General features: G+C 46.8%; 1 protein-coding gene and 1 non-coding gene across 12 annotated transcripts; both read left to right on the top strand.

Moving 5' to 3' along the window:
• Nucleotides 1-77397: 77397 nt before the first annotated feature.
• Nucleotides 77398-524187, top strand: PTPRU (protein tyrosine phosphatase receptor type U). Of its 11 annotated transcripts, none has more exons than XM_077337165.1 (32): nt 77398-77757; nt 250711-250839; nt 286798-287069; nt 291667-291748; nt 294912-295027; nt 298569-298743; nt 300628-300921; nt 326546-326854; nt 364257-364366; nt 368934-369135; nt 375303-375405; nt 377078-377351; nt 382912-382948; nt 394646-394784; nt 416179-416208; nt 428443-428600; nt 440350-440537; nt 444654-444726; nt 450047-450123; nt 454565-454582; nt 459706-459742; nt 461755-461852; nt 461939-462055; nt 468273-468427; nt 477073-477208; nt 479459-479608; nt 483808-483984; nt 495579-495719; nt 503409-503534; nt 508638-508795; nt 510750-510885; nt 515950-524187. In XM_077337165.1, exons 1-32 carry the CDS (start codon nt 77685-77687, stop codon nt 516010-516012), a joined length of 4353 nt encoding a protein of 1450 aa, XP_077193280.1. In that variant the 5' UTR covers nt 77398-77684; the 3' UTR covers nt 516013-524187. The 11 variants fall into 11 exon arrangements, with proteins under 11 accessions (XP_077193280.1, XP_077193279.1, XP_077193281.1 ...); XM_077337164.1 differs by having other exon boundaries at nt 440347-440537; nt 483811-483984; XM_077337166.1 differs by having other exon boundaries at nt 440347-440537; nt 508644-508795.
• Nucleotides 417404-417521, top strand: LOC143839190 (U5 spliceosomal RNA). The gene has a single exon (XR_013231646.1). It is a non-coding gene; the product is annotated as a U5 spliceosomal RNA (small nuclear RNA).
• Nucleotides 524188-527104: the final 2917 nt, after the last annotated feature.

Genomic DNA, 527104 nt, shown 5'->3' with positions numbered 1-527104 from the left:
TTTTTAAAAAAAAATATTTATTCTTCAGAATCAATACTGAAGATGACTTAGAATCATGGAAGGGATCTCTAGAGTAATCTAGTCCAACCCTCTGCAGGATGCAGGAAACAAAGTAGTTGGCTTGGATGAAGCAGGGGACATCTGGCTACTTCACAGACTACCTCAAGGGTATTAGTTCAGGGGCCCCCAACCTTATTGAGCCCATGGGTATCAACTAAGCTTCTGCAAGTGCAGCTGCAAAGTCCTTTATCAGTTCTCCAACATGACAACTACCAGGACTTGGGCATTTCACTAAAAGTGAATTTACTGAATAAAAGACATACAGGCGATCACCTTGCCAAGGTGACACGTGGAACAGAAGAATTGACTGCGATAAAGCCCTGAGATCAGACCTGGGTTTTATAGACACACGAGTAGGCTCCCCTCCCGCTTTCCAGAAACACGGGAAAACCCTTTCCCATGGGGGAACATTTGATCCTAGCCAGGTGCCAACAATAGAGACAAGGAGGCTGGGAGAGCCTCACTAGATGGCTAGATCAGAGCTACACCAATCTATTCGTTTACCATTTCAAAGGGGCAGGAAGAGAGCACACAGATTCCCATATCCAAGAAGAGGGAGGAGGGAGTTGAAAGGGTGACAGCAGCGACGACCTGAGGAGATCAGAGGGAACGGAAGAAGTACCTGACAGTGGGCACATTTGGAACACAGGGGGGTGGCTGCAATCATAAAATAGCTGCCAGAGGAGGCAGAGTCAACCAGACAGAGGAAGCCCAATTGCAGGGGAGAAGAGGGGTAATTGGAAGAAGAAAAATGGGAAAGAGGCATGAGAGAGAACAGAACTAACACTAGGGAGCAACCTGCTGCTGGAACATTGTTTTATCTGCACAGTGGTCAGATCTTTAGTGGCCAATCAGAACCCAGCTGGGTAAGAGCTCCCCCTAGCCCCGCCCATTACCTAAAAACACTTGGTGGGCACTTTGGCACCCATGGACACCACGTTGTGTATTTTAACAGTTTTAATAGTGTTATCGCTTTCATGTCTCTTGTAAAATAGTCAGTGGTATTTAATGCTTTTTAAATGTTGACTTTTATGGTTGAGAAGTTTTTAAGTTTTACTGTTGATGCATTTTTAACCTTTTTAAATGTATTACCTTCCCTTTTTATAAACAGCTATTGTATAGTAGTGCATATAAAATTTTGGTCTAAATGACTGTAAAATGGAGATTGATTGATTGATTGACTGATTGATTGATTGACACCACATTGTGGACCCCTGCATGAGCTGGTACAACTAAACATCCTCCTGCTCATGGATCTCTCTTGGTGGATCGTGGCCTATGCTTCTAACTGTGTGTCCTTGTCTACCACTCCTTCATTAAGTACAGATAATAATTAAAATAAACTCCAGAGAGGACACTGAGTGATGCACTTAATATTCATAAAAATGCTTTGATCTAGACAGACTTCCTGCCCATTTATCAATCCACTCGTAGTGCACGGCGAATGGCAGATAATAATAAATATTGAGCGGATTAAATCTGTATTCAGATCATATTACATAAAGTATTTTAAAAGGAAAATCGATAGCTACATATTGCCTCTTGACAGTTCTGATTAATCTCCCCCCTTATGGTGTTGTCCATGCCATAGAAATGTCTGCGGCCGGGACCTCATCTTATGGTGAGGTATAACCTGCCAAAGAAGGAGCAGCCGTCTCACTGGGTATAATGTCACACACTGCATTAAGTCTCTTCACTCTGAGCACGGTTCGGTTGACACAAAGCCGATACAAACCATGATATGGACTTGATGACATAAAAAAAAATGAATCATGAAACATGATCAACAAACGGCTCAGGCACCTAGTAGGCTCCAGGAAAAGTGTGCATCCAACCTTTGCTTGAAGACTGCCAGTGAGGGGGAGCTCACCACCTCCTTAGGCAGCCTGTTCCACTGCTGAACTACTCTGACTGTGAAAAATTACTAGTACTAATTACTAGTACTAATTGGATTATACATGGCAAACTTGATACAAACATGATACATGCATCAAGTATGTGCTAGGAACACTTGAGTCATCATATGAACAATGATACACAGTTGGTATAAACAGGCCACATATTGAAAATATGACATACAATGATGTGACGACGTGATGTTAATGCAACTTTCTTTTTGCTGTTGAGAAAGTCCTGAAATGTTCTTCGGGCCTCAAGAAGCCCCAGAAGTGGTGCAATCATGCAAAATATGGTTGGGAATCATCTGTGTGGAGCACCTCCCTTGCATCTCCCCTCTAGGCTTATCATTGGCCATTTGGGGAGGGTTTTTTTGTTTGACGATTGCCATATATGGTCATATCACCCAATAAATTTCTTACAAGCACACACAAAACCTTGTTTGAGAAAGTCTATGTTAATGTGTAAGAGCCTCTTGTGGCGCAGAGTGGTTAGGCAGCAGAAATGCTAGCTGAAGCTGTCTGCCCATGAGGCTGGGAGTTTGATCCCAGCAGCCGGCTCAAGGTTGACTCAGCCTTCCATCCTTCCGAGGTCAGTAAAATGAGTACCCAGCTTGCTGGGGGGCAAACGGTAATGACTGGGGAAGGCACTGACAAACCACCCCGTATTGAGTCTGCCATGAAAACGCTAGAGGGCGTCACCCCAAGGGTCAGACATGACTCAGTGCTTGCACAGGGGATACCTTTACCTTTACCTTTATGTTAATGTGTAAATTATGATATGGGCTGTGATGCAGGAGTTTTTTTGCTTCCAGCGTGGGTCACTGCCTACAAAGCCGATATAAGCCATGAGATGTATCTAATAGGATATGGATTGTGATACAAACACTTCCTATGAACCCAGTTATACATGATACACAAAAACAGTACATTATATAAAGACATTTATTCCCTAGGACCCACATATGTAAACAACCATCTGTAGTGGAACCAGTTTAATTTTGCTGCTTCTAAATTTGGTCTAGGTGAGTGGGATGCTATGATGGGCCCCCTTGACACTTCCCCATTCTGAGATTAAAATGTTTCCCTCCAGAAATAAAATGCTGTTCCCTCACTGACTGAACAGCCCAAGTAGCATGGTTTCTTTGTTGTAATTATTAAAGCTGGCTGTTGTACCCTGTAACTGTCAGAAGATTTGGTTTTACTGAGCCTGGGAACTTTATTGGATGGTGTAAGAACTCACTTTACTTAAATTCATCTTCAAAATGGCACTGAGACAATTTTAACATCCAACAAACCAAAGATTGCATTTTATATAGAGAGGCGAGTTAGGTCAAGCTTTGATATCAAGTAAGTTATTATATAGTTAGTAGATCTTGGTTACAGGTTTTAGAGAGATATAAATGTTTTCCCTTCGGTTTTGAGTTTTCTTTACTCTGAAAAGCTTTTGTTTCTGTGTTTCTCAAAACATGCATCTTTTTAATCAGTATTTTCTTTGATCTTTTGAATTCTACTGAATGACTCCGGTCTTCTACAACAGGGATAGTCAACCTGTGGTCCTCCAGATGTCCATGGACGACAATTCCCATGAGCCCCTGCCAGCATTTGCTGGCAGGGGCTCATGGGAATTGTAGTCCACAGACATCTGGAGGACCACAGGTTGACTACCCCTGTTCTACAAGACAGGTACCCTCTGCTAGCACCTCACTTTCCCCTTCCTAGACACATCAGCTTCCCTCTGACTTCTGAGAAGTCTGAAGCAAGTTTCCTTCTACAACATCCAAAGAAATCCTCAACTGATTGCCCCTTTTTAACTGGCAGGGATCTTCTCTTCCTAGATTTCTCCCCCTTTCCCTTTTGGCCTGATTTGGAAGTATCATGCCACTCTCTAAAATCCTTCTGCCAAATATCTATCCCAGTTCCCCCAACTTTGTAGAGATCTACTGTCACAGCTTTTTAATAAAGATTCTGTTTTCTGACTAAAATTCTTCTCAGAGTAGATCTTATACAGCTAAGGCACAGACAGGTCTTCTCTAGGTGCAGGTTCAGTCAGAATTTCAACCAGAGTAAGAATACTCTGGTCGCCTTTCGGTCGCCTTCCGGATCAGGTTCAAGGTTTTGGTTTTGACCTTCAAGGCCATCCGTGGTCTAGGCCCAGCATATATGAGGGACCGCCTTTCGCCCTATATCCCACGCAGGGCTTTACGCTCTGCGGGGGCTAACCTATTGGTCATTCCCAGCCCCAAGGAAGCCCGCCTGGCCTCGACCAGGGCCAGGGCCTTTTCGGTCCTGGCCCCAACCTGGTGGAATGAGCTCCCGGAACAGCTGAGGCATTCCGCAGGGCCTGTAAGACGGAGCTCTTCCGCCAGGCTTATAACTGAGGCCGGGCAGAAAGAAGATCAGCCCCCCCCCCTCACAAACTGGCGGTAGAGAGTGTCACCCCCCTCCTGTAGTTGAGGATGCGGAGACCAAATGAGCAGATTACGCCATCGCTGTTGCCATTACTGTAAATTATTGGATCTTATTGTTATTTTATGGTTTTAGGGGACGGGGTTATGTAAGCCGCCTCAAGCCTTCGGGGGGAGGCGGGGTATAAATATAAATATAATAATAATAATAATAATCTCTGTCCAGCACACAGCTGTAATATCAATGTCCTTAAAGTTGTTCACCAATCAGAGTGCTTGGAACAGTCTATTACCCAAATTCTCTGCTTCAGTGAAGAATTTAACCCTTCTATCATTGGTTCTCTGTCCCTTCAGTACTTAGTAGCTTGCTTTCAAAGTGCTGTCTGTCACTGATACCGTCTTCATGTTGGAATATGCAAGATCTGTAGTGTGTATGATTCAACAGCATACAGAGAATATTCTGTAGTGAAGCACTGGGAAAAATGCATAGTTAGCACATTTAGATTAGGAACTTCCTGATGTTTTCCAAATAATTTCCTCCTGTGTCTTGATTGGAGACTTCCTCTTCCTTTGAGCACACTTATTCCCTGATTGCAGAATAACAACTAGTCAGTTTAAACTACCTCTCTCCTCTCTCTTTACAGAATTGTTTCTCTTCTCAATAAAGCTATGTATTCTTTAAGCAGCTGGTACCCCACCCCTTTGCATATTTAAACTCTGCCAAAATTTAGAGGTTTTTAAAACCTCTACATGCGAGGAATTTTCCTGGGGTTTAAGATGAACGCATAGTCTTGGGGTTTGGTATACAGTTTATAGCACACATGGCTTGGCCCAAGAAAGTAACATTTATGTCGGATCTGGACCTTGTAATAAATGAGTTCAACAACTCTGCTACACAGTATGAACCATGTTGGCTCAGATACAAAACCCATTGTTTTCTTTGAGATTCACTTGAAGGAGACTTGAAGGCCTCCAAGAGGGAGAAGATTTGTGGCTTGATGGTGGAAATCATCTCAGAAAGTCCTAGGCTTAACTCCCCACCACCATTTCTAGCTACAAGAATCTCAGGTTTTAGAGAAGACCTGGAGAGCTTCTGAGACATGGCCACGCTGTTGAGGCTTTTTACTCAGTAGTTGAGTCCCTGAGGGTCCAGCCCTATAGGTTGGAGACTAGTGGGGCAGATGGACCATTTGTCTGATCTGTCAGGTATCTTTTAATATTCTTGCTTCTCTCAACATGTATCGAATGAGTTCATCTCCTAGCCAGCTCTATAAAGCATTGACTTAACAGCCCACAGTTAAAAAAAAATCAATGAAGTATCCCTGGCATCATCTGAAACGCAGGCTTTTTAACACAATTAAAATGCGATTGTTTTATTACTGCAATTCGATTAAAACATGGATTCAAAACTAATAATTTAACAGCAAGATGCTTAAATTATTAATCCCCCAGCCATGCCAGGTCTCTGGACAAGGATAATTCCTTCTGGTGTCATTATTAAAATATGCTGGGTAAGCCCTGTGTGATAAATTAGGCAGCCATTACTCAGCTATCGGTGGCAAATCCAGACACCTTCCATTATAAGGAAGTGGCTACTATTACAGGGAAATTGTACTTCATGCACATGATTCCCAGCATTACTAACACAATATTTTGTCACTGAGAAAATAATGCAATCCATCCTCCTGTGAATGCAGCTGTTTCAATAGTTAGTGCATTTTCAGTTGTAGTTGCCAAGATCCCAGAGGGTAAGGCCCATACTGGCTAGTGTCTGTGACGTTTGTACTGCTTTGGTACTGCTTTTATGCCCCACAAGCATTGCCATGGGGACTCAGGGACTTGGCAAGCTTTCTGAGTTTGAAGGAACCTTTGTCATTCTGACATGGGACGGTGGCCACAATCACAAAATGGCTGCCGCAGAAGGCAGAGCTGACCACAAAATGTAATTCTAATCGTGCCCTTTCAAATTTTTAGGCTAAAGATGTGTTAGTCGGATGCCTGTTAGCTGTTGCTGTTGTTCTTGTTAGTTGTGAAGTCGTGTCACCTTGGACAATGATCCTCCAGGCCTTCCTGTCCTCTATCATTCCCCGGAGTTCATTTAAGCTCGCACCGACTACTTCAGTGACTCCATCCAGCCACCTCATTCTCTGTCGTCCCCTTCTTCTTTAGTTAGGGTTGACAATTCCAGGTTGGGAAGTTCCTGGAGATTTGGAGTGTGTAACCTCAGCAGTATATAATGCCAGACTCCCCTCTCCAGCCATTTTGTCCAGGGGACTGACTTCCATAATTTGGAGATCCACTGAAATTCCAGGAGAACTCATAGGCCCAGCTGGAGGTTGGCAACCCTGCTTTTAATCTACACAGCCCATTAGAAGTCCAGCTGAGCAAAAGCCCTACACAGCCCCATCCACTTTCTAAACACCTTTGATGAGCACCAGGAAAGGTGTCTGCAGGTGCCATGGGTTCCTGACTTAATTCATGCAACCACCATAAATTCCATAAATGCCATTACTCAATTTGGTAGAGCCACCAAAGAAAAAAGAACTGCTTAAAAGATAGGATTGGCCCGTCTTAAGGTTTTAAAGTCCCTTTAGACTAAGCATTAAAAAAGTGTGCCATCCAACTATCTAGCTTCAATCTTTTGCAAGTCATGGATGCAACAGATATATTTTAAACAAAGCTCTTCTTAAAACAGAGGTTATTAGCAGTCAAAAATCATTTAAAATAGTTAACGTGTATGTTTCTTTAGGCAGTTGACTTACAGCATAAATTGCTGGCATGGAAATTCCAAGCAGGGTCTAAGACTTATGTGTATGCCATAAGAGTCTGTTTGTACTCCATGCTATTTCATATTGGGAGGGAAGGCAGCATGGTATACCAGATCTTGTCAGGTCTCAGAAGCTGAGGGTCAGTATTTGGAAGGGAGACCACCAAGGAAGGCTTTGCAAAGGAAGGCAATAGCAAACCATCACTGTTTCTCACTTGCCTTGAAAGCCCCTTGCTGGGGTCACCATAAATTGGCTGCAACTTGATGGTCCTTTACCCACACATTTTCTATTGGCATTGGCCATGTGTCCTCTCTCCAGGGTCCTGAAGAAGCCCCAGCTGAACTATAAAATGTTGCAGAATGAAACCTAGTATTCATGCTTCTTTATATTGTATTCCTGTCTCTTTATAGGGTATTGCTCTGTGCTATCAAATAGCCTCTTGTAGTGCAGAGTGGTAAGGCAGCAGACATGCAGTCTGAAAGCTCTGCCCATGATCCTGGGAGTTCAATCCCAGCAGCCGGCTCAAGGTTGACTCAGCCTTCCATCCTTCTGAGGTTGGCAAACTGAGTACCCAGTTTGCTGTGGGGTAAACGGTAATGACTGGGGAAGGCACTGGCAAACCACCCCGTATTGAGTCTGCCATGAAACCGCTAGAGGGCATCACCCCAAGGGTCAGACATGACCCAGTGCTTGCACAGGGGATACCTTTACCTTTATTCATGTTTCTTTATATTGTATTCCTCTCTCTTTATATTGTATTGCTGTCTCTTTATATGGTATTGCTGTGTGCTATCAAGTCATAGCTGATATATGGCAAGAGACAAGCCAATGTGTCCTGCCCCTTCATAGTGACCCTGGACTTCCTTGGAGGTCTCCCATCCAAGTACCAACCAGGGATTATCCTGCTTAGCTTCCAAGATCTGACCCAGCCTTTTTCAACCTTTTGACTGTGGAGAAGCCCCTGAAATAAATTTTCAGGCTTTGAGGACCCATGGAAGTTATGTCAGCTAGCTACACCTCCATGCCATGCCCCCAGAAGTGACATAACCACCCACACCCTTTGCCCTCCTCTAGCTCCCTCCCTCTGACTTTACTACTGCTATGGTGACTCCATCTCATGTAGGCTGGAAATAATGGCAAGAGCTGAGAAGACAGCCCAGGCCCTCCATACCACGCCACAACCAACTCCCCCCCCTTGATTTCTACACTCACTGCCTATCCACTGAGCCCTCTGGGCAGAGGTGGTCAGTTTCCTAACGTGAAAAAGTCCATTACGGTGGGAGGGGAAAGGCTGTGAACCCCCTCTGGAGCTCCTGCACACCCTCAGGGGTCCGTGGGCCCTGGTTGGGAATCCCATTCAGGTCAGGATGTGATATTCTTAGTCTTGTTGAATTTATTTTGTACTCCTGGTCTTATTGTATTGATCATTTGATGCCCCATACTGCATGGCAGGCTATCTCAATCAGGGTTTTCTTGATGACCTTGGAAGGGTTTCCTCAATGAGTGGGAGTTAATTAAGTTTGTACATATTTTTAACATTTGTTAAACATTTATCAGGTGATATGACCGTATACGATCATGTTGACCGGGGGGGGGGGGGGTGGAATGGCCAATGATGAGCTTGGAGGGGCTGGAAAAGGGAGAACCCTGGGTGGGTATGTACACAACTATGCGTCTCAACCATATTTTGCACAATTGCACCACTTTTTCTCAAAGCTTGCATAATTTTTCGGGGGTTTCTCAAAGGTAAAAAAGTTGAGAAAGGCTGCTTGCTGTATGCTTACATTTTTGCTTTTTAATTTGCTTTGAGTCTCAGTGAAAATGGAGGGCTATAAACTAAGCCAAACAAACAAATTAAATTAAAGAATAGTTTGTACAACACATTGGCTTGATGCTTGATTCCTTTAATGTGGAGTCTTCCTCCTTCCCTTTTTTATGTTAAGCATTTAAGGAATGTGAGAGAGGCTTGGCCATGCTAACAATCAACAATTTATTTATTGAAAACATTCACTAGTTACCTTTCTCCCTTGTGGAACTCAAGGTGGTTTGCAATATAAATAAAATACAATAAAACCACTGTTATAAAACAGTGGCCTTTTTGTCACCTTTACTGCCATAACATGAGCATTCATAAGTGTCTTATAAGATGTTCTCGAAGTTTCGTCATGAGTTTTCCAAACTTGCCTTAGCTGTCTCAGTTCCTATTTCTGATTGTGTAACTCCAGTATATATCATGGAGATAGCTTGGGATGGGAGTGGAGAGGGCATTGGGAAGATTGCTCAGGAAGCAATCTTCTTGATGGCTTCAGAAATCTATGTCAGTTTTCCACTAGCTCATCTACCAAGTTGCTGGGGGCGGAGGGTGGATTAGATCCCACAGAGCATTCTGGAGTTCTAGTGGGTCCATAAATCTCCTTGGGTGTGCATAAATCTGCTCTCTGCCTAGACAGGGAGGGAGTGGGATATTGATCCAAGTCTTCAGGACACAGTGGTCCAACCATGGTACCCACTTGCAGGACCAATATGTATCCCTGCCCCAAAGATCAAATCCAGGGAGTGGCCTGCTTGATGTGTTGTACCAATGACAAATTGGGAGGGTCCTAGTGTTGCCATGGCTGGCACTAAGACCAAAACCTGCTGTGAGTCATTTATTTCCAAAGGACAATCATCCTAGGAAACTGCCAGGCCCACTCAGCCACCAGCTCCTAGAGCAGGGGTAGTCAAACTGCAGCCCTCCAGATGTCCATGGACTATAATTCCCATGAGCTCATGGGAATTGTAGTCCATGGACATCTGGAGGGCCGCAGTTTGACTACCCCTGTCCTAGACGTTCAGCAAGGCATCTGCTGGTGCGTTAGGCAGTTGGTACACCAACTAGATGGCCAAACTCTCCTCCATATCCCACACCAGATCCCCATATTCAATGCCTGGGATCAATGGAGCAGGGAGTGCCCTGAAGGAGAAAGACTCCCAGATCAATATTGCAGTTCCCTTTCTGTCCTTTTGTTTGGGATTGGTGAAGGACCGAGTAGCTGGGTGGGGTAAATTCTTTCAGGGTGACCATTTGCCCTCCCACACTCAGGTCTTGGTCTTACATGTCAGGTCCATATTGAGCTCTGCTAAAAAAAAATCTGCAGAACAGAGCTTATATTTTTATGGACCTGGCATTGCACAACACCAGTGAAGGGGAAAGTCTATTATTGCTAGCCCCACCACTATCCCATTGTGGGATGGGATGGAGATTGGAAAGGGTGCAAGCATTCTTATATCTCCCACCCCTTTGTTTAAACCATCTTCTCCCGCTGCAGCACCTCTTTCTGAACATGGTGTAAAGGGCGAGAGAGCTAATTATGCCAGCCAAATGAGATTCCCCCGCATATCGGTCAAAACGTATGCCTTTGGAAATTGGGCCTGACAGACAATTTATGATTATTTTGTTAATGTTTCTGTTTTTAACAAGCCCAATTTCCCATGATTAAGAGCTTCTTCATCTCTAGAAGCTACAGTCATTCGGAGAAGTGGGGGGAAGGACATGCAAATCTTGTTCGGGCTCTTGTCAGATGAATTTATTTATTTATTTATCTGTCTCTGAGCTGGGCAGAGGACAGAAAAGTTGCCAGGGTTTTTCATGGCTTCATTATTCTCCCCCGTCCCTCCCCCCCCCCCACCAGCTGAATGGTCGGGATGGGAGGATAAATGAGCCAGTTTGTGCCTTTCCGCCTTGCTTGGCTAATAACCATTATTGTTAATGATGAACTGATGATTTATCATGGCCACTGACAGATTAAAGCCATTCCTGCTCATTCATGTCCTGAAAGCAAAACGGGTTGCCAATAGGACGGGGAATTAATTTAAAAAATTATCTGAAACAATATTCATGCTGAAAAGAAAGGCTAAGGATCACAACAGAAAAAATGTAGTGGACCTATTCATCCATCACAGGTGGCGGGTTGTCATGCTGGTCTGTGTAGCTGCAATTAGTGCTGCTAACTCTAGTTTGGAAAATTTCTGGATATTTGGGGACATTGCTTGGGGAATGCAGAGTTGGGTGAGGGAGGGAATTCAGTTATTCCATAAATCAGGGGTAATCAACCTGGGGTCCTCCAGATGTTCATGGACTACAATTCCCATGAGCCCCTGCCAGCAAATAATAAACAGACTTCTAAGGAGTCTTCAAAATTTAGCTGGTTCTTAACTGTCCAGAACATTAAACAGATCCCAACGCATTTTGCCGTGCAGCTTTTTCAAGGGACACCAATTCCAGTGTTTTTGATCTATTACCCTGTTACTCGCTTTGTGTCTGGTCCTTCACGGGGTCCTACCCCTCCTGTTTCATTTTTGCTCTGTTGCAAAAGCATGCCTTTGCCCTCTCATCCGGCCCTGGAAAGATCAGAGTGCATCTCCTTTTCTCTTCCTCTCATGCAGCAAGGCAATCAAAAAAGCTTCCCAACAGCACTGGGGGTGGCACCACGACTCCTTGTTTCTTCTTCTAGATGGCAGCCATGAGCCAGAGCCCACCTGTCCGTCTCTCTGCCCAAATAATGGGATTAGCTGCCCTGGGCGAGGAAGCTTTCAAACCTCTTAAGCTTTCCTGCTCAACCCCTCCTGCTGCTGCCGCCTTGGCACTTTCCCTTTTCTTTCTTGCTACCCTTAATGGCAAGATGGCAGAAAGGCAGTTGTGGGCAGGCTGGCGGAGACACACCCTGCAGAGCAGCTGCAGAGTTGTTCAGATGTAAAAGCAAGGCTGCCCAGCAGGTAAGCGGCCTCGGAAGGACCCATTATGCACGGGGGTTTTAGCGCACATTCGGGGTGGAATGGCGGCGACTAAAATCACCGATAACGCACGGAGCCGGCTGCAACTGGCCGCAGCTTCGGTGCATGCCGCCGAAAAAGCCGCGTCAGTGAAACGCGGAAGAAAGCGCAGCTTCCGGGTGACCGGGGTGCAACCAGAAGCGGCGCCCGGATCGCCGCGTGCATAATCGGTTACTCTGGGTTTTGCCGCCGTCGCGCCCCGCCCCGTACATAACCGGTATGCGTCGCGTCTTCCCCCTCCGCGTTTTCCATGTGACCCGAAATCGCCGTTTCGGCGGCCGTGCATAATGGGCCAAGGTCGGGCTCTAATCCGGTTATATCTCGAGAAGTGATCTGACCCCGGGCTATTCAGAGCCACTGTAGGGTACATTCGTTATGTACATTTCAATGTACATTCATAGTACATTGCAAGCAGCATGTAGGGAAAGTACATTTGAATCCCACTCTACTACTCTTGGTATATGCAGAGATACCTTCATAATATGCAGTTAAAATTTTTTTGGGGGGGGGGCTGGATTGGTCTGAAGCAGCAAAGCTTGAGTCCAGTGCAGTGACCTCTTTAAGAGCAAAAGAAGTGCCACTGGACTCAAACTGCCCCAAGCAGTGCTGGTGGTTCCTCTTATATTATTATTATTATTATTATTATTATTATTATTATTATTATTATTATTATTATTATTAATTAGATTTATTTCCCGCCACTCCCTGTAGGCTCGTGGCGGGTCACAACAGTCCTCTCCCCATTAAAATACCCATTAAAAGACTTATAGTTGGACTAGCTTTAAGTGAAGGATATGCAAGCGAGGGTTTTAAAACAAAGATTGCCTCTCCCCACTTTCTGTCAGTTAGGTAGGTGCGTTCTGTATTTCTGCACAGAGGCGGCCATTGCAATGGCTCTACTGCCACCAGCCGTGTGCCGCCGCCCACTACCGCTGCCTGCCACCGCTGCTGGTCACCACCACTTGCCGCTGCCACCGCCACCAACCTGGGGATCCCAAAAAAGGGACCAGGCGACCCCAAATGGGGTCGCGACCCCTAGGTTGAGAACCACTGGGAGAGTGGGACTACTCATTAAATTTGCAGATGTCACCAAATTGGGAAGGGTAATGAACACCCCAGAAGATAGAAAGCTCAATGAGGTCTGAACATGCTGGGAAAAGGGGGCAAATGATAACAAGATGAAATTTAATAAGGAGACGTGCAGAGTTCTATATATCTGGGTCACCAAAGTGAGGTGCATGCATATTGGATGGGAGATGCACTTCTGGGTAGCAGTGTGTATAAATGAGATCTTTGAGTACTTGTGGACTGTAAGCTAAATATGAGCAGATAGGGGTAAAAAAAATTGAATGCAGTCTTGGGCTGTATCAACTGAGTCTTCATGTCAAAATCACAAGATGCCATAGTCTCACTGTATACCGCACTGGTCAGACCTCACCTGAGCTGTTTCTGTACTGGATGGCTTATATGACCCCTTCCAATTCTATGATTCAGCTTCCTTGAAGAAATACATCTTTCTGTAGAGGTTTGAAATGAGGAAGACCTTCACTCTGAGTTTTAATTGTTCCCCCTCCAGGAAGAGAACAGGCAGAAAGAGGAAAAGTTAGTTCAATTGTTTTCCAACTCAACTCATTTTCAGACAAATGTTAATCGATCTAGACAATGGAATGGTCGAGCTCCCTCCCCTGCTTCTACTTCAAGCAGGGAACAAGAGACTTGGAGGAATTAAATACTAGAGAGACCTCAGGAAGGATGTTTCTGGAGACGTCGGAAGAAGCATCTCTGACCATGCCTGACCATTTATAATTTATGAATAAGTTAAACAGTATGGAGGCCTGGAGGATCATTGTCCATGGGGTCACGATGGGTTGGATCCGACTTCGCACCTAACAACAACAAATAAACAGTATGGGCCCCAATACTATCCTCGTGGAACCCCATTGATTCCTTCCCTCCATTGTGAGAACCGTCCTTTGCTTAATGTCATTTCAGGAGTTTTAATCCATAAGAGACCCTGTCCTCTTACCCCATGACTGCTAAGTTTACTCAGGAGTATGTGAGGGAGTACCTTGTCAAAAGCCTATTAAATGTCCAGTTATATGTCTATACTGGGTCACCATTGTTTACATACGTGTTCACTTTCTCAAATAAAAAGGTTTGTGAGATAGGACTTCCCTTTGCAGAAGCCATGCTGATTTTCTTTCAGCAGGCTTTGCCTATGTCCCTAACAATTCTAAGCTAGATTCAAACCCACACATGTCTTGGAAGCTAGCTGGGTGACCTTGGCCCAGTCACATTTTCTCAAATTATGCTACATCACAGGGTTGTTGTGAGGATAAAACAGAACAGAGGGGAATGATGAAAGCTGCTTCGGGATCCCATTGAGGAGAAAGGCAGAATATTACATAAATAAAACCATACAGCTCAGACACAGGTTTCCTACCTTAATGAAAACTAGGCCACAGTTAAAGATTTGTTGCTCCCAACCATACCCTAATAGTCAAATCAACGTATTAATTTCTCTGCCCTCAACACAGCTTGCAAAAAAAAGGGTAAACGAAAGCAAGATTTGGACTCTGGAAATTAAAAACGAAATAAATCCATGACAGAAATAGTTACAGTAATCTGTGATGTAAATCCATTTAACGGCACTGGGTTATGCTCGGATGACTAAAGCACAAAATGCTGATGGTGGAAATGTACTTGAATCCAGAGTTTTTACTCAAAAGCCTTTCTTTGGCTTAGCACCGCTTACGGTGCAGTCCTACGACAGGGCTACATTTTTCTCAACACATTGACTCCCATAGATTTTGAAAGGGAGAATTCCGCATAGGTAAAGGTAAAAGTATCCCCTGTGCAAGCACCGAGTCATGTCTGACCCTTGGGGTGATGCCCTCTAGCGTTTTCATGGCAGACTCAGTACGGGGTGGTTTGCCAGTGCCTTCCCCAGTCATGACCGTTTACCCCCCAGCAAGCTGGGTACTCATTTTACCAACCTCGGAAGGATGGAAGGCTGAGTCAACCTTGAGCCGGCTGCTGGGATTGAACTCCCAACCTCATGGGCAAAGCTTTCAAACAGCTGCCTTACCACTCTGCGCCACAAGAGGCTCATTGAATTCCGCATAGAACTGCTCTATTCATGAAGCTAATAAGTGATTATTCAATAAATGGGTGGCCAATTGGTAGCTTTCAGCTGTAGAGGTCACATAGTATGAACAGGTGAGAAGAACTGCCCACCCATTTTCTAATTGTTCCCTGAGGCACATGGCTCCCTTAGTGGCAGGCTGTTGAGCAGGATTTGGGGGGCGGGGGGAATAATTTTTTTACTTGTTTTATTGGGATTTTATTGTGGGGTTTTATGATGTTACCCACAATAAGCCAGAGCCTTGGGAGTGGTGGGCTATAAGTGTAAACAAACAAATAAATAAAACTATTATGAGAGCCACTTTTTCTCAAGAGCCCTGGGCGCTTCCAGTCACAAAATGGTGGCCTGATGAGAGGAGCCAAATCACAAAATGGTGGCTTATACAGAAGTTGGGTTGCCAACTCAGGAGATTTGGATTTGGAGTCTGGGGAAGTTGGGATTTGGGGAGGGAAGGGACCCCAGCAGGGTATAACACCATGAAGTCCACCCTTTGTCTTCAGGGGAATAAATCTTCGTCATCTGGGAGATCTTCAGGAACTACCTGGAGGGTGGCTAGAAAAAGAAGAAGAAGACTACCAGAAGGAGTCTCAAGAGGCATACAATTGCCTTCCCTTTCTTCTCCCCACAACAGACACCCTGTGAGGGAGGTGAGACTGAGAAAGCCATGATATTACTGCTCATTCAGAACAGCTTGATCAGTGCTGTGGTGCGCCCAAGATCACCCAGTTGGCTGCATGTGGAGGACGAACAGGGAATCAAACCTGGCTCGCCAGAGTAGAAGTCCGCTCTCCTAATTACTACCTCAAGCTGGCTCTCCTAGTGCACAGGGTTGCAATGTCTTTTGCTGTAGTAGGAGGCTTACTGGAGGCATCCTCTGATTCCCAGTGCCACTCACTAACGTGGTGGTGGTGATGGTGGTGATGGTGGTGAAAATGTGGGAAAAACACTATGGCTCTGATGGTGTGATATCATTTCCAGTGCAAACTCAGAAGTGATGTCACTGTGTTGATGCTACGCTATAGAATTTAGTGGTAGCCTTGTGATAAAACCATAGTTGACACAATGATATCATTTCCACGTTCACCCCATAAACAATATCATGCCGTCAGAGTGATGGTGCTCCCATGTTCCAGTACCCACCACCCAGTTTCTGATAGGGTGCCAGCCTCCTGCCAGCAATCCCACTTGTAGAAGAAGAAGAGTTGGTTCTTATATGCCACTTTTCTCTACCCGAAGGAGGCTCAAAGCAGCTTACAGTCACCTTCCCTTTCCTCTCCCCACAACAGACACCCTGTGAGGTGGGTGAGGCTGAGAGAGCCCTGACATTACTGCTCGGTCAGAACAGTTTTATCAGTGCCGTGGCGAGCCCAAGGTCACCCAGCTGGTTGCATGTGGGGGAGTGCAGAATCAAACCTGGCATGCCAGATTAGAAGTCCGCACTCCTAACCACTACAACAAACTGGCTCTCTGTATTGAAATTAATAGAGTTTCAGAGCAGGTCTGCTGTCCTTGGGAGATGAAACCTTTCTTCTCCTTTTTTGCAAAGTGCTCCCTCCCAAATGATCACTTCCTTGTACAAAATAAATATATATGCTTTCTCTACAGACATTCATTTTGCCACGAAAGAAATGAAGGATTAAAATGTATTGGACAGAAGGCTGTTGTGCTAACTATTCACTCCTCCTCACCCAAATGGGTTCAAATGAGTCCTCCTCTTGAAGATAAACAGGCTGGTCCATTATTAAACTGAAAAAGAAGCATGCACACTGAATAACATTTTGTTGATCTTAAGACAGTCAGCTTGGTGTAGTGGTTTAGAGCAGTGGCCTCTAATTTGGAGAGCTGGGTTTGATTCCCCGCTCCTCCTCCACATGCAGTCAACTGGGTAACCCTGGCCTACTTACTGTCCTGTCAGAGCTATCAGAGCTCTCTCAGACCTATCTACCTCACAGGGTGTCTGTTGCGGGGAGAGAAAGGGAAGGCTCTTCTTCTTCTTCTTCTTCTTCTTCTTCTTCTTCTTCTTCTTCTTCTTCTTCTTCTTCTTCTTCTTCTTCTTCTTCTTCTTCTTCTTCTTCTTCTTCTTCCTTCTTCTTCTTCCTTCTTCTTCTTCCTTCTTCTTCTTCTTCTTCTTCTTCTTCTTCTTCTTCTTCCCACTGAACTCAAACATTCAGCCATTTAAAAACTGCTAATTCCTTTTGGCCTGAGTGGATTGCTAACCGGTTCCCTTCCCTTCTTCAGTTTCAAAATCCTTATTCATGAGTTTGACCAACAGTCCCTCATTCTGCAGGGCTGTGCCCAATTTCCCTCCTCTCTGGCCAACGGAGAGGGTGGTTTGTAGTCCTCATAGTGCTTCAGATGGGGTGAACATCTTTTCCCCCCTTTTGAAATTGTTTAATTGCTTCCTATGTCTGTGACTTTATTATTTACGTGCTGCCTATTCTGGGTGTTGCTCAAAATAGCTACAAGTAAATACAATATCATAAAACAATAAAAGAGCATAAATTATCAACATATAAAACAGTATTTCAAAACTGTGTTGCAGAGGGTAGGAGAGGAGTAGTGAAAGGAGGGAGTGGCTTTGCAGCTATGCACCTGACAGATGGGTTGCCCAACCACAATACTTAACCTATGTTCACACTGTTCCTAATCATCATTTCACTGCACAGTATTTTTCTCAGTCACTGTGAATAGGGGCGCTGCCTTTTGCCTCTGCCCTAGGCAAAATGTATTTTTCACCCCTCTGCTACAATCTGGGCCCTCATTTATCCCCTCTCCCACAGCTTATAAAAAAGGTTGATATTCTGGGAAAGTGACTATGTTTAAAATCCCACAAGTACTATGCCTTGGGGGCCTTGCCCAAAGCCTCAAAATTAAGTATTACTCAGCTAAAGTTAGCTGGCTTTCTGAATTTCTCATCTTAGGGTCTTTCTTTTCTCTCCCTTTTGATTAGCGTTGCACTGTACTGAGAAGCTTTGTGCTGACAAAGCTCTGAAGTTGGAAGGCATGCAGTTTTTTGAAATGAGCAAAAATAAAAGTAGCACTATACTTAACGCTGTGGTGATAAATACGCCATTTGAATAAGGTGCTCTCAGCGTCAATCACTGAGCAAAGAGAAGAGCTGATGCCAGGGACTTTCCATTTATTTTCTTCATTCATGCTGGTTTTCTAGCATATGCCTTGTTGAAGTGTAAAGGATGAGATGCTGTTTAGTAACAGAGTTGAATCCACTGCTGGTTCTCCTCTGCCAGATCCCAGAAACGAGGACAGACATCCTATGCTCAGATTGCCCCCTCTTTATGGCAGGATGTACATTTGGAATATAACTAATTAAAATCCAACCCATGGTTAACCTCAGAAGAGTAACTAATTCAAATGGAGTTATTTTTGACTTTCACATCCAAATTGACTACGCCAGATCTGGCAGTATACTGGTATTCAGATGCCTGTGGCTGCACTCTGTTTTCAGTTTTCATTCCCCTGTGTAAATTTGGCAGAGGGTAGAAGAGGAGAAACAAAAGGAAGGAGTGGTTTGACAGCTATGTACTTGACAGGCACATTAACCAGCCACAGCACTAAGCCCATGTTCACACCAATCACCATCATTCCTGATTATCATTTCAGTGAACAATGTTTTTTTCAATCACAGGCTTGAAATGTGCTCTCACTCTATATAAGCAGAAGGGCCTGCATAGTGTCCACAAGCCTCCCATTTAGTTCATGTTTTCCCCCCATCATCTTGACTCTGAAATCAGTTCCTTTCTGCATATCACACGAGGTCAGTGAACAGGGTTCTTGATCGTGAAGTGAAATGAGAATATGGAAAGGCCCTAGGTCTTGAAGCTCCTTCCAGGAATTTCCTCTCTGTCACAGAATGTTTTGGTTTGTCCAACAAAACTGGTTGAATTGAAATGGCCCTGAAATCTTGGCTCCAGAACAGCAGAACAGAACTGATCTTTAGTTTTATAGACCTACAGGGAACATCTGGATAATCCTCTTTCTCATCTTTATTTTTCTACCCTGCCCTTCCCATGAGGCTCAGGGCAGCTCACTGAGTGGGTACTATTTCTGTTTAGATTATTTGTTCTGTTATCATGCATGTACAATTAAACAAGTAATTATCTGTAAAAGTAATTGCTGGTGGCAAGTGTTGTCAGATGGCATCTGATTTACAGTGACTTCATAGAGTTTTCAGGTCAAGAGACAAGCAGGTGCCATTACTTGCCATTGGGTGCTCCAGAAAGTATATTGCTGAACTATGCTGTCGATTCAAAAATGATGGGGACAAAACTGAGGGGGTGCAAGGGACTGTGATGAGAATGATCCAGGGCCTGTAGACCAAGCCCTATGAGGAAAGGCTGAGGGACTTGGGAATGTTCAGCCTAGAGGAGGTTGAGAGGGGACACGATTGCTGTCTTCAAGCATCTGAAAGGTTGTCACATGGAAGAGGGCAGGGAACATTTCCTGTTTGCAGCAGAGGATAGAACCCACAATAATGGCTTTAAACTACATGTAGGAAGGTAGTGGCTAGTTATCGGGGGGGGGGGAATCACAGTTCGAGTAATTCAGCAGTGAAATAGGTTGCCTAAGGAGAGGATGAGGTCCCTTCATTAGGGCTTCAAACAGTGGCTGGATAGAAACCTATCAGGGATGCTTTAGGCTTATCCTGCATTGAGGTTGGACTAGATGGCCTCTATGGTCCCTTCAAACTCCATGATTCTATGGTCCCTAAGTGATTATAGATCCTGGTTTTAAATTTCCTTATGTCTGCTAGAATGGCATTCCGCTTTGTTCAGTCTTGTCAGAGCTTGAGAGCTAAGCAGGGTCAGCCATGCTTCACTTTGATGAGAGACAACCAAGGAAGGCTGGGGTTGTTCTGCAGAGGAAGGCAATGGCAAACCACCTCTGTTTATCTCTTGCCTTGAAAACCCCGTGGTCCTGCCTCGAAAACCCCACTAGTCAGTTGATGGCGCAGGATTACTATTAGACACTGGGATTATTAGACACAGGAATCATTCTTTTATGTCCCAGAATTATTATTAGAGACTGGGAGTCAAATTCTCTTCCCAATAACGAAGACTGGTTAAAGATTGGTACAAATTAATCAAATGGACGGTGTGCCAATGATTAAAACATGTCAGAAAGATAGGCATATTTGGAAACCTTTAATTATGAAAATGCACTCTACTGTGATTGTGCTCTAACTAGTCAGATTAGGTTTCAGCCAAGGGAAGATAAGTCATTTAAGTATTAATGGGTATTGTATTTAATTTGTGATTGATTAATGGATGCACGTGTTACAAACGATTTATTGGTGCTTGTGGATATGAATACTGTGTGAGTGTATTGCGACTTGAAAAAAAGAGAAGATGGCAGCTCTTCGATAATTGTGAACTCTCATTGGTTATCCCAATGTGTGATATCCCAAACTGCTTTAAGTTATTTAGAAAAGAGGAGGGGAGGGTTAAAGGAAGAGGGCTGTTCTCCTTCCTATTTTCTAAGGACGAGGGGCATTTATCCTGTTCAGTTCTTGAGTATATAATTTTTTTAAAAGCCCTTTAACATTTCTTGATTACTTCAAGGGAGCTGCTACAGGCTGCCTCCTGCTCAGAGGAAGGCAAGATCAGCCGTTTGGCTTCTCAGGTCTGATTTGAAACGCTGTTATTACGGCTTCCAGAGTCCCATTCAGAGGCAAACAATGGAGCTGGGGAAACGTCGCCATTCAGAAAAAAAAATGAAATACGGCTTCGAGATCAATCAGTTTCCTTTCTTATTAGGCATGCATGAATTTTGCTGTGAAAAGATACATTGTACTTAAAGAAGCACTTCCCCATAATCCACCGTTTATCCCCGAATCCTCATTTAATACCTCTTAAGGTGTTGGACAATCACAGAATGTCTTGTGCTTTTAAGCTCATTGAGCTAAAGCCCTCCCACCCATCCATGGTCCTCCTGGAATCAAGTGTGCTGAGCACAAGCATGCCATTATTGTCAGAGGGGGCCTTTTATGAAATCCACAAGCCTGCACCCTATCCCTGAAGAGAAGTCTGGAGACTGGGTCTTGGCCCTTCACATGGCAGCTTTCTAATAACAGCTGATGGGGCTGTCAACAAAGGGGGACTGATCATTTGCACACACATGATAGGTTTGTCATAGCATTGCCACAGGGACTGGAAATGTTTGGCTTTATTTTTGTGACTGGTACTGTTCACACTTTGAGTCAAGACAGCACCTGCCCAGGATTCCCCCCATTTCATTCATTCATTCATTCATTCATTCATTCATTCATTCATTCATTCATTCGATTTTTATACCACCCTTCCATACAGCTCAGGGCAGTTTACATCCGACATGTACGACACAAGCCCAAAAAACTTGGACCGCACATGTTTCAACCTATAAGTTCTTCATTTTTTATCCCAAAGATGGCATGTAGAGTTCCATTCTCTCTACTTTTCATAGGCTTCCCATTTCCCCACCTGCAGCAGGTAATCCCACGACCTCCACCCCAATCCTCCCCCATTGAGAAAGTGAGGAGGCAATAGGACCTGCCTAATGACACTCCAGGAATCTGACCATGTCTCTGTGGTTTTTCTCATATTCCTAGAGCATCACCGGGAAGTGGCCTCCCCCTCCCCCAGCATGACTCTTCCCAGGCATTGCCCTCAAAATCTCCTAGCATTGTCCAAGGCAGTGCCAGAAGTACTCTTTTATCCTCATAATGCTCTTCTGAGGGAGAAAGATATTCTAGCCCAGAGTCAAAGAAGGATTTTAATAATAATAATAATCTGTAGGCTCATAATTCCTGATTTGTATGTGGATGATGCATCTCATAAAACCTATCCCAATTGCCTTCAGTAGAGGACAAACATATGATCAAACATAAAGAGTCAACCAAAACGGGATCCTAGGTTAAGTAACCCGCTTTCTGTTCTATCTTCGTCAGTGGTTGCTCTTCCAATATACTGTCATAATAGTAATCGTAGTATCACGAATCATAGTATCACATTGGTAAAATGCTCATAATCGTCTGGGGATTTCATAAAGTCCTTCACTGAGGGCCAATTGTGGGTCTTTCTTGCCCTTGCCCCTGTTCTCCTCTTCTTCCCCATGCTGCTTCCGGGCATGTGGCAGGGAGGAGGACGAGCCAGTAGAAAGGTAAGCCTGGGAGAGGGGGAAGAAAGCTGGCCAGTACTGGCGTTGGTGGCCCAGCTCACCTGGCTGGGACATTGTGTTCCTTAGCCTCCTCCCTGCCAGAGAGCAGGGGAGGCTGACCAGCCTGCCTGGGCTTCTGCACTAGCACCCCTTTGCATTAAGCGTGTCATATAAGAGCCAAAGTTCTGGATAATCTGATTTGACCGTCCCCCCCCCCCCCCCACTTTGTTTGCTTTAATTATTTGTTTTGTTCTTTTTCTTTTTAGGTTCCAGCAACTATTTGATTTACAGTTTAGGCATTGCATGGGATCTCCATGTGCAATGTCCATAGCAAAAATTGTCATGATTGATTTTGAGAACAAGTTATTTTTGAATAAACAAGTTAATCTGATGAAGAAGAGTTGGTTTTTATATGCCACTTTTCTCTACCCAAAGGAGTCTCAAGGGAGCTTACAGTCGCCTTCCCTTTCCTCTCCCTAAAACAGATACCCTGTGAGGTAGGTGGAGCTGAGAGAGCCCTGATATCACTGCTCGGTCAGAACAGCTTTCTCAGTGCTGTGCTGAGCCCAAGGTCACCCAGCTGGCTGCATGTGGGGGAGTGCAGAATTGAACCCAGCTCACCAGATTAGAAGTCCGCGCTCCTAACCAGGGATCAGGGGAGGCTGACCAGCCGGCCTGCCTGCCTGGGCTTCTGCACTAGCACCCCTTTGCATTAAGTGTGTTAATGCACTAGCACCCCTTTGCATTAAGTGCCAAGGTTCTGGATACTCAATCTGATTTGACCCCCCCCCTCTTTGTTTGCTTTAATTATTTGATTTTTTTTTTTTTTTAGGTTCCAGCAACTATTTGATTTACAGTTTAGGCATTGCATGGGATCTCCATGTGCCCTGTCCATAGCAAAAATTGTCATGATTGATTTTGAGAACAAGTTATTTTTGAATAATCAAGTTAATCTGATGAAGAAGCGTTGGTTCTTATATGCCACTTTTCTCTACCCAAAGGAGTCTCAAGGAAGCTTACAGTCGCCTTCCCTTTCTTCTCCCCACAACAGACACCCTGTGAGGGAGGTGAGGCTGAGAGAGCCCTGATATTACTGAAGAAGAAGAAGGGCCATTTCGCACGGCTTCAAAATAGCACAATGGTTGCTAATTGGAAACGCTACTAATTTGCCATAACCCACGACGTCGTAGACAATCTGCAACAATCCTGAAACCGACCCGCCAAAAGCGCTTCGTTGTGGCGCTTTCAGGGGAATCCAGAAAAGTGGATTCACCCTCCGGATAGCGATACACTCCTGCAACCAATCTGCAACACTAGCGCTAAAGACCTGTGCATTACCATTGTTGCGGGTTCTTCAAAGTCCCTCCCCCTGGCTCTCTCCTCCAAACTTCCGGCGAAGCGATCGCCATTTTTTTTTCTCGGAGCGAGCGGGGATAAACGCACCGGCGAGCCTCTTTCTGTTTAGAGGCTTCCCTGGCTTCAGTCCTTCACCTTTAGTCACTAAGCACAAACCACTTAAAAGCCCGTTTGCTGAAATAAAGTCCCTTTATTTTTTACACATAAATTCAGCCGAAAATCGAGCCCGTGAGAAGGGGGGGGGGATTTTTTTTTATCACTCGAGGCAGCGTGCAAACGATCATACAATCAAACAACAGCTCACATTAGGCAGCTGGATGGGTCTCTCCGTAGCAACGAATCTACCTAGATTCGTTGCTATGGGTCTGTTTTTTTTTTAAAAAACCTTTCTTAAAGGGAAAGCGGCTGTTTGGGAGCATGCTAGCGGCTGCCCATTGGCTGCTTGACGGCCAGGGGCGGGACGAGCTTGGCAATAGCGCTTCCTTTCTAGCGATTTCTGCCGAGACCGGAAGCCTGTGGGAAACGCTAAAAAACGCAACTGATTCCACTACAAAGCCAGGTGTGCAAAACGACGAATTCCACTATTTTAAATGGCGATTTTTCATTCCGAAAACAATTTGCAACAAAGATCCCCGTGCGAAATGGCCCGAAGAGTTGGTTCTTATATGCCACTTTTCTCTGCCCAAAGGAGTCTCAAGGGACCTTCCCTTTCCTCTCCCTAAAACTGATACCCTGTGAGGTGAGTGAGGCTGAGAGAGCCCTGATATTCCGGCTTGGTCAGAACAGCTTCATCAGTGCCAGAATAAGAGCAAATTCTGCAGCAAGGCAGGACTTCTTTAGGGACAGGGTGAAAAAGGGACAGAATGCAATTACTTGTTCTTTTATGTTTGATCTCTTATCTCAGGTGGTGAAATGCAGCATCTTGTGGCACTGACACCTGTTGGCTAAGATTCTCAGGTGTGAGTCTCCCCTTTAGTTGGGTTTAAAAGAATCAAGGCTCTGATAAATTATTTAACTAGATAAGATTTGGTCTCTTATGTACCATCTATCTATGACAAATGCGGGATGTTATAGATGCCTTCCATGTTCCCTCTGCAGATTTTACCTCTGACATTCAAGTTTTGGATATTCCAGAATGCCACTTTAAATCTGAGAGGAATTACTTCAGTAACTGTCGTAACAAACAATTTATATATCTGACAGAATGCCCTCGTCAGCTCAGATATATAGAGGCAAGAGAAAAATCTATTCATACTGAAATCTGTGAACATAGATCTCACATTCAGAACAAGATGCTCCCTTTCATAGATACAGGGCATTCTGAAGAGGATTTAAAATTCTATGTCATTTATGTTTTCAAACCTTGTTTTTATAATAAGACAGATGTTAAAAGAGTACTCCTGTAAAAAGAAGCTTTTTTAATTTGCAGTTTGGGGACCCTCTTTCTGGTGGGGGGGGGCTCAGTTCCATGTGGGATATGGCTAGTTTTTTAAAAAAATAAGTTCTCTGAATTTATATCCCTGCATAATACACTCATGACTCTACCCTTTTAAGTAACTCTGTTGAGTCATTTAGTTTAGAACATGTCCCTTTAACTCTGTAGTATGCAATTTCTCACTGTAAGAATGCTTCAGCAATATAATCAGAGGGTTAGCTGTGGTTTTCTCAGACGTTTCCCCAGGTATGTTCTTGAAAAGCTCAGAGGACCATTGTTCAGTTGTTGAACTCTTGTAAGCATGACAGGTGGGTTATAAACTCTTTGCATATGATTGCGGTTTCATTTTGTTGTTGTTGTAAAAAAACAGACCTGTTTACTTTGTTTTATTAAAATAAAATAAAGATTCATTGTAGTTAATTGTCACTGAGGAAGCATTTATGCAGCCTTTCTCAACATTTTAACCATTTAGAACCCCATGAAACATTCTTCAGGCTTCAAGAAACCCCACACAGAGTATGGTTGGGAAGCAAAGCTGTGTACATGCCCACCCCAGGCCCTTCCGCTTCCCACCCCCTTCAGGCCTATCATTGGTCATTTGGGGAGGGGAGGCAGGTTGACGTGACCATGTATGGTCATATCACCCAATAAACGTTTAACAATTAAAAAATAATAATTTACTCCCACCCATTCAGGAAACCCTTCCAGGGCCGTCAAGAAACACCAGAGTTTTACGAACCGTGGTTGAGAAAGCCTACCTCAGCCTGTAACTGAGGCAAACTTGACTTCTATTTTTGAAGAAGCTTTTTCTTTTCTTTCTTTTTTTTGAGGAGTGGGATTATTAGCATTAAAGCTACTTGTGTTCACTCATCTGCTTTGAAGATTTATGCTCTTGCTTTGTGACTTTTCTTTGTGACCTTCACTTTTGACTGTGATTTACTGTGTACTTCCTTTTTTGAGTTTAGTGAAGGTGGCAACCGTGAGGTGTAGCAGAGGGAGAGGACTATTGTCTGGTGGAGAGGAGTGCTGTGAGACACTAGATTGGAGGTTGTGAGCTGGCGGGGCAGAGGCTGCTGGCTGATAGAAATGGAGGCTACAACAGACAAGTCGAGGGGGAAGTGATGCAACAGACTGCCAATGTTGGAAGACTGTGACCCAGAGAGGGCAGTGGCGGCAAGCTGGTCAGGCACAGGCCCTGGGTTGGGAAACACAAATCACAGGTCAGTAACATCAGGGGCTGCGGGCAGCAGAACCTAGGCACAGGGGTTATTAGGTCACGGAGGCAAATGCCACCTGTCTCCAACTCATGGAGGCTGCAAACCCTACTAGCCGATCACTGCAAACTTGCAAAAGCGAGGTCACAGTCCATCTTGTACCTCAGCCCCCAAATGACAGAGCACACTGACGACCACAGTCTCAAGGGCTCAGGGAGTGCCGCTGGCAGCAAACTCATGGTGGTAAAGACAGGATACAGTTGTCGTTTTCCTACTCCTTTCCTTCTCCTCTTTCTCTCCTCTTTCATCAGAAATGGAACCAAAATCTTCCGATTTTGTCTGACCACTAAACAATACTAGCTTTAGTAGCAAACTTGGGCATGGCTTCAAGGAAGCAAATGTTATTTTGGTATTAAAAGGGTCTCCAGTAACAGGCACTGGCAAAGAACTTTCTGTTCAAGAGTCAGAGTAGAGAGCACTGAGCAAGATGGTGCCCCTCAGTATTAGATAGTTCCTTACATTCATACTAAATTTAGAGTTCTGTTTGACTGAGTTATATTCAAGTTGGATCTAGAGACATTAATTATACTCTTTCTGCATGCAAGAAATACTATGTTTGAGTAATAATGTAGCTGATGTGTGTATATGCAAATATTTTTGAGCCTGCAGGCACATTTGGAATTCTGACAGAGCATGGTGGGTGTAGCCACAAAATGGCTGCCTCAGGAGGTGAAGCCAGGCCAAGATGGCTGCTGCAGGAGATGGAGCCAGCCACAAAATGGCAGCCAGGTCTTACTTTTGGTCACAAGGAAGAACTTTGTGCTGTGGTGGAAGCTGCTGCCAAAGCAATGTTTTTAAAAATCTGAACAGCCAGTTGGAAGCTTTGGTGGGCAAAAACCTCACGTGGCACCAGCAGCTTTCTATAAACACTTGGCAGGAACTGGGAAAGGTGTGGGCTGGTGCCATGCTTCCCGCAAGCTCTACATTGAGAATCCCTGTGCAAATGCAAAAGCTTGTGAAGTCTCAGGAAGTAGCCATGAGATTTTGAGGCTCATTTTAAGGGTCAGAATAGCCTGTAAAATTGATTCCAGTGTGCTATGCCTCTATTTTAATGGCTAGAAAGACACACAAAATGGACTTGCTGGGGCAAGCAGTTTCATCCTGGTACCACGTAGTCACAAGGCTATCCCCCCCCCCAAATATCTGCACTAATGGGCCATCAAGACAGGGCATTAATCATTCCTTCTTTTCAGCTAGTTATTGTTTACCCCCTTTCCCCAAATGGCCTTGGCTCTATTAGTATACACAAACACTTAGCTACACCATTCAGATAGTTATCAGATATTTCCTCCTCTTGAGAAACTTCCAGATCTTGGGAGCTTACCCATCAGCCTACTGTTTAGGCTTACCGCACGTAGCACATGACTAGAGGCTACGTTTTAGCTATAAAAATTAGCTTTCAGCCTCACTTGTTTGTGTTCAGTAATTAGTCCATGTTGGGTCAAGTCTTTTGTACTGGTAAATATACTCTAAACGTCCCCATTTTCCTCCTTTTTATTTCACAGGACCTTGCATGTTTTGCTCTTGTGTGTGTGTTTTGAATGTACCTCAATATTTCCCCTAAACAAATCTCCCTTATAAGCTGACATCTTCACTTTAAAAGGGTTTCTCCCTTGGAAAAGGACCCCATGAACCTTCGTAAAAAGATCCTGCAGTTGCCCAGCTTCTTGTTAATATATTCAAATTCCCCTCAAGGGATCCATTTCAGGTAACAAAATGGCCCAACAATGAGCCTACATGCGTCATGGTTTCTTCTAAGAATTCCATGCATCCTTGCTTGTCATAACTACTGGACATATAAATTGGAGATGGGAGACATTTATCCTGAATTAACTAAATATATTTTTTATTTTTAGCACATAGCTAAAGTGCATATTTAAAAAGCTGTTGTGTGTAGTAAACACTCTATTTCGTCACAGCCACTTGCTTGGTGCGTTGAAGACATTATTAGGAACTACCCCATGACATCATTAGATTCCATCCCATAACATCAGGCCCATGAATCACAAGGTATGGGTGGTGGGGACTTAGTAAGAGAGCCAGTTTGGTGTAGTGGTTAGGAGTGCGGACTTCTAATCTGGCATGCCGGGTTCGATTCTGCACTCCCCCACATGCAGCCAGCTGGGTGACTTTGGGCTCACCACAGCACTGATAAAACTGTTCAGACCGGGCAGTGATATCAGCGCTCTCTCAGCCTCACCCACCCCACAGGGTGTCTGTTGTGGGGAGAGGAATGGGAAGGTGACTGTAAACCGCTTTGAGCCTCCTTTGGGTAGGGAAAAGCAGCATATAAGAACCAATTCTTCTTCTTCTTCTTCTTCTTCTCCTATTTCAATAATGATAACATTAATCCCTAGCTACAGTTTTACTCTTAAGTGCGAAACTGTCAAGAGGTTCTTTGCACTAAAAAAAAATACTCAGATGTGGTATGGTATGTCCATAATTGACCAGAATATGGGGAATGCCCTGCAGGGGGTATCAGAGATGTATAGTTAGCATATTTAGATCAGGAACTTTCTGATATTTTTCAAATAATCTCTTTTGTGTTCTGATTGGCTCAGTTGGAGACTGCCTGCTCATTTGAACATACTTCCTCCCCTGGAACACAACAGACAGAATTGATGAACAGACAGACAGTTAGGTATCTCTCTCTTTCTCCTCTCTAAACAAAGTTGTTTCTCTCCTAAATAAAACTATTTGTTATTCTTTTAAGCAGCTTGGCACTCTGCTCCTATTTGGAAATTTAAACTCTGCCAACAAAGGGAATCTTTCCCCAACGCTACAGTTTTAACACTGGGATGAATCTTTCCCAAGCCCTCTCTTGACTGCCCATTTTGGCCGCTTCTAAATGTTTCCAAGCCAGCATGAAGTGATTTTGACAGTGAGCGGCAGATGGATGAAGATGATGGATGGGTTGTCGATGAGCTGAAGAACAGAAACCTTGTTGAGCAGTTAATAGAAGCGCCCGTTGTTATGTAAGAAGGCATTTGAGTGATTGGCCTTGGAGCCAAGCGAGCTGTTATCTATTCTGGGCAACCCAGTTAATCACCACGGTGCCAAAGAACCTGCAAGACATTAATGATTTTATTGCTGCAACAATTCTGATAGGTAAAGGAAATATCAATTCCAACAACCAGAGAGGTTGGGTAGCTAATCTTTAAAACTTAGAATCGTTATGGCAAATAACTTCTCTTACTTTGGAACTGGGCAGACGAGAATATCTGTATATCTAATTGTGTCAGGAGGGACTGAACCTGGAACCCTCTGTATGCGAAGCAGATGCTCTACCACTAGGGCAGGATGCTGTTTCTGCTGGCTGCAGAGGAGAGGACACGCAGTAATGGGTTTAAACTACAACGATATAGGCTAGATATCAGGAAAAAAATTTTTCACAGTCAGAGTAGTTCAGCGGTGGAATAGGCTGCCTAAGGAGGTGGTGAGCTCCCCCTCACTGGCAGTCTTCAAGCAAAGGTTGGATACACACTTTTCTTGGATGCTTAGGATGCTCTGGGCTGATCCTGCGTTGAGCAGGGGGTTGGACTAGATGGCCTGTATGGCCCCTTCCAACTCTATAATTCTATGAGATCCCACCCTTAAAAGGAAACTCAAGTGATAATGGTGAAACCGAGTTGGATGTAGTGGTTAAGAGCAGTGGCCTCTCATCTGCAGAACCAGGTTTGATTCCCTGCTCTTGCACCTGCAGCCAACTGGGTGACCTTGGGCCAGTCCCAGTTCTCTCAGAGTTTTCTCAATCCCATCTACCTCACAGGGCTTCTGTTGTGGGGAGGGGAAGGTAAGGTGATTGCAAGCCACTTTGAGATTCCTTCACGTAGTAAAAAGCAAGGGATCAAATTCCAGTTATCATCTTCTTCTTTTCCACTTTCAGTGACAGGAAAGTCTTTGTATATTCTACCACTGACCAATGAAAAAGAGGTTAGAATGTTGGCCTAGACACCAGCGAAATATATGTTCAAATCCACCCTTAACCATGCCATAGTGGTTAAGAACAATGAATGCTAATCTGGAGAACTGGGTTTGCTTCCCACGCTTCCACATGAAGCCTCCTGGGTGACAGTTGGCCAGTCACAGTTCTCTCCAAACTCAGCCCCACGTACCTCACAAAGTAACTGTTGCAGGGAGAGCAAGGGGAGTTTCTTTGAGACTCCTTAGGATATGAGCCTCTTGTGGCACAGACATGCTGTCTGAAGCTGTGCCCATGAGGCTGGGAGTTTGATCCCAGCAGCTGGCTCAAGGTTGACTCATGCATGCGTGAAACTGCCACGCATGCGCGTTTGTGCCGGCGGCTGTGCTTCCCTCTCCCCCCTCCCCCCCCGCAAAAAGAAGCTTGCCGGGCCACAAGCTAATCGGCCGCTTTGCTTGCATCCTGGGAAGTTTCTCACTGGGGGGGGGGGGGGGAGCCGCGGCCTGGTGCCAGGGCCTTCGCGGCACGGCACCAGGCTGTGGCCCGGTGGTTGGGAACCACTGTTATAGATTATCTATAATGTTGCTAACCCTATTGGGCTGGATCTTCCCTTCTACCAAGTTTTCCTCCATCTGAGAATGATATTCTGGTATGGGAGGGTCTTTCTTTACTGGGAAAATTCTTTCTCTATTGGAAGGTGAGTTTTCCATAAAATAAAGGCTTGGCAGATCCAGCCAGAATGCATTGAAGCGTATCTTATATTGAAAAAACAACAACATTGGAAATGCTTGTATTTTATATCTATGTGTTTTGAAGGCTTAGAAACTCTTTATGTTTGCCAAAGTCTTTAATGTCTAATGATATCTGACAGGATTGTGCTACTGACTTTGATTTCTGGTTGTGGTGTTGAATAATTGCTGATTTCAAAACGGAATCACATTGTTATAACATTAAAAAACCATACCCTGTTCTTGCCTTTGAGGACTACCATTGGAAAGCAATTCAAACATATTTTATTTTTACTTTTGTAAGTGCCCTGTGGAACCTTGAAAACTAACAAGTATATTGCAAAATAAGCTTTTGTGCTCTTCTGCTTGCTTTGTTAGATGAAATAAAGTGAAAATCAGATGCTTGATGTAGTGGTTAGGAATGCAGACTTTTAATCTGGGAGCTAGGTTTGATTCCCTGCTCCTCCCCAACATGCAGCCAGCTGGGTGACCTTGGGCTTGCTACAGCACTGAGAAAGCTGTTCTGACTGAGCAGTAATATCAGGGCTCTCTCAGCCTCACAGGGTGTCTGTTATGGGGAGAGGAAAGGGAGGGCAACTGTAAGCTGCTTTGAGACTCCTTCGGGTAGAGAAAAGCGGCATATAAGTATCAACTCTTCTTCAGTAATATCAGGGCTCTCTCAGCCTCACCTTCCTCACAGGGTGTCTGTTGTGGGGAGAGGAAAGGGAAGGCGACTGTAAACTGCTTTGAGACTCCTTCGGGTAGAGAAAAGCGGCATATAAGTACCACTTCTTCTTCAGTAATATCAGGGCTCTCTCAGCCTCACCTCCCTCACAGGGTGTCTGTTGTGGGGAAAGGAAAGGCGATTGTAAGCCACTTTGAGACTACTTCTGGTAGAGAAAAGCAGCATATAAGAACCAATTCTTCTTCCTCTTCTTCTATAAATTGAACACAGCTCTTGATTTTTAAAAAATAGCCAATATAATGTGGCTGCCCAACTAGAAGATGTATGTAAAGAAACAAGATGGGCCAGATGACCCAAGCACTTTGTCCGAACCAATTAGGAAGCCAACTAATTGACTGTCCAACTCTGGGACCTCCAGTAAAGTGGCAGGACTGTGAAAGGAGCTCTGCCTGATTTCCTGGAGAGCTGTTGTAGACAGAATCGATAAGAGATTCCCAACATGATGTTATGACAGATATGTCTCCACACTGAGGTAAATTTTCCCTCCAAAATGAAGCTCCCTGTCTCACCCTCTCACTCATTTTGTTCAGCTTTGGGTACGTTGGAGAAGGAGTAGAGCCAACTTTTTCCTCAAAACCCCTTCTTATTTTAACAAAGAGGCTTGTTTTTTGCTGTGTTTATTCCAAAACATGTTTGATCTTGGTAAGTTCTACTGAACTACCCTCTTGTTCCTAGAAATTGACCTTGTGACACAGCTTTCTCCCTTCTGAGGTAAATAGAGCTTTACCACACACACACACACACATCTTGGGAAATACACCCCTGATTTCCCCTTTCAACTAGGCAGGGTTTCATTTTTTTTTCCTTAGAAGGTTTCACCTGATAGTTTGGCTTAATTTGAGAGCAAACACCTGTCTACTCAAATTCTCTCTCTGCCAAATGACTGTCCTAGTCAACCAGACTGGGCATGTGCCCTTCACATGGTTTCAGCCCAAAATAGCCTGAATCAGGTTGAATCAAGCCTGATTCAGGGACAAAACAGAGACTGCCATGATTTTAAATGGCTGAAACGGCTAGCCAAAAAGCTGAGAACTGTGGAATGTTTTGGCTGTTTCAGGCAGGTGGCCATTTAAAATTTAAAGGGAGAGCAGAGAACTGCTTGTAGCTTTCCCACTCTCTGTTTCCTGCCTTAGCCCTGGTTCCCAGGGCAAAGGGGAGAGGGGATGGAGGCAGACCAATGGCTAGACTCCCTAGAGGAGCCCAGCCAGTAACTGCAATGCATTGCAATTTTGCGAATTTTGCTAATGCATTGCAACGAGGTCTTGCTGCATGGCAAATGAGGGGGGAGGAAGCTGGGTGGGGGAGGGTTTAGACTATAGGGTGGCAGGTTTGGGGGGGGGAATGGTTCTAGGCCAATCATAGAAGGTTTTCCCTTTTTGAAAATCTTCTGTGCATGGCCCAGAGAGGTATAAAATTAAGGGTTTTTTACCTGACTCTCCATTGCTCCTGCTGCCGCCTCTGTGAACTGGTGCTGACTGTTCTGGTGTCTTCTGACTTCCAGAGAGTGGGTGGCCTGCCTGCTGCTGCTGCTGTGCTGATCCCTTGAGGATCATCTCATCACTGGAGAAGACTTCAACGGTTTGCCTGACTCTCCTTTTTCCTCTTCTTTATTTTCTTCCTCTGAACTATTTATTTTTAAACTCACAATGGCTGGGTGGGGTGGGGGTGCTTCTGCCAGGGGGCTTGGGGTTCTATGTTTTGTTTTGTTTTGTTTTTATTTTCTTTTTTGATTTGGGGGGGTGGGTGAGTTCTGCCTATTTAATCTGTTTTGTCCTGTTGTTGGCTTCTTCTTGGGGAGCTGTTACTGTTTAAAGTGTAATCTGTGGTTGCTTTCTTTTGCTGGTGCGGGACCTGCTGTTTGGTTTATTGGGGTTTACTTCTGGTTGTGATATGCCTTCGGATTTTGGAGGGTGAATGTTTTCAAGGGTTGGATTTCTGACTGCTAAAAATCTGATTTTTTTTGGGGGGGGGTGTTGTTTGTAGTGTAGTTGCTACCTGATGGCCTGTTGTTTGGTTTTGTGGTCTATTGCTGGTTGCAGGTGGGGCCTTTTGGACTTGTGTGTTTGTAGGTTAGGTTTGTGTTCCTGTCTTGCATTATCTGAATGTGTTGGTTTTTGCTTGTGAGTGAGAACCGAAATTTACCCAATTAGGTTTTCCCATCTAAACAGGTTTTAAGTAGAAGAAGGACTATTTCAGAAGATAATTTAAAGTCCTACTAATACCGTTGGATAGGGTTTCAGTTCCTTCCCTAATTAGGCAGTTTAAGATTTATAACAGAAAAGGCAAGCTGCACTTCTACATTACAGTTAAATAAACAGTCAAAGACTACCAGGGGCCGTGCATCTTCTCCACTGAAGGCTGGCTTTTCTGTTAGAGAGGGGGATTCAAGCCCACCAGTTTCTTGGATTCTTAGGGGCAGGGGGGGGCACTGTGCATCTTACTGCAGCCCTCCTCCTAGACCTTGGTAGTTAGGTGTTAGAGCACTGCCTCATTGGAGACCGAAAGAAGTTGTCCATATCTGGCTTCATTGTATCCAATGGAGATGGACTACAACATGGAACATTTTCCCCATCATAAGTATACAATGGGGAAGGATGGGGGCTCCATCTTTGAGTCTAATCATGAAACTTGGAGGGCCTTTAGAGAAGAGGGTCCTGAAGCTACACCAGAAGTTTGGAGCCTCTAACTCAAACTGCACCCCTCCATGCCATAGAGAAGATAGAACAATCAAAATGACCATTGACTTTAATGCTGCCATTGAATTTAATGGCCTAATCGCCACCCACAAATCCGAAACAGTTGTTGCAGATGGGTATTAAATGGTACGAATTGGGTCCCTCTGAACCTGCAATAGTCCAATTTTTTTGTCTGAGTGCACATGCCTAGACCAGACACTGTGGATTAACTATATCAATTGAAAACCCACTGAGTTTCTCCTCAGAGCAGTTTTTCAGCTAAGGTTTTGAACCAGACCTCTCTGACCAATCTCAGACAGAACTGAATACCCTGCAGCCCACAGCCAGTATAGGGAGCCAGTTTGGTGTACTGGTTAGGAGTGCGGACTTCTAATCTGGTATGCCAGGTTTGATTCCCCGCTCCTCCACATGCAGCCAGCTGGGTGACCTTGGGCTCGCCACGGCACTGATAAGATTTAGTCCCAAGGTTCCCTTCCATGCTCAGAAGACCATTTGACCATGTCCAGGCTCAAGGTCTCCCAACAAGCTTCCATGGCATAAATGAGCATTTAAACCCAGATTCCCCGGGTCCTAGTCCAGCACTCTAAAACGCTATGCCACATTGGCTCTCTGTTTAAGCAAAGGGTCTAAAAGGGTATTGGCATGTTTTCTTATTACATGTATGTTTCTATTTAATGAACTCTTGTTTTATTTCTTATTCTTCAGGGATCCCCTCCCTCCCATGATAGTAGATTTACTATTTAGACAGTAGAAACAGAATGGGAAGCTACTATGCTTGGTGAGAGCTGTTTTCTGAATTAGCAGCACTCTTATTGTTCTGAATGAAAAATGGCGGCAGAATTCATTAGTATGCTCCCAGAAGTCTTAATTTTTGAGCAAGGGTGAGTGAAAAGAGCCTGTCCTCATAGGAACTTAACCATGGACACCATGTTAGTGACTGGGCCTGTTAACGGAAAGCTGAAAGCAGCCACTCATGGTGAAAGCAGCCACAATGTATCTGTGAATGGATAATTTAGCCATCTCTTTCTGTCTCTCTTTGACTGGGGGTGATTGAATGGTGTAATCCTACTGAAGGGAGACAATTACCCATATTCTGTCGAGATTGATTCGAAGGAGGCAATGCCGGAGTCAGAATGTGCAGTGTCTCTTTTTCTGTGATTTTATATGGGATAGTGGATTTGCACCTATGTGCCTCACCTGTACTGTCTCTGTGCCTTAGCAGATAAAAAAAAGTTACAACAAAATACAATGAAACGTTCATGCTCTGTTCTGCAATCGTCAAACACTACCCCATGGGGCTTCTTGTTACTTAGAAGTAGGGCAGGTGTGTAAAAATTGTATTTATTTGCTTTGTTTATTGCCCATACCTTTCAACACAATGGGGACCCGAAGTATCTATCTCCTCCATTTTATTCTCACAACAACCCAGTGAGGTAGGTTTGCAGGTTGGTGGGGGACTTCCCATGAGATGTTGCACTTTGAATATACTTTGCTGGAGTTCACAGATGAGGTCTATAGTGAGGAGGGTTATTGGTCAAAACAACGTACGTGATAGAGCTGGTAGAATTCTAGCAAACTGGCTAAGAGAACAATATAGAGATAATCAAAATAATAATAAAAAATAAAGGACTGGCTATTTGCATCATCAGCTCTGCTCTTGCGAAGATGCAGCTGTTGAACGTGGATGGATGATCATTATTCAGCAAGTTGAGAAATGAATAAAGAAGTTAATAGAGATTTTTTTAAAAAATGTGCCTAAAGATCAATCTTTCATGCTCTCAAGAGTACGCCAAAAACACTCTTCTGTGTTCCCACTTTCCTTTCCTGATGTATAGCCATAGTTTGTTCCTTTACATTCTTAAAGAATTTAAAGGGGAAAAAATGGGGTAGACAAATTAGTTGCTCCTTGTACCAATTTGCAGTTCAAATTGATCACAATTGTACTATATGAATAGGTAGTACTTTGGGGTAATCACTCTTTTTCCATAGGATTCTTAATCTAAGGCACAAAACAGAAGGCAATTAGTGTATTATTTATCAAAATCGTTCTCTCCCATTTTTCCTCCTGTACGCAAGGGAGGGCAGTATATGAATGAATGAATACATAAATAAGCAAGCTTTTAAACAATGTGAATTCTGAAACATAGGCCAGAAATCCAAAAGCAACTAGCCCCTCTGCAAAAGTGAGTGTGTCTGGAATTAAAACCGTGCCAAAACCGTAAGGCTAGTGGTTAAGGAAGACCCAAGAGGAAGCCAGCTGGGTCTCAGGAAACCAGACATGTATTGCAATGGACAAGAAGGCTAGGTGAGGCTATGGCTTGGCGGGAGAGCATCTGTGTTGCATACAGATAGACCTAGCTTCAATCCCTGACACCTCAGTTAAAAAAGGATCAGGTTGAAGGTGATATGAAAGACCTCAATCTTAGAGCTTTGAAGGCAGCTGCCTGTCAGAGTAGACTCCTTTGACAGACCCAAGGTCTGACTCAGTAGAAGGCAGCTTCATGCCACCTGGAAATATAGCAGAATAGCCTTGAAGCCTATGGAAAAATGAACAGGAATCTTGTGGCATGCTATAGATGATGGTTTCCTGTAAGACTTACAATGATGTTGTGCTTTTTACCAAGGCAGAGTCAAAGCTTCTGGGACGCGGAACAAGAAACAAGGGGTCAGTCTCCTAGGGTTGCCAGACTGGGGAGTAGCCTAGAGATAAGTTGCAATAGTGTGAGATCTCCAGTCACCACATGGAAGTTGGCTACCCTACACATGTCTTTTGAGGCTACTACATCTGTGAATCAGATCCTTCATCTGGTGCTAATCAAAAGACATAGAACACAGAAGCAAAATGTAGTTGTCCTTTGTTTAACACAAAGGTTGCAATTGATGGTAACTGGAGCCGTTGCTTAGTATGCACTCTGCTCAAAACCAATATTAGCTGCTTTATTTAATTTTCAGTTCAACTAATCACCACTAATTTTCCAAGAACAACAATCTGTTTGCCAGAGGGAAAGAAAAGATAAAAGAGCGAGAGAAGAGAGAGAGACAGGGAGAGATGCTAGATGGGAAGATGTTGACCTGCTAAAATTCTGATCCGCGAACTGTGATCTTACCACCTGCTGCTGCTGCTAGGAGAGTAGGAAATGAGGAGGGAAGCCATGTTTGTACCTGACTGTCCCACAGCTGTGCTGTTGCCTTGTCATGGTTGGTTTCTGCTTTTCCCAACTTGGTGGCTAGGGTCCAGGAGCATCTGCAGACCCTGCTTGGAGGTTCAGTGGTTGCTTTGGATACTCCTGGCCCCTGCTCTCCATCCCCAGCTCAATGTCTGGCCCAGTTTTTGGCTCTCCGGGATTCTCCAGGGCATCCTGCCAGCTAGCTTGGCTGGTCTGGCTTGGCTTGGCAGCCCACCAGACCTGGTGGCCTCAGACTCTTCTTCATTGGCCTGGTTCCCAGCCCCCTTGGCACCTTGTTGGCTGAGCTGTTCTGTGGCCCCATGGTTTCCACGGCCCTGAATGCTATGGCTGGCCTAGTTTCCAGTCTTTGTGCTTTGTACTGCTAACTGTCCGGTCATTTGCAAGGCTTTGGACCTTTCCATGTGGCTCCTGCCATTTTGCAGCTCCTTCCAACCGGTGGTTCTCTAGTTGCCCACAACGCTGGAAGCGTTGTGGGCACTGCCTCAGCCACAGGCTGAACCTGATCTCCATGGCCCTCAGCTGGTTACATTTGGTCATCATGCTCATGGAGACCAGTTACTATGCCAGCTATTCTACCACCCAGTTTTACCAGCAGATCTTCAGGTCTGCACTGGCTGCAACTGTGGATTAGGTCTGGACTTTCCTGGTTTCCAACGGAGAACAGTTCATCGTGACTATTGTCCAGCATCTGGCCTCTGGAGATATCTGAGGATGTTTATCCCTATCTGCCCCAAACCACCCCGACTGAAATTTGAACTTTTATAGGGTTATCAGCTAGAAAGACAGCCATTTAATCTTTTAAGTTGTATTAGGATGTTAGAGTATTTATTATTTTATTAGTGTTGGGGAGTGGAAGGAGGGTACTGTTTAACTATGTGTTTTTTTAAAAATAATTTTATTGATCTTGCAATGGCCTGTGGCCTAGTGCAATAAAGTTTGACTTTGTTTAATTGGAATTGTTGGGGAGAGAGAATGGAGGGGTAGACAAGCAATAGGGAAGACAGTCAGGGGCTAGGGGTTCCTGTAATTGGGGGACAGGGAAGGTACTGCTGCAAGAAAATGTGTTTGGAACAAAGAGGCAGAATATATCGCAACACTTGCACCCCTTTAACTTTTTTCCTATCCCGAGATGTGAAGGTGGTGGGGCTGGTGTTGTGTAGCACCAGGTCCATAAGTAATAAAATTGCTGCTCTATAGAATTTTTTCTTGGAGCAGAATGTAACCTTGGCATGTATGACTGAGACCTGGTGCAGGACAATGAGACTGTCACCTTGAGAGAGCTAGCCCTGTCCTCCACCAATCCTGGACAAAAGGTGGGTTGGATTGGGGGTGGAGTTGTGATACAGGTCAAAGAATCTCTTTCCCTCTTGGCCCATCCAAACATCTCTGCTCCTCCTCCTCCTCTTCCTCCTCCTCTTCTTAATCTGCTTCTAGTCTAGTCTATAAGGTTGTGATGTTGTTTTATGTAGGGATTTTAATAGTTTGGTCTTCTGCTTTTTATTATTTTATCCTTATGGGTAGACCACCAGAGGAAGGCTACCAACTTCACTGTTTGTTTTGAAGCATTCGGAGGTAAGGGGACTAGAAACAGGATATTGGATTGGCTGGCTCTTGGGTCTGATTCAGCAAAGTTCTTCCTTTGTTATAATCAGAGCTCTCTGTCTCACCTCCCTCACTGTGTGTCTGTTGTGGGGGGGGGGGGGAGAGGAAGGAAAGGTGACTGAAAACCGAGTCTCCTCAGGTAGTAACCCCCCCCCCATAAAATCAGCTGTTCTCTCCTTCCAATAGCCACCTAATATCCTTTTAATGCTATATAAATTAATAACTGGAATTGTTATCACTGCTTACTGAAAACACAGTTACTATTGTGTTTCACTTGACGTCACTGAATTATACTGTACTTATCTCTATGTTCCATGTAAACCACCGTGAACTGCAAGGGCAGATGGCATACAAATAAATAAATAACCGTCACTATATCTTTTCCAGTGTAAAAATTGAGAGCTTACAGCTGACACAACACTCTCCAGCCACCAGTTGCCCCCTTAGCTTTAAGAATTCCCACAGAACTCCCAGGTGTTGTCCCTATATCCTTTTCTTTTATCCATCCCAAATGGTCATTCTTCAGGATTCTTCACCCACCCCTAATTTTGCCCTCATAACAACCCTCACTTGTGAAAAAGTGGGTGATGACACTTCTGTTTAGGATCCGAGAAATGCAGTCTCCTTGGAAATATTTTAAAACCTCCTTTTATAAAGTTGGCATCTTTTTCATCCATTCTTAATTTACAGGTTTGTCTAAATTAGGTCTCCCTGCTTTGAGAAAGAGCATTAAGGTGGGGAGGGGGGAAAACCCTCATTGCAAGCAGCGCAGAATCGAATATAATCATCTCCTGCATCTGAGATGTCAAAAGTAATAGCTTTTCTTTCAACCCACACAAGCTTCATTAAAGCAGGTGAAGTGCAGCAAACTTCCAACCTTGGGGGAGAAATTGAAATGTTCGGCGTAGTTCATTTCTGTTTCACAAGATTGGAGAGTGAAGGCAGACATACTTCTGGGAAGAAGTAAGAACTGGTGTTTAGTAGCTGATTTCCCTGACTTGGATGGCCCAGCCCAGTCTCAACAAATTTCAGAAGCTAAGTGGGGGTCAACTTTGGTTAGCACTTGTATGGGAGACTACCATGGAAGTCCATGCCATGGTAATGGCCAACCACTCCTGTTCACCTCTTGCCTTGAAAACCTTTTGGTTTCACCATAGGTTGACTGCTAGTTGATGGCATGTTCCACTACAGCTGATTCATTTTTCAGCTGATTAATCCATGTTTACTTTTAAAAACTATTTGTGCTCCAACTTTTAGCAGGTTGCTCCCGAGAGAGCTTCGATAACCTATGGTTGGGCAGCCTGGTCCCTGTTCATAAATATTTGATGCCCATCAATCATGTTCTCTCAGAAATGAATGGAATAAAGAGCTAGATTACCCTGTTTTGCCAGAGCAATAGGATACGAACAACAGCTACCACCTAATCAGCAACATTATGTTTAGGATGTGCTGGATACCACAAGACTTTTAAAGTAAAGGGCTAAGTATAAAGTATATAATTGTTGGCCTGGTGTTGTAACTCACATGCCCAAGTCTTTTAAACATGTACTTTGGGCCTGTCCATTATCTGGCCATTTGGAGAGGAAGTAATGATTCGTATCAATTTTGTATTCATTGAGATTTGAAGATGCTTATGTAACTTTAAACTATCTGTTTGGCTCCTGGAGGTTAAGGGATGGCCAACAAAAATGAATCTTCCATGCCCTACCTGTTGCTAAAGGTCTTACAGGGCAATTCTAAGAATACTTTCCTGGGAGTAAGTCCCACTGAACAGACTTTAGCAGAATTCTGAGTAGACCTATTTAGGATTGTCTTGTCAGATTACAACACTGGAAAGATAAAGGCCAACATGTAGTAATTCTATGAACTAAGGACCTTGCAACCATATTGATTTTTAAATTGATTGTATTTAACAGCTGCCCATAGGCATACTTTTAGATATGTGGAAACCTTTTATAGAGGCTTATATGTAGATCTGCCACAATTGTCATTATCTTTTGTTATCTTTATCTTTTGTTATCTTTTAAAATTTATATATTCTTGGGGGGGTTGATTTATAATCAAATGTTTAAAAGATTTAGAAGGATTGCTTTCCATTTCCATTCTTAAATCAAGGACCCTGAGTATGTTGGGTATCAGGCAGGTGGTAAATTGAGGCTGGTAAATTCATGGTGGCACCCATTGAATTTTCCCCTCTGAGTGCTTGTGTGTGTGTAAAATTCACAATCAGGCAGCACCTTGAAGAACAACAACATTTTTTAGTGTGTAAAGTTTTGTGAGTCCAAGCTCGCTTTGTCAGTTATCTTATACCCTGTGAAATGTCATTGGTCTTTAAAATGATGCTGAACCAAGAGTTTATTCTTCTTGGGATCTTGGGCTGCCAACCTCAAGGTGGTTAAGGAAAAAACGGATGTTCAATGTTGCATGTAGCAAATATGAAGAAAAATGCTGAACTGTTAGCTACACCAAATATTGACGGCACAGTCCCTTTAAGTGATTCTTTCATCCTTGTTTCCTAGGGCCCCGGGGAAACAAGGATGAACAAATTCATTACTAACTTTGGAATTAGAAGATTTGAACAATAGAGCCTTGCCACTGATGAAACCTGTGAGAAAGTGCTTAAACTGTGCATATTTTGGGAAGTCTTCTGTTTGACTTTTCAAACTGAAACAGTAAAAGAAAAATTATTAAATTATTATTATTAAATAGTAATCATCAGTATTTGGTGTAGTTAAGAGTTCAGCATTAACCTCCAGGTGGTGGCTGAGATTTACAGAGATTACAACTAACTTCCTGGTGGGAGAGATCGGTCCAGTTGGAGAAAAAATCAGCTTTGGAAGGTAGACTCTGTGGCATTATACACCACTGAAATCCCTCTGCTCTCCAAACCCTGTCCTCCTCAGGCTCCACCCCTCAAATCTCAAGGAATTTCCCAGTATGGACCTGGAATCCCTAGACTGCACTGTCAGAGTGTTCACCTGGACATGACACCAAACTGGGGTTTGCTCAAACCAGAGTTTATCAACAACTAGTAATAAAACCTGTTGCAGAAAAAATACAGGACTCTAGGCCCCAGTCTCTTTGAACACTCTGCTGCCTCCCCACCTGCCAAGGCAGGGCGGGGGAGCATTTCCAGGCAGTGGGACTGCCCTCATTAGAGCTGATGCTGACAGCCCCAAGGAGGGAGGACAGACTGTTTAAATGCACAGACCCCACATGTGCATTACAGTTAATTCTGACAGCTGGACTGAAAGGCACAAGTTGCTAGTTCATAGGCCTTTGTGAGTTTTGTGGAGCAGGGTCTAGAGCTTGGAATGGGCAATGGTATAGGGATGCCAGTCTTCAGTTGGGACCTGAGGATCACCTGTAATTATAGGTAATCTCTATCCTGAAGAGATCAGTCCCCCTGGGGAAAAGGACTGCTTCAGAGAGGGGACTGCATGGCATTACACCTTGAAACTCTAGCTTCTAAGTGGGACCTGGGGATTTTTTGGTTGTGCAATTGTCTGCTTTGGAGGGGGTAGTGGATATCACCATACAATATACACCAAGTTCCAGTCACCCAAAGATCAGTGGCAAAAGTCTGTAGGTATTTTCCAATCCAGAGCTGGCATCCCTCCCTCCTGAAGCTTTTTGGTCATGGATGGAGAGACGAAGGCCTGAGACATGGCAAGGAGGCAAAGTACATTAAAAAAAGCCCTGTCCACCACTCCCCACCCTTGAGATCAGGCCTGAAGGGGCATTGTGTATGGTGTTCTATTGAAGCATTGGCTGTTTTGATTTGGAATAAAAGGTTAAGTTGACTTGATGTATGTTTTTTTATTTTAGTTGTCTACTATTTTAGTTACAGGTTGATGCTGTTGAATGGGTTGCTTGCTGCATTGTATGTTGTGATCTATGTTCGTAATGGATGTTGGCGTTTGGTATCATTGTAGTGCTATTTTTAGTGTATTTCCTATATATGGGAAAGGGATGAGTGTTGAGTTATATTCATGTGTTGTCTTTGAAGGTGCTGTGAGTAGCATGGCCACAGGGCCTCTTTGCACTGAATGGTGTATCCTCCTCCCCATGTGTCGTGATTCTTGTGTGTGTGTGTGTTGTCTGGTTTATGTCCCCTTGGAGGGCTTGGAACATTCAGCACATTGTCATGGTGGTGCAGTCATGATTTTATAGGTTACGATGTGGTCTCTGAATGCAAGCTGGGAGAGGAAGCCACAATTCCTCTATTCTTTCTTTCTGGAACTGATATACGGCCTTGTCTTCTCTGAGCTGCGCAGTAACTTTCTCCAATCACAATAAGATCTTTATAAAGCTGTGCGAAAATCACCCTGCTAAGTATCATATTGTAGCTTCCATCGCTTTAGAGGAATTTAAGCAATTTTAGACCCATAATCTTTATCTCATGCGGGGACTTTTCCTTCCTTTTTATTCCAGGCTCTTTATCTTTTCCCTCTCTATATTTTTATACTCCATTATGTTGCCATCCAGATGGTTATCTCTAATCGGACTTGGCTTTCTTCTTCCAAATCACCTGCCTCTTGATCGTGCCCAAAAGCCCCTTTCTTCCAAAGTGACGGGAGGGAGTTCCCGTATCTGGCCACACTTTCCCCGACTGTCTGCGGATATGTCACTCTGCGCCTATTTCAAGTCTGACTCTGCCACAGCAATTAAGGCTATTATAACCTCCAAGTATGGAATTACCTACATGCCTTTATCAAAATGAAATCCTTTCTAAGCCCCACTGCATGGCCTAGAACGTCAATGAGAGTGAGAGGCCAGGAACCACCCCAAGAAAATAACTGAAACCTTCTTTGCGTGTTTTAGCTGGCAGACAATATGCTCTAACAGTAACCCCAAGCAGAACCAAAGAGTTTGCATCCTTTCTCAGCCATACAGCTATAGGGGTGACTTTGGGCTGGTCCCTTTCTGTCAGTTTGTGGTGTTGCAGAGCAACAACAACAACAACAAGCCTTTAATAGCATATAAAAGTACAATATAAGAAAGGAAAGTGCAAAAGGATCCACTGCTAGTGAGAACAAAGGCAAACATAATACATTCACGATTTCTCATGGCAAGATATAAAAACTTTGCAACTGGTTGAATTATATCAGGGTTCTGGGATGTCAAAAGAAGCTGAATCTTACGTTCATCCGAATGCAGTTCTCTTTTACACAGCAATGAGTTAAGAAATTTAGCTCGGATCGAGGAATAAAATGGACAATGGAAGAAAATGTGTGTGATTCTATACAGCATTGTCCACATGGGCACAACCTAGCTGAATACGGGATCTGTTGAAATCTCCCATATAGAACAGCAGAAGGTAGAGCATTAGTTCTAGCTAACACGAATGCTCTACGCTGTTGTGGGATACTCTGGTTTCTCTTCAGATTGCATAAATCTTTCGCCCCTTTCTGTCAATCTAGTCTACCTTATGGGGCTGTTGTAAGGATGAAATAGAGGAGGGAAGACTCAAATATGCTCCCCTGGACTCCTTGAAGAAAGAGAGGGATAAAAATATGATAGACAGGTCCTTTCATGTCAGTGCATATCAGCATTTTCTTATCCCCAAATCATGGATTGGGGGTACAATCAGAAAAACTTGCGGGGGTACGACAGCTAAGCCCCTTCTCTCCATCTGCTACCCTTGTGGTTTGCCTGGGAAGTTCTAATCACAAATCTTCCAGCATCTCATCTGTTATGGTCCTGAGTCGTTTCACTACACTGGCTCTCCGTTGATTATTCTGCTGTAATGGTTTTGTCATGAGCTGTCATGTTATTTTTAATAGTTTTTGATCTGCTTTAAACGTGGCGTGTGGGCACTGGTGCTGCTGCGGGCTGATACAAAGGGATGGAAATGTGGAATGAGAAATGTTTTTATGTAAGCAAATAGGCTCTTAGACTGGCTTTGCATGGATATCCCCCAAGAGGGTGGTTTTTTTAACCTCTGTGCCCCAGTCCCATACATACTGGCTATTCAGGAAGTGATTATGGGGCAAGTGTAATGAGAGAGGATTGCAGGACCCAAAACTGCCAGGAGTTTTCTGGAAGACCATAAGAAAAGTCTTACTTACTAGGCAGACTTACTAGATAGACCTACTAGGTGGACCTTACTTAGAGGATAGGGTTGTCAGGCTGCTGCTGAAGGTGGGAGATCACCCATCCTCAGGCTCTGTCCCCCTGCAACTGCAGCTGGCTGACCAGGTGTTAGAATTGTAATCAGCAAGTAAATTGGTGAAGTCAGCTCTGAAGTGCCATTGTTAAACTGTTTAAGCAGCTAAGCTGCACCTGTGTGCTCATTAGTGGTGCCAGGTCGTTAGGGCTGGGATTGCAACCATAAGCAGTAGAAAAACCCCAGCACATGGTCAGAGTGCTGACCATTTATTTGACCTGGCCACAGCCCACTTCCTCCTCTTTCAGTAAGAGTAGCTCTGTGTGCCTTTTGCTGCTTGCAAGGAGCATGTCCTCCATTAGGCTTAGCTGTCTCCATCTGCTGATGTGTGGCATGTAGTTTGCGTACAGCCCAGCCATGAAGGATTTCAGTGTGCTGCTTTTGTAACTATTCCTTAAGCTTGTGGATAAAGGTGTTTGGTGCCAATTTGGTGTAGTGGTTAGGAGTGTGGACTTCTAATCTGGCATGCCAGGTTCGATTCTGCGCTCCCCCACATGCAACCAGCTGGGTGACCTTGGGCTCGCCACGGCACTGATAAAACTGTTCAGACCGGGCAGTGATATCAGCGCTCTCTCAGGCTCACCCACCCCACAGGGTGTCTGTTGTGGGGAGAGGAATGGGAGGGCGACTGTAAGCCGCTTTGAGCCTCCTTCAGGTAGGGAAAAGTGGCATATAAGAACCAACTCTTCTTCTTCTTTTGCACTTTGCTTCAGTAAGGCAACTGAATCAGATGAATAAGATATATATTTGTAAATAATCTTTCCTGGTAAAGATTCTCTCTTTTAAACCTCAAAGCGTTGTGAATCTGGATCTGCACCTCATCCACCAAGGTAACTAATAACTGCCTCCTTTCTATTACTCTGCTGCTCTATCTCTTTTTTTTACTTTATTTTTTATAAATGGTAAGAAAGAATAGATTTCCCCAACAGGACCAGAGATTGTTGATCACCAATCTTGCTCTGTTTACCAAGAAAGTCTAAATAATAATGCCATGGTTCTATTTCTATGGAGAGACTCAGGACCAAGCCAAGTCCAAAAAGTCACTATACCATAGGACTTAGTAGGAGCAGGAGAGAGGCCCAGGCTATGTCACTGGCAATGTGACGGTGTTACTTCCAATGTGTACTGGAAGGGACGTGTCACTGGGCTGTTCAGGTGATGCTCTGGTATTTGGACAAAAGCTCAATGATAGAAGATATTTTTACTGTAGAAATTTTGCCCAAATACCAGAGCATGGCTGGAACGTTACTTCAAGTGTTGCCTTGTCCTGGTGATATAACTTGGGTCTCTCCCATGCCCCTCCCTCCGTCCCCAGCCTGTTTTCGTGTTGTAACTGGTAATCATATATGTAGGTAGGCAGATTTATAAACTGCCCTCTCCACCAAAACAAACTCAGGGTGGTGAACAACACATAACCAACAATACATTAAAATCACAGTTTAAAAAAAAAATCCCAGAATCATTCTAAAAATTCTGCCTATGTGTAAAACTAGAACCCAGGGTTGGGGTGTAAAATAGGAGGGAGGCTGACAAGATGTTGATATTTTGATATTTTTCTGGCCTCAACTGTAGGTGTAGTGGAAGAGCTCTGTTTAATAGGCCCTGCATAATGCATTGAGCTCCGACAAGGTCCTGATGTTTTTCGGGAGCTCGTTCCACCAGTCAGGAGCCAAGACAATCCGAATTTCTTTGGGGCTAGGAAACAGTAATGACTGGGGAAGGCACTGGCAAACCACCCCATATTGACACTGCCATGAAAATGCTAGAGGGCGTCACCCCAAGGGTCAGACATGACTTGGTGCTTGCACAGGGGATACCTTTACCTATGGACCACTAGCCTGTTTATATTGGCTGAGGGCAAGGCAACCCTACTAGGTGGACATTTAGTCTGATCATCTACTCCATACTGCTTTCTACCCAGGGCTATTAGATGCTTCTTGGGACCCCCCCCCCCGAGAGTATCAATGCAGCTTCTCCTTAGCATCTGGCATTCAGAACCAGTTCATGGTTAAACCTCTCTTCCATAAATTTGTCTGATCGCTTCTTAAATTCATCCACACTAGTGGTGATCACTGCATTCCATGGCCATGAGTTGCTGAATTTAATTATGCAGAGTCCAAAGAAATACTTCCTTTTGTCTACCCAGAATTTACTGCTAAGCGATCTCATTGGTTTTGTACTGTCATGTACTGAATAATAATTTTTGAAAAGATGGTTACTGAGCTCCGCCTTCTGGTAGGGCGCACTGTGTGTAGGCTTTGTCTGTAGGGTTTCTGAGATTGTTTGTAGGATTGTAGGTTTACTAGAATTGCTATAGCATGTTTAGTAGCCCAAAAGGGGATCAGCAGGTGCTCTGGCGTCATCTTGGGAAGAGTTGGGGAGCTGGTTGCTTGAGTCTAGGACAGGCTTTCTCTGCTAGTGTTTTCTGAAACCCTGGAGTTTTGCAAGGGTCCCCAAAGGGGTTCACCGATTGGGACTTCCTTAATTTATCAATTGTTCCTATTTATATATATTTGTGAAACTGCCTGGAGGGTGGAACGTGTCCAGCTGTCCAAGTTGGAATAGGGCCAATCAGCTGGCCTTGATTGGCCCTGCCCCTGCAGCTCCTCCCCTGCGTCCCTGGACTCTAGCCTCTTTGCTCTCAGACGTGCCTGGAGCCAGCAGCAGGTAAGGGGAGAGGGCCCTGGACAAAGGGTTGTGGTGGAAAGCTTTCTAAGGAGGGCCTATTGGCCTGTTAGACAGGGCCTGCTAATGAGGGCCTGCTGACTGCCTGCTAAGGAGCTCTGTCCCGGCCCTGCTAATGAGCTGGCCAGCCCCTGCCCGCCCCACTTGATCCAGCTGCAAGCTGTGGCCCAAAGCCATCTTAAGCTGCCTGGCCAGGGGAGGGGATCTTTCAAAGCTCATTCTTAGGAACGGGCTTTGAGGCTAGTGTGTGTGTATATAATATATTAATTTTAACATTATTGGGTGATATGACCATATATGGTTTTGTTGACCCCCCTTCCCAAAATAGCCAATGATGGGCGTGCAAGGGGTGGGAATGGGAGGAGCCCTGGCCCTTCAGATCCTTGCTGGCTGAGGCTGTTTGCATGTGGTAGTGACTGGAGTCCAGAGAGGTAAGAAGGCTCATTTTAACTTAACTGCAGGGACGGGGGGTGGTGGGGGTGGAGCATAACCCTGCTCTGGCCCTCTCTGCAGGTGCCCACTGCAAGTTCCCTTTGGTGAAGAAGAGCAAACTGGTAGGCAGCCCAGAGTACAGGTATGGTTCTGTTTACAAGTCATCTGTGGGAGTGGCCTGGTGACATCACATTCAGTGGGAGTGTCTGTGTGATGGCACTTCTGATGACATGTGACTTCCTGGGGCGTGGCAGGAAGGTGTGGCCTGCTGACATCACTTCTGGGGTTTCTGGAAGCCTGAAGACTGTTTTGGGGTTTCTCAGTGGTAAAAAGGGTTGAGGAAAGCTGGTCTAGGAGATCTGTTTTTCCTTTCAGAACCAAATTTCTGCCCAAACAGTACGTGCATAAAGCTAACACCCAAGCCGAGCTGGAGATCCTTGCTTAACTGAATGTGGGAATGGATGCGTTCCTGTTTTGCCATTCCTCATACGATAAAAGAACTATATATATATATATATATATATATATATATATATATATATATATATATATATATATATATATATATATATATATATATATATATATATATATATATATATATATATATATATATATATATATATATATATATATATATATATATATATATATTGACGCAAATACTACTGATAAAAAAGACAGGCAGGGATCCGGCAGAAGGGTAGCTCATCCTCAGACTCCGTGACAAGATGCATAGGAAGCCTTTAGCCTAGATGCCATCTGAGATTGGAATGGCAATTCGGTGATGCACAGCTTGTGTCTCATCAATCCCGATAGCCGTCACGGCTCCGAAATTGACAAGAAAATCCTCCCAGGCAGCAGCCTAATATTTCAAATTAAAGAGCTATGTAACTTCACATTCTCAAATGTGGCTAAGGCAAGCCATATATTTTCTGGATGTTTTTAAAGGGGACAGGGAGAGCGTTGGGCATAAATCAGTGCAAACCCTATGCTGAGTTCCTTGCAGCAGAGAGGGAGGGACTCGGCTCTAAGACCATTTGCTCTGCGTCAAGCCTGAACAAGATTAAAATGTGGAAAGCAAGAGAGAAGGAATTTGGGGTTTTGTACTCTGCTGTTTACTAACCAAAGGAGTCTTAAAGTGGCTTACAATCGCTTTTCCTTCCTCTTCCTACACTGGACACTCTGTGAGGTACGTGGGACTGAGAGAGATCTGACAGAACTGCCCAAGGCCACCCAGCTGGCTGCCTATGGAGGAGTGGGGGAACTGAACCCAGCTCTCCAGGTTAGAGGCTGCCACTCTTAAGCACTACACCAAGCAAGCTTTCGGGTTGCAACAGAATGTTTCTCCAGGATGAGAGAAAGAAATAGATGACACTGTTAATACTTGCCAAGCTGAGGCTGAAATCCTAAGCACATTTACTAGGGAGCAAGTGCCATTGAACTTAGTAGGATTTCCTTCTGAGTTCATGTTCTGACTTGGATGATCCAGGCTAGACTAATCTTGGAAGCTATGTAGAAGAAGAAGAAGAGTTGGTTCTTATATGCCACTTTTCTGTAACCGAAGAAGTCTCAAGGGGGTTACAGTCGCCTTCCCTTTCCTCTCCCCACAACAGACACCCTGTGAGGGAGGGGAGGTTGAGGGAGCCCTGATATTACTTAAGAAGAGTTGGTCCTTATATGCCGCTTTTCTCTACTTGAAGGAGTCACAAAGCGGCTTACAATCGCCTTCCCTTTCCTCTCCCCACAACAGACGCCCTGTGAGGTGGGTGAGGCTGAGAGAGCCCTGTCAGAGAGCTCTGTCAGAACAGCTTTCTCAGTGCTGTGGCAAACCCAGCTGGCTGCATGTGGGGGAGCGTGGAATCAAATCCAGCTCGCCAGATTAGAAGTCTGCACTCATAACTACTACACCAAACTGTAGGGTTGATCCTGGTTTGCACTTGGATGGGAGGCCACCAAGGAAGTCCAGCGTTGCTTCACAGAGGCAAGCAATGGCCTTGAAAGCGTTGCAGGGTTGCCATATGTCTGAGACTTTGTGACAGAAAAAAATACAACATGCTGAGGACCCCCCCAAGAAATGCATTCTCCCTCCCTTTATTCTGGATCCAAAGTGTGACTCTTTTCTCACAGTGGACAAACTGCTAGCAAGGCATCCCTCAAGGGCAAGAACGAGGACACAACCATGACAGTGATTAACCAGGGGTGAAGACCTCAAAGAAGGCATGGCCCTTGGCAAATGGGGGCTGTTGTGTTGTGTGATTCTGTGGTTGCAGTATGATGGCAGTACGGTCGACCGGTCCAAGATGGGGCAGCGTTGCAAGCAATCGCCAAAACTGTCATTGCAGCAGGATCAGTCGCTAAGATACAGTTGTCCTCCTGTTTTAGGGGGTGGGGGGCTATAAAAAAATACTTTGCCTTTGCAAACATTTATCCTTGGAAGGAGAGTGACAGTTTCAGAGTCCGGTGCATCTGCAATCACCGAGAAGCCAATATTTCCCCTCCAAATGACTATACTTGGAAAGAGATTACTTCATTTTGAGTGGAGTGCTTTTCTCATGGCAGGAACCTGGAGTTCTGTTCATGGCAAAGGAGATAAGGACAGGGGCGATGCATTCCTCGGTCCTGATTTGCCATACCCAATAAAGGTTGTTGAGAGCGGCTGAGTTTCCTTGGGGATTGAGCAAAATTAAACATGCTCAGTTAAAATGGGGGTGCAAAAGCAAAGGCATCCATTGTTTGCAAATAGCTGTGTCGGTCCATTGAAAAACAGATCAAAGAATAATGGTAAGTGTATTATCTTTCTTAGGACGAATGAAAGGCATTACCTAATAACTGTTTTGGATGTTATTGGTAAAGGTAAAGGTATCCCCTGTGCAAGCACCGGGTCATGTCTGACCCTTGGGGTGACGCCCTCTAGCGTTTTCATGGCAGATTCAATACGGGGTGGTTTGCCAGTGCCTTCCCCAGTCATTACCGTTTACCCCCCAGCAAGCTGGGTACTCATTTTACCGACCTCAGAAGGATGGAAGGCTGAGTCGACCTTGAGCCGGCTGCTGGGATTGAACTCCCAGCCTCATGGGCAGAGTTTTCAGACTGCATGTCTGCTGCCTTACCACTCTGCGCCACAAGAGGCTCTTATTTGGATGTTATACTAACTGGAATCCATTTTGTTAGCCTCTAAGTTTGCTTTGTTTTATCTAATAAAGTTTCAATTCTAGTACAAATAGGTTTGGCGATCCTAGAGGGGTCTACTCAGAAGCTTTCGCAGGGCCACTGAAAGGGGCTTACTCTCAGAAAAGGAGAAGTGCGCTGAAAATATTATAACAGTAGGTTACTTACGTTATCCGTCCATCTGCCCATCCCTACCTCCATCTGTCCATCCATCCATCAGTCATAAGGAGCTCCCTGGCGTACGCAGTTTTAACTTCTCTATTTTATCCTCATAACACCATGAGGTGTATTAGGCCAAAACAAAGCGACTCTCTCAAGATCACTCAGAGCGCTTCATGTTAGACGAAGACCCTACTTGTGCAAGTGGGATAATGTGGTTGGTGTCATTTACAATAAACACAATATTTCTCTATGAATAAGAGGCCTTCTTACACTAAAGCAGTGGTCCCCAACCTTTTTATCACCACTCAACGCCTTTTACTGAGGCCCGGTGGGGGGGGGAGGTAGTTTACTTCTCTACTCTCAACCACTGCCCTAACGCTCTCTGATCGCTATGGTAATGTTTAAACATTCCTTCAAAATAAGATACAGACACGCCCCAACTATGAACATAAGGAACATTTTATTTTCATGGAAATTTTAACTCATGACAATGACAAATCAATGGGAACCCTGAGCTTGTTTCTCTGCAACGAGGTAGTCCCATCTGGGAGTGATGGGAGACAATGACACCCGAAGTGTGTTGTAAAGGGCCGGGGGGGGGGAGGCGTCCTTCGGGGCCCACCTCCAATTAGTCGACGGACCACCTGTGGTCTGCGGCCCACAGGTTGGGGATCGCTACACTGAAGGACGGCGGCCTTTGTGAGACAGCATGCCACAGATCTAAAATTACGTTGCATTCAATAAAAACAAATTAACTCATTGGCAGTCTTTTGAAGCCGATGCCCCTTCAGCTTATCCCTGCAACGTCACGTGCTCTGACTTTGCAGGGATGAAAACAGGCTTTTGCTTGTAGGTCTGCCCTGAGGCCGTCCTGCGTGGGGCTACTTGGCATGCAGGACCTTGTGCGTGGACCACAGAGGCCCTTCCTCAAATTGATCAGTAATCACACAGGGGCTCAACAGGCCATCGGTTTCCCAACCTCCTTCATTACAGTTCAGGTTAATTAAAATGTTCATCTCGGTAAGCCCACCGAGGGAAGAAAGCACGGTTTTTTGAAAAACGCAGCACTTCATGAAATTGCATCCCAGCAGGGATTGCAGGAGAAATATGACACGTGCTATCCTTCCCTGCCTCTGCCTCCCGCATCTTTATAAATGGGCCGCAGATACGAAGCCCTTCTCAATGCCTCCCCCCAGCCACCTAACTTATGGGCTGCAGCCCAGCAAAGGTGAAGACATGATGCTCGCAGTGTGACTGTCAGAACATCCCAAATGTGGCTGTTCTTCTTGGCTCAATGAGCAGCATAAGTGGTTTCCAAAGCTTGCATCTAGTTGTGCAGTCCCAGCAGAGGCAAATTTCCTGTAAGAATCTAAGCTTGCTGTTTGGAGGCCCACAGTAGATAGACCCCACCCCTCAATGCCAATCCCCTGCCCTTGAGAAATTAAGGACTGGGAGAAAAAAAAGTATCTGCGGCGATTCTGCAGGAATTTCCCCATGTCTGTGAACTTTACCACTGAGCTTAGGGGAAATTCCTAGAGTGTCACCTGGAAGTGAGGTCACATCATTTCCCAGACAAACACAGCTATCCTTCTGGAACCAGCATCCACTCCTTTCTTGTAATCCCCCTCTCCATCTAGGGAAGAGGGGAGGGATAATTTTGAGACACCACAAAGTATGACGAAGTTAAACCAGTGTCCTGCCCCCTACCCCCGAATCATGGCCCCAGTGTGAACTGTGCCCTTTGCAGCAGCTGTTGTGCTTTTTTCTAAATAAGTGGGGAATCTACTCATGGACACCTTGCTGTCCTCTAGCGCTTGACCAGCATGCTGAAGATGTTAAGTCAGATGGTGAAGGAATTGGGAGGCTTTTAAAACCTGTGTACTTATTCTGGGAAGGGCTACAATGTTTAGTCAAGGCATCCCCAATCTTCAGCTTACAGGCACCTTTGGAATTCTGATACGGGGTGATGACTGAAACTATAAAATGGCTGCCACAAGAGAAGAAGAAGAAGAAAAGTTGGTTCTTATATGCCGCTTTTCCCTACCCAAAGGAGGCTCAAAGCGGCTTACAGTCGCCTTCCCTTTCCTCTCCCCACAACAGACACCCTGTGGGGTGGGTGAGGCTGAGAGAGCTCTGATATCACTGCCCGGTCAGAACAGTTTTATCAGTGCCGTAGCGAGCCCAAGGTCACCCAGCTGGTTGCATGTGGGGGAGCACAGAATCGAACCTGGCATGCCAGATTAGAAGTCCGCACTCCTAACCACTACACCAAACTGGCACTGTAAAAGAGGTGAAGCCCACACACATAGAGGAAAGCCAAATGCAGGGATGAAGAGGGGCCATTAAACAATGCACTGTGAACAAGAGGTGCGATAGAGTAAAACACATTCTGTAACAGCAGCTGCCACCATGCTGTTTCAATCAGCATAGCCAATCAGATTTTCAGCCCTCACTTGTATTTGGAGGGGAGACCTCCAAGAAGTCAGAATGAGATTCACACAAAGCTGTAAGAGACCATCCAGTCCAGCCTCCCCACACCTCCTCATGGACTTAAATAGTACACCCTTCTGACAGGTGCTCATCCAAAAACTCCCAATGAAGGAGACTCCATCACTGTCTGAGGCAGCATAAAGCCAAGGTCACTACATGCCAGCAGGCAATGGCAGAGACTACCACTGAAGGTCTCTTGCCTTGGAAACCCCCATAACGGGTCACCAAAAGACAGCTGTGATTTGATGGACACTTTTTAGCCATGTTATTGGCAAGCAAGGGGGAGGGGAAGAAGATGCTGGAGGGATACTGGAGTGGGAAATGGCCAGAACAGAAAGGGTTAATCAGCTCTCCCCATTGTTATTCATTTAAATTGTCCCCTCGCCAAGCTGCTTTTGCTTTTAAAGACATGTCCTGGTGGCGGCTTCTTGAACGTCCTTTTACACACGAGGCGTCCTTTCCTGGCACGTATCCTTCCTGCTGAACGCGAAGCGCTGCCAACCTGCCAGCTGTGTATTCATCATTCCCCTGCCCCTGCTTTGTATTCAGGCGCTAACTTTATTACTTCTGCCTGAAATGACTTTACATTCAGGGGCTTCCAAGGCTTTCTCTTTTGCCAGCCTGAGTTGATCCAATAAAATGTGTATCCGTCTTAAGGCCTGTGTGTCTTTCATTCTTTTTGACCAACCGGAGCGGGGGCTACATCCTAAACAATACCCGGGACATGTCTCAGCAGCAATTTTCATTTAGGCTGCCATTGTAAAGAGACTTTTGTAGGAATTAAGCCTGGCTGGAGTGGCTAGGATTTACTTCTAAAATAAACACAGGCTGAATTGGGGGGAGTTAATGAAGGAGGGCTCTGCCAAAACCATTTGACTGCAGGGACTCAAGTGGCTGCATGAAGGCCAATTTTATACATACCACTGTAAAAAAATGCTTTTGAAAACCTCTCTCCACCTGTTGTGACTACATAGAAGAAATGTAGTTTTAAGATCTCTTTACATCAGGGCTTTGAACCAATCGATGGTCACATCGGAAGGCAGATTTCCACATGAAGAGCTTTGCTTGTGATTGAAGATTTGCTGAGATGGGGTTAGCAAGGGCTCTCCAGATCAGGGTATCTCACTTCAGTAAATGCACATTATTATAATACGTTTCAGACAGAATGCCTGGATGGATTTTTTTTTTTTGCGGGGGGGGGGGGGCGGGGCGGGGCAATGCCTACACAGGGCAGAGATTGAGATGTCTTTTTTTGGTGATGCTCTAGGCTGCCCCTGCCCCCACTCTCTATGGTCTTTATCAGAGAGCACAGGAGAAATTCCTATGGCATCACTATGTCAAGGGCATTTTCCCTCCTGCTCCTCAATTCCTTGTTGAAAGGAAATTGGGGTGTGGGGCTGGAAATTCACCTCCCCAGGTGGGTAAGTGGGAGGCTGCTTAAAAACATAAGAACAAGATTTTTTCCTGAAATTTTTGTATCACCTGCAATCAGATTTTATTCTGCCATAACCTCTGGTGGACAGACGCCAGCCTTCTTTATAGAAGTGCAGATGATCTCTCTTTAAATGCAAGTTTGTGGTCTGTTGGTTTGTGCGTTGCATAAAAATTTGACTGACAGTATACATTGGCTTCTGCCTGACTCCCTTGATTCTAAACCTTGTCTCTGAAGCGTGGTTCTAGCCCAGGGGTAGTCATCCTGTGGTCCTCCAGATGTTCATGGTCTACAATTCCCATGAGCCCCTGCCAGCGTTTGCTGGCAGGGGCTCATGGGAATTGTAGTCCATGAACATCTGGAGGACCACAGGATGACTACCCCTGTTCTAAAGGTAAAAGGTTAAGGTATCCCCTGGGCAAGCACCGAGTCACGTCTGACCCTTGGGGTGATGCCCTCTAGCGTTTTCATGGCAGACTCAATACGGGGTGCCAGTGCCTTCCCCAGTCATTACCATTTACCCCCGAGCAAGCTGGGTACTCATTTTACCGACCTCGGAAGGCTGGAAGACTGAGTCAACCTTGAGCCGGCTGCTGGGATCGAACTCCCAACCTCATGGGCAGACAGCTTCAGACAGCATTTCTGCTACCTTACCACTCTGCGCCACAAGAGGCTCTTGTGTTCTAGCCCATGGAAATTGATGCTACTATAGGACTGCCAACTGCAGGTTGGGGAATACTTGGAGATTTTGGTGGCAAACCCTGGGGAGGGGGGGCACTCAGCAGGCTATGTTACCATGCAGGCCACCATCCAAAACAGGCATTTTCTCCAGGGGAATGGATTTCTATAGTCTGGACATCAGTTGTGATTCTGGGAGGTCTGCAATATCCACTTGCAGGTTGGCAACCCTAGAATAAAACCACCTTTGGAAATGGAAAGTGTTGTCAATTTATGGTGACACTATACATACACTATATATACATAGATAGATACATTTAGGAAGCTATACAAGATATACATAATGCTATAGTTATGATAAAACAGTGTTACCTGGTTTCATTAAGAACTTGGAAGTAATTCTAAAAATATCACCTAAAAATGCTGCAACACAAGAGGGTAATGAAATTGGACGTGAAATTGGGGTCACTGTGGGTGGGCAGGTAGTTGTGAATTTCCTGCATTCTGCGGGGGTTGGTCTAGATGACCCTGGAGGTCCCTTCCAACTCTGATTCTATGCTTGTATGTTTTAGTTTAGCTTCTGAGATCAGATGACATTGGACTAGCCTGGGCCTCTGTTAGCCTTTAGGGTACAAGGAAACTCCTATTGATCTCCCCAGTTTGTAGCAGCTGCTCTGCTGGAGACCTCAAAAGAGCTGCTTCCAGATGGAAAAGACAAGACACAGCTAGATGGGCTAGTGGGCTGAGGGGCTTTAAGGCAGCTTCCTACCTGCACATTGTAGTCAGCTTAGATCCTGATCATGGGCTCCGGCTAGCCTTCCTGACAAAAAAGAGAATGGTGTCACTTCTTAATGATCAGAGATAAATTGTGATATACCCTCAGTGAGCCATGAGACCTGGAAGATGAGTGTTTCCTTTCTACCTGGAGGGAGAGGACAGGTGGGTGTCTGTAGGATAAAAGAAGCACAGCAGCAGCATGCTAGGGGAAACAGAGAAAGAATCAGATACACTGTGCTGTGAGTTGGCTGGAGAAGGTGCCCAGCTCTAATTTAGGAATTTCCTGGGGATTTGGCGGTGGAGTCTGGCGAGGGCAGGGTTTGAGGAAGGGAGGAACCAGAGAGGAGATGGTTAGCTCCTGTTGTTTCATTTTTACATCATTTAATGTGTCATGTTAAGACTTATGTTTTGCTTTGGTTCTGTTTTTTTACATTTCTGATTAGTCATAAAACCCTATTCCTATTGCATTGCTTGTTGAATATCCATCCTGTTGATTGTATTGACCCACTCTGGATAATACACCTTGAGTCCAAATGAGAAAGGTGGACTATCAATGATGTAACCAAATCAATAATAAACAATGCCATAATATCTATGTTCAATCAAAGTGGTGGATGCAGCCGTGAAATCAAAGGGCGAATAACACTGGGCCAGAACGCAATCTTAGGCATGAACTGAATAATGGAAAAATAAGGATATCGGCCTTAATACAAAGTGCTGGCTAGTCAACGCCATTGTCTTCCCCATAACCACCTATGGATGCGAAAGCTGGACCCTGGAGAAGGAAGACAGGAGGAGAATAGATGCTTTTGAATTATGGTGCTGGAGACGAATGCTGCGAATACCACGGACAGCCAGAGTTACCAACAGGACAGGTTTAGAGAGGAGCAAACCAACTATGTCATTAGAAGGCAAGATATTACGGCTAAACCTCACTTACTTTGGAAACATCATGCGATCAGACTTGCTAGAAAAATCATTAATACTCGGCATGGTCAGCGGCAAAAGAAAACGTTGTCACCAAAGGATCCGCTGGCTCGACACGATCAAAGCCAATACAGGGATGACCATGAACCAATTAAAAGAAGCAGTCAGAGACAGGGTCGCATGGCGAAGACTTTCCTATAGAATCACCGAGGGACAGACACGACTGAACGGATAACATCATCATAGTATCCAACCTCCAAAGAAGACATTTTCCCTAGGAAAACCAATTTCAGTAGTTTGGAGATCCATTTTGATTCTGGGAGATTGTCAGGCCCCAACTGGAAGCTGGCAACCCTGTGGTGGAGCTCCTCGGTGTGTGTGTGTGTGTGTGTGTGTGTGTGTGTGTGTGTGGGTGTAGGTGTAGGCTTTTTCCTCTGAGGCTCTGATGTGGAAGCAGTGAATCTGCATCCCAGCAGAAAGATCTCTATGCTGTCCCTTGCGTATTTGTAAACATAAGAAGAAGAGTTGGTTCTTATATGCCGCTTTTCCCTACCAGAAGGAGGCTCAAAGCGGCTTACAGTCGCCTTCCCATTCCTCTCCCACAACAGACACCCTGTGGGGTGGGTGAGGCTGAGAGAGCCCTGATATCACTGCTCGATCAGAACAGCTTTATCAGTGCCATGGTGAGCCCAAGGTCACCCAGCTGGTTGCATGTGGGGGAACGCAGAATCGAACCCGGCATGCCAGATTAGAAGTCCGCACTCCTAACCACTACACCAAACTGGCTCTCCACACACTCCACACACTCCTCTCTGCCCTCCAAAGGGAATCCCTGGAACGTCCAACCACTTGACTTGGAGGCACATGTAACCAACGTATTTGTACACCTCCTCCAGCTCGTCAAAGGCCAATACACTCAAGTGCCAGAATGCCGGCAAACACAACCTGGCTCATCCAAGCACACTTCATGTCACCAGTGGAAATGTTTCCCAGCCTTGGAACAGGAAGCAGCTGCCAAGAATTGTCAGCCGCAGGTGTCTGCCCTTTCTCTTTCCTCTGGAATGTGTTCATACCTGATTTTTCTCTCCTTGCATCTCTGCACAGCAAGGCCCAGCATTTGCCTCCTCTCCTTGATGCCCGTCAAGAGTGCTGCTCGGATGGCAATTAACAAGGTTTGCCACCACAGTTTTCCCCTCCGCTGAGTGATATAATAACCTGTCTTAGCGGCAGGGATTTTGTCCCCCCCCCCCCTTTGATGCATCTTGGTGGCTTCCTCCTGCCCTGCGACTCCTCGGTTCTGTAAAAGGGAATAATTCAACGGAGGAACAACATTGCAGTCACCCGGATCATCCTTCAGATTTTGTCAAGCCAGCCTGGAAATATACTCGTACAGATCACATCTTTCTGTTAGATGGCCTTGGGGAGGGAAAAGCACCAAACCTACAGAATGGGTTGGAAAATACTGCACAGGGGTCAGGATCGGGAGGGCAGAATCCAATTTGGCCCAGGGAAGACTGATTACTTCCTTCCTTCAGTTCCTCTGTAACAGCCCATTTTATTAATGCCTCTAACAAAAATGCATCTGGTTAGAGAGAGAGAAGAATGTAGGTAGGAGAGAACCCCATAAGACAGGCTGGACAAATATTGCATTACTATCTTTCTCTTCTGTTGAAAGAATTAGTTTTGCTTTGGGCAATTCATTGCCAGATAGAAGGCTTTGGTGGACAGGCTTAGTCTTCACGTGCATTACAGTCAAGGGTAGAATCCTAGGAGTGACATGATGCATTGTACCATGTCAGAGTGGATGCGTGAGACGGGTGACTGGCTGTTACACCCAGTTGGGAAAAAATCCCTGCAATTTAATGGGAAAAAAATGTCTCAAGGAGAAAAGGTGCTGCTCAGGCAATTCCCTGCAGAGCATGGTTTCTACCTGCAAGGAGTATTTAAAAAAAAATGACCTCATTGAAACGTATGTCCTCCACCAGCAGTTGCAAGTGGTACAATCCATTCTACCACCTCATTGCCCCCAGATAAGGGGATCATTCAAAAACATGTCCCTCATCTATAGATCTGCCCCCAACCTGGATGCTTCAGGTTAGCTCGATCACGGTAGCTAAGCAGGATGGAAGTATTTGAAGAAGAAGAAGAGTTGGTTCTTATATGCTGCTTTTCTCTACCCAGAGGAGTCTCAAAGCAGCTTATATTCGCCTTCCCTTTCCTCTCCCCACAACAGGCACCCTGTGAGGTGGGTGAGGATGAGAGAGTCCTGATATTACTGCTCAGTCAGAACAGCTTTATCAGTGCCATGGCGAGCCCAAGGTCACCCAGCTGGCTGCATGTTGCAGAGCACAGATTCAAACCCGGCTCGCCAGATTAGAAGACCGCACCCCTAACCACTACACCAAGCTGGCTCTCCTGATTGGATGGGAGCTCACCAAGGAAGTTCAGGATTTTGTGACACAGAGGCAGGCAATAGCAAACCACCTCTGAACATCTCTTTGTCTTGAAAACCCTGGAAAAGCCTTTTCCATCCTTTTGACCATGGAGGAGCCTCTGAAATAATTTTTCAGGCTTCAAGGAACCCCAGAAGTGATATCAGCTGGCCATGCCTCCCTGCCACACCCCCAGGAAGTGACATATCACTGGAAGTGACATCACCTCCCACGTTAACTGGTGGTCTTGAGAACTTGAGGCGAACTCTGTCCTTCTCCCTTCTGAGCATGAATGAGATCTCTCATGGTTTCTGTGCCTGGGACGGGGCTGAAGGCTGCATGCCTACTTCCATCTTAGCCCATCTCCCCCCACCCCGGCCCAGTCCTTCTCAAGCCTGCCTGAGGTGACTTCCAATGACATGTCACTTCCTGGGATGTGTCAGGGAGGCGTGGCCAGTTGTCATAACTTCTGTGGTTCCTTAAAGCCTGAACAATTATATTAGGGGTTGTTCCTCCACGGTCAAAAGGTTGAAAAAGGCTGCTCTGAAAAGATGCACTCGTATTTTCGTTAGAGGTATTAATGAAAAAGATTAGGGACATCTTTCCCTTTGCATCCAGATCCAGGCCCTCTCAAGGCAGCCGACGGTTCCTTTTGTGTCATTTCAAAAGGAATACAGGAAAAGTCAGTAAATAATTAAAACACATACAGAGCATGACAAAAGCGCTAAATATACCATCGTTATAAAACCAGACACTGGTGTTTCGATTCCTTGAGACATCTGCTTCTTAAGCAGAGGAAGGGAAGAGTGTGAGGTTTTTTTTTAAAATTTTATTTCCAGCCCGAGATATTTCCTTCTGATCTGTGGCTCGGATGCGTCAGGTTTCTGCTTGCTTTTTTGGAAAGAAACCTCATTTCAAATGTTTGAAAGAAACTACGGACAGGATGTGTTACAAAGAATGAGTGGACGGCGGTAGGGAAAATGAGTCAAAACTGAAATCATAGACAAAACGCTGTCGTCTATCATATTTCATATTGGTGACAGAGATGCGAATTCTTAGTGAATTCTTAGATAAGCTCATCCAAAAGCACAATAAGTATGATTTGTTACTGCAATTGTATCAGGGGTGGTTTAAGGATTTGTGGGGCCCGTAGCGCCAGAACCAGTTTAAGGATTTGCCAGGTACCTAGAAGAGTACAATTGCAGTGGGAGCGCCAGACTGGGGGTGGGGGAGACCCCACAGTAGAAACAGGTGTCACCCTGAGTGTACTTAAGAAGGGTAAAGAGAGCCAGTTTGGTGTAGTGGTTAGGAGTGTGGACTTTTAATCTGGCATGCCGGGTTCGATTCTGTGCTCCCCCACATGCAGCCAGCTGGGTGACCTTGGGCTCGCCATGGCACTGATAAAACTGTTCTGACCAAGCAGTGATATCAGGGCTCTCTCAGCCTCACCCACCCCACAGGGTGTCTGTTGTGGGAAGAGGAAAGGGAAGGCCACTTTGAGACTCCTTCGGTTAGAGAAAAGCAGCATATAAGAACCAACATCTTCTTCCTCTTCCTCTTCCTCTTCCGGGGTGAGGAGATGAGCTACAGCCCTGATCCATGGCGGGAAAGCACCACTTGGGACTCCTGGAAGCATGGGGCCCATAGCACTTACTGCATGGATAAACCGGCCCTGCAGTGTATGTGTGTATGTTAGATGCCATCAAGCTGCTCCCATCTCATGGTTGCCCTATGAATGAATGACCTCAAAGATGTACTGTCATTAACGGTCTTGCAAACTGAGGGCTGTGGCTTTCCTCAGTAAGTCAATCCACCTCCCATTTTCCTGTTGCCTTCTACTTTTCCTAGCATTATTATCTTTTCCAGTGACTCTACTAGTCATAATGCTATCGCAGCACAATTGCTCAGGTTAGCCATTTAGCTTCTCTAGGGAGAGTTCAGGCTTGATTTGATCCCATTCAAAATCATGAGATATCATAGTCCCGCTGTATACCGCAATGGTCAGACTGTACCTGGAGTACGATGTGCAGTTCTGGAGGCCTCTCTTCATAAACAATGTGGACAAAATTGAGAGTGTGTGGAGGAGAGCAATGAGGATGATCCAAGGCCTGGGGACCAAGTCCTAGGAAGAAAGGTTGAGGGACCTGGGAACATTCAGCCTGGAGAAGAGGAGGTTGAGAGGAGATGTGACTGCTCTCTTTAAGTTTTTGGAGGAGGGCAGGGAATGGTTCCTATTGGCAGTGGAGGATAGAACCCACAACAATTGGTTTAAACTATGTGTCGAATGGTACTGGCTAGATAACCCCCCCTCCCCATTTCACTGGTTGAAAAGTTCAGCAGTGGAATTGGCTACCCAAGGAGGTGGTGAGCTCCCCATCACTGGTGGTCTTCAAGCAGTGGCTGGACAGATATTTCTCATGGAAGTTTTAGGTTGATCCTGCATGGAGCAAGGGGTTGGATTAGATGGCCTGTATGCCCCCTTTCCAATTCTGTGATTTTACCCTCTAGAATCTACTCATTTGTCTTTTGGCAGTCCATGGTATTCATAAAATTCTCCTCCAACACTATATTACTTACTTATTTCTGTTATCATTCATTAAACCAACGTCACATGTCAAATTAATCAACCTTCTTCCTGTCTGGTTTCTTCATTGCCTAACTTTCACGGCCATACATTGTAGTGGGAAATATGACGGCATGAATTATCTTGCATCTTGGGTGCTAGCAGCACTTCCTTACGATTAAGAATCTTTTCATGTTCCTTTATGGCTTCCTTCCCAGTCTCAGTCTCCTTCTGATTTCTGGGTTGCAATCTTCCTTTTGGTTGATGAGTTACTGTCATTAACGAAAGCCGAAAGGAAAAATGACATTACTGGTTAATGATCATTCACACTGATTAGACTGGTGTGGCTTTCTGATTTAGTGAGCGCAAGTAAAACATATAAGGAAGAATGTGTGACTCAAAATAATTTCACGTGGGTAGCCGTGTTGGTCTGAAGCAGCAGGGGAAAGGTTGAGTTCGGTGGCGCCTTTAAGACCAACAAAGTTTTATTCAAGGTATAAGCTCTCAGGTGCACACCTCTGAAGCATGTGAAGAAGTGTGCAACTGTGCATGCACATGAAAGCTTATACCTTGACTCAAACTTTGTTGCCACAGAGCTTCAACAAAACTGACAGGGAATATTTCCAACCAGCAAAATCAAATAGATTGTGCAGCAGAAAGCATAGCGACAGCCATTAACCAGCAGCTGCCATTGCTTGGGTGGGGGAGGACAGTGCAGGAGGAGAGTGTCTCCTTCCCATGGGGGCTCTGCCTGGTGGGAACAAATCATGTGAGATTTCCTATGTGTGCTAGGTGGGTCACGGGGCCTGGGCTGGCTTTAAAAGGATGACAGAACTGGGTGGACAGCCTGTCACTACTCCTACATACCATACCACTGGGTTGCTTTCCCACCATCACTCCCTCCAATTGAGCTCAGTTTCTGCAGTTTGTTTTGTTTGCAATGTTCATGTGCTTTTGCTCTTGACACCTTGTCACAGCTGGTGGTTATGTGTGGGCCAGATCCTTTTGGGGGAGGAGTCCATGGTAAGGTGACCAGAATTTAGGGACTGTAAGGCGGGACATGCCGCCTCCGCCTCCGTGGTGGTGGTGGCTCCTCTCTCCTTCCGACTGGCCTCACCTTGCCTCCTGCGCACCTCTCTCTCTAGCCTCCCGCATGCCTCTCTCACACGTGCACCTCTCTCTTTTGCCTCCCGCATGCCGCTTCCTCAAGCCTCCAGCGCATGGACAAAGTCTATGAATGCGGGAGTGTCCCGAGGTTTTGGGGGCAGATGGGCAGCTTAGTCCATGCCTCTGTACCAGGCTCTCGAAGAAGAAGAAGAAGAAGAGTTGGTTCTTATATGCCGCTTTTCCCTACCCAAAGGAGGCTCAAAGCGGCATACAGTCGCCTTCCCATTCCGCTCCCCACAACAGACACCCTGTGAGGTGGGTGAGGCTGAGAGAGCCCTGATATCACTGCCCGGCCAGAACAGTTTTATCAGTGCCGTGGCGAGCCCAAGGTCACCCAGCTGGTTGCATGTGGGGGAGCGCAGAATCGAACTTGGCATGCCAGATTAGAAGTCCGCACTCCTAACCACTACACCAAACTGGCTACTAGGATCAGGGCCTCCTTGAGAGGCTGGGCACATGCCTGGCAGTCACATCTTCCTTGGGAGGTAGGGGAATGGGTGCCCTGCATGGTGGGTGGCTGGGAGGAGGCTTTCACTATGATTTTAGCAGGCCTGATGGGCAGGGGAATTTGATTGGCATGTCGCTGAGACCCTGCGGATGGGCCTGCTGGTGGTTTCCCTCCTGCACCGTCCTGAAGATGGCCAGATTTGGGTGCAGGAATGGTCATCGATCCGCCCTGGTGTTGCCTACACTCATTTACATGGCATTAAAATCTCTGTGGCCCTTATGCCCAATAAGATATTTCTGTGTCCGTATTCTCTGTACACCCGGTCCCTCTCCCCTTGCCCTACAAAGAATTTTCTTCATTGGTCTTCCTTTTTTTCAACAGTGTTTCATGCAATCACTGCAGGTTTTGAGAGTGACCATATCACACTTCCTCACATAGAGTCCAAACTTTGGTGTATCAAGATTCGTATTGCCTATTCAGACGGCATTGGCCCTCTGGAGTGTCAGGTAGAGGTCTTGTACATCACCTTTCACTGGAGACACTGGGGACTGGATCTGGACCATTTTTTGTGTACAAAGCTGGTGCCGACCCACTGAGCCCTGGCAAGTCATTCATCCGCACTCTCTCTGCTCACTGTTCTTGATTGCCAGATGCCTCCCTTTGCCTACTGTGCAAATGAGAATTTGGATCTTTCTTTGTCTGAGTCAGACCCTTCGTTTATCATGGTCAGTATTGTCTGACAGCTGTTTTATAGGGCAGTGATATTTCACATCCCTGGCGATGCTGGGGACTGAATCCGGTACCTTCTGCATGCCAGGCAGATGTTCTACCACGAAACCGCAGCCTCATTTGCAATCTGCCTATGAAACTAGTAGCTTAGCTCTCTGAAATTTGACAGGGATGGTCCATAAAGCTTATGTTCCTCCACCGCACCACCATCTTCCTGATACCGTAAGTTTTGCTATCAAACGATGGTGCAGCATTTCAATTTCGAATTGCAAAGCACAGATTTACGGGAGCAAATGAAAACCTTCTGTTAATTCCAAACAGTCACCAGACTAATTTATTATGAAGCCATGGGATGAAACGAGCTAACGATCACAATAAAGTATTTGTTTAAGCAACAAGTTTGTGCATATATAAATTATGCAAATAATAGGCAAGAGATGGTAGGTTTTTTTCCCCCTCGGTTTTTACTCTGGAGCTCCAGAGAGCACAGTGAGAAAGTTACAATAAAGTGAAGCAAACACATGCATCCAGGATTGCCCTAGACCAGGGTTAGTCAACCTGTGGTCCTCCAGATGTTCATGGACTACAATCCCCATGAGCCCCTGCCAGCAAATGCAGGGCTCTGATTTCACTTGGGAGCACATTCCAGCAAGCCAGGGCCGAAATGTCCCTGGCTCTGGTTGAGGCCAGTTAAATTTCCGTGGGACTGGGGACCCTGAGCATAGAATCATAGAATCATAGAATCATAGAATCATAGAATCATAGAATCATAGAATCATAGAATCATAGAATCATAGAATCATAGAATCATAGAATCATAGAATCATAGAATCATAGAGTTGGAAGGGGCCATACAGGCCATCTAGTCCAACCCCCTGCTCAACGCATGATCAGCCCAAAGCATCCTAAAGCATCCAAGAAAAGTGTGTATCCAGCCTTTGCTTGAAGACTTCCAGTGAGGGGGAGCTCACCACCTCCTTAGGCAGCCTATTCCACTGCTGAACTACTCTGACTGTGAAAAACTTTTTCCTGATATCTAGCCTATATCGTTGTACTTGTAGTTTAAACCCATTACTGCGTGTCCTCTCCTCTGCAGCCAACAGAAACAGCCTCCTGCCCTCCTCCAAGTGACAACCTTTCAAATACTTAAAGAGGGCTATCATGTCCCCTCTCAACCTCCTTTTCTCCAGGCTGAACATTCCCAAGTCCCTCAACCTATCTTCATAGGGCTTGGTCCCTATGAAGATTCTGCTGGCTTGATCTTAATGCCCTCTGGGGGTTATATGGGAAGAGATATTATATGTTGTTACAAACATTACATGTTTAGAACAGCATTTAATTGATGATAATATTAGGCTAACCATTTCTGTTTGGGGGCTACGGCCATTCTTTCCATTTCCCCTCAGCATAAAAATTACATCAGGGTTGACTAATGGCTTCCTCAGTTTGCTAACTAATGACCTAGTTATTAAGGTTAATTCTTGACTTTAAAGCTTTGACATACCTATTGTTCTACTGAGCAAGGTAAGCTTTTCTTTTGCTTCTTGGTAAAACATACTTGCTTGGTATCTTGTTAGCTCAGCCAGAGCAGGTGATCTGTGGACATAACAGTGGCCCTGCTTGCTTTATATAACTAGTAACTAACATTAACACAATTTTCCAACAAGGGACTCAGGGTGGTGTCTGTGATCTTCCCTTCCCATTTTATCTTCACATGAAGTTGCCTTACACTGGTCCTTGATCCTTCAAGAAGAAGTAGTGTTGGTTTTTATACCCCACTTTTTACTACTCACAGGAGTCTCAAAGCAGCTTACAATCGCCTACCCTTCCTTTCCCCCAACAGACACCCTAAGAGGTAGGTGGGGCTGATACTCTGAAAGAACTGGAGCTAACCCAAAGTCATCCAGCTGGCTTCATGTGGAGGAGTGGGGAATCAAACCTGGTTCTCAAGATTAGAGTCTACCATTCAAGGTCAGTATTATCAACCCAGACTAGTAGTGGCTCTCCAGGTTCTCCAGTTGACGTCTTTTACAATATTGATCTTTTTAGCTGGAGATTGAAACTGGGACCTTCTGCATGTAGACAAGATGGTCTACCATTGAGCCATGGCCCCTCCCCTTCACAAGAACCCTATTTAATAGGCTAGGGTGAAAGAGTGACTGGCCTGAAGACACACTATGAGTTTCCTACCTGAGTAGGGGCTTCTGCTGGATCTCCCAGATACTAGTTTGGTGCTCTAACCACTGCACAACCCTGGTATCTGGGTAGTTGCTCCACAAGCCCCCCTTGAAACTCTACTGTGCCCTGCCCAAATTCTGGACTTGCTGTAGACCTTTCTGAAATGATTACTGAGCTGCAAGCCCAGTTGTGTCCTGACTGCTAAGGCAAAACGAGGGAATAAATGTGCGTGCACACTAGCTAGCATATTATTTGTGTATATATAAGCTCTGAGCCTTACAGATTGAGGAAGCAAAGGGCATTCACTGCAGCTTCTCTTAGCATAGGACACCAATAAAAAAGATTGGCTGCCACTTACATAAGGGCAGTGTTGACTTCATGGAACATTTGACAGTCTTTAGCTACTGGCTAATTATAGGCTGACAATTAATAATGTTTCTTTGGTCCATTGACCTTTGGGTCAACCTCATTTAAATCCCCTTCAGCCACAAACTTGCCGCAGGCCTCTTTGAGAGACTTTTGTTTGTGCATGCTGGTGACTCTCTGGTTGCAAGCGATTCAGCTACTGGCAAGACGAACCTTTTTCTAGATGCTTTACAGGCAAAGATGAGAGGGTGCTGTGTTGGCGAGCTGCAACACTGAGTTGCTCCCACCTCATTGGGGCAGGAGATGCTTCAAAGGAACCCGGCTGACATCATGGTTGCATCTGTGGTAAATACCCATTTGGGTCAGCATTGTCAGCGGAAGATACTCGGCTTGCGACCTCCCAGCATTGCGTGAATGGCTTCAGCCCACTGTGTGATGAACTTGGTGGCACTTTCAAAATTCCAAAAGTGTTCACAGACCCAACAAGATTGGGGACCCCAGAGATCTAGGATTAAATCCCAAGATTTCAGGTAAAGGATGCTGGTGTTGAAAGACTGTGTCATGGGTCTGCCTGCTAACACCTCCTTGCATGAGCAAGACAGAGAGAGAGAGAGAGAGAGAGAGAGAGAGAGAGAGACAGCTGGACCCAGTCCTTGGATGCAATAGAAAGGCCTACCAGACATGGGGAAGACTTGGTCAAATTCAAAGGGTAGTCTCAGGCTGAAGCCCTCAGTCCTGCAGCGCAGGAGCCCTGCAGCTGCTAGCCTTACTTCCTGGGTCACCAGAGTATGGCAGGGAAGGCTGTCCCAAAGGGAGGTCCGGAAGTGCTGTGTTGCATGGTTGGCAATTGGTCTCACCTTCTCATCTGTTAGATGATGAACTCCTTTGGCCCTTGCTTGCCTTCTGTTTCATCTTAGATGAGACCTCTCTTTTCTCCCTTACCTGGGCTTGGAGCTGTAGCAAGTTAACTTTTTTGAAGTTAACCTGTTCACAAGAAGTTACATGAAGAAGTCATGTAAAGGATGCTTCTATTTTGGTAGGTAAAATTTCATTTTCTTGTTACCATTGGAGTCAGATCATCTTTGTAAATTGTTTGAGTAGCACTTTTTTCCTTAACTGGGAAATGTGGAGGACTGGGGGCACTGTGTAAAGCTTCTGTGCTTCCAAGACAAATTATTTTTTTTAATGTTTAATCTAATGCCCTTTTCCTGCCCTGAAAACCCCAGGGGGCAGTATTTCACCACTGCCCCCCCCACGTGCTCTAAATACTGCAAGCATAGCTCATAAATGCTGAGAAGAGGATAAGGAAAAGACTCCTCCGCTAGAGATGGAACAACCAGACACTAAAAGGTTTGCTCTGCTTCTGAGGATGAGCAGAATTGCCTGGGAGATTGCACAGTTAGATGCCTTGCCTGGGTCACCCTAAGATGGCACAGTGGTTTGTAACAAAAATGATGCTTCTTTAAGTATGCAGGCCCCATGTGACTTGAAAGGAACCGACCTTATGTTGGACAAGAGATGAATGGACAGCTTGGTTCTGCAGAACAAGGAATGAGAACCAGTTTCCTTCCAGCAGTTTAGGTGAGCGTTGGAAGATGGATAACTCCTTTTCTTTCATCTCTGACCCTGATGTGCAACTCAGTGAGAGAGAGAGAGGAAAAGAAGAAGACGATGGCAAAGAAGATGACGATGAAGAGGAAAACATAGTTCTTGTAAGGATGATGATAACTTTGATGAACACACCTAGGATTCTAGAACCAAAACTCTGTCAACGATCTTTTATCCCTCTTCTTCTAAAGATGGAATTCTGCCGGTGGGTGATGGCAACAGAAATCCTCAGGAATCAAGAAACACACACCCAGGTTGAGCAAACACTTAGGAGGAGCTCAACAGGTATACATCTTCATGGAGCCTTGGCCTACACAACTGAACACACACAGGCTTCTCTTCCTCTGTTTGACAACTTTGCTTTCCCAAGAGTTGCTGATCATGCCGATAGAGCCTGACAGACATGCTGAAACCCTGCATATGGTCGTTCTCTTCTCGACCAGCATAGGATGGGGAAGCAAATCAGTACATTGGCCCCACCATCTTGCTATGTGCATTCTCCAGAATGTGGTCACAATATTCCTGTCTACGTACTGTACATCTTCAAGTACTTGAAGGGCTGTCACATAGAGGATGGAGCAGAGTTGTTTTCTTTGGGGGAAGGGTAGATGGAATCACTGCCTTCCAACGCATAGAGACCTACATGGAGGATATGTCAAGAAACAAAAACTTAACCTATTGATAATTTGGTTTCATAAAGGTTTCTATGATTTTGTAGCAATACTTTATGACCCTCGCAGCTACCCTTGTAGCATTGTGTGCTGCTGAACGACAGCAACTTCCTTTGACTACTGCCCAAGGTCATCTTTTCAAGGTCACCTAACAGTATGCTCTCCAGGACATAGCTCTAACCCTGAGTCCACAGCAAGCTGGCTTTGGGGGGTACTATTGTGGTGGCTTTGTGGTGAAATGCCCCCCATCCTTCTTGGCTATGTCAAAAGACACAGTTTTCCCCCTCTGTGCTGTAGAGAGGAGGCAGGGGTGGCTGATCACTTGCTCACCGTCTTTCAAATGCTAATTAGCCAAGCCAGGTAGGAGACACATGGAGGTGGGGGGAGATGTCTTCCCAAAATTCCCTTGGAGAAAAGAGCTTCCTGTGGAAGTGGACAGGGAGGTATATTTGCTGCTGACCATAGGAAATGGTCTTTTCACCTGACCATGGACATAGGAGCTTGCGTGAGCAGCCATCTTGGACCATGTGGCTTCCAGGGGAGCTTACAATGCCATGAGAACTGGGGAACTCTTGTACATAAATCTTTTATAAATGTGAAGCTGGCAGAGGTTCTCCTATCGCATCAAGCTCCTCCATCTAAAAAAAAAACACTAGTTCAGTGCAAGGGGAAAAGCGAGGGGAGAGAATTTGGCAAGCAGCTACTCCTTTTTTTTTTGGTGGGGGTTGCATCCTACAGTAAATTGTCCCCAAGCTAATAATATGCTGGGCCTGTAGGAGACAGAGGCAAGGCCTCAGGAGTGAAAGGGGCAGCTGTGAGTTCTGGTCCTCCCAACTGGAGGCCTGGCCCCTGTACTATGACTATGTGGTGGCAGTGTGTTACCCAGAGAGACCCCTTTTGCCAGTTTCCTGGAGTTGCCTTCCTGGAGTTGGCAGCCAGCCGTAAAGGGGGGTGGGCAAGGTGGGACAGGGCTTGCAAAGCAAAAGCAGGCCTGTTCCATCACAGACTTGAAGAGTGGGGTTACCATCTCCTGATTGCAGCATTCCTGGGGATTTGGGGGAGGGAGGAAGATGGAAGTTTCAGGCCAGGAGGGAGCTGAATGGGGGCCTGAGGTTTCAGCTCCCTCCTGGCCTGAAACGTCCATCTTCCCAAGGTCTCTCCCCAAAATCCCCAGGAATGCTGCAATCTGTCCTCCAAAGCCAGGGGTAGTCAAACTGCGGTCCTCCAGATGTCCATGGACTACAATTCCCAGAAGCCCCTGCCAGCATTTGCTGGCAGGGGCTCGTGGGAACTGTAGTCCATGGACATCTGGAGTTCCGCAGTTTGACTACCCCTGTCCAAAGCTATCACTTTCTCCAAGGGGAGCTGATCTTTGCAGTGGTAAATCGGGGAGGTCTCCAGGCCTCCCCTGAAGGTTGGCAACCCTCCTGAAGAGGTTGCTTGCACTTTAACACCTTTGCCCTTCCAAGGTTGACTTAGCTTAATAACTCAAGTGTTTTATCCCTCTGCCAGCTGAACTCAGTTTTGGAAAACAGCAGAAACGAAGGGGCAAAACGCAAGCGCACCCTCTCCTCTATCTGTCCGCTGATTGAGTTCCGCACAATGCAGAAGGATTCACAGCTGGGCGATGTCTCCGTTTGGAATTACACTCCTGCATTAGCTGCTTGACACCAGAATCCATCACAGGCGCTTGAGAGGCAGTCTCAGGAGAAACGCAAGAGTGGTATTTCTTTACCGGGTCTTGTCATTCCCCCGTGCTGGCTGTCGAGAAGGGTTTTTGAATACCCATTTCTTTTTCAGCCGTTCGCACGAACAGCTATATGTTGCATGTGCTGGAACGTGCATCCTGCCTTTGTTTTCTCTTGAGGCACAATGTGTGAAGGACCCCTTCTCCCTGGATGCCCCTAGCCTGATCCAAACCCAGCCATGCGCTCTCAAGAACTGAGATCTTTTCTCACTGTAAGGCCCCGTGGAGTTCACGTCTCAAAGGTGTAGCATGGGCCTGGTCAGTTGCTAAACCAGAAGCATGGAAACTGGGGCATTTGATGCTTGCTGCACATGTTTTGTGTTCCACAGACTTCATGCATGGAGACCTGTGATTAAAGAAGATGACTTAGTTTTGCATTGGGCAGTGGCTGTTTTATCTGTCCATTAGTCCAGGGGTAGTCAACCTGTGGTCCTCCAGATGTCCATGTACTACATTTCCCATGAGCCCCTGCCAGCGTTTGCTGGCAAGGGCCCATTGGAATTGTAGTCCATGAACCACAGGTTGACTACTCCTGCATTAGTCCATTGTTTGTGGTAGCTTCTCTGGGAAGTGATGAGTGACGTACAGGAGACGGGCAATGTCTGTAGAAAAAAAATTCTGAGGAAGAACTGATAAATCTAAACACACAAAACAAAACATACAAGCAAACAGAACAGCCTCAAAGAATCAAAACTGGAGCATCTTTAATAAGCACCTTAAAAGCCAGAAGAGCAGAATGACTGGGCAATCTCTGCAGTTACTCCAAGCTCAGTGGGTTTAATTTATTTATTATTGCATTTATATACCACCCTCCCAACAATAACTCTGCAATGGACTGCACGGCCAAAGTTGGCCAAAACACGCACCAGTAAGGAATTGCTCTATGAAATAAATCAGACAATCATAGCATAATTAAATTAATTGTAGTTAGTGTGATACTAGAGTTTCTGGGGAATGCTAGACATTGAGTCAGTGATGACTTCCATGTGCTATTTATTTTTGCATTTGTATGCAAAATAAATCAATACATAAATAAGTAAATAAAGCAAAACATGGGCTGTAAATCCAGGTGATTCCTACGTCTTACCTGGGGACTGGCAGCCCTAGGCCTGCCAGAACAGCTCCATCTTACAGGCCTTGCAGAACTATCTGAGGTCCTGTAGGTCCCTCACTGGGTAGATCATACTTCCAGGCCAGTTTAACCCCTTTGGGGCTGTGGATCTTGAGCTGGCTCCTTATTCCAGAGTCGGGTGAGGATCAATGAGAGAAGAGCAAAATGACTGAAGCTGCTTGGGGTTCCCATTGGAGAGAGGCAGTGAACCCATGATGCAAAAAACAATGGACACCATGTCCGTATGCGCAAAGCTCCCACTGCTCCTCCCCCCTCTTAATAAGCCATCTTTCCACCTGCCTTCACAGTTTAATCTGTTTAATTAGATCATTTTCCATCCCATTACTCAGCAGAGCCATTGATGTGAAGATCAAGCTGAAAATGGGGCAGGGAAAAAATTGTCAAAAGAAAATAGCGTTGTGTGTGAGAATGGAATTTCGTTGCTGAAGAATCTCCTCCTCGTTCTCCTCCTTTTCTGTCCATCAGTGAACCAGTCCTGACTTTGCGTCCATATTTCTCTGTTGAGCACATCATGTGCTCCCCATGGTGGTGGTGGAGGGCAGCACCTGACTGGCTGCTGCTTCCTTCTCTCTCTCTTTATTTCGAGACAACAGAGATTTCCCCGCTTGTTGGCTCCATCCTCTTCCTCTTCCTGTTACCCAGCCAGGAGTGCGGACTTTTAATCTGGCGAGCTGTGTTGGATTCTGCCTTCCCCAGTCATTACCGTTTACCCCCCAGCAAGCTGGGTACTCATTTTACCGACCTCGGAAGGCTGAGTCAACCTTGAGCCGGCTGCTGGGATTGAACTCCCAGCCTCATGGGCAGAACTTTCAGACTGCATGTCTGCTGCCTTACCACTCTGCGCCACAAGAGGCTCTCAAGAAAGGCTACTAGTGCCCTATTTGGCCCCAGAACACCTCGCTACAGTGATCCATGCAACAGTCATATTAAGGCTAGACTTCTGTAACTCGCTCTACATAGACCTGCCCTTGAGCCTGACCTGGAAGTCACAGCTGGTACCGAATGCAGCTGCTAGGCTCCTCACAAGATCACCTTGGAGGGCCCCCATTCAGCATATGCTGAGCCAGCTGCATTAATTGCTGGTTGTGTTCCAGATAAAGTTCAAGGTTTTGGTATAGACCTTCAAGGCCCTCCACGGTCTGGGCCTATTCCCCCCACAGAGCAGTCTGCTACGTGGGTACTAAAAAGCTGGTGATCCCTGGTCCCCGTGAAGTATGCCTGGCCTCAACCAGGGCGAGGGCCTTTTCAGTCCTGATGAGCTGAAGGTCCTGCTGGAGCTATCACAGGGCCTGCAAGATGGAGCTCTTCCACCAGGCATTTGCTCGGGGCTAGGGCTTGACGATCTCTGGGTCCCTCCTCCCTTTTAAAGGATGCTCCATCATAGATATTGTGCCCTGCCTTATTCAGTCCTTCGACCCCTCCCATGCTATAAACGGCCAAGTGGCCTACTCCACTGGGTCAGGAACAGGGCTGGGGCAGGTATCTGCTGTTCTCTTGCCCCCTGCCACTCCCACAATACCTAATCGGTGAAACCCTTCTAGGTCCATTGAGAAACCCCAACCTGTCTTAGGGATGTTGTGTACTCCTTGGATGAAAGGTGGGATAAAAATACATTGGTGGTAGAAAGTCACAGCCAACTTATGACAACCCAGTCGAGTTTTCAAATTGGATTGAAGTGACAAGAGGACTGATGGGCAAGTTAAAGATTGCCAGATCAGCAGGCCTAGATGGCATAGGCCCAAGAGTTCTGAAAGAATTCAAATGTCAACTTGTGGATCCCTTGACAAAAATATGCCATCTACCGCTAAAATCTGCCTCCATTCCTGAGGACTGGAAAGCAGCTAATGTAAGCTAATTTAAAAATGATTCCAGAGGAGATCTGGGAACACAAGTTGGTCAGTCTAACATTGATACTGGAGAAGTTGGTGGAATCCATTATTAAAGACAGAATAAGTTGGTATATTGATGAACAAAAGCTATTGAGGAAGTAGCAGCATGGATTCCGTAAGGGAGGATCTTGTCTCACTAATCTTTTAGAGGAGGGGTAGTCAACCTGTGGTCCTCCAGATGCCCATGGACTACAATCCCCATGAGCCCCTGCCAGTGTTTGCTGGCAGGGGTTCATGGGAATTGTAGTCCATGGACATCTGGAGGACCACAGGTTGACTACCCCTGTTTTAGAGTTCTTTGATGGGGTGAACAGACTATGAACAAAGGTGACCTAGAAGAAGTTGTTTACCTAGACTTCCAGAACGTTTTTGATGAAGCTCCTATGTAAACTCACCAGTCCTCTTGTGGATTAGATACTGATGACAACACAGCCCAAAACTTCAGATCAGCTGGTCAGGGGAGTGCTCATTAAATAACATCAGGGAGAGGATAGCTGACTGCAGAATCCTGCATATCAGGGCATGTCACTGGGAGACCTTCTTCCCAGGTATCATCCTCTGTCCCTGACCTTGGACTAAAGACTGCAGCCATATCAAGGCTGTGCCTTGGATCTCCACATTAGGTAAGTGCTGGGCTAAAAGCTTGTGATTGACAGTGTCAAACGCTGCTGTCAGATCTAATAGAAGCAGCAGAGCCAACCCAATTAGATCCAGGTGTCTTTGGAGATCGTCCAGGAGGGCGACCAGAGCTATCTCAACCTCAGGGCCAGGTCAGGAACCGGACTGGAACGGATCAAGAACCGATGTTTCTTCCAGGTTGCTCTGCAGCTGTCCTGGGACCGCTCACTCAACCACCTTACCCAGGAACAGTGAGAAACTGGCTAGTAGTTGGTGGGGTCTGAATGGTCCAGTCCCTTTTTTTTCAGCAGTGGTTTCACCACTGCCTCCGTCAAACTCTCTGGGAAAGTCCCTGTAGTCAGGGACAAGTCAGTCATCTCCGGGAATGAGCCAGCTGGGTGACCTGGCCTAGTAACAGCGCGGTTAGTGCCCTTGCCACAGAGCAGTTCTGCCAGAGCACTCTCAGCCCCACCTACCTCATACCTACCTGTTGTGAGGAAAGGAAGGGAAGAGAATTGTAAACCACTTGGAGACTCCTTCGGGTAGTGAAAAACAGGACATAAAAACAGAATCTTCATAAAGTATATATTTTCCATAATAACAAAAAGCTAATGGAGGATAGCAAATTGGAATACTCCAAGGGATGTCGGCTCTGGGTTGGGAAACACCTGGAGGTTTTGGGGGTGGCACCTTAGGGAGGGCAGGGTGTAGGGAAGGGAGGGGAAGACCTCATTCCGGTAGAAATCTGCAGGAATTCACCTTCCAAATCAGCCATTTTCTTCAGTGGAGCTGATCTCTGGACATCTGTTCCAGGAGCAGGAAATCTCTCCTGCACAGACGCCTTGCAAATAGAAAACCAGCACAGACAACGAAGGCGGGGGATAGAATCTTTTCTCCTTGCTGAACTAGTCTTCTACTGCAAGGAGATTTTTTTTTCTTGAAGCAAAAGAATATCCCACTCCCACAGTGTCCATCCTGTCGCATTTCCACTACTAATCCCCCCCTTTCCCCTGACATGGATCAGGCCTTAGGGTCTGCAGTAAAACAGGTTGCAAAGTGAAGCAAAAGGATTATAAACCCGGTGCAAGGAAACGAGGCCAGGGAATTACTCCAGCCTTGCAGTGCACAATGCAAAAGGCAGAGGGACTCCAGTCTAAACCCATTGAAAGCGACGGATCCAGACGGGGGGATGACATTTGCACCGGAACCGAGGCCGGAGTAATCGCCTAGAATCATGCCGCGCAATCCGGCCGTGCAGAGTTTAAACCCACTCATTGCCTTGCGGCAATGGGCGTGTGGTTGTCAGCAGGCCTGCAGAAATCCACACACAGACAAACACACCCCGGCTAAATGTATGGAAGAGGGGGAGCGGAATCTTCCCCACGGCGCCCCAGGCTTGTAACGTCACCTGGGAAATAGCCTGAAGCTACAGTTCACGGGCCAGGCCGCTTTCCTCCAGGTTGCCCGTCGCGGGCAACCTTTTCCCTGCCTCGCCATTGATCTTGCAGAAACTCTGCGCAAGGCCAAGGCCAAACTGAAGCCGCCGCGCAGCCTGGGCCCGTTGCTTCCGACGGGAGCCCCCCCTCCGCTTTCGCTCTGCGGCCTCTCCTGCTCGCTCTTCCCCGCTTCCACCGGCAGGAGGCAGCCTCCGCCTTCCCAATCTCTTCTCCACCCTCCTCCGCCGCCTCCTCCTCCGTGTGCTCGGCCGGCGCCCGTGTTACCCCCTTCCTCTCGCTCTCGCCTTCGCTGGCAGCCTGACGTCAGTTCGGTGCCGCTTTCCTCGCCGAGGGTGTCAGTCCCGACCGGGCTCGGGGCGCTGGAGGCTGGAACCGCCGCGGTCGCCGGGGAAGAGGACGCGCCTTCATCCATGGCTTGGCCGGGCAACTTTCCTCGGCGCCTGTGAGCTTTCCTGCGGCGCGATCGCCGGCCGAGACGGGAGGAAGCGGCGGCGGCGACCAACCTCCCCCTCCAAGCCCGAGCGAACTTTCTCTGCTCTTTCCCCCTTTCGGCTGGCCTCGCCGCGCAACATGCCCAGCGCCCGGGCTTTGATCTTCATGCTCACCTTCCAGATCTGCTCGCTGGAAACCGAGACGCCGACAGGTCAGGAGACTCGGAACCCACCGGACCCCCCCCTTCCCCCTCCTCCTTGCCTCCTTTCCCAAACCGAAACCGTGCGGATCGGGTCGGCGAGCTCGCTGGAGGGTGACCGCGGGCGCCTTCTCCTCCTCCTCGCTCTCTCGCTTTCCCCGTTCTTTTCCACGCAACTCGCCGCCGTTTCCTCTTTGCCGCTCGGTTTCCTCGCCTGGAACTTGGTGGGGAAAAGGATCCGGGCTCGGGAGGCGCAACCGACGTTGTGGGCATTGCAGGCGCCGGCGTTATTATTATTATTTTTTGGTGGTGCTTGTTTTGGGGCGTCGGGGGAGGGGAAGGTGTTTTGCTCCCTCCCCTGCTGTCGATGCAGCAGCAGCTCCGGGGGGGGGGGGAGAAAAAAAGGTGGACCCAAACAAAAGTTTGCGGGAGGCTTGGAAAAAGTAGAGAAGCGCTGGATTAGATGGGGACGGGGACGAAGGGATGGAGTGGCGGGCAATGTCTCCGTAGCAATCCTATTCCTTGGCCCCGCTCGCCGGGCTCCTTAAAGAGGGCTGCAGATCTCGCTTCCAGGCGGTCGAGATTGGGTCGGCTTCTGTGTTTTGGCTTTGGGGAAGATGCAGTGGGGGGGGGACGGGGACGTGAGATTTGTGCTTTTTTAGTTCCCAAAGGAGGACTGGGAGACCTGGCTGGACCAAGGAGGCTTGGAGCCAGCAGATGTTCTGACCCTGATGCCGCCTCCCTCACCGCTCCGGGTCGTGGTCCAGGGATGCACTTCGTGGTGGTTCTGGAGTCTGTTACCACGCTGTATTGAGACAACACACAGGCCCTACTGGGGCACCTATTGCAAGAGAGCCTGGGAGGCAATTCTCAGATTGTGTGCTGTTTTTTTGCTGGCCCCCTTCCTTACCTCTGCTCATCCTAAGGTTTCCCCTGGGCTGTCTGTATAGTCAGCCATCCCAGAGGGGTCCTGCAGTTGGGCGACCTCTGAACAGCCTGCCGGATTCCTATTTTCCCTTTGCATTTGGCAGCTGGAGAGAGGGGAGTTCTCCAAATTGGGGTGGCCGCGGGGAAGCTCGATCGGCTTGTTGAATTCTCCCCAGGAGATAATAGTTCCCTCCAGCGTGAATGCTACCAACTTTCTGCTTTCCTCAGCCCAAAGGGAAGAAGCAAACTGCCTGGGAGGCTAAAGGAAGTGAGGAAGGGTGGACCTTGAGGCTCTCAAAAACAGCCACTCAGTTTTATTTCCCTGTTGATGATGATTTGGGGTGGGGCGGGGTGGGGGGAACAAAGGTCTTTGAAATGTCATATTTGTGTTGCATCCTCTCACTAGGGACCAGGTTGCATTCCCTACGATTGTGTTGATCTTCATTGCTGGAGCCCCATTTAGTGTTTTCCTAGATCCAGGGCATGTTCTCGTTTGCGACCCAAAAACATCACCCAAAGAACAAGGAGGCCAAAAGAGAGGTCTTTTTTTTTTTAAATACTGGAAAGATAATATTTTGAACGGCGCTCCGGTTTAATGGTCTCCCGTTGCAATAGTGTCCTGTAGTCCAAAAGCAACATGGTTTTTTCCGTGGGGTCTTGAAAATAGATTTCTTGCAAACACGTATAGGGGAAATATGGGCATCTCCCCCCCCCCTTCTGCCAAATTCGCTGCATTTTTAAAAGGCCATGTACTTTGCAAGGTTTCCTAGCTGGAGTTCTCCAAAGAGTGGTTTTCTTTTTCTTTCTTTCTGGCTTACAAACTATTGCGTTTGTAAAAGGTGGCTAGAGGGGAGTAGTATTTGGGCCCTCCCCAAGTGGTTTTCTCTGGGGGGGGGACGGGGGACCTACTGCTGTATTCCGGAGAGGTTTGTTTTTGGCTGTTCCCGTTGGCTCAGTGGCTGATACGTTACCTTCCCTCTCCTCTGCCTGACAGCGCAAGGAGAGGGAGGAAGCGGAATGCCGGCAGGATCAGCCCCTTAGTGGAAAACTGCTGACCTGTTGGCACGACCACCCATCCTGCAAGGCAGGGGTAGTCAACCTGTGGTCCTCCAGATGTTCATGGACTACAATTCCCATGAGCCCCTGCCAGCGTTTGCTGGCAGGGGCTCATGGGAATTGTAGTCCATGAACATCTGGAGGACCACAGGTCGACTACCCCTGCTGTAAGGCATCAGGCTCTGGGGAGGATTGGGATCCTGTTCTGCTTCTCATTCCTGGCTGTGGCAGGGAGAGTTGATCCAGATGGAGTGCGTGACTTGGGCATGCTGTGGGGACGGGCAGGCTTAGATGTGCCTTTTCCTGGCAGGGACATCTGGCTGAAGGAGCCCGGAGGTTTTGCAGTCGAGGTGGGATCTGGCTGAAAGGAAAACTAACAATCCTCCCTATATATCTTCTATATATTTATTTGCTATGTTCGTCTTGCTAGTTGAAAACAGAGTGTTGTTTCAGTTTCTCTCCACTGTATTTTCCTTTAAAAAAAAAAAGTTCTCCTAGGCTGGAGACAGACTCTAGTTTTTACGAGGGTTGAATGCAGTTTGAGAAAGGTTTTTCTTTCTTAGGTTGGATACATGCACACTTCTTTTTCTGTCCTGCTGCCACTTACATAAGATGAACCCTGCTGAATCAGACTAGTGGTCCATCTGGTCCAGCATCCTGCTTCGTACAGAGGCCAACTCCTTTGCCCTGGAGGGCTAGCAAACAGAGCACAGGGCCAAGGCCTTCTCCCCATGTGAACCTCCAAGCCCTGGTATTCAGAGGTTTACTGCCTCTAGACATGGAGGTTCCCTTTAGTCATCGTGGCTGATAACCACCGATGGACCTCTGTAAGATTGATCAAATCCCCTTTGAAATCCATCTTCTGGTCAGAAAGTTTTGGAATGGTCCCTATATTTGCCTTCCAGGTATACAAGGAAGTATCTGCTCTGTAAGACACAGATCTGTCTTTCAAATTATCCTAGGTGAAAAAGCACTTTGTCTCTTTCCAGTAGAAGGTTGTCCTTTGGGAACAGTGCATCAGCCTCTGCACAATGAGATGACACTATTGTCCCCACCCTGGCAGGCCTCTAAGGAGTGCCATTAAGAAACAAAATGCCTCTTTTCTCAAAAGGAAGTCAGCCTAGACCCAAATCTCTTCCTGTTTTCCTGCTGTGTATTGTTGACACAAGCATGTGCACCAAGTTACAGTCTTTGGGGGTCTTGGGTCTTCTCTGCAGCCTTAGATTCTTCTCGTTCTTGTGTGCCATTGGCAATTGGTTTTGGCCATCGCGGTTTTAGGGAGGGATTTTCTTTTTCGTACCCTATCTTTCTATTTTTACCTGCTGCGAATGGGCTGTGTGATTAGCACGTGAAGAACGTTTAAGAGAGGGTTAACATTTTTCAAGAGTGCACTGCGGTAAGGGGCTGTTTTTTGCCTCCTCTTGGTGTGTGGAGTGATGCGTCTTCATGCACAAGTCCCTTTTATGAACCGAAGCCTTTCGAGTGATGTTTGAGGCTGTATCGTTCCCGTTCTATGACTCTTATGGGGGAGCATCTGTTCTATTATATTCCCCACGTGCTGCTTACATCCGTCTTCTTAACCGTACAGGTTGAGTGTCTCCTTTTCTGCTCAGCCACGAAGCATCCTGGGCCAATTGTTATTTCTTTGTTTTGCCTTCCTTACAAGGCTGCTGTGAAGACAGAAGAAGAATGAAAGACATGAGTTTGTTTGTTTGTTTATTGGATTTCTAGACCGCCACTCTCGGGCAGGCTGTCTCGTAGCTGTTTACAATAATAAAAATGTTTAAAAACCATTAAAACCCCCAATGCAATTGGGGGCAGTACAAATTGGTACAGTCCACACAGTCAGTGGCAGCAATAAAACAATACCTTGTTCTCTCCCATAGAGCTTCCAGTCTTCTGCTCTCAGTGTATGTCCTCAATAGATGACCCCAGGTGATGTTGGCCTAGGGGGTGCTGATCGCGAAAAGGGACCCAGAGTGGTGGGGACCCAGAGTGGTTTAAATTGTTCTCCTCTCATGTATTTTATCTTCACAACAACCCTGTGAGGTAGGTTAGGCTTAGAGTATGTGAATGGCCCAAGATTATTCAGAATGCTTCCATGGTAGAACGGGGATTCGAACCTGGGTCTCGCACTTCCTGGTCACTTTAAGCCAGGGATTCCTGACCTGGGGTCCACAGCCTTTCCCCTCCTGCCTTAACAGACTTGGCCACGAGCTAGGGAACTGGCACCCTCTGCCCAGAGGGCTTGCCTGGTATGCCATTGATGCAAAAATCAAAGTCAGGGAGTCAGTTGTGGTGTGGTAGGGGGGAATCCAGGCTGTCTTCTGAGCCCTTCTTTCTGACCTACATGCAGCGGAGTTGCTGTGGTAGTAGTAAAGGCAGGGGAGGAGCAAAAGGAGGGCGAAAGGTCCGGGTGGTGATGTCACTTCTGGCGACATGTCACGTCTGGTGGCGTGGCAGGGAGGTGTGGCCAGCTGACATCACTTCTGGGGGTCCTTGAAGCCTGAAAATGTATTTTGGGGGCTCCTCCATGGTCAAAAGGTTGAAAAGGGCTGCTTTAAGCTGAGTTACATCCTTGTAGATCCATTGAAATCAATGGACTTAGAAGGGTATAACTCAGGCGACTAGTTTTTAAACCTTGCTCTTCCTGCAAACGGTTCAGAGCTGTGTATGGGTTCTCCTTTGCTGTTTTTCTCTTCACAACACCTGTATGACTGGCTAGATTGAGAGAGTGGCTGACTAGTCCGTGGTTGTCCGCAGTGCCCCCCTATGGCTGAGGCCTACATACCGTATATACTCGCATATAAGCCAAGGGACCTAATTTTACTACAAAATCTGGGCAAACTTATTGACTCACCTATAAACCGAGGGTGGGAAATGCTCCATCATCACAGGCTCCCCCATCCAGCCTCCCCTCAAACAAATACAGAAAAGTCAAGAGGATGAATAGCTGCTGGTTTTTGTACCCTGCTTTTCACCCATAGAATAGTTTGGAAGAAGTGATTAAGAAGAAGTGAAGGCAAAAGGGGAAAAAAAGATCAGAGTCCCTCAGTCAAACCATTGATGTCCTACCAAGCAGCCAGAGCAATGATTGGCTGGCTGGAGCAGGTTTTTATTTCCATTACCGTATATACCCATGTATAAGCCGAGGAGGGCTTTTTCAGTGTGGAAAAAGGTGCTGAAAAACTAGGCTTATGCGCAAGTTTATAGGGGATATACCATCCACGAGCTGGCCTTCCTACTTAAACGAAGAATGCCTGGACACAGTGGAAACAGCTGAATATGCACTGTACTTCCACAGCCCTTTCCCCCCCTTCCTCTCTGATAGAGAAATCCTAGAGAATTTGGAAGTTTTAAATGTAAATCATTAGCTTTAAAAGTCTTACTGTTATATCCTACTGTAAATTCATAGTGAGCCGTCCTGAGCCTTTGAGGAAGGGTGGCATATCACTTTGAGAAATAAATAAATAATAAAACGAGTAGAGTGACTCAATTTGAAGTCCATAGGATGTAAGTCTGCATACTATTGCCCTGCTGGGGCGTTTCCTAGCAGAGCCGAGACCTGAACACGGATCTTTCCAGCACAGTAGCCTCTCTGCTCTCCTAAAACACACCCTCGTTTGTGGTGTAACAATTGCCCGTTCTGTACTTTGAGCCCTTCGGTGGGAAGGGCAGGTTGAAAACATAACCCATTAAAAATCCTAGCTGTGTATCTTTTATTGCAGGGGTAGTCAAATTGCGGCCCTCCAGATGTCCATGGACTACAATTCCCATGAGCCCCTGCCAGCGTTCGCTTGCAGGGGCTCATGGGAATTGTAGTCCATGGACATCTGGAGGGCCACAGTTTGACTAACTGTTGTACTGTGTGGCACCGGTGTGTGTAGCTGTCCCTGTGAGCGTCTCTTTTCTTGTGGACAGTTCCCACAGTCCGAACAGGAAATGAAGCGCTGTTTCCATGGGACGTGTTTCATGCTTCCAAGAGAGGCAGTGGGGAAACCAGCCAAGTTCAGAAGGCTCCAGGAGATGATGGATCTGCCAAAATAAACACCCCCCCCCCCAATTTCTGCAATGGTGTCCTTGAGGCTGGAGTTGGGCCTTTAGATGGAGGTGCATTATTAGGATGTGGGTCAGGGGTTCAGATGAGTTGTGTGTGTGCATGTGAGGAGGTTACTTTGGCTTGGGGTCAGGATTTAAAAAATGTTGTGTCCTGCAGATCATGAAGCATGAGATGGCTGATAACCTAATCTTTCTGCCCAAGCAGTATACATTCTTCTCTCTTCTATTTCTGCCCTCACAACAACCCTGCATGGCAGGCCAGGATGAGAGTGTGCGATGGGCCTAAGGTTACCCATTAAACTTCCACAGTAATGCAGGGGTTTGTAGCTGGGTCTCCCTCGCCCAGATACCCCAATCTCGTCAGATTTCAGAAGCTACACAGGGTCAGCCCTGCTTAATACTTGCTCGAGGGACTGCCAAGGTTGCCCAGAATTGCTGTGCGGAGTTAGGCAGTGGCCAACCACCTCTGAAATCTCTTGCCTTTAAAACCCTACGGGGTCACCATAAGTCAGCAGGCTTTTTCGGGACAGGGAGGAAGCAGGGAGGAAGCAGTGGTGGGGAGTCCACTCCCACCCGCCACCTCCAAAAGGCTCGCCAAGGCCCCTGCAGGTCTTGGCGGGCCTTTTCAGTGCGGGGGGGGGGAGTGCTGGTGGGGACTCCGCTTCCCCTTCTGCTGTCCCCAGAAGGCCTGCCAAGGCCTATGCAGGCCTCGGTGAGTCTTTTTTAGGGGGGAAGCACTGGTGGAGATTCCATTCCTCCCTGCACTGCCCCGGGCAGCACTGCCAAGCCTGCAAGGCCATGGCCAGAGCTGGTTGGGGTGGCAGAAGTGCCTGTGGAGGCTCCCTCCCTCCACCCCATCCCCACCCCCACTGCCCCCTGGCCACAGTCCCTGACCCTCCACCCTCCTTCCCAGCTCCAGTTGCCTGCCTACCTTACTGGGGGTTGGCGCCTCTTCCATCTGGAAGAAGTTGGAGGGGGATGTGGCAAGGGGCGGTACATTCCTCCCGATTGGCTGTTCATTGGATGGACAGCCAATCAGGAATGGGACAGCTCGGAGAGTCTCTGTGATTGGTGATTAGGCGATGTGTCCCAGCTCCTCCCAGCACCCTCTTACGGTTTTATTAAGAGGAACAGATATGGTTTGGAGCTTCACATTTTATGATTCCTATGCCACTAACTAGGTCTTGTTGTAATATTGTATCATCATGTACATGCAGATATTTTATTAGACCACTGGTTTGGCCTATAGTCATGCCATGTGCGACCATCGGAACTGTACTTGCAATGTTGCACATATGCTGATTCTTTGGATTTAATGCTGTTTTTAATCTTCTTAATGTGCACTTCGTAACAAATATTTGTATTTTTACTTCAATCTGTTTTGTTGCTCAGTCTTCAGATTCCTGTATGTTTGCTGCAAACAACTGAGTCTGGCTTCAACTCTCAAAAAACTCACATCCTGAAGTTCTTGTTGACCTCAAAGGGGCTACTGGGTTTGAATCTGATGGTTCTGTTGCAGACCAACATGGCTTCCCTCTGGAAAGCATGTTTCAGATTTATTTTTTTTAAAGAATCCTTATTATAAACATGACAGGCTAACGATTCTTCCAGAACATTTCTCTGAACCTTCAAAGCTAACAGCAAGCCTCCTTTTCCCTTGTGGTCTATAGCAGAATTTCCCATCCTGGCATGCTTCACTTCGAATGAGTTATCATCTTTACGAACTTTCCAGGACAGCTTGGTCTCAAATGGAGTATCATTGAAAACGGCTCTGTCCTCCCACCCCTCAAGTTTCCTTAAATAAAATTAGCAAGCTCAGGCGGCCTGGCCCTTTGCTAGGCAGATTGGTAGGGAAGGATTCCAAACCACGGCCCCATGCAAAGAGGGCCGCAACCTTGCCAGGGAGATGGAGAGGAAAAGGAAAGGAAGAGAGGTGAGAGACTGTTTTGGTGGGTTTCAGCTCCCGCTTCCTATAACACTAGAAGCGGAGGGTTTGGTTTGAATATTAATAGGGTCAGCCACCTTTCCAGATGTAGCCGGAACGGTGAGTGCTGTAATTAGGAGACCTGCTGAGATTTCATTCATGTATTAATGAGGATCGTCTGTGTGAATAACGACTCCGGCTCGCCTTAAAAAGATTCTTTTTGTGTGTGTTGTGCTTTTAAAGCAGTTTTTGAAAAGTGAGCTGAAAATGCGTAAAGGCTCTCATTTGAGACCTAGGAGGCGACCGAAGGTATACTGAGGGCATTTCCGCACATCAGAAAAAAATAGCATTACGCCAGCTGAATGGCGTAGCGCTAAATATTATTGTGCCTCCAAGCCCCTCCTCACCTTTTTGCTGTCTCGCTTTCGTCTGCCGCCTTTTCGTGCTTCTCACCCTCCACAAGTGTTGCTGGAAATGGCAGAAGAGAACAACGCGCTTTACACGTGACTTCTCCCTGTCAATCATAGTTCTCCATTTAAACGCCTACGCATATAAGTTTTAAAAATTAATCTTGTTCCTGATTGGTGGGGGGGACTTTAGAGAGGCATGCTTTGTGTAACAACTTTGGGGGGAAATTTATTTCTGGCATCACCTGCAAACTTGTCCACCTATTTGTTGCTCCAGCATGTTAGACCTTTTAAAAAAGAAATCCCCGTCCCTGGGAATAAGGGAGAGGGAGGCAGGTGCCTTTAGTGCATTTTAGCCTCCATACCTTCCCTCTGCTGGCTGCCTGTTACTCTCCCTTAGGTAGCACTAAATAGGTTGGGGAATCTACTTTATGCAATTCCCCAACTAGTGCTAAAATGGAGGATGTAGCCAGCCGGTTGCTGCCCAGATGCTGGTTGTTGGTGACATCATACGGAGTGGCCGGAATATAATGACTACATAAGGGTAAGCATTTCGCTACATTTATAGGGTGCGGAAATGCCTTGAGGCCAGAATGAGTTACCTACCTCTGTCCAGGACTAAATATCTGAGAGTTATTTCTGCCTCCCTATCCCAAACAGGACTCATTGGAGGATTAACACACCGGCCAAAGAAGAAATGGCTTTCAAGTAACATAATAGTGAATTAGATGCTGTCTTGTAGCGCAAAATGGAGTCACCCGGTGGTGGTCTTGTTTATGATCCTTGTGCAGTCTTGCAGAAACAGACATGGAATGTTCTCGAGCTCAAGGCAGTGAACTGCCCCCAAAGCCTTGTACCCTCCAAGGTGTCCCATAGCAGGCCACATGTACCTCATAGCGATATCCTAATGCCTTCCTTCCCTGAGTTCTCTAGAGATTGCCATCTTGGCAGCTCTCTGATAACATTCTCTTCAGCTCCCTGGAGGCTTAATGTCCTTATCTCAGTCCTGATTCTATTTTAATCTGTCGGTGTAGTTTTAAGTTAGGAACACCTCGGCTTGCTAAGCTTCATGTAGGACCTGGAGATCTCAAGCTATTACAATTCATCTCCAGCCATCAGAGATCTGTTGCTCTGGAAAATAGGGCTGCTCTGGAGAGTAGACATTGGCGTTGTTCTATGCTGAGGTTCCTCCCCTTCCCAACACCATCTTCCACCCATAAAATTTCCAGTTATTTCCCAATCTAGAGCTGACGAGCTGGGTTTACCTCACTTTTTGGAGGTGGTTGTGGGTTCTCTGTGCTCTTCCACATCTGCTGAAGAAGAACCTTCTAGGAGTGCCAGCTCTGGGTTGGAATACTTGGAGAATTGAGGGGAGGAGCCAGAGGGTGGCGGACTTCATCAGTGGGGTATAACGTCATAGAGGCTACATTCCAAAGCAGCCATCTTCTCCAGGGGAACTGATCTCGGTTCCCTAAGGGCGTACAAACCCCTCCATGGTATTTTTCAGGTTTGGGTATATTGAACCCCACAAATACCGGTATTTTCTGATATTCCTGAATCCCAATACCAGTATGGTATTTGGATTGTTAAATATTCAGGAAACCCAAGTATTTTTTTACTCCATTATATCCTACAGGGGTATTTGGGGCTTGTGGGGGTGTTTTTTAAGGTAGAGGCATCAGATTTACAGCATAGCAGCTGATGCCTGTTCTCAACCTGTCCAGTTTCAAAAAGATTGGACTGGGGGGGGGGTCCAATTCTATTGCCCTGTCCTCTATTATTTCCGATAGAGGGGTGGAAAAGTTCAATTTAAATGCCTTCTCCAAACAGCGACTTTGGTTTAGAGTGAACTCTGCAATCCCTTTAGCACCTTTTAACAATTCCTTAAACGCCTTTAACCTACCCAGCGGTCCCAAAAAATCCCAAATATTTTTGGGATTTTTTTCTGGCAGGGTCATTGTGGTTAGCAGAGTCAGCCTGATCTATATCCATCTGAATTATTGGGGGGGGGGGCTTGAATTAGCTGAATGCACACCCCTTCTGTTGCCTTGAGATCGGTTGTAATCCCAGGAGATCTCCAGCTTCCACCTGAAGTGGCAGCCCTATGTATAGCCCCCTGCCACTCTACTTGAGGTGCCCCTGGGACTCTCTCGGAGCTGGGTGACGTTTGCAGGCCAAAGAGGCTATAACAGGCCCACCCGTCCACAAGCCCCAGCAGTGTGTGAGTTCTGTGCTTTTGACCGCTGCCCCAGACGGCCCTTAGGGCCGTGCAGAGCACAGCTTTGCTTCTCAGACCCGCTTCCGAGTTTCTGCTTACCCGGTCCGTCCTGAGCCCTTGAGCTCACAGCGCTCATGCAAAGCTCCGGTTGCAAAGTTAAACGGATTTTTTTGCAAAGCAGCGCGCCGCTCGTCTTAATCCCTGCAAGCCTCCAGTTTCCTTCTGGGTTAGAAAGCGCTGGCAGGGGGAACGTGGAGGAATCCTGTTAGGCTTGCAAGCTTCGGTAGTGCCAAATCAGAAGACCACTTCTGCCTAAGAAGGCACACAATGCTGTCGTACCGTACCCTCCGCTCTTTTCCCAGGGGGGAACAAGGACATTCTTGCCTAGGCTTGAGATCTCTAGTTGCATACCATGGACCTCTGCCTCGCTTCCCCTGCCTTGGCTGCACCTAGCCAAAAACTCTGCTCTGCCTGCTGTGAGCCAGCTGAATTTACTTTGCAATAGTATCCGTACTGGCTTCCGAAGCAGGGCGTGTCGGTAAATGGATCAGAACATTATTTAAGAATGTTGAATAGCGCACTTAATCTCACAATGGATCTGATTGTACTTGAAAGGGAATAATTGCACTCCAGCATGTTCAGTAGCGTTTTATTATCTGGATAGGTTGCTAAGAAGGGGATGGGGGGGGGGGGAAACAGCATGCTGCCGTTCAAAGAGGGCAGATTTATGTCTGTGTACCTAAGAATTAGGATGTGTATCTCCCTGCTCAGAGATCTGACTTCTAGAAGCCAGCAGGAGAGACCAAAGCCGATGGCTCCAGAGCTGAGGCTCAGTATAGAACCAACATGAGGGTCTTAAGAAAGGAAATGGAAGCAAATGAAACCTGTTAGGAACAATCGGAGAGGTAGGTGGGATGCTTGCAAAGGGGATAACAAGCAAGGATTTCTGTGGGGTGTAAAGAGCTTCTTAGAAGAAGAGTTGGTTCTTATATGCCACTTTTCTCTACCCAAAGGAGTCTCAGAGCGGCTTACAGTTGCCTTCCCTTTCCTCTCCCCACAACAGACACCCTGTGAGGGAGGTGAGGCTGAGAGAACCCTGATATTCCTGCTCAGCTTTATCAGTGCTGTGGCGAGCCCAAGATCACTCAGCTGGCTGCATGTGGAGGAGTGCAGAATCGAACCCGGCATGCCAGATTAGAAGTCCAGACTCCTAACCACTACACCAAACGGGCTCTGTCTAGAGATGCTTTAGAGTAGGGATCTCCAACCAGGGTTCCAGGGAACCCTGTGATTATGCTAGAGGTCCCCAGGGGTTACGTACACACTTTCCCAGAAGTTCGGATGGCCATAGACATCACTGGAGCCCACTTCCCTTCATGCTCTCCAGGCCTACTCACTTTCTCCCCAATAGAAAAATGGTAATGATGGGTCGATCAGCTAGCTGGCTCCTGCATCTTATTTCTGTGCCCACTTTTCTGAAGGGGCAATCACCACTTTGGGGGTTCTGTGAAGCCTGAAAAATATTCCAGGAGGTCCTCCATGGTCAGAAGGCTGGAAAAGGCTGAAAGGGAAAGGGAAAGCCTCGCCTGCAATCTAAGTGTGACCCACCCCCAGTTTATATATCTGTAACTTTTATTGTGAGATCTTATGAATGTTATCTGCTAATAAAAGATTCTCAAAGGCCAGTGCCTGGGCCGTGCAAACTTTTATGGGCATGGCATGTTTTAATTTGTATATTTTCCATTCTGCAAATGAACTTCCTTATACTGGCTCTCCGTCGACATCTGGCTCTGAATTTGGATGTAGGTTGTCCCTTTAATTATCAAAGGCTGCTGAGCTCTGAGCCAGGACCTGAGGAAATCTTGCATATATACTAAGGAAGTTGGGGTTTCTCGCCCCATTGAATATTGTTTCAGTCCTACACACCCTAGATCAGGGGTAGTAAAACTGCGGTCCTCCCGATGTCCATGGACTACAATTCCCATGAGCCCCTGCCAGCATTTGCTGGCAGGGGCTCATGGGAATTGTAGTCCACGGACATCGGGAGAGCCGTAGTTTGACTACCCCTGCCCTAGATGTTCTTATCTGGATGATAAATTGTGCTACTGTAATCAGGCTGCTTACCTCAGTCCCAAGAACCTGTGATTCTGATGGGCCCATTCTACCAATTGGATCTGAGCCTTCCATGGTCTCAGCCACAGGCCTGTTGGAAGAGAGCTGCTTGTGGTCTCTGTGGAACTTTGATCGGTCTGTCAGGGCCTGGACCTCAACTGTAAACTCATTCCATCAGGCTGGGACCTGGACCAGAAAGGCCCTGGCCTTGGATGAAACCAGGCCAACCTCTCTAGGGTCAGGGACCAGCAACATGTTGGTATGTGCTGAGTGTAATACTCTCTGGGGAACACAATGGGAGGGGGGGGGTCCCTCAGATCTGCAGGGCCCAGACTGTGTATGGCTTTGAAAGTTAGTACCAAGACCTTGAACCTGACCCGGAACTTGACTGGAAGCCAGTTCAGCTGCTGGAAGGCAGGTCAAATCTGGGCCCCTCTAAACCTAAGCAGCTGCATTCTGTACTAGCTGTAATATCTGGGTCAGGGTCAAGGGTAGCCCTGTGTAGAGTGAGTTGCAGCCACCCAGTCTGGAGGTGACCATTGCATGGTTTGCTGTTTTGCACGGTAAAATCCAGTTGCAGGGTGCATCAAAAGTGTGTGATTGAGTGTGTGGGAGAACACCCGGACGCAGTCTTACTTTGCTGCTTGAGCAGACCAGGTTGTACAAGCTGCAGAGAGAGGGGCAGACCAACCACCAGAAGCCTACCTTACTCATTCTAATGAATGAAACCCGCCTTGGGGGGTGTGTGCGTGTGTACATTCAAAATGTGTGATTGTGTGAATTGTTTGTTTTGCCTTTAGACAAAGCACCCACTGTCTCCCCTCCCGTCCTTCGGGGCCCACCTCCTGCTATCTTCATGCACTTCTTCCGCATCCTACTTAATTGATTTCAGCAGTGGCTCCTGCCTGTAAAATTTATGAATGGAAGCCCAGCAGCAAAATAATAAATAAAGGGCACCGTAATATCGAAGAGCGCTGCTGGGGAATGATGAATCGCTGGAAGATGAAGTCACCAGGCTTCCCTATCAAAGGTCCTTGGCTGTTTAAGTTGCCATTGATCTAGGTTGGGCAAAGAAAAGCAAGCATAATGCAGCCAATACGGTGGTTAGAGCAGACTTTCTCAACCAGGTTCTCGTGATGGCCCCAGAAGGGTTTCGCCAATTGGTTGGGAGTTAATTTTATATATTTGGGAGTTAATATATATATTTTAATTTGGGTGATATGACCGTATCACCTCATGTTAGGTGATCCTTTGGCCAGTTGACCTCTCTCTCAGCCTAACCTACCTCATAGGGATGTTGTGAAGTTAAAAAGAGGAAGAGCAACATATGTATGAGCTCCTTAGTGGAAGGCTGTGGATAAAGGTCATAGATAGCCCCCAAAATGGACACCCAGTTCCAACGTGTACAAGGGGTTTAAAAGGGGAACTTTGGATCCGGGTAGTAAGTAATGCTGTTTGTGGATTGGGTGTAACTGGAGAATTGTGTGTGTGGACAGTGCCCTCTCCATTTTTCTTCTTGGGTTCATGCCTCTTAATTGTCTCGCCACTGACAGAAGCTCGCTCAGTGGCTCCCCTTAATGGGACCTTTTGGGTGGTGGTCCCAAGATTTATGGTATTTTCTTTTTAGGCTAGCCTTTGCAACATTGTCTTTCTGGGCTTGTTCTGGTGGACTTTAGCTATTTGGCTGGAATCTGATTCCACCCCCCTCTCTGTTACTTATTTTGATTTTTTCTGAACATCAGAAGCTGGTGTATTGTTGGTCTGTCTAATTCAGTGTTGTCTGCTCTGGCTGGCAAGCAGGGGAAGGTGTTTCCCACTCACTGTTACCTGCGATCACTCATGAAGCTACCTTGCACTGAATAAGACCATTGGGCTCTCAAGATGCATTCAGTCTCCTCTGTCTGGCAGTGGCTCTCTAAACAGAGGCGGAAATCTTTCACATTCAGGATTCTCAAACGGTGTGTTGGGTCACACTGGTGTGCTGTTGGTACCCAAGCTAGGCCACAGTTTTCTGGGAATTAAAATTTTTATTATTTTAATTAAAAAAAAACTCCCTTATATGGGCTGGTCAGTCCACCCTTTCCCAAAGTAGCCAATGACGGGCTTGGAGGGGATGGGAAGGCGAGGGGCCTTGGCCATTCAAAACTTTGCTGGCTGAGGCTCATAGCTCTTAGTCGACCTGTGTTTTTTTATGGTGGCTGGGGTTGAGTTTGGCGGGTCTCTTGTGGGGGTTGTTATAACTTGGGGGTTGCAGAGGGGCCTTCTGCAAACTCCAGGCCTTGGGTGGCAAGGGGGAGAGACCTTTTAGAACTTCCCAAAAGCCTGTCTTGACAGTGAAAGCTATTTCTCGAGTTTCATGTGAATGGATGATCTCAGGTGTCTCATGTGTGGCAGAAAACTTGCTAATGGAGCAATAGTTGCTAATGGAGCAATCTGGGTGACGTGTCACTTCTGGGGGTCTTGGCATGGAGCTGTAGCCAGCTGGAAGCACTTCCAATATGCCTCAAAGCCTGAAAAAGTTTTGGGGTGTACCTCCACAGTCAAAAGTTTGAGAAAGGCTGGTCTAGAGAAAGGTTTGAGAAAGGCTGGTCTAGAGCTTGGTCCTTTTACTGGCTGGTCTAAAGCTTAGTCCTTTTACTGCCTGGTCTAGAGCTTGGTCCTTTTACTGGAGATGATGCAAGGGATTGGAGCTGGGACATTCTACATGCAAAGGAAATGTTCTACCTCTGAAGCAGACCTCCTCCTCATTGATAGTTTAAGTGGAGATGTCAGGGACTGAACCTTGGGCATCCTGCCCCCCAAACATTCCTCAAAGCATGCGTTGTACCCCCGATCCTCTCTGCAATTTTGTTTTGCTTGTTTGATGGTGTGAAGAAGGCTAGGTTTCTTCTTTACATTGCAGCTTTAATTGGCTGCAAACTGTTTTTCAGCCCAGTCTGGATTGAAATGCTGGATGGAAAATGTTGGATGCAAGTAAAGAAAATAAAGAAGATGCAAGGTCGAATCTGACTGGGGGTCAGTTGTGCGGGCTTGAGGGATAATATTGGGAGGAGCACCTGCTAGAGGAAAGTCAAAAACTCAGGAAGGGGTGCGCTTCTCAGCAAGACCATCTGCAAAATGAGAAGGGAGTTAAAGAGAACTTCAACGGCAGAGCTTAGCTTCAGCCGGCAGCAGTGGGTCTCTGTGGGCCAGGAGATGTCCACAATACATCTCAGATGCGCAGAGTTATATGCCGGGCTTCTCACAGTGCAATTCCATCCGCTACTAGAAAGCATGACACGAACAAGAGCATACGTGACCCACGGTCAATGGCAGAGGATTCCTTGCAGTTGGCAAATTAATTGCCAAGACGTGCTGCTCTGTCACCCACACTTCCCCATCGATTGTGTTGTGGCTGACAGGCACATGGAACGCGTTGGCCCCGGCCGGATGTGTTGTCTCTTCCCTGGTGTGCCCGCCTTGGAGTTTATGTCTCTGAATAGATATTGACGTGATTTCTTTGCTTCCCGGATTACTGAACTCTGATAATCGCATCTGTAATCCACTATTGTCACTAATGGGTTTGCAAAGAGACGGTAATGGAAGGATTTGCATCCTTGCTATTGTTCAGCCCTGGGCTGAGCTGTCAGCAAGTGTCTGCGGCCGGCCGAGAGGGTTTAAAAAAAAAAAACTGGGCCCTATTCAGGTAATGGAAGTGAAGGGATTCTCTCTCCTGTCCTGATTTGGACCTTAATGGAGATTTGTGTAAATGCAGGGTGCATGCTGATAATGTGGATGAGGGAGGGGCTACGAGTGCCTGTGGGCACGTGTGCTGGAAGAATGACCTCACGAAACGAAGGATAGGATCAGGGCCGTCTCAACAGCATTATAGCCCCACACACACCCCTGGCAAAGCACCACTCTGGGGCCCTACCTACGCAACCACATTCACAGGAATGCAAATGTAAATGATCACTACCAATGAAATATATTTATCTGTATCTCCAGCAAAACCGGTGTGTAAATATTATAAAACATACTATGCAGCCAAGATTAATCAACACGAATGTCTGGGCAATAGAACACGAGCCTTGAATTTGAAAAAACAACCATTTCAACATATTAATGGCACTCAGTTGGTAAATCGCGCAGGCAGAGATGGCCCGGTGTGAAATTACTATGAATTATTTGTTATTAATCAAGTGTTCAACACAAACCTTTGTGATGTTTCTGTGCAGAGAACTGCTTCATAAGATCATCTTATATTAGGAGCTTGTCCACATATCATAAAGCAGTGGTCCCCAACCTTTTTATCACCGGGGACCAGTCAACGCTTGAGAATTTTACTGAGGCCCGGACAGGGGGTAGTCTTTTGCTGAGGGACGTCACCGCCGCCTGAGTCCCTGCTCCACTTGCTTTCCCGCTGCCCGCTGGGGGGTGCTGCCAGCAGCAGCTGCGCACTGCCATGCCGAGGGGGAGCCCCAGCCATGGTGGCCGCCGGAAAGCACCAAAGGTAAGCCGGCGGCAGAATGGCAGGACAGCCTCTGAGGCAGCAGCCAGGAAGGAGGACGAGGAGGAGTCGCGGACCGGTACCAAGTGATCTGCGGACCGGCACCGTTCCCCGGACCGGGGGTTGGGGACCACTGTCATAAACTATCACTACGTACATAGATTAGTATAGGGGCCCTATGCTCATGGGGCCCCTGGGCAGCTGCCCAATGTGCCCATGCATTAAGGCAGCTCTGGATAGAATCATGCAACAGATCTCTTGGGCTTCTGTTCTCCATTGCTGTGACCTTGGCTGAAAAAATGAGGGTGAGCCTCACTTGTTGTGAAAGAAACAAAATGCCTGTCCTGCCTTTTCTTAGGACCACCCACAACGATGTCAAATGTCCTTTGAGCTTTTGAACTCATCAGAAATTTCCATCAGACGTGGTGTGGGGTTAAAAGAATGGGCTAGGATCCAGGAATCCCAGGTTTGAATCCCGGTTCTGCCGTGGAAGCTTGCTGGTGACCTTGGGCCAGTTATACACTTTCAGACGAACCTACCTTGAAGGGTTGTTGGAGGGTAAAATGGAAGAGAGGAAAGTGATGGAGGCAACTTTGGGTCTCCGTTGGGAAACGCCATAAGTGTACGTTCAAAATGTGTGATTGTGTGAATTGTTCGTTTTGCCTTTAGATAAAGCACCCGCTATCTTCCCCCCCCAAGCAGTCAAAGCTATCCTCATGCACTTCTTCCGCATCCTACTTAATTGATTTCAGCAGTGGCTCAGTAAACGCCATAAGTGACAATTCTCCACATGGTATTTGAGGCTTAAATATGCCAGATTCTTCTCAGGCTGTTCAAACAATCTGACCAAAGCCAATCTCAGAAGAGCCTTAACTAGTGTAGGGTTCCAGACCTTTCCTTCAGCATATTTTTAGGGCAGGTTTAATCGGGTCACACCGGCTAGTCTGCTTTGCCCTTTTGAGCTTAGCCAAGTAGAAGACCTCATTCATTATGCCTTGTGTTGCCCCTTGTACGATGTCATCCGATTCAAGTTGAATACAGCATTGAAACCCTGTCTCTGGCTCTGATTAATATAAAATAATATTCCTTTAGGCACACACACATCTTCCTCTCTTGTCCACTTAATGGTTGCTAATTTCATTCCCGCATCCATAATTATTAGGAAAAGATTTGTTTCTTCATTGCTTGAATCCTCATTGTAGCCTACGCATCATTTTTCTTTTCTTCCGTTTACCTTGTGATAGTAACCTTTTCGCTACGTTTCATGACTTTTACCTGATTCCATTCTTCCTATGTATTGTGGATAAAATTAGACTGTGGTTATTGGCTCCCTAGTGTGATACATCTTGTTATGCTTTTGTTTCTTTGGTGGCTACGGCGTTGGCTGCAACAATAAACTATTGATTCAGTGCATGTTTTTTTTTTTAAATAAAGCAACATAAAGTGAATGTTACATTTTTTTTTAAAAAAAGAGGATAAACAAGCACAGTTTCCCCCCAGGTCCGAATCTTCACACCCTTTCTTGCCAGCCTCTGGTGTCAGATGCTTTCAAGTTCACAGACTTGAGTTTACTAGTTACACTTGGGTCCAGGAGCACTTTAAAGACCAGAAGTGTTTCCAGGGTATAAGCTTTGAACATCTGACAAAGGGAGCTCTGGCTCTTGAAAGCAGATACTTGGAAAACCTTGATGGAATTTTAGGGGGCTCCTGCACTCAGATTTTGCTCATCTGCAGACCCCACCTGGAGCCGGATTAATCGTTGCAGGTGTCGGATTATGCCACTGGCATTCCGTGAAGAAGCAAAACAATGGAAGAAAATAAGAGTCAAGGAAAGCAGGAAGGGGGAGCAGGGAAGCAGGAAGAGATATGCCTTAGCTGGGGTCTTGGGGCTCTTTCTTATACGCCCAGGGTAATGACGATCGCCACGCGGGGGTCAGGAAGGAATTTTCCACCAGGCCAGGTTGGCCCAGGGATACTGGATGTTTTTGGCCATCCTCTGGGCATAGAAGCAGGGTTCACTGAGAGCGTAAGGGGTTGGGAGAGTAGTCGTGAACTTCCTGCAATGTGCAGGGGGTTGGACTGAATGACCCTTGGGGATCCCTTCCAGCTCTGAGGTTCAATTGTCACCCAAAAGGCCTTGGAAGCTTCCCTTGCAAGGTGCTCTCTTTATGGGGGAGAGCGAGGAAGCCTTCCATCACCCATTGAAGCTTCAGGCCAAAGCCTTTTGCCTGTGGGACAGTCTTGGGCCTCTTTATCCCTAATGTGGCTGAGCCAGATTTCCTCCCCCTCCTCTCCAAGGAGATCAGAATGTCTTGGGGCTGTCAAAGAGGATTTGCGGAAGCGGCTTGCCCTGAGTAGGGAACGGCTGTTCGTAGAAACCAGTGCGTGCTGCGAACCAGCCTGCCCTCCTTTCTCGGTAGACTCAGGACAGTTTACCAGGAGATGGCCGAGGTCCTCTGCCTCGTGCCTTCCCCCGTGTCATTTCCCCTTGCCGGCATCTGGCTACTTTCTCTTATGGGGGCCATTTCTGACCGGAGGAAGGGTGTGGGGAAAGAGTTAACCCACGGCATTCCTCTGTCTCTCTTATTTTGGTGAATTACACCTGTTTGGTTGTTACCCCTTGAACAGAGGAAGAAACAGTTTTTGTTTTTTTTATGTCTGCAAGCAGGGAGCAAAAGTACCCGCTTGTTGCTTCTCTCCGGCAGCTGATATTCAAAGATAAACATCCTCTGATCGCGATTGATACTCATTGAAGAGCCTCTCCACTTTGTCTAATCCCCTTCGAAAGCTATTGAGGCCAGTGGCCTCACTTCTAACACAAATGCCTCCATTTTGGGCTGAATCTGCACTTACTTTGTTTATTCCATTGTCAATCCTGTTGAATTCAGATTGATTTGAACCCAGGTCTTCCTCGTTACTTTCCCCTCGACTTGAAACATGAAGTGTTCTGCACTTGATTCTGGGAGCTGAGAGGGTGGAGGGTAGAGGAAGTCCTGCTGGCATGTTTTATTTCTCCTCTTTTGACTTGCGGTGGAGAAGCAGGATGAGGCTCTTTCTCTAACAGGGGAGGCCAGGGGGGGGGGGGGAGCCGAGCAGCCAGCCAGCAGCAGCAGCAGCAGCTCCTCTGCCTCTCAGAGGAGGTGGCAAATCTCTGCTGGTTCTGGAGCACAGTCACTTTAAAACAGATTCCAGAGGGAAACAAAGAGAAAAAAGAAATCTTGGGAGGAAAGTTTTGTAACCAGGAAGCCTTTGAACTGACGCCCTGGCCAATCAGGGCTTTTGTACAACGTTGGAGGCTCAGCAGCAAGTTAATTCGGGGGAAAAGCAGAGAGCTGCACCTTTACTCATTCCAATTTTTCAAATATCGTGGGTTAAAACTACTCCAGGATATCATGGGAAAAGGTAGGGTCACACTCTGGATCAGTCCTGATTGTTGCAGATGAAAAGTGTAAATCACTCAAAATCAAAATGGAAATCGCATTCTGTGTGGACGGCAGGGACTGAATCGACCTGGGATTGCAATAAAAGCTCCGTGCAGGTTCAGCCCTAGTTGGGATCGAAGTTTCAAAGAATCAGCAATGAGAGGGGCTCCTATTTCAGGGAGGCATGACAGAATCTGCAATTTGACTTGGAGAGCTTTCCCACAAATCCAGATGCGCTGCCAAACTCTCAGCCGGAGGATTGCTGCCTGACCCTGATGCCTTCCCTTGCACGCCTTGTGGGACTGTGGTCCCCTGTGGTGTTTGTTTCCTTTGCCGCACTCTCTTCCTGGCTGATTTAAAAGCCAAAGTGGGTGTTTGTTCATATGTTTAAAGGTATACTTTCAGACATAATTGCCTGTCATTATTGGCGGTTCGGAGCATACCTCTGCAGCTGCACTGTGTGGAGAGGCAAGCTGTGCATTGTGTGGCTCTTTTGTGTCGACGTGCGGGTCTTTGCATGCATGTGTGCTAGAGGAGAGACGCTACTTGCATCTATTCTCTTCTCCCCCGCTTTATCCTGACAACACCCCTGTGAGGTGGGATAGGCTGAGATTGTGCGACTAGCCCAGGGTCACCTAGGGCAGGGGTAGTCAACCAGATGTCCATGGAATACAATTCCCATGAGCCCTTTCCAGTGTTTTCTGGCAGGGGCTCATGGGAATTGTAGTCCATGAACATCTGGAGGACCACAGGTTGACTACCCCTGACTTAGGGGAGGTTCCATGGGAGAGTTTGGATTTGAACTGAGGTCTCCCAGATCTTAATCTGGTGCTCTAGCCATTGTGCCATGCTGTCTGTCTGCCTTTGCAGGAGTAGTAAAAGAAGAGTTGGTTTTTTTATACCCCTCTTTTCACTACCCAAAGGAGTCTCAAAGCAGCTTACATTCACCTTCCCTTTCCTCTCCCCACAACAGACACCCCGTGGGGATCAGAGAGTTCTGATAGAACTGGTCTTCAAGAACAGTTTTAACAGGACTGTGACTAGCTGATGATCATTCAGCTGGCTGTATGTGGAGGAGGCGTTGGGAATCAAACCCGGCTCTCCAGATTAGAAGCCGCCACTGTTAACCACGACATCAAGCAGCAAAAGTTCGTGAGAATTGTCCTTATGTGGAAGCATCCAGCCTTGTGGCAAATTCATGGTTGGCGTCTCCCTCAAAGTGACAAAGATAAATTGGTCCTTCTGCATTGGATACTAATCCCTTGATTAGTTGCAATGTGTCATTGTTTGCGGTGGTTGCAAGGAAAATTCGAGCCAAGCGTACACCGTCAGAGTTAATATTTTTAACCTTTTAGTGTTTGGTTTTTATTGGGCTGTGATTTATTTCCACGCCTCTGTTTATTCTGAGGTTGTTTTTTTTTTATAAATCAGATATTGATTTTAACTGAATATGTTGTACAAAAATTGCAATGGCCTTTGGCTATAAGCAATAAAACTTATATGATATGATATATCTCCAAACAGGTACCTTTTCTTTTGCATTTGGGGGTGGCTGCATTAGCATGCGTTATGGAAATACACTAAGACATGAAGCTGGTAGCGAATCAGACCACTGGTCGATCGAAGTCCATACTGTCTACTCAAAGGGGCAGCAGCTGTATCTGAGGTCTGTCCCATCGCCTACTGCAGGGGTAATCAAACTGCGGCCCTCCAGATGTCCATGGACTACAATTCCCAGGAGCCCCCTGCCAACATTCGCTGGCATGGCGCTCCTGGGAATTGTAGTCCATGGACATCTGGAGGGCCGCAGTTTGACTACCCCTGGCCTACTGCCTGGTCATTTTCATTTATTAACTAGGGATCGCTCCTCTCTCCTGTTGTTGTGTTGCCATATTGAGATTGTCGATTAACCCCTGTTATCTTTGACTAAGTCAGTGGTTCTCAACCAGGGGGTCGGGAACCCTTTGGGGGGGGGTCGAACGACCCTTTCACAGAGGTTGGGGCAGGGCAAGCAGCTTGGCGGTGGGGGGGGGCACCATTCACACAACAGCCTTGCGGGGCAGATCGAGATAGAGCCTTTGTCTGTCTGGAGCAGTGGAAAAGAGCGAGATCAACATGGTGGGACAAGAATCAGAACTGAACTGAGAAACCCCGGGAAAACAACAATTATTTATATACTATCATGAACAATTGATCTTCATGCCATTGGTCAGTTTTGGTTTAATTTCTGCGGAAGAACCCTTGCATAATTTTATGGCTGGGGGTCACCACAACATGAGGAACTGTATTAAAGGGTTGTGGCATTAGGAAGGTTGAGAATCACTGGACTAAGTAGCTGTTCCTGTTAGGGAAAAATCTCTCTTGTGCAGTGGGTGAGAAGAAGTCCTATGCAGTGGTTAGAGAGGTCCTGGATGCTTTTCCAGTGCAGACGGAAGTGTTTGCGGGTGTGTTTTGCAGGTTGGATTTTCAACCTTTTGACCATGGAGGAACCCCTGAAATATCTTTCAGACTTTGAGGCGCCCCAGAAGTGGTGCCACGCCCCTTCTGAAAAGTGGGCGCAAAAGTGAGAGATGGGAACCATCTAGCCAGTCAACAGATCATGGGCCATTTCCATCATTGTGAAAGAGAGGAGGCCTGTGGAGCAACAGGGGAAGTGGGCTCCAGTGCCGTTTGTTAAATTCAGCAGCCATCCACACCTGTGGAATAGGCCGTGGAAGCCCTGGGGAGCGCTTGTGTAACCACAGCATTCCTTGGAACCTTGGCTGGAAATTCCTGGTTTAATGTTTATATCCCGCTGTAAATGTTTCTCCAAGCTTGGGAAAGGGGTTGCCTGTGTATTTCAGGATCATCTCTTGCCTGCAGAACCTGCTTTGCCCAATGCTGCCCTCACTTTTAATCATCTTCCTGCAAGACTGATGCGGGAGCATGTTAGCTTGTTAAGAAAAAATCAACAAAATTCAGCGGCAGAGCTGTTAATTTGTCAGTATTGTGCGTGGCCTGGAGAGCTGACAAGCTTGTTAGGACTTAAAAGGAATAACAGTTTTTGATAGTTTAAATCAGGGGTAGTCAAACCGCTGGCAGGAGGTTCATGGGAATTGTAGTCCATGGACATCTGGAGGGCCGCAGTTTGACTACCCCTGGTTTAAATAGTTACTTTATTCAACAAGTTTGCAATCGGTATTCGGAGCATGGTCGCAATCCGCTGCCAGCATACCTCGACAGAAGGATGCAGGTTGCGGTTCGCCTGTGTAGTTCTTTCCTTAGGGCTCTGGGAGAGTTTCATTGAGTCACCAGTGTGACTCGGTGGCTAGAAAGGCAAATGGGATTTTGGGCTGTATCGTGTCCAGATCACGGGAGGTGATGGTACTGCTTTACTCTGCTCTGGTTCGGCCTCACTTGGAGTTCTGTGTTAAGTTTTCGGCACCCCAGTTGAAGAGGGATGTTGACAAATTGGAACGTGTCCAGAGGAGGGCAACAAAGATGGTGAGGGGTCTGGAGACCAAAACATATGAAGAAAGATTGGGGGAGGTTGGTCTTTTTAGCCTGGAGAGGAGACGACTGACAGGGGATCTGATAACCAACTTCATGTATTTAAAAGGATGGAGGATGAAGCAGAGTTGTTCTCTCTTGCCCCGGAGGGACGGACTAGAACCAATGGGATGAAATTAATGCAAAAAAAAAAATTCCATCTAAACATCCAGAAGTTCCTAACAGAGTGGTTTCTCATTGGAACAGGCTTCCTCAGGAGGTGGTGGGTTCTCCATCTTTGGAGATTTTTAAACAGGGGCTGGATAGCCATCTGATGGAGAGGCTGATTCTGTGAAGGTTCAAGGGGGTGGCAGGTTACAGAGGATGAGCGATAGGGTTGTGAGTATCCTGCGTTCTGCAGAGGGTTGGACTAGATGACCCAGGAGGTCCCTTCCAACTCTATGATTCTATGAACCAAGAAGAAATCTTATCTTTTTATTTGCGTGTTTTCCTTGCTTTGCCACAGCTGTGCTGTCAGACCCTGGTCCTATTGCTTCTGTTCTGTGTTCTGGTTGTGGTAAATAGACAGCCATAGCTCACATTCGCTGCAATCACTGCAGTGGAATTGTTAGAACGTTGGCCCAGAATCTGGGAGGGCCCAGGTTCGAACCCCCAATCTGCCATGGAAGCTCACCAGGTGACTTTGGGCCACTCACACTATCTCAACCTGACCTACCTCACAGTGTTGTTGTGAGGATAAAATGGAAGAGGGGCAAACGACGTAAGCCGCTTTGAGTCCCCATTGGGAAGAGAGGTGAGACATGAATGAAGTAAATAAATAAAGACATCGTTGGATGGGAAGAACGGATCTGGTGGCTGAGCTTTCCTCCCTTCGGAGTGTTCTACAGCTTTGAGGGAATGAAAATTTGACATCGTTTTCCACCCCCATTGTGGGATTCTGTGGTTAATTCACCCTCGGTCTTGGCCTCATCTCTCCCCCTCGCCCCTCCAATTGCTCCATTGTGTGGAATATTGAACAAGCCCATTCTTATCTTTCGCATGTTGGCTTGGGAATCGGGGTCAAGGCTCGGAACGAATTGCGTGGCTTCCATCCGTCCGAGGCATCCGATGCGTCGCGTCCCACTGTTCCGTTATTTGCGTCTTCGTCAGGGCAGTGGAGCATGAAGGTATTGTCCAGGACAGGATTGGAGGGGGGGGGAAGAGGGTGGAAGGATCTGCTTCTTTTAAGAAGTGGTGGCTGAGGATGGTAGGCCAGTGTGGATCTTGCTCTACTTTGGGGGCGCCGTGTCCCTTTGAAGGCGGTTCATTGTATGTTTTCAGGCAGGGTGGGGCGCCAGGGCAGGTGTCCTGGGCTAATTCTGCATGGGGAGGATAATGCACTTTCATTGTGCTTTTGCAGCTGGATTTTCCTGTGCAGAACGGGAAAATCTGCTTCAAAGGTGCATTGAAGGTGCATTAACCCCTGGGTGCAGAGTGGGTCTTGGTTGCCAGCTGATGGGGGCGCAGTGGCAGGACCTGCTCAGAGCTCAGAAAGGGTGGCTACCTGAGGCCACCCTTGGACATTTTGAATTGCACCCCCCCCCCAAGCCACCATGGGACGGTGAAGGATCTGGAGACACAGTACGCTTCTGGGTTGGGTGACTCTTTATCTCTTCCTTAGGTCTTGCTGGCTCTGGTTTCCAGAAGCCGATTAGCATTTAAATGGGATTATTTTGTAAAACACGGAGTGGTGGAGGAGCAGGAGTAAAGTGGCGATGGAGCCTCTTCCAATCCAGGCGGGGAGCGTGGCTAGTCTCTCCCGAGTGCGCCCCCACCTTTCCCAATCCCCCCCAGCCCTGGATGCAAACTGCTTTCCGCCTACATCCCTTCAAACTCTCCTGTTCCCGAGCCGATTGGCCTGCCTCCCCTCCCGCCTTTGCCTTCTTTTCTATCCAAACTCATAATTAATCGCTAAAGGCAAAAGTAATGAATGTTAATTGGTCATCTGTACAAAGACTAATTAAAATCTACCATGCCGGGGATTAAAACATACCTATGGGAAGCGACTGGATGGAAGCTGACCGGCAGGGACAAGGGGGGAAGAGCGCGAAACAGAGGCATGGCCGAGGGCCAGAGCAGCCGCCACACTGCCTACGGGATCTGAGCAAGATGCCCCGCGGGGTGGGAGAGAAGGAAAGAGGAGCCGGATCTTGCCCAGGAAAGGCAAATGTCTCAAAGATGGGAAAGGAAGCTGCAGGAGCTGGGAGTGAGCGAGCAGGCAGGGAAGGGACCCAGCTGCCTCAGCCAGACAGGCAATCACTCTTTCTGCCATGCTGACCCCCACCCCATCCCGCAAAGCATCCTCAGCATACCTGTGCCTGGAAAGAGCCCAGGAGATGGCAGCTCCTACAAAGCGAAGCCTCCCTTCCCTACCCAGCTCCCCATTCTTAGGCTGCCATTATGAACGCATGGCCCGCATTTGGCATATTTCAAGCACAATTCTGCCACGGTGGCTGCCCAAAATTTTCTAGCAGAGGTTGGGCTTTCACCTGTTCTCATGACCAGTGGTACAGGCCATTCCTAAGCAGAGTTACTCCTTTCTACACCCATAGAAGTTGATAGCCTTGCTATAACTCTGTTTAGGATTGCAGCGTAATGTGCTGATCTGGTCTGGTGGTGGCTCTCCGAGAGAGAGAGAGAGAGAGAGAGAGAGAGAGAGAGAGAGAGAGAGAGAGAGAGAGAGAGAGAGAGAGAGAGAGATGCATACTTCCAATGTGAAAGCGTAGTGTAAACATTCAACAACCGTGTCTTGTCTCATCCCATGGTTTCTGCAGATAAACACAGATGGTATAACCAGATTCCAGGCAGATGAGATATATCCCTAAAATATATGCCTGAGATTCTGCTGAGTCAGTCTTGCCAGCTACAGCCTGCTTTGGGGTCCCTTGATTTGAACCCGCAAGGTGCGATCCCCCCTTGGCCTATTAACGTCTTCCCTTCTGTGTGTGACTTCCTGGGCCTTGGGAATTTGTATGGAGTGAGTGGGAAGAAACAAAGAGGAGACAAAGAGGAGAGGGGCGCGGCTTCCTTTTGGAAGTTACTGCAACTTCTTTCTGGCCCACCAAAGCCTCACTAATGCCCATTGAGTGGGGATCATGAAATCTTTTCCCCTCGACTGCCTCTTGTAAGGTGACCAGATTTCAACATTGGTCAAGCGGGACACCATTGACCGGGGGGGGGGGGGTTCTTGATTAAAATTGGGTCTATATGGAGCAACAAAAAGTTTGATAGAACGCATAGAACGCAAAAATAGTATTGTAATATATATTTTTAAATTTCGACACAAGTACAATTTGCCAGGTGCCCCCAGATGTCCCTCCAAAAGTGGGACAATCTGGTCACCTCTTGGCCCATAGGAAAGAAATCTGCCACATGGGGTTCGACCCCTCCCAGAGGTCACGTGACCAGTCTAGAATGACCAATGGAATGGAGGGTCTGCCCAGGGAGGCTAAGTTCTTTCTGGCAGAACGCTTAAGGGTGTGTATGTGGCAGTTACTTGTGGACAAGGCTGCCACTGGTGACCTACAAAATTCTGTTCACACTGCTCGTTTTAATGCAGATCTGGACTTGTGAGCCTTCCACAAAAGCAGGTGACAGCGGCGGAAACTGAAATCTGAAATGTAAAGAGCTTATGCCCGACCCTTTCCTCTCAGTTTTGTTGTCATTGCGAGGCTTTTGATGCCATGTTCCTTATTAGCTTGTCTTTCAAACTTTTAAAAATAGGACCCACTTCTAAACTTATGGCTGGGCCAGGGCTGCCAAGCCCATGATTGGTTCGGGGGATGAATTAAAAATAAAATAAAAATTTAAAAACCCTCACTGGTATCATGAGCATAATAAAATCAATTCCATAATGGTCCATTTCTAGAAGCAAGAGATTCTGCCCTAGGAAACCACAGTGGTTCTGGAGATAACTAGGGCTATCCATTGTCATTTCTGGAAACAACCAGTTTGGGCCCCATCCCATAGAACTGCAGGAGACCAGTGGTGAGAGTCCAGGAGATAATGGATGCCAGGCGTAGAATCATAGAACCATAGAGTTGGGCCATACAGGCCATCCAGTCCAACCCCCTGCTCAACGCAGGATCAGCCTCAAGCATCCATGAGAAATGTCCAGCTGTATGACCATCACCCCCTGAATGACTGGAGGTTCAAAACAATCTAGAATAAGCGGAGGTGCAGGATGAAGGAGGAGGAAGAGGAGGATACCTGCCTGCTCCTTGTCTCATAACTCAGCCTCATCTTCCCACTCTGGAGTTTGAGTCTCACAACCTTCCCGCGAGAGAAATTTGAGCAACCTTGCACCATTTAATTTGCCAGAGTAAAATGCAAAAAACGGCATCAGTGTGATGGGAAAAGGGGACCCGAGGAAGGCCAAACGGTGCATGAACATAAAAAGCTGTGAGTTCCATTTGCATGGGGGAGAAATACAACATCGCAGCTGGGATTAGTGAACTGAAACGGCTGCTGCGCTGTGCTATCCTGCTTATATAAGCAGAACTTTTAAAGCAGACAGAAGTTCACTGAGATAACAAAAAGGACCAATTCTTAAAGCAGTAAACACATGCCGTGAACAAATTCCAAACAGCATGCATGCCCCTGTGGTTTTTCAAATATTCCCCCTGTCGTAGAAATCTTTTGCCAGATATTAGACAGCATTACCCCAGATCTCCCCAGAAGACACAAACTTGTGGTAAAGCTTAGCCGTTCTACAATTTAATACTATAACGAGTGCGGCGTTGTGATGTGTAAAAGTCGCCACCGTGAGTTGTCTGCTCTTTATAAGAATGATCCTGTTCTTGGCATCCCCCTTGCTGTGCGTTGAGATTATAGCCGGTACTCAGAGTCTGCCTGACCTCTGACTGGCTGGCCGCACGGTGACCCAGAAAGCCTCGCCACAAGTCTGTCAGGAACAGCCGTGTCCAGGATGCTGAAAGGGGACTTTTCTGCCTGGCACGCAAGCGCCTGTTGTTTGCGCAATCTGAGTTTACTCCAGCCAAGAACGCCGCGTGCTCCGCTGTGATCATCCGAGCTGCTCTCACGGTTGTGAAAACGACAGAGGCACTTGTGTGGTGCTCTGTACCACTAGCAGATCTCTCATGGGTTGGAGCCTGCTTTGTTTCCTGTGTGGACCGAGACTCTCCAATCGTCCTTGTTTACTAGAAGGCAGACGACGGTCTTTAGGTTAGCTTCCATGCAGGATTTCTGCAGAGGGAAGGGGTTTCCATTTGTGGAATGGGATGTCTTGCTACCCTTGCCTGCAGGTACCAGAAATACCAGAGACCCACTGGAATGGCCTATAGAGAGAGTTGAAGGTCTCCTCAGAAGGCAGCGGGTTGGGGGTGGAGTTTGATTAAAATTGCTTCCTTCTGTCCATGGCTCCTACCTTGTGATCTAATGCAGGGATTCCCAACCAGGGTTCTGGGGAACCCCGGGGTTACACAAGAGGTGTTACAGGAGTTCAGATGGCCACTGATGTCACTAGATGTCCCTGGAGCCCACTTCCCTTGTTGTTCTACAGGCCTAGTCTTGTTCTCCACAATGGAAGCTGTTAATGATTTATGGATTGACTTGCTGACTCCCACCTTGTACGTCCGCTCCCACTTCTCTGAAGGGACACCTCATCACTTCTGGGGTTGCTCAAAGCCTGAAAAATATTTCAGGGCTTCCTCCAGTCAAAAGGTTGAAAATAATTGATCTAATGGCTCCTGCACCTGCTGCGTCACCATCCCTGTTTGTTTTTTTTGAAGTAAGCCATGAAGATGTTAAGGTTGACTCAGCCTTCCGAGGTTGGTAAAATGAGTACCCAGCTTGCTGGGGGGTAAACGGTAATGACTGGGAAAGGCACTGGCAAACCACCCCATATTGAGTCTGCCAAGAAAATGCTAGAGGGCGACACCCCAAGGGTCAGACATGACTCGGTGCTTGCACAGGGGATACCTTTACCTTTACCTTTACCTTTATGAAGATGTTATGAATGCGATTTGCTAGAACAGGCCTTGTTTTATGTCCAGCTTCCTCCCCTCCAGAAGCTGCAATCTCTTAAGTGGGGACTAGGTGCTGTTCTGATCTCACCTGTGTGGTGCAGACGCCCCACTGTCTTGCCTTCCCTTTTCCCCCACCACCCACCATGGTAAAACCCAGCCCCTCTCTTTCTCGTGGGTCCTCCAAAGCCTGCACCACAGGGGTGTATTACTACAGCAGGCCAAGTAGCCAAGGCAAGTGGGTAAGGAATGTGCAGCTTCTCGAACTGAGCAGCTTTATTGCTACAGCGCACAAACTTGGCGGTACTACAAGAACAGATCTATATATTTTATTTTATTGCATTTATATACTGCCCTCCCCAAGAACCTCTTGTGGCGCAGAGTGGTAAGCGGCAGAAATGCTCTCTGAAGCTGTCTGCCCATGAGGCTGGGAGTTCAATCCTAGCAGCTGGCTCAAGGTTGACTCAGTCTTCCATCCTTCCGAGGTCGGTAAAATGAGTACCCAGCTTGCTGGGGGGTAAACGGTAATGACTGGGGAAGGCACTGGCAAACCACCCCATATTGAGTCTGCCATGAAAACGCTGGAGGGCGTCACCCCAAGGGTCAGACATGACTCGGTGCTTGCACAGGGGATACTTTTACCTTTACTGCCCTCCCCTGCGGTTCAGGGTGGTTTACATTGAAATTCATGGGGCAATGCAGGGAACGTCATCATTGGGAACATACAAGAACTGAGAACATATCTCTGACAGTAGAGCTCATAGCAATAGCATGTGCAACATTCAGCTGGTGGAAGGAGCTCAACTCGGTGGCCAAAGCAAAATAAACAAAAGGGCAGTTCCTAATTAAGTTCTTACAATCCATGATATACCCTCGTATTTGCTAATCGCATCTGCAACCCTCTTTACTGTCAGGTGGGGACTGGCTTGTGCCATGATTGGCTTGACCAGAGTCCCAGAACTCTCCACAGGGACTTGTCCTGAAGTTGTCTTGCTCAATCCCCCCTCCCTTTTGTTCCCATACTTTGGGGCCATCTGGCTCCCTGTCCTGTGCTCAGTTGTTGTGGCTGTTTCTTCCTGCCTGGAGGTGTCAACTGTACTACCCTTTGGGGATAAGAACCATTCTGTGCGAAACTGAATTGTGTTCAGAAGGGTGTGGGGGGAATTCTGCTTCTATAGTTGCTCTTCATTTTTGCTTGCTTTTGTCTTCGGCAACACCGCCGTTTGTACTCTCCCGAATAAGCTGCTGACGTTTCTAGCCAGGACTTTGAATGTGCCTCCTTTGGGGAGATTTGGCATGATACTTGGCATCATCCCCCTCTGTGATCCTTCATGACAAAAGACACAAGAGAGACAGCTCCCTTAACAAATGCCAGATGCATGCACCAAAACAGACCACCCCAGACAAGCTTCCCTTGTTAGATCCTGCCTCACATGTTCTCCAAGACCCGGAGCTAGTCTGGTTGCCAGATCCTGGGGTTTAACCCTAATGGAAAGTGAACCCTCCAATATTCATTCATTCATTCATTCATTCATTCATTCATTCATTCATTCATTCATTCATTCATTCATTCTTGGATTTATATCCCGCCTCTCACAACTTTTGTCTCCTCGAGGCAGCTAACCATTAAAACCATAAACAATTACCCCATTAAAACAGTAGCAATACATATAGTGACCCACAGGATGGCAGAAACAAACAACCCCAATACAAGCTGCTAAGTCCAGCCAACGAAATCAGCACGGGCTGTTATCATATTACAGGGATGCTCAGCTAGGGTTGGAACCCTGACCGAACTCCGGTCAAAACCCTCCTCCCCCCCTGGCCTCAACCAAATGCCTGATGGAAGAGTTCTGTCTTGCAGGCCCTGCGGAACTTAAGACAGTGCCCTCAGGGCCCTAAAGGTGGACCATCCATAGCTGTCCTCCCTGTCCGTAGTAAAGGCTGCTCTATCTGGAGAAGAGCATCTTTCCCAGTCACAGAGATGTCAGTGTCCCATTCCCTCACCGTGACTTTCATAGCATCTCTTGCTTACCCCCCCCCCCCCCCAGCTCTCATCCATCTCAGGTGCATTTTACCTGTTGAGATAATCCAGGTCATTGGTCACATATGAATCCAAAAGCCACCAGGCGATGTCTGTGTAGCCATTTTGCAAGGCTGGTGAATTACACTTGCAGCGCAGTCCTAAGAAGATTCATGCTATTGTATGGAGTGGGTTTAGAAGGGTGTAACTTGGTTTAGGACTGGGGTGCTGTTGTATCCTAACCTTTCATGGGCTTGTTGGGGGGTCTGTGAGTTTTTAAAGCATCGCAGGAATGCTATGGCAGCAGTAGCAGCAGCACTGAGATCTTGCTAAGGGCGCCGATGGCTTAGTACTGTTGCTGTTGTTGTTAGCTACGTGCTGGAGTTAAAGATGTAAGCTGGCCAGGACCCATTTTCTAGTTCAAGAGCATGCCTGGTTGTTTTGCCTGACCATTGTCTGCTGAGTTAATGATTTCCTGCATGCTCAGCCACGGGTCCTTTGAAAAGAGACCCTGAGAGCTGACACATGTATTCCATTCCAGGACACAGAGCGTTGCTGGAGATACGGAAAGTTCTGCATTGTCTTTCTCTGCAGCGTAATGCTTTGGAGACAGCTGACAAAACTAGATCTGAGAAGGCAGGGAAAATGTTAGCAACACAGCAAACTAATTAGCCTATGTAACAAATCCCAGTTAGTGCAAAGCACCTTGCTTTGTTTGTTTTTTTGACCCTCTCCCATCTTCTGGTGTGGAGTATGTCTTCCATTTCCTGCTGTCTCAGTGGCTGAGTGGCCATAAGCAGGGGGAGGGGGCAAACTGTGTCTCCCCAGATGTTCATGGACTACCCTTCCCATGAGCCCTTGCCATTTTGCCTTGCTAGTGGGGGCTCATGGGAAGTGTGGTCCATGAACATCTGGAGAGACGCAGTTTGGCCACCCCTGCAGGGTATGATGCTAGTCAGGAAATGGTGTGTTTGTGGATTCAGGTCTTTCAACCAACCCCAATTGGCAGATACTTCAACCTGAGCTCGAAGTCCTTCTTTGTTGCCATCATATAAACTCTTGGTTCAAAGTGAGATCAATTGACTCCGTAAAGACAATTTTTAAATAAAGCCTATCACTTTGGTCCTTTGGAGTCCCTTGGACTGCAAGGCGAACAAACCGGTCAGTCCTAGAGAAGATCATCCTGGACTGCTCCTTAGAAGGACAGATCCTGAAGATGAAACTCAAATACTCCAGGAAGGACTCCCTGGAGAAGAGCCTAATGCTGGGAGCGATCGAGGGCAAACAAAGAAGGGGATGACAGAGAATGAGGTGGCTGGATGGAATCACTGAAGCAGTTGGTGCAAACTTGAATGGACTCCGGGGAATGGTAGAGGACAGGAAGGCCTGGAGGATCATTGTCCATGGGGTAGCGATGGGTCGGACACGACTTCACAACTAACAACAATCGCTTCAGTCTGAGGGGCTAGACTCTTCTTTTAAAAAAACAACGCTCAGAAAGTAGTATTTGGTCCTCAACCCCAATTGCTTTTATTATACAGAATCCTATCTGTAAGGGACTCTGAAAAAGCTCTGGGATCATGCTAATTAGAGCTTCGCTGTAGATGTAGAACAACAAAAGGAATGAAGTCTCAGATCACGGGGAATGGGCATGCCATCCAAGAAGCCCGGTGTCATGGCCCCGTCTCCAGAGGGTGCCTCTGCACCACTGCCTGAGCTCATTCTGCCAGCTCCCTCGGAGGAAGAAGTGGAGGAGCTGGAGCAAAGCAGCAGGGTGCTGCTTAGAGAGGCAAGTCCCGATAGGGAGCCACAACCAGGTCCCAGCCAGACAAGCACCATGCCCTCTGCACCAGCATTACCTCAGCCTGCAGCAACACCCCTGAACAGCCCAGACTCATCTCCAGACCGCAGGAGGGAATGCAGGAGGACAACGTTGGCAACAGGCAGGCAAAGTGCTCAGCTTAGAATACAGCAACAGGCTAGGTTGGGCTCAGGTGGGGCTCATTCATCGGAGGAAGGCTGAGTGCCAGGTGCAGCCACTTGGTATGACAGCTCAGCTTGTTCTTAAGCACAGCCGAAGTGCTTCCCAGTGTGGCTGCAACTTTGTGCACATGTCCACCTGTTGCCTTGACTGGTTTCCTGCTCCCCGGCGCTTCAGCGAAGCTCTGTTTGACTGATTCCCGGCTTGACCTTGGTAAAGATAAACGACAACCCTTTCGGTTCTCCTTTGGACTTTGTCAGCTAACAATTCCTGATAAGACCCGGACTGGACTTTTGACTACTCTCTGGTAGGTGCTTTGAACTTGCTTGACTCGGTAACTGTGCTTGCCCTTGCACTACCCCTGCATGTGCCCGGCTAGGGCAGCACACCCTGAGAAGAAACGTGTTGATTTGAGATGGGGAAATAATGTAGGCACAGTACTAACTAGAGTCCTGGCTGGTGAATGGGCGGATGTTTACGTGGGTGCTGATTCTGGAGAACCACCCTTGTCCTGGCGCCGGATTTTGGGGGGGTTGATTGTCCAAGTGTTCAGTCAGACATGGAGTTCAGCCAGTGATGGCTGGTCAGATCAGAGGCGCTTGGTTCACTTACCTTTCTCCTGAGAGAAGTGCTCTGTGTAAACAACGGCAGGATGATTACTTTTAGCGGGTAGAGTTCATAGTTCCACAGGGCGATATGAAACCCTTTTAAGCAGGGATGCTGGGAAGATCACTTTCAACCTGCCTATTTTCTTTGGCAAACTTCCCGTTTTTGTTTCCTTTATAGTTCTTCCCCCCCACACACACACATACCTCACTTGATGCAAATTTGGGCATTGGTTTGAATGGCTGTATTACTCTCAAATAGGGAAAAGGAAGGGGGAGAGGGGGACTACAGTTTCATCCCAATTGTGGAAAACCTATAAGGGAATTTTCACCTTTTGAACCAATCCAGAAATCTGACAACATGGTTTTGCTTGACAAATCTCTGTAGCCTCAGGGCATAGAAGACCCAGCTCACGTTTGCTGTTGTTGAACATAACATAGATCTAATATCTGGAAAATATTCAGGGTACTGAAGGCTGCCATCCATGATTGCCAACCCTCAGGTTGGTGCCTGGAGATCTTCCAGAATTACTACTGATTACAGAGATCAGTAGAGGATGGCTGCTTTGGAATTATACCCTTTATGGCAGCACCACTGAGGTATCTCCCTTCACAAGCCTTGCTTTCTCCAAGATCCACTTCTAAGTCATCACACATTTGCCAACCTCCAAGGAGGGGCTAGGGTGGCCAGCTCCAGGTTTGGAAATACATGGAGATTTGAGGATGGACTTTAGAGGGAGGAGAGGCCTCAGTATTTTTAGGGCCATACAGGCCACCTTCCAAAGCGACCATGTTCTCCAGGAGAAGTGGAATAAATATTTGAAATAGATCAATAATCAATAAGCTATCCCTGTCGTCAGTTATAATTCCAGGGGATCTCCAGCCTCAATGTGGAGGTTGGAAACCTTATTTGGAGTTGAAGCACAGCTGATAGACTGTGGACACTCTGGGGTTGCATTTCCTTACTTCCTCAGACTTTACCCTCCTTAGGCTGTACCCCCAACATATCCGGGAATTTTCCAGCTGAAAGTTGCCAGTTGGCACAAATAGCATCTTTTTGTGGCCCGAGGGTTGCAAATATGCTTGCTGTGGATAACACAGATAGGGCAATCTAAGCTCTTGAAAAAATGTCGTCAGATTTGGCCATTTTCAAACTGCCTTTGTATTCATTATTAGAAACTGGTTGCTAATAGAATTTCTTTGTCATTTCAGACAGACCCATTTTAGTAATCAGCTGCTAGTGGAATTTATTTACCTGCTTGTGTCGAGTTAGCAAAGCGTGGTTGAGCCACTTTTGAGCGAAATGGCTTTCTTCCATCTTCTACCCCTTCAGTGAGCTTCTTAATCGCTGTGGTGTGCTGTTTGAAATTTCCACAATGCTTCTGCAGTGCTATTTCCCCTTGCCCTTTTTTCACCATGCTATCTTCCCCTGAGTTTTTTTTAATGCTCTAAATTAAGTGCTGTGGCGCTATACCAGTATAGCACGTGAAAAAACAACAACAAAACTCCGAGGAAGATCACGTGGTGAAAACGGGCAGGGGAAAAAAAAAGAGACTTTGTTTGACATGACCAGAGCGCTCATTAATGGAAGGAAATTCACTGTATGAAGCCCCCATCCCTGTATCAGTTCACCCGAAATTGGGCCAACAATGAATAACATCTGGTTTAGAATGCTAATGTGAAAATCTTCATCCTATGCATGCCCACCTTCTGGTCCTACTGGGTCTGTTCCAAAGGCTTGATGGGGACTGAGGGTGGATCCAGTGTGCACAATCCTGTACAGACCTGCGAATTCTTCTCAGGGCTCAGAATTCCCTTTGATGGCTCTATGCAGCTTTCACATGCAACACTCCCTGCTCTACATAATGGATGCTCATATTAGGCAGGTGAGCAGAAGGCAGGAACCTTTAAACATGGAGTGGGTTAACCACTGTGTTGTTCATTTAATGTTGGGTTGCCTGCTATAGCTTGGGAAATATCTGGGGGTTTTGGGGGTGGAGCCTGAGGAGGGCAGTGTTTGGGGAGAGAAGGGACTTCGATGGGGTCTAATCCATTTTCTCCAGGAGAACTTTCTTGCCTGGCGATCAGTTTTAATAGTGGGAGATCTCCATCATAATGTAGAGGCTGCCTTGCTACCACATTGGCTGTTAACCCCCACTTAAGCAAAAAAAAAAGTGCGCCTTTATTAGCACGTACAACATAATTGTCTTGTTAGATGTGGCTGGCAACCTCTCGCCCTCCTTTGGTAAAATGTCAGCTTCTCAATCATTCTTTTCAGCGCAAGCTTCGGCTGTTTGCTTTGTATTTTTGCTGCGGCGGATGCTTTTTAATTTCCTCTCTGTTTCCCGTGCTGCTGGATCGGGTGGGAAGGCGTTCCTCGTGTTCTCGGGGTCTCACTTCAGTCTGAACGTCTTGCTGGCATCATTGTATTTGAGGTTTGCGTATCCTACCCAGCACTGGTGTGGGCGGTCCTTGCTCTCGTTTTGGGAAAGTGCTGGTACAGTTTGCCCAAGTCAATTTGGGCTGGAGCTGGTGCTGCATGGGACTTAATCAATAATCTTACCCTGCTAGTTACCATAGGCAATTATGTCCTTCTTTTAAGTAATTAAGTAATTGGCATTAATTCAGCAACGGCAGGTTTCTCTGTGTTGTCACTGGCAAATGCGAACAATTAAAAATAGGCTTAGACATTTGTATGTTGGAGTTATGAAGTCCAACTGAGACAAGCCCTCATTGGATGGCATGCTTTTTTGTGGCCCCAGTCTTTGCTATCTGTAAAGTGGGAATAGGTACCTTACCCAGAAATGGGTTAAGGAATCTCTATTTTATTGATCCATTTATACTCCCCCTTTCTCCCAAAGTGGACCCAAAACAGAGGTTTACATGATTCTTTCTTTTTTCCTCCTAACGACTCGGCTAGGCAGAGAGCCAGTTTGGTGTAGTGGTTAGGAGTGAGGACTTCTAATCTGGCAAGCCAGGTTCGGTTCTGCACTCCCCCACATGCAGCCAGCTGGGTGACCTTGGACTCGCCACGGCACTGATAAAACTGTTCTGACCGAGCAGGAATATCAGGGCTCTCTCAGCCTCACCCACCTCACAGGGTGTCTGTTGTGGAGAGAGGAAAGGGAAGGTGACTGTAAACCGCTTTGAGCCTCCTTTGGATAGAGAAAAGTGGCATATAAGAACCAACTCTTCTTCTTCTCATGGTGAGTGCTGTTTTTATTTTTTTTAATCCTGTCTGTCCTCCAAGGAGCTTCAGAAAACACACACACTTCTCCCTTCCCCAAATTTATTCTCATTGCCACCCTGTGAAGATATCTGGCGAAGGGAGCTTTGGCACACAAAAGCTGATACCCTGGGACCCTTGCTGGTCTTTCAGATGCCACCTAGACTTGAATCTTGATCTTCTACTGCAGACCAACATGACTTCCACCTGAAAATACCTGCAAAGATGGGCTAGGTTGCCGAAGGTTGCCCACCTGCATGGCAGGGTGAGGATTTGAACCCCAGCACTCTAATGGCTCATGTAATGAAAATGGTAAGAAAACCTTGTTGTTCTCCTCCTCTCCCTGAAGCCTTAAGGGGGTGGCAGGTTACTGTGGATGAGCGATAGGGTTGTGAGTGTCTTGCATAATGCAGGGGGTTGGACTAGATGGCCCATGAGGTCCCTTCTAACTCTGTTATTTTATGATTCTATACCTAGGGATAGGACAGCAACAGATGACCATACGGTGCTCATCCCCACAGTGCCCTTGAATCTGCATTGCAGAGAAACCAAGGACTGGTGCATACGATGGCAACATAGTGCCCAGTATGTGTCCAAGCGACTGTGTGGCATGAATTAGAACTAGAATAGGGAGGGACCAAGGGACCCCAGCTCAGTGTCAGATCATAGGTTTTGTTTGAAGAAGGTTTTGGATTCAATCCTGAGTTCCAGAGGATTGCAGGCTTGTCGGAAACACTCTTCCCTGCCTGAGACCCCAGAGCTGCCCCATGTCTTAAGGCAGGGGTAGTCAACCTGTGGTCCTCCAGATGCCCATGGAGTACAATGAACATGAACATCTGGAGGACCACAGGTTGACTACCCCTGTCTTAAGGGAAAGCTTCTGAGGTAGATGAGCCAGTTATCTGACTGGTTTAAGGGAGCTTAATCTGTTCAGTTTTGCCAGTGGTTGTACTCTTGTGCAGGGGTAGTCAACCTGTGGTCCTCCAGATGTCCATGGACTACAATTCCCATGAGCCCCTGCCAGCATTTGCTCATGGGAATTGTAGTCCATGGACATCTGGAGGACCACAGGTTGACTACCCCTGCTCTAGTGGTGATGTGGGCTGGTCAGCTGCGTATCCAATGCTTTGCACATGTGTTGGTTGGGTTGGGTCCGGATGGTTCTGAAAATGCACTCGGGCTTCAGAGACACCTTGGAGAGCAGAAAAGGTACAGATGAGATTACTGCTTTTGGCCTTGCTTTCCCTGCTATACCTGGCCCTGGGGGGGCAATATCATTGCATTGAATTCAGAACAGGATCAGACCATTGGTCCATCAAAGTCAGCATTGAGTTCTCAGATTGGCAGAAGTTCTCCAGGGTGTCAGGCAGAGATCTTTCACAATACATCCTACCAGGTCCTTTTATCTGGAGATGCTGGGGATTGAACATGGGACCTTTTGCATTAAGGTTGCCAACTTCCAGGTGGGGCCTGGGATCTCCAGCTCATTTTCAGACTTAAGAGATCAGCTCATCTGGAGAAAATTGATTATTAGGAGGGAGGACTCTATGACCTTGTCCTCCCCAGGCTTCATACCCAAATCTCCAGGAGTTTTCCAAGTTGGATCTGGCAACCATATCCGCCACCCCCCACTGGAGGCTGGGAGGAAGCTGGCACCACTATTCTGCATGCATAGCAGAGGCTCTACCACTGAACCTGTGCCCTGTACTGTGGCTGTTGGCAAGTAACAAATGTTACATTTTTTGCATGCATACTACAGATAACTTATTAAGAATGCAACACAGGAAGCAGCCTCGACTGAACAGCTGTTCAGTTTCTTTACTCTGTGCACTGGGAAAAGAGCAAGTTCATACATGGTTGTAGTCTTTGCCTGTGCTTCCAGGATCAGTCTGAACTGGTTTCCAACTCTTAACATCCAGTGGAAAGCTTTTCCCTTACAACAGTTCTTCTTCCTGAACTTCAGGCTGTGTATACCACTCACAATCTCTCTCTCTCTCTCTTGTGTAGTTTGGTGTAGTGGTTAGGAGTGCGGACTTCCAATCTGGCACGCCAGGTTCGATTCTGCACTCCCCCACATGCAGCCAGCTGGGTGACCTTGGGCTCGCCACAGCACTGATAAAACTGTTCTGACTGAGCAGGAATATCAGGGCTCTCTCAGCCTCACCCACCTCACAGGGTGTCTGTTGTGGGGAGAGGAAAGGGAAGGCGAATGTAAGCCGCTTTGAGCTCCTTCGGGTAGAGAAAAGTGGAATTTAAGAACCAACTCCTCCTTCTTCCTCCTCCTCCTCCTCCGCCGCCGCCGCGAAATGCTGGAAGATTTTAAGGGCAGTGCCTGGGAGCAGTGGAGGATGTGATGTTAATTTTGGGTGACACTGTAGGAATTTCCTCTAACTTCTGTGGTAGAGACCATAGAGATGGGGAAGTTCCTTGCATATCAGTTATTTTTTCCCCTCCTGCTTCTCAGTTTCCCAAAGGTGGGGTGTTGGAGTGGAGTGTGGGGTTTTATACACTATGGGCAGGATGATGACAAGCTCAAGTCTTTGTGATTTTTCCCCCAGAACTGCAAAGGGAAGTAAAGAAGGTTGGTTGGTCCGTGAATACACAAATAAGAAAATAACCAACTTCGACTGTGTTTCAAATAAAATTAATCTGTCTCTTGTATATTTCTCATGCCATTTTATTAGTATATAGTTCATTCAAAGAGGGACCAAGATATATACTGGGACATGCCACTGAAGAAAGGTTGATTTGGAAAACGGATTAATTATCTGGATACTGTTTTGGCCTGGGCTATCTTTGAATGAGCTATAATAATAAAATAAGGACATAAGAAATATAGAAGAGACAGGTTTATTTTATTTGGAACACTGTCCAAGATGGTCATTTTCTTCTGTGAGAGCTGCAAGGGGAACATGACGTTTACAGATTCCAAACAATTCTCTGGGATGTTTTTTGCCTTGTGTGTGTTGGAAGCCATCACCTGGTGTAGTGGCTAACAGCAGCGGTCTCTAATGTGGTGGGCTGTGTTTGATTCCCCGCTCATCCACATGTAGCCCGCTGGGTGACCTTGGGTTCGTCCTAGTCCTGTTAGATCTGGTCTCACAGAGCAGTCCTGTCAGAGTTCTGTCAGCCGCACCCACCTCACAGGGTACCTGTTATGGGGAGAGGAAAGGAAGGCGATTGCAAACCTCTTTGCCTCTGTTTTCCTATAGGATTTTTCACTTTGGACCTTATTTGGTTGATTTGTCTTCAAAGCAGCCCTGCTTCAGAGATTTTCAACTGGAGAGGTCCAGAGCGCACATGCCTATGTCAGTTGTGATGATAAAGAAGAAACAGAGGCATTGCTTTTTATATCCCACTTTTCACTGCCTGAAGGGGTCTCAAAGCAGCTTACAATGGCTTTCCCTGCTCTCAGTTGCTCCTCTAAAGCAGGGGTAGTCAACCTGTGGTCCTCCAGATGTTCATGGACTACAATTCCCAAAGGCTGGCAGGGGATCATGGGAATTGTAGTCCATGAACATCTGGAGGACCACAGGTTGACTACCCCTGCTCTAAAGGGATTGGATGCTGGTAAACCTCAAACGGAGAGATGGAAACGAAAACAGGATTGCCAAAGCCTTAAAGACGAACCATTGATTTCCTTGCACTATTATCCTCCAGTGCCGCCACACTGTGATGCCATAAACAAGGCTGATCGACACATGGCCTGTGTGTGAAGTGAGGAGATTTGAGTCTTCAGGGACGGCCAGCTCTGGTAATTAAGGACACTTAAGGAGATGCAGCAGGCCTGACTTCCATGCAGAATTAAGAATTGACAGGACTTTCCTGTTTAATATTTAAGGGGAGTTTGAGTGTTTATAAAAATGGCTCCTTTTCCTGACACTAGAAATCTGCTTCTCAGAGGCTCCGTTGCAGAAGGAGCTTTGAATTTATTGACTTTTCTAGCGGGGACATTGAAGTTCTGCAGATCTATATGGCTGTGACCCGGCTGGAAAATGCTTTATTTCCCCAAGGCAGCTTGCAAAAGAACATTGTTGGAACTAGGAAAAGATTGTAGGTAGCTGTATTGGTCTCTAAGGTAATATCTGTTATTAGTATCAACCCAAATATGATAAAAATAGCAAGCTTTTGAGCTATGCAGGGCTCTTCATCCAGGCCAAAAAAAAAAAAAGGAAGAAGAAAGAGAAAATATTTTTGGAGCCCTGGTGCAGAAATTATTAGTCTGCAGTAGGCATGTGCAAATTGTTTCCGATAGTATGAAAAGTACCCGAATAAATATTGATTTGTACACTTTTTGAACAAATCCGGTTTGAATTGCATTTACTCTTGAGTTAAACTGCCTGAACCGCCCTTGGCCAAATTGCCATGGTGCAGTTCAGCTATACAGTAATCAGGCCATTTAGTTTAAAAGGACTAACATTTCCCTTTTCTGTCTATTCTGTGGTCTGGGTGGGGGCAGGGGTTTGGGGTAGAGGCACCAACATGGAGCATAGCTACGGAGAGCCTCTTCTCAAAAGAACCCCCAAGTTTCAAAAAGATTGGATCTGGGGGGTCCCAATCTGTGAGCACCCAAAGAGTACTGGTCAATATTTTTGTAACTCGGGGGTTCTATTGAGGAGACACTATCACAACTACATTCTAAATTGGGTGCCTCTACCTCAAACCCCCTCAGATCATGGAATAGACGGAAAGGGAAAATTTCCCATTGACTTTAATGGCGACATAGGTTATTACGGTGCTGAATCGATTCGGATTCAGCTGAATCGATTCGGTCAAGTCTGAGCTAAGGAAGGGTGCTTCGGTGCTTCAGCCTAAATTGATTCAGGCTGAATCCAAAATAGTCTGCATTTTTTTCGGAATATGCCTAGTCTGCCGTTTGTAGTCTGAAACTGGATTAGAGGATGGATTATTTCGGAGAGCAGCCATATTGGTCTGCATTAGAAGAGTGAGATTCTCTAATAGCACCTTAGGGACCAACAAGATTTTGTGGGTATAAGCTTTTGAAAATCAACATTATCTTAATCAGATATGAGAATGGGTTGCGTTAGTTGAAAGACAAGACTTGTTATGCACCCATTGTCTGTTGGAACAGAGAAGAAGTTGTGGTGTGTCTGTGTTTCCTTATGCAGAAGACGAAGAAGAAAAGTTGGTTCTTATATGCTGCTTTTCTCTACCCAAAGGAGTCTCAAAGCAGCTTACAGTCGCCTTCCCTTTCCTCTCCCCACAACAGACACCCTGTGAGGTGGGTGAGGCTGAGAGAGCCCTGATATCACTGCTCAGTCAGAACAGTTTTATCAGTGCCGTGGCGAGCCGAAGGTCACCCAGCTGGATGCATGTGGGGGAGTGCAGAATCAAACCCGACATGCCAGATTAGAAGTCCGCACTCCTAACCACTACACCAAGCTGGCTCTCTTCAGTAGGGTCGCCAACTCTAGCTGGGGATATTCCTGTTGATTTGGAGGAAATACCTGGGGACGGGCCTCCGTTTCTTCTCAACTTTATGCTACACCCATAGAGTTTCCCCTCCAAAACTGCCATTTTCTTCAGGGGGACTGATCCCTGTAGCCTGGAGATCATTTGTAATTCCAGGAGATCTCCAGTCCTTGCCTGAGAGTTGGCATCCTTATCCTCGTCATTCACAGATCTCTTGTAAACAAGGCAATCGGAGCAAAACATGGCAATCTTTTTAATATGAACTGGGCTGGGATCTAGAAGAGCACTTGCCCACCGCTGGCTTTAGAGGGCTTAAGTTTCTGAGCTTGGAGAAAAGGCAGCAGCTGTTCGACGGCTGTCATTTTGGTGGCTCCAGTAATTGCACAGCAATGAAGGAAGCGTCTCCCTTAACAGCTGGTGATTGGCTTATGCCCGAAGGCACCGGAGGAGGAGGAGGGACAGATTGATGGCCTCTGTAATCTTGATCTTTGTTGTTATAACTACAGATGTTCTTTGTCGGGAGTCAAAATGTCTGATCCTTCTTGTGATATTTACCGTGGTGCTTTTTTTCTCCTGGGACCTCCCGTTTCACAAGTGGTGGCGTATTGCAGCCTGTAGAACTGGGGAGGTCGCAGCTGTCTTGAGCTTTCTGGTTGCTTCTGATCTAGGCAGGGCTGTAAGGAAGAGAAGGGAGAGCTGCGTTCTTGCTAGTGGCTCAGCTGCTGTGGGGGAACGACACAGTGATCCTGAGAGGCAGGAAGCCAAATGATGCTCATATATGATTACAGAGCAAAAAAAAAAAAGGGTGTGTGTGTGTATTGAGTTTTGACACAGGTGCTGGAGAACAAGTGGTATTGAATCGAGATCAGACCATGGGTCCTTCTGTCTCAGTACTGTTGATGGGGTGAGGAAGCTTGGTGTAGTGGTTAGGAGTGTGGACTTCTAATCTGGCAAGCTGGGTTTGATTCCCCGGTCCCCCACCAAGCTTGGGTGACTTTGGCTTCTCCCCAGCCTTGATAAAGCTGTTCTGACCCAGAACGTCTCTGTGCATATGCAGAGGATTTCTTCTTCCCTGTCCGAACCAGCAGGAAGTTAGCAGGATGAGGTTTCAAAGCGAAGCCTGTGCTGTTTTGGCAGAGGGCAGTATTTAGTTTCACACCAGAGTTGCTTTTCGGTTTGTACCTCTGTTTTTCAAAATTAAGTGCTTTCCTGAGAGGAAAGCACTTACAAATAATAATTCCATTATTATAACAATCCACTCTACACAAAAGGATGACCTTTCTGGGCTGAATGTGGAGCTATAAGCATTGGGGTGCCCTCTAACGATTATTAACTTGAAGGGCCATATGGCTGTCTCATTGGAACTGCAGCCCGATTCACACATTACGAAGGACACAGGTCATGATCCAAATCAGGCGCTGCATGCAGGGGAGTTATGCACCTCTTACCCTCTGAGCGGGGTAAAAAGACTCTGAGATCTATTATTTCTGCTTGTATCTGACCAAGTACGTTTCTGCTTGTTTCTGACTCTCAAAAGCTCATATAAAACAGGGGTACTCAACCTGTGGTCCTCCAGATGTTCATGAACTACAATTCCCATGAGCCCCTGCCAGCAAATGCTGGCAGGGGCTCATGGGAATTGTAGTCCATGAACATCTGGAGGACCACAGGTTAACTACCCCTGCTCTAAAACTCTTGACAGTCTCTAAGGTGGTGCTGGATTCAAATTTTGCTCTGCACTGGTTTGGCCTCACTTGGAGTCCTGTGTTCAGTTTTGGTAACCCCAGTAGTTGAAGAAGGATGGAGACAAACTGGAGTGTGTCCAGAGGAGGGCAACAAAGAGGGTGAGGGGTTTGGAGACCAAGACATATGAGGAAAGGTTGGGGGAGCTTGGTCTGTTTAACCTGGAGAGGAGATGACTGAGAGGGGATCTGAAAGTATTTAAAAGTATTTAAAAGGGTGCCATAGAGAGGATGGAGCAGAGTTGTTCTCTCCTTTCCCAGAGGGACGGACCAGAACCAATGGGATGAAATTAATTCAAAAGAAATTCCTTCTAAACATCTGGAAGAAGTTCCTGTCAGTTAGAGCGGTTTCTCAGTGGAACAGGCTTCCTCGGGAGGTGGTGGGTTCTCCATCTTTAGACATTTTTAACAGAGGCTGGGTAGCCATTTGACAGAGAGGCTGATTCTGTGAAGGCTCAAGGGGGTGGCAGGTTACAGTGGATGAACGTGAGGGTTGTGAGTGTCCTGCATAGTGCAGGGGCTGGACTAGATGACCCAGGAGTTCTCTTCCAACTCTATGATTCTATGAATCTAGCTGTTTTACTGCAGACCAACATAGCTACCCTTTGAAACTAGCACCTGTGGCAGGTAATTAGGACAGAAGGTTAGGGCTTCCATGTCTTCCCAGACTGCCAGGGTTAACAGATGCAGGCTGGGAAATTCCTGAAAGTTTGGGGGTGCAGCCTGGGGATCTCAGGATGGGGATCTCAGTGGGGGGTACCGTGCCATAGAGTCCATCCTCCGAAGCATTTGGAACTGATCTCCATCATCTGGAAATGGGCTGTAATTCTGGGGGATCTCCATGTCCCAGTTTGAGGGTGGGAACCTTTAGTCCAACCTGGGTTCTCTGTAATGTCTGGATTTGGCTGATCCTAGCTCCTAGTGAATTTATTTCATGTGTGGATGAAACTCGTGCAAAAGTAGGATGAAAGCACCACCGTGAAACCTTTGTTTCTGAAGCATCCTGACCTCCTGCCTGTAATCCAGATCTGTTTCCTTGCTTTAACTATGGCTTCTTGTGAAAAGAGGCAGCTTGTTTACCTATGATGCATGATGCAGAGAGATATTCCTCCCCCCCCAAAAAAAAGATTATTTCTTTCCCTCCTGCACTTAATGCAATAGAAAGCCAGTCTTAGCCATCTCCCTGCTCATGCTTTGAGGGTGTTTCATTATCCCCCTGATCCTTTATCTCTCCCCCGCCCCAATTCAGGCAATTTCTGATGGGCAAGTTCCTTTTCAAAGTCCCCCATGTAGAGAAGAACCTTCTTTGGCGACCTTTCGGAGCGCATTCAGAACGAGAAAACAAACACAGCTCTGGCGGTGACTGACAGTTCCAATTAGGGGAGAGGCGGGGGGAGTGGTGGATCGGCACCCAGGCGGGCTCACCTGATGCATCTGCCCGCGATGACTGGCAGGTGTCCCCGGCCTTGGTACGGAACTGGGGCAACCCACCTGCCAGGCAAACAGCCGGTGGGATTTTGTTCTTATTAGATTCTCCGTGGGGCGGAGAGAGGGGGAACAGCTGTTGCTGGGGAGAATGCTTGTGTGTGATGTTGGGTGTTCTTGGGTTTTCTTCTTCACCCCCCCTACCCTCCCCAAGAGAGTCTGTGATCTACTTCTGCTTACAGCGGGCAGGAAGGCTTTTGATCTTTGTGAGTTCAGAGACTAATAATTCCAATCAATGACAAACTGAGTGGAGGAGAAATATTGTTTGTAGGCAGTGGAGTGTGTGTGTGTGTGGGAAGGCTGCAGAGTCTCCTTGAGATATAAAGTGACATGAAGCTGCCCTATATGAATTAGGCCAATGGGTCAGCTGACTCAGTGCTCTGACTGGTCACCTTGGCCCTTCAGGACCTCCAAATTCTGCTCCGCACATCTCATAAACATTGGCATAGACACGTGAAGCTGCCTTACAATGAATCAGATCACCAACCTGTCAAGTTCAGTATGGTCTACTCAGACCAGTAGTGGTCCATCAGGATCAGAGGCAGAGGTCTTTCCTGTCACCTGGTACTTGGCCCTTTTAGCTGGAGATGCCAGAGATTGAACCTGGGATCTTCTGCATGCCAAGAAGATGGTCTGCTGGTGAACCACAGCCTGTGATAGATTTGCTTCTTGAACTGGAGGTGCCAGTTGTACCTGGAAGTCAGGGCTTGGTCAACTACCCGATGTTGTAGCCAGTCCCCAAGAGGGCTCCTTTCATGTCAGACTCTTGGCTTACCAAGCACCATCTTGTCTGTGCTTAGAATCATAGACTCATAGAGTTAGAAGGGACCTCCTGGGTCATCCAGTCCAACCCTCTGCACTATGCAGGACACTCACAACCCTATTGCTCATCTACTGTAACCTGCCACCCCCTTGAACCTTCACAGAGTCAGCCTCTCTGTCAGATGTCTATCCAGCTTCTGTTTAAAAATCTCCAAAGATGCAAAGCCCACCACCTCCCGAGGAAGCTTGTTCCACTGAGAAGCCGCTCTAACTGCCAGGAACTTCTTCCGGATGTTTAGATGGAATTTCTGTTGCACTGATTTCATCCCATTGGTTCTGGTCCGTCCTTTCCTCACAGGATTGTTGTGATGAGGGCAGAGAGGAAGAGAGAGCCGTTGTCAAAATTTAAAACATCTTCCAATTAAAACTTCCCACCTAAACCTCTTCCCATCCCATCTTACCCAACCCTTGATGTGTATATAATTCCTTCGATAACACGCGGTCGCCATTTTGTCTGAAAACGTGCAATAGGTGTATATTCCAGCTTCAGTATGAGCAACCCCATCGTGAAAAATCAGACCTTCTAATTGCATGCGATGAAATTAGAGTATGCGCATGTTAATAGTTGTACTTTACTTCAGTTCTGTCTTTGGACTTCTGGTTGGTGCTATAACCCGCATCCCGTTGCATTCTTTAATGAATGTCCCATCCGTTGATCGTATTGACTCAGTCCGTGTAAACGGCATTGAGTCAAAGTGAAAAAGGCGGACTATGAATAACGTGAATAAAAGGAAATTAAAATAAACGATGCCCTTTTCTGTGTGCAGTGGTGACCATGTAGGGCAGAAGGGCTGGAAATGTCTCAGATGTTTTGATCCTGTGTGTGTTGTGATTGGAGAACAGTGGGCCTGCACATTCTCTAGGGTCAGGGCAGAGTTATTTGCTTGTTGAATCCGTTTTGTTTCATCCTGCCCTTCATGGTGGCCTGCCTGGTTCTTCCACCCTTTTCCCTTACGCCATTCCTGTGAGGAAGGCTAGGCTGAATTTCATGATAGGCAGAGCTTTGAGCCTGGGTCTCCCTGGCATGCTCTGACCAAGGGCTCCCTAATGTGGTGCCCGTGTGCCCTGTAGCACCCCTTGAATCCTTTCCTGGTGCCAGCCAAGTGTTTTTTGAAAGTGGGAGGGGCCAGCTGAGGCTTTTGCCAGCAAGACTTCTGAGGGCTACTGGAAATTTGATTAGCTGTGCGAAATTTAAAAACATTGCTTTGGCAGTAGCTGCCAGCACAGCACAAGGAATTTCACTGTGCGACTGAAGGTAAGCTGTGGCAGCCATTTTGTATCTGGCCCCGCCTCCACTGGCAGCCATTTTTTTGGCCGCATCCACCGCACCGTGTCAGAATCCCAAAGGTGCCTGTGGGCTCAGGAAGGTTGGGGGCCCTTTCTGTAACCGCAGCACTAGTTCTGTCTTTGCACTATGAAGTGAAACCATGTGCCTTGACAAATTGTTTCTGTGTTTGTAAGACTTGGCACCACCTCCCACATTCTCTTCCGACTTGACTCTTTCTTGGCTGGGTGAGGCCTGGGCTCTGTACAGCCTGGGTCTGTTTTGCTTGGGAAATGTGGTCTGCGGCTTATCTGGGCACAGACAGATGCATTCAGCAACGCACATGGCCAAGCGCAGGGAATCCAAACCAGGATCTAGGAAACCAGATCAGAGTAGCCTGTTGCCTGGCATGAGTGCCAGAAGGGAGGCCGTCCCACATGTTTTAACACAGGGGTAGTCAAACTGCGGCCCTCCAGATGTCCATGGACTACAATTCCCAGGAGCCCCCTGCCAGCGTTTGCTGGCAGGGGGCTCCTGGGAATTGTAGTCCATGGACATCTGGAGGGCCGCAGTTTGACTACCCCTGTTTTAACAGATTCTTCACTGAAGAGGCCCGTGTGAAAAATGCTGTGACAAGAAGGATTTGTCTCTTCCCAAATGGGAATGCCTTCTAAAAACAGTCACGTGGATCCTTCTTCCTTACCTTCCCTCTTCTTCTCTCTCGTCACTTATGTATAATTATATAATTGGTGTTTGGGTTCTCGTGGGCTGCCTCAGGGTTCTCCAGATGTGGGAAGCTTGGAGCACTCTCTGTAACAGGAGGACACATCTGGAAGGAGCTGATTCTCAATGCTGCTGCATTAATAGCGTTTTTCTGGCCTGGCCCTCGGGGTATGTGTATGTGTGTGAACTGTGATCCATGCTGTTTCAACTGGGAAACAGAGAAAACTAGCCCAAGGCCCATCTGTTTTTTGCTGCTTTCCCAAGGTGTGCAGTTGTCGTAATCTCTGCCTAAATCTGTTGCCAGCCCACACTTTGCTTGCACATTGAGCAGTTGACTTGCGCATTCAGGCCTGCACGGAACTTTGCCACAGGTGTATGTTGTTTGCCCAATCATTGTGTTGGGTCTTGGGCTGTTTCTGGCTTGTTGCGACTCATGAGCTTGTTGGGAACAGTATGTGGGCCACGGGAGTGTGCTTATTGGCTTTGTTCAGATTGGTGCAGTGCTTAAGAGCAGCAGCTTCTAAACTGGAGAGCCAGGTTTGATGTGACTTGCGGCTAGTCATTGTCTTGTTAGAGCTGTTCTCACAGAGCATTTCTGTCAGGGCATTCTCAGTCACCTCACAGGGTGTCTTATGGGGGGAGAAGAAGGGAATGTGATTGTAAGCTGCTTTGAGACTCCTTCTGGTAGTGAAAAGTGGGGTATAAAACCTACCTTTTCCTCCTCCACCTTCCTTATTACTGTCTTGAGAGCCCATGAGGAATCTCAAGTGGAGCCTGGAGCACCATTTTGGAATATCCTCCCCACCTCTGACTCTCTCTGTGCAGATTTCTATAGGACTTGGAACAGGCTAATGTTCACTGTTCCCTCTTTTCCCTTCCTAGGGCTGCAGCTCCTGAAAATTTGAGAGAGGACCTAGAATGGGGGGGGGGAGGCTTGGGAAGGACTTCTGCAGTATACAATGCCATCGGGATCACCCTCCAAAGCAGCCATTTTTCTACAGGGGAACGGATCTCTGTCTTCTGTAATGTTGATGTTATGGTGCTAATTTGCTTAATAGGTGATTTTAGGGGTTTTTACTGTTTTATGGATTTTGTAACCTGCCCTGAGACTTTTGAGAGCAGCGGTATATAAGTCTAAGTCTAACATAATGTTGGAAAATGCCGAGGCTGTCAACCCTGTCCATTCCCCTTTAACTGATGCTCAACTGTTTTCAGCATTTCATGCCTCCTCAATCCTCATTAGGATGGTTTTTGTATTCCCCTCCAGCCCCCCCCCCCCCCGATTACTTTGCAAGGTCACTCTTTTGTGTCTGCCACTGGGAAGTCCCTCTGTTGTAAAGAAGGCTCGGCTTTGTGGATGCTCTGCTTTTGCCACTTTCATGGTTGGCACAAAGCAATTAGTTTATTTTCGAGGGATTGATATTTCTGCACTGGGATGGTCCAGGCAGCAGAAGTGCCAACATGTGACAGGTCGCAGAGGAATGTGGAGAAATAGTGATACAGAGACATCCACAGACTGCGAGGGGCCATGGCTCAGTGGTAGAACATCTGCTTGGCATGCAGAAGGTCCCAGGTTCAATCCCCAGCATCTCTGGTGACGGGAAAGGTCTCAGCCTGAGATTCTGAAGAGGGCATATAACTAACCCCATTAAAACATATAGGATGTGAGGCAGGGAGGCTGATTGGCTCCTTTATTATCTATTTTTTGCCTGAACCATATGACAGACCCTCTGAGCTGTTTCTGTTCTCCCAAACTGGCAAATCGCCAAATAGCGGATTTCCTCTATGCTCTCTAGAACCCCTACTCCAGGGGTAGTCAAGCTGCGGCCCTCCAGATGTCCATGGATTAAAATTCCTATGGCTCGTGGGAATTGTAGTCCATGGACATCTGGAGGGGCTGCAGTTTGACTACCTCTGCCCTACTCCACTGTGGAGAATAATGAAAAGGGTGGCTTTGTATTGGGGCTCCAAACCACTCACAATTAACGAGCACAAAATGAAGATGATGGCCTTTGGGAAGAATCCTAAAACTAGATGGTGGGAACTGCAGGGAAATAAGCCAGAACAAGTTTTAGATTTCGAATACCTTGGAGTAGTGTTGCAGACCACAGGCGCGAAAACCATCCATCATAACACTGCTGCTCTGTCTGGTGAAAGGTCAGTGAACAGTATACTAAAATTTGATAGCTCACAAAGGGGGGTGGCATTTTGTTTCTGCAGTCCTTAAAGGTAAAGGTATCCCCTGTGCAAGCACTGGGTCACGTCTGACCCTTGGGGTGACACCCTCTAGCGTTTTCATGGCAGACTCAATACGGGGTGGTTTGCCAGTGCCTTCCCCAGTCATTACCGTTTACCCCCAAGAAGCTGGGTACTCATTTAACCGACCTCGGAAGGATGGAAGGCTGAGTCAACCTTGAGCCGGCTGCTGGGATTGAACTCCCAGCCTCATGGGCAGAGCTTTCAGACTGCATGTCTGCTGCCTTACCACTCTGCCCCACAAGAGGCTCTTCTGCAGTCCTTAGACCAGCCTTTTTCAAACCTTTGACTGTGGAGGAACCCCTGAAAAACCTTTCAGGCTTTGAGGAACCCTGGAAGTGTTGCCATGCCTCTTCAGAGAACTGGGTGCGGAAGTAAATTGTGGGAGCCAGCCAACCATTCAGTCGGAATTGTCAGCTTTCCGCAGGGCATGCAAGACAGAGCTCTTCTGCCAGGTCTTGGTGTTGTCATCAGAGGTTCTCTTAATGAGACTAGCTTAGGATCCTCGCCCCCAGAGAGAGAGCTACTGACCCCCATGCTGAACTGGGGTAAAATAGGGGATTGGTATTTTATTGTTCCCCATCCTGGTTATGTATTAAGGGGCATATTTAGGGTTTTTTATTGTGTTTTTACTGACTTTTGTAAACCGCCGCGAGATATTTGAGAGCAGCGGTATATAAGTATAAGAATAAATAAATAAATATAAACCGATCGATCACTTACCGTTTCCATTGTGGAGAAAGAGACTGGGTCTGTAGAGCCGCAGGGGAAGTGGGCTTCAGGGATGTCTAGTGATGTCAGCAGTCAGCCTGGGGGGCTCTCACATAACCTCAGGGAACCCTGGTTGGGAATCCCTGCCTTAGGCTTTTTAAGACTTAGTCACTGGGCCAGTTATTGTATGGTTCTACCATGGGGCCGTCACCCTCCTCCTTTAATCCTTTGAAGAGAGTGCAGTCCAAGTTTCTTAGATCATTATTACAGCTCCCCAAATGCGTGCCAAATTCCTGGCATAGATTGGAAGCTGGCATGCCAAGAGTGGATGCCAGGATATGTATCTCATTGATATTCAAGCAGTTATCGAGCCATAGTAACCCGCAGGGTTTATTCCTTTTAACCAGCCTTCCTCAAAATTTTTCCATTAAGAAACTCCCGAAATATTCTTCTGGCTTTGAGAAACCCCAGAAGTGATCGTGTGGAATATGGTCGGGAAGCTGCCCACCTTGTGGGCATGCTCCTCTTCCCACCCCCCTCCAGGCCATTTTGGGAAGGGTGGGTGGGTTGACATGACCATATAGGGCAGTGGTTCTCAACCTTCCTAATGCTATGACCCTTTAATACAGTTCCTCATGTGGTGGTGGCCCCCAACCATAAAATTATACAAGTGTTCTTTCACAGAAATTAAACCGAAACTGACCAATGGCATGAAGTTCCATTGTTCATGATTGTAGATAAATTGTTTTCCCCCCGGGGTTTCTCAGTTCATTTCTGCCTCTTGTCCCACCATGCTGATCTTGCTCTTTTCTGCTGCTCCAGACAGACGAATGCTCTATCTCGATCTACTGTGCAAGGCTGTTGTGTGGATGGCACCCGCCTGGCCAAGCTGCTTGCCCTGCCGCGACCCCTGTGAAAGGGTTGTTTGACCCCCCCCCTAAAGGAGTCCCGACCGCTAGGTTGAGAACCACTGATATAGGGTCATATTACCCAATAAATGTTTAACAAATTAAAAAAAAATATATATATATATTAAAAATTAATTCACGCCCACCCATTCTGGAAACCCTTCCGGGGCTGTCAAGAAACCCCAGGGTTTTAGGAAACCCTGGCTGAGAAAGCCTGCCTTTAGCTCTGCAAGGCAGTTTCCATCTACTTGGCAACTGGCTGTCATAAATTCTGTACAAAAGCTAGGCCTATTTCCCCAAGCCATTCCATTCCACAGGCTGGAATGGGCAAAACAAGAAGTCAAGCAGAGAGTAATGGCTGTGGAGACACAATTGGATATATCTGCCTTCCAGATTTCATTGTTCCTGTAAAGGTGAGGTACATAGCTGCTCTGGCAGCCTATCTCTCCCCCCCCTCCCCTTGAATCTAAAAATTCCAGAAGAGCATGTACTTTGGCAAGGAGTAAGGCTCTGCCCTCTGCAATACCGGAAGGGAAATAGAAGACAATACTAGATGCACAGAGATTCTGTGCGTGCCCAGAAAAGAGAAGTAGAATCAATTGAGCGCATGTTCTTTAAATGAGTTTTTTATAGTAAGATCTGTAAAGAAACCATTGACCTGGAAGGTTCCCTTGGTCGATCAAATGAAATCAGACTTGAATATCGCTTGTCTGATAAAAATCATCAAACAACTGCACACCGGGTGGCTAGATTTTGTGCCCAGGTCTGCAGATTCAAGAAAAATGGGGACTTATGTAAGTCAGAGAAGGTCATTTGACGCACTTCACACTGGGATCGGTAAGAATTTTAATTTTAAAAAATGAATACCTTTTATCTTTATATTGATTCTGATTTAATTATCCAAACAGATTGTCAGTCAGAGCTTTTGTATATATTTACTTTGACCAAGATTTTCCTTGAACATACAAGGTTTTTCTCTCTCTCCCCCCCCTCCCCTATTGTGATGAGTGTTGGTTGAAGACCGCAATAAATATTTGATTGATAGCTCCTGTCCCACACTGGCCCTATGGGAACTGTCTATGAATCTATCCTGAGTTTAGTTTCTAAAACATGTGCTTGCTTTATGAGAAATGTCTTTCTTAAACAAATAACTTCCTTAAGGCACAGGCTCCCCTCCCCCCCCCCCCCATCAGCACCTGGCTTTGTTCACCATCCCTGTAAGCTAAAGGGAGTCCTCATAGAATCAGAAACGATAAAGGCAAAAAAGCCAGCAGGTAATGGACAGGCAAGTCTGGTGGGTGGAATGTGGAAGGCTGTTTTTGAATACCATTGGCCTCTACTCCTTTGACAACAAACAGAAGAGGTCCCAAAGAGACCTCGTTATGGCTCTTCCTTCCTGATTTGGTACTGCTTTCCACCCTCATTAGAAAACTGCCTTCCAGTGAGTCAGACAAGTGCTTTGTCAAAGTCAATGTTGTAAACTTCAACTAGCAGAGCTTCTCCAGGGTCCCCTGCTTTGGGGTTCTTTTTCTGGAGATTGTGGGGAGTGAACCTTCTACGTACCAAGCAGGTGCTCTGCCACTGGGCATTGGGTCCTCAACCTATCGGCAACAAAGCTTAGTGCCTCAAAGTACAGGGACCACTTGCAGGTGACCTGTCCACTTCTGGTCCTACAGGGTGCAGTTCCCAGGATTTCTTGGCTTTCCATAAGTTCTCCTGTCACCTTATCGAAGCACCTCCAATGTCTTAAGTTAGAACTTGGGGAGTTTCCACCAACCTTCCTACTGTCACTGTTAGTTATCTGCTATCTTTACACCGCTCCACATCTTTACACTGCTCCGCAGTATAAATAAAAGGCTAAGGACTCTGTGGGAGGAGTCGGTCCGTGATGGGGGGGCAACGATTGGCCCCCTTCCGCCAAACTGACAAGCGGAGGGCCCAATTGGCTTGTGCAAAGCGCCAGCCGATTGGGCCCTCCGCTTGTCAACCCGCCTCACGAACTGCCCACCCCCCAACGTAGCCCGCCTTTGGCTTCTGCCCGCCATCTCAAGCCTCACAGCCACCGAGGCAGGTAGGCACTCACCTGACCTACCCTGCCATACGGCCCAGGGAGCGTCGGGCCTGCCGCGCCCCGACCAATGGACCCCTCGCCTCCCCCTCAACTCCTTACCACCCCTCCCCAACACACTCAGACCAGTGGGGTTGCCAGCTCTGGGTTGGGAAATAGCTGTAGGTTTTGTGGGTGGAGCCTGGGGAAGGGCGGGGTTTAGAGAGGGGCTTCAGCTGGGTATAATGCCATAGAGTCCACCTTCCAATACCGCTGGCCAGGGGAACTGTTCTTGGCCATCTGGAGATCTAGCAGGAGATCTCCAGGTGTCAGCTGGAGGTTGGCAGCCCTAGAGGCTGTTGCAGCCCTTTGGCACTTGCATCTGTTGTGGGATCCCTGAAAATATATATATGTATATTGATCATGTCTGCCTCCTTCAGGCATTTGGCTGCCTCCCTTTTTGACCTCTCCCCATTTTAAGAAATGATGGTTTTCTTCTTTGAATGAAGATACCCACTTTTATTTACTTAAAACATATCTATGCTGCGTTTCCATCCACCATGCAAAGACAACCCAACCTGGGAAGAGGGCCAATAAGAGTGAAGCTACCTTCTGTTGAGTCAGTTCATTGGTCTGTCACAGTCAGCCTCGTTTACTCTGATTGGCTCGAAAGCCAGACTGCTGTGAAGCTCGCAACCAACTATAGTGGGCCAAGGAGTACGTCCAAGGCAGGATTGCCAGTCTCCCTCCTCCCCAAAAATCCATGCTCTGCAGGCTGCCCCTTCCCGCCCCAATTCCCCAAGAATGTCCCAAGGCAGAGCTGGCAGTCCCAATGCAAGGGGCTGCCTGGTAGCTGAAGGAAGGCTACAGCGGTGGTCCCCAACCACCGGGCTGCGGCCTGGTGCTGGGCCACAAAGGCCCTGGCACCGGGCTGCGGCTCCCTCTCCCCGCCCCCCCCCCCCAGTAAGAAACTTCCCAGGCTACAAGCAAAGCGGCCGATTAGCTTGTGGCCCGGCAAGCTTCTTTTTGTGGGGGGGGGGAGAGGGAAGCAGGGCCGTGCATGCGCGTTTGTGCCACGTGCGGTCGCAAATGCGCATGCGCGGCAATTTTGCGCATGCGAATTTGCAGCCGCGCATGGCGCAAACGCGCATGCACGGCTGGGTGATTGTCCTCCCCACCGCCACTGGTCTGCAGCCTTAAAAAGGTTGCAGACCACTGGCTTACAGTTTTGCTCCGAAAGTGCGTGTGAGCATGTGCAGCGGCATCCATTGCAAAGTGCGAGGGGTGGTGTTTGTTCAGTTGCTGAGCGAGGGGCTGCCATCCCAGCCTGTTGTGCCTCAGCATCCCTGGCAGTGGGAGGGACGGGGAGGGAGGGAGGGAGGATCGGGCCGCGTCTCAGTTCCCCGAAGAAGTTGTAACTTCCTGTGTAATTAGCTGAATAAATGCGCTTGACATAATAACTAGGTGCTGCTCACAAAGCCTTTGAGATAATTGAATTAGTCTACGTGGGCGGCTCTGCGATGATTCTGACGTGCCGAAGCAGACTGTGTATCTCTCAGTTTCTTAGGATCTGTCTCGAAACCAGCCCCGGTAATCGGCAACACTTGGGTTTCCTAACTAATGGGATCAGGGCTGCTCGTGGAAGAGGAAATTAGTTTACCGGCAGGCCTGTCTGCTGGGCTGCCCATTAAAAAAACACCAAACAAAGCAAAAATCAGTCATTTATTGCAATCTTTGACAATTACTACAGAAAAAAGAGCAATAACAAACAATTAAACTCCTTGAAATTTCAGAAAAGCAAAGGCGTAATTTCTCTTTGAGTGACACGGAATTATCCAGGAAGAAGCTCTTAACGCTTGTTTTTTCGGTGCCTTTGGGTTTAAAAAAAAATTGTAAGAGACAAGGCAAAAAAAAGAAAAAGAAAACCCTTGAAAGGATTGTTATGGCAAGGTTGAGAAAGTCTGTACTTGCCATTGAAAAGGGCTGAATTAACCCATTTCATTTCCTTGCGCCGAAATTCTTCCGTCTGACTACCAGTGTTTGCCATTGTGTTTGGGATGCCACATGGACTGTGACAAATAGCAACAAGATGAAGGAGATGGAGAAGAAGGAGAAGAAGAAGAAGGAGAGGAAGAGTGGATCTTATATGCCGCCATTCTCTCCCCAAAGGAGTCTCAGAGCGGCTTACAGTCGCCTTCCCTTTCCTCTCCCCACAACAGACACCCTGTGAGGGAGGTGAGGCTGAGAGAGCCCTGATATTACTGAAGAAGAAGAAGAGTTGGTTCTTATATGCCGCTTTTTTCTACCCGAAAGACTCTCAAAATGGCTTACATTTGCCTTCCCTTTCCTCTCCCTACAACAGACACCCTGTGAGGGAGGCGAGGCTGAGAGAGCCCTGATATTACTGCTTGGTCAGAACAGCTTTCTCAGTGCTGTGACTGCTGGCCCAAGGTCACCCAGCTGGCTGCATGTGGGGGAGCGCAGAATCAAATCCGGCTCACCATATTAGAAGTCCGCACTCCTAACCACCACACCAAGCTGACGTAGTGCCGTCCTAAGCAGATCTAATCTGTTATCGGTCTGTGTGTAGAATGCTTTCAGGTCACAGCTGACTTATGGCAACTCTGTGGAGTTTTCAAGGCAAAAGATGCTCAGAGGTGGTGTCCTACGGTCAGCCTCTGTGTCACGGTCCTGCCATTTCATGGCGGTCTGTCATCCAAATACTAGCCAAGGCTGACCTTGCTTAGCTTTCAAGGTCAGATAAGATCGGGCCAGCCTGTATTATAAAGCTCAAGGCTCTCAACAACGTACTCAATTCTGTTTAGTGGGGCTTACTCCCAGGAAAGTGTTTCTCAGGTCTGCACTGTGGTTGTGTTGTGTTGCAAGATTCTTTTTCATGCTATGGCCAGACTCCGCCCAGGTTAGAGCCTCCTCTGTGGTCTAATACTCAGGTATACTTCCTCTGAACATGGAGGATCCATTTAGCAATCACTGTAAATAGCCCTGGATGGGCCAGTGCTCTGAAAATGAGGCTTTAGATCTGGTAAACGGCTATGGCAAGTTCACTATTTTTCTGCAAGAACTTCCTTTTGTTTATCCTGAAGGTTTTTATACCTTGCTTTTCACTACCCAAAGGATTCTCAAAGCTGCTTAGAATCACCTACCTTTCCTTTCCCCACAACAGACACCCTGTGAAGTTGGTGGGGCTGAGAGAGCTCTGACAGGCCTGCTCTGTGAGAACAGCCCAAAGAGGACTGCGACTAGCCCAAGGTCACCCAGCTGGCTACCTGTGGAGGAACGGGGAATCAAACCCGATTGTCCAGATTAGAGGCCGCCCCTCTTCACCACTACATCAGGATGAATAAGGGCAGGGGTAGTCAAACTGCGGCCCTCCAGATGTCCATGGACTACCATTCCCAGAAGCCCCTGCCAGCATTCGCTGGCAGGGGCTTCTGGGAATGGTAGTCCATGGACATCTGGAGGGCCACAGTTTGACTACCCCTGAATAAGGGCGTCACAATGGGTTCTTTCCACTCAGGGTTGCAAATCACATGTAAACCAATCTTGAGAATTCCCCCACCTCCCCGCTTTAAAAAGGGCAGCTTTAATAGACTGCTTTAATCTCACAGGGGGTCCAGTTGTCTTTACTATTTACTCTGACACATTAAGCATCATTTTAGTAGCTCTGTAGGCAGTTAGGCAGAAGGGGAACGTGGAGCTCTGGCATCCTGTGCTTAGACAACCTAGGAAGAATTAATGGAGGTATGGCCTGGATTTGTTGCATGATTTAAAAAAAAATTAAAAATGAAAGGAGTTTCAGGAAGCAAACGGAATGCTCTTGTAATACGGCTTAACAGGACCAGGATGAATTTCCCTTGCTGCAGCATGTGAGAGGGCAGGCTGCATGCCAGGTGGCACTGTGGTTCTCATGCACAGTTGCTCTGATGAACGTGCATAGGGGGCCATATGGGTCTGTTCCCCCTCTCTAACTTCTCAAGACTCTGGTGTGGCTTTCACATGCAGTAGAGGTAAGGGGCAATGTAGGGGGCAGGACTCCAATGCGGTCGGATGGCTGCCCCTCTTTAGGGGATTTCATTGTTATGTCTTGCTATTCCACTGGGTGTTCTTGGGCTAGTCGTAGTCCTGTAAGAGCTGTTCTCACAGAGCAGTTCTGTTTGAGCTCTCTCAGCCCCTCCACCCACACAGGGTAACTGTTGTGAGGAGAGGAAGGGAATGCAATTGTAAGCTATTTTGAGACTCCTCTGGGCATCAAAAAGCGGCGCATAAAAAGCAGCTCTTCATCATCTGTGAAGCTTTCATTACTTCTAGAATTAGGGGCGTCCCCAAGGGGTCATAGAATGCCCCTCTTCTCTAATATGTTGTCAGATAAGAATAAGGGATTAACTTTTAAAGTGGCTATGTTTGGATGACTGGCTTCTAGATTTAGACGCTTGTGGACTAATTGAGGAAATAAATTCCCCTTGAGTCAGCTGAGACAGGGCAGAATAGAAGTCCAAAGGAATAATTTTTTAAAATAATTTTATTGTAATTTCTGATGTATTTTATCGGTTTTATCAATGTATTTTACCTATACGTCTATTTATGTTACACTTATTGATTATTGATTGCACCGCAATGGGATATTTTATTGTGGAATCCATTTTTACTTGCTGATCATTCAGTCAGTCAGTCAGTCAATCAATCAGTCAGGTTGATTTATAAAACTGCCACTCACACACAGTGGCTCTTGGTGGGTAACAACATACATACCCACAATAAAACCTCCATAAAATTGTAAAACCAATTAAAACCCACCCATAATGGCAACTAATAATCCACCCTCTAAGCTTCAAGCCAGAACCTCAGGGGACACTACAGGGTTTGCCAATGATCTGGCTATTTCAGACAGGAGCCCCTGATCTCATCCCTCCCTCCCTCCCTCCATACATACATACATCGGTTGAATCCCATGGAAGATTTCTGCTTCTTGAAGAAGGGTCATGCTTAGTCGAAGAGCCCTCTGCTTGGCATGCAGAAGGCCCCAGGTTCAGTCCCTGGCATCTCCTGCTGAAAGGACCAGGCAGCAGGTGAAAGGAAAGCCCTCTGCCTGAGGCTCCAGAGCGCTGAACTGATAGTCCTGCTCCTTGGTGAACTGATGATCTGACTCAGTATAAGGCAGCTTCATGTGTAGGGGGAGGGGCTTTGGCTCAGCAGAAGAGTCCTTCTGTTGCATGTAGAAAGTCCCAGGTCGAATCCCTGCGTCTCCAGTTAAAAGGTTCAAGGTAACAGGGAAAGACTCTGCTGAGAATCTGTAGTCAGAGTAGACAATCCTGACCTCATTGGTCTGATTCATTAGAAGGCAATTTCACGTGTGCAGCCCTTGAACAGGCGGAAGTGCTAAAATTACTCCTCTGCCTTCATGCTTTAAGTGAAAGCAATGGCATCTTGACTGCCTTTTTCACATGAGCAAGACAGAGCCCAAGGTATTTCTTCTGATCCTCTTTCAGAAACAAATGAAATGAAATCATGCGAGCCGTCTGTTCCATTCTTCTGCTCCGTGGGCATATTATTTCATTAACCATTATATTGAAGCGCCCGGTGTCACTACAACCCTCGTGCGAGCAAACCTGTGTGCTATATGGCTTATTATTGCTATTTTTAATTTATGTCTGGCTTCTCTGCAAAGCAGCTTGTCACGCTGTTTCCCTCTCCTCCACCCTATCCCACAGCAACAACCTTTTGAGGTAGGTTAGGCTGTGACAGGCCCCAGGGCATCTACCGAGCTTCCATGCCAGAGGGGGATTTGAACCCAGTTGACACTGTGACCACAGCACCCTGCTGGCTCTCAAAAAATGTACACATCCTTTTCTGCTTGTGCCTTGCTGTGTCCCAGCCTGGTGTCTAGATACTGTTTCTGAACACGCAAAGTCAGTCCTGCCTACTCTGCTTTCAACCAGCTGGGTGACCTTGGGCTACTCACAGCCCTGATAGAGCAGTTCTGACCGAGCACTCCTGTCAGAGCTCTCTCAGCCACCACCCCATCTCACAGGGTGTCTGTTGTGAGGAGAGAAAGGGAAAAGGCTTGCAATCTGCTTTGGGACACCTTTGGGTGTCTCTTCCAGCTCTGCTTCAGCCTCACCTCCCTCACAGGGTGTCTGTTGTGGGGAGAGGAAGGGCACGTGATTATAAGACACTTTGAGACTCCTTCGGGTTGTAAATGAAAACGAATACTTAAAAAAACTGTCGGGGCCAGAGGCAATCTCGGAGAATGACCCGTTCTGGAATCAGCTGCTTTCTTTTAGCTTTAATACCCCAAGGAACAGGTGAGGCACTTATGCGTTTACTCAATAACCATATGCCATCTGTATCTTTTCCTGTTTGCTGTAAACCGCCCTGAGCCCTCGGGGAGGGCGGTGTATAAATATAATAAATAAATAAATAAAATAAAATAAAAAGAGGGGTACAATATCCCAGTTCTTCTGCCCTGCTCAGTCAGGCAGTGATCTCCAGGGTCTCATGTCTTTTATAACGATCCTTAACTGGAGATGCTGGAGATTGAACCTGGAGCCTTCTGCATGCCAAACAAATGCTCTACCGCTGAGCCACAGCACTACTTTATCAACATCAATAACATCAATAATATCAATATCAATATCAATATCATTTGGATTTATTACCCGCCACTCTCGGCAAGCCGGCTCGTGGTGGGTTACAAGGTAAAAACAGCACAATTCCCTAAAAAAATCCCCCCAAAGCCCTATAAACCCCTAAAACCAATAATTAGAATACAAACTACCAGCAACCAACCCCCCCACCTACCCCCCACTGGGAGTCAGGGAACAGCTGAACACCACAGGTGACACGTGGTGGGATACTTTTCCTTTGGGAGGGGAGCCATCGATCTTCTCTTTGTACGGGAAGGCCACGCTCCTTTGCTTGCCACAGTCTCTTCTGCTTGTGAGCCTGCCTGCTGCCTTCCGCACAGCCTCCCAGGCTTAAAACAATTTTTTTTCTTCTGAAAAGCTCTTTGGAACTCAGCTGGTTCGACCCGCCTTTGACGAACAACTTCACCCACCCTGGTTTTGCTCCTGGCTCCCATTGATGTTGCCCGGTCGTCCTGCGACACAGTACAGCTGCCTGCCTTGTCTCGCGTTTCACGCCTGCGGCTTAGCCCCGGGGTTTAAACAGGTGCCGGGAGCCGCCGAAGGAGATCGATGCCGGCTCGGAAAGACGGCAGCATCTGCTGGCGTTAACTTCCTAGACGCCGGAAAGGAAACGTTGCCGAGGGCGGTTTCTCCTCCTCTCCGCAAGCGTGGCGGGGATTGTGGAGAGAAGGGATGGGCCTTAACGTGCGTGGGGTGAGACAGAACGCCAGGCTGTGCCAGGGAGAAGGGAATTTCACTTCCAAAGGGCACGGGAAGCGAAGAGAGGGACAGCAGCTGTGGATGCGTCGGGAGAGGGAGAAGTCCAGAAGCAGGGCATATGCTTCCTCCTCAGATGCCTAGTCCTCCAAGATCTGAGCATTTGGCTGCGGCAGAGATGTTCTGTATCGAAAGGGCACCAAATGTGGCCGGGGTGGAGCAGGAGGGGACGTGTTGTAGGGACAAGCTGGCCAGTTCCAGCAGTAGCTTCTGCGTTCAGCCAGGTTCATCTTTTTGGGGAGGCCTGGTTTGATTTCAGCGAGGGATGTTCCGTCCCACAGTTGCTGGCATTTGGGGTCACTGTACTAACCAAAAATGCCATGGGGAAATGGTGGCGAGCTGGCAGTGAGGAGGAGAGGGACCTGGGGTTGGTTGCGCAAAAGTGGGACGTGAAGGAGTCCACGTTTTGACCATCCCAAGGCCCGATGGATCCAGGGTCTTGTCTCCAACAGCGGCCAGCTAGCTTTGCCCTCGGAGGACTGCCAACCTTCTCCCACTGTTGCTGCCCCTTGATTTGCGCAGTCAAGTTGCGCTTGTCTCGACTTTTGGCGAGGCTGTGAATGAATGGGCTGCCCGAGGACGGCGGGAGGCCTCCCACTCTTCTAGCTCTCTGCAAATTATGCACAGTCAAACTATTCAAGAGGGCTTTTCTGTGTAGGCGATAGGGTAGCGCAGAACGAAAATGAACCACAGGGTTGCTTAGGCAAATTATTAGGAACGGTGTAGGGCTTGCTCTAAGTCGGATCCTGCTACGTAATTTTGCATCGTTGAATGATGTCATATCAATTCTCACCCTTGGCTTCAGTTCTGTGTTTTAGAATTCCGGTTGGTTCTTCAGCCCAAATCCTCTTTTAGTGTTTGTTTAATTCCCCACCCTGTTGACTGTATTGCCTTCATGTCATCCTCCTTGAGTCCCAGTGAGAAAGGCCGACGAGAAAGAATGTAGATATATAACAACCTCCCAGATGTCCTCTAATTCATTGGCCCCCAACCCCTGGGCCGGGACCGGTACGTATATCAGTCGGTACCGGGCCACGGCTCCTCCTCGTCCTCCTCCCCAGCTGCTGCCTCGGGGGCTGCCCTGCCACTCTGCTGCCGGCTCACCTTAGGTGATCTTCGGTGGCTGCCATGGCTGGGGCTCGGCAAAAGACTACCCCCCCCAGGCCTCAAATGTTGACCGGTCCCCAGTGATAAAAAGGTTGGGGACCACTGCTCTAATTAACAGGCCTGCTCAGGTCTTGCAAATTGAGGACTAAGCTTACTTTATAGCAGGGGTGGCCAAACTGTGGCTCTTCAGATGTCTGTTGCTTACAATTACCTGCTGGCAGGGACTCATGATGACTGTAGTCCATGGACACCTGGAGAGCCAGTTTCAGTACCCCTGTATTGGATCAAGCCATCTCAAACTGGGTTTTCCTCTTTTTGTGCTGCCTTCAACTTTTCCTAGTGTTATGGCCTTTTCCATTGATGCTTCTCATAATGTGGCCAAAGTACCAGATAACAGATGAATCATAGCCCTCAATAGGTCTCTCCTCCATGACGTTGTCTGATCCCATTTTAAAGGAATCTGATTCAATGCCTTTCTCGTGGCGGCAGATTCTATACCTTGTGTGTAGGTATACTTCCTTTCATCTTGAGTCCAGTAGCACCTTTATGACCAACAAAGATTTATTCAGGGCGTGAGCTTTCGAGTGCAAGCACTCTTCGTCAGTTTGACGAAGAGTGCTTGCACTCGAAAGCTCACACCCTGAATAAATCTTTGTTGGTCTTAAAGGCGCTACTGGACTCTGATTTTATTGTGCTACTTCAGACCAACACGGATACCCATTTGAATCTTACCTTTCATCTGTTGCTGGTCAGTTTTGTCGGGCGCTAAGTATCTCTTTAAGAAAAAAATTCTCCCCACTTTCCCCACACTGTGCAGAATTTGCAAACCTTCTGGTGTCTCCTTTTCATCGTCTTTATCCTCCACTAAAATCCCCAGACCCTTCAGCCTTTCCTCATAAGGAAAGATGCTCCGACCCCTTGAACGCTTTGGCTGCCCAGTTCCGTGCTTCTTCTCCTTCGCCAGGATCAATCTCAGGATTCAAAAAGACAGGCTTGCTTGATGTAGGAACTATCCGCATTCCTTGATCCGCTTGTCAACCAGACATCTGGATGACTTGTAACCCTGACGTGCCGGCTTAGGGTTTCCTGCCTTTATAGTTGGCACATCAAGCAAGCTCAGCCTGCTGAATTCCGGGTTTGATCTTAGAAAGTTCTGTTTTGCAAAAACACCTGCGACGTGGCACCGAACGGCCATTCCCCAAGGCCCGTCTTTGAAAAGGAGGCCCATCCGTCTTTCATTCTTCTAGTCTTTCATCTCTGCGTTGGTCAGCATGGTGATGGACTGGAAATTCATGCGACGGGTTTGACAGCGCCATTGCCCAATAACGTTGCTCACATGCTTTTCCCCCCAGAGTGGTAGGGATGCTTTCGGAATGTGTTCAGCCTGCTGTAGAAGATCCTGGGTAGCTGAGTGATGCCTGCCTTCTATTTTTGCCGGCTGAGGTAGAGGCTTGTAGCGGAGCTGTGTCTCAGTGAGCAGAGCAGGTGCTTTCAATGTGGGAAAGTCCCATGTTCCAATCCCAGCATATTTCAACAGCTGAAAAGTTATGAGTGTTGGACAAGGACTTGGATTCCTACTTGTGCCATGGAAGCTTGCTGGGTGACTTTGAGCCAGTCTATCTCTCTCCCTCTCTCAGCCTAACTTGCCTCACAGGGTTGTTGTAAGGATAAAAATAGGAGATGGAAACAACCTAAGCGGATTTGACTTCTGTTTGAGGAGAAAGGGCATGATATAAACAATTATAAATTAATAAAATAACAATCGAGGAAGTGAAAAATCCCTGCTTGGGACCCTGGAGAACCACTGACAGAGTAGATAACTTATTAAACCAAGGGCAAGCTTGGAGTCCAGCAGCACCTGAAAGCCCATTAAGGTTTCCAGGGATTAAGCTTTCCAGAGTCAAGACTCTCTTCGTCAAAAGCTCTGCTGCTGTCAGAAACCCCCATGTATTTCTGCCATGGTTATATCTCTGCTGTGATTTTGTGTATCTATCTAGCCTGACCTGTATGCCCTGATGTAACCCAGATGCTTTTGCTTGACACCCCAAGGTTGATTTCCTGATGTTGTATTTTATGCATGCCAACCTCCCCAAACATTCTTCACCTCCTCTCCCTTATTGCCTTCTATTTCCATCCTGGTTTGGTGCCCTTAGTTCCCACGTCTTCCTGCCCCTTGATGCTTGGATAGTTATCTCCATAACAGAACAACTCTATCTTGCAGGCCCTGCAGAACTCTTTTAAGCCTCCAGGGTCCTGATCTCACCTGGGAGACTGTTCCACCAGGTCAGAGCCAGGACCAAGAAGGCCCTGCCTTCTGGTTGAGGCCAGCTATACTTCTCTGTGGCCAGAGTTCTTCAGCAGATTTGGAATGCTGGAGGGGCATAGGGGCAGTCCTGTAGACCAGGGGTAGTCAGCCTGTGGTCCTCCAGATGTTCATGGGCTACAATTCCCATGAGCCCCTGCCAGCAGACGCTGGCAGGGGCTCAAGGGAATTGTAGTCCATGAACATCTGGAGGACCACAGGTTGACTACCCCTGCTGTAGATACAAAGGTCCCAGACCGTTTTGGGCTTTAAAGGTAAGGCTTAGCATAATTTCCCAAAGGGTTTCAATCTAGAGATTCCTGTGCAGAGCACTGAATTGAATCACCTTGAGGTACATTACAGCCTTTCAAGTATAATCATAATAAAACCGAATCCTGTTGGGTGTGCGATACAGGAAAAGCCTGAACCAGTAAAAGAGCAGGGGGTGACCGAAGATCCCCTTGGAACAATTTTCATCCCTCTTCTCTCTTTGAAAGATCCTGGTGTTTGACTGAAACAGGTCCCGGCAAGGCCTCTTTCCTGCTTTACCACCCCCTTTTCCGACTGCTACTTAACTCCCCTTGTAATTTCCTGGCTTTGGGTTGTCAGCAGTATTTAGCAAACACGCAGCCTGCAGGGTCAATTGGTGGATTAGCGCTCCAAGTGCAATCCTGCCTTTTGGTCCAGTGCAGAGAGGAAAAGAATTTCTTTACAGGGGGGAAGGGGAAAAAAATCCCCAAAAGTGTTGCACCCAGTGGCTGAGAGTCTGGGCTGGAGGCTTTGTCAGTGAGGTTATTTGAGAGGCCGCTTCCATATCTGGAGGCCTGCATGGGGTATTTTTTGACTGTAGATGGTGTCTGAATAATTCCTCAGGTGGAGCAGCTTGGTGGGAGTAGTGACCGTTAGTGTATTACAGTGTAATTAGCAAAATGCCAATCCTTAGAGTACACAGAGAGAATGTTTGCTTACATCAGGGGTCCCTGAGGGAGCACAGGGCACCTGTGCATGGCCAGAGTGCAGACAAAAGTTTCATCTCTTCCCCTTGGAAGGTCCTGGTCTACAAAGGCAGGCAGCAGTGTTGGAGTGTCAGCTGGTGAATAAGGTGCTTAAGACACCTTCATTGGTCTCTTGAGAGGCTGGCTCAAGGCTTGCCAACCTCCAGGTGGGGCCTGGAGATCTGGAATCGCAACTGATTCCCTAGACCAGGGGTAGTCAACCTGTGGTCCTCCAGATGTTCATGAACTACAATTCCCATGAGCCCCTGCCAGCAAACGCTGGCAGGGGCTCATGGGAATTGCAGTTCATGAACATCTGGAGGACCACAGGTTGACTACCCCTGCCCTAGACTACGGAGATCAGTTCCCCTGGAGAAAATGGCTGCTTTGGGGGGCGGAGTCTCTGGCATTACGCCTTTTCCTAAGACCCTTTCCTAAGTGCTCACTTAAGGAATGCCTGGATCTTTGAGTGAAGGAGTAGTAGTAGTAAACTGTACACAAAGTTAGGCTCTTAATTGTGTTCCAGTGCAGCTAATGGTTAGAATGTTAGCTGGAGTGGAAGAGGCTGGTGTTCACAACCTCAGTGGGCCAGTCACTCTCTTCCTGCCTAACTCAGGCTTTCTCAACCAGTGTTTCGTGAAACCCTGGGGTTTCTTGGCAGCTCTTTAAGGGTTTCCCAAGTGGGTGGGATTTAATTAATTTTTAATATTTAAAAAAAAATGTATTAAACATGATATGGCTATATATGATCATGTTGCCTCTCCTCTCCTTGCAAAATGGGCAATGATGACCCTAGAGGGGGGTGGGAAGGGGAGGGAACCTGGGTGAGTGTGTCCACAGCTATGCTCCCCAGCTATATCTCTCATGATTGCACAACTTCTGGGGTTTCTTGATGCCTGTAGAATGTTTCAGGGGTTTCTCAGTGGTAAGAAATTTGAGAAAGTCTGGCCTAACCTATCTCATAGGCTATTCTGCATAAAGTGGGAAAACGTATACAGTTTTGCGCTGCTTAGCATAAGGAAAGGAAAGGAAAAACTAGCTTTTCTTTGTGTCTTGAAACTTAGGAGGATCAATTCTGCGCACAAGTTTCCCATTATTTACACCCCTTTGTTATCTAAATGTCAGATTGCTGCCTTGTTCCACCCTTCCAAGGACAGCTTTGACCAAGCATAAATTGAATGAGAAAAGTCACCGTGTCCTTGAAATGTTAAAGGTGTGGTAGTACATACAGACCCTCAGCTTGGCTGTTTTCCAAACACAAAGGAAGAAATAGCTTCAAACACAAAATAACTGACCTATAGTAGCAAAGGTCTTGGCTGCCTTTGCTCAATTCTACACACACTTTTGGTTCAGGTGAGGGGACTATGGAGCAGCCATAATTGTGGTTTCTCTCTTTCCTTTGCATGGCTTTTTTGACCCTTGGTAGCTCCTCCCGAGCTGCCATTTGACCCCCAAAATAGGGAGACATATATGTCATCCTAAATACTTTGGCCACCTCATGAGAAGGAAGGACTCCCTGGAGAAGAGCCTAATGCTGGGAGCGATCGAGGGCAAAAGAAGAAGGGAACGACAGAGACTGAGGTGGCTGGATGGAGTCGGTGCAAACTTAAATGGACTCCGGGGAATGGTAGAGGACAGGAAGGCCTGGAGGATCATTGTCCATGGGGTCGTGATGGGTCGGACACGACTTCGCAACTAACAACAACAAATAAGTCATCCTGTAGTGTACATTACTTATAAGTTTCAAGACCATGTTGTTTCCCCCCCACACACATACAGCTTATGGTCCAGGAGGGCAGGCTTTCCCCAGAGAGACGATTGGTTGGTAGATCTTGCCTCATCCTTCCCTGTTTAATCCTTAATTCAGTTTCAGTTTGTTTATCGTAATTATTGCATAAATTCCACTATACAGTAACAATATTAAGGGGGAAGAAGAAAAAAAGATATTGAGTGTTTCACAGTAGTTTGTAAGAAATTCATCTATGACTTCTTTGTTCAAATACATAATAAAAAATTGCCCACCGTTTACAAAACTTATTTGCTCATCATGAATGATTTATTTGCATCCTTTGGTGGTATGTGAATGTAGTGATTAAAGCTAGATTCCAGATATGATTAAACCAATCTTTTATAGATGGAAGTTATGTTCCCCCCCCCAAAAATATGCCATATTGTAAGTTGTAAGGAGAGTTAAGGCTAACTGAATATCTGAAGCAGCTAATGATCCTTTTAAGAGCATCATTCCAAATAAAAAGATGACCATCCTTCTGATGACATGGTGAGCCTCGGGATTGGCCCATATTGGGGGACATTCCCTCAATAGGGCGATAGCGGTCCTTGAATGAGGGCCAATCAGAGGCTCTTTCCCGCCCCCTGCTCCTCCTCTGAGCTACTTCCCAGCACTTGGCCTGAGGAGGAAGAGCCAGCCCAAGGTGAGCTGGGGAGAGCTGCCTAGCCACACTCTGCTGTGCTTTGCAGTCTCCTGGCTTCCAGGAGGTAGGGAGGGTCATCTTGGCTGTGTTTGTGGCAGCTGTGCGCACAAGCTTCCTGGCTATGGGTAGAGCTTGGGGGGCCATGTGGCCCTGCTCACTGCTTGGATGTCCCTGCTCTACAGAAGCAAGGGTGGAAGGGCAAATGGTGACAGGACTCCTGCAGAGCACAACAGCCCAGTTGGTGATCTCAGCCACCCTGCCTGATACTAGTAAGAAGATAAGAAGAGCCATGCTGGATTAGACCAAGGCCTATTCTCTTCACACAATTGCCAACGAACTATGTCTAGGAAGATCCCCATTAGGAAGACAGCAACAGTTTTATCCCACCTGTGACTCCAGCTTTGCTACCTCTAGTACTGGAGGAAGTAGATACCCATCATAATTAGAAGCCATTGATAGCCCAGTCCTCCATGAATTTGTCCTCTTAATATGCCCTACCCAAGCTTCAAACAAGGAACTATCCTCCTTGAGAGTAGGCAGGCAGCCCTGGAGCACACTTGAAAACTTCTGGCCAAGGACAGCTCTACGCCTTTCGCTTGAATGTGGTCTTGGAGCAGGTTGGCCCAGTTGGGGAGATGAGGTTGCTTTGGAGAAAGCTAGATGGCAGATGAAGCCCAGCTGGCAGGTGGACCTGGCACTAAGTTGGTGGGACATGATCACGCTGATGTTGAACCCAAGGTAAGGATAGGTGGGAAAGGGCAGAAACCTGCCCAAGCTGGATGGATTTGTAGACGTTTTGCAATGACTCTGTGGCCTGTCCATGTACCACAGGTTGGGAACCACTGTGCTAGTACAACAAGGATTCCCAACCAGGGTCTGGGGAATCCTGGGGCTATGCCAGAGCTCCCCAAGGGTTATGTGGCCTTTCCTGGAAGTTTGGATGACCACTGACATCACTAGACATCACTGGAACTCACTTCTCCTGTTGCTCAGCAGGCTTAGTCTTACTCTACTGTGGAAATGGTAGATGACCGAACAATTGATTGGTTGGCTCCCGCATCTTAGTTCCATGCCCATTTGTCTGAAGGGTTATGTCACCACGTCCGGGGTTCCTTGAAAACTGAAAAATACTTCAGGGTTTCCCCTGTGGTCAAAAGGTTGACAAAGGCTGTAGCAGAGCATTAGCTATGGCTGTTTCCCAGGTTTCATCCCATAATTGCTTTCATGACCTCTGTCAATCTAGTGGGCCATGTTGGTTTTATTGGCCAAGGTTGGTCCCGCCATGGCCAGAACAGCACCATCAAATAGGGTAACTGGCTGCCCCCCCACTGACTCAGCTGTAGCCCTAGTGGGAATTAGTGATACCACCAACCCTCAGCCACTATTGACTTCAAGCACGACAAAGCGTTTGAAAGGGATACGGGGTAATTTAATCCGGCCAGTCATTGGGCCAGAGTCACTCTGTAAATTTGACGTCTGAGCAGGGATTTGAGCCTTTCTCTCCCACCTTCACCACTGTACTACATCTCTTGTTTTCTAGTCTGCCCCCATGCCTGCCTGCATATCTGTAGTGGGCACTTCGAAAACTAAATGTTTCTTGGGGAAAGTGTGAAGACGCAGAGAAGCCCCACCTGACATCCTCCTGCTGTGATCTCGGCAGCTTCAAAGAGCTGCTTGTGTGTGTTTGATCCTCTGATGTGATTTGCTTGTCGTCTGGGGGTTGGGGGGTGGCGGAAGAGAGGCAGAGTTGCCAGTTTCCTGCCCTCTCTGTATTTACTCCCAATAGTGGAGCGGGAGAATGGAAATAATATTTTTCCTGGCCTCGCTAATGAATATTTTTTTTCAGAATAATCATTTTCTGACTGCTTTGCCCCACTGACCCATGCCCAGGAGGTGAACTACACAAAGCACAATGGATTCCAGCTGAAAAATCTGGGGGTTGGAAACATGGGGGATCAAAATCAGCGAAAATTTGATCGGAGGCATCTTGCAGACAATACTGGCATTAATGGATGCTAATTAGCATTCTTGGCAGCCTCGCTGGAGTGGCACAATCCCTTCCTCTGTGACGCTTCCACTGGGCGGCATGTGAGATGCCAGCGAGCAAAGCATGGCTGGTTGCCACTCGGGAGGGTTCAGGCTGGCAGTCTGACTTCTGTTAGGCAGACCTGGCCCTGGGCTTCTGGCTCACACAGCTCTAGATGTCCATTCAGCGTTTTCCTGGAATGCTCTGACCCACTGGGTGCAAGGGAGAAGAGGGAGGCATCTTCAGAGGGGTTGATGGAGACATGGTACCTCTCCTGCTCCAGTGTGGGGGTTTGACCTTTGGCCATGTAGCCCCGCCTCCCCACTTCACAGGGTTCCTTCTGCACCCTAGAATCATAGAATCATAGAGATGGAAGGGATATCCTGTCATCTAGTCCAACCCCCTGCACTGTGCAAGACACAACCCTATTGCTCATCCACTGTAACCTGCCACCCCCTTAAGCCTTCCTGCCCTGTTCGATGCATTTCACAGTCTCTCTTGTTCTCTGTCTGCTGGCCAATACCCTCTTCCCTGGTTTACTTCATGGGCCCCACCTTCTTGAGGACTTCAAAATCACACACTCCTGACAGGTGCTCATTCAGTCACCACCTAAAAATCTTCCAACTAAGGAGACTCCACTGCCCTCGGAGGCAGATTCCACCATCAGAAAGTGCTTTCTCATATTTAAGTGGAATCTTACCTGTTGCCCCTAGTCCTTGTTTCTAAAGCTGTAGTAAACAAGCTGCCCATTCCAACATGTCTCCTTTCCCCATAATTAAACAAAGCTATCCTATCACGCCTTGCCCTCCTCTTCTCCAAGTTACACATACCCAACTTTTTCAACCTCATAAGGCATGGATTCCAACCCCCTAGCCATCCTAGCTGCCCTTCTCGGAATACGTTCCAACTTCTCAATATCCTTCTTGAGCTATGGTGCCTCAGAAATGGACATGATATTCCAAATGAACTGGGCAGATCTGACAGAGCTACCATTTGCTTCTGTTTTGATCACCAGGGATCACCAAGGCACCTTCCAGCAACCCTAATAGCTGGAGGAACTGGTCAGGGCTCTTAAAAAAACAAACACAAGATGGATGAATTTACAGAGGCTATTAAAAGAATGAACAGGGAAGTGGGCTGGGCCGGAGGGGCAAAGCTGGACGGCTGAATCAAGTTTTTGACTTAGAATCATAGAGTTGAAAGGGGCCATACAGGTCATCTCATCCAACTTCCTACTCAGTGCAGGATCAGCCTGAAGCATCCATCATATGTATCTGTCTAACTGCTGCTTGAAGTCTGTGAGAGGGAGCTCACCACTTCCTTAGGCAATTGATTCCACGGCTGAAATACTCTGACAGTGAAATATTTCTTCCCGATATCTAGCCGATATTGTTCTACTTGTAGTTTAAACCCATTACTGCGGGTCCGATCCTCTGCTGCCAACAGGACTCTCTCACTGCCCTCCTCTAAGTGACAACTTTTCAGATACCTGAAGACAGCAATCGTGTCCCCTCTCAACCTCCTCTTATCCAGGCTGAACATTCCCAAATCCCTCAGCCTTTCCCCACAGGGCATGGTCCCCAGGCCTGGATCATTCTCATCGCTCCTCTCTGAACCCTCTCCATTTTGCCCACGTCCTTTTTGAAGTGAGGCCTCCAGAACTGCACGCAGGACTCCAGGTGGGGGTCTGACCAATGCGGAACACAGCAAGACTATGACATCTTGTGATTTTGATGTGCTGCCTCTGTCGATACAGCCCAAGACTTCACTTGCCCTCTTTACCGCCACATCACACTGCCTGCTCATATCTAGCCTACGGTCCACAAGAACCCCAAGATCACGTTCACGCACGCTGCAACCCAGAAGCGTATCTCCCATCCAGTATGCATGCTTCTCATTTTTGTGACTTGCCGCTACGCGCGTGGGTTTTGTGCAAAGACCAGCTGAAGTGACTCTCTTGATGTTGAGTGAAGATCCTGCTGTGACCTGAGCTCAAATGTTGTGTCTCCGTCTTTTTGCGCAGGCCTTGCAGGACGCTTGGAGGAATGTTCTATTTCTATAAATGCTGCTGTTCCTTGAAGGTGACGGTGTGTGTGTGTGTATTAGCATATTGTGATATTAATTATACATATTTTTACAGCGAGATCTGCGGATAGCACTTGTAAAAAACAGACAGTGCTAATTCCTTGCTGGAAGGCGTGAAAGAATCTTGCAGCTTCCCCCTGATTTTGGAATAAAAATAACAGTGGCTAGTCCTTTTGGAGACCTACAGCCGAATGTTCGCTTTATTCTCCGCTCCCTCCCAGGGTCTCTCCCTCTCTGGTTTGATTCTCCCTGTATTTCCAAGCCCTTTGTAAGTGGACAGCTTTCTGGCTCAGCAATAATATCCTATTGATTTTTATGGCGGATGATAATCCTGGCTTACTTTTTGTTATGACAATATCTAGCAAGGTTGGCTTGAGTTGAGACTTGCCCTGATGTGTCAGGAAATCTATTATATTCTTATTACACTAAACTTAAGGGAAGTTTAATAACATGGCGTGGGAACAGCATATCTCTGTCCCTGCTGACGGTGACCTTTTTTGCCCTGCTGGAACCGAGTCTGTACAAAGAACGGAGTGGAAACTTGCAAATAAAGCCGCTTGTAATGGCCTTTCAAGGTTCGCTTTGACGCCCCTTGGTAGGTGGTACAGTTCACTAGGTGGATGAAGGAGTCAGTGGTTTGCATGAGTGGTGGAAGGGGAAAATTCCTCCATGAAATAAATTAAAGAGCAGAGAGGTCCATTGGGAAAGGAAGCGCCGTCTTCATTAACTGCTTTATTCTAATTACCACTGAAATGTGGCCTCAGGAGAAGAGATGAGTGAGGAGTGCAGGGTGCACGGCCAGGCTGAGTCACTCCCCATCGTGTTTGGTTCTCGAGATTCGGTTGTCACTTGACGTGTGGCTGATGTTCGTTTTGTCTGCTCGGCTGTGCGATCTGCTGATTCAGTGATGGGAGGTTCAGGAAGCTCTCCGAAAGTTTCCTCCCAGCCTGGCTGCAGCCCTCCTTTCTGCTTCCTGCCCACCAATTTGCAGCCATCGTAGATGCAAGCGTCTGGCTTGCTCTGTTTTGCTGCCGTCTTGCTCCGTTCTTGGCCTTGGCTGTTTTTTTAATGCTCGCCAGGGGGGACAAGATCTGACCTCCCCTTCCCTGGCTGTTATACATTTAGCCGACCCTCTTCTTCACGGCCGCTTCAGGTAGCGAAAACATCAAGAGGAATCGGCGTGAGACAAACAGCCTATTGTCCCTGCAAACATTTTCTTTTCTTTTCAGGAGCCTTCCAGCCGAAAGTTTGCCAGATTCAGTTTCTCCTTTTAATCTAACGTGGACAATTTCGACATGAAGTGGCTATAAATAAGGATGCTTGGGAATCGCTGCCGGGGGTCAGGCGAGGAGTTACTGCTTGGCGGCAGAGTGCATGCTCCTCGTGCAGAAGGTCCCAGGTTCCACCACTGGAAGCCATGCCTGGGGACCTTCTCTCCCTGAAGCCCTGCAGAGCTTTTGCCCGTTAGACTTGGACACTTCTGTGCTAGATATAGAGTGAATGTAGGAAGGGAGCGATGGCTCGACGGTGCAGCATTTAGCTTGGCATGCTGCATCTCTGACTCATTCAAAACTGCTTACGCCATTCTCCTCTCCTACACTGTATCCTCTCAACAGCAACCTTGCAAGGTAAGTTAGGCTGCGAGTGATACTCGAGATCCCCCAGCAAGCTTCCATGACAGAACGTGCTTCGGGCCTGGGTTTCCCAGGTGGCCGTCTAAGCATTGGCACAGGTTCCCTCCATTCTTTTAATATCACAGCCCCAGTCTGAGGCAGGTTGGACCAACTGGTCCGAGGCCACCGAGAGAGCTTGTGGCTAGGCGAGGATTTGAACCCAGGTTTGCTCTTCCATCAAACTCCAGCAGTCTAGTGACGGCAACACAGGGGTTCGTTGTGCTTTGTGTGAATTATCCGCGCAGAGAAAAGCTGCAACGAATTAAAAAAATTAAAAATATAGCGTGCACATAAAAAAATTCAAAACATTCGGGGTCCGAATGTCAGACTGTACAATTTATAAATGATCCTGATGGATGGATGCATCGTATGAAGCACATAAAACCAGATGTGTTTCGGCTTCTACAGCCTTCCTCAGTGGTTTCAAATACATTAAACAGACAGAACCACGTTCAGAGAGAGTATTATATATTTTTCACCACCAGTTGTTGTTCTCTCCTATGTAGCATGGTTAGGCAAGGGATTTCTTCTATCTAAAGGCATGAGTTCTTTCTCACTCTCCCTCAGAACATCATGAATGTGACAAATATTATGGGAGAGCGACGTGAAGAGGCCTGGAAGCAAGGGACACTGATTGCTACTGGATGGGTTAATTATCCTTGTTTTAATTTCATGCTGGTTTTAAATTGTTGTATGCTGCCCTGAAACGGCTGGACCCAGAGGGGCAGTCCTATTAATCCAATTATTTTTTTTAAAAAAGTATTTGTAACCACCAGGGAAGGCTGTAGAATCTGAAATGTGTCTGGTTTCATCCCTCCCTCCCTCCCTCTCTCCATCTATCCCTCCCTTCCTCCCTCCCTCCCTCCCTCCCTCCCTCTCCATCTATCCCTCCCTCCCTCCCTCCCTCCCTCCATCCATCCATCCATCTATCCCTTCCTCCTTCCCTCCCTCCCTCCCTCTCTCCATCTATCCCTCCCTCCCTCCCTCCCTCCCTCCATCCATCTATCCCTCCCTCCCTCCATCCATCCATGCATTCACCTTCTCTCTCGATTCATAGGACACACTTATCCATCAGGACTGTTTGTATATTGTACAGTCTGACATTCATATCCCTAATGTTTTGAATTTTATATGCACACACTATATAATAAAAATATTTTATTTGTTGCAGCTTGACCCTTCTGACACAAACTAGAAGATTTTGGGTGGAGTTTGTTTCTCCTCTTTTGTTGCTTGCAGAGAAAACCACCCTTCGGGTATTTGGGGTTATTTTTATGTTTGTTGGTAGAAAGCGCCGTCAAGTCACCGCCAATTTATGGAGATGTAGTATGGTTTTCAAGGCAAGAGATGGATAGAGGTGGCTTGCCATTGACTGCCTCCACATAACAACCCTGGACTTCCTTAGTAGTCTCTCAGCCAGGTCCTAACCTAAGCCCATCCTGTCTAGCTTCTGTGATTTCATGAGATCAGACTAGCTTTGGCTGGAGATGCTAGCCTGGGTCATCCAAGTCGGGGCGTAATCATTGTGTGCTGCCAAGTCATGACTGGCTCATGGTGAACAGAGGGCCTTGGGAACAGACAAGGAGAATTGGATTGCTTCACCGTAGCAACTTCTATGGTGATCACCCATCTAAGTGGTAAACAGCACTGACCCTGCATTGCTTCTGAGATCTTATGAAATCAGAGCTATCCAATTCCGGGCATTTTTCTGTTTAGGAGATCTTTAATAGAATGTGTATGCATCTACATGCACATATTATTATTAAAATATTATTAATAATATAATTACTTCTTTATAGCCTACCTTTCCTTGCGGGCTCAAGATGGGTAACAACAAGACATACATCATTAACTTGTATGTTGCTAAACAGATTTTGAATGTTTTAAATTAGAATATATTAATTAAATTATATTCTTAAACCTCCTCCTTAAAAACCTTGTAGAGGGAGCCCGATTCTGGTGTTTTTGTGGATGGTGTATTGTTGTTTTGTGGGTAGGAAGGGCCAGCATTTTCATGGTGTTCATTTCCTGGCCTCAATAGTAGGCCTGGTGGAACAGCTCAGTCTTGGCATCCTGCTGGAACTACTTAAGGTCCTGGGGGGCCCAGATCTCACCAGAAAGAGCGTATATGTATATATGTGTGTATGTCTGTTCCACTTAATATTTCTGGTGAGGCCTTGGAGGAAGAGTGTGTCTCATGGCTTAAGTGCCTTGGAGGAAGAGTGTGTCTCATGGCTTAAGCACTTAACACCCACTCAGGGTGGCTGTCCCGCCCCTGAGTGCCTCCTCTTCCAACCGGCTTGCCTGTCTGTCCAGCAGCCAGCCAATCGCTTTCTGTCCCCCACCCCTGACCACCCCCTCCTCCTTCCACTTCCATCCAAGGCTCAGAGGCTGTAGATCCCTGCCGCATGAGAACTTCCCCTGCTGGTGAGTTCCCTTCCCAGCGGCCTCCAGTTTGAAGCCTTTCCAGGTCCTGGAGGGAGGGAGAGGCAATCTACAAAGTTCTTCCACTCCCCACCCCCCAATCTAGTGCCCATTGGATTCCTGAATGCAACGGGCTTTGTCCCTAGTATATTATATAAAATTTCAGCGTCTGTCAGACAAGCATGGAGAGAGAAGAAAGAGGTCTGGTTAGGAAGAGAGGATGTTAAAACTGTGAACTGAGAATCTGTAGAGGTGGAAGATGGAAAAGAACAGATAGAATATATCACTAGATGAGTCATGACATGGAGGCATACACTTTTTTTGTACTGTTTTTCTTTCGACGGTCTCTATGGTCATGACCCGTCCTGCTTTGACATACCGCATCCCTTCCAGCGGTTGACAGAGGAAAATAAGTATACTTGTTTTGACTAGCGAGTGCACAGGGGACACTTCACTGAAGTTTATTTTGCAGCGACAATTTCCAAAATTCATTTCCTCTGACCCGGAAAGCGCAGATTTGTGTCTTGTTTTTGCGCCCAAGGAAAGTGTGAACATTTTATTGTTGTGGCATCATCTTACTCCCCCAATTACGGCGACATTTAAGATTTTCAAAATTCAGCACACGCCAACAGATTTGCCAGGTCTGGTTCCCCAGCTAGTCTGACACTAATTTGCTAGGAAAAATGAATGCTGTTGGCAAGGGAGCTCTACTGTTCGGGGAAAAAAATCCAGCTGATTGGCATCCTTTATGCTTCATGGGGAAAGCAGATAGCTTTGCTGCTGAATAGTTTCTCTTGGAAGGTAAGAGTCACTGTGGCTGGGGGCTGAAAATATACCATCCTCTTGTTCTCTGATGTTGCCGAGGATCCCACCTAGGAGCTGGGGCTCCTGAAAAGGCCTCTGGGCTTTCTTCCAACCTGGAAGTGGAAGGAGAAGTCAATAGGCCTTGGTGCTAGTGAGAATACCACCCAGCTTGGTTGAGGCCCATGCTACTCAAAAGTGATGTCATCAACATACACCTATGGGGCATCTTCCAACCTAGAAGGGGGAGGGGAGAAGCTGATGCATCAGGGTGCCACTGAAAATCCTACTGACCCCTAATCTTCTGCTCTTGAGAAACTGAGGGGGCCTCCATCATGAAGCTCTAGGAATTCCCCCTAGTCTCTATGACTTGTACCACTGAAGTCAGGGGAGATTCCTGGTGTTACCTGAAAATGACATCACTCCAACTTCCCAAGGTGCTGCCCCCATCCAGCTCCCAACATTTGCACAAGCAGTGTTGGGAACCGTATGCCAGCCTGGCTCGTGTCCAAATTGTACACAAGTGATATTATTAGCAGGTGCCAGTGGGCTGTCTCTCAACCTAGAAGCTGGATGAGTGGCACTTTAGGTAGAAGAGAGGGAGGCTAGCAGGCATGGTGATGACTCAGACGCAGCCTCAAAAATAAGAGTCAGTATGGCGTAATGAGTAAAGTGTTGGACTAGAATCTGGGAGGCCCAGGTTTGAACCCTCAGTTTCCCAGGAGGCTTGTTGGGTGATAAAGATCAGCCACACACTTTCATAGAATCATAGAGTTGGAAGGGGCCATACAGGCCATCTAGTCCAACCCCCTGCTCAATGAAGGACCAGCCTAAAGCATCCAGGATAAGTACCTGTCCAGCTGCTGCTTAAAGGCCACCAGTTAATGGGGAGCTCACCACCTTCTCAGGCAGCCAATCCCACTGCTGAAGTACTCTGATATCTAGCTGGTACCATTCTACACATGGTTTAAACCCATGACTGCAGATCTTCTCCTCTGCTGCCAACAGGAACCATCCCCTGCCCTCGTCCAAGTGACAACCTTTCAAAGACAGCAATCATCTCCCCTCTCAACCTCTTCTTCTCCAGGCTGAACGTTTTTGTCGGGCTTGGTGCCCAGGCCCTGGCTCATCCTCATAGCTCACCCTCCCTCTCCTTTGCAGCCTCAATTTTGTCCATGTCCTTTTCAGTCTGTGGGCATTGTTGGAGTTCTGACACTATATGGTGGGCACAGCCGCAAAATGGCTGCCACAAAATGGCCGCCATAGGAGGCAGGGACAACCACAAAATGGCTGCCACGGCTTGCTTTCAATCACGCAGCAAAGAACTTTGTGCTGTGGAGGCAACTGCTGCCCAAGTGACATTTAAAACAAAATCTGCAAAACCAATCAAATCTCTAGTGGGCAGTCAGAAGAAAAAGCCCCATGTGAGCCCACCCTCTTCCTAGAAGCTCTTAGCAATGGTCAGAAAAGCTGTCTGCTGGTGCCCTGGGACCTGTGGCACTGTGTTGGGCCTGTGGCCCTAGTCAGTTGTGTGAAGTCACGATGCCCCTAAGATGACATGGCCCAGAGAACCTGTTCACTATCCTCATGATTAGTTATCCTAATGATGATGATGATTATTATACATGCATTTCCCCTCCACTCTCTGGAGGAAATAATCTGACCTCCAAATGTGGCTAGCGAAGTGGCAGATACAGAGCGCCATCTGCTTTTGAAATAGTCGTTTATCACAATATATTGTTGGCTGGTAACAAAATTTGACATTCTCACGTATTTTACTCCCCCCCCCAAAAAAAAGCCCCAAACACAGAATTCTTTCTCAGCTCATTGCCATTTTTTATTGCACATCAGATGCTCATTATTATGGGAATGGTAATAGGGTGTGTGTATGCATGCAGATTGCCATTAAAGACTTTTATATATGTTTTCTTTCCCCTACCCTCTGGTTTCGTGCTGGCAGGAATACATGACATGCAGACTGGACATTTTAAAAATTACCCCCCTGTCATTTACTGGATCTAGTTGGTGTTAGGCAGTGGGCTCCCCCTGGTGGGTATGGGGCATCCATTAAATTTCTCTCCCTGCCCCCCCCCCCAAGTGTTGAGATGGTTTAGATTCAAAGGGGCTGACTGTTGAGAGAAGGCCTCGTTAATATGCAAAAGGGAGAGGGAAATCAATTGTTGACAAGTGGCAAAAGCAATCAAAACATATGCAAACAAAACCCAACTTCTCTGCTATTGCTGGGAGCAATGGAGTGAAATATTAACACCAATAAAGGAGCTGTTGCAAACGGCAGCCGGTACGCTTGTCTTGAATTCCGTGGGATTAGCAAAATTCACTCCTCAAAGAACTGACTTTTTACAGATGACATCTGGAGGGCGGATTTGGCAGGGGCTCACGGGAACTGTAGTCCATGGATATCTGGAGAGCCACATTAGGTGACCCCTGCTTCAGTCACCAACACAGTGGCCGTTGTCTAGACCAGTGGTCCCCAACCTTTTTATCACCGGGGACCAGTCAACGCTTGACAATTTTACTGAGGCTCGGGGGGGGGGTAGTCTTTTGCCGAGGCACATCACCGTTGCCACCTGAGCCCCTGCTCCAGTTGCTTTCCCGCCGGCGCCCCTGACTTCCCACTGCCCTCTGGGGAGCACTGCCAGCAGCAGCTGCGCAGTGCCACGCCAAGGGGGAGCCCCAGCCATGGCGGCCACTGGAGAGCACTAAAGGTGAGCTGGCGGCAGAGTGGCAAGGCAGCCCCTGAGGCAGCAGCCGGGGGAGGACGAGGAGGAGCCGCAGCCCGGTACTGACTGATCTACGGACCAGTCCCGGTCCCCGAACCGGGGGTTGGGGACCACTGGTCTAGACCTATTTAGACTTAGGTGTGCTTGCTGAGTACTATGACCTGAATAGCCCAGGCTAGCCTGATCTCATTAGATCCTGGAAACTAAGCTAAGGTTGGCCCTGGTAAGAAATTGGGTAGGCGACCACCAAGGAAGTCCACGGTCACTGCACAGAGGCAAGCAGTGGCAAACCATCTCTCTCCATCTCTTGCCTCGCAAGCCCTGTGGGGTTGCCCTGTTGGCAGCGCCTTGATAGAACTTGGCATCACTATACTGGGGGCTTCGTGGCAAACCTGTTTGGCTGGTGAACATTCCACATTCGACAGGCACGATCCCTCTTGAGCTGAGCCTTGGATCTGCTTGTCTCACTTTTGCTGTTTGCTGCCCAGCTTGCTGGTTGTGTTGACCAACCTGCTCACTGTGATGGTGGGTATTCATTTCTGCCTTGTAGTTGCTCTTATGCAGGAGGAGAAATTCCATTTCCTCCAGGAGCCAGGGTTTGGTCAGGCCAGGCCTTTTCGGCCCTGGCCCCAGCCCGGGGGGGATATGGTGCTGGCACAGGCCCTGACGGAAATATCAAAGTTCCGCAGGACATGCCAAACAATGCTATTCCACCAGGCATACGGCTGAGGCCATGACGCACAGACAAACTCCACTCCACCCCCCCCCCCCCCCCGAACACTCAACACCACCCAGATATACTGAGATGGAACATTGGGATAGAGTTTTTACTATTCTTTATTATTACACCTTTTATATTCTGATTTTAACACTGTTGCAGAAATATGTGTTGTACGCAGCCTGGAGTCGATGCAGAGAGGGGTGATTAATACATGTGATGGTGATAATAATAAATCTAATAACAGTTATAAAAATACAACAACCACAACAAAAATGATGCCAGGGTAAGGGCGGTGAGGCTGTTTGACTGTGTGCTCCTTCGCAGATGCAAACTAGTTGGTGGCTTTGAACATTAATAGGTGTCTTGACTCCCAAACGGTAAGATTATAAGAAAAAGCATTTGGTCATATATTTATTATTTATTCATTTCAAACGTTTCATTGCCCCCTTTTCTACCCAAATAGGATTCCCAAGGTGGCAAACATCAAAGTATTAAAACCTTTCAACATTACCACATCATTATGGCGTTAGAAATGCTGTTAAAAACAGCGTTTAAAATTCAAATGTATATAAATTATTCAAACAATTCGATAAAACATATAAACACACACAAAAAAACCATATAAACGCAGTAAGGAGGGTCAATAACAGTGGCGGGACTGTGGACAAAATAAATATGTCTTTTCCAGGTGGTGGAAGAGAATGACAGAACAAAATAAGCCGGGGTAATTTATAAGACAGTTACCTTCATGGACCTTTGGTATTAATAAACCCAAGTTATATGGCTTAAAATATAAGATATAAAATATAAGGAAGAGTGTTGAAGACTTTGTTAGTATCCTTGAAAAAAAAAACAATTAAGAAATAAGTTCACTGCTGAAGTAAAATACAAAAATGAGGTTTTATACCTAGGAACTCGTTCTATTATTGAATAAAGTTTTTGCCATCGCCAGCTTGAAAAATTCTTCCTTGTCTACTGATCTTCCTAAGGAGGCAGTTCCAAAGGCCATGGCTGAGAAGGCCCTTTCTTGGCTCACCCCGGTCCAGCCTCAGCTGGTGGAAGCACCTGGATGGGTAGGTTTTTGGGGAGAAAGTGATCCTTAAGGTATAATGGCGTCAAACCATATGGGGCTATGAAGGTCACCACCATGACATGGGCCTGGAAATCAGGAGCCAATGTAGATGGAATAGGACTAGACGCAGGGGTAGTCAAACTGCGGCCCTCCAGATGTCCATGGACTACAATTCCCATGAGCCCCTGTCAGCAAATGCTGATCTCCTTTGTTCCAGGCACAAAGTTAAGTCTGTGCAGTGTGTTGGACTACGACCTAGAACAGGGGTAGTCAACCTGTGGTCCTTCAGATGTCCATGGACTACAATTCCCATGAGACCCTGCCAGCAAATGCTGATCTCCTTTGTTCCAGGCACAAAGTTAAGTCTGTGCAGTGTGTTGGACTACGACCTAGAACAGGGGTAGTCAACCTGTGGTCCTTCAGATGTCCATGGACTACAATTCCCATGAGACCCTGCCAGCAATGCTGGTGGGCTCATGGGAATTGTAGTCCATGGACATCTGGAGGGCCGCAGTTTGACTACCCCTGGACTAGAGGGATATGGCCGCTCTTCCCACTGCAGATGTACCCCGTGTTGTTGCTTAGGGCCTCCAGTCCCCTCAGAACATCCGTGGGCCGCATTGGGGGGGGGAGGAGTCTGGAAATTTCCTTTTTTCCCTCAGAAAAATTTGTTCTGGATGTAATCCTCTGCCCTCACGCATACTGCTCACCAAAAGTCACTCTCAAGCTGTTTCAAGAGACTTTATTTTTTGGCATGCAAAATGCTGATGATTATCCCCCCCAGGAAGGAATCTTTTTAAGGAAGAATCTGTCAAAATGTGTTCCTTCCCCTGGCTATGCAATTCCTTTCAGGCTGAGTAGCTGAAGTGCCCGGCAAAGGTTCAGTGGGAAGGTTCAAGCTGTGTGGTTGTTCCCTCTTCTCTTCCCCCTCCTCCCCTCCTGTCAGAGACTGGCTTTCTTCCTTGACTTTTGTTGTTGACCAAGGCTGGACCCCATTTTGTCAGGTGTCAGGAAAGGACACCTTTGTTTCCAGGGATTTGATCAGGAAATTGAAAGAGGGTCTCTAGAAGCTGGGGTTGGGTGAGTGGAGGATATTTCATGTGGATTTTCTTTCTTGCTTCCGTCTACAACAGCTTTTTCCAAACTTTTTGGCCACGGAGGAGCCCTGGAGCTGGGCTGGAAGGGGGGCTGAGTCCATTAAGGCAGAATATAGGGAGCCCTAGTTGGGAATACCTGGCTCCCCCCAGACAGTTCACAAATAGCCTGCTTCACATGTTGTGTGAAAGTTAAACAAGTATCAGGAGCTTGCTAAGATGCTTCACGTTACGTGCATGCATTTACAAGAGCCAGCTTGGTGTAGAGGTTAGGAGCGTGGACTTCTAATCTGGCGAGCCAGGTTTGATTCTGCGCTCCCCCACATGCACCCAGCTGGGTGATGTTGGATTCGCCACAGGACTGATTAAGCTGTTCTGACTGAGCAGTAATATCAGGGCTCTCTCAGCCTCCCCTCCCTCACAGGGTGTGTCTGTTGTGGGGAGAGGAAAGGGAAGGCGACTGTAAACTGATCTGAGATTCCTTTGGGTAGAGAAAAGCAGCATATAAGAACCAACTCTTCTTCTTCTTCTTCTTCTTCTTCTTCTTCTTCTTCTTCTTCTTCTTCTTCTTCTTCTTCTTCTTCTTCTTCTTCTTCTTCTTCTTCTTCTTCTTCTATGCAATGGCCTTTGATTATTACTGCAGCTGTTTTAGAAATAATATTTTTATTATTAAGGTTTGTAGTGCCTGTTTGTACTTGTGGGGTGTTGTTTATGCCTAAGTCCAGCTGCAAGGATAGTTTTGCTTGAGGATTGTAGCATAGTATTTTCATCCCGTAAGCAAACTCTTCATTCCTGATTTGTTGGGTCTGCCCAAACTGAAAAACAACTTATCTCCCACTGGTGGAATCCAGGATGTTTGTGTTCAGTGTGAGAAACATTTTAGAACTGCCTAGTTAGTGACGCACCTTTGAGGTAGCCCTGATTAATGCCCCTGTCAAATGATGCTTTGCACAGGTGTGGTCAACAACCTATATCAAGGCATGTTGTGTTATAGTAAATTCTTTCCAACAACCTAACCCAGGACTAATCCTGACCTTCACGTGAAGTCTTCAGTCAGCTGTCTGAATACCTGTAGTATATTTGGAGCTGTTGTTGGACTATGCCAAGTAAGGTTTCCCAGTGAACGTGACAAAGGACCAGGCAGGGAGCCCCCAAGATTTTTGCTCAGACTGGTGAGCTTGGTGTAATTGTTAAGAGTGGCAGCCTCTAATCTGAAGAGCTGGGTTGGATTCTCCGTTCTCCTTCACATGCAGTCAGCTGAGTGGCCTTGTTAGAGCTGTTCTTTCAGCAGTTCTGTCAGAGCTCCCTCAGCCCCACCTACCTCACAGGGTGTCTGTTGTGGGGAGAGGAGGGGAAGGCAATTGTAAGCTGCTTAGAGTCTCCTAGGGGTAGTAAAGGTAGGTACAAAATCCAACTTATAAAATCTTCACAGACTATAAAAACTGTCCTTTTTACAGCATGTTGCATATTTACTAATGTCATATTTTGGTGGGTGACTTGTTATATCTTAGGGAGTCTTTTGTAATTCAGGCCGTGAAACCCAATGTACACATCTGTCAAAATTGCTGTGGTTGCAAGCAAAATAAATATGAATTGGTGCCAAGGGAGCAATTGCACACTTCCTTGCACACCTGGGCTTTTGCCAGCTTGCACTTCTGGAAAATATCCCAGGATGTATGAAGCAGCTTTCAAAAACATTCAAGAACTCCCTAAACTGATACACTTCCCCTTCAGCTGGGATTCTGTGCGGGAACCTGTCAAATGGCAGTGAGGAAAACATGTACCCCCCACCCCTTCCCTTTCCCTCTGAATAGTATCTTTAAAATCTCTTTGAGCCTCACCAGAATGCAGAGTCTTGGGTTTGGGCCAGCTTTCCAATTGTGGTTTCTTATTTCATCCCAACTGGTTTGTCCAGCTTGGAACGTTTGCAGCAGATTAGGTTTTGCAGTTTTCTGTGTAAGAGGCAGAGGGTTCAGTTGAACAGCTTTCTTATTGCTTTTCCTACCAACCTTTATAAAACACATATTATCCAAAGAAGATGGATATTGTTGAGTGTCCTGTTCTCCATCTAGTTCTTAGAAAAACCTTGTGAGGTTGAAATGGGCAGCCGTGTTGGTCTGAAGTAGCACAATAGAATCAGAGGCCAGTAGCACTTTTAAGACCAACAAAGATTTATTCAGTCTGAGGAAGAGTGCTTGCACTCGAAAGCTCATGCCCTGAATAAATCTCTGTTGGTCTTAAAGGTGCTACTGGACTCTGATTCTCTTGTGAGGTTGCTTAGGCTGAGAGGGAGCGAGTGACTAGTCCAAGGTCAAAGAGTGAGCTTCTTGGCTGATGTAGAACTGGAAGGAGCCATACGGACCATCTAGGGAGGATCAGTGTAGCGTCCATGAAAATTTGAACCAGAAATTTCTTTCATCAGACTCTGACAGCCCCCCACTGCCTCTCGGTTCCTTTATGTTCATTTATGCCGGTGGTTCCCAACTTCTTGGGGATGGTGACCCAAGTCCAAATTTACTTGGCGTGGCGACCCATCCAAGGCTGGCCCAAGATTTCCGGTGCCCTTGGCAAAGTATGACCTTGGCACTCGTCAAGTTCATTGTTCTGTTTCCTACAGTGGTGAACCAGATGTTTTTTTGAGAAATCAACAAGGGTGCAGCTGTCCCCACTCTGAAGCTGAAACAAGTGGTGTTCCGACATGTATAGCCTTTGCATATGGAAGTTATATTCCAGCCTCCGATCAACCTTCATTCCTCTCTCTAATCCCTCTAAGATTCTAAGAAACTCGCTCTAGTAACCATCAGGACATGTTTTACTCGATCAAATGCATATGCAGGGAAGAAAAAAAAATAACAATTAATGTATGACATAGAACAAACTATTTCCTGATTCAGATCTTGGACGATGGAACAATGGAAAGGGCAAGAGTGGCTGCTAGGGAAGCCTGGCCCATAGCCCACTTTCAGAAGCTTCACAACCCACTTTTTGGTCCTGAGACCCACAGGGTGGGAAGCACTGCTCTGTTGTGCAGACGATAGAGACAACTGTAATGGATACAAGAATGGAATTCGGACGATCCCTGCTGCATCTATCACATATACACATGAACAATTAAATAGCCTTAGCTTCTGAGATCTGATGGGATCGAGCTAGCCTGGCTGTGACTGGCTCTCCAGGATCCCAGGAAGAGGTTTCGCACACAATGTTGAACTTGATCCTTGGTGCCAGCTTGGTGTAGTGGTTACGAGTGTGGATTTCTAATCTGGCGAGCCGGGTTTAATTGCACGCTCCCCCACATGCAGCTAGCTGGGTGACCTTGGGCTTGCCACAGCACTGACTGAGCAATAATATCAGGGCTCTCTCAGCCTCACCTCCCTCTCAGAGTGTCTGTTGTGGGGAGAGGAAAGGGAAGGTGACTGTAAGCGGCTTTGGGTAGAGAAAAGCAGCATATAAGAACCAACTCCTCCTCCTCCTCCTCCTCGTCTTCTTCTTCTTCTTCTTCTTCTTCTTCTTCTTCTTCTTCTTCTTCAGTGATGCTGTGGATTGAACCTGGGACCTTCTGTATAAAGGGGCTTTTTTGGTAGACTTTTATTCTGACTCTTTGGGGCAGGGAATAGGGGAAACAAAGGTTTCTGGTTTTTGAGAAATAGGATCAAGTATATTTTCTACCTTTTTGTTGAGCCATGTATAGGTTGGGTCCAGTGACCCCTCAGCTGAAGGCTGTGTTAGTTGACAGTCTGTCCCCAGGAAAATTGATTCCTGGGATTGTAGACTCATGTGACTTGTTGATCATGTGAGTTGGGGAGGGAGAAGTAATTTTTGTGGGGGTGGGTATGCAAGGGAAACTTGGGGAAGAGCTACAGTCCTTGCCTGGAACTTGTGTGGGGCTGCCATAAGCTGGTTGCAGTTTGACGGCTCCATTGTCTTCTTACTCTTATCCAGTTCGTATAGATTCCCAAATTGAAATTGGCCACTCATAGAATCATAGAGTTGGAAAGGGCTATAAAGACCATCCAGTCCTACCACTCTGGGACAAATTTCTAGGGCTTATGAGTAAAAGAGATTCACTCCGTCAAGGATGCCATGGACCTTAATCTATGAGACCTGAGCACGGAGGTCATTGATTTATAGGGTCACCCTAAGTCGGAAGCAACTCGAAGGCACCTTTCTCTCTCTCTCTCTCTCTCTCTCTCTCTCTCTCTCTCTCTCACACACACACACACACACACACACACACACACACACACACACACACACACACACACACACGCACACAGACGTTTCCCTCTCCTGAAAGGCTATAAACAGATGGGGTCATTTCCCCTAACATTACTCCCCTAAAATTACACATATAACCTCCACTCCTGCAATTGCTTTTTATCGCCCTGTTACCTGGTTGGAATTCCAAAAGCAGAGGTTGAACACCACCTGTGTTATACCCTTTTGATTACTTTTTTTTTGAAAGGAGAGGAAAGGAGAGAGAGAGAGAGAGAGAGAGAGAGAGAGAGAGAGAGAGAGAGAGAGAGAGAGAGAGAGAGAGAGAGATTGAATAAAAAATCTTTTAAGTCTGCTGTATTGTTTTTCTTGTGGTTAACAACTGCTGGAGCTTCTACCAGACCTTGGCAATGTGTATGTTAAAGGCAGGGTACCTTTCTCCCGATATAATTAGTAACTGCCAGGATGCTTGACGTTTACTTAGCACTTCTTATCCAAGACTGCAACAAACAAATAAATAAATAAAAACAGGCAAGTGTTAATTAAAGTCTTACATTATCTACATTGGGGTGATAAAGAGAATTAGTTCCAGTTCAGAGAGGGAAGCCTTAGAGCTTAGAGTGTGCAACACAGGAGGAGGAGGAGAGGGGCAGGTTAAGAGCATGTTGGGGGCCTGAAAGTGGCCTACCAATTGTTCTCTCTTCATTTTTATCTTCACAGCTATCTTGCAGGGTGGGTTAGTTTGTAAGACCTTCCCCCCACCCCCCCTCCCATGTTCCATCGCAAGGCAATGTATGGGGCCTGAGAGCTTGTTACCTAAAAAATGACAGGACACGTCAGAGAAGGATTAATGTAGTTTGATAGAGAGGCCAGTGGATTTAGATGCTATTTCAGCCCTCAGCGGTCGGTCTGGCGGAACAGCTCTCTCTTGCAGGCCGTGTGGAAGTGTTTAAGGTCCAACATGACTCTGATCTCACTTGGTTGAGTATTCCACCAAGCCAGGGCCAGGGCTAAAAAGACCCTGGCCCTATTGAGGCCAGTTTAATTCTCTTGGGGCTGGGGATCCTGAGCCGATTTTGCTTACTAGTTCTTAATGCTCTTTGGGACACATAATGGGAGAGACAGTCCTGCAGGTACAGTGGTCCCAGCCCATTTAGGGCTTTGAAGGTCAGAACCGGAACCTTGAACCGAATCCTCAGTCTGAAGCTAGTGCAGCAAGGTCAAACAGGTCGTATATGAGTCCTCCACTATTTCCCAGTGAGGATATTCACAGCTTTGTTCTAGACTAGTTGAAGTTTCCGGAGAAGCTTCAAGGGCAGCCCCGCATAAAGCGAGTTACAGTAATCTAGTCTGGAGGTAAATGTTGTGTGGATCATAGTAGCTAGGTTGGATGCTGACAGATAGGGTGCTAATTGTCACACCTGGCAATGATATAAACCTGGCGAGCCATCTTTGTGACCTGGGCCTCCATGGATAGTAAGGCATCCAGTGTCACGAACTGGGAGTTGCACCAACCCATCTGAGGCACGCCGGCCCAGCCAGAGGGTGTCTGTCTTAGCTGAATTTTATTTCAGCCAACTCTGCTTGAACCAATCTGCCACGGCCTCCAGACATCTGGCCAGAGTGTCTGGGGGTATAGATGGATGTGCGTCCATCAACAGATATAGCTGGGTGTCATCAGCATATTGATCAAGAAAGATCCTGTACTGTTGGCTTATAGCATCCAAGTAATAAATTGTAGTATCAAAAGTTCCGTTGCCAATATCTTTTATTCTTCATCGCCCCGCAGTGATGTAATTTTCTTTCAGCATCAATTGCAGATTGCCACCGGCTCCAGGCTAATTTTCTATCAATTGTGCTTACATAAATCTTCTTCAGACACCAATTTCTGGTTGGATTTCTGAGCTCATATCTGTCACAAAGATAAGGACTTAATTATGGCTCATCAGCTTTAGCCTTATGATGCTCCTGAGTTGGGGAGCCAGTGACAATTTGCCATTTATGTTGAGAGAAAATTGCATTACTGTGGAGAAACAAGTTGAAGAACAAAAGATTCTGGCAGGAGACCTCTTGATACTACAACGTATTACTTGGATGCTATATGCCAACGGTACAGGATATTTTTTGTAGTTTCCTGTTTGTGTGTAGTGTACTTCCCTATTGGTCAGCTGTATCCAAATATTGATGACACGCCAGCCTGAAACTCTGGATTAGTTGAGAGAGGGGATGGATGTAGATGTTAAACCATGTCAGGGAGCAAAATAGCTCCCTGTTAGTCCCCATATACTAGATAGATCAGCCTTTCTCAATCTTTTTACCACCGAGAACCCTCTGAAACATTCTTCAGGCTTCAAGAAACCCCAGAAGTGGAGTGATTGTGCAGGATATGGTTGGGAAGCATAGTTGGGCACATGCCCATCTGGACCCCCGCCCCTTCCCAACCCTTCCAGGCCCATCACTGGCCATTTTGGGAGGGGGGAGTTGATATGACCATATATGGTCACATCATCTGATAAATGTTTAACAAATATAAAAAGTATTTGAAAAATTAAATCCCACCCCTTCTGAAGACCCTTCGAGGGCCATCAGGAGACCCCAGGACTTCAGGAAACCCTGGTTGAAAAAGTCCAAACTAGCAGGGGTAGTCAACCTGTGGTCCTCCAGATGTCCATGGACTACAATTCCCATGAGCCCCTGCCAGCATTCTCTGGCCGGGGCTCATGGGAATTATAGTCCATGGACATCTGGAGGACCACAGGTTGACTACCCCTGCATACTAGGGCATGACATTGGAAGATTCTCTCCCCTTACATCACCTTGGAGGAAAGGCTGCAGCTGTTTAAGGGCAGCAACTTGAACTCCCATGTTGGCCAGGCACTGGGCTAATAGTCCATGATCAACTGTGTTGAACGCTGCTGTTAGATGTAGCAATCGCGCTGACCCATGAGGGTGACCAGAGCCTTCTCCACCCCATGGCCAGGTTGGAAGTTGGACCGAACTGGATCAAGAGCTGATGTCTCTCCCAGGAAGCTCTGCAGCTGTTCCTGAAACCCTTGTTGGAAAACCTGGTTTTAGGAAATTGGAAGGGATGAGACTCTCAAAGCAATTCTCCGCTTGACCAAAGGCCATCAGGCCGGAGTCTCAAATCTAGATTCTGATCTTCTAAAAAAGAAACATGCATAAGGGGGGGAAAGCGAAACCGAGAAACTGTTCTGGGATCCAGCAGCTCTGGCCCCGCAACTCCATGCTGAGCTTGTGTCAATAAATTACAAAACAAAACCACAGCAGAGACAAGTGACATCGTATTGATGTCTTTGTGTTTTTCACCAGGCCCGAGAACAGAGGACGCTTTATTGGATTGCAGGCTGTCAAGGCAATTAAAGGAAGGGAACTTGTTTGAGACAGTCAGCTCCGGCCCACGCGGCGCGGTGGGAATGGCGTCTTCTCGCTTACTCTGCAGTGAAGGAGGGAAAAGTGACATGTCCCTGAGACAAAGAGGCTGGGGGGGAGGGGAGGAGAAAAGACCCCAAAAGACAGAACCTGAACTGAATTTCTACATTTATCTGCACAAAGTTTTAGAAATTGAAGAAACTGGCCCAGCACAGAAATGGCTTTGCGGTAAGTTCACAGTAGGACATCTATTTGGACAGTTCTCACTTCTTTTTAAGGCAGTGGTTCTCAATCTGGGGGTCGGGACCACTTTGGGGGTTGAACGATCCTTTCACAGGGGTCACTGCAGTGCAAGCAGCTTGGCCGGGGGGGCGCCATATGCACAACAGCCTTGCGGGGTAGATCGAGAGAGTGTTCGTCTGTCTGGAGCAGCGGAAAAGAGCGAGATCAGCATGGTGGGACAAGAGGCAAAACTGAACTGAGAAACCCCGGGAAAAAACCAATTTATATACAATCATGAACAATGGATCTTCACGCTATTGGTCAATTTTGGTTTAATTTCTGTGAAAGAACACTTGCATCATTTTCTGGTTGGGGGTCACCACCACAGGAGGAAGGGTCGCGGCATTAGGAAGGTAGAGAACCACTGCTTTAAGGGGATAGCATAGGGCTGGGAAAGGTATTCATTCATTCATTCATTCATTCATTCATTCATTCATTCACTCACTCACTCACTCACTCACTCACTCATTCATTCATTCATTCATTCATTCATTCATATGGAAAATGGCAAACCAAGGCCAACTGGGAGATGGTGTACTTCCTTATGAGGAAAGGCAAGCAGGAGTTCAGGGCTTGTTTAAAAGAACAGCTGCTGATAAAATCATGCCTGGTGTGGAGCAAGTGGAGCGGTAGAAGATCTTTCACTTGTTCCCAGAATGCTGGGAACAGCCAAGACAAAAGAAAGGCAGAAGAAAGCATCTTAAAAGACAATGCAGAATTAATCTGCGGAACTCACTGCCACAGGATGTGGTGATGTCATAGACAGATAAAAGGGGATGACAAATAGCCCGAATAGCCCAATGCAACCTCCATGTTAAGAGGCAACTTATCCTTATGGGAGGCCACAGTGGGAGTGGCTTTTGCTTTCATTGCCTGCATCTGGATGGCCGGGGCTTGCCCGATTTCATCAAGTCTCAGAACTGAAGCAGCCTCGAGAGACCTTAGGGCAGGGGAAGTCAAACTGCGGCCCTCCAGATGTCCATGGACGACAATTCCCAGGAGCCCCTGCCAGCATTCGCTGGCAGGGGCTTCTGGGAATTGTAGTCCATGGACATCTGGAGGGCCGCAGTTTGACTACCCCTGCCTTAGGGCCTTTGAAACATCACGAGACTTTTGGAGAGCCCGGCAGCTTTGAGAATTCTCAGGTGGTATTGGGGCTGCTTAGTCCCAGAGCTGCTTAGGCGGCCCTGGCTTGGTGCTGAGCTCAGCTCTGGCAGCCTCACTGGGGCCTGGGTTACCTGGCCCCACTGCCCAGTTAGAGCTCGACAGCCTTGGTGCTGCTGGGTGTTTTGGCCTCCAGGTCAAGATGTGAAGCAAGAAAAAGAAAAATCCTCTTCTTTCTTCTCCCTTCCAAATTCCAGGGTATCCATGGAAGAGAATTTACGGCTGCTAGAGGGCACGGCATGACGTCTGTCTCTGCAGTTGGAAAGGGGACGGAAAACTTCCTAGGAATCTGCATTTGGCATTTGTAGCTCTGGCTGATTTATGGGGGTGATGGTTGAACAGGGGCTTGTGCAGCAGACTTGGGGGAGGCATTGAGGCGACAGAGTTCTGACTGGGGAGGCCGTTAGGCTGGACAGTGTGGTCTAGTGGAGAGAGTGGTGTACTAGGACCCTGAGCAGCCTCAGTTTGAATCTGTACTTTCTACCATGACCCGTCACTCAGGCCCATCACAAACTCTAAGCCAGTTGATTATGCAGGGCTTTTGTTATGAGCAAATGGAGGGGGGGGGTGTGTGTGTGTGACAATTTTGGAAGCGACTTTGAATCCTGGCTCCCCACTGTGGGGAGAAAAGTGGGATATAAATAAAAGCCTTGGGAAAAAAAAATGGCAAATGCTTTTTCCTGCTAGCTGGAAAAATTTCTTGTGGTAGAGGGAGGTTCCACGCTACTTTCTGTCCTGCTAACTTCCTACTTGCTAGGAGGTGTTTTTTTTTAAAATAAAAGGAGGTGGTGGAGCTTGCCAAGATGTGATCCATGTTGAATGGAAGCAGGGGGGGGGGGGGGGCTCTTGTGAAATTGTTCACACAGAAACGCTTGATAATGGCACCGCTAATTTGATGACCCCTTTGGGCAAAAAAGGGGAAGGTTGAGTTGTGACATACTAGGAGTGTTACTGAACTTCCTGAACATCCTATTTCATTTAGGAAATCTCTCTTCAACACATGGATTCTCTTTGCTCAGGACAGCAGTGCAGTCATCTTTCTTCCTAGTTATAGCAGCGACATTGGATAACATTCTTACTGTTAAAATTTGGCACAGGGTTTCGTGTTGAAGGAGACCACATCTGGGAACCACCACCCAGCTGTTTGGTTTAAATGGCTGCAGGCCATTTAAACTCTACTTACTGCTCTGTGCTGTCAGAATCTGTGTTGGCATCAGCATTCCGTACTTTTTTTACTTTGTATGGTTTGCATTCTTTCTATGGAGGAAGTGTTTGGTGATCTTGGGAATGTCGGGCGTATGGGGTTTTTCAGACTTTTGATGATGAAGGAGCCCCTAAAATAATGTTTCAGGCTTTAAGGTGCTCCAGAAGTGATGTCAGCTGGCCACATCTCCCTGCCACCCCCCTGAAGTTAGATGTCACCAGAAGTGACATCACCACCTGTGTTAACAGGCAGGCTCAAAGAGGACTTGGGGGAGAGAGACAGGAGGTGGTTTAAGGTAGGAATAAATGCACAGGCTCTGCCCCCTCCCAGGCACAAAAACCACAAGAGAACTCACTCATGCTCAGGTGGGGGGGGGGATAGGGAGCAATGGAAGCGTTTGGTTTCCTAGCTTGTGACTTAGTCCATTAAGGTGCAAGGAAGGTTGCAATCCCCCCTCTGGAATCCCCGTGGACCCCCCAGGGATCTGGACCCTGGTTGAGAATCCCTGGTGTAGGCTATGGTTGTTGGAAGGAGAGAAAACTTCAGCACCATCTACACAATACTGTCCTTGGAGCCACAGAGTCCGGCGGTTGGGGCACAAACCTTGGTGTTAAGAATGTGCCTGGGAAAGCGGGGAGACTTCCTTCTGAAGTGGGGTGACATGAAGGTGGAGCCAGAGGGAAATATATCAATCTGTACAGGTATTGCAGTTTAGTCTAAACGAAAAAGCATCATGAGCTTAGTTCCTTTCTTTCCAGTGAAACACTTTTGCCGAACGCGTCAATCCTTTTTATTTGAGAAGCCAACTGGGAGCGTGACACCTGGAGCTTTTCTTGAAGAGCAGAAAATCTTGCTTTCCGCTCTTCATGGACCGCACCAAAATTCATGGAAGTTTGTGCCGGTTCTTAAGTTCATGAGCAGCACTTCGCAAACCATGAACCGGCCAAAATGCATGATAAAGCTTAGTTTGTCAGCCAGTTTGTGCCCATCCCAAGACATCGTTTCTGGGATGGTAGCGGAAGCAAATGCCGGAGCCCCTAGTTTGCATGTCCCCATCCCCATCCCCTAACAGCTCCTGCTGGTTGCTTGTTTGACAACCTTATCTGGCATAATTTGGAGAGCAAGAAGTCATCTAGGTACGATTGGGCTTTGAACCCATGCAGGTGAGCCAAATTTTAAGGTTTTCTTGATGGGCTTTGGCCTCTTGTGTTGGCTTGTCTCATCTTCCTCCATAGGAAGGGAGGCTGCTGGGAGATGCAAAGGTGTTTGTATTCGGCAGAGCTTTGCTTCAGGACTTTCTGTATCTAGTTATTAGGGGATCAATAGTTTACTCCCCACCCGGCAGCTGGTATGCCGGAGTGATTGATTTGCTTGCTTCAGCTAAATTGCCACCTTGTACCTCTTTGTCAATCTTCAAGGGTTTTTTTTTGTTTGTTTGTACAACTCTTCTCCCTAATCCCCCCTTACTCTATCGACCCTTTCCCAAAATGAAGATGTTTAATTTTAGCTTGTGCTACAATTACACACCGTCCCTTTCTAGCCAGCTGTCCCTCCCCTCTTCCCTCTTTTTAAAAAGCTGCTGAGCATATTACGGTTTCTATTGTTCATCAGGCATAATGAAAGAGGAGGTATACTGATCTCAACAGGATCAGATGTAGATCTGAACGCCCACTGCTTTAGCTGCGAGTGTGGCTTTTAGAAAAGAAGGAATTAATAAATAAAGCATGTAGCCACCAAGTGCTGGAAGACACTCAAGATGGATTTGGGAGAACAGTTTTGCTTAGGCATGCGTGCAGTGGAAAATTTTAAAAAAATGAAAAGTTCTTGCTGTGTCCAAAGAAGTGACTCATGGAAGCTCACATCCTGCCCCAAATTTTATTAATCTTAAAGATGTTACTGGACTCTTACTAGCATGACTACTCCTCTTGACCCATCACTGTTGACAATGGGGAATCTTATTCAGAAAAATGATTGGATCAGTGTTGCTTCAGAATACAGACAGTGTAGAGATTAGGGTTAATGATTGGATTCCCCCCCCTTCCCATGTCAAAAATTCCTTGCTGGCAGAAGGCTGACATGTCATGCCTGAGATGCTCATTTTCTCTGTGTAGGGCATTTTAACAAATGGAGAAGCAGCCGCTGGACTCCCTCCCTTTCTGTACATTGTATTTATCCATAAGGAAGGGTAGGATTTTATTTCCCCAGGTATGCTATAAAATAAAAGAGATCAGCTGACATTCACATACTAGTTACAAACGTGATGAAGGAGCTTTGACTCTCATAAATGTATACCCTGAAAATCTTGCTGGTGCCACTGGACTTCGGTCTAGCTATTCTATAGCATAGCGATCCCCAACCTGTGGGCCGTGGACTACATGTGGTCCTTCGACTAATTGGAGGTGGGCCCCAAGGACGCCTTCTCCCCCCCCCGGCCCTTTACTTCATCCCCCCCCCCCGGCCCTTTACAACACACTTCATTGTTGTGGCGTGTCTGTATCTTATTTTGAAGGGATGTTTAAACATTACCATAGTGATCAGAGAGCGTTAGGGCAGTGGTTGAGAGTAGAGGAATAAACTACCCCCCCCCACCGGGCCTCAGTAAAAGGCGTTGAGTGGTCCCCGGTGAGTGGTCCCCGGTGATAAAAAGGTTGGGGACCACTGCTATAGCAGACTAACACGGCTACCTCTGAAATGCAGTTACAAGTAGGAACAGGAATAAACATTTTGTGAATAATGTTTTAAGCAGCTGAATGTGTGTGTGTGTGTGGGGGGTCATCTTCCTTTGAAGTAAATACAAAGGAAGTGTGTTTTATAGGAAGTCAGGGCAGAAAGCATAAGTCCCTAACAAAGGTGAGATCTGACTCCACACCCTCCTAATCTGCAGGTCAGAAGGGCCACAGTGGAGTTTTGGAGTTCTGGCCCCGTTGGTGGACCTCCTGGTGGCACCTGAGTTTTGTGTATTAGATGGGGCCTGATTCAGCATTGGACTGATTCAACATGGTTCCTCTTATGTTCTTATGGCTACCGTGCTACAGCTGCTAAGAAGTTGTTCTCCTGGGTTCTCCCTGGAAGGTCCTTGTGAGAATGTCAGCAGCTTTGTAGGGTGGACTGCCTGTCCAGGAAATGCCATGACAACAGCCCTCAAAATGAGCATCCTCCATCTGAATTCAAGGCAGAACTGTGAGAAGAGGTGACATTGCAGAGGGGACATAGGTATGGAACGAAAAGCATCTTGTAAATTAAAGACCGGGTATCAAATGGGATTGTGGTGCAGTCCACCAAACTATTTTCCATCTTTCACAGGAATGTGAGTGTTGTGCTTTCCAAGAAGATGGGACAGAGTTCTCTGAACTCTCCTTTACTGCAATTGAGTGGATAAAAATTTTAGACATAAGTATTTGGTGGAATTGCCCAACCTATCTGCATAATCCTTGTAGCTACTGGGTTACATATTTTATATCAGTGGTCCCCAACCTTTTTTAGGCTGGTGACCGGCAGGGCAACTGCCCCACCCGCGCATCGTGCATGCGCGCCCTCACCCGCGCATTGTACATGCACGCCTGGGCATGCGCACATGCACCATGCATGGCCGAATCGCGCATGCATGGCACTTTCCCGCATGCGTGAATGCGCGAAAGTGCCGCGCATGCGCGATTTCGGCCGCACATGGCCCATGTGTGTATGTCTCCCCCCTCCCGCAATAAGAAGCTTCCCGGGCCGCAAGCTTGCGGCCTAGGAAGTTTTTTACTGTGGGGGGGGCAGGAAGAGGGAACTGCGGCCCGGCGCCATGGCCTTCGCGGCCCGGCACCGGGCCGCAGCCCGCAGGTTGGGGACCACTGTTTTATATTATTACTAGTGGCAAAGCTTGCTTTAAAAGCAGGCTAGGGGCTGGTTCCCTGGACCCATCTGCAACATTGCTGGTGGACAGGGAAGGCTGGTGGACAGAAGGGGAACTCTAGACCTTTACGATGGGATCTCTTTTGGGCCCACAAGCTTCCCTGCATATAATAAGGACATAAGAATTGCCAGCCCACTGGTTTATCTAACTCAGCTCCGTGTCTGCATTCTGATTGGGGCCAGCCAGATGCCAGAGGAAAATCCCACAGCAATAACGGCATGATGCCCATCTCAAACAGCGCTGTGAAGATTAGCCGCTCATCTGTTTGGCGGGCTGGACAGGTGCCATCAGAAGGCACGGGGGACTGCCTGTGGAACAGGATTTCCTCCTGGCCACTTTTCCAGCCATATGGAATCTTGCCAAGTGTTTTGGAATTTTATGTTTTTTAGGAAGGAGAGAGGCTCTGGGTGTCTTGGGCACGTCAATATTTCCTTTTCAAGGCTAGAGTAGCCAGCTGTCTGCCCAGAGATGGTTAGTCTCTTTTGAAAATTCTCCCTTGCCTTCCGTGATGCAGAAGGGATCCTGTTGTCACAGTAGATAGGGGAAGGGAGGCGAGATTAAAGAATCAGGGAAGCAACTAGTGTGGATGCTGCAGCAGCTGCATCATTCATTGGTCAAGAGATGAGCTTTCAGTGTGCATTCGGAGCCCCTGGTGTGCCTTCTTTATGAGTTTCCCCTGATGTTTCTAACAATCGAACACTGAAGGATTCTGCAAAAATGATTTAATCAGCAATGAATAAATTTGGATTCTGTTTTCAACTAAAAGCTGTTGAATTTCAAGCCTTGAGGAAGCTAACTCCAGAACAGAGAACAATACTGACTGATACTAGCTGACTTCCCATAGCACGAACATCTGGGCTTCATGCCTCTGGATGCCTGGATGCTCTGGTTTAAGTCGAAGAACAGGTGTTTTTACAATACAGTTACTATATTCTACACCAGAGGTGGGCAAACCGTGGCCCTCCAGATGTCCATGGACTACAATTCCCAGCGAATGCTGCCAGCGAATGCTGGCAGGGGCTCATGGGAATTATAGTCCATTGACATCTGGAGGGCCACAGTTTGCTCACCCCTGCTCTACACGTTTTGTTATGTTCCAATTCTATGCCTGTTTACTCCTATTTTTATGTGTATTGTATAGTTGTACATTGTATAATACTATGTGTTGAATTGTACTTCTGATTTGTGCCTGTTACACAGATTAGTTTGGGTTTCTTTTTTTGGATATGATCTCTGGGTTGATAGCTGGATATTGCCAGGTAGGATGACTTGGAAGACCCTATCAGTATATCTAGATCTGCAGTTGCCTGGAGATAGGAGGCAGCAGGAGCAGTTTTTTTATACTCTGCTTTTCACTACCCAAAGGAGTCTCAAAGCTGCTTACAATCGCCTTCTCTTCTTCTCCCCACAACAGGCAACCTGTGAGGCAGATGAGGCTGAGAGAACTCTAGAACTGTGTCTAGTCCAAGGTCACCCAGCTATGGAGGACTGGGAAATCAAACATGGTTCTCTAGACTAGAACCCACCACTCTTTACCACTACAACAAGCTGGCTCTCAGTACCATGCAGCCTCTGAAGAGATCTTATGCTTTCTACTCTCAGACATAGGATTCCTTTTGGTAACAACATGACATGTATAAGAGTTCAAGATGCTCATGTTTCCAGAGGTATACACAGGGATTCTGCGGTCTTATGGACAAGTGCAGTGCTGCCCTCTGGTGGATGGAGGTGGAAGGTCTTGGTAGTATCTTCCATCCTAAAATCAGAATTGTCCCCGTACTCAACCCAAACCAGGGGATTTGAGGTTAGGAATGTGGGTCAGACTTTCAGTAGAGAGACGGGGATTCATCACCGTTGCACTGAATTTGGCCATGGAAGACCTGGGCCCAAGTAATCCCTGTGAGGCAGGCGAGGCTGAGAGAGCTCTGAGAGAACTGTGACTAGCCCAAGATCACCCAGCTGGCTGCATGTGGAGGAGGAGTTGGGAAGGACAGATAATTTTGTGTGGTGTAGAAACTGTACAAAGGGAGGTGAACTAGCCACAGAGATGCTCATCTACTTTGGAGTAACATGCCATATTGATACACGAAGCTGTCTTCTGTGGCATCATTCATTCATTCATTCATTCATTCATTCATTCATTCATTCATTCATTCATTCATTCATTCATTCATTTCCTGATGGTGGAAACTGGAGAGCCAATTTGGTGTAGTGGTTAGGAGTGTGGACTTCTAATCTGGCATGCCGGGTTCGAGTCTGTGCTCTCCCACATGCAACCAGCTGGGTGACCTTGGGCTCGCCACAGCACTGATAAAACTGTTCTGACCGAGCAGTGATATCAGGGCTCTCTCAGCCTCACCCACCCTACAGGGTGTCTGTTGTGGGGAGAGGAATGGGAAGGCTAAGCCACTTTGAGCCTCCTTCGGGTAGGGAAAAGCGGCATATAAGAACCAACTCCTTCTTCTTCTTCTTCTTCTTCTTCTTCTTCTTCTTCTTCTTCTTCTTCTTCTTCTTCTCCTTCTCCTTCTCCTTCTCCTTCTCCTTCTCTTCTCCTTCTCCTTCTCCTTCTCCTTCTTCATTCATTCATTCATTCATTCATTCATTCATTCATTCATTCATTCATTCATTCATTCATTCATTCATTCATTCATTCATTCATTCATTCATTCATATTCATTCATTTTAGATTTATATACCACCCTTCCATATGGCTCTGGGCGGTTTACATATAACATCTTATAACATATAACGTGATTATGTTTCCTACTATGGCAGCAACTCTCCATGGTCTAAGGCTTTCACTATTTACTTGCTCCTTTTATAGCTGGAGATGCTGAGGATTGAACCTGGAACGTCCCACCCTGGTATCCTGACCCCCCATTCAGAAGGCCCAACGCAATTACTAGGTCACCCTAGAAACCCTGAAGCCATTGCTGTCTGTGGTCATCTTTTGGAGAACCTCTGTAGCAAAACGTCCTGGTCTTGGCTGGATTCTCTGATAGTATTTCAGCCATTGCTCAGATGGATCTTGTGGAATTTTCATAGCAGGAGACTCCAAGGGAGCCAGAAGAGAAACGGCGAGAATTTGGAAATGGAAACGGCGCTGCTTTACATATTTGCAGACCATTAATAAGCGCCGCCTGGTTGCTTCAGTGCTCCACAAGTGTCCTGGCAGCTCTAGCACGTGTTACATTAGGGGGGAGGTAGACCTGCCATGTGGGGTTTTTATGGCTTCTTTGAGTGCATCCCATCGTCTGTGCCCTACCGGCCCCAAATTAGCCGAGCCGCTTCCCCTTTGGGTGCTTTTGTTGCTGCTGCAAGCCAGGCGCTGGCCCCAATTATTCTGGAAAAAGCATCGCTCTTGGTCTTCATCACACTCCAATTAAGTTTGGGTTTTTTAATTCTGTAAGCCAGGCTCTCTGCTGGATGTAGGGCAAATTGGGAGGGATTGAATGGAATCTAAAAGGGACTCTTTTTTTCCAACCCTGGATGGTTGAAATGTTCTCCCGCTGCCTTCCCTCTGCCAGCGATGCTTTAGGAAAACCTGTGACAGGGATTATTAAAATGTTTTCTTGGGGGGGAGAGAAAGTCGCCTAGCAGGCAGAGCCCTGTGCAGGAAGCTCAAGTTCTAAGAGATTGGCTTGTGAAGAACAGTTCAGGCTCTTGCTGTCTTTTCTGCCTACTTTTCCCCATGTGTATTTATACAACAAGTAATGAAGGCCTAACTTCCTAGGAAGGTGACCATGATGGAATGCAGGGGTAGTCAAACTGCGGTCCTCCAGATGTCCATGGACTACAATTCCCATGAGCATTCGCTGGCAGGGGCTCATGGGAATTGTAGTCCATGGACATCTGGAGGACCGCAGTTTGACTACCCCTGGCATAGGAGTTAAGGCCCATGAGAACTCAAGGGCACTGGGATATCTTGGGATTCTCACCGTTTCTCTTGACCTGATGGTGGATAGTGCCTGAGCGTTGTAACAACAGCTGCCATTAGTAAGAGGTTAAAAAATCCCCCACCAAGCTGTATGTGCCAAGGCAACAGGCTCTGAGCCCTGAGACAGGTTAGCTGCAGGTGAGGGGGAGCTTATAAACTGGTGGTGGGCTGGAGGGAGTACAGTTCAGGCAGATTCGAGTCAGGGAGAAGATCTGGCAGTTCCTTAGCTGAAACACTCTGAGCGGACGCTCCAGGGCAGTGGTGCTCAACCTGGCGGTCGGGGGGTCGCAGCAGAGCAAGCTGCTTTGCCGGGGGGGGGGCACCATCCACACAACAGCCTTGCAGGTAGATCAAGATAGAGCATTTGTCTGTCTGGAGCAGTGGAAAAGAGCGAGATCGGCATGGTGGGACAAGAGACAGAACTGAGAAACCCTGGGAAAAAAACCTATTTATATACAATCGTGAACACCATTGGTCAGTTTCGGTTTTAATTTCTGTGAAAGATCACTTGCATAATTTTATAGTTGGGGGTCACCAGAACATGAGGAACTGTATTAAAGGGTCGCGGCATTAGGAACGTTGAGAACCACTGCTCTAGGGAGGGTTTTGGATTGAAAGGGCAAATCTACATTGTGTTTGCTCAACCAGGGCAGTGATTTGGCAGCGAGAATTTGGATAGGAGTTTGCTCCCAGATTGAGCTAAATTGGAAGGGGAATCCAGAGGACCTCTGCCTAGTTATAAGGGGAAATCAGGGGAGAATTTCTTTGGATAAGCACGTGTGAGGTAGAACTTCAGTCACCTCAGAAAAGAAAGTAGAAAGCTGTAGCACAAGCTGAGGGTGTCCACTTTCGAAGAAGTCAGGGAATTCAGAGATAAAAATCTAAGGAAGACAATGGAGTTTTAGGGAAAACACAAATAAGAAACCTCTCTGTTAAAATAAGAAGTGTAACATCTAACTAAATAAACATGGCAAAAAATCCAGCAGCACCTACAGCAGCTGAGAGGGCAACCTGCTCCAACAATCGCCATCTAAAGGATAAAAAGAAGACCTCAATAAGAACTGAGTTGTATTTTAAAAGCTTGATTCCAACCCTTCCCTCCTTGTAAATGAAATATTTTATTGATGTTGATGTGGAGCATATCTTCTGTCATGCTCGGGGAAACGGAAGTAGTCTGTAAGTCCCGATTGCGCCAGAAGACATTGAGTGGCAGCTGCCACAGAGGTGGTGGCTGCCAAGGAGGCTGGCCCAGCCATGGGGTTGCCACCCATTGAGTCAGGACCACCGCAGTGGAAGAAAAGGCTGGCCAAGCTGTGGAGCTGGCACCCATGGAGGCCAGGGCAACTGCTGTGGCAGAGCAGGCCAGCCAAGCCACAGAGCTGGTGCCCGCAGAGGCTGGGGCAGCTGCTGTGCTGGAACAGGCCAGCTCAGCCGCAGTGCCATGGGAGCCACAAAGGAGCCCTGCAGCATCTAGCTGTGGGTCACCCAGCTGAGGACGTGGAGGGCTGCCGAACACAGTGGCCCTCCTGCTGCAAAAGGTGAGGAGGGGAATGGGAGGGGGGAGACAGGAGTCTCTCCCTCTCCCTCTCCCTCTCCCTCTCCCTCTCCCTCTCCCTCTCCCTCTCCCTCTCCCTCTCCCTCTCCCTCTGTGTGTATGTGTCTGAGAGGGGGGAGGGTCAGGGATGAGGTCGGAAGTGATAGATAAGGGGCAGTGGTGTGTGTGTGTGGGAGGAAGGAGTCTGTGTCTGTGTGTGTGTGTGTGTGTGTCTAAGAGAGAGAGGGAGGGACCCCATGGCAGTGACAGGAAAGGGGGAGAGGCAAGGGAGAAAGGGGGGGAAGGAGTCTGTGCCAGCACCCCCTTATGTGGTTATGTTCCACATAAGGAGCGAGAATCCTTGTCAGGAGATTTTTTTTTTGCTTATAAAAATGCCTAAGTGCCATTCTGACTAATGCGTTTTTGGTGAAGTCAGCTCTCCTCTTTCCCAGATGCTCCCAAGGCCACAGAGATCTGATGGGACTTTGAGCTTCGATTTGGGAGGGAAATTTTTTACCTCAGAATAAAGAGTTACCTGTCATAGTGTCCTCAAGTTACAACTGACTGCTGGCAACCCTACGGGGCATTCAAGGCAAGAGGTTGTTTGCTATTGTCTGCCTCCTTGTAGCAACCTTGGACTTCCTTGGTGGTCTCCCATCCAAATCCTAAGCAGCGCTGGCCTTGCTGAGCAGCCAAGATCTGCTGAGATTAGGCCAGCCAGGGCCTCTTGACCTCACCTATTTCAGCAGGTTGTTTGCAGTGAGGATAAAGTGGGGGAAAGGAGAACAATGTGAGAGCTGGCTCTGGGTCTCCACTGGAAGCAAGTGGCCATGGCTGCAGTTATTGTCTGTCCTAAAGTGAGACGTGTAGGAATATTATGTTGACATCATAAAAGGTGATGCTGTCTGTGCACGCACCCTGAGCACGCACCCTGAGCTCCTTAGAGAAAGGGCAGGATCAAAAGTCAGGGGTCTGATTTCAAAAAATCTCATCCCTGCACTTTTGATCCTTGGTCTATTAACGGTTCGACATCCTGGCCCCTTGCTGGGATGTGATGGTATCTCATACCTCCAGGAGTTTGAAAAAGGCTGCACTGGAGAGTCCCAACCTCTGGGTTCAAGGCCTCTCAAACTCAGGAGGTTATGTTGGCCTCTCGACTAGGGCATGGAGACCTTCTAGATGTGGCACGTCTTGAGGTTTACCCTGGACTTTCCTTCCCCTTCTACGCTGGTGTGCTGCACTTGCACACTCTCCCTGCCTGGCACACAATCACAAAGGCATCCTTTCCTTGGGACGCTTGTCAGCGTTTTGTCGTACGGGAGGGAAAAGCGCACCGTTTGCTCCGATCTCTTGGGCCGCGCTCCTACGTGCTCTGAGCTATTATCCAGCGACTAACTGGCAATAAAGCTGCATTAATAATTAACTTCCACTTCATTAGCATGCAGTAACGGCCTCTCTCCCACAGTTCCTTAGCACCTCGGGCGTGCGCGGGCTCTATTTACCATGGCGATGCTCAAACACTTATTGTGGCTTTGGGGAGGGGAGGGGGAGCGCATTTCAAACCGGGCTCCGGCTCAGCGATGCTAATGCTAAAGTGTACACGTAGAACTGAACGCCGACAAGATTAAAGCCAGTCTAACCAGGTCACTCCCGTTTAAAAAGAGCTTCCATCTCCCGACTGCGTCGTTAATCCCCTCCGTCCTTCAAGGAGATCAGGACAGCTTGCACGGTTCTGCCGTCCTCCCCCAACGAGGCAGGTTAGGCGAAGAAAAGAAAGGGAGCTGGGGCAGGAAATGTTGTGGGTCTTTGAGGTGGTGACAGGGGAAAGTGCCATCATGGCACGAATATCTTATAATGACCTCGGCACGACTAAGTTATTCATTCATTCATTCATTCATTTAGATTTTTATACCGCCCTTCCCTACAGCTCTGGGTGGTTTACAGAAAACATTTGGGAACATTTACATGGAGCAGTGTCAGTATCAATGTAACAATATAACAACAATAACATACCAATTAGAACTCAGTAGTATTTCAACAACAACAACTTTGACACTCCCTTGGTTGGTTCGACCTCTCAGTCTGGGGGGGGGGGGACTTATAGATGTTATGGGTCAGTCGGCCTCAAGCAAATGCCTGGTGGAGGAGCTCCCTTTTGCAGGCCCTGTGGAATTGTGGAGGTTCCGGCAGGGCCCTGATCTCTTTGGGGAGTTCATTCCACCAGGTGGGGGCCAGGACTGCAAAGGTCCTTGCCCTTGTTGAGGTCCGACATGCCTCTTTGGGGCCAGGGATCCACAGCCAATTGGAAGTGGCGGAGCGTAGAGCTCTTCTGGGGGTATAGGCAGGGTATAGGCAACTTATAATGACCTCGTAGGGCTTTTAAGGCAAGAGACATTCAAAGATGTGTTGCCATTGCCTTGGTCTTCCTTGGTGGTCTCTCATCCAAGTACTAACCAGGGTCCATCCTATTCAGCTTCCAATGTCTGATGAGATTGGCCTACCTTGGGCTATCCAGGTCAGGTGCTAAAGGACTCTAATCCTTACCCAGGAATCTGTCAGCTTCAGGGAATTGTGGGAATTGGAACATAGGCTCCTTCAGATCCAAGTCCAACACACTAACCCAGCCATTTTTAACCTTTTGTCATCTAGGTACCCCTTTCAATCTTCGGGTTACCCTGGAAATGATGTCAGCTGTTCATGTGTCCCTGCCGCATGCCCCAGAAGTGCTAAAAGGTTTGGGATGCTGGTTATGGGAAAGATGCTAGAGAACTGTAGCAGGTGGTGTGAAAAACCTTCACTTAAGAACCTCAAGCCAGCCTGAGTAGACTGCATTGACCATAATAGACTAAGAGTCTGACTCATTCTAAGGCACTCATATCTCTGTTCATGTGTACAAGGCACCTACTGATTCACTAAGAGTGTGAGACTCCATGTAGCAGCCTGACTAGCTCATACTAGTCTGACCTTGAGAGCTAAGGAGGGTTGGTGGTGGTCAGTCCTTGGATGGGAGACCACAAAGGAAGAGACCATGGTTGTTGTGCAGAGAAACGCAATGGCAAACAACTAATGCTCATTTCTTGCCTTGAAAACCCCTTGAGGGGTCACAGAGAGTTGGTTGTGATTTGGAAGCAATTGTTATTATGTATTTGAGATGTTCAGATTATTATTTGCTGTGGTGTCTATGTTGCCTAGTTTCTTTGGTACCCTAAGGACAACTCTGCTGCTTCTTTAATAACTTAGTCATATGATGTGACCTTAACCTTACCAGCTTTTCCCTACTGGACATCTTGCTTACTAGCTCCTGTATTAATGAAACAAATATTGCTCCTTGTTTGCTTGTGTTGGTCCAGATGCAGGAGTCATGTAGACAAGATTGAGTGTGATGGGATGATCCTTTGGGTCTGATCCTATCTTGCACTGTGAGACATGAGAGTGAAAGTGTGAGATACGAGAGTGAAATGACCAGGGATTCTCAAGCAGACTCCGGGGGTCTGCAGAGCTCCAATAGGCATCTGCGGCTTTCCCCTTTTGCCTTAATGGATGTGGCCGCCTCCACCTGGAGGGCTTGATGGGCAGGCTGTGAGTGTAAAAATCAAAGGTGTGTGTGTGTTAGATGTGGTGTGGTATGGGAGGATCTGGGCTGTCTTAGTTCCTGGTCTTCTTTCTGACCAATATGAGGTGGAGTTGCAGTATTAGTATTAGTATTAGTATTAGTATTAGTATTAGTAGTAGTAGTAGTAGTAGTAGTAGTAGTAGTAGTAGTAGTAGTAGTAGTAGTAGTAGTAGTAGTAAAGGCAGATGGTGGGAGTGAAAGGAGGGTGAAGGTGCAGGTGATGATGTCACTTCTGGTCACCTGTCATGTCCACGGGGGTGTGTCAGGGAGGCATGGCCAGCTGATACCACTTCCAGGGGTCCTCAAAGCCTGACAGTTTATTTCAGGGCCTCCTCTACCGTCAAAAGTTTGGAGATGGCTGGAGATGACAAACAACTTGGCTACTTTTTGACTATAAACATACTCATTTTTTGCTTTGTTGTTTTCTTTGATTGTGACTTTTTTTTATCACAGATGACTTTAGAAAGGGGATTAGATGGGTTCAAGTAGGAGAGGTCCATTGATGACTGCTTAAGGGCAGCCTCTACTTTCAGAGGCTGTCAAACTGCCAATCTCAATGCCAGGAGGCAACATCAGCATAGGGCCTTGGCCTCCAGGGCTACTGTGTGAGACAGGATGCGGGACTAGATTCACCACTGGTCTTTTCCAGGAGGCTCTTTTATATTCTTTCTGTTGTGCTGGGTGGAAATTTTGTATGATGATTTATCTTTTAAGAGGTAAGCTTGAGCATGGTGACATATGCTTGGCTGTCATAGCCATCAGGATTGAAAGATAAACTTTGCAAGATATGATTTCTGGAGCAAAAAATTCTGGTATACACAGAGTTCTCGAACCCTTTCGGGGTTTTGAGAAAGAAGACTTCTGTATGAAGTCTTTTGAAGCTGAGTATAACTTCTGTGGTTTGTATGTGCTCATCGGCATACCTTGGCATCACATTTTATTTATGTTAGCAAGTGCCTACCGTGGAATGCTTCTTCTAGTGCCAGGTTTGGTAGCTACAAACAAGGCAACTGGAATATTTGTTACGAGACCTATATGAGACGCAACGGCCACATCTTCTCTACTTATACATTTATTTGAAAAAAATCTCTGTGCCCTCTTTTTGTTGGAATATTGAATTCAACATGGCGTGCAAATTTGTAAAAACCAAGCTCCAAATTAAAATATATATATATATGAAAGGGGAGGGAGACGACACCCAGGAAATAGTTCAACACAACTAGCAGATTCCCAGGTGTACCAGCAGTTATTCTGTAAGTATAACACAGGCTAGCCCAATCTGGTCAAAACTCAGAAGCGAAGAAGGGCTGGTTCTGGCTAGTATTTGGATGGGAGACCTCCAAGGAATACCAGGGTCCTGATGCACTGGCAGGTGATGGAAGACCACCTCTGAACATCTCTTGCCTTGGACATTCTATAGCAGGGGTAGTCAACCTGTGGTCCTCCAGATGTTCATGGACTACAATTCCACCCACTTCTTAGTCCTGACAAACTTGGTTCTAACATCTAGCACCTTTCCAAGATAGCTGAGATTCTCAGCTAGCGCTTCGCACTATAGACCAGGGGTAGTCAACCATCAGAGGATCCCCTCCAATATTAAGATCTCTAACATCGAGATCATTGTTAGATCTATTGTATTGGTGCCACCTTCTTCTGAATATTATGCTCCTCACCAGGCTGAACTTGGGGTGAACTCAGGTAACTAATATCAGAATTGTGACCACCACCACTTATATGTTATATGTAACTTTTGTTGATGTTAATTGGGGTTTTTATGGGGATTTTATGTTGTAAACTGCCCTGAGACCTATTGGAGAAGGGCGGTCTAAAAATTAAATAACAACAACAACAACAATAATAATAATAAATAACCTGTGGTCCTCCAGATGTTCATGGACTACAGTTCCCACGAGCCCCTGCCAGCATTTGCTGGCAGGGGCTCATGGGAATTGTAGTGCATGGACATCTGGAGGACCACAGGTTGACTACCCCTGGTCTATAGGGTCACCATGAGTTGGCTGTGACTTGACTTGACAGCACTTTCCGCCCCCCAACACATACATATATTTATATATGAGGCATTCTCTCTCTCTCCCCCCCTCTCTCTCTCCATCATCCTGCCTGCCTGCCTGCCTGCCTGCCTGCCTGCCTGCCTGCCTGCCTGCCTGCCTGCCTGCCTGCCTGCCTGTCTATCTATCTGTCTATCTGTCTATCTGTCTATCTATCTATCTATCTATCTATCTATCTATCTATCTATCTATCTATCTATCTATCTATCTATCTATCTATCTATCTATCTATCTATCTATCTATCTATCTATCTATCTATCTATCTATCTATCTATCTATCTATCTATCTATCTATCTATCTATCTATCTATCTATCTATCTATCTATCTATCTATCTATCTATCTATCTATCTATCTATCTATCTATCTATCTATCTATCTATCTATCTATCTATCTATCTATCTATCTATCTATCTATCTATCTATCTATCTATCTATCTATCTATCTATCTATCTATCTATCTATCTATCTATCTATCTATCTATCTATCTATCTATCTATCTATCTATCTATCTATCTATCTATCTATCTATCTATCTATCTATCTATCTATCTATCTATCTATCTATCTATCTATCTATCTATCTATCTATCTATCTATCTATCTATCTATCTATCTATCTATCTATCTATCTATCTATCTATCTATCTATCTATCTATCTATCTATCTATCTATCTATCTATCTATCTATCTATCTATCTATCTATCTATCTATCTATCTATCTATCTATCTATCTATCTATCTATCTATCTATCTATCTATCTATCTATCTATCACAAAAATTAAGCCCTCCATCATCTTAACTACCAAAATTGGGTGGTTGGGGAAGGATTTCCCCGGAGTCTAAAAAAGGACGAAGATGGCATCAGGAGACCATCTCTTGGTTCTTCCCCACCTGGATGTTATCCAGGGAGGAGGGAAAGGAGGGCAGCATTCCGGTTAGAATGAACCACATCGTTCGTCATGTCTCTCTTTCCTCCGGCAATCTCACAGAGCACTCTGAGCCCTTTGAGAACCGAGAGAGCAGGAGCTTGACCTGGTTTGCCGTAACTTGGCCACAGGACAGGTATAAATATAATTATCTGAGTGATATTGCATCCCAAAAGGACTGCAGTGGAGAACTGACTCCCATCTCACCGCAGTGATATACACACATCTGTTATGCGGTGGGGGGAATCAGAGAGGACGGTTTCCATGACTGATGGGAAAATCTGGACTTCTCGGTGGTTTTACGGCAGTCTCCATGTTTATGAGCATTCACAATCTTGTTTCCTTCTTAGTCTTTCATCTCTTCTAGGGATGGCTGTGTTCCTAGAAAAGGGAGCTGGCGTTGCCATATATTGTAATGGCGTGGAACGCTGGAGTTCAAGGTTACATCCATTTGCATTTTATTCAGATGGCAAATGCATCATTTATTTATTTATCACGTTTATATACCCCCCTCCCGTAAATCTCTCTGTAGCAAATTATTGTTCACAAATGCCACAAGAGGGAACCTAAGCAGAGTTATATCTTCCTGAGCCTACTGATTTTTCTATATTCAAAAGATACAACTCTGCTTAGGAGTAAAAGCGCTATGTGGGCCCATTCTGTTATTCTGCAGCAGCCTTTTTCAGCTTTTGGACCCTGGAGGTACCCCCAATGTATTTTTTCAGGCTTCGAGGGACTCCGGAAGTGGTGACGTGCCCCTTCAGAGAAGTGAAAGATGAAAAATAAGGATCAATCAGAGAAGTGGACACAGAAGTAAGATACGGAAGCCAGTTAGTCGATCAGTTGATCATTTACTATTTGCATTGTGGAGAGATTAGGCCTGTAGAGCAGGGGTAGTCAACCTGTGGTCCTCCAGATGTTCATGGACTACAATTCCCATGAGCCCCTGCCAGCGATTGCTGGCAGGGGCTCATGGGAATTGTAGTCCATGGACATCTGGAGGACCACAGGTTGACTACTCGTGCTGTAGAGCAACAGCGGAAGTGGGCTCCAGTGATATCTAGTGATGTCAAAAGCAATACAAGCAACTGGAAAGGCCATGTGACCCTTGGGGGGAGCTCTTGAGTAACCCCAAGTTTTCCTGGAACCCTGGTTGTGGGGATCCCTGCTTTCCAGGCTTTCTTGTGGTTCCTGACCTATTGCTATTGGACGCTCCGTTCGCTGGAATTCCACTGTGCAGCACTTCTGCCTTTCTTAAATGACTGCCATGTAAAAAGGAAGGGCTAGCATGAACCGATGGCGAGGTCAATGTGCCATAGAAATGCCACTTCAAAAACAACAACAAAGTGTTTGCAGTTACAGCGCAGTTCACCGTGTGACTACTGAATGGGAGCACCAGCTGGGGGGAATGGAGCAGGTATTTTCTCGTTCGCTGCTTAATAGAAAGGGAGGAAGTATTTTTTTGTGCGTGGTGGGGAATGGCTAGGAGACAGAGGAGGTGGATGCAGCATGCTGCATCTCAGTTTGGGAATGTTCTTGCCCAGGTTGCTCCCCCCATCCCGAAAAAAAGGGAGCTGCATCTGTCGATGCATGTCTAATTTTTATGCCACCCTTCTACCACGGAGGTCAGGATGGCATATATCAAGAGTCCTCAACCTCTTGGAGCCTGTTGGCACCTTTGGAATTTCGATAGAGCATGATGGCACAACCACCAAATTTTTCCCCACTAAGTGGCTGCTGCAGAAGGTGCAGCTTAGCACAAAACGGCTCTCTCAACTTACCTTCAGTCCCACGTTCGCCATCGGAGAATACCCGTGTGCTGTGGGGCAGCTGCTGCCAAAGAGACGTCTTTAAACATCTGTACAACCATTCAAATCTCCAATGGCCAATTAGAAGTCCTGCTTGGTAAAAACTCCAACCAGCCCACTTTCTAAAAATACTTAGCAGGCACCAAGAAAGGTGTCAGTGGGCACCTGGGTAACCACAGACGCCTTGTTGGGGACCCCTGACATATGCATTTGTCCATCCTCCATTTTGCCTTCATGGCAGCCCAGGGGTTAATGTAAGAGACAGTGATTGGCTCAAAGCCACTCGGTGAGCTTCATGTTTCAGTGAGGATTTGAACCTGGGCCTCTCCTGAACTCAGTCTGCCGTGCCACCCGCATAGGACTGCACGGTTCCTGATATCTTTGCTTAGATCTGGGTCGTCGTTATCTTTCTGCATCATAAATCTGTAAGGTTATCAAGGCTAAGAGACCGATTATGTAAATCTTTTGTCTTTAATATTTGGCTGTTCTCCCAACCGGGATCAAATTGGCATAGGCCCCGTGCTTTTACTGGAACTGCTAATGTTTACACATTAGCTTCTTTGGTTTAATCTACGAGGCTTCGAGTTGCAAATTGATGTTTCTTTGAGCTGAGCAAATTATTTTTCTATTAAGTGCAATATTCAAATGGCTTTGGGAAAGGAAAACAAATGACTGGCAGGAATTTTCATACAGCCACTTCCCATGGCTGCCTAATCAGTTTATATCAGCCGCTGGAAACCGGTAATGGGGTTTAAAACATGTCTATTTTACAGTAAGAAAGGGTACTTATTGTAAACTGTATATAAATGTGCTATGTATAAATGTCAGGCGTCCCGTTTGAAATAATTTGCATTAACCTTGAACCTTTTCATCCCTCATCGGGGGCTATATATTCTAAGTTGATTAAAGCATACCGAAGGCCTGCAAGCCCAAATGTATTTATTGGTCGGGAGGGGACAACCAGGTCAAAGCAGTACGAAAAACCAGAGTCCAGTAGCAGTAAAAAAATCAGAGTCCAGTAGCACCTTTAAGATATTTGTGCACAAAGGATGTATATAATCTGGACTTGGGGGGTCCCATGAACCATGCTGGCAAAATGGGCGTGGCTAGACCGGGGAGAACAACTGTAGCTCCCATGGTGCAAGCAGGATCAAAAATTTGTTGTTGTTAGGTACGAAGTCGTATCCGACCCATCGCAGCCCCATGGACAATGATTCTCCAGGCCTTCCTGTCCTCTACCATTCCCCGGAGTCCATTTAAGTTTGTACCTACTGCTTCAGTGACTCCATCCAGCCACCTCATTCTCTGTCGTCCCCTTCTTCTTTTGCCCTCGATCGCTCCCAGCATTAGGCTCTTCTCCAGGGAGTCCTTCCTTCTCATGAGGTGGCCAAAGTATTTGAGTTTCACCTTCAGGATGTGGCCTTCTAAGGAGCAGGCAGGGCTGATAATACTGGGTTGCATTAGAATCATAGAATCATAGAATCACAGAGTTGGAAGGGGCCATATAGGCCATCTAGTTCAACCCCCTGCTCAACGCAGGATCAGCCCTAAGCATCCTAAAGCATCCAAGAAAAGTGTGTATCCAACCTTTGCTTGAAGACTGCCAGTGAGGGGGAGCTCACCACCTCCTTAGGCAGCCTATTCCACTGCTGAACTACTCTGATTGGGGTTGCTAGTCAGTGGCGGGATGGGTTTGAGAAAGGGCTGAGATGCTGGCTGCGGAGTCACATCATTTCTGGTAGAAAAAGGATGTGACACAGATACGCCTAGGACAGGGGTAGTCAAACTGCGGCCTTCCAGATGTCCATGGACTAGAATTCCCATGAGCCCCTGTCGGCATGTCCAGACCCTTGGTCTAGGAACTGTCAGAAATTCTAGTTTTTAGGAATTGGCTGAAACCATAACATTTCCAGCCATCCCCAGAGCTACCCTATGTCACTTTGAGGGTTTTTAAACATTTTTTACCAGAAGTGATGTTATGCTGCACCCAGCATTGTGGTTTTAATGTTTTTCTTTTCTTTTGGAGGCTGGGTTTGGGAAGGGGAGGGACCTTGGCAGGGTATAATGCCATTGAGGCCACCCTTCAAAGCAGCAAGGGAACTGGTTTTCAGGCCCTTCAAGGTGGTTGACATCTCTAGCATCTCTTGATCTCCAGCACAGCATTTTTAGCAGTCAAAGGGATTCTCTCCTCTTTTATGCCACCAGAAAAGCTGGTTGAGTCATGCCCATCTTTTCTAAGGGATCAACAACAATATGGCAGTTAAGGGACAGGGTAGTGTTCCTGAACTTGTAGGTCAGGAACTAAACCTGACTAAACTTGACTTGTAAAGGTAAAGGTAAAGGTATCCCCTGTGCAAGCACCAAGTCATGTCTGACCCTTGGGGTGACGCCCTCCAGCGTTTTCTTGGCAGACTCAGTACAGGGTGGTTTTGCCATTTCCTTCCCCAGTCATTACCGTTTTACCCCCAGCAAGCTGGGTACTCATTTTACCGACCTCGGAAGGATGGAAGGCTGAGTCAACCTTGAGCTGGCGGCTGGGATCGAACTCCCAGCCTCATGGGCAGAGCTTGAGACTGCATGTCTGCTGCCTTACCACTCTGCGCCACAAGAGGCTCAGAAACCTGACTTGTAGGTCAGGACTAAACCAATTCACGCTGCCTGCATCTGTAATTGTGTCTCTCCCCTTTTGATTTCTTTGCCCCGACTGCTTTCTCAGCTGCACATACAGTTAAGTTTTCTTGTCTTTTCAAGGCATCCCTTTTTGAGATCCCATTTTCTCTCATTTATGATTTCGGCACGTTGTTTATTAGACATAATTGGTCGTGTCATTTCATGTGCCTGAGCCTTTTCTCTTATTGCTCCTACTGTATCCAATTAGGCACCAGCTGATATGTGGTTAGGCAACTCGCTTCTGATATTTAAACAAATTAAAATCTCAAAATGAATCTGTGGCTGAGGGGCCAAGGAGACATGAGAGCCCCCTCCCCCAGTGGTGTAGTTGCTGAGAGCAGTGGCTTCTAATCTGGGGAGCCAGGTTTGATTCCCCGTTCCTACATATGCAGCCAGCTGGGTGACCTTGGGCTCGTCACAGTCCTGTTAGAGCTGTCCTTGCAGAGCAGTTCTGTCAGGGCTCTCTCAGCCTCACTTACCTCGCGGGGTGTCTGTTGTGGGGAGAGAAAAGGGAAGGTGAATGTAAGCCACATTGAGACTCCTTCAGGTAGAGAAAAGCGGCCTATAAGAACCAACTCTTATTCTTCTTCAGTAATATCAGGGCTCTCTCAGCCTCACCTCCCTCACAGGATGTCTGTTGTGGGGAGAGGAAAGGGAAGGCAAACTGGAGAGCCAGTTTGGTGTAGTGGTTAGGAGTGCAGACTTCTAATCTGGCATGCCAGGTTTGATTCTGCACTCCCCCACATGCAGCCAGGCGGGTGACCTTGGGCTCGCCACGGCACTGATAAAACTGTTCTGACCGAGCAGGGATATCAGGGCTCTCTCAGCCTCACCCACCCCACAGGGTGTGTGTTGTGGGGAGAGGAATGGGAAGGCGACTGTAAGCCGCTTTGAGCCTCCTTCGGGTAGGGAAAAGCGGCATATAAGAACCAACTCTTCTTCTTCTTCTTCTTCTAAGCCGCTTTGAGACTCCTTTGGGTAGTGAAAAGCGGGTATAAGAACCAAGTCCTCTTCTTCTTTGATGAGTCCAGTGACTCCTCTAGTCCAGCATCCTGATTCACATCATCATGTAATAGTTGCTTTAGTGGCCAACAAATGGGATTAGTCATCATGATTGTTATTTAAAGTTTGCATTACAAGTGTGTGGTCTTGTATCCTGCAATGTGGATGCAGAGGAGATTCTCCCCTGTGCTGTTGTGTGATCCCTGTCTCCACCTATAGATATCTGCCCCTTGGTGGGGTATAGGATTCATATGGGCATCTGTATTCTTCAACTTCATTAATCCCCATTGTGGTGCCCATGGGAGCCAAAGCACCCACCAGTCCTTTTCAGGTGCTTACGAAATGTGTTTGGAAAAGGGGCATGATCAGATGCAGTTTGTGGCCCTGAATATCTGATTGGCTGAGAAAATTAAAATACCATTTTTTCAGCAGCATCACTGCATGTGCTGATTTTAGCCTTTCTCTTTTCTTTCCTACTACATAAAAAAAAACAAATCGTATTATCTCCCCCCCCCCAAATTTCCTATTTTTGTGTGGCTTCCTTTTATAGTGGCCATTTTGTTGTTGGTTCCCACCACAATGTGATAGAATTCCAAAGATGCCCACAGGCTCAAAAAGGTTGGGCACCCCCTACTCTGCTTCATGGAACAAAGATGAGCCAAAAGAGGGGGAGGGGGAGGGGAACAGGTTAATCTCTTTTCCTTGCACCATGACGCCAATCCAAATTGGTTTCCCGAGGCAGCAAATTGATGGATGTCTTCAGTTTGATCCATCACATATTAAATGGTGGTATTTTAATTGGAGTTTAATACATGCCATGAAATGGAAGTGCACTAAACAATTTGTGCCAAGTAGTCAAAAAAGAACTCTTCCTTCAACACTGGCCAAATAGAAGAAGAGTTGGTTCTTATATGCAGCTTTTCTCTATCTGAAGGAGTCTCAAAGCGTCTTACATTCACCTTCCCTTTCCTCTCCCCACAACAGACACCCTGTGAGGGAGGTGAGGCTGAGAGAGCCCTGATATTACTGAAGAAGAAGAAGAGTTGGTTCTTATATGCCACTTTTCTCTACCCAAAGGAGTCTCAAAGCAGCTTACAGTCGCCTTCCCTTTCCTCTCCCCACAACAGACACCCAGCTGGCTGCCTTTCCTTTCTGCTCTCTGGTGTCCTTTATCATATTGCCAGTATTACAGCTTAATTTTGAAAGTGGGGGCAATACCGATGCTTACTTAAAAGAGAACTAGGATACCTCCTCCCATCAGTAACTGCAATCAAAGCAATTTGAATTTTGGGCACCAGGCAAAAGCATATTTATTATATGTTTTTCATGCTGCCCTATATTCTTTGATTCAGTTCTCGCTGTCTCTCTGCATGATATGGGTTTGTGAGTGTATATTATGAAAGGGAGAGAAGGCAGTATGGTATAACCCGATCTCATCACATCAGAAGTTAGGCATGGGTGGTGCTTAGTTTTCCTGAATTTGTAGATTTCCCCCCCCAGATGCAGTTCATTTTTGATCTTGTTGTCCGTGTTCAATTCTCAAGATTTTATTATGATTTGCAATTGATTGGAGCAGTAAACTATCTCAAGAGCCGTCCGGTGGAGAGGTGGGGGATGTGAGTCTCGAAAATGAATGGATAAATGCCTGCAGCCAATCAAAGCACATTGTCTACTCAATAAGTCAAGCTTTTCTGATGAGCGGTGTCTGCCCATGTCTGTGATTTGCCTAATTAGCTCCTGTACGGTTCAAAATGGACGCCTTCCTGCACAATCTCTCTGAATCATCATTATTTGAATGGAAGGATTGATAAAAGCTTTCAGATGAGCAAATGGCAAAGCTCTCCCACAGTTAGATCAGCAGTGTCTGGATGGCTCAGGAAGAGTCGCCTGAAACTCAACCCCTACAAAGATGGGGGTCCTCTGGCCGGGTAGAAGGGGACAGGACCATGAAGCGTGCCTCCCCTGCCTGGACGGGGTGCAGCTTGTTGCTGTACCTGTGGCCAGGAGTTTGAGGGTGATCTTTGATGCCTCTCTATCTATGGAGGCTCACATCATGAAAGTAGCCTAAGTGGCATTTTCCCATCTACACCAAGATCGGCTACTAGTGCCCTACCTGTCCGCAGACCACCTGGCCACAGTGATCCATGCAATGGACACTTCCAGCCTAGACTTCTGTAACTTGCTCTATGCGGGCCTTCCCTGACCTGGAAATTACAGCTGGTGCAAAAATGCAGCCGCTAGGGTTGTCACGAGGGAGGGCCCATGTCCTGCCTATGCTGAGGCAGCTGCATTGGTTGCCAGTTGGCTTCTGGATCAGGTTCAAGGTTCTGGTAGTTACCTTTAAGGCCATCCGTGGCCTGGTCCCCACTTATCTAAAGGACCGCTTGTCTTCTTATGCCCCTCACAGGGCTCTTCACTCAGTGGGTAGGAGTCTGCTGGTTGTCCCCGGCCCCTGGGAAGTGTGCCTGGCCTCAACACAGGCCAGGGCCTTTTTGCTCCTGGCCCCAACCTTGTGGAATGAGCTCCTGGAAGAGCTGAGGCCCTGATGGAGCTTCCTATGTTCCACAGGGCCTGCAAGACAGAGCTCTTCCGCCAGGCATTTGCTTGAGGCTGGGCTAGGAGGAACTGCTCCTTCTCTGTGGGGGTCTACAAGAGCTGTTGGAACATACCTTGTGGCTGAACTCTGGAGGACTGGCAACTGTGGGTTATGGGGTCTGGTGGGATTGGTCTAGTGGGTTCTCCTGCTGTTGTTTTTACCACCATCTTGGGGTTTTGTTTGTTTGTTTTATAGGGTTCTTAGATTTATGTAAACCGCCACAAGCTGGTTGTTCTGGGAGTAGTGGTCTAAAAATGTGAAAATAAATAAAATAAAGTGGAGAGCAGTGAACATCAGGAAAATAGATGAACATCAGGAAAGTAGAATACTGGCGTTCAGTAGTTGAGTAATGTGTTGGGAGGACAGTGGGTCATGTTTGGATGAAAGCAGAAGTCTGTAGCCACCACCAGAGTCTTCTCAAGGGCCATATTGCATTCCAGGCTGTGCCACAGAACCCATTCCGGTTCTCATGACCACCCTACACCCTTTTCAGTGTGGAAAATCAAAGAGCCCCGGGTTATGGCCTGAAAATCTGAGAAACCTGAAAGTTCGACAAGCCTTTCCCCACTCCCAGAGATCCCTGGAGCCAGTGATTTTCAGCGTCTGTCTGCAGGTTTCTGGGAGATGTTCATTTGTTGCTTTTGACCTTTTCTGCAGACTGTCTAGCTAGAAAAACACCCTTCAGCAATAATTCACGGCAAGATCAACAGATGTCCCCGCTTGATTGCAGTTCTGTCACCTTGGCATGAAGACAGAACCAGATGAGACGAAGGAGTTCCATGACCGGAGACTCTTAGGTTTTATTTAAAGTCGGGCACTGTGGCAAGGGGTCTTATTGAGACAACCCCGCCCTATATTTACTCTGCAAAAGAAAATGCATGCAGGCACACAATTCGATTTTTCCTCTTCACAGCTGCTGTTAACCCTCCCTCCATAATATAATAAATAAACAAAATAAAACCAGATTTCATATGATGCTGAGCAGGAACTAATGCTCAATACTCAATGATAGGCTTTCTCAGTATTCTTCCCGTTGAGAACTCCTGAAATATTCTTCAGGCTTTGAGAAACCCCAGAAATGGCACAATTATGCGGAATATATGGTTGGGAAGTATAGCTGTGTACATGTCCCCTCGGGGGCCCACCCCTTCCCACTCCCTCTAGGCCCCTCATTGGCCATTTAGGGACAGGAATGGGTCGACATGACCATATATGGTCATATCATTTGATAAATGTTTAACAGATTTAAAAAAATGTACAAAATCAATTAACACTCTCTCATTCGGGAAACCCTTCCAGGGCTGTCAAGAAACCCCAGGGTTTTCATGAAACCCTGGTTGAGAAAGCCAGCTCCATGTGATATCTGTTATGGACTGAGACAAGCTTTCGTATCAGTGATCATAGGTTACCATGAGCATGCATACGACCTGTGTACATTGTGCACTTTATTGTATTTTAATATGTGTGTGAGTCATTTTCAAATTACATTCCATGCATGGAGAGGCGAAGGTGTACTTGAAACCACAAGTTTATTCCCAGAATGGGCCCCAGTTTTGTTTGTCAAATATCAAGACCCTGTTCGCAAGTTCACTGGTTCTTGCCATGAACGGGTTTTCGAAATAATGTTCGCATATTGTCATAGAATGTTATTGCTATGAACTCTGAATTTTCCGCATCCTCCATATGAAGTGAACGCCCATTGGCTCTTTCTTGCAAATATCAAGCTGCCTTATACTGAATCAGACCTCGATCCATCAAAGTTGGTCTAGGATCTCACATTGCCTATTGCCTGGTTCTTTTGAACTGGAGATGCCAGGGTTCTGAACCTGGGACCTCTTGCATACAAAGTGGCTCTACCACTCAACCGCCCTCAACTCTCCTGTAATTTGGAGGTGAATCAGACTCTTGGTCCATCAAGGTCACTATTGATTACTTGGTGTAGTGGTTAGGAGTGTGGACTTCTAATCTGGTGAGCTGGGTTTGATTCCACGCTTCTCCACATGGAACCAGCTGGGTGATCTTGGGCTCGCTACAGCACTGAGAAAGCTGTTCTGACCGAGCAGTAATATCAGGGCTCTCTCAGCCTCACCTCCCTCACAGGGTGTCTGTTCTGGCGAGAGGAGGGGAAGGCGACTATAAACCGCTTTAAGCCTCTTCGGGTAGAGAAAAGCGGCATATAAGAACCAACTCTTCTTCTTCTTCAGTAATATCAGGGCTCTCTCAGCCTCACCTCCCTCACAGGGTATCTGTTGTGGGGAGAGGAGGGGAAGGAAATTGTAAGCTTCTTTGAGACTCCTGGAGTATAAAAACCAGCTGTTCTTCTTCTGGATGAGGAGTGAGTGCGAGACTGTTTCTTCCTATGGGGACATTAGGTGGGGGTGGGAAAGAAAGATGTCATAGATATCCTGAACTGGAGAAGAACTGAAGGCTGTAATACTCACCTCCATTCTGAAGATGAGCATTGAGATTCTAAGGTTCTGAGCCTCAGAGATGCAAATTTTGGTGGCATCCCTCTTCAGGTGACACAGAAAGTGGCCTGGATAAGAGATGTACCAAGTCTGTACCAAATCTTTTTGCACAATAACAGGAAGCACATTTGATATGATGTTGACCTAAAGACTCTTGCTACGCATCTTCCTGAAGGTTATTAGCTCCTCTCCCCCCCCCCCCCAAGCACATCTTGTGTAAAGTTGAGAATAACCTTGAAGAAGAAGAAGAGTTGGTTCTTCTATGTCACCTTTCTCTACCCAAAGTAAGCTCAAAGCAGCTTACATTTGCCTTCCCTTTCCTCTCCCCACAGTAGATACCCTGCGAGGGAGGTGAGGCTGAGAGAGCCCTGATATCACTGCTCGGTCAGAACAGCTTTCTCAGTGCTGTGGCGAGCCCAAGGTCACCCAGCTGGCTGCATGTGGGGGAGCGCAGAATCGAACCCGGCATGCCAGATTAGAAGTCCGCACTCCTAACCACTACAGCAAACCGGCTCTCAGACTCCCCCTTAGGTAAACAGCACCTGAACTAGGAACTTCCATTTGATCATTTTGAATAGCTACCATCAGCAGACCCAGCATTCTCTATGAATTTGCCAAACCTTTTTTTGAAGCCATTGAGGTCTAAGGCTGGCCCAGGGTCGCCTAATCTCATCAGATCTCAGAAGGTTGTATAGGTTTAATGTTGAAACCAACGGCCATAACAACCATAAAAACAAAAAGCAGACAGAAAACAAAAGAACGTCCAGCACCATGTATCTCGAACAAGAGTTAACAATTTATTTTATTATTTCATTTTATTTCATTTTATTTATTTATATTTTATACCGCCCTTCCCTACGGCTCTGGGCGGCTTACATAAAACAATAAAAACAATAAAATTAAAACATTTGAAACAAAAGTAGGCTTTAAAATTTGGTTAAACTTAGGCACAGACAATTAAGGGAGGCTACCAGTAACACTGGAAAACAAACCTTTTCCTAATAATTACAGAAAAGAACATAACATTGGTGAGTGTCAAGGTAACAGGTGGAAAAATGTCTGCCAAGAGAAACACCGCATGATCTTCATCCCTGCCAGAAATATCAGGCAATGTTAAGATCAATTTTGACTGAGTAGAGTCATCTAAAGGGTAGTGCAACAAATAATGAATGAGGTCTTCCACATGATTGGAACCACAAGGACATAAGCACCCCTCGTGCAGCTCCTTATTAAACCTACTCTGTAGGTTCGCTGAGAGGAAGGCTTGAAATTGCACGCTAGTAAAAGCCTTCCTTAGAGGAGCACTGTCTAAGATCTCAGAAGCTAAGCAGGCTCGACCCTGGTTGGTAATTGGGTGGAAGACTCCCAGGGAAGTCCAGGGTTGCTATGCAGAGGCAGGCCATGGTAAACCTCTGAACATCTCTTGTCTTGGAAACTCTACAGGGTTGCCATCAGTTGGAGCAGCTTGACAGCACTTCCTACCACTAAAGCCTAATCTAGATCAGGCGTTAATACCTTTCTAGTTGACCGCTAATAACTGACTTTCAGAGGTACATTGCCTCTGAATATGGAGGTTTAACTTAGATATCATGGCCAGTTGACACTGGCAAATGAAGGACCGTCAAGACATTGTGGCAGAGCAGATGTCCTGTTTTCTCCCTTCCTATGACTGTTTCAGCACCTATGCTTGCAGCTTGCCCACTTATTTCACTTGCCTTCTCAGGTATGCCTCCATGTCCTTTAGTGCCTGAACTCTACATGAAGGTCATGTGAAGGTGCTATTTTGTGACAACTATACATGCTCAATGTCTGTATTAGCTTTTTGGGAGGGGGAGTCCTCCTGATTTCCCCCTGGAAGTTAGATTCTCCCGCCCCCATCCCTTTTCAAATGTAAGGGTTCCACGAGGTAATTCGGTACAGCATGAAGAAAGGGTTCCTTTCATCTATCCCAAACTGATGGCCCATCAGCTTTGTTCAAATTAGGCTTGGCAACTCTGGCTTAGGGAATTACTGGAGATTTGGGGGTGAAGCCTGGGGAGGGTGAGGTTTGGGGAGGCTAGGGAACTCAGTGGGGATACACAGCTGAGACCTTGCATGTGTAGGGTTGGTAACTTTGGGTGGAAAATGTCTGAAGCTTTGTGTGGAGCCTAAGTGGGGGGGGGGAAGTTTTGGGCAGTAAGGTAAGACACTTAGCCATGGGGTCTGCCCCTCAGAGGGTAACTGACCTCTGTAGCCTGGAGAGCTCTTGCAGTTCTGGAGGAATTCAAGAGACACCTATGTGGAAGTAGCCTTGAGCTGTGTATGACAATGAGCAGGGGGAAGCAAGTCCTCTCAGTCTCTTAGAGCAGGGGTAGTCAACCTGTGGTCCTCCAGATGTTCATGGACTACAATTCCCAGGAGCCCCTGCCAGCAAATACTGGCAGGGGCTCATGTGAATTGTAGTCCATGGACATCTGGAGGACCACAGGTTGACTACCCCTGTATTAGAGTTGGTTTTTATACCCCACTTTCCTCTAGGAGTCTCCAATCGGCTTCCGCTTGCCTTCTCTTCCTCTTTCCACCACAGGCATCTTGTGAGGCAGGTGGGGCTGAGGTAGCTTAGAGAGGACTGCGATTGGCTCGGCAGGAAAACTGAGGCGTCAAAGCCTGTCCTACGGATTAGAGACCACTGCTCTCTGCTACACCAAGCTGGCTGTCTTTTGTGAGCGCTTGTGTGAAACTGATGAGCAAAAGCTTTCGGTAGGCAGGAGTGAGTGGCATTCAAGGAAATTGGAGGTAAAATTGCGCTAGTCAGCAATCCATGAGATTTCTTTCCCCTTCGGCTGGTTTTGGTGTTGCAGGCCCCGGCTTTCCTAATTACAGACGCGAGGAACTTGTCTCGTCTCCGCATCGAGACAATTAAGGTGGCAGGGCCGGCTGTCGGTGGCTTCCCTTGCAGGCAGGAATTCTCGTCTCTTATTAAGGCAGAAACATCCGTGGGGAGCGCTGAAGAGCTGCTGACATGGGGATGCGTGTCCTGGAAAGAGAATCCCTAATTCTGTGTGTATGTGACTCCGCACCCCCACCCCCACCTGGGGCTCCCTGCTACGCAATGAATAGTTCTGGAGGTTAAACAAGCTGGAAATGGGCTATCAGTGCTGCTAGCTTAGCCGCCTGAGGCAGTGACAGGGCCGAGACATTAGGTGTCCTGTTCTTTGCGGTGTGATGGTCTACAGCAGGGGTAGTCAACCTGTGGTCCTCCAGATGTTCATGGACTACAATTCCCATGAGCCCCTGCCAGAAAATGCTGGCAGGGGCTCATGGGAATTGTAGTCCATGAACATATGGAGGACCACAGGTTGACTACCCCTGGTCAACAGTGCGAAGTGCTAGCTGAGAATCTCAGCTATCTTGGAAAGGTGCTAGATGTTAGAACCAAGTTTGTCAGGACTAAGAAGTGGGTGGAGCGATGGTTAGGGGGGCAGGTCTGCTGGGATCACAACAGGTCAGAGAGGCCCTCTCCCCTGGAGAAATTGGCCTCTTCAGAAGGTGGACTCAATGGCAATATACCCCATTGAAGTCTCTCCCCTGCCGAAGTCCAGGCTCTTCCCCACAACTCTCCAGATATTTCCCAACCTGGCAGTGCTTGTAATGGTTAAAGTCTGGACAATGAAGCAGTCAGATTTACAGATGGGTCTTTGTGTGTAAACAACAGTACAGGGTCATGCTAGCCCACAGGGCTGCCAGATATGGGTTGGGAGATTGCATGGGGGGGGGAGGGACTAGAGCATGGGGTTTGGGGATGAGAGGGAAGTTTTGGGGAAGTTTTCATTCATTCATTCATTCATTCATTCATTCATTCATTCATTCATTCATTCATTCATTCATTCATTCATTCATTCATTCATTCATTCATATTTATATACCGCTGCTCTCAAATGTCTCATGGCGGTTTACAGAGATCCATGAATACAATAAAATCTCGTAAAACCCCATTAAAACATAACTAAAACACAATATCAAGATGGCGGATAATAAATATATAAGCCACTCCCCTCCCCCTTTTCAGCAAGGGTCTATCACTCTCTATCGCGAAACAAGGGACTTAGTTGGTTTCAGCTAGAGATCCACAGCTGACAGCGCCGGGAGCCGCTGTGGCCTCAACCATATGCCTGGCGGAAGAGCTCCATCTTACAGGCCCTGCGGAAAGATGACAAATCCCGCATGACCTGTAGCTCTTCCGGGAGCTCATTCCACCAGGTTCAGTAAGAAAAACAAGCATCACTCAGAATCATTTCTCTTGAACAGGGTGGAAGTTTCGAGGGGAAATATGAGGCGTGAAGCTGTGATCAGCAGCTGAGGATGAAAAGCCATAAATATATGATGGCTCAGAATAACAATAGGGGGAAATGATGATCAATGGCGAGGAATCAAACCCCAGAATCGATAAGGAATTATGCACCTGGCATAAATCACCGCTATGAAAACAAATCAGGTGCTATGAAAACAAATCAGGTGTAGCCCAATCTTGTCAGATCTCAGAAGCGAAGCAGAATTGGTCCTTGGAAGGGAGACCACCAAGGGAGACCCTGCAGAAGAAAGCAGTGGCTAACTACCTGGAGAGCCAGCTTGGTGTAGTGGTTAGGAGTGCGGACTTCTAACCTGGCATGCCGGGTTCGATTTTGTGCTCCCCCACATGTGATGTTTTTCTCCTCTGGGATCATTGGTGGCTCATTAAGCACTGTTCTCTTTTTGGAAGATTTCCACCAGACCTCTTTTAACCATATGACATGCAAAGTTGATCCTTTCTTTGTGTTTGAGTCTAAAAAATCAAGCTGAATCTTAAACCTTTCCTGTCCCTCAAGTGAGACTTTTCCACGGTATCGGCTTCCCCTTCTCACTCAGTGAGATGTCAGTTTTATGGCCGGAATCCCAAATCCTCCTCCCTTCTGGTTCTGGCCTTGTGAACATCTTGTTTCAATAATAAGATTAATAACAAAACTGTTTTGGTCTGGCTACGTTAATGTTTCAAGAGCCTGTGGAGACGTATTTATTTATTTATTTCCTTTGGTTGTACCCTGCCTTTCTCCCCAAGGGGCTTCCATTGTTCCCCTCTCCTCCACATTATCCTTACAACAACCCTGCAAGTTAGGCTAGGTTTAGAGTAAGCATCTGGCCCAAGGTGACCCAGCAAGTTGCCATGGCAGAGTGGGGATTCAAATCTGATCCTAGTCTGATACTTCAGCGACTATACCACATAGGTTATTTTCTAGAGAGCTAGTTTGGTGTAGTGGTTAGGAGTGTGGACTTCTAATCTGGCGAGCCAGGTTTCATTCTGCGCTCCCCCACATGCAGCTAGCTGTGTGACCTTGGGCTCCTCACAGCACTGATAAAGCTGTTCTGACCGAGCAGTAATATCAGGGCTCTCTCAGCCTCACCCACCTCACAGGGTGTCTGTTGTTGGGAGAGGAGGGGAAGGAGATTGTAAGCCGCTTTGAGACTTCTTCGGGTAGAGAAAAGGGGCATATAAGAACCAACTCTTCTTCTTCTTCTTCTTCTTCTTCTTCTTCTTCTTCTTCTTCTTCTTCTTCTTCTTCTTCTTCTTCTTCTTCTTCTTCTTCTTCTTCTTCTTCTTCTTCTTCTTCTTCTTCTTCTTCTTCTTCTACCACTTGCCTTGAATGTCCCTTGCTGGGGTCGCCATAAATCAGCTACAATTTGACTGCACTTAACACACATACAGTACATCCTGTGTTTGTCTTTTTTTTTTTTTTAAAGCAAAATTGACAGCACCCCGTTCAGCCTGTGGCATGCACATGGCTGACTGTTCTACCCACAACTGCCTAGAAGTGATGGAACGAATGCCTTTGGATTAGTAAACAAGCTGGCGTCCGTTAGATTATATATGGCATAAATGAATGCACATGTACGGCTTCTAGCATGCCAGTTTATCATCTTATGTGACAAGAGAAAAAAATCATGCGTGCAGATTGTGCATCAGAGTTGGGAAATGGGTTACAGCTGCATTAAAAGAATGATGTTCAAAAAAATGGAATAAGTCTGTGGGGTTCCAAAAATGGGGTCCCAGTTGATCTGGGGCCACCTTTAGCATGCAGGATTGCGATCGTCTGTTGTTTTATTGCACAAATCCCCACAATTCCATTAAAAAGGAAGGTGTAGTTTCTGGTTAGAGTGTTGGCTTTGCTGAGTGAGGCTGTTTGATACCACCCAGTGGAGCCCAGTCCTTGGACATGATGTCCCTTCAAGTTTGCAGTGCCCCCTGCAGCTGATGTGTCATTTGTGGTGATGTTGAGGACTTCCCTCCTTCATTTTTCTCTCGAACCTGGGTGTTTCTCGAGGTTAGCTCCCATCCCTAGAGAGCTCCTTGCTGGCCGAGAGGTTGCCTGGGTCAAGATCCTGCTCCTTTTCCTCTTCCTGTATCTTTCCACACTTCTTTCCTCTCCTGCAGTCCTCCCCTCTCTTGCTGGGGAACATCTGATCCTGTCCTGTGCTTCCTTCTCCTTTTTATCCTTCCCCTTTGATCTGCCTCTCCCCCATTTGAAGTTACTTACCTCCCTTATTAATGCTCTGCTCTGCCACCCTTCTCCCTGTAGCCTCCCGATTCCCTCATTTTCCACAGGTTAGCTTGGACTTGACCTTCCTGGGTGTTTTATGCCAGTCACGGGGAGGGACCCTGCATTTACCCATTGGAGGGTCCAGATGTCAGGCTGACTGGGCTGTGGCAGATTTGTCAAGACTTCTTCCTGGCCTCAGCACCATCAGCTCCTGGGCTTCGCATGGGTCTTTCTTGCTGCGTGAGCTGGACCACCACTGGGAGCAAAGTAAGCGGTCTCAGTTCCTTTGGGCTCATCAGCTGGCTCCTGGCTTCTGTTGACCTCTTGTCCTGTTGGTGGGCAAGGGTTCGGACTGGCCCTGCTCTCAGTGTTGATGGTGGGAAGCCTTAAAAGTCTAGGCACCAGGAGTCCCATGACTCTGCTTATCTTGGGTGTCCTGGAAGATCCAGGACATATAATCTGCATGGAGATGGAGTTGCCCAACCCCATAGCGGATTGAGTAGCTAAAAGGGAACGAAGAACAATTCCAACTTATCACCCTGGGATTGTGGTCTTTCATTTTGGATATGCACAACAAGGGGGCACGATCAACAGTGAGAGGGCATAGAGTGTTGGTCAAATAGAACTGCAGAGCCCCACAGCCCACTTGACTGTCAGAGCCTCTTTCTCCACTGTTGCCATCTTCATCTTGCTTGGTATAACTTGTGACTGATGCACAATGTGGGATGTTCCTCCCCATGGAAATCCTGAGACAGCCCGTTCCTGAGGTATTATTCTGCAACAGAAATGGCTCAGCAAAGTCTGGGTCATGAAATAATGGGTTGGTTTGTTAAGTTCTGCTTAGAGTACTGAAGGCTGCTCATCATTGGGGCATCCAACTTACTTTATTGGGTTGGATCTGATTCAGGCTGTCTGTGATTGGACTGAAAAGGGTATCATAGTGGGAAATATGGTGGCTAAAATTTCTCAGTGGGTTGGTGACTGTTCTGGAGATTAGTCACCTTCTCTCGTACGGATTTAGCTGCCCTTTTCCTACCAAGAAGCCAGGATAGTGGAGTTCCTGGAAGCCCGTATGGCTCTTTTTTGGTTTTGCCTGGAGTCCTAATTGCTTTAGTGCTGGGGACTCCTGTCCTGTAGGTTCTTGTACCTATTGCTCACTTACTAGTCCGGGTCTGGTGAAGGATCGAGTACCTGGGCTGGGCTAGTTCATTCAGGGTAACTGTCTTGCCTTCTCATACCCTGGTTTCGGTCAAGCATGCCAGGTCCATATTCTGCTCTGCAAAAAAGCTTTGCGGGACAGGCGGCTTATTGTTTATGCGCCCGGCATGACACAGCACCGGTGACAGAGAAAGGTTATTTTCCTTACCCCCTCTATCAACATCTCTCAAGATGGGACAAAGATTAGAAGGTGTGCGAGCAGTCCCATATCTCTCACCCCTTCACTTAAACCACCTTTTCATACCACCGTATCTTCCTTGCCCCCCAATTGTAGGGCTTAAGGGGGTGGCAGGTTACAGTGTATGAGCAATTGGGATGTGAGTATCCTGCATGGTGCAGGGGGTTGGACTAGATGACCCAGGAGGTCCCTTCCAACTCTATGATTCTATGATTCTTCCCCATCTCTATTTCCTCCCCCCCATTACCCACTCTGCAGCCCCCATATAATAACAATATGGTCCCCACCCCATCTTTCAACCCCCCCCCCCCCACAATATAAACAATCAATGAAACTCCACTTCCCACCCTCTTTGAAGTGCCTTCTTTTGGGGGACACTACAGATCCTCCACCAATCACGGGGGATTTGGAGGCCTAATATCAAGACATTAAACCTCCAGTGGCACTCCCTTACAAATAAAAAAGGGCAATGTTTCCTTAGGGCAGGGATGGTGGCCAATCTTCGTTCTGCCCTATCCTGGTAGCCAACCATTTAGGAATGGACTCCGTAGTAATAGCTTGAGTCTTTTGGATGGTCTTGCCTTCTTTAAGTTCCCAAAAGGATCCTATGGATGCGTAGGGCACAGTTCTGCTCCCAAGGGAACATGGAGAGCTGGGCATCCTGCCCTAGATGCCTCTACGTTGTCTCATTCAGACATATTCAAATTCATGGCAGCTAACGGAGCTGGGCTTGTTGGGAGCGCAGTGAGGCCGAGGAAGGCGGAGCCATTGGTTCAAAATCAATATCACTGATGGGGACGGAGGTGGGGAGTGGAATGTCCTCAGTTGTCAGAGGAAAGAAAGATACCAAGATAAATGTCACATAGCGGAAAAAATGCGGTTGTTTTTTTTTTGTCTGGTAGACATCTCTGACGAGGCATTAAAAGTGAATCATTTTGTCGGCGGGGATGTCTATACAGAGCATCATGCGCTTCTCTCTCATTCCGTCTGAGACAACCTCCTAGAACCACTTTGATTTGTGTTATGCAACTTGAGTGGTCAGTACCTTTAAAAACGTTCAACCCCCACCTCCGATGTATCCTTAAGGGCAAAGTTGCATGTTTTAAAGACATGTTCCTCAGTGCTGTGGCTGAAGCACTGGATCAAGACTGGGGTTTCTCCTTGTGCAGTTTTACTGACCTGATGGCTACATGTAGGATTCCCAGGTCCAGCAAGGGAAGGTCCTGTAGATTTGGAGGCGGTGCCTATGAGAGGCAGAGTTTGGGAAGGAGAAGGTGTGGTATCGTGTGCCCCGTGAAACTATTTCTTCCTGGGTAATTGATGCCAAGAAATCAGTTGTAATTCCAGGAGAACTGCAGGCCTCAGTTGGTGGTTGTTACCCATCTCTGAGTTGGAAAACTCCTGGAGATTTGGAGAGTGGAGACTGGGGAGAATGGGGTTTAGGGAGGGGAGAGACCTCAATGGGGCGTAATGTCACAGAGCCCACACTTCAAAACAGCCTTGTTCTCAAGCATATCTCATCTCTGTCATCTGGACATGATTGTAACTCTGGGAGATCTCCAGGTGCCACTTGGAGATTATCCAAGAAAAAAAGAGACTTGACATGGTGGTGTGAAATAATAAGGAAAATTCATTAACTGCTGTGCATTGTCATTTCTGTATTACTTTCATATTAGGTGAAGCCAAAACAGGGTCCAGATACTGTACCACCCACTTTCAAGAACAAAGCCTCTCATCTGTGGCTAAACCCTATAAATGCAACATGAAGAACAATCAATCTATGTTCTTACAATACTGGCTTATAAACCAAACATCAAACCTGCGATATGTAGCATGATTCCCACCTCTTAATAGACAACAGATTCGCAATCTGCATTCAGTCAGTGTTCTTTATTGTATTAAACATGCAAGTGTGTAAAGACAGTCAACCAAGAGCCAGCTTGGTGTAGTGGTTAAAAGCACCGACTTCTAATCTGTCGAGCTGGGTTTGATTCTGCACTCCCCCACATGCAGCCAGTTTGGTGGCCTTGGGCTCGCCACAGCACTGAGAAAGCTGCTATGACCAAGCAGTAATATCAGGGCTCTCTCAGCCTCACCTCCCTCACAGGGTGTCTGTTGTGGGGAGAGGAAAGGGAAGGCGACTGTAAGACACTTTGAGACTCCTTCAGGTAGAGAAAAACGGCATATAAGAACCAACTCTTCTTCTTCTTCTTCTTCTTCTTCTTCTTCTTCTTCTTCTTCTTCTTCTTCTTCTTCTTCTTCTTCTTCTTCTTCCTCCTCCTCCTCCTCCTCCTCCTCCTCCTCCACACCAAATCTTTATAATAAAACATTGACAGTCATAAATAATATACAAAGTGTTACAAATTATACCTTCAAGAATTATACCTTCAAGTTATAAATTACAAATACACCTTCAAGCATCGTCATAGGCTCAAGTTGTATATGAAGGATATGACTTCCAGCCCCTGTTTTGGCTTCACCCAATTTAAAAGTAATTTAGAAAGGACAACAGACAACAGTTAATACATTTTTCTTTATTATTTCACACCACCATGTCGATTCGCCCCCCCCCCCCTTCTTGGCTAGTTTGCGGAACTGACTAGCCCTCTCCTTTTATACCCTGCCACTTGGAGACTGGCAACCCTAAACCCTAGCTACACCTAAGCATTCCCAGTAGGGGAAATGATGGTTTCTGAGGGCCATTTCAGGTAGTGGGGGAAGGGCTTAAGTACTCTCTCTCCATGCACCATGGTCCTCCTGATCCTAATTGGCAGTACTCACTATTGGGAGGTATTCGGATCAAGAATACGTCTTTGTGACAGCCCTAAGCATTTAGTAACGGGAAGCACGCGGTGTTTGTTTCAAGGACTATTTTAATGGGGGATAGATGAACGAATGTGCCAGGATCTGCTTGTACAGCAGTATCCTGCTGTGGTCTCATTGTGGAGAGGGCTTCATTAGCCTGGGTAAGATACATTATTTAGCTTGACTGTGTCTTTCACTTCCTGCATGGGCCTTTGATCTGTTGGGTGGACTAATTGTTAGTTATGTTGACAGCATGGCGCCGGAAGACAGAGGAGGCAGAAGCCTGTCTTGGGTGCTGAAAGTGGCACCTGAGTATAACTGGGCCGGTTTGTTCTCCTGGAAATGTAGTGAGCCTTTTCTAAGTAGGGGCATCTTAGTGTGTCATTGGGGGGTTCTTGGAAAACAAATTGATCTGTATGTAGTGGTTCTACCACGCACTGGTTCTCAACCTTCCTAATGCTGCAACCCTTTAATACAGTTCCTCATGTTGTGGGGACCCCCGACCATACAATTAGGCAAGGGTTCTTCCACAGAAATTAAACCGAATCTGACCAATGTTGTGAAGATCCTTTGTTCATGATTGTATATAAATCGTTTTCTTTCCAGGGTTTCTCAGTTCAGTTCTCTCTTGTCCCACCATGCCGATCTCGCTCTTTTCTGCTGCTCCAGACAGATGAACGCTCTATCTCGATCTACCCTGCATGGCTGTTGTGTGGATGGTGCCCCCCCCTCCTGGCCAAGCTGCTTGCCTTGCCGCAACCCCTGTGAAAGGGTCGTTCGACCCCTGACCCCCAGATTGGGAACCACTGATCTAACGAATCAGTTTCTGCAAGAAGTTTCATGACCACCGTTTTGCTTGATCAACGAACTGGTGTGCTGAGACGCCAAACCAGTTTCACTGAGAAGTTGGTGGGGACGTGGCATAAAGCATGCTCTCAAAGATCGTCTGATTTAGATTTATAATATTTCCTCCCCAACCTTTCGATCCAAACAAATCAGGGTGGCTTATGTGCTTTCCCTCTTTTATTGTCACAACAACTCAGGTTGGTCGGTTAATTAACTGGGGTGGTCATCCCAAGTTGCCTGATTAGTTTGATTGGCTTCCCTGGACTGAGACAAATAATTTAAGGGCGGCACCATCCTGCTATCACATCCAAATGGGAATAGCCTGGCATCTGACTGCACTCTTTGCACATTCCTCACTCTTATCTCTGATCAAGAGTCACGGTGCCAATGGCATATAAACGTGGGCCCTCAGATCAGCTGGCGTTCGTCTCCCTCAGTCCTCCAGTTAACCAGGAACTTAAAACAGAGTTTCATTCAGGCTTGGAATCCTGGTCGGCATCGGGGAAAAGTCACCCTGATTAACTTGCATGGCAGCATTTGCGTGTTTTGGATAGTCAGTAGCTGCTATTTAACGGCGATTCATGGAATGAGAATGGCGGGAACAGGAATAAGGAGTGGGGGGTGAGCCCAGCGTGAAGCTGGGTTTGTGCACATTTTTCTTTAACTGTCGTCATTCCACGTAAAGTGTGAAGGCATCTGGAGCATGGAGACAGGTGCAATTATTTTGTCCCACCTTTTTCCTCACCAAGATATCAGACTTCAGAATCTAATGGAGGGATCCCACTTTCTGTTTTTTTGCTTGCGTTTCTTCCTCCTCCATCCTGTAAGGCAGGGGTAGTCAACCTGTGGTCCTCCAGATGTTCACGGACTACAATTCCCATGAGCCCTGCCAGCGTTTGCTGGCAGGGCCTCATGGGAATTGTAGTCCGTGAACATCTGGAGGACCACAGGTTGACTACCCCTGCTGTAAGGCAGTGATTCTCAGCCTTCCTAATGCCCTTTAATACAGTACCTCATATCATGGAGACCCCCAACCATAAAATTATACAAGGGTTCTTTCCCAGAAATTAAGCCGAAACTGACCACTGGTGTGAAGATCCATTGTTCATGTTTGTATAGAAATTGTTTTTTTCCCGGGGTTTCCCAGTTCAGTTCAGCCTCTTGTCCCACCGTGCCGACCTCGCTCTTTCCCACTGCTCCAGGCAAACTAATGCTCTATCTCGATCTACCCCTCAAGGCTGTTGTGTGGATGGCGCCCCCTGGCCAAGCTGCTTGCCCTGCCGCGGCCCCTGTGAAAGGGTCATTCGATCCCCAAAGGTGTCCCGACCCCCAGATTGAGAACCACCACTGTAAGTCATTTTGGGGTTAGAGGAAGAGGACTGGCAACTGGCACAGACCCTTGCTGAGCCAGAGGTATCCATCGGGCTCCTAGTTGCCAATCTCTTAGCTCATTTGCTTCCTCCCCACCTTGACTGGTAGCCCAGACCAGAAGGGCCCCCCCCAATGACACTTTGCAGAATCATTTGCTGTATACCTTTCCTTCTTTCGTTATACACACAGCCCGCACACAGATATCTTACTTCCATCCAGAAATGTTGACCAAATGGTGCCGTTTTGAAAAATCAAGCTGGTGATTGTGAATTCTGTCCATCACAATGTACACCCAGGATATTTATTGGTTTCTCTGTATAGTACAGATTTTTACTCAAACTTCCTGGCTGTAATTTTGTTGCTGTCGTTTATGGATATTTATGTATGTGTGGATCTGTAACGGGCCTCTGAAGAAGATCGGTTTGGATTGAAATACATCAGGTTGTTTTGTTTGTTCTCTAGGCATATTTTGTGTTACTCATAGCGTTTGTGTACATTTTCTACTGAGATTTTCGTGCATAGTTTTCAGTTGACCTTGAGAACTGTGCAATAAACTGTGTTTAATAGATTTTTATGATAATAATTTTTAGACTTCTCAACCTCCTTGGTTCATGGACCATTGCTGAGCCAGAAGAGCCCTTGGGGAATCTGGTTGCTAACCTCTTCTCTCATTTGCTTTCTTACCAACCCGACGGCCAGCCCAGAGAAGACATCCTCCCCTCTCCTATGACATTTTATGAGAACTTTGGCTTAATGTATTTCCTTACTATTTTCTCTTCCGGGGGAGCTTTTGTGCATTGTGCACACCTGCCATGCTTAAGTGTAATGATTGGGACTTTATTGCACTTATCTATCATTTGGAGATGGTGAAGAAGCCAATCAGGTCAAATAAGCCCTTGCTGGCTTCCTCCATCGTGTTGAGTTCAGGATGGATGGTGGCCCAGAATGGCCATTTTTCCTCTCTAATTACACGAGTGCCTGTGTTTGTATGATTCTCAGGAGCTCCTGTGAAGTGTCATAAATCCTGCTAAGTACTAGGATTACACTTAGCCTCGGTTATCCTGCTCATAATTAAAGAGGACATGGAAGATGGAGGAGGGGGCTGTGTAGGAGGTGGCAGCGCAGAGAGGTGTGGGATGCCGTAATGAAGTTGGGAGACGTATGGGTGGCAACATATTATAATTTGTTGGCACCGAGGGTTATTTGTTTAGTTATTAATACCTCTTCAATGCACAGTGGGGAGGGAAAAAAAAGAACGGAATCTTATAATCATAGGTTTGCAGAATAAAATACAGGACTGCTTTCGGAGTTTGAGGTGCTCGTGGTTGGGGAAACATCAGCAAAACATGCGGGTGGGAAAAAAAATCTGGAGGTTCTTGCCAGCATTCCTGTTATCATAACCACAATGGTCCTTTTTAGACTAGTCCCGGGACCCTGTGCATGTAGGAGCCATCAAGTTGTAGCTAACATGTGGTGACCCCAGTGAGGGATTTTCAAGGCATGTGGGAAGCAGAAGCGATTTGCCATTGCCTTCCTCTGCAGATTCTTCCTTGGCGTGGTCTCCCATCCGAGCTTTTGAGATATGATGAGATCGGGCCCACATTCCCCAAGAGCCTACCAAATGCACCAAATGGGAAAGCGTGCCACACACAATCTTCCCAATAACATATGTTCACCATGCTTGGTGAACAAATATGCAATGGATTCACCATGCACGCACACCCTCAGTAAGTGTCAACATGAACCCTAGATCATCCAGTGGTCATTTCACAGGTATGCCCATGGTAACATCGCAGGTTTCCCATCCAAATACAAATCGTGCAAAATCCGAGTGCATCAACCTAGCCTGGCTACCTCCGCACCCAATAGGCAGATACGTGTATACGAAAGGCAATATAAAACATGTCAGACGTTCTGTCTTTTAGCAAGAGCTCCTCCACCAGGCATATGCTTGAGGCCGACGAAAGAACACCTTGATGCATATCTTCATCTAGACATGATGTGGATGGGCATTTGCCAAGGCCCATGGTCAGAAGAGAATCCACTGCAGTTTAGAAACAGTAGGCCCATGTGCTGCTCCTGGGGATGGGAGACTGGAGGCCATGGCTTCCTCCCTTGAGTCAATTTATCTTGTGTCGGATCTTCCTCCGTTCCTAGTGCCTTCACCTTTTCCCAGCATTGCACAAGAAGCAAGAGATGAATGCAGGTGGTTTGCCCTTGCCTGCCTCTGCATAACACCCTGGGACGACCGTGGTGGTCTCCCATGTGGTCTCAGGCCAAGCTGACTGACCCCCTTATCTTTTAGAGCAGGGGTAGTCAACCTGCAGTCAACCTGCAAACTTAAATGGACTCCGGGGAATGGTAGAGGACAGGAAGGCCTGGAGGATCATTGTCCATGGGGTCGCGATGGGTCGGACATGACTTCGCACCTAACAACAACAAGTCAACCTGTGGTCCTCCAGATGTTCATGGACTACAATGTCAATTCATGGAATTGTAGTCCATGAACATCTGGAGGACCGCAGGTTGACTACCCCTGTTTTAGACTGCTTTTCTCCAGGCCTGCTGATCCTGCTTCTTATTCCACCTCTATTTTCCCTCCCTGCTGTCTGCTTTTGTCTTTATTGCTTGCTCTCCTCCCTCTCCCCATCTTCCCACTAAGGCAGATACTGAAGCTAGATATGAGGTTTTGCCAACAAGGAACAAAGAACCGAGTACGTATACCCTAGACAATTCTCAGCTTTGGGGCTGGTGTATCCTACTGTGGGATGCAGTACTTCAACAGCCCACAAATTTGAATCCAACTCAGCAGAGGTACTAAACCCACTCTGACTTACTGGCTGCCTACACTGTGCAAGACACTTGTCTTCATGAATACAGAAAGACCATTGACAGCAGAGCTCATCCACACACGGGCCTATCCAGACTAAAGCCCTGATCTGCATAAGTCCTGCATTCACAACATTTTGATTTAGGGAATGAACAATTGCAAAATATGGATGAAATCAGTGCCACTGCATAGCCATAACCCAATAAGCACCAACGAGAGGCCTGCAGGATCTGACTTGCTACGTAAATAATGGAAGGCAGCGAATAGAATACGGACTGGCTTTGGTGGTCATGCAGACCTGTTGTTTAAATGGAGCAAAAAACAGGCGTTGAATGGGATTGTGATGCAGCCTGCCAAACTATTTTCCATCTGTCACAGGAAGGTGAGCGTCATGCTTTCCAGGGAGATGCGATGGAACTCTTTGTACTCTCTCCAGCTGTGACCCAATGGATTGAAAACATAGATATTATTATTTAGGGGGACTGTCTGCATAACTGTTTATTGGATGTCCCCTTGCCTAGGAGGCCACTGATACCCTCCACCATCACTGGTGCACCTCTGGGGAGTCCTCACAGACCTCAGACATGAGTGGGGTGGGGGGTGTTGGCACCTGTGGTCCTCTACCTCTCTTCTGGTGCTCCCTTAGTCTCTGCCTTCTCTCTCTCTGGCTCCTTGGTAGAGGCCGGTGTTATCCTCCCTGCTCTGTGATGCAGAAACCCCTTTTATACTCCCAGTCACCCATCCAATTCTCACCTCAGTCAGGTTCACCTGATGCTTCCACCTGGCCTTCCCATGCTCAGGGTCCAGCTAGCATTCTTCTCATGCTGCCCTTCCTGGTCGCTGGTGTCCAGACACTCGACCCAGCCTGTCCCCACCTGCCTCACTGGCACCTGCCTCACAGGCAGGGTTCTCTACCAGTATAGGTCCCACCTGGGGCCTCAGCTGTTTGGAGTCATCATTCATTCATTCATTCATTCATTCATTCATTCATTCATTCATTCATTCATTCATTCATTCATTCATTCATTCATTCATTCATTCATTCATTCATTCATTCATTTGTATGACCGCTGCTCTCGGAACCCGGCTCATGGCGGTTCACAGTGTTTCAATACAAATACAGTACATTAAAACCATTAAAATTCCCCATTAAAACCCCATAAACAATGACTCGGTCACAATGATGGCGATTAATAAAAAACTATTCCCATACAGGCCTACTGGATGGGCAGAAGGGAGCGGATGGATAATTGGGCATAGGGGGGAACAATCTGGGGAACCAGGCCAGTCTAATACTGGCCTCCCCCTCCAGGGAGAGGGGCCCAATCTTAGCTCCTGGGCCCCCACCCGGCCTCAGAGAAACGGCTGGCGGAAGAGTTCCGTTTTGCAGGCCCTGCGGAACTCAGAAAACATCATCATCTTTCAGGTCTGCGGAATCCTCATTGGGGGGCCTGCCAGGGGGTTTGGTGCCCTGCCCCTGCTCCCTTGTGGTAGGTGTGGGGTTGGAAGTATCATGCTCCCCCCCTGGGGGGTTGGCCTCTGGATCGCCAAGCCCAGCCCGTCCCAAAGTGTCAGATCCCGGGCCACATTGTACTTATTTGGCTACATATTTTATATTATTATATATATGCTTCCTGTATGTAACGTGGCCACATGATACATAAATAATGTCGGCCGTATCATACTACCTCCAGCTTTACGGAAGCAACTGTCACTCCAGTTGTGATCTCTGTTTGGGAAGGCACTTTATGGTATCCGTCAGGAAAATGATAGAGTGTAGTTAGCGAGTGATTGAAGCAGCAAGAGCAAAAGAAGTTAAAAATGCTAAGAGAAAATTTATATGTGAATTCAGGAGCTCAGGATGGTGTAGCGCAGGGGTAGTCAACCTGTGGTGCTCCAGATGTCCATGGACTACAATTCCCATGAGCCTCTGCCAGCAAATTACTACCCCTGGTGTAGCGGTTAGGAGAACAGACTTCTAAACTGACAAGCTGGGTATGATTCCCAGCTGCCTCACATGCAGCCATCTGGGTAACACTGAGCTCCATGATGAAGCTGACTGAGCAGTAATATCAGGGCTCTCTCAGCCTCACCCATCTCACAGGGTGTCTGTTGTGGGGAGAGGAAAGGGAAGGTGACTGTAAGCCGCTTTGAGACTCCTTTGAGTAGAGAAAAGCAGCATATAAGAACCAACTCTTCTCTCGAATAAGAATAAACCCCCAGTGGATTGTCTCCTAAGAAGGTAATTGCTATTTTCAGACCTTTTAAAAAAGAATTCTGGAAAGAGAATGGAATTTTTCAGTTAGAAAGATTTATTTTGTTCACTAATCCTTACTTCCTCAGTCTTTTGGCTAAGAGCAAATGTGTGTATAGATCTGGAACGTGAAAGCTACTGGGCTGTCATTTTAACAACCCTGCGAGATAGGTTCGGCTGAGAGGGGCATTGAACAACAGGTTTAAATCACCGGGTGAGTTTCACGGCTACATGGGATTTGAGCTTGGAACTTTCCACCCTAACCTCCACCATGCCAAGACATGTGTGAATCAGAAGTCATACAGTCCTAGGAGCTCTATGTCATGTGATTCTTTGGCTCATAGTGATGCAGGCTGTATTCCAATCGATAATCTTCAAATCATTTGTTGGTGCTCTTCTTCAAAATGTGGGTTTCCTGTGTGGAAACCTCAGGAGATGAGTCAAAAGGAGACCAAAGTCACCTTTTATTGGTACAGGATGTTTGCCTGTGTTTTTGTTGAAAGGCTAGGAATCAAAATTTAATCACAGCCGGGAAAGGTTATGTGTATTTGGTTCAATGGCTGTAGATTGTGCAGAACCTGTTCAAGTCTATCCACTTTAGCCGAAAACACATTAAAGAGAAAGACATAGAAAGACAGAGAATGATTGGGAAACTGGCAGCCATTTTGGAATCCTGATTAGGGCTAGGGTTGCTGGGTAACCGCTGGGGGCAGGAGATTATCATCTGGACAAAGCAAGGCATCACTTCCAATGAAAATCTATAAGCTTGAAGGATTGCTAGAAACTCTATGGTATTATTTTGCGATAGAACAACCTGATGCCACTTCTGGGGAAAACTCAGAAGTGACATCAGTCTGCTCTAGAAATTGCTGATAACTCCGTGTCACAACCTTTTTCAACCTTTTGACTGTGGAGGAACCCTGGAAATATTTTTTAGGCTTCGAGGAACCCCAGAAGTGGTGTCACATTCCTTCAGAGAAGTGGGCACGGGAAGTAAGATGTGGGAGCTGTCCAATCATTCGATCATTTACCATTTCCATTGTGGAGAAAGAGACGAGGCCTATACAGCAACATGCCGCTTAGTGACGTCAGTGGCCATCTGAAGTTCTGAGAAATGGCGCATAACCCTGGGGAGGTCTTGCATAACCCCAAGATTCATCAGAACCCTGGCAGGAAATCCTGGATTTCTGGCTGCAGGACTAGTGTGAAATGGGATGACTTCCTGCCTCTGGTGGGAAATTAGCAGGCCTGCCCAGAACTGATGCCACATTCTCCCTCAGTTCTACCCTCCCCAGATACTGCCCTTAAATTCTGACTGGGCAGTGTTGACAATCCTAGTTGTTCATCATTGTTAGATCTGTATTGTGTGTGTGTTTTTAATTCTCACAAAGGCTGAATCTGCACTTACTTTGTTTATTCCATTGTGGATCCTGCTGAATTCAGATCGATTTGAACTCAGGTCTTCCTCCCCCCCTCCATTGAAACAGAAAAGTGTTCGGCACGTGCTTAGGGGGGCTCAGAAGGGGAGGGGGGAGCCAAGCACAGCAGGAGCCTCTTTCTTTTCTTTTCTTGAATGGGGGGGGGGAAGGATTGGAGATAGCAGAGAAGGGAGAAAAAAAACACAAGGCAAATCTGGCAAACCTCTACCAACAAAAGTTAGGGCTTCTGCTGAGAGAAAATTAGAACTTCCTCTTTAAGAAAAGCTTGGCAGCCTTGGCCAATCAGGTCTTCTCTACCATGGAGTCAGCCCTGGCCAATCAGGGCTTCTCTACCATGGAGTCTGCATCAAATGAAGCAGCTGGAGATCCTCATGGTTTCTCAACCCAGGGTTAAAAGCATTCTAAGATATTGCAGGATAAAGATAGGGTCACTCCATATCAATCATGCTTGTTGCGGAGGGAAAATTTAAATTGGACAAAATCAAAATGGAAATCGCATTCAGTGGAGATGACAGGGACTGAATCCTCCTGGGATTAGAATAAAAGCTCTGTGCAGACTCCACCAAGTTTAACATTTCCTTTGAAATTCATTCAAGTTAAACCACGGTTGCGTTTATTAAACTGGTTTATGGTGTATGCTTGTAAAAGAGAAGGAAGAGGGGGGAAGGAGCCATTTATACATCTGAGATAATTTCAGCCAGTGCAAGGGTTACACTGCGAAAGAGATCGAAGTAAGAGCATCATGTATAAATTTGGCATTGCGTTTCGCTTACTTGTTGCAGTTTATTTCTGGCCCTGCGTGCTTATAGTCTAAGCTGTGTCAGTCAAAATACAGACCGCAAGAGCCAAGCAGCCTATTCGAGAGAACTTTTCCCGACCATCAGGATATTAGGTTTTGCAAACCTTGTGATGTTTTTCTCCTCTGGGATCATTGGTGGCTCATTAAGCACTGTTCTCTTTTTGGAAGATTTCCACCAGACCTCTTTTAACCATATGACATGCAAAGTTGATCCTTTCTTTGTGTTTGAGTCTAAAAAATCAAGCTGAATCTTAAACCTTTCCTGTCCCTCAAGTGAGACTTTTCCACGGTATCGGCTTCCCCTTCTCACTCAGCAAGATGTCAGTTTTATGGCCGGAATCCCAAATCCTCCTCCCTTCTGGTTCTGGCCTTGTGAACGTCTTGTTTTAATAATAAGATTCATAACAAAACTGTTTCGGTCTGGTTACGTTAATGTTTCAAGAGCCTGTGGAGACGTATTTATTTATTTATTTCCTTTGCTTGTACCCTGCCTTTCTCCCCAAGGGGCTTCCCCTCTCCTCCACATTATCCTTATAACAACCCTGCAAGTTAGGCTAGGTTTAGAGTATGCATCTGGGTCATGGCAAAGTGGGGATTCGAATCTGATCCTAGTCTGATACTTCAGCAACTATACCACATAGGTTATTTTCTAGAGAGCTAGTTTGGTATAGTGGTTAGGAGTTCTAATCTGGCGAGCCAAGTTTGATTCTGCACTCCCCCACATACAGCTAGCTGGGTGAACTTGGGCTCGCCACAACACTGATAACGCTGTTCTGACTGAGCAGTGATATCAGGCTCTCTCAGCCTCACCTCCCGCACAGGGTGTCTGTTGTGGGGAGAGGAAAGGGAAGGGGATTGGAAGCTGCCTTGAGACTCCTTCGGGTAGAGAAAAGCGGCATATAAGAAGCTACTCTTCTTCTTCATCTTCTTCAGTAATATCGGAGCTCTCTCAGCCTCACTTCCCTCACAGAGTGTCTGTTGCAGGGAGAGGAAAGGGAAGGTGACTGTAAGCTGCTTTGAGCCTCCTGCAGGTAGAGAAAAGCGGCAGATAAGAACCAACTCTTCTTCTTCTTCTAGAAGAAACTCTATCATGGGGAGTCAGGCGGCATAGCTGAGAATTCTCAGACATTATCATGTCAAGGGACTGTCTCTTCCTATATTCCCCTGTGCTCCATCTACAGTCTTCAGGCTGGTACATTTTCAACTTGCATTTGAAGCTACCCTCAGCCATGTGGAGATAGGGTTGCCGGCCTCCGGGTTCCACCTGGAGATCTTCTACTATTACAGTTCATCTCCAGATGATCCCAGACCAGCTCCCCTGGAGAAAATGGCTGCTTTGGAGGGTGCACTCTGTGGCATTTCACTGTGCTGAGGTCCCCCTCATCTCCAAACCCCACCATCCCCATCCTCCCCCATCCTCTAGGTATTTCCCAACCTCCAGCAGGCAACCGTATGTGGAAAGATGAGGCATAAATATTTAAATGAATAAATATCTATTTCTGTTTGATGACAGAACATTTGTATTATCGTGTGTGGCACACTTCCGTTTCAACCCACTGTTCATGGCCGGGGTGTTTTTCTGGAGTTTACACGGCATTTTGTGTGGTGAAGGGTTCTACTTCCAGGCTGGGAAATGTCTGGAGATTGGGAAAAGGCCTGAGGTGGGCAGAGGAAGTGCAGGAGGGATTTTACTTCAGAGACTGAAGGATAACTGAAGTCTGTAAGGAGATTGATTGTGACTCCAGTCTCTGTCTAAAGCAGTGGTTCTCAACCTTCCTAATGCTGCAACCCTTTAATACAGTTCCTCATGTTGTGGTGACCCCCCAACCATAACATTATGCAAGGGTTTTTGCACAGAAACCGAAACTGACCAATGGTGTGAAGATCCATTGTTCGTGATTGTATATAAATGTTTTTTTTCCCTGGGATTTCTCAGTTCAGTTTCGCCTCTTATCCCACCATGCCGATCTCGCTCTTTTCTGCTGTTCCAGACAGATGAATGCTCTATCTCGATCTACCCCGCAAGGCTGTTGTGTGGATGGCGCTCCCCTGGCCAAGCTGCTTGCCTTGCCACGACCCCTATGGAAGGGTCATTCGACCCCCCAAAGGGTCCCAAACCCCAGGTTGAGAACCACTGGTCTAAAGGATTGGGAATCCTAAACAAAGGCGTTGGCCTGTGGTTGGTGCCACATGGGGAGAAGCTGTCTTCAAACTTAGCTCTAGCTGCAACAAACGAATAAAACCCTTCCAAGATGATGAAGAAGAGCTAGATTTTTAAATCTGCTTTTTACTGTGCGAAGAGGTCTCAAAGTGGATCACGATCACTTTCGCTTCCTGACCCCACAACCCTGGGAAGTCGCTGGGGGCTGAGAGATCCCTGAGAGAACTGGGACTGGCCCAAGGTCACCCAGCTGGCTGTATGTGGAGGGGGAAGGGGAGATCAAACCCAGCTCTCCCGGTTAGAGGCTGCCTCTCTTCACCACCGCACTAAGCTGGCTCTTAATTAACAAGGGCATCAAACTTCCCTCCAGCCTTGGAGCTCTTTAAAAGATGCTTGTTACAAAGGAAAGGGGGGGGGAGGGAAGCATGTGGAACATTTCCCATGGTGCATTAGCTTAAACAGAAAGGGTTTAAGTGCATAATTAGCTCTCAAGCAAGAGGCCCACAGACTAAACAGATCAAAAAGCACCAGGCTGACTCCTGGGCAGATGAACATGTTCCTTGGTTACAGCGGAGTATTTAATTAGGCCTCTCTGGTAGCACAGGGTCGGTTTTGTTCTTTCCCTTTCTGCTCTTCACCTTTCCTTTTCTGCTTTGCCTCACCTGCTTGTGCTTTCCGATCCTCCCTGTAAACGGCACCCACTTCTTCTGTGCCAAGTGGGTCCTCCTTCTCCCAAGCAAGAGTTGCCAACCTCCAGATGGAGCCTGAAGATCTCCTGGATGTACAACTGATCTCCAGATCATCATCATCATCATCATCATCATCATCATCATCATCATCATCACAGAATCACAGAGTTGGAAGGGGCCATACAGGCCATCTAGTCCAACCCCCTGCTCAATGCAGGATCAGCCCTAAGCATCCAAGAAAAGTGTGTATCCAACCTTTGCTTGAAGACTGCCAGTGAGGGGGAGCTCACCACCTCCTTAGGCAGCCTATTCCACTGCTGAACTACTCTGACTGTGAAAACCTTTTTCCTGATATCTTGCCTATTATTATATTCATTTATGGGTTACAATCACATAAAATCCCCCCCCCCCAAACCCTAAAACAGTAAAAACTAATACAGATAAAATAGCCTATCAGACCAAGAAGTTGCGGCGAAAAAACTCATCCTAGACTAATCCCACATCCCATCTAAAAAGGGAGGTAGAGGGGGACAGAGATCAGTTCACGAGGACAAAATAGCTGCTTCAGAGCTGCCACTGCCCATTGGCGGGGGATGAGGGGGTAGGGTTGCCAGATCCAGGTTGAGAAACCCCTGGAGATTTGGAGGTGGAGCCTAGGGAGGACAGGGACCCCCGTGGGTATAGTGCCATCATGTCCTACCTCCAAAATATCTATTTTCTCCAGAGAAATTGATCTCTATTATCTGGGGATGAGCTGTAATTCTGGGGGATACCAAGATTCCACCTGAAGGTTCTCATCCCTAGATCAGAGGATGGACTGTATTGCATTCACACCCCACTGATGTCTTTCTTAAACCCAAATCTTGCTGTCCCCAGGCTCTACACCTCATATCTACAGTAATTTCCCTACCCAGAGTTGGCAACCCTACTTTGAGCAGTTTCTCCTCCATCTCAAAGACCAAGGCCCTTTCCAGGGCTGTTTCTGTCTACCCTTCTCCAGGAAGAAAATGTTAGAAATTTGCCATACAATTATGGTTGGGTGTTGGCTAAGATTGCCAGGCCTACGGCTGTGGTCCCGAGCGGCAGTTCAGAGGCCTAATTCTCATGGTGGCTGGTTGAAATCTCAGGCCATCATCTATCCCACAATCTTGACAACGTTTATGGCTTCAGTGAGTTTGTGGTAACTTCTGAATTTGTAAATTAGAGGTTGGAGGCAATAATCTGGCTCTACCTACCTACACATTACATTTGTTGTCCAATTGATTTCTGTGTTATTTGACTTAAAAAAAATCGTCTGTGGTGAGCATTCTGTCTCTTTGCAGCCACGCAAGCGTGATATGCTTCCTGTGAGTTTGTGGAAACACAGCTATTAATATTGCTATTAAAGGTGACCACACCCAGGCTTTCCCCCTGCAGTGTTGCCATTTCTCTGGTTGGGGTGTAGAATTTTCCCCCATGGCCCATCTGTTCCCTGCTGCTGTCCCGCCCCTGGCAACTTCTCAATGGAACAAACTTGGTTTCTCAGCAAAAGCAGCTTATTGGAAAAGCCAAATGTAGCTCACGTTATTTCTTGTTGAAACTGATTTGTTAGGCACATAAAGGTCACTATAGTTCTCAGGTGTCCTACCTCAGTGATGCATGAAAACATCCAAGCTAGGAGAAGGTGGGCTGACTACATTCCCAGGAGAACAAATGGTCAGGGAATTTAAAACCCTACCCAAGGCTGAGTCTCCAGGTAACAGGCTAGCGTCCCGTTTCTCCCAGTGCCATCCTGTCAGCAAAACTTTAGCAATTAGCCTGTACAAAAGATCAAAGGCACAGCAGAAGGTGAGGTAACACAGATGAGCAAAACCAGTTAATCTTTCTAGGCCCGAGCAACAAACTAAACTGCCCCCCAGTGCTTTAGGCAGACCCTGCATTGAACAGGGGGTTGGACTACATGACCCCTTGATTCCATGATTCTATGAAGTCATGGCAAGATGCTAATGCACTAGCAGATCCAAAAGCAATAAGGCAGCGTGGGGGGGGGGGGAGCATTCAGCATTGAACTGATATTGCAGCATCACTTCAAGTGTGAATTCAATGCAACCCTCCAGGATTCACCCTGAAGATGGCACTATTCCTCCAGGCTTATGGCTGATGCTAGGGCAGCTTAACATGGGCCTCTCACCTCTCCTTTCCATGTTTCCCCCCAACTTTTCTTCTTGGGTGGACACTTGTTCCTGGCCAATAGCTGATCTGTTGGCCAGATGGAAGATGGTTTGGGTGGGGTAGATTAGTGGGAGTGAGGGAGGGGGTTTGGGTTGGGTTTCAATTGTAGAATTTGGATCATGAATATTTTTAACTATTTTGTGAAGCATCCCGAGCCCGCTCGTGGAGAGGGGTGGTCTATAAATCTAATAAATAAATAAATAAATAAACAATCAGATAATAAAAACTTTGTCACATTGACACATTAATGCCAATCCAAAAGGCTGTCACCCTCTGCAGCCTCCCACTGAACAAGAATTGAAACTGACTGTAAACCAGTGACCTATTCAGAGAAATTTGTTTTGTGATCTTAAAACTGACCCTGAACTCCCAACCCAAACCCCCTCCCACCCAAACCATCTTCCTGAACCCAATTAGAAATGGACACCAAACCATCAAAACCTCATGAGCCATTAAAACGAAATGGTATAGAAAGTTCAGACTGTTGTTAAAAAAGTTTTAAAAAAGGTAAAGGTACCCCCTGTGCAAGCACCGGGTCATGTCTGACCCTTGCGGTGACGCCTTCCAGCGTTTTCATGGCAGACTCAATACGGGGTGGTTTGCCAGTGCATTCCCCAGTCATTACCGTTTACCACCCAGCAAGCTGGGTACTCATTTTACCGACCTCGGAAGGATGGAAGGCTGAGTCAACCTTGAGCCGGCTGCTGGGATCGAACTACCAGCCTCATGGGCAGAGATTTCAGACTGCATGTCTGCTGCGTTACCACCCTGCGCCACAAGAGGTTCTTGAAGTAGTGAGAGGCAATTCTCTCTTCAGTTGAGTAGCAGCAGGGAACAGAGGGCCCATGGTGGGTGAATCCTTGCTGGATCCGATGAAGGGAGCTTTGAGTCTCAAAAGCTCATGCTCTGGAAATCTCGTGGGTCTTTAAGATGCCGATGGACACGAATCCTAGCTTTCTTCAGACTACCACGGCTACCCACCTGAAACTGTCTCTCTCAAAGAAGCAGGCAGAGCACAATGTGTTCCAGAACAGAGCATGCAACATGCTGAGCTTAATTAGGAATGATTTATTTACTGGAGCTATCTCGAAGATCCAGGGGGAGAACTTAGACTGGTGTAATCAATTAACAAAACATTTTTTATTCCAGCTTGTCCTTTGAGCCAAACTCCTCCTGTGCCCTTTAGACAAAAACCAGCAAGTGGCTACCACCTGGAAGCAGGTTGCTACATCTTGCTGAGTCAGTGCTGTAACACCACCGTAGTCTCGAGCGCTGGGGTGAAAAATTCAGTCTCAAGGCACCTTGCTTCACAGTGCAGTGAAATGTGGTGGAGGGAGGTTATCTGCGCAAATCACATTGACGTTAGTGGGTTTAGAAGCACGTGAGCATCTTTAGGAGAGTGGTTTAGAGCGGTTTCTCAGTGGAACAGGCTTCCTCGGGAGGTGGTGGGTTCTCCATCTTTGGAGATGTTTAAAGAGAGGCTGGAGAGCCATCTGACAGAGAGGCTGATTCTGTGAAGGTTCAAGGGGTTGGCAGGTGACAGTGGATGAGCGATAGGGTTGTGAGTGTCCTGCATAGTGCAGGGGGTTGGACTAGATGGCCCATGAGATCCCTTCCAACTCTATGATTCTATGATTCTACAAGAGCTGGATTCCAGGAATGAACTTTCAAGAATCTACGCTCCCGTTGTCAGACACTGGACTTGAATCTACGTGATCTACTGAAGAATAACATGGCTAGCGCCTGAAACTCTTTTTAAGGGTATGGTTGCCAACTAGGATTTACAGGTCCCCCCTGGTCATCAATGAGAAGTAGGGGGTAGGGTTACCACCTTTATGGCTGGGGAAATCTTGGAGGAGTGAGGCACAGTGAAGTCCAATGTCAGTGAAGGCCAGTGAGGCCCAATGCTATAGACTCCACACTCCCAAACACCCATTTTCACCAAAGGGAATTGGTTTCAGTAGTCTGGAGATCAATTGTAAATCTTGGGAACCCTGGGGGTGGAGTCTGGGAGACTGGGGTTTCGGGAGGGAAGGGACCTTGCCATGCAATCCACCTTCCAAAGCAACCATTTTCTCTAGGAGAAGTAGAATAAATGTTCTGAATACATAAATAAACAACAGATCAGTGATTTATGTAGCCTGATGAAGATTAGTTATAATTCTGGGAGATCTCCAGACCCCACCTGGAAGTTGGCAACCCTACTTTGGGGTCACATTACACTGTTATATGTTTTAGGAGGTCATTGGAAGGGAGGGAGAGAAAACTTTGTGACTGGCCTTCCTTTGTGTTCACCTTTGTCCTCATAAGTACTAGCCATTTCTCTCAAATAAGAATCAGGAGATCATCTAATTACATTGGAATTTTTAAGAAGTTATGGACTGTAACATATAGGGTACAGATAATAATCTGGAATTTCCAGATGGTTTAAGCTGTGATCAGTTATAGCTCTAAGGCAGGGAGTGCCAGTCAAGGCTTCTGGGGAACCCTGGGGTTATGCAAGAGGCCCCCAGGGGTTACGCGGCCAAAGGTTGGAAAAGGCTGCTCTTAGGAGAACCTTGGGTCAAAACAAGGCATATGAAGAGCCAGTGTGGCTTGGAGATGAAGAATGTTGGCCTGGTGTCTGGGAGACCCCAGGTTTGAGTTCTCACTGAGCCATGGAGGCTTGCTTTGGGCCAGTCATACTCTCTCAGCCTAACCTATCTCACAGGGTTGTTGTGAGGATAAAATGGAGAAACGCCTAAGCCTCTGTGGGTCCCCATTGTAGAAAAAGGCAGGATCTAAATCCTTATCCATGGTTCCTCTACATATTTGTGAAGTGCGCCTGTGGGAGGAGTGTGTCCAGCCCTGCTGAGAGTGTCCAGACTTGAATATGGGCCAATCAGGGTGTGGTCAGCACAGCTGGATGCACCCACATTGGGCTGGCCCCTACGCACACCGTCCTCCCTAGCAGCCTGGCGGCCAGGAGGCAGCGGCGTAGGTGATGCCACCAAGGAACTGCCCATACCATTGCTGAGGACACGGTCATACCAGACGACTCCCACTAGCTGTGCTCAGAACAGGTGGCTGCGGCGTGGACTGCACCCAGGAAACGCTACACTACCCACGAGTCGACCGCACTGCTCACTGCACACCGAGGCTTGCCCCAGCCTCCAGCCCATTACAACGTCTGCACTCCCTTAACAGAGCCAGGGTGGGGGAGCCTGCGAGGAGCCCCAGGATCCGCTGCTCAGAAAGGTACCCCAGCAGCCCCCTCCCGCCACCACACAGCCCGTATGCCCCCCCAGCTTGATGCCCTGTTGAATTTCCTCACGGACAGAGCTGCCTCCTCCCAACCCCTTCTACCTCTAGCATCTGCTGCGTTTTTGCCTGCAGCTTGCTCTCCCCCCTAGTTAGTTAATCATAAATAAAAAACAAACGTATTTGATGGTTTTTAGTGGAGGGCAGCTGAAAAGATTGTATTTTTTGTGCGTGTGAAGGGAGCCTTCTGCAAGCCCTCGATCATGTTAGCTGCTTTCCTGTACTTCTTTAGCTCTTTTGATATCCTTTTTTAAAGCTAAGATGAGCTGAGAAAGTTACATACAGTATTCTAAACGTGACCGCACTGCAGATTATATAATGACCTTATTCTTCCTCTTCTTCCTTGCTGGGAGAGCGAGCGAGCGGGAGAAACAATATAAATACCTGAAACGAGCTGGAATTGTGTTTTCTGCAAATAAATATAGAAAGAACAGTTGGGAGTCTGAAATCCAGCGCAGGTGTGAGTTCTGCAAAACGTTGCCCAAAAAGCCTCCTTTGGCAGGCAGTTGTGAGAATATCCTTGCCAGGCTCTGACCAGACCAGAAGGCTGTCCATCCCATCATCCTCTTTCCCAGAGGAGTCCGCTGGGGGACCCAAGAAGGCCTACAACAAGCAAAGTACTAAAAATTTCTTTCGTCCCTAAAGTAAATTGCATTTTCCTGTGAAGGTCGATGCAGCTCCCTCCCTCTGGGTAGGGTGGCCACAAAGCCCTGGCTGCCAGAAGAGGATGAAAGGTGATGGGTTGCCAGATCCAGATTGGGAAATTGCTGGAGTTTTGAGGATGGATCCTGTGGAGATCTGGAACCTCAATGGTGTGCAGTGCTATAGAGTCCACCCTCCAAAGCATCCACTTCCTCCAGGGGAAATGATAACCATAGTCTGGAGAGAAGCTGTAATTCTAGGGCAGGGGTAGTCAAACTGCGGCCCTCCAGATGTCCATGGACTACAATTCCCAGAAGCCCCTGCCAGCAAATGCTGGCAGGGGCTTCTGGGAATTGTAGTCCATGGACATCTGGAGGGCCGCAGTTTGACTACCCCTGTTCTAGGGGATCCCCAGGTCCCATCTGGAAGCTGGCATCCCTTCCTCTGTGAGGTTGAGACAACTGTCCCTCCTCCTTGAAAACGGCTTAATCCTACTGCAGGTATTTGTAGATTAGACTTCTATGGAACAGTAGGGTTACCAGCTCTGGATTGGGAAATGCCTGGAGACTGGGGGTGTTAAGTGTAATATCAGGAGATCCCTGTGTAAATTATGTGGGAGGTGGGCATTCCTATGGCAGAGCATAGATTTCTACCTTGTACTGCCGTATTTCCAGATTAGAAAGTCAGTGTGTTCATCTATAGCCCTTGGAAGATTCTGGAATCCACCTGATTCTATGCATTTCAGTGTTTATGATCAGTGTCAGAAATCTAAGTGTTGAATAAGGAAGTTTTTTGTTCTTTTTATAGAAGTCGGTTTCTTTGTAAGACCCAGTGTTCTATGATTAAGTGGTCTCCAACCTTTTTAGCTGATGGACTCTTGAAATCCTGACACAGGGTTGCTGGCGGGGGACAACCACAAATTGGCTGCAGCAGAAGATGGGGCCAACTGCAAAATGTAAGGGAGTGGGGTTATATAGCACACAGGGGTAGCGATTTACTCCCTGCAGTGGTAGCACATCACTTCTGGGGAAAGCCCGACAACTCTATGGCCAAACCAGTGTGTTTTTGAATCTACGTAGCTTATCATATCTTCCGTGGCCAATCAGAAGCCCTGCTGTGCAAAAGCTCTACCTTGCTCCACCCACTTTCTAAAAACACGGTGGGGCATTTGCTGGCAGGGGCTCATGGGAATTGTAGTCCATGCCAGCAAATGTTGGCAGGGGCTCATGGGAATTGTAGTCCATGGACATCTGGAGGGCCGCAGTTTGACTACCCCTGGTTTATGAGTTCCCCACATTCTCCTTCGTCACGTGGAAGCGGCTTGCGCCATGGTTTGTGTCTCTGCTGGCCATGGCCGGGTGTCAGGCGGCAGTTTCATATTTTTCTGCTATCTGTTTCCCTTTCTTTTAAAATTAATGCTTAGTCCTTGGAGCGTCCTCGAGGGGATTAGTGGTTGCTACCGAAACGTGGAACAATCACAGCACCACGCAGAACTTTGCACCGTGCCGAGATTGCATTAGCAGCCTACTGGGCCGGGGAGCCCCAGGGAGATGGGCCATTAGCCCTTGCAGCTAAAATAATGATCTTGCTGATATACAGTGAGCCTGATTCTGCAAGAGACCATTCCCAGTTTGGGGAAAGGAGGGGGTGAATGGATGGAGGGGGAGGGGGGAGGGGAGAGAAAGAAAGAGCCAGATTCCTTTCCAATTCTGCTTCTGCCTCCTGCGGTGATCTTTACCATGTTGCTTTATTTATTTCTACTATGGATGTACTTTGTTTATTCCCCGCCTTTCTTCTTAATAGGGATCCATAATCGCTTTTGTTGTTCTCCTTGCCTTCATTTTAAGAGAAAAAGGAGTGATGCTGTTTTTTAATACTTTTCACTACCGAAAGGAGTCCCAGAGTTGGTTTACAAATAGCAACAGCAGCAATATTTATTCTTATATCCCGCCCTTCCTGATAGCTCAGTGCAGGTGGGGCGGAGAGAGCTCTGTAAGAACTGATGTGTGAGAAGAGCTCTAACAGAACTGTGACTAGCCCATTGTCACCCAGCTGCCACAGTCAGCTGTATGAGTGCTTGCTGTCTAATAGTCATTGGTGGAAATCTTCTCTGTGGCCTATCTGTTTAAAACTTATTTTGTTTCTTCTCTGTTTATTTCATTCATTATAATCACCGAGTTTGATGTAATCTTCCTGTTTACGTTCTTTGTGAACCGCCCTGAGCCTTAGGGGAGGGCGTTATACAAATGCAATGAACAAACAAACAGTTTGTTAAAACAACCTATCTGTTTAGAAAACTGCAAGTTCATTAATACCAGCACATACATTATATCCACCCCATTTCAAAAACCTTGGCAGGTGGGATTCCAGATCTTTTTGGAGGGCTGATCTTCCCTCTGTTACAGCAGTGAGGCCAGCATTTCTGTTGTGCCAATTGAGCCAGGCATCACTTCCTCTCCCCACAATAGACACCCTGTGAGGTAGGTGGGGCTGAGAGACCACTAAGAGAAGCGCTCTGTCACAGTAGCCCCAAGAGAAATGTGTCTAGCCTAAAGACACCCAGCTGCCTGTCTATGGAGGAAGAGTGGGGAATCCAACCCAGTTCTCCGGATCAGAGTCCACTGCTCTTAAATCACTACAGCATGCGGCTCTTCACCTTGACAATAATGTTGTAAACATGGGTTACCAGCCCTCAAATGGGGCCTGGAAATGTCCCCAAATTACAACTGATATCCAGACTCCACGGGATCCTATGGCGTTATGCTTCACAGAGCTCCATCCCCTCCCCAGAGCCCGGATTCTCACTCCACTCCCAAACCTCCAGGAATTTCCCATCCGGGATCTGGCATTCGAACAGAGAGTTAGGTTTGGCTGAGTGTGGAGGACATCCAGCAAGCTTCCATGGCAGAGTGGGGATCCCAACTTGGGTCTCCCGTATGCTAGGCTGACACTCTACCCACACCACATTGGCTGAAGCTGTCTGGATGAGGCGAGCACACACATAACATATGATTGTGGCAGAATTCATAAATTGGGTTTAGGATCCCCAACCTATGACCTCTGTCTCATGGATAACAGCTTTCTACTCCAGCAGCCACACCTAGGCTGATTCTGCACTTATTTTGTTTATTCCATTGTGGATCCTGCTGAATTCAGATTCGAAAGGGCTTCCCCTTTATGGGAAGCCTTGTAACCTGGGAACGAGGAAGCCTTTGAACTGACTTCCTGGCCAATCAGGGCTTTTCTACAGCATTGGAGGCTCAGCAGCAAGTTAGCTCAGGGAAAAGCAGAAAGCTGCACCTTTACTCATGCCGATTTTCCAAATATTGAGGGTTATAGCCACTCCAGGATATGGCAGGGAAAAGGTTGGGTCACTCTGGATCAGTCATGCTTGTTGCAGAGGGAAAATTTAAATTGTCCCAAATCAAAATGGAAATCACATTCAGTGTAGATGGCAGGGATTGAATCCACCTGGGATTGGAATAAAAGCTCTGTGCAGATTCAGCCCTAGAACTACGCTTGGCAGTCTTCAATTAACAGCCAATTTACGCAGCCGCTTCTGGGGACTCTTTTAGTGCATGGAGATTCTACCTCCTCCCCACACCTTTATTTTTTTTCATGCTCTCAGTAACACCTGTGCAGGGGGAGCTGACAGCAGGCCCACTGTCTGTCCATTATACCTCATGCCCATCTGAGATGGAAGCTATTTTCAAAGTGGCTTTTTTGCTGTTGTTATGTTATATTATGCGGGATAAACAAATGGGAGACAGATTTGGCATCCAGCTGAAGCTTCCAGTCAAAACTCTGGGTTCTCTGTTGGTTGTAGGTGGCAGAGCCAGGGGAGGGGGGGGGGGAACACCAAAGGCCTCACACATAAAAAGTAATAACTGTAAACCTGTCCAAAGAGAGGTGATGGATTGGCTCAGGCAGCTGTGTGTTTGTCGGCAAAATATCCCATTCCACGTAATCATGTTTTAAGCTTCCGCTGGTCACTGGTACAAATGATTTCATTATGGCTGGGTATTAGGGAAAATGACAGGTTTTCGGAAGCAACTTTTGCACAGAGATGGGGAAGCTAGATTTTTTACAATCCCGGTGAGGATGGTTTAGTAAGCATCAGGAAGGGATAATTATTTCCTTGCAAACTTTAAGACTGCTGTGTCTCCTGTCTTGGAAAGGCTGATCCCCCCCCCTTTTTTCTTTTCTTTTCTTATGAAGCTGTCTTATGTAAGCTGCGAAGTATTTCCATTCAGAAGTTCACTATACTTGGATCTACACTACAGGGTTGTTGTCAGGAAGCCGAGGGAAGAACAGCTCTGGCTTGACCGATCTTACGGGTCTATATGAGCTGTTGGGTGCCTTGCAAATGCAGGTGACACCAGCTGGGGTGAACAAAGAGATATCCTTTCACTCATCAACTAGAGCAGGGGTAGTCAAACTGCAGCCCTCCAGATGTCCATGGACTACAATTCCCAGAAGTCCCTGCCAGCGAATGCTGGCAGGGGCTTCTGGGAATTGTAGTCCATGGACATCTGGAGGGCCGCAGTTTGACTACCCCTGAACTAGAGAGTCACTCTTAAGAGTATGAAGAGACTCAAAGAAGAGATCTGGGCATAGAGAAGAACTTCTTCCATCATGCGCTTCTCATTGGATTGTTTAGAATAAATATCCAGTACAGGGGGAAAGGACTGTGTGTTTTCACCTTTTCTTTGACCCCTTGCTCAACTTCATGTTTGCACAGACTGTGCATTTTTTTTTATTTTTGCGTATTAAACCATTCTGGTTTGAATACTGGATGTCTGATTTCTGGACCCATATCCTGTCTGACTTAGTCATGTTTACCAAAGGAAAAGTAAAGTAAGGGGGCAGGTTGAGGCATCCATTCCCTGAGTTCATATGAGAATCCCCACAGAAGAGAAAGGGGAGGGGGGAGAAAGTGAAAAAAGAGATGGGGCAACTGGCATCTTAACTGGACACTGGAGAAGCGGGGGGGGGGGGGGGGAGGGATGAGCACAGTCTGCTCAGCTGGAATCCTGGTGCTAATGGTGTGTGGGGATGGCAACCCAGTAAGAATAGACAAAAGGAAATAGAGAATCAGTAGGAGCCAGGCAGCACAGAATAATCCAGGAGGGCTACTAGCCCTTTCCTTGGCCAAGTGTGCAAAAACACTATGCCACTATTGGTCCATAAAAGGTAAAGGTATCCCTGTACAAGCACCGAGTCATGTCTGACCCTTGGGGTGATGCCCTCTAGCGTTTTCATGGCAGACTCAATATGGGGTGGTTTGCCAGTGCCTTCCCCAGTCATGACCGTTTACCCCCCAGCAAGCTGGGTACTCATTTTACCAACCCTGGAAGGATGGAAGGCTGAGTCAACCTTGAGCCGGCTGCTGGGATTGAACTCCCAGCCTCATGGGCAAAGCTTTCAGACGGCTGCCTTACCACTCTGCGCCACAAGAGGCTCATATTGGTCCATACGGCTTTATATTTCCTAATCTGACTGACAATGACTCTCTAGGGTTTCACACAGAGAAGGGCCTTTTCCAACAGCTTCTAGTGGAGATCTTTTAAAAAGCAGAATCTGGAGAGGGCAGTGATTGAACCAACGGCCTTCTGCATTAAAAGCCTCTTCACACAGAGTACGCATTTTGTCCCTAACGCATTTTACTATCCCCCTCTATATCACTGATGATGGGGTGGGATTCTTAGCACTGTCTTGGCAATAGCTGAAAGATTTTTTTTTTGAGGGGATGCCTGGAAATGATGGAATGTGTGATGTCACTTCCAGGTGACAATCTAGACAGGCTCCCCGATTTTCTATGGTCTTTACCATAGTGAAAACCCCTAGAGCAGGGGTAGTCAAACTGCGGCCCTCCGGATGTCCATGGACTACAATTCCCATGAGCCCCTGACAGCGTTAGCTGGCGTTAGCTGGCAGGGGCTCATGGGAATTGTAGTCCATGGACATCCGGAGGGCCGCAGTTTGACTACCCCTGTGTCACTATTTATTTTTTCCCTGCTGCTCCTCAGTGCCTTGGTGCCTGGAAGATGGAGTGGGAGCCTGGTAATTCCCTGCTCCAGGCAGGAAAATGGGAGCATGGGGGGGGGGGCATAAAAAGCCAAGACCTCTGCTGAAGATCTTAGTTCAGGCTCTTTCTCTAGCCTTGCATTGATACATAAATCAGCTTTAAAGGTAAAGGCATCCCCTGTGCATGTCTGACCCTCTAGTGACACCCTCTAGCGTTTTCATGGCAGACTCAATACGGGGTGGTTTGCCAGTGCCTTCCCCAGTCATTACCGTTTACCCCCCAGCAAGATGGGCACTCATTTTACCGACCTCGGAAGGATGGAAGGCTGAGTCGACCTTGAGCCGGCTGCTGGGATTGAACTCCCAGCCTCATGGGCAGAGCTTTCAGACTGCATGTCTGCTGCCTTAGCACTCTGCGCCACAAGAGGCTCAAATCAGCTTTGACATGAGCGATTTGGAATGTTCATTTTGACTTGCAAGGAAGCTGAACTGGAGTCCCCCTCCTTCGAGCTTCTTTTCTGTTAGCTAGCTGGAGCCCATGTCTTTGTATGCTCAGCATCGGAGTAAACAAACAGTCTTATTGGCTTCCAATAAACGTACGCATGGGCTTTTAACCGTCTCTGTGAACAACGGCGAGATTTTTCCAAGATAGCTGCTAACTATTGAAAAATCTGACTTTCGGTTAGATTAAAGCCTGGTTTCACACCACCTCGGCACGTCCTTGCTTCCCACGGTGGCCGAGACTTTTAAGTAATAATAATGGTCTTTGACTTTGACAGAATGGGGTTGTCTCCCTTGATAGCCTTTTCCGGTAGCTGTAGGCGGAGCTGAACAACATGCATTGTTTGAACTAGGGAGGGGTCCATGGCCCGGCATCTTCAGGGGTAGAGGGTGGGGAATACATCAGGATGCCAGTAGGTGGCAGCTTCACTTGAGTTCACCACATTTCAATACAAAATCAACATGATGTCATTTGGGGGCAACCGATGCCCAGAAGAGATGCCAGTTTGCTCTAGGAATTGTCAGCAACTATTGTAAAACCAGCGATTCTGCCAATGGCTAGATAGAACAGGCATATCCTCTGGGGTTTTCCCGGAAGTGACATCGCATCATCATGCAATGGGGATTCTTTTTTTCATCCTGAGCAGTGTTGGGAAACAGGAAACAGGGGGGACACCTCACTTCTGTCGGAACATGGGAATCCTGCCATGGCACCTTCTTCCAGTTCAGCAGATGGATTGATGCTTCCTTCTCTGACCGGCAACAAGCTCTTCAGGGTCTTGGACAGAGATGAGTCTTCTCTGGGGTCTGCTCCGTGGGAGCATCTTAGCTGTCAATGCCGGGGACTAAGTCTAGTCCTTTCTGCAAACGGTGCACTTTAACCCCTCAGCCTTGGCCCCTCTGTTTAGAATGGCCTTAGGTGCTTCCTAGGTCTTGGGCACGATGCTTCTGTCAACACGGCCTCGGTTAGCTTTGACTATTGCCCTGCGGCTTCGGCTATCCATTTTAATTCCCAGCCATCGAACATAAAACGAGTGCTTAGTAATGAAAACCTCGCCTGCCTCTGCAAATTGTTCTGAAGGTGGTGTCCTGCTGGCAGGGGGTCCCACTGAGGGAAGATTTAGGCTCAAATAGGTTTTCTCAGTGTGTGGCTGTTACTCATGTTAATATTCCTGACAGACATTTCCATGTCTAATCTCATCTCAAGTACTCTAAAGGGGGGAGGAGGAGGAGGAGGGGGGAATTATGCAGGGCTTTGTGGGCTTTTTCTGAATGCTTCCATTTCTATTGCATTGTGCCATGGCCTAGTTTAGTAACCGTTGTTTCATTTAAATGCTTCGGTCACAAGCTCCCAGGTTTCCATGGGCAAAGGTGGGCAAAAGGGCAAAGGGGGAATTGGGGCTCAGTGGTAGAACATCCGCTTGGAATTCAGAAGGTCCCAGGTTCTATCCCTAGCATCTCCCGTAAAAGGATCTGACGGTAGGTGATGGGAAAGACCTCTGCCGGAGACCCTGGAGAGCTGCTGCCAGTCTGAGTAGACAATGCGGACAATGATAGAAATGGAACTAAAGGAAGGAAGGAAAAGAACCAGACAGGCCAGAGGGAAAGCCAGAAGGGTCAGGAGGAAGGGAGCCAGGATCTGGAAGCCCCTGGTGGACTGTGGTATGATCCCTCACTCCACCATTGAAGCTAGCCGGGTGGCCTCAGCCAGTTGCTTGCTCTCAGTCTAAACTACCTCGCAGGGTGGTTGTTGTGTATTGGTGAGAATCCTGGCCACTACGTTCTGGACCAATTGCATTTTCCGGGTCAAGGATAAGGGAAGGCCTGCGTAGAGCGAGTTGCAGACGTCCAGTCTAGAGGTGACCATCGCATGGATTGTGGCTAGGTGTTCTGGTGCCAAGTAGGGTGCTAGTAGCTTGGCTTGGTGTAGGTGGTAGAAGGCCTGCCGCGCTACTCTTGTGACCTGTGCCTCCATGGAAAGGGAGGCATCGAGGACCACCCCCAGGTTTCTGGCAGAGTGGGCTACTGTTAGACACACTCCATCCAGGTTGGGTAGGCACGCTTCCTCATCTGGTCCCTTCTTACCCAGCCACAGGACTTTGAAGGGTTGAGCTTCAGACGACTGTGCTTGAGCCATAATCTCTTTATCCATAATCTCCCTTCCTCCAGTACAGACATCGAAAGAAGTCAAGGCTCTTCCCACCCCCCTGTTCTTCCCCTCCCAAGCCAACACTCGGATCGCACTGCAGAGCTGGAATGGGCTGGGGAAAGTTGAACTGATCTGAAAGTGGTCTGAACTCGTTGCATCTCCTCAGTACCCCCTCTCTCCCGAAAGCGTTTGAGAGACGGAAATAAATATTTCTGGTTTTCATAAAGTGGGGATATGTCATATGTTGATGTAGGAATAAGGCCAGCAAGGGAAGGGAGTGCTTCTTTGGAGAAGGCAAGATTAGCCCTTCCTGCAGAGAAGAATTTTGACATCTGGCTTGGAAACAATATATTATCTCTGCCTTGGCACACAACCAATGTTGGAGAGGTAGAAGGGAAGCGTGCATTCCTTTCTCCATGGCAGGTGAGGGAACGCAGTGGGAGTGCAGCAGTGGACAGATGAGGGAGGCCATTCCTGCTGCAAAGCTTCTGTCTCCTGTCCCAGCATCCTTCTTCTCCCCGCCTTCTCCTAGGAATGCCAACTCTGGCTTGGGAATTTCCTAGAGGAAGGTGAAGTTTGGAGAGGGGAGAAAGCCGTGCGAACTTTCAGGAGCTTCCACATGCGGACGGTTCCCAGTTGGTCACTCATTGCTGTGGGGACTGAAGACTGCCCAGATAAGAATATTCCATGTTTTTTCTCAGTATACACTTGGATTTGCCTTTTCTCAATTTGAAAAGACAACAAGAGTCCATTGGTGGTGGTGATGGTGGTGGAAAATGGTGGACATAAAAGTATTCAGGGAGAAAGTGGTGCTGCTATTGATAAGGGGTTTTTGGAAATCTGCATCTTTCAAGTTTGGCCAATCCACTTTCACCTAGATCGTCTTGGAAACATTGTAGCCAACTCGTTTGAAGAGCAGCCTACTGGGGATAGGGAAAGAGTGATGAAAGAACGATTTGGGGGTGGGGCTGTGGCTCACTGGTTTTCACTCCCAACATTTCCTGTTAAAGAAGGATCAGGATATGAAAATCTTCAACCCGGCCTCCTGAAAAAGCCACTGTCTGATTAGGCAATACTGATTCAGTGGATTAACATTGGCTTGGTATAAGGAGCAGCATTGATGAGCCGAACCTGCAAGGGGTTGGGGGGTAGGGGGCGGCATTGCAAACACAATGATGTCACTTCCAGGTATGACCATAGAGTTTCTGGTGATTCCTAGAGCTACTCACAGCCACTTCCGGGTTGTACCTGATGGTGATATCATTGTATGCTTATTGCTTTTTAGATTTTTAAAAAATTAATGGGAACTAAGGGCAGGGGGATCCCTCACCCTGATCATGTGCTTGGCAGCTTCATGTGCTCATGTGACTGAAGAATGTTACCATGTAGGCCACTGAAAAAACCTACTCTTACTTGCTCACAAAACTAAACCAAAAGCTTCATGTGGAAGCAGTTTATATAGTTTAAAGAGCTATTATCTTCTTAATTTCTGGAAGTGTTTTGATACTTTCATGTTTCCGTGGCCAAATGACTGCACTCTAATTGTTTCTGGCCTCCTCTCCGATATCATCATCCCCAACACATACCCAGAGGAGCATGCTAAATGTTTTGTTTCCTTGCCTCGTTTCTTCATGCGGAGTATATTTGTGGAAGTGCGAATGATGACTTTGTAGAAATGTTTGGGGGATTTCAGAAATAGCTGTTTGGCACCCGGAACAGCAGAAAAGTCATTAGCAGGCCCAGGCTCCTGGGCCGTCTTCTTGACAAAACCGAGTCGCTTTGATCGAGACTGGAGTGAAAGTCATCATTCTCAGCCCGGTAGTCTTGGCAGATGGACAAAGCAGAATGTCAAACTCACTGCTAGGTCAGCTGCTCTGAGAGCAGGGGTCCTCTAAAGAAGATTATCACCCGCTGGCCTTTTGTTCCTCTCCTCGAGGACATTCTTTATGACGGGGACTTCCTGGGGTTGTACCAGCTACCAGGCATGTGGTATGGGGTGGCCAGATCTCATCGGATCTCAGAAGCTAAACAGGATCAGTACCTGGATGGGGAAACCACCGAGGAAGAATCAGTAGAGTAGCCTTTTGCAAACTTTTGACCATAGAACAGTGGTTCTCAACCTTCGCATAGCCGCGACCCTTTAATACAGTTCCTCATGTTGTGGTGACCCCCGACCATAAAATTATGCCAGGGTTCTTGCACAGAAATTAAGCCGAAACTGACCAATGGCGTGAAGATCCATTGTTCAGGATTGTATATAAATTGAGTTTTTTTCTGGGGTTTCCCAGTTCAGTTTTGCCTCTTGTCCCACCATGCCGATCTCACTCTTCTCCACTGCTCCAGACAGATGAACGCTCTGTCTCAATCTACCCCGCAAGGCTGTTATGTGGTTGCCCCCCCCAAGCTGCTCGCCCTGCTGCTCGCCCTGTGAAAGGGTCGTTTGACCCCCAAAGGAACTCCCGACCCCCAGGTTGAGAACCACTGCCATAGAGGATGTCAGCTGGCCATTCCCCTCCCCCTCCCTCAAAGTGACATGTCTCCAGAAATGACATCACCACCCACGTTAACAGGCAGGCTCCTGGAAGACTGATTGGGGTAGAGACAGGAGACAATTGAAGGTGGGAACAGGGATGCAGGTTCTACCCCCTCCCAGGTGCCGAAACCACAAGGGATCTCACTCCAGCTCAGGAGGGAGGTGGGTGGGATGGAAGTAGCTAAGCCTCTAGCTTGTGGTTGAGTCCATTAAGGCAGAAGGGGAATGGCCAGGGACCCCTGGTGTCCATGGACCCTAGTTGGCAATCCCTGGAGAGCACTGGTCCCCAACCTTTTTATCACTGGGGACCACTCAATGCTTGACAATTTTACTGAGGCCCGGTGGGAGGGGGTAGTTTACTCCTCTACTCTCAACCACTGCCCTAACACTCTCTGATCGCTATGGTAATGTTTAAACATCCCTTCAAAATAAGATACAGACTCGCCACAACAATGAACACAAGGAACATTTTATTTTCATGGAAATTTTAACTCATGACACTGACAAATCAATGGGAACCCTGAGCTTGTTTCTCTGCAACAAGATAGTCCCATCTGGGAGTGATGGGAGACAATGACACCTGAAGTGTGTTGTAAAGGGCCGGGGGGGATGAAGAGCCGGGGTGGGGGGAGAAGGCGTCCTTCGCGGCCCACCTCCAATTAGTTGACGGACCATATGTGGTCCGCAGTCCACAGGTTGGGGATCGCTACTGTAGAGGAAGGAAATGGCAAAACGCCTGTGCTTCTCACTTGCCCTGAAAGCATCGTGCTGGGTTCATCATAAGTCGGTCGCAGCTTGGCACTTAGGCACGTACTAGATGGCAGCACACAGACCAAGCAGTTCTTGAAACTATGTACCATTTAAGTGTCCACTGCGTTAAGTTTTCAGGTGCTATTTCTGGACACAGATGAATTAACACATGACAGTTTAATTGCCCCTTTGTCGCTAATCCACGATTTAGCACTAAACTGGAGAGCTGGTAATAGCCTTTAGGGCTAGGGCAAGAGATAATGTCCTGTCCCTGAACTGTGCAAGAATGCACACTGTTCCTTATGTACCAGCCCAATTGTGCTGGCTGTTTACCAGTTTTATGATGTCTATTTTATCCTGCTTTATTGATCTAGAGCCTTCTAAAAAAAGTAATTGAAAAACATAACAGTACTAAATTGCACATTTAAACAATTTGATGTCTTCATGGGCAAGGGAGAGGGAATGGATTTCAGGGTGGACCAAAGGGGCTGCTTCTGTACTGTATGAATGATTAAATTCACGGCTCGTGGGTGTAGTGATGGCTGGTAGCATGGATGGCTTTGAAAGGGGACCAGGTAGACTCTGGGGGGTCCATCAGGGATTCCTAGTCATGGTGAGTAAGGGGAAGCTCCATACTCTGAGACTATGAATCTTTAGAGCTCACTGCCAGGAGGCAAATCAGGAGAAGGCCTTGGTCTCTATGCCCAGTTTATTGTCTCTCCAAGGCAGGGATTCTCAAACAGTGAATTGGAGCACACTGGTATGCCATTGCTATACTGTTGGGTGCACCATTGCATGTTGAGATATAAAAAATATATTATTAATTTGAAAAGCCCTATAGGCGTCAACCTGCCCCCTCCCTAAGTAGCCCTGGCCTCTTTCAATTTGGAGGTCACGGGTGGGGAACTGCAACCAGGAGCAGACTCTGTGTGCCTTCTGGAGGGGGGGGGGAGTTATGGGAGGCCCAAAAACAGACCTCTGCCAGCCCTCTGAGACTCAGAGCAGCCAGGAAAAGACTCTGCCCTGGGAATGTTGACTCTGCCCTGGGACTCTGCCCCCGGGCATTTTGGCTCAGCGCCTCCAGAAGTGGCCAACTAAAGTTAAAAAATTAACAAACTGGCGAAATAATAAATGGGTTCCGTGAGTCAGTTGGGCTGTTTGGGAAATATTTGCTTTTCCTCCTTTTGCTGGCTCTGAGCTTTCCTGATGTGTCAGTTCTTGTCAGCCCAGAGGGCTAGCATTAATTATTACTAAAGCCCTGCCCGGCGTGTAATTTGTGGTTATGGAACAATAGGTCAGCGTAGAACAAGCTGGGCTGCACTAGTTAACATGCCGTAGGATGATAATAATAACTCTCAAAGAGAGGCAAACCCGAGTACCTTTTTGAGCTTGGCCGGAGTACAGAAATGCGGTGAAGCGCAAAGATGCCCCCAGGTCTCAGCCACAGAGGAAGGGTTTGTGTAACTTAAGGCATGCCGTAGCACCACTCCCTTGGAAAGCTCTGTAATGTGTCACAAGAGGGGCTGATGCATCTGGGAATAGGGTTGCCAGCTCCGTGTTGGGAAATGCCTGGGAATTTGAGGATTGGAGACCGGGGAGGCCAGAATGAATATACGGGGCCATCAAGAACACACGAAACGGCCAGTTTTGTGTAGTGGTTAGGAGTGCGGACTTCTAATCTGGCGAGCCGGGTTTCCTTGTGCACTCCCCCACAGGAAGCTATCTGGGTGACCTCGGGCATGCCACGGCACTGATAAAGCTGTTCGGACCGAGCATGAATATCAGGGCTCTCTCAGCCTCATCCACTTCACAGGGTATCTATTGTGGGGAGAGGAAAGGGAAGGTGACTGTAAGCCGCTCTGAGCCTCCTTCGGGTAGAGAAAAGCAGCATATAAGAACCAACTCTTCTTCTTCTTCTTCTGAATCAGACCCCTGCTCTATCAAGGTCAGTACTGTCTTCTCTGACTGGCAGCAACTCTCCAGGGTCTCAAATCGAGGCCTTTCACCTTAGCTGCCGACTGATCTTTTTAGTTGGCGATGCCAAGGATTGAACTTGGGACCATTTGCGTGCCAAGCGGAGGGATGCTGTTCCACTGAGCCACAGGCCCTCCTTCTCTGAAGCGTTTTGCGGGTGTTATCTTGCTGCTGATGCTCATCGTAGCCATTTTTTTAAAGAATCCCCTTTGAGGTTTGCACTTGGCAAGGTTCCTGGAGGGCACTTGTTAAAGATATACCCTTTCCTCAGTCTCTCTATGCCAGGGGTAGTCAAACTGTGGCCCTCCAGATGTCCATGGACTACAATTCCCAAATGCTGGCAGGGGCTCATGGGAATTGTAGTCCATGGACATCTGGAGGGCCGCAGTTTGACTACCCCTGCTCTATGCAAACCCTGATTAACGCAAGACTGATCCAGGGCATGTGAAGGGAAGAAGTGTGGATTAGTGACAGAGCACCTGTTTTGAAGGTCGGTGTCACTGACTATAGGAAGGCTTGCACCCTTCTTCAGAGGATGCCCTGGGCAGATTAGGCTGTGGTTTTCATAGATGCGTTTACTTTCTTTCAAGCTGTGCAGTTGTCTTTCAACTGCCTGTGTGTTCGCTTTCAATTGCTTTTAGTTTGTTTTGGTTTTTGATTTTTGGTTTTATCTTGTGTTTCCCCCTCTTTTCCCTCTCTTGCTACTGGGCTTAGCATTGTTGTGTCCTTGCCACGTGTTGTCACCTGGAGTCTTAAGGAGAGAAGGAAGTGGGTGCATTTAAAACAACAACTACTAAACCAGGGCTGATTCTGCACTGTTTATTCTGTTGTGGATTCTGCTGAATTCATATCGATTTGAACTCGGGTCTTCCTCTATTTCCCCCCCCCCCATTGAAACAGAAAAGCATTCTGCACGTGATTAGGGAAGCTCAGAATGGGGATGGATCGAAGCACAGCAGGAGTCTCTTTCTTTTCTTGAATAGGGAGGAGGGGAAGAGAAAGAGGATTGGAGACAGCAGAGGAGGGGGAATAAATCCAAGAGGATAATCTCTGCTGAAGTTAGGGTTTCCCCTTTAAGCGAAGCCTTGCACCCTGGGAACGAGGAAGCCTTTGAACAGACGCCCTGGCCAATCAGGGCTTTTCTATAGCATTGGAGGCTCAAGGCAGCAAGTTAGTTTGGGAAAACCAGAGAGTTGCACTTTGGCTCATGACGATTTTTCAAATATCGAGGGTTATATCCTCTCCAGGATATTGCGGGGGAAAGGTAGGGTCTCTCCAGATCAATCATGCTTGTTGCAGATGAATAATTTAAATCGCCCCAAATCAAAATGGAAATCGCATTCAGTGTAGACGGCAGTGACTGAATCGACCTGGGATTGGAATAAAAGCTCCGTGCAAATTCAGCCCAGGACCTGAGGTCATAGTCATATAGATTTTATTGTTTGTAGTCAAAGGCCATTGCATATAGGCCATTGTATATACACAACATATACTGTTAAAATCAATCCTTAACATTTGTTCTCCTTAATATTTGTGAAAAACCCTCTCTGGGAGGAGAGCTGTCCTGTGCTTCTGGCTGCATGGGCCAATCCAGATGCACCCAGCAAACCTGGGCGAGACTGGATTGGGCCAGCCCCTGGAACGGCCACCTCCGTACCCTGCCCGTGAGTCGCTCTCGCAGCCTCGTGCGCAGACCCTGCCCGGCAGCCGACGGCGGCGCTCCTGACGTGCCCTCCCTTGGCCATGGAGAGAGGGAATCAATTGCCACCATCCGGCCCTGCCTCCAGCTCGCGCCCGCCTCAAAGCCCGCCTGCCCGCGAGTTGCTCTCACCGCCTTGTGATCAGACCTTGCCTCGCGGCCGATGGCAGTGATAATGACCTGCCCTGCTTTGGCCGTGGACAGAGGAGCTTGCTCACCGCCCTCCGGCCCCACTGCCAGCTCACCTGGCCTGCCACTAGCTGCTTGCGGAACCTCGCACCCTGCCCTGATCTCCCCACCGCCTCAACTGCTCTGCTGCTACTAGCCTTCACCAGCCAAAACACCCACAGCCCGCCATCTGCCTCATCAAAGCCAGCTCCAGACCCCTTGTCCCACCCGCCTGCTCCAACTCTCCCTGAGTCTCCGGCTGCGACTCAGTATCTGATAAAACAATTTAAGGTTAAAAATATTAACTCTAGGGGTATGTTTGGTTTGATTTTTCCTTTTGCAGTCAGTGCAAACAATGACACATCATAACTAATCAAAGGATTAGTATCTGATTACAGAAACACCCATTATCTGTGTCAGTGTAAAATTTTTGTCCCAGTAGGAATCTAGTGATGGCTTCAGTCCTTTGGTTCCAACTATAGAGGACAATTTAAAACATAATGAGAGAGGTTTTCGACAGCAGGCTCTCCACAAATACTTAAGCAAAGGGCTAAAGTTACACGGGAGTAACGGCCAGAAAGTAAAGCCGATGGCATGGGTTGAAAACGCAAATGAGTGAAAGCCACTCAGAGATTTTGTGACGAGATGGTAACTAAATAATCAGATTGAAAATGAACTTTTATAAATAGCTTAAAGCTCCCTGTGGTCAGTCCCTGGCATTTGAAAGGATCTCAGCTGGGAAGGGTTTTTCTCTCCCCGAGAGCTGCTGTCAATCAGAGGAGATGAGGCTGAACGACTGGGACCAATGGTCCTCTGAGCAGAGGAACATGGTCAGTAATGCATGACGGTCCTCTTGGACTACCAAAGTTGCCTCAGACACTGCCTTTCACGGCTGGCTTCCCTGCAGTCTGATTCCCACCCTCTGATTAGGTGATCATAGAATCATAGAATTATAGAATCATAGAGTTGGAAGGGGCCATACAGGCCATCTAGTCCAACCCTCTGCTCTACGCAGGATCAGCCCTAAGCATCCAAGAAAAGTGTGTATCCAACCTTTGCTTGAAGACTGCCAGTGAGGGGGAGCTCACCACCTCCTTAGGCAGCCTATTCCACTGCTGAACTATTCTGACTGTGAATTTTTTTTCCTGACATCTAGCCTATATCGTTGTACTTGTAGTTTAAACCCATTACTGCGTGTCCTCTCCTCTGCAGCCAACGGATACAGCATCCTGCCCTCCTCCAAGTGACAACCTTTCAAATACTTAAAGAGGGCTATCATGTTCCCTCTCAACCTCCTTTTCTCCAGGCTGAACATTCCCAAGTCCCTCAACCTATCTTCATAGGGCTTGGTCCCTTGGCCCCAGATCATCTTCGTCTCTCTCCTCTGATCCCCAAAGACTTTGCCTGCTGCATCCTGTGGGTCTGTATCTAGGCTTGCCACTTGTCTGCTGAGAATGAACATTCTCCCCCCACCACACCCATTTAAATTTGAGAAGCACGAGGAAAATGGGGTAGGGGAAGCACAAAATGGCACCCATTGTAGTACTCCCGGAATGTCTGTAATCTCTGTGGTAAAGACCATAGAGACTGGAGGGATTCCTAGGGCATCACCTGATGGTGAATGCATGTTCTGATCTTCTAGATGGAAGCAATGTCACATCTTCTGAGATGTACAGAGTGGTGCCTGGAGATGATGGGGACATCTCCCCAAAGCTTCACCTACCTTAGGAACCCTCCCCCCCCCTATGTCTTGGCATTTGCTGGTACAGGGCAGACAGCCCCATCCATATCTTGGATGCTCCAGCTGTCAGGAGGGAATGCAGGTAATTCTTTTTAGTATTTGGTGTTGCAGAAGATGTTGGGGATTGAATTTGGGACCTTTTGCATGCCAAACAGAAGCTTTTCTACTGAGCTTCAGCCTCCCCCTTCGAAAGTCAATTAAAACCTATGCAGAAAACACGCTGCAAACTTTCTCAAATATTATCTTCATTTGCAGAGAACTCAATGCATCCCATTTGGTCCCTCTTTCGCTACTGTCCAGCATGATTTGAACTATTTGCTGCTTTCATTTTCATTTTCTCTTGAACTGTATTTGATGTTAGCTGAAAATATGTATCTGTATTGTTTTCCCGAGCCGGAAGGCCTTTGGGATTTCCATGACAATCCTTTTTGTGTTTTCTCAGCCACACATTTTATTTTAATAGGATTTCCTTCAGCAAAATCATGTAACACATTGTCGCGTTCAGCACATTTAACCCGAGTCCAAAGTATGGCCTGCTGTGTTTCCCTATGACACAGCAGAGGAGATGGATTTTGACCTGCTGGTCATTTTGCCATCCTCTACATAGAACTACATAGAGCCTCTTGTGGCGCAGGGTGGTAAGGCACCAGAAATGCTGTCTGAAGCTGTCTGCCCAGGAAGCTGGGAGTTCGATCCCAGCAGCCGGCTCAAGGTTGACTCAGCCTTCCATCCTTCCGAGGTCGGTAAATTGAGTACCCAGCTTGCTGGGGGGTAAACGGTAATGACTGGGGAAGGCACTGGCAAACCACCCCGTATTGAGTCTGCCATGAAAACGCTAGAGGGCGTCACCCCAAGGGTCAGACATGACTCGGTGCTTGCACAGGGGATACCTTTACCTTTACATAGAACTACAGGCTAAAGAGAGCCGTCTCCTTGGAGAAAATGGCAGCTTTGTAGGGTAGGCCCTATGGCATCACATCCCTGCTAAACAACTTCCCTTCTTCAGGCTTCACCCTTCCAGGCATTTCCCAATCCAGGGTTGGCAACCATAGCTTTTCTTAGAACTATTTTGAGTTCTCTTTTAGAGAAGACAGACTTACAAGGCAGGCTTAGAAGATAAAATGACTAAACCGTGCCTATTGTACTTTGATATTGTTACAAGAAAAATAATGCTAGAAAAGGTTGACAGTGGATGGAGGGTTTCAATTAAGGCAGCCAGAACCCTTGATTTGCAAGACCCAAGCAAGTTAATGAAAGGATGTTTTGGGGACATAGAGTCACCATAAGATGGAAGGGACTCTACGGTACTTCTCTCTCTCTCTCTCTCTCTTACACACACACACACTGATGAATGAACACCAATCCCGATAACCATTTTTTTGCCTTAATATTTGTGAAAAGGCACTCTGGGCAGAGTACTGACCAAGACACCTGCGCTTTCGCCTGCATGGTCCGGCCCCTGGAGTGCCCGCCTCCAGAAGCTGGCCAACGAGGAAAGCACTCCCACGGCTATGTGCTTTGCCACCGATTGGCCTGCCCACAAGCGGCCATTGTGGCCCAGCCCAGCCTGTCCGGCTACCCGCCAGTGGCGCTGCCGCCACACCCAACATGCCAAGGCCCCACCAGCCGGTCACCATCGCAATGCCCCGCTTGGACGCCGCACGCTTGCCGAACTGTTGTGCCCACCGTGAACTAAAGTAGCTCGGCCACCGCCTGCCCCCTCTGGAGGCACAGCCCGGTAGTGCCTGTCGCATTCCTGGATGCAACGGGCTTGAAAGCTAGTTAATTAATAAAAGGTGCCATTGCATGAAAACTGCAGACATTATAAAGTAGATAGGATGGATCCTTTCAATGTGGTGTGAAGCTTGTACCACCTGAGTTTTCGTATCAGGGATCACTGGCTTGGCAACCGGATCCCATAGCATGATGCTGAAGTAGATAGGATACATCCTTCAGCATCATGCTATGGTAACAGGGTGCCAAGCCAGTGATCCCTGATACGAAAATTCAGGTGGTACAAGCTTCACATACACATTGATTGAGCTCCCTGTCATCTCCCCAAGCAAAAGAAGCTCAGGACAGGTGATGCTCTCATGGGAAGATGGGAACCCTACATGGAGTCTCAACCAGGTTGCTGTTATCTCCATGGGAACTGACTGCTGTAGCGTGGAAATTAGACATAATTCTGGGAGAAGTCCTGGCCCACTCGGAGTTTAGCAATCATACCTCAGAAGAAGAAGAAGAGTTGGTTTTTATATGCCACTCTTCTCTACCAGGAGTCTCCAAGCGGTTTACAATTGCCTTATTTTTCCTCTCCCCACAACAGACACCCTGTGAGGCAGGTGGGGCTGAGAGAGGCTTGGTATTACTGCTCGGCCAGAACAGCTCTATCCGTGCTGTGGTGAACCCAGTCACCCAGCTGGCTGCATGTGGGGGAGGAGTGGGGAATCGAACCCAGCTTGCCATATTAGAAGTTGGCGCTCATAACCACTACACCAGGCTGGCTCTGCCAATCCTGCATATTCTCTGCAAGTTTTCACATCTGTGCCATACTTCAATGGGGGTAGATGTGCAAACGTCCACATGTTGTTGTATATTCCCCCTCCAAATAACTAACAGTAAAGGAATTACAAAAGTTGACTTTTAGACACATATATCCCATGACTGGGGAAGGCACTGGCAAACCACCCCGTATTGAGTCTGCCATGAAAACGCTAGAGGGCGTCACCCCCAAGGGTCAGACATGACCCGGTGCTTGCACGGGGGATACCTTTACCCATTCAGACAGGGAACATGTGCATGGGCATCTGGGAGGGTTGGATGTGAGACATGCATGCTTGGTGGACTGGGCGGAAAGAGGCGACCTCATTCCTCTTCCATGCACAGAAAGCAGCTAAGAGATCAAACCGAGGAATTAGCAAACATCCCTTCTGCTATGTACTGCCTGCCTTTCTTGTCTTTCCAAACATCACTCTGTACATACACTGTGAAAAATAACAGACATAAATATGATTTCACACTTCCTGCTTGGTTCTCAAATCCTTTTGGTAGCCGTGGAGAGATGAATGCGGGTGTGCGGGGGGTGAGGCTGCAAATATTCAGGGCTGGTTCCCTTCCCAGTTTCTTCTCTTGACTGTGTCATTGCTGCAGCTCCTGCGGAAATCAAGAGGGAACATTCCATATTCCATTTCTCTTTCAAGTTCTTGATACTTTTTTTGTTGGATGCAGTAGGAAAGACCAAGAGGCCAGTAACACCTTTAAGGATGAATCAAATTTGTGGCAGGGTATGAGCTTTCATGAGTCTGAGGTCACAAATTTGGTTTGTCTTTAAGGCAGGGATTCCCAACCAGGGGTCTGCAGCTCCAGAGGGGGTCCATGGCCTGCTTAATGGATTCGGCCTTGCCTCCTCCTTTTCTCTCCCCACCCCTCAGTTTTGCATGCTGTCTGGCCTTGCAGTTATCAAAGTTGACGCATGTTAGGTGGTAGCACCAGGGAAGGAAGTTAGACACTCCAGCCTAGTCAAGGTAGCATTGGCAGGAGGCTTTCCCCCTTTCTTTACCTCCACCCAAAGGACCCCCCCATATATTTACCCCCCCCCCCCAAAAAAAAAGAAACCATGAAGCTACCTATGGCAACAGCACTTTTTGGCTAATATATGGTTTGATTATTTAATAGATTTTTAATATTGTATTTTAACATTAAATTATCATTTGTATTTTTCTGCGTGAATTTTATAAATGTGTAACTTCAGTATCTTCTCAGGCAAATGTTGCAGGCTTTTGGCAAACGGGCCACAATAGTTGCCTGTGCTTGGTGTATGAGATTTATATGTATACTAGGGACAAAGCCCACTGCATTCAGGAATACAACAGGTGCTAGATTGGAGGTGGAGGTGGAGAGGAAGAACTCTGGATGGCTTCCCCCTCCCAGGACCTGGAAAGGCTGCAGGAAGCTGTTAGGAAACTCACCGGCTGGGGCAGTTCCCACGCAGAAGGGATCTGTAGACTCTGAGCCTCACAGGGCAGTGAAAGAAGGAAGGGGTAGTCAGGGGTGGGGGACGGAAAGCGATTGATTGGTTGCTGGACAGACAGGCGAGCCAGGTGGAGGAGGAGACACTCAGGGGCTGCCCTGAGTGGGTGTTAAGCGCTGAGTGGCACTTAAGCCATGAGACCAGCTCCTCCTCCAAGGCCTTACCAGAAATATATAGTGGAACAGATGTCATGTAAATGTATTGCATCGTACTGCTTTGATTGATTGATTGATTGTCAAGTAGCAAGGCCAGATATGTTCAGAGGTGGTTTGCCATTGCTTGTCTCTGCTCAGTCACCCTGGTATTTCTTGGTGGTTTCCCACCCAACTACTGACCAAGGCTGACCCTGCTTCTTCTAGCTGTCAAAAGCAACCCAGGTCAGGGCATAGTATTAGTTCACTGAGGCACGATTAACGTTGAAAATTACTTTCGTCTAAGGGGAAAGTTGGGTGTGAGGAAAATAGTGGAACAATAACAGATCTCGGATTTGGTTTGCTTGCAGGAGATGTGAACTGGAAATGAAGATCTGGAGGTTGCAATGGTGGGAATAGAAAATTTGAAAGTGTACTTAGTTGGTACAGTAGCACAACAGTAGCTGATTTGCAGGTCTGCCATTAAAAACTATGAACATGCAATTGAGACTTCCATTATTTCTGATGAAGATTAATTGTCCATGTAGCAATTCATGATGGGGAGAAAAGTGCTTTGTTCTCCCTGGGGCCCTTATAATCTCCTTTTTCTATGTTTTGTTCCCTCTTCCCTTATTATCTCCTGCCTTAACATGTTTCATATTGCAAACTATAATTTTATATTCACTCACCTGCTGTTCTTATGTTGCCTTTAGAAAGCAAGTGTGACTACTTATTTGGTTTAAATTACTCCTGTCTCTGAAATGGAGGTGCTTAAAACCTGCTGTTCATCTTCTGTCTTGTAGTGCAGCCCCATACTGGGGACTATGCAGGCCAGCCACAGAGAACACTTCCTAGCTTAAAAAATTCCTATTACAGGAATCTTTGTTACACAGCTGTACTTTTTTTTTACCATGGTTTCTCTTTGTCTCCACACAGCTGGCTGTACCTTTGAGGAAGATGGGGACCTAAACCAATGCGAGTATAGCCAAGGCATAGAGGACGATTTTGAGTGGGAGCTGGTCCAGAGCTACGTGATGCCTCACCTAACTTCTGATCTTCCTCATGGTGAGTTTGAACATGGGCTAGCAAATTAGTCCTGGTATAAGCTTTTGAGGCTGGGGTGGCATCTGGGACCCACATGCTTGCTGAGGCCCTCATGCTTGACTGAAGACATTCTGTTGAATACCTGTTTTCTGTGGGAGGGCTTTTCCACACTCTTTTTGTTTTGTCACTTGCACATATAGAGTAGAGGGAAGTATGCCAGAGATACCTCAATGTAATATTGAAGCGACCACTAGAGGGAGCAAAATGCATGCAGAAAAGAACAAAAATAATGAAGCAATACAAACAGTGAAAAGAAGAATGTAGAAAAACCTGAAGGAAGTGGAAGAAGCTGAACTCAAGAAGATGATGTTCTATTCCTTTCCTTGAGTACAGCTGCCAAGAATTACCACAGGCCCCTATATCAATGCAGGTGAAAGCAACTTACATTTCTTTCCGGTGTTGTCTCTATCAGAAATATCAGAGGCAACTAGCCATGGTGACAAAAGGGAATCCTCACATTCAGAGGCAGTAAACTACTGAATATCAGTATCAGGAGGCATCATTAGGGGAAGGCTTCAGTCTCCATGTCCTGTTGTTGGCCCTCCAGAGTAACTGGTTAGACACTGTGTGAAATACAGTGCTGAGCTTCATGGACCACTTGTATTGTCTTTCTATACAGAGGACGACAGATACCATTCCAGCTACTTCCCATCCAGCCCTCTATACCATCCTATACTTTCAACTCTTATCTGTCTCTACCAGGCACCACCTGGACCAACCTGTCATTACAGGAAAACAAATTGCAAGTCTTGTCTAGATCTGTGGGCCCCATAGACTTCTGAATTTTGTTTCTCCGCTCCCTTCCTTGGTAGCCCTGACCTGAAGTACCGACAGTGGATACAGTTGTGCTTTGATTTATTTAAATCTAAATTTGAAAATGCCCAAAATTCAGAAAGAGGACTCCTGAAATTCAAAAATCTCTGAATTTTAACAGTTTTCGTTTTCAAATGTATGTTTCACCTCTAGTTCCCACTGTGCTTTGGGTCATTCTGAGAATTCAGTCTGCACTGGCTTTGCTGTTGTCCCCGTGTGTGCATGCGGACTTTGGCAATGCCACACCACCAAAATGTTCCTTTGATCTCCGCAGAATGCTCTGTGTAGGGGCATGTGAACTTCTTGTCCCTTTTCCAAAATACTGGAACTCAAAGGCATCAAAATGAAGCTGATGGGCAGTAGGTTCAGGATGGACAAAATGAAATAACTCTTTACACAGAGAGAGGAAAATGTGGAATTCACTTCCAAAGGGAAATTAGATAGATTCATGAAGGATAGGTCTATCAGTGGCCATTAGCCATGGCTACTCAAGAGAACTTTCATGTTCAGAGGCCAGGAAGCAACATCAGGGGAAGGCCCTAGTGCTGGTCCTCTAGAGCAGTGGTTCTCAACCTGGGGGTCAGGATCCCTTTGGGGGTCGAACGACCCTTTCACAGGGGTCACAGCAGGCAAGCAGCTTGGCTGGGGGGGGGCATCCACACAACAGGCTTGCAGGGTAGATCAATAGAGAGCGTTCATCTGTCTGGAGCTGCAGAAAGGAGCATGGTGGGACAAGAGGCAAAACTGAACTGAGAAACTCCAGGAAAAAACAATTTATATACAATCATGAACCATGGATCTTCACGCCATTGGTCAGTTTCAGTTTAATCTCTGTGAAAGAACACTTGCATCATTTTACGGTTGGGGGTCACCACAACATAAGGAACTGGATTAAAGGGTTGTGGCATTAGGAAGGTTGAGAACCACTGATATAGATTAACTGGTTGGTCACTGTGTGAGATAGAACGCTGTGCTAGATGGACCACTGATCTAATCCGGCAGGGTTCTTCCTCTATTTTTATGTGGGCGGATTCAGGCTGTGACTTGAGATGAAGGCTCTACACAGAGAAGAGTATTCCTTCCACTAAGGCAAAAGGCACCCACACTGCTTTTCATAGTTTTTGTACAAGGCAACATCCGTGCATCTTTTCTTTTACATGAAAATGAGTGTTGAGGGGAAAAGAGCTAGAATTCCTCCTCTTAATTTACCTCACCATGGTAGCTTTTTTCTCCTCAACACAATTATCCATGTAGGAGAAAAGTTCTTAAGACAACAGAGCACAGCATGGTAAATTAGGGAGTGTCTCATACTCCTACTCTGGTGCTTAAGCCAGAGTGACATGTGGATAAATGGCTAACCTGCTGTATCTGGTCTGGCTTTCTCTTTTTGGTGTTTGAGGAAATGGCAGCCATTTTGTTAATGGCAGCCATTTTGTTATTGGAATCTCTGCAGTATTTAACCCATGTACTTTGACCGTCCTAGCATGTTAGAGGACTGACCTTTTTCTGGCTTGTGTTTTTCCCGCTAGCCATGGCCTGGAAGCTAGGAATGATCATTCAACCTAAGAAGTCAAGTTCAAGTCACCTTGTGCATTGCCAAAGGCTAGATGGTGTGAAAAATGTCATATAGAATAGATTTAGACCGTAGAAATGGCAGAAAGTGTGACTGATGGGTCAAAGTTTCCCCAGCAAGGGAGATCGAATAATGGATACATCAGTGTGGTATTAATATTTCTTTTCTTTACTCTGAGATGAACACATTGGTTGTAATCCAGGGGGTGGAGTTTATTTTCATTCTCAGCTTTGGAACTGTGGACAGATTAGCATGTTAAACCTCATTTTCTTTTGGCATTTGAGTTTGCGTTGCGATTTCTTTTCTGACTTTTCAGCACAATGCATTATATCCTGGCTGAAATGTATTGGTCTTAAGTGCAATTCCGATTTTTTTTCTGACAAGCATCTGGAACAATTTGCAACTGAATGGAAGTTTGCAAATGATGCAAAGATAGGAGGGATTGGTGGTGAATAATGATGAGGACTTGGCAGTCATACATACAAGTCTCTGGATTGCTGGGTAAGCTTGGCTCGTTCTCACAATACACACATTAAAATAGCCCAATACAAGGTCATACATCTAGAACGACAGTGTAAGAAATTTCCTGGGCAACTGTATCTTAAAAAGCAGTGACCTTTTGGAAGGGACTTAATGATCATTTGGAATTGGGCCTTTGCAGAGTTTTTGGGGTTTCTTTAATTCCACCAAGCAATTATTCTTCCCAGGTAGCAATTAGTTTTCCTCATACATAGGATACATTGGGTTGGATCCAGTCAGATGTCACTCAATTCCCCTCAATTCCCCAGCTCGCTTTCAATATGGCTTTGGTTTATGCAGGTTTTATGGTCTCCAGCATACAATGTTTGGTTTATGCAGGTTTTGTAGTTTCTGGCATAGGATGTTTGGCTTATGCAGGTTTTATGGTCTCTGGCATAAGATGTTTGGTGGTCAAAGGGGACCTCCTCCACCCCATTTCACTAAGAGCATGCTTGATTGGATGCAGCCCTTTATTCACTTGAAGATGGCCCAGCACATTTGCAGAACAGCTTCTTAATCTGCTGCCTCGTTGATTATCAATTACCATATGGGTGTATGACACACTGTGTGTGGCCCAGCGGAACCATTTTTGTGGTCCACAGCATCTTCTGTGGAGGCAGGGGGACCAAGACACCAGCATACAGATATTCCAACCCACTCACACCTCGTCCACATCAGAGAACACGGATACAGCAAGAAGTTTCTTGTGTGTGTGTGTGTTTGTGTGTGTGTGTGTCAGGAATATCAGCTAAACATCTGAGAACAACTGCTATGGTGGCCCAGTTTTCTCCAGTCAGCAGCTGTTATGGCTCATGAATGTGTTCAAGTTATTCACGCCTGCATTAGCAACAGGCTGTGATTGGCCGCTTATTAACTGATTCAGCACAAATAATTCTTTGTGGAGTTAGAGGTTGAATGATGCGATGAAAGGCCTGTGAAGAGCTATGGCTCAGTGTAAGAACTTCTGTTTGGCATGCAGAAGATCTGAAGTTCACTCCCTGTCATCTCCAGTTAAAAAGGTCCAGGCAGGAGGTGATGTGAAAAACCTCTACCTGAGACTCTGGAGATCCACTGCCAGTCTGCATAGACGGTACTGACTTTGATGGAACAATGGTCTTCATGGATGTGACCAACACTGGGAATATCTGTAAGGGACTTAAGACCCTTTAAGACCTAATGCGTGAAGGGATGGCAGGAGACCTGGGTTCATGAAACAACTTGCATGACCTTGGGCATGTCATGTGTTAGATGACAGTGTTAAATAGAAGAGGGAGATGTTTCCTGAGCTCTTTGATAGTAGTATTTTAAGTATTTAAGTATTTGAAAGGTTGTCACTTGGAGGAGGGCAGGATGTTTCTATTGGCTGCAGAGGAAAGGGCGTGCAGTAATGGGTTTCAACTACAAGTACAACGATATAGGCTAGATATCAGGAAAACATTTTTCACAGTCAGAGTAGTTCAGCAGTGGAATAGGCTGCCTAAGGAGGTGGTGAGCTCCCCCTCACTGGCAGTCTTCAAGCATATCTGTGTAACACCCACATGAAACCCTGAGAAAGCCTGTCATTGGTAAAAGTGTGAGCAGTAAATTAACCTACAGTATAATGAAAATGTTTGATTCCAGAATCAAACAGTGGTAACAAACTTAGTTTATGAAGTTACCAGTTGTTTGGGTTCAATTCCAGGCAAAAACGAACAAAGGAAATACAGTATTTGCTGGCGTGTAAGACTGCTTTCCCCCCTGAAAAACATACCTCCAATTGGGGAGGTCGTCCTATACGCCGAGTGCACTTCAGTTGGGATAGACATAGCTGCCCATAGTGGCCCATAGCACTGTAATGTAATGTAACAAACTCTATATTTTGAGTGGAAATGTTGGGGGGTCGTCTTATACGCCCAGTCGTCTTATACGTCGCCAAATACGGTAATTACGTCAAGATGGGCAGGTGTTATCCTCCATCCATCTCCTCTTAAGTAATCTCTGCAACTGAGGAGATGAATGGAGCGCTAATTGCTCTTAGCATCCCACAGTTAAAAAAAACAGTTTGACAATAACTTGAATCTTATCTACTTGTTGAGAGCCAGCTTGGTGCAGTGGTTAAGAGTGGCAGCTTCTAATCTGGTGAGCCATGTTTGATTCCCCACTCCTCCCCATGCAGCCAGCTAGGTGAGCTTGAGCTAGGCACAGTCCCGATAGAGCTGTTCTCATAGAGCGGTTTCTCTCAGAGACCTCTCAGCCTCACCTACCTCACAGGGTGTCTGTTGTGGGGAGAAGAAGGGAAGAGGATTGTAAGCCACTTCAAGACAACATCAGGCAATGAAAAGTAGGATATAAAAACGAGTTCTTTTTCTTCTTCTTGATGTTATACATATCTTGAGTTACTTGAAATTCCATACCAGATTGAAATTGGGTAATACAAGCATCATGAGGAGGAACCCACGGCTTTATATGTATAAAATGTTTTGCCAAAACCACACAGCATAGGACCGCACAGCAGCAGGTTGTGAAAAATACATTATACTCCAAATGTGCGTTGTGTATATATAATGCATTTGTGACTCCTGAGGAAGGCTGTAGAGGCCGGAACCCATCAGGTTTCATGGGGTTCGTAGGACAGACTCATTTACAAGAAAAGCTTGTGAGTTGTACAGCCTGATGTTCTAAATGTTTTTAATTTCACTTATATGCACACTATATAATAAATATTTAATTAGTTATTATATTGGTCGTAGCTAAATCTGAGTCGAACCACATGTGGTATAACAACACTGGTCAAATTCACTGGTCCTGCATCCAGAGTTCTGTGTTCAGCTATTTGTAGTGGATTGTTTTTTAAAAAAAACATTTGCTTAAATAAATAATTAGTGCCTGTATATTTCTGTTTCCAATAGCCAAATGTTAATGTACAGCTCCAGGCCAGGGGCTACCAGTAAGGGGTGTAGAGACTCGAATGGTGGCACAGACATAATGGTGCGTTGCAGACTCCTTGGCCACAGTTATGAGGACCTGGCACAGAAAGGGTTATGGGAATGGATCTACCGAAAAACCATGTTGAGAGCCGTCTGAAGTTGGCACATGAAACTGATGTTTTTCATAGGCTTTTACTAGCTTTGTAAGGTTAATAATCTGGCCCAAGAGTTGCCCATGGTGCTAAATCACATCTGTGGTGATTATTCTTGGAAAAGGAGGTTTTACCTTGTGTCCTAACTGTGGAGTTCAGCTCATGCTTTCCTGGAAGAATACAGATATATATAGTATCTTGGGTGGTGGATCGACAAGGACAGAGGTTGTTGAGAGGCACTGGGCTATGCTAGATGAGTTCAAATCCCCTGAGCTGGATGGTGTGCACCCGAGAGTGCTCAAAGAAGTTTCTGGAGAGCTTGTGGGACCTTTGTCCATTATCTTCAGGACCTCTTAGAGCAGGGGTAGTCAACCTGTGGCCCTCCAGATGTTCATGGACTACAATTCCCATGAGCCCCTGCCAGCGTTTGCTGGCAGAGGCTCATGGGAATTGTAGTCCATGAACATCTGGAGGGCCACAGGTTGACTACCCCTGCCCTATATCATCACCATTCCCTGCTTCCTTCTTACCTTCCAGACAACATATCTTTCATAAGCAGCCATATTTAATTTTATTCACTATGTTTATACGATGCCTTTCTTTGCAATGGGGAACCAAATCAGTTGACATAGTTTCCCTCTTCTCCATTCCATCATGACAACAACCCTGTGAGGTGGTTAGCTGCGAACATCACACAATGAGCTTTCATGGTACAGTGGGATCTAAACCTGAGTCTCTTAGATCTTAGTCTGAAATCTTAACCACCATAGCATATTGGTTGTAGCAAGTAGCCAGAATTAGATGAGTCACGTAAGTCGTGTGGTATCAAGTTGCTGCTATGCATGGGCCCAATGAGTCCTCCCTCAACAGTCAAAGCAGCCTGGAAACACCCCCCCCCCCCACCGCTCTTCATTGACAGAAACCATGACTTGAAGGCTGACAATACTGTTGTGGTCGCCTGGCAATGGCCACTGAAAGCATTTGTTTCAGAAAGCTAAAGGTGCTTCTTCTGTTATTTATTGGGAGGAGTGAGATAACCTCCTAGTGTAATTTTTTTCTAGATTTTTTTCTCAGCAAACGTGGGGCATGTTTTAGGTTTGTAGACAAATTAAAATTCATCTTTGTTGATCCCTGCACAAAATACATGTTCACATTTCCTATGCAAAATGGTATCAATAACTCTATTCATTGGTGGGATTAAGGATTTTGGCTCAGATACTTTTTTTTAAAAAGGCTGTGTCGACTACAAATACTGAGTGAGATGGAATCCCAAACACCAGGCAATTATCAATGGTAATTAAACAAAACCACCAATGTTGTAAAAAAAAGCATTGCAAATTCAAACCAGAAACCAAATTCTATCATCTGCTTATCAGCATCAAGTATAAATATCAGAATGTCCGTAGTTGGAGTTCATTCTCAGTTTCTAGGAAACATTGGATCAGAGTTTAATGTGATGAATTCTCTAGCCTTTTGTTGGGATAAGGAGTGTGAGGAGAGGACGGGAACTGGCAACTGGGCCAAAAAGCCAGCGTTAAATAATGTCCATGAGAGAATCCATCTGTTTTTCAGCCATTTCCACAGGAAGCATCTGCCTAAAGCAGATTGATCTGTGTTTGCTGAAATGTAATCCCGAATTCCATCCGGTTATGGAGCTCCCTGTGCGTTTAGACGGATGTAGATAATCTGCCCATGCAAAGGAGACATTGATGCATATCGGCTCCCTTGATCAAAGAGAACTGAAGAACCATTGTGAGCAGGGAATGTGGTTCACCTGGAAAACCTTGCTGGATGCCATTTCCTGTTTTTACACCTATTGTTCCCCCTGACATATGCTGTCCCTGAGTTCGCTTTCATTTTTCAGAGACTTGTGAAGAGTGCCACAGGGGGTCCAATTCTGGTCAGGAGCATCTGAGGGAGGAGAGGCTTCTGACCTTCCCCCAATGCTGTTTTTCCCCGACCTGAAACAATGTTGGGAGGGCATTATTTTCCAACAAACACCCCCTGGTACTGTTTTGTGATGGAAAAATGGAAGTGCAGGAGCCCCTTCCCCAACCAGCATCAGGCTAATATGGTGCTCTTAAAAGGAGTTCCAGGATTTTAGAAAAAGGAGGCATGTCCTTGGAGCTGAACTTTAGGGTGAGTCTCATCTAGTTGGGACTTGAGTCTCTTGTAATTGGCTACCAACCCACTCCCGGTGCAATTCGAAGTATCATCTTTGCCCTTTAAAGCCTTATATGGCTTGAGACCCCCATGTTACCTTCCAGGGATGAAGATCACAGGGGAGAGGCCCTCTTGACCAGCCCATCAATCCAAGAAGAATGGTCAGTATCCAAGACAGGCCTTTTCAGGGGCAGCTCCACAATTATGGAACAGCCTCCTCAGGAAGGTGTGCATAGTCCCATCACCTCCACAGGTCCTATATTTATTAAGTGCTATCAAGTGACAACAGACTCATGGTAACCCCTCATGGGTTTTCAGGGCAAGAGATGAGCAGAGGAGATATAAACCCCCTCCTCCAACATGTCACTGAAGATCCTTGAGATTTTTAACTCAGCGTGGTTAGAGCAGAGATTCCCAACCACAAGGGTCTATAGGAGCTCCAAAGGGGGTCTGTGGCCCTTACTGTCCAGCCTTAATGGACTCGGCCACAAGCTATGGAAACAGCCACTTCTATGGCTCCCTCTCCCTTCTCCCCAGTTCTTGTAGTTTCAGGACCTGGGAGAGTTTGCACGCCTCGTCCCCGCTTAAACCATCTCCTGTCTCTTGTCCTCCTGTCTCTTGTCCTCCTTGAGGCTCCCAACAGGATGGTGATGTCACTTCTGATAAAATCTCATTCCTGGGGTGAGGGAGGCGTGACAGCTGACATCACTTCCAGGGCTTCTTGAAGCATGGAGAATTATTTCAGGGGCTCCTCCATGGTCCAAAGTTGAAAAAGACTGGATTAGAATGTCACAATCAGGCCGGAGAGATCCAAATTTATATCCCCACTCCATTGTGGACCTTTGGTGAATGCCCTTAGGCCAGTCACTCTCTCCCAGCCTGACCAACAAGGCTGTTAGGAGGATACCATGGAGAAGGGGGGAAAGCTATAAGGCGCACTGGGTAGAAAAGAGGGGAATACATTAAATAAGTAAATAAACATCAGGTTCATGACTGAAGTGCTCTGTTTCTCATTGCTAGATTTTGTATCAGTAGAGGAATCCAAGATCCTTGGGTGGGGTGGCATTTGAGATGCCTCTTGGCTTGCTTGCGTGGAGAAGACCGTGGGTACATCACTCCTCACCCATCTTTTCCAGGCATTAAGCAGATGAATAACATTTCACATCACTGTGGCCTCTCTAGGGAGCGCTTTGCATAGGAGGCTCGTGGTCTTAGATTAAAATGAGCTTTTATTGGATACTGGCCAAATCCAAGGAGCACTGAATTTATTTGAACAGATATTGGCTGCTGGCCATCATTCCTCCGTCTTCCTTTCCCCTTTTGTTTTTCCTTTTTGTTCTTTGAGTTTGTGTCCCCCTCCCCCTTTTGTTTGATAAAAAGATAATTTGTCTTTCTTGCTTTAACTCTTGCTTAGGTTCACCCCTCCCCACGCTTTAATTTAAAGAGTTGATTTATAAGTGGTCATATTTTAATATGCGGAATAAGGAGCACACCCTGTAGAGTCTCACATTGCAGCGGTTATGGGAGGAATTCAGACCTGATTTAAGAGAGAGAACCGGTAGTGGGATATGGAAAAGATGGGGGCCTGGGGGGGGGAGGGTGCCATGATATAATATTATGCATGGGATGCAGAAAATGGATAGGGAGAGTTTCCCCCCTCTCTTTCCCATAGTACTAGAACTCAGGGCCACCCAATGGAATTGATGTATTGTCAAAGTCATAACTGACTTATGGTGATCGCTGGTAGAGTTTTCAAGGCAAGAAATGTTCAGAAGCCTGTTTCTTTGTCATGAGCCTAGTGTTTCTCGGTGGTCTCTCTTGGCCAAGGCCAACCCTGCTTCCAAGATCTGATGAGATCAAGCTAGCCTGAGCTATCCAGGGCTGATTCTGCACTTACTCCCCCTAACCCCCCCCCCCCCCGCTGTCGATCCTGCTGAATTCAGATTGATTTGAACCTGGGTCTTTCTCCTTCCTCCCCCCCTCCCCGAATTGAAACAAAAAGCCTTTACACTTGATTGGGGAAGCTCAGATTGGGGAGGGGAGCACTGGTCACGAAGCTGAACTACCTTTCATGAACTGACAAGGGGGGGGGGTGAAGTGTAGGCGGCATCCATGCTTTCTTCTTTCTCTTTTGACTTCCAAGTCAGCAGCAGCCGCCCAGAGAATGAGGCAAATATCTGCTGAGAGAAGTGTGGGCTTCTGGAGCGCAGTCACTTTAAAACAGGGAGGGAAGTCTTGCAACCAGGAATCAGGAAGTCTTTGAATTGATGTCCTGGCCAATCAGGGAAAACTGCTTTGGAGCAGGAAGTTAATTCACAAAAAGGAGAAATCTACGTATTTACTTATGGTAGTTTTTTCACATATCAAGGCTTATATCCATTCCTAGATATCGCGGGGGAAAGGTAGGGTCATTGCGGATTAATCATACATGTTACAGAAGGAAAATTTAAAGCGCCCAAAATCAAAATGGAAATCAAATTCAGTGTAGACGGGAGGGATTTATTCGTGCTGGGAGTGGATAAAAAGCCCCATGAAGACTTGACCCTGGTCATTCTTTCCTGAAATTAAACTCTGGAATTCACTTCTCCAAGGCAGTCGTGATAGGCAGGAATATAAGTAGCTTTAAAAGGGCATTGGACACATTCATGGAGGAGAGGTCCAGTAATGACTACTAGCCAAAGTGAGCAAAAGGAACATCCATATTCAAAGGAAATAAACACAGTGCTATTTGACAACATTAGGAGAAGTCCTTGTTCTTCCAAGTTGTTGGCCACTGGTTGGCCACCTTGTTAAACACACTGTAGGGCTAGATGTGTCACTGGTCTGATCCGGCAAGGCTGTTCTTATGTTCATAACATCATCATTGAGGCATTCTTGAATGATGCCCTGATTTCTGGCATTACCTTGGTGTCAGAATAGAGACTGAGTGAAAACCATGCTATTGCAGAAATGTCACATTACTTAGGCAACACTTGAATGGACGCTAATTATTATGCTGGGATGTACGATGACATAGTAGCCCGACCTTGTCAGTTCTTGGAAGATAAGCAGGGTCAATATGTGGATGGGAGCCCACCAAGGAAGAGGAAGGCAACAGCACACAACCTCTGCTTCTGCATTGCCTCGAAAATCACTTGCTGAGATTTCCATAAATCAATGGTGATCTGAAGGCACTTCCATAAGTAATTAGGATACGCGTCTATGTGGAATTCTGTGCGGTATCAGACATCACTCTTGGCTTTGGTGACCTCAGTTGCCATGTAGAGTTGCCAAGTTCCTCAGCACCCCAAAGCCTGAGACTGGCCTTATGATGTAATGGGGTGGAGCCTGTTGAAACCACATTGAATACCAGTGCAGATGAAGAATTGTATCGCTGGGTTCCTATCAGTGCAGGGATCTGTAATTCTTCATTTGTCCCTGGCATGGCTTCTTGGCCACACACAAAAAGAAAACCACAACAACGTGGAAGTTAACAGCGTGCTAATTGTGAAATGCTGCTGTTGAATATTGGCTCAAAATATGCATATTCTAGGACTGTCGTTGATTTTCAAAGGTCTGGCACGCCAATCATCGGCAGTGCTTTCAGCCAGCATGGACCTCCGTCCAGAAAACACCCCCTTCTGTTCCACTGCAACACTTCTGTATTCTTGCGATAGCTATATTCTCGCAGTGCTTTCTTTAAAGCCCCGCTTGCACCAAAGCATAGCATCTAATCTTCAAAGGCTTCAAAAGACACGGATTCAACTCCTGCTTGGCAAACAGTGTCTCTCCCCACGCCCCTCCCCGAGACTTGGAAGCTGATTAGCAAATGGCCCACCTTTTTCCTTGCCAAGATGGTGGGAGATCAGGGTCCAAGCTCATTAAGGAAGGGCAATGCAATCTGGATTCCTAGCTATGTGCGGCACTGCTGGGGTGTGATGGAGGGGAGGGGAGCGGAGCTGCAGACCTTGTGACGCCTGACCCCCCCGCATGACATAGCAGAATCAGTGAGACAATTCCGAGTGATCTGAGGCAGAAATGTCGGTCTGTTATTGATTTGATATTTTTAATTTTCTGAAGTGACTCAGACCCAGGGGCCAGGTCTCTTTCTTTACAAGATCTCACTAGGATCATCCTGCTCCCCCATAGCACACGGGGAAGTGTTAAGATAAAAAAGCAAATGCTTTTTTGCTTGTTTCACTGGCGTTACACTTGAAAAACCGTCATCTCTGGCGTCCCGTCACCCCGGTCCCATATGCCGTCCCTTGGAATGGCTTCATGGAAGTAAGAACAGTATTGGGGGAGGACAGAGGCTGAGATTCAGAAAGTTCCCAAGGACAGCAACCATTTTACAGTAACATCCAGACAACACATCTGACTTGAACGGGTAAGATTCAAGTGGGTAACTCTGTTGGTCTGAAGCAGCACAAGAAAACAAAATCAGAGTCCGGTGGCACCTTTAAGACCAACAAAGATTTACTCATGGCGTGGGCTTTCGAGTGCAAGCACTCTTCCTCAGACTACGAGCTGACCATCTGTCATGATGGTCAGTTCACAGTCTGAGGAAGAGTGCTTGCACTCGAAAGCTCATGCCTTGAATAAATCTTTGTTGGTCTTAAAGGTGCCACCGGACTCTGATTTTGTTTTGTTGAATGGGTAAGGTTACTTGCCCCACCTCTGCTGATGTCCCGTACTCTTCAGGCAGCTCTTGACTGTAGGCTCCTCAAAGCCAGCCTCTGGAACACAGGGCAAGGGCAAGGGCATGGACCCTGGAGGTCTCCTGGAGTTCCTTGCTTTTCCTGAAGCCATATTTCTGGCTCTGAGGGTTGCCAACTCAGGGTTGGCAATTTCCTGGAGATTTTGAGATGGATCCTGGGGAGGACGCGGTTGGAGAAGGGAGAGATCTCAATGGTGTATAATGTTTTGAGTCCACCCTCCAACACAATCAGGGGAACTGATTTCTGGACTAGACATCTGCTGTAGAAGAGCTTATTAGACCACACCTAGATGTTGGCAGCCCTAGTCAGAGTCCAGAAACATCTCAGTGATGGTTGTGTTGGCTGCTATTGACACCTTAGATGTAGAAGATTGCCTTGTGGGTCCTGATATGCCCCTGGAGTGGGCCCTGACAGCTGCTTTGCAAGAGGAACCAGTGGTTAATCCACAAGGATTCAATCAACCAAGAACCTCCTGAGGAGACATGCTCCATGTTGGCACCCCTGTTTGAGCTGGGACCATTACAGGAGCTCTCAGCCAGGTCCCCAGAGTCTCTCCCTAGAACACTGGGAATAGAAAGAGAATGCTCAGCATAGAGGTATGGGCCTAGTGAAGGGCAGGCAATCCAGGACCTATTTCATTTCAGCCTTTCTCAGGAGGAAGAAGGGTTGCTATCAAGCTTGGTTGGAGCTAGGAACTTGACCGAGTTTCCAGATAGGGCAGGGACTCCAGCCTTCTATATAAATCTGCAAATGGGCAGGTTCCTTGGTGGTTCATGCTGCTTCTACCGGCCATGTGCCTAGGCTGGGTACAGCAGATCTTTCTACTCTAGCCTTAGCACCGTGTTCATTTAGAGATTCTTTTCCCCAGCCCTTGCCTTACCTTTAGTTATCTGCTTCACCTTTGCTATGCTCAGACAAGCTCTACATCTTCCATGCTTCATACAAGGCTTCTGTTCCCTATCTGCTTCCCTGTGATGGAATGGAGCAGGACACCTGAGCAGCTGCAAACCTATCAGGGATCCAGGGATAATCGGTCTATGCTGTTAGCCACACCAGGGCCCATTCTGCACACATAGGATATTGCACTTTCAATGTGTTTTGGCAGCTGGATTTTCCTGTGCATAACAGGAAAATCTACTTCTAAAGTGCATTTAAAGTGCATTAACTATTGTGTGCAGAATAGGCCCCAGACAATCAGGATCACAACTGCTTTCCTTAACCTCCATGAATTCATGGGATCTTCTGTGCAAAGCAAGATGGACTAATCATTGAGCCCACTGGGGAATTTCCTGGTCGGCTCGTGTACTGGCTGGCTCTAGAATCTAGCTCCTGCTCACTCCTTCCTTCTGCCACAAGACAGGTGGAGTACCCAAACTCCTGATTGGACAAGGGAGACCTACTGCCCCCATGCAGCCAAAGAGCCAGCTGTGGGAAGGGAAATATACTCACTTTCCAGCTCAGCTGCAGGCCCTAGCTGTCACTTTGGCTTCCTCAGGATGCACAGGGCTGAAGGAGAAACAGATGCACCTGGGATATTGTCAAGGACATCAAACTCTCTAGTTATGAGGGGAGTCTCTTTTCTCAAGTCTTTTTAGCTTCCTGGTCCAGCTGTACATGTTACCTGAAATCCCTTGTCCCATAATACTGCCTCCTTGGTCTAGGGCAGGAAGCAGCAGAGGTCAAGGCAGGGAGCAGAGGAAAGTGGGTGGTGGTGGTAGGGGGACATTCCAGACCCTGATCTTAAGGTAGGGTTGCCAAGCCACAGCCAGCAATTGTGGGGCAGGACCTGGTATACCTGGCTACATCACTTCCAGTTTAAACTGGTAGTCACACAGGGGGCAACCTAGCATGTCACACACACACAAATCTATAGTAAGAGTTTTTATGGAATGCTAGAATGTCCCCGGCCTTCCAGAAGTCTGGATTCCCTACCCTAGATTTCCCATTCACATCCTGTATAGAATGCCGGGGAGGCTTGATTAGAGATGGAGCTGTGTAGAGCAGGTATTACTCAGCCTTTGTGAGAAGAAGGAAAGACGGACGGGCAAGATAAACTCACGGCAAAAAGGGCTACATACGTAAGAAGCAACCTTTATTTTGAATCAGGCCACTGGTGTGTTCAGCTCATATTGTGTTTCACTCCAGGGTTTCCTGGCAAAGGTCTTTCCCAGCTCTGAGATCTTTTGACCGGAGATTATGTAACACACTTGTTCAGGGACGCCAGCTTAATAAACTCTTTCAAGTGGTCCACTGCACAGCCTCCGGCACAGATCTTAAGCACAGTTAAACAGTCAACTCTCCCAGAACCCAGAAGAATAACTCGAAACGATAACAGAGCTAACCCAAACACTCAAAAAGCACCACTCACTGGAAGGGGGGTGCTTATTCAACCATTAAAATCACACAGTGTCACATTCATAGCTCACAAAGAGCACGCTGACCCTCTAAAGTTCACACCCTGGAGATTGTGTTGCTCTTTCAGGTGCTCCTGGGCACAAATCTTACACTTATACAGTGGGACACTGTATAGTGCAGAAGTAGTCAAATTGTGGCCCTCCAGATGTCCATGGACTACAATTCCCAGGAGCCCCTGCCAGCAAATGCTGGCAGGGGCTCCTGGGAATTGTAGTCCATGGACAGCTGGAGGGCCGCAGTTTGACTACCCCTGGTATAGTGGTTCTGGGGTGCCGTTACCACATAGCCGTGATTCTTTGGGAGGATTTTCAAGGAGGTGGTGCACTCCGCTGACATTTGCTTGTGACGAACTTGCAAACATTTCTTAATCGCAGGTTCCTAAGAGCCTGCCTGAGCCGAGTTGAGGCTTGTTCATTCATGTGTGAATTATCTCCTCAAATAGGCAGCTGCAAAGACTTCATTCCTAGATAGATAAATGGCTCTAGGGCAGGGGAAGAGGGGCGGGGGAGAGACTGTCTCTCCAGAGAAAGGCATTAGCTAATTGAGTGACAAGGTGCAGGTGTTCAGTGGTGAGACATATGAAGCCTTTCCCAAGAGCAGAGAGGGATGCCTGAACACGAAAATCCTTGTGTTGTACAAGTCACCTGTCAGGCACATTCCATTATTGGTACAGCCTGACTCAGTGAAGTCACTGTTCTGTCACAGAATCATAGAGTGGGAAGGGGCCATGCAGGCCATAGAATCATAGAATCATAGAGTTGGAAGATACCTCCTGGGTCATCTAGTCCAACCCCCTGCACTATGCAGGACACTCACATCCCTCTCGCTCATCCACTGTAACCTGCCACCCTCTTGAGCCTTCACAGAATCAGCCTCTCCGTCAGATGGTTATCCAGCGTCTGTTTAAACATTTCCAAAGATGGAGAATCCACCACCTCCCAAGGAAGCCTGTTCCACTGAGAAATCACTCTAACTGTCAGGAACTTCTTCCTGATGTTTAGACAGAATTTCTTTTGAATTAATTTCATCCCACCGTCCCTCTGGGGCAAGAGAGAACAACTCTGCTGCATCTTCTATATGGCAGCCTTTTAAATACTTGAAGATGGTTATCAGATCCCCTCTCAGTCGTCTCCTCTCCATCTGGTTCAACCCTCTGTACAGTGCAGGACCAGCCTAAAACATCCAGGACAAGTATCTGCCAACAGGAACCGCTACTTGCCCTCCTCCTAGTGACAGCGTTTGAAATACTTAAAGGCCCTTCTCAGCCCTGTAACAGGATTTGGGGGCCTTTTCTTTAAGGCTTGAAGTCTTGGGCAAGAGAAGAGTCAAATCTGACTGCTGGAAGATGCAACTTCTAATTCTCACTGAGATTGTAAGCATTGGTCCACTTCAGGTGAATACACGAAGCTGCCTTATAATGAGTTAAATTTGATATATTATTTGACTTTGTGGTTGTTTGCTGGTTAAGGGACACAATGGAAGGATAGTATAATCCTATAGAAGAAGAAGAAGAAGAAGAAGAAGAAGAAGAAGAAGAAGAAGAAGAAGAAGAAGAAGAAGAAGAAGAAGAAGAAGAAGAAGAAGAAGAAGAAGAAGAAGAAGAAGAAGAAGAAGAAGAAGAAGAAGAAGAAGAAGAAGAAGAAGAAGAAGAAGAAGAGTTGGTTCTTATATGACGCTTTTCCCTACCTGAAGGAGGCTCAAAGCGGCTTACAGTCGCCTTCCCATTCCTCTCACCACAACAGACACCCTGTGAGGTGGGTGAGGCTGAGAGAGCCCTGATATCACTGCTCAGTCAGAACAGCTTTCTCAGTGCTGTGGCGAGCCCAAGGTCACCCAGCTGGCTGCATGTGGGGGAGCGCAGAATCGAATCCGGCATGCCAGATTAGAAGTCCGCACTCCTAACCACTACACCAACTGGCTATACAGACTTATCCCATTATAAGTTTAGAACAGAGTTCTTATCAAAGCCACGTCTCTAGGTAAGATTGCAGTTCCAAAACCCTGGAAATGGTTTTTCTTAGCCGTGAGAAAGCAGTCTTCAGAATTCTTCAACACAGCTCAAAGATAGAGTCGACAGGGTTCCTCTTGGCAGGCAGAAATAAACAAAGATAGAAGATCCTACCAGGAACAGTGTTGACAGACTAAACTGTTGAGTTCTTAAAACTTCTGAAGTACGTAGCTCAGAAAAGCTCCAAGGGGAAAAGTTGTGTAAAACAGAAGAGAGTCTGTAAACAATGATGCTACTCTGTCGCCATCTTGGTGTCCTCTCATTTAGAATAGAGTTTGACTGGGGTTTTCAAGGGAAGAGACATTCAGAGGTGCTTTCTCATTACCTGTCTCTGCATAGCAACCCTGGTATATCTTAGCTTCTGACGTCTGATGAGCTTGGGCTATCCTGGGCAGAGTCTGCACTTACTTTGTTTTTCCATTGTCAATCCTGTTGAATTCAGATCAATTTGAACTCGAGTCTTCCTCCTCCCCCCTCCCCATTGAAACAGGAAAGTGTTCTGCAAGTGGTTAGGGAGGCTCAGAAAAAGGGGGAGAGGCAAATAGAGACTCTTTCTTTATTTTCTTGAAGGGGGAGAGGATCGAAGAAGTCAGAGGAGGTAGGAAAAAATCCTTTCTTTTCTTGAAGGGGGGGGGAGGATCGAAGAAGGCAGAAAAAAAAAATTCAAGGCCGACAGAAGTTGAGAGAAATTAGGGGCTTCTCCTTTAAGGCAAGTTTGTCACATGGCCACCTGTAGCCAATCATGGCTTCTTTACCACGGAGGAGAGCCCAGATTCAAAACAATGCGATTTTAAAATATATTGAGCATTAAAAGCACTCTAAGATATTGCACAATAAAGGTAGGGTCACTCCGGATCAATCCTTCTTGCTGCAGAAAGAAAATTTAAATCGCCCCAAATCCAAACGGAAATCGCATTCTGTGTAGACGGCGGGGACTGAATCGACCTGGGATTGGAATAAAAGCTCCATGTAGTTTACACCCTGGTCAGTGTCTAGTCTACATAGGGCAGCTCTGTTAATGGTTTGGAGCCATTCTCTGGTAGTTAACAGGGCACAGTTAGTTTGAGGACATGTCCTGAGATTACATAGCTTTAGTTTCTGGAGAAGTGGTGTACGATACTCATATTCAAGGTCTTTTGAGACATTCCTCTTTCTGGTATATGGGGGTCTGCAGCATTTATCTGGAGCCTAATTGGAGATGCCAGGGATTGAACCTGGAACCTCCTGCATCCAAAGCAGATGCTCTTCAGCTGAGCCAGGTGGGGCTGAGTAATTGAAGGGCTAATGAAAAAGCCAAATGTGTCCCTTGCTTCAGATAAACAAGCTGTCCTGCTGGTATTTTCGGATTGTGCTAGGTCTTAGTGCTTCCATTCCATTGATTTTGCTGCGTGGGTGTGTTTAAGCTGTAAGCAGAAATCTTCAGTTGGATGGTACCGAATTCCTCAAACTGTGATGGAGCCGGGGGGGAGGGGGGCATAAGACAAGAAGATACTTAGAACCCTCCTCCCTGATATCTAGATTCTGTTTGGAGGGAGGGGCAGCTTGTAGGGAGGAAATCATGTGACCCCGGTCCTCAGCTTATTTGGCATGATGTCATATTGCTATGCCCACCATTAGGGAGTTCAGGTTGGTTTTAACCCATTGTGGGGAGAGATCCAAATTATCCACAATGCCAGAGAATTCTTTCAAAATACCATTTTAAAAGCTGCAGTATTAAAAGGGGTGTCACTCTGTCATGTCTGAAATCCAGTGTCCACCCAGAGATACACTGGGTGCAGATTTTTATACAGTCAGAATAGCATGCCCCCATTAGATCATTAATGGTTTTAACCTTTAAGGCCCTACGTGATCTGAGCCCTGCATATCTGAGGGAACACCTGTTGCCCTATGCCACCTGCAGGGTTTTACGCACTGTGGGTACCAATCTGCTGGCTATTCCCGGCCCTAGGGAAGTCCAACTGGCCTCAACCAGGGCCAGGGCCTTTTTGGTCCTGGCCCCTGCCTGGTGGAATGAGCTCCCAGAAGAGCTGTGGGCCCTGCGGGAGTTTTCAGTGTTCTGCAGGTCCTGTAAAATGGAGCTCTTCCATCAGGTCTTTGGTTGAGGCCAGAACAGCCAGGGAGATCTATACGCCCCCCCCCCCTTTCCAGGCATTCTGTGACGGTTGCAATCGGACATCTGCACCCCCCTCCCTCTCATTCCGTTATGCGTTGTCTTTGGGGCTATTAAGAATAGTTAATAGCCAGCACTTTCTGTGGCAGTGAATTCCAAATCCAAGTGTGGATCCTGCGTGACATCTTTGTGGGCTGACCATGGAGTCTGTCTTTGGTTTCCTCCATACCCGGTTCTTTTTGCTTTCAGAACACTTTCAGGGGTTTATTTTTTTTTAAAGGGGACCTCCCCCCTCGAAAAAAATTGAAGGCCCTGGACAGGCCTTTTCGGTCCTGGCCCCAGCCTGTTGGAATGAGCTCCCGGAAGTCCAAGGGCCCTGACAGAGTTGTCAACTTTCCGCAAGGCCTGTAAGACGGAGCTCTTCCGCCAGGCATATGTTTGAGGCCAGGGCGGGGTCCCGCTATTCAATCTGGGACCCCCCATGTCCACCGTGCCCACCTGTTCCCACTCTCGCCAGTAGGACAGCAAGAATGTCGGCCGTGGCTGGTCGAGAGGGTAAACGGAGTTAGTATTTTTTCGCTGCTGTCTTTTAATCTTATTAATTTAGTCTAATTAATTTAATGTAATTAGGGCATTTACGGGATTTTATTGTGTTTTTACTCTTTTATTGTGTAAACCGCAGTGAGCCCAATTGGGAACGGCGGTATATAAACTCAAATGATAAATAAATAAATAGAAAGTGGAGCTGTTTTGCCCTTTATCATTCCAGTGGGGCGTTTGCCTCTGATACTTTGGCAGTCTTGTGGGTCTTGGCCTCCTTCCCAGCCATTCCTAACCCTTGTTCTCTGCTTGAGTGGTGCAGTGTGTCCCTCCGCCTTATCTGCTGATCTTGCCAGAGGAACCCTCTGCCTCCCCCCACCACCACCTATTTCCCCTGACATTGCCAGCGTATTTGTGATGTTCTCCTGCCAGGAGCTATTTGGTTTTGCTGGCGCTTTACAAGCAGCTGTGGGATGCGCAGCCTTGTTAACAGGCTCAGTAGAGGATTTTTGCACTAGCTCTTAGAGGAATCAAAGGGGATTTGCTGCACAGCCGCTTCCTGGCAATCAACATAGGGGAAAGAAGTTCTCCCTCCCCTCCCCTCCATACTTTGGGCAAGGATCTCACTGGAGTACTCTCTGGGCTTCCCTTCCTCCTCCTGTTTTTCTTTTAAGTGGGCTTGACTTGGGGTAGATTGTGCTAGTGCGTTCTTTCACTGTTCGAGCTCCCTTCCCTCGCCTTGGCCGGTAAACAAGACAAGATTGTCAACACACTTCCACTTCAATCTGAGTGGCACTTCTGATATTAAATTTCTTTTCATGGATATGACCTGCAACTCCCCAATGTCCAAAGGAGTAAAAGATGTTTTTGCTCCCGAGCTCTTTTCCTCCTCCTGCCCGAGACATCAACAAACCTGTCTAGAAATAATATAATATTGACAGAGTGCAGAGCTGTCGGCAAGGAACGGCCTCTCTCTTTAACCATTTCCAGAGATTGGGGGCAGAGCTCAGGATGTGTAGCCAGGCTGATGGGATTTAGGAGGGCTCCTTTTGGCTTTAGAATTTCTGGTAACAGTCTGTGCCACCTAGGAGCTGTCCTTGGTACTGTAGACCATGTAACCATGCCTGCCATTTTGCGATTATTCCTTCTGTCTTGTACTGAACTCTGCTTTGACTGCTGTGTCAACCGCTCAGCCATTGGCATCTTGGATGAGTTTAGCCTGACCATTCCCTTCCACTGTGAGTTTCCACGGGTCACATGGGTATTAAAATTAAAAACCCATTGCATGCTTCAGGGATAGACTTCCTAGCTTCCAGGTGGTGGCTGAAGATCTCCTGTGATGACAACTGATTAGCTGAGAAAGATCAGTTCACCTGGAACAATGGTTGCTTTGGAAGGTAGACTCTATGGAGAGCTAGCTAGGTGTAGTGGTTAAAAGTGGCGGCTTTTAATCTGGCGAGCCGGGTTCGATTCCCCGCTCTTCGACATGCAGCCAGCTGAATGACCTTGGGCTCACCACACACTGATAAAGCTGTTCTGACCAAGCAGTCCTGTCAGGGCTCTGTCAGCCTCACCCACCTCACAAGGTGCCTGTTGTGGGGAGAGGAAAGGGAAGGTGAATGTAAGCCACTTTGAGACTCCTTTGGAAAGAGAAAAGCAGCATATAAGAACCAACTCTTCTTCCTCTTCTTCCTCTTCTTCCTCCTCCTCCTCCTCCTCCTCCCCCTCCTCCTCCTCCTCTTCCTTTTCCTCTTTCTCCTCGTGCCACCTCCTCCTTGGCTCCTTACTTGTGAAGATAGAATGTGGGAAATGGAGAGTGACATCCCTTTGGATGAGCGTCAGTTAGAACTGCCTGACATTGTATCAAGCCGGTTGAACAGTCTAGGACAAATGAAGCAGTTTATTGATCTGTCTCTAAATGGACTCTTCACTCAACCAAAGATGGCAGCAAAGCCACCCCCTCCTTCCAATGCCACTCTTCTGGCATGGAGCCAAAAGAAGAGCAGCTTCATGCGACTCAATGTATAAAGGGACTGTCTTAAGATGCAGAGGGGGCTCCAGTAGCTTGGAAAGGAATTACACTAAATTTATTTGGTGTTGGGCTTTTGCTTAGTGCACAGAAGGTCCTAGGTTAAGCTCCTTTCATCCCTGGTAGGCGATGTGAAAGTCCTCCACCTAGGACTCTGGAGAGTCATTGTTAGTCTTAAAAGACTGTACTGTGGTGAATCCAACCATCTTCCAATTTGCCTTCCTCTAATGGAAGAGGAAATTTATTTGGAGGTGCAGCAACCTTTACAATGGCCACTGAGAGATCAGAAAACATTAATTTCCTAAAGATACAGGCACTGTACCTATTATTTTGGGAAGTGTTAACCCCCAAATTTTATTCATTTTTTTACCATCTTTTCCCTGTCTTCAGAATCACAGAATCATAGAGTTGGAAGGGGCCATACAGGCCATCTAGTCCAACCCCCTGCTCAATGCAGGATCAGCCCAAAGCATCCCAAAGCATCTTGTCTGTTCATGGTTCCGTCCTCTAAATTAAAGTATTCATGGATAGGTTCGTGCTGAGAATTTAGATATTGGAGGCCAAAGCCAGCCTTTCTGGCAGGAAACCTGTGTGTCTTCCTTTTCTTTTGCCTAGCGAAAGGGACTTCTTTATGTATGGGTGAAAAAAACCAAAAAACCTTTGCATGTATCCTCTTTCTTGTTCTTTCTCCTTTTCCTGGTTCTCACACATCTGAAGGTTGAATTAGCCACTAAAGCTATCAAAGAAAGTTCTTATTGGCTGAGGCCTGGGGGCTGCCCTCCATCCTGGGCCACCTCAGCCTTGGGATGACTTATCATGAGGTGAGCGGGAGCTGCTGTGGTAGTGGTCCCCATATGCCTGGAGACAGTGGCTACCGCCATGCATGAAGTATGTGGTAGCCACCACTGTCATGGAGTGTCCATGAGTCACTGCTGATTGCCTGGCTGACATCAGCAGAAGTCATGACTATCCTGGTCCTTCCTTTTCCACTAGGATCTGGAGATTGGGACTTCTTAGTGCTTCCCTGCCTCCTTTATGAGCAGAATCCTTTTCCAGGGCTGTAGTTGCCTCTCAGTTTTGTCTGCTTGTGTTTCCTTGGAGACGTAGACCCCAGGGTGTCTGACAACTTGTTGGGAGGACAAGGAGGAAGAATCATAAAGGGAGAAGGGAATGTGTGTGTGACAGAGGCTCTCTTTCCTCCTAGTTATTGGCTGCCTGGTTGGCAGCTGCAGTAGTCACATGTTGAGTTTGGGAGGACTGGGATTAAGGGGATTAAGGTTTAGAAAGGCTGAGGCATTCCTGATGATATCATTGAGTTATGGTCTTCCTAGATCATTGAGACTACAGAACTGGAATCAAAAGCTACAAAGCTGTCCCCCTCCGCCAATTGGTAATTGGATCTTGCACTCTTTTTTGGACTGAGTTCAAAGGCAGCAAGCCCATGTATAGCACGGACCCTTTTGATTCAGCTTCTACCAGACTCCCAACAGCACTATTATATATATAATAATGGAAAGTTTGGAGAGATGAACTCAGACAAAAATCCCACATGAGCTTTTCTGAGCGTCTTGGCCACCATGCGTTTCATTTTCAGGCTTCTTTTATTAAGGGGAGTTGAGAGGGTTGTAGTTGGGAAGACCTTTGTTAAAAAGCAAAGCGCTGAGAAGCTCGGGCAGAAGTTTGAGTGAGCGCAGCGAGGGGTCCTCTCCCAGTGGGATGCGGCATGACCACCTGCCGCACCTGCAATCTGGAAGGCGTGCGGAAGGGAAAGCTCTCTGGTTGCCGAATGTTGCTCTTCTGCTCTGCTTGCCTTTTGACATGCTTTCATCTCCCGAACGGCTCTAATTTCACCCAGCAGGACAATGGGCCTGCTTGATTGGAAACAGCCATAAAAGATGACTCTCCCCAGGGGGCTTTGCATGTGCTGGACATTCCCTAATCAGCGTCGCCCTCTCCCTGCGATGCATCTCAGCCAAGCTAGAAGCCTTTTCCAGCTTTCTCCTCAAGGGATCTGAAGTTTAATAGAAATTGCTTTGGAGTGAAGACTGATTTGTGGGCTGCTGGCTTCTGTCCCTGAGCTAATTCCTGCTAAAACACTCACCCGAGATTCAGTCAGATGCATCACCCACCCATGTTCTGATGATATTTTCCCTCCAGTTAGCTTGATTGCTCTTAGGGATGAACATCAAAGGAGCCCTGCTGGGTGAGACAAAGGTCCCTCTGGTCCTACATCCTGTTTGCCACAGTAGCCAGCCAGGTGCTTACAAAAGGCCCACTGGCAAGGCAGGAGAGCAATAGTACTCCACAGCTGTTTGCCCACTGGGGTAGCAAGAATAGCTCACAGCAGTGCTCTTGTGCTACCAACTTGACACTGTGCACCACCAATCCCGGGTAGCCTCACCCAATATGCAGTGTCATTTTTAGGTCTCTGTGCAGAGCTTGATCTTCCATTTACCTACCCAAGGTGGAGAATTACTCAGCCCTAATTTCTCACTTCTGAGGAACTGAGGTTTTCGGGGGAAAATGTAAGAGGCAGCCTGGAAAGGCATCTAGAAGGGACATTGCTCCTTCTCCAAACTGCATTCTATCTTGGCCCTGCCTACCAGATTTCCCACCATTTGCTGAGGCAGTATTGGGAACCCTTTTGACATGCTTTTGACATGTGGATTTATCATTTGCTGTGAGGGAACTTAGTGTCTGCAAGGAAACAGAATGTGTTGGTGGTCCCACCCATCAGGCAGGCCATACTCTGGACTTGATCTTTGGCATGGGGATGGATGCTGGTCTGATAGCAGTAAACAGAGTGCTGTGGTCAGTTCACGATGCCTTGAAGACTCAGCTCCGTAGCCTGTGGAGAGTTATGGGACTGGATTCCTGAGTGCTCTGTGGCAGGGGTAGTCAACCTGTGGCTCATGGGAATTGTAGGCCATGGACATCTGGAGGACCACAGGTTGACTACCCCTGCTCTGTGGGACCTGATGCCTTGAAGAAACTTGTTAGATCAGCCTATTTCAGCTTTTTGATTGTGGAGTAACCCCTGAAATTTTTTGCAGCATTTGAGATAACCCAGAAGTTATGCCAACTGGCCATGCCCCCCCGAGAAGTGACATGTCACTGTTAGTGACATTACCTAGCCACTCCCACTGGATGAGACCAGGCCACCCCCACTGCTGGGAGGTTGGCCCCTGTTCCCCTCGACCCCCAAGCCCTGACGTTGCCCAGTGGTTTGCTTCGCCCACTGCTGCAACCAGAATCCAGGCAGCCACCATGTGTGGGAGCTAGGCCCTTGTTTCCAGCCACCTACCCCAGGCTCTGTATGAGACCTCTGGGTGAGGCTATCTGGAGATTTGGGCTGGGATGTCCCCAATATACAGATGTCTCTCAACTCTGTCTTGTGCTTCCAGCTGATCCCAAGAAGGTTGTAGAAATCTTGAAATGGCGCCTGGTGGCAGTTTTATTTATTTATTTAGAATTCGGTTTATAGCCCACCACTCCCATACAAGGTGAGACTGTGGCTCATAGTGGGTAGCAAACGTAAACCCCACAATAAAATTTTCTTTGACATAAAACAATAAAGCAATAAAAATCCCATTACAGCAACTCATCCCAATGGTGGCCTAATCCCTCCCTGGTCAATAGGCCGCACTCCACCTTGGAGGTTAATGAGGAGCAGCCCAGTGTAATGAGGAGCAGCCCAGGGTCCCTTGATCTTTCTTCCCGTTGTCTGGTGGAAGAGATCTGGTGGAAGAGATCTGTCTTGCAGGCCCTGTGGAACTGTGTTAGCTGGAGTACGTTTGGACAAATAGACTGAAGCCTAATTCCAACAAGATGGAAATGCTACGGGTGGGCAGAAGGACTGACCTGGAATTTAATGTATCACTCATTTGGGATGGGCCTTGAAGAAATGGATCCGTAGTCCGGTGGTGCTCTTGGACTTAGGCCTACTGCAAGAGAATCAGGTGGCAGCTGTTCCCAGGAGTATCAACCAAGAATTTGGACATGTCTTTTTATCACCCTGTCTAGGCACCTGAGATAACCTTTCCTTCTATCCAATGAAAGATCAATCCAGTCGTCCTCAACCTTTTCATTGGGAATTCTGATACAACATGGTGGGCACAGCTACAAAATGGCTCCTGAAGCTTAGCTTCAATCACATGAGGAAAACCTTGTGCGATCGTGTCAATGCCATGTCAGAGTCATGTCAAAGCCATGTTTTTAAACATCTGCACAGCCAATCAAATTTCCAATGGCCAATTGCCCCACATGGCCCGACCCACTATCTAAAAACACTTGGCAGGCACCCAGATCCATGTCAGTAGGTATCACAGCCCCCACAGGCACCATGTTGGGGTCCAACCCATTGCCCTCTCTTCCCTCTTTATCCACATACAGATCTAGTCAGGTTACCCACATAATCAGCTCTGTTTTCATGTTAAAATATTTGGAAAAGAGCCTTTAAGTTTGGATAAAATTGAGTTAAATCAAAACAGGAACTGGTATTAATGTTAGCTCAACCCCTCCCCTGGATACAGAAGCAAGTTTAGTCCTTAAGGCACTGTTTTTCAAATCTTTGAAGTGGGGCTCAATTTTACACCCATTGTAACATTTGGGAACTCATGCTGACTTTGTGAACTCAGCTTGGACATGGCTCTGCTGGGCAGGTCTAGGAGGCCACAGATAGACTCTTTCTGTTGTCTCCAGTGCATAGGCACTGAGCCCCTGAGCATCCAGGTGTGTCCAGAAAGCAATGGATATGTGCACTGCATCCCTGATAGCTGGGGGTGAGACAGACACCTGGAAATGGATGGTGGTGGCAGACCAAGGAAGGGAGGAGGAAGAAATGGAGAGCTCTGCCTGCTTCTTTCCCCATCACTGGGAAGATGGCCAAGAGCCGTGAAGTGCTGAAGTCGTGAGAACCCACCTGTGAGACAATCATGGCCTGTAATTTGAAAACTACGGCCTTAAGGTATTTCCTGAAAGAAGTCCTAGGAATGCAAGAGAGCCAAACATTTCCCTGGGGCACCAACAAGCAGCCGCCGGCGGAGGAGTCTGTGTTCTATGGAGGCGTGCCATCATCTCTCTGACCTCCCTTGCAGCAGTTTCATACTAATCTCATCCTCAGTGGCTGCGGGGAGAAGGAAGTATCCATCATTAATAAATGAGGTCCTGGCAAATAGGGACGGTGCAACGGCCGGCTTTCGAAAGGCTTCTCTTGGCTGCGGTTCAGACGAAAGGCGTAAGCTCCGAGCAAGGCTGTGAAGCTTTGGTGTTTCTTGGCCAAACAGACCCAGACTCATTAGCACATTAATAATTTCACAGGAGGAGGGAAGGCTTGGAGTAGAAAAGGTAATCTGCCTATTTAGCTGGCATGTGGCTCGGTTCCATGTGAAAGGATTACTTTTCTCGCGAACGTGGTAGAAGGGTGTCAGCTCTCCGTTCTGCGTAACTCTATAGAGCCTCTGGGCTGCTGGCTTACTCCTTTTGGGCTGCTTGTTAGGTTGCCTCACCTGCTTAAGGTTGAGGTTCAGGGGTCAAGATCCTGGATTCTGGTATTACAGAGGTGTTCTCCCCGCAAAGGCTGAGGGCAAGCAGAGGCTTTCAATATTCCTGCGAGGAAAAGGAGATCCCCCGAGGCTACTGGTCTTTAAAGGTGAGGCATCTGGTTATGGTGACTAGAGCTCCAAGAGGGTTGAGGTGGTTCTTGGCGATGTAGGGTCCTGAGGGGTAAGTTGGGAAAAGATCTCAGGGTGTATAATGGAGAACCTGGGGTCTAAGTCTGAGTCAAAAGACAAGGTGTTTCCCATGGTGAGAGAGGTGACTCAGATTCTTCTGGTTTTTCCTGGTGATCAAGAAGCCTCCTGGAGGTGTCTCACCAGCCACCTTCTGTCATTGTTTCAGGTGCTCAGAGTCTTCCTCATCGGAGTCTTTGGTCTCTTTGCCTAAAGATATGCATATATAGTAAGGTCTGGTTGGTGTCCTGTAAGAATCATAAAGCATGAAGCTCCCAACAATGTGTAATATAATGATAATAATCAAATTCGTCAAGAATCACCATTCTCTCCAGGGCCGAAGTTCAATCCTGAGCGTGCATCCTCATGTGTAGATCAAAAGAAGAAGATCAGCTTTTGATTTCACATGTTGGCTTCAGCGGAAAAAAAACATGGTATGGTGGTTAAGAAGAACAGTGGGATGTATTCTGGAGAACTGTGTTTTATTCCCCACTCCTCTTCCACATGCAGTCAGCTGAGTGGCCTTGTGCCAGTCACAGTTCTCTCAGAGCTCTCAGCTCACAAGGTGTCTGTTGTGGGGAGAGGAAGAGAAGGTGATTGGAAGCCACTTTGAGACTCCTTCTGGTAGTGAAAAGCAGGATTCTCTCCAGGACCGAGGTTCAGTCCTGAAGTGTGTATCCTCATGTGTAGACCAAAAGAAGAAGAAGATCAGCTTTTGATTTCACATGCTGGCTTCAGCAAAACATGGTATGTTAGTTGAGAACAGTGAACTGTGGGGAGAGGAAGAGAAGGCAACTTCGGGTACTGAAAAGTAGGATAAAAACCAACTCCTCCTCCTCTTCTTCTTCTTCTTCTTCTTCTTCTCTCTGCTATTTCTTTCTCATTCAGGGCTTTCCTGTGCTGCTTCTCCCCCCCCCCCATCTCTGAGCATCTGATGAAATCACCAAGGAAAGTGGCTTAGCAGGAACTCAACCATAAAGCAAATTAACATGAAGGCAGATGTTGTTTTGGAATGATGGAGGATTGTTCTGGTCGCAATTCTCTTTCATAACCATCTTGGGGCTCCAGATTTGGAGCCTACAAATGGATCAGGCCTGTTGCTTCCCATTCTCTAAGGGGAAACCTGACGCACTGTGTACGAACCGGGACTCATAGGCCTTCTAGTTCCCCTGTAGCATTTGTGATAGGACAGCAATTCTCCCGTCAACCAGCAGAAGGCAGGAATGACGCATAGGTTTATTTACATGTGCTTGACAACACACGGTTAATTGCGGTGATTTCATTCCGCAGAAGCCCTAAACTACTGGATGAGGAATCTCGGGAAAGGACAATCTCGTGGGCGCATTGTGTAAATTAAATGAGTCAATGCAATTAATAATTAAAGGACTGCTGCCAGGAAAACAATTTGAGATTTAAATAAATAGATCAGGTTTGTTACTTACAGGATCCGGGCTTATTAAGACAGATGGGATGTTTAAAAATCTCATTTTGTTTTAGCCACCATTTCTCTGGCCTTTTCTGGTCAGGAAGATAGCTGATGGGCCTTTTTGAATCTTGCCAGAGTAACGTTTTGATAAACGAGATTTAATCTTGGGGACAGATAAGAGCCCTGCTTTCCGTTGGGGGCATGCGTGTGCGTGTGTTTTATTGGTTGCAAAACCTTCCTTTGGCTTTATTCCCCCTTCAGCGGCTGCAATCCTTGGAGGAAACCCAATGAATAATCTGGGAAACAAACCCCATATTATTCAAAGCGGCTTACTTCCAGGAAGGGACTGCATTAGGACTGTTCCCTTTCTCCTCCACCATTTTAACTCAGGACTCACAAAAGTGTATAGTTTGGAAGTCGTGTTGGACTCGAAGGTGGTAGGTTTTCTTCTCATGCCCTCGTTCTGTCTCCCAACCTGACCATCACCTAACCTTTGCTCCCCTGCTACTTTGCCCCCTCCCCAGTGTCATATCTGCAGGAAAACAGTGCCTACAGCAAGCAATGAAATGGTATCCCTGGGCAAACATCTGACACCCGTCTTTCAGATTATTGTAGAAATACCAGTCATGCTCGCTAATCTTTTCATTAGCAAATTGTTGCAAGGCATGAAAATGATTGTTGCAGCCTGCTGGGGTCCTTCCCCTCCCAATGCCCTCACTACCCAGGCTTCCCCCACCCTAGTCTCCAGGAACTCCCTAGCCCAGAGCTGGCAACCCTCACTCTCAAGAGGGGAGGTGTCCTGCCCTAGTTCTTCCCTTCTGCTCTTGGAGCTCTGTTTGCAGAATACTCAGCATCTTGTGGGTTTCCCCATATTGCCTATCTGGAGATGCCAGAATCAAGGCAGACTTTTGCCCCCCTGGTTGAATTATGCTAACAGAACTGTGATTCAACACACATGCTGTTCATAGAGAGAGAGCCCCCCCCCCATTCGAATAAAGGTAAAGATATCCCCTGTGCAAGCACTGGGTCATGCCAGACCCTTGGGGTGACGCCCTCTAGCGTTTTCATGGCAGACTCAATACGGGGTGGTTTGCCAGTGCCTTCCCCAGTCATTACCGTTTACCACCCAGCAAGCTGGGTACTCATTTTACCGACCTCGGAAGGATGGAAGGCTGAGTCAACCTTGAGCCGGCTGCTGGGATCAAACTCCCAACCTCATGGTCAGAGCTTCAGACAGCATGTCAGCTGCTTTACCACCCTGTGGCACAAGAGGCTTTTCCCATTCAAATAGATCACCTTAACTTTTGCTGTATTTGTGTTACCCAGAGGGGCATTGGTTAGGCTGGATTTCCCCTCCTGCTACCCCCCCAATATTTATCCTCATTTTTACGTGGCAAGGAAAGAATGACTTTCTGACCAAGACACACTCAAGCTGGCAGCTGTTGTCCTTTGTATTTTACATTTTATTTTAAAATTTTAAATCCACATGAAGCCTGGACAGCTCCTTCATACTTGGTTCCATTGGTGTAGAGATTAGTGTGTTGGACTAGGATCTGGGAGACCCAGGTTCGAATCCCCACTCTTCTACCAAGCCTGCTGGAAGATCCTCTCTTCGAGCCTGACCTACCTCATAGGGTTGTTGTGAGGATACAATGGGGAACAGTTTGTGCTGCTTTGGGTTACCTCTGAAAGAAGAAGAAGGTTGGTTCTTATATGCTGCTTTTCCCTACCAGAAGGAGTCTCCAAGCTGCTTACAGTCGCCTTCCCTTTCCTCTCCCCACAACAGACAATGAGGTGGGTGAGGCTGAGAGAGCCCTGATATTACTGAAGAAGAAGACGAGTTGATTCTTATATGCCACTTTTCTCTATCCAGAGGAGTCTCAAAGTGTCTTACAATTGCCTTCTCTTTCTTCTCCCCACAACAGACACCCTGTGAGGAGGGTGAGGCTGAGAGAGCCCTGATATTACTGCTCAGACAGAACAGCTTCATCAGTGCTGTGACTAGCCCAAGGTCACCCAGCTGGCTGCATGTGGGGGAGCACAGAATCAAACCCGGCTTGCCAGATTAGAAGTCCGCACTCCTAACCACTACACCAAGCTGGCAGGGTACCTACATCCGACACTCTGGAGAGCCAGAGCCAGTCAGGGCAAAGCAGGCAATAACTGGGACGATGCCATTGTTAAACGTTCCTGCAACAGCTAGGCTTGTGTACCTGGGGAGGTGCAAAGGTGGAAACCACAAAGCCCAGGAAGGTCTTGCAATGTGAGTGGGTACCTGGCTCTCTTGCTCTATTCCAAGCTGAGATGCAAATGGAATTTCTTCGGATAATAGACTCTCGACAGCCTAACAGCCTGCTGAGCACAGTTTAAAATCCGAAGCAGTTCTCTGTTAAATGATACGAGGAAGTGGAACTTGGAAATTAAATGGCTGAAATCCAGGTGGAGTGAGGAGTGTCAAGGCAATAAAGACTGAAGGGGAAACTGCTATCCAGTTTTCTGGCACGTTTTTGACAATTATCTGAACCTCTTTGGCAATGGGGCGGAAGGCGACATGCTCCCAGAATCCACCTGGAGATCTCTAGACTTCAGATGGAGCATGGGCTTCGAGCCCTTCACTTAATAGATACTGCCTAATGCTAGCTGTCATAAAAGCTTTAATTCCTATAATATTACCGTTGGGACTGTGAAAGAGGAATGCTTAACAGGGGAGAGCCATCAGTAATCTGTAGTCGGAGCCACGCTACAAAAAGAGACCAAATAAAGACAGCCATAGATTGCACTGGATAGTCTGTTTTATCAGCTCTTTTTTGGGGAGGGGATACAAGAGTCTCTGGAAAAGCAAACATGCTAGGAAGAGTTGAAGGCAGTGGGAAAAGAGGAAGATCCAACTAAATCAAGGAAGTCACAATCCTCAGCCAGCTTGGTGTAGTGGTTAGGAGCGTGGACTTCTAATCTGTGAGCCAGGTTTGATTCCCTGTTCCCCCATATGCAGCCAGGTGGGTGACCTTGGGCTTGCCACAGCACTGAGAAAGCTGTTCTCACAGAGCAGCCATTTCATAAGCTCTCTCAGCCTCACCCACCTCACAGGGTGTCTGTTGTGGGGAGAGGAAAGGGAAGGCGATTGTAAGCCACTTTGAGACTCCTCCTGGTAGACTAGATCTTGGATGGTGAACCATGGCGTGGATAATCTTGCCTACAGGCAACATTACTGGAGTAGATGCATGATTGGAAGTAAATCACACTTGCCCTTTGTCCTTTTCCTTTTCCGTAAGTCGGGTTGCCATCTCCTGGCTAGAAGGTACCTGGAGTTTGGGAAGGGGAAGAACGTCAGTGCTGTATACCAGGGATAGTCAACCTGTGGTCCTCCAGATGTCCATGGACTACAATTCCCATGAGCCCCTGCCAGCATTTGATGGCAGAGGCTCATGGGAATTGTAGTCCATTAACATCTGGAGGACCACAGGTTGACTACCCCTGCTGTATACAACTATAAAATTCACCCTCCAAAGCAGCCATTTCCTCCAGAGGAGCTGATCTCTCTTCTGGAGATTTCCAGGTCCAACTTGGAGGCTGGAAACCCTGTAAGTCAGTTCTTTTCATTGTGCAATGCTTAAAATCCTTACCATCCTTGAGTTACTGGTCTTATGGTTGATAGACTGGAGGATTGGTCTGAATATTGTTGATGGAATCTTACCCAGTAAAGCCAGTCAATATTTACATTTGATGTATTGGGGTAGGGGGTAAGGTGCAATTAACACCTGCACCAGCCACCAGGAACTTGGGGGTGACTTTTGATGCCTCTATGTTAATGGAGGCTCAGATCACAAAAGTAGCCCAAGTGGCATTTTTCCATCTTCACCAAGCTTGGCTACTAACACCCTACCTGTCCTCGGAACACTTGGCCACAGCGATCCATGCAATGGTCACTTCCAGATTAGACTTCTGTAACTCGCTTTATGTGGGCCTGCCCTTGTCTTTGATCCGGAAACTTCAACTGGTGCAAAATACATTTGTGAAGGTCCTCACTAGAACACCTTGGAGGGCTCATATCCATCCGGTGCTGCGCCAGCTGCATTGTTTACCGGCCTGCTTCCGGATCACGTTCAAGGTCCTGGTTTTAACCTTGAAGGCTATACATGGCCTGGGTCCCACCTATCTGAGGGACTGCTTACCTGCTTATGCCCCCCACAGGGCCCTCTCCTCTGCGGGTGTGAATTTGCTGGTTGTCCCGGGAGAACGGTATTCACAGCCCTGAGCGCATTTTTTTTTAACACTACTCTTCTGACAAGGAGCTCAGAGCTTTCTCCTTACCTGATCTGGCTGGCCCAGGAAAACCTGATCTCCTCAGAAGCTAAGCAGGGCCCGCCCTGAAAGCAGCAAATCACCCTGCAAAAATCAAGCTTCCCTCAACCCAGCTGCATCTCCTTGATGTTGGAAGGGATGTTGACTAATCCAGTAGCTTGGATAAAGGAGCTTATATTTCAGAATATTCAGTATTCAGTTTATTGATCGTTCACAGGCCATTTCCATCAAATGTAAAATGCGCACAAGCATGATTCGAAGATAAGGCACATGAAATCTTAGGGAGGAAAGAGGTGTAAACATTATCAAAGACATTCCTACACGATAATATAAACACAGTACAGTAAATCATAATAATTAAAAGCTCCAAACTAATCATGCAGTTTAGATCTTATCTTTCTGGCGGCGAGGGCACACAGTGCAACTCTGTGGGTGACGTAGGCATCATTGTTTGATAATATTTCAGAATAGCTGGCTGCAGTATCAGAGCTTGTCTTCCTTGGGTGATGTGGCTGCTTGTTAAACCTGGAGGGGTGACAGAATGCTAAATAACAATCATTTGCCCAGAAGAGCATGATCAGAACATCACTCAGGAGGGGGGAAAACCTACAGCTCAGATGTCTGCTACAGTAGTCAATATTTTCACTGCTCAATATTTTTGGAAATTCATGGCATTTGGGGATGTCCCGGTTTGACATTCTTCACCCGCTTTCAGAAACATCCTTTTTCCTGTTCCCCTCCCCCATATTTTATGGTTATCTATTTCCACTTAATATTTCTGGTAAGGGCTTGGAGGAGGAGCTGGTCTCATGGCTTAAGTGCCACTCAGCACTTAACACCCATTCAGAGTGGCTGTCCTGCCCCTGATAGCCTCCTTCTCCAACTGGCTTGCCTGTCTGTCCAATGGCCAGCCAAATGCCTTCTATCCCCCACCCCTGACCACCCCCTGCTCCTTCCACTTCCCTCCGAGGCTCGGAGGCTGCAGATCTCTGCCACATGACAGCTGCCCCTGCCGGTGAGTTGCCTCCAGCCTGCAGCCTTTCCAGGTCCTGGGAAGAGTGGGAATCCATCCGCAGAATTCTTCCACCCCCACCCCCAATCTAGCGCCCCTTGTATTCCTGAAAGCAGCGGGCTTTGTCCCTAGTCAGTAATAATGGGTATGAACCCTGCCCTTCCCTAGCACATACAGTTTTGGAAATAATTCCAGGAACTCCCCCCCCCCACCACCACAAATATCCTACAAGCATTTGTAAAGCAACCCATTCTTTGATTTGGGTTTGGAATGGAGTATTTGACAGAGGTTCTCACTGTTTCCTCCTTTTCCATGAAGACTCAAGTTGGTCCTTTTGGTTGGGTCTCTTCTGGCTACGGGATTCTCGGGTCGGGTTGGTTTGACCCTGGTTCAGGTCCTTGCTCAGCCATGAAGCTTATTTGGTGGCCATGTCCTTTCCCTGTCCTGCTAACCTGGTTCACACTGATGTTGTGAAGAGAAAATGGGGGATAAGAGAGTCACAGAGCCATTGGAAGAAGCATGGGTTGCTCATTGGATGGAATCCCATGCCTGACCTAACCATTCCTCACCCATTTGCTAGCCCATCCCACTTCTAGTTACTGAGAGAAATTGAGATGTCTTTTTTCTTACATTTTCGTGTTGGTAGGTTTAGTAAGAGTGATCTTATGTTACACTCTGCAAATCATTATCTGGTGGACAAGGAATTGGATGTATAAATATGTAATGGTCAAAGTTGTATGGAGAATATGAATACAAGAACAAGAGGGCTGTTAGATAGCCCCTGCAAATGAGGTGTGTGCTTCAAGCTGAACCTGACAGGTCAGAGCATGAGCAACATATGTCGTATCAGACTAATGAACCAAAAATGGTGGGACAGCCTGATTTTGCACAAATTCTCTTACCATAGTTACTTACATGAAGCAATATTTCCATGTGACGTCTGAGCTGAGGGCAGGATCCCTTAGAAGATCCCTGTATGCATAATAGTCCTTGCAAGTAGAAGCACTAAAAGTATTTCATATGCCCATGATTAAAATCACATTGAAGCACTATGTGTTGTTGCAGCCACTGTGTTTTCCCTTATGTAAGCAGAACTGTACTATTTTGTTATTGTTGTTAGTTGTGAAGTCATGTCCGACCCACCGCGACCCCATGGACAAGGCTCCTCCAGGCCTTCCTGTCCTCTACCATTCCCCAGAGTCCATTTAAGTTTGCACCTACTGCTTCAGTGACTCCATCCAGCCACCTCATTCTCTGTCGTCTCCCTTCTTCTTTTGCCCTCGATCGCTCCCAGCATTAGGCTCTTGTCCAGGGAGTCCTTCCTTCTCATGAGGTGGCCAAAGTATTTGAGTTTCATCTTCAGGATCTGGCCTTCTAAGGAGCAGTCAGGGCTGATCTGTTTGTTCGCCTCGCAGTCCAAGGTAGTCCTTGCTGTCCAATGTGCTATGTCCATTTTCCTTTTCACTCATGCATATCTGAATCCCACTCTGAGCATCTGTGTTCTTCTTTCCTGTCTCTGTTGTAGGATCCTACCTGATGGTCAACTCCTCCCAGCATTTTCAGGGGCAGAAAGCCCACATCCTCTTCCAGACCCTAAGTGAGAACGATACCCATTGTCTTCAGTTCAGCTACTTCATGTACAGCCGTGACGGGCACAGCCCCGGGACGCTGAACGTCTACGTGAAGGTGAATGGTGGCCCGCTGGGCAGCGTGGTGTGGAACGTTTCTGGCTCCCATGGGCGCCAGTGGCACCAAGCAGAACTGGCCGTCAGCATGTTTTGGCCCAATGAGTATCAGGTGAGCATGCAGCTGGTGGAAGCTTATGAATTAGCACGGGGGAGATGTAGGTTCTGAAAGCAGGAGTTTTGAGAGGGGCTGTGGCTGTGGCTCAGTGGTAGAGCATCTGTTTGGCATGCGGAAGGTTCCAGGTTCAATCCCCAACAGCTCCAAGCACCAGGTAGTAAATCAAATGCTGGCAGGGGCTCATGGGAATTGTAGTCCATGGACATCTGGAGGACCACAGGTTGACTACCCCTGCAGTAAATGGCATAAAAGACCTCTAGCCGAGTCCCAGGAGAGCTGCTGCCGGTCTGAGTAGATAATATGATTTTGATGGAGTAATGTCAGCTGACGGCACAATGGACCGATGGTCTAATACAGTAGAAGGCAGCTCCATGTGTTGTTCATGTGAGTCTGATAGCCAGAGGCAGTGGAGTGGGGTGGGGGCGAGTACCAGAGTGCGAGGAGAAGAAAGGCCGTGCTTGAAAGGCAGTCAGTGAGATAGCAAGAAAGAATGCAAAAAAAAAGAGAAGAGAGACACACGGGTGTGCTGGAGAAGAGAGACAGAAACAGGCAGGACCGCACAAATCTAAGAAGTGAACAGATGAGTCTGTTGTTCGACTCTTCCCTGCACAAGAAAAGGGATAATTGGAGCTGACTTCAGAATGGTGCTGGGAATTATGGCTCGCCTGTTTTCAGTGGAAGCCAACCCGTAATCTGAATCGCTGTTTCCAATACCTTAGAACAGCGGTCCGCAAGCTTTCGCTTGCTGCGGATCGCTGCAGCGTAGTGGGGGGAGAGGGCGGCCCGGGGGCCCGTGCACGCGCGGCAGCCCCAGTGCAAACGCGCATGTGCGGGGACTGCCGCGCACGCGCGTTTGCGCCCGGCAGGGGCACAAACGCGTGTGCGCGGCAGTCTGCGCATGCACGTTTGTGCCACCGCCATGCCGGCGGCCGCGGTTCCCCCTCCTGGCCCCTCCGGGCTGCGAGCAAATCAGCCGCTAAATCAGCCAAAGCGGCCAATTAGCTTGCGGCTCGGCAAGCTTCTCTTCCTTCCCCTCCCGAAGCGCTTTGGCAGCCGATTTGCTCGCGGCCTGGCGAGCTTCTCGCTTCGGGGGGGGGAGGGAAGAAGGAGCCGCGGCCCGGCGCCAAGGCCTTCGCAGCCCGGCACTGGGCCGCGGCTCGCGGGTTGGGGACCACTGCCTTAGAAGCCACGAACACAACCCATGCAATATCTTTTATTAGAACCAGTCCAGTGGTACCTAACAGCAGGCAAGCGCTTGAACTCTGACCGGATGTTCTAAAATAAAAAAAGAGAGGAAAAACAGATTTTTCAGGTCATGACTTGAAGATCTTGTCACGCTGATATATGGTGGAGATATATTGTCATGGCAGGTAAGAAGAATCAGGCTGGGAGGCATAAAATAATACACCAATCAGACTTCATGGTAGCAGTCCTGTGTCTCCCCGCCCCCCTCCCCGGCTTCAATTTCCCTCTTAGCCAATGAGAATCCAAATCCGCTTTTTTGAAAATCCATTACTGCTGGGCTGGTCTATATGCAGTTGTGGAGAACAGGGGTGAGATTTCCAGATGTCTGATTTAGCTGCTAAAAACAGCTGTGGTGTGTGGGGAGGTAGATAAGGATTAATGCTGCTGCACTTGGGTTTTTGACCTGCTTCCCATGCCATTTTCCTAATCAGAAATCACCACCCCCCCTCCCAAGACTTCTGAACTTGGTAGTTGGGAAAAAGCAGCTTGTATATTCCAGCCTAGCCTGACTTTGTCAAATCTTGGAATCTAAGCAAGTCCAACTACCACTCATATTTGCATGGGAGACCTTCAGAGAAGACCAGGACTGCTCCGCAGGGAAAGGCAATGACAATTGGTAGAATGTCACAGGATTGCCATGAGTCTATTGAGACTCTATGGTACACTTTAGATGGAAACAAAGACAGGCACAGTATGTCAGTAATCAGGGCTGCGGGGAGAGGAGGTGAAATTAAGGGGGTCCAGGTTAACTAGAGCAGGGGTAGTCAACCTGTGGTCCTTCAGATGTCCATGGACTACAATTCCCATGAGCCCCTGCCATGCTGGCAGGGGCTTATGGGAATTGTAGTCCATGGACAACTGAAGGACCACAGGTTGACTACCCCTGAGCTAGAGGGCCCCTGAAGACACTGTCATGCTGCAGTTACTGAATGCATTTACTTTTTTAAAAACTTGTAAGGGAATTCTGCATTGCCGTCACTTGTGGCACATGGAAGTCAGAGCACAGTAAATAGCGGTCGCCTTGCTTTCTGCTTGGAGTACATTTCTGCTAAGCTCCGCACAAGGAGGCAAATAATTTCATATCCTGCTAAACTCACCAACCAAGACAGCACTGATTTGTCCTTGTGAGGGTGATTCCGCACCAGCGGTGCCACTTCGGGACACTGCCAGTGCGTTGTGACTGAGCAGCATGCTTGGCCATGGGGGACACATTTTGGCGGTGAACCCGGTCTGCTGCCTTCTGCATCCCCGTGCCTTTTCCCGTCCATATGGGCCACCAATGGGCTAGGCCCGTTGGCCCCCAAAGCACTTAAGGCAGTGGTTCTCAAGCTTCCTAATGTCGCGACCCTTTAATACAGTTCCTCATGTTGTGGTGACCCCCACCCATAAAATTATGCAAGTGTTCTTTCACAGAAATTAAACCGAAACTGATCAGTGGCATGAAGATCCATTGTTCACGATTGCATACAAATTCCCCCCCCCCCAGGGTTTCTCAGTTCAGTTCTGCCTCTTGCCCCACCATGCCGATCTTGCTCTTTTCCGCCAGCAGGAGGAACGGTAACAGTGGCAGCAGCGCCCCCTCCTGGCCAAGCTGCTTGCCCTGCCGCAACCCCTGTGAAATGGGTCGTTTATCCCTCAAAGGGGTCCTGACCCCGATGTTGAGAAGTACTGACTTAAGGGAATGCAGAAAATACCCTCACTCCTTTCAAACAGGGCAACGACGGCTTAACATGCGCCAGGCCTAGAAGGGGCCCGGCCCAGTGGTGACATCATGTGGAAGTGGGGATTAGCCCTGCTTCCATATGAGCACCCTTGTAGCCTTTGCCTCTGTTCTTAATTTCTGTTCCTCTTTTCCACATGTTTTTTTCAATTTTGCTCCTTTCCTTTCATGATACGCCTTCATTTCTGTCTTCCCTTTTCTAATCCCTCTTTATTTCTCAACTTTATTCCTAATTCCTCACCTCCATCTTGGTTGGCAACCAGGATATTATATCTAATAGTCGTATAGCAGCAAACCCTTGTGAGTATTTTGAATAGAAGTGGGGGGCGGGAGCAAATATTCCCCTCTTCGCTTGTATGGTAATAGTATGTTAATCCAATTTAGTAGGAACATACGTGGAAAAGAAACTAGAACTCCTCCCCCCAATTAGATTTAATTATATTTTAAGCACCGTTGAGGCTGTGGGTTGTTGTTGCATCGGTGGGACATCTAATATCCATCTGTAAATGCCACTTTGCAACTGTAGGCATTAAGCTTCATGTCATATGACAAATGACACAATCTTTTTAAGAAAAAAAAATACGTCAGCAAGATCAATTGGCGTGATTCCTATACTTCTTCCCCACCACTACATAATAAATTTGTCCCTGCTTTTCTGCTAGCTAAAGGTACAAGGGTAGATGTCTGACTGATTTACTTGCTAAAGATTTATTGTGATAAGGCTTTGTAGGTGACGGCCAATTTCATCAGAAAAAGAAGAGTCCGTTTTTATACCCCGCTTTTCACTACTCAAAGGAGTCTCAAAGCAGCCTACAATCGTCTTCCTCTCCCCACAACAGACACTCTGTGACATAGGTGGGGCTGACAGAGCTCTGGCAGAACTGCTCTGTGGGAACAGCTCTAACAGGACTGAGATCACGCAGCTCGCTGCATGTGGAGGAGTGGGGAATCAAACCTGGTTCTCCAGATTAGAGGCCCCATCTTGTGGTTCCACCTTTGCCCTGTCCGTGCTTCACAGCTCTCTGGTAGATAAGGCTCCATTGGGTATATTCAGGATGTATCCACCCTTCTGGGTGGACCCCAAACTCCCTTCATTGGCTTCATGACCCCAATTTGTATCAACTCACCCTCACTTTTCTTCCTTTTATATTTTTGGGTGATGAAGTGTACATTTGGGTGTCTGTGTAATTTCAACTTGACTTCATACCTTTCCAAACCTGCTTCCTGCTTCCTGCTTCCTGAAAGATTTTCTCTACTGAATAGCCAAAGCCAGGATGTCCTGTCTAATTCACAGTACAAGGGAAATCTATCAGGTTTAATGGGGTAAATTTAAGTGAGTCACTCAACCTAACACCCATAAGAGGGTTGCACAGATAAAAGCAGAATGGAGGAATGTGAACTTTTACACGGGGGGAGGTAGAGTAAAGGAACTGACTTAAAAGGAGGTGGCTTGTACAGCATCATAATTTTGCAATATTTGGCTTGTTCTTAATACGGCATTGTTCAGGCTGTTTAGATTACAGGATCCCCACATGAGTCTGCCTGTGTGCCACCTCCCTCGAAACGTGCCCCCAAATCCCCAGTGTTAAAATGCTTTGACAAAGTCCGTGCTTGACTCCTCCACAGGTTCTGTTTGAGGCTGTGATCTCCAGCGAACGCCGAGGTTACCTAGGACTGGATGATATCCTGCTCTTAAATTATCCCTGCTGTAAGTATTACACTGTACCATCAGCAGCCAGGTTTTTTGTTTTTAATGAGCTGCTAGGCAAGAGTCTGTCGGTTGTCCCTTCACAGCACCAATGACCTTGCGTTAGGAACAGGCCAAAGGGGGAGGGTAAATCTCCCATGATGCTACTCAGTTTTGGACCTTATCACTGTGGTTCCCAAACTTTTTCAGGCTGCAACCCCCTTGGTTCCCAGGCCACATCCCTCTTTCCTGATGTTAGGTCTACTGCAAATTCAAAACACACTATATTGCCCAAACTTCTTTCTTTTGGGGTTGTCTGGAAATATATATATATATATATATATATATATATATATATATATATATATATATATATATATATATATATATATATATATATATATATATATATATATATATATATATATATATATATATATATATATATATATATATATATATATATATATATATATATATATATATATATATATATATATATATATATATATATATATATATATATATATATATATATATATATATATATATAAAGACAAACAGGGAGGGAGGGACAGACAGACAGACAGACAGACAGACAGACAGACAGACAGACAGACAGACAGGAGAAGGGCTTCCAGTCAGGTTAAGAAATTCTTCGAGATCTGGGGTAGAGCGTTGGAAAGATAGAATCTGAGAAGGGAAAATAGCTCAGCAGGAATATGATCCCCTCCAGTGCACCCTTTGAAGCTTTAGCTTTCTTGAGAATGCTAAGCAGTGTTGTCCCTGGTCCACATTGGGATGGGAGACCACCAAGGAAGCCCAGGGTTGCTACTATTCAGAGGCAGGCAGTGGCAAGCAACCTTGGAATGCCTCTTGCTAGGAAAACACAGCCATAGCAGGAAGAGTCAGACTGCTGTCCCCTACTGCCCCCAATTTCCTCACCACCCCCAACTGTCCTAAAATTTCTCACTGCCCCCCTGGATCCTTCCATCACCCCCAAGGGGGCATACTGCCCACTTTGGGAATCCCTACCTTAGCAGATACAACCCTATATCTGTGGCCTTAGTGACAAGAGACCTCTGAGCCATTTCTAAACTGAGCCACAGGGATTCGGCTTACTATTGAGACCTCCAGCTACAGTAGCTGGTACATGATAATGCATCTCAATGCTGCAATTGTAAGCAGACTAAATATCATTGCATCTCCTGTCATACTAGGATTCCCAGATAATTTGAGCTGCGGACCTTATCTTTGACCTTCTGGAAGTCCTTGGTACATATCTGCCTAGGGTGACACTTAGTGCTTATTCTGGGTCAGCTGTCTGGCTACAGAATTATGTGTGTATGCAGTGGCTTGGATCCAACCTAGAGTTTATGTAGACAAAATGAAGGCCTAATCATTCACCTAATCAGCCTTCTTGAGGGAGACTTCTGATTTCTTTCCATGAGCAGCATTTTGAGGGAGGGGGGAACTGGGCTGCCATGGGGGAGATGCTGGCCAAGAACTTCCCTCCTTTTTGTCTATGTGGAAATGCAGGATCCAAGCCAATATATGTTGGATGACAGAGAGCCTTTCCTCAACAGTTGCTTGTTTGGTTGCTGAGTCTGGCAGCCATTTTGGCTTTGTCGAGTTACTTTAATAAGGAATGAACGATAAGCTGTTTTCGCCATCCCATTTATTATTGATAAAAATACCTCCGCTATCTGAAGCAATGGCCATAAACAAAGCTTGCTAAACAATATTAAAGATGATCTGTCCTTGTCAACAAAGAGTTGTTGACAAGCTAGCTTATTGTTAATTTGTAAGTTAACTTCCCACCCTACTTCACTACCTATAAAAAGGTAGTTTGTTAACACGCAGATTTATTTCAGTTTCAGCCATTTTAAAAAAGCTGGATGATTGATCATCGAAGATAAACCACCTTTAATTAGCAAGCAGCCTTCATGATTTATAATGGGGACGAGTGTCTTAATTATAGACAAGAGAATGAATCGTATGTGGATGACCAAATCGAAAGGATCTTAAATTGAGTCATTGACCCTGGTGGCCTCTTTGATACCTGGCAATATTCAAGGAAGTCAAATGTTACGGGCAACCATTTCTGATATTTCCAAAGCACAAAGTCAACTCTGTTTATGTAATAGTTCATTGTACAGATGGGAATACTTTAGCAAGGGACCTCCTGGCAATCTCTTTCTTTGCCTGTTGGCGTCTTGGATGCTCGCAGGAGGACATAAGGAGTACATTCTATGCATAGAATAATAGAATCATAGAGATGGAAGTGGCCTTAAGGTAAAGGTAAAGGTATCCCCTGTGCAAGCACTGGGTCATGTCTGACCCTTGGGGTGACGCCCTCTAGCGTTTTCATGGCAGACTCAATACGGGGTGGTTTGCCAGTGCCTTCCCCAGTCAAGCTGGGTACTCATTTTACTGACCTCAGAAGGATGGAAGACTGAGTCAACCTTGAGCCAGCTGCTGGGATTGAACTCCCAGCCTCATGGGCAGAGCTTTCAGACAATATTTCTGCTGCCTTACCAGTCTGCGCCACAAGAGGCTCTATGGAAGTGGCCTTACAAGTAATCTAATCCAAGCCATTGCTCAAGGTAGGAACAGCCTAAAGCATTCCTGACAAGCGTTTGTCTAGCCACTGCTTGAAGACTTCTGTTGAAGAGGACTCAGCGAGGGAGAACTGCACTTTCTTCACTTCCAGTTAAAACCAGAAGTGACATAGCCATTTTACAAAAATGTTATGGTTTCCAGTTTTAAGTGGAAGTGAAAGAAGTATGCTGACTCAGTGTTGGCACACCAGCCTCCCACCCCTCAATTTCTCCTGGAGGTGACCAGCTGTGACCTGGCAGCCATGCATTGAGGGTACACATGTTTTGTAGGCTATGGGGATTATGCTTGATGGATCCCATTCCCTGCACATTCATTAAATTTGTCTGCATGGAGCATGTGATCAGGACAGCCTGTACATGTGGAGAACATGGGGAAGGGAAAACCATATTTATTGCACTGAACGCCTTGGAGAAACAAAGGGGTAAATGAGTACTAGATGGACTATGAATGTCCCGTTAAGAGATATCCTGTTGAGTAAGATTAGGAGAGGAGGAACAAAAAAGTACTGGTTCATAAATGACTAAGGATTTCTTTTTACCCCCCTCTCTCTCTGTTCCGGCAGCCAAAGCACCTCATTTTTCCCGCCTGGGTGACGTGGAAGTGAATGCAGGTCAGAATGCTACTTTTCAGTGTGTGGCCGCCGGGAAGGCCTCTGAAGCAGAGAGGTTTCTCATGCAGGTAAATTGAAGATTTATTTCTCAGGGTTCATGGGCGAGGTCTCTGTTGTTTGGGTTCTAGCAATTTGGATCATGCCTTCAACTTGTTCCTTCTGGTACATCATTTCCTGAAAAGCCTAAGAGCCAGTAGGGACCAGTGTCTATCACCCTACCCTTCAAACTTCAAAAGCTTGTCTTTTGGAGGGGAAAACGTGTTAGCTGTCAAAAGAGACCCTTCCCCAAAAGGGCAGTGCTCCAGGCATCAGCCAATTGAGCTTGAATCAAGGTGATTCCTGCATTTTCACCATCCCATTTGAAATGCGGCTGTACCCTACCTAAGATTTCCTTTTTAAAAAAATTAATTAACAAGACTACATACTGAATCTCCTATACAAATACATCTTTGGTGGTGGATTAACAGATTTCCACTTGGCAATAGTGAACATCCTCTATGCTGTTATGAGAGCCATAACCAATTCTGTCTCATTAACCCCAAGACATTTATTTTAAAAGTTGAACAGCACCACCTCGGGCATTTCATAACCTATCATCCTCTCCATTACCCAGAAGTGTTCCCAAAAGGGGTCAGTTCTGGGGTGATTCCAAAATACATATAATGTCTCTGCCCTTTTGGCTTGGCAGTGCCATCAGATTCCTGTATGCGAACTGTAGATATAATTCAGCTTGCAACATGTTTAAGTACCAATAAAATGAGTCCTTATGAGAATGTGGCGTGGCATGATGGGAACTTGGTTTCAGAATAACACAATTCCTATTTATTTTTTAAAAAATTGTAGAAGATTCCCTCTTTTGACCAGGGGTAGTCAAACTGCAGCCCTTCAGATGTCCATGGACTACAATTCCCAGGAGCCCCCTGCCAGCGAATGCTGGCAGGGGGCTCCTGGGAATTGTAGTCCATGGACATCTGGAGGGCCGAAGTTTGACCACCCCTGCTTTAGACAATAGTCTCCAGTCTTTTTGAGCCTGCAGGCACCTTTACCATTCTAACACAGCATGGTGGGCACAGGTACAAAATGTTTTCTACAGTTTGCCTTCAGCCACAGAAGATATTTGTGCTCTGGTGGCAGCTGATAGTAAAGCCGTGTTTCTAAAATCTGTGCAAGCCTATCAAGTTTTCAGTAGCCAATCAGAAGCATTTCTGGGCAAAAGCCCCTACCTAGCCCAGCCTACTTTTAAAAAACGGTGGATGCTAGAGAAGGTAGGGGTGAGCATTATAGAGATTATTGAACATTTATTATTTAATTAATTTATATACCACCCTCCCCAAAGGCTCGGGGAGGTTTTCGAGAAACAGGAAAAATACAGTTAACTCAGTTTATAGTAATGTGGTAAGAACAGTAACAATAACAACAATATAATGGTAATAACTAACATGGCAAAGTACAGGGGATAATTAAGCAGGAATTGCCAACTTCTCCAGCATCAGGCTGGATCCTTCCAGGTTTGACATAACTGATTCCTTCACCCATGCAGATTGGTTTGAGAGCGTTTGGCTTTTTCTGTTGAAACCACACCTAAACAGAATGATTGTCTAGGGCAGTGGTTCTCAACCTTCCTAATGCCGCGACCCTTTAATACAGTTCCTCATGTTGTGGTGACCCCCAACCATAACTTTATGCAAGGGTTCTTTCACAGAAATTAAACCAAAACTGACCAATGGCGTGAAGATTGGTTTTTTTCCAGGGTTTCTCAGTTTTGCCTCTTGTCCCACCATGCCGATCTCATTCTTTTCCGCTGCTCCAGACAGATGAACACACTATTTTGATCTAACCTGCAAGGCTGTTGTGTGGATGGCGCCCCCCTGGCCAAGCTGCTTGCCCTGCTGCGATCCCTGTGAAAGGGTCATTTGACCCCCAAAGGGGTCCCGACCCTCAGGTTGAAAACCACTGGTTTAGGGTTCTGTATGGAAGCATGGAGCTGTACCAATTGAGGAAAGTGGAAGAGGCCTCAACAGGCATTCCTGGAAACTTTCTGTCCATTACCCCCAGCATCCTTGTGCCCATAGACAGCTGGGAGCACCATCTTCCTGAAGAACTGTCAGTTTCCTGCCCGCTCTTCCCAATGTCTTGTAGACCATCTGTGAAAATGTTGCCCTGACTCTCCAGATCATAGAACTGGTGTAGCTGCTGTTGGGGTGTCTGGGGATGAACTTTGTTCTTGGCTGTTAAAGCACCTGGACCTGGATGGCCCAGTCTGGCTGGATCTTGATGTCATAGTCCAAGGCCACTCCCTTGTAGGAGACAAGACAGCTGAGACATTCTTCATAGAAAAGAGTTCAGAATGGTTTATTGTGTCCAAGAGGATACATCTGGAAGCATCATGATAGAAGTTTATTCAAAGTTTATTCAAAATTGACCAGTCATAGACACCCCCTCCGCCACCAGTGCATAATTTCCCCACCATTAGCTAGATAGAAGGGTTTTTATCTTCAAAAGAGAGTGAGAACAAAGCAAAATCTACATTTTCATACCTAGTACCCAAAAGGTGGCCAAAACTACTCAAGAGAGCCATTACATGCAGAACAGTTCGTGAAGGACAGTTTCTGTTTCCTGGAACAGAGTGTTTTGCATGTGTGCTAAGAGCCAGATGTTGAGAATGAGGGGGAGGGAAAGGAAAACCAGGAGTCGAATCATAGAATCCTACAGTTGGAAGGGGCCATACAGGCCATCAAGTCCAACCCCCTGCTCAATTCAAGATCAGCCTAAAGCACCCAGGATAAGTATCTGTCTAGCCCCTGCTTGAAGGGGAAGGGGAGTTCATCACCTCCTTAATCAGTCGATTTAATTGCTGAACTGCTCTGACTGTGAACATTTATTGATATCTAGCTGATATCATTCTCCAAGTAGTTTAAACCCATTACTGCGGGTCCTATCTGCTGCCAACATAATCTTTTCCTGCCTTCCTGTAAGTGACAACCATTCAGAAACTTAAAGACAGCAATCCTGTCCCCTCTCAACTTCCTCTTCTCCAGGCTGAACATTCCCAAGTCCCTCAGCCTTTCCTCACAGGACTTGGTCCCCAGGCCCCGGATCATCCTTGTTGCTCTCCTCTGCACCCTCTCCATTTTGTCCACGTCCTTTTTGAATAAGTAGGGCCCAATGGCTCCTAGGATTTGGGTTCCCTTCTCATCTGAATCCATGACATGTAGCACAGGGCTTCATGGGACTTGGAAACCAAGCAGGGCTGGCCATGGAAGTCCAGGGTTGTTGTGCAGAGTCAAGCAAAGGCCAGCCACCTCTGTTTGCCTTTTGCCTTGAAAATCCTAGAGGGTCTCCATAAGTTGACTGCAACTTGGTGGCGCTTTCCAGCATTGTCAAAACAACACGTCCATCCTTGTTTTCTGTGCAAATAGGGAAGAAACAGGAATGGCAGATCCTGTCTTCCAGTGCTAGATCCTGAAGTAGAAAGGCATGAGGGGTCAAGGGGAGAAGTCGGGAAAAGAGGGTGTCAACTACCTATCAATATCAATCAATCAATCTTCATTTTACCATCATTCAGATACCCATCAGTATCTTTTTATCCTTTTGCTTTCCAAATGGCAGAGGCAGAATGGAGCGATTGTACCAGCTGCCTCCGTGAAGCACATCAGCCACCGGAGATTCCTGGCGACCTTTCAGCTGGACAAGGTCTCCAAGCAGGAGCAAGACTTTTACCGCTGCGTCACCCAATCGGGCAGGGGCGCCGGCGTCTCCAACTTCGCCGAGTTGATTGTGAAAGGTACAAGGCAATGCCTGGGGCCGATTGGATGACTGCCATTCTGCAAGAGGGGGAGAGGGAGGGCTGAAGGAATCAGGTGGCGAGTTGTTTTTCCCCTAAATAGAGAGAGGGGGTTCCGCCAAGCTACGTGTGGTTAATCGTTTCGATCGGGGAAGCCCAGCATCGCACACGGTCAGCACACTGAGCCCTGTAATGCGTTACAGAACTGAAGCATGGAGAAAGGTGTTTGGAATTTGGAACCAAGAGGCCCTGAAGTTTAGAAGAACTAGCAAGGGTAACGTCTGCCACTGAGTACTTTGTTCAGTTATTTTGACATATGTCAACGGAGCCTTAATTATTGCTGATGAAACGCTGCAGCAGCTTTACGTAGCGTCTGCACTGCGGTGAGACTGAAAGGTCTGGCCCGAGGAAGGATCCCGATCAGCCTCTCTGGTGTTGCTAAGGAAATGAGCATGCAAGAGCGTGTGATGTGGAATTGGGTAGGCCAGCCTCATCAGATCTTGGGAGCCAAGCAAGATCAGTACTTGGGTGGGCATCTCCCTAGGGAGACTGTACAGAGCAGGGGTAGACAAACTGCGGCCCTCCAGATGTCCATGGACTACAATTCCCATGAGCCCCTGACAGCATTCGCTGGCAGGGGCTCATGGGAATTGTAGTCCATGGACACCTGGAGGGATGCAGTTTGACTACCCCTGGTACAGAGGAAGGCAATAGCCAACCACCTCTGCTTTGGAAACAAGCCCTAAGTTAGCTGCAACTGGTAGTACCTACAGAGATACGCGAGAGAAGTGTGTATCCAACCTTTGCTTGAAGACTGCCAGTGAACCTTCATTTTCAAGCAGCAAATTTTCTGATGGCAGCTTGGCTGTGTCTCATGTCAACTCTTGTGATTCTGCAATCTTCAACAGCTAAATTTCTGGTGCGCAGGATTTTGGAATTGTTAAGTGACATCCAAGGAGAGGAAAGGAGAGTTTAGGCCTATTGTCTCCATACTATTTTGCCCACTGAAAGTGGCCTCCCTACATTCCTGTTAGCTTTGGGAGGAAACGAAGATGGGCATCTTTTTGCTGTCTCCAAGGCAGACGGTTGCAATCCTAAACAGAGTTCACCCGTCTAAGCCTGTTGACTTAAACTGGTTTAGAGAGCTGTATTTCGGATTGCATTGTGATTTTGATACAGGGAGACCAGTTTTGGTAGGTGGAACCATTAAACCCTCTGTCCTCTCCCAGTGTAACTGGGGTCCTGCACTCCTGAAATGTAGCTTTTAAATACACTGGTAAGATGGTATCTGTCCTGGTATCTGCTATGCTTTGACCCTAAGAGTCCAGAACAAGGGTCGCCAACTTTTTACAGCCTGAGGGCACTTTTGTTGTCATGACCCAGGGTGGTGGGCACAACCAGAACATGGCTGCAGCAGAAGGCAGAGCCAACTCCAAGATGTCAGAGCGTAACTTTAATCATAGCGCTACAAAATTTCAGGCAGATACCTTTAAAATATAAAATATTTTCTTACATATGCACAGCTGAGCAGTAAACGGAAATAAACCTGACATCATCAACGAGTTTATATAAACAATTGTTATTCCAGTTGAGATTGTGTAACTCCTTTGTGTAACTCAGCCACCCTGAGCCAACCAGAAAAGGGTGGTGTAGAAATAAAATATTCATTTATTTAGTAATGCAGCACCATGGTGTGTGCTGTGGTGGCAGCTGCTGAGCCAAAGCAACTTTCAGAAAATCTGCATAGCCAATCAAAAGCCTTGCGTACTTCCTAAAAACACTTAGTGGGCATCTTTGGGCAACAGGAAAAGTGTCAGCAGCTGCTAAGCAGCCCATGGGCGCCATCTTGTAGTCCACTAACCATATATCCCTCCTTCTTAACAGAGCCCCCCACCCCCATCGCACCCCCACAGCTGCTAAGGGCTGGTTCCACCTACCTGATCATCCAGCTCAACACCAACTCCATCATCGGGGACGGCCCCATTGTAAGGAAGGAAATTGAGTACCGTATGACCTCGGGCCCATGGTCGGAAGTGCACGCTGTGAACATGCAGACTTACAAGCTGTGGCACCTGGATCCTGACACCGAATATGAGATCAGTGTCCTGCTCACACGGCCAGGAGATGGAGGGACCGGCAGACCTGGGCCTCCACTCATCAGCAGGACCAAGTGTGCAGGTAGGAGGAGCTCTCATTGCCAGCCTCACTCTTGAAAAGAAATGATCTTCCTTTGGTTGAGAAACCTAATGGGTTTGGGACAAATCTGAAATGGAACAAAGATGGCTTGCAAAGCAGTATTCATTCCTTTGCCCAGGGATTAGGATGGGGGGAAGGAGGTATGGTACATCCTAAGATTGTCTGATACTAGAAGCTCGGCAGTCAGTACTTGGATAGGGGACCACCGAGGAATGCAATGGCCGATTGCCTCTGCTTTTTACTTGCCTTCAAACCCTCTGCTGGGGTTACCTCATCCATGGTATGGCCGGATCTCATCAGATCTCAGAAGTTAATCAGGATTGTCACCTGGATGCGAGACCACTAAGAAAGGCTTTGTAGAGGAAAGCAATGGCAAATCACCCCTGCTTCTCACGACTTGACAGCCGTTGGCTAGAGAAGCCATAAATCCATGGTGTAGGCCAACCTCATCATATCTCAGACTCTGGGTTGTCACTTGGATGGGAGACCACCAAAGAAGGCTTTGGAGAGGAAAGCAATGGCAAATCACCCCGGCTTCTCACTTGACTTGACAGCTGTTGGCTAGAAAAGCCATAAATCCATGGTGTAGCTCAACCTCATCATATCTCAGAAGTTAACCTGGGTTGTCACTTGGATGGGAGACCACCAAAGAAGGCTTTGTAGAGGAAAGTAATGGCAAAGCACCCCTTCTTCTCATTGGACATGACAGCCCTTGGCTAGGGCAGCCATGAATGCATGGGGCACTGGGGCCCTACCTACACAACCACTCATGGAATAAAAATGTAAATCATTGATAAAATTAAACTCATATTTATCAGTACCCCCAGCAAAACTGTGAGCCAAGGCCCAGCCTCATTTCTCTCTAGGCCTACATTCTATAATTTTCACATCTTATGTAAACAGCTTGTCCATTGACACATCACAAACTATTAGTATATACCTAGGTTAGGATGGGGTTCTATGCTTGGGTGGGCTCTGGGCAACGGCCCAGCATGCCTGAGTGTTAAGGCAGCCCTGGGTAGAGCCTGATCGCATCAGATCTCAGAAGATAAGCATAGTTTATTTTATTTATTATTTGATTTTTAGCTTGTCACTCCTGCAAGTGGCAAGTCCCCAATAAAACCCCCATAAAATCAGCCCGTACAACTCCAGCATGCCTGGTGGCTAAAAACACTCCCTCCCTTCTCCCATACAAACAATATCCTGCCTCTAGGATAGTGAGGAGTGACTCGATGACCTGCCCCACTTGGGGAAGGACCCCTGATCTTACCCACCTTGGCCACAACCAAAGACCTGGTGGAAGAGCTCCATTTTACAGGACCTGTGGTACCATGGCAGCACCATCAGGGATCTCAGCTCTTGTGGGAGCTCATTCCACCAGGTTGGGGCCAGGACCGAAATGGCCCTGGCCCTGGTTGAGGCCAGACGAACCTCCTTCGTACAAGGGACCTCCAACAGATTAGATCCCATAGAACTAAGAGCCCTGCAGGGGGCGTAAGGAGGTAGATGGTCCTTCAGATAGGTGGGGCCCAGACTGCAGATGGTTTTAAAGGTCAATACCAGAACCTTGAACTAGATCCGGTCTGCAACCGGCAACCAATGCAGCTGCCTCAGCACTGGTGAATATGCCCCCCCCCCCAAGATGTGCCTATGAGGACCTAGCAACTGCAATCTGCACCAGCGTCAATGTCTGAATTAAGGACAAAGGTAGGCCTGCATAAAGCAAGTTACAGTAGTCCAGTCTGGAGGTGATGGTTGCATGAATCATTGTAGCCAAGCAATTCAAGAACAGGTAGGGCATTAGTAGCCTCGCCTGGCATAGATAGAAGAAAGCCATGCAGGCTACTCCCATGACTTAGGCCTCCAACTTGGAGGGGTTCAGTTTTAGGCGACTCTGCTCCATCCATCCAGCCATGGCTTCCAAACATCTGGCGAATGTATCTAGGGGGGGGAGTCTGGGCAGCTGTCCATGAGGAGATAGAGCTGGGTGTCATCTTCATATTGGTGACAACCCAGCCCATAACTCCAGACTAGCTTGGGAAGAGGGTGCATGAAGATGTTAAGCAATGTAGGGGAGAGTATTGCCCCCTGTGAAAAGGGAGCTGACAGGGGAATGACAATTCCTCCCCCACTGCTGCCCTATTTGTCCAGTTCTGGCAAAAGGAGCCCAGCCACTGAAGGGCTGTCCCCTGAATCCTGGCCCCAGTAAGGTGATGGGCCAGTAACTCATGGTCAACATGTCAAATGCGGTACATTGATGGGAGATGACCCAACAAGATTCTGCAGCTGGAGGCAAGAGCAAGCTACCTTTGCATTTGCCTCGAAACTCCCTCGCTTAGGTTTACATCAGTCGGTTGTGACATGACAGCACAGCACAAGGCTAGGTAGGGTGGCAATGTTATGACTTTGGTTTGACTTTTTTGAGTTGCTACTTTTTGCCCTTTTTTTTTAAAGCGCTGAAGTTGTGTAAGCAGTAACATTGGAAGCTGCCAATGAGAGATGCAGGTTAGAAGGAAAAGCAGAACGGCAGCTTTATACGAGAATGCCTGTGGCAGAGACCTCTGGGAAGCAAAGAGCTTGAAGCAAAGAACAGTTTGCACATTGATCTAGCTCAGCAGCGACTAACACGAACAGCTGCCCTTGTCAGTTTGTAAGCCTGCTTCCGTAGTAAGATTCGATAAGCGCTCCACTGACTTGCACTGACTAGGGGTCATGTGAAAGCCCCGAGCCTCTGCGCAATACTTAAAGCCACTTAACTTGAGAAATAAGGAGCTTAAGGAGGCAGAGCTCTGAGTCTTCATCTAGATTGTGCTGATAGGCAGCCAAAGTGGCTGGGACCACAGAGAAGTCATATTAAAGGGCAAGGAGAAGGTGGAACCTACAGATTGTGCTGATTTGCCTTGCCTCAAATCAGAGCATCTCACTCAGCGGTTCTCAAAATGGTTCTGATGTTTTGAGAAGGTAGGTGAGCCTTAGTGGGGCTCTATCCAAGCAGAATTTCTGATTGGCCTCTGAAGATCCAATCGGCTACACGGATTAAAATAATGCCATCTGGACATCAGCTACCCTCAAAGTTTTTGTTTTACTCTCGCTCACTCCTCTTCCCAGGGTATATTTTAAATCAGGGGTAGTCAACCTGCGGTCCTCCAGATGTTCATGGACTATAATTCCCAAATGCTGGCAGGGGCTCATGGGAATTGTAGTCCATGGACATTTGGAGGACCACAGGTTGACTACCCCTGTTTTAAATCATCCCTCTTCTCCCTTGTACTTGGGCTTCCATTGTGTGTGTGACTCTACATCCTCCTGCAGCCATTTTGTGGTCAGCTCCACCTCCTGCGGCAGCCATTTTGAGGTTGTGCCCAGTATCCTATGTCAGAATTCGAAAAGTGCCCATAGACTCTAAAAGATTGAGGACCTCTTATTTAACTTGCTACTTTAACCTATGAATTACATTAGCCCACCAAACTTTCAGGCACAGATAATTTCTAATCCCTGTTCCCTGAGATTCTTTTAACTCAGCCTTTCTCAACTTGTTTACCATAGAGAAACCCCTGAAACATTCTTCAGGCTTTGAGAACCCTCTAAAGTGGTGTGATAGTGCAGAATCCAGTTGAGAAGCATAGCTGTATACACACCCACCAGGGGCCCATCCCCTTCCCACCCCCTCCAAGGCCCATCATTGGCCAGTTTGATAAAGGTGGGTGGGTTGACATGACCATAAATAGTCACATCACCCAAAAAATGTTCTAACACATTTAAACAATGTATTAAAATTTATTAACTTCCACCCATTCGGGAAAGCCTTCCAGGGCCGTCAGGAAACCCAGGGCCGTCAAGAAGCCTCAGTGTTTCATAGAATCATAGAATCATAGAGTTGGAAGGGGCCATACAGGCCATCTAGTCCAACCCCCTGCTCAACGCAGGATCAGCCCAGAGCATCCTAAAGCATCCAAGAATAGTGTGTATCCAGCCTTTGCTTGAAGACTGCCAGTGAGGGGGAGCTCACCACCTCCTTAGGCAGCCTATTCCACTGCTGAACTACTCTTGACTGTGAAAATTTTTTTCCTGATATCTAGCCTATATCGTTTCCTGACACCATGGTTGAGAAAGCCTGTTTTAACAGGAGATGCACCAAACTGAACTTGAGACCTTCTGCCAGCAAAGCAAGTATTCTGCCACCAAGCCGCATGGCAGTGGTGATGAATCAGGCTGAACAACAATCCTGCCGATTGTATCGACAAGCCTTCTGTTGATGGGTTGTACCAAAGACTTTTGGGCTAATTACCTTTGAACAAATGAATGATGTGGAACGGAGTCCCTTAAGCTACACTTAGGGATGATCGAGGTGGAACACCTTGGAGTTCTGTATGTGGAATTTGCAGCCAATACTCCCCCTCTTTTAAATGGACATCATATGGATTATAGAATCCTAGAGTTGGAAGGGATCATACAGGCCATCTAGTCCAACCCCTTCTCAATGCAGGATCAGCTTAAAGCATCCATGAAGGAATGATGGACTGGGAATGTAGTTTAGGGTAGTTCAGCTTTTCTCCTTGGCTATTTGTTTAAAACTTGAAGCAGCCAAGTAGGGCTGGAGTTTGCTGCCACTGTATGGGAAATCTGGAATCCTGGAGGTCAATGGAGTTGTTTTGTGCCATGGGAGCAATGGGACATGGAGGGAACCTAAACCTCCTTTCCTGCTATGCTCGGGTCCCAGTCCAAATCAGACCATGTGCATATCCTATTTAAACAAACAAAACCCCTGAAAATTCCATATAGGGAAATCCCACATATAGGTCTCCTCTGATGTCTTCTGGTGCTGCCATTGACTCTTCTACCTCCTGTATTACAGTCCCCATCAGTGTGGTGTCTGGTCTCACCATAAATTCCCTCACCCTTTATGGCACCGTAACAGATTGTGTCTACCTGCTGCTGAAAAGAAAAAGGGAAATCAGGGACTCACGTGGGACTTGGAGCATCTAGTTGGTCCCCGTATCTCCTCCAAGTAAGAGGTTAGGAAATTCTCAACTTTGCTTGCTTGATCAAGGCCCATTCTAAGGACAACATGGAACAACATATATTAAGCTGACTGATCTCCAAGTGGGCACCTGCAGATCATTTGGAGTGGTGGACTGTATGGCATAATACCCTACTGTAGTCTCTCTCCAAACTTCGTCCTCCCAAGATCCACCCCACCGCACCCGGTCTTGGCAATGTATACTCCAAGAGTGGCCTATTGGCTTAATGTTCTGTGGAGTAACTGTTCCAAGACTCATATGTTTGCAAGAGGTGGCTCTCAGCAAAACAGCCCTGCCCGGAAGTCAACAGCTAGAGCATTTTCACTGGTTTTGCCTGTCCTGAAGACTCAGGAGCGCTGGAGGAGAGCTCTTATAGCTGTCTTGTTGGAGTTGGTATTATGAACGTCCTTAAGTCCTTGGCTTGTCCCTGAGGCGGCTGTGTATTTACTGTCATCCAGGCTCACAATTAGACAAGTGCTAATGACCAGCTTGAGACAGAATGGGAAATAATGGGAAATAATCCATTTCCAGAGAAATACCTGGTGTGTTTTTGCAGACAGAAACCAGCCTTTGTGATCCAGATTTATGGCTTTGTTCACCAACAGGGGCCACGTTAAGCTGACAAATTATCATTCCTTCGGCAACTGAGTGCAGGAACAGTCAAAGGATCTTGGCAGCAGGTGGATTAATAAAAGGCCGGGGACAATGTGGTTTAGCAGCCGCCTCTGCCCATAATGTTTCATTCACTGCTGGGAACACTCAAGTTTAAATCTGAGAAGGGGATGGGGAAGATGGGAGAGAGCAATTCAGGCTTGATAGAACACAGGAGAAGTCTTGAGAGAGAGAAAAAAAGACATACCTGGTTGTCACAGCCCAGCCCAGAGTGGATCCCTTCTTCTTCTTCTGAAGAAGAAGAAGAGTTGGTTCTTATATGCCGCTTTTCCCTACCCGAAGGAGGCTCAAAGCAGCTTCCATTCGCCTTCCCTTTCCTCTCCCCACAACAGACACCCTGTCGGGTGGGTGAGGCTGAGAGAGCGCTGATATCACTGCCCGGTCAGAACAGTTTTATCAGTGCCGTGGCGAGCCCAAGGTCACCCAGCTGGCTGCATGTGGGGGAGCGCAGAATCGAACCTGGCATGCCAGATTAGATGTCCGCACTCCTAACCACTACACCAAGCTGGCTCTCAATTCTGGAATTGCTCAAGGGAGTAAATCAAGTTTCTCATGTGGAGAGCGTCATCCAAGGACGTTCTCAGACATTAAAACCAATTCTTAGCCAAATTCTAGCCCCCCTGCAAACCTAGCCATTGAGATGTCCGATTAATAGCCAGACATAGAATCGAGGCTGATGGGGGTCTGGCGGTGTGTGTGGTAATGGCAGTCCCTGGCCTCAGCCAAAAGCCCGGGGGAAGAGCTCCACCTTCAAGCCCTCCAGAACTTAGATAGCTTTGTGAGGGCTCGCACTTCCAACGGCAACTCATTCCACCCAACCGGGTGTACCTCCCTGGGGCCGGGGATTGTTAACTGCTTGGAATTGGCTGAACAGGGGATGTTTGGGGCCATTTTCTGCCCCTGATCGCACATATATAGCTGCCTGATGCTTTCAGACCATTGATAAGTACTGTCTGCTTAGACTGGCAGAAGCTTCTCCGGATCTTAGGTCTTTTCTATCCCCCATCACCTGAATTTTGTAACGGAGATGCTGGAGACTGAATGTAGGATCTTCCACACGCCCAGCAGATGCTGTATCATAGAGCAGCGGTCCCCAACCTTCTTGTAGTCGGGGACCGCCTCCGAGGGTGGGAGAGAGCCGGAGGCCCGGCCACAGCAGCTGCATGTAAACGCGCACGCGCAGTTACCACCAGGTGGTGCTAACGCGCATGCGCAGAACAGCCGCACGTGCGCGTTTTTGTCAGCAGGGGGCGCAAACACGCATGCGCGGCGGCTCCGCGCGTGCGCGTGCGCGTTTGCGTCGCTGGCATGCCGGCGGCCGCGCCTGCCTCTTCCCCCTGCCTCTTCCCCCCTCTCGCTGCGGGGGGAGGGGAAGGCAGGCGTGGCCGCTGGTGGCTCGGTACCATGGCCGCAGACCGGGGGTTGGAGACCTCTGTCATAGAGCCTTTCCTCGTTGCATTTTACGGAGTCAGACCCGTGATCTATGAAGGTCAGTATTGTGGCAGCAGCTCATCTTTCACATCACCTCCTGCCTGATCTTTAATGCCAGGTGCCAAGGACTGAACCTGGGACCTTCGGCAGGCTGAAGCCCCCTGGTTTCATAGAATCATAGAATCATAGAGTTGGAAGGGGCCATACAGGCCATCTAGTCCAACCCCCTGCTCAACGCAGGATCAGCCCAAAGCATCCTAAAGCATCCAAGAAAAGTGTGTATCCAACCTTTGCTTGAAGACTGCCAGTGAGGGGGAGCTCACCACCCCCTTAGGCAGCCTATTCCACTGCTGAACTACTCTGACTGTGAAAAATTTTTTCCTGATATCTAGCCTATATCGTTGTACTTGAAGTTTAAACCCATCACTGTGTGTGTCCCCCCCCCTGCAGCCAATGGGAACAGCATCCTGCCATTTCGGACTAGAAAGATATTCAGGCTAAGAATCCCTGGGGCCATCAGAGCCAGGGTTGTCTTAAGCCACATACCTGTTCCTTCAAGGAGTAGTTAGTAGAGTGGGAAATCCACATCCGTTTTGTCTCTTCCCCACTCAGTGGCACTAAATCTACAACTCGGAGCCGCCCTGGTTCTCTGCAGCCAGAGGAAGCATTTGCTCGCGTGATTAACAATAGAGCCTCTTCCGTGGAGCATGATAGGCATGCTCCCGTCTTTCCTCCGGCCACACATTATGGCGGCTTTTAAGTGAAAAGCGCCCTGAGTGTAGGAAGCCCCGTCAGGGGGAGCTCAGAAACCTTTTGCTGCATGTGCCAGGGAAGCTGCAAAGAGCTCTGGAACGTCAACCCCCTCAGATTGTGTCAGAATAAGAGCCCAGCTCTGCTTCTCATGGACTTTTCCCAGCATTTGCTTCCTGCAGCAGTTTGCTCCGTTTGCTCCTGGAGCTGTCAGGAGGACTTACCTCCTGGTTCCCTCTTGAGGCGACGCAGGACCCAATTAGAAGAAGAGTTGGTGTTTTATACCCCACTTTTCACTATCCAAAAGAGCCTCAAAGACGGTTTACGCACTGGGAAATTCCCTGCCCCAGCTCCCATGCAGGAGCACAAATCAGGGGCGGATGAGGTGCACCAGGCCAAATGGTCCCCCATGTGGGTGCAGGAAGAGGTGGGGCAACTTGCCACGACTAAAACTCCAGCCTGCAGCCCGGCATGAAACCTCCAGTGCGTAAACGGTCAAAGAATCCTGCCTCTCCCCACAACAGACACCCTGTGAGTTAGGTGGTGCTGAGAGAACTCTGACAGAACGGCTCTATGAGAACGGGTCTAACAGGATTGTGACTAGCCCAAGGTCTGTCCAGATTAGAGGCTGCTGCTCTCAACCAGTACATCAAACTGGCTCACCAGTGCGATCTGAGGTGCGATCTGAACCCAGGTATATCAGATGGGATTCCGCATGGGCTTTCTTAGCAAACCATCCATTTTTCACCTTGTTCGAAATGTGGAGTTGGCTCAGTGGTCTCTCATTAATGCCCTTTCCAGCCCTTTCTCCCCCCTCCCTAATAGTTAGAGGGATTGCAGGTAGAGGGATTTATAAACTTATAGTTAGAGGGATTGCAGTCACCTGCATCACAATATAGTAGCCAGTTTCAGGTTGATGTGCAGTAGAAGAGCAAAATCTGAGTACAGTAGAACCTGAAAGTCCCCGAAGATTTCCAGGATATAAGCTTTTGAGGGCCAAAGCTCCATTTGCTCAGACACCCAGCACCTTTGTCAGATACCATGGATGCTGGCTGTCTCTTTCTCTGCAAATACAGTTGGTCTCTTTGCACAGCATGCCGCATTTCCCCTTCCATTTCTTTCTCTGGTCCTGCTCTTTGTCTTTGAGTGCCCAAAGACTTCCCAGGGGGTTTCCATCTCCTTGCTGAGCTAGCGGTCAAATAACATTGAAATCTATTTTTTTTTCTTCCTTCCTCTGAGGAACTCAGGGTGGCATAGATTTCTCTCCCTCATTTTGTCCTCACCTGTGAGGTAGGTTAGTTTGAGAATGAGCAATTGGCCAAAAGCGAGTGAGCTTCATGGATAAGCAGGGACTTGGATCTGGATTACCTCCCCCCCCCCCCACATCCCCAGGACCTAGTTTGACAGTCTAACCACTACTGGAGGAGTCAGGAAGAAGGGATGTACTTGGAGTCCCTGGCCCTAAGGCAGTGGTCCCCAACCTGCGGGCCGCGGCCCGGTGCCGGGCCGCAAAGGCCATGGCACCGGGCCGCGGCTCCCTCTCCCCGCCCCGCCCCCGCAGTAAAAAACTTCCCAGGCCGCAAGCTTGCGGCCCGGGAAGCTTCTTACTGCGGGAGGCGGGGAGAGGGAATCAGGGCCGGGCCGCGCCTGTGTGGGCCACACCCGCTCGGCCCGATCCGCGGGCGCGGCCCGTGGGCGCGGCCCGATCCGTGGGCGCGGCCCGGGCGCGGCTCGCGGGCGCGGCTCGGGTGCGGCCCGATCCGCGGGCGCTGCGTGGGCGCGGCCCGATCCGCGGGCGTGGCCCGCACGGGCGCGGTCCGCAGGCGCGCGGCCCGATGCCCTGCCGGTCCCCAGCCTCGGAAAGGTTGGGGACCACTGCCCTAAGGAGATCAAATGTGTTTCAACCAGAGCCAGGGCCTTTTTGGCCCAGACTCTGGCCTGGTGGAACACTCTTCCAAAGGAGACCAGAGCTGTGTGGGACCTACGAGAGTTCCGCAGGGCTTGTGAGCCAGAGTTGTTCCGCTAGGCACATAGTTGAGGCCCAGTAAGAGTAAACATCTGATTTCTAGAACTACATCTACATCTGCATCATCATGCCCAGTCCCGAGCTAGGATTTTATGGGCCGTATCAGTATAGATAGTTCTTTGAATTTTAATTGAGATTCGGTTTTAAAGGTATTTTATATTTTATGTGATCTTTGCTGAGTCACTTGAAGAAGAAGAAGAGTTGGTTCTTATGTGCCACTTTTCTCTACCTGAAGGGGTCCCAAAGCAGCTTACAATCGCCTTCCCTTTCCTCTTCCCACAACAGACACCCTGTGAGGTGGGTGAGGCTGAGAGAGCCCTGATATCACTGCTTGGTCAGAACAGTTTTATCAGTGCTGTGGTAAGCCCAAGGTCACCCAGGTGGCTGCATGTGGGGGAGCGCAGAATCGAACCCGGCTCACCTGATTAGAAGACCGCACTCCTAACCACTACACCAAACTGGCTCAGTAAAAAAAAAAAGCCTTCTCGATCTGTCCTGTGCTTCTCTTCCTGTGACCACAGAAGCCTCCTCTCTCCCTCCCTCCTCCCTCTCCTCTTTGGCTGCCCTTGTCGGGCTCTTTCATTTCGTCCATGTATTTATTTGTCATGTGGCGTGTGTGCAGGGAGACAGGAGATCCTAACACTGTCTGGTTTGCCATCTCCTGCCCCCGCATCACGACCCGGGTAGTCCTTGGTGGTTGCCCTTCATTTTCCTTTCCGTGGGCAGCTCCCTGTCACAGATTCACTGACCCCCTGCGTATCTCATGGGCTGCCTCCTGTCTGTCACGCTGTCTTCTGATGGAAGCTTGAGACCACCTCTGGCAGCAAAAGGAGAGAACCCTGGGAACTTTTCTCTCTGCGCTTTCCCTGTGTTGCTTTGCATACCAAAGGGGCCTCTTATAGCAGCTGAGAGCAAAGAGTGGCAACTCCTAGGTGTAGAAGGGATGGGTGGGTGGGGGTTACTTTCATGGCACATGGAGTGGTGGTAGGAATTGAGTTTGCTTGCCCTGATCTTGGTGGACAGTGTGCACAAGGGTGTGAGGGAAGACGTTTTAACACTCCCCTCCTGAACTGCCCTGCCCTTTTGTTTGAGAAATATGGATGCACTGGGGAACCTAAATGGCAATAAAATATACAAAATGGACTTATATGGAGTCTTCTATCTTCAGTAATTCTTTATTATTCTTTATAATTTTTTATAACGTTTTGCCTTATAGCTTTTTCAAGGGACAATGGTTCTTTCAAGGGACAATATACGTAATTATTATTGTTGAACAATCACTAATTTTACCTTTGTATTTTCCAAGAACTGAAGACTAAAGTCCATTTTGGATATTTTATTGCCGTATTAGTTCCCCAGTGCATCTGTATTTCTCTGTATTTGTTTCTTCACTGGGACCCACCCCTCCCAGTTCATTATTTTTGCTTCTGCCCTTTTGTTCAGCACAGGGCATTCTTTGACATGACAATTTGCTCCACAGCTTTGGTGGTGGCTGAAGGACGAGGGTACTGCTGTGACAGCCTCTGGGGTCCTGAAGGTCACCTTGATTGGCTCTTTGGGGATAGAGGACTCTGCCTTTTGAAATGTGCATGCATGTATCTCCATGCACATTCATATTGGGTACATGTAACTTGGAGTTGGGCATGTGTAGCTTGGAGAAGCTACACATGAACAGGGCTGCTGAGTCAAACCATGTCTACTCTTACGTGTGGCAGCTCTCTCGGGTATCAGAGGTCTTTCACATCACTTCCTACCCAGACCTTTTTGAAAACTGGTGATGCCTGGCATTGAACCTGGGAGCTTCTCTATACAAAGCAGATGCTCACGCCCAAGTCATGATCCACCCCCTTAACAAGAACACACAAAGCTGCCTTCTCGTGAGTCGGACCATTGGTCCATCAGAGTCAACATTGTTTACTTGGACTTGCGGCAGCTATCCGGGGCATTGGACGGAGATCTTTCACATCACCTTCTACCTGATCTTTCTTTTTTTAAAAAAAAGAACGGCAGTGCTAGGAACTGAACCTGGGACTGTCTGCTTTCGAAACAGATACTTGACCAATGAAGTACTCCCCCACACAGAGAGGGTATCATAATTATTCAAATTACCTCCTAGATCAGGATTCCCAGTCTGCAGTCCCCTGGGGGGGGGGGGGTCCGCAAGAGCTCCAAAGGGATTCCACAGCTTTCCCCCTTCTGCCTTAACGGACTCAGCCACAAGCCATTGCTCAGGGGTAGTCAAACTGCGGCCCTCCAGATGTCCATGGACTACAATTCCCAGAAGCCCCTGCCAGCAAATGCTTCTGGGAATTGTAGTCCATGGACATCTGGAGGGCTGCAGTTTGACTACCCCTGCCATTGCTCTTCCTTCCTGAGCATGAGTGAGTTCTCTCATGGTTTCTGTGCCTGAAAGGGGTGAATCCTGCATGCTTACTCTGTTTTAAACTGCCTTCTATCTCCCTCACCCCACCCACCCCTCCCAGTCCTCCTTGAGCCTATCTGTTAACACAGGTGGTGATGTCACTTCTGGTGAAATGTCATTTCCATGGGCGTGGCCAGCTGACATCACTTCCAGGGATCCTCGAAGCCTGAATATTTATTTCAGGGGCTCCTCCATGGCCAAAATGTTGCAAAAAAGCTGTCCTGGATGCTTGTGTCATAAGAGAGCCACCTTTTGTGTTTTCCCAGCCTTTTGTCTCGTGTATGCATGCCTGCTTTTTATGGGTTTTTTTTTTTTACATGGAGGCAGGAAGAATTCTGGGTTCAGTTCTGGGTTTTCTTCCTGGTTTTGATTGACACTGGTAGGGTTGCTGTACCTGGGTGCATTACAGCTGTATTAGCAACTGTAAGCAGAATCTACTCTGTGCTGGCACTAATTGTATGGATATATTCAGCAATATTAATGCTTTCAGACATCCGTGTTAACTGATCTCTGACTGAAGCCCTCGTGTGTCTGCTTACATTGGCCCACGGGTGCCAGCCTGTCTGTTTGCCACTGATCATTTAAATAACACTGTAAATTAAAGGGAGATTGAAGCTTCAAGCCCGATGCTTTCCCCGTTCTGTCTTGCTCTGCTCCTGGGAGACCTCTGAGCAGCTTGATTTTGAAGGGCTTCAGATGAAGGATGGGAGCAGCTTTACGCTGTCAGGTGGAGCATGCCAATTTCGTTTTTAGCTCTGGGAAGGATTGTGAATCGGCCTCTTCTTCTCTGTTTGCTCAGGAGACCAGTTTGGTCTTGGTTGTAAGCTGAGTACTTAAGCTGGGCACATCATCGCAAAACTGCCTTTAGTGTTGTGGCTTGAGACCCAGCAGCACCCTCCAAATTGGCATGTGTAGGGCAGGATCACTCCATCTTTTAAATCTTTTAGAATTTTGAAGAGGGCAGACCAGATGCAATCAGAAAATAATAATAGAATCATAGAGTTGGAAGGGAGCTCATGGGTCATCTAGTCCAACCCTCTGCACTATGCAGGACAATGGGAGGTTACAGAGAAAATATTCCTGCCATGGTGGAAGTTATTTCCAAATGGGATCTTCCTGCAAAGCTGATGATGCCTCCTGGGTTCTTCCAAAGCATGCCCTACTGCAACAAAATGGAGGACAACCAGAGCTGGCTATTAGTTTCTTCTTGTTGAAGAAATCAGTGGGCACCATAATTGTTGGGTGTGGGCACTATGGCATGCGTGGATAGTTACCTGACTTGGTCATGTCAGGAGACACTTGCCAAGTTTGGGGCACGGCTTACGAGAGGTCAGGCAACTTTAAAAGATCAAAATGCCTACGTAGACCAGGTAGTTGCACCCTATGAACTTGAGGCAAACCATAGATATATAAAGATAAAATAAGCCATCTTTATTGAATAGAAAATAAAATAAAGAGACGTAGACAAACATGTAACAAGCACACCATCAATCTAGCAGATGGGAAAATAAAAGATTGAAAGGAAAAGAGTCCAGGATAGAGGGTCAATGGAAAGATAATTGCCAGTTCCTGAAGAGGTGGAGACAGAGATGGAGTCCAGCAGCGTGATGGGCTCTCTGGTAAAATGATGCATTTATATTCTGATATTTTTAACATTTACCATTATAATTCTTAGTGATTCTTGTTATATCTTGAGGAGGAATATACCATCTAAAAACATTTTAGACCAGTTTTCTTTTAGCATTTGACAATCAGTACATTTCAACTCAGTAACCCACGATATCTCCTATTGATTCATAGTTATATTCTCTCCCAAGGTTTTAAGCCTATTTTATCATATAATCTTTACCTTGTTCTGTTTCAGAGTCATACTGCAATAACAATTTATAGATTTTGCCTAACAAATATTTTATCAACCGTTATCAATTTTTCATAAGCATTTTCCCCCCTCAACTGATCCCCTTCTTTCATAAGTTGTTCTTTCAATTTTGAGACTGTCTGATATTAAATTAGCCAAGGCATATTCTTTCCTTCTTCCCTGACAATTTACCATTCTTTTATTTTTTTTCTTGTTTGCCCATTATGCTCTCACAAGTTAAATTGTCTATTTTCTTTCTTGAACTTATATCATAATGAAAATTTATTTAAAAAGTCAGTGGTGAATCTATCTCTTCACTTAAACCATATCCTTAGCAAGCTGTTTCTTATAATATATTTACCATCTTGTTTCAGAATCATTCTTAACGATCTTTTAACCCACATATAATTATGAATTCCTTCTTTAGTGTCCAGTGTCTCTAATTTAGCCTCAGTGATCCAGTCTGCTATTCAAACCGATGCTGTTGCTTGCTTGTATAAATGGTATGAAACATCTTCATGGGCGTAGCTAAGAATTTCTTCCTTTTTGAAGCTTTTCCTTCTTTCCCCCCAACTCCTCTCCTCTCAACAAAAGCTCTTCTCCTAGTATCTGGGGGTGTACAGGACATTGAGGGGTAGTGAAATAAAGGAATCCTATATCGAAAACCAGCGAGCAACTGAAACAATGCAGGCATCATTACTCTGATTTTTGTAGGCTGGCTGGTACCACAGAGGCCAAAAACAAAAGAAATCAGTCTTGATGGAGTGAAAAGCCTCAGGTCATCTGTGTTTTTTCCCCTTCTACACTACTGTGCTTCATCTTGGACCTTGCTTGCCTTACTTTTTAAAAAAGAAAGACCTTGGTGCAGTATCTCTAGTTGATTCCAACATGGAAGGAGCATTGATTCAGTTTGTGTTGTTTTCCTTGTGCTGTGGGCTCAGGTCCCCTGCAATAAACTAGTCCACAATGAAGAACTCCTTGATCAAAGATGCTGGAATAAAAACCCATTCTTGGATTTCATGTTCATCCATGGATCTATCTAGTATAGTCAAGATGGTGCCCATCAGTACCACAATGCCAACATGTTGCCTGCCACCCGCAGGCTTCTTCTCCAAAGTCCTGGCTTTCTTCTGCTTCCATGATGTAGGAGATACTTCTGAAAAAGAGAGCCAGCCTGGTGTAGTGGTTAAGAGCAGTAGGATCTAATCTGGAGAACTGGGTTTGGTTCCCTACTCCTGCAAACAAGGCCTGCTGGGTGACCTTGGGCCGGTCACAGTTCTCAGAATTTTCTCAGCCCCACCTACCTCACAAAGTGCCTGCTGTGGAAAGAAGAAGGGAAGCTGCTCTGAGACATGTTAAGGTAGAGAAAAGCAAGGTATAACCCCATATTGTAGAAGCTCTTCTTCTTCTTCTGAAAAGGATCACCCGGATTTCTGGGACTATCCATTGGTGACGTCTTCCTCGTAGGAGGAAGTTTAGCTTGGCACTTTCTGTAGAACTTTTGTCATTAGAGACAACCACCATAGCAGCTGTGCTGATGAAGCACCTGCTACCTATGCCCATGCTTTGAACATGATTTTTTATCAGCCCTTTTCTTCAGGGGCCTAAGGCTGTTCTCTGTTTTTCCATTTTAGACTTGCGGTAACCTTAATAAGTTAGGCTGGCTGAGAGTGACTGGCCCAAGCACACCTAGACGGATTATGCACGGGCAGGGAAGAACTGGCTGGCACTTGCCTGACAGCACGGCTAATCCCCGCTTATGCACAAAGCCAACGCTGTCCAGGCCCCTTCCCGGTTCTGCCCCGAATTAGGACCTCTGATGATTCTTCTGTGTTCCCATTCTTGCTGTGGCGGCCATCATTGGCCCAGCTGAGCCAGGCCCGTGCATAATGAACTTTGTGGTAGAGGTTAGAAACTGAAGACTACCAGATCTTGAAGTCTACCAGATCCTGAGGTCTACCTGATCATAGTCCAGCAGTTTAACCACTACACCATACTACCTGCTACCTGCCAGGCCACTCCTGTTGGACTCTGCCCGAAAGGTGTTCTATAAAATCCCATCCAACGCCTCCGTCTTTAAGTCCAGCAGGTAGAGCTCATTCTTCCTCTGCCTCTGGAGGGTCCCAGTTCCCTTCTGTGCTGACGCAAATGGCGACAGACATCTCTGTCATTCTGTTTCCTTAGTGCTTATTAGGACATGAGTAATTCCTGTTTAGCGGGCTTCTGAATTTTCAAGTGTTTACAGCACAGTGTGTTCAAAATTTGTACATGAATCACAGCCGTTGAAAGCCATCTAAGTGCTGAGCCCTCCCCCAAATGGATAGTATTAATGATTCTCATTAATATTTGCATTAATGATTCTCATTAATAACAATGCTGAGAGTTGACTCATTCCTCTTCCTTTTTCTTCCCAGGGGCTTCGATGCACCTGCTCTTGTTGCACGGCATAAGCACATATCACATTTTGCTTGTTTCCCTGATCTCGGTTAACAAACCCCAGAGGCCCTCATCCCCCATTCCTTGACAGTAATTCTGTAGATATCCCAAACTGCTACAAGTCGTGCCTAATGAATGAAATGCTGCATCCAGACCCGGCTTTGCTGAAATTTGGGGCACTCTTGGGATTTTGAGAAGAGGAAGGTAATGCCCTTACCAAATGGCTGTAATAGGGGAGTGGGACTCGGGTTGCCAACCTCCAGGTGGGGGCCTGAAGATCTCCCAGAATGACAATGTATGTCAAGATTACATGGATCAATCCCCCTGTAAAAATGGCTTTCCTGGAGGGAAGACTCTGTGGCAATATACTTCATTGTAGTCCTTTCCCTCCCCAAAGCATGCCTTCCTTGAGTTCCACCTCAAATGTCCTGTAATTTCTCAGCCAATGGTTGGTCATCTTAGGTGGGAAAAGTCCCAAAATGGTTGCCCGGGGTTCAGTCCTGTCACAGAACATTGGGACAATCCACATAAGAAGGTTGTAGATCTCAATCGTTCAATGGTGTAAGATAGCTTCGTGGGGAGGGCTCATGGCTCAGTGGCAGAAGGTCACAGGTTCAATCCCTGCCATCTCCAGTTAAAGCACCTGGCTTCAGGTGATATGAAAGAGCAGTCTACTACCCGAGCAGACAATACTGATTTTGAGGGGTCAAAAAGGTCTGATTCAACACAAGGCAGCTTCTTGTGTTCACCAGACAGTCCTCTAGACAGGACTGTAAGGAGTTTTAGACCATCAACTTTGATGGTGCCTAGAAAGTTATTGGCATTCTTAGAGACAGACAAAAAAACAACAACCCTGAGACCTGCTTCGCAGAAACTGAATTAGTGTATTGTTTAGATCAAGACTCCCCAGCCATTTTGAGGCTTTGGAATTCTGACACAGGATGGTGGACACAACCCCAAAATGGCTGCCATGGTAGACAGAGCCTCATTCGCAGAGGAACCCTAAGGCTAGGGCTCGAAGGGATATATTTTTTCAGGGAATATATTGGGAAAGAAGAACGAGACAGGAAAAACAACACTGTTGTAGCATCTGCCTCTGAAACAACATTATTTTAATCTGCCCAGCCTATTGGACCTCTGGTGGCCAATTAGAAGCCCTGCCTATTAAGTGCCCACCCACATTCTAAAAACCTTTGGCGGGTGCCCACAGGCATCACATTTGGGAACCTTGGGTTAAGTATCAGACTAGGAAGACACACATACCCACCATTGCTGTCTAGCCCAGTGGTTCTCAAACTGGGGGTCGGGACCCCTTTGGGGATCGAATGACCCTTTCACAGGGGTCGCGGCAGGGCAAGCAGCTTGGCCAGGGGGCACCATCCACACAACAGCCTTGTTTGTCTGTCTGGAACAGCGGAAAAGAGAGAGATCGGCATGGTGGAACAAGAGTGCCACACCATTGCTGTCTAGCCCAGTGGTTCTCAACCTGGGTGTCAGGACCCCTTTGGGGGTCGAACGACCCTTTCACAGGGGTCACTGCAGGGCAAGCAGCTTGGCCGGGGGACACCATCCACACAACAATTTTGCAGGATAGATCAAGATAGAGCATTCGTCTGTCTGGAGCTGCAGAAATGAGCGAGATCAGCATGGTGGGACAAGAGGCAGAACTGAACTGAGAAACCCCGGGGAAAAAAACAATTATTATACAATCATGAACAATGGATCTTCATGCCATTGGTCAGTTTTGGTTTAATTTCTGAGAAGGAACACTTGCATAATTTTATGGTTGGGGGTCACCACAACATGAGGAACTGTATTAAAGGGTCGCAGCATTAGGAAGGTTGAGAACCACTGGTCTAGCCCCTAGGCTGCTTCTTGCCTTCATCTTAGCCCCCCCTCCCCCATGCAATTGTCACCTTCCAAGGGAAATCCTCAGAGTGGTGTCCATTAAGGCAGGGGTAGTCAACCTGTGGCCCTCCAGATGTTCATGGACTACAATTCCCATGAGCCCCTGCCAGCAAATGACAGGGGCACATGGGATTTGTAGTCCATGAACATCTGGAGGGCCACAGGTTGACTACCCCTGCATTAAGGTATCAAGAGAGGAAGTGCTGGACCTTCTTTAGAGTTTGCTCTATTCAGAATACAGGTGGATTTCTCCCATAGGGCATGGCCCTAGCTCCTTGTGTGACTTCACAGCCTGGCAAATTCTAATTGATTTGCATGTGCTGGCCAAATATTTGACTCCTGCCCTGGGTGTGAAATTAAAGCATGATCTTATCTGTGTGTATTTCTGTGGACCGGAAAACAGGGCTGGAATTTTAAGTGGGAGAGGGCAGCCTAATCATTTAGTCCATGCTTCTGACATCATTGAGAAGAGAATCTCTCACTGTCCACAGTCATCCCCCCCCCCCATCCCTACTTTATAACTTGTAGCACCTTTAGGAGGAAAATAGGCTGAGGGGAACTGAAATTTATAGCTTAGTTGGGCATCACAGTTACAGATCTTGGTGTTCAAAGTCAGGACAATAATTTAGCAATTTCTTGCTTGCCAGTTCACCGTTGTTTAGTAAAAAGCTATTACCCTATTCCAGTCTAAGGGAAGTGACCAGGTGGCTAGGTTCAGGTGTAGTGGTTAGGAGACTTCTTATCTTGTGAGCTGGATTTGATTTCCCGCTCCTCCACATGCAGCCAGCTGGGTGATCTTAGGCTCGCCACTGCACTGAGAAAGCTGTTCTGACCCAGCAGTGATATCAGGGCTCTCTCAGCCTCACCCACCTCACAGGGTGTCTGTTGAGGGGAGGGGAAAGGGAAGGCGAATGTAAGCCGCTTTGAGACTCCTCCAGGTAGAGAAAAGCTGCATATAAGAACCAGCTTCTTCTTCACCTGGGGTGAGAGGCAATAAGCTTAGTTCAAACACAGTGCAGGGTCAAAACACAAATATGCAGAAGCCCAAATGTCAAACCAGATGCTTTAATCAGGAGTCCTTCAGGGCAGGTGCCAGCCATCAGCTTGCTAAATCATCCAGAGAGGGATGCAAGTTATCAGTGGCCTACAGGGCTGTCAGCCCCGATCCTGCAGTGATGCCAACTCTCAGGCAGAAGTCGGCCATTGCTATGCTGCCAACTGTGCACTATAGCAGCAGTCCCCAACCTTTCTGAGGTCAGGGACCGCCTCTGGGGGTGAGGGGAGAGCCGACGGCCCGGGTGCTGTGCACATGTGCGGCAGCTGCGCACAAACGCGCATCTGCAGTTGCTGCGCATGCGAGTTTTCGCCACCAGGTGGCGATAACGCATGCGCGCAATTGCCGCACGTGTGAGTTTTCACCACTAGGGGGCGCAAACACGCATGTGTAGCAACTGTGCGCATGCACGTTTGCAGCGCCAGCGTGCCGGTGGCAGCATCTGCCTCTTCCCTTCCTTCTCACTGGGGGGGGAGGCAGGCGCGGCTGCCGGCGGCCCGATACCGTGGCCTTCGAGGCCCGGTACCGGGCCGCAGACCGGGGGTTGATGACCCCCGCACTATAGCATCAGTTCTTCTCTCTGGACCCACCTTTTTTGGCATTCGAAGGGCCCTGGTGACCGGGGTGGTAGCGTTTGAGGCTAGCAGCTGCAGGGCCTCTCTGCTTCAGCTTCAGTTTGCAGGCTGCAGTACTGAGGGTAAGGCACGCTGTCTTCAGCCTGACCCTCACCCCTGCAAACAGAGGCTTCTTCCTGCAGGTTCCATGGACTAGGCCCAGCTTTCTCCATCGCTTCCTCACCAAGAAGGTGTTGACAGGCAGACCCACAACAACACTTGCTTCCATTACTGGTGGATCTTGGCTTCCACATACCTAAACTCACATGTAGTTTCCTGGTTCCACAGATCTAGGTTCAAATCCCTGCTTTTCCATGTACCTGGCCGGAACATATGAAGCTGCCTTATACTAAAGAAGACTGCTTGGCCTATCAGGGTGCAAGGGAAGGTGATTGTCGGCTGCTTTGAGACTCCTCTGAGTAGGGAAGACCGGGGTATAAAAACCAACTCTTCTTCTTTATGCATTTTCCTCCACAAGCAGCCACCCGGAGGCTTATGAATATTTAAAATGGCAGATTAAAAAAAAGTAAAGCAGGGAAATACAGAGCACTAACATTGTAATGCCATATAATCTGTTGATACCCTTCATGGAGAACAGACTGTTGTTTTAAAAACCCGCTTAAGCCATTCAACCTTGTGTAATTGCTTGAAAGTGGACACTTTCCTGGATTTGTCAGGAAGGCTGCTTCTTAATGGAGGTTCAGCAACAGAGGAAGTATGAGATGTGAGTTGAGGTTTCTCAATGTGACATACTATGTGAGCTGGGAGGAGAGAAAAGTGACTGGAATAAAGAATCAAGGCAGAAAAGATGACCAAGACATAGATGGCAGAAAAGATGACAGAGAGGTAGATTTAGCTTCTCTCATTCTTTTGCTTGTTTCCTTCTAAAATTAGAAGAGTTCGTTTTGGACCCCGCATTTCACTACCCAAAGGAATCTCAAAGCGGCTTACAATCGCCTTCCCTTCCTCTCCCCACAGTAGACACCCTGTAAGGTAGGTGGGGCTGAGAGAGCTCTGACAGAACTGCTCTGTGAGAACAGCTGTAACAGGACTGTGACTAGCCCAAGGTCATCCAGCTGGCTGCATGTACAGGAGTGGGATCCCCAGATTAGACGCCGCTGTCCTTAACCACTACACCAAGCTGCCACTGAAGCATTATACTAAGTTTCCTACTAGAGTTGCCAGCCTCTGGGTAGAGTTTGGAGATCTCCTGGATTTGCAGCTCATCTACATAGACCAGAAAATGTTCTAAAAATTCCCAAGCCAGAGTTGGAAGTGCTACTTCCAGCCTGCACTTGATACCTGATCCTTTTATAATGTCAATGAACAAAATAGCCCCTGCTTCCTCAGAAATTTCAGCCTAGTTCCTGTTTCTGCTCGTATTTCTCCATTTACCCCAACTCTAGGAATTACTCTCTGTCCCCACAGCATCTTATCCATCCATCCATCCATCCAGCCCGCCTGCCCCCTCCCCGAAGGCTAAGGGCGGTTTATAGGAGACAGGAGAAAGATACAGATAACATATGGTAACCACATGTGATAACAGCAATAACATCATCACAACAATCACCTTAACAGGATAACGACAATAACATTAGAGAAAGATGGAACAGTAAAAGAGCCTCAGCTCAACTCTTAGAATAAGACTGCACTCATAAACATGTTTACTAAGAAGTAAGCACCGTTGACTCTGTGGGATTTATTTCTGAGCTGATGTGTTTAGGATGGCACTTCAAGAAATCCTTCAGACAGTACAATGAATCCAGGGGAATGGCTTTTAATACAGCCCTGAAAGACCTTGAGAAGTTCTTTCCGGGGCTGTCCTACTAGTGTTCTGAGTATATTTCTAGAAAAACGGCTTTTTTTGGTGGGGGGGGGGGGGGAGAAGGGAAGAGGTAACAACCCAGTGGGGTGTTGTGTCTCATCTTTTTTTTTTAAGCTGTGATAGAAATGGTAATCTTATTGAAATGTATCCCTACTTACATGTGGCCACAGCTGTGTAAATTCAGACTGTGTGTGGATAACTAAAACACCTTAAAAATAACAGCCGCAGAAAAACAACTCCCCCTAAAACTGATGGATTTGATTGTTAGAGGAGAGGAAGAGACAGAGCGATTAGATTGATTGGTCAGGGTACATTGCATAAGACCTGCGGGACGGCAAATGCTGAATTTTGCGCTGCCTAAATTTTTCCACTTAGAGCTGTCTCCCCCCCCCCCCCCAATGATGTTTATGAAAAATCCCAGATATTTAACAGAAAGCCGGTGCTGGACAGGCACGAGGGAGCTGTCATTGCCTGCAGGACGGAGTGAGTTTCATGGCACCACAATTTCTTGCTCCGTCTCGGATGCTGCAATCTAGCCATTGGAAATTGCTAGTGATTAGGAGAATGACCACCGACATTTCCCAAGTCGTGGCTGTGCGCGCAGAACGGCAGCCTTCTGATTATATTGCTGTCGAAACCGGAGCCAGTTGAAAAGTTCTCTCCCAGGCACCTCTCTTCAACCGCGGGGAGGGGCAGGGGAGCACATGGGCTTGTCAATACTACTGCAGTCAAGGGCTGATAAGTCTTTTCTATAGATAGCGGTTTTGTTATTGAGAGCACTGGGTGGCCTTTTCCGCACTGGGAATTTGCACCGCTTTACAGCTCCTGGCGAGGCAAATTCCCACTTCCAGATGAAGGCAATGAAAGAGTTTTAAGGAGTTTTTAAGGCAAAGGGACAAACAGAAGTGGCTTGCCATGGGTCGCCTCTGCATCACAACCTTGAAGAAGAAGAAGGTTCTTATATGCTGCTTTTCTCTAGCCGAAGGAATATCAAAGCGGCTTACAATCGCCTTCCCTTTCCTCTCCCCAGAACAGACACCCTGTGAAGTGGGTGAGGCTGAGAGAACCCTGATATTACTGCTCGGTCAGAACAGCTTTATCAGGTCTGTAGCAAGCCCAAGGTCACTCAGCTGGCTGCATGTGGGGAAGCGGGGAATCAAACCCAGGCCACCAGATTAGAAGCCCGCACTCCTAGCCACTACACCAAGCTGGCTCTCTACTTCCAAGGCAGTTTGCCCTTCCCCATGTGCACCATGACCAATCCTGCTTAGCTTCCAAGTTCTGATGGGCTCAGGCTAATCCAGGCTAATCAGGCTGCAGCCATAAGGACATGGATCATTGCTAAGACACCATTAAGATCCGAAAGACTCAGAAGAGTCTTTAGGACTGTCTCCTCTTAAAAGAAGCTGGCCCTGTCAAAACCACTTGGGGCGGGATGTATGTCAAGCCGTAGAAAGATGTCAAAGTAACTTTGCATCAATATTCAAGAATAGCATGCTGTGTCAGAAGCCATGAATGGAAAGTACGTTTTGGAAGTGTGGAAAAAGAAACTTCCCAATCTGGCATAAAGTGACAGCTGCTAAAGTCCCCTGTGAACTGTCCAAAGAAGAGAATGTTAGGCAGGTGCTTGAAGAGGAGCCTGATTGTGAGTGTGAAGCTCTGGAACGGCTTTAATCTGAGACAGAACAATCATCTGCAAGCCCATTATTTTATTATTCATAATTTATTATTTATTTATTCCATTTTTATGCCACCGTTCATAACATTGTAAAACATTAAGATTATGAAATATAGCTATTCACTGCATCCTTCAAGCTGTTCTAGGGATGGAAGGGGGAGCATATATGACCTTTGATATTCTAGTTTGGATGGACCTTTGGTTCAGGAGATCAACAAACTGATGGACCCTGCCCACCTCAACCATAGGCCTGGTGGAACAGCTCTGTCTTGCAAGCCCTGCAGAACAACTTAAAGTCACACGCGGCTCTGAACTGATTGTTTATTAGGACTAGCAGTTGCTCTCTAAGCTTTCAAGCTAAGCGTTTTCCTAATCCTGCCATCTATTGACCACACTTTAACTCTTACCCTTCCTCCAAGGAACTCAGGGTGTGGCGTACGCAGCTCTCCTTGCTTCCTTTTTGCCCCCACAACAACCCTGTGAGGTAGGTTAGGCTGTGAGAAAACAACTGGCCCAAGGTCACCGAGGGAGCTTCATGGCTGAGTGGGGGTTTTAATTCAGGCGCCTCAGGTCTTAGTCTGCCACTAGTGAGCAAAGCACTAGGGTCTTATCTGCACTGGGATTTTTATCCTCTATCAGCCTGGATTTTTAAAAGCAAACTGCACCTTTTCCAATTTCCATTTTGATTTTGATCGCTTTAAATTTTCCATCTGCCACATCCATGATTGACTCCACAGTGACAACCCTTTTTTTCTGGGCTATCTGGGAGCGGATATTATCTGCTAAATCTGAGAAATGCACTCTGAAAGCCCAGTATTGCAAACATAGATGTCCATGGTTTTTAGATTTATCTTCTACCCTCTTCTTTGCACTCCACCACTGACATAGTGCAGTAGTCTGTCACTGATTGGTCAGGGTATCAATCCCCCCCTCCTTTCACAGATAGCTCTGGCTGTAGAGACAGCGGACAAAAGGCTGGAAATAAAGCCCTCTCCAGCCTTGTTCGCTTTAAATGCCAGCTGGAGCTACCTGCACCCCCCACACTCTAGCTTCAGAGCTATCCAGAAAGGGAGATGAAAGTGTGTGTGGCTGCCCCCCCTTCCGATTAAGCAGGAAGGAGAGAGGAGACTGACAACTGGAACGATTCAAGTGCAGAATGCAACGTCTTAGTAAAAGCTGTTTCCAGTCAGGAAAAAGGAACGTTGCAGATATGGGAGACCCATGCCTGGATCTCCATGGAAGCACAATGGGTGATCTTGGCCCCTCTCTGTTCTTGTCACCCACCTTACACTGTGAAGATACAATGACATGTGCTATTTTGGGGAGGTAGGCAGAATCACGAAACTCCGGCTCACTTACTTTGGCCATATCATGCGACCCAACTCAATGGTGAAAGCTATTATGCTAGGATTGGTTAGTGGAAAAGGGAAACCAGGCTGACAAAGAACATGGTGGTTAGATACGATCAAAATGGACACCGGCCAGAACATTACACGGCTAAAAGAAGCGGTGTAAGATTGGAAATCGTGGCAGCAGTTGTGCCGTAGGATCACCAAAAGTTGGACTCATCATCATTCTGGGGAGAAAAGCAGGGTGTCAATAAATAAATAGGGGCATCTCTTGCGCATTCTGAGTATGTGGACCTTTGCACTCTAGATGCTTTTTAAAAAAAGGGAAATAGGATGCTAATGAAATGGTCAGAAAAGGAATAGGGTTGTAGTTTTAATACTGGAAATATTTAGACACCCCTCCCCTGCCCCATTTGTATATCTATTCTACTGGTCTTTACAGCATTTTTTTTAATGTAGTATCTTGAGCCTCAGTGAGAAAGGCAGTCTACAAATTAAGCAAGGAAATGAGATAAGCATGGCCTATCCTGTCATTCATTAGTTCTCCCTCTTTCTTCGGCAGAGCCAATGAGGGCCCCCAAAGGCCTCGCCTTCGCTGACATCCAGTCTCGGCAACTGAAGCTACAGTGGGAACCCCTGGGCTACAACCTGACACGGTGTCACACATACACCGTCACCCTCTGCTACCGCTATGCCTTGGGAACGGGCCACAACCAGACCTTCCGGGAATGCGTGAAGATGGAGCGCAATGTCAACCGCTACACCATCAAGAACCTGCAGCCTTACAAAAATGTCTACGTCAAACTCATCCTCTCCAACCCTGAAGGGCGGAAAGAAGGCAAAGAAATGATCTTCCAGACTGACGAAGATGGTGAGTGTTGGCCACTTGCTCAGGGGAGTTTGTGCGGGACAGATAGACTCATTGTTCTAACAGGGCCTTGGGTATGGAGAGAATGGAGTTGTCCAATATGGTGGCCACAGTATGAATAGCCTCTTCAGGTGTGCAGTCAGCCTCTGAGTGTAAACGAGGTCAGAGCACTTGGACTCATGTCTCAGCATTGTCCTGGAGTACCCAACCTTGACGCACTTGAGGGCACTTTTGGAAGTTTGTAGTGGGTGCCACTATGAAATGGCTCCCATAGGTGTCAGAAAAAACCACAGGCTGGGGGGGTGGGCAGCTACAAAATCTGGGGAGGCCCCAAGTTAAGCATCTTCCTAAGATGGAAGTAGCTATTTCTGAATGGAACTGCAGTTGAAGCCTGTTGGTATATTCTAAAGTTACAGTGAGATCGAGGAATGCTAGGATTCATTCTGTGTTTTGGGGAAGAGATGCTTTGCACCAGAAAGGTCAGTAGTGTGCAATACGTTGCCTACTAACATCGCATTTGGAATCACTGCAGTGGTATGTAGGAGAGGAAGCAATGGAGGGCTGGTGATCATTCCATTACAAGATTGTGGGGTTTGACTTCAAAGCTTTCCTTGGTAGGACTGGGTTTATTTATATTCTCGGCTTCCTTCTTTTTGCTGGTATTGACAGAGGGGATAAAAAGATGGGACTCCCAAATTGGTTAAGGATGATGTCCCATCCAAGGGAGGAGGGAAGCCTTATTTTGCTTCTTTTTCGTGACATATGTAGCACCTCTCTGCAGCACCCTGTGAGTGGGTGTGCCTTAGGTTGCCAGCCTCCAGGCAGACAGACATCAGTTCATCTGGAGAAAATGGCAGTGCTCCTAACCACAACACCAATCTATATGTCCTTAAGAGGCTGCATCTTCTTGGGTCTTCTCCAGTAGCTGAGAATCTGCTTTGACTGGTGCAGATGTCAACTCAGAGAAGAACAAGACGGAACTTAAGGAGCTGGACATTCTGGAATGCAGGAAAGGGTTTTTCTAAGATGGGAACAAACCAAGGTCCCCAGCCCCTTTCAGCTCCCAGGCTTGGAGTCACAAAACGGCTGGCAGAAGATGGCTGCCACAAGAAGGCAAGCTAGCCACGAAACAGCTGACACAGCTTACTCTCAATCACACAGTGGGGATCCTTGTGCTGTGGAGGATGCAAGATTTTGAAAAGACCAGACAGCCAATTAAATCTCCAGTAGCCAATCAAAAGCCCTGCTGGACAAAAGCCACACCTTGCCCCCTTTACTAAAAAATACTTGGCAGGCACAAGGAAATGACACCCCATTGGGTCCCCCTGGTATAAACCAAGGCAGTTATCTGTTCCAGGTTAAGCAACATTGTGGCTTGGCTCAGAGGTGGCTTGGCTCATTCCTCATTCTTCAAATCAGTTTCCCTGACTTCTTGGTTTGAATCTCCAGGATTGGATTTCCCAGCTTCCACATTTTGATTTCCTCATTTCTTATTTGGAACCAAGCATAATTTTCTCTTGCGTATGATTCAGCCAATTCCAATTACCGTTTAGCCAGCCCAAAGAAAGAAGACTCTCCTGTGCACTGAACTGAATGCAGCTCGGAAGAGGCTAATTTAGATCATGGAAGAAGCAGGAGAAGAAAGAGTCAATTGTCTCCCCAGCAGCCCTTCCAGAGTTTTCATTAAGATTGGCCTGGTGTCGCTAACTGAGCTTTTTAGGAAAGTGGAAGTCTGTGATTGTGGTTGTGTCGCATCTCGTTTGAGCTTGCCTTCCAAACCAGAATTGCATATCACTGGGGATCCAGTTCTAGCTTGAAGGGTATCCACAAACTGTTTGCCAGCTGGGGTAAGGGATACCACCCTCCAGGCAGAACACGGAGTCCCCCCAGAATTATAGTTCATCTCCAAGCTACAAGCCATGGAGAACATGGGTGCTTTGGAGGGGGGGCTTTATGAGATTGTACCCCACTGATGTCCATCTGCTCCCCAGGTTCACCCTGGATCTGGCAACTCCCCATCTCCCACCAGCAGCTCTTCAGGCTCTGGCAATCCAAACTGGGATGTAATGGTAAAATTAGTGGGTTAAGTCCAACCATCTTTTCAATTGATGCAAAGGAATCAGAGAATCATAGAATCAGAGAATCATGGAGTTGGAAGGGGCCATACAGGCCATCTAGTCCAACCCCCTGCTCAACGCAGGATCAGCCCAAAGGATCCTAAAACATCAAAGAAAAGTGTGTATCCAACCTTTGCTTGAAGACTGCCAGGAGAAGCAGGGCAGTCTTGCCTGATTACCCACTTCAATGCAGCTTTGTTCTACATGGCTTTTCTGTCCCGCAGCAGCATCTGAATTGTTATGGCTAAATTCTGCCCCCCCCCCCCCAAGTTCTTCTGCTTTGGGAGAGATTTGTATTCTATTCTGTAGTCCTCTCTGCCGGAGCAGAATGTTTTCCTTTCATGTTTTTTTTTTTTGTTAAACATCTCAAAGCCTAATAACAATATCAACAATCACGATAATTACCCCCTAGTTCTCAGCCAGTACCTTTCATCTGTCGATCTCGAAACACCAATTAATTAACACTCACAACACCTTGGCGAGGTAGATATTAATGACAATGCAAGGCTCTGGGGTCAGCCTGTTTCTGAGGCCTGCTCTGTTTGGAACATTTGCTCACATCTGACCCAAATAAGGCCCTTTTCATATAGTCAAGGATCGTTTCCTGATTCTTCTGATGATAATTGGGGCACAGTGCATGATCAAGTGCATTTCTACTGAGTTCACTCTTGTGTGCCTGCATGCGTAATCCCCCCTGAATTGTTTTGTGCCAAGGCTCTTCACAGACCTGACTCATAACTCTGAAAGAGAACTCCAGTTAGGCAATGTTGGGTTATAGACACACATCTTTGAGTATTGCATCATGGCTGTGCTGTAGCTATCAGTCATTTCTCAGAGGGTTGCCAGAACCAGGTTATGAAATCTCTGGGGATTTGGGGGTGGAGCTTGGAGTGAGGAGTGGGAGGGACTTTGGCACGGTATAAAGCTATTGAGCCCACCTTCCAGAGCAGCCATTTTTGTCCAGGGCAGCTGGTCTTGGTTGTCTGGAGATTGGCTGTAATTATGGGAGAATTCCAGCCCCTAACTGGAGCTTGGCAACCCCACCACACCCAGTAATGGCAGTTGTCAGTAATACATACAGCACAATTTCGAAAAATGTATGGATTCATCCTTAGTTTTTGAAGGGAGAAGTCAGTGGTCAAAAAAAATACATACATTCTGTTGGTCTCACAGAGTTGGACTTCGAAGAGGGATGGAGACAAACAGGAGCGCGTCCAGAGGAGGGCAACAAAGATGGTGAGAGGTTTGGAGACCAAGACGTATGAAGAAAGGTTGGGGGAGCTTCGTCTATTTAGCCTAGAGAGGAGACGACTGAGAGGGGATCTGATAACCATCTTCAAGTTTTTAAAAGGGTGCCATTTAGAAGATGGAGCAGAGTTGTTCTCTCTTGCCCCGGAGGGACGGACCAGAACAAATGGGATGAAATTAATTCAAAATAAATTCCGTCTAAACATCCGGAAGAAGTTCCTGACAGAGTGGTTTCTCAGTGGAACAGGCTTCCTCGGGAGGTGGTGGGTTCTCCATCTTTGGAAATTTTTAAACAGAGGCTGGATAGCCATCTGACAGAGAGGCTGACTCTGTGAAGGCTTAAGCAGGTGGCAGATTATAGTGGATGAGCGATTGGGTTGTGAGTGTCCTGCATAGTGCAGGGGGCTGGACTAGATGACCCATGAGGTCCCTTCCAACTCTATTAGTCTATGATTCTATGAATATTGCATTATGGCTGCGCTGTACCTATCAGTCTCTTCTCATACATACATTCTGTTGGTCACCCAGAGTTGGACTTCGAAGGAAGAGGTCAGTGGTTGAATGGTCTCAAAAATGCCCCTGGCCTCCACTTGCTGCCAGCTACTGCTTGGAATTTTAAATTTAAAATTAGGTTATTCACTTGAACATGAGTGCAAGAATCCTCATTGGGATGTGAAGTCTTGGACAATGTGGAGAGTTTGGAGGAAACTTCTTCTGTTGAGGGTTCTGTATTACATTGAGCCCCACAATTTGTGCTTACAAGGCTAGCTGCAGTGTAGGCGAAGAGACACAGCTTCTGGGCCTCGTATTGCCAGATCCCTGCTGGGACTGGGGCAACCCCTGTTTTGATGTGGCTTCACTCCTCTTTGGGCTTTCAGAAACCTGGAGGAAATTTCCTCCCCCCCCCCCCCAAATTCTCCCCTATCCTCTCCTGCCTCCCGCACTCACCAGCACCAGGAAGAGCAGAAGTGACTCACCATCACCCGGATATGACATCAGGATGCTGGGGTTCAAAAGTCAATGGTAAATTATCTTCATCACCATAGGATTTTCCTAAAAGCCAGAGCATCACCCCTGACATCTCCAACATGCTGACATCACTTCCACGTGACTTCAGCATGCTGGACGCTTTTCTGGAATTTGAATATTTGCAGGTTCCCTGCAGCGTATGTGTGTGTGTAGGGGAATGCTAGCACATCTGGGAGCTCCTGGAGAGAGCCCCCCTCCCTCACCAGCATTGCAGAGGTGGCTGGCAACCCTATCTGGACCTTGTACTGTCCAATAGGCTGCAGTCCCCAGTCCCCATTTATGCTCAGCACATGGTGTTCAGAATCGATCAGGATGACTCAGGCTCTGTGGCTTAATCTTCAGTCGTATTTTCTTGCCAGGTTGTCGACCGTTTAAAATGGCTCTTTCCTGTTCACCCTGGGTACCCTTGGCTCTAAATCTGGGACTCTGGTCTGACTCCTTTCAAAATCTGACCCACACCTTGCTTTTGACTGCAGTCTGGCCACCACAGCCCTGACCACTCACACCTTGCTCAGGGCTTCTCTAAGCTTGGGTTACCAACCTGCGGGTCTCCTGCGTTTATAATTGATGTCCAGATGACAGAAGCCAGTTCCTGGCTGATTTGCAGCGTGGACTCTATGGCAGGGGTAGTCAACCTGTGGTCCTCCAGATGTCCATGGACTACAATTCCCATGAGCCCCTGCCAGCGTCGTAGTCCACGAACATCTGGAGGACCACAGGTTGACTAACGCTGCTCTATCAAAGACAAATGAACTGGGAGGGGTAGGTGTCCAGTGAAAAACACGAATTGTGAAACAGTACAGATGCACTGGGACAACAATGGGAATAATAAATCAAGGAAAAATCGTCTCTCTTCAATTTCAGTTGTTTTTTTAATCATAGAATCATAGAATCATAGAGTTGGAAGGGGCCATACAGACCATCTAGTCCAACCCCCTGGTCAACGCAGGATCAGCCCTAAGCATTTCACCTGTTGGCATTATCAAGGGACAAATATAAGTGTTTCAAACACACTTCTTACATGCAAAAAACTTGTCTCTTGGACAGTATGTAAGGTCGTATTAATCGCAGCTCTTAGCTAATGGAACGCATATAAGTGCATCTGTACTGTTTCATAACCCTGCTCTATGGCATTGTCGTACAAGAATATAAGAAGGACGGTCTAATAATTAAACCAAACAGAGAGAAAAAGACCTATCCAATGGCAATGCAATAGATATATTCATAAAAGAAAGAAAAGTGTCCTATTTTTGTAGTTTTCCTTATCTGTTTATTCTGTAGGACTTCTGTCAAAACGGAATCCAGGTAATATCCGTTTTCAGTGAAATTCTCTCCTCAGTGACAAGTCCTGAACATTAAGTAAGAATTATTATTACAATATCAAAAGAAATTATTACAATAAATCCAATAAGTAAAGAAAGCCCCCTATCTCTGAGTCTTCAGTATATTTTATCAATTTTATAGGTATCAAGAATTTAAACCTGCAAGTATAATACAGATAATATATTAATCATTATTGACCTTTAGTCTAAATTATATTATACTATTGATCCCTATCATACTTGACCTTATATATAGTAATAATATAATTCTGGCCACAAACTCACATAGGTATGGGGACACTAACACGTTCCCAACTGACTAAATTGCTTCCATGATTTATACAAACTAAATGATTCCAGGTGTGGGCCTTAATATCAACAAATCTCTTGGGTAATCATCCTATAAATACTATAAGAAGCATGCCACTTCTAGTGGTGTGGTTGCAGGGTATCCATGGGAAAAAATGTAGAACGATTCCCATTGTAAAAGGAGTCACCAAACTACATTTCACCATTCTTTCTCATCCACTTCCTCGTTTTCTCTCTAATTGTTTTTTAAGAGACTTCCTGAGGCTAAGACTTGTTCTCCTTGCTTTGTGGAGGATCAGCTTCATGTAAAGGAACACAAGCTCTGGGAAATCTGAGGAAATCTACTGGATTCTAATGAGGTGGAACCTGTGGGATTTGAAAGGTGGCTGCCGTAGGGCAGGGGTAGTCAACCTGTGGTCCTCCAGATGTTCATGGACTACAATTCCCATGAACCCCTGCCAACATTTGGGAATTGTAGTCCATGAACATCGGGAGGACCACAGGTTGACTACCCCTGCTGTAGGGGACGAGCTGAATACCCAGGGGAGCTTTGGGAGACGATCATTTTGCTAACAGCCGGCTCAAGGTTGACTCAGCCTTCCATCCTTCCGAGGTCGGTAAAATGAGTACCCAGCTTGCTGGGGGGTAAACGGTAATGACTGGGGGAGGGAATAGTAAACCACCCCGTATTGAGTCTGCCAAGAAAATGCTAGAGGGCGTCACCCCAAGGGTCAGACATGACCCGGTGCTTGCACAGGGGATACCTTTACCTTTGTCTTTTTATGTCATGCACATTTCTATAACCGCAAACACAAGCTCCCTCAGTACTAGCCAACTATCACCCTGTCATCTATGCAATCAAACTGGGAATGAAGTAGGTCTCTGTGGTGCATTTCTCTCCCAGGTGTTGTTGGCCCGTTAGGGAGAAGGAAGCATCACCAGTGACATCCTTGCTGCAGGTTTGTAAGGAGCCAGGATGCTCTGAGGTTGGCATTCTCCTTCCTCCCATCAGGCACAGAGCCAAGAAGGAAGATTTTTCTAGGTTGAAAGACGTCAGAGGAGGAGGATGCTTGAACAAGTTGCTGTTTTTAAGCCTACGAATAGGGAATCTAAACTGGGGTGGCATGCAAGAAACTAGCCTGGCCTAGGTGGCTCAGGCTAGCCTGGTCTCATCAGATCTCAGAAGTTAAGTAGGGTCAGCCCTGGGTCGGACTTGGATGGGAGGCTACCAAGGATTTCCAGACAGACATCTGTTTGGATCCTGCCTTGAAAATTCAACAGGGTCACTGTAAGTCAGTGGCAGACTTCAAAAAGGATGTGGACAAAATTGAGGGGGTGCAAGCCCTATGAGGAAAGGCTGCGGTATTGTTCAGCCTGGAGGAGAGAAGGCTGGGAGGGGAAATGATTGATCTCTTTAAGTATCTGAATAATTGTCACATGGAGGAGGGCAGGGAGCGGTTCCTGTTGGCAGCAGAGGATAGAACCTGCAGTAATGGGTTTAAAGCAGCGGTCCCCAACCTTTTTATCACTGGGGGCCGGTCAACGCTTGATAATTTTACTGAGGCCCGGGGGGAAGGGTAGTCTTTTGCCAAGGGACGTTGCTGCCTGAGCCCTGGCTCCACTTGCTTCCCTGCTGGCGCCCCTGACTTCCCACCGCCCACTGGGGGGCGCTGCCAGCAGCAGCTGCGCAGTGCTACGCCGAGGGGGAGCCCCAGCCATGGTGGCCGCTGGAGAGCACCAAAGGTGAGCCGGCGGCAGAGTGGCAGGGCAGCCCCCGAGGCAGCAGCAGGGGAGGAGGACGAGGAGGAGCTGCAGCCCGATACTGACTGATCCAGTATCTGAAGCGAGGGGTTGGGAATAGCTGGTTTAAAGTACATGTAGAATGGTACTGGGTAGATAGCAGGAATTTTTTTTTCACAGTCAGAGCAGTTCAGCAGCGGAATTGGCTGCCTAAGGAGGTATTGAGCTCCCCCTCCCTGGCAGTCTTCAAGCAGCGGCCTGACAGATACTTATCCTGGATGCTTTAGGCTGATCCTGCAATGAGCAGAGGGTTGGACTAGATGGCCTGTATGGCCCCTGCCAACTCTATGATTCTACAATTTGATGGCACTTCCCAGTACCACTGTGCAAAAATCTTGTTTTTAATAAAACTTTTATTCAAAAATTTAAAATACAATAGAGATAAGGGGGAAAAATACAAATTACCAAATAAAAAGAGATAAGTAAAAGAGAGAGAAAGGAAGAAAAGAGGTGAAGAGGCTTCTGATTTTATCAGTGGCAGTTATAAATTCAGTTGTTATCTATTATTACATTAAGATAGTATATAAAGGAATTTAAAACCACTCTTTTCCTGTACTTTCACATCTCCCTTAGTCCTCAAAGCCATAAATCATCATTTCATTTTGTTCCCATCATGCAGAAAGTCCATAAAAGGTTCCCAAATACATACAAATCCTGTAGTTGTCTTTTCTTTAATTAAAGCCGTACATTTGCCCAATTCAGCCAATTCTACCATCCTTATCAACCATTCTTCAATCATGGCTAGTAACGAGCTTTCCTATTTTTTAAGCATATAACAGCATCGCTGCTGTAATCCTATTAAAAAATCCAACGTTCCATTTTTTTTTTGTCAAATTATTTCCCCATTAATCCCAAAAGGAATGTCTCTGGTTTCATCTGTATATCAGTCGAGAACTGGTTTTTCAAAGCACCCCTTTTTATGTATCACAATTTCTTTCCAACTTAGTTCCACAGATGAAGGTGTGTGTTAGGGGAGAGGAGCATGTCAATCTGAAAATAAACCAAGATTGTTCTCACTGAGCAAAATGAAGTTCGGTTGTGACTTCTGAATGCAGTACCCGTGGGCTAGTTATCTGCTTAGAGGCTGAGGTTGATATCCATGGGGTGAAGCTCCAGGATGTCCTGGAAAACACTAGTTGGGAGGCTGCAGAACAGGATGTGGTCTTCCGTAAGGAAAGAACTCCCCTTGGATGATGTTATATTATTATATTTTAAGGGCATTGTTGGGGATTTTATTGTATTTTATTGATTCTTGTAAACCACCGTGTGACATCCGTGAGCGGAGGTATATAAATGAATGAATGAATGAATGAATGAATACATACATACATACATACATACATACATACATACATACATACATACATACATACATACATACATACATACAAATTCTTTGGCCACCTCATGAGAAGGAAGGACTCCCTGGAGAAGAGCCTAATGATGGAAGTGATCGAGGGCAAAAGAAGAAGGGGACGACAGAGAATGAGGTGGCTGGATGGAGTCACTGAAGCAGTTGGTGCAAACTTAAATGGACTCCAGGGAATGGTAGAGGGCAGGAAGGCCTGGAGGATCATTGTCCATGGGGTCGCGATGGGTCGGGCACGACTTCACACCTAACAACAACAACAACAACAACAACATATATGTGCCACAAGAATGAGACTACATCTTCTGTGCCTGCGTGCATCATTTATCCCCAAAGGAATTATGTCCTTTTTGCTCAAGGACTATTGGTTCAGTTCCTAAAGCACTATACTATCAGCACAGTTAGAGGAGGAAGATTTTTTTTCCTGATTTACCTTCTCCTGCCACAGATCTCCAGCACACTCCCCGCACAATTTCCTGAGGCCTACTAAACTGCAAAAGCACAACAGGGAGAGGCAGAAGGCTCCAGCAAGGGGGTGGGGTGGAGGTTGACTTCCTGTAACCCACACTGCTTAAGCCCCAATCTATTATATATGTCAGATAATTTTTTTTGTTGCAAATTCATCTTATTGATTAACTAGAAAATAAGCCCGCTGTCCTCGAGATACAGCGGGTGCTAGCTTCCCCCCCCCCGTGGCAAGGGCCTACCTGCGTGAGTGGAGTCGGCGGGTGTGTGTGCGGGCGGGGCGTGGGCGGCGGGCATCGGCAGCCGTGGTGCCGGGGGTGGCTCTGCCATCGCTGGCACCAGTTCCGCCGCTCACAGCTCCTGCGCCGCCGCTGCTGTCCTGTGGTGCCGCGCGGTCGCCGATGGCCGCGCCGCCAGTGGCGGCGGATGTGCCGCCGCCGCCGCTGGCTGTCCCGGGTCTGGCGCCAGTCTACTCCGGTGCCGCCGTGGCCTGCTCCGGCGGCTCCACCATCGTAGTTGCCAGTGGAGGCGACTCCCCACTGGCTCCGCCGCGGCCAGCTCTGGCGGCTCCACTGGCGTCGTTGCCAGTGGCGGTGGCTCTGCAGCCGCAGGGCAACGCACCGGCTCCGCCGGCGCCGCAGCCTGCTCCGGCGGCCTGCAGAGTGGCGTCTCCAATGCGGGTGTCTCCGCCGGCTCTGGCGGCTCTGCTGTTGTCGTTTGCGGCCTTGGCGGCTCTGCAAAGAGACGGCGGCTCTTTGCCGGTGGCCTGATGCACCGGGAGGCGCTTTGCGCCTCCGACATGCCAGGCCACCTGCAAAGGAGCAACTGCGAGTAACTGAGAGCTTCGCGCCTCCTGATTGGTCCCTCCGTTTGTCTGTCCGGAGGAAGGGTCCAATCCGGACCCTTCCTCATCCCAGACACATCCCGCCCCAGAACCCCTTACTGCTTTATTTAGTCCGCGGCGGCTGTGGCGCCGTGGGCGGTGTTAAGATAACTAAAAAGCTCATTGTTGTTAACTGGCTGATTCCAATGTGAAGGGAGGTTCTCTGCAGAGGAGGCATACACATTTTCTGAACAATTTGTCTCTGGGATGCTGCCATTGGTCACAGAGGGTCAAGTTTCAAAGACATGGTGAGTGCATGTGCAACATGGGAGGTAAAGGTAAAGGTATCCCCTGTGCAAGCACCAAGTCATGTCTGACCCTTGGGGTGACGCCATCCAGCGTTTTCATGGCAGACTCAATATGGGGTGGTTTGCCATTCAAGCACTCTTCCTCAGACCTGCACTTGAAAGCTCATGCCTTGAATAAATCTTTGTTGGTCTTAAAGGTGCTACTTTTATTGTACCTTTTAGTTAGTTAAACACAACTATCATATCCCCCCCACCTTTTCTCCAAGCTACACATGCCCAAGTCTCTCAACCTCTCCTGGTAAGGCAGGGATTCCAACCATTTCTACCTGCTGCACTGAATCATTTCTGAACAAACCTGTAGTCTTCCTTGATAGGCTGAAGCTCAGTTGGGATTTTGCTTCCTTATCTGAACTCTTTTGACCCAGCACCCCCAGCAAAATATCTCCAAGCCCAGAGACAGCATCCATTACAATGATAAAAACAAATGAAACGGAACAATAAAGCCAACTAGCATAAAATCAATTGGCCATAAAAAATCATTAAAAGCGGAAATAAAAGGCAGATAATTTTTTTAAAAAAAGAGTCGAAGCAGCAGGGCTCATTTTTTGAACCTAGCAACCAATTACAGTGAGAGCGTGCAGAGAGAAAGCAATAGCTCCGTCATAACCCTGAAGAAATGGAAGTTCGAAGCAATATCAACAGACCATGGGGAGGGGGATTTTTTTTAAAAGTGATGTGTTTTTTAGCCTGATTCTTGAAAGACACGGCTATCATACCACCCTTTGCCCCCCTCTTCTCTAAACTGCACAAAGCCAACTCTCTCGGCCTCTCCTAAGACTTTAGTTCTTTAACAGAGTGATTTTGCACCAGAGTTTAATGGACAGGGCCAGCAATGCCGAAGAACAAAGCAGGATCAAGTCTGCCTTTTCTCTTTTTCTGGCTGGTCGGTATTGATTCCACTTCTGGCCACTGAGCTGACCACTTAGCAAGGAGGTAAACCAACCAGCCCTGGAGGGTTTGACGTGACTCCAACAAGAAGGATGCAGGCAATAAACCCGGCAGTATTCTTGATAAAACGGACCACATTCTGCCCCTCCCTTTTCACATAAGCAGAGGGAGAGATGGGTGATGCATCCACCAAAGCCTGACAGGGAAAGTCAATTAGAGGTTGTCTAAATTTAATGTTGGAACACAAAAGTCCATTTGTTTCTCTTTCAGAAAGGGAACATCGAGAACCTAGGATGCATAGAGAAACAAGAGGGAACTCTAGCAGAAGGTATAAAAATGATGCCGTCTCTGATGCATAGAAGACTGGCATGTAGAACAGGCATGTTGGAGGAAGCCATTAAACTAGAGGAGGAAGAGGAGGAGGAGGAGGAGGAGGAGAAGAAGAAGAAGAAGAAAGTTCTTAATGCTGCTTTTCTCTACAAGGAGGAATCTCAAAGTGGCTTACATTTGCCTTCCCTTTCCTCTCCCCACAAAAGACACCCTGGGAGGTGGGTGAGGCTGAGAGAGCCCTGATATCACTGCCCAGTCAGAACAGCTTGATCAGTGTTGTGGCGAGCCCAAGGTCACCCAGCTGGCCGCATGTGGGGGAGTGCAGAATCAAATCCGGCTCGCCAGTTTAGAAGTCCGCACTCCTAACCACTACACCAAGCTTGCTCTCTGTGGACCAATGGGAACCAATTCGTTAGGAGAAATTCAGTGGGGGAAGTAGTTTGGTGGTATTTCCTACATTCTTATGAAAGGGCAGAAGCTCTGCAAGCAATCCTGTCTTTCCCATCACCTAATCATCAGGACTGGCGATGCCAGGGATTGAACCTGGAACCTTATGTGAGCAAAGCAATTGATCTGCCACAGAACCATGGCCCCTCCCTCTTACTTTCTTTGGAGGGGACCCAAATGGGATGTCAGGGAAGGACTCAGAGGGAATGTTTGTTTGGGAAACCAAAACCAAGGAAGTGGGTGGGGAGAACCTATGTAGATGAGGGTCACCTTAGCTCTGTGGGACAAAGCAAATGGATGGAAATGAAACGGAATCCACCACAGCATTAGATTTTGTGAGTCAGAACTCACTTTCTCAGACGCATTGCCTGGATGACTGAACTGCAATCAGAGAGGCTGCTGGAAGAAAGGCAAATGAATTATTTAATTAGGTATTTTTTAATGGTACTTCTTCGGGGGAAGCTGCCCTGAGGTAGTTTACAAGACAGCACAATACAGCCCAGACATTAAACAATACATACTTTAAAAAGTTTCAAAAGCCCAGCCAGAGAGTTTGTTTTTAAATGACCAATTTAAAATGGGTGTAATAATTTCTGAACTTAAAACAAAATCAGAATGGTGTGGCTATTAGGGCACCCTATCCAGGGTGTGGCTAATAGGGCAGGCACCCTGGCCATTGCTGGGAGTGTGTGTGCAGGTGAAGTTGGGAGGATCAGGACTCCTTAGGATTGCCATGGGGAAAGAATTCGGACTTCCACATTCCATTTGAATGCTGCCTTCCTGCAGGGTGAGGAGCATTGTGTAGAGGGATGGAGACAAACAGGAGCGTGTCCAGAGGAGGGCAACAAAGATGGTGAGAGGTTTGGAGACCAAGACATATGAAGAAAGGTTGGGGGAGCTTCGTCTGTTTAGCCTGGAAAGGAGACGACTGAGAGGGGATCTGATAGCCATCTTCAAGTATTCAAAAGGGTGCCATGTAGGGGATGGAGCAGACTTGTTCTCTCTTGCCTCGGAGGGACGGACCAGAATGAATGGGATGAAATTAATTCAAAATAAATTCCGTCTAAACATCCGGAAGAAGTTCCTGACAGAGCGGTTTCTCAGTGGAACAGGCTTCCTCGGGAGGTGGTGGGTTCTCCATCTTTGGAAATTTTTAAACAGAGGCTGGATAGCCATCTGACAGAGAGGCTGATTCTGTGAAGGCTTAAGCAGGTGGCAGGTTATAGTGGATGAGTGATAGGGATGTGTGTGTCCTGCATAGTGCAGGGGGCTGGACTAGATGACCCATGAGGTCCCTTCCAACTTTATTATTCCGTGATTCTATGATTCCACCCAAGCCTTCCAAGGATAGATCAAGTCTCACCTGGCAGCATCCCTGAGTATCTCCTATAAGTTTCTCTCAGAACAATAAGGGCAAGTTGGACTTAAAACATCTCTGCAGAGGGGGGATTTCTACTCTTTTACGCTGACTGTAGATTGCCTGCGTCCATTCTCGCTTCCCTTCTTTCCATGGGAAACGATGCTGAAATCAAGTAGAGCTTTTTAAATGAAGACCTTGTCTATATGGTGAACAAATACTCCGACAGCATTGCCCATAGGCCTTAGGGCAAAGCACAGGCACAGATCTTGTGTGTTTAACCCATGATATGCAATTAACACCCCTTTACAAGTTCAGAGTAAATACCTCCTTCATTCATGGGGGGATTGTTTCGATGTCTCGTGCAGAGCCTTATCATAAGTCTTTACAGCTCCAGGTTACATAGTAAGTAATCTTCAACTCTCTCTCTCTTCCATCCTCCTTTCCAAGTATTAGCTATTAACCTGGAGGAGACTGTTATTGCTAAAGGCCCGGGGGGGGGTAGTCTTTTGCCAAGGGATGCCACCGCCTGAGACCCAGCTCCACTTGCTTTCCCGCCAGCACCCCTGACTTCCCGCCACCCGCTGGGGGGCACTGCCAGCAGCAGCTGCTCAGTGCCATGCCGAGGGGGAGCCCCAGCCATAGTGGCCTCCGGAGAGTACCAAAGGTGAGCTGGCAGCAGAGTGGCAGGGCAGCCCCTGAGGTAGCAGCTGGGGAGGAGGTCAAGGAGGAGCTGCGGCCCGGTATCAACTGATCTAGGAACTGGTCCCGGTCCCCGGACCGGGGTTTGGGGACCACAGCTGTAGGGCTTTCTGTGCAGCAACCCTAGACTCCCTCGCTGCTGCCTTATCTTACTAAGCAGGACTGACCCTGCTTAGCTTCTGAGATCTTATGAGGTCAGGGTTGCCTGGGCTTCTCCCCGTCAGGACTTGTGGATAGTTACCAGCAAACAAAGCAGGCAGCCTTGTACATAACTAGGGAAGGAAACCCGAAGGATAGGATTATTTTGCAGCAGAAGGAATGCAAACAGAGGGATATCTGTATGCAACATTAATAAATAGGTTTAAAAACTCTATTATTTATTTATTTATTTATTTATTTATTTATTATTTTTAGATTTCTATACCAACGCTCTTGGTTGACTCGTGGCAGTTTACAATAAAGATAAAAACACAGCTAAACCCCTGAAAACACCCCTTAATACAATTAACAATTAACGAGATGGCGGTTGATAGTAATTCCAAAACTCCAAAACTCCAACCCCCCCCCCCCCCCCCATTCAGCACATGGATCAAAGTTCTTCCCCTGGGAGCGAGGGCATGTATATGTTAAATAATATCAGTGAGATAGGAGTTCCCTGTGGGGCCCCACATACCAGGGCCTATTGCTGGGAGATTTCCAGCCCCTAACATAACCCTCTGTCTCCAGCCTTGGAGAAAGGATTGTAGCGACTTGACATTGAGGTCAACCAAGACTATAACCCTGCGGAACTACATAATCCATCCAGCCAGTAACTCCAGGAAATTTGACAGGGCATCTGCTGGCACATTAGGTGGTTGGTACACCAGACAGATAACCACGCTCTCCAATGTGTCCCACACCAGATCCACACATTCAGTTCTTGAGATTGTTGAGATGGGGAGTGCCTGAAAGGAAAAAAGGTTCTTGGACCATTGTTGCAGCCCCCACTTTTGCCTGAGATTATTGGAGAACTGAAAACACAAGCAGAGCTTGATCTTTTAGGTCAACTGTCTTGTCCTCTAATGTTCAGGTCTTGGTCATGCATGCCAGGTCCGCATTCTACTATGAGAGAAAAGCTCTGTGCAGCAGTGGTCTTACTGTTTATCAACCTGGTTTTATATAACACCAGTGTCAAAAAATGCTATTTCTCCTAGCCCCACCACCTTCATGTCTATGGGTGGAATGAAGGTTAGAAGGGTTGCAAGTATTATCATATATCTCACCCCATAATTTATCCTACTTTTCCCCACCACCACACTTCCCACGTCCCCCATTTACAGGAATCCCCGACCCATGGCTGGCCTCCCTATTAGGCATCCACCTCCAAGTTCTCTCTTCCTCTCTTCCCAACCATCCCAATAAACAATTCAGTATCAATTTCCCTCCCTCTACCCACCACACAGTACTGAATAATTTATAATACTAACAGTCTCTTAATTTGCTTTAAAAGATTCAAGGCCGTCACCCTCCCTGATCTCCCTGATTTTATCGTTCTCAAAAATATATAAACGTCAGTCAGCATATCTAGATTTAGGTTGGGTTTTGCATGAGTAGACCTTGGGACTGTGCCTGTTCATAACATATTTATGTATTTTTGAGAATTGCTGACTAGATTTATATTCCTTCTTTTTCTTAGTAAGGTCAAAGCAGCTGAGAATCCCAAAACAGTTTGAGCAAACGGCATTTGAGTCAATGTGAAAGTGAGAACTGGGAAGCTTTGAATTCTGACTGTAAGGGGTGTCACCGGTCTGTTAGTTGTTTCCCTGTGTGATGAACTATGAGGGCTGTAGATCTTTATCCGAGACTGTATAGGTGACCACCTTCTCAAGCCAGCCATACTGTCCTTGAAGTTGACTGACCCTGAGCCAGACTCTTGATCCATCAAGGTCAGAACTGTCTCATCTGACTGGCAACAATTCTCCAGGATCTCTGAGGTCTTTTGAACATCACCACCTATCTAATTTTTTTAAACTGGAGATGCCAGGGATTGAGCCTGGGTCTGTACCATTGAGCCATTGCCTCGTCTCTTAACAAGAATATGTGAATTGCCTTATACTGAGACAGACCATTGAGGTTGGAATTGTCTGCTTTGACAGGCAGCAGATTTCTAAGTTCTCAGGTTGAGGTGTGCTCCATCACTGACTCCCTGGTGTTTTCAAGGACTGAACCTGGGACCTTTATTTACTGCCCTGAGCCTCAAGGGAGGGCGGTATATAAATGTAATAAATAAATAAAATAAATAAAGTAAACTGTTTGACCACGAAGTGGCCCCTCCCTTCAGACTATAATATCATCCAAGATGAGTCTTGTTGGACAGTCAGAGCCTGGCCTTTGCCCATGGTTCTTTCTTGCTTGCTGCTTATGGCACAACACTGAGGCAGTTCTACATATTCTCCGGAATATTGAAGTAACTGGGATGAATCTCAAAAAAGAAGGGAAGGGAGAGGGAGAGGGAGAGGGAGAGGGAGAGGGAGAGGGAGAGGGAGAGGGAGAGAGAGAAAGAGAGAGAGAGAGAGAGAGAGAGAGAGAGAGAGAGAGAGAGAGAGAGAGAGAGAGAAAGAAAGAAAGAAAGAAAGAAAGAAAGAAAGAAAGAAAGAAAGAAAGAAAGAAAGCAAGCAAGCATCTGTTAAAGCAGAATTTGAAAACAGACTGAGAGATGTATTCCTCCAGCAAGACGTGCCCTTTCTGGTACATTTAAGAATTGTTTCTTGGTGCGACATGATAAAATGCTGTATGGGAGTCCTCTCTCAGCCTCAAAAGTTCTGGCGAGGGGAGCCTGTGTTCCGTTCCAACGAGTAACCCAGACATCTGTTGTAGGAATAGCCCATACGGTTCAAGATGGTGTATCTGTGATGTGGGTGTTGTTAAAGACTGTCCTCATTATTCTTTCCAACATTCCATCTGCAAAGGTGGCAGAAGTCAATTTCCTCTCCCCAGCTTCCTCCTCATTTTGATTTCTGTGTAATTTAAAGAAAATTGAGTTTTTATTACTTTCAAGTGGGAAGAATTCAACTATAGAGAATGTGGCACCGTTTGCTCTTGCCACAGAAAGAATAAGCCATGTCTACATAGGTATTCATATGAAATTCTAAACAGATCTGTCCCCCAAAAAGCCCATTGACTTTAATGGGTGTAGCTCTGCTCAGTATTTGTGTGTTGGATAAAAAGGTGGCAGTGGTGACCAGGGATAGTGAACAAGTTTTGGCCCTTCCTGCATGGGAAATATCTCACCATCTTACCGGGAAGCTAGATTACTGCAATGTGCTGTACACGTGGCTGCCCTTGAAGACTGTTCAGAATCGATACATGGTACAGCTTGTTGCAACCAGAATGTTGACTATAGTGGGCTGTAGGGACCGTATCCCTCCAGTCGTCTTCTATCTACACTGGCTCTCAACTTGCTTGCAGACTCAACTCAAGGTGCTGTTATTAACCTTTAAAGGCTTAAATGGCTTGGGGTCAGCATACCGAACAAATTGCCTTCTGCCATATGACACTGCCCTCCACTCAGGTCATCTTCAGGGCTGTGCTTCAGGTGCTCCTGCTATCTGAGACCAGACCAGATAGCCTTCCAGTCTTGGCATTGAAATGTTGGAATTCCCTCCCCAGGGAGATTCATCAGTCTCCTCTCATTGGCTTCTGCCACTTTTAGTCTGTGTGGGTACAAAAGTGCTGTCAAGTCACAGCTGACTTAGGGTGACCCCAGCGAGGGGCTCTCAAACCAAGTGAGAGTCTTCTTTGGCAGTCTCCTACTGCGTCCCAATCCTGCATAGCTTCTGAGATCAAACAGGATTAGAAGAAGAAGAGGAAGTTGGTTCTTATATGCCGCTTTTCTCTAACTGAAGGAGTCTCAAAGTGGCTTACAATCGCCTTTCCTCTCCCCACAACAGACACCCTGTGAGGTGGGTGAGGCTGAGAGAGCCCTGATATCACTGCTCGATCAGAACAGCTTGATCAGGCCTGTGGCGAGCCCAAGGTCACCCAGCTGGCTGCATATGGGGGAGTGCAGAACCGAACCCGGCTTGCCAGCTTAGAAGTCTGCACTCTTAACCACTGCACCAAACTGGCGGTCCCATGCCCCCTTCCCTCCTTTGGTCAGCGTGCTCCAAAGTTTGAAAAAGGACCTCCTTTCCCCAAGTCCCGAAGGTCGGCCCTGTCTGCTTTCCGTGTGTCCAGCCTTGCTCACCTAACCTATTTCCCCCTCAACCTGTAAGTTCTCCTGCTGTTTTTAACCACATTGTAATTGCTGCAGCTGTTTTCTGCTTGTATCCTCCTACAGTAGCTCCAGCTGTGCTTTGGCTTCACCGCAAGTGCTCCAGCTGTTTTTCTGATTAACAAGGCTCTCTTTGTACCCTTTGAGTTGAATATGATGTCTAATATAGTGCTCTGTCTATGCTTCTCGGGGGATCGATACGTCTTTGTCTGAGCAAGGCAATACTGTAAATTGTAGATGTCTGTTTCAATTATCTGCCTATCCAATTTATTTAATGTGGCTATCTGGAGCTTGCCTGGGAAGGCTTTATGAAGCTCTCTTTCTGATATACTGCTATTGTCCTGGAGTGTTCATTAGAAATTGGGGGGTGGTTATTTTTTTTTTTGGTGGGTTTGTTAAATCTCTTTTCATGTTAAAAACAATCAGGCAGAAAAGTAGTTTGGATGTGAGGGGGGGGGAAGGCCGTTAAAACACCCGTGGCTTTAAGTATAATTAGGATTCTTAATGGGTAAGCAGAGATGCTTCTCTGAGTATTTTTTTTTAAACTAACTATCAGCCTTAAAATTCTATAATGCTTTTGTGTGGAGGCTTTAGTTAACCAAATTAGCTCGGTGGTGTTGGCTGCCTCTCTTGTGGCGGTACAATTCTGGGAGAATAAAGGCCGATCGGCACTTTACAAGAAATGAAATACAGCTGTTTTCCAACATGGAATGACCTCATCTTTTTTGGCAAAAGTCAAAGGGCACGTGTGTGGTGGGGAAAAAAAATGCACCTAGGAGATATGACCAGTTACAGCTCACGGGGCAGGGGGCATAATTTACTGTTTCCTGATTGAACCTGCGAACGGCCTTCAAATATTAGCATAGGTGTATATAACAGTGAAATAATAGCATATTGATTATTGTTTCTTGGATTGCGAAGGCACAGAATAATCTCTCTCCTCCTAGACCAGTGGTTCTCATCTGGGGTTGGGACCCCTTTGGGCAGGGATAGTCAAACTGCGGCCCTCCAGATGTCCACGGACTACAATTCCCATGAGCCCCTGCCAGTGCTGGCAGGGGCTCATGGGAATTGTAGTCCATGGACATCTGGAGGGCCGCAGTTTGACTACCCCTGCCTTTGGGGGCTGAACAACCTTTTCATAGGGGACATGGCAGGGTGAGCAGTTTGGCCAGGGTAGATTGAGATAGAGCGTTCATCTGTCTGGAGCAGCGGAAAAGAGCGAGATCGGCATGGTGGGACAAGAGGCAGAACTGAACTGAGAAACCCTGAAAAAACCCAATTTATGTACAATCGTGAGCAATGTTATCTTCACGCCATTGGTCAGTTTTGGCTTAATTTCTGTGCAAGAACCCTGGCATAATTTTATGGTTGGGGGTCACCACAACATGAGGAACTGTATTAAAGGGTTCGCGGCATTAGGAAGGTCGAGAGCCACTGTCCTAGACTGTCCCTTATTAGCAAAGATACATATTTGTACATATGATTATTTACTGTATGTACTAGTATACCACACACGGTTGTATATCAAGTTTCTTCCTTTGTCCTAGTGTTCTGTATTATGATTAGCAGTGACTCTCTGGAGGGGTCTTTCCTGACAGCTCCTTACCCCAGCTCCAGACCTATGGGCCCAGAGGTTGAACTTCAGGAACTTCTCCATATGGAGCTAGGGCTGCATTTGTCTTTCTGTGGTGGGTAAATCCCAGCCCCTGGCCCCAGTCACACCTTCCTTTGAGAAACCGGTGGGTGAGAGAGAAAAATAGCCAGAAAATAGGTTCTATAGTGACACTCTGGGCATTTCACTGTGGTCTTTATCATAGCAATGAGAGGAAATGCCTAGAGCATTGCTCAGAAGTACTGTCCTAATCCTTCTCAAATGCCATCCTCCCCAAGCACCACCCTCAAAATCTGTTAGCATTCTCTGAGGCACTGCTGGCAAGCTCATATGGAGCTACCACAAGATAAACCTAAATGAGGCAGCTTATCATGATCCTGGTTGTGAAACAAGGTTTGAGATGAGCACTAGCCACATGTGCCGGTTTTGGCAAATGTTAATCAGCACTGTACCGTGTAAAGGTATTTGTGTCAAACATCTCCATCAGGATGTAACCCTGGACTGTTTCCGCACCAGAGACATCGTGCCGGTCTGCAGGCTGGAGTTTGAGCCGGGGCAGGTTGCCCCACTTCTTCCTGCTCCCACAGGAGGGCAGGGGAGCATTTGGCCTGGTGCACCTTGTCCACTCCAGATTTGTGCTCCCACAGGCGAGCCGGGGCAGCAAAGTTCCCAGTGCAGAAATGGTCCCCTTGCTCTTTCTCTTAATTCGAATTCTGGCCGCTTCTTATTCCACATGTCAATGCAGATTCCTAAAGACAGTTGTAGAAGGTGGTGTTTTAGAAAGAGAACCATAGGTACAGATAACTAGAAAGTCTCTGTTCTGGGCAACCTGGGGCCAGTCACAGTTCTCTTAGAGCTCTCCCAGCCTCACCTACCTCACAGGCTGTCTGTTGTGAGAAGACAAAATCAGAGGCCAGTGGCACTGAGCTTTTTCACCAGCTTCAGCATGACACCACCGATGTGGACTTCCCCTGTGACCCTCAGAGTGACATCCTTGTTCAGTCTGTGACATGGACATTCAGTTCCCACATCCTGAGGGGAGAAGGGTGATCAGCGCGGTCCCCCCACCTCCCTCGGTCTCCTCCAGCAGCACCACTCCGGGCTTCCAGCTGAGCCAGGGCATTGAGGAAAGAGGAAGCCATAGCTTTGGACGGTATAAGGATGCCAGATAGCTACTATGCGGATGGGGCGTAGGCAACTGTAAGCTGCTTTGAGACTCCTTTGGAGAGTGAATAGCAGGATAGAAAGAAAAAAAACAGCTCTTCTTCTCTCAGAAGGTTTAGGATTAAGAACTGTCTGGTGGAAGTTTGGTTCCCTGCGAACTTGCGAAACATACCAAATGCCATGGGATAAAAATATCACACGAGGCAAATTGTAGTTAGTCGGTCCAAAGATACAGCTCCTTTTAGCACAGCGGTTCTCGACCTGGGGGCCGGGACCCTTTTGGAGGTCAAACGACCCTTTCACAGGGGTGACGGCAGGGCAAGCAGCTTGGCCGGGGGAGGGGGGGCGCCATCCACACAACAGTCTTGTGGGGTAGATCGAGAGAGTGTTCGTCTGTCTGGAGCAGTGGAAAAGAGTGAGATTGGCATGGTGGGACAAGAGGCAGAGCTGAACTGAGAAATCCCAGAAAAAAAACAATTTATATACAATCACGAAAAATGGGTCTTCACGCCATTGGTCAGTTTTGGTTTAATTTCTGTGAAAGAACCCTTGTATAATTTTATGGTTATGAGGATCATGAGGAACTTTCTTAAAGGGTCGGGGCATTAGGAAGGTTGAGAACCCCACTGGGTTTGAATGTCAGGAAGTAGAGATGCCGGGGGGGGGCACCTCCAGAATCTACGATGTCCCATTCTCCAGCACAGTGTTTCCGTCTGGTGGCAAAGAAACCTTTAAAGAGACCCTTCTGGGGGGTGGGGGTGGGGGCTAATGAAGCCATTCCCTTTATTTCCACACACAGAGATCGCCTCAGTTTACCTCCTTTGCTGGCTTTATTGTCATCAAACCGGCAACAAGCTGAGAGAAACCGTGTAAAATGTTTTTTCCCCCTTCCTGTCACTGGCAGAGAGGCTCAAAAGTTCAGCTTGTTCCAAGACCGATCCTTCCCTCCGTTCAGTTCGCTTCCTATGGAGATCAATGACATGGAGAAGAAAAGGCCGAATCCCTGTCATTTGCTCCCTCAAAGGTTGTTCCAAAACATTAAATAATGAAGCTCTTTCATTAGGAGACGGCACAGCTCATTAACCGAGAGGCCTTGGTTGGCCAGGCGGCTCCTCCCAAACAGATGGGAGCTTTCCCACAGCAAGTGACACTCTTCCGGCGGAGTTTGAGCCGTCTGCCACTGCACGTGGCCCTGGCCATGTTTGCTTTGAAACCCCCACGTGTGCCTTCTTGTTCCAAACAGTCCATTCTAGCCAGTTGCAGCCCCTGCCAGCCGACTCTCAGCTGATTGATGGGTAAAAACTGAAGCCAAAGATCATCCTGGAGACAATATGGAAAAAAACAAACTAGGTCCTTACAGGAGATTCTGAGCGTTGAGGTTTAGAAGATTCCTAGTGTTAAAGATAGCTCTCGCAATCACAAGAAACTATATGGTTAACGCTTTCAGTAAATAGCCAAGGCCTTATTTTTTTCTTTTTAATTTTTCTCCTGGGACACTGCCTCACAACCCTCTTGCTGGTTGCCAGGCACTGGCTGCCCACCCTATTGACTTTTAAGGGGATTTTATTTGTACGGATGTTTTTATTGTGTTAACCGCCGCGAGCCAGTTATGGGAGCGGCAGTATAAAAAAATGAATGAATGAATGAATGAATGAATGAATGAATGAATGAATGAATGAATGAATGAGGGCTCTGTCATACATTATAAAGTCCTTGTATCTTCCATGGACAAGTGTATGCTTTGTGTTCCATGCTCCTAAATTTATTCCCAGCTGGATTCAGATGAGGATTGTGGCCTAGTAGGAGAGGGGGCTTTAAGTCATTCCCTCTGTACTATTTTTCCGACCTGAAATGACCCCAATGAACTCTAATTTGTCCCACTGGAGAGTCGTACTGGTAGCAATCAGTAACCCCAGCCATGTGGTGCCATGTTGTTCTTACACATGGAGCATGATTGAAAGCTGCCTGGTATGGTCAACCTCTAAATCCCAATTTGCTACAATATTTACATGCCGGTGCTGGGGCAAACTGGAATTTGTTTCCATTCTGCAAACCAGGAACTTAACTTACAGTTTTATCCTGGCTGAAGATCCAAATCAGCGGAGAACAAGCAAACTTCAGTTCCCTCGGGGGCTCAAATTGAAGGTTGATGCCAGTTTGGGGAAGTGGTTAATGGTTAGGATGTTTGGCTAGAATTTTCAACCTCAATCTGGAAGAATGGAGTTCAGATTCAGTCAGTCAGTTACTGATACTCCCGGACTAGCCAGCTCATGGCAGTTTACAATAATAAAAAACATAATAAAATACAATAAAAAGGTAAAAGTATCCCCTGTGCAAGCACCGGGTCATGTCTGACCCTTGGGGTGACGCCCTCCAGCATTTTCTTGGCAGACTCAATACGGGGTGGTTTGCCAGTGCCTTCCCCAGTCATGACCGTTTACCCCCCAGCAAGCTGGGTACTCATTTTACCGACCTCGGAAGGATGGAAGGCTGAGTCAACCTTGAGCCGGCTGCTGGGATTGAACTCCCAGCCTCATGGGCAGACCTTCAGACTGCATGTCTGCTGCCTTACCACTCTGCACCACAAGAGGCTCTTATAAAATACTATAAAAACATTAAATTACAATAGAACCATGTAAGTAAACTAAAAATACATACTCTGTCATTAAAGCTTGTTAGGTGAACTTGTGCCATCAGCGCTCTCTTTCTCAGACTAAGGTACCTCATTGGCAGTTTTCAGTGAAGATAAAATGGAAGAAAGGAGAACAATGCAGTAAGCTATTTTGGGTCCCCCCTCTCCCCCCCCCCCGGGCCAGGGGAGAAACTGAGGTGTAAAGAAATTAATAAGATTGAAGGTTTTGCAAGCCAGGAAACTTTGGGTACTACTCTGTGTAGCAGGAGATACAGGAAGCAGGAATATGTGTACTGGAATATACAAGATTAGCAATGTGCATATTTGAGCAGAATATAAAGAGTATCCAGCAGGGGGCACCAGAGGAGATGTATAGTTAGCATAGTTAGAATAGGAATTTCCTGGAATTTTTCAGATGTGCTCCTCCAGTGTCCTGATTGGCTCAACAAGAGAGTTCCTGCTGTTTTGTGTACACTTCCCCCCTGCTTGCCTCCAGAACAATAGTTGAACAGAAGAATGACTGCAGACAACAGCTAGATAGATGGTTAGGTCTCTCTCTCCCTCTCTATCTTTTTTAATACATAGTTGTTTCACTTCTCAATAAAAACTCTTTTATTCTTTAAGCAACCTGTTGCTCCACTTCCTCTTCATATTCAAACTCTGCCAACAGGTCACAGTTATTGGAAGCACAGGAGAAACAAGCTGAGTTTGTCCCCATCAGAGTCATTTGAGTGTTTTCTGGAACCATACCTCTAAGATCCCCTTGCCAAAGTTGATCTCACAGTATAGTTTGCATAGCTTAATGTAAAGCATCACTGAAAAGTTGCCAGAATGGAACAGCGCATGAATTGCTTCATGCTCTCCCAGATAGATAATGCAAACAAAGCAAAATGTCCAGAAAAATCGAGTCCTTTGTGCCCTCTCTTTGGATAACTCAGGTGTGTCACAAACAGTTTTAATAAAATGTAACATTTGCATACTGCTGAGTGCAGACAAAGGCCATGCATCTGTTGGCAAGTGGAAATGCATATATCTGCCCCTGAGGTTTCCATAATTCAATAAGTGTTTTGCATGAAACTTCTTATATTGTGATTAAATTAGCCAGTAAATCAAGTCAAGATACCTTTTTTAAAAAGTGGATTAGACTCCCCTTTAATTCCTTATGGAACCATGGAATCTGTCTGACTGCAAAAATTAGCTACGGATGTTTAGATTGCCTTTATCAAATGAGAGACAATTGCATACAAAACAAGGTAGAAAGCCCAGCAATCCATATACACCTGATAATCTGGGAGTTAGATTCCCTGTTTGCTCATCTCTTGTTCTTGCCAATATTTTCAACAGTTTCATTTTCACTAAAAATGTCAGAACAGTTGGCCTACCTAATAATTCAAACCATTTTACCTGTGCAAAGCCTGCTCTTCTCAGAGCTAATACATGTGCTGTCGTTTTGTGACTACTTTTTCTTGGCTTCTAGCAGAATCACACAGAGCTGGAAGAGACTACAAAGGACCATCTGGTCCAGTCCCTCACCTTCTTGGGGACTTAACAAATACACCCTCATAGTCCTTGGCTGAATCTGAACTTACTTTATTTATTCCATTGTCAATCCTGTTGAATTTAGATAGATTTGAACTTGGGTCTCCCCCCCCCCCCCCATTGAAACAGAAAAGTGTTCTGCACATGGTTAGGGAAGCTCACAATAGGAGGGGGGAGCCAAGCACAGCCGGAGCCGCTTTCTTTCTTTTCTTGAAGGGGAGAGAGGATTGGAGACAGCGGAGGAGGGAGGAAAAAACCCAAGATGCAAATCTCTACCAAGAGAAATTAGGGGCTTCCCCTTTAAGGCAAGCTTGTCACCTGGGCAGCCTTGGGCAATCAGGGCTTCTCTACCACGGAGCTCTTTAGCAAATTTGAAGCAGCCCTAGATCCGCATGTTTTCTCGTGCTTTCTCAATCCGATTCTTCAAATATTGAGGGTTAAAACCACTCCAGGATATTGCAAGATAAAGGTAGGGTCACTCTGGCTCAATCATGCTTGTTGCAGAGGGAAAATTTAAATTGGACAAAATCAAAATGGAAATCGCATTCAGTGGAGATGGCAGGGACTGAATCGACCTGGGATTGGAATAAAAGTGTGCAGTTTATACCCTTGTCTCTAAAGCTGCAGTAAACACGTCTACATTTTACCTAATTAAACACAGCTATCCTATCACCCCTTGCCCTCCTCATCTCCATAATCCAACTCTCTCAACCATTCCTCATAAGGCATGGGTTCCAAGCCCTCAACCATCTTAGTCGTCCCTTCTTGAACATGTTCCAACTTGTCAACATCCTTCTTGAACTGCGGCATCCAGAACTGGACATGATATTCAGAAGGAATATTTGCACTGTTTGAAATTGGGTCAATGGCTTCAATAAGAGAGGCTTCACTCCCCCAGTGCTGTTTCCTTCTTCTATGTTTTTAAAGTTGAAAGAGAAAAATCAATCTAGATGGCCCAGGCAAGCCTGATCTCATCAGATCCCAGAAGCTAGGCAGACTCAGACCTAGTTAGTAGATAGAAGTGAGAATTCCAAGGAATTCCAAAAGAGACTTTCTGTGTACCAATGCTATTGATCCTGCCGGCAGCCTGGAGTTTGAGCCGGGCAGGTTGTCCCTCCCTGGGTCCATATGGGGGAGCATTATCCCTGCTGGACACAGTCTGTCTTGGATTTGTGTCTCTAGACGAGTCAGCCAGAGCTAAAAGTTTTCCGCCATGCAGCTCCACCAGTGGGGGCATTCCTGTTTATTTTTAAGAAGGTGTGATTGCACTACAGTGCAATGTGCACCTTCTTAAAAATAATTTAAAAGATGCCCCAGGCAGCTCCATGGCACTGCACAGGCAGGCCTGGGGCATTCTTTGTCCCTTCTGGGATACCTGGATAGCCCAACTGTTCCCTTCCGGGCAGCCCCGGCCCAGCATAGGCCCTGTTGGCACCTGGTGAGAAAAGGGGACATGGAACATGGGGCAAATGAGGGCCTGAGTCAGGCCAGGCCCAGGACGGCCCTGGCTTGGTGCTGACATCATCTGGAAGTGGATGTTAGCCCCACAACCAAATGAGCACCAGCCCAGGGCAAATTCCCTGTGTGGAAAAGGTTAGAGGCAGGCAACATCAAACCACATTTGAATGTCTCTTGGTTTTTTGTGAAACCCTGGAGTTTCTTTATGGCTCCTGAAGGGTTTCCTGAACGGGTGGGAGTTAATTAATTTTTATATATTAACAAAATTATATATTTATCAGGTGATGTGACCATATATGGTCATGTCCACCTGCTTACCCCCCCTCACAAAAGGGCCATTTATGGGCCTGGACGGGGTGGGAAGGAAAGGGGCCCTGGGTGGGCATGTACACAGCTATGCTTCCCAACCATATTCTGCATGATTCTGACACTTCTTGGGTTTCTCAAAGCCCAAAGAATGTTTCAGGGGTTTCTCAATGGGTGTCATGCCCCTGCTGTCACCTCCCGTCTCCCAGGAGTTGCCACAGCAACCAGGGCCTGCAGCAGAGCCAGCTGTGGCAGAAGAGAGAGGGGCCTCTGAATGTGCAGCAGGGGAATGCAGCACAAGTCAGCCAGGCTCTTCCCAAGAGGCATCTTTGTTGCAGCCCCAGATGCATTCCAGCCCTTACAGCTCACCTGAGTGACACAGCTGAAGCAGAAGGGTGGTGTTTGCTGAATGCGACGGAGCCAGAGTCTGCAGGCCAGAGACTGCAGGCAGGCTATTAAAGTAGATGGGGCCCAGCTGGGATGGCTCCTGGGGAGGATGAGTGAATCATCCCCCAGGTGCAGCCAATTAGCTGGGCTGCTTTTAGGTGAGACAGCAACAGCTCTTTGGCATGGGTGCAATCTATGCAGTAACCCTCCTGTCCAGCTTGGATTCCTTGGTCTGCAAACTTCTGACTCCCATCAGCTCCCCTGACTCCTGGGAAACGGCTTTTGACTACGTACCTGGTAATTGGACTGGCTTTGTGAATATATGTTTATATGGACTCTGACCTTGGCTTTCCCTCGACTACTCTTTGCATCGCCCTTAACTCTGCTTGCTTTGATTCCTAATGACTTGGACTGGACTTTGACTTTGCTTTGGTGTTGACTCTGGCTAGAATCTGCAGCCCGGGCACCTTCCTGCACAGCTGCCACTGGGTGTGGCCACCTAGGGCAGCATAATGGTACAGAAACCAAAATGTGGGGGGGGGGACTCTGAAACTGGAATCATAAAAACCCAACTGGTGACAGTCAGGACCTTCAAAGGTTGACTATCTGTATGAATGTTAAAATTATATTACTTTAATTGTGCACAATTTTTTTTAAAAAAAAACTTTAGGAATTAAAAACATATATACATCCTATATGCTATTGCAAATCTGTGTGTTATGTACTATAAGAACCAATAGACCAACGCGTTTCGGCCCTTATAGGGCCTTCTTCAAAGGTCTGGTTTTAACACACACCATTTCTTAACACATATGAAATATGTACAGCAGCCAATAAAAGCTCCAAAGTAAGTATCAGAGTCACTTCAATGGATGAAGATGTCTCGTTTTCAGTCATTATCTCTCTTCCAAAGGCTGCCCAAAATTTCAGTGGTGGGTTCTCTTATTAGTGCATATATTGCAATGAGTGAAGTCTTTTGGAGTTCTGAATTCCTAAGACATCCATTCCAAAGTGGAACAGATGCATTGGGTATCTTCTGTTGTTCTCTTTTTCCTTTCCAGATTCTGAGCAGAGCACTATGCCCATACAGTTTGCATGATTTCCAGATCCTTCAGTTACATTACATCTTTCTCCCCCACTTTTGTTAACTTAGACATGCTTAGTGATTGATAAAACACACAAAGAAAGGAATCTCAGTGTGACCAGTGCATTCTCTGTTAACAAGATTCTCTTTGTGGGGTGTTTTACCAGTGCTCAGACACACATGCGTCCATCAACAGTGCACCAAGAAAAAAAAAGATGAAATTATAATTGCAATCATATTGAGATTATAGCAGTAAATCATATATGCTCCACTGTGCAAATTCGTTTTAGAAAACCTCCTAGCTGAACCACACTTAAGGGGCATGGGAGCAATCATAGAATCATAGAATCGGAAGGGGCCATACAGGCCATCTAGTCCAACCTCCTTCTCAACGCAGGATCAGCCCAAAGCATCCTAAAGCATCCAAGAAAAGTGTGTATCCCGCCTTTGCTTGAAGACTGCCAATGAGGGGGAGCTCACCACCTCCTTAGGCTATTGTTCAATCTGAAGAAGGAACCTGGATCTTTTATCAGGGACATCTCATCTAGACCGAAAACAAGAAAAATGAGTATTTTCTTCTTCTTCTTTAAATAAAATTACACTTCATTTTCAGGGAATGTTCATCCTGGGTTTGCCAGAAAGACAAGAAACTCCCGCCATCATGATTCAACCTCAGAACTGGACTGCACTGTAAAGATAGCGACTAATGGTTTTAATTCAAACCTTATAACACTATAACCAGGGGTAGTCAAACTGCGGCCCTCCAGATGTCCATGGACTACAATTCCCTGAAGCCCCTGCCAGCATTCGCTGGCAGAGGCTCCTGGGAATTGTAGTCCATGGACATCTGGAGGGCCGCAGTTTGACTACCCCTGGCTATAACCAAATAGCCCATTTCCACCAAGGAAATGTCCATGTCTCTAATGGTTGCAACTCATGTCTTTGGGTCTCCTCTCCCTTCTGCTACTTTGTCCGCTCTGACTCCATGTTTGGACGGTGGTGCTGGATTCCTTTATTTTTGTAAAAGAAGAGTGTGTAATTGCTCAATTCTGCCTAAAATTAGGAGTTGCATTAAAGCTGGTGGCGGATGAAACCATTCATGAATAGCGATCTTTGGGAAGCAATTGCCGGCTCCATTCCCCCTAATGACAACCTTGAGATTTCAGGATGGGGAGAGGGGAAGTCTGCTAAATCAGTGAATATTGATCCTAGTCATGCCGCCAACGTTGGTGGTTGATTTTTGTCATTGTTATTATTGTAGGTTGTTGATAATTAGAGAGAACAGCGCAGCAGCTCCGCTAATCCAGCCAAATGGCTCGTAGATTACATATTTACACCCAGCCTTGTCAGTCGGAGTTGGAACAGCTGGTTGTCAAAACTCCCAGCCTGGGCAGCCAGTCTTCCTTCCTGCCAGGGTTTAGGATGTTAGTATAATCCTGCTGCTGGCTGCTGGCGCTTAGCATCAGCGATAGGTTTGAAAGAAGGGATAGCAAATACGTGAATGGCAAAAGGGCGTTCTGTTTAAAGAGAATATGCAATCGTATCGTGTAGCTTCAGGATGTCAGATCTCCGAAGCTAAGCACAATGGCTGGCTTGGTTTAGTGGCTAGGAGCACGGACTGGGGAGCTAGGTTCGTTTCTGCACTCCCCCACATGCAGCCAGCTGGGTGACCTTGGGCTTGCCCCAGCACAGAGAAAGCTGTCCTGACTGAGCAGTAGTAACAGGGCTCTCTCAGCCTCACTGGGTCTCTATTGTGGGGAGAAGGAAAGGGAAGCGAATGTAAGCCTCTTTGAGTCTCCTTCAAGTAGAGAAAAGCGGCATATACAAACTTCTTCTTTCTTCTTTCTTCTTCTTCTTTCTTCTTCTTCTTCGGTGGGAAACCGTCAAGGTAAATTCTGCAGTGGAAACCAATGGAACACCTGCTTCATCACTTACCTTGAGAACCAGATGGCAAGGATTCCCTACCAAGGCTCTGGGGACTCCTGCGGTTACATGAGAGCTTCCCAGTGGTTCCACGGCCTTCCCCAGAAGTTCAGATGGCTGCTGGGGAGGATGAGTGTTGCTTTACAGGCTTAGACTCTTTCTCCATAAGGGAAACAGGAAATGATCGAGCTATTGATTGGCTGGCTCCCTCATCTGACTTCTGCACCCACTTCTCTGAAGGGGCATGGCATCACTTCCGGGGTTCCTCGAAACCTGAAAAACTACTTCAGGGGTTCCTCCACTATAGGGTCACCAGAAGTTGGCTGCAACTTGCTAGCACTTTACTCTCTGCCTCCCCCGCCCTCATTTAAAATGCCTTCTCATGGCTATAGTCATATTAGCCAAATTGGGAATACTGGTTTGTGTCCAACTTCTTCTGCTCACCAGATTTGGAAGCCTTCTTCCATCCCAAAGAGCCTTCCAGCAACTTCGGACAAATGAGCAGTAAGGAAATGATCTTTCTACTCAAACAAACGTTTCAATTTTGTTTACTTATTTTAAAATGTTGCTTTTCTCCCCAAAAGCAGCTTGCAATACAGAAAAGGCATCACAAATGTACTAATAGGAGAAAGCAAAGTTTCCAGGGGCCTCCCTCTCTCTGTCTGTCTGATAGCTGATCATCTTCCAGTTTTAAGCGGTTTACAATAAAAAAAAGGATTATCAATGTATAAACAGGAAGCGGAGTAAAGGCTCTTCCAAGTGCCTGGCAGGTCTCTCTCTCTCTCTCTCTCTCTCTCTCTCTGTGTGTGTGTGTTGCCTGAGAAAGAGTATTTAGCTCTTGCTACAGGCTTCCATCTCAGGAGCAGGTTACTTGCAAGAAAGTGGTGGGACAGAGGCTCATCTACCAGGTTTTATTGCACTTAGCAAGTGTCCCAGTTTGCTCATCTCTTCAACTCTATGAATGTGTCCTTGAGTGTAAATTCAATTGAAACTTCAATTCAAATAAATCCAGATTGGATTGTACTGCATGGAGGGGGAGTTATTCAAATACACCTTTAGAAACTTGTTATATAAATTAATAAAACATAGACTTAATACCAAAACCATGGCTTGCACGAACCATGGTCTTACCTCCAAATATGGCTTAGTGACATTCGTCTCCTTTTGGTTTCTAGCTGTTGGCACTCCTGTCCTTTGGTTCCATAGTTCCCAGAAGCAGAGCAATGCTATAACTGTGACTTACTGATCCAGGCCTCGTACCAAATAATTAGTGTAAATCTTGGTTTGAAAACTCGTTTCAAGCCAGGGATTCTGATTTTCTGGCTGACTGCAGACTGTGGTATGTCATTAAACTTCCTTAGCCACCGTTTGGCAGGATAGCTCAATTGAGACATAGAACAGATGCCATGCGTTCTGTCCACGCCCTTGATTGCATACCAATGTACCCTGCTAGTCCCAAGCATCTGTGGCTCAGCAAGGTAATTCCAAGGATAAATCCTCTTGAAAACAAGCAGGGACGGAAAATAAATCCCAAGAAAGTCAGGACTGGCAAGTCCCAGAGCAACCACTAGGATATTCTAAAGCTCCCTTTCCATAAAGTGGTTGCCAACTTTTTATTCTTTTCCCATTCAAAACATTCTATCTGTTTTATCAATTGGCCCTCCCATCAAGCAGGCTTGGGGCAGTTCACAATGCATATTTTGTATACATCATATCATAAAATCACCACTCCAGGGTATGGTAGAGGACAGAAAGGCCTTGGAGGATCATTGCCCATGGAGTCATGATGGGTTGGACACAACTTTGCAACTTACAACAACAAAACTTGGTAATGAACCGTTGTTCCTGCTCTTTAGTTAGTTGAGCTGCCTCCTAGTCCACTTTATGGACAACATATAATATCATTATTCAGTTTATAGTTTGGTGGAGGGAATAACCTAGAGATGAATGGAAGGAGTCTAGTAGATTTTATTAGCTGTGTTAGCTAATTAGCTTGTTCCAGACTCAACCAAAGGCCTGGTGGAAGAGCTCCATTTTGCAGGCCCTGTGGTTCTTAGGTAGTCCTGTCAGGGCAGCTAATTTCGCCAGGCTGGAGCTGTGGCCGAAAATGCCCTGGCCCTGGTTGAGGCCAGATGCACTCAAAGGTTTTCCTTTCTACTTAGAACCAGAGAATCAGAGTTGGAAGGGACCTCCAGGGTCCCCCTACACGATGCAGGAACTCACAACTACCTGCCCACCCATTGGTTGACTTAGATGTTTTATGATTGCCCTACTGGTGGCTCAGTGGCAGAGCAACTGCTTTATATGCAGAAGGTACCAGGTTCAATACCTGGCTTCTCCATTTAAAAGGATCATGTAGGAGGTGACATGACAAGTGACATGAAAGACCTTGGGACCTTGGGGAGTGGCTGCCAGTCAATACTGTCTTCCCTTGATAAACCAATGGCGTGGCTCAGTGCAAGACACGTCCCATGACCAGCAGCCATGCAGGCCAGAGGGCTGCTGAGAAGGAGGGAGCAGGGAAGAAATCCTCTTCCCATGCATACTTTGGGCATTGTGTTTGTCTCTGGGCGGTTGTTTTCAAGGCCGGATTGATCTGTTTCATTAGCCACTTTGCATGTGGGAGAGGCAGTTTTAAATAAGCCTTTTTGACATTGATTAAGGGGTGATGGAAGCTTGGTCTGAATAGTCAACCTGTATGGCACAGCAGGGCCTGGCTCCCTACCTGTGGGGGTGTCCTTCAGCTGCTGCCCGGCCCCCGCCACTTTATCCCCCTTCCTGCTCTCCTCGCCTCCCCTGTTTTGCTCAGCGGGCTGCCTTCCTTGGCTCACCAACATGCAGTTAAATGGTCTCCTGTAAAAGATGCTCGAGGAAGAATCGCCCGTGGATGCAGCAGCCTGGCATGTGCCCGAGTGCTAATTTGTGGAGGATTGAGGGCTCAGGCAGGTCGTCATTAACTCAGAGAGTTTGGGATTATGCAAATGCAGGCAAGGTCATGGTCCAGTTCCTCCCCTCCCCATGCTGTGGAACATCTCAGCTCCCAATTTGTTATTTCACTATTGACATGCAGGCCACGCTGCTTGGCCCAGAACTAGTTTCCCAAAGCAAAACACATGCAGAGAGGTTCAGGTGGTTGGTTAAAAAGTGCCTTTGGAATCCTCTCTCATGCGGGTTCACTTAAGTCAGGGGTAGTCAAACTGCGGCCCTCCAGATGTCCATGGACTACAATTCCCAGGAGCCCCTGCCAGCATTCGCTGGGCATTCGCTGGCAGGGGCTCCTGGGAATTGTAGTCCATGGACATCTGGAGGGCCGCAGTTTGACTACCCCTGACTTAAGTGATGGCTTCTGTGCTCTGGATTCTGGCTCTTTACCACCAGTCTTGCAATAGCTGCAGCCTTACAAGAAGGGTTTTTTTTTTATAAAGACTGAGTCCAGGAGCACCTTTAAGACCAAACACAGTTTATTTGTACCCACAGCCCATTGTACCCAGGAATACACCGGGCGTTAGCACATATGCCTGCCCGATGGCTTTCTTGGGTGCTCATACCTTAAATAAACTGTGCTTGGTCTTAAAGGTGCTACCAGACTCAAAATACATTCTAGTACAGAATAGAATGGCATCTTTTTATTGTAATACTGGGGTATTTATGGAGTTTTAGGTGATTTTTGTGGCGCCTCTTGTGCGCCTCTTGTGGCGCAGTGGTAAGGCAGCAGACATGCAGTCTGAAAGCTCTGCCCATGAGGCTGGGAGTTCAATCCCAGCAGCCGACTCAAGGTTGACTCAGCCTTCCATCCTTCCGAGGTCAGTAAAATGAGTACCCAGCTTGCTGGGGGGTAAAACGGTAATGATTGGGGAAGGCACTGGCAAACCACCCTGTATTGAGTCTGCCATGAAAACGCTGGAGGGCATCACCCCAAGGGTCAGACATGTGATTTTATATTTTGGCGAACGGCGGTATATAAATCCAACTATAAATAAATGAAATGCGTTCTTCTGCTTCAGGCCAACACGGCTACCCACTTGAGTTGGTTTTTTTTTTTTATAAAGGATAGCCTTTTGAGCCATGATGGACAAGATGCCACTTTATTTGAGACGGACAGTATGTTTGGAGCAGTTGCAGGTACTGCTATAGAGGGACAGTGTCTTGGAGCAGCTGAGGTCCTGCTACATTTGAGTCTAGTGGCAAAGTGGTTAAAGATGTTGGGCTAGTACAGGGGGATCTCCAACATGGTGCCCGTGAGTGCCATGACACCTGCTAACATCTTTTCCGTTGCCCACCAAATGTCTTTAGAAAGTGGGTGGGCCAAGTGGTGCTTCTGCCCAGGAAGGCTTCTGGAGACTTGATTAACTGTGCTTTGGTACCAACTGCAAGCACAGCATATGAAACTTCACTGTTTGACTGAAAGAAAGCTGTGGCAGCCATTTTGTCACTCCTGGGACAACCATTTTGTGGCAGCCATTTTATAACTAAGTTATGTCAGAATTCAAAAAGTGCCAGCAGTTTCAAAAATGCTGAAAAAAGGTCTTGTACCTTGCAACTATAGCCCTTTCCCAAGCTTCCCTCCTTGGCTTCTCCAATGATGAGATGTTGCCTATGGGGGAGACTCAGCTTCAAATCCCTGTTCAGGCCATGAAGCTCACTGGGTGTCCTTAGACCCGACAGTCTCTCAGCCTAATTTGCCTCATAGAGTTGTTGTTATGATAAAATATGGGAGAATGGTGTTACCATCTGCTTGTTGTCCCCATCATAGCCAATAGAGGCTCTCTTCTATGAATTGTTCTACCCCTAAGAATATAACATATATTGGTTGGATCCAGTGGATCTTTCCCTTGTCCCTCTTTCTCCAGCAGTCCTTCCTGCCTCCAGGGAAGTGAATTCCCCAGGACACAGTCGTGTAGATTGGGGCGTGGAATCTAAAAGTGGATAAAGAGAAGCTTACCTACCTCTTTTGGTAGTGGAGCTGCACTAATGGAAGGGAAGGAGAGGGTGATTTCGGTTCCTTCCCCTTCTCAGCACAGCCTCTTGACTTGCATGGCTGTTAGTCAACATCAGCCCTGTAATCTGGGAAATCAGCATTTTCTGGGGTTGGAAAGTAATACTTGGAATGGGTATGGAAAGGGGGAAAGGTTACAGCCCTTGCAGCCTAAACCCAACCCATAGAAGTCAGTATTGTATTATTCAGCCTGACAGCTGCTTTCCAGGGTTTCTGGCTGAGATCTCTCAAACCATGTACCATGGTCCTTTTTACTAGAAATCTCAAGGATTCTGTATGCCAAGTAGATGCTGTACCACTGAACCATGCCCCTTTCCCAAGTTCCACTCCTCGACTTCTCCAATTACGGGATGGTTTGGGGAGAGACCCTTCCTAACCTGAGATGCTGGTATGCTGCTGCTGGTCAAAGAACACGTTTCTGACCAAAAAGGACAAACATTCTGGCCCAGTAGAAAGAAGCATCATTTTTGCATTCTGTGCCTCAGTGGCTATAGCATGTTCCCCATGCTCAGTCTCTGCCATCTCCATTTACAGTATCTGATTGGGAAAGAGTTTTGTCCCCTTTGGACTCTACAGCAGGCTTTCTCAACCGGGCTTTCGTAAAACCCTGAGGTTTCTTGATGGCCCTGGAAGGGTTTCCTGAATGGGTGGGAGTTAATTAATTTTTAACATATTTTTTTAAAATTTGTTAAACATTTATTGGATGATATGACCATATGTGGTCATGTTGACCTGCCCCTCCCTCCCGAAATGGCCAATGATGGGCCTGGAGGGGGGTGGGAAGAGGAGGGGCCCTGGGTGGGCAGGTAAACAGCTATGCTTCCTAACCCAATTCTGCATGATCATGCCCTTCTGGAGTTTCTTGAAGCCTGAAGAGTGTTTCAGGGGTTTCTCAATGGTAAAAAAGTCGAGAAAGGTGCTCCAGAGAATAGTTGCCAGTCATTCTAAATAATATTGAACTAGATAGGCCATCTAGTAGGGCCATGACTCAGCCACAGAGCATCCACTTTGTACGCAGGAGATCTCTGGTTCAATCACTAATGTCACCAGTTCAAAAGATTTGGTATTGGAAGATTCAACCTGAGACTCTTCAGAGTTGCTGACTTTCAGAGTAGACAGTATTGACTCACCAATTGTCCAACTCCATACAAGGTGGCTTCATGTAGCAAATTCTGGCAGAAGCTCATGGGAATTGTAGTCCATGGACATCTGGAGGACCACAGGTTGACTATCTCTGATGTAGGCAATGGTCTCGAACTATTACAGGTCAGCTGCAAATTTCTACATGTAAGTGCTGATTATTTTGGAAAGTGGCTGTTTGCCATCCTGGGCAGATATAAATGTGGAAAAACAGGCTATAGTTATTTTAAGAAATGATTATGATGTTCCTGTTGGTTGGTCCATCCTGAGAGAAGCTGAGTCACTAGTCCATCTTCTTATTCTTTTCCAATTTTTCTCCTTCCTTCCTCTTCAAGTCCCCGGAGGCATTGCTTCAGAGTCCCTCACATTCACTCCCCTGGAGGACATGATTTTTCTGAAGTGGGAGGAGCCAGTGGAGCCCAATGGCCTCATCACACAGTACGAGGTATGTTTACCACATGATCTTTCTTCCAAGTTGGCCTTCACCAATTTATGACTGATGTTTTTGAGTGGAGACGCTAGGGATTGAACCCAAGACCTTCTGGATGATGTCGATAGATACTTTATGACTGAGCCACAGACCTTCCCCTTAAAATGCGTTGTTCCTTGACATGGGGTTGATTTCCCCCAACTTAGTATGTGCTGAGGGTCTAGTCCTTCACTAAGTATATGATCTATTATTCTTCACAAACGGCCTCCAAATTTGTGCCGTTTTCAAAATGGCATTTTCATCAGTGGTTGTTTCCAACTTGGTATGTATTGTTTAAATTTGAGTGAAGAATAATAGATCATATACTTAGTGAAGGACTAGATCCTCAGCACATACTAAGTTGGAAACAACCACTGATGAAAATGCCACTTTGAAAATGGCACAAATCTGGAGGCCATTTTGGTTCTTTTATTACTATTAAAAGAAGAGATAAGATATTTCTACTTTTATTCATGGTTAGTTAAATTGTTAATTATAGTAGATTCTTTCTTCCGCCTTCAAGTAATAGAAACTCCTCAGAATATGATGTTGAGGTAAGCCACAAGGTTAGTAGATCCAGCAGAGGCCTATCATGTCAGGACGTATTGAAGCAACAGCTGGTATTTATTGTATTCTCGGCAAGGCAATGAAGGGACAGATTTCCATGGCTGGCCACCTTCTCCTCAGTTGAAGGTATAGAGAAAAGGGTCTTCTGACACTGGGCAGAGCTCCTAGAATAGGCCTGTCTTGTCTGGTTTCTGCTGTTTTGTCTCCCAAACACAGCCAGGCAAGACCACTTCTTTTCTCAGTCTCCTCTTCAGCTTGTGCCTCTGCCCTCTCTGGCAGCAACAAAAATTATTAGAGCGCAGAAAGCAGCAAAAGAGAAAAAGCTGATTTCTATCTGTGCTGCTCTTCACGCCCTGCTGGCACCCAAAAGGCAGCTTTTGGAGAATGACACAGACCCCGCTGTCATTCTAGAGATGCAGTTTTGCAATCTTGGAGATTAAGGGCATCTTGACAGTTCCCCCTCTGAGCCCAGATTTTAGACTGAAAGATTCAAGTTACTTTTCATGCCTTTTTCTTTACACATTGGTCCTGCTTCTCACTGAGGTAAATTTGTGTCTCGGCCACACCTGCCAGTTTTTCACAGATGAAATAAGAGAAATTCTTCAAACAGGGCAAGCAGGGCAATCCTAAACAGAATCACACCCTTCCCAGACCACTGACTTTTCTCTGCTTAGGATAGCACTGAAAGTGGCACACCCAGTGTCTCCTGACCGGGAGGCCAGACTCTGCTCCTTCCCCCCATGTGCCCCGAGCTCCAGACTTACCTGGACCAACTAGCCACATGCCCAGCAAGACTCTGATCAGCTCAGGTTGATGAGAGGCCTGGTCAAGCCCCTCCAGAGTCTGGTCACTCCAAAACCCTGCCAGCATGCCAGAGGGGCAGAGTGTCATGGTATCCTGAATAGGGTGCAGCTGTGATGGGCAGAGCACAGCCAACAAGGCGTGCCCAGCCTCAGGCAGCCCAATTGCAAGGGCGGGGCCAGGACCAACAGTGTGGTCCGCAGCCGCTGGGCTTGGAGGAAGGCGGGGCTTGGGAGAAAGACACCAGGAAGAAGGGTGGGGTTAATAGCAGTGGGAAGGGGTAGATGGCGGGAGGAAGCTGCAAGACAAAAGGAAGGGGATTGGATGCTGGAAGAGGCAAGGAGAGCAGATGGCCCCCTGCAGAGAGGACCAGGAATTAAGAAAAGTGGTAGAGGTAGAATGGATGAGAAGGAAGGCGAGCGAAGACAGCAGAGAAAGGACGGCAGCTTAAGCTGGAGCCAGAAGAGGCTGACTGGGAGCCCTCACTGGCGGACAAGACTCAGACATCAACACCCCCTCCTCCCCACCTCATCTCTGAAGGTGATCCAATGCCATTTCCACCTCATGGCCAGTTTGGAAGCAAGACTGGAATGGCTCAAGAGACAATATTTTAGTCCAAGAAACTCTGTAGTTATTTAGCTGATAAGAAGAACCTAAGAGAAGCCATGCTGGGTCAAACCAGTGGTCCATCAATTCCAACACCATGTCACAGAGTGGCCAAAATCCAGGTGACATCAGGAGGTCCATCAGTAAGGCCAGAACTCCAGAAGCCCTCACACTAGGGCCCCCCAAGCACCAAGAATACAGAGCATCACTGCCCCAGACAGAGTGGTCCATCTGTCCCTTGTGGTTAATGGCTACTGATGGACCTACTCCATGTTTCAATCCCCTCTTGAATCCCTCTATGTTTATAGCTGCCACCACATCCAGCCTCAGTTATGGATCCCACTATTATTGTTGAAGAAAGAAAGAAAGAAAGAAAGAAAGAAAGAAAGAAAGAAAGAAAGAAAGAAAGAAAGAAAGAAAGAAAGAAAGAAAGAAAGAAAGAAAGAAAGAAAGAAAGAAAGAAAGAAAGAAAGAAAGAAGACAAATGTAAAGGATTTGGGGATCTGGAGTGCAAACGCTGTGTGTTGACAGTTGTGTATATTTGACCTGGAGAAAAGAAGAGTGAAGGGAACCTTGACCAGTCAACTACCTGTAGAGCGTTTGCATTAGCTTGGGCAAAGAGTCATTCTCTGCTGCTCCAGAAGGCAAGAATAGACCTTTTGGGATTAAGTAGCAAGAAGGTAGAACTGAACTTGGCCAGAAATTTCTTAAAGGGGGAGAGCAGTTTCATGGTGGAACCAGCAGTCCTGGAGGATGGGAAAACTCTACCTCATTTGAGCTTGTCAATCGTAGTAGGCAAGAAGCAGGCAAAACCCTGTGTTGGCTAAACCATGAGAAACATAATGAAAAACATAAATGAGCAGCACTCTTGGTGAGTTCAGTAGGAATAGCTGAATGCTGAATGGCGGGAGAATAGATCAGTAGTTGGCTGCACGCTCTGAGCCGAAAGCCTTGAGAAGTTTGTTGAAGGCTGGGAGACACCATAAAATGTCCTTGACTCCAGCAGTCCTATTGGTAAGCTAGCATTTTTGCCTGAGTTCCAGCTATGAATGTACCTTCACGTGGATTTTTATTTGCCACAACATCCACGAATATTGTGTAAGGCTCTATGCATTCATTGATGAGCATATTTGTTTATGGTATCGTCATTTACACTGAAGAAAGTTTAAAATCGAAACATGATTGTCTGCTGATGCAGATTGTAAACGGTACTAAGCTGGTTGATTGTCCCTGCTACTGTGCAAGCCACAGAAGATTGTTGTAAATGGATTGAATGTCCACATTGCCATGAAATACACTGAAGATGAAAGAATATCTTCTTAAAAGAGCACTACTTTGAAGCCATTTCTATTGAACTCACCAAGAGTGCTCATTTATGTTTTTCATCGTGTTTCTCATTGTTTAGCCTACATGGGGGGTTTTCCTGCTTGCTGTTATTACCATGTATCCCATTTGTGTCTGTTTAATCATAGTAGACAGCCATCCTTTGCAGATATTGGCTCTTGCATAAATATCTAAGAACATAGGAGCAGCGTTCTGTGTTTGGATAAGCGTGGTTTCTGTATTGGGGAAGGGCTGTGGATTGGCGGTCAGTCATTTGCTTGACATGCAGAAGGTCCCAACTTCAACTACCAGCATCTCACATTTTATGAGTATCAGATTGCAGGTGATATGAAAGACTGTGATGACTCTGATGATACTGGATAGACAAAATGTGATTCAATATTAAGGCAGTAAACCTTAGAAACCAACAAGAGCTTCAGGATGTAAGCTTTTCAGAATCAAAGCTCCCTTCATCAGACATGAATAGAGTAAAAATGGAGATCTTAGAGCCTTTTTATCCCAGTCAGAGGCAAGAGAGATGTTGTAAAGAATGCTCGTATGAGACGCAAAGCTACAATGCATGTTGGGATCAGTTTGATTAGAGCAGAGGGGAAATGCTTGGGGCAGAAAATTACAACCCGGAGTTTCAGTGTTCGTACTAACATAATCTTAAATGTTGCATTCCAGATCAGGTTCAAGGTTTTGGTGTTAACCTTCAAGGCCATCTGTGGCCTGGGCCCCACATATCCGAGAGACGATTGGCAGGGCGTTGTGCTCAGCAGGTATGCATCTGCTGGTGGTCCCTGGCCCACAAGAAGTACACCTTGCCTCAACCAGGGCCAGGGCCTTTTCGGTCCTGGCCCCGACCTGTTGAAATGAGCTCCTGGAAGAACTAAGGGCCCCGACGGAGCTTGTGCAGTTCTTCCACTGGGCACTTGGTTGAGGCCGGGTGGCAATAAGATCAAGAGTCCCTCCTCAGTTCGGCTGGGACATCAGGCTCTCCTGTTCCATCCTTTTCCCTGAGGTGTCAGACAGGGGAGTTGCTGAGCAGCCGGAGGTGAGGAGAGAGGGCTCATCGGTCAACGGACTTAGAATGGTTTAAATTGGGAATGGTTTATATTTTATTGTGGAGTTTTTAATGTTGTAACCCGCCACAAGCCAGCTTTCTGGGAGCGGCAGACGACGATGACGACAACGATGACGACAACGATGATGATGATGATGATAGTGTATCCCATTATCCTAGATCAGCTACCAGAGCATCGAATCCTCTGACCCCGCAGTCAATGTGCCCGGTCCACGGCGCACTGTCTCCAAGCTCCGAAACGAAACCTACCATGTCTTCTCCAACCTGCACCCGGGGACCACCTACCTGTTTTCAGTGCGGGCACGGACGGGCAAGGGCTTTGGCCAGACGGCGCTGACGGAGATCACCACCAACATCTCAGGTAGGGATAGTGGAAGGGGAATGGGGAGACAAAGGGAAGGGCTCTTTCTTTGAAGGGAAATCTGCACTGTGCCCGAAGTCAGACCTTGACTTTGACACTTCAAGCCCGTGTCTCCTTCCAGGTTTATGGGCCAGGGAATTAGTGCCATGTCTCGGATGTAGCAACATCTGGCAAGTGTGCCGAAGTTGTGCCTTTTCCCCCTAGGAAAACAAATTGATGAGTGTCATGAGCCGGTTTTCTGCTGACGAACACGCCGCCTGTGATCATGGTGCTCAGTTGCAAGGCTGTTTGCCAGCTGCTAATGCAAGGGGGTTTCATTAACTATTCCAGCTATTCCCTTTCCACTTCCACTTTAATAACCTTCTTTCTTTTGCCTTCTAGTCCTCTCCGACCATTTCCCCACGGGAGGCTTCGTGTCGGGCTGCAGGCTGGAGTTTGAGCCGGAGCAGGTTGCCCTTCCTCTTCCTGCTCCCGCACGGGGGAGCATTTGGCCCAGTGCACCTCATCTTCCCTGGATTTGTGCTCCTGTACGGGAGCTGGGGCAGCAAAGTCCCCAGTGTGGAAATGGTCCCTCCTGTGCTTGCTTGCTTCCTGCCTCTTTTCATTCCATCTCTTTTTATCACATGCTTTTCTTTCTTTTCCTCCTCTTTCTTTTCCTCCGCTTTCTTCTTTCTCTTTCTTAAATAATCATTAAAAATATAAAATCTCATATAAATTCCATAAATATTAAACCATTGTATTCTAGTAACTGCCACTGGTTTATGGTGGGGGTCAGATCTTTAGAAGGCAGATCTTCTCTCAGATTATAGGAGGCCAGTATTTTCTGATGGTCTGTCAAGACCTTGACCATAGGCCTGGTGGGACAACTCTGTGTTGCAGGCCCTGTGGCCCTTGTAGCGACCTGATCATTCTTGGCAAAGTGTTCCACCAGGCCATGGCCAATGCCAAGAAGGCCCCAGCTCTGGCTGAGTCCAATGAATGAATGAATGAATGAATGAATGAATGAATGAATGAATGAATGAATGAATGAATGAATGAATGAATGAATGAATGAATGAATGAATGAATGAATGAATGAATGAATGAATGAATGAATGAATGAATGAATGAATGAAATCTCACCTCCTTTGGGCTGGGGATCCCAAGTAGGTTTTGGTCCGATGCGCTTATTGACTTTGCTCTGATGCACTAGCTTGGAGAAAGGTCGCAGAGCTCCTAACAACAAGCAACTATGATTTGAGAGGTGCAAAACTGCCCTGGCTGTGGGAGAGAACCACTTCTTAAGGGGGAAAGCATCTGGCTTCCCTGGAGTGTTGGAGTCGTAACCATCCAGTTATTTCAACCCAGATGGCCATCTCATGGAAAGGGCATTACTCTTCATGGATGACACTCCAGCACTTCCCAGCTGTTGCCTATGTTTGATAGGAGCCAGCTTTTGAACTCCTTGCTAAGCAGAGATGCCGCAGCCACAGCATTCCCTGTGGCCATCGGGATGGGTGTCAATGCCACGTTGCCCGACTGACAGGGTAACCACACATTCCCACCAGGCCGGCTTCTTTAAATACGCTTCCCCTTGCAAATGGATTCTTCATGCTCCAGAGATCCCTATCCCCCCTTTCCCAGCTACCCTGCAGTCAGAATTCAAATGGAAACAGTCGGCATTACATTTTACAACCCTGCTGGATAATTTACTTGCCTTGCGGTCCAAAAGCCGGCTTGTTTACATTATGGAGGCTCCGGCATTGGAACACATTTCCTAACTCACTGGAGCGGCTTTGATGGTATCTATTAGAGGGGGTGGTTTGGGACCGAAGAAATTGAACACTGTCGGCCCCCCGTCTCCCCAGAACTGATCTTAGAGAAATGATATTATCTGCATGAGTGGGGAAATGTTGTCTGAGGTGGAATAGATAAGGTGGTTATATCTGAGCAAAGAGAGTTTGTGTATTTAAAAAACAAAACAAAACAAACAAACATTAGATTTCACAGAATCTCGAGTGTGCTTTTTTATGCTCTGAAGAGGGGTTTTTATTCAGGGATACAGATCTGTGTGGTTTGTTTATTTATTTATTATATTTATATCCCGCCCACGGTACAGCATAGATTCAGGATTGCGCAAGAGCTGGGAGAATTGTTTAAGATGGGTGTGAGCACACTCAAAAGCATTCTGCTGCATTGTGGCTGGAAAGCAAACATAAGAGTCAGCTGAGCAGTTCTCCTGGTGCTGGTGTCCATAGTTATTGATCTGTGACCACTAATGATAGGCAGCTTTGTGGTTCTGGATGAGGGTTGGATGCAGATTGTAGAATGACTGTAGAGATGCAAACAACTTTTTGATTTCCAGTTTGGTTTTGGGAACCCATCAGTCTCCGAGGAAGGGTTCCTAGGCCTTTGTTGCCTTGACAACTGAACACCGGTCAAGAAGGGAAGTGGGGCTGTGCACACATAGCTGTTATTTCCCCCTTCAGTGCTACTGTTTGACTTTTTGTTAACTTTAAAAAGGAATTAATAGGCACTGTATCACTATAGCATAATTAAACTCCGCTATAGTGATTATGCTATACTGATATAGCTACTAAATCTTGATAGCGATAGTTATATAGCTATAGGGATATAGCTACTAAATTTTGTTGGAAAGAAGGAATTGGCAAAACATCTTCCAATAGTGTGGTGAGTGTCTGTGTGAAATGGTGGGCATGGGGAAAGAATTATTTATTCCTTTATTCACCATATTACACTGCTATAGGGACCCATGTGGCTTACATTGTTCTTGCCTCCGTTTTATCCTCATAACAACCCTGTAAGATAGGGCTGAGAGTTTTTAACTGGCCCAGGGTCACCCAGCAAGGTTCCATGGAAGAGGAGGAGGAGAAGTTGGCTTTTTTCCTCTGCTTTTCATTACCCGAAGGAGTCTCAAAGCTTCTTATAATCACATTTCTCTCCCCACAACAGATACTCTGTGAGGTAGGTGGGGCTTAGAGCACTCTGACAAAACTGCTATGCGTGAACAGCTCTAAAAGAACTGTGACTGGGTCAAGGTCACCCAGCTGGCTGCATGTGGAGGAGCGAGGAATCAAACCCAGCTCTCAAGATTAGAAGCTCCTGCTCTTAACCACTACATCACACTGGCTCTCCACTTCTCCGGGATTGTAGATTTGAACCTGAGCCTCCCAGATCCCAGTTACACACTACTACATCATTCTGGGTCTGTGGAGGAAAATCACAGGAACCACAGGAAAATCCCCATTGGATGCTTTTTTTGTTGCTATGAACACTCCTGTGTTTGCAGTGGCAATGAGCACACAATGGAGAATCACTGCAAGGACATTATGGAGGTCCCACATCCGGCCCAGTCTCCAGTGACTGCACTGGCTGCCAGTCAGATTCCAGATCGGAATCTCTCTGCCTATACTCCGCATAGAGCTCTACGCTCTGCCACTTCTAACTGGTTGGTGATCCCTTGCCCCAAAGAAACGCATTTGACCTCAACCAGGGCTAGAGCTTTTTCTGTTCTGGCCCTCACCTGCCGGAGCTAGCCCAATTCTGCAGGGCCTGCACAATGGAGCTATTCCGCCAGGCATTTCGTTAAGGTCGGTTGTTCAAGCAACATCCACCAGGCCCCCAAATCCCTCCTCAGATACCAAACTGACCAAATCCTTTGGGATGTTTAGTTAACAGGTTGATTGTTACTGCCGGTTTTGAAGCTACTGTTTTTTGAAAGTTTTGAAGCCACTGTTGCACAGTGGAACTGTATTCTATTTGGTTCCATGTAAGCCGCCCTGAGCCAAAAGGGAGGGCAATATATAAATATAATAAATGCAATAAAATAAATTAAAATAAACAAGAAGCTGCCTGATTCTGGGGGGTATCATGAGGAGCCAGGGGATCCTCACAGTTAAAGTAGAATTAGGTTTCTCGATCAGATGTTGTTGCCACATATATTCTGTATTATCCCATCCACAGTCCTTTTTGCCATTTTTTGGCAGTGGAGCCAAAACTCAGAATTTACAATAAGAGCCTGTAGATAATATTGGGAGAGCCGTCTGTGCCAGGGCTTGTTCCCCAAAAGCCCAGCACTCCAAAGCCCCAGCTGATACACACCAAAATATTCTATGTGTTTTTTTTTTAACCATTTGTTCAGCCATAATAGACAAGAGTCACCAGGCAAACTCCCAAGAGGAGAAGAGGAAAAAAAAACTAGCATTTATTGGGAGATTTTCACAGTGACAACAGCTTCTGTACAACACACACACACACACAGACCAGGAAGGAGATTACACAGGAGAAACAAAATAGTTTGCCTTGCAAAGGCACAAACAAGGGATTAATTGGGCTTCATTAACAAGCCATACACTACTTAGGGCTGTTTGCTAATGTCTGTGGTGAAGCTATTAACCACACTGAATGGGTTGCCATGTTGCTTAATGGGGGCCCAGGAATTACAAGCCAGCAGGCGGTGGACCTGTGTGACTACTAATTAACCAGGCCCTCTGGGCTGCTGCAAAGAAGGGGGGGGGAGCAGGAATTGCAGCAAGAAGCTCTTTTGCTTTCTCAGTCGAAGGAGAGCAGTGGGCAAAATAAAAGGCCTGCACTGATACATTTCATTGTGTTGTCATTTAATTATTAAAGCTGCATTGCCACTGTATTCAATCAAGTTGATGTGAAATGTTTACAGGGGTGTGGCTGTGGCTTAGTGGCAGAGTGCATGTTTTTCGTTATTTATTTATTTATTTATTTATTTATATTTGCTGCTGTATTTCTAGCCCACTCTGGGACAATACTGCTTCAAGGCCTGGCTCTGAAGTATCTGATCTGGAGCACAAAGAGTCATGTAAAGTCTGGGTTATACAATATTGGGCCTTGGATCAGACTCTTGCAGAGGGTCTTGAAGGCCATAATGTAATCTGGGGCCCAATTAATTACATTGGACTGTTGCTTTTGCATGCTGTTGATTGAGGCAGGGTTAGTCAACCTGTGGTCCTCCAGATGTTCACAGACTACAATTCCTATGAGCCCCTGCTAGCTGGAAGGGGCTCATGGGAATTGTAGTCCATGAGCATCTGGAGGACCACAGGTTGACTCCCCCTGGATTAAGGGGCTGACCACAGTTGCAAAGTAGGAGATGAACTTGCTGTAATAACCCACTAAACGGAGGAAACAGCATATCTGGTTTATAGATGGGTCGGAGATCTGTCCCAGAGCTGTGGCTTGGTCTTATGGTGGTTGTAGTTATTTCTTAACCATGATATAGCCCAAATGTTGAAGTTCTTGCAATCCCACTCAGCTCTTCTTGGGATTGGCATGGAGCCTGACTTGAGTAAGGGCTTAGAAAACCTTTTTTCAATGCTGGATATGGGATGGCCAGTCGGATCTTCCTCTGAGGACCGCACTTCTACACATGGCTGGATTAAATAGGCAGGCAGTTAAAAAGAAAAATAACGAACGGATACTGGAAGTTGCTGATGCAATATTCCTGTAGACCATCTCCTGCTGGACAGCTCCCTGCTCTTATAACAGTTAAATCTCTGGGCTGTTGGTTGAATCTTGCCAAGATTGCTGAACTTCTGGACAGCTCCCATGCTTTTGACCATTTCTGCCAAATCAGCTGGACCACTTAATGCTAGAGAATATGATACGACTGGACTCAGTAAGCACTTGGGGTTGTTAGCTCATTAGAAAACAACAATTGTTTCTCCTTACAGTTCATGACTGTGATTCATCCTTTGTAATCGCTCCCTCTCCCCCTTCTACTGTTTGAAGCTCTGTATATCAGTCTTTCAACCGAAAGTGATATTTCTTGTGTGCTATGTGCCATCAAGTTACTGCCAACTTATGGCGACCCTATGAATTAATGACTCCCCAAATGTCCTGTCATTAACAGCCTTGCTCAGGTCTTACAGACTGAAGGCTGTGGCTTTCTTTATTAGGTCAATATATCTCACGCTGGATTTTCCTCTTTTCCTGCTTTCCTGTCTTTTCCTAATATCATGTCTCTTTCTGGTAAATCTTGTCTTCCTGTTTCTTCAATCTGACGCAACAGGCTGCATCTTACAAAATCCCAGGCCATAATAAGCATCTGAGTCTTTAGGGTGCTGAAAGGTAGACTACCGACCTTCCTGCTTACCTTTTTATCGCATTCAATAATTGTCTTTTTACTTCTGTTTTAGCTCCCAGTTTTGATTATGGAGACATGCCCTCACCTCTGGGAGAGTCAGAGAGCACCATCACTGTTCTGCTGAGGCCGGCACAAGGCAGAGGGGCTCCAATCAGGTATAGGAAATCATATACCTGCTTAAGAAAATCATGTACCATGGTTGGATCTGCTTACACAGTGATTACTTTCATAAATGGACATCCATTGTCTTTTAAATTTTGCTCTAAAGCAGGGGTAGTCAACCTGTGGTCCACAATTCCCATGAGCCCCTGCCAGCAAATGCCACAGGTTGACTACCCCTGCTCTAAAGGTTTACTTTTGGGTTTCGACTGCAGGTTTCTGACGAATGTATATTCAGCAAAGAACTCCAGCCCCCTTACAAAGAGAGTATTGTATTATAATGATATATAATTATATAATATATACTAGTAAAAAAGCCCATTGTATAATAAATACAATGGGCGCTAGCAGGCGGGGGCAGAGCGAGGGACTGGGGAGGGTAGGGTGAGGGAAAGTGGCTTACCTGCATGGGGCGTTTTGCGAGGGCGGGCGGCGGTGGTGCTGTGTTGCTGTCTGTGGGCGCGCTGTGCTGGTGCTTCATGCAGCAGTCGCGGCGGCTCCTTGGCGGCATCTTCTGGACGGTGGCCATGTTTTTTGGTGGAGTTGTCGTCGGTTAGGCTGGCGGGGGCTCCGAAGGGCGGCATGTTTTTTGCAGCGTTGTCCTCATTCAGGATGGCGGGGGCTTCCAAGGGCGCCATTTTGTGCTGCCGGGGGCTCCCTGGGCGGCGGCCTGACGCGTCGGAGGCGTGAAGCGCCTCCGACGCATCAGGCTGCCAGCAAGGAAGCAGCTGTGAACCGCGCTGTGCGCGGCTCGCAGTTGCTTCCTTGTGAGTACGGTGGGAATCGGCCGAGCCAATTGGCACCCTTCCTCATCCCGGACCGAGCCTGCCCTAACTCCTCCCAGACAGCCCTTATGGCTTTATTTAGTCCGCGGCGCCCGTAGCGCCGCGGGCTGTGTTAAGATAATCAGAATTATAGAGTATTGGTGTGAAACAGGAGGAGGGGTTATTGCAACAGTTATTAGTCTGTGACTATTATTTCACCATAAATGATTACCAATACATTGTGGTTGGTTCCAGTTGGTTCCAGGGCTGGTTCCAGTTTTGGAGGACCTCAAGCAGAATGTTTCTTGACAACACTGGGTTTCCCGAATGGGTGGGATTTAATTAATTGTAAATATATTTTTAAAATTTGTTGAACATTTATCGGGTGATATGATCATATGTGGTCTTGTCACCCCCCCTCCCCAAAATGGTCAAAGATGGGCTTGGGGTGAAGAGGGGAAGGGCTCCAGGTGGACATGTACACAGCCAATCCTTCCCATGATGGCACCATTTCTGGGAGTTCTCAATGCCTGAAGAATGTTTCAGGGGTTTCTCAATGGTAAAAAAGTTGAGCAAGGCTGCTCTAACCATTATCCCATGCTGGATTAGGGAGATTACTTTTCATCATCTGCTATTTTCTCAATTGACAATAGCTTCTCACAGGCTGTTTTAAGCCCTGCTATGGGAAGCCGACTGCTACCTGTCCCTTTTTTTATCCCATCCCTCCTCCAAGTAGCTGAGGTTTAACTCCCCCTGCTTCCATGTTGCCTCTGCAGCAACTCTGCCAGGTAGTTTAGGCTGAGAACCTGGGCATATGTCACACCTGTGGTTGTGAACCAACTTGCATCTGATTTTTACCATTTCTCTTCCTTTCTCCAACCTGCTTCCCTGACTGTGTTCCCAGCACATACCAAGTCATTGTGGAAGAAGACAGGCCCAAGAAGATCAGGCGGGAGCTCGGGGGCCAGGAGTGCTTTCCAGTTCCCCTTACCTTTGACGACGCCATGTCCCGGGGCTCTGTTCACTACTTTGGAGCTGAACTGCCTCCCAGCAGCCTCCCAGAAGCCAAGCCTTTCACTGTTGGAGACAATCAAACGTACAGCGGCTACTGGAATCCACCCCTCGAGCCCAAGAAGGCATATCTCATCTACTTCCAGGCCATGAGCAACCTCAAAGGGGTAAGTAGCAGCTTCTGATGGTAAGCTAGAATGGATTTCAAATCCATCTTCTCCTTCTTACAACCTTCAGGATGCCCTTCATTCGCATTTTAAAGGGGTGAACAACATGTGACGTGTACTGGATCAGATCAGCAGTCCGTGCAGTTCAGTGTTGCTTTGTTTGGCTAGCAGAGGTTCTGCAGAGGCAGAGAATATTCCTTTTCAACACTGGGTACCAATACTTTGGCCACCTCATGAGAAGGAAGGACTGCCTGGAGAAGAGCCTAATGCTGGGAGCGATCAAGGGCAAAAGAAGAAGGGGACGACAGAGAATGAGGTGGCTGGATGGAGTCACTGAAGCAGTCGGTGCAAACTCAAATGGACTCCGGGGAATGGTAGAGGACAGGAAGGCCTGGAGGATCATTGTCCATGGGGTCGCGATGGGTCGGACATGACTTCACACCTAACAACAACAACTAGAGGTTCTAGAACTGGATAGTGCTGCTAGGAACACATATAGCCCTGTGCGTGCATGCATTTGCATTCACACATACTAATTTCTTAGACTTATTTTGATTATGGAACTTGAATGGGAGTCCCTCTGCCCAAAGACTATTGATCAGCTCCTTTGTACAGCCTCCCTATGAATCAGCCTAAAACAGCTGAAATTAATTTGTTTTCACTGACATCACTATGTGGGAGGACTCCTGCCTGTTTTTCTACAGCTGATAGTTCTTAGGCATTACATAAATAACATTCATTCATTCATTCATTCATATGCCACCCTCTCTTACAGCTCAGGGTGGTTTACATTAAATGACAACTTGTCCTATGGGGCCATGCTGAGTACTGAACTGGGATCCTTCTGCATACAAAGCTGGTGTTCTACCTGAACCCCAGCCCATATTCTGCATAACACAAGAAGGCTTTCTTGTCCAAAGGCTGCCTAATTTTTTGTTTTGGTTCCACTGTAATAGGGATCCACTCTCCAGGGCCAGCTCTGCCTCCTGGAATTATTTTGAACTGAAAATGTGTAGGCTTGGACACTTGGACTTTCAGAGTGCAAAGAAAACATTTTATCAATGGACTACGGCCTTTCCCTTCAATCTGGAATGTTCAGACACAGCTAGTAATGGCTTTCCCTAACCTTGATCTTGTCAGATCTCAGTAGTTAAGCAGGGTCAGCCGTGGCTGGTATTGGGATGGGAGACAGACCCCACCAGTCCAATGCACAGATTAAAACACACTGTCATGGACTGCGGTAAATTCCGCAGAAAAATAGGCAAACTCGGGACTCAGGCAAAAAAAACCAAGTCTGAAGTTTATTTTCCAGGATCAAGAACATGCAGGGGACATGGCAACTTGGGTAACCCTTGAGATGCTTTGAACACAGATTATAGTAATCAAAGATACTTTATAGAGAGAAATCCTCACCCCACCCCTAGCAAATGATTATGCGAGTCTTAAAGAGTTCACACAGAAAAGGGCTTATCTTCAAAGCAAGAATTCAAATCACAACTCTCACCCAGGAGTGAGAACAACCAGCCTAAGCACCCTTTGAAATGCAAGGCCATTTGGCCTTCGGATCAAGGAACACACAGTGTGTGTGTGTGTTTGGGAGATATGGGAATATTCCAGCAAAGTAGCAAGTGGAAGGAAGCATGGAAGGCAGCCAGGGGCTTGCTGACACATACACACAACTGTAAAAGCACAACTTGCAGATTAAACGGTGCACTGAATTTCTTTTGGAAAAAGAAAAGAAAGCATTCCGGATTAAAGTCAAACCGAACTAAAAAACAACCCCTCAAAATTAAATACGTACAGAATTAAAAAGAAAATATTTCACATGTATTAGTCCATCAGTGGGGAGAAAGAAGATCTTTGCGTTAAGAATGTCTGGAGAGGAAGAACAGCCAAAAAACAGCAAGCATCTCAGTTGGAGATTGCCCTGCTTTGACGCCCTTTCTTCCAGTGACTCCTTATATCTGCTCACATAAGGAGAATGCCTTCCACAGACGTGAGGCCCCTCACTTGGCCTGTTCCCTGCAGCTTCCCTAGCAGGCTGTACTGTGCCGATCAGGAAGATCTAACACACACCAATAAGTTGGCCTCACTTCAGCCACCTGGGCGTGCTGCAGAAAGAAAGATGATCTGACTACCCCGAGGTTCTTTTCCTTGTCTTGGTGAATTCTGTTCAAGAAGACTGCCAGAGCATTTGGGGTGCCCTCCGGCGAATCCTTGATGTCTGGAGCTGACAATTCCCAGCAGCGCCCATCTCCACAAACGGTTGTGGAGGGAGGAGAGTGGAGAGCTAGGAGGAACTGTCATGCCCTAAGAGTCAGAAGCCGAAAGAGTCCAGGAATGGGTTTCTCGCAATGGTCTGTACTCAGAGTGCTGGCAAAGGGCAGGCAGGGCTTCCAGGAACTAAATGATGTCTCATAGACTTTGCCAGCTGGACTGTGGCTTAGAGGAAGAGCATGTGCATTGCATGCAGAAGGTCCCAAGTTCAATCCCTGATGTCTCAGAAATATCTTATAGTAGGTGGAGTGAAAGACCTCTACTTGGGACCCCGGAGAGCTGGATGGCCCAAAAGTCTCATTCAGTATAAGGCATCTTCATGAGTTAAAGGCACCTGAGAACCCGTTGTCAGAGAGAGACTACTGTATCAGGAGGGATCAAGGCTTCTGTATCAGAAGGTCCATGGTTCAATCCCAGACAACTCCTGTCAAAATCTCTCTAGAAGCAGAAGATGGGAAATGGGTGTTTTCATTGTGAGTGACACAGCCTCTGTGAAAGAGCAGTACTTTGCAGGCAAATAGTACCACATTCCACTTCCAGTTAACAGATTTCAGGCAGCAGATCTTACGAAAGACACGTTCTCTTCCTGAGATCCTGGAGATGCTGGTGTTTAGAGAAAGCAGTCCTGGGGGAAGGGGCTGTGCCTCCTGTTGGCATGCAGAAGGTCCAAGGTTCAATCCCTGGTGTCTCCAGTTCAGTAATCTGGCAGCAGGTGACGAGAAAGACCTTGTCACCTGGAAAGGCACTTACCTGTCAGAGCAAACGATACTGATTTTGAGGGACCAAGGCTCTGATTCAGCATCAGGCAGCTTCATGGCTTATCTCCAACTGAGATGCTTGCTTTTGGGGGCCATTCTTCTGCTCCAGACAGTCTTGTCACTGAGATTGTCACTCTCCCCACTACGTGAACTGTTTTCTTTTTAATTCTGTACATTTTAAATTCTTGAGTTGTTTTTTTAGTTCAGGATGATTTTAATTTGGAATGCTTTCTTTTCTTCTTCTTTTTTAATTCAGCGCACCATTGAATCTGCAATTTGCGCTTTTATAGTTGTGTGTGTTTTAATTTTCACATATTGAGTCTACTGTCTGGACTAACCTTTAGCAGTTAGTCACAACTTGCTGGGCTGGCAAAGCAAGCTGATAGCTTCTCACCGCTGGCTCCCTTTCCCCCCCCTACTCTGTCAGCACTGCCAAGTGATGGATTTTGTGGCCTAGCTGCAAGAAGGGGCATCCTGAGAAGTATACACTAGGGCAGGGGTAGTCAACCTGTGGTCCTCCAGATGTCCATGGACTACAATTCTCATGCACTAGGGGTTCCCAACCTTTTGTTCCCTGTGGGCATCATTGGAATTCTGACAAAGGGTGGGTGGCACAGTCATGAAATGGCTGTACAGGAGTCACAAAATGGCTGCTGCAGTCCATTTAAGCTCGCACCGACTGCTTCAGTGACTCCATCCAGCCACCTGTCGTCCCCTTCTTCTTTTGCCCTCAATCGCTCCCAGCATTAGGCTGTTCTCCAGGGAGTCCTTCCTTCTCATGAGGTGGCCAAAGTATTTGAGTTTCATCTTCGGGATCTGGCCTTCGAAGGAGCAGTCAGGGCTGCTTGCAGTCCAAGGGACTCGCAAGAGTCTTCTCCAACACCAGAGTTCAAATACCTCAATTCTTTGACGCTCAGCCTTCCTTATGGTCCAACTTTCACAGCCATACATTGCAACTGGGAAGACCATAGCCTTGACTACATGCACTTCAACATTTCAGGTAGAAGCTCTGTTCAGCAGAATTCCTCTTAATCCACATAGCCAATCAGAAGTCCTGTTTAGAAGAAGCCACACCCATGTTCTAAAAGCACTTGGCAGGTGCCAGAAAAGGTGTCGGCGGGTGCTGTGGTGCCCATGGACACCAGGTTGGGGACCCCGGGTATACACTGTCGCTGGTTTTCCAGCCTCGGTATTGCCTTGTTTCTGCAGACCCTGCTCAAAAATATCCCTAACAGCACAGCTAGGAGCCCTTGTGTACCAACGAGCTGTGATGAAAAGCGGTGCCTATTTGTTTAATTTCCATCCTTTCCATCTGCAGCTGTTGCATTAAAATGTTTTTTTGGCAGGCAGGCAGGGAGGCGGGGGTCGGGCAAAGCAAAGAGACACCGTTGGGAATCCATTGGGCAGATGGGATTGAAAGGGAGGCACTCAAGAGCAGAGAAGAAAAAGGAAAGCAATGATGGATGGTTTTTTTTCTGGCCCATGGAATCTCCCGACTCTTGGGATGAAGGCTGTGGCGAGACAGTTGTCTTTCTGCTTTGGGCGCAATCTGCAAATCTGCTTAGGATCACTAAATTACAGCGTTACAATTCTAAGCACCAGTGTTTAATCAGTTCACATGCCATTCAGGAGATCTGCAATGCTCACAGACTATACGGCTACTTCAGCTATGCAGATCGCAGCAAGTCTCAGCACCTTCCATTGGGTATGTTTTGGAGCTGCCTTGGCTCAGTGCTTTGAATTTGGAAACATCCAGGTTTAGTCCCTGGCACCCCTGTCTCAGGTAGAAGAAGAGTTAGGTTTTTGTGCCCTGCTTTTCTTTACCCGAAGGAGTCTCAAAGCAGCTTATAATCGCCTTCCCTTCCTCTCCCCACAACAGACACCCTGTGAGGGAGGTGGGGCTGAGAGAGCCCTGACAGGACTACTCGGTGAGAACAGTATTATCAGGACTGTGATGAGCCCAAGGTCACCTAGCTGGCTGCATGTGGAGGAGCAGTGAACCAAATCCAGATTAGAGTCTGTCGCTCTTAACCACCACTTAGAGTCCACCACTCTGGCTTTATAGGTAAAGGTATCCCCTGTGCAAGCACCAGGTCATGTCTGACCCTTGGGGTGACACCCTCTAGCGTTTTCATGGCAGACTCAATACGGGCTGGTTTGCCAGTGCCTTCCCCAGTCATTACCATTTACCCCCCAGCAAGCTGGGTACTCATTTTACCGACCTCGGAAGGATGGAAGGCTGAGTCAGCCTTGAGTCAGCTGCTGGGATCGAACTCCCAACCTCATGGGCAGACAGCTTCAGACAGCATGTCAGCTGCCTTACCACCCTGCGCCACAAGAGGCTCCTTATAGGTAGTAGGTATTGAGGAAAAGAAAAACCCTCTGTGTCTGAAATAAATGTATATGCCACTTCTCTAGTGACCTGCACAAGGTAGCTACAGATATAAAATATTTTTGTTTGATTCTGGCTGTAGCTCTTTAAATAATTTTGTTTTGTTTCCCCACCTGTTTATTTCTCTTCTCAGGAGACGAGGCTGAACTGCATCCGAATTGCCAGGAAAGGTAAAACTTTTCTCTAGTGTTAGTTCCCTTTTGTGATCTGAATTTTTGTGACTTTCTTTGTTGTTGTTAAGTTAGGCATGTTGGTTAATTGCCATAAGCAGCCTGAATAGCCCAGCTTAGCCCCCGTTTAGCAGGGCTAGGGTGCTAAGCAGAGTTGTCCATCCAGTACTTGGATGGGAGACCACCAAGGAAGACTGGGGTGGCTATGCAGAGTCAGGCAATGGTAAACCACCTCTGCTTATCTTTTGCCTGGAATGCCTGATGGATGGGGTCACCATGAATCGGTTACAGCAGTGGTCCCAAACCTTTTTATCACCGGGGACTGGCCAACGCTTGACAATTTTACTGAGGCCCGGGGAAGGAGGTAATCTTTTGCTGAGGCACGTCGCTGCCGCCTAAGCCCCTGCTCCACTTGCTTTCATGCCAGCACCCCGGACTTCCCGTTGCCCGCTGGGGGCACTGCCAATAGCACCTGTGTAGTGCCACGCCCAGCCATGGCAGCCACTGGAGATCACCAAAGATGAGCTGGTGGCAGGGCAGCCCCTGAGGCAGAAGCTGGGGAGGAGGACGAGGAGGAGCCGCGGCCCGGTACCGGCTGATCTACAGACCGGTACCGGTCCCCGGACCGAAGGTTGGGGACCACTGGGTTACAGCACATTTTTTCTTCTCCTTCTTACCACAGAGTGCTGGTTAACAAAACTGCTGCCAGTGAGCCAGGCTACAGCTGTGTAGTTAGTTGACTAACTTACCCCCAAGTTATTTAGTACTCTTGTGTGGATACTTGTTATTACATTTGCATCCTACATTTTTTCTCTCATAGAACTCGAGGTAGTGTGCATAGGTTCCCGGGTTTCCATTTTGGCTCCAAGCAGATTTACTTATTTGTTCTTTCGTTCGTTCGTCCCATATATTTGTTTCTTTCTTTATTTGTTTATTCATTTATCCATCAATTTATTTAGTTTTTATATTTACACTAGGGGAAAAGCCCATTGTACCGGGAATACAAACGGGCACTAGCACATATGCCTGCACTGTGGCTTTCCTGAGTGCTGACTCTCCCCTACCCCCACCCCATTCCCTGCTGAATCTTGAGATCTAGCATGTTGAAAGTGATTACACAGTAGGAGCCTCTAATCTCAAGAGCCCAGATTGCTCCCCCAACCCCTCCTCCATGTGCAGCCAGCTGGGTTGCCAACCTCTAGGTGGGGTCTTGGAGATCTTCAGGAATAACAACTGATCTCCAAGCACCAGTTCTTCTGGAGAAAACAGCTAGGAGGGAGGGAGGGAGAGCGAGCAGAGGCTGAGCTAAGTCCCATGGGGCTGGTGAGCAGCTTTTATGCCTTCTCCCACCCACCCCGTGGACTCTTGAGGCCTCACCTCCAAACTTCAAGGAACATTCCTAGCCTAGGAGTCACAAACCTCCTGGTGTGGCAACACTGGGGCCAGCTCCACTTCCTCCCAGCAAGTTCTGAGTGTGTCAGGAAGTTGAGGGCTGAGTGCTAACTCCTTATCAACCCTTCCAGACTGAGGGCTCCTTCCCAATAGAGGCTAAGCTACAAGGTAGGGCCATTCCTGGCTTAGGGCCAATCAAGTAGCATTGTCATTTTGGAAAAGGACCCGTCATTTTGGAAAATATATGGTTTACTGATTTATAACCCACCATTCCCACATGGGGGCTCATGGTGGGTAACAACAATCCCCCATAAAACCCCGAACAATTATAAAACCCACATTTAAACCCATTAAACCCCCACTAATGGCAACACAACCCCATCTTACCCCACTCACACACAATAATCTCCAGGAGAACACACCTCAGCAGCTGATGACCTGGCTGGAAGGGGTGGGGGGTGGGGGAGGCAGATGTAGGCTCAGTCAAGTTGTCTGTCACATCATAATGGATTATAAGGAGCTGGGTAGAAACTCTCAACTGTAATTCGGATAGAGTTAAACTGAGGGAAGTGGGAGGAGGGAGGTACTACTTTTGAGAACAGTAGCTTTTGTAGTGAGGGAGATAGTAATCCAGTACTAACAGTGAGATCAGAGCAAGGAATTCAAGTACGCCATAGTAGAGGGAGAATAAATTTAAATAAGCAGATAATGGGAAGGGCCCATGAAATGAAATGCACAGAGCATGGGCGATAAGCAAGACGAATTAGAATTATTTGTGCAGCAGAGCAAATATGCTATAATAGGCATCATTGAGACTTGGTGGGAGAAGTCCCATGGATGGAATGTATCAATTGCGGGGTATGATTTATATAGGAGGGGAAGGCCAAATGAGAAAAGGGGAGGAGTGGCATTGTATGTCAGGGATGACTATAATGGTGAGGACGCCCATTGTTTTGATCATGGAAATCAGCTTGAAAACAGTTGGATTAAAATTAAAGGGGGAAACAGTAGAAACATCTTGATAAGAGTCTATTATAGATGACTGTGTTGGTCTGATGATTTGGGTGGCAGATTCTGCTACAAATGATTACGCTTTTAAGGAGTAGAAATCTAGTAGTTATGGGGGATTTTCATTATCCCAATATTTGCTGGAGGTTTGTTTGTTTGTTTGTTTGATTTATAATCCACCTTCCTCCTTGGACTCAAGACGGATTAAATAATAATACCCCATAAATGCCCCATTAACACCCCCCCCAAACTTCAAAAGCCAGAGTCACAGGATAGTAGAGAAAAAAAATCCTCCAGCCTTCCCACAACCATCCACGAAGGGCATAACGTAGCCTGAGCAGGGCCCATTGATCTTAACAGACCCGACCTCACCCTGAACTAAGAAATACCCTGAACTAAGAAACAACTCTTCAAGAATTAAAAATGTACAGAATTAAAAACTGATGACCTGGCAGAAGAATTCCATTTTACAGGCCCTGTGGAACTTTGACAGCTCCATCAGGGCCCTCAGCTCTCCTGGGAGCTCATTCCACCAGTTCAGGACTGAGAAGGCTCTGGCCTGGGTCAAGGCCAGGTGTATCTCTCTGGGGCCCAGAACCACTAATAAATTAGTAACCCTGCAAAGACTGCTAAGTCTAATAAATTCTTTACCTCCCTTGCAGACAATGTTATTCTTCAAGAGGTAGAAGACAACTCAAGGAGTTCAGCTATATTATGTAGATCTAATGTTAACAAAGAAGATTTAGTTAATGGAATGAAGGAGTTGGGTTTATCTGGGTTGGATTGACCATGCTTGCATGTATTTGAATTTTGGTCTGAATGACTGTAAATATTGATTGATTGATTGATTGATTGATTGATTGATTGATTATGTTATCTTGGAGCTTGGGATTCTGAGGAAAGGAGAAGCTAAGAATAGTCAGACATCTATTTTAGACTTTCAGTAAATGAAGTACTGGGGCAATTTCATGGTCAGATATACTAAAAGACAAGAGAGCAAATGATGGATGAGTATTAAAAATGAGATATTGAATGAGACACAATATCAAAGGGTTTCAATGAAGCAGAGGACTGGAATTGATAAAGCCAAGATGGCTGGCTAAAGAACTCCTAAATGAGCTAAGGTTTAAAAGGGACAAGTACATAAAATGGAAAAAGGAGGAAATCACCAAGGAATATATATATTTTTAATGGCCAAGAAATATAGGGAGAAGATTTCAAAAGCTAAGGTCCAGAATAAAATCATATTTGCCAGGAGAGTTAAAAATAATAAAAGTGTTTTTGGGTTTATTTTTTGCTATGTAGCAACAGGAAAAATCAGGAAGCGGCAGGTTTGATGCACAGGGATAATGGTCTCATGATAGCAGGAGATGGTGACAAGACAGAAGAGACAAGACCTTCATTGTTTCAGTGTTTCCTCATAAAGAAAAAGGTATTCAACTGGGGGAAGAGGAAGCAGAGAATATTGGAGAAGGGATCAATTATAGAATTGATAAAGAGGTTGTACAGAAATATTTGGAGACTTTAAATGAAATGAAATTTCCAGGACCTGATGAATTACATCCAAGAGTGTTGAAAGAATTGTCAGCGGAAATCTCGGCACCTTTAGCAATTACCTTTGAGAAGTCCTGCAGAATAGACTGGAGGAGAACAAATGTGGTCCCCACTTTTTTTTTTTTTTAAACGTGGGGAAAGTCTTCAATAACCCCCACCCAGTCAGTTTAACATCAATACCAAGAAATGTTTTGGAACAGAACATTAAACAAAGAGTCATAGAATCATAGATTTGGAAGGGGTCATAGAGGCCATCTAGTCCAACCAGAATCAGACTAAAGTATCCAAGATAAGTAGCTGTCCAGCCGCTGTCCAGTGAGGGGGAGCTCACCCTCTCCTTGAGCCCACTGCTGAGCTACTCTGTCTGTGAAATTTCTTTGCTCATCAATGGTTCATCTTCATCTTGGAGGAAGGTGACCAGTGGTTTACTGCAGAATTCTTTGCAAATTATTTGATACATTCATTAATGATTTGGATGATCACATTTGCAGATGACACTAAATTGGGTGGGATGTCTAATACCCCAGAGGAAAGGACTATTATTCCAGGAGATCAGTTTTAAATGAGATTTTATATGAGTAGCTGTAAATCCTGGATGTCTTTATGCATACCAATCTGGTTGCAGTAACAGTGCATCATAAGTGTTGTTGCCTTTTAGGTTTTTTTTTTTTTAGTCGTTAATCCACAATGCAAACAGAAAATTTGGGAACTCCGTAGGTCAGACAGATGTTCTTTAGAAATCTGCAGTTTATCCCCAAAGCGAGCAGATTGCAACACACATTTCTACTTGGGGAATTGTCAACACTTTTCAGATCTAGAACTAGAGCATCTCTGCTCACACGTAAAGAGGTCCTCTACAACAGTGGTCCCCAACCCGCGGGCTGCGGCCTGGCATCGGGCCGCGGGTCCTTCTTCCCTCCCCCCCCCTGAAGCGAGAAGCTTGTGTCCCGGAGGGGCCGGGAGGGGAAGCCGCGGGCGCCGGCATGGCGGCGGTGCAAATGCGCATGCGCGGACTGCCACCCTGCCGGGCGCAAACGCACGTGCGCGGCAGTCCGCGCATGCGCGTTTGCGCTGGGGCTGCTGCACATGCGCGGGCCCCCAGGCCGCCCTCTCCGCCCACTATGCTGCAGCGGTCCGCAGCAGGCGGAAGCTTGCGGACCGCTGCTCTACAAATCGCTTTTGTGTAGCTGGGTTTTCTCCACAGGTAAAAAAAAAAGAAAGAATCCAGGCTGCAGCATGAATCAAGCTCTTCCTGATAGGCAGCATAGTCCATAGCCGTAAACTGCCAAAGCTCTGAAACATTCGTTTTGGATGAAAAACTGAATGGAGAATAATGCGGATCTTACAGAAGAACAAAGACTTCTTTTTCCTCCCTTTTTTGTACACTAGTGTCCTATTTTTGCTCCTCCTGACCTTGCCAACGTACATTCAAAGCTGGTAACATGAACAATTGATTTTACCTGCCTGGACACGTTTGGCATTTTATCCAGGCAGCTGGCAGTATTAGCCAGGTTATTGTGTTGCTGATAGTCACCAGGAGCCATTCCGGTGAGTGAAATTGATCCGGGGGGAGGTGTGTGGGGGGGTCTATTTCAGTTTCTCTTTCTCTCCCTCTCCGGCTGTTGGAATTTTGTCAAATAGCGGAATGCTTCATCTTTCAGGGGAATTGAACTTCAGGGCCTTGGCTGTTTAATAAAATTTCTCGTGCTTGACTAATATATTTGGCTCCCTTTTGGATTCGGGGAAGGGCAGAGAAAAGAAAAAGAAAGCCTGACTGCGTGAGAAATGAAAAACGGGTATACGTGTGTGGCAAGTGCTGAATATTAAGGGTGGGGGGAATTGGGGGGGGGCTTACGCTCTGTGGGTGAGAATTTATTGGTCGCTCCCGGCTCTGAGGAAGTGCGTCTAGCCTCAACCAGGGCCAGGGCCTTTTTGGTCCCGGACCCTACCTGGTGGAATGAGCTCCCAGGTGAGTTCCGGGCCCTGTGGGATTTACCAGCTTTCTACAGAGCCTGTAAAACGGAGCTCTTCCTCCAGGCTTGTGGTTGAGGCTGGGGTCAGCAAATGAGATCCATCACCCCCCCCCCCCCGGGATTAGAAGTTACATCACTCCCTCCTTTCCTACCTCTCTGGTAGGGGGGAGTGGGAATAAGATTGTTTTTCCGCCATGTTGGGATCTTTTAAAAGTCTTTTAATGGGTATTTTAATGGAGTGGCAGGAAATAAATCTAGTAATAGTAATAGTAATAGTAATAGTAATAAATCTAAACATGTAAAAAGAGCCCTACTGGACCGTACTGGTGGTCTATCTAGAGGCCAGCATCCTTCACTTCCGTGCCCTTATTATTGGTTCTGCAAGGCAGCTGAGTGAGACAGGATGCCAGCCCTGATGGACCACTGGCCTGATCCAGCTGGGCGGCTGTTCAGTTCCAGGGGAAACCGGGGGTCTTGGCCTATCCCTACGGATGGAATGCTGGAGCCACCACATGAGAACAGCTATAAAAGCTCAGGCCTTCCTATAATCCCAGATGTGTTTGGCTAAAATGGCTACAAGCAGGAATGGTAGAGCACCTGCAAGCATGGCTCACTTCCTGTGACAGCTGGATACATGAAGATTCCTTATACTGAGTCAGACCATTGGCCCATCAAGGTCAGTCCTGTCTGCTCCAGGATTTTTCAACCAGGATTTCATGAAACCCTGGGGTTTCTTGATGGCCCTGAAAGGGTAGGAGTTAGTTAATTTTGAATATATTTTAAAAATTGGTTAAACATTTATCAGATGACATGACCATATGTAGTCATATATGGTCCTGTTGACCTCTCCCCTGCCCTTCCAAAATGGCCAATAATGGGCCTGGAGGGGTGGGACGCGGAGGAGTCCTGGATAGGTGTGTACACAGCTATGCTTCTCACACCTATGCAGCACGATTGCTCCTCTACTGGGGTTTCTCGAAGCCTGAAGAATGTTTCGGGGCTTTCTCAGCAGCAAAACGTTGAGAAAAGCTGATCTACTCAGACTGTCAGCAACTCTCTGGTGTCTCAGGAAGAGATTTTTTTTCATATCACCTACTGCCAGATCCACTATTCCCGCAGGGATCCGGCAGCCCTTTAGTCGATGGACCATTCAGCTGCCTGCAACTTGTCCATCCCCTGATTTGGTGTGAGTCAGCTTCTGTCCAACAGGCAATGGTTTGAATTTCTCGATGCAATCGAAACATATCCCTGATTGGCCCATATTGGGCATGTCAGACAAGGTGAGTTCAACCACTGAACAGGCTCACTGAGAAAATTCACAGCATCCCTGCTTAAGAGAAGCACAATGAGAATTTTCGGTCTTGTTTGCAGTTGAGGGCTCTCTGTGAAACCATTCCGCACCATTAGCTGAAATCAAAATGCCCTTTTTTAGCACTATAAATATGAACAGATTTGTTATGGTAGCAACTTTCCCAGACTAGGTGCTCATCAGATGCAGGAAGTATATCCGTTGGTAAGCAGATAGAGATGCATACATGGTTATAGAGATGGATATTAAGAAGTAGCAAAATGCAGGATGTACAGTCTGTGATATTTCCAGGTAACACTCTGGTATGGATAAGTGATTAGCACAATGCAAGGGCAGTGACTAGTCACAACAGCAAGATTTGGCACGCAGGTATCTGCCCAGCTGAATATACACTTTGTGCATCTCAAGAAGTGGGCTGTAGTCCATAAAATCTCCTGCCACAACAAATCTGTTTGCCTTTTAGGTGCCAGAAGATGCCTGTCTGTTTTTGCTGCAATAATGTAGTTACCCCTTTGAATTTTTTAAAGCTAAAACTCAGGCTCTCTCAGGATTGCTCCACTCTTTATTTTTCCTTGCTACCTCAATGCCTAGGCTGCAGGCTTTTCTTACTCCTTTGAAACCCACATGAACACGCAAATCTGCCTTATTCCAGGTCAGTCCTTTCTGTTATCAGTACTGACCATGTTGACTGGCAGCAGCCCTGAAGTGTCTCAGGTGGAGGTCTTCTCCACCAGCTATTACCTGACCTTTTAGCTGGAGATCCTGGGATTGAATTTGGGTTTATTGGAATGCCAATAAAAGTAATGGATGGATGAATGGAATTTGGGCACACAGAGCAGAAACTGTACCTCATCCCATAATGCTGCTGCTGCTGTTGTTGTCGCCATCAAGTCAGAGCTGATTTATGGTGAGCTTGTAGGACTTTCAAGGCAGTAGATGTTCAGAAGTGCTTTGCCATTGCCTGCCTCTGTGGCATGACTCTAGGCTTCCTTGGTGGGCTCCTACCCAAATACTAGCCAGGGCTGTCCCTGCTTAGCTTCTGAGATCTGCTGAGATAAGGCTAGCCTGGGTTATCCAGATCAGGGCATCCCCTGGCATACAGCTGTGTTACTACTAAGAAATAGCCCTTGGTCTATCAAAAATAAAGATAAAGTGGGCGGGGTAGGACCCAGTGAAGGACCAAGCACAGAGCAAGTTATGAGGCACTGGGATACCAGTATGGCGAATTAAAACATACAGAGTAGACTTCTATGGAGTCTTCAAACTTCTATTATTCTTGATTCTTTTATATTTAGCAAGTCCCAACGCGTTTCGCTCTTTCGCTTTTTCAAGGGACATCAATTTTAATGTTAAACATTACAATTTTAATTAATTTGATGAAAATTAAAATTTTAACATTAAAATTGACGTCCCTTGAAAAAGCTAAAGAGCGAAACGCGTTGGGACTTGCTGAATCGAAAAGAATCAAGAACAATGGAAGTTTGAAGACTCCATAGAAGTCTACTCTGTATATTTTAATTCGTCATATTGGTATCCCAGTGCCTCATAACTTGCTCTGTGCTTGGTCTATCAAAGGCAACAATGCCTGCTCTGTCTGGAAGGAGATCTCCAGGGCATAAGGTAGAGGTCTTCCCCATCACCTAGTACCTGATTCTTTTGAGATGTCAGAGACTGGCCCTGCTGCCTTCAGCCTCCCAAGCAGATGCTTTGCCACTGAGCTGTGTTCCTTGGCCACAATCCAAGATGAGCATATTCTTCGGCATCAAGATTCCCTTTCAAACCATGACCTCTGTTGTGGAGCAGCTAATTTGTATGGGGTTAATAGAGTTAATATTGTGGTCACAGCCCGGCCCGTTCTCTGGCGAATGGAGATAGGAAAGAACCAATCCAGGAGGAGGGTAGGAAAAGACATAATTTGTCTCTTATTTTTTTGTTAGATTGGGCAATTGTTTCTTTGAAGCAGGACATTAAGCAGGCTTGTTTTTAATGTGGGATTAGATTGGATTGTTTGCTAGAACATTAAATAGGCATTGTGTGTACTTGGCTGAGAATGGGCCTTTTGCTGGCACTGAACTCCATCATGCCTTCTCCACATTGAGCGGTGGGAATGACACACGCCTCTTCGCGAACTGGCCTACCTTCTGTTCCACTCTGATGGGCAAGGAGCATACGGCAGGGCATGGCTCGCCCTACGGATGCCCAAGGGCAGTGGCTGATTTGTTTCCTCACACTCCTACTTGCCAAGGCCACATAGATCAAATCGGCCAGATTTCCCCCCCCCAAGGGCAGTAGAAGGTGTCAGGGATCTATTTCAAACTATTGAGCGGTGAGGTCAGCCCTTCGGTAGCTAAAAGCAAGGCAAAAGATTTCTAGCTGAAGAAGAGCATGACTTCACAAATTTAGAGATCTGAGACGGGCGTCATTTGAGTTGGCTCTGAATGATCATTAAGTATTTGGCATGTAGAAAGTCCCTGGGTCGTTCTTTAAGGGCCCAGAGAACATCCGATAAAAAGGGACTGGAAATGTCTTGGTGGAATGAAGAGCTAAGGGCCCTGTCGGAGTTATCAGCTTTACACAGGGCTTGTAAGATGGAGCTCTTCCGCCAGGCATATGGTTGAGTCGAGGCTGATGTCCTGGAGTTACCATCAGGGGATCCCCTAAAACTAATGAGATCAGGACCCTCACTCCTAATGGAAGAGCTCCTGGCTACAAGCTGGACAGGGGAGGAGATGGGAGTTAATTGAATTGCTATCTTTTAATGTGCTGGGGGCTTTTTAAAGGGTTGTATTGTTTTTATTCCTTTATTGTAAACCGCCACGAGTCTTTGAGAGCGGAGGTATATAAGTTAAAATATAAATAAATAAATTTTATTCTGCCACTTTCCCCTAAGATTGGGTTGAAAGAGAATTTCAAGTTCTTGGCCGTGCTGGTTTTTGTAGATCTCAGCAGGGAGGGGGCCTTCCTTCTTGTGGCCGTTCTGCATCACTTTCAGCATGGCCTTGTTTTCTTCCAACTTGGGCCGGTTATGCTGTGAAGGAGCCCACTCCATTTTACTACAGCAACAAAATGACATTAATGACAAATGAAACAGTTTTATAGGGTCTATTGGGAGGGAAAGCATTCTCAGGTTGCAGCCAACCAATGGTGACCCTATAGGGTTTGCAAGAGCAAGAGACAAAGAAGAGATGGCTTGTCATTGCTTGCTTCTGCTTTGGACTTCTGTGTTGGTCTCCCATTCAGCTGCTCACCAGGGCTGACCCTGCTTAGCTTCTGAGATCTAAAGAGATTGGAAAAGTCTGAGTTATCCAGGTCAGAGTATAGGGAGGTATTACTGTCCCATTTCATTTAGCCATTCCCCCTTGTAATCCTACATTAGGTTATGAGTTTTGCCTGTCTTAACGACGTCTCATGCCTGCACAGAGTAAACAGATTAGTCTTTGAATTGGATCTTGTTTTGAACCGGGCTCACTTTGTAATATATCCCCTACGTTTCTGCTCTGCATATAAATTAGCTTGATGAAACTACACTCCGGTGCGTCTGGTGAAGGCAGCCCAGACTTGGAAAAGCTTATGCTGAAATAAAGGGTTTTCTCTTTTTAAAAGTGTCCATTGTTTTGAGAGAAAATGTGGTAGGGTTAAAAACTACTTAACATTACTTAACAAATCATTTAAGAAAAGCATCACAGGAGCAAAGCAGAGCGGAGCACACTGAAAAACAGCAGAGCAGAGCTTATTCCTACAGTGGAAAGGAGCAGATCCTAAATCTCCCAGATCTATACTGTGGTGCTTTGAAGACTTCATGTTTCTAGTGAACTGTGGTTTGTTGTGACTGTCCACATATGACAAAGTGGCAAATTTTGGTTTGTTCTCTTGCCTTCCAACCAGGGTTTCCTGTTTCATCCAATTGGGGAAGCATGACAAACAGGGATTTGTTGCTAACTAGGAAGTCTTTAGAGCTTCTTGTGGCGCAGAGTGGTAAGGCAGCTGACATGCTGTCTGAAGCTCTGACCATGAGGCTGGGAGTTCTATCCCAGCAGCCGGCTCAAGGTCGACTCAGCCTTCCATCCTTCCGAGGTCGGTAAAATGAGTACCCAGCTTGCTGGGGGGTAAACGGTAATGACTGGGGAAGGCACTGGCAAACCACCCCGTATTGAGTCCACCAAGAAAACGCTAGAGGGCGTCACCCCAAGGGTCAGACATGACTCGGTGCTTGCACAGGGGATACCTTTACCTTTTAGGAAGCCTTTAACATCTGAAAAGGGGAGGGAAGGCTTATTAGGGCTCCGAGCAGCTCATGGGCGTTATATGGATGATGCAACTCATCTTGGAATGCATACATGATAGGTACAGATTGACTCAGAGGAAAGTGCCCTAGGGAGAAAGGAGTCAGTTCTGCTTAAACCACTGCAACAATCTGGAACTTTTTTGATCTATATCCTTGCTTTTGTTTATCCTTTACAGCGGCTTGCAAAGAGAGCAAACGTCCCCTGGAAGTGTCCCAGCACTCAGAAGAGATGGGCCTCATCCTGGGCATTTGCGCCGGAGGGCTGGTGGTGCTGATCATCCTCCTGGGAGCCATCATTGTTGTCATTCGAAAGGGGTGAGCAAGCTGATGTTTGTCTCTTATCGTGTCCATTTCTGCTAGCTGTGCAGCTAGCAATCCCCCCCCCCCTTCACTTTCCCTTCTGTCATCGGGGTCATTTCACCTCATTTGGAGTCCAGCGGCTTTGAAGGATGAAGAGGAATGTGATGAGAATGACAATCTAGGCCAAGGCCTAACATGGACAGTCAAAGTCATTCCTATTCTTAGCTGTAGTGTGGGTCAAATTCCGCACTGCGGGGGGGATTTTGGTTGGGTCTGGGGTCTCAGCCTTCTGTCTGTTGCAGCAGACACAGGTGAGGTCCTTAATTCATGTGCTTGCAGTGTGAAATTTATCTATTTATTTAGAATATCCCCATGCCATCTCTTCAGAGTCCTGCTTGAGGTGGCTTACCATTGAAACCCACAATTAAAAAAAAAAGCCGTTAGAAATAACCAGCATAATAGAAACTATCCATAAAACAGAAGCAAACCATTTTAAAAGCCAGCAAGATAAAAAAAACTTTTAAATAAACACATGGGTGAAAAGACCTGGTCTGGTCTGGCCTGACCCCTAAAAGAAAGCAAAGCAAGTGGCTGGAAAGCCTCAAGGGGGGGGGGAATTCCAAAGGGGAGAGGCCGCCACAGAAAAGTCCATGTTCCTACCTGCCACCCACTTCACCAACGAAGGTAGGGCCACATAGAGCCATTTAAGATTAAGGTACCAAGGAAGGTAAAGTGGCAGAGAACCACTTCAGGCTGAAATTGGCACACTTTGGTCTCCTGTCCCTGGCAGCATTTTGCAGATCTGAAATGGTCTCAAGGAGGGAGTGCTATTGGGCCCATGTGGGAGAAATGCTCACAATTCCAGGTCTTCCACCTGATCTCTTCGACTTTGTCCCACAATTTTATCAGTCCCGCACTTCAGTCTAGTCTTGGGGCCAACTCCTGTCACAGCCCCACTGGGAACTCAGGGTAGTGTCATGGTGAAGACTGGTGGTTTCTAATCGGGTGAGCCGGGTTTGATTCCCCGCTCCTCCACATGCAGCCAGGTGGGTGACCTCAGGCTCGTCACTGCCCTGATAGCGCTGTGCTCACAGAGCTGCCCTTTCAGCAGCTCCCTCAGCCTCACCTAAACTCTCAGGGTGTCTGCTGTGGGGAGAAGAAGGGAAGCCGATCCTAGGCCACTTTGAGACTCCTTCGAGCAGGCAAGAAAAGCAGGCAATAAAAACCAGCTCTTCTTCTTCCTATGATACCACGTCATCTTTTTGGCAATTTCTCACGGCGTGCTTTCCAGTTCCGGCTGAGCATCTCCATCCCATGCCCCAACGCTGTCTTAATACAGTTCTGCTCCCTTTGCATTGAGCCCAGATTTCCTCTGCAGCCTTGCAACGTCCAGAGTGTAGTTGTTTGCTTTATTGGGATTGAAAGTGCATTCCTTATTAACGCCCCTCGGGACATTGGCTGTAAGCAACATCATGAGGGCTGGCTGAGAGTGCTGAGGGCTATTAAAATTTTAACGAATAATAGGATTTGGATGGAAGACAGGGTACTGGATTCCCAAGGAGCACCCTCTCGTGCAGTTATTATTGAAGAGGGCACGGATCGCTGGGCTTAGGCCCGTCAAATCCGTGGTCTGGTCTGTTGTTCCTGCCCTTCATCTCCTCCGTTGCATGTTGTTTTCTCCGGTGACACTTCACTAAGTTAAACCTCCTCCTTGCTCCATCCTAATTTCTCAGAGGCACCACTGCAGAATGGTGCAGCTGGCTGCTTTCTTTAGAATCAGGATAGCGTGTCAGAAGGGTGAATTTTCACAGGATTCGTTTTTGCTTTGCGGGAAGGGTCAGAACCTCAAACAAACCCACCCCTCAGAGCTGAATGGCAATCTTTCCCCATAGTGCACCAGTTATGACCTTCTGGGTACTCCTGTGTGCTTGCCTGACCTTGAGGCAGCTAGCTTGACATCAACAGTGTGGCGTAGTGACTGACAGCTCTGGAGTCGCATCTGGAAGTCCCTGGTTCAAATCCCCACTTGTGCCCTGGAAGCTTAATGGGTGATCTTGGGCCAGTCACAGTCTCTCGGCCTAGCCTACCTCACAGGGTCGCTGTATTATAAAATAGAGGTGAGGAAAGTGATGTAGGACGCTCTGGGTCCTCGTGGCGGAGAAAAGCAGGAAATAAGTGAATTAAATAAATAAGCTACAGCAGGGGTAGTCAACCTGCGGTCCCCCAGATGTACATGGACTACAATTCCCATGAGCCCCTGCCAGCAAATGCTGGCAGGGGCTCATGGGAATTGTAGTCCATGAACATCTGGAGGACCACAGTTTGACTAACCCTGAGCTTCAGGATTTCTCCCCTCCCCCTGCTTGCCTTCCATCAAGTCTTTTTAGGAGATGCTGTAAGGTTTTTTTATTTGTGAAGACATGGTGAGTTGGGCAGGGGGATTAATGGGGGCTTTATCTGTTGCATCTGTTTTTAATCTTAGCCACAAGAGGAAAGTAGGGTTTAAATTTTTTTTTGGGGGGGGGATATTCCTTTGGTCAGATCCTGCCTGAATTTCCATAGTCATTAGCAGAAGGGGCGGGGGTGTTTTTGCTGATTTCCTCCCTTGCACAGGAGACCTCTGATACCCCCAAACTATTTCTGGGGGACCACCATTTCCAGAAGCATTGGTATGGAGGAACTGGTAAAAGCCAGCCCGCACCCCCACTTGCACCTGCAGAAATTTAGTTGGGATCCAAGCCTTCTGGCCCATTTCCGTATGATTTCTGTTGTATTTGTAGACATCCCGCCCTTGAGCTACTGTTGCCTTGGATAAAGCAACAAGGATCTCTCTTCCTCTGCCAAAGAAAACTCACCTTGGCAAAACGTACCAGCCTTCTGTCATAGGCGCGATGACTGCTTAGTTCTTATTATGGCTCTTTTGTTGGAAGAGCTGCACTTTTGGTGGTGGTGTTGGCTTTATGCCTCTGAACGATGCTGGGCTGGATCCGTCTCTGTAAGGCCCAGCAGCAGACAGATACATCTATAAAGCTGTGGGGCCTGGAAAACTAGGCTTTAACAACTTGAGTGGGAAAGGGAGGTTTTTGCTTCCTTTCTTCTGTTAATCACATGAGATGGTGACTGTTCTGAGATGTTCTGCTTGTCCCGGGTAGCCCTTTCTCCCCCTCCTTTTGGCTGATCCCGAAAGCTTGATTCAGCAGGGAGCTCCTTGTGTGCATTGCTTGCACGGACGAGGTCTCAGCGTGATTTCTAGCACACAGAGATGCTGTCACTGGCACAGCCTCTCTTACCGACAGACGAGACAGCTGTTAAGCATGCCTCCTGTGCATTGGTTTGAGCTGTGGATCAAAGGCAGGTAGGGGGTGAGGAGGCAGACTGGGTATCTGCCTGCTTGGTGTTCCATCTACATTTTGTTCCTTAGTATTCTGCCTGGACAGGCGTGATCCCACTGCCCTTTCCGGAGCATTAATTCCCAGGCGAAGGAGTTTTTTCACCTCCCCCGCCCCCCACAGCGGTCCATGGAGAAATGACAGGAGACAGCCAGGCAGAAGAACTCATGGTGGCAGGGTGGTAGAGAGGACAGCAGAGGTGGACAGAGTCACACGCACACAGGTCTCTCGTGGCTTCTTGGCCGACCTCCTGTTGTTGCATCTCGAGATGCCTGCGTCACATGCTGTTTCCCACCTTGTAGCCTCCCTGTCTCAGAAGAGGACAGATGGTGGCAACGGTGAGACTGTTTTCCTTTAGAAACAAAATTGGTGTGCCAGCCAGCCAACCAGTTACCTTTATTGAGTCATAAAAACAGGAATAGAATCAGTCAAAAAGTAATCTGTAAACCGTTGGAAGTGGTATAAATAATTGGTTAAGGCCTAAGTGGGAGGAGAAAGGGGTGGGGCCAGTCCAGGATAGCGGAAGGCACTGATTGGCCCCTCACCCAGACTGACAAGAATTCTAGCCAGTTGGGCAAAGGGCCAATCGGAAGGCGCAAAGCGCCTTCCGACTGGGCCCTCACCAAGACAGACCAGAGTTCCATCCAGTTTCGAGACGCAAAGCGCGTCCTGGCCTGCCCACCCAGGGGCAGTCTGGAGACATTGTTGTCAGTCTGTCCCTGACCACCGTAGGGAGAGAAGGTCAGTAGGGCTGCCAAGGGGGAAGAGAGCAGAGACTTGGACAGGCTGCGCCAGCCCTTTAAACCCCACGGCTGTCCTAACTGTCATTGTAAGTTGCCTCAGAACCCTGACAGAGCTGGAAGTAGGCTGGTGAGCGTGTTCCCTCCCCCTCCCTTCAGGCCTGCTGAGGAGGAGCCCCTGACTGAGAGGAGGGAGGTGTTACCGAGAGCAATGCAGGGGAGTCTGAGGGCATGGGGTGGACATTCCTTTTGAGGGGGGGATTTCTTTTTCTGCCAAACAGTTGGCTGACAGGGAGGCCACATAAGAGCCCCTTCTCACTTACAATACTGCTCTGCCCAGAGGTTAGACACAGCCAAGCCATGTGTATTTCTTCTTCGCAACTCTGCAGATCTCAGCCTACTGCACAACGTTATTCTGCAGACAAAACTGGATGCTGTTACAGAGGTTCATTTGTCTCCTGTTTCATCTGCACAACAACTCTGTGCAGTAGGCCTCAAGTCTTTTATTATTATTATTATTATTGAATTTATTTCCCGCCACTCCCTTGCGGCTCAACAACAACCTGTGTGGGAGGCCTTAAATGTTTCTTCTCTACCACAACCCTGTCCAAAATAGCCCTTTATGTCTGGGGAGCTAATCTTTATACTCTGCAGATGAACTGTCATTCTAGAAGCTCTCCAGGCCCCACCTGGAGGTTGGCTACGCCTGAATTGGAAATATTCCTGGAGGCTTGGAGGTGGGACTTCAAAATCATACAATGCCTCAGAGTCCAGCCTTCAAAGGAGCCATTTTTGCTTGCAGTTGGGAGGGTGCAGGTGTGTCCCTCCTGGGCTATGGGCTATGGCCAGCCCTTACCAGCAACTGTTTGTATTCTGGGGTGCAGACAGACAGACCAGCATCAGTCCTGTGAGTCTGGAAAGTGCAGGAAGATCTAAATAAATATTTACAGCCTGAAACTGTAAATAGTGAACAAGTAAATGGCTGGAGAGACATGGGAACTGAAGTGACTTTTTCTAACCTTGGCCTGGCAAATAAAAAAACAGTATAAAAAACCTTACTAAGTTCAAGACTGGTGTGCACAGAGAGACTTCCTCTTAGGGTTGCCAGCTTCCATCTGAGGCTCGCTACCCCACCTCCCTCATGGGGCGTCTACTATGGGGAGAGGAAGGGAAGACAATTAGAAAATGCTTTGAGAAACTAGAGGCCTGCTGGGTCACTGTGGCCCATTCCCAGTTCTCTCAGACCTCTCACAGCCCCACATCCCTCACAGGTTATCTATTGTGGGGAGACAAAGAGAAAAGTTGTTTGTAAACCGCTTTGAGACTCCTTTGAATAGTAAACAGCAGGGTACAAAAATCCAGTTCTTCAACAGTTCTATCAACAGTGAAAAAATGGAGACAGAAGGAGTAGGGTGGATACTGAGTACTGTGACTATCCCATGTGTATTAGGGCAGGGAGACTTTTCGGTGTCTGTGGCCTAATTCACACAAGAAGGGAAATAATGCAGAACTGTGAGGAATTGGTTGCCATGTAATCTCCCCCTAAGAAGAGTCTCCAGACTGAATTTCCCTTCACATATCTGAAGACATGGCTCTGGAAAGTTCATCTGTAACCACTATGCCACAGTTCCCAAAAGTCAGTCCTCTCCCGCACTCCCTGGTGCGGGAGACAAAAACACACCTAACGCCCGTTGTTTTTACAAGTACAACGGGCTTTAAATCTAGTATCACAATAGGGTCGGTCACAAGATCAAAGTAAAATCGGAGATAGGTTAGAAATTAGGATGACTGACTATTAAGTATATTAAGAGTATAATTAGTAGAATTGTCATGACAAACAATTAACCAACTATTACAATTAGGAAGTAGCGTAAAAATTGATTAACTAAACCGAGACGTAATAAGATTAACAGATGACAACTAAGAATTAGAATTGGTGACAATAGCACTAGCAAGGAATTTGGAATCCTTCTTTCATAATCTCAGCATTGGTCTCATTCAAAAGGAATTGGCGTGCCCAATTTTTGTCCAGATAAGCTCTTCCTGCACAAAGGTTGAAAGACATTTCCTGGAGGGAGTACCAAAGAGAGGACATTCTAGGACTATATGGGGAATAGAATCAGGCCAACCCATCCCACAAGGATAAATCTTTTCATGGAAAGGGATATGACTATATTGTGGCTCAACACAATCAAAGCCGATATAGGGATGACCATGGACCAACTAAAAGAAGCAGTCAGAGACAGGGACGCGTGGCGAAGACTTTCCTATAGAATCGCCGAGGGTCAGACACGACTGAAGGGATAACATCATCATCATATCTTCCAGATGAAACCTTAGATGGGAAAGCATCTATGCATCCTAACATGAAAGCCCTTAGTTGGAAAGGAGACACTATAGCACTGAAGTAGTAGGCCATTCTTCCAAATGATTTTGTAAGCTGATTTCAAGAGCGGAACAAACCGCAGGGCGAGAAGGCAAGAGTTTGTGGCATTTATGATCTAATGGTCTCTGTTTAATTAAATGAAAGTTATAAGATTGATCAAAGGACAATGAGAAGTTCATATCCACTCCTATTAGTTTCAGTTTTAATTCGACCACTGAGAACCATACGGCTCTAGACGAGTCGCTTAAGAGACGCTACAATGGACTACCGGTCGCAGCCTTGAAATGTATTTTTAGCCAGAACTGAAACGTTAAGAGCCAAGCTCTCTTCTCACTGAGGTTCTGACCTAGTTCAGAGCAAACGGAGTGATAAGGTACGCAATTCGGAGCGCCTAAGATCTGGCGGAAGAAAGTAGCTGGAATGCTTTTTCGATACTGTTGTCGAAGGCCTCAATCCAGACGGGTATTCCATACAGGGTTGGCCTTGAAGATCTTCGCAGCCGCAGGGACGGATTGATCGCCTCTAAGGAAAATGTCTGATTAGAGCAGCGGAGCCTCTGGTCCCGCTAAGGATCTTATTCCGATGAGTTGACCATTTAAGGTTATAGTTCAAGGAAATGCCAAGGAATTTAAAAGGTTTTACTTGCTCAGTTTGTTTCCCCCCCCAATGCTCCACTTCAAAGGGCGCCAACTCTTAGAGAACAGGAGAACTTGGCTTTTAGAATAATTGATTAGTGGCCTGTTGCCCTGACAATACTGCTGGAATGCTTCCAGATATCTCTGTACACTCACTCTTGTACATGGTGTCATCAGCGTAGAGCAATAACGGTGTTTCCAAATATCCCGGATTGTGAGGGTGGCCATTGACTGATTTAAAGCAAGTCACCATGGTAGGAATTAGAAAAACAGATGGAGGTCCTGCACTGAAGAATCATTATCAGTGCTCTGTCCCAAGTATTAATTAAGTCAACTCTCACAGTCTATCTATGGGGCGGTTTCTACATGGAGGCAATTCTCTGTTTTGCTATCATTCCCACCTTGGAGGCAAAGCCAGAGCCTCTGCCTTGGGATTTCCTCTGTCATTGCCCTCTCCATGTGTCTCCAGCTCATCTTTTACTGGGCAATAGGAATATTGTCATGGCGTCAGGTTCTTTGGCAGCCCCTGGGTGGATGCTGCCTTCCGCCATCATGCCCTCTTTGATAGGGACACTCTCAGAATGGGGGCTACCCAAGCAGGTAGCTTCAACTCACTACCCTGACAATGGAGTAGTTAGCCTTGCTACTCCTTCATTCACTGCCTCCCTGGCTTTTCGTTTGGAGCCTCCTTTTATACATCACTTCCTTCTTTAGCCCCTCCCCATTGCAGTCATAAGGCGTCCCCAGCTCTGCCCCTTGGCCCAGCTGCCTTCCCTCTTTAAAATTCTTTCTCTGGGATGGGCACAGTCAGTCTGCTTAGTTCTGCTCTGCTCTGCCATGCTCTCACGCAATTGCTTGACTGATCCTCCTTTCTTGATTGTCCTCATTGTTGCTCGTGCTCAGTGTCCTGCTTGGGTTGGAGTTTGCTCCCCATCTGGTCTCCTACTTATCATTCTGGGCCTGCTGGCTTGGCCCAGGCCATGGCTCTAGCACAGGGGTAGGCAACCTGTGGTCCTCCAGATGTTCATGGACTGCAATTCCCATGAGCCCCTGCCAGCATTTTCTGGCAGGGGCTCATGGGAATTGTAGTCCATGAACATCTGGAGGACCACAGGTTGACTACCCCTGCTCTAGCACACTGTCCTTCTCATGGGCCCCAAGTGGAGGTAGGGGCCCCACACAGACCCCAACTCACTTCTCTCACCTCCTCTGGCCTCAGGGAATATGGTCCAGCTACCTCCTGTGGAGTCAGGATGGAAGGACTCTAACAAATGGCAGTATGGATTAAAAAAAAAATCAGCCTGTAATAGGGTATAGGATATGGTGCTGTAGTTGGTGTTGAGTGAAAGTGGGGAGGTGTGGGGAAAAGTTCCCAACCTGGCCTCACCAAATGCTGGGAGATTTGGGGTGGTGCCTGGGGAGGGCAGAGAGTCACTACGTGGAGGCCATTTTTCTTCCATTCTTGAGTTCACCAAGGGAGATAAATTGGGAATGAGACTAGGTTACTCAGATGGGTGGCCTATCTGGAAGCCTGTATCTTCCCTTCCCTACTTTCCCCATATCTTTTTTTAATATGATCGTGCAGGAAAGATTGCTGCAAAGCAGGCTTTGGAAACTGCGTAGCAGAGTTGGGGGAAGCCCAGGAAGTGGGTGCTCAGTTTAAACCACTACGATTTGCATTGTTGGGATATGGAGCAAGAGCTCCGTGTCGAAGCAACCATGGAAGGTCCTCATGGTATCAAAACAGCAGCCAGAAAATAAATAGGCTGCAGTCATTTGGTCATCCGTCTCTGACCCAGACTTCAGGTTCTCACTTTCTCCCAGACCATGTGATGAGTGAAAAGATGTCATGGCAGGAGGTCTTGCAGGTATTTTTGGTAGCACCATATTGGGTGTCCTGCCTCACGTGATGTCTCAGGAAAGGAGAATCATGGGCCTTTGAGGCAAACACTCACCTGGAATGGCTAAGAGTCCCAGTGTAGGGAGCAAAACAGTACCCAGCTTCAAAAGTTCAAATTCACCCCACTTAGCACTTGGAAATTGCAAACACACACACACACAGACTTGCCGGCCTTGGTTTCTCGATAGCCACTTCACATATTATCTTTCTATGTTGGGAGAATATTGTGTTGCTTGATGCTTTTTCTTTGTCCAAACTAAAACTGCAGCACAAATCACTTATCAGTCTGCATGTATGTCAAGGATTACCACAACGGGATGACCCTTCAAATATAAGCCCTTTCTCTCCATGACTCTAACAAATGGCAGGGAATGACTGGGAATGGTTTATCGACCCAAATTGTATGGGAGAGCCAGGGACAACTTTAGACTTCAAAGAAATATCCAAAAACGCTGAATTACTTCCACTTTTCCCTACCCCACCCTCTTGGGGCTGTAGCTCCTCCTGCGTCCTTTCTCTGAAAATGTCCAACTGGCTATAGCCAGAAAGAATCGACTTCTTGTTGGCAGCTAGTGCTGTAAAGCTGCTTAGACAATTCTGTAAATCAGCATGCTTCAGGGGGGAAAGAAGGACAGAAACCAACATACCAAATCCACAAGGGGGGGGGGGGAGGAGAGCGAGAGCAACACAAAGACTAACTAGAAGCCAGTTGATGCTGACACAGAATGTACAGGAAACAAAACCCCCAAAATTAGATAGCCTTGCAGAGTAACTTTATGTCTAGGTTTAATTTCCCTGCGATTAAAAAAAAAAAAGCAATTAAATGCTTGAAATGCATGGGGATCTTCTGCCAGATTGTCAGTACATTTGCCGAGCACCTGATGTGAGCTTCCTAAATTGTCCTACTATTCAAATGTGAACATAAACAGTTTAGAGAAGAATAACCTGGGTAGCAGCATTCAGGCGCTAACAAAGCAGGATCTGAAGCGAATCATTTTGCCTTGCATAAAAGGAATGGGAGAAGAGGTGCGGGGCTCTTTCAATCTAGACTTTGTGCTTGTTCTCATTCGTGGTGTGTCTTGGCAGGCCCAGGCAGTGGCAAGAGCATTCATATCAATGGCAGAGGATTGCTCATCTTCCAGTGGGTTTTAGGTCTTCTTTTTACAATAGTACTAATTGTTCTAATATACTTCAGCTAGGGAGATGATGAATGCCCACCGTTTTCCTTTGGATGTATGAGACTTCCTGATATCGTATCAGGCTGTTAGTTCATCTGGTTTCATCTCAGCATGTATCCTCTACTGAGTAAAGTATGACATGGGGATGAAATAATTTGCATAAGCCGAATCCATGCTGATTGTACTTTAAACCGGCTGAGTCAGCAGTATCCAAATGCGATTCGGATGCGATTCGGTGATTTGGACACTCCATTAAAGCTTAGGGCACCATTAAAGTCAATGTTGCCTTTTCAAGAAGGGCGGGATATAATTTGAATAATAAATACATCTGTTCTGTGGTCTGGAGGGTGCGGGTTTGGAGAAGAGGCACCAAATTTGCAGCGCACCTGCTGGAGCTGGAGGGTCTTGTCCATTTTTCCCACCTTAGGAAACGATGGAGGTCAGATGGGGGCACGAAATAGACAAAAAAAAAGCAACATCTCCCATTGACTTTAATGGTGCCATAGATTATAATGGCGCTGAATAAATTCAGCCAAACCCAAATGATTACAATTTGCATCTCTATATTGAATCTGCGAGCCTCTTGTGGCGCAGAGTGGTAAGGCAGCCGTCTGAAAGCTTTGCCCATGAGGCTGGGAGTTCAATCCCAGCAGCCGGCTTAAGGTTGACTCAGCCTTCCATCCTTCCGAGGTCGGTAAAATGAGTACCCAGCTTGCTGGGGGGTAAACGGTAATGACTGGGGAAGGCACTGGCAAACCACCCCGTATTGAGTCTGCCATGAAAACGCTGGAGGGCGTCACCCCAAGGGTCAGACATGACTCGGTGCTTGCACAGGGGATACCTTTACCTTTTTATTGAATCTGCAATGTACCTTCTTCTTTTTTTTTGTGCACATCCCTGTTATGAAGCCCATAGGGTCTTCCTCCTACTTAAATAATTATTCCAACAGTTTAGGAACAACTCAAGTTGAAGGAAGTCTCCTTAGGCTGGTAGAACCTCCTACTGGCTATGGTTGAATGCATGTCATTGTCTTCTCCAGAGGTCACCCATCTGGTGGAACTAATGAGCACTTCAAAACAGGGAGGGAAGGGGGCATGGTACAGCCTAATTTTTTTCAGATTTCAGAAGCTAAGCAGGACTGGTCTTTGGATGGAAAGCCACCAAAGAAGACTCCACAGAGGAAGGCACTGGCAAGCCACCTTTGCTTCTCATTTGCTTTAAAATCCCCTTGTTGGGATCACTATTAGTTGTTTGTGATTTGACAACACTTATGTATACAGTGGGCAACACAACAAAATGGTTGGTTTGTGGGGGGGAGGGGGGACTGAGGCCCCGTTACAAAATGCTGGGATTTCCGGAATCTCCCTGTGGCAAAGGCATCTGTTACCTACTTTCAGACTTCCTGAGCTCTTCTGTCCACAGTTTTCCACAAGGAAATAAATAGTTAGTCCAGTTTCCTACTGTAATGAAATAGAGTGAAGCCAGAACTGCCCCTTTGCTGTGGGGAGAAGGAAGCACATAAGGCCTCATGTTGGAGACCACTGGTCTTCTATGAATGCCAGCAGTCCTCTAGCCCAGTGGTCCCCAACCTTTTTATCACCGGGGACTGGTCAATGCTTGACAATTTTACTGAGGCCTGGAGGGGGTAGTCTACTAGAGGACCCGTCATTGGACAGCGCCGGAGGGGCGGGCTTAGCTGGAGGCCGCTACGGTTCCTCTGATTGGGCAAATAGATGAGAAGGACAGGGGAGCATGCTGGTCTCTGTTTCTTTTCGCCACGGTCGCTGAAGGCAGCGGGCAGGAACCTCGTTGCTGCGGAGTTGTGTGGGCTGTCCCACATAAGGCGCTCCTGGACGTGAGATGAGGGAGTCCTACTCAGAGCAGGAATGGAGAAGGGGAGCTTTGTGACCTGGACTTCTGCAAAGTTGGGTCGATGTTAGTGGGCTGAAGCACCTAACTTCTTAGACAGAGCCGCAGCCCAGTACCGACTGATCCACGAACCGGTACTGGTCTCCGGACTGGGGGTTTGGGATCACTGCTCTAGGGTCTTCACAAAAATGGTCACTTGCAGAATCTTGCAGTCCTTTAATGGTAGGTGTCAGTGCTCAGACTTGAACCTTTCAGTATGCAAAGCAACTGATCTTTCTCTCAGCCTCAAGATCTTGCCTAGTCTGCCTGTAAAAGCCACATGTGTGGACCAGTGTTCCAAACAGTGTTTTAAGTACTCCACGCCCTCCCCTTACTCACACATGAAAATAGGACATTCTTTGGATGCACCCATGTTCATATCCCTGCCTCACACTTTGCACCACCTGGCTGTGTTCATTCACTCTGCAATAGCTTGTCTTGCGCAGATTTAGAAGCCACAAGGGTGTTTGTTCTTTGAGTTAAAGTTATGTTGGAGAAACATAATCGCCCTGCATTACATTATCAACCGATCAAAATCAACCTCCCCAGCTGCAGAGGATGAAATGAGAGACGGCTCGTGCATGTCAATGGCCGTGCCATAGAATCAGGATGCATTTCACCCCCGTCTCCGAGATCTAATTGCTTCAGCCCAGCATCGGTGGGAACTGAGCCTGGAAGAACCACACTCTTACGAAAACGTAACAAGGTATCCCCCGGGGAGAAATATGGAATCGATATGGAGATGTATTTAGCAGGAACAAGAGTTAGAAAACTGGGACTGCTGGTAGCAGATAGGGACCGCTGGAGTAGGTATGATGTCTATATGGATCGGGCTTTTGCCCAATTGGGATTCGGATAGACTAACGAAGATCTGATTGGTTGTGCATTTTTTAAATGTCGCTTTGGCAGCAGCTGCCACCACAGCACAAAGATCCACACTGTGTTGCTAAAGATCAGCTGCGGCAATTGTTTTGTGGCTGTCTCCGCCTCCTGCAGCATCCATTTTGTCGCTGTGCCTGCCACGCCGAGTCAGAATTCCAAATGTCCTCACAGGCTCGAAAAGGATGGGGACCACTACTGTATCGAATCACGAATACCTTTGCTGAACAGCCTGGGACCCTCAAGCCTTCAGGACTGCCTCTCTCGGCATGATCCTCCCCATGTTCTCCAATCTTCATTTTGGCATTTATTGAAAGGTGAACTTGTCCACCTTAGGTCAACCATGGTGGGGGCCTTCTCAGTAGCGGCCCCCATCCTGAAGAGGCATGTGTCTTGCAAGCCCTCTCCAGGTTCTGCTGGGCATGCAAAAGCTGCTCTTTTTCACATGACCTTTGGGCAACTGTGATCCACCAGGCAGCCAGTGTGCTTCAACTGGGTCTTCCCCATCCATGCATCTCACTTTTCTTGATACTGGATAGATTTCTAATCATTTTATATATTTTAAAGTATACTTATTGTTTTATTGGGTGTCCTGTATATGCTGTTAGCTGCCCCGAGTCCTCTTTGGGAGAGAGGGAGTGGTATCTAAATTTGATAAGTAGGTTGTCGGCAGAGGAGTAAAAATGGATCATTGTTTTATCAAAAGTGATCTGGTATGTTGTACCCGAAATCTGGCATGTAGTTAGACTATGTTGAATATTCAGATTCTCCTTTCACCATGATTCTGTGACTTTGGGTTAGTCAATTGCCTACCCCACAGGGGTGTTGTGGAAACAGAAACCAGGAATCACTTTGGTGCAGGCCAATGCAGTGTTCCTTGTATAAACCAAATCTAAGGAATGACTGCCCTCTTAGCCTTTAGATCGACAGAAGACACACTGCTCCGGGAAGATGTAACAGAAAAAGCTCAGCCTCTAACCATATGAATTTATTTACTTATTAATGTGGGACACATCTTCTGGTGCACCTTGTCCAACAGAAAGGAATACAGACATGACATTCGTACTCACGCCCACAAAGCACACCAGAAGATGAAGAGGGGCCTAGGCAGCTGCTGCTCACCCAGCAGGGGTTGCATAACAGAAAGGGATGTTGAACATCACAGCAACACTCTAGCAAACCCCCCCCCATACTTCATGCTTTTTCCTCAGTTTCCCCTCCTGCAGGTTAAATACACCCAACCATGCAATTATAAGCAGAGTTCAGCCTTTCGTCACCCAGTGACTTCAATTAGAGCTGAAGGTCGCCAGGCAGTTTTCAAGCATAGGTCAAGGTCAAGCATAGGTCTTTCAGAAATTCTCTAGGTTTGGATTTCCCGCAGGGCTTTGGATTTCCTTCAGGGCCTGTGATCCTATCTCCTTGTTTTGATCTCTGAAGTGTTAGAGGTTTTTGTGGTAGAGCATTGGCTTGGCATGCAGAAGGCCCCAGGTTCAGTCCCTGGCGTCTCCAGCTAAAAGGACCAGGCACTAGGTGATACGAAAGACATCTATCTGCCTGAGCCGCTGGAGAATACTGTCTCTGATAGACAAATGGTCTAATTCAGCATGAGGCAACTTCATATTTTCTTGTATCTTTTCTCTTGTGTGCGCTTTCCTTTGACCTAACCTGATTCAGAGGGTTCCAGTGAGAGCCAGTTTGGTGTAGTGGTTAGGAGTGTGGACTTCTAATCTGGCAAGCCAGGTTTGATTCTGCGCTCTCCCACATGCACCCAGCTGGGTGACGTTGGATTCGCCACAGGACTGATTAAGCTGTTCTGTCCGAGCAGTAATATCAGGGTTCTCTCAGCTTCACCTCCCTCACAGGGTGTCTGTTGTGGGGAGAGGAAAGAGAAGGCAATTGTAAGCTGCTCTGAGATTCCTTCGGGTAGAGAAAAACAGCATATAAGAACCAACTCTTCTTCTTCTTCTTCTTCTTCTTCTTCTTCTTCTTCTTCTTCTTCTTCTTCTTCTTCTTCTTCTTCTTCTAAAATGGCAGAGAGAGAAACTGTGTTTGCCACCCTTAGCTCATTAGTGGGACTTTCAACAAGTTATAAATACTGAGAGAATCTTTGTAATGAAGACCCACTGCTTCTGGTTTCCAGACTTTTTCGACTGTTTAAGTAACCAGGCAGCTACTCTCTGTGCTTGAGTCGAAGCGGATTGGCTGATCTAGTTTTAAATGAAACCGTTGATTCCTCTGCCGATTGTGCTTCCCGATGGGAGAGGTTCCATTCCCCTTCCTGAATCCAAAGCACAAACAAGGAGCAGCTGGCTGCCACCCGAAGTTGCCCTCCTTCCATTCAGCAATTTTGTATTTGGTGCATGATTGATGTAGAAGGTTGGTAGTAAGGTTGTTATTGAGGGAAGGGAGGGCAAGGTGAATCGGTGAAAACAACGGTGGGAAATCAGTCATTGTGGCCAGGTACCTTAAAATGAATCGCCAAGATTAAAGTTTGTGCATTTGATTGGAGTTTCTCTTCAAGTTTTATAAAAAGTTGGTAGTATTTGTATTGTGTTGGCTTTTCCTTAGAGATCAGTGTTGGATCTGACCAATGATCTAATGCAGCATAGTATCTATTATCATCTTATGTGTTCTATCTATCTATCAGCTGTGGGCCTGTCTATCTATCATAGGGGGAGCCAGTTTGGCGTAGTGGTTAGGAGCATGGACTTCTAATCTGGCGAGCCGGGTTTGATTCTATGCTGCCCCACATGCAGCCAGCTGGGTGACCTTGGACTCGCCACAGCACTGAGAAAGCTGTTCTGACCGAGCAGTGGGGAGAGAAAAGGGAAGGTGACTGTAAACCACTTTGAGACTCCTCCGGGTAGAGAAAAACTGCATATAAGAACCAACTTTTCTTCTTCTTCAGTAATATCAGGGCTCTCTCAGCCTCTCCTCCCTCACAGGGTGTCTATTGTGGGGAGAAGAAAGGGAAGGCGACTGTAAGCTGCTTTGAGACTCCTCCGGGTAGAGAAAAACTGCATATAAGAACCAACTCTTCTATTTCAATCAGACTTTCTCAACCAGGATTTTGTAAAACCTGGGGGTTTCTTGACGGCCCTGGAAGAGTTTCCCGAATAGGTGACAGCTAATCCATTTTGAACATATATTTTTTTAATTGTTAAATGTTTATCAGGTGATATCACCATACATGGTCATATTGCTCTGCTCCCCCTCCCCAAATGGCCAATGAGTGTGGAGGGGGTGGAAAGGGGAGAGGCCCTAGATGGGTGTGTACACAGCTCTGCTCCCCAACCATATTCTGCACAATTGCACCATTTCTAGGGTTACTCAGAACCTGAAGGATGTTTCAGGGTTTTTTCAATGGTAAAAAAGTTGAGAAAGTGTGAAAATGCAAGGATCAAAGAAAGGGGGAATCAAAGGAAAACTACAGGCATGGTTACATGGGAACATTTCTGAAAAAGGCACAGCATCTCAAGATGGAGTCACTTAGGTTCACTGAGAGTCAAGCATGGCAGAGAGCAGGGACTGATCCTGACAAAAGTCAGGTGTAAGATTTTCTGTCGTGACTCTGTGTGTAGCAGTACAAGAAGTCAAGGGTCTGCCTTGTGCCAGCTCATTCTGAGGATGCTCAAAGTTCACCTTGAAGCCCAGTATATTTCTCCACAGAGCATATCGTACAGGCCAGGAGTTTTGCTTCCAGTCTACCATTATATGACATTTCTTTCCCTGCAACACTCTGTAACTCCTTCAGCATTTCTCACGTGCCTTCATGCTGCTCTGCATCTGTTGCTTTCTTTCTTCGTGTCTGTACCTACAGTGATCCTGGCAGTGTATACCAACTGCACCGTCAGGGAAAGAGAGGCATTCAGAATAATAGATTCAAACGAGTAGCCATGTTGGTCTGAAGTAGCAAAATAAAATCAGAGTCCAGTAGCACCTTTAAGACCAACAAATATTTATTCAAGGCGTGAGCTTTCGAGTGCAAGCACTCTTCCGCAGATCTGATGAAGAGTGCTTGCACTCAAAAGCTCACGCCTTGAATAAATCTTGGTTGGTCTTAAAGGAGCTACTGGACTCTGATTTTATTCAAAATAATGTCTTTGTTGATTTTGCAGCATTCTCTTTCAGAAAGAGAATGAGAAAACACCCAGGTGGAGCTCCAGTTTTGCATGCAGAAGGTCTTTGGTTCATTCTTCCCAGGGAATATGCTCACATATTGGGTTGGATCACACATAAACAAACAAACAAACACATTTTTAATCATGTAGCTTGCCCTTCCTATAAGGCTCAGAGTGGGTGAAATCACTCAAAATACAGCCACAGATAATATTAAGCCTTAAAAATCATATGCTACATTAAAACCTTACAATATCCCAGCACATCCGCCACTTGGTTGAGCACTGGGAGGGGATCAAGGTATTTCATTCCAGTAAATGTTTCCCTGGGGGAGGCCAGCCAATTAGATGTAATAGGTGTTATATTCCCGGTCTCATCCATAAGGCAGGTGGAATAGCTGTGTCTTGCAGGCCTTGTTGAAGTGATTTAGGCCCTGCAGGGCCCTGATCTCTCTTGGCAGAGCATTTCAATAGGCTGGGACCAGAGTCAGGCTAAGGCCAGTCTCACCTCTTTGGGGCCAGAGACCTTGAGCAGGTTTTCGTCCACCAACCACCGACTTATGAACATAAGACAGCTGCCTTCTTCTGAGTTGGACCACTGGTCTATCAAGGCCTGTTGTGTTTGTTCTGACTGGCGGAAGCTCTCCAGGCTTGGGTTGGTTACATGCCCCCTCTACCTGACCTCTTGTACTGTAGATGCTGTCCATTGAACCTAGGACCTTCTCCAAGAAAAGCAAGTGTTTTGCTGCAGCCCATCGCCATCATAGAATCATAGAATCATAGAGTTGGAAGGGGCCATACAGGCCGTCTAGTCCAACCCCCTGCTCAACGCAGGATTAGCCCTAAGCATCCAAGAAAAATGTGTATCCAACCTTTGCTTGAAGACTGCCAGTGAGGGGGAGATCATGGTTTTTCTTCTCTTTTAACTCCCCTATTCCAGGCCCCTCACTCTGTCCTTGGAGGTTTACTAGACCCCCCCCTCTCCTTCCAATGCAGTAGCAGTATATGCAGGATTATAGCAGGGTGCAGGAAGGGGGAGGTAGGAAGTTTCCATTTCACAAATGCAGCTGTACTGGCGGTGCACAGGATCCAGACAACTGTCTTTTGTTTTTTAAGATGCACACATTTTCTTGTTTTCCCAGCAATGGTGAAACCGTAAGCCATCGTAATATTTAGGCCATGGCTGGGTCATCATTTTAAAAATAGGCCTGTCACAACAAAGAGGAAAAGAGCAAGAGTTGTTGGTCCTAGATCTCTGGCATCCGTATAAGCCAAGGAGGTTATTAGCCTGGCAAAGGATGAACATGGGACGGAATCCCAAGTGGTCCAAGATAAATCACTGGAGCTTCATTGATTTGATGCTTCGATTGATTCTGAGAGCTTTTTAGCCACTGGATGGACAAAAACGAAGTAGGTCAAGCCATTAAAGTCTCAGTGTATCTCTCCTGATTTGTACTAGAAGAAGATTCACGGCCCATGGCCGGATTTGTAGGACTCGATTAGATGAACAGATTTATAGTGCAACAAGTTCACCGCTATTCTTTAGTTCTCCTACCTGTCTTCCAGCATAGATATTAACATAGGAAGCTGCCTGATACCGAATCAGCCCCTTGGTCTGTTAAGATCAGAATTTTTTACTTGGCTTGTTTGTGGCTCTTCAGGGTCTTAGGCACAGGTCTTTCACATTCCCTCCATCCTGATAGTTTTAACTAGAGATGCCAGGAATACAACCTGGGACCATCCGCAGGCTAAGTAGATGCTCTTCCACTGAGCCATGGCCCATACTCGTATTGGGGTTAGTTTATTTTCCCCCATGTTAAGATTCTTGCCACACCTTACGGTGTACTTGTCTGATGTTGGTGGATGGTGGGAGGTCTTTGTATAGGTGTTTAAGGGGGATTTTGTGCCTTCCAGATATGCATCAACTCTTTTCTCCACATAGGGTTGTTTTGAGGACAACTGCATGAAGAACCCATACTGCGGGCCCTGGTGGGACTCTCTGAGTTCCACAGGGCCTGCAAAATGGAGCTCTTCCACCAGGTGTTTGGTTGAGGCCGGGTGGGAACCCTGGGGTATGAGATTTGGTCTTCCTCCCTTGGTTCCTAGCTCCTACTGTGGTGGTAGATTGTGCCAGGGGCCTGTTTCCATCTCCTGTTTCTGGGAACGGCAGTATAAAAATACCATGATAGATAGATTAGATAGATAGACAGACAGACAGACAGACAGACAGACAGACAGACAGATTCCACCCTTAGTCCCTTGGAGATAGATCAGGATTATTTCATTTGTTATTGTTTCATTTGTCATTCTTTAAGCTTCAGCTCTCTGTGCAAGAGTTGGGGTCATACAGGCCGTCTAGTCCAACCCCCTGCTCAATGCAGGATCAGCCTAAAGCATCCATTATAAGTATCTGTCCAGCCACTGCTTAAAGACCACCTGTTGAGGGGGAGCTCACAACCTCATTAGGCAGCCGGTACCACTGTTGAACTACTCTGTGAAATTTTCCCTCTGATATCTAGCTGATACAGGTCTACACGTTGTTTAAAGCTATTACTGCAGGTCCTATCCTCTGCTGCCAACAGGAACCGCTCCCTGCCCTCCTACGTTTGCCAACCCCAACTAAGTTCTCTTGGGAAGGAAAGTTGGTGTATTACCGCTGCTTTCCACAGATATAAGTGTATATAGATAGATTAATATGGGAAGCCAAGTTAGTCTGTAGTAGTAGTGGCTCTTTAAACACTAACAACCTTTGTGGCAGGGTATGCAATTTTGTGAGTCATTTCTCATTTCTTCGGGTCGTATAAAAGCTCCTACACTACCACCAGTTTTTGTTAGGGTGGTGCGGGACCCTGGCTCTTTTCTACAGATATGTGTCTGTGTTTGATTAAGCAAAGTCCTAAGAGCCAGTTTGGTGCAGTGGTTAGGAGTGTGGACTTCTAATCTGGCATGCCGGGTTCGATTCTGCACTCCCCCACATGCAACAAGCTGGGTGACCTTGGGCTCGCCACAGCACTGATAAAACTGTTCTGACCGAGCAGTGATATCAGGGCTCTCTCAGCCTCACCCACCTCATAGGGTGTCTGTTGTGGGGAGAGGAAAGGGAAGGTGACTGTAAGCCGCTTTGAGCCTCCTTCAGGTAGAGAAGAACCAACTCTTCTCCTTCTCCTTCTCCTTCTCCTTCTCCTTCTCCTTCTCCTTCTCCTTCTCCTTCTCCTTCTCCTTCTCCTTCTCCTTCTCCTTCTCGTTCTTCTTCTTCTTCTTCTTCTTCTTCTTCTTCTTCTTCTTCTTCTTCTTCTTCTTCTTCTTCTTCTAAGGTTGTTTGCCATTGCCTTACTCTGCAGAGTCTTCCTTGGCGCTCTCTCATCTGATTGTCTATACTGGACCATTCCACATTGTGGTTGTTGTATACAGGAATATGTGGGGGGAGGGAAGAAGAAATGAAAGTGTACGTTTGTGCTGTTGCCAACAAGAGTTATTTTCTGTCCTGATAACAAATTATATAAACTTACCACTTTCTGTAGCACAGCTGTTAGCTCTGCAGTATTATCCCTGGAGCTCTTCAATAACCCAGATGGATTATATGGGGATGGAAGATTTAGGCTTTCCCAAATAGATTTGTCCCAATGTCAGATGGGCACAATCACCCATCCCCCATTTGACTCTATGTTGGAAAGCTGGTAAGTTGGGTTTTGAGACCTCCTCAGATGCAATTCCTACCCTAGAAGAAGGATCTCCGGACTTGAGCATGGAAAAGCCATGAATCCCACTTGCACTTTCCACCCACCATTGTTCCACCATCCTAATTTTATGGTTTCAGCCAGATCCTTGTTTGAAAGGTAAGAGCCAGCTCGGTTGCGCCCTGGCAAAGACTGCCTGTTCACCTCTTCATTCCACCCTCTCTGGCAACCCAGAGCAGAAGATCCATGTTCTCCATTGGGTTTAAAACGAACCTGAAGTTTGACTTTGTCTGAAGGGATATGGGTAGGAGAGAGAACCCTTTGACATCCTTGCCCTGAAGCTTTAGTTCAGCAGGTAACCTTGCTTGTCCTTGGGCCAGCAGCAAGCATGTCAGACAGCTGTATCCCACCTCCAGCCACTTGCTTTTGCGGTCCCATTTCCATTCCTTCCATCAATCTCCCCATCCCCACTCGCCTTCTTCCCTTGCATGGACAACGACCCGGTGTCATTCCAGAGATCCCCTCTCCCCCTTCATTATTGCTGAGAAAAAGCTGCTTATGCAATATCTGCTGTTTCTCTTTGTTTGCACGCTTGCCAGGAGGAACTACTATTCCTATTCCTATTACCCGTAAGTAATTCTCATTCACTCGTGCTTGCTCGGCCGTTTGCTGCTCCAGCGAGTTCTGTTCCTTCTCCCATTAACCATCCAAGTACCTTTCTTTGGGCTTATGGGGAAAGCGCGCCTTAAATCATACGTAGGTATTCCTCCCAAAACAATAGTTTACAGCCAGAGGGTATCGGGACTTGGGATTGTGTTTAATGAAGCTAGAAATATCTAAAAATGAACATAGTTACCAAACATCTTTGAATGAAATGAGGCTGGGGATGTGCCTATAATGCAAATTTCTCCCCAGAGTTCCGACATCTGAGAGGCATCAATGCATTGACTTTGTTCCCCACCCCGCTACGTGCATGTACAGTTTGGCGCAGGTTTTTGGTTCTTCCAGTCCCTGTAGGTTGTTTCTCCGTCTGTATATTAACAGTGTGTATTTGCTTGCAAATTCTGCAGAACAGCAGTCTCGGGGAAGCCTACATATGGTTCTCTCGTGGCGTGACATGATGTTTTACCAACGCATATGCACGCTTGATAAAAGAACTGCAAACACTGTCATTTTACGTTGTGACGTGAACACATTTGACTTATATTGATGATCGAACTGGCAGTGGCTCTTAACTCCCAGGTGGGGAAAGGTCAAGTCAAATCAAATACTCTTTATTATGGTACTAGACCAGTAATCAAATAACAAAGTACATTAAAAAAACATTGATAATTAAAATAGTATGAAATCAGAAACATCCCAGCTATAAGAATCAACATTCTAATTTAAAAACTCACAAGCATTATCTCAAGCAATTGAGACTACCTTTACCCAAGTTGCTCCGAATCCACCCAGCTCTTCCTTTTTTTTGATCGCCCTCCAAGGAAATCTGGCCACAACAGAAGTTATTTCTATGCGTTTGTCTGACAACGTGTCTTTGATCACCTCCGAATTGGACTTATTCTGTGGGGATGTTATAAGTTCTCTCCTGAATTGATCGTATAGCCTACATTGGAGTAATACATGTTCCGATGTCTCAATGCTCCCATCCTGGCAGATGCATAAACGATCATAGATGGGTATTTTTTTGAATCAGCCTTCCCTAAAAGCGGATGGAAGCATGTTATATCGTAGGAGCGTAAATGATCTCCTACGATCTGGGAAAACGAGATTAGATATATAAGGTAATGGCCTCAAATTATTAAGTGGAGGCATTGGAAAAAGTGGATTTCTCTTCAGATCATCTAAATCGTATAAATCTTTCGCCTTTTACTAAAGATTTCCATGGTGGAGAAAGGTCCTTCTCAACATCTTTGGCCACAGGTCCTAAAATTAAAGGCCACAAATTAAACCTGGGACTTTCCTTGCTCCGCCTCTGAGCCAGAGTGAAAGAGTTTGGGCCAAGCAATATGTTGCATTATTTTTAACAAGGGGAGTTTGGGTTCCCGAAGCCCAAGACGGCATTCCCTGCAGCCACAAAGCAATCCAGACTTGACTCACGGAAAACCATAACAAGGAGTTGGGCTCTTGGTTTGTGTGCTTTGGGAGAACACCAGAAACCAAGCAATCTGATTTGTTTTTGTCTGCAGAGATTTCAGTGCTTCCTTGTGTGTTAAGATTGTACGGGGGGAAGGGGGGGAAGCTGATGAGTTGAAGTCATGACAAGCTGAAACAGGCTGGCAAACACCATGTCTTCCCATTCCAGAATTAATTGTGGAAATTATTCTAATCAAAGTGGAAAGAAGGAAAAATTGAATTTTCCACACTGAGTGAATTTCTAGATTATTCCTAAACTGGGACTTCCATCTCACTGTACTGGATCAGTCTGGGAATAGTTGCATGATGCATGAAAGCATGCGAAATTCCCACTTTATAAGGTAGAGGTCATGATCCTTCCCTAACCAGTGCTTGTTTTCCTTAGAGATGCCAGCAATTGACCTTGGGATCTTAGGCAGGGAACAATGTGCTAAACTACTAAACTTCAGTCTGAATAATGGGGAAATAATGATTCAATAAAGAAAGCTGTGGCCTTCAACTTGCAAGACCCTGAGCGAGGCTATTAAAGATAGAACGCTTTGGAGATCACTAATTCATAGGGTTGCCATAAGTCAGAAATGCTTGATGGCATGTAAAACACACAGAGTAAGGCTTGCCATTGAAAATGCAGGTGAGTTAAGGCTTGAGTAAGTCAGCAAAGATCATATGAGACTGCTTGATATTGAATCAGTCCATCAGTCTTGGCCAATGTCTTCTATTTGGATGACCAACAACCCTGCAAAATTTAGGCAGTTTTGGATGGCCAACAACCTTGCAAGATTTAAGCACTCCAGCTGCTTGAGTTCTCTGAACTGGAGCTACTAGGAGTTTACTCTGGGCCCTTATGCACTCATAATCTATCCTCCGTGAACAATCAATAGAGAACTGAACCATGTGTTCTTAAGTGAATCTGTCTAGTCTAAACTGTTGAGCTGACCAGCTACTAAGCCGTGGGGAGATGTTCGAAAGAGTTGTTGGTTTGCTGCCAAAATTGTACCACTCTTTTCTTCAGCATCTACATAAGCGATTCCCTCTGACAGCAGGTCATAGCCTATCAGTTAATTGTAGCAGTCACAGGATAATAACTGTACAGGACAAGGTACTTTGGGCTCATCAACAAGAAACCCTTGAAATACAAAGTGACCCCAAACCAACTTTATTGAGTGTTCATTCCTTGCAGCATTCTGTTTTTGGGAATGCTTCTGAAGTTGCCATGGCTCATGCTTGAAAACCTTCCAAACCAGAAAGAAAAGGGAACATGCTGATCTCCTCTTTTGACACCTTTTGGGGGTGTTCACAAGAGAGTTTTCCAGAGCCCTTGGCAGGAGCTCATGCCTCACTGGAAGAGCCCGTGTTTTACAAGCAGAAGCTCCAAGGTCAATCTTGGTCCACGGGTTTAAATAACAACACTGCCCCAATGGTATACCCCAGATCTGATTGGCTGTGCTTTAAAATAGAAATGCTCAATTTCCTTTTCAGAACTGCATCTCTTCAAGATGCTAGTAGCAAGGGAGGGGACTTTAGATTGGGCAAATGGCATGGGGGAGAGGTGAAGCACCCCTTGCTCAAATATCATTCCCCTGATTGAATTACCCCAACCCCATTCCTAGTACTGCTATATTTAAAAAATGAAACAGGAAAGCTCTGGTTGTGGCTCTCTGCTCCCATGCCCAGGGAGATCTAGTGCTGCAAGCGCCAAGATTAACAGCTCAAGTCCAGTAGCAACTTAGAGACCCATATGGTTTTCAGGACGCAAGTTTTCAAGAGTCAAGGCTCCCTTCATCAAACTTTGACTCTTGAAAGCTGATGCCCTGAAAAGTCTGTTGATCTCTAAAGTACCAGTGGAGTCTGTCTCTAGCAGTTCTACTGCAGACCAACATGGCTGCCCTCTGAAAGATTTCAGAGTGTACCTCTTAACACGATTAAGCCCTTTGAAGACCATCGACTGGTTCAAACTTCTCTCCAGCCACCTGAGGCTCGGTGTTGTGTGTGTTGGGGGCGGGGGGGGGGGGGGGAGAAGTGTTGACTCGGTTGGTTGTATTCTCCCCTCCCATTGCTCTTCTAACTGCTGGAGATGTTCTTGCAAATGTTCCAGCGGCAAGAGCTCTTTTGGCATTGTTTCTGTAATTGATTTTACTGCTGTGAGTTTCCCAGGGATGATTTTTGAAGGCTGCTGCTTCAGTGTTTGAGTGCCGGTTCTCCTGTTTTATTGACAGCTTGTTTGATTGTCAAGATGGAAACCTGCCTCGGGGGCCTCTGTGTCGAGAGTTATGGGACATAAATATTTTAAACAGATAAATAAAAAAAAAACAGCCCGGTACTACTTTGTATGCTGTTCCAGAGGGTTTCTGGCAAGCTCCAGGGGCTACAGACGGAAGAAGGGAGTAGGAAGGCTTGCTGAGTGGGGAGAACGCACATTTCCTTGGATGCATTCCAATAAAATTAGCATACAAAGAAAAAAACGACATCAGCATTGTCGCATCAAGGAAAGCTGTGGCTCTTTGTGATGCAGCGCAGCGTCCCTAACAGCGCAGTCCTAAGGAGATTTACACGGTTCTGCATCCATTGAAGTCAGCACGCTTAGGAGAGTGTAATTCTTCCTAGGACTGCACTGTAAATTCTCTTAATATTGCAATCCCGACTCCCGTCAGTAGACTGGAGTTGCTCTGCACAGATTGTCCCAGAACAGCCAATGCACACATCACAAAGTCTTCATGTCCGTCATGGATCTAGTTGACAGACGTGCCGTGGAAGTCCCATGCCTGGAGTTGCACAAGCTCAGTTTGAAAGTGGGCTGCGAAGAGACTGTGGTTCAACTTCTTTCCTATGCATTTTCCTGACCTGGCATGGTCCTGATTGTCCCACTGGAAAAATATTGTTGTTATTGTTGTCAGCCATTCAGTCATGTCCGATTCTTGGCAATCCCATGGCACAGCTGTCACCACGATCTCCAATCCTGTACTGTCCCCCTCGGCTGTGCCATGTTCTGGCCAGTGTCCATCTTGACCGTGTCTAACCCCCGTGTTCTTTGTTGGCCTGGTTTCCTTTTTCCACTGACCAATCCTAGCATAATTCCTTGCTGCATTGAGTTGGATCGCATGATATGGCCAAAGTAAACTTACCTCTAGATTATCAATATGTATATCCCCGGTGGGATGAATAGTAGCTCTATGGGGCTACTTGAAATAATTTTTTTAAAGTGTGTTGTGGCTTCAGTCCCATCTTCCCATGCATCCATGAACACCTGGGAATTAAACAGGGTTGCTTGTTCTGGGTTAACATTGCCTAAAAGAAGCCATGTTGGATCAGGCCAATGGCCCATCTAGTCCAATACTCTGTGACATGCAATGGCCAAAACTCAGGCACCATTAGGAGGTCCACCAGCAGAGCCAGAACATACATTGGTTGGGGTCAGGACCGAGGCCTCAGTCCTGGCTGATGCCATGCATACCTCTCTTGGGCTAGGGACCACCAACTGATTTGCACCTGCAGAGTGAAGGGCCCTGTGGGGGTCATAGGGCAACAGGCAGTCCCTCAGATATGTGGGACCCAGATCGTTGATAGCCTTAAAGGTCAAAACCAGAACCTTAAACCTGATCCGGAACACCGCTGACAACTAGTGCAGCTGCCTCAGCACAGGCTGGATGTGGGCCGTCCAGGGTGTCCCAGTGAGGAGCCTAGAAGCTGCGTCCTAAACCAGCTGCAATCATGAATTAACAAATGACCTAGTACCAAGCTCTGCAGTCCCCCAATGCTTCCTCAGTGAAAAGCCCTGTTTCCTGTTAATTAGCCAGTTTTTAATCCACAAGATTATTGGTCTTCTTATCCAGTGATTGCTGATTTGACTGAGGAGCCCTGGATGTCTGCCATCAGGGCCTGGTGATTTGTCAGTTTTTAATTTGTCCATCAATCATAGATCCTCCTGTCTCTTCACCTCAATCCAACTCAGGTCTTTCAACACCACTCCTGAAGTTGGCGCAGTTCTGGAGTTGGCAAGCACCTCCTCTGCTTTGCAGTGAAGACAGAGGCAAAAAAATTGGCTTCTCAGACATTTCTCTGTTATCTTTTAGTAATCCTTGTACCACTTGAACAAATTTAGAGTCCAGTGGTGCCTTTAAGACCCAAAAAAGCTTTATTGAAGATATGAGCTTTCGTGTGCATGCACACTTCCTTAGAAACAATGTCATGGAATGAAAGTAATCAGTTCAAATGGTCACCTTCAGAATAGACTTCTGTAACTCGCTCTACGCGGGCCTGCCCTTGTCCCTGACCTGGAGGGCCCATATCCAGCCTGTCCTGAGACTGCTGCATTGGTTGCCAGTTGTGTCCTGGATCCGATTCAAGGTTCTGGTTTTAACCTTTAAGACCCACATATCTGAAGGACCACCTGTCATCCTTTGCCCTGACCTGGAAATTGCAGCTGGTGCAAAACGAGGCTGCTAGGGTCCTCACAGGAACACCTTGGAGGGCCCATATCCAGCCTGTGCTGAGACTGCTGCATTGGTTGCCAGTTGTGGCCCAGATCTGGTTCAAGGTTCTGGTTTTAACCTTTAAGACCCACGTATCTGAAGGACCACCTGTCATCCTATGCCCTGCGCATGACCAAGTTGCTGGTCATTCCCGGGCCTAGGGAAGCTCGCCAGGGCATTTTTGGTCCTGGCCCCTACCTGGTGGAATTAGCTCCTGGAAGAGCTGTGGGCCCTGCGGGATTTGTCTGCTTTCTGCAGGGCCTGTAAGACGGAGCTCTTCCGCCAGGTCTATGTTTGAGGCTGGTACAGAAGGGAGATCTGGTTGCCTCCTCCCCTTAGGAAGTTACGTCACCTGTTAGAACTTCATGGGTGATGATTGGTTGACATGGCCCTCTGCCACCCCAGTGGCAGGAGTACCATATGGGAAAGGATTGGGTTTTTCTGCCACATTGTTTTTTGTTACGTTTGGTACTGTTTTAATGGGATTTGGTTGTTCTGGGATTTTTATGTTGTAACACACCATGAGCTGGCTTGCCAAGAGTGGCAGTAAGAAATTGGATGGATGGATGGATGGATGGATGGATGGATGGATGGATGGATGGATGGATGGAAGGAAGGAAGGAAGGAAGGAAGGAAGGAAGGAAGGAAGGAAGGAAGGAAGGAAGGAAGGAAGGAAGGAAGGAAGGAAGGAAGGAAGGAAGGAAGGAAGGAAGGATGGATGGATGGATGGATGGATGGATGGATGGAGTGTGAGTGTAAATTAACTTACAACTTAATGAGAATGATTAATAGATTCCAGAGCTAAATATGAAAAAAACAGCTATTTGGATTTGTTTATATTCACTTGAGATTGAATTGCAAACCTTTTGTGTACAATAAAGATGTCCCCATTAAGAGAAAAATGAGCAAAGATAGAATCACATGCTGACAGCAGTTAGCTGAGACCTTGCCCTTATGCCCCCTTCCTGTCCTCTAAAACCTGGAAACATCTTCATTATGCTGAATGTAAATTTACTCTTAACACTTCGGCTGTAAGTATTAACTGATTCCTTCCATTTCCCGACATTGTATCTGAGGAAATGGGCATGCACACGAAAGCTCATCCCTTGAATGAAACTTTGTTGGTCTTAAAGGTGCCAATGGGCTCAAATTTGTTATGGTGCTTCAGACCCACATGAATCAGTTATTCAAGGTCCCCACTCTCTTCCTGACTGGTTTTCCGCTTCTAGTGTATTTGAAGAATTCTTTTTTGTGGATCTTTATGTCTGTGTCTTATAGTCCCTTGTTGCCTGTCTGATCGCATTTTATGTGTCGAAGCCTGTGCTCCTTTTTATTTACCTCACTTGGACTCGCCTTCCACTGCTTCTTAAATTTTAGTGCTTCCATCACTTTGTCCATTAACCATGCAGGCCTTTTTAAAAATATAAATATACCAATTCATACCTTTCCTAACCTGCAGTATATGTTTTATCTGAACTTCCAGTAGCGTAGTTTTAACTAGTCTCCAAGCTTCCCAAAGGGAAGAAGAAGAGAAAGAAGAAGAGAAGAAGAGTTGGTTCTTATATGACGCTTTTCTCTACCCGAAGGAGGCTCAAAGCGGCTTACAGTCACCTTCCCTTTCCTCTCCCCACAACTGACACCCTGTGAGGGATGTGAGGCTGAGAGAGCCCTGATATTACTGAAGAAGAAGAAGAGTTGGTTCTTATATGCCGCTTTTCTCTACCCAAAGGAGTCTCAAAGCGGCTTCAAATCGCCTTCCCTTTCCTTTCCCCACAACAGACACCCTGTGAGGTGGGTGAGGCTGAGAGAGCCCTGATATCACTGCTTGGTCAGAACAGCTTTATCAGCACCGTGGCGAGCCCAAGGTTACCCAGCTGGGGGAGCACAGAATCAGAGGCCAAATGTCCTCTATATTTTAATTTGTTTCTTAATAACTGGAACAGTAGACTTGTCCAGTGGCCTACTCCCATCCCTTCCCTTGTAAACCATGTCCCATGTTTGAACCCAGTGGATTCTGCAGCATTGCCAGTGTCACACGGCCATTCCACCCAGCTTGTTCCTACCCCACAGTAAACTCCCAGGGCAGCAGTCCACCAGGAGCTTTCCTAGCAAGTCGAAATGCTGCTCTTGCTCTTTGCAAGGGAAGCAAATCTCCCCAAATGATCTGCCACCATCAACAAATGTAAACAACTATAAAAAAGAACTGAGGAAGGGTAAGTGCTTCCACCCTTCTTTGACCCCCTTCAGTCATAGAAACAGTAATGCAAAGCTATTTTGAGGCTTTTGCTCACAGGGGAAATGGGTGGCAAATTATGCCGTATCATCTCTTTGTTAGTACATAACTCAAGAGCTTGTTTGATGGTAAAGAGTCCGGCACTGAAAATCACATTGGGAGACTAATCAATAACATTGAACAGATTTAAGTGCAGCATTACAAGGCTGTCCATGGCTGCATATTCTGGTCTGATGTCAGTGACGTTGTCTGTCGACTAAGGAGGCATGAAGGAAGACGAGATGCACGGGCTTAACCCATGTGGGCTTGGACAGCTGCTAAATTCTTCAAGCAAGGGACCCTAAACCATACACTTAATCTCTGCAGATCAGCCAAAATGCCAATTACGAGTGAGTGAGGAATGATGTTTGGTTGGAAATTAAGTTTTCTATCAAAGAAAGGTCACTGTCACTATAATTTTCCTTTGGGGAACATTCATTTCCAGCTGATCGAAGGCAAGAGGAGAGTAATATTTGATAAACGCAGAGGAAAAGTGAAACATGCAGGGAAAAAGGCTGCATTTTATATTGTAAACCCCATCCGCCAACCCAGAAACGCAGAGCTGGAAGAGACTGCAGAGGGCCATCTTCTCACATACTTAAAAAAAAATGCACACTCCTGACAGGTGCTCATCCAATTTTCTCCTCAAAACTTCAAACAAAGGAGGCTCCTTCACCCTCAGAGGCAGCATGTTCCATCTACGAACAGTCCTCACTATTAAAAAAAGACTTTCTAATATTTAAGTGGAACCTCCTTTGCTGTAATTTGAACCCGTTGCTCTTAGCCCTTGGACCACCCACACGTGGTCTGTCGACTAATTGGAGGTGGGCCGCGAAGGACGCCTTCTCCCCCCCCCCCGGCCCTTTACTTCATCCCCCCCCAGCCCTTTACAACACACTTCGGGTGTCATTGTCTCCCATCACTCCCAGACGGGACTATCTCGTTGCAGAGAAACAAGCTCAGGATTCCCATTGATTTGTCATTGTCATGAGTTAAAATTTCCATGAAAATAAAATGTTCCTTATGTACATTGTTGAGGCGTGTCTGTATCTTATTTTGAAGGGATGTTTAAACATTACCATAGCAATCAGAGAGCGTTAGGGCAGTGGTTGAGAGTAGAGAAGTATACTACCCCCCCCTCCCACCGGGCCTCAGTAAAATTGTCAAGCGTTGAGTGGTCCCCGGTGATAAAAAGGTTGGGGACCACTGCTTTACGTCATGAAACTCAGCTATCCTCTCACCACTGGCCCTCCACTTCTCCAAGCTACACGTATCCAGCTCTCTCAACCTCTTCTCATCAGGCCTAGATTCCAACCATTCTTATCTGCCAAACTGAAACATTTCTGAACAGGTCTTTAGTCTTCCTTGATAGGCTGAAGCTCAGTTGGGATTTTGCTTCTTTATCTGAACTCTCTTGACCCAGCACCCCCAGCAAGATATCTCCAAGCCCAGAGACGGCATCCATTACAGCGATACAACAAATGAAATGGAAGAATAAAGCCGACTAGCATAAAATCAATCGGCCATAAAAATCATCAAAGGCGGGAATAAAATGCAGATAATGTTTAGAAAGAGACAAAGCAGCAGGGCTCGTTTTTTAAACTTAGCAACCAGTTACAGTGAGAGCCTGCAGAGAGAAAGCAATAGCTCCCTCATAACTCGGAAGAAATGAAACGGGGAGAAACGGTATCAACAGCAGCAGACCACGGGGAGGAAGATTCCTTGAAAACATGGTGTGTGTTTTTTTTAACCTGACACTTGAAGGGCAGCAAATATCACATGTTGGAGGGAGGAGGTTTCTAAATCTTGGCTGGGCAATAGAGGGGCTGTGGCTGTTGCAGGCAGAAAGTTCCGGGTTTGATTTGCAGCATCTTATTAATTTTTTAAAAGGATCAAGCTGTAGGAAAAGTAAAAGACTTCCATTGGAATCCGTGTCAAGTCACTGTGAATCAGAGTAGGCATGGGCAGAAATACAAGAAAAGAAAATGAAGAATTTGGAACGTTTTGGAATCGGCCAAAATTGAATCGGGCCGATGGTCTGGATCACCCTTAATTTTTTTTCGGATTTGACCCAAAAGCAAGTCTGATTTGGGTCCTTTTTGCTAGAATAGACCAGTGGTTCTCAACCTGGGGGTTGAACGACTCTTTCACAGGGGTCGCGGCAGGGCAAGCAGCTTGGTGCAGGGGGGGTGTCATCCACACAACAACCTTGCAGGGTAGATCGAGATAGAGCATTTGTCTGTCTGGAGCAGGGCAAAAGAGTGAGATCGGCATGTTGGGACAGAACTGAACTGAGAAACCCTGGGAAAAAACAATGTATATACAATCATGAACAATGGATCTTCAGGCCATTGGTCAGTTTTGGTTTAATTTCTGTGAAAGAACCCTGGCATAATTTTATGGTTGGGGGTCACCCCAACATGAGGAAATGTATTAAAGGGTCACGGCATTAGGAAGGTTGAGAAGGACTGGGATAGACCAGTGGGCTGATAAGGTAAAAAGCAGCTTTGTGTGTTCAACTGGAGTCGGAAGATGCCATTCTGTCTCAGGCTATTTTGATCCAAAGTTTTGCTTCCCCTTATGAAGAGTAGTCAAGTGTAATTTCCAGCAGTCCCAATTGCAAACCTTTTAAAAAAAATGTCCTTGCTGCTTCCTCTCATGTTGCTGAAATGGCTGTTTTCACAAAGCTTTGGAAACTTACTAATGTCCGGATCATGCGAATGTTCATTAGAAGTTGGGTTGCCAGCTCTGGGTTGGGAAATATCTGAAAGATATTGGGGCGGATGGGGTCTGGGGGGACAACCTTAGTAGGTTATCATGCTAGAGTCCTTCTTCCAAAGCACCTATATTGTCCGGGGGGACTGATCGTGGTCCTCTGGAGATCAATGATAATACTGGAAAATCTCTAGGTGCCACCAGAAGGTTGGCAACCCTAATGAGAATCATATTGTGTAGCATGGGTGCTGTCAAGGACTTCATGCCCTTAAGGATCCAGTCCAGGAGAAGAAAGAAACATGAAGCAGAGAATGACCAGATGGTCTTTCTCAATGTACAGATGACCATTTCTTAGGTCAATTCGTCATTAACTAGCAAAGTTTTAGAAACTCACATTTATGGCCTGCTCCTTCCCGTGAAATTCAGTAAGGTCAAGAAAAGTACCCACATATGTACACGTTAGGTAGTCAGAAGTAGCCCCAAAAACTAGCATGGTTTTTAGCAGGTGTTGGGAATTTTAGACCTTCAACCCTTTCAGACCTGGGTCCTGTTGAGCTTTTGAGAGGAAGTCTAGGGCTATCAGTCATGCAACAGGAAACGGGGGGACCAGAATTATATCATAATTGATGTTAAAGACTATGGATAGCAGACCAAAAGAGCCGAGGACCTATCCGGTCATGAGGAAAAAGCTATGGGACAGAGTCACGGAGGAATCTTCTCTCTCTCTACGCAATCTCACTTTGTCGTCTTCCCACCCGACTTGGCATGCATGCAAAGAGTGGAAGGAGGCATAGAGCTCTCACTTTCTATGCAGCCTCCTTCTATCGCAAATGGTAGCTTTGTAGAGGCTCACCACCCACCTGAGATCCCCAGCCCATGGACAGATAAGCACTGTTTCCGCTTCTTCCGCTGTGGAAGCCTCAAGCCGATGAAATTGGAATGGCTGGGGGATAAAATGGACTTGGAACTGAAGCTCAGCTTGGTTGCCTGCACGGCCATGTCGGAGAATGTATGGAAGCTCATCTGCTTTTGAGGCTGTTTACACTGTCAGTGCGATTGTGGCCAGTCAGGCCGCTGCGTGCCTACTATTAAAAAAAAGGGTGTCCATGGCAACACAGGAAGTTGCTTCCGCCAAATATGCCCACGAGTCCCTTTTCTCCCCTTTACATTTCTTTCCCCTTCAGGAATCGTCTTGTAAAGCAGCACCTAAGTGATCTCGTAACGTCAAATGTGTCAGCTCTCCCTATTTTTTTTTTTAACTTCGCGTTTAGAAAACCTGTCAACATGACCAAAGCGACCATCAATTACCGCAACGAGAAGACGCACATGATGAGCGCGATTGATCGGAGCTTTACTGACCAGAGTACTTTGCAAGAGGATGAGCGGCTGGGCTTGTCCTTCATGGAGACGCACAACTACAGCAACAGAAGTAAGTGCCGAGCAGGCTGAGAGGAGTCCCAGTGGGTCGGCCTGGAGTCTCACCACCCCTCGGTGATATACACTCGTGGAAGTAATATTCAAGGACATAATGGCTCTCGCTCCCATTTCAGCTGGTAGTACATCACTGTGTGGTTCACAAATGTGACAGAGCAATCTCTTGGCAGGGCATCAGCCCGCCATTAGCGGGCGGGACATTGCTAATGGGACATAGCATCCTTCCACATGGAACCAGCTAATGGGACGTGGCATCCTTCCACACGGAACCAGCCACACACAATTGCTCTGATTCATTAATTGCTTGCTTTTCAAGACCAAGATGGTCCTTTGTGCCAGGCTCTGTGCGAAGTATGTTGCATGCAGAGGAGTCGAGGCAAGGCCCCACAGTAGAGGAGAATGAGGGGGGCAGCAAAACAGGCCAAGTTATGTTGGACCAGAGCAGGTGGAAAGGGCTGTCAAGTTACTGCTCATTTATGGTGCTCCCCATAGGGCTTTCAAGGTCAGGGGTAGTCAAACTGCGGCCCTCCAGATTTCCATGGACTACAGTTCCCATGAGCCCCTGCCAGCGACTGCTGGCAGGGCCTCATGGGAATTGTAGCCCATGGATATCTGGAAGGCCACAGTTTGACTACCCGTGCAATAGATTATCAGAGGTGGTCTGCCATTCCCTGTCTCTGTGTAGCAACTTGGATTTCCTTGGTGGTTTCCCATTCAAGACCCTGCTTAACTTCTGATATCTGATGAAATAGAGCTAGCCTGGCCCAACAGGGTCAGGAGAGGTACATCTGGGTAAATGGAAAAAGAGGAGCAAATGGGACCCAAATATATATTAAAAAACCTGTATAGATGGAGAGGAAGCAGAGGAAGGGGGACATTTTCTTGCGTCTCTTGTAGATCTCTTGTTTGCTTCAAATATGGACGTGTATGGTATGCAAATGTCATCAGTGTGTATTCAAATGCTGGATATGTTTACAGGGACCAGCTGTTTCATGAAAGTTATCTAATTTTGAACTCCCCACCACACATGCACAGGCTGGCAAACAGCTGATCCCCAGAGAGGCTTCTTTCTGGGGATCAGCTGTTTGGTGGCTCTGGAAGCATTTAAAGGGAGCAGGCTGTGCAGAGTGGGCAGGAGACAGGCTCGGGGTCTGCTGAGTTGGCCCCAGTAGGGCTGGGAGCCCAGGCATGGTGTTGAAAGGTCACATCTACACCCAACTCCATGCATTCCAGCTGGCAGCTGGCCCCAGGATGATCAGGGAGACCAGGCACAGAGCTGACTTGTTAGCTCCACACCCAACTCCCCTGGTCCCGGCCTACAGCTGTCTCCAGCAGGGTCAGGGAGGCTGGTTGCAGGGTTGACAATTCAGCTCCACACCCACCCACCCCGATCCCAGCCTACAGCCACCTCCAGGGGGGCCAGGGAGAGCAGGTGCAAAGCTGAAGGTTCACTTCCACACCCGATCCCTACCTGCAGCTGGCTTCAGCAAAACTACATATCTGGCATCTGATCATGGAACCCCAAGCCCCAAATCCCTCTTTGAGTACAACTCCCCATCCACACATCCAAATGTGCTTTCCCTCAAAGGTGACCTTTTGTAGGTTTTTTTTTTTTTTGCAGAAGCATTTTGATTTTATTAAACAGGAGACAGATGGCAGGTGACAAACCAAGCCAGTGAGAAGCACTTGCAGCAATCTAGGTGAGAGATGTTTAGCAAATATCTCCTTTCCTCCCCAAATTGGACTAAATTCATTGATGAGGCAAGGGAGCTGGTTGCCAGCTGCTCTTTGCTGTCCTTCCCACACATGAAACACATCACCAGGAGCTTCAAGCTGTAGTAGATTTCTCCATGCTCAAAACATTGTGAATTGGTGCTGCAGACACTCCTAGAATGCGGTTCAGCTGTAGGCGATCGAAGTCAGACTGTAGGTACAGACTACGATTCCAGACAAACTTGTTCTCACTCTCCCTCCCCACAGATTTGGGTTTATGCCTAGACTTTTCCAGTTCCTGCCCCAGTACAATGGAATAGTTCCCTATAACTTGTAGAACACTGATATTATACTTCATCTACTCTATTCTAATATCATCTAGGTCAGGCTTTTTCAGCCTTGGTTTTGTGAAACCCTGGAGCTTCTTGATAACCCAGGAAGGGTTTCCCAAATGGGTGGGAGTTAATTTTTTAAGTATATTTTTAAAGATTTGTTAAACATTTATTGGGTGTTATGACCATATAGCGTCATGTCAACATCCCCTCCCTCCCAAATGGCCAATGATGGGTCTGGAGAGGGTGGGAAGGGGAGGGGCCCAGGCTGGGCATGTACACAGCTCTGCTTCCCAACCATATTCTGCACAATTGCACCACTACTTGGGTTTCTCGAGACCTGAAGAATGTTTCAAAGCTCTCGGAATGACAAAAAAGTTGAGAAAGAACTGATCTAGGGTTTCAGAGGGGAGGAAAATTCACCATACTTTAGATTCCACCCCAATTGATTCAGGTGTACCTCAATCAGCTGGACCCCAGGATTAGTACAGGGATTTGGGTTTGAGTGATTCAAGTACAGCCAAATCAGTTCAGGCTCCAAGGCATTTAAAGAGACTTAGATGTCCACTTAAATGCCCTGGAGCCCACCAAACAGCTGATTCCACTGAGAGAAGTTGGACTGTGAAGATGGGTAGTTCAATCCCCCCTCCCACACACACACACACACAACCCAACAGCCCGCTGATCTGGGGATTGGCTTCTCTACCCGGGTTGGCTTGGGATGTCCAGGGGGTGGTCTGTTAGAACTCCTCCCCTTCACAGTCCGAGCCAATCCAGGGAGAGAAGCCTCTATCCAGATCAGTTGGCTGTTGGGTTGTATGTGTGGCTTGACACCGCCCACCTGCAAAGTCCACAGCCAGTTCCTGTCTACTGTAGGGCTGGGATGGCTCCAAGATTTTGGGGAACTTCTAGAGAGTCACCAGAAGTGTGTCACCAAGAAGTGACATGACCTTGCTCCTTGCCTGCTGCTTTGCTTCCTCCAGAACAGACTTCCAGTGGATCTTGGAGCCCAGGAGCAGGAGCTTATACCTCCCCTGGTGCAAATGGGCTGCATAGCATCAGTTAGCTTTAATTGATGACAAGGAGAGAATGTTTCCCCCTTTTGCTCAGCTATGTAATCGGAGCTGAATATATATATATACATACATATATCTGGAAACAAATTCAGTTTCTTTTGACATCCCGGAACCCTGATATAATAGAACTGGTTCCCTTGCCACGAGAGATCGTGAATGTCTTTTGTCCTACTCTAAAGCATGATTTCTGCCTTTGTTTACTCTGCATAGCAGTGGATCCTTTTGCCCTTTCCCTTCTTATATTGTACTTTTACATGCTATTAAAGGCATGTTGTTGTTGTTGTTGTTGGTGGTGGTGGTGGTGAAACAACTGCTTGCCAAAGGCAGCCTTTCCAGCCACCGATACTTAGGAAAGCTGAGTTTCAGCAACATCTCTAATTGCATACCTCGAAGAGTTAAAGAAGCCGAGCCTTTTTCGCGCGAGGCCCAAGACCAGGGGTAGTCAAACTGCGGCCCTCCAGATGTCCATGGACTACAATTCCCAGGAACCCCCTGCCAGCATTTGCTGGCAGGGGGCTCCTGGGAATTGTAGTCCATGGACATCTGGAGGGCCGCAGTTTGACTACCCCTGCCCAAGACTGATCATTTCCCACTGGCGCATGTACCACTAGGCTGATTTAGTTGTAAAGCCATTCTTTCTGTGCCCCAGTTACAGCCATATGCTAATAACATCTGTTAGCGGAACTTCAAGATGCTGCCGAGCACTCCTCTCCCCCCGGCAGACTACAAGATTAATATGGTTCCGACCATTGTCTCGCGGATAATAGAAGCCCAGAGGGCACGAATATGTCGCTTTTATATATCTTCACAGGAGTATTATTTTATTTTAGTTACTGCACTGCTGCGGTTTCTCGGCATACTCTTTAACGAGACCGGTTGGTACGAAACATTGTCTTCGGAGAGCCTCGGAGAGCTTTCAGCCCCTATTTTCTGTGATGGCTTTACATCTATTGAAGTCGGTGCGATGGCACCTGCTTTTTGCCGGCAATGGCTTTCAGCCCCCATCCCTCCGAGGCGCGTCGAAAGGGAGTTTTCTGAAGCGCTTGCCGGAGGGGCTGTGGCCTCTTTCTGTGTGCGCCAATGAAAATGCACAGCGGCTTGTCCCAAAATTAACCTCCAGCGCATGCGGGAAGGGAAATCCATGTCTGAATGCAGCAATCTTGGCTCCTGTGAGCTTGAAGAGGTGGAGACCAGAGTCGTGCCATGGCTGTAGTTTAGGTCAAGGCCTGGGGAGACCCAGATTCCAAATCTGTCCCGATTCTACTCAGTGAAGAGCCAATAATTTATCTCTAGGTATGAGCCCCTTGTGGCGCAGAGTGGTAAGGCAGCCGTCTGAAAGCTTTGCCCATAAGGCTGGGAGTTCGATCCCAGCAGCCGGCTCAAGGTTGACTCAGCCTTCCATCCTTCCGAGGTCGGTAAAATGAGTACCCAGCTTGCTGCTGGGGGGTAAAACGGTAATGACTGGGGAAGGCACTGGCAAACCACCCCGTATTGAGTCTGCCATGAAAACGCTAGAGGGCGTCACCCCAAGGGTCAGACATGACTCGGTGCTTGCACAGGGGATACCTTTACCTTTACCTTTTTAGGTTTTCCAACTCTAGGGTGTAAACTGCACGGAGCTTTTATTCCAACCCCAGATCGATTCAGTCCCTGCCCTCTGCACAGAATGCAATTTCCGTTTGGATTTTGGGCGATTTTAATTTTCCTTCTGCAGCAAGAAGGATTGATCCGGAGTGACCCTACCTTTATTGTGCGATATTTCAGAGTGCTTTTAATCCTGAATATCCAGCTTGGGAAAGGATTGGGAAAGAAAGCTCCGTCGTAGAGAACCTCTGATAGGCTACACCTGGTCATGTGACACGCTTGCCTTAAAGGAGAAGCCCCTAATTTCTCTCAACTGTCGGTCCTGGATTTTTCCTCCCTCCTCTTCCTTTTTCGATCCCCTCCCCTCCAAGAAAATAAAGAGGCTCCTTGCCTGGCTCCTCCCCCCCTTCAAGAAAAGAAAGAAAGAGGTTTGGCTCCCCCCCCCTTCTGAGCCTCCCTAACCACGTGCAGAAGACTTTCCTGTTTCAATGGGGAAGGGGGGGAGAGAGGAGAACCCGAGTTCAAAGCGATCTGAATTCCATAGGATTGACAATGGAATAAAGAAAGTAAGTGCAGACTCTGCCTAGGTTGAGAAATACTGGAGATTTGAAAAAAAAACCTTGGGAGGGCACAATTTGAGGAGGGGGGGACCTCCGTGGTGTCCAGTGCCATCGAGTCCAGCCTCCAAAGTGGCCATTTTCTGCGGGGGAGCTGCTCTTGATCATCTGGAGATGAATTGTAAGATCCCCAGGTGGCACCTGTAGGTTGGCAATCTCCCTTATCTCGCAGTGTTCCTCTCGGAGCTCGCTGGGAGAAAGATTGGGATTTGTAACGGTTGCTTACCTGTCCTTCCTCCCAGGTGATCAGGGCAGCTGGCGTGGTCTTTCCCCTCCCTTCAACTCATAGCAACCCTGTTAGGGAAGTTAAGCTGAAAGGTGGTGGCTTCTCTAAGGTCACACAGGAAGCTGTCGTTCGCCACCACCCTGCTTCCGTGTCAGCCCCGCTTAGCTAATGAGATCTGCCCAGATCAGGCTAGGCTGGGGTTATGTACAGTGCGCAGCAAACCCAGTGCCACTGTGTCAATGACAGCTGATACCAAGCATCAATTCATGCTCCTACAAGCGTTGTTTCCCACACGCCGTTCAAATTCTTCTGTGCTCACAATGCTTCTGCGCTTGGGTTAATGCATTGACCAACCTGTCTCTGTGGCCTTTCAATTACTCAGTACCTATGTTGTCTTCTGGAAACCATAAGAAGGAATGGGGGCAGTGGGCAAGAGGACATGTTGGGCTTTCTGAGCCTATGAAGAGAAGCCGGAACATTATAAAGGGACCCAAAAGGATGATTATGACAGGCTGTCAGGCTAATCACTTCCTGTTGCACAGGGACTTCCCATTCTATACTTGTTAAGGAGATCTCCCTGGCAAGGAGACGCTTATTGAGAGAGATACAACACTAGACAAATAGAATGTTTCCGAATGCAGAAAACAGAATGAGCTCGGTGGCTTGTATTGAACAAGGGTCACTAGTGGAGTGGAACTCACAAAGGGGGACTTCTCTCTCCTGCTGTGAGCTTTGTCCCCCGCCCCTTTTGTTCTTGGATCCTCATGAACTATGTCTGGAACAAAGTAGGGGTTTGCATTTGCAGTCAGCGGGAGGATTTGGCAGAAATCGTCCCTTCCCATGATGGAATTGCTTCCATTGTTGGAAATGAGCTGTCGGGCGCAGCAATTGCAAGATTTTTTAAGAAGTGGAGGTGAATTCTCAGCATCTCATGATACAAATTGACAGCTGTTCATCTGCTACATTGTATTTTCCATTAAGGAAAAACAGATACGGCTATTTCTCTTTCCTTTTTATTTTATATATATATTGTTGTCATCCCTTTCCCCCCTTCTGCTCTTCCTCACTGCTGACTCTTTGGCCTCTTTCGCATCCTTTTGATGGCGTTTTGACAGTGAGAGATGCTGTTTCAACGCAGTGGGCGCAAAGATAACATTGAACGGTGTCTGTTTTAATAGGAATAATTTGGTGTGATGGAAGTGAAATTGGTGTAAAAATATCAGTCTCGTGGATTTGTTTCTCCCCAGGGAGAAACAAAATCTAAACAGGGATAATTGCATCAAACCAGGCTGCTTTCCAAAATTCGGTCTCATCGCTTAAAGTGTATTTTTCTCTCTCTTGCCCCATCCTTTGACTGCATGGTTCTGGGTCAAGCAGAAATTTGCAATTGTGGTGTAATGATATAGAGCAGGGGTCCCCAAACCATTTCGGGCTGCCCCCAGGCCACATCCTTAGTGCCTCCCCCCACATACACACACAGGTACAAACACACACCTCTTTCCTGGTGTTAGGTCCACTGCAAATTCAAAACACACCATATTGCCTATACTTTTTTGCGGATGGTTGTGCAATAGCCATATTTTAGTCTGGGGAAAAATATAATTATGCAAGTCATTTGTAAGAGCCACTTGGAGTCCTCATTGGAGAGACAGATGGGGAAAGAGAGAGAGAGAGAGAAAGAGGGAGAAAGAGAGAGAAGCCAACAATGGAAAACTCCATGTCCGTGAGCAGGCAGGAAAAGGCTTTTCCAGCCCCCCAGGGTTGGATGCTGTTGTGGAAGGGTTGTCGACCCTGGGTTAAGAAATTCCTGGAGATCTTGAGTGGAGCCTTTGAAGGACAGAGTCTGAGGAAGGGAAGGAGCTCAGCAGGAATACAGTCCTACCCACCTCACCTTTTGAAGCTGCAGTTGTCTCAGGAAACAAAGCAGGGTTAGCCTTGGGATGGGAAACCACCAAGCAAGCCCTGGGTTACCACTACCCAGAGGCAGACATTGGCAAGCCACCTTGGAACATCTCTTTCTAGGAAACCCAGCAACAGCAGGAAGAGTCAGACTGCTGCCCCCCTACTTCCCCAAAATTTCCCACCACCACCCTGGATTCTTCCACACACACCCCAGGGGGGGGGTGCACTGCCCACTTTGGGAACCTAATATAGAGGAGCAGGATACACAGTTTTCTGGGTTAAAATAACAGCAAACGCAACGTTAACCTGCATGACTTTGGTAGAACTTGATCCCGCATCTCTGCCTCCCACCCCACCCCAAGAATATATTAACACCAAACTTGGATGAAACAAAGGATTCTAATAACTCAGCTGCAACTGGTAAACCTTTTGGTGGAGGTGTCAAGTGTTATCAAGTCCCAGCTGACATAGGGCAACCCTGTCGGGCAGGGGTAGTCAACCTGTGGTCCTCCAGATGTCCGTGGATTACAATTCCCATGAGCCCCTGCCAGCGTTTGCTGGCAGGGGCTCATGGGAATTGTAGTCCACGAACATCTGGAGGACCACAGGTTGACTACCTCTGCTATAGGTTTTCAGTGCAAGTGACATTCAAGAGGTGGTCTACCTTCGCCTGACCCTGGAGTTCTCCAATCCAGAGCAGCCTCTGCTTAGCTTCCAAAATCTGATGAGATCAGGCTAGCCTTAGTTATCCATATCAGGTGGTAAATTTTGTATTACATCTTCAGTGAGGACACGTTGAGAGGCTGCCCACTGGGTAGAGTAGGATCGAATAATGGTGCCCTGCCAGGACGGCAGAAGCTTCCTTGGCTTTGGGGGTTATCTTCTTCCTGCACAATTGCCTTAAGAGCCATACCTCATGCCGGGAAATGTTCAGATAATGCGGCTGAAGATGAGCGGACTGTGTTGATACGAGTAATTCCACATGGCTCCCATTATCCTGGAGAGCGGCACTTGATCTTGTAGAGGAAATTGCATTTGTAAACACAGCCATTAGTTTTTAAAACGTATTCCATTAAAATGTTATTTAGTTAATCTTCTAGTGCTAGCGTTGGAGAAAGCCCTGACTGTTCCCGTACTGTTCTCAAAGTTGTGGTTCTGATATTTCAGAGTTTTTTGTTCCATGAACTCTGTCCTATCCGAAAGAACAGTGCAAAAGAGATGGAGGTGATGATGTTATCCGTTCAGTCGTGTCCGACCCTTGGCGATTTTATAGGAAAGTCTTCGCCATGCGCCCCTGTCTCTGACTGCTTCTTTTAGTTTGTTCATGGTCATCCCTGTATCGGCTTTGATCGTGTCGAGCCAACGGATCCTTTGGCGACCATGTTTCCTTTTGCCGCTGACCATTAATGATTTTTCTAGCGAGTTTGATCGCATGATGTGTCCAAAGTAAGTTATCCATAATATCTTCCCTTCTAATGACATAATTGGTTTGCTCCTCTCCAAAACTATCTTGTCGGTAACTTTGGCTGTCCATGGTATTCGCAGCATTTGTCTCCAACACCATGGAGGTGGGTTGGGGGAATTCTCTTCTGCATCAGCACTCCATTTCCCCTCTCGTGTTGCCCCTTGGGTTATTCCATCCCACAGGGGAAGCACTTCAGGGGCCTTTGGGGCTCCTTTCTGGGAGAGGAGCAGAAGTTATGCTTCCAGGCATGGAATTTAGAAGGGATCCATTGATTTAAATGTATTTAGAATGGTGTAATTCTGTTTAGGATTGTACTGTGCATTGCTTGGTCTTGTCTCCATAGTGCAGAAGTGGCCAAACTGTGGCTCTCCAGATGTCATAGAATCATAGAGTTGGAAGGGGCCATACAGGCCATCTAGTCCAACCCCCTGCTCAACGCAGGATCAGCCCAAAGCATCCTAAAGCATCCAAGAAAAGTGTGTATCCAACCTTTGCTTGAAGACTGCCAGTGAGGGGGAGCTCACCACCTCCTTAGGCAGCCTATTCCACTGCTGAACTACTCTGACTGTGAAATTTTTTTCCCTGATATCTAGCCTATATCGTTGGCTAGATATCAGGAAAAAATATTTTCACAGTCCTTGGACTACAATCACCAAGAGCCCTGGCAGCATGTTGACCATGGATATCTGGAGAGCTGCTGTTCGGCCACCCTCGATCTAAAGCATGGATCCCCAAGATGATGCTCATGGATGCTACGGTGCCAACCAATCTCTTTCCTGGTGATCACCAAGCGTTTTTAGGAAGTGAGTGAGGCCAGGTAGGGTTTTTGCCCAGCAAGGTTTCTGTTCAGCCACTGGAGATGTGATTGGTTGTTCAGATTTTTTTTTTTTAACTTTGGCCTCAGCTGCTACCACTGTGTGGCTGAACGTAGAATATTTAATTTCCCTCCCCATGTGGTCTTGGGGCCATTCACACAATAAAACACATGCCATTAAACATTACAAAAATAAAATTACAATAAAATACAGTTTTAAAAAACCCATCCCCACCCACCACCCCCTGCATGCCCTCCACCAGCTACCGGAGACTGCAAATGACAGGAAAAAATAACAATAACAGGCAGCGGGAGCCGAGAGGGAGGATTTTGCATTTGCTGCAACCATTTTGTAGCGACTTTATCTCTTTTGGCAGCCATTTTGTGGCGACCCCCACCATCCTGTGTCCAAATTCCAAACATGTCTGCAGGCTCAAAAAGGTTAGAGGCCCCTGCTCTAAAACAATCTGGGAGGACATAGTTTTTACAGTACTAAATTGCAGTCCCTGGTGCGCTGTTCGGATACCACATGATAACAGAAGGCTGCAAACCAATTTCAGGCGGGGGGGTGTGTGTGTATGTGCGTGTGAGTGAATGAGAAGAAAGTCACCCTAGGAAGAGAAGGTATCCGCTTTGTTTCATCCCATGCATATTTATTTAGAATTGAGTCCAAAGGTGCGTAATGAATCTACCTTCCAGGCACCTGGGAAAGGTCCAGAACAGGTGAGAGAGTTTGGGTTTCACACCTAACTACCTATTAGAACAGCCAAGTCTGGAGTGTCATTAGCCAAAAATGACATTAGCACATTATTTCCACAGCTCTTCACTTCGTGTTTAATCCAGTTTCCAATCAGCTTAGTTTGAGCTACTATTGTTTGTCATTTACAGAGCCGTGCCAGGTTTTTTTTCCCTTCGTGCTTTGCATCCAACATATGAAAGCTGCTGGGAATAGCCATCAAAATGTGGCGACTGGACAATGAGCCATGTAGATCTTTCCACTGTGTGGAAGGTTTTCACACCACTGTTTGGGAGAGGTTTGCCAACAGTGTCGTAGAAATGGGGAGGAAGTGATCTGTGTTCTCTCGTACTGCATTTTTATTTGTTTGTTCCATCCCCCATTCCACCCCGCTTAACCCCCTCCCAACACCGGCCCTCAGCTCACCTACCCCCCTACCCCCCACACCATATACCCGGAAAGTGGCAGTACGGCATTCCGGAAGCTTCGTGGCAGCTTCTGCAGTAGTATAAATTCCTTTTCAGGCAGCAGTGTCCTCCTGTCACATCTCAAGGACTCAGAAGGGAACCACACATGTTTTCCTGGTTTTCTGCTCATTCCCATTCTACATCTTAGAAAGTCAAGGTTAACAACAGCTTTCAGTTGACTTATTCTGCTCTTTTCTTTCCTCTCTTTATTTTAATCACTCTCCTGCGTTTGCCCTGACCTGGATAGCCCCAGGCATGGCCAATCTCGTCAGAAGCTAAGCAGAGTAGGTCTTGGTTGGTATTTGGATAAGAGCCCTCCAAGGAAAACTAGGGTTAGGAGATGGGTAATGGTGAGACACCTCCAAACATATGGCTGCCAGATAAGCCCACAGTCATAAAATCTCCTGGCTACACAACACACCTCATGGGTCTCTTGTGGCGCAGAGTGGCAAAGCATAGAATCATAGAGTTGGAAGGGGCCATACAGGCTATCTAGTCCAATCCCCTGTTCAATGCAGGATCAGCCCTAAGCAGCCGACATGCTGTCTGAAGCTCTGATCATGAGGCTGGGCGTTCGATCTCAGCAGCCGACTCAGGGTTGACTCAGCCTGGGGGGGGGTAAAACGGTAATGACTGGGGAAGGCAAAACCACCCCATATTGAGTCTGCCAAGGAAATGCTAGAGGGCGTCACCCCAAGGGTCAGACATGACCCGGTGCTTGCACAGGGGAAACCTTTACCTTTTCACAACACACAAGCCATATGATAAATAAATAAATCTCCTGCTTTTTCCTGTCTCATCATTTCCAGCAGACCAGCGCAGCAGTGTCGTCAATGAATCCAGCAGCTTGTTAGGGGGCTCACCACGGAGACAGTGCGGGCGCAAAGGCTCCCCCTATCACACCGGGCAGCTCCATCCTGCTGTCCGAGTGGCTGACCTTCTTCAGCACATCAACCAGATGAAGACTGCAGAAGGCTATGGGTTCAAGCAGGAGTATGAGGTGAGCATTCAGAACACGCCTGACCCTTAATCCCCCATCATTGTTTTTCATGTCGCAGGGTGAGGGCAGACTTTGTCATCTGTCATCTTGTATTCCATGTCAGTGTCTCTCCCAAGGCTTCAGGAGACTGGGATGCTATCTGAAGCTCCTTTAATGGGAGATGTCAAGTAGGCAAAGCAGACATTCTGCTGCTCAGCTGTGGTGCAGCTGAGCTCTGTTTTGACAGGTAGCAGTTCTTTGGGATCTCTGGTAAAGATTGGTGTTTCCCCAATACTTGATATGCAATATACAGGAAGATGCCCTTCTGCAGGCAAAGATGGTGAATCCTCTACTGCCAAGTTACTTCTCTTCCCCCCAGTAGACAACCTAGGGCTTTGTGATCAGTCCAGCACATGGAGAATTTCAGAGATCCTGAAGATCCTGAGTACAGTAGACCAGTGGTCCCCAACCTTTTTCAGGCTGGGGACTAGCAGCAGCAGGGAGGGCGATTGCCCGGTCATGCATGCGCTCATGGGCGGCCGAAATAGTGCATGCGTGGCAGTTGCGTGCATGCACGATTTTGACAGCATGCGAAACACGCACACCTAATGGAGTCCCCATCCAGCAGCTGAGATGTTCCACTGGGCCACCTTTTGATGATGTTCTAAGTCTCGCAAAGGGGCTGCAAGTCTCGCAAAGGGGCTGCAAGCCACGTTCTGAGAGTCTTGTGCCGTGGCCTGTAGTCTGGGGCCCATTCTGCACACATAGGATAATGCACTTTCATAGAACCATAGAATAATAGAGTTGGAAGGGACCTCTTGGGTCATCTAGTCCATGAGGTCAATGTACTTTCAATGTGCTTTGGCAGCTGGATTTTCCTGTGCAGAACAGGAAAGTCTACTTCTAAACTGCATTGAAAGTGCATTATCTATTGTGTGCAGAATAGGCCCAGGACAGGGGCTGAGTCTGAGAATTCACTGGGAGAGGTTCCTGTCTGTTCTCTCAAAAGGACATTGTGTCCCTGAGCCACTGCATCAGCTCTTCTGCCGTATCAAAATGGGCCAGTCGCAGTGCCTTCGCTTTGTGTGGCTGTCATAACAATCCAGCTCGGTGTCCCACAGGATTGCCTATTGAAATCACCCCCCCCTTTCCCCCACCCCAAAATTACTGTCTCGTCTTCCATTGTTTCTGATGTCTGAGCCTCTCTTCTCCAATATTATGAATTTGACAAACCTGGGTTAGTTACAATAATTAGGGCACCTTGAAAAGCTGTTGTACATGTTCCAAAAAAACAGGCATTTGAAAAGCACTTGGATATTACGAACGAGGCAGAAAACATATCATTTCCTGCCACTTTCCCCCTTGTGCGCGCTCTTAGCAGCGGGTGCTGCTGCTATTTCACACTGACTCTGCTCTGTGGAATGAAAAGGGAAAGGATGCATTGTAGAGAGAAGAAAAGAATTAAAAAAAAAACAAATTCATAATCCAATGAAAAATAAGGTGTTTTTGGGAACCCCTGGAATATAGATGTGGAGGAATGGAACAGTTTGAATACAAGCCTTTTGTGAACTGTATTAATGTGTTTGTTTTGTTCACTTTGGTGATTTGTAGTCTACCTTTACGCTCCATTTGCACACGCCCCTTTCAGGAGACGACCAAGAATTGTTTAAAAAACGCAGCATTAAATCCTCATTCTGACCTCATCCACAGCGTATAAAACAACAGGACAAGCCGCAGTAGTATCCAAGGTCTTCTAAAACACGTACGGGTTTTCCCTGCAAGGTCTGCGGCTTGAGAGATAAAACATAAGGATTCAAATATTATCTTGAGAGCTATTTAAACCAACACACTAATACAGCATTTAAACAAGCTCAAGCGAAAAATTGACATAAGTACAAAAAGATACAAACAACAGTTAAAACATTGGGGAGGAAGGAAGGCTCATTGGGGAGATGCCAAACAAAACAAAAAACTATTCACTTGCTGACAGAAGGGGACAGGAGAAGCTCCCTGGGGAGTTGGTTCTAGAGTTTTGGTGAAATTCGTGAGAAGGCCCTCTTCTGGGTTACCAACCATCTAACTTCAGAAGGTGGGCATTGGGAGCAGGACCTTTGGAGTGCTTGGCCATCACAGTGGTTGGGCATGTCCACAAGGGAGTAAGTGGTCTTTCAGATATGTGGGCCCCAAACCATATAAGGCTTTGGAGGTTAGGACCAGAACCGTGGATGGTGTCCGGAAACAAATTGGAAGCCAATGTAGATGAGCCAAGACTGGAGTGAGACCTTGCTTTTGGCAATAGAATCATAGTCTCTGTAAGATTCAAAGATTCAAAGATTCAAATCCAGTGGCAGTTTCTAGGATATACTTTTTTAGCGTTAAAGCTCCCGTTTATGCACTGGAGGTTTCATGCCAGGCTGCAGGCTGGAGTTTTAGTTGTGGCAGGTTGACCCACCTCTTCCTGCACCCACATGGGGGAGCATTTGGCCTGGTGCACCTCATCCGCCCCTGATTTGTTCTCCTGCGCAGAAGCTGAGGCAGTGAAGTTCCCAGCGTGTAAATGGTGTCTGTCAGATATGAAGGGAGTTTTGACTCTCCAAACCTTATACTTAGGAAATCATGTTGGTCTTTAAGGTGTTACTGGACTCAAATCTTTTTCTGCAGATAAACACAGCTACTTACCTGAACTGATCAACTTAATAACAGATCCTATAAATGCCATATATAAAAACTTTTCAGCAGGTCTCAATATAGATGTTACGTTCTTAAAATCCACATTAACCTTTTCATCATTCCACAAATAGGTGCGCCATCCAAATCTCAAACTATGTCCTAAGTCTAGCATCTAATCTTGATAGCCTGCTATTTCTCAACAGTTCTTTCACCGAATATCAGTTTCTTCACCCAAACTAGACAACAAACGGCAAAGTATGCCCAATCTTCCTCATTCTTTTGCATCTTGTAATACCATATATTTACCTCATGTTTTCCCCTTTGCCATACGAATTTTGATATATCCTTTTGCCATTGTTTAAACCAGGGGTAGTCAAACTGCGGCCCTCCAGATGTCCATGGACTACAATTCCCATGAGCAAACGCTGGCAGGGGCTCATGGGAATTGTAGTCCATGGACATCTGGAGGGCCGCAGTTTGACTTTAAACTATACATCCGTTTACCAAAACAGGTATTCTTGATTCTTTATTTATTTATCAAATTTCTATGCTCAGGGCAGCTTACAACATGTTAATACAGTTCATTAAAACATTTACTTTTTTACATTAAAACCCCATTTAACAGTAGCAATCAAACAGTATAGCTAAACAATACAACGGTATAAAATGTTAAAATTGTAAATAAATTGCCAGTACTCAGCACTGATGATCAATATTTCTGGCTTATCAATGCTGTGAGTGAAGGGGGGGGGGGTTGGGTGGTGGGAGGGGAAACTAGGGAGGCCCAGTTGGTTGATTTAGAGCAGGGGTAGTCAAACTGCAGCCCTCCAAATGTCCATGGACTACAATTCCCAGAAGCCCCTGCCAGCGAATGCTGGCAGGGTTTCTGGGAATTGTAGTCCATGGACATCTGGAGGGCTGCAGTTTGACTACCCCTGATTTAGAGTATTCCCTGACTGTTCTTTTCTGTGTAGTTTCTGTATAGGGAGGCCAGATATTGGTGTCATTAGCTCTGTCTCGTAGGCCCTGCACAACTGTTCTGAAACAAAAACAACCATCTAGGCAAAACATTCATCGTAATCACAGATATTCTCCCCAACAGAGACAAGTTGCACTTTTCCCCATCTTAACAAATCATTTTTTTTTCTCACTTCATTCCATGTTTTAACATAGGTATTTTGAAATCACATGCAATTCATTTTTTGTCAATAACACACAATTCACACTTGACTGCTTGGGTATTCTTCTGCGTATTGTTTCTTCTTACACGGAAACCTTCCCGTCTTCCCAAAGGATGCTTGTCCTTCCTATAATGGATAATTCAGTGGGAACACTGTACCTCTATAAGTACCCCCCCCCGCCGCCGCCAAAGTAGAGCTGGGAATCTGTGCTTTCAAAGGAGGATTTGGTGTTTGTTCATTCCCCAAAGTGTTCTGTGTGTAGATAATAGACTTCTGTTTCTCCTAGAGTTTCTTTGAAGGCTGGGATGCTTCAAAGAAGAAAGACAAGACCAAAGCGAGACAAGATCACTTGCCAACCTGTAAGTGTCTAAGACAAAAGCGTTTGGGAAAACAAAGAAAATCAATCCCTTCCTTTCATTTCTGGGTATCGGGATGCCTCAAAACTCGGCCGTGCTTGGGGGGAAAAAAACACTTGAATTGTGTTTCGCTCACATCTTAGGCTGCCGAAGACACGGAAGATGGATTTGACTCCAGTTTTGGTTCCCTTTGCTAAAGCAACCGATTCGTTGCGACCCCACCAGGCTGCTAGGGAGTTCCTCCGAGCTGGTTGTGTGTCATCCTTTGCATTTGGGTTGCCTTTCAGTCAGGTGTACATGCTGGTGACAAAGCTGAATGGGCTTACCTTGGGAGATTCTCTGTATCAGTGTGGAAGTATGGAGCGCTTGACGTTCTCGGAGAAAGTCAACCAACTCTCAGTCATGCAATGGCTCCAGTTTCAGTTTTTATATTTGGTGTAGTGGCTAGGAGTGCGGACTTCTAATCTGGTGAGCCGGGTTTGATTCTGTGCTCCCCCACATGCAGCCAGCTTTCCCTGGGGTGGGGGTCCTACCCCAAATGCCAATTGTTGTGTTGGACTCTCGAAAGGAGGAGTCTTGTGAGAATTCATGTGCGACTCAGTCTGCTATGTTCAAGAAGCCATGGGGGATATGTTTGGAAGGAAGATGATCTCCTCCAGCTCTCAGACACTGGTAGCAGTTGGGTAAGGGTCGAGGTGCCAGGCAGGCATCTGGCTTATAACAGGCAGGACAGAATATTGCACCCCCACCCAAATCTGCCACTTGAGGCAATCTGCCTTGGGTTGTTCACAGCCTCTGCAGGGGCAGTCTGATTTAGACAATTGACTAAAGTCTTTTGGAGAACCAGTGTGATATAGGGGCAGGACTATGGCCTGGGAGACCCAAGTTTTAATCTCCACTCTGCCACGGCATCTTCCTGGATGACCTTGGGCCAATCACACAGTCTCAGCCTGACCTACCTCACAAGGCTGGTGTGAGGACAAAACGGAGGAGGAGGAAGAATGATAGAGTAAACCACATTGGCTCCCCATTGGTGAGAAAGATAGGGCACGAATATCTAAATAAACGGGACCAAAATTCCTTTTATTCTCTGAGCCCTGATCCAGTAAAGGTGGAGTTTATTATTGATTTACTTTGCTGGATATTGAATACCTGCAGTAAGAATTAGGTGGGCTTAGCCTCTTCTTCTGTTATTTTATTAAAGAGCTCTAATCCATAATTAAATTGAGAAGCGTGTGCCTAAATATATTTAAATATTGGATGCATTTTTAGAAACCTGTAATCATCATCCTTCGATGGGGAGGAGCCCCAGAATAAAACAGTCAACCAGTACACCGTTTCCATATGTGCCTTTTTTAAAAAAGAAGCCTGCAACCCATGTTCCTAATATTGGTAACATGCTCATAACATCTGCTCATGATTTATGAATCCCCCTTATAAACCATTCATGAACACACATATTTAATGTAAAGCACAATTTGGCAAACATCACCAAGAGGACTGTAGATCACACCAGTTCTTTCTGCCTGTCTCCTCCTCTTCCTGCTGCTCTGAGAAAAGCAGGGGAAAGGGAAGCAAAAGGTGTCAGTCAAAGCCCTCCACCTGCTGTTTCAGAGTGGACCCCCGGTACTGTCTTGATGGCCACTCCCCCACCTTGAAGAGGCTGAGAGCTCTTGATTCAGGTGGTTGGCAGTTGGAGAAAAATGGCCGTTGAAGAGAAAGATCGAGATGTCCTCCTAGCCCAGTGGTTCTCAACCTGGGGTTCGGGGCTGCTTTGGGGGTCGAACGACCCTTTCACAGGGGTTGCGGCAGGGCAAGCAGCTTGGCCAGGGGAGGGGGGCTCCATCCACACAACAGCCTTGCGGGGTAGATCGAGATAGCGCATTCGTCTGTCTGGAGCAGCGGAAAGAGCGAGATCAGCATGGTGGGACAAGAGGCAGAGCTGAACGGAGAAACCCCCGGGGGGGGGACAATTGAATACAATCATAAACCATGGATCTTCATGACATTGGTCAGTTTTGGTTTAATTTTTGTGAAAGAACACTTGCATAATTTTATGGTTGGGGGGGCCCCACAACGTGAGGAACTGTATCAAATCCCGTTGTGTTAGAAAGGGAGGCACATCCACAGATCTGTGACCTATAATCTAGTCCTTTTCAGGCTCACAAGGTTACATTTTGCTCCAGCTGTTACGAACAAAGACAAACCACTGAAGAAGAGCCATTCTTCCTTTTCCCCAGTAGGCTTTGATGCAACTTACACCAAACGTAACCTTACACTATTAAAGACTGCTACATTATAGGTAAAAGGTAAAGGTATCCCCTGTGCCAGCACCGAGTCATGTCTGACCCTTGGGGTGACGCCCTCCAGCATTTTCATGGCAGTGACTTCCCCAGTCATTACCGTTTACCCCCGAGCAAGCTGGGTACTCATTTTACTGACCTTGGAAGGATGGAAGGCTGAGTCTACCTTGAACCGGCTGCTGGGATTGAACTCCCAGCCTCATGGGCAGAGACTTCAGACTGCATCTCTGCTGCCTTACCACTCTGTGCCACAAGAGGCTCATACTACATCATGGGTCCCCAATATTGTTGAACTTGTGAATAGATGCTAAGAATAGGGAGTGGGCATGTCCCAGAAATGGCTACTTTAGGAGCAAGAGTTGGTTCTTATAAGAGTTGGTTCTTATATGCCACTTTTCTCTACCTGAAGGAGTCTCAAAGTGGCTTACATTTGCCTTCCCTTTTCTCTCCCCACAACAGACACCCTGTGAGGCAGATGAGGCTGAGAGAGCCCTGAGATTACTGAAGAAGAAGAAGAGTTGGTTCTTATATGCCACTTTTCTCTACCCGAAGGAGGCTCAAAGCGGCTTACAGTCACCTTCCCTTTCCTCTCCCCACAACAGACGCCCTGTGAGGTGGGTGAGGTTGAGAGAGCTCTGATATTACTGCTCGGTCAGAACAGCTTTATCAGTGCCGTGGAGAGCCCAAGGTCACCCAGCTGGCTGCATGCGGGTGAGCTCAGAATCGAACCCAGCTCACCAGATTAGTCCGCACTCCTAACCACCACACCAGGCTGGCAAGGACCATGGCTCAATGTAGAGGAGTGTGTGGAAGTCTGTTGGTGGTCAAGAAACATTAGGAAAGGCTGAATGACCAGGGAAAGCTGCTTTCCCCCTCTCGTCCCTTCGAGATGAGAGCGCACAATTCCAGTTGGAATTTTTTAGACAAAATATTTCAGCCGAAAGCTGCTTTTGCCACTTTGGGGATTCTCGACATCATCCTCCCCAGCTATTTTTGTAGCTTCTAATTATAGCTGTCTCCCCTCTGTATTTTGCAAATTGAAAATCCTTGTTAACATAATGACAAAAATGAGAGCAAATTGTTCAAAACAGCTCAGTGGCGGCCAAAGGCTGTTTCCACCCCACTCGTCAACCAGCTGTGGGGGGTGGAAGGGCTGAGAGAGCAGATGCCTGTGGATTTACAGCATGAGGGGGGAGCTCCCTAGATCAAGCACAGGTGCGTGTCTCATTGCAACACTTCTGTTTTCCTCTGCTATGTCAAAGCTCAGGCAACAAGCAGTCTGCACCAGATGTTCCATTGGGTTGTGGTATATCTCTTGGTTAACATCAGCTCTAGCTGGGAAGCCTTGTGGAAGCTTAGCAAGTCTAGATCTGGGCTGGGTCTGAATCGGAGACTGCTTGAGATCCAGATCTATGCTTCTCTGCATGCTGTGGAAGAAAGTTGGAATAGAAATAGGACCAGTGTGGGGCCTTAAGAAGCTGGAGGCAGGGTTAAATGATAGGGGAGTTCCCTACTGCAGACCCAAGTCTCCCACTCCATGGCACCAGCAGCTCTCAGGGGCTTGAGCAAGCCAATGGCTCTTCCTCCAGCTATGTCCCTCTCTTTGGTTGATGGTCAAAGGGCAGGGAACATGCTCAATCCTCCTCTGAGGAGGAGCAGGGAGGTCTTGTAAATGTACGCCATATGTTTTCTGCAGAATCCCCAGAGTTGACATGAACTCCAACTCTGTTCATTTTTTTTCTGCCTTTCGAATAGGCAGTCAACTTTAAACCTTGGTATTAGAAAGGTCAGAGCCTCTTGTGGCGCAGAGTGGTGAGGCAGCAGACATGCAGTCTGAAGCTCTGCCCATGAGGCTGGGAGTTCAATCCCAGATGCCGGCTCAAGGTTGACTCAGCCTTCCATCCTTCCAAGGCTGGTTAAATGAGTACCCAACTTGCTGGGGGTTAAGTGGTAATGACTGGGGAAGGCACTGGCAAACCACCCCGTATTGAGTCTGCCATGAAAACGCTAGAGGGTGTCACCCCAAGGGTGTCAGACATGACCCGGTGCTTGCACAGGGGATACCTTTGCCTTTATTAGAAAGGTCATCCTGGAAGCTTGTGAGGAACGGTGGGTAGGGAGTGGCCAGTTGTCCTATCTGCCTCTGTGCCCCATTCCCATTTAACTCATTCCCAAGTACTTTCTATCTTTGGTCTTTCTTAGAACAATACTGCTAGTAAAAGTTGAAGGCAGCAGGAAAAGAGGCAGCCCCAACATGAGATGGATTGACTCAGTCATGGAGTCACCTCTCCCAAAATGGCCAACGATGGATCTGGAGGGGGCAAGAAGGGGAGGGGCACCTTGTGGGCCAACCATATTCTCCATAATTCGCCACTTCTGGGGTTTCTCGAAGCCTGAAGAATGTTTCAGGGTTTTCTCAATGGTAAAAAATCTGAGATAAGGCTGATCTAGAGCATGAACAGTGTGCGTGCGCTTGCTGGTAAATTTACAAAGGCACATTTTTCTACATGTCCAGAGAGTGCTCAGAATATTTAGGAGCAGTTTCCTTGTCTGCAGATAGCCAAGTTGTGACGTTTCTGTGACTGGCAGGAGCCACACACTTTATTATTAGATATAATCGTTAATTATAGTGACTAAGAATGAATTATCTCATTTCCCATCTATATGTGAACTGCAAGGGCTCTGCAGACTGCATCAAGTCTGAACTGCATATCAAGGTTTCAGTATATTGTGAGAAGCCCTGGACTGAGAAGCACTGTAGAGCAGGGGTAGTCAACCTGTGGTCCAGATGTCCATGGACTACAATTCCCATGAGCCCCTGCCAGCGTTTGCTGGCATGGGCTCATGGGAATTGTAGTCCATGAACATCTGGAGGACCACAGGTTGACTACCCCTGCTGTAGAGTATCTTTTATTTCCTTAGGATGTTCACTTCTCTCCAAGATGTTCTGAGAACTACTTGAGCCAAAGATCTCTTGCCACTGTTGTACCCCTCATGGTCACATCTCTTTTTGTTTACAGATGATCGGCATCGAGTTAAGCTCCACCCCCTTCTTGGTGATCCCAACTCAGACTATATCAATGCCAATTACATTGATGTAAGTACATCAGGGCTTTGGTCTGTTTCTACTAGCCATTTATGGCAAAATCCCCAAGTCATTTTTCCCTTTGTTGTCTCTTAGAAACATTGTCGGTTGTGCCATATGATTGATCTTAGTCTTCCTCGTACCCCTTGTTTTCTCTTCTCCTTCTAACCCTTTGAGATCCTACTTCCCCTACCCCATGACTTTAAAGCTTTTTCTGTTTTCTTCCTGAATCATTGTCAATTTAAAAACAAATACCTCCTTCCCCTTTTCAGTAGGAAGAACCCCAAGACATGGGAAATTATGGTGGAATAGCAGTTCAAGGCAGAATCAGATGTATGTCTATATATGGAGAGGCTGAGGCTTAGTGGTAGAATATTTGGTCACCATGCACCATACTCTGGTTCGGCCTCACTTGGAGTACTGTGTTCAGCTTTGGCCAACCCAGTTAAAGAGGGATGTAGACAAACTGGAGCGTGTCCAGAGGAGGGCAACAAAGATGGTGAGGGGTTTGGAGACCAAGACGTATGAGGAAAGGTTGGGGGAGCTTGGTCTGTTTAGCCTGGAGAGGAGATGATTGAGAGGGGACTTGATAACCAAGTATTTAAAAGGGTGCCATATAAAGGATGGAGCAGAATTGTTCTCTCTTGCCCCAGAGGGACAAACCAGAACCAATGGGATGAAATTAATTCAAAAGAAATTCCGTTTAAACATCGGGAAGAAGTTCCTGACCTTTAGAGCAGTTTCTCAGTGGAACAGACTTCCTCGGGAGGTTGTGAGTTCTCCATCTTTGGAGATTTTCTAACAGAGGCTGGATAGCCATCTGACGGAGAGGCTGATTCTGTGAAGGCTCAAGGGGGTGGCAGGTGACAGTGGATGAGTGATAGGGCTGTGAGTGTCCTGCATAGTGCAGGGGGTTGGACTAGATGACCCATGAGATCCATTCCAACTCTATGATTCTATCCCTGGTTCACTCTGCCAAGCAAAATGTATTTTAGGGATGTTTTTTAACCCATATTACAAGATGGTATTGTGACAGCAGCCCAGAGCCTGATGGCCCTGGCTAGCCGGAGCTTGTCAGATCCTGGAAGCTAAGCAGGGTTGACCCTAGTTAGTATTCAGGTGGGAGACAACCAAGGAAACCCAGGGTTGCTCCGCAGAAGCCAGGCAGTAGCAAATCACCTCTGTTCCTCTCTTGCCTTGAAAACCCTACAAGGTTGCCATAAGTCAGCTGCGACTTGAGGACACTTTCTGCCACCATTGTTTCCGCAAGTGGGGCTCGGAAATTCTCTCTTATTCTTCCCCTGCAAAATCGCTTGATGAATTGCCAGGGCGAAACAGTTCCATGGCTGTGAAGCAGCCATCAAGACGTTCTTTCTGCCATTCAGCGCTGAATCACAATATAACTGATGAATTCCAGACGGGTAGCTGGATTTATCTGCAGCAAGCAGAATAATCCAGACAAGTTTCAGGGCTGATGGGGCATTTAAGGTGGTATTGGAAGGTACATTAAAATAAGTACGCCCTTTGGAATTTTTCTGAAATGGGAGTCCCATAGTACTTTAGAGACTGGCAAGATTTATTCCCACTTAAGTGTTTGTGAGTCAAAATTTGCTTCATCAGAGGCTACCCGCGGCATGGGTCCTGCTTATCTGAGGGACCGCTTATCTGCTTATGCACCCCACAGGGCTTTTCACTCTGCGGGTATGAATCTACCAGTCATCCCAGGTCCCCAGGATATTTGCCTGGTCTCGACCAGGGAAAGTTCTTTTTCAGCCCTGTCCCTCAAACTGGTGGAATGAACTCCTGGAAGAGCTAAGGGCCCTGATGGAGCTACCAAGGTTCTGCATGATTGAGCTCTTCTGCCAGGCATTTGGTTGAGGCTGGGGCAGTTCCCGGAGTCACGATCGGATGGTTCCGCCCTATGTCAAGCACCAAGCATTAGATGCATGGCTAGATAGATATGATGTCCTGTATATCATCTTGGACTACATTGTTGGCCGGATGTGTGAACAGGGAAGTTGATGGGAGTTTTAGAGGAATTTTTATACTGCCATCTTGTTGTTTAATTGTGTTAATTCTTAAATAGTGAGGTTGATGGGACTGTTGTTCCCTGTTTTATCTGTAAGCCACCCTGCGCTGATATTTCCAGGAGGGGCAGGATATAAACCTAATATCTAATATAAGTAAATAAATGTGTGCATCCATTGGAGAAATAGTGCAATTTTGAGTATAAATGTTTTTTTGCCACAGAACTTCACCCTAATGAAATGAGCTTTGACTCACCAACACTTATGCTAGAATGTTTTCTCAGTCTCTAAAGTAGCCCTTTTCTAGCACTGGACCATGGAGGAGTGCTAGAAGGTCCTGAAACAGGAGGAGGTCCTGAAATAATATTTCATGCTTTGAGGAGCCCCGGAAGTGATGTCAGTTGGCCACATCTCCCTGCCACTCCCCTGGAAGTGCCATGTCACCAGAACTGACATCACCACCCATGTTAACAGGCGGGCTCAAGGTGGACGGCGGTGTGTGTGTGTGTGGGGGGGGGAGACAGGAGGCAGTTTCAGGAGGCAGTAAGGCGGGGGTAGCTGTGCAGGCCCCTCCCCTTCCCAGGTGCGTTAACCACAAGAGAACTCACTCATGCTTGGGAGGAGCAAAGGGGGAGCAATGGAATAGGCAAATCTCTTAGCTAGTGGCTGGGTCCATTAAAGCAGGAGGGGAAAGGCCATGGACTTTGGGAATCTCTGCTCTAAAGTGCTACTGGAGCCCTGTTTCATGTTGCTGCTACTAACTGGCACAGTTACCACTCTGTAATATAGCCATTACTTAAGATGCTGTAATTGGAGGTTGGACCTGGGGATTTTGCAAACTCTCTTGCACTGTCATTGTTTCTCCCCATACACAATTGCTTGCTTGGTTCATCTACCTTGGAATCACTAAGTTACTACAACTCAGTATCTAGATCACAAAGTATCACTTCTTGACCAGTAACAGCTCTGCATGGCTTCAAGCAGAATCTTTAGTAGCACCTGAGATTATGTGAAAGGGCATAGTCTGTGTTCCCAAAACCCAGACAAGGGAGTGGAAGTAGCAGAAGCAGTCCCTCTCTTCTGAGTACCACTACCAGGGCACAGCCTTCAAAAAGGTTTATTCTGGATCTTTAGTTGATTCGTGCTTGAAAAATTCTCTCCATCATTTTCGGGGCAGATATTCACCGGATGTTTGAATACTTCTCAAAGGGTTGATAAGCTGTGTTTGAACAACCGGAGAAGTGTTGATTTCAGTATTTGCTTATCTGAGTTTAGGATTTAGAACCTGAAAGTATTTGGTGCCAGGCATGCTGTGATATCAACTATTGACTGTAAGAACACAAGAAGGATAGGACGCATCTCGTCCAGACTGTTCTTCCTAACGTAGCCAATGAGATGCCCTCCAGGAAGCCTATAAGTAAGGCACAAAGACAATGGCCAGTATTTTGGCTCTGAACATGGAGGTACCATTTAGCAAGTGGCTAATGGCCTTGGGGAAGGCACTGGTAAACCACCCCGTATTGAGTCTGCCATGAAAACGCTAGAGGGTGTCACCCCAAGGATCAGACATGACCTGATGCTTGCACAGGGAATACCTTGCCTAACCTTAATGGCCATTCATCAGGGATGACTTGAAAAGCCAGCAAGGAGCAGCTTTCCCAATATTGATCTTCCCCACTCCAATAACGTGGGGTTGTTTTTTATATGCTAGGGATAGATTTCTATTTTTCCATGGATTTGAAGCCATATAAGGTAGTAGCTGCCTACCTCCACATCTTTGGCCAGGGAGTTCTGCCTGTGACTGATGTATCATGCAAAGACATGCTATCTTTCATCCGTCCTGAACATCCTAAATAGTTTTTGAAGATAGGTAGCTTGTTTCACCCACATCACCTAACCAAAATCAACAGGTGTTTAGGACGAACACATTTGTATTCTAGTATTTTGTAGTACAGAGCCAACTTATCAGATGCCATGAATGGATCCTCCCTAGCGTGGTGGGGAAATGCTGCAAGCGTCCATGAAAGCTTATGGTAGAATAAAAAGTCTGCAAGAGTATCCTTAAACACTGTTGCAGTTCTGGAATGACTCCTGAATTTAAATGCATGGAAAGGCACCAGCATTTCGAAAATGTAAGAAGAAAATTCCACTTTTGAAGATTCTGAGTATTCAGACTGGAAATTGGGGTCATTTTCTAGTGCTGCGTAATCTTGCTCACAGTTCATTCAAGGTAAAAGAATGAAGCTGTCCCATCCCCAAATCCTTTATCCTGCCATTTCTGTTCCCTCTTGGTTCCTCTATGTTGCTGTCCAGTGTACTCCTTTTGCTACTAAATGTTCAAATCAGCTTCTCAGATTGTGTCTTACTAATCTGTCTGTCTCTGATCTCTTTTTCTCTTCAACCTGTGTCCGATTGGGCTTGCTAAGATTCGGATAAACCGAGAAGTAAGTATGTGTTATGTATGTCTTTCTCTCTTTTTTCTCTCTTCTTTTGTGTTCCCCCATTTTTGATTGCCTAGATTTTCATTGAAGGGGTCTCTTCTTACTTTATCAAGGTGCCTGTGTGGTGGACTGAACTTTTAAAAGGCTTAGATGTGCTGTACCACTGAAAGACTGTGAAGGGTTAATGCCTTGAGTGACAGGTAATCTGATTGGTTAGTGTCAGCTGAGCAGAGAGAGACTTTAGATCTGAATGCTGGGAAGGATTTTTCATTCAGAATTCATTTTTATTCAGAGTTCAACTCTCCCGACAGAGCTGGGGAAAGTTGGCAAGGAAGAGGAGGTAGTTAGATAGAGGCTCCCATTCTGGTAAAGGAAAGGAAATCAATCTTCTAAAGAGAGAAGGAATTTCCGTACTCTAAATAGAGTGATAGCTCTGAAGAGTAGAGAGACCCCTGGTCTGTTCTGGTAAGAAAATGCCTTTTGAGACCTTAAGAGTCAAGTAAAAATTTGAGTACTGCTGTTTCAAGCCTTCTGGAAACCACAAGAGAGAATACACAAATAAAGTGTCCTGAAGTTGTCAGAAAACACTAGAACAAAATTCTTTTATAGGCCCATTACTCATGTATATATTACATCAGATTTTCAGAGCAGTAAGCCTTTAATCTTGGTTTAATCTTTAATCTTGGTTTAGGATACTGTGCTCACTTTACGCACTATTCTTTTTCCTAAATGGATGTGGAAAAATGTTATTTGCTTGGACTCCTTTTGGGGTATATGCAATCCTGGCATTGCCTTTATGGCTATTAATCCAGAGATTATTTTTTCTTCATGCATATCTTGTTCATTCATGTAGTGTGTGTGGATCAGTTATTTTTAGACAAGGAAGGGGAGCTACACAAGTGAGGGGAGCCACACCCTCTTTTCCACCTTTGCCTTGATAGCCTATTATGCACGGCCGCTGAAACGGCGGCATGGAGAACGCAGAGGAGGAAGAAGCAAAGCAAACCGCTTACGCACAGGATGGAACGCAGCGGCGGCAAAATCCAGAGTATCCGATTATGCACGCGGCTACTCCGGAGCCGCTTCTGGTTGCATCCTGGTCCCGGGAAGCTCCACTTTCTTCCGCATCTCGCTAAAGTGACTTTTTCGGCAGCATATGTTGACTCTGCGTCCGGTTGCCACCTGCAGCATGCATAATTGGTGATTTTAGCCGCCGCCATTCCACCCCGAATGCGGACCTTTCACTCCATGGATAATGGGCCATTATGAAGCATTTTATCTGATATTGTACATGGGGCCTAAGCATGAGAGGGGGTACATTTTACCAAGACCTGGGAGTCGTGAGGGCCTATCCCTGGGCGGCATACCCATCATCATGGTAGGAGTTATTTATGTCATGTCACCAATAAAATAGACACTTTTATTTCATAGTTATCAGGTTTAGGATACAGGGGATGCGGGGGAGGGCAAGGACAAGTTTGTACCAAACCCAGAGCAATTTTGTTTGGGCCTTGTGTGGAACTAAGTGGGCCTGAGGAGAAAACTACCTGAAATAACAGAGGGCAGTGAGGTAAGGGGGGGCCTTTCAGTCCCTTCGCCTGTGCTCTGTTTTTCATGTAAGAATCAGACCCCCCCCCCCCGATGCACACACAAACAAACATGAGAGTGGGGCAGGCAAATGCAGGTGTCCATCCTGATTGGGTGTGAATATTTCTCATTCCATTCCACACTCGTTCTGTGGCTTTGCTGCATTGAGTGTTCTCGACCCCCTCCTTGACCCATTATGCACGGGGGTTTTAGCGCACATTCGGGGTGGAATGGCAGCGACTAAAATCACCAATAACGCACGGTGCCAGCTGCAACCGGCCGCAGCTTCAGTGCATGCCGCCGAAAAAACCGCGTTTGCGAAACGCGGAAGAAAGCGCAGCTTCCGGGTGACCGGGGCGCAACCAGAAGCGGCGCCCGGATCGCCGCGTGCATAATTGGTTATTCTGGGTTTTGCTGCCGTCGCACCCCGCCTCGTGCATAACCGGTGTGTGTCACGTCTTCCCCTTCCGCGTTTTCCATGTGACCCGAAATCGCCGTTTCGGCGGCCGTCCATAATGGGCCCTTCTGAGGATGTGCCAGGAATGTTTCATGGATTTGCTTTGTGCGATGGGTGGGTGTTTTAAATGTATTCGATAGCTTGGATCTATACTCAGTTTTCCGCTAACAGAAAGCATTTCCGTCCATGGGACAGGACTTTCCTGCCTTCACCCTCTCCTATGGATCCTTGGTCCTCCCAAAACACTACTCCTAAGGAACAGAGGACCTTCAGAAATGGCATATGGGGCCTGCAGCAGGAAGGCGGAAAAGAGTGGAAATTACACCTTTCCTTCTGCATATCCTGGTAGATCTTACAGTCTGCATGGGCCGGGCAATAATATCTAACAAAAGAATATCTAATACCCCCACACACACACTTCAGAATACATCTAGATTATACAGTGGAAATGAGCAAATAAAATATATAAATAATATTTTAACAGCCTGCCCTTCCTGCACATTTAGGACAGGTAAACAACATGGATTTGGCAATTGATAAAATTTTAAAATCAAATCAGAGAGAATCTTCGTGCAGTTTGTTCCACAACAGAGACCTCCAATTGGAAAGGTCTGTTCCTTGGAGAATTCCTACCAAGGAGGAGTTTAAAAACATCCTGAGTTTAATTGGGCCCTGTGTTACAGGGATCTCAAGTGGAATAACTTGTGGGTGTTAAGGCTCTTTTCTGCTTGCATTGTATTGCAGGGAGCTCTTATTCCATTTGGGCTCAATGGGCTTGGAGGGTTTTCCTGATCTAGATCCTATATTGTTCAAAGCTTATGAGGGAAAATATGGACAGGGTCTCTATAGCATTTCTTGTAAAAAAAACTATTAGCTGCCTTTCTACCTTGCAGAACTCAGGGCAGCTTGGTATAAATTAAACAATGGTGGGTGTGTTTGTGTTTGTGTGTGTGAGAGAGAGAGACCACAATCTGAAACCTTTTATTGTATATTTCAAAATGTTGTGAGCTGGCAATCCCAGGAGTGGCGGCATAGGAGTCCAAGGACATAATAACAACAATAACAATAATAATAATTGTATGTATTTTATTTATATCCTGCCTTTCTCCCCATTGGGAACCCAAACTGGCTTATAGAGTCCCCCTCTCCTCCCTTTTATCCTCTCAACAACCCTGTGAGGTGATGGAGCTGAGAGTGTGCGATTGGCCCAAGGTCAGCCAGCAAACCTTCATGGGACAAGTGGTGTTTTGAACCTGGGTCTCCTAAATCCTATTCTGACACTTTAACCATGACACCATGCTGCCTCTCCAATGAGGAGAGCTAACCTCCTGTTAGGAGGTTTTACACAGAAACTTCCTCCAGTGAGCCATTCAGCCTAAGGAATTTTTTTCCCCAGCTTAAGTGTTTTTTCCATTGGACAAATAGCCAGTTCAGCTGAAGGAAGGAAGGCTTCTTAGGATGGAGGGAAGCTTCAGAGTTGGTGGAGTGCAAAGACAGAGGTAGGAACCACCCCACTTTCAATAAGGATTCCCATTCTACAATCTGTCTTCTTGTAACGGAGAGGAGACTAGTTCTTAAAAGATTAAGGTGACCAGATTGTCCCACTTTTGGAGGGACATCTGGGGGCACCTGGCAAATTGTACTTATGTTGAAATTAAACAATATATATTACAATACTATTTTTGTGTTCTATGCGTTCTATGAAACTTTTTGTTGATCCATATAGACCAAATTTTTAATCAAGAACCTCCCCAGTCAATGGTGTCCCGTTTTACCAATGTTAAAATTTGGTCACCTTATAAAAGATGGCACTTGCAACCCACAATTACATTTTAAAAGAAATTAAAAAACAAACAAACATGGATTGATTATTCAGGAACACTTTTTTGTTGGACAATAGATATAATAACTGAGAGTGTTGTACCCTGATCCAAGGGAATAACACTCCTGGCTTGATTCCCATTTCTGTCCATGATGAAGAGTTGTTTTTTATACCCTACTTTTCACTACCTGAAGGAGTCTCAAAGCGGCTTACGATCGCCTTCCCTTCCTCTCCCCGCCGCAGACACCCTGTGAGCTAGGTGGGACTGAGAGCTCTGACAGAACTGCTCTGTGAGAACAGCTCTAACAGGACTGTGACAAGCCCATGATCACCCAGCTGGCTGCATGTGGAGGAGTGGGGAATCAAACCTGGCTCTCTAGGTTAGAAGCCGTCACTCTTAACCACTACATCAAGCTGGCTCTCCTTGAGGGTTTCTGACCAGCTTACCTTTGACCTCTTGGTCTCAGTCATCCACTTACTAGTTGGAAGCATTTCCTAAGTGGCAGACGTGAACTGGAATCTATTCCATTTTTTGGGTCCTGTTCTTCCGCCAGCGGGCTCGGTGCAGTGTCCATGTTTCTCTGCATTTTAATAATCACAACCACCATGCTAGGTAGGTCTGAATTGGAGTCTCTCCAGCCTTCATCCACAAATCTATTGCACTACACTGCGCTGATCGTTAAGTCCAACAAAGGACTTCCTGGTAGATGAGTCCCTTTTTGAGCCAGAGCCTGGCATTTCCAGTTGGTTAAGGGTACCGAGTCAATTCATCCAAACCCCCTTTTGCCTATAATATTTAAATTGACAAAAATGTAACACCATCCTATGGCAAGGAAAGCTGGTGGCTACCAAGAGTTTCTAAGCACAGTTACGCCTTAGAATAGGGGTAGTCAAACTGCGGCCCTCCAGATGTCCATGGACTACAATTCCCATGAGCTCCTGCCAGCGAATGCCTTAGGAGCCCTTGCCTACCCCTGCCTTAGAAGGATGTAATGTCCCTTAGGATGGCACCATAGGATGTCAACAACAGGACAAGGCTTTGGCTGGAGAGACTTCATTTACAAGTGCAAAGGTAATGTTTCTTTGGGTGTGACCTTAATGTATTGAAAACCCTTTCGGAGGAGCGTAGGTACAGGGGACTTTTGCTTTTGTTGGCTTTCAGTGAAAGTGCAGATCGCAGACTTGCTAGCTTGCTCCAGCTGGGCCCTACCCAGATTTTCTTCTCTGGAAACATAACATGGTTTTGTTATTCCTTCACAGGGCTACCACCGATCCAACCACTTCATAGCCACTCAAGGTATGAATCTTTGCTCTGGAACCGAATGTTCATTAATTCAGGACTGTTGATGTTTAGAGCAGGGAGGTTCTGAATGGTACTACCACAGCTCTTTCCCAGGGAGGCCCACCAAACCGTGTGTTTCTCTGCCTTTCAGCTCCATGGAATTTTTGTAAAAGGTTGGTAGTTATGGGAGGGCATCCTCCCAGCTTTTCTCCTGGTCAATGGGGGAGAACCACCAAAAATATACTGTTGGACACATGTGGGACCCATGTGTGCTAGGAGATTCTGACTTCTTGTATATGTGGTTTTACAATACTTCTAACTTATACTTGTATCTGTTTTTATTACCTTGCTTAATTAAAAGAGTTGTTTTCTTTTTTAAATAAAAGTTCTTTACCTCAGTGAAAGTTCCTATTCGCTTTTATGATCCTCAGACCCCTCAATTTATTGTACTATTCAACATAAGTTCTCTCTCAGTGAGATTTTCTCTGACAGAAGTCCTACAAGGTGTCCATGGCCACCCGGCTAAAGAAAATAATTTTACAAGCAAATTTATTCAGAGTTGTCTTGTTTTACAAGGACCAAAGCCAAGTGGGAACTGACCTGCAGTGAAGAAGGGAACTAGGCAAGATGGAATGAAAAGGCTGGTGGGATAAAACCCACTAGAATTTTCTGTCTTTGTTCTGGTTTTGAAAAATGGGTTGATTCTTACAATGTTTTTTGTTTAAAGATGTGCTTTCCTTGAGAGCCTATCTCAAATTACATCTTAGAATTTTAACCAGACTGCATTCTAAGTTTTCCCAGCAGAGGCAGGTATACCTTTGTATCTGCACACTGTACTTAATGCCAGTTTGGGAAATCCATGGAGATTTAGGTACAGTCTGAGGATTGGGTGGGAGCGGCGGGTTGGGGAGGGCAGCGACTAATGGGCTATAATGGGGTGGCCGAACTGTGGCTCTCCAGATGTCATACTTCCCATGAGCCCCTGCCAGCATGTACTATTCATGGGAATTGTAGTCCATGGACAACTGGAGAGACAAAGTTTGGCCACCCCTGACATAGAATCTACTTTCCACAGAGGCCATTTTGTCTAGATGAACTGATCTCTGTCCCCTGGAGTGCAGTTGTAATCCCTAGAGAGCTTGAGCTATCACCTGGAGGTTGGCAACCACAATATTGAATGAGCTCTGAGGTAACATACAGATTTCAGCTTCCTGTACTCCAGGATGCATGACTACCAGTGTGACCTTATACAGAGTTACACCATTGTAAGCCCCATTGAAATCCAGTCTGTATGGGATTACAGTGCTAGTGGAACGGCTGCTGAACTAATGGGCACTGGGACATTTAAAGAAAGGACAAAGTTGAGCAGGATTGTTACCATTTATTTTAGGAAATGTGTATGCTGCTTCTATGGAGAACTTAATCGAGCACCTCACAACTACAGTAGTACAAAAAACCCACACTTCCATTGAAATCAAGACTTTATAGACAAGTCAGAGCATAAAACAGCATAAAAAGCAAATCTGCAGACTACAGCAGGCAATAGAACCTGTTTTAAAAGATCACGGCCTTTTGTTTACGTTAAAAATAAATGTGTTGGTGTAAGTAGGTTTTAGAGCACATTTAAGGCTGAATTCTCCCTAGAAGTTAAAATGACTAAACTGAGATTGTTGTACTTTGGTCACATCACGAGAAGATGAGATTCACTGGAACTTACAATCTGCTAGGAGAAGTTGAGGGCAGCAGGGAAAAAGGAAGACCAAGCATAGGGCTGCCATAAGACAGGGGTAGTCAACCTGTGGTCCTTCAGATGTTCATGGACTACAATTCCCATGAGCTCCTGCCAGCAAACGCTCATGGGCTCATGGGAATTGTAGTCCATGAACATCTGGAGGACCACAGGTTGACTACCCCTGCCATAAGTGATTTGAAACTATAAAATCCCTTTGTGATCTCTGCGTTATCCTTGCATTTCCATCTGTTGCTTTCTCTATGATGACTCTGTGTTGTCCCTCTTTATGATCCAGGCCCTAAACAGGAGATGATCTATGACTTCTGGCGGATGGTGTGGCAGGAACACTGTTCCAGTATAGTGATGATAACGAAACTGGTGGAAGTGGGAAGGGTAAGAGGTTCCTTTTCTTCCTCCAGTGGCTGTAGAAGAAGGTTTTGCTGCCCAGGTGAAGCCATTGACCTCTTTTGTCGCTGCAGGTGAAGTGCTCCAAGTATTGGCCAGACGACTCTGACATGTATGGAGATATTAAAATTACCCAGGTGAATTCGGAGACGCTGGCAGAATATGTCGTGAGAACATTCACTCTGGAGAGGGTAAGCTCTGCAGAATGGCAGCCCAGTCCTGTTTGCGCATGGATTGTTGTTAATTTATACTGGGAGATGTTACATTGCACACAATTTTTCCATGATCATTTCTGTCTGATTGATGTGATAATAATTAAGCGCCATCAAGTCACAACTAATTTCTGATGACACCTCATGCAGTTTTCAAGATAAGAGATAAGCAGAGACAGTTTGGTGTAGTGGTTAGGAGTGCGGACTTCTTATCTGGCATGCCGGGTTTGATTCTGCACTCCCCCACGTGCAGCCAGCTGGGTGACCTTGGGCTGGCCACAGCACTGATAAAACTGTTCTGACCGAGCAATAATATTAGGGCTCTCTCAGCCTCCCCTCCCTCACAGGGTGTCTGCTGTGGGGAGAGGAAAGGGAAGGTGACTGTAAGCTGTTTTGAGCCTCCTTCAAGTAGAGAAAAGCAGCATATGAGAACCAACTCTTCTTCTTCTTCTTCTTCTTCTTCTTCTTCTTCTTCTTCTTCTTCTTCTTCTTCTTCTTCTTCTTCTTCTTCTTCTAGATTTGCCTTTCTCTGCCTTGCAACCCCAGGCTTCCTTGATGGTCTCCCATTTAAGTGTTAAACATGGCCATCCCTGCCTAGCTGCCAAGCTCTGATGAACTCAACCTAGCTTGAGCTATGAGGGCAGCTAGTGATAACAATCATGTTCCATCAAGTTGCAACCAACTTGTGGCAGTTCCTCATGGGATTTTCAAGGCAAGAGATTTGCTGATGAGGCTTGTTGTTGCCTTTCTCTTCATAGCAACTTGGGACTTCCTTGAGGGGGGGGGTCTCTCATCCAAGTCCTTTGCTTCCTAGCAGAGCTTGGATGAATCGGAGCTATTCAGGCTGTTAGTTACAGCAGTACTTGAGCTAAAATAAGCTCTTTCCCTGAAGCATGTACAATGCTTATGTTGAGCTGTACAGCAAATGCTGACGGACCAGTTGCTCCTATGGAAGCCTTTTATCAATAGAGAGCTGGAGAACAAGGCCATATTCAACAGTAAACCTTTGGATCCGGAATTCCCACTTCACAGCCGAGCTAAGCTTATCAAGACTTTCCTTTTTTGGTTGCTCTTTGGTTTGTTTGTTTCTGCCATCTGCCTTTGACTACTATGTTCCCTTGCTGTAATGCAGTGGTTCTCAACCATTGTACATTTTATTATTTATTATTATTATTTAATTTTTAGACCGCCCTTCTCCCAATAGGTCTCAGGGTGGTTTACAACATAAATAGTTAAAACACAATTAAAAGTTACATATAACATATAGTGGCGGTGGTCACAATTCTGATCTTAGTTCAGCCTGGTGGAGAGAATAATGTTCAGAAGAGGGTGGCACCAATACAGTAGATCTAACAATGATCTCGATGTTAGAGATCTCAATATTGGAGGGGATCCTCTGATGGATTAGTGGGAGAGCTGCCCTGGCCTCAACCATATGCCTGGCAGAAGAGCTCCGTCTTACAGGCCCTGCGGAAAGCTGGTAGATTCTGCAGGGCCCTTAGCTCTTCTGGGAGCTTGTTCCACCAGATTTTATATCTATGCACATTTTTATATAGGTGTTGTACCATATGCTTTTGCAATATATGTGTATGTGTAACCCCGGCTTCGTTCCGATGTTGGTAAAACTCTGGCGTGTGCCCATGATGGTGGCACTGCTTCACTTCTAGTAAGAAAACAGAAGTGATAAAGGGTTGCTCTAGGAATCACCAGAAACTCTATGGCAGAGTTTCCGGTGTTTCCTATAGCTGCCCTATATCTCTTCCAAAAGATCTCTTGACCGCCTTAGGGAGGAAGGAGAAAGAATACCATTACAGAAAACAAGCCGTGTTCATTCATCCTGCCATAAACAGAGATTTATCTTGACACTTTATCTCTTTTACAAGCTGGAAAGATTCTGTTCTGTCTTTTTCAACCTTTTGTATGATGTAATCAAAACTGCCCATTAATTGGCCTTCAGCGTTCATCCCGAAGTCTGCCTTTGTTAACCTGGTGGTTCTACTGTCTGAGACTTCAAACACTTCACACCCGAAGACATTCTCTTACTAAATACTGCAGAGCAGGCCTTTATTTATGTGGTCATTCTTGATCATTTAATTTCAGGCTAAGTGTCATGTAATTGCCCAGGGAATGGACAATTATTTCCATCTGCAAGACGGGCGTTGAAAGCTTCATGACAATTATTGAACAGTCCTGTATCTTGGGACATCACAACTGTAATTCACCTACCTAATCTTGAGAAATGTTGAATCACGGCCTTGTTACAAGTGAAGTACCCAAGAGCTTTGGGGATCTAATTACCTTGTGATCATTTGGAGACCTTTCGCTACCGCTCTCTAGGCTTTGGTGGAGGGGCCTCCTAATCAGGGATCCGGGAGTTCAGCACCAAGAAACAGGAAACCTATTAACGAGCAAACCTACAGATATTTCCCACCTGGATTATATCCACACAGCAAAGATATATTATCACAACAACGAGGGACTGAAGGTTAACTGCACGTATACAACAAGCTGCCTTATACCAAGTCCATCCCTTGGTTTGTCAGAGTCAGTATCGTCTAGGCATGTGCACAGGAGAAAAAAATTGGGCCAAATCCAAATTACAATTCACTGGTTTGGATTTGGGCAAATTGATTCAGCTGAATCCAAATAGGACTTTTTTTTCTGTGCCTTTGCCTCGCCAATCAGTCAAGAATGTCATGATTAGCTGTTTGGCACGCCTTTTAAATGCCTCCTCCCCGCACGCACACACTTGCAGCCACATCACCTACTGCCTGATCACTGTAACGGGAGATACTGGGGGCCATTCCGCACTCCTTCAAAATTGCACAATGGTTGCATATTGAAATCGCTATTGATTTGCTGTTATGCACAACTCCGTTGACAATCTGCAACACTCCTGAAACCGATCCGCAAAAAGCGCTTCGTTGTAGCGCTTTCAGGGGAATCCCAAAAAGTGGATTCACCCTCCGGAAAGTGCTACACTCCTGCAACCAATCTGCAACACTAGCGGGAAAGTTCTGTGCCTTGCCATTGTTGTGGTTTCTGCAGTGTCCCTCCCCCTGGCTCTCTCCTCTGATCTTCCGGCGAAGCGATCGCTATTTTTTTTTCTCCGAGCGAGCGGAGATCAACGCACCGGCGAGCCTTCATTTACCCAGCGAGGCTTCCCCGGCTGCAGTCCCTCCCCAGAGCTGTTTTAAGTCACCAAGCACCACGCAGCCCCGTTTGCTCGTTTATTTTCCCTTTATTTTCCCCTTTATTTTCGGCCAAAAATCGCGCCCGTGCGGGGGGGGGGTATTTTTTTTTCACTCGGGGGGAGCATGGCAACGATGAAATGGCAGCTCAAACACCACCTGCTAGCTAGATGGGTCTCTCCGTTGCAACGAATTAACGCAGATTCGTTGTAACGTGTTTTGTTTTTTTTAAACCTTCCTTAAAGGGAAAGGGGCTTTTCGGGAGCATGATAATGGCCGCCCGTTGGCTGCTTGACGGCCGGGGGCGGGACAAAGCTCGGCAATATCACTTCCTGGCTAGCGATTTTTGCCGAGACCGGAAACCTGTGGGAAACGATAGAAACGCAACTGGATTCCACTATAAAGGCAGGTATGCATAACGACAAATTCCACTATTTAAAATGGCGTTTTTTCGTCCCGCAACCAATTTGCTATGTAGATCCTGGTGCGGAATGGCCCTGGGGATTGAACCTGGGACCTTTTGCATGCCAATCAGATGCTCTACCATCGAGGCACTGTCCTGCCCCTTACTATGAAGCTGCTTTGCTCTGACTGATATTGGACTTTTAAGATCTCACAACTTGCGACGCAGAGTGGTAAGGCAGCAGACATGCAGTCTGAAAGCTTTGCCCATGAGGCTGGGAGTTCAATCCCAGCAGCCAGCTCAAGGTTGACAGCCTTCCATCCTTCCGAGGTCGCTAAAATGAGTGCCCAGCTTGCTGGGGGGGTGAGCGGTAATGACTGGGGAAGGCACTGGCAAGGCCATCCTGTATTGAGTCTGCCATGAAAACGCTGGAGGGCGTCACCCCAAGGGTCAGACATGACCCGGTGCTTGCACAGGGGATACCCTTACCTGTACCTTTATCTTGCTCATTGGCTGCTACCAGAGCTCCTTTTAAGTGGATGCCATGGATTGAACCTGGAACCTTCTGTATGCCAATCAGAGTCTCTCCCACTGAACCACACCTTTATCCTTAGGAATTCTCACATGATCACACAATTCGGTCTTATACTGAATCAGTATTTATTTATTTTATTGATACCACATCTTTCTCCACAATTATGTTGTTCTCCATTTTACTCTCACAATAACCCCATGCTGTAGGTCAGGCCCAAGCGTGTGACTGCCCCAAGGTCACAGACTGAGCTTTCGTGGCAGAGTGGAAAATCAAACCTGGATCTCCTAGGTCCTAATCCAACACTCTAACCCAGCCTTTCTCAACTTTTTAGGTTGGGAAGCATAGCTATGGTTGGGAAGCATAGCTGTGTACATATGGTTGGGAAGCATAGCTGTGTACATGCCCATCCAGGGTCCCTCCCCTTCCCACCTCTTCAGGGCCCATCATTGGCCATATTAGGAGGGGGCAGTGTTGACATGACCATATATGGACATGTCACCAGAGCCGTAGGGAAGGGCAGTATAAAAATCTGGATGGATGGATAAAATAAAAGATTAACAAATTTAAACAATATATAAAAATTAATTAAATGCCATCTGTTCGTGAAATCCTTCCAGGGCCATCACAAAACCATGGTTGAGAAAGTCTGTTCTAACCACTGTACTACTCTGGCTCTCCAGGGCTCTTTCTGATGGCACTGGAGATCATTCACAAACTTGATCCTTCTCACTGGAGATGCCAGGAACTGAGCTTAGGCCCTTCTGCAGGGAAAACTGATGCTGTACCGCTGAGGCCCAAGCCCTCCATGAAAACAGGTGTAGCAGAAAAGGGGACATCCTTCAGCAGCAGCTGGACAGCTGTGCCATTGAGATAACAGACATGGATGCCAGCAATTCCGTTTTTGACTCAGAGGGACGATCTTAACTCTACCATGTCATTTCAGGCAGGCTGCCTATTAGAAGCTTTCCATGGATGGTCATGCAGAAAATTATTTAAAATATTTATTAGACACTAGATCCCTTGGCTTCTTCAGTTGAAAGGATCTCAGGTTGGCAAGGCTGGGAAGAACCTTGGAGAACTTTTACTGAGCAACAAAAGCAGTCTGGATAAATCTGGTAGCTTTGGGCACCATGGTGTTGGCCTGTGGACAGCCAGGAGGCAGCTTTCCATCACAAAGTGCCCTGTGTCATATCCTGTTTTTCATCACTCTTTATTTAATATTTAAAATACAATGCAGAGCAATACAAACTACACAATACAAGCAATACAAGGAAATGGAAGCAGAATCGGCATAGAAATGAAATTTAAATTGATTTATGTTTTAAGATGATTTTAATGTTTTATGGGTTGTGAGCAACCGCGAGCCTACTCATGGGGAGGGGTGCCCTTGGAATTGATATAAATGAAATAATTAAAAACACAGTACAAATTATGCAACAAACAAGCAATGCAGTACCAACTACCAAATCAAACTTGTATTGAATGCCAAGATTCTGTTCACAAATCCTTATTATGTAATGGTCCCGTGCATTGTTCGGTTGTTTTATTAATCTGTAGATCCTAGCCTGTTTCTCTGGCCTGCTTTCTTGGTTCTGTCATGTGATGACTTTGTTCTTTTGTTCTGTTGAGCCTCATTAATTGTGTAGTAAATACTCACGGAACTTTCCCCGTGATAAATCTATGCCCTCACCTTGGGTGGCTAAAGTAGTCTACCTGGAATGTTGTACCATCTACCATTGCTTACACAGGCATTAGTGTGGGAACACAGCTGGGAGGGTCTTTTGTACCTGGCATGCCAAGATTTATATTGGAGAGAGGGCCTGCGGGTGGCCATATAGGTATACTTACTAATTTGCAAATCAGTTTCAGCAAGGAACTCCTTGCTTCTGTTTGCCTAATTCCTTCAATAAGAGATTTCTTTTGCATCAAAGAGTCTGCTTGTTGGAAACTCAATGGGATATGGCAGTGAAACAATAAAAACCAAATCAGCATCACACCAACCTCTACCTCACAAGTCAAAAGGGGTAACTCTCTTCTTGTCTTCCCCTTTGTTCTTGTCTTTTCCAGAGAGGGTATTCTGCAAGGCATGAGGTGAAGCAGTTCCACTTCACATCATGGCCGGAACACGGGGTGCCTTACCATGCCACTGGGCTCCTGGCATTCATTCGCAGGGTGAAGGCTTCTACGCCTCCTGATGCAGGACCCATCGTAATCCATTGCAGGTAAGAAATGAGACTGGAGAAAATTGACCTCTGCAGCTGTGGTTCACAGAGAGGAAATCTGAAGCTCTGATAATAGTGCAGTAACCTACTACTGTTGCCCTACTACATGACATTCTCTTCTTGTAGTCCTAAATATAGTGGTGGGGGAATGTGTCACCACATCCCCTCCAGTGATCCACCATGCTTATCCTCTTCTGTCTAAAAATCAGTTTGACTGTTTATGCACTGGGAACTTCACTGCCCCACCCCCCTGTCAGGAGCACAGATCGGGGGCTGATGAGGTGCACCAGGCCAAATGCTCCCCCATGTGGGTGCAGGAAGAGGTGGGGCAACCTGCCATGACTAAAACTCCAGCCTGCAGCCCGGCATGAAACCTCCAGTGCATAAATGGTCTTTGCCTCCTCAGAAACGAGTCTGCAGAGCATTCTAAATAGTCCAGAATAGCATTTGTGTGTTCGAACTTGCATGGTACTCCTCATGACGATGGGAGACAACTGAGATCAGGGACGATAAAAATCCTGACTTTGGAATTAAAGTTGATCAGAACCTGTTACCAGAGTAAATGATCATATCTATAGATTATCAAAGACTTAAATCTATGAGAGCAATTTTCACATAGTTCTTTTAAATGGTGACGCAACCCCTCCCCTCCAGAACCAAACAGAATCTTCACTTCGTCTTGAAGCTGCACAAACTCAAACACACACACAAAAGATCTCTATATTCAAGGTGACTTCTTGTCATTACTTAATTCCAGAACAGCACCACGCTATTCTATGATTAAGCTTAATCATGGGTTTCAGTCTTATTTATCAGATCTGGATAAACTCTCTTAAAAACAAAAAACAAAAAAAGCTTTCTTCCTGCTTAGTTTACAGCAGATGTCATCCCAAGACTCCAATGGGTGATATAAAATTGTGCTTTTAACCTTCAGGTGTAACCAAGGTCTTTTCTGCACTAGTGGTTTCCTCTGGTTTCACAGTGAATTCCTGTCTGATTATTTTTTTCACTTCTGCATTTGACCCCGCTTTCTGAGCAGGTGTCAGTTGGAATTTTTTCCCCCCTTCTGCATTGATTTTCCACCCTTCAGTGTTCAACATGAATTCAGCTTGCATATTTCCTATATTTTTAAAGAGTGCTACTGCTGCTATTTTCCCAATTTTTTTGCCCCCAAGCCAAAGTAATTCCCAAGCAGAAAACTTCCATTGGATGTTTTGCCCCCACCCTGAAGGGCTGCCCCCCCCCACACTCCATCATGCCCACATTAATTGGAGACCATATTTAATTTTTTTTACAAGCCCCCTTTAAGTCTAGTGATAATGAGGGTTCCGATTTCGAGTTCAGTGGCACCTTTAAGACCAAGTTTTATTCGAGATGAGAGCTTCTGTGTGCACGCACACTTCCTCAGGTACAATATAATGGACTGGAAGTCATCAATTCAAACATATAGGTAGGATGTGAGAGTAAAGTAACATACAGCCTAATGAAATTGGTTAACAGGTTCCAGAGATAAATAGGAAAAAAATACAGCCATTTGGATTTGTTTGTATTCACTTGAGATTGAATTGCGTGGGAAACATTTGGTGCAATAAATAGGTCCACATTAAGAGGATAATGGGCAAATAGATAATCAGTTGCTGACAGCAGTTAGCGGAGTTCATCCTTGATTGATTGATTGATTGATATTGAGTGTTCATCATGAATTTTGGAACTCCAGAGAAGCCGTTCACTTGATTCTCTTCCATCCCTGAGTTCCTCCTGACATTTGCCTCGGTGCAGGCACTGAGAAATACTTGGCTGCAGTCTGTCCCCTCCTTTCCCTTCCCTTCTTCCGCATTCCTTCTCCAGGACCTGAGAAAGGCTGGCACCTCATGAGAACTGCAGCCTGCCCTCTCTCTCTCTCCCCTCCTATATTGCCAATTTCTTTTAAGAAAGGGAATGTCTACCGAGGCAGCGCTAGAGCGCAGATGGCCCTCAAGGCAGTCAATGCTAAAGAGATTAAAAATAAACTTGTAAAAGATGTTTTTGTTGCTGTGATTTGATCAAACCGCAGCTGACTTGTGGCAAGCCCATTAGATTTTCAAGGCGAGAGGCGGTTTGCTATTGCCAATCTCTGCATAGTGATCCTGGACTGTTTTGGTGGTTTCCTATCCAGTTCCTGACCAGCACCAACCCTGCTTAGCTTCCAAGATCTCAAACACAGTCCATATAAAGAAACACCATTGGTTTCTCGTAGAAATACACCCAAAAGCAAACAAAACCGATAGGCGAAAAATGGTATCTTCTTGATTTATTAAATACAGTCTTAGGTTATTTAAATAATTTTGCAACCAGAACGGGGTCCCAGGTCTTCAATCCCACTTTCTGTTACTTCTTCAGTGGTTGCAATTGTAGGGTTGATATAACGTCACCAGCATTAATTTCTGCAGATACAGGATATCACATTGGCAATAGCTCTTTAGTAAAGGGATCACTGTATTTAATAAATCTCAAGAAGATACCATTTTTTGCTTTTGGGTGTAGCTTCCAAGATCTGACAAGATAGGACTAGACGGTGTATTTACTTATTCATTCATTCATTCATTCATTCATTCATTCATTCATTCATTCATTCATTCATCCATCCATCCATCCATCCATCCATCCATCCATCCATCCATCCATCCATCCATCCATCCATTCAATTTATAACCCGCCACTCCCAAGTGGCTCCTGGCGGGTTACAACAGTCTGACTAAAATTCCCAATAAGCTCTTAAAACCCCAGACATAAAACATAAAAAAGAGATCCATAATCACAAATCAAGAAAAGATACGGTGAAAAAAAATCCCCAGTTCCAACAATCAATCCATTCCCCCCACTAGCAGTCTCATGAAGGGAGGAGGGAAGAAGGGGGCAGATGGAACCTGAAGCCCCCATACATAATGCTGTATCCTGAAAAGGGGGGGGGGGGGCATACAGATCTTCCTTGAATTATCTATTAAATTAAACAAAAGGGGAGGATCATTAAGTGCATTCCAGATAAAACAGGAGACTATAATAAGACAATATTTGAGGGGAACCAATGAATCTCCCTGGGGAGGGAATTCTAAGTTTTTGGGGCCATGATTGAGAAAGTCCTTTGTTGAATTGCCACCTCTCTAGTCTTAGATGGCCAGGGCACTCAGATCAGGACTGCTGAAGATTTATAATGCTTTGGTAGCTCGGCATGGGAAAAGGACAGTCCTGAAGATATGCAGGTTGCCCCAGGAGGTAAATTTATTCCAGCAGCCCTCAGGTTGTCTCAGGGGTGTCAGCATCTCATTCATATCGGACTCTTTTTCAAGCCGCTGTCAAGAAATAGGTCAAAAATCCAAATCTGAAGAAAGGCGAAGAAGCCAAACAACTTCATACTCTAAACCTGTTGTTGTTCTTGTTAGTTGCAAAGTCGTTTCCGACTCATCGCGACCCCATGGACAAAGATCCTCCAGGCCTTCCTGTCCTCTACCATTCCCCAGAGTCTATTTAAGCTCACTCCGACTGCTTCAGGTACTCCATCCAGCCACCTCATTCTCTGTCGTCCACTTCTTCTTTTGCCCTCGATTGCTCCCAGCATTAGGCTCTTCTCCAGGGAGTCCTTCCTTCTCATGAGGTGGCCAAAGTATTTGAATTTCATCTTCAGGATCTGGCCTTTTAAGGAGCAGTCAGGGCTGATCTCTTCTAGGACTGACCGGTTTGTTCATCTTGCCGTCCTAGTACCTAGGACTGCAGAAATACGCTCACTGAATGAAACCCTATTATATCTGATCATACTCTGCAGCAAGGATCAGGAAAACAACGGACAATTCTGCGATCACATTACGTGACTGTGTGCTTTGGGTTGAGGGGGAGCAGGATCCAGCATGGAAATATAACATCAGCAACCAGAGCAGGGGTTTGTGGGATTTTAGTGGCAAGCGAGGATAGGGTTGTATGGCAATTTACAGCGCTTTGGTCCTCTTTACAACACTAACCTTGTTCGGGATTTTTTAAAAGCCCAGAGTTTGTGCGTGTCAGGTGCTTCTGACTTATGGGGACTCTATGAATTAATGACCTCCAGAGTCACCTTAACTGATGCTAAATATTCCACTGTGGTGATTGCCCGTAAGAGGGCTGGTCTGTGATCTGTTGAAGACCTTTTGACTCAGAAGAACGATTAGATAAGAAGAAAGATAATAATGCTGGGGAAAGATAAAGGCAGCAGGAGAAGAGGAAGTCCCAATGTGAGATGGATTTGATCAATCCATCTCATGTAGAGGAAGATCCATCTCATGTAGAGGAAGAGGTTTTCTTGCTGCTTTCAGCTTTTTCTACTAACATTTCTGTTCTTCTGACTCAAAGGCCTGGAACTGATAAAAGCCCAAGCCAGTTTGGTGTAGTGGGTAGGAGTGCGGACTTCTAATCTGGCAAGCCGGGTTTGATTCCCTGCTGCCCCACATGCAACCAGCTGGGTGACCTTGGGCTCTCCGCAGCACTGATAAAGCTGTTCTGACCGAGCAGTGATATCAGCGCTCTCTCAGCCTCACCCACCTCACAGGGTGTCTGTTGTGGGGAGAGGAAAGGGGAGGCGAATGTAAGCTGTTTTGAGACTCCTTCAAGTAGAGAAAAGCAGCATATAAGAACCAACTCTTCTTCTTCTTCAGTAATATCAGGGCTCTCTCAACCTCACCTCCCTCACAGGGTGTCTGTTGTGGGGAGAAGAAAGGGAAGGTGAATGTAAGCTGCTATGAGACTCCTTTGGGTAGAGAAAAGCAGCATATAAGAACCAACTTCTCCTCTTCCTCCAGGTAATCACCAGAGTTGAATATTTAATGATGGTTAAGGTGGTTTTTCAATCCTCACCTACAAGGAAAAAGTGTGCAATTTTTAAAGATTACTTTTCCCGTTGACTGTTGCCAGAGTTCATACAATCTATTAAATGCCCATTTTATTGTAGTTTACTCAGTGAATTCATCTGCTGCGTCTCCTGCTGGAGACAGCTCACAAGTAAAACAAAAAACAAAAACCGACAGCATCCGAACAATAATATGAGTTCCCAAATGTAAAAAACAAAACCAAACAAGCCATTGTTTGTAAGGCAGTTATATCTCCCATAGTAGGTTGTGTTAATGAAGAGAAGCAGGTCCCTGACCTGAGGCTTACAAACAATAGAAACAAGATACATAAAGGAAGCAGAACAGGTGGGGGGGGGGAAGGAATGATCCACTTGAAAGTATCAGAATGAAGCTAGAATTCCTGGAGAGCTGATCTTCCCACATTGGTGTTCATGTTTGGGTGGGGCTGGTGCAATTACCATGTGATCCTGAACCCTCTAGGAGTGACAGTGCCAAAATGTCCTTCCTCTTCTCTTCTGCATCTTTACAACATCTCTCTCCATTCAGGAAGCCAGCTCTCAGCAGCTGCTCACTCTCCATCCAATAGCTCAGGACAGGTGAAGGAATTCTTCCTCCCAGAGGGTTTTTGCTGAGCAGGCAAGGCTTCAGTCTTCCAGGCACACAGAGTCCTCTTGCGGGATTGCCCAGAATCTCCACCCCTCCCCTTTGTAATCTCAAGACAACTCAGATTTATTAGTATTTATTATTCTCAGCCTCCAGGCTTATTTTGAGGTCACCAGTATCTCCTCAATAGCATTAGAAGAGATTTTCTGGTGCTCTGTTGCAATTACACCATGCTGTCCACTCAAATATCCTGCTGCTTCCTTGCTCCCTAACTGGCTACCTCTGCCTTAGTTGCCAGCATGCACATTATAGCAGCTCATCCTGGTATGTCCCATTGAATCATAACATTGCTCTAATGGCCTTGCACATGGGTTTCTTCTTCTTCTTCTCCTCCTCCTCCTCCTCCTCCTCCTTCTGCTTCGTTCTCTTCTTCTTCCTTCTCTTCCTCCTCCTCTTCTTCTTCTTCTTTTCCTTCTCCTCCTCCTCCTTCTGCTTTGTTCTCTTCTTCCTTCTCTTCCTCCTCTTCTTCTTCTCCTCCTCCTCCTCCTCCTCCTCCTCCTCCTCCTGCTTCGTTCTCTTCTTCTTCCTTCTCTTCTTCTCTTCCTCCTCCTCCTCTTCTTCATCTTCTTTTCCTTCTCCTCCTCCTCCTTCTGCTTTGTTCTCTTCTTCCTTCTCTTCCTCCTCTTCTTCTTCTCCTCCTCCTCCTCCTCCTCCTCCTGCTTCGTTCTCTTCTTCTTTCTTCTCTTCTTCTCTTCCTCCTCCTCCTCTTCTTCATCTTCTTTTTCTTCTCCTCCTCCTCCTCCTTCTGCTTCATTCTCTTCTTCTTCCTTCTCTTCCTCCTTCTCTTCCTCCTCCTCCTCTTCTTCGTCTTCTTTTTCTTCTCCTCCTCCTCCTCCTGCTTTGTTCTCTTCTTCTTCCTTCTCTTCCTCCTCCTCCTCCTCTTCTTCTTCTTCTTCTTCTTCTTCTTCTTCTTCTTCTTCTCCTCCTCCTCCTCCTCCTCTTCCTTCTTCTTCTTCTTCTTCTCCTCCTCCTCCTCCTCCTCCTCCTTCTTCTTCTTCTTCTTCATCATCATCATCATTTGTCTTATTAAAAAAGGCCCTCCTCTCTCCCAACCCGGTACAATGTCAGGTTGCGAGTGAACCAAAACAGCCGTGCTGAATCTCTGTTCTTTGCACTGTCAGCCATGCCTTTTTCAGCTCACATTATGATTCTTCTCCGGCGAGATAAATAAGGAAGAACCGATGAATGGAAGCCGGTGGATTCCCCCTCCCTCCCACCCTCCTTGTCAATGGCTTCATCAGTATTCATTCATCAGGGACAACAAGTGTGATTAGTTTTCCCAGCCTGTAATCATTGATAATCACAGCAAGTGATTCATCAGTCCCAGAAATTAGTATGTTTGAGTGTTTAAAGCTTCAATGGGAAGGCGGGGAGATGTGGTTCCGCTCTTGCTGCGTTAGAGATTTTGCTGGGGCTCCGGCGGGCGGATCCTTTGATGGGGAATCTGGGAACTGCCCTGTGCTGAAGCAAGCTTCTTATATGAGGAAGGGGGAGCTGAATTGACTAAACCTGGAAGTGATGTTACAAACGCAGATGCTTTGCTGTCTGAGACCAGTGCCTAGAGCAGGGGTAGTCAAACTGTGGCCCTCCAGATGTCCATGGACTACAATTCCCAGGAGCCCTTGCTAGCATTCGCCAGCGAATGCTGGCAAGGGCTCCTGGGAATTGTAGTCCATGGACATCTGGAGGGCTGCAGTTTGACTACCCCTGGCCTAGAGTGAGTTGTGTCGTGTTTTCGGTTTCTTTTGTCGTTCGTTAGGTTCTCTTTTACCATTGTCACAACTCAGAGGCATGTTGGCCATGGGGTGGATCGTTGCCGGGGGACGATGGGCTTGCGTGCCCAGCATCCCAGTTGGGGTCCCATCAAGGGGCCTTGGGGGCATGTGATAAAGAGTCCTTCCCAGTTCGGAGGCCAGCTGGTCTCATCCTGCCTTCTCAGGTGGAGAGGGGATCACGCCATGGCCTGTGTCCAGGTGCCCCTATATTACTACCATCCTAGGTTTTCTCCTTCCGCCGGTGGGCTGATGGACAGGGTTTCACATCAAGCGGCAAATGAGTCACTGGATGCCTCAGATCTGTATCCCTATGCCAGGCCAAACCTTTCCGGCTGCAACCGATAAAAGTTGTGGCCTGTTTTACCCATACATAGTGGAGTCTCGTTGTCTGGTCCGCGCTCTGCCGATCATTCCTTCAATGCTTGGGCTGCAGAGGGCCTTGAAAAAGAAAAAGACTATCTATGCTTCAGAAACTATAGGCTAAATAATTTTTTAATTAACATTGTTTTTATATGTTATTTATAGTCTACCTCTCCCTTGGGCTCCTGGCAGTTTAAGCAGAGTCCATCCAGTTGACAGACGGATGGACTAAATAGTACAATGGGATGAGACTCGTAGAACCAAACCGAAGTTTCAAAACGGAACTGAAGCAAAGCCAGAGTGTCGAGAAGACGCCTGAAATGATGCCGAATTCCCTAGCAGGATCCTAGTTTCAGCCAGTTACACACAGTAGTATAGACCACAGTCCCTAATGCTTTCTCCAAGTCACTGTGTGGATCATTAGGCCCGCTGCAATTCCGTTGCCTGTAGAGAAAATCCCTCTTGAATCATTCAGTTTTGCATAGTTTGCAGAAAGCCAGGAGCGTGGGTGCCTTCCTGACCTCCTCAGGCAGGCCGTTCTATAAGGTGGGAGCCACAAAGGAAAAGGCTTATAAGAAAATCACCCCCCACACCCCCTGTGGCTTGATTTCAGCTTGCATTTCAGAAACAGAGTTGGAAGTTGTCCCCTTTAAATGGTCCCGTCCAGCCTAGCCCCTTCATCTCACACAGCCACCAGTGTGCAGGGCCTGCCAGTTGCTATGGGCCTTCCATCCACACTTCTGGCTGGCACACCTTCTCATAGCGCAGAGTTCCCCGCCACCACACTCTGCAGCCTGGGTAAGTGGTGTCCATATTTGTCATTGCCCGGAGAGATACCCGTGTCTGCAATCCAGCCTGCAATCCAGAGGTCTGGACATGTCCTTGGGATGTGGAAGAAGAAGCGTTGGTTCTTATATGCCTTGGGACATGATGGGCTTGTAGGACTGCTGAATGACTTGCCGTTTCCTCCCCTGTAAATCCCATCACCCTGCAGCGCTGGCACTGGAAGGACCGGCTGTTACATTGTCCTGGATGTGATGTTGGACATGGCGGAGTGTGAAGGAGTCGTGGACATCTACAACTGTGTGAAGACGCTGTGCTCGCGAAGAATCAACATGATCCAGACGGAGGTAGGACAGGGCTGGGATGGGTGTTTTGGGTGTGTTTTGGGTTGCGTGCAGGAGAGGGAGCCAGATGCTGCTGGCCAGGGACCCGGCAGAAACACATGGTTCTGCCTTAGACCCATTCTGACCAGTCAGTCTGTCAAAGTCACATCCGAGCACATGTGGAGCCGTCTTGTACTGTATTAGACCAGGGGTAGTCAACCTGTGGTCCTCCAGATGTTCATGGACTACAATTCCCATGAGCCCCTGCCAGCAAACGCTGGCAGGGGCTCATGGGAATTATAGTCCATGAACATCTGGAGGACCACAGGTTGACTACCCCTGCATTAGACCATTGATCCATCAAGGTCGGTATAATCGGCTTAGAGCCCAGGATGTGTTGGGTATCACCCACTACCTAAACCTTCTAACTGGAGATGCAGGGGAATAGAACTGGAACCTTCTCAATGCCAAGCAGGTGCTCCACAATCTTGGCTATACTGATAGTGGACAGAATTGAGCAGCTACCAAGGAGAGCAAAGAGGATGATCTGGGGCCTGGGGACTAAGCCCTGTGAGGAAAGGCTGAGGGAGTGATTTGGGAATGTTCAGCCTGGAGAAGTGAAGGTTTAGAGGAGACATGATTGCTTTCTTTAAGCATTTGAATGGTTGTCACTTAGAGGAAGGCAGGGAATGGTTCCTGTTGGCAGCAGAGGGGAAGACCCATAGTAATGGCTTTAAACTGTGTAGAATGGTACTGCCTAGATATGGGGGGGGGGGGAGATTCACAGTAGTTTAGCAGAGACATCGATTGCCTAAGGAGGTGTTGAGCTCCACCTCACTGGTGGTATTTAAGCCCCAGCTGGACAGATCCTTATCCTGGATGCTTTAGGCTGATTCTGCATTGAGCAGAGGGTTGGACTAGATGGTTTGTATGGCCCCTTCCAACTCTCTGTTTCTATGACAGGCATCTGCTTTCTAGAGTCTGAAGCAGAGGTCTTCCACATCATTTGCCTCTAACCTGGGAATGCTAGTTAATTGAACTAGCAACCTGCATGCAAAGCATATTCTCTCCCTCCAAAAACGGTTGAAACAGAATGCGGGACTAGATGATCAGCAGAGCTTGTCTTACTATCTTAATCTAGAACTGATCTATGGCTATTTTCCAGCATTTTTAAACGGTTGACTGTGTGTGGCTTCCAGGAAGACATATAAAGGAGAAATACAACTGGGTCTAGCTGAGTTCAATAAACAACTGGATTAAATCCCAAAGATGTTGTTTCTTTGTTTCTTCTTAGATTTGGTTTGATCGAAGATTCTCAAAATTCAAACATGAAACATTAGTTAACCATCATATAGTTTAGATCTGTGGAATCACTTTGACAGCTGCCACTCCAGATCCATATGATCTATTTGACGGCTATTTTTTAAACTACTCAAGTACAATCACCAGTAATGCCACCATTTTTACATAAACAAGCACATCCAAGATTTTGTTTTGTTTTGGGCTGACTCAGAAGAGGGAACCAGTGAATCACTATAATGGAGAATGTCACCATCACATCTGATCCGTGCCCTTCCCCTACTCTACTTCAGTCTCCTCTGAGTCCTGCCTGACCTACATTATTTATCTATTTACAGTTCTTCCCCACTATTCTTCCATGGAGCTCCAGAAAGCATTAGGGTTCCCAGGGACTCTCCCACAAATCTGTCAAAACCTGCATAACTTCATCATGGTTACAACATCACGTGCCTCCAACATACCCTGAACTCCTGAATTTCTCTTCGTCCCTAACAATCCAGCTAATCTGCCCCTGCACTGTACTGGGCTGTAGTTTGGATCCAGATTAAATTTTCTGGTGATGTGAGGTGTAATTTCTGCCAGTTCCCTCTTTCTGAAGCAAACACCTGACTTCTCCCTCTGGCAATTCTTGAGGGTTTCCTGTCTCCAAGGAGCAGCATTTTAGGGAGATGTGGATGGCAGCAGAAGGCAGGAAAGGTCTTTTCCACTGATGAAAGTGTCTTCTGTCAGTGGAAAAGTTAGTCTGGATCTAAGCTCATACCTCCCACATATTCCTCAAGGCAAGAAGACCATTCTCTTCTGGGCCGGTGATTTTTTTCCTGGTTCTCTAACGATTGTGGGTTCAGGTGTAGCTTGATTGTGGGTTATTTAGATCTGATTAATAGATACAGAAAAAGAGTTCTCCTGTCCCAGGTTTCCCTAGCCTCACACCCCCTAGCTATTTCTAGGCTAACCTTGCCATTTTCTCTGTGCCAGGAGCAGTATGTCTTCATCCATGACGCCATCTTGGAAGCCTGCCTCTGTGGGGAGACCAGTATCCCCGTCAGTGAGTTCAAGCCTACATACAAAGAGATGGTGAGGATAGATCCACAGAGCAACTCATCACAGTTGCGAGAGGAGTTCCAGGTGAGCATATGGAAGCAAAGGAAAAGGGGAAGAAATCAAGGACACCATGTAGAAATGTAGTAATGGAGGAGGTAGAAAATGACCCCCAAATGCATGGGCTCAGTTTATAAGATAGAGTGTGAAATCCAAGCAGGAAGGACGACAAATTCATAATAGTCCATAGAGGCAGTGACTGTGCTCTTGCCTCAGCAGAGCTTCTGATTGGCTATCGAAGATCTGATATGCTGTATGCATTAATTAAAATAACATTGTTTCAATGGTAGCTGACACTGCAGTGCTTGTTTTATTCTCATTCAACCTTCTCCTCCTGTCTTAAGTACTGTTCTCCTCCCCTGTACTTCGGCTTATTGTGTTTGTGGCTCCATCTCCTGTGGCAGGCACTTTGCAGTTGGCTCTACATCCCCAGCAGCCATTTTGTGGTTGTGTCCTCTACCCTGTGGCAGAATTCCAAAGATGCCCTAAGGCATGGACTGGAAAGTCCATTTTTATCTTTTCTTCCCAAGAGTTCAAAGCAGCATGCATGGTTCTAATGTCCTAATTTTACTGTTAGAATGGCACTGCCTTCTCTTAGACTAAGAATGTGTGGCTGGCCAAAGATCTCCTAGCAATCTTCATGCACTGGGCTGGGATTTGAGAAGCAGCTTACAATCGCCTACCCTCCCTCTCCTCACAAAAGACACCCTGTGAGATAAGTGAGGCTGAGAGAACTCTAAGAACTGTGACTGACCAAGGATCATCCAGCTGGCTGCATGTGGAGGGGGTGGGGAATCAAACCTAATTAGTGGGAGAAGTCATCCAAGAAGGTTAGGTCATGCCTTCACTTTCTCAGGTAGTATTATGCAAATTTCTGCATGGCTTCCTGCTGAGTCACCGTAGACTGGCCCTCCAGTTTGGATAGTGTTACTGCTCAGATAGCAGGCTAGTGGTGAACTCTAAGCTAAAACGGAGCAGATTGCAATTCTTCAGCAATTTCAGGAGAATTGCACTAGATTTCCCAATGAAGTCACGGATTGGAGTTCAGCCAAACCCTTCAGCCATTGACAGGAGGCCCTTTTATGAGTGGACAGCCTTCTGACTAGCAACAATGAATCTGGATGGATCTTCCACAGGTCCTACCATGGCCACTCAACTCAAAAAAGAGAAATGGCCTGGCAAACAGGAAGAAGAAGATGAAGGAAGAGAACCCCTTTGCATGAGGTTTCAAGAGGAGGTGAGGCAGCAGTAGAGTAACCAGCAGAGGCACAATTCAGCCTGCACTCAGTGAGCTCTCTGAGACTTTAGGTTGCACCCCCCCCCCTGCACAGATGCACCTGGATTAGGATTTGGGGACCAATACAACAGCTCCACAGAAGGAAAGATGTCTTTGGAGCTTCAGCAGACCAGTGGGTATACATGGTGAGCATTGCCATACTCAAAAGAAGGGCCGCAGTGGACTTCTCCTCCGGCCCCACTGAGCTAACCAAGGCCACACTACCCAAGAGTGATGTTTCTGGGATGGCGCCCATCAGGCCCAACCCCAAGATGGTGCCCACCATATTTGTGGGAAATGGCTTGGCATACCCAGGACCCAAACTCGTGGGGCAAGGGTGGATGCGGCTACAAGGGTAGAAGAGGCTCTGGACGTTCCCACTAGAGGCACCATCACACAACATAGGCACCGGAATCAGTAAATGGAGAAGGCAGAAGGAGGTTCCATCAAGTTTCCACAACCCAGAAGCAGAGGGGGAGGATGCAATATCACACCCATGGCCAAAAGGTCTCCTATATACCTTCCCCTTGATTCTGGTCATCGGCATCTTCCTCACCAGAATACAAAGAGAGACCACAGAAGTCATAGTCATGGTGCTCTTCTGGCAAGTTGACCCTGGTTCTCGGAACCGATACAGATGGCTATCATGGAACCTTGCCACCTCCCACTCAGGCTGGACCTACTGGAACAGTTTCTCATCAGACATCTGGATCCAGACTGGCCCCAACTGGTGGTCTAGAGCAGCGGGAATTGTATTTCATTAACATCTGGAGGACCACAGGTTGGCTACCTCTGGTCTAGAGAGTGAAAGGGAAAGTCTAGAAAACCACAGCTTCCCTCAAGAAGTTGCACAGGTTATGTCGCAGTCAAGAAGACCTGCTACTAAGCAAATATACAATCACGTATGGAGAACATTCAGAAATGGGACCAGTGGAAACCGCATGGACTCTCTACATCCATCAGTTAAGGATGTAGTCAAATTTCTCTTTGACAGTAAGAAGGGACACATGCCCACACAATACATTTATTGGCATAAAGCAAGATAAGCAGAGATAGTCAAGATACATCAATCAGTTTGAATTTTAAAAACTGAAGACAGAAATACAGCCACAATAAAAGTGACATCAGCATCCTTCTCACTCAGTAAAAACTGGCAGATCAGGTCTTTTGAATGGTGTCTCCATTTCAGTATAAAAGGTATAACATGCCTTTGCTGGGACTCAAAGGGACTCAAACCCAACACACTCAAGAGGTGTGTGGGAGCTATCAGCATGACCCCGGATCTGGGAAGATGAAAAAGCCTGGCATGGCAGGCACGGGAAACATTTCTTTAATACATCCCCCCCCCCAGCTGTAAATCACGGCTTTCCTACTTGCAGCAGTTGCTTGGTTCTAAGAGCACTCACTAAACCACCTTTCAAAACAACAGCATTCAAGTGTCATCTGGGATGGTAGCAATCAGCTCTGCCTGGAGGGTACCAGAAATGGCTGCCTTATCATCCAGAAGGAATCTCTGCATATTTCAAAAGGATTCAGTAACCTTATGGATGGATCTTCATATCCAAGGTAAACGCAGCATTCCACATCAAGCAGCCCATGATATTACCTTTGTTCTGCCCAAATCCAAAACACCTGCAAGAAAAGACCTGCCATTCACTAGATGTGTACAGAGCCCTGTGCATCTACTTGAATAGGATAGCTACTTTCCATATGGCAGGTGCCCTCTTGGTTTCACGCAGCATACAGAACCTGGGAAGGAGAACATTCAAAGCAACAATGACATACTGGGTCAAGCGGTGTATTTACAAAATGTATGCCCCACTGGGCAACAAACCCATGAATGCAGTTACTGCGCACTCTGCCTGGGCTGCAGCAACCTCAGGGGCACCCACCATGAGAGCTCCAGGCAACAAGGTCTGCAGAGCAGCAACATGAGCATCCTTCTCAACTTTTGTCAGGCACTACAGAATTGACCAAGTGGCATCAGCCAAAGCGGCCTTCAGAAGATGAATACTGAAGCAGGTGATGAACAATGAAACACTTCAAACTATCTCACCCAGGGAGGGACAGCTGAACAGCTTGGGTGACTTCCCCCAAAGAAGTAGAACAAAACATTGGAACGTACTTCAAGGTTTCTTCTCTTCAGTGGGGCACGCTCATCCTCTTCCCACCCAGAAGCACAGAAGGCTTTTATTAAAAAAGGATAAAAAGAGGCAACACAATCATATCCTAAGATGAAAACATGGAATGTACAGACTTAAACATGACTGTAAGACCAGCATATGATCACCCAGCAGGAAACCATGCAAAACATTTGCACAGTCCTACCTGAACTTCCCCGGGAGGTGGTGACTTCTTCTCCTTTGGAAGTTTTTAAGCAGATGCTAGGTAGTTATTTGACAGAAATGATTATTTTTATGAACTTAGGCAGATTGTGAGTGAGTGGGCAGGAAGGGATGTGCCAGTGTTTGTCTCTTATGGGCCTTCCTTGCATACCCAGGGAATTGCTAATCGCCCCTGTGGGATGGTAGGTGAATATCCTACAGGCCAGGCTGGATTCCGGTGATTTTTGGTGGAGGGATCAATTGGGCATGAAATTGGGGTCACTGTAGGTGGACAGGTAGTTGTGAGTTCCTGCATTATGCTAATAGTGTAGGTTGGACTAGATGACCCTGATCCCTTCCAACTCTATGAGTCTACGATTCTATGAGTGAGCAAAGGTGTGATCTAACCAGCTTGAATGACTCCTCCCACTGCCGAAAAGAAACCTTCGGGTAGGTCCCAATGTTTTGTTTTGGCCCTAAAAGTCACAGTCCATCTCGTACACATTTCCCGAGGAATGAGCTCTGTAGAACACAGTGGGACATCCTCCCAAAGACCACATAAGCAGAAAGTCTCTTTTGTCTGTGGGATTGCACGATGCTACCTAACCTTGTTTCCTTGTGTCCAGCAGACTCTGAACTCTGTAACACCCCACCTGGACGTGGAGGAGTGCAGCATCGCTCTGCTGCCACGCAATCGGGAGAAGAACCGCAGCATGGACGTCCTGCCTCCAGACCGGTGCCTCCCCTTCCTCATCTCCATGGACGGAGACAGCAACAACTACATCAATGCGGCCTTAACCGATGTAAGTGCCCTTCCAGAGGATTAGGCCTGGCCCACAAGTGCGATAGAACGGGGCGGTAATGGAGGGTTGTCAGCTCCGGGCTAGGGCATTCCTGGAGATTTGGGGGCAGAGCCTGGGGAGGGCAAGGTTTGGGAAGGTGAAAGGCATCAGTGGTGTATTATGCCTTAGGGCAGGGGTAGTCAAACTGCGGCCCTCCAGATGTCCATGGACTACAGTTCCCAGGAGCCCCTGCCAGCGAATGCTGGCAGGGGCTCCTGGGAATTGTAGTCCATGGACATCTGGAGGGCCGCAGTTTGACTACCCCTGCCTTAGGGTCTACCTTGCCAAATCAGCAGTTTTATCTAGAGCAGTGGTTCTCAACCGTCCTAATGCTGTGACCCTTTAATACAGTTCGTCATGTTGTGGTGACCCCCAACCATAAAATTAAGCAAGTTTTCTTTCACAGGAATTAAACCGAAACTGACCTATGGCGTGGAGATCCATTGTTCATTATTGTATATCAGTTCAGTTCTGCCTTTTGTCCCACCATGCTGATCTCTCTCTTTTCCGCTGCTTCATACAGATGAACGCTCTATCTCGATCTACCTCGCAAGGCTGTTGTGTAGATGGCGCCCCCCCCCTGGCCAAGCTGCTTGCTCTGCCGCAACCCCAGTGAAAGGGTCGTTTGACCCCCAAAGAGGTCCCAAACCCCAGGTTGAGAACTGCTGCTCTAGCGGAACTGTTTTCTGTCGTTTAGAGATCAGTTGTAATTCTGTGAGATCTCCAAGTCCCTACAGCAATGCAATGGCAGAGATGGAAAATGTTTTTAAGCACTTTGGATTATTGGGAAGTGTGTACTTTCCCACCCCACCAAGTTTCCACTACACTAATGCCCATATTATCATGCATGATTGTTTGTTTATTAAGATACTAGGGGCCAAGCCCGTTGCATTCAGGAATACAACGGGTGCTAGATTGGTGGTACTGCTGGTGGAAGAATTCAGTGGATGGCCTCTCTCTCCCCCCAGGGCCTGGAAAGGCTGCAGGCTGGAGGCCCCTGGGAACTCACCAGCAGGGACAGCTCTCATGTGGCAGGGATCTGCAGCCTCTGAGCCTCAGAGAGAAGTGGAAGGAGGAGGGGGTGGTCGGGGTGGGGGACAGAAGGCGATTGGCTGGCTGCTGGACAGACACTTAAGCCATGAGACAAGCTCCTCCTCCAAGCCCTTACCAGAAATATTATGTGGAACAGATAATGGTTATAATCTATACATAAAATTGTTGTCTTGTTTACATTGTAAGCCATTTTGCATGCTGTGAGGTAGAAAGGTGGGTAATAAATGTTTTAAATAAATATAATACCTCCAAAGGGCCTTGGAGGTAAGATGCCTGGCAGCCTTTTTTTTAAGTTCTACACAAAAAGTTTTTTTTTCTAAATTACTACATATCCCTGTATTGTAATATACAAATGTAGGACACTCCTGTGTTTTTCTTGATGGGACCCCTGGGGAAAAAAATACCCTAGCTTTATTTTCCTGAAAATATGGTAGTTCTGCAAACATCTGTTTCTTGCTGAAATCCAAGACTGGGGACATGATATAACACAATGTAATCAGACAGCATAAGGTATCCAGTGATCAATGCAATGCAGAAAGGATTACAAAAGTTAGGAAAACAGTGCAAAACAAAATAAGGACATTGGGCAGAAAATGTAATTTCAGCCATAGAAGAGAATTGGATAAAAGATAACAATAAACACCAGAACAGACTACAGTCCTTTCCCTCTTACAAAGAAACACCTGGAGATTTTGGCAGTGGAGCCTGTGGATGGTGGGGTTTGTGGAAGGATTTCAATGGGGCATAATAACAAAAAGTTCACCTCCTGAAGTGGCCATTTACTCCAGGGGAAATGATTAGGCAAGTGCACAAATAAATGCAGTACTTTTTGGATAATGCCTGAATTGATTTGGCCAAGCCCGAAACACCCAAACCACCAAACATTGGTTCAGATTTGGACAAATTGATTTATGCCAAATCTAAAAAGTAACTTTATTTTTCTATGTACATGTCTACCCAGGCTTCCCAGGCAATGGAAAGGCAGCTCTGCATCTCTGCTGCCTGATAAGGGGCAGGGGGCATTTAAAAGGTCCACCAAACAGCTGATCATGACAGATCAGCTCCTTGGTAATTCCCCCCGCCCCCTCCTTCCCTGGCAGCAGAAAGCATCTCCTCTACCTGAGAAGACTGGAAGGGAGGCATTTAAAGCAGGGGTAGTCAACCTGTGGTCCTCCAGATGTCCATGGACTACAATTCCCATGAGCCCCTGCCAGCAAACTCTGGCAGGGGCTCATGGGAATTGTAGTCCATGGACATCTGGAGGACCACAGGTTGACTATCCCTGATTTTAAAGGACACACCAGGCAGCTGATCATGACAGGTCAACTGTTTGGTGCTATTCTCCCCCCTCAGACCCTTCCTAGGCTGCTGAGAGTACTTGTGAAAGAGGGGAAAGAAAAGTCTAAACTGATTGAATCTAGTCAAATTGCTGAATCGCGATTCGGAGATTGCTGATTCAGCCAATTTAAAGTACTGGTATGGGCTGTTGATAGCATTGATTTGGGTACTTTTCATCTTATCCGAGCCTAATCACCTATCCCTAGAAATGACCCCTGTTACATGGACATCAATTGTAATCTCAGGAAATCTCCAGCTGACACCTGCAGTTTGGCAACAGACAGGCGGCATGGGAACATACAGAACCTGGGAAGGAGCAGGTAGTGATGTCACCAGTGATGCTACCAGTATGTTCAAGTCATTTCCAGGCATGACCCAGAAGTTAAAAGGTGTGATTCTAGGATTTTTAAAAAAGAGATTGCCAGCCTAAGCATCCCACTGACCCATTCAATTATACTACAGTCCTATTCCATTTATCACAATGACTTCCTGAACATAGGAAAATCAGCACTTCTCCTTGTTGTGTGTGTGTGTGTGTTTGTTTGTTTGTTGAAGCAGATTGTACATAGGGGAGCATTAAAACCCTTTGCAGTCTATCAAATGTTTATCCCACCCTTCCTTTGAGGGTTTCAGAGTTTTCCCTTGCTGTCATGTAATGCTCATAGCAACCCTACAAAGTAGGTTAGGCTGACAGAAGAAGACTGCCCTAAAGACATCCAGTAGCTTTCATGGGGATTTGAATCCACGAGTCAAGTGGTTAGGCCAAAACTCTAACCATTATATCCTGTGGCCTTCAGCCTGAAATGCTACAACTGTGGAATTCAAGTGCCACCTTACACTGCATCTGTAGGCCAAGCTTCAGAAGGATGGGAAGCGGTGGGGACATAATTGGGCTACTCATCTCTATCTTTCATCTTATAATGACTGTCATTTTAGGATAAGGACCAGTGCTCAGTGGTAGAACATCAGCTATGCATGTAGAAGTCCCTACGTTCAATCCCTGGTATCTCCTGTGAAAAGGATCTGGTAGTAGATGCTGTAGAAGACCTTGGCCTGAGACCTCGGAGACCAGCCATTGACCAAAGGAGACAATACCGGCCTTGATCTGAGGTCTGATTCAGCACAAGGCAACTTCATGGGATCACATTCAGGCTACAAAGTTGTCATGGGATCACAGGGATGGGACCAAACGGCCTTTAAAAAAATCTGCAATTTAAATCCAAACTGTTGAGAGAAACCTTCAGAAGGTTACCCAGAAGCTGTCTAATAAGTAGGCATAATTCTGCGTAGCATGGAGATAGAACGAGTTATCCGATGACCAAACAAAGAAACTACAATTAATTGCTCCTTGAAGACTGCAGTTAAACTTTGATTAATTACGCGGCTTCTTCCCCTAAGTGAACCACAGTTAAACCCCATTAATTAGCACACTCCGATTGGACTGGAGCACATTTTTAGTGATATGACCCATGTATCTCTTCGACTGCTGTTGCATTCCAGCCTTATTTCATAGGACCATCCTGTACTGTCTTGCTGCAATGTGTGTATTCCAAAACATAATAGGAGGTTTGTTATACTTGGAGTACTGTGTGGTTGCCTTCCTAGACAACACAGCACCTCCTCTGGCTCCTGGACTACCGCTCCCAAGAGTACCTGGGCACATGATACTTATGTTGTTGTTTTTTAATAGAGTGATCAAAGTGTTGGACAGTGATTAAAATGTCAAATTCACTGCTAGGGGATGTAGTTAAGGCTAAAGGCATAGACAGCTTTAAAAAGGGGTCAGACAGATTCATGGAGGAGCGACCTATCTGTTTGCTACAAGCCATGGTGACTAAAGGGAACCTCCCCATTCGGAGGCAGGCAATCTCTGAATCCCAATATATAAGAAGAAGAAGAAGAAGAGTTGGTTCTTATATGCCCCTTTTCTCTACCCGAAGGAGGCTCAAAGCGGCTTACATTCACCTTCCCTTTCCTCTCCCCACAACAGACACCCTGTGAAGTGGGTGAGGCAGAGAGAGCCCTGATATTACTGCCCAGTCAGAACAGTTTTATCAGTGCTGTGGCATACCCAAGGTCACCCAGCTGGTTGCATGTGGGGGAGTGCAGAATCGAACCCGGCATGCCAGATCTCTATGGCATTGTACCCTGCTGAGGTCCCTCTCTTACCCAAATTTCCAGGAGTTTCTCAATATTGTGCTAGCAACCCTAGCTCTAGTCCCTGCCGTTGGCCATGGGAGGACCTTGCAGCCCGATCCCAGCTCCCGGAGGCCTCAGACTTTGTCCCCTGTAGTTGTTCCTCCAGAAGAACTGATTGTCTACTGTGAGAGATAGGACTAGGTGGACCAGAGGTCTGATCCAGCAGGGCCCTTCTTATGTTATAGAGTTTGAAGATGTTGCCTGACATTTGTGGTCAAATTACAATTCAAGCAGGCCTTTCACATTAAATTTTTAATCGCTGTTTTTATGCATTTGAGTTTTGGTTTCAAATTATTTGTCTTGTTTGTCTTTCCCCGCTCCCGATCCTATTTCCTCTAAAATTCCGTCACCGCATTCTTTTTTTGTCTGCTGGGGAAGACAAGTTCAGAGATGTAAATTCAGCAACTGCTTCTTGAAGGATTCATTCTCCCCCCCCCCTTTTCCCCTTTCCCCTTTCCTTTCCAAGCTGGCAGAAATAAAATCCATTATGCATAGAAGTTCCTAGCGAGTGCACAAGCGAAAATGACACACTGTGTTATTGTAAATATGTCTAACAAAAGAGCAGGGAGGAGGAGAAGTCAGCAGCGTCTAAGGTGAAAGCTGCCACTGTTCTCCTTGTTCAAGAGCACGTACCAAAAGTCTCGAGATCCGCAAGGGGAGCCAAGCAGAGGGAGCCGATAATGAACATTCTTCTTCCTTTCAACAACTCTTGGCTCTGTCACATATCACAGATCTTCTTCCAAGAGTTAGTGAAAGACCTCCTTTTGGGACTAGGGGAAGCTGGATGTTCTTCCCTGCATTCCTGTGAGGCCTGTGTTTGATGCCACTGACTAGGGAGGGAGCATGTACTGAGGACTTTTCCAACTCAGATGGAGAGTAAACAGATAATTTGCAACTTGACAAGGAAGCTGCCCCGTGCTGGGTCAGCCTGTCTGTCCATCTGGCTGAGTGTTGGCTACGGTGACAGACAGGCTCTCAGGCACAGAAGGGCCTTTCCCAACCCCTTTCACTTGAACCAATCCGTCAATCGCTAATAGCTGCGGTGAGTAAAGAGAACCTCAGTATTCAGAGGCTGTGAGCCTCTGAAACCCAGTGCTAGGAGTAAGGTTGCCAGGTCTGGGTTGGGAAATTCCTAGAGATTGGGGGGGGGTGAAGCTTGGGGAGGGTGGGGTGCTGAGGAACCTCAGCAGGATATACGGTGATAGAGCCCACCCTCCAAAGCAGCTAGTTCCTTCAGGGGAACTGATCTCTTTTATTTGGAGATCAGGTGGAATTTTGGGAGACCTCAAGGCTCCATCTGCAGATTGGCAGTCGTAGCTAAGAGGCAAGATCAGACCATGGCTTTGTGCCCTGTTTTGTTGAACCTCCAAGGCAACTCTTTTGGTGAAACATGATACTGAATTAGATGGACTGCTGCTCTCATAAAGTGGGGATTTTCTTATATTCTTGTGTAGTTATCTGGTTCCCTCTGACTGGAGAGGCCAAGGATGGAATTTGGAACCCTCTGCATGTAAAGTATATGCTGTGCTGCTGAACTGGACCCCATTTCCCCCTTGACCTTCTACCAAGCCATCCCATTGATTCACCTTGCTTACTTCTTTGAGTGGAAGTGGCCTACCAGACAAGGGAATGGTTTTTCTCAACAATTTTAACTGGAGATGCCTGGGATTGATTGGACCTTCTTGGACTCAGTAAAAGGAGGGACATCCTCAATTTCTCTCCTTCTCAAGTCAAACATTTGAGGAAGCCACAACCACAATTGCACTTTATCTGTCTGGGAAACTTTTATCCAGTCCTATCCCTGCAGAACTCAAAACATGGTCCTCTGCTCTTCATTTTAACATCATAACTCAGTTGTGAGGTAGATAAGGTTGTGAGACAGCAAATGGCCCAAGGTCACCCTGTGAGCTTCACAGATCTGTTTTCTTTAACCATTAGAATCATGCTGGCATTCACTTTTTGGAGGGTATTTAAAAGAAGTGTATATTCCTAGAGTCACCTTTAATATGTTCTTCACTTTGGAATCGTACAGTCTCCAAGGGAAAGACCCAAGACCACCAAAGACTCCTGGTTCTGGAATTCTGCTATCTTATCTTGAGATGGACATAGCTGTTCTGGCTTTCAGATCACATCTCCACATACAATGGAGCTGCATTTACTGCAGGCACAGTTGTGCAGAATCTATTTGTCCATGCAGTGCAACTGGCCAGAGAATGTTATGCAAATGAGCACCAGCCATAATGCTAGTTTTCAGGTTAAAAGGGAGAACAAAAGTGGAGGGGATAAAATAATCAATGACCTGCTGGAATTAACCAGAGAGAGGTCATTTGGCTGGAGGAGAGAATTCCAGAAAGCATGAGTATGATTTAAAGCTACAAAGGGAGCTGAATTGTCAAGGGTAAAAGACTTCCTCTGTAGGTTTGTTAGTTGCCATTAGGATATGAAAAGACTCGATTAAAGTTCTGATTTAATATGCTGGGCTGGATGCTCCACTGTCCAAGAGACACTTCCCAGAGGGCCAACTAACGAACTGAAATGTGTCATGAGCTTTTTCTGGGCCCATTTTGGCAGCCTCACCCTCAGTATCTAGTTGTTTCCAAGATTTCCAGCCTACCTTTTTACTGTTTAAGTCTTCAAAGCAACTTTTGATGAATCCTTGCAGTTTTTAATCCATGCAGGGTTGGGCTTCCATGTGTAGCTGTTCCACTCCAGATCAAGCTATCAGGGATAGCCATGCTGGTCTGTCACAGCAAAGTACAAGTTCAGTGGCAGCGTAAGGGCTAACATGTTCTGGACTTCTGTTTTATTTTGTCTTGTGCTGTGCATGTCGATGCAATGCCCAGGATGGCCCAGGCTAATCCACTCTTGTCAGATCTCATAAGCTAAGCAGGTTCAATGGTAGTTAGGACTTGGATGGAGACCACCAAGAAAGTGATTGCAAGGTGAAATTCACTGCCAGAGGATTCAATGATGATCACAGGAATAAACGTGGCAAATCTAGACAGCATCCTAAAAAGCAGAGACATCGCCCAGCCAACAAAAGAGCATCTAGTCAAGGCTATGGTCTTCCCAGTTGCAATGTATGGCTGCGAAAGTTGGACCATAAGGAAGGCCGAGCATCAAAGAATTGAGGCTTTTGAACTCTGGTGCTGAAGAAGACTCTTGCAAGTCCCTTGGACTGCAAGGCGAACAAACCGGTCAGTCCTAGAGGAGATCAGCCCTGACTGCTCTTTAGAAGGCCAGATCCTGAAGATGAAACTCAAATACTTTGGCCACCTCATGAGAAGGAAGGACTCCCTGGAGAAGAGCCTAATGCTGGGAGCGATCGAGGGCAAAAGAAGAAGGGGACGACAGAGAATGAGGTGGCTGGATGGAGTCACTGAAGCAGTAGGTGCAAACTTAAATGGACGCCGGGGAATGGTAGAGGACAGGAAGGCCTGGAGGATCATTGTCCATGGGGTCACGATGGGTCAGACACGACTTCGCAACTAACAACAACAACAAGATAGATTCAGGGAAATGAGTCTACCAATGGCTACTAGCTATGATGACTGCAGGGAACCTCCACATTCGGAGTCACTGATCCTTTGAATCCCAGAGTCAGGAAGCAGCTTCAGGGGGAAGCCTCAGCCTCTACATCCTCTCCTTGGCCAGGTGAGCCTAGAGGAACTGGTTGGCCACTGTGTGATACAGAAGGCTGGAATACATAGACCGCTGGTCTGATCTAGCAGGGCTCTTCTCATGTTCTTAAGTCCAGGGTTGCCACACAGAGGCAACCAACAGCAAACTACTTCTGTTTGTCTCTCAACTTGAAAACTCTATGGCATCACCCATAAGTTGCAACTCATGTACTTTTCACTGTGCCTGTTGCATGTGCGGAAGGCCATACCAAGGTTTTCTGGCATGCCCTTCAGAGAGGTTAAACGGAGGTGCCTCAGCAGTGGAGGACCACAAAGCAGGCTCTTTCCAGGAACGCCATCCCATGGCGTAGAGTCAATAGCAACCTGTGGGTTCATGTCTGGGCACAGATATTGCCCAGTTTTTCCCTTCCATGTATGCAGAGCTTATGCATGGACCCTTAGAACATCCCTGAGGCCCATGTAGATCAAGAGTTCCTAATAATGGCTTGTATCCAGTACAAGTGGGAGGAAGGAGTGATTTTTTTAACCATTACCCAATGGAGACTTCCAGTTTACTCCCAAGCTCTTCCTGGGGGTTCCCGGTCCCCAGGAACCACATTTCAAGCTCTGTTTGGGCTGCCATGGTAGGTGGGAGTCTACTGAAATCCCCCTTCCTTGCCATGAGGAATCCCCCTCCCTTTACGCCTGCAGAAATTCTAGGTGGGATCCAAGGTCATAGGTGTGTAGCTGAAGTTCTATGCCCACTTTCGACTTAGATTTTCCATTTGCTATTCAGAAGTCTTATGTACATTTTGTGTGAACACAGGAACTGTCCCCGCAGTAAAGAGAATAGGCATGAGACACACAGGGCCCGCTGGCTGCCTTTGGCTGCTGCTATCAAAAGCATCCGTGCAACATTTATAAAAGGCCATGGGGAAATCAAAGTTCTCCTCTAGCTGCACAGTAGGAGAGAGGGGCTGCTGATAGAGAGTCCTGGCATAGTCAGATCCTAGAGGTGAGTTGAGAGAGAGCCCCGACAGCTAACTCATTTGATTTAAACACACCAGCTAATCAATGAATGTTTTCAACTCTACTGGATAGACTCCCTATACATGTCAGGGCCCCCACACTCTCTCTGTTTCTTCTTCTCTCGACTCCCAGCTCCCCGTTCTCTCTTGATCAGGTAACTGAATTCTGTAATTCCTTTTTTATACACACACGGCATATCGGGGCGTGCAAAGAAACCGGCCTTCTTGCCTCCATTAAGAAACAGCCCAGGGAATTCCCCGTAATTCTTTCCTTGCTTTTACGCCGCTCGGCTGCCCGTTTAATTTTTTAAAACAATACGCTCGGCGGAGAGCGGGGTTTTTCCTTCCCGGAGCCTGTTCTCCCTCAAACGTGCCCTTCGCCTCTTTGAAGATGCTGACCCAAAATCGATTGGGTGGAAATCCATCCCAGGGCCGGCGGGGAGAAGCAAACCCCCAGCACAAGCGTTCTCGAAAGGCGCCGGGAAACCATATCCGGATGCAGGAGGCCTCTCGCTTGAGCTCATAAGCCTTGTTTCGAGGTCTCTCGAGGAGGGCCAAGAGCCAGCAGACAAAGGCTAGTTGAGGCTGGATTGTCTGTTCTCTCTCTGCAGGTGCCCCTAAAAGCTTCACCTCCTTTTGAAGTGCTAACAAGCATCCTAAAGGGTTTACCTTAGTCGTGAAGGGGCTGCTTATTCCTTATTTTGGAGGGCCACCCTCTCCCTCCCTCCCTCCCTCCCTCTGCCAAAGACAAGGTCTGTTAGAAGTAAGACTCGGAAGAACCTGCCCTGCTTTTTTGCGCATCTGACTGCTGTTTTTGTTCCTCCTCTCATTCCCAAGAGATATGACAGGCCAGGCGGGCTGCAGGAGAGCTTTCAGAGCTCCCTTTTGCGATGTGCCCTTATTATCCCAAGCATTTCGCTTCCTGTGTGGGGGAGAAATGAGCCATTGGGCTGACATCTTTCATGCTTGTTCTCAGATCAAAAGGTGACTGTTTCCAGTTAGGAGAATAGAACGATTCTTCTTTTTTTATATATATATATGAGATCTGAGAGCAGAAAGTGTGTGTGTTCCCCTCCTTCCCCCCTCCAAACCTGGCAGTTTTAATGGATTGAAGCATATATTTCCTTTACAACTTTCGGCTCGCTGGGCATTCAGTCCACAGTGAGAACGGGGCTCTCTCATATCTTTGGCCTTTCTCACCCTTCAATTTAGTTCAGTCCGCCTGGATCTGAGCAGTGTGTTTGCTCCCCGCAGGCGAGTGGTTAGAGGCGTAATATTAGAGGGATGGGAGGAAGCTTTCAGGCCACATGTTCCAGCACCTGGGGAGGTGGAAGAGAAAGATCCTGCAAGCCCAAATGATGTAAACAGAGTGGTTCATGCCTCTAGTGTGGTGCAGTGGTTAGGAGTGGCAGGTTCTAATCTGGAGAACTGGGCTTGATTCTCCAGTAGGGTTGCTGTGCCCTCCCTGAGTACCCGTAGGGGGTGAGGGTAGGGGTGTCAGATCCTGGTTGGGAAACTGCTAGAGATTTTGGGATGGTGCCTGCAGAGGACAGGGACCTCAGTGTGCTACAACATCATAGAGTCACCCTACAAAGCATCTATTCTCTCCAGGGGAACTGATCTTTGTAGTCTGGAGATTCCAGGGCATCCCCAGGCCCCACCTGGAAGCTGGCATCTCTATTCTCCACTCTACATGTAGCCTGCTGGGTGACCATGGGCCAGTTACATTTCTCTCAGAACTCTCTCAGCCCCACCTCTCTCGCAAGGTGACTGTTGTGGGGAGAGGAAGGGAAGGAGATTACAAGCCACTTTGGGATCCCTCCAAGTAGAGAAAAAAACCTTTCTTCCAGTGGAGAGTCTCGAATGAACAGCCTTTGCCATGTTACAGGTTGGAGAGCTTTAAGATTTGGGAAGATGTAAGTAGGGATAAGTAGTGCAGCTGATAAAACCTGCTCCCCCCTGAATTTGGGGATTCCACGTAAAGTAGGCCAGATAACCCCTTATTTATACCATCTTCTAACCCCAAAACATCAGAGAGCTTTCTCTCTGGCCGAATCCAATGCGAATCCATCACGGCGGCCTTCACAATTGTCTGGTGCTTGGGATGAAATCCTGGTCTCTTTTAGGAATTTGGCATTGCTGCTGAAAAGGGGTGTGGCCGAAGCAGCAAAACCGCCAAAAGTCCAGGAGGCAGCCGTCTGCGACAAATTGGCCCCAAAATGAAAATAGCTTCGTTGTGTGTCTCCGATTGCTCCACTCGCCTCCCCCTTGGGTTCTGCTCTGTCTTGACACCCCTTTCCTGGCTGCTCCCTTTTAGAGCTACACGAAGAGCGCGGCCTTCATCGTCACTTTGCATCCACTGCAGAACACCGTCACCGACTTCTGGAGGCTGGTCTACGACTACGGCTGCACCTCCATTATCATGCTGAACCAACTCAACCAATCCAACTCCGCCTGGGTGAGTGACAGGTGCCCACCCGGTCAGTGATGCCTTATGACTGCAAAAAATACTTGGGGAGTCAAGGGTTGGGGGTACTGCAGCTTACGGTCAGGAGGTTTTAACTAGGCTGGCGGTCTGCTTGACCTGCATGCAGTTATGTTAAAGGATTAACTATCAGTGGTTACCTACTGTTGTTGTTGCTGTGGGCCCTCCAGAGGGCTACTGCTATTCACACGTGAATAAATGTCAAAAACTGAGGGCAAAAGAAGGGGACGACAGAGAATGAGGTGGCTGGATGGAGTCACTGAAGCAGTCAGTGTGAGCTTAAATGGACTCCGGGGAATGGTCCTCAACCTTTTTATCACCGGGGACCACTCACCAGGGATTACTCAATGCCTTTTACTGAGGTCCGGGGGGGGGGGGGGTAGTTTACTCCTCTACTCTCAACCACTGCCCTAACGCTCTCTGATCGCTATGGTAACGTTTAAACATCCCTTCAAAATAAGATACAGACACGCCACAACAATGAAGTGTGTTGTAAAGGGCCGGGGGGGATGAAGTAAAGGGCCGGGGGGGGGGGAGAAGGCGTCCTTCGGGGCCCACCTCCAATTAGTTGAAGGACCTCATGTGGTCCGCGGCCCACAGGTTGGGGATCGCTATGGTAGAGGACAGGAAGGCCTGGAGGATCATTGTCCATGGGGGCGCGATGGGTCGGACACGACTTCCCGACTAACAACAATAACAACAAATGGCAGAAAATGAGGGTTTGCCAGACATACCTCCATCCACCTGATCAAATAAAATTCCTTTTCCCTCTTAGATGAGCAAATAATCCGTTTCGAAAACCAGCAGTGCAAGTTGTACCACAGAGTTTATGATAATGTAGAACGGCAGATCCCCTCCCCGTATCTACACCACGTGCTAGTTTATTATCGCCACATTCCTTTTGCATCTAAAACAGCATCCCATTTATTACAAAGTCGTAGAGATTTAATGCACGTTATTCAGCCTTTTGTATCTCAATGAGACAAACAATATTTTACCAGGCAAAAACAAGTAGATCGGCCGGGTGGTTCCAATACTGAAAACTTGAGCAGAAAGCCACCTGTGAAAGGTCAAAATCACTACAGCACCTATATCTGGGTAAATCTGTAATCAAGTGGCAATTTTATCCTCATTAGAGATGGCACTGAAGCAAGTGACATGATCATGTCTACTTAAGTCCAAAGACTTAGGCCAAACATGGTCATTAGGAATGACTTCTGGGTAGATGTGCTTAAGTACTCCGTGGGATTCGTCTTTTTAGCATTTGGTCATGTGAACACAGCTCAAAGTTATCTTTTTGATAAGAGACTTCCAGTGGATTTAGTGCCCTAATACAGATAACCCAGGCTAGCCTGATCTCATCAGATCTCAGAAGCTACATAGGGTCGTCCCAGGTTAACGGTTGGTTGGGAGACCACCAAGGAGGTCCGGGGTCCTTGTGTAGAGGCAGGCAATGGTGAAGCCACCTCTGAGCATTTCTTCTCTTGAAAACTCTATGGAATCTTCATAAGCTGACTGTTACTTGATGGCAAGAAAAAAATAATGGATTTAGAAGGTGACTTGAATGGCATATTTTACCGATCTAATGTGAGACATGTAGGCCATCACAAGCCCTGTGGATAGAAAGGGACTAGATCATCGATGCCCAATATGTCAGGAGGCATTCAGACTTTGATCACCCCCTCTCCAGATTCTTAAAACCTTCTCTCCAGCTTCAACGCAGTTTTAAAAGCCCATTACAAGCCCATAATGTTAATTTGACCAAAAAACGTATTGGATTTTTCCCCCCCAACATAAATTTAGTATTACAGACTCCTAATGGACATCTGGAGAAGACTTCATTAACTGGATTATTTTATGAGTCGAGATCAGACACTTCAGTGCAAATGGCCCAAACCTATGGTTGTTACGCTGCCAGAGAAGTAAGCACACAAATGAATTAAAGGCCCCCCTCGGGGGAAAGAGGAGCGTTCCTTTGTCAGCCGTGCTTGCTGAGCTAAAGAGCACTCCCGTGTGCTTAAATAACAGAACAGGGGGAAATAAACATTATTCCTGATGCTGCCCTTACCCAGGAGGCCTGGTAATTCTGCAAGGCCAGAGGGAGTTTATTCAGGAGTGAAATTAACTCTAGAAGCAACTGGCATGGAAGGAAATCAAAACAGCTAACTATGTTAGGTCAAGGAGGATGTAAATTTGGAGGGGGGGGCGAAGGTGATGCAATGCCGGGGCAGGATTAAGATTTACTGAGGCCCTAAACTATGTCAGATTTAAGCAGTGCCAGAGCATTAAGGTAATGTTGTAATTTTTGGTAATTAATTTGTATTTAGCAGGCTGGATGGCCCAGTTTAGCCTGAGCTCATCGGAGATTGGAAGCTAAGCAGGGTCAGCCATGTTGAATGGGGGAACACCAAGGAAGACTCAGGTGGCTACACGGAGGAGGGCGATGGTTAATCGCCTCTGCTCATCTCTTGCCCGGAACGCCCCATGGATAAGCGTCACCCTGAGTCGGTTGCAACTAAATAGCATGTTCTACGTCTTCATCTTTTTCATCTTCATTCTAGAAATCCAACAAACTTCAACAGTTCTCTCATGGTGGCTTAGGCTTTCCTAACATTTAAATTCCTCCTGCTTGTGGTTTCCAACATCCTCAAATTCTGGCACTGAATTTAGTCGTTGTGGGCAGTGTTGCTAGTTCAAACAAGACACCTCATGACCTCACTAATTCAGATACAATACAATACAATGACTCAGGTGGGTAGCCGTGTTAAGCAAGAAGGACCCATCAGCCAAATAACCAAGGAAAGAATGTGACCAAGCTGACAATGGCCAATTCAACAATTGTTTATGATACTTCAAGATAGAGCCAAAATGAGCCCTGGGAACTTAAAACTCATTTTCAACCATACCTTTTTCCTCAGTGACTTTTTCATTTACATAATTCACAATACGTAATTCAGTGTCAAAAGTCTCAAAAATGTTTCTTGTTGTTATCACCTGGTCCATAAAGCTCTATCTTTATAGCTCTATCTTGAAGCATAATAAACATTTGTTGGATTGGCCATTCTCATCTTGATCACATTCTTTCCTTGGCTACCTGTATTGGTCTGAAGCAATAGAACAAAAATTTGCATCCAGTGGAACCTTTAAAAACAACCAAGAAGTGTGCATACAAACGAAAGCTGATACTCAGAATTAAACTTTGTTGGCGCTGGGCTCACATTTCACTCTGTTGTTGAAGTTTGTAACTACTCAGTTTGGATGATGAAGGTCAAACTCTTGTACAGCATGTTTTTTTTTATATCAGGTAGGCACCAATTTCCCAAGAGTTGTTCTATGATAGGTTTGAAAAGGGATGGCTTACAGGTGCCTCAGGGAAAACTTCCCAGTCTAGCCTGATCTTGTCAAATGTCAGAAACTAAGCAGAGTCCGCCCGGGTTATTGCTTGGATGGGAGACCGCCAAGGAGATCCAGGTTGATATGAAAAGGTAGGCAATGGAAACCCAATGGAGTTACCATAAATCAGTTGCAAATGTGGTGCGTCTGCCTCAAACCCCCACCCTTCCCCAAGACCTCAGAAGATTGGGGAAAGGAAAATTTTGTCCCTGTAAACTGTAAACTGCCCAGTCTCCGCAAAACCAAATTGTGCTCGAATCACGCTTTGGCGATTAGGCCAAGGCTGATTCGAGCAGTTTAACCTTCAGTTTTGACCAGATTAGTCCAAAAAGTGACCTACCCTATATACTCGCATATAAGCCTCGGTTTTCAGCACCTTTTTTTCACACTGAAAAGTCTCTCCTCGGCTTATACATGGGTATATACGGTAATAGAAATAAAAGCCTGCTCCATCTAGCCAATCATTGCATTGACTTTTGCAAATGTGTACTGCAAGCTGGCAGCTTGTAGGACATCAACGGTTTGACTGAAGGACTCTGATCTTTTTTTCCTTTTGCCTTCAATGGCAAAAGGAATGGCAATGCTGGATGGGAAAGCCTGTGATGATGGAGCATTTCCCACCCTTGGCATATATGCGAGTCAATAAGTTGGCCCAGATTTTGTAGTAAAATTAGGTGCCTCGGCTTATATGCGGGTCAGCTTATATGCAAGTATATACGGTAATCAGCATTGACTTGGGTACTTGTCAGACTATCGAATGCCTACCCTCAAGTAATAGAGGACATACATGAAGGCTTGTGGGTTTTTTCCAGAGGCATCTACTTTGATTCCTAGTACACCTGGACATTCTTTGACTGCACTGCCTACGTTCCCATGAGGCAGTGTCCATAGTGGATCCTACCCTTTTCCTAAACAGTTCTGGAATATGTACTCTGTTGCAATGCCTCAATTTCCCATGCACAGTAAATCAGATTCCAAACAGACATTTGAGTGCACTGGACTTGTTATATTTTAAGAAATCATGCAACAGCCTTGACAGTATCATCAGAGTAAATAACATCATTGCAAGAACAACATTTTGTAAAAGAAAAAGAACCCCAAAAACCAGCAGAGGCATCCAAGTAGGACATTGTTTACATTCAGAAAGTCCTGCCTCAATTCAGTCCCCAACATCTTAAGTAGGGGAAGCTGGGAGAGACATTTTTATTCCTAAATTAGTGATACCAGGTGAGATTGACCAGTGGTCTGAACCACCATAAAACAGCACAACACGTTCCAAGCAATTTTATCCTAGTTTCAGATGCTTTCCCTCTGCTTTCTTTTCTACCCGTATCTTTGTGATGCAGCTCTTCCTCTTTTATTTTTTTCATTATCCTATTTTGACCCTCCCCACTGGCTATTTATTCTTTGAGGGATGTTCGCATAATGCTGTTTAGCCAGATCTTAAATGTTTACCAGTTTAACACCAACAGCCGATAAATCAGCCTGTACAGCGAGCGCCTTTCGAAAGGTGACTTAGAGGGTATATCCCTTGCTTGAACTACGTCTTGCCGAAGGAAGTTTTAATATCCAAATTATAGCTCCGAGTCTGGAAGGCATCGAGATCAAAGAGATTTATAGCCCCTATTAATAACCAATTATTTCTCCAACACATTTGCCATGCAGCTCGGCCTAAGCTGTCCAGAGGCCCGAAATGCTAAATGTTTTGTTAAAATGCAATGACAAACATCATATATTTTGTATTGACGCTGGTTTCCCAGCTGTCGCGGCTTGCAAACAATCACATCTGTGACCCTCGAATTGAACCATACATCAGCCGTGTGGCCAGATGAGAGATAGCAAGGGGCGGATACCTTGCTGTCGGCGATCTTCCTCCTCTGGCGCCAGCAGCGTCTAGAAATATTAAAGTTCATATTGATATTTCCAAGTTGGGATTTACTATTGACTCAGCAGGAGGAAGATTACGAATTCCAGTCTTTTTGGCTGAAGGCTTGCAGACTTTCCAACTGTCCCAATTCCCCATGGATGGTCCCTGATTTCTGTTCCTTGCCCTTGGGAAATCGCTGTCTTAATTTTGTTTCAGTTTTTGCCTTGCTAAAAGGATGCCAGTTGCTCGAATTGTCATGTTTCAGGGCTCAATATCCTTCCCAGGATCTCTAGAGGGGAAGTCTCGGAGGCAGGGAATGGACACATTTTGTGTATTTGACATGTGCTTGTAAATACATATGCATGAACATACGTGGCACGTCTCAGCAGGAACTGCTGACAATGACAGGTGATAAGATTACATGTGCCTGGGAATTAAGTCCCAGGCATGGTACTCCCAGAGCACATCTGTTAGCAGGATTTGGGGGAGGGAGCACACACGAGAAGTTTGTAATGTGTGAATTGGTCCCCAACTGCTCTCAGAGTTCTGCACCGCCTGGAACACCTTCTAACCTTGTCAAGTTATTATTTTAAGGGCTTTTCCTTTGGTTCATTCATGAAGCCATTTTTCCTGTGTGTATTCGGGAGGTTTATTGGGGCAATCTTGTAGGTGTGCCGCCTAGGACTGCCCACTGTGGGATTCCCGTCAACTCCCTTTCCAATAAACACACTCGGCATAATAGCAAAAGTAATTTATTAACAACAACATATGAAGCGCATGAAACTGATTTGATAGACAATACATTGATTGTTATAACCCCAGATTCCCATCCCCCTACTAGCAAAAGCACGCCCCAGTTAAAGAAGGCAGAACTCCCCTTTTTTCCCAAGGAAAAGGCTGGCTCACCTAGGCACCCAGAAAGTGTGTTGCGCACCTTACACCCAGGTGCACATGACATCATTCACGCCCATCCGATCAAGCTCAGGCCCCTGGATAACAGTCCAGCTCCCCCTCTCTGAGTTCATCCTCTGGGAAAGAATATACTAATTAGTCTACACAGTACAGAACACAAGAACAAGAAAAGCGGTTACAAGCAGTTACACATTCACAGGCCTGTTCTCCCCATTCCTGCCCTTACATTAAGCCGTGAAAGTTGGAACTGACAGGCTACCATTGTCACCTCCATGGTACCTTACACAAATCAATACCAAATTACAATGGCAGGGAGCTGACGAATAGGCAGATCCTGACCCCAACAGCCAGGATCCTGGAGATTTGGAGTTCATCCCTGAGGATGGGAGAAATTCCTGGAGATTTGGAGTTCATCCTTGAGGATGGGAGAAATTCCCGGAGATTTGGAGTTCATCCCTGAGGATGGGAGAAATTCCTGGAGATTTGGAGTTCATCCCTGAGGAGGGGAGAATCTGAAGAGGAAAGGGCCCTCCATGAGGATATGACACCAGGAAGGTCTGCCCACTAAAGCTGCCATTTCCTCCAGGGGAAATGACCTCTCTCATCTGGAGGGTAGTTGTGCTGCTGAGAGAAATTCACCCTGCCCCCAATGTTGGTATCCCTAGTTTTGCTGATTTGATCACTTTATTTTATTTGTTGAATTATCAAAATATTTATATTTAAGAGCCAGCTTGGTGCAGTGGCTAGGAGCACCGTCTTCTTATCTGGTGAGCCGGGTTTGATTCCCTGCTCCCCCACATGCAGCCAGCTGAGTGACATTGGGCTCAACACAGCACTGAGAAAGCTTTTCTGACCGTGCAGTAATTTCATGGCTCTCTCAGCCTCACCCACCTCACAGGGTGTCTGTTGTGGGGAGAGGAAAAGGAGGGTGAATGCAAGCCACTTTGATACTCCTTCGGGTATAGAAGAGCAGTATAGAATAACCAACTCTTCTTCTTCTATAGTCTGCCTTTCCCCCTCGGCTTAAGGTCATTTGTGCAGGCAGCTTACACCTTACAAAGGGTAGATTCAAATGGGTAGCCATGTTGGTCTAAAGTAGCACAACAAAATCAGAGTCCAGTCACACCTTTAAGCCCAACAAAGATTTATTCAAGGCGTGAGCTTTCGAGTGCAAGCACTCTTCCTCAGACTATAGTGCCTGCACTCGAAAGCTCACGCCTTGAATAAATCTTTGTTGGTCTTAAAGGTGCAACTGGACTCTGATTTTACTTTACAAAGGGATCGGTCTGTTTACTGTTGAGTAAATCGTTATCACTTGTGGAATGCTCTGAATCTGCAAAGATCTTTGTCATGTGAGATTAGCTGGTGCTCTTGTGCTAAACGATGCTCTACTAGACTGCCTGGATATTTGTTCCCGGTACTTTTTAAGTACAAACAACGACAGTTTGTGTTGCCACTTATTCACACTCATGCTCTTTCTCTTTCTCCAGCCTTGTTTGCAATATTGGCCAGAGCCGGGACTCCAGCAATATGGTCCTATGGAAGTTGAATATGTTTCTAGATCCACGGATGAGGATGTTATCACTCGCCTTTTCCGAGTCCAGAATATAACACGGGTGAGAAGCATGAGAAATGCCAAGCCAACTGTGTGCTTGAGAATATGTTGAATTGATGGATGTGTAATTCTTCTTTGGAGTTTTCTTTAGTTAGGCCATTTAAAAAAGGGTTGACATAGGCATACATACACTTGTGTACATATGAAGCTGCCTTATGGATTGTTCAAGGCCAATATTGTCTACTTTGATTGAAATGGTCCTCCAAAGTCTTGAAAGATATCTTTCACATCACCTACCCCTGATCTTTTGAAATGAAGATGTCAGGAATTGAAGCCAGGACCTGCTGTTCGTAAAACAAATGCTCTGCCACTGAGTATAAGTTGGCTTCTGTTCTTGTGTGTGTTATATCATGCCACACAAAATCATGACCATGCTTCCAACAACATGCTGGCTCTCTGATTGCCCCTTGGGGAGAGAACTCTCCCCCCAAGGGCCAGTCAGGGGGGCTGGTGTGCTGTCTAGAATCATGGGAGGGCCTCTGATTGAACCTCACTTAAAGGACCCTGCTCACTGAGGGCCACTCAAAGGGCTCCTATGCTCTCTCCAGGGCCACTGATTGGCCCTCAGTGGAAGGGTCCTCCCCCATGAGCACCAGAGGCTCTTTAATTGCACTGGCTACTCTACATCTCACCTGCCTAAGTGGATTTGGGCTTCTCTTATTCATCTTAGTTAAACCAAAGGGATGTGTGATTCGGCTCCAGTAAGAAAGAAAAAGACCCAAATAAGCATTGATGGGAATACTCATCCCTAGTTGCTTATACTGTGGCAATAGTGAGATTAAGAAAGATGTTATAAGTTGTACTGGGGGTAAGTCCATGAACCATTTGAACTTCTCAAAATATGGGTCCGCAGGAGCCATTAAAATTGGGGAATGGGCAATGTTCAAATTGTGGTGGAAGTCCGAGGACCCATCTCACAGGCTTAGGAGTGAGACCCCAAAAGCATATTCAGTTCCTAGGATCTCAAGGAGAATGACTGAAAATAACCTTCTACCAGTCTATTCTGTGTGGCCAATCAGTCCTTTCCAATCACAGCTAAGATATGGTAAATTTAGAAGGGTTGTGTGATTTCATAAAATTCTGAAACAACTAGATCAGGAGAAGGCCCTTCAAAATGTGATTACACATCAAATGAAAGGTCGAGGCAAATGTTTGCCAGAGTTTTCACATCTCTCCAAAAGACCCACTTCTCTCTCAGCATTTTTGTAAGGCTGAAGAGGGTGTTGAACTGTGGGACAGGAACATACCCATATTACCAAGGAAACCAGGTAGATATATGTCTGAAATGTTCCTTCCTCTCTTCCAATCAGTTAAAGTCAAGGGCAAAACATTGCCGTTGTTTGCCTCAGCAAGACTGTAATGTAGCCAAGATATGATTGGGTATTTTGTGCCAATAGCCCCTGTTGGGTTTTGGTTGCTCAGGGAGCCACAAGACTGAGCTGTAAAAGAATTCAGTGCAGCCACTCAGGGTGAAAGGAATTGCAAAATGCTGTGATCTGCAAGGAATGAAGATACTGTATGGGGAGTTTCTATTAGGGCTGAACAGTCCCTGGTCTTTTCTGCACTGGGTTTTTCGGAGGGTATACAGTGCATTCCTACCTGATTATTTTTTTCCATTCTGCGTTCCACCCTGCTTTCCATATGGATATCCATTGGGTTTTGTTGTTTGTTATACATTGATGTTCTACCCTTCCTGCACTGTTTTTCAGATTTTTAATGAGGAGACATAATACGATTCTTCCTAATTATTCAGCCCAATGCCAGAGTGTTTTCATGCAGAACCATTCTGTCCCATTTTTCCCCCCACCCTTCTGCCACCCTTGGGATGCTGGTTCTCCAGTCCCTCACAGTGCAACATGTGTCCATCTACCTCCTTCCCTCCTCCCACAATCTTTGGCGTGCGCTGTGAGACTTCTACCTTTTTTTTAATCACAAAGCAAAAACAACAAAAAGGCCCCTTTTACCTTGCAAATTTTAAAAGTAAAAATGTAGCAGTTTTCATCAGAGAGCTTAATTTCACTGTTTCCATTGCTTCTATGCCACATGATGTGCATTGTGTGTGATCATTTTTCTTCACTGCTTGCAGAGAGGCTCCATATATATATGGAGACTCAATACGGTGTGGTTTGCCAGTGCCTTCCCCAGTCATTATCATTTACCCCCCAGCAAAGTGGGTACTCATTTTACCAACCTTGGAAGGATGGAAGGCTGAGTCGACCTTGACCAGCTGCTGGGATCGAACTCCCAGCCTCATGGGCAGAGCTGACAAGATATTTTTGAAAGTTTTAAGTGGAGAGTGGCAGCAGGGGGGGGGAGTTCCTGGGTGTGTGTGGTTGTCGGTCTGTGTGTGCATGCACATGCATGCATCCTCGAAGGAAGAATGATACCAAAATCATTATTCTGCAGACAGACCCGGTGGTTTCTCCCTCCCTCCCTCCCTCCCTCCCTCCCTCCCTCCTGTGCTCTACTATCCCACGTCGGTTTCCCCTTTGCAAAAATGGCCCATCTGTTTTTGGCAGCCATGTCCTCAGAATTACACCGTTGCCATTCAGTGCCTTGATGCCTTAATGCCTCTGCGTTAATCCTATCCCAAATGCCTGCCTCAGGGAAGGCAGTTGGAGGAAGGCTATCCAGAGCAGTACGGGGAAAGTTCTTTACAAAATCTGATAACGTGCTCAGTTGACCATCAGCAGTCAGCAAAGATAACACAACCCGGCGGATTGAAGCACCTCTTCCGTATGTCACCCTCCACGCCCGGTTTGCAGTTAACCAATCATGAAATCAATGTCGGGCATAAGAGTCCGCCCCCATGACAAACCAAACTAGATTCTTCTCAGCAGAATATGCAGACTGTTTTCCACAGAAAACAAATGGGGGAAATGGAAAGGTGCAGAACTCACAGAGAGCATTTCAATTAAGCAGAACCCGGTGACACTGCAGGCCAAATCCACAGGAAGCTGTGCGTGCAGAAAAAGGCCCCTTTTACCTTGCAAATTTTAAAAGTAAAAATGTAGCAGTTTTCATCAGAGAGCTTAATTTCACTGTTTCCATTGCTTCTATGCCACATGATGTGCATTGTGTGTGATCATATTTGGGCTGGATGTCACCTGCTTTTCCACTTGGTCTTGCCTGATTCTTCTGCTCAGTGAAGCTACATCCTACACAGTTTTTCGTCCTTGTAGGTTCCACAATCCCTAGTATAGCTGTTTGGATGTCCAGAAGGCTTCCCTTCCTCGCTTTGTCACCAGTAGAAACGCTGATAGGATCTAACCTCCGTACAGGCTATCACCATTTTGTCGCATGTCTTTTCTGGTTTCAGCACATTCTGGCTTTGAGACATGTGTTTGCACATATAGGTAAAGGTAAAGGTATCCCCTGTGCAAGCACCGGGTCATGTCTGACCCTTGGGGTGACGCACTTAAGCGTTTTCATGGCAAACTCAATACGGGGTGGTTTGCCATTCCCTTCCCCAGTCATTACCGTTTTACCCCCCAGCAAGCTGGGTACTCATTTTACCAACCTCGGAAGGATGGAAGGCTGAGTCAACCTTGAGCCGGCTGCTGGAATCGAACTCCCACCCTCATGGGCAGAGCTTCAGACTGCATATCTGCTGCCTTACCACTCTGAGCCACAAGAGGCTCTTGTTTGCACATATGCAAGCAGGTTTTTGCCAGTTCAGTTTTGCATGTAACGAAATGATCATGGGTAGATTACTGTTCCAATGCACATGTGTTTGTACATGTTGCAACTGGACTATGTGCATTTGTCCATGGCATGTATCAAGATGATCGTGGGTAGTACATTCTTCTGGTATGCATGGTAAGAGTGCCAGGAAATTAAGGACTCTTGTAGCTAGGTAAATGCATCTTTGTAGAATTCTCAGGAATTTGTCTCTGTTCATGTGTGTTACCCTGCCCCAGAAATTCACCCCATAAGCTGTGCCTGACTCTGGTCGTATTTTAATCTTTCCACACAAATTTCTGATTTGGAAGTGATCTCTGCAACCCCACTCCTGCCTAAATCCTGGTCTCAGCTCTGTGACCTCCTCCTCTTCCTCCCAGGGCTCTCTAACCACATTAGCCTGCAAAGCTAACTAGATCACAAGAGTATTAAACAGCATCCTTTCCTCCATGTACATCCCTTACTTTGCAAGGCTCTCGTGCTTCTCAGGAATGATACATCTAGAATATAAAGAAGGTGCCACCAATCTTAGCCATCCTTTGTGGTTTAAGGGATGAGCTAGGTGACATCATTGGGAGGGAAGTAAGGGACAGTTAAACAAAATCCACAAGCTCCATTCCTTGATCCCCATCCAATTTGTCCTTGTATTTTTTGAAGTAACCGAGGGAACATGCCTTGCATAGGGTAATAATGATACTTTATTTTTATAGCCCGCTCTTCCCAGTTAGTAACAACAAAATAAAACGTGCAAATAATATAATTTACATAGTAAAAACAATATATAAATCTAAATTAGATTATTAAAAAAACCCACCTCCTTAAAAAGCTTACCGAGGGAGTTTAGTTTATATTAGGCAAGTCAGTATTTGGGAGGGGGGGGGGATTCTTAGGCAGGAAAGGTCCTAGCCCTGGTCAGTCTTCCTTCTTTCAGTTCCTGAACATGTTTTGATCATAATGAGGTTTGGTCCCGCAGATGCAGGGGTGCCAGACCATTTAGGGCTTGAAAATCAAAACCTCACATTTGATTTGGTCTCCAGTCTTCCCCCTTCCCCAGAAACAGCAGATATAAGTTTGGGCAGTAGTTGGCTGGTTCAGATTGGTCCAGCCTCGTTTTTTTCAGAAGTGGCCTGGCCACAGCCTCCTTTAAATCCTCCAGGAAAGTCCCTGAAACCACAGACAAGATGATAATCCCCTAGAGAGGGGCCTGGATCTCCTCACCACTGGCTTTTAAAACCAGTCATAAGCGACAAGGGTCACGGGGGCATATGGTTGATCAGACAACACTTACAATAATGGGGATATTCCTTTGTATCATGGAAAAAATTAATCATCGCCATTGATGTCCCCCGCCACCAAATCTTTCTGAAGGCAATCAAACTGAGCTGCCATCAATGAAGAGGGGGAAATGATGGGTCTTCTCTAGTTACAGGAAGGTCACCTGATGGTCCAGCACTTTCAGTACTTGAGATGGTCGGCTTACAGAGACACCCCAGATTCCAAGAAGTCTTTCCTGCATTTACTGGCCCAGGTGGAGAAGTGGCAGGGGGAGAGTGGCGACGGAAGGACAGTGGTGCATTGTTTGTAAGTATTGCCTGGGGAGAACCTTTCCATTGTGCATTGATTCAACCTTAGTTAAGATCATCCTCAGTTCCAATGAACTGAAGGCTATAGAAGGGGAGGGGTCAGCAACTAGGCACTCCCCTCTCTGATGCCCTCCCCGAGCAGTCCCTGAGCAGCTTTGTTTTATTTTAATTAATATTTGCATTGGGCTTTTAATCACCACCAGCCAGTTCTTCTTCTTTGGGGGGTGAAGGGAGGGCTTGGGGATAAGGTTTTTAAAAGAAGCGGCAGCAAAGAGTCATATTTCCAAACTGACGGGGGGGGGGGGGGCACCCGGTGAGCTTTTAATCAAAAATGAATTACAGTCTTTCCCGTCTTCATTAGCCTAGGGATAATTCAGCCGAGTCATTCACAAAATGCAGAGCTCTCCGGCGGGCGCAGAGGCGAGGAGCTGGGGAAAAGGGAAGCAGGGGTTGCTGCGGGCTTGCAAACAGCAATCTCGCATCCATCTCGCTGATACAATTCTAGCAAGGTGTAAAAGATTCATTAGCCATGATTATCCATGCCACATATATGCTATGCCTGTATGGGGGGGGGGGCAGTAAAGGAAGACCTTCTTTTTGAACTGCTCGTACACCTTTATTTTGATATAAGCCGCAGCTCAGCTATCGAACGCCAGAAAAAAAAAGAAATGCAATCTGCAGGCATTACAGATTTTGTCCCACCCTGCAGGGCGCACAATGAAGTCCCACTGGGTTTGATGCTGGGGCTATATGCTTGTCGTGGACATGGGCCCCGTTCAGATAGCACAGACTTAAGATGGCTAGCGATGAGGGCAAGCCGGTAACTCCTCGGAATCCTGTGTTTCTTCCCTCCCATCCCTTGGCCACTGGGCTGAGATGGATCACCTCCTGCTTTGTAATAAAATGTGTTATTTGTGGTAGATCTTGGGGAAAAGGCATGATGGTAGAAGCCAGTCTTAGCAGATCTTGGAAGCAAAGCTGGGCTGATACTTGGAAGGGAGAGCGTGAAGGAAGACTCTGCCAAGGAAGAAAGTGGCAGTCCACCTCTGCTTCTCACTTCCCTTGGAAGCCCCTCGCTGGGGTCGCCATCCATTTAAATAAGAAAAATAAACAAATAAAAGCCAGTTGGTTGCATTTTGAGGACATTTATGTACATACCAGGGGCCAAGCCTGTTCAGGAATACAACAGGCTCTAGATTTGGGGGATGGGGGGTAGAAGAACTTTGCAGTTGGCCTTTCCCTCCTCCCAGGACCTGGAAAGGCTGCAGGCAGCTGTTAGGGAACTCACCGCTGAGGCAGCTCTCACGCAGAAGGGATCTGCAGCCTCCAAGCCTCAGAGGGAAGTGGAAGAAGGAGGGGGTGGTCAGGGTGGGGGGCGGAAGGTGATTGGCTGGCCACTGGACAGACAAGCAAGCTGGTTGGAGGAGGAGGCACTCAAGGGCAGGACAACCGCCCTGAGTGGGTGTTAAGCGCTGAGTGGCACTTAAGCCATGAGACCAGCTCCTCCTCCAAGGCTTACCAGAAATATATTATATGTACATATTCCAGATCGGGCACTTCAGCATAATTTGGGCTGTTTCTTGCTTCCCAAGCCAGAATTCTAAACCAGGATTTAAGTGCAGTTCTGCCCTTCCAGTGGCCTGGTGACCCACTTCTATGGGAAGCAAACAGTCCAATTCCCTAGCACATTTTCAGCTAGACATCTTTCTAAGAAGTTCAGCACCGCATACAAGGTCCTCTCCCCCCCACGTTTATATTCATGGCAACCCTGTAAGGTAGTTCATATCGACAGTGGATGCCCCAGTGTATCATCCTGCAAGCTCCGTTGTAGAAGGGGGGGTGGATTTCTCTTTGCCCAGAACTCTAACCCGACACCCCTCTCCCTCTCCGCTACGTTGTTCTCATTGGACTGCTTTTCACATGGAACGTCTTTTTTCGTTTCTCTCTGCCAGGAACGGGGGTGGGCGGAGTGGTACCTTCTGTGCCTGCACCATGATCCTGGAGATGATCAAGCGCCACAAGATGGTGGATGTGTTCTTCGCTGCAAAAACCCTCCGAAACTACAAGCCAAATATGGTCGAGACTTTTGTAAGTCACTAACAAATCTGTACCTTCTTCCTGTGCCTTTAAGCAAGGTACCCCATGCATCCCATCGCATTGGTGCCGAATATCTGCACACACGACATGACCTTTCCCAAGAAAGTCCCTGTGAGGAGATCTGTGCCTCCCAGCAGGAACAGTAATTCAAGGGACCACAGCATGCCAAGAGGTGGCTTCAGCAGAAAAACAGGCAGCAAGGTTGTCAGTCTCCAGTTGAGATTTGGAGTTCTCCCAGGCTTGTAGCTGTTCCTGTGGAGGAAATTACTTCTCTATGGCATCACATCGCTGCTGAGCTGCTGGCCCTCTCCAAACGCCACCTTCTGTTGCCACTGCCCCCCGGCCTCCAGGAATTTCCCAAGCCAAAGTTGGCAACCCTAGGTTTCAGCCACCCTCCCACACTATTGTGATTTTTCAACTAGCCCAAGGGTGTAATGGTGGGTCCGTGTCAGTTTCCCAGGGGAGCAAAGGATGGCTCCCAATCCCTGGGCCTGTTTCAGGACATCAGAACGGTATTGGAGGAAGGGAGGCAGAAGCCTTTTTGCCTCTCATGCTGGGCTAGTGTTTGGTGTAGTGGTTAGGAGTGCGGACTTCTAACCTGGCGTGTTGGGTTCGATTCTGCACTCCCCCACATGCAGCCAGCTGGGTGACCTTGGGCTCGCCACAGCACTGATAAAACTGTTCTGACCGAGCAGCAATATCAGGGCTCTCTCAGCCTCACCCCCCTCACAGGGTGCCTGTTGTGGGAAGGGAAGGAGAATGTAAGCTGCTTTGAGACTTCTTCGGGTAGAGAAAAGTGGCATATAAGAACCAACTCTTGTTCTTCTTCTGGGACTGTCGGGGACGGAGGGAGGCACTGATCAGCCACTGCGTGCCAGCTACAAAGTGCTCGTGGCAGCCCCAAGTACTTGGTATTGCATTAATTGGCCCTTATTTCTAACATCCATATAGTTTGGCTGGTAGAGTATTCTAATCGCCTGAAACATCTGTATGAAAAAGGCAGTATGAAAAGGTCTAGGGATATAAATAAAATGCTCATATAAAAATGACAGAACCACAGTGGGGGGGTGGAATACGACATTAACAATGGCTGGATTATCAAACCTCCAAGTTGACAAACTGAAATTATTTTCTGGGAGGTTTTGATTGCATTAGGAATTAAATCACAATTGGAGGAAGTAAGTGGGAGGGAGGGGAGAAATTAAGAGCAAGCAATAAAAAAAAAAGGGAATGCAGTCCCTGGCACAGAGTCAGATGGCTTCAGTTGCAAAACCAGAACAAATGCAAAATGAGAGCTCGTATTGTAATCCCACCACCACCACCTCGGTTGATCCTGCGAAATGTGGAGAGCCAGTTTGGTGTAGTGGTTAGGAGTGTGGACTTCTAATCTGGCATGCCAGGTTTGATTCTGCATTCCCTCACATGTAGCCAGCTGGGTGACCTTGGGCTCGCCACGGCACTGAGAAAACTGTTCTGACCGAGCAGTAATATCAGGGCTCTCTCAGCCTCACCTCCCTCACAGGGTGTCTGTTGTGGGGAGAGGAATGGGAAGGCGACTGTAAGCCGCTTTGAGCCTCCTTCAGGTAGGGAAAACCGGCATATAGGAACCAACTCTTCTTCTTCTTCTTCTTCTTCTTCTTCTTCTTCTTCTTCTTCTTCTTCTTCTTCTTTCTGATGTTGATACTGGCTTGGATGCCTTGATGTACAAGCAAGAACATGCGCGGACTTAGCACCGTTTCATTTGTACAAGATCTCACATCATATCATGATCTTGCACCACATTCAAGCACCTGGCCAGATGCTGGTTGTACAGGACCTTGTGCAAGAGGAAGCTCATGTGGAAAGCAATAAATTAGATGCGGCGCAAGGGGCTACCGCCATCTTTTTCTTGTGTTCCCGGCTGGACAAGGGTTCTAGCCGAAGCAAATATTTTGCTCTGCATCCAACCCGTGAAGTTTTCATGACAGTTCTTTTTAGCTTGTTTTTGGGTTTTGATTTTGTTTTTTGCCAACCCTGGTCACTGAATCTGCTTTTCTTGAAGGGGAAGAGCCACTTGGAGGCATGGGGACTTTTTGACCCTTTCTTCCTTGGAAGTTTCCCATTGGGAAAAAAGCCACAAATATGGGTGGCTGCAAATTTTCCATAGCCAAGAATAGAGTCATAAAATCATAGAAGAATAGATTTGGAAGGACCTCCTTGGTCATCTAGTCCAAACCCCTGCACTATGCAGGACACTCACAACTCTAGCGCTCATCCACTGTCACCTGCCACCCTCTTGAACCTTCACAGAATCAGCCTCTGTTTAAACATTTCCAAAGATGGAAAACCCACCACCCCCTGAGGAAGCCTGTTCCACTGGGAAACTGCTCTATCTGTCAGGAACGGAATTTCTTTTTAATTAATTTCATCCCATTGGTTCTGGTCCGTCCCTCCGGGGCAAGAGAGAACAAGTCTGTTCCATCCCCTACATGGCACCCTTTTGAATACTTGAAGATGGTTATCAGATCCCCTCTCAGTCATCTTCTCTCCAGGCTAAACAGACCAACCTCCCCCAACCTTTCCTCATACGTCTTGGTCTCCAAACCCCTCATAAAGGCAGCTTGGGGATGTCATATTTCAGTGGGAAAGGAGGGGGAGGGGAAAGGAGAGGGCTTAATGTACCCGCTCCTGCTGCATTGTTCCCCTTTCATAAAGCAGAGCCACCAGCGGGATTGGTGCATGTGGTATTGCTGGTGGGGAATTATTTTTCAAATGGCAATGGAAGAAACCATGATGTGTCATGTAAACAGGAGAGTTCACCTAACAGTTCCATTGGAGAACTCAATGAGACTGTAGCCCTTTACAGCAGGGGTAGTCAACCTGTGGTCCTCCAGATGTCCATGGACTACAATTCCCATGAGCCCTTGCCAGCGTTTGCTGGCAAAGGCTCATGGGAATTGTAGTCCATGGACATCTGGAGGACCACAGGTTGTCTACCCCTGCTTTACAGAAGCCCTAAGGGGAGGGGAAATGTAATGTGCTAGCCCCAGCCCTACCATGACCAAGCATGTAGCTTGCTGTCTATCAACATTTGTCCCAATATAGGCACTGCGCCATTGCACATTGAAATTGTGCACACACATGAGTTGCATTCTTTATCCTGGGCAGGGAAGTTGGAACCCGGCTAAATTTTCCACTGACAGAGAGCATGGAGTCATTTCTACCCATTTCCTCTCCTTACTGCCAATTCTCAATTGGCTTCTGATGTGGTTCCAGTGGGTCCACCCCGCCCCTGGGAAGATCAGGAAGGGAAGGTCAGGAAGGGCAAAAGGCATGATTGTTCCGTACCATTGTGGGGAAGGTGCCTCATGCCAGCAGGGAATTTCATCTGGATCCAAACCCTATGAGTGTGCCATTGGTAGCAAATTCGCATGGCCAATGAGGGCGTCTCTGATTTTTGCCTGCATTGCTCTGTGCTCACCGTCAATAATCACCCCCCTCCGCCTTCCCTGTTCCAGAGACGGTTCTGTCCAAACACGGTTTCTTTCATCTCAGTCCGAGCCTGTCTTTTCTTTCCCGGTGCCGAGGCTTAAATCCTTTCCCTGTCTCCCCGCCCTGCCCTTTGAATTCCCTGCGCAAATATCCCAACAGTAAAAGCATCCTCTCGCTCCCCGGCTTTTCGCAAGCGTTTGTTATTTATTTCTTCACGCGGAGCGGTTTTCTTTCTGAAATTTGCTTTGGACTCATATACAAACAGGGAGAGCTGTTACCTCGGGGATAATTGAAGATCAAAGCAGCCCAGCCATTCTTAACTGTTAGTGGGTTTTATTTTGGGTTGGTATGGTTCCCCCCCCCCGCCTTTTCTATCCAAGACTGTAGTCATAAGTGAGTGAGCAATATTGGAGAGCACTGGGGAGTGGGGGGGGGGGCTCAGTTTCTCAGGTCTTACACTTGCGCTCTGTAAATCTGTGCTTCAGTGATCAACCGAGAGCTCTTCAGCATGCATTTTGCAAGAGGGGAGGCAAAAAAAGAACTACCCTGTCGATGTGCTAATAATCACTCCCTCTATGCACGCACCAAACTTCTAGTGGAAAAATTCAGGGGGGAAACCAAAAACAAAAACTAAACTCAAGTGCTTTACTGAGCGTTTGGCAGGAATAAAAAGCCTCCCCAGCAGATACAGCATCAGCTCCTTCGATGATATTCATATATTTCTCCCCAGCTCGGTTTCCTGGGATTTAGAGGCTTTTCATTGGCATTTGGTGGCAAGGAAGAAATGGGCCTGCATGTCCTTGTTTCCTGGTTTCCTTAGCAACCAGCTAGACCACCAGGGAGCCAGGATTGCTGACTTCCTATCTCATCCTTGCGAGCTTCCTCAAAACCTCTGAATTTCCTTTTAATGAATCAAACTGTTGTGCTGCTTTCGTTCAGTATTATGTCCTATGGCTGGCTGTGGCTCTCGAGGTTTCGATCTTGGCCGTCCGAGCGCCAGCTCAGGCTGCTTCCCCAGGCATCATGGGAAGCCATGCGAGTGGCACATGTTGCCCTGCGGCAGGAGAGCCACTGTCGGTCGGCGCAGACAGTACTGACCTTGATGGACCGATGATCTGGTGCAGTAAAAGGCAGCCTCACAATATGTCCAAAAACCAAAACTTCCCAAACATTGGATCATCCGATAGGCCAGAAAGCTGAGCAGACTTTAAAGACATCTGGAGAACCAAGTGAGAAGAAAATTCAGCTGCTCCAGGGCCCATTCTGCACACCTAGGATAATGCACTTTCAATGTGCTTTGGCAGCAGGAAAATCTACTTTGAAAGTGCATTGAAAGTGCATTATCCTAGGTGTGCAGACTAGGCCCAGTTTCTGGGTGGGAGCTGTCAGGATGAGGCTGGCATCAGGGATGAAGGCGGGAGGACAGGGTGGGGGGGCACAGGTAACCACCTTACCTTGTCCCACTTGTTGAGCCTGACACAGCTGCTGGCATTTGCCTGCCTGTTCCTTTCTGTGCAGAATATGCTTTTGACTCATTCTCTGTCTCTCTCTCTCTTTCTCCCCACCCCTCCTCTTCCCTTAAAGGAACAGTACCACTTCTGCTATGACTTAGCCCTGGAATACCTGGAATCCTTGGAGACCAGATAGCACCTTGCCAGGTGCCCTCAAGTGTCTGTTTTTGGTCCATGCCAGATGTGACTCATGCCCAGATTATGAGTGAGAGCAAAAGGGAGGAACGTACAATACAAACAAGACTCACGAAAGCAATGGGGTCGTGACGGCCATCCCTTACCTTCATCAGCCCCCCTTTTCTCCCACTCTTGCCCCTCTCCCAGGGGGCAGACCAGAGGCTGCCCAAACTCATCCCAGGTACACAGTAATATGGACACGCCAGCCAAGAGTTTGGCACACAGGCCTTCTTTGCACGTGTTTGGACACCGGTGCGCATTGGCTGGATCTCTTTGTGCCCCTGCCTGTTCACAGCCCGGAAACTGATGGACCCTACAGAGCGCCAGAGGAGAAGGGGAAGTCCGGCTTTTTCCAAAACAGCTGCATGAGAGTCGAGATGGCCATGGGACCTTGTGGCTGGGATCCCACCAAGAGACGACCCAAGGCCTCAATCACCTCCGGGAAATGGCCAAAGGTCTTAAAGGGATCTGTACAGTTTTTCATACATTGTTATAACCATCACCTTTCTTGGCCCTAAATTGATGCCTGCCCCCTGTTTGCCTGTCTCTTGACAACAGCCCTGTCTGGAGGAATGTTTGGGTAGGGAGTGATTCCCTGGGCATATCTTGACAGGGAGAAACCAAACAGGCAGCTCACTCCAGAGGTGAAGCGATCCAGACCAGATTTCCAAAACCACCATCTTTGTGCCTGGGGTTTCCAGTTCAGACAGTTGAAGGTTTTTTGTTGGGTTTTTTTTTGGGGGGGAGTACTTTGTTTTCACTTCTGAACTCTTTTCATGCCTTGAATCACTCACCCACCCCCATGTCTCATTGCTTCTCCATGTGGTGGAGCAGAATATCTCCCTGCCACATCTTTAGGAGAGTCAGGCGTGAGCGATATCAAGCCTGCTTTGGGAAGTCCATGTTGGATAATATTCCTTTAAGAGCCAAGGAGATGTTCTGGCTTGGGAATGGAATTGGGAGCTACAGCTGATCTGAGCCCTTCCGAGTCGATTCTTCAAAGATCGTTTTTGCTCTAGCAGCAGCCCCACTTCCCGAGTGAGTCAGGCTTCGCAAAGGGGATTGGTTGGCATCAAAGGAAGAGAGGTGGCTGGGCGGCACTTCTACCGTGCCCTTAAAAACAGTCCGCAGCTGGGGATCGGGACTGTTGATCTTCAGGGCTGTTGCACACACAGTTCCTTCCTCTGCTGCCCTGGTCTATTTGCTGAGATTATCAGTGAAGATTGTCAGCAGAAGTGGCTTGCCGTTGTGTTGGGGCACAGGCAGTGTTTTCGGTGGGAAATGGGAGTTTTGCGCTCCCTTGCCAACTAGGGAGGGAAGACTCTATGGCAGGGAGACAAAGCGGCACTTGGCAGGACCAGTTAGGGCAGCGGTACTCAACATTTTCTTTGCCGCAATCCCAACTTCGATGGCGGCTAGTGTGGTGGCAGCGTGTGCATGCGGAGCGCAGGTGGCGTGTGCATGCGCATGTGCACAACAATTGAGATTGCATGGAGGCAGCCATTGCCATGGCTCAGCTGCCTCCGCTGCCGCCGGCCGCCGCTACGACATGCCTCCACACGCCACTGCCACCTGCCACCCCCCACCAGTGGCTGGCAACCTGGTGACCCTGGGGAAGGGGCCAAGCGACCCCAAATGGAGTCGTGACCCCAAGGTTGAGAACCAATGAATTAGGGAGAGATACTGAAGCCTCCCAATTGGGGCTTACATGGTGATCCCGGCTCTGCAGGCAAGCAAAGCACAACCAAGTTATCATAGCACATGTCTGGGAAGGCCCAACATTGTGGCGAGCATTGCACAGACCAAAGACAGTGGCTTTGCTATGGCCAAACCAGAAGAAGACCCACTGACTGTACCTCTAGCTTGGTTTCCTTTTTAAAAAGCAATTAGTACCTGCATGGGGAAAAAGGGAGTTTAAATCTTCCCCTAGGGCCATTTTTCTGACCTGCCAGGCCTGGCATGTCCCTCTTTGGGGCAAATGGCAGATCTGGGCAAGAGAGGTAAAAACTCAAGAGGGAAAGGAGCTAATGCCCACAGTCCTGATCCAAGTTGCCAAAGGGAAAATGCACTGCCGATCCCGTCCAGGTTTTCCAGCATCTTTAGCGGCTTGCCTGCAAAGGACCGCGGCTGCCTCCGGAGCGGTGCCCATTAAGCCAGAAATCCCTTATCAGACAAGGTGTTGATTGAAGTAGCCGAGATAAGAACAAACTGTTACTGGGTGTCATTCCCCGGTGACCTTGTATATTTAAACTCCTGTTGCTTTTTTTTTTTCTTTTTTAATCCTTCCAACCAATGGGATCTCCGGGGAAATTTAGGCCATCTCTTTCTGCAGGGCTCAAAGAAAGACAGATAGGTCCTGAAGGACTTTTTGCAAAGAATAAGCACCAATTGGTTCCATCTAGCCGAGAGTCCTGCACTTGTGCAAGGATTAGGGGACAAAAAGAATGTTCTGTCATGCAGGGCGGAAGTGGGGAAATGGATGGGACCAGTATGCTGAAACGAAGAGCTTTTTCACGTATCCCTTTTTCCCTTTTCCTAGGGAGATTAATGCTGGTCAGTGAGACATTTCTGAATGGCGTTCTTCAGGTCCCTACTGTAGGGGCCCAGAGCGAAGGGATCTTCATTCATATTTTTACAACTGGACTCTTAGGAAGGCTAGGTCTGCAATGCTGACTTTGAGTATGACACAATAGCATCAAAACAAAGGGAAGAACAAATCGTGTGGCTGACTATGTCTTAGGAGCGCACAAAGAAAGGATGAATAGAAGGCCTCTTGGTTGTGTTTCCTTTGAACAATGGGGAGAGTTGATCCTGAAAGCTGAGCTGAACATGGTTCCGGTATATCCTTGTTTCAGTTGGGTTTCATCAGCAGCAAAAGCTACTCTGAGCTTGGCTCCTTCTTGTTTTCTGTGTTTTATAGGAGAGGTAGAAGAGGAAGAAGAGTTGGTTTGTATATGCTGCTTTTCTCTACCAGGAGTCCCAAAGCGACTTACAATCGCCTTCCCTTTCCTCTACCCGCAACAGACGCCCTGTGGCAAAATGAGTCCTGGAGGGGGACTGGTGCTCTAAAATGGCTGTCCTGGGCCTGCATGTTAAAATGGCTGCTGGGGGGGGGGGTGGAAGGGCTGTAATTGCCTACACTTCCCAGGAGACTCAGGGAAAGGAGAGGGTCACATGCCCCAATAAGAATGTAGGAGTCAGGCTCCACCAGGGGGAGGAGCTTGTGGTTATTTAGGCTCCAGACCTCCTGGGAGGGGGCAGTCTGTCCAGGATCTCCAAGGGAGAAGGTGTCAGATCTCTCCACAGAGAAGATCCTTCTTGCCCTAGGCGAAGGGACAGGGCCTGGCCTAGCCACCAAGGAGGTGGGCAATGAGACTGCCAGGCAAGTGTCCACAGGAGCTTCTCCCCCTCTTCAGCAGGGAGTGTAGAGAAAGAGGAGTGCATTTAGGCATGCATTCCTGGAGCGTGTATACATGCTGTGGCTTGATGTCATGTGGTGTCCTGGAGGGAGTGTAAATTTATCTATCTGAGTGTTAATAGTTTAATAAACTTGAATTTTGCACATAACCAAGAAGCTGATGCTCCAGACCACCTAGTCTCCCCTACTTGAGTAGTAGTGTGTTGAGAGGGTCAGGGGAGGAGAACCAGGCAAAACTCCTCAGCCAGGACCTAAAGATTGATGGTATTGACTCTAAAGCACCAGGAAACCAGCCGAGGGATCTCTCTGTCCCTTGGGAAGGGATATAGTCAGTGAGGGGTGGCAGCAATGGACAAGAAGAGATAGGCCCCACCCAGGCAAAGGGCGGAAGGCTGGAACAGGGCCCACAGGCTCTGTCAAGCAGGTGACCGGTTCCGCCATACACCCTTATGAGGTAGGTGGGGATGAGTGGTAGAACTGCTCGGTCAGAACAGCTCTATCAGTGCTGTGGCAAACCCAAGGTCACCCCCAGGTACCTGCATTCGGAGGAGGAGTGAGGAATCAAACTTGGCTCACCAGAATAGTCTCATTTTTTCATTGTCCCTTCTTGGAAATTGTAACTTGGGAGTTATATTTTGTATTTATTGTCTTATTTCTCATTTTTAGCTTTTGCTGCTGCTGAAATACAACTGAAACAAGGTTATACCGGAACCTTGTTCAGCTCAGCTTTCAACATCAGCTCTCATCATGGTTTAAAGAGAACACAATGAGGAGATTATATTCGCCCTTACTTCACTGAGCTCCTAAGACATAGCTGGCCACATGATTCACTGTTTCTTTTGCCCAGTCACATTTAATATGAGTTAGAGCAGAAGTTCTCAACCCGGGGGTCGTGACCCCCTGAGGGGTCGCTTGGGGGTCATGGTGGCAGCATGGCATTGGCCTCCCCTGCACCGCCTCGAGGTGGCACAGAGTAAGCCAGCGTCATGCCACTGCTGCCACCACTGCTCCTGTGACACTGGCCTCCAAGACAGCACAGAGGAAGCCAGCGCCATGCCACCGCCACTCCGCCCTACAGCGGGAGCAAAGGCAGCATGTGCACATGTGTGCTGCCACATGAGCATGCACGTCGCTGCTGCCACTGCTGCTGTAGGGTCACAGAGTGGTGGCACTTGAGAACCACTGAGTTAGAGCCTTGGGCATATATGGTCCTCAGGACTACTGAGGCATGCTTGAGGGAAGGAAGTGGCTCAGTAGCTGTGGCTCACCTGCTTGGCATGCAGAAGGTCCCTTAAAAAGGGGATTGGTTAGTAAGGGATGGGAAAGACCTCTACCCGAGACCCTGGCAAGCTGCTGCCAGTTTAAGTAGACAATAAGACCTGGATGGACCAATGGTGGGATTCAGCATAAGAAAGTTTCACATAAGAGGACAAAGACCCTTAAATCTCAAGATTTAAGGGGCAAGCTGAATAAAATTTCAGAGGTGGGGCTTAAGGGTCCAGCAGGACTACTTGAACCTTTTCATGACGAGCAGAATAAATTCTGCAGAGCTGGAGAAATTATGCAGATGTGTTCCATTTGCACAAATTGTACTGACTGCTGAATTCCCGTCCTCTCGGGGCATCATTCTAACTCGGAACACACACCCAGCCTTGAGGATTAAACTTCATGTTAGAAATTAAGATGTGATGTGGGTTCAAATGCTAGGAGAGTGATAAAGGTATTGCTTCCCCTCCCCCTTCCTGCTTTACACAATCCGGTATACTATCAAGAACTGGAAACCATAAGCTTTTGGTGTTGGTTTGCTCAATTCCATCCATTTCTTCACTGACAAACACACCCAAGTAAGCGGAACAAATTGCCTTAGTTTGTGTTGGGATCTGGGACCCTGCTACCAAGGAAATCCCCCATGGAACAGCAAATTTTGCATATGGATCTTTTTTGGCCCAGAAGCTAAGGGGTTTAAATTGGATGCACATCCCAAAGCATATCTTCATGTGGACATCATCCACCCATCTACTGAGGATTCGGAGATGAACATCCTCATGCAAGAAGTCACACACAACTCTTAATAACTGGACTTGAATTGGATGACCCTTCCTGAGGTCATTTATTTCAAGGAGGCAGGATTGGAAGTTCTGGTCTTCATCTAAGGTGGCTGATGAAGGTGACGGGTGAATTTCAACAGGGGGAACTACTGGTTCTTTTGCACTGATCTGTTAGGGAAAAATTAATGATAGAATGAGTTTTTGGGGGGAGGGGAGTTGGCGGAGAGTGTGATTTGAGATTCCTTGACTTCCATTTTATGTTTCTGAACCTTAGCTGGAAGGGGCACACACCATCTAACCTGCCTCTGTCCCATCCCCACCTGGCTGTGATCTTGATGCTTGGAAGCTTTAACTCTTGTGTTGGACTCTTTGGGCAAATGAAATGGCTGCTTTCATCCATCCTACCAGAGACGCCGTTTTTAAAAAAAAATGAAAATGCCAACGCCTTCAATAATGTCTGACCGTTCTTACAAAGAGCTTTATCCTGCCGAGGAATTTATGCTCAGATTTGACCTCTGGAGAGGCAAGATTGAGTTATAAATCTCTCCAAACACCCTACTGTAGGTCCAACAACAGTGGGACAGGGCTTCTTCAGCATAGTCCTCATTTTCAACATGAGAGTGGGAAAAAAATACCCAGCGATAAAGATGTTCTTGAGCTCCATTTGATTTCACTGGGGCTTGGTGGTGTTTTTCCAGGGCTGCCCTGTTAACATTTTGCACTTGGGTCCCCAAAGCTTAAAGGGGAAACCATATTTCTACATGTGCCCAACTTTCAAAAATGTTCAGATGGAGCGTGGGGTTTTTTTTGTATTTGAGAAGCTGTACCTAAACACGGAATTTAACATCAATATCCCTGGGCTGCAGACCCAAGGAGTTACGATGCCGGAGAAGTAGTCACTCCTGACTATTCCTAGCAGGCTCCTGAACTTCTAAAAACTTCAGTCACAGGCTGAAGGGTTCTTCTGCCCCCAACCCTGTTCATCCCATGAATCTTCCTCAACTGAAATGGTTTCTCCCCACCCAGCATCAGTCAGAATCCCTGGCCTTCTACCAATCTTAAGATGTCAGCTAATTTGGTAAAGACAAATAAGGATGGCAGCCACATACCTCACCCACAAAGCTGGGGAAGTGGATTCCTTCCTGTGTAGAAGGTCTTAATGGCTGAACTGAGGGTAGCAACAGGGGAAGCAGCACCATGTGGCTCTGATTATTGATACCTCCCAGTCTAGACCTGGATAATAAACAGTTCTCAAATAGCATAAGGAAAGACTCTCTTAACTCTTCATTCTTCCCCACAACCACCTATGATAAACCAGAGTCCTTCTGTGTCCACAGTGAAAGTTCAGGTAACATATTGTGTGGCTGTAAAATTTAGGAGAGGATCATACATGTTTATAAAGAGATCAGGCCTCCCCCAAACTAAAACTGTTCAACAGGAGTGTTTCTACAGGTGGTACGATTGTCACCTCCTTCCCCCTTCCTGCTGCAGCTAGAACGCCCCCCCCCCTCCCACCGTGGGATGCGTTTTAGGGAGAGTTTGGGGGGTACCGTGAGAATGGAGCAGGTGAGAAAGTCATGCTCTGTGGACGGGAGTTTCTTACCACCAGAAGCATTCTGATTGGATCTAAGCTATGATTTACTTCCGGGTGTAGCTAAACCATGACCTGCTTCCATCCTACCTTAAGTCTAGTACCCACAGTGCAACGGTGATTTGACTTCTGAACTGTCCCTGCTTCCGGCCAGCACTTCTGGCAAGGGTGGGATAAGTAATACCCAGTTACCCAGTCTTGCTGCCTTGGTTATATTGACGATTGCCTCATCCCCAAAGAAAATGGAGCTAGAGCTATCCTGGGCTTGCTTAGAGGGAGGGGGGGAGGTCAGCTGATTGATTAGCTGACAGTCTCATTCGATTACCTGACGTCGCCCAAAAGAATCGAAGGGTTTTGAGAAGATGCTGCGATTAATAAAATCCATACCTGGCTTTTATTTGGGGGAAATTAACATCAACTGTTCGCCTTTCCGATGAACTGGATGCCGCATCTCATCTCTCAGACAAATTGCATTTCCTAAAGAAGACCTGCTCAGTGCATTTCTCATTCCTCTCTTTGGCATATCGGCGGCTGCCAAATCATTCTGACCGGGAGGAAGCAAAAGGGGAAAGTGTGCCGAGTTATTTTCTACTGATTTATTCAGACACTCACAGGTGAACTGTCGCCCAAAAGATATGCAAAAACCAAAAAAAAAAAAAATCACCCAACCAACCACTCACAGATATGGGAAAAAAACCACACTGCTATTTCAGCACTGAGAGGAAAAAATGTAGAGGCTAAATATCTTTTTTTGGAGAGCTCCATCTTGTTGGATGTTTCGTAATTTTAACTCTCGCCGTCTCTCAACAAGGGCAAATATTTCAACAAACAAAACCCAAGTGCTATAAAAGACAACTACTTTTCCGACTCCCTCAGAGAAATTCATCTGACTTAAAAAACCAGATAAATCCTGTTTATAGACATATGTATGTGTATATATGCTGTGTATATATGCTGTTGTTAATATGAATAATGTTTATCAGTATTACAAATTCAGTGGTGCTTTCCCCTCCCCTTCCTTTTTAATAAAAGTCGAATTGAAAACCAATGAAATAAAATGTTTTAAAATAGAGACAATCATTGCCACATTCCTTTTTTCGCGGGTCGTAAATCAGAGAATCCTTTATGACAGCTATGAAACAAATTCCACAAAGTGTGTTCTAGCTCCATAGAAGGTAGAATATTTTTAACTCGGGCCCATTCTGCACATGCAAGGTAATGCATTCAAAGCACTTTAAAAGTAGATTTTCCTGTCCTGCACAGGAAAATCCAGTTACAAAAGCACATGGGCTAGCTATCTGCAATGCTAGCCACTAGGGTTAAAAGGATCAGGTAAGAAGTGTCTTTGGTTTGCCCACCTATCTGGCACATAGGCGCTTCAATTTCCAAACAGGAGCAGAATCGGGAAGTTAGGGGGAAAGATCTCTGCCGAAGATCTTGGAGAACTGCTGCCAGTCTGAGCAGGCAATACTGACCTTAATTAGACCAGTGGTCCAGTCCAGTGGTTCTCATGGGGGTTGCGGCCCCTCGGGTAATTCAGCTCTCTCCCGGGGGTCGCAGCCGTAGTGGTGGCTTGATGCTGGCCTCCTCTGCGCCGCCTTGGAGCTCACTGAGGCTATGCGGAGGCCAGCGCCACAGCGAGCGCTGTGGCAAGCAGGAGTGGTGGTAGCGTGTGCATGCACACATGTACACACACGCTGCCACCACCGTTCCTGCTGTAGGGGTCGCAGCATTAGAGCAGTGGAGAACCGCTGGTCTAGTCAGTATAATGCAGCATCATATGCTCATATCTACAATACAAATGTACATGTCACATTGGGAGATGACACAAGTATTTTACCATCATCAATCTTCCTTAACTGAAATAGTCCACCTAGGGGTCCACCACTGAAAGTCCACACATGCTGCTGGGGTTTTAGAATGCCCTTAGCAGTTGGAAGGGACCTCCAGGGTCATCTAGTCCAATCCCCTGCACAATGCAGGAACTCACAACTACCTGCCCATCCACAGTGACCCCAATTTCATGCCCAAGTGATCCTCCCACCAGAAATTTCCAGAATTCTGCCTGGCCTGCTGGAGGAAATTCACCTACCATTCCATAGTGGCATTCAGCAATGTCCTGGGTATGCAAGGAAGAACCACAAGAGATAATACTGGCACATCCCTTCCTGCCCACCCAGTCACAATCTACCTAAGTTCATACAATCAGCATTTCTGTCAGATGACTAGACTCTACTTAAAAACTTCCAAAGAAGGACAACTCACCATCTCTTGAAGGAGCTTGTTCTACTGAAGAACCCCTCTGACAGGAAATCTTTTGAATTAATTTCATCCCATTGGTTCTGGTCCGACTCTTGGGGGCAACAGAAAACAACTTGGCTCCATCTTGAAGAGCCCCTGCATGGAGTTGGCATTGGCTCATGGTAATTGTAAGCCATGGACATCTGGAGAGCCACAATTTGGCCACCCCCGGATCATAGCAGGATGAAAAAACCTAGAGAGGACGTTGCTGAGATACTAGCCCCAAAGAAGACAACTGGCTCTTCAAGCATTTTTCCCAGCCGGAAAAAAACAAAAACAAATCTGCCTTGTGACTATGGATGTCGAAACAAGAGCTTGGAGTTGGCCAGCTTTTGGGTCTGAAGTTGATTTATTCCTACCAAAGCAGCCTTCAGGTTGAACGCTTTGTGATATTAAAGACTTCCAGTAAAACCTGAACCTTCATTTAACGTAGGCATGCATGGACCAAAATAAAAACGTTTAAAAGGCCCTAATTGAGTCGTTGAGCCCTGTTTTGACTCTTTAATTACAGTGTGTGAAGGATGTGGTAATTAAATGTTGCCAATAAATAATAGAAAGGGAATAATGCAAATGGATCTTGAGAGGCCTGTTTATGGAGGGCTGTAATTACGCACTGTCCCTTTTCGGTGTGTGAGTGTGAGGAGGCAGCATTATTGTTCTGCCCGGCAGTCTCAGTCATTGTGGAGGAAGAGGCCCACACACGTCCGCATCGGCAGATTTCTTTTTTAAAAAATGCTTCTCATTGGCTCCTCTCGACATGTCATAGACCATCAGAGCTTTCTCATCAATTGTAAAGAGGACCCAAAGGCACAGTTTTCTGTCTTTCATCTCTCCCTGTGATGGGCACTCCACACATGAAATATTAACGATAATTAGAAGAATTAAGAGAAACAGATGCTTGAAAGTTTTGTTTGTTTTGTTTTTTGAGGGAGGGGTCTCGCCTTCGTTCTGCTGCTGCTCCTCATCAGACCCAACCCCCGCTCCAGCCCTGCCATGAAGGCATGAAGAAGAAGAGGTGGATTTTATACTCTGCTTTTCACTACTCGAAGGGGTCTCAAAGAGGCTTACAATCTCCTTCCCTTCCTCTCCCCACAACAGACACCGTGTGAGGTTGGTGACGCTGAGAGAACTCTGAGAACTGTGACTAGCCCAAGGTCACCCAGTTGCCTACACCAAATGGGTAGTGCCAGCTATCCTAGGGGAAGCTTTGGAAGCCCAGGCCAGACTGGCCGGGGGTTTTGGAGAGGGGGCATCATCTAGGCATGGAATTTGGGTCACTGTGGTTGGGCAGATAGTTGTGAATTTCCTGCATTCTGCAAGGAGTTGGACTTGATGACCCTGGGGTCCCTTCCAACTCTATGATTCTATGGTTCTAGGGAACCAGCTACTAGATGGTTTGATTCATCTTCCATGAAGATGATTTCTACACAAATCATTGTGTTCCATTTTAAGTTCTATATGGATGATTCAGCGATGGTTCTCACCTCCTAATAATATTTCTTGCACATCCAGAACACCTGGTTTTTACTCCAGTGCAACAAAGTCAGCCATCACCCTAGGAGAACTGTGATATATTTTGAGTTTTTATCTGAAAAGAATTTCGGTCACTCTTGTTATTCCAATATCAAAGCAGTAGGTAAAAACAACAACAATGATGGAACATAAAAAGATAAGAAGAGTTATGCTGAATAAG

Source organism: Paroedura picta, chromosome 5 (assembly GCF_049243985.1).
Source record: "Paroedura picta isolate Pp20150507F chromosome 5, Ppicta_v3.0, whole genome shotgun sequence".
NCBI lineage: Eukaryota > Metazoa > Chordata > Lepidosauria > Squamata > Gekkonidae > Paroedura > Paroedura picta.
Note: the sequence above shows the minus strand (reverse complement) of the source record. Positions and strands in the feature narration are given on the sequence as shown.

What these genes read in the sequence shown, in the direction of transcription:
- PTPRU (XM_077337163.1), top strand. Translation starts at nt 77,685, where the DNA reads ATGCCCAGCGCCCGGGCTTTGATCTTCATGCTCACCTTCCAGATCTGC. An exon ending in AACTTCTGATCTTCCTCATG is followed by an intron (nt 250,840 to 286,797) that starts GTGAGTTTGAAC and finishes TCTCTGTTGTAG; the next exon opens with GATCCTACCTGATGGTCAAC. An exon ending in CCACTTCATAGCCACTCAAG is followed by an intron (nt 459,743 to 461,754) that starts GTATGAATCTTT and finishes TTTATGATCCAG; the next exon opens with GCCCTAAACAGGAGATGATC.